We start from the raw sequence: 565,813 nt of genomic DNA, 5'->3' as shown, positions 1-565,813 counted from the left end.
CCCCCCCGAGAGCAACATCTCCAGAGCCTCCTGCAAGATGCAAGGGAAAAAGGCTTGAGCTGCCCCACAACACAAAAAAGGAGCCAAACCCCACCCATGCTGCTTTCAGCTGCTTTGCCTCTTCAGCTGAGGATTCAGGCCACTGCCTCTCATATGGGTCAAAGATTGTGCTTTGCTCCCAGTCCCTTGTTTCTGCTGCCCAGCCCTTGGCTCCTGCTCCCCAAGGGTAGCATTTTCCTCTCCAACTCCATGATTTTGCTCCTCCTGCACCCTGAATTGCCTCAGCTGACTGCGGCTTCTGGGAATTGTCCCTCAAAATGTCTTCGAGAACACAGATCTCCAGGAGGTTTTCAAGGCAGCAGGCTGCAGGACCCTGCGGCGCTGCCTCCAGGAGAGATCTTGTCCCTGCTGGAGCCATTTGGGCTCAGCCCTGCCGCAGCTGGACGAGACACAGCAGGCAGCGAGTGCTCTGCTGCTTGTGAACTCCCTTCTTCAAGGAGCAGCCAGGAAAGGCTGTCCCGCTGCCCGGGCCTTATCAATTCCCTGCCCACTCTTGCCCGCGCCCAAACAGCCGCTTCCTACCGGAACGCTGCCGCGAGCCTGGTGCAGGCAGTGCAGGGCGAGCTCCAGCTGAGCTGCTGCCCCGGGAAGGCCACGGGAGCTGGCCATGTCCAACAGTTCTCTGACTGCAAGCACAACAAAAACCCACCCAAAGTCAGTCTTGAGCCAGCAAAGTGGAAGGCTTTCCATACAAGGCAGAAGGAAAGCACAAGAGCTAAAGCCTGCAGCTTGGAGAGCACGAAAGGGAGAGCAAAGCAAGGGGCAGCTGAAGCAAGGGCCCACCTAGTGCTGCCTCTCCCTTCCAAGCAGTTTTTGTCATAAGGAGTGGGGGCCAATCTCCCCTCTTCCAGTGGCACATGCCTCTGAACCATTTCGATAGCAGCACAGTTGCTCTTTTTCCTGCTCGGCTGCAGAAGCAGAGCATTGTCCTTACGCCTACCACTTCCACAAGGGAAGATGGGCATGACAAGGAGAGAAGCAGAGCCTGCCAAAAGCTGCCTTTTTACCCAAAAACCAGCATTTTACATGCCTGACTATCTCAGGAGTGGAAGGAAAGCTAGACAGCTACCTCTGTCCGGTTTTTCCAGGTCAGGGTCGTCTTCCTCCAAGGGCTTCCAGACCAGGGTTGCAGGCTCTTCATCCTCACTTGGCGGCCCGGTCTGCAGCTCAGGGAGCTCAGCCTGAAAGTCACTGCCAACATTGATGTGTCTAGAGGAAGAAGGAGGTGGACGTAAGAAAGGCAAGTGGTCAAGAGACACCTGGTGTGCAGCCACAGCCTTGGACCAATCCCACCGTGACTCTGAAAGAGCAGTTGTCCTGCTCGCCATTCCTCAAGTTTGCTGTCCTTTAACCCTAGGCCAAAACTCACGGCTTAGTGAGGACTCTTGCTTTCCTCTTCATTGTGCCTCTCCTTTCCACCTGAAAGAGATCAAAACAACGCTCCAGATGAAACTCATTCTGCCAAGATGTGTCGGTAGCCTTGCTTCTCATCCTCACCACTGAAAACCCCAAGCTCCTCTGTCCCAGCTCCTCTCCATTAGGTGTCATTGCTGTGTTTTTCACTTGGAATGTCTGAGGCAGGTCCCTCTAGCAGTCTGCAGCTTCCTGAAGAAGGAAAGCTGAAGGGCAGGCACTAGAGTGCCTTGAGTCTTGGGGTCAGTGAGAAGAGCCAAGAGGATGCATGGAAGATGCACTACTGCAGGCTGGGGTTGGATGGAAGGAAAAGGTTCTTCAGCCAGAGGCGGCTTGGGCACTGGAACTGCCTCCCCAGGGAAGGGCTCCCAGCACCAAGGCTGAGAGAGCTCCAAAAGTCTTTGGACACTGCTCTTGGGCACAGGCTGGGATTCTTAAGGCTGTCCTGAGCAGGCCCAGGTGCTGGGCTCCATGATCTCTGGGAGTCCCTTCCAGCCCAGAAAATGCTGTGACACTGTGATTGTGTTCCTGAGAAGCACCACTCAAGAGGGCATCTCACAGCTGCCTCTGACCGCGAGGCAGAGCCAGCCCTACACACATTGAACAACACAGACAAATCTAGAGCAATATCTCTCTGGGAAAGAGATGCAAGGCAGGTGGAAAAAAATCAAAAAAGCTATGAAAATAGAATATTGTTCCAGTGTCTGGAAGTGATGTAAGTATGTGAGTACAAAAGAATTGCTGCAACCAGATCATTTTGGAGGATGAAAGCCAGTATTGCAGGACAAGCCCAGCAAACTCCTTGCATGCTCTGATGGGCAGGCATCCCAGAGGAGAAGTCCCATCCTTCTGGTTTTTGAAGCTTTGCAGCAGGTGTGACCAGAGTGAGGGCGTAACAGGATTTGTGGACACTGAACCCCTGAATTCCTTCGGAATGACCAGTTGGTTTTGGGGTCACCACAACGTAGTTTTAGGACTTAAATGGGTGCCACGAACTTCTAATCAGGCGATCAGTAAAGGAGAATCTACAAGTGCACCGTGACAGCTCCCTACGTCCTCTATGGAAAGGTCTGTATTTCCCCTGGAGGCAGCATTATTCCTGGAGAAGTTGCAGCCTGCTTTCATGTGCAACCTCATCTGGGGAAAGTGACCACACGCTGTGTCTGTGGTGGTTGGTTGCAGAGCCAGCTGGAGCCTCCTGCTGTTCTGTGAGTGCTTTGGGGCCCACGGGGATTTTCTTACCTTGCACAGTGCCAAAGTGCTGTGGGGATGCCTGGCGGCAGACGAGGAGATGAGGATGTCGCTGCAGAAGCCAGCTGTGGCGCTGAGTGCAGAAGGTGGCTGCTGAGGGACAGCCCAGGAGCAGATGCTGCAGCTGCTGCTCCAGCGCTGCTCCACCAGTGTTCCACCAACGGCCGCAGGAGCAGCAGACAAGGGCAGTTGCTACGGGCACAGCCCAACATTCCATGCAGAACCCCAGGGGAACCATGGGACAGAAACAGGGACAGGCCAACTTTGCCCCTTCTACTTCTTCTGCTGCAAGTTTGCTCTGAGGAGCTCCCCATTGGGGCTTTTCCCCTCAGTCCTCTGGACATGGAAAAGCAGAGCTGGGACAGCTCTGGCTCTCCTCTGTGCTTCGCTGTAAGGTGCCTGCAGCTGAACAGGCACAGGAGCTGGCTCTGTCCAAGGGTCCATTCCACATTTCCTGCACTACAGAACCACAAGGACTCCTGCCGCTGCCTTTCCTCTAGCTCTGAGAGGAGCTAGAGCTTGCAAATTGTTCCGTGCAGAACCAAGTGCAAAGCTTTCTCTCCAAGTGGCGGCATTCATCCTGCCCCCTTTCTCAATTGTCTGGTGCCCAATAATGTCACTTGATGTTTTCCCTCCTTTGGCCAGCTGAGCTGGTCTCTCACCTCAACACTCCTTCCCTGAAACTTGGAGAAACGGGATGTTTCTCAGGGCAGCTGATGGGGACACACACACTGGGGCAGTGCACCAGCATTGCTGTAGTCAACACGCCATGCAGAATTTCTAGGTCTCTCTTCCAGCTCCCTTGAAGAAGGGGGAATGTTCATCTCTACTACTCTGGCATTCCTCTAAGGAAGGAACACCAAGAGAATTTCTTTTCCACACTAATGGCCTTCACCTTTGTTTGAATACTTAGGTGCCAGATATGGCAAAACCCAGCCACTTGTACTGCTTTCCTGCCTAAGGTTTAAGCAAAAGCAAATCTTGCTTTCTTCCCAGCCTGCATGTTACACCCACACCAGCCACCTGCTGGGAAAACATCTGGAACGAGGCCCACTGCAATGCAGATACTTTGTAGGCTCCAGATCCCACCTGCACTGGCTCCAGCAGGCAAGGGCAAGCTTTGGTCGCTTCCCAGAAGCAGCCTGGCCATTCCCCCCTGCCTCGCCCCCTCGCCATCCTCCACAGGCCCTGCTGCCAAAGCCTTGCTAGGCAGAGCCATTTGCTGGGCTCGGTAAAAGAGTGACTTGGATTCTTCTTTGGCGCAAATACCAAAGCTGTGAGAAGTGAGAGGATCAGGTTCACAGCCGCTCTGCTTTAGCTAAGGACATTACTGGAGGCTCAGAGCCTGGTCCTTTAAAGAGAAACTGAATCTGAACTCCTGGTGTCTTTGTAGTGCATGTGGATATTTCTTTTCTAGAATCAGAGAGGTTAGAAAAGTCCTCCAAGGTGCTCAAGTCAATCTTGTCCCCCAAAATGAAACAAAGTTATGTTGCTGGGCAACAAAAAGGCCTCAACCCACTACTTTTATCCCAGCAAGTACAGTGAGACAAGGGCACTCCTTTAGATCCTGTGCACTGAATTCAGCAAAGCCTCCCCAGCCACTCCCAGCTGAGATGTTCAGGACTCAAAGCAGGAAGCTCCACCATGATTTCATTGGCAGTAATGGGGACACGCCTCTGGAAGTGCTGCCAGCTGAGCCAGGGGCTGGGCCTGGGGGGGACTCATGTGCCCCCATTGCTCTCTCAGGGCAAATGCCGTGTTTCCAACACCAAGGAAATGTAAGGAATACTGCCTCCAGGAATTTAATACAGACAAGAAGGCAAAATGGAACAAACTTTGGTTTAATGATATAGACAGATCATGCCTCAACAAAGACAAAAAGGGGAAAGTTGAAGCATAACAAACACCAAACCTTTTACATTTATTGCTAAATCTAACACTACTAATACATCTTTAAAATACTAATGTATCTTAACTAATAAACAGAGAGATTCCTAACAGGTAAACTAAAAGAAGAATAAAGAATCCTAAAAACTTGAAAAACAATCTTATTTCTATCTAGTCCCCTTGACGCCTAACTCTTGCTAGCCTGGGGCAAATGCAGGGCTAATTTGGCCTTTTCTTCTTGGGGAGAGGCTGTGCATCCTTGCGTGGGCGATGTCTTCTCCTGTGCTTGTTCCTTTCCTTGATGGTTTCAAACTCCCTGGAAGACAGGAAACAAACCATGCATTGTTAACTTCATACACACCATTAAGCCAAGCGCCGAGATCTCCCTTTTTGGATGAACTTCCATCTTTTCAGGCTGTTACGTATTTATTAAATTGATCAGCACCATGAGTCTGATCTTTCTGGTTTCAATTCTTTGAAATGTCTTCCTCCTTTTGCTTGATCCTAGGTTTAATTGGATCAGCAGCATCAAAGCAAGCTTTGATGCATGTGTTCCTGCTTGTACGAACTGTGTCTTGTTGGGGCATGGCAAGGTTTCACTGGGAATGCTGGGTTTGAACGAAGCTGTTTGGGTGTCAAGTGGGCTGTAAGCTTGAGCAGGGCTGCCAGGGGCCATCCTGCAAGTGGCCTCAGCTTGCCCTGTGGTGCCTTTGGAAAGGGTCAGCGTGCTTTAGGCCAAAGGGGCAGCTGGGAGCAGAAGGAGGAGGAGCTTGCGCACCGTTGGCACTGCCCGCACGGAAAGGGGCCTCCCGCCGGCTGGGGCGGCTGGCGCGGTTGGCAGCAGGGACACTCCGCGCTGCCAGCCCGCTTGCGGCTTCTCTTCCCGGTCTCCCCTGTCTCCTTCCTGGGAGGGCTTTTCCTCCTCTTCCGTTTGCCCGCAGTCTGGAAATCAAAGAATCCTTATCAGTGCTTCCTTCCTCTCAGAAAGCTGAGACGCTCACAGCGTCCACCCCAAAAATCTATCGGCCTAAGCAATTTCTTCCAAACCCCGAAGAGCTGAGAAAAGGGCTGGATATGGCAGTGGGCTGCGGCAGGCTGCCAACCCAGCACTTGGAGGAAAATACTCCCCTTTCCTACAGCTCTAAGGGGGTGGGATAAATACGTGGCTATCTCTAGTTCTGCATGTCTTATTTCTACCTCTCTGCCTAACATCTATTTATCTCTGGTTTTCCTCCCCACATGTCTAGGGCATGGATTTTACATTCAATCACACTAGTGAAGACACATGATTACCCATTTTCTGCTACCCAAAATAATCTCTCTCTCTCCCTCTCTCTGTCTCTCTCTGTGAAGCAAATTGCTGTTTGCTGGTAAGGAAAGTATTAAAGGTGCCATAGCAGCAGCAGCTCCTTCTTGAGGATACGCTGGGGTGCTACAAAAGATCTCTAAAATTTGGCAGCATCTCCATGAAGGCGGCCCATATGGCTGATGTTAGCAAGCAGTGGGGAATGAAGGGTCTGATAGGAATCTGAGGGTGCCAGCCCTTGAGAAATCGATTTGTAGAGAGTCGAAGCCCATTTTGGTGGCGGTGCTGCTTCGTTTGGTCAAGGTTATGCTCCACAATTCTGTATTTCAGGGCAGCAGCACAAGAAAGCCCCGGGCAGCACCTGCTGCGCCTCTCCTGCTGCGTGGGACCAAGGGAGCCAGGCAAAGCGGTGTCTGGCATGGCTTGCAGCAGGGTTTGTGCCCTTCTGCCAGTTTCTTGACCCTGCTGGCATGTCTGGATTTTCTTCCCACTCACCTGAGCAAGAGTGCTGCTGGCAAGTTTCTGCTCTTTTTTCCAGCAGTAGTAGTACTCCACACACTGTGCCACGGTCTTACTTGGGATCTGTTGTGAAAAGCAAAAGAAGGAATGTGAAATGGCCATCCTGTAGGGTGCATTGGAGAACAATGAGAATACAGAGTAAAGTAGGAATTAAAGTCATGGAGAAAATTGAGGAGGGTGTAAAATGAAATCAATATGCAGGAGTCAGAGAGGCATTATGCAATGTAATAAACCGAGTCTTATGCTACGTGGTAACAGATATAATGCACAGATCAACACCAAGTCCCCCTAGCAGAGTTCTTCTTTGCCCTGTTCACTGCAGTTATCCCAGCACAAGGTGTTGTGGAAGCAACAGCACACCTGGGAGACAAGTCTGACAGAACAGAGCTTTGTCTTCCAAAAGAGCCTGGAGAGAAGGGCTGCAGAGGCAGGATCATCATTTTCACGCAGGCCTTCCATGTCCTGTTCTGTGACTACTTTAACAGTTTTGGTACTTGAGAAGAGAGGGACATAGGTGCAGTATTTGGTACCAGCAATAATTAACATGTCCCTTCTGATGATCTGCCAAGGTGAGGTATGTCCTGTGGCTTTACCTGCTTCTGGATGAGATGGAAATCCTTGCCGTAGGTGTGGAAAGCCTTTTGGAAGGCCTCCTTCTCCTCAGCTGTCCATCTATCAGAGCCTGGCAAGAAAAAGCAGCAGCTGAATTGATCCCTCTAGCCACTTGAAGCAGATCCCACTGGCTGCCGAAAGCAAGCTGGCTCCAGCCGTCATTCACGTGTGTGCATGTCTGCTCCCTCAGAAGGTGATGAAGACGAGAGCAGGCATTCCCCAGGGAAAAAGGCATGGAAAACAAGTCAAGCTGAAGGAGTAGATGCTGGTGCTTTCCCCATCCCCAGAGAAGGCGAGATCTTGTGCTAGTTTAAAGCACAACTAATTGAAGCAGAAATGCTTGACACGGCCATTAAGGGCACGGCAGCACGTGTCAGTGAAGGAAGAAGCTGGGCTTAGGTTACCTGCATAATGATAATCAGCCAAGGGATGGTCTTGAGCTGTTGGAGGCCCCCCCGAGAGCAACATCTCCAGAGCCTCCTGCAAGATGCAAGGGAAAAAGGCTTGAGCTGCCCCACAACACAAAAAAGGAGCCAAACCCCACCCATGCTGCTTTCAGCTGCTTTGCCTCTTCAGCTGAGGATTCAGGCCACTGCCTCTCATATGGGTCAAAGATTGTGCTTTGCTCCCAGTCCCTTGTTTCTGCTGCCCAGCCCTTGGCTCCTGCTCCCCAAGGGTAGCATTTTCCTCTCCAACTCCATGATTTTGCTCCTCCTGCACCCTGAATTGCCTCAGCTGACTGCGGCTTCTGGGAATTGTCCCTCAAAATGTCTTCGAGAACACAGATCTCCAGGAGGTTTTCAAGGCAGCAGGCTGCAGGACCCTGCGGCGCTGCCTCCAGGAGAGATCTTGTCCCTGCTGGAGCCATTTGGGCTCAGCCCTGCCGCAGCTGGACGAGACACAGCAGGCAGCGAGTGCTCTGCTGCTTGTGAACTCCCTTCTTCAAGGAGCAGCCAGGAAAGGCTGTCCCGCTGCCCGGGCCTTATCAATTCCCTGCCCACTCTTGCCCGCGCCCAAACAGCCGCTTCCTACCGGAACGCTGCCGCGAGCCTGGTGCAGGCAGTGCAGGGCGAGCTCCAGCTGAGCTGCTGCCCCGGGAAGGCCACGGGAGCTGGCCATGTCCAACAGTTCTCTGACTGCAAGCACAACAAAAACCCACCCAAAGTCAGTCTTGAGCCAGCAAAGTGGAAGGCTTTCCATACAAGGCAGAAGGAAAGCACAAGAGCTAAAGCCTGCAGCTTGGAGAGCACGAAAGGGAGAGCAAAGCAAGGGGCAGCTGAAGCAAGGGCCCACCTAGTGCTGCCTCTCCCTTCCAAGCAGTTTTTGTCATAAGGAGTGGGGGCCAATCTCCCCTCTTCCAGTGGCACATGCCTCTGAACCATTTCGATAGCAGCACAGTTGCTCTTTTTCCTGCTCGGCTGCAGAAGCAGAGCATTGTCCTTACGCCTACCACTTCCACAAGGGAAGATGGGCATGACAAGGAGAGAAGCAGAGCCTGCCAAAAGCTGCCTTTTTACCCAAAAACCAGCATTTTACATGCCTGACTATCTCAGGAGTGGAAGGAAAGCTAGACAGCTACCTCTGTCCGGTTTTTCCAGGTCAGGGTCGTCTTCCTCCAAGGGCTTCCAGACCAGGGTTGCAGGCTCTTCATCCTCACTTGGCGGCCCGGTCTGCAGCTCAGGGAGCTCAGCCTGAAAGTCACTGCCAACATTGATGTGTCTAGAGGAAGAAGGAGGTGGACGTAAGAAAGGCAAGTGGTCAAGAGACACCTGGTGTGCAGCCACAGCCTTGGACCAATCCCACCGTGACTCTGAAAGAGCAGTTGTCCTGCTCGCCATTCCTCAAGTTTGCTGTCCTTTAACCCTAGGCCAAAATTCACGGCTTAGTGAGGACTCTTGCTTTCCTCTTCATTGTGCCTCTCCTTTCCACCTGAAAGAGATCAAAACAACGCTCCAGATGAAACTCATTCTGCCAAGATGTGTCGGTAGCCTTGCTTCTCATCCTCACCACTGAAAACCCCAAGCTCCTCTGTCCCAGCTCCTCTCCATTAGGTGTCATTGCTGTGTTTTTCACTTGGAATGTCTGAGGCAGGTCCCTCTAGCAGTCTGCAGCTTCCTGAAGAAGGAAAGCTGAAGGGCAGGCACTAGAGTGCCTTGAGTCTTGGGGTCAGTGAGAAGAGCCAAGAGGATGCATGGAAGATGCACTACTGCAGGCTGGGGTTGGATGGAAGGAAAAGGTTCTTCAGCCAGAGGCGGCTTGGGCACTGGAACTGCCTCCCCAGGGAAGGGCTCCCAGCACCAAGGCTGAGAGAGCTCCAAAAGTCTTTGGACACTGCTCTTGGGCACAGGCTGGGATTCTTAAGGCTGTCCTGAGCAGGCCCAGGTGCTGGGCTCCATGATCTCTGGGAGTCCCTTCCAGCCCAGAAAATGCTGTGACACTGTGATTGTGTTCCTGAGAAGCACCACTCAAGAGGGCATCTCACAGCTGCCTCTGACCGCGAGGCAGAGCCAGCCCTACACACATTGAACAACACAGACAAATCTAGAGCAATATCTCTCTGGGAAAGAGATGCAAGGCAGGTGGAAAAAAATCAAAAAAGCTATGAAAATAGAATATTGTTCCAGTGTCTGGAAGTGGTATAAGTATGTGAGTACAAAAGAATTGCTGCAACCAGATCATTTTGGAGGATGAAAGCCAGTATTGCAGGACAAGCCCAGCAAACTCCTTGCATGCTCTGATGGGCAGGCATCCCAGAGGAGAAGTCCCATCCTTCTGGTTTTTGAAGCTTTGCAGCAGGTGTGACCAGAGTGAGGGCGTAACAGGATTTGTGGACACTGAACCCCTGAATTCCTTCGGAATGACCAGTTGGTTTTGGGGTCACCACAACGTAGTTTTAGGACTTAAATGGGTGCCACGAACTTCTAATCAGGCGATCAGTAAAGGAGAATCTACAAGTGCACCGTGACAGCTCCCTACGTCCTCTATGGAAAGGTCTGTATTTCCCCTGGAGGCAGCATTATTCCTGGAGAAGTTGCAGCCTGCTTTCATGTGCAACCTCTTCTGGGGAAAGTGACCACGCACCGTGTCTGTGGTGGTTGGTGGCAGAGCCAGCTGGAGCCTCCTGCTGTTCTGTGAGTGCTTTGGGGGCCCACGGTGATTTTCTTACCTTGCTCAGTGCCAAAGTGCTGTGGGGATGCCTGGCGGCAGACAAGGAGATGAGGATGTCGCTGCAGAAGCCAGCTGTGGCGCTGAGTGCAGAAGGTGGCTGCTGAGGGACAGCCCAGGAGCAGATGCTGCAGCTGCTGCTCCAGCGCTGCTCCACCAGTGTTCCACCAACGGCCGCAGGAGCAGCAGACAAGGGCAGTTGCTATGGGCACAGCCCAACATTCCATGCAGAACCCCAGGGGAACCATGGGACAGAAACAGGGACAGGCCACCTTTGCCCCTTCTACTTCTTCTGCTGCAAGTTTGCTCTGAGGAGCTCCCCATTGGGGCTTTTCCCCTCAGTCCTCTGGACATGGAAAAGCAGAGCCGGGACAGCTCTGGCTCTCCTCTGTGCTTCTCTGTAAGGTGCCTGCAGCTGAACAGGCACAGGAGCTGGCTCTGTCCAAGGGTCCATTCCACATTTCCTGCACTACAGAACCACAAGGACTCCTGCCGCTGCCTTTCCTCTGGCTCTGAGAGGAGCTAGAGCTTGCAAATTGTTCCGTGCAGAACCAAGTGCAAAGCTTTCTCTCCAAGTGGCGGCATTCATCCTGCCCCCTTTCTCAATTGTCTGGTGCCCAATAATGTCACTTGATGTTTTCCCTCCTTTGGCCAGCTGAGCTGGTCTCTCACCTCAACACTCCTTCCCTGAAACTTGGAGAAACGGGATGTTTCTCAGGGCAGCTGATGGGGACACACACACTGGGGCAGTGCACCAGCATTGCTGTAGTCAACACGCCATGCAGAATTTCTAGGTCTCTCTTCCAGCTCCCTTGAAGAAGGGGGAATGTTCATCTCTACTACTCTGGCATTCCTCTAAGGAAGGAACACCAAGAGAATTTCTTTTCCACACTAATGGCCTTCACCTTTGTTTGAATACTTAGGTGCCAGATATGGCAAAACCCAGCCACTTGTACTGCTTTCCTGCCTAAGGTTTAAGCAAAAGCAAATCTTGCTTCCTTCCCAGCCTGCATGTTACACCCACACCAGCCACCTGCTGGGAAAACATCTGGAATGAGGCCCACTGCAATGCAGATACTTTGTAGGCTCCAGATCCCACCTGCACTGGCTCCAGCAGGCAAGGGCAAGCTTTGGTCGCTTCCCAGAAGCAGCCTGGCCATTCCCCCCTGCCTCGCCCCCTCGCCATCCTCCACAGGCCCTGCTGCCAAAGCCTTGCTAGGCAGAGCCATTTGCTGGGCTCGGTAAAAGAGTGACTTGGATTCTTCTTTGGCGCAAATACCAAAGCTGTGAGAAGTGAGAGGATCAGGTTCACAGCCGCTCTGCTTTAGCTGAGGACATTACTGGAGGCTCAGAGCCTGGTCCTTTAAAGAGAAACTGAATCTGAACTCCTGGTGTCTTTGTAGTGCATGTGGATATTTCTTTTCTAAAATCAGAGAGGTTAGAAAAGTCCTCCAAGGTGCTCAAGTCCATCTGTCCCCCAAAATGAAACAAAGTTATGTTGCTGGGCAACCAAAAGGCCTCAACCCACTACTTTTATCCCAGCAAGTACAGTGAGAGAAGAGCATTCCTTTAGATCCTGTGCACTGAATTCAGCAAAGCCTCCCCAGCCACTCCCAGCTGAGATGTTCAGGACTCAAAGCAGGAAGCTCCACCATGATTTCATTGGCAGTAATGGGGACACGCCTCTGGAAGTGCTGCCAGCTGAGCCAGGGGCTGGGCCTGGGGGGGACTCATGTGCCCCCATTGCTCTCTCAGGGCAAATGCCGTGTTTCCAACACCAAGGAGATGTAAGGAATACTGCCTCCAGGAATTTAATACAGACAAGAAGGCAAAATGGAACAAACTTTGGTTTAATGATATAGACAGATCATGCCTCAACAAAGACAAAAAGGGGAAAGTTGAAGCATAACAAACACCAAACCTTTTACATTTATTGCTAAATCTAACACTACTAATACATCTTTAAAATACTAATGTATCTTAACTAATAAACAGAGAGATTCCTAACAGGTAAACTAAAAGAAGAATAAAGAATCCTAAAAACTTGAAAAACAATCTTATTTCTATCTAGTCCCCTTGACGCCTAACTCTTGCTAGCCTGGGGCAAATGCAGGGCTAATTTGGCCTTTTCTTCTTGGGGAGAGGCTGTGCATCCTTGCGTGGGCGATGTCTTCTCCTGTGCTTGTTCCTTTCCTTGATGGTCTCAAACTCCCTGGAAGACAGGAAACAAACCATGCATTGTTAACTTCATACACACCATTAAGCCAAGCGCCGAGATCTCCCTTTTTGGATGAATTTCCATCTTTTCAGGCTGTTACGTATTTATTAAATTGATCAGCACCATGAGTCTGATCTTTCTGGTTTCAATTCTTTGAAATGTCTTCCTCCTTTTGCTTGATCCTAGGTTTAATTGGATCAGCAGCATCAAAGCAAGCTTTGATGCATGTGTTCCTGCTTGTACGAACTGTGTCTTGTTGGGGCATGGCAAGGTTTCACTGGGAATGCTGGGTTTGAACGAAGCTGTTTGGGTGTCAAGTGGGCTGTAAGCTTGAGCAGGGCTGCCAGGGGCGATCCTGCAAGTGGCCTCAGCTTGCCCTGTGGTGCCTTTGGAAAGGGTCAGCGTGCTTTAGGCCAAAGGGGCAGCTGGGAGCAGAAGGAGGAGGAGCTTGCGCACCGTTGGCACTGCCCGCACGGAAAGGGGCCTCCCGCCGGCTGGGGCGGCTGGCGCGGTTGGCAGCAGGGACACTCCGCGCTGCCAGCCCGCTTGCGGCTTCTCTTCCCGGTCTCCCCTGTCTCCTTCCTGGGAGGGCTTTTCCTCCTCTTCCGTTTGCCCGCAGTCTGGAAATCAAAGAATCCTTATCAGTGCTTCCTTCCTCTCAGAAAGCTGAGACGCTCACAGCGTCCACCCCAAAAATCTATCGGCCTAAGCAATTTCTTCCAAACCCCGAAGAGCTGAGAAAAGGGCTGGATATGGCAGTGGGCTGCGGCAGGCTGCCAACCCAGCACTTGGAGGAAAATACTCCCCTTTCCTACAGCTCTAAGGGGGTGGGATAAATACGTGGCTATCTCTAGTTCTGCATGTCTTATTTCTACCTCTCTGCCTAACATCTATTTATCTCTGGTTTTCCTCCCCACATGTCTAGGGCATGGATTTTACATTCAATCACACTAGTGAAGACACATGATTACCCATTTTCTGCTACCCAAAATAATCTCTCTCTCTCCCTCTCTCTGTCTCTCTCTGTGAAGCAAATTGCTGTTTGCTGGTAAGGAAAGTATTAAAGGTGCCATAGCAGCAGCAGCTCCTTCTTGAGGATACGCTGGGGTGCTACAAAAGATCTCTAAAATTTGGCAGCATCTCCATGAAGGCGGCCCATATGGCTGATGTTAGCAAGCAGTGGGGAATGAAGGGTCTGATAGGAATCTGAGGGTGCCAGCCCTTGAGAAATCGATTTGTAGAGAGTCGAAGCCCATTTTGGTGGCGGTGCTGCTTCGTTTGGTCAAGGTTATGCTCCACAATTCTGTATTTCAGGGCAGCAGCACAAGAAAGCCCCGGGCAGCACCTGCTGCGCCTCTCCTGCTGCGTGGGACCAAGGGAGCCAGGCAAAGCGGTGTCTGGCATGGCTTGCAGCAGGGTTTGTGCCCTTCTGCCAGTTTCTTGACCCTGCTGGCATGTCTGGATTTTCTTCCCACTCACCTGAGCAAGAGTGCTGCTGGCAAGTTTCTGCTCTTTTTTCCAGCAGTAGTAGTACTCCACACACTGTGCCACGGTCTTACTCGGGATCTGTTGTGAAAAGCAAAAGAAGGAATCTGAGATGGCTATCCTGTAGGGTGCATTGGAGAACAATGAGATTACAGAGTAAAGTAGGAATTAAAGTCATGGAGAAAATTGAGGAGGGTGTAAAATGAAATCAATATGCAGGAGTCAGAGAGGCATTATGCAATGTAATAAACCGAGTCTTGTGCTACGTGGTAACACATGTAATGCACAGATCAACAACAAGTCCCTCTAGCAGAGTTCTTCTTTGCCCTGTTCACTGCAGTTTTCCCAGAACAAGGTGTTGTGGAAGCAACAGCACACCTGGGAGACAAGTCTGACAGAACAGAGCTTTGTCTTCCAAAACAGCCTGGAGAGAAGGGCTGCAGAGGCAGGATCACCATTTTCATGCAGGCCTTCCATGTCCTGTTCTGTGACTACTTTAACAGTTTTGGTACTTGAGAAGAGAGGGACATAGGTGCAGTATTTGGTACCAGCAATAATTAACATGTCCCTTCTGATGATCTGCCAAGGTGAGGTATGTCCTGTGGCTTTACCTGCTTCTGGATGAGATGGAAATCCTTGCCGTAGGTGTGGAAAGCCTTTTGGAAGGCCTCCTTCTCCTCAGCTGTCCATCTATCAGAGCCTGGCAAGAAAAAGCAGCAGCTGAATTGATCCCTCTAGCCACTTGAAGCAGATCCCACTGGCTGCTGAAAGCAAGCTGGCACCAGCCATCATTCACGTGTGTGCATGTCTGCTCCCTCAGAAGGTGATGAAGACGAGAGCAGGCATTCCCCAGGGAAAAAGGCATGGAAAACAAGTCAAGCTGAAGGAGTAGATGCTGGTGCTTTCCCTGCCCCCAGAGAAGGCGAGATCTTGTGCTGGTTTAAAGCACAACTAATTGAAGCAGAAATGCTTGACACGGCCATTAAGGGCACGGCAGCACGTGTCAGTGAAGGAAGAAGCTGGGCTTAGGTTACCTGCATAATGATAATCAGCCAAGGGATGGTCTTGAGCTGTTGGAGGCCCCCCCGAGAGCAACATCTCCAGAGCCTCCTGCAAGATGCAAGGGAAAAAGGCTTGAGCTGCCCCACAACACAAAAAAGGAGCCAAACCCCACCCATGCTGCTTTCAGCTGCTTTGCCTCTTCAGCTGAGGATTCAGGCCACTGCCTCTCATATGGGTCAAAGATTGTGCTTTGCTCCCAGTCCCTTGTTTCTGCTGCCCAGCCCTTGGCTCCTGCTCCCCAAGGGTAGCATTTTCCTCTCCAACTCCATGATTTTGCTCCTCCTGCACCCTGAATTGCCTCAGCTGACTGCGGCTTCTGGGAATTGTCCCTCAAAATGTCTTCGAGAACACAGATCTCCAGGAGGTTTTCAAGGCAGCAGGCTGCAGGACCCTGCGGCGCTGCCTCCAGGAGAGATCTTGTCCCTGCTGGAGCCATTTGGGCTCAGCCCTGCCGCAGCTGGACGAGACACAGCAGGCAGCGAGTGCTCTGCTGCTTGTGAACTCCCTTCTTCAAGGAGCAGCCAGGAAAGGCTGTCCCGCTGCCCGGGCCTTATCAATTCCCTGCCCACTCTTGCCCGCGCCCAAACAGCCGCTTCCTACCGGAACGCTGCCGCGAGCCTGGTGCAGGCAGTGCAGGGCGAGCTCCAGCTGAGCTGCTGCCCCGGGAAGGCCACGGGAGCTGGCCATGTCCAACAGTTCTCTGACTGCAAGCACAACAAAAACCCACCCAAAGTCAGTCTTGAGCCAGCAAAGTGGAAGGCTTTCCATACAAGGCAGAAGGAAAGCACAAGAGCTAAAGCCTGCAGCTTGGAGAGCACGAAAGGGAGAGCAAAGCAAGGGGCAGCTGAAGCAAGGGCCCACCTAGTGCTGCCTCTCCCTTCCAAGCAGTTTTTGTCATAAGGAGTGGGGGCCAATCTCCCCTCTTCCAGTGGCACATGCCTCTGAACCATTTCGATAGCAGCACAGTTGCTCTTTTTCCTGCTCGGCTGCAGAAGCAGAGCATTGTCCTTACGCCTACCACTTCCACAAGGGAAGATGGGCATGACAAGGAGAGAAGCAGAGCCTGCCAAAAGCTGCCTTTTTACCCAAAAACCAGCATTTTACATGCCTGACTATCTCAGGAGTGGAAGGAAAGCTAGACAGCTACCTCTGTCCGGTTTTTCCAGGTCAGGGTCGTCTTCCTCCAAGGGCTTCCAGACCAGGGTTGCAGGCTCTTCATCCTCACTTGGCGGCCCGGTCTGCAGCTCAGGGAGCTCAGCCTGAAAGTCACTGCCAACATTGATGTGTCTAGAGGAAGAAGGAGGTGGACGTAAGAAAGGCAAGTGGTCAAGAGACACCTGGTGTGCAGCCACAGCCTTGGACCAATCCCACCGTGACTCTGAAAGAGCAGTTGTCCTGCTCGCCATTCCTCAAGTTTGCTGTCCTTTAACCCTAGGCCAAAACTCACGGCTTAGTGAGGACTCTTGCTTTCCTCTTCATTGTGCCTCTCCTTTCCACCTGAAAGAGATCAAAACAACGCTCCAGATGAAACTCATTCTGCCAAGATGTGTCGGTAGCCTTGCTTCTCATCCTCACCACTGAAAACCCCAAGCTCCTCTGTCCCAGCTCCTCTCCATTAGGTGTCATTGCTGTGTTTTTCACTTGGAATGTCTGAGGCAGGTCCCTCTAGCAGTCTGCAGCTTCCTGAAGAAGGAAAGCTGAAGGGCAGGCACTAGAGTGCCTTGAGTCTTGGGGTCAGTGAGAAGAGCCAAGAGGATGCATGGAAGATGCACTACTGCAGGCTGGGGTTGGATGGAAGGAAAAGGTTCTTCAGCCAGAGGCGGCTTGGGCACTGGAACTGCCTCCCCAGGGAAGGGCTCCCAGCACCAAGGCTGAGAGAGCTCCAAAAGTCTTTGGACACTGCTCTTGGGCACAGGCTGGGATTCTTAAGGCTGTCCTGAGCAGGCCCAGGTGCTGGGCTCCATGATCTCTGGGAGTCCCTTCCAGCCCAGAAAATGCTGTGACACTGTGATTGTGTTCCTGAGAAGCACCACTCAAGAGGGCATCTCACAGCTGCCTCTGACCGCGAGGCAGAGCCAGCCCTACACACATTGAACAACACAGACAAATCTAGAGCAATATCTCTCTGGGAAAGAGATGCAAGGCAGGTGGAAAAAAATCAAAAAAGCTATGAAAATAGAATATTGTTCCAGTGTCTGGAAGTGATGTAAGTATGTGAGTACAAAAGAATTGCTGCAACCAGATCATTTTGGAGGATGAAAGCCAGTATTGCAGGACAAGCCCAGCAAACTCCTTGCATGCTCTGATGGGCAGGCATCCCAGAGGAGAAGTCCCATCCTTCTGGTTTTTGAAGCTTTGCAGCAGGTGTGACCAGAGTGAGGGCGTAACAGGATTTGTGGACACTGAACCCCTGAATTCCTTCGGAATGACCAGTTGGTTTTGGGGTCACCACAACGTAGTTTTAGGACTTAAATGGGTGCCACGAACTTCTAATCAGGCGATCAGTAAAGGAGAATCTACAAGTGCACCGTGACAGCTCCCTACGTCCTCTATGGAAAGGTCTGTATTTCCCCTGGAGGCAGCATTATTCCTGGAGAAGTTGCAGCCTGCTTTCATGTGCAACCTCTTCTGGGGAAAGTGACCACGCACCGTGTCTGTGGTGGTTGGTGGCAGAGCCAGCTGGAGCCTCCTGCTGTTCTGTGAGTGCTTTGGGGGCCCACGGGGATTTTCTTACCTTGCTCAGTGCCAAAGTGCTGCGGGGATGCCTGGCGGCAGACGAGGAGATGAGGATGTCGCTGCAGAGGCCAGCTGTGGCGCTGAGTGCAGAAGGTGGCTGCTGAGGGACAGCCCAGGAGCAGATGCTGCAGCTGCTGCTCCAGCGCTGCTCCACCAGTGTTCCACCAACGGCCGCAGGAGCAGCAGACAAGGGCAGTTGCTATGGGCACAGCCCAACATTCCATGCAGAACCCCAGGGGAACCATGGGACAGAAACAGGGACAGGCCACCTTTGCCCCTTCTACTTCTTCTGCTGCAAGTTTGCTCTGAGGAGCTCCCCATTGGGGCTTTTCCCCTCAGTCCTCTGGACATGGAAAAGCAGAGCCGGGACAGCTCTGGCTCTCCTCTGTGCTTCTCTGTAAGGTGCCTGCAGCTGAACAGGCACAGGAGCTGGCTCTGTCCAAGGGTCCATTCCACATTTCCTGCACTACAGAACCACAAGGACTCCTGCCGCTGCCTTTCCTCTGGCTCTGAGAGGAGCTAGAGCTTGCAAATTGTTCCGTGCAGAACCAAGTGCAAAGCTTTCTCTCCAAGTGGCGGCATTCATCCTGCCCCCTTTCTCAATTGTCTGGTGCCCAATAATGTCACTTGATGTTTTCCCTCCTTTGGCCAGCTGAGCTGGTCTCTCACCTCAACACTCCTTCCCTGAAACTTGGAGAAACGGGATGTTTCTCAGGGCAGCTGATGGGGACACACACACTGGGGCAGTGCACCAGCATTGCTGTAGTCAACAGGTCATGCAGAATTTCTAGGTCTCTCTTCCAGCTCCCTTGAAGAAGGGGGAATGTTCATCTCTACTACTCTGGCATTCCTCTAAGGAAGGAACACCAAGAGAATTTCTTTTCCACACTAATGGCCTTCACCTTTGTTTGAATACTTAGGTGCCAGATATGGCAAAACCCAGCCACTTGTACTGCTTTCCTGCCTAAGGTTTAAGCAAAAGCAAATCTTGCTTCCTTCCCAGCCTGCATGTTACACCCACACCAGCCACCTGCTGGGAAAACATCTGGAATGAGGCCCACTGCAATGCAGATACTTTGTAGGCTCCAGATCCCACCTGCACTGGCTCCAGCAGGCAAGGGCAAGCTTTGGTCGCTTCCCAGAAGCAGCCTGGCCATTCCCCCCTGCCTCGCCCCCTCGTCATCCTCCACAGCCCCTGCTGCCAAAGCCTTGCTAGGCAGAGCCATTTGCTGGGCTCGGTAAAAGAGTGACTTGGATTCTTCTTTGGCGCAAATACCAAAGCTGTGAGAAGTGAGAGGATCAGGTTCACAGCCGCTCTGCTTTAGCTGAGGACATTACTGGAGGCTCAGAGCCTGGTCCTTTAAAGAGAAACTGAATCTGAACTCCTGGTGTCTTTGTAGTGCATGTGGATATTTCTTTTCTAAAATCAGAGAGGTTAGAAAAGTCCTCCAAGGTGCTCAAGTCCATCTGTCCCCCAAAATGAAACAAAGTTATGTTGCTGGGCAACCAAAAGGCCTCAACCCACTACTTTTATCCCAGCAAGTACAGTGAGAGAAGAGCACTCCTTTAGATCCTGTGCACTGAATTCAGCAAAGCCTCCCCAGCCACTCCCAGCTGAGATGTTCAGGACTCAAAGCAGGAAGCTCCACCATGATTTCATTGGCAGTAATGGGGACACGCCTCTGGAAGTGCTGCCAGCTGAGCCAGGGGCTGGGCCTGGGGGGGACTCATGTGCCCCCATTGCTCTCTCAGGGCAAATGCCGTGTTTCCAACACCAAGGAAATGTAAGGAATACTGCCTCCAGGAATTTAATACAGACAAGAAGGCAAAATGGAACAAACTTTGGTTTAATGATATAGACAGATCATGCCTCAACAAAGACAAAAAGGGGAAAGTTGAAGCATAACAAACACCAAACCTTTTACATTTATTGCTAAATCTAACACTACTAATACATCTTTAAAATACTAATGTATCTTAACTAATAAACAGAGAGATTCCTAACAGGTAAACTAAAAGAAGAATAAAGAATCCTAAAAACTTGAAAAACAATCTTATTTCTATCTAGTCCCCTTGACGCCTAACTCTTGCTAGCCTGGGGCAAATGCAGGGCTAATTTGGCCTTTTCTTCTTGGGGAGAGGCTGTGCATCCTTGCGTGGGCGATGTCTTCTCCTGTGCTTGTTCCTTTCCTTGATGGTCTCAAACTCCCTGGAAGACAGGAAACAAACCATGCATTGTTAACTTCATACACACCATTAAGCCAAGCGCCGAGATCTCCCTTTTTGGATGAATTTCCATCTTTTCAGGCTGTTACGTATTTATTAAATTGATCAGCACCATGAGTCTGATCTTTCTGGTTTCAATTCTTTGAAATGTCTTCCTCCTTTTGCTTGATCCTAGGTTTAATTGGATCAGCAGCATCAAAGCAAGCTTTGATGCATGTGTTCCTGCTTGTACGAACTGTTTCTTGTTGGGGCATGGCAAGGTTTCACTGGGAATGCTGGGTTTGAACGAAGCTGTTTGGGTGTCAAGTGGGCTGTAAGCTTGAGCAGGGCTGCCAGGGGCGATCCTGCAAGTGGCCTCAGCTTGCCCTGTGGTGCCTTTGGAAAGGGTCAGCGTGCTTTAGGCCAAAGGGGCAGCTGGGAGCAGAAGGAGGAGGAGCTTGCGCACCGTTGGCACTGCCCGCACGGAAAGGGGCCTCCCGCCGGCTGGGGCGGCTGGCGCGGTTGGCAGCAGGGACACTCCGCGCTGCCAGCCCGCTTGCGGCTTCTCTTCCCGGTCTCCCCTGTCTCCTTCCTGGGAGGGCTTTTCCTCCTCTTCCGTTTGCCCGCAGTCTGGAAATCAAAGAATCCTTATCAGTGCTTCCTTCCTCTCAGAAAGCTGAGACGCTCACAGCGTCCACCCCAAAAATCTATCGGCCTAAGCAATTTCTTCCAAACCCCGAAGAGCTGAGAAAAGGGCTGGATATGGCAGTGGGCTGCGGCAGGCTGCCAACCCAGCACTTGGAGGAAAATACTCCCCTTTCCTACAGCTCTAAGGGGGTGGGATAAATACGTGGCTATCTCTAGTTCTGCATGTCTTATTTCTACCTCTCTGCCTAACATCTATTTATCTCTGGTTTTCCTCCCCACATGTCTAGGGCATGGATTTTACATTCAATCACACTAGTGAAGACACATGATTACCCATTTTCTGCTACCCAAAATAATCTCTCTCTCTCCCTCTCTCTGTCTCTCTCTGTGAAGCAAATTGCTGTTTGCTGGTAAGGAAAGTATTAAAGGTGCCATAGCAGCAGCAGCTCCTTCTTGAGGATACGCTGGGGTGCTACAAAAGATCTCTAAAATTTGGCAGCATCTCCATGAAGGCGGCCCATATGGCTGATGTTAGCAAGCAGTGGGGAATGAAGGGTCTGATAGGAATCTGAGGGTGCCAGCCCTTGAGAAATCGATTTGTAGAGAGTCGAAGCCCATTTTGGTGGCGGTGCTGCTTCGTTTGGTCAAGGTTATGCTCCACAATTCTGTATTTCAGGGCAGCAGCACAAGAAAGCCCCGGGCAGCACCTGCTGCGCCTCTCCTGCTGCGTGGGACCAAGGGAGCCAGGCAAAGCGGTGTCTGGCATGGCTTGCAGCAGGGTTTGTGCCCTTCTGCCAGTTTCTTGACCCTGCTGGCATGTCTGGATTTTCTTCCCACTCACCTGAGCAAGAGTGCTGCTGGCAAGTTTCTGCTCTTTTTTCCAGCAGTAGTAGTACTCCACACACTGTGCCACGGTCTTACTCGGGATCTGTTGTGAAAAGCAAAAGAAGGAATCTGAGATGGCTATCCTGTAGGGTGCATTGGAGAACAATGAGATTACAGAGTAAAGTAGGAATTAAAGTCATGGAGAAAATTGAGGAGGGTGTAAAATGAAATCAATATGCAGGAGTCAGAGAGGCATTATGCAATGTAATAAACCGAGTCTTGTGCTACGTGGTAACACATGTAATGCACAGATCAACAACAAGTCCCTCTAGCAGAGTTCTTCTTTGCCCTGTTCACTGCAGTTTTCCCAGAACAAGGTGTTGTGGAAGCAACAGCACACCTGGGAGACAAGTCTGACAGAACAGAGCTTTGTCTTCCAAAACAGCCTGGAGAGAAGGGCTGCAGAGGCAGGATCACCATTTTCATGCAGGCCTTCCATGTCCTGTTCTGTGACTACTTTAACAGTTTTGGTACTTGAGAAGAGAGGGACATAGGTGCAGTATTTGGTACCAGCAATAATTAACATGTCCCTTCTGATGATCTGCCAAGGTGAGGTATGTCCTGTGGCTTTACCTGCTTCTGGATGAGATGGAAATCCTTGCCGTAGGTGTGGAAAGCCTTTTGGAAGGCCTCCTTCTCCTCAGCTGTCCATCTATCAGAGCCTGGCAAGAAAAAGCAGCAGCTGAATTGATCCCTCTAGCCACTTGAAGCAGATCCCACTGGCTGCTGAAAGCAAGCTGGCACCAGCCATCATTCACGTGTGTGCATGTCTGCTCCCTCAGAAGGTGATGAAGACGAGAGCAGGCATTCCCCAGGGAAAAAGGCATGGAAAACAAGTCAAGCTGAAGGAGTAGATGCTGGTGCTTTCCCTGCCCCCAGAGAAGGCGAGATCTTGTGCTGGTTTAAAGCACAACTAATTGAAGCAGAAATGCTTGACACGGCCATTAAGGGCACGGCAGCATGTGTCAGTGAAGGAAGAAGCTGGGCTTAGGTTACCTGCATAATGATAATCAGCCAAGGGATGGTCTTGAGCTGTTGGAGGCCCCCCCGAGAGCAACATCTCCAGAGCCTCCTGCAAGATGCAAGGGAAAAAGGCTTGAGCTGCCCCACAACACAAAAAAGGAGCCAAACCCCACCCATGCTGCTTTCAGCTGCTTTGCCTCTTCAGCTGAGGATTCAGGCCACTGCCTCTCATATGGGTCAAAGATTGTGCTTTGCTCCCAGTCCCTTGTTTCTGCTGCCCAGCCCTTGGCTCCTGCTCCCCAAGGGTAGCATTTTCCTCTCCAACTCCATGATTTTGCTCCTCCTGCACCCTGAATTGCCTCAGCTGACTGCGGCTTCTGGGAATTGTCCCTCAAAATGTCTTCGAGAACACAGATCTCCAGGAGGTTTTCAAGGCAGCAGGCTGCAGGACCCTGCGGCGCTGCCTCCAGGAGAGATCTTGTCCCTGCTGGAGCCATTTGGGCTCAGCCCTGCCGCAGCTGGACGAGACACAGCAGGCAGCGAGTGCTCTGCTGCTTGTGAACTCCCTTCTTCAAGGAGCAGCCAGGAAAGGCTGTCCCGCTGCCCGGGCCTTATCAATTCCCTGCCCACTCTTGCCCGCGCCCAAACAGCCGCTTCCTACCGGAACGCTGCCGCGAGCCTGGTGCAGGCAGTGCAGGGCGAGCTCCAGCTGAGCTGCTGCCCCGGGAAGGCCACGGGAGCTGGCCATGTCCAACAGTTCTCTGACTGCAAGCACAACAAAAACCCAGCCAAAGTCAGTCTTGAGCCAGCAAAGTGGAAGGCTTTCCATACAAGGCAGAAGGAAAGCACAAGAGCTAAAGCCTGCAGCTTGGAGAGCACGAAAGGGAGAGCAAAGCAAGGGGCAGCTGAAGCAAGGGCCCACCTAGTGCTGCCTCTCCCTTCCAAGCAGTTTTTGTCATAAGGAGTGGGGGCCAATCTCCCCTCTTCCAGTGGCACATGCCTCTGAACCATTTCGATAGCAGCACAGTTGCTCTTTTTCCTGCTCGGCTGCAGAAGCAGAGCATTGTCCTTACGCCTACCACTTCCACAAGGGAAGATGGGCATGACAAGGAGAGAAGCAGAGCCTGCCAAAAGCTGCCTTTTTACCCAAAAACCAGCATTTTACATGCCTGACTATCTCAGGAGTGGAAGGAAAGCTAGACAGCTACCTCTGTCCGGTTTTTCCAGGTCAGGGTCGTCTTCCTCCAAGGGCTTCCAGACCAGGGTTGCAGGCTCTTCATCCTCACTTGGCGGCCCGGTCTGCAGCTCAGGGAGCTCAGCCTGAAAGTCACTGCCAACATTGATGTGTCTAGAGGAAGAAGGAGGTGGACGTAAGAAAGGCAAGTGGTCAAGAGACACCTGGTGTGCAGCCACAGCCTTGGACCAATCCCACCGTGACTCTGAAAGAGCAGTTGTCCTGCTCGCCATTCCTCAAGTTTGCTGTCCTTTAACCCTAGGCCAAAACTCACGGCTTAGTGAGGACTCTTGCTTTCCTCTTCATTGTGCCTCTCCTTTCCACCTGAAAGAGATCAAAACAACGCTCCAGATGAAACTCATTCTGCCAAGATGTGTCGGTAGCCTTGCTTCTCATCCTCACCACTGAAAACCCCAAGCTCCTCTGTCCCAGCTCCTCTCCATTAGGTGTCATTGCTGTGTTTTTCACTTGGAATGTCTGAGGCAGGTCCCTCTAGCAGTCTGCAGCTTCCTGAAGAAGGAAAGCTGAAGGGCAGGCACTAGAGTGCCTTGAGTCTTGGGGTCAGTGAGAAGAGCCAAGAGGATGCATGGAAGATGCACTACTGCAGGCTGGGGTTGGATGGAAGGAAAAGGTTCTTCAGCCAGAGGCGGCTTGGGCACTGGAACTGCCTCCCCAGGGAAGGGCTCCCAGCACCAAGGCTGAGAGAGCTCCAAAAGTCTTTGGACACTGCTCTTGGGCACAGGCTGGGATTCTTAAGGCTGTCCTGAGCAGGCCCAGGTGCTGGGCTCCATGATCTCTGGGAGTCCCTTCCAGCCCAGAAAATGCTGTGACACTGTGATTGTGTTCCTGAGAAGCACCACTCAAGAGGGCATCTCACAGCTGCCTCTGACCGCGAGGCAGAGCCAGCCCTACACACATTGAACAACACAGACAAATCTATAGCAATATCTCTCTGGAAAAGAGATGCAAGGCAGGTGGAAAAAAATCAAAAAAGCTATGAAAATAGAATATTGTTCCAGTGTCTGGAAGTGATGTAAGTATGTGAGTACAAAAGAATTGCTGCAACCAGATCATTTTGGAGGATGAAAGCCAGTATTGCAGGACAAGCCCAGCAAACTCCTTGCATGCTCTGATGGGCAGGCATCCCAGAGGAGAAGTCCCATCCTTCTGGTTTTTGAAGCTTTGCAGCAGGTGTGACCAGAGTGAGGGCGTAACAGGATTTGTGGACACTGAACCCCTGAATTCCTTCGGAATGACCAGTTGGTTTTGGGGTCACCACAACGTAGTTTTAGGACTTAAATGGGTGCCACGAACTTCTAATCAGGCGATCAGTAAAGGAGAATCTACAAGTGCACCGTGACAGCTCCCTACGTCCTCTATGGAAAGGTCTGTATTTCCCCTGGAGGCAGCATTATTCCTGGAGAAGTTGCAGCCTGCTTTCATGTGCAACCTCTTCTGGGGAAAGTGACCACGCACCGTGTCTGTGGTGGTTGGTGGCAGAGCCAGCTGGAGCCTCCTGCTGTTCTGTGAGTGCTTTGGGGGCCCACGGGGATTTTCTTACCTTGCTCAGTGCCAAAGTGCTGCGGGGATGCCTGGCGGCAGACGAGGAGATGAGGATGTCGCTGCAGAGGCCAGCTGTGGTGCCGAGTGCAGAAGGTGGCTGCTGAGGGACAGCCCAGGAGCAGATGCTGCAGCTGCTGCTCCAGCGCTGCTCCACCAGTGTTCCACCAACGGCCGCAGGAGCAGCAGACAAGGGCAGTTGCTATGGGCACAGCCCAACATTCCATGCAGAACCCCAGGGGAACCATGGGACAGAAACAGGGACAGGCCACCTTTGCCCCTTCTACTTCTTCTGCTGCAAGTTTGCTCTGAGGAGCTCCCCATTGGGGCTTTTCCCCTCAGTCCTCTGGACATGGAAAAGCAGAGCCGGGACAGCTCTGGCTCTCCTCTGTGCTTCTCTGTAAGGTGCCTGCAGCTGAACAGGCACAGGAGCTGGCTCTGTCCAAGGGTCTATTCCACATTTCCTGCACTACAGAACCACAAGGACTCCTGCCGCTGCCTTTCCTCTGGCTCTGAGAGGAGCTAGAGCTTGCAAATTGTTCCGTGCAGAACCAAGTGCAAAGCTTTCTCTCCAAGTGGCGGCATTCATCCTGCCCCCTTTCTCAATTGTCTGGTGCCCAATAATGTCACTTGATGTTTTCCCTCCTTTGGCCAGCTGAGCTGGTCTCTCACCTCAACACTCCTTCCCTGAAACTTGGAGAAACGGGATGTTTCTCAGGGCAGCTGATGGGGACACACACACTGGGGCAGTGCACCAGCATTGCTGTAGTCAACAGGTCATGCAGAATTTCTTGGTCTCTCTTCCAGCTCCCTTGAAGAAGGGGGAATGTTCATCTCTACTACTCTGGCATTCTTCTAAGGAAGGAACACCAAGAGAATTTCTTTTCCACACTAATGGCCTTCACCTTTGTTTGAATACTTAGGTGCCAGATATGGCAAAACCCAGCCACTTGTACTGCTTTCCTGCCTAAGGTTTAAGCAAAAGCAAATCTTGCTTCCTTCCCAGCCTGCATGTTACACCCACGCCAGCCACCTGCTGGGAAAACATCTGGAATGAGGCCCACTGCAATGCAGATACTTTGTAGGCTCCAGATCCCACCTGCACTGGCTCCAGCAGGCAAGGGCAAGCTTTGGTCGCTTCCCAGAAGCAGCCTGGCCATTCCCCCCTGCCTCGCCCCCTCGTCATCCTCCACAGCCCCTGCTGCCAAAGCCTTGCTAGGCAGAGCCATTTGCTGGGCTCGGTAAAAGAGTGACTTGGATTCTTCTTTGGCGCAAATACCAAAGCTGTGAGAAGTGAGAGGATCAGGTTCACAGCGTCTCTGCTTTAGCTAAGGACATTACTGGAGGCTCAGAGCCTGGTCCTTTAAAGAGAAACTGAATCTGAACTCCTGGTGTCTTTGTAGTGCATGTGGATATTTCTTTTCTAAAATCAGAGAGGTTAGAAAAGTCCTCCAAGGTGCTCAAGTCCATCTGTCCCCCAAAATGAAACAAAGTTATGTTGCTGGGCAACCAAAAGGCCTCAACCCACTACTTTTATCCCAGCAAGTACAGTGAGAGAAGAGCACTCCTTTAGATCCTGTGCACTGAATTCAGCAAAGCCTCCCCAGCCACTCCCAGCTGAGATGTTCAGGACTCAAAGCAGGAAGCTCCACCATGATTTCATTGGCAGTAATGGGGACACGCCTCTGGAAGTGCTGCCAGCTGAGCCAGGGGCTGGGCCTGGGGGGGACTCATGTGCCCCCATTGCTCTCTCAGGGCAAATGCCGTGTTTCCAACACCAAGGAAATGTAACGAACACTGCCTCAGGGATTTCATACAGACAAAAAGGCAAAATGGAACAAACTTTGGTTTAATGATACAGACAGATCATGTCTCAACAAAGACAAAATGAGAAAGGATGGAGCATGGTGAACACCAAACCTCTTACATGTAATGATAAATAACATACTATTAATCTACTAGTAATCTAACACAACTTATTATCTAATCGTACTAATACATCTTTAATATTACTAATGTATCTTAACTAATAAATTGAGAAATTCCTATCACGTAAACTTAATAGAAGAATAAAGAATCCTAAAATCTTAAAAAGCTATCTTATTTCTTTCTAATCCTCTTGAGGCCTAACTCTTGCTAGTCCTGGACAATTGCGGGGCTAATTTGGCCTTTTCTTCTTGGGGAGAGGCTGTGCATCCTTGCGTGGGCGATGTCTTCTCCTATGCTTCTTCCTCTCCTTGATGGTTTCAAACTCCCTGGAAGACAGGAAACAAATCATCCATTGTTAATTTCATACACACCATGAAGCCAGGTGCCGAGATCTCCATTTTTGAATGAATTTCCGTCTTTTCAGGCTGTGACACCTTTGTAAAGTGATGAGCACTGTGAGTCTGATCTTGCTGGTTTCAATTCTTTGAAATGTCTTCCTCCTTTTGCTTGATCCTAGGTTTAATTGGATCAGCAGCATCAAAGCAAGCTTTGATGCATGTGTTCCTGCTTGTATGAACTGTGTCTTGTTGGGGCATGGCAAGGTTTCACTGGGAATGCTGGGTTTGAACGAAGATGTTTGGGTTCCAAGTGGGCTGTAAGCTTGAGCAGGGCTGCCAGGTGCGATCCTGATCCTGCAAGTGGCCTCAGCTTGCCCTGTGGTGCCTTTGGAAAGGGTCAGCGTGCTTTAGGCCAAAGGGGCAGCTGGGAGCAGAAGGAGGAGGAGCTTGCGCACCGTTGGCACTGCCCGCACGGAAAGGGGCCTCCCGCCGGCTGGGGCGGCTGGCGCGGTTGGCAGCAGGGACACTCCGCGCTGCCAGCCCGCTTGCGGCTTCTCTTCCCGGTCTCCCCAGTCTCCTTCCTGGGAGGCCTTTTCCTCCTCTTCCGTTTGCCCACAGTCTGGAAATCAAAGAATCCTTATAAATGCTTCCTTCATCTCAGAAAGCTGGAATTCACAGCGTCCACCCCAAAAATCTATTGGCCTAAGCAAATTCTTCCAAACCCCGCGGAGCTGAGAAAAGGGCTGGATATGGCAGTGGGCTGCAGCAGGCTGCTAACCATGGAGGTTGGAGGAAAATACTCCCCTTCACTACAGCTGTAAGGGGGTGGGATAAACACATGGCTATCTCTAGTTCTACATGTCTGATTTCTACCTCTCTGCCTAACATGTATTTATCTCTGGTTTTCCTCCCCACATGTCTAGGGTATGCTTTTTACATTCAGTCACACTAGTGAAGACACATGATTACCCATTTTCAGCTACCCAAAATGATCTCTCTCTCTCTCTCTCTCTGTCTCTCTCTGTGAAACAAATTGCTCTTTGCTGGTAAGGAAAGTATTAAAAGTGCCATAGCAGCAGCAGCTGCTTCTTGGGGATACACTGGGGTGCTACAAAAGATCTCTAAAATTTGGCAGCATCTCCATGAAGGCGGCCCAGATGGCTGATGTTAGCAAGCAGTGGGGAATGAAAGGTCTGATTGGAACCTGAGGGTGCCAGCCCTTGAGAAACTGATTTGTAGAGAGTCAAAGCCCATTTTGATGGTGCTGCTGCTTTGTTGGGTCAACGTTATGCTCCAGAATTCCATATTTTAGGGCAGCAGTACAACGAAGCCTTGGGCAGCATCTGCTGCACCTTTCCCAGTACATGGGACTGTGATTGGTGTTACCAGTCACAGCTAGAAGATCTGCCTTCTGATTCCCCAGTGGGAGACAAGCCATACCAACTTGCAGAGCAAGCCAAATAATTGTTGATTAGACACTTCTTTTAGCATGGTGTGTTCTGCCCTTTTAGCTGTCCTGGCAATATAGGCCAAATCAGTGACTAGATTAAAAGGTTGTTGGAATTTTTTAAATGCTCTGACATCAGCAGCCAACTCAGGAATTTGGGGGGTTCCTTCAACAACTTGAACATCCTACTCCCACTTCTGTGTGTTTGGATCCTTCCAAGTGATAACCGATTTGTGTGATTTTCCAGAGCCATCTGTAAAAACTGTGAGGGCTTTAAGAGGAACCTTACCTTTTAGAGAATTTGGGACTAGATGGAATGTTTCTTTTAGTAGCTTGTGTTTTGGATAATGAATAGAGACTTGTCCAGGATAGCTGTCTAAAGCAAACTAAAGGTATCCATTTGTCTGTAATAGGGACCCTAATTTGTGTAGCTGAAATGCTACATAAATGTATGTTGGATCATACGCTGCAGGGGTTCGGAGGCGGTTCCTGCCTTTAATGATTAACTGAGCTAAAAGCTCTGGAGGGATTGTAATAGTTTTTTTGGTGTGACAAATATACCCATTCTATAATTAACAATTCATCTGTAGAAGACGGGTCCCTGAAAGTAAATGATGTTTTAGAAGACATGGATTCTTGGTAAATCCCCACATTTCCAGGCACTACTGAAAAAGTAGTGCCTGGAAATGTGGGGATTTACCAAGAATAGCAAACTGGGAGGTTAGAGAGCGGTCAACGCAGTGTGCTTTTCGAGATGAGATAGCAGGTGCTACCTTTCGCAGCGCGTCGTGGGCATCTGGGGTTAAGATGCACTGGGAGGTCAGGTCATGGCTCCCCTTCAGTAGGCTGAACAAAGGGCACAGCTCTTCTCTCGTGAGTCCAAGCAGTGGTCGGATCCAGGTGATGGAGCCACACAACTGTTGTATGTCCCTTAGCATTTGAGCCTTATCTTTGATGGAGACACTTTAGGGAATAATGGCTGGCTCACTGATTAGGAATCCAAGGTATTTCCATGGGGAGGTCTACTGGGTTTTTCAGGAGCCATATCAAAACCTGCATCTTCAACTGCTGTCATAGTCTTTCTGATCACTGTGTTAAGGTAAGTCTTGTCTTGGGAGCAAATTAAAATGTCGTCCATGTAATGTAGAATTATAGCTTCAGGGAAGGCTTTCCTGATTGGAGATAGAATCCCAGCCACAAACATTTGACATAAAACAGGGGAAGTTTTCATTCCCTGTGGTAATATGATCTAATTATATCCTTTAAAGGGTTCTTGACAGTTGATGATTGGTTTTGAAAATGCTAATTTGGGAGTGCGGGATGGAGAGGGATGTTGAATAAGCAGACTTTGATATCAAGGATTGTGAGCTGCCAGTCCCTGGGAAGCATAGGTGGTGAGGAGAGGCCTGGTTGCAAGGGGCCCATGTCTTCTAAAACATCATTTACTTTCCAAAAGTCTTGTAATAACCTCCATCTGTCTTTGCCAGGTTTTTTATAAAAAGACAGGGGTCAGGGGCTAGTTGATGGTACGATGTGTCCTTTTAATAATTGTTGTCACACTAGGGCGTGGAGTGCTTCTAATTTGTCTTTTGGAAAGGCCCAATGATCCACCCACACAGGATCATACCCACAGGGAGAGATCATACCTTTTCCCACAGATGGACAACAGCCATATTGAGTGGTTTAGTTTTGATTTCTTTTTAATTCCCAAGGTTTCATTTTTCCAACATTGTAATACAGCATCTCTATTCAAATCATTATACTTACCTTGCTTAATTAAATATTTATTAATTTTTCCCCCCCCCATAATATCAGAATGGGACAAAAGCATAGTAAGAACAACAAGCAATTACAGAAATAGAGAATCTTCCCTGAGAATCTCTGAGAATCATGTTAAAACAATGGGAAGAACATCAACTTACTAAAGACCCACAGTTGAAGATTTTGCATTGCATGTTAGAATGGCCAAAGAAGAAATTAAAACAAGGTCTTCACTGGCCGAAGCATGGGTCTACCAGGATGTGGATTTGCAAAGTACTTTACAATTACGTCCAAAATAAATTAAATGCAGACTTGGATTGCAGCATGTGTGGAGGTCTGGTTTAAATATTGGAACATTGAAAAGGAAGTAGAAACAAATTCTCTCTGTAACGATCAATGATAAAGACACAACAAGGAAAACCAGTCAACCAAGGTGGGACCCATTAAATTTCCTCCCCGCTACTGCACCTCCTAACAAACCAGCTGCAATTGCAGCTGAGTCATTGGAGGCTTCAACGAGTCATGTAACTGAGAGGGCTGAAGAAGTTGAAAGTAGCAGTGGGACATCAGAAGAAACGTATAATCTACCATCCTCCTCCAGGCAAATTACAAATTCAGCCATGCAGGAAGTTCCTTCCAATCAAGAAGGTCCAGGCTTCTTCACTCAAAGGAGAACCCTGGCGGTACAAAAATGTTCTTTCTGCTCCAACAGTAAAGATAAAACAAAGGTGCCACCCCTCAGAGAGGTCCCAATGGGGGATGCACAAGGTGGAATAGGATATGGAAATGCACCCCTCACCTCTTCAGAAGTGAGGCATTTTAGAAAGGAAATGGAGATATCATTCAGTGACCCAGTAGGTTGGTCAGAACAATTTGACCAATTCTTAGGGCCTAGGATTTACCCTTGGGGAAAATGAAATTCAATAATGCAAACCCTTTTCTCTCCACAGGACAGAAAAGTTATTTAGACTTCAGGGATCAATATATGGGACAGAGAACATAATTTAGGACCAACTGGAGAGAAGAAATTACCATTAACAGATCCAGAATGGAACCCTAGCTCAGATGAGGGAAGAAAATGCATAGCAGAATACAGAACCCGAATTGTAAGGGGAATAAGAGGCAGTCCCCAGAGTTAATAACTTGAAGAAAGCCTTTGGTGATGAACAAGAAAAAGATGAGAGCCCAATTGACTGTATAACTCGCTTAAAGAATAACATCCAATTATATTCAGAAATAGATTTAGATAGTGAAGGAGGGAAGACAATGTTCTAGGTCCACTTTGTGTTACATTCTTGGCCTGACATAAAACGGAAATTAGAGAAATTAGATGCATGGCCAGAAAGAAGTTTAGATGAGTTATTAGCTGAAGCACAGTAAGTTTATGCCAGGTGAAATGAAGAGAAAATGAAGACTAAAGCTAAGATGATGGCTGCTGTCCAAATTCCTAAACCAATTAGGCAGGATGGGGAGAATATTCAATTAAAGAAACCTATTTGCTTTTATTGTAAGAAAGAAGACCATATGCAATCCTGCTGTTTTAAGACATTGAGGGACTTAAGAGATTCTCCAAGTGGAGAATCAACCCTCAGAGAACTGAGGGGGTCAGGGGCTCTTCTTCTTGGGGCACAAAAACCATCTTCAAGAGCCCTTGATAAAATCAAGGATAGGACCCCTAGAACAATTAATGGAATTTTTAGTAGACACAGGAGCAGAGAGATCTTGTGTAATTGAAAAACCAAATGGATGTGCCATAAGCAAAGACACTTTCAATATCTGTGCTGCTAAAGGGGAATCCTTCCCCATTCCCATCATTATGAATGTCACCATAAAGGGTAATGGACTAACCAGAAAAGGGAGATTTGTTTTTCTACCTCCAGCATGTAACAACTTAATTGGTCAGGAATTCCAGATACCTTTGAAAGCTGGAGTTCCACAAGAAGGAAGGATGAAGGTCAAATTGGTTACTTTATCCACACAAGATGAACAACTGATTAATCCTACAGTGTAGGCCCAACCAGGTCGCTGGGATAAAATGAACATTACACCCATTGTAATGAATCTCCTTCCAGACATTAAACCAGCAAAAGTACCCCAGCACCCCCTTACAAAGACCAAAAGGTATGGGCTAAAACCCATAATAACTGAACTGTGACATGATAATATACTAGAGCCATGTACTTCCACATACAACACCCCATTCTTGCTATTAAAAAGCCTGACAATAGTTACAGGCTAGTTCAAGACCTACGTGAAGTAAATAAAAGAGTGCAAGCTGTGTGCCCGTTAGTACAAAACCCTTACACCTTGTTAAGTTATCACCTACGCACTCTTGGTTCTCAGTAACTGACCTGAAGGATGCATTTTGGTCATGCCCTGTAGATTCTCCTTCTAGACACCTGTTTGCCTTCACCTGGGAAGATCCAGACACTGGAAGGAAACAGCAGCTGACCAGGACCTGGCTACCCCAAGGGTACACGGAGTTGCCCACACTCTTCGGTCAGGCCTTGGAGAGCCTGTTCATTTCCTTTTCTCCACCCTCAGGAATACAAGTAACACAGTATGTAGATGACATAGTACTCTCCAGAGAGCAAGAACCCACTGTAAAATTAGGCACCATTCAATTACTGAACCTTCTAGGAGAGAATGGACTAAGAGTATCTAAATCCAAACTACAATTTGTTAAACCGAAGTAAAATATTTCGCACATGTAATTGGTCATGGTACCGAAAATTGAGTACTGAAAGGATAGAAGGAATTTTAAATTTACAACCTCCACAAAAAAAGAGCGAGGTTAGACAATTATTAGGCTTAAGGAGGTATTGTAGAATATGGATTGATGAATACACACAAAGTATCACAATTTTATATGAAAAATTAACTACATCAGAACCTATTAATTGGACCCAAGAGGATAATAAGAACTTAGAAAATTTAAAGCAAAAGATGATTCAGACCCCAGTTCTCTTTCTTCCTTCACTAGAAGAAGATTTTCACCTATATATTAAACCTATATAGGAATTACTTATGGGGTCTTGGCCCAAGAGTGGTCAGGATTTCATAAACCTGTAGCCTACTTGTCCATATTGTTGGTCCCTCTGTCCCAAGGATGGCAAACATGCATCCAATCAATCGCTGCAGCAGCCATCCTAGTAACAGCCAGCCAAAAACTTACATTTGAGAGAAATCTGATAGAATACATACCACACTCCATCCAAACCATTCTTAAACAACGAGCAGCCGAATGGCTAACAGACTCTCATATTATACAATATGGGAGCACCCTCATCCATTCCACAAATGTAACCCTGAAAACAATTACCCACACCAATCCCGCACAGTTCCTATGTGGAATTCCCCAAAAACAAGATCTCATGCACAACTGCATAGTTTTTATAAACCTGCAAACAAAAATTCAAGAAGACCTCCTAGAGAGCCCATTAGCTGAAGGAGAAATCCTGTTCATCGACGGATCATCAAGAGTAGTAAATGGAAAGAGGTGCTCTGGATACTCCATCAGAGATGGAAAAGAACTGTACAGGTTAGAAAAGGAAAACTACCACCTTCCTGGTCTGCCCAGGTATGTGAATTAGATGCTTTGGAAAAAGCATTGCACAGACTAAACTATTGGAACCATTTATACAGACTCTAAATATGCATATGGAGTAGTCCACACATTCGGGAAAAGCTGGGCTGAAAGAGGGTTTCTCACATCTAAGGGCAAAGACATTTTACACAAAGAACTTATATTAAAAATTAGAGGCACTTAAGTTACCGAAAGAAATTGCAATGGTACGTTCTCCAGGTCATCAAAAGGGAACTCTGGAGAAACTAGAGGAAGCATCCTAGCAGACCATGCTGCAAAGGAGGCTGCTTTTGAGGGGGAAGTAAAGGTATACAGATTTTATCCAAGAGACACACACCCGAGAGTACACTGGACAACACTCTTCCCATCCCTATTTTTAAAGACAGTGAAAAACAGAAACTCATATCACTAGGTGGAAAGGAAGATTCTGAGGGACGGTGGCATCCTCCTGATGGCCACCAAATGTTAAATAAAGAGCTCACTCGAGAAATTTTACAGAACTTCCACCAATCCACGCACTGGGGATCTAAAGCTTTAGCAGGTCACTTTCTTCAAAATTTTGGATGTCAGGGAATTGATGAATTAGCTAACCAAATTACCATAGGTTGTATAATTTTCCAAAAAGTCAATAGAAAATTAATGAGGAGAACGAGACCTGGAAGAATTGAAATTGCAATTAGACCCTTCCAAAGTATGCAATTTGATTTCACAGAAATGCCCCATGTCCAAAGATGGAAGTATTTCTTAGTGATTGTAGATCACCTTACCAATGGGGTTGAAGCATTTCCAACTGTTAATGCCACTGCTCAAACAATAAGTAAGGTAATCCTAGAATAGATAGTCCCAAGATATGGAATTATAAATAACATTGATTCAGACCAAGGTACCCATTTTACATCATTAGTATTGCAACAATTGGCTCAATAATTTGGAATAACTTGGAAATTACATACCCCTGGCACCCTCAAAGTTCGGGAAGGGTAGAACGCATGAATCAGACTATTAGAACAACCCAGACCAAACTGATGTTAGAAATGAAGTGGACTTGGATAAAGTGCCTACCCCTTGCCCTTCTCAGAATCCAGAGCTAACCCAGAGCTGACTAAGGCTGTTCCCCATGTGAAATGTTATATAGGCTTCCCTATTTAGCCACCCCGCATCAAGTAACTGCCAAAGAGTGAGGAAATAGAAATATGCAAAGGTATATTCAAATGATTGCCCAGAATCTAAAAGACTTAAAGCAGAGAGGTCGTGTACCCCAGAACATTCCTTTAGACTTCTATTTACATAAGATATGCCCCGGAGAGTAGGTACTTATTAAATGCTGGAAGGAACAATCCCTGACTCCATCAGGGGAAGGTCCTTTCCAAGTTCAACTGACCACAGAGACAGTCATCCGAGCACAGGAAAAAGGGTGCACTTCCGTCAGCCGAGTAAAAGGTCCAGCAACACCACCGCAAGATAACAAGAAACCTCCATGAACTACTCTCTACAACAGTCCTCCCCGTGTTATCCCTGAAATTATTATATCAATTGTTATTCTCTCACTGTTTTACAGCAGAGAATCTAATGGTTATTGTACTTACTATTTAACAAGTTATTACGAATTTTCAATTCCATTTCTCCACCAGTGAAGAGTATCATTTCCCTGAGAAATTACTTTCCAATAACTATATCTTTTTTTTTTTTTTTTTAAATTTCCTTGGGAGAAACAACATGAATAGAACCAAGGCCAGTTCCAGGTAGGACTTTCCTGCATCCAGGTACACTCCCATGACAACCAAGGGGTCTGAACCCAGTCGAAAAACCAGAGAGCTTGAAAGGTCTGCACCACCTATCAGAGAGTTCCACGGCACTTCAATCTTCCCATTGACCCTTAGGGAATGGAAGGTGCGCCCTACTCCTCATACTCTCCCTCTGGATCCTGTAGATCCCCCTTGTCAGAGCCTGCGTCTGCTGCCACCAATGCTAACATACAGTGTACCTGACCAAAGGAAACTCCTACCTCATAAAACACTCATTCCAGGCACATACTTATGTAAATCCCTTTTGTTATAATATGATGACACTGAGTAGATACTGACAATCAGGCAAAAAACAGTGGATTGGTAGAAATATTGGAAATGCAAACCAGAAAAGGAATGGAGAGTGCCCTGATCAAGAGATTTGGCTATATGTCGAATTTAATTATATAACGAAAAAGAAGGATTTGTTAAAAAGGAAAACTTATGATGTTGATTTGATTCGAGAAATTGTAATAACTGAAAGGGGGAAACAAAAGGGGGACAATCCATTAGCTACCGATAAAAACTTATTTATTGTTTTAGCAGAACAAATTAGTAAAAATCAAAATATAACCAATTGTTGGGTTTGTGGAGGCACCTTCAAATCAGAAGCCTGGCCTCAGCAAGGAGTCAGTACTGGACCCCTCAAATGACTTAAACTAAATTATTTCCCCTCCCAAACTCCAAGAGATCAAGACAATTGGCTATTGAGGGACACAGTTCTTGGAGAAGAATGTATCTGGAGAAAAGGAAAAAGATACACTGAGGAAGTTGTAGAAACTACCTGTAAAAGATATTTACTAACTGAGGATCACAAGACGTGGTGGATACTGAATGAACCAGATACCTTTTGGTCAAAGAAGAAAATCAGAAACAAGAACTGCATATTACATCCCAATGAACAACTTTATTAGTGCTGGGACCTTAAAAGTCAGCCTTATTCAGTATTACCCCAAGTTTCTAAGCATTGGACCTCCACTTTTATCACTCCTTCACATTTTTGGGAGGCCCCCCACGGTTTATACTGGAATTGTGGGCAAAGAGCATATTCTAAACTCCCTTCTCACTGGTGTGGCAATTGTACCTTAGGAGCAATACGACCTAGCCCCTTTCTACTATCAGAAGCAGCTGGAAACCAGCTCGGAGTTCCCCTAGATGATAAATTAAAGAGACAAAAAAGATATGAAATAGGGGGAATGCAAGAATGGGGCGAGGAAGAGAGGGCCACCAGAGAGAATTTTAGAAACTTACGGACCTGCCACTTGGGCTCAGGATGGGAGCTGGGGCTATCAAACTCCCATTTACATGCTAAATTGCATTATTGGACTATAAGCCCTGATTCACGTCATATCTAATCAGGCCAAGAGTGCAACTGATTTTTTCAACGCCCAACAGAAGCAAATGAAAACAGCTGTATATCAAAACTCTTTAGCCCTAGATTATTTATTAGCCAAAGAGGGTGGAATATGCGGCAATTTCAACACATCAGACTGTTGTCTGCATATTGATGACCATGGTGAAACTATTACTAAAATTACCCAAAACATCAGAAAGCTTACACATGTTCCAGTCCGGTTTTCCCTCACTACACCTGAATAGTGGAAAAACATGTTCTCTGGGGAGTGGTGGAAGAAAGCCTTAATTATTTTTGGAGTTTCCTTAGTTAGCCTTCTCTTTCTCCCCTGCTTAATCCCATGTTTCATTCATCTAATTACCTCAGTAGTACAAAGCATGTTCGCTAGTCAAAATCTTCAAACGAGCCAACATTCTATGCCTACTGTCAAGAAAATCATAAATCTCAATCCAATCAAAAGCGATAGGAAAACGGGTAAAAAGGCCCAGCAAGTTTAGATTAATTTTAAACAATTAAACACTATCAACAAAGAACTTTTACATTTATGTAAATGCAAAAGCCAACGACTAACATAAGAGAAAGAGGGAGGAACTGTCATTTATAAAATCCCTTACATGGCTTTTGCATTTGTGACTGGTTTATATTTGTAACTGTTAATTAGCTTTTGCATTTATAATTGTTTAAAGTTACTAGTTTGAACAAATAAAAGTGTTCAAATTAATGAAGTAAATAATATAAAATCATTATCAAGTTATACTAGCTATTCAGTAGATCCCAACTGAATGTTTAACAGTCCTGTTAAAATAGGTAGCAAAATAAGAACTATATTATTTTTATAATCCTTTGTTCTTAACCTAATTACATTATTTGTAAATTTATTTATCTCTTTTTAGTAGCCTTATACTTTCAAAGGTCCCAGTGCAGTTTCCTCTCACCAACAACATGCAGCATTTTACAGACAATTTCTAACCCACTCCAGGTTGAACTGGTAACTTGATGCCACAGCAATGGTGCATACTAATGAGAGAGCTTCCCATCAAAAACCTCAGAGATATCATCCCACCCCAGTGACAGCACACTCTGGGAAAGAAGATCTTACCCCATCATCTACTAGCACCAATCACCAGAGATTATGGGGGCGGAACTGCAAGTACAGACTGAGGGGATCGAGAACGTCAAAGGGGCAGCCTGGCCTGAAGAGCTGTCTTTGCTGTCTTTTACTGTTCCTGGGACTGTGACTTAGCTACAGCAGGGGACCCCACACTGCAGATTTTGGTCAATATCTCTTTTTAGAGACCTTTTTCCAGATTTGAGGGCAGACTAAGTGCATTCACTGCAATGCCCTCGGGTTCTTGCCTTGGGGCCAAACGCCAGTTCAGCTAGAGATTTCCTCAATCCTTGGGCTTGGGACTTTATCCTTTTTTCTTTCTTTCCTTTCTTCTTTTTCCTTACCTCCCTTTTTGTTTTTCCTCTTTAAATAAACACCCTATTTTTGTTCAAATCGCCAAAGCTGTATCTTTTTACCACATTCAGCAAATTTTCAGACTTCATGCCAGCTCCTCGGAGCAAAGCATGAAATTACTCCACCAAGGCAAGTATGTGTAGTACTCCCTTGTGTTGGCATCAGTTCCCGTGGCAGAACTTGTCTTCCCACTGGACACTCACATGCACCTGAGCCTGTGGAGAAGCCCGGCTCCCTCCCCCTCTGTCCACAGCAACACAGACACTCCCAACCTTTCCCAAGAGCTGCAACACAACCACAGGCACAGCAGCATCCCCAGCAGTGACACCACTGCTCTGCTCCATTCTGCCCTGCTCTGCTCCTCTAGTCACAGCTGCAAGCCTGTATCTCCACAAGGGGCTGTGGCCTGGAGGCGAGGAAGGAAAAGGATCTTCGCTCACAAACCGTGCCACAAACCCCATCCATGGGTCTTCCCACACAGCAGAAACACCTGACCATTCAGAAGCAAATTTAGAGCTTATTCACAGGGTGAGAACAAAAGGAAGCTTCCAACACGAAGGGTTTATTTATTTATTATAGTATTTATTCTGACTATCACTCATAACAAACTACAAACTACAAGCTATAAACTACAAACTACAAACTACAAACAACAACAAAGGCCTCCTCCAGGGCTAGAATCTGCTGTCAGCCATGAACTGCTGCGTGGCCATGATCAGAGGCGTCAGGGTGGAGACTGGCTTGGCTGATGTTACAAACGGATGCTGCCCAAAGAGAAAAAGAAGCAATGAACTTCTACTTTCCCCACAGCCTGAAGCAGGCTTTCTCTGGCTACCAGAAAGATACAGAAAGGAGGGCATTCTGTGCACCTCTCTCTCCACATCCAGGACCTGCAGCCGCTTTGCCTTTTACCTGCAGAAGTTCCTGGGCAGACCAGCGCCTGTCCTCGTCCCTCTCCAGGCAGCAGTGCAGAAAGTCTCGCAGCCACGCCGACTGTTGCCTGGGCTTCTGTAGCTTCGGGGGGGCCCTGGTGCTTATCAGCTGTTGAACCTAGAGAAGAAGGAAATGCCACACTCTACCTGTCTCCTTTGCACCCCAAACTGCTCACACAGACCCCACTGGACAAGCTCCACTCTCCAGTGGCACTTTACTCCCTGCCACAGGGTGGCAGATACCTTTCCTACCCTTACTAAAACTACCCAAAGCCAGAGGCAGCCATAGCCAGTCCAGTAGGCAAAGGCTCTTGCCTTGACCCCTGATTTCACTGGATGATGGAAGTAGCAGCAACTCCATCAGCAAAAGCACACTTTGCTTCACACAGCCTCTACAAGTGATATGGAAGACTGACTTTTGTCCAACTCTTCTATTTCCAAGGATTATTCCATAAAATGCAGCTCAGCACTGCTCACTGCTCCCTTAGGCAAAGCTTCTGCCAAGCAAAAGGCATCCTGATTTTTAGGTCCTGTTCATGCACAAAAATGGCAAGGGGATGATCTGGCCAAGAAGCACGAGAGACTGTGCAGCCTGGAACCTATCATTTTCAGTTGTTGGCAAGCTTCCCAGGCAGAAGAATGGGAGCAGATTTTGTTAGGGTGACAGCAGTGTCTGAGAGCAGCTGCAGCGTACCGTGCGGGAGGTTTTCATCAGGTACGGAGGCGCTCCTTCCACCATCTCGATCCCCACGATGCCAAAGGACCAGATGTCCACTTTGGGGCCGTAGGGCTTCCTGGTGAAAACTTCTGGCGCCATCCAGTAAGTAGTCCCAACAGCTGATCTCCGTTTGTTCTGCTCAGCAGTAAGCTGAGCAGCAAGGCCAAAATCAGCTGAGGAGGAAAAACCACTCTGATCAAGCCAGCGTGACTTAGGAAAGCAAACAAAAGAAATCCCCACTGTACCAATGTCCAAGAAGGCAGTGTGGAACCCAGCTGTAAAGGGGCCATGCTGCCATTCCTCAGGCCTGCAGCCAAGGAAATACGGAATTGGCCACTTAGCAAAACCCCCCAGTTTCAGGCAGTGGATTTTAGTCCCCTGAAGCTATTAGACTGTAACTGCCTTGCTTGGGAAGGGACACACACAACCCAAAGCCACCCCTGAGCCTTTCTTCCCAGCAACACCTCCCTGCACCTTGTGGCTGTGCTCTGTGCTTGCAGCAGGGCAGCCTGCACTGCCACAGGTCCCACTGCAGGGAACTGGAGACACCCAAAGGCAGCCCCACACCGCAGCCTGCCACGGCTGAGCCTGGCCAGCAACACCCACCCAACTTGACTGATCCATCCAAGCCCAGGAGAATGTTGTGGCTTTTGATATCTCGGTGGATCACTTGCTTGGAGTGAAGGAAATCCAGGCCTTGCAGGCACTGAGAGAGGAAAAAGAAACACAAGCCTAAGTGGAATTCATCCCACAGGCAGCAAAGTGGCACATCTGCAACACTGACTTCCTGGGGGATGGTGAGCCATGGCAGGACAGGCTGCTGGCAAGGGCAAGAGCCTGCTGCTCCACCATGAGAACAGCAGTGCCTTTCTAAGTGAGGGTGTGTTTGCTTCTGAAAGAGAAAGGGCAATTGTTCCTCTGGCCAGTGCCCTGCAAACACAGGCTGAAGGAGCCCTGCTGCAGTGGCTGTGCTCTCTCCAGCCAGACAGCAGTGGATGCTTTTGCAAACACCACTTTGGGTGCAAGGCTCTCCTTTGAGGCTGAGCTCTGGGAGAGTCCTGTGAGTATCTCTTTGTCTTTGCCCCTTGCTTCACTTTGCGCCACCAGCGCCTTTGCCCTTACAGGGAAGGAATGCAGCACACACAGGCTCCAGGCAAGTGTTTAGAGAGGCAAAGACAAACACACTAGAAGAAGGGCAGGGACACTGGCAGGCACTTCTGATGCTCTTGCTACTGCCAAGGACATAAGAGAAAGGCTTGGAAGATGAAATCTCTCCTCTCCTTATCACCCATTTGGAAGGACCATCCCGACCAAGCCATGGGAAGCACAAGTGCCATCCCTTACCTCCCGAGAGACAGCTGCTATCTCTTCTTCTGCCATGCGAGTCTCCCTGATGACATCGTGTAAAGAACCTCCGTCCATGTATTCCATCACCAGCCAGAGTTCCTCATCCACCAGGTAGCTGAAAGGAGGAAACAACAGCCTGGAGATGAACGCACGCACTTACACAACCTGATGGATTCTTGTTTCTGTGTCTCTCTCAGAGGAACACAGGAGGAAGTGAGTAGTCATTCACTACGCTCTGCAGGACTTGAACTCTGTGCAGTTTAAAAGACTGCTCGGTATCCACACCAACGCAACAGGCCAAGGGAAATACAATAGACAGTGCTTTGTCAGCACTTCAGACCCAGGGGAAAAATCAAACCCCAAACACAACAAAACAATGTGGAGAGAGGACAGGAACTTGGAGGCTGTTGACTCAGTAAGACAGGGCCCAGTCCTGTCTTTGAAAGCACCCTTCAAGCAAGGTATGCCAGGAAAGATGAAAGCAGCCCCAATGCAATCTTTTCCCAAGATGCTGTAGATCAGCCCAGAAACAGGAATTAACAGCTCCATCCTCTTTTGTCAGTGCCCAAAAGAGTGGTTGCACCTCTGGCTTGCAGGATGTGAATGACCTTTCATGGCAGAACAGCAGAACCACTCACCTGTCTACATAGTTCACAAGGTTGGCATTCTTACTGCCACGCATGACCTGGATTTCATTCAGGCACAGCTCGCTGCTGCTCTCTTGCAGGAGACTAATTTTCTTGATGGCCACCTAAAAAAACATGGAAAGCCATGAACCAAAGAAGTCTGTGGCACAGGAGCTCAAGGGGATGATGGAGACAGTGATTACGGGATGACAGCAGCCCCAGCTGGGCTGGGCCAAACTGCCTTGTGACTGGACATCAGACCCCGTGCTTGGGCACCTCCCAGGACAGAGTGACAGATATCCTTTGCCTTGTAAACCTGGGAGAAACACAGTCTAAGCTCTCCACGTCAAAGCTCTAACAACACTCACTGTGCCCACAGTCTTCCCCAGGGCCTTCCTTTATCATTCCCATTGACATTGACACACCTCTTGCAAGAAGGAATCGATTCTGTGCCAGTAAAAATGGAGCAAAACTGCTGAGAAACCTTGGGCACTTCTAGGGGCTTGATCATTACTCCAGCAACCACTGGCATTCTCCATTGCACAACTAGAAAGCAAACCCTTACAGACATGACAGATAAAATTGTGTCCTAAAAACATCTTGAGGGTTATTCCCCCTAAGAAATACAACCCTACATATTTCACAGAAAAAATGCCGTGATGATGAAAACATCATTAAGGACACCTCCAAAATAGACAATCCAAGCAATTCCTCACTTCAGGAATTTGCATATTATTCCACTAAAATACTTTACTTCACACCACTGATATTTGCAATTACTGCCTGACTGTAAAAAGAAATAAGCCATGCCTCGATCCTCTAGGGATGTACACCAGGCTCTGAGCAGGACTCAGGCCCTTGAGACACTCCTTGCAGACCTTTCTCTCTCTCTAAGCACAGATCCCAAGGGCAGCACTGCAGGTGGCTGCAGAACTACCAGCACGATTCCCATGTATTGGCTAACAGCCAGAAATGAGAATTCAGGAACGCTGCAGCCCCAAAGAGCAGTGCCATGCTCTGAGACACCACCTGGGCACTTAGACCCAGCCCTGTGTCCTCCTCTGAAAGACACCGCTTGGCCTCCTTGCATCCCCTGGGGCAGCTGAGAAGGACAAAATCTGTCCCCACTGTATTTGGCAGGCAGACGCTGCTCTGCACTCCATTTGCCTTTGCAGCAAAGCTCTGCTGGCGAGCCAAAGCTCAGCCACAGCTCACAGCAGAGGGGAGAGCACTCGAGAGCTGCAGAAGCTGCGGCGCTGCTTGAGGCTTACCTCTTCTCCTGTGGCAGTCTCCACTGCCATGCACACAGTGCCGAAACCCCTAGAAACAAAACAGCAGCAGAGAAAGAAGAAGTCCTTTAGTCCCTGCAAGTGCAAAACAAGTCCAACAGGAACAAAGTCCTGGGGAAAACAGTAAATGGAACACCACAGATTCTTCTCTGGGTTTTTTCTCCCTTTTCTCTTTCTCTAGCTGTGCATGTGTCGGATTTTTCCAGGAATTTGCTGGTTGGGTGTTCTTACACCTCTCCTTGGAGTCTGTCTGCCAAACTCAAACAGACACAGATCCCTTCTCCAGCTTGCAAGGAAAGTAGTGTCCAGCCACAGCCAGAGCAGGCAAAGGCTTCCCTTGCTGCATACACAAATGGAGAAGTCCTCAAAACACAGGATCCTTAGGCAGCTGTGTTCTGGGTCCAGAGCCATTGGCAGCTGCTTCTCTTCCGTGCACCAGACACTGGAAGGACTCCACTTTTCTGGCGACTTCTTGTACATTTGGCTTCTGTTCTAGGGTGACGTTATGATGCTTGTTTCCCCAGTCACCTGTTCTGTTTATGCTGGATGTTATATTCTGTGCCTCCAAGACTGGATCAGACTATAGGGGCCGGGAGAAGAGGGAGCACAGAGTTTTGTTATCAGCTGCACTCTCCCCCGCAGTCTGCTGGAACACAGAACTCCAGTGTTGGTGTCTGGGCACAGATGGGGCCACACACCACACTCCTTTTGCTTTTTAGTTAGTTTAGCTAGCTAAGGCAGTCTGAGTTTTCCCTTTACTGTTTTTCTTTCCCTTTTCTTGGAGTCATTCGAACCTGCTCCAGACTGGGACCTGGCAAAACACCGAGAGCTCACACTTTGTAGCCCACCAGGGCCTACTCTGCAGCCTTTCCCAGCACTGGAGAATGACAACCCCCAGGAGAGACTTTCTGAACTTGCCATCTCTTCAGAGCAGCAAATGAGTTTTGTCATCCATGATTGTTCATTTTGTGTGCTGGGGAGTGATTTCTCTGTTAAATAAACAATTTCTTTCCACTTCTCTCCAAGGAAATTGTTCCCAAACCGGCTGGGGGCAGTGGCTGTGTGGGTTTGCTTTTGGGAGGGGCCCTTTCTGGAGGTTTCCTCCAAAATTCACCCTAAACCAGAACACCTTGTACAGAGAAAATGCTGCAAATCAATCCCATCTACAGTCAGCAGAGCTGGCTTTCAAAGGGAACAGCTTGGTGGATTCTTTGCAGCAAAGGCCTAAAGCCCACAGGATCCACGAGGGGTCTGCCATCAGGCAGATGATGCCTTTTCCTCTGGAGTGCATTGCCAATGGGCATGCCCCTGAATCTTTGCCTTCTGCAACCTTAGCCAAAAAAGAGAGCAGCTCCTTTCATTTCTGCTTTTGGCTTCTAGACTTGGTGGTGGTCATCCTGACCACTGAATTTTATTTGCAGCAAAATATTGGAAAGAAATGTTACTGAGAGCTGTTTCCTGACAGCTGTCAGCTGCTAACTTGACCTTTGAGGCAATGAAGTTTCTCCTCCTTTCATTCCCACGTACTCTGTATTCTTTTATGACATGCCAAAATTATTTCTCCTACAAAAAGTGGCAAACAGGTGCGAACACACTTGAGGGACAGGAGGTCTGCCAGGTGCTGCTCTTTGCCACAGATAAGACATTGCCAGCATTCAGGTGTCTCTGCTGTGCCTTCACAACACAGCTATAAATGCTGGCCAGCACTGAGAGATCACCTGGCATCACCTTAATGCAGTGTCTGAACAGCTTTGGAGCTTGCCTGATGTCACTCTGGGGAGATGGGACACCAGCAAAACACACTGCCCCTCCCTTTGAAGAAGGAACTGTGGCTGCACTCACCCTTTGCCAATAGTTTCCAGTTCTGTGTATTTAGCCTCAGGATCTCCCTCACTCACCAGCATCTCTGTAAAAATCCCAAGGAAAGATGCTCACTTCAAAAGAGATCCCCCCCTGCAGCAGGTCACAAAGGCAGCCCCACTCTCCGGGACACTGGGCCCTTTCAACTCAGTCAGTCGGGAAACAACAACACCACCGCACCAGCACCACCTCAAAAACAGCAGCAGCAAGACAAGCAGCCCTGCAGCACAGATGGCCTGCACAAAACTAAAAGTCTGAAGTAAAATCTAAGCACACAGAGCAACAGTCAGAGGAGACAGGGATCAGAAAACTCTAACCAAGAGAAGTGGTTGTTGTCTATAAACATTAAGGGCAGCAGGAAAAACAAAGCCTTCCTGTTCTTGGCAATGAACACTCTGCAACATTCAACACAAGCTTTCATCCTTGCAAACATCAAAGGCATCTTGGGTTCTGGAATCAATTTTTGTCATCAGCTGCCTTCTCCAGAACAGGAAGAATATTTGCAAAGTGCTTCCAGCAGAGCCCAGATCTCCAGCTTTAAGCAGGGCTTTGCCTAAACAATGCCCTTCAGCCTTTCAGGAGCAGCAGCTCATCTTATGAGCTACTGTGATGGCCTTAGGAATGAAGTCCCTCAGCCTTTAGGACAGGCTGAGTGCTGAAGATGACCTTGGCCGTGCCCACAGCAGCTGGGCCCCGCAGGAGCTCCTTGAGGCTTACTCATTCACGAGGTCACAGCCTCCTGCTCAGCCAGAAACAATCTCTGCCTGGCCTTTTGCCCACAGGGAAGCTCAGGCAAAGCCAAACCAGGCCGAGCTGCTCTCAGAGGCAGGAGCAACACCCCGCTGATCCCTCACCACCTCAGAGCACAACAACAGGGCCTGTGTGGAGGAGGCCTCAGGACCTGGCACTCAGCTGAGCAGGAGCAGGAGGTGGGACAGCTCATGCCGACACACGCACACACAAGGCACTGCTCCTGCACACAAGGATCACAAAGGACCTACTCAGCATGGCCAGGCACTTGTCCTCTGTCCTCTCTCGCTGCTGCTCTCTGCTGCCAGACGAGCTGGTCGTGCTCCAGGTGCACGAGCTGCTCGTGCTTGAGCTTCCAGCCTGGGCACTGGAGCCTTCTCCCGAGCCTTCAGCTGCAGCTCGTGCAGGTGCCAGGACAGAGGAGATGGAGCTCTGGGACAAGAAATGAATTTGGGTTACAAATGTGCCTGGCAGAGATGCCCCTCCCATCTTATTTCAAATGCAAGCCCCTCGGAAGATGCTGCTGGCCACACCCAGGGCTCTTCACCTCTCAGCCTGTGCAGCCCGCTTCAACAGCTCAAGGCACAAAATCCAAAGGCTGCTTTTACATGACGGACAAAATGACACCAAAGACGCTGCTATCCAAAGCAGGCACTTACTGGTGTTGTTTGCTCTGGCTGTGGGCTGACAGCAGGGCCAGGTTCATTGGCACCTTCCTCCTCTTCAGCCTCTTCCTCGGGTACAGAGGCAGCCAGAGTAGGTGCTGACGCTGCCCTTGTGCTCTGTGGACAGACAGCAGCATGAGGGACAGGAAGAACCTGTCATTCACCACCTCACCTATATTCAGCTACAGGCCCCGCTGCAGCTCAGCTCTTCCTTTAGCTACTGACTTTAGCTGCTCTGTGGGGAGGGCCAGGTCCCTGCTGGGGACAGTGCCTCCTCATGTCCTGCAAGCTTGTGAACTGCATCTTTGCACTGCTCTCCTCACAGGGGACAGGGAGCCTGCACAGCCACTGGCCACCAAGGGCCTCACTTGTACCCCAGGAGCATCCAAAGACATCCTAATGCTACCTCTTGTCTCTTGCTAAGACAAATTCACAGCCCCTTTCAGAACAGTAGGAACCTGCTGCCTAAACAATCCAAGTTCCACTCCCCTTTTCCAAGCCCCACTGACTGGGGGAAGGGCTGGAAAGATTCTGGCCCACAGCATCTTCAGCCAGGCACAGGAGGTGCTGTCTGATCAGAAACTTGCAGCTATGCTTTGCTCCAGCCACAGCACGACCCAGAGCTGCCACTTACTGATGCTGGATGCTCAGGCCCTGCAGTGGCAGCAGGTGCAGTTTGGGGAGCATCTTCCTCTTCTTTGGCCTCTTCTGCAGGAAGACACGCAGCCAGAGGATCCTCCGAGGTTGGTGCTGGGCTCTGCAGACAGACAGCAGCGTGAGGGACAAGTGACCTTCTTTATATTCTAGACCCAGATGCACTAAGGAGAAATCATCTGCAGAGAAATGGGATTCTAAGTTGTTCCAGCTCAAGTAAAATGGGACAATTAGAGGGGACTGCACTTTCTTGTGCAGGAGAAATTCTGTCATGGCTTAAAGCAGCAAGCAACCCCACTTCCAGCTGCTTAAAAGCTCTGAAAAGAAACTGGAGAAAACAGCCTGGGCTCCTCTTGCTGCTGCTGCTCTTGCTGCAAAGGGTCTGGACTGTAGTTTCATTCATCCAACCAGGCTGGCACTGGACTGCAACAGGCCCAGCTCACAGCTTGCTCCACAATTGTCAAATGCTACCAAGGCCAGAGGCTCCCTTCCCACTCACCCAAAGACCGGATTCTCTCCAGGCACGGGTCATGTGACCTGCAACACACAAGGGAAAAACAACCAGATGCTGTAAGAAAACTGCCTGTGCTGGGCAAGCCCACAAAAAGTCAACCCAAAGACAGAGCATTCTGCTTTCACTACATCACTCCAGCTGCAACCCCTGTGTCACACAGCAAGCAAGGCAACAGCACAAAATATTGCCTGGTGTCTACCTTCTGTCCTCTGTGGCCACTCAACCCATAGAAACTTGAGACTCAGCAAGGCCCAGTGGTTCTGTAACAATCATTGCTTCTGCCCCACCCCACCCAGCAGGAGCTACAGCTCCTCCCTTTCCTGTGCTTCAGTTTTCTCAAGAGACTGCATGCAGCAATTGCCATGAGCTCACTGAAAACCATTCCCCAGAAAAGCTTCAGCCAAGTGCCCCTTAGCCAGGGTGGCAGTTCTATTGTGACACAGCACAGGAACAGCTCTAGGGTTCAGGAGCATACAAGAACTCCTCTGAAATGTCTATCTCAGAGGCCTTTTCCAAGCTGATTCTGTGACTTCATCACAGAACACATGGCTCTTTTAGCGTGCAGGAAGTGTCAAGGTCCACAGGCACATGCTGGGATGAGGGAATATAGACAAGAAGACTTGAACTGAGGGACTTTCCCTCAGTCCTGGAGAGCAGTGCACAGCTTTTACAAGGACTGTTGACAAGCTCTCCCACTCTTCCTGTCCTTGAAGTTGTCTTCCTTGAGCCAGCAAACTGAGGAGACTCTAAACTCCATAGCCACAGGCTGTGCCATGGGAGGAGTGGAATCCCTGCAGGCCACATTACAAATGCTGCCCACTCCCCACTGGCTAGAGACACCCCTCTCTTAGCTGGAGCTGTTGACAGCGGCTTGACCCAACCAAAGGCCTCTTTGTGGCATTTTGGTTTCCATATGCTGCAACATCTACTTACGTGCCAGGTGGGTGAGAAAGTACCCAGAATAAGCCACGGAAAAAGCCGTGCAAACTGCAGCACACACTCCCTCCATGGCTCGAGCAGCACTGCTCAAGTCTGCAGCAGACAACGCCTGTGGGAAAATCAAAAATACTCTGAGTCCTGCTGGCAGAGACCTCGTCGATCAGCAGGTTCACCTGCAGTGAGCGTGCCACAGAGCTGCTCTGCACACTGAGCCCTTCCAGGCCTTGGCACAGCAACTTTGCCTTGACAAAGCTGGGATGCGGCCGCTGACATCACAATAGCAGCCGCCCTAGGCTGGATTGTGAATTCATGCATAGAACCAGACCTGCTCTACACCTAATGCCAAAAAAGCCTGCAAAGTTCTCCTCTGCTACAAAGCAACACAAAAAGCCCTCCTAGTCCATCACCTGTTGCTCAAGGCATGTAAGAGCAGAAACACACTGAGCCCCTAGAGCCCACACTGAGAAGCTGAGCACTGAGAAGGGACCAGGATGTGAGGAACCACATTAGTAGTCTTTGGCCACTATTTCTGCTGAGCAAAAATCAGAAGGCTTGTTCCTTTGTGGTAGAAATTAGAAAACAAGGAGAAGAAGCACTGCTTTAATTACATTTAGAGGTTTCTCCTAGGTACAGAGACATGGTCATGGATCTTTCTGTATATATATTTTATTTATATATACACATATATATATCTATATATATGTATGTGTATTATATTATTGAATACTATATATTCAAAACATTTTACATCATAGCTATGGGAAATGGCATTCCCACAGCAGGGAAATGCCATGACAGAAAATGCAAGGAGGATCGTTCTGTCTGACTCACTCTAACAGGGAGGCCTTGGGACCAAAGCACCACCACCATTTTTTCCCCCATTTTTCTCCTTCCACAATATTGCTCAGGAGGCGGGGCTGAAATGGGTGTCACAGAAGTGGCAGCTCTGACACACAGCTGAAACCATCAGGGCCAGGGTGGCATGTGGGACTGTTTTTCCACTGCAACAGAACAAGGCAAGCCAGAGTAGTGACACTGATCCCAAGTGAGTCCAGCCAAGCCAAGTGGAGCCCAGCAGGGTGATAGGAAGAGGCAGCTAAGTGGCACATCCCATTCCCACACACATGCCCAGCGTGGCAGACTGATGGCAGTGGCGGTGCCAAACAGAGCTCTGCAGGGACAGAGAGACACCCATCACCATCGCCACTGCCACCATCCCTGCTGCAGAGAGGGAGCAGGAAACTGCCACTGCAGGTGCACAGCTGCTCCAGGCAGCACCAGCAGCCCCCATCTACCATCAGAACCATTCTGTAAGCCCTTGCCATCCTGTCTTTGTTCCAGGGGCCCCATGTGACACTTCACCTTTGTTGCTTAAGCCATTACTCCTTTTGCACTATTTTCTTCTTATTGTTGTGCACTGCTTTTTATTTCCTCACTACATTATAACTCTAATAGTTTTAACCTCTCATTTATTGTTTTCTCCATTGTCCCTTTCCATTGTCATGGAGAAGGAGAGAGAGGAGAGGCTTTACAAGGACTACCTCAAGAAGAGGACATAGAATGGAGGGAAGGCCTTCGAAAGAATAAACAACCCTCATGCTGCCGCTTTTGCAAGGAATAAATGTCCAAGTTTCTTAATATCCAGCCACAAATCTGTGGAGTCTTGACAGCCAAGAAGCACAGGAACCTGGACACCTTGTTGTGAGAGACTAGAGGAGATTGCTGGCTCAACACTTTTCAGGGGCTTGTATGTGGGGAAGGGGGCAGATCAAGCCTTGCTCTGGTGAGGCCATGCCCCACTCGGCACGCCCCACACCCCCAGGCCTTTATCCTAGCCCAGCAGCGGCCACTGATCCCTGGCACACCAGAGGCAATGCTCCACACCTGTGTCTGGAGCCCCTAACCCAGCTCCTAAATGGCCAGGTGAGTGGGAGCCCCATGTGGGGGAAGGCCCCAGGAGAGCCAAAGGCTATTTACCTTGGGATATGTGGCCACCATATGTCTTGACCCTACCTCTTCTTGGAATTTCTATCAGCTGAACACCACTGGAACCAGGAGTGATAGCTATGTTGGTTCTTTTCTGTCATTCTCTTTTCTCTTTCTTCTCCCTTTTCCCTCCTATCAGATTTTTGAAAATAACTTAAAATGTAACAGGTTTAGTAATCTAAATGTAAATTAACTTACTAAGATTACAAGTTGAATGGGCTAAATTAATGCTTCATAGAATGTTTTATGTTGATTGAATCCTGCTCTAAATTATTTTTGCCTTTAAAGTTCTCTGATTTTCAAATGTTGCCAGTGAAGGGTTTTGATGTTGTTCCGAACTCTTGAGAACATCTCGTCAGTATTTCTCCTGCTTTTCTAACTTAGAGTACATGAACAAGTTTAAATCCTTTTAAAGTATCTCATAGAGCAACGTTTTTGGAGGCTTGCATTTTAATTGGCACAGCAAGCAGGGTACTCTTGAGGTGATATGGGCCTTTTATACAGCATTAACTGTTCATGACATAATAAAGGAGAAATAAATTTTCAGTCAAAGCTGCTCTTTTCTGGCAGAAAAGTAATAGAATCCCACGCAGAAACTGATCTGAACTGCTCTCCAGTGACGCACTTGCTAAAAGCTTATATAGAAAGCTTGTCCAGCCCTAAAGAGAGATGGGGATGGAGAGAAACTAGCACCATCCACAGTTACTTGTGGAGAAACATGAAATTTGGTAGAAGAAAATTAAAAACTCCAAGTAAAGGACCATGCCTGGTATCCATATGCATGGAGGTTTGACTCAGAGCTGTATGGTGCCCATCAGCTGGAAAAGGAGCTGCATCAGCTGCAAATTGCTGAGCCTGAAACAATAGCCAGCCTCAGACCAGAGTAGGAATTGAATGCCAGGATGAAGCCAGCCCCCAAACCATGAGAAACCAGTGAAACACGCTCTTCCAAAGCCAAAGAGCTTTAGAGTTGCAATTTAACACTGCTGGGGAAGGCCTGGAAGCAGTGTTTTCCATAGTCCAGGAACAGCCAGGCCTTCCTGACTGCAAGGTCAGCCCCACAGCCCTTGGGAGGGCTTTAGTGCCTCAAAGTCCAACCCCGCCCCTCACCCTAAACTCTGCCCACCCCTATAAAATACAGAGGCAGGATGCCCCGAAGATGATATCACCTTCCTCTGCTCCCTGGAGGAGAGATTCAGCTCTGCAAAGCCAATCTTCTTCCCTCCTCATCCCAAGCCCTGCTCACTTGATAAAGAAGGAATTCACTTACCAGGATGCAGTGTCTGGCAGTGATACCTCATTCTGCAACAGAAGTGGTTGAACTACACTGGAAAATAAGCAATGATCGCAAAGAAAGGGAAATGGAGAATGTTTTGCGAATTTGGATTTGGGGGAATGAAATAGAACTTTTGGAGAAGGAAGCACATGGTGAAAAGCGCTGGTCTTTTGCTCAGGGAACAACTTGTGGTATGAAACGTTTGGACCCCTTGCAGAGGGGGGAACCCCATACCATGCATGAGAAACAGCTGATGCCTGTTGACCTTCTTCTGTGTTATTGTAAGTTATTTCAACATACAAGGATCAAAACTGAGAAAACAAAATCTTGGCACCACCTCCAAAAAGTTATTGTTGTTGATAGAAGGTGGTGGATTGAAATATCCCTAGAGGCTCTCTGGAAAGAAAATGGGGATTAAATGGGGACTCAGTTTCCCTGGATTCTTAATGAAGCTTTGCAAACTGCTCCTGCCCTGCCTCCTTCTGGCAGCCCTGGCTATTGGGCCTTCTCTGCCACCAAAGGCTGGAAGCCAAAATGCTGCTGCTAGAGCATAACCCTTAGGAGAAAATGCTTTTATCATCGTGCAAGTTTGTTGTTTTGGTCTCACTAATAAGCCTGAATGTTCAAGAATGTCCTCACTAGTCAGGAGACTGGGTGTACATCCAGACCCGGAATGGAGAGCCACTTAACCAGAAGTGGAAAGGACTTTTGATCCCATGGCTGTGAGATTTACAGCTGGACATTCCTAAATTATGTGATTAAAGTTAGCTCTGGACACATGGAATTGTATTGGACAGTCCAGTAAATGTAACTCTGCTGCAAATAAAGCTGCAATGGACATTTCTAAAGTGAAAAACATTAAATGGTTTCTCTTTCTGCCCATTTCCAGAGCAGTGTCCCTGGTATGGCAGCAAGGCTGTTTGTTCCTGAATTAGTCAACCATCCTAGCAGGACCGTGTACCTAATGACTACAATAGCAAGTATAGCTTTGAGTGCCAGAGGGGTAAGAGACCAAGAAAGAAAAGAAAGCCATGTCTATAGGAGTGTGCACCCTAATGGCAGAGTGGCAAAACTAGCCTTTGTCCCCCAGAAAAGGAAAGAAGGCCAGAAGTTTCTCTCAAGGATTAGGTGAAAAGCCACCTCATGGGACCTCAGGGACTTCACCAAATACTTGAGGACATCTAATTGGATAGAAGCCAAAAAGTGCCGCTTGATCCATCAGGGAGAAAAAGAAGAGAAGAAAAGAGCTAAGTGCTTTTGTGAAGTGTTTTTACCAGGAGCGGACTGCTGCACCTGGCTCGAGTTTTTCTCTTTGTTATTATGCCTTTTATTAAACCTTTTTGTTTCTAACACTGCAGCAGAAGTCATCCTGCTAATTTTATGCCCCCAGAGTAATAGATAAGCTGTCCTTGGGTGTATTATATTTCTTTTGAGGGCTTATGAGACCTGGCTAAGAAAAAGAAACATAATAGAGCAGAGCTGGGCAGCAGTTGGGGGTACTACAGTGCACTCACAGCCACCTGCCAACGCAGCTGGCCAAAACTAAAACAAGCAAACAGAAGCAAAACCAAACAGACCAACCCTCAAATAATTTTTAAAAATTAAAAAAAAAAACAAACCAGCAACCAAAAACCCAAACACTACAGGTGCTTGGCCTAAAGGCCTGGTTACTGATAACATAAGAAAACAACTATTAAAGATGACACCTGGGACACCAGCTGGCCAGAGCCAATTCCCAGCTATCCCATAATTTGCCTTTCTGTGCAAGCACAGAAGTTTCAGTTGCCCACCTTTCAGAGAGAGGAGCCTGCCAGACCAGGTTGAACATTCAGCAATGTCTACTTCAATGATCTCAAGCTTTCAATCCAAGCCCAAGCTTATGAAATGTGATTCTTCCTTTAATTTCCTAGATTCAAAACTGATTCTTCAGATCTACGCATGAGACAGTTCTCCAGATCTACTGAGGACATGGAATGGTTTGGAAAGCAAACTAAGGAACAAGGCACAAACCCAAATTTTATAGGGCCAGGGAGAAAATTATAAGAGAAAAAGGGCAATTGTGTTTTTATTCCATCATTATTAGCTATAACTTGCAATTGCTGTGGGGTAATTAAGAGTTTATTCAGGTTGACAACTTGAGTCAAAAGTTTATTTCATTCCTGAAGCTGCAGACTTGAAATGCTTCAAGTTCTTACATCCCAGGGGAATCCTGTATGCAAAATACTTGAAAACACATTTTTTATCAGAAAGAAAAAGAGATTTAAGCATTGTTGCAAATGTTTTATATATTCATAGAAATATCAAACTACTAGGTTAATTCCTGAGACTATTTTTATCTTTTGCTCTTGTGCTTATTGTTGTCTTATTCCATATTCTCTTACTGCTTGTAACCTACATTAATCCTATCTCAATGCATGCAATAATAAAGCAAAGAATTACCTAAGGGATGAAAAGAACGCATTCCTCACTATCTTGCATAAGGATGAAAACAGAACATTTCAAAGACTTCAACAACTCATTTCTCTGAATAGGAGCAAAGAAATAAAAGGCAGCAAGCTTTAACCACTCCACAAATTCCAGCTCAAGTAAGAAGCTCACAAAGGGCACTAAGGCAGGGAGACGTGGACACGTGCACACCATCACCTCATCTGACAAAAATGAACCTGTTTCACAGCACCAGGCAGTTCATAGAGCCAAACTCCTTCCCCAGCCCCATGGGAAAGCAGTGTCAAGGCACAGGAACTGGGAAGTGTCCCAGGGGGCAGAGATAATGCTGGCAGCATTTGAGCCAGCAGCACTGGCTCAGACACACTGAAGTTCAGCTGTTGCTGTGCAGCAGTTTCTTCACACTGCTAAGTTTCATGGGGGTGGCTGTATTTTTCACAACAGCCACTTCAGTACAGGATGGGCGTAGTGAAAGGCACCGCAAGCTCCTTTGCCCTCGGTGGATGTTTGCCATGGAAGAGCATACTCAAGCTGGCTCTTCTAAATCCCAGGATCCTTGCTCCCTTCAGTGTGCTCAGCACGACCTTCAACTCTATGGTGCTGTGCAACTGGAGCAGCAGGACAGGGACCTCTGCAGCCTGAGCTGCCCTTGTTCCTCTCTGCCCGTGCACAGACGACGGCGTGGAAGAGAACGGCAGCAGGGCCCTGCGTGTCCCCGGGCTCAGGATTTGTGCTGCTTCAGCTCCACAGAGAGAGCCACGAGTCACGTGAAAAAGCCAAAGTGTTTATTAAGGGAAGGCAAAGCAAAGGGGTGAACTGGGAGGGAAAAACGTGGATGGGCAGGGTGTGGGGGCTGGAGGGAGGGAGCTGCCAACAGGGAGGGAGAAGGCAGGAGCTCCTGAAGCTTGCCACAGGATCAGCTGTGACCAGCAAGAGCTGCTGGGCCTGCAGCTGCAGCTGGTCCCCTCTGCTCTGCAGGTGGTTCCATCTTCAGTGGGAAGTGGGGGTGGCCAAAGGACACTGATTCTTCCCATCCTGCAGGCGCAGTTCGGCAGATCTTGCGTCGAATGTCAGCTGGACAAATTGCTTTATAAAGGAGGGGCACTCGTATTCGCTCAGAGCTTGAAGGGCTGGAAAAGAAAGGAACAGTGCCACGGTCAGAGGCCTGATTGCTGGAATCCAAGCAAAGCCTCCTGCCAGGGCCTTCCCACCCAGCTTTGCCATGGCCAGGAGGGAGCGGCAGACAAGGGCTTTGGCCGGAAGGCGCTGGCCTCGCATCCCCTACGTGTCCCTGAAAGCTCTCCGGGCTCTGGCCCCACTGTCCCTGGTCCACACAGAGAGCAGAGCCCTGGGCAGCCCGGGCAAGGATTGTAGCTCTGGGGCCAGGATGTGCAGCTGCCCCCGGCGGTCCCCGCTGGCACACGGCTGCCCTCACTCACCCTCACTGAGGACCTGGAGCTCCTCCTTCTGCCCCATCAGGAGCACTCCGGCCACCCCTGGCAACACAGAGGCTGTGGCGGCCCCAGGCGGCACAGCTGCCCGACACGGGCGCTGCCAGCCCCGGGGCCGCACGCCCTCCTCCCCGGGCAGGGCTCAGCCCGGGCCCTGCCACTCGCTGCCGCCCGAGGGAGGGCACGGCTGCGGGAGGGCGGCGGCAGCGCCGAGGGCGGGCGGGGCTGCAGCGGCCCGGGCGCGGCTCCCGCTGCCGGGGCAGGGCCGGGCCGGGAGGCGGGGAGGGACGCCGCTCACCGATGATCCTGACGGCCGCCTCTCGCAGGGGCCTCTGCGGGCTCTGCAGGCGCGGCAGGGCCCAGCGCAGCTGCTCGGCCGCTCGGCTCTCGTCCTGCAGCAGCTGCGGGGAGCGAAGGCTCGGCGCGGGCTCTGCCCCTCGGCCGGGCGCTCCCTGCGCCCAGCACCGGCCGAGCCGGCCCGCACGGCCCAGGGCAGGGAGCGGCGTGCGGGGCGCGGGCTGGCGGCCCCGGGGGCGGCGCTGGGCAGGGACACAGCTGCCAGCCCCGCACACTGAGCACCGGGGCCAGGGGGCTTCTCCAGCCCGCGGCTGGCGCTTCCAGGCTCTCCTTACCAGGTGCTCGGCAAACTTCATCCGCTGCTCCTTCCTCAGCAGCTCCTCCATGTCCCTCCTCCTCAGGAACCGGGCCGCACAAAGCAGTGTTTTCAAAGAGGCCTGGAGAGCAGCACACAGCCAGAGGTGGAACCAGAGCCCAGGGCACAGGACCTGTGTCCCTGTGCCAAGGCCATGCAAGGCTGCAGCCTGCCGGCTGCCAGGGCTGGAGGCAGCCGAACCCCTTGCCAGGGATGCAGCAGCATCACACAAAGCCTCACCTTGGCCACACGCCGGTTCTCATCATGCCAGCGCAAGAAGAGAGGAAGCAGGCTGCGGCTCACAATTCTTGTCAAAGGCTTTTTGCCCTCTTCCACTACCAGCTCCATCACCTTGCTGAAGAGCTGAATGGAGAGCAGCTGCACATGGCTGCTGTCCTGGAACAAAGGAAAAGACCTCAGCACCAACTACTCCAGGCCCAGCAGGGCAGAGGCCTAAAACTGCACAAGATACAAAATTTCTAGGCAGCCTGGAGTGCTCCTGGCTGGGGGCACAGAGCCTTACATTCTCAAAGTGTGGCAGGAGTGGTTCAGCCAGCTTCAGGGCGGTGATGCCGGGTATCTTGAGGTCTTTCTCCTGGAGCATATAGGTAAGCACGGAGAGGATCATCCCAACCATCTCTGCATCGGGATCAGCCAGCTGCTCCAGCAGGTGTTGATACAGGCCACGTATTCCTCCACTCTGTGTGCAAGACGAGGCTGTGCTGTGAAGCTGAGGACAGCTGCAGCAGCAGCAGCTGCTTGGGGCACTCAGGCAGCTGAAGCGGGAGGCAGGAGAGCTGGGAGCAGCTGCCTCTGGTGCCAAAGGCCAGCCAAGCCCAAAGGTCTGTGTTCCCCAGCCCCACGCTGCCAGTGTGGCTTCAGCCACTGCCCCCTTCTCACCAGCGAGGGCTCCTTGCTGAGCACCACGAGGCCTCTGAGCTCCAGGCGCAGCCTGTCCCTGCACTCGCTGGGCAGGTGCCTGGATACGACCAACAGGGCACTGTGACCGTGTTTGCTCAAGTCCAGACACTCCAGGAGCTGAAATGCACAGGGCAGTGATGGGGACCCGGCCAGCAGGAGCCTGGAGCCGCACAGGGCCGGGCCCAGGCAGCAGGAGAAGGGCGCGGGCAGCGTCCCAGGGGCTGCAACTACCAGAGGCCAGAGAGCTGGGAGGCAGCTCAGCCAGGCAGGGCTGGCCATCAGGCTCACCTCCACAAAGAACGCCAGGGCAGGCAGATGCCAGCGTGGCTGCTTCCCGATGAGCAGGCTGAGCAGGTGCAAGGCGATGCGGGAACACAAGGGGGCCAAGCCACAGCGCATCTCCCTGGCAGGGTGAAAAAGGCACCAAAGCCCTAAGCCAGGCAGGAAAACCTCTCCCAGGACTGACTCACAGAGGTCTGATCTGTCCCTAGCACCCTGCCAGGGGACGTGGGTGCTTTGGGAGACAGCTGCTCCTGGGCACCCTCCTCTGCCAGCCTTTTCCAGTCTGCTTGGGTGCCCCTATGTGACAAGGCACTCTGGCCCAAAACCACGGGGACTGTGTGGGGCACTCCGGGCACAGGGCACAAATGCTGGTGGTGGTGGCGGGGAGAAGGGGCTCTCACCTGGCCAGCAGACCGACTGCATAATGCTGGGTGTCGGCACAGAGCAGGGTGTCCCAGACCTGCTTGCACTCCAGAGCCACCAGCTTGTTCTCAAAGCCCAGTTGGCAGAGCAGAGCCTTCACGGCCTGCACTGCAAACCTGTGTGCCGAGCAAAGGCCAGGTCACACTGGGAGCGCTGGCACTGGCCACAGGGCCATGGGAAGGACAGGGTGACTGGCACCTGTTAGGCTTGGTGGGAAGGCGGTGTTCCTCCTGGCACGCTCTCCAGAAGTTCTCAACCTCTTCTGGTATCTGCTCTGTGGTGGCGAAAACTTGGAAGAGCAGAGCCACAAACAGCTGGGCCGAATGAAGGACTACTGCGTCGTGCCACTCGGGCATGTGGGCAATCTTCCACAGCACCACAGTTGCCTGCAAGGAGAGAGCAGCCCGAAGCAGCGCTCAGTACCCAGCTGTGCATGTGGCAGGGCCCAAGGGGAAACGCAGGGCAAGCAGCCGGCCTGCTGGCCCTGAGCCTGCCCCTAGCCCAGCTTTCAGCCCAGCAGCTGAGGCAGGGAACTGCAGGGCGGGGAGAGCATGGAGAGGCAACCCGGAGGGTGAGCAAAGGCCAGTTGCAGAAACTCACAGCCAGGGCAAAGACGGCCTCGTTATCCCCACTGTAGAAGAACATGCTGTACAGTGGCCTGTCCTCTATCACAGAGAACAATGCTGGAAGCACCTTCTGCACTGCGGGTCTTGACGTGCCGATGCTTCTCCACATCAGTACAGCAGCCCTGGGAGCAGAGCTGCACGTCAGTACCGTGCCCTGTGCAGCCGCGTGGGGCCGGGTGACAGAGCCCCGGTGCCCGGAGGGGCAGGGGGGAGCATGGCAGCAGCTCAGGAAACAGAGGGGCCCGAGGGTCCTGGAGCTCTCTGCCTGTCTCTCTGGCAGACCCCACTGGACAGGCTGTGCAGGGTGAGGAGTCCTATGGGCCGGTGAGCACCGAGCTCTTGAAGCCCTTGTGCCCCGTACCTGTCACAGGATGGGGCACAGCGCAGGAGGCTCATCACCACATTAGCAGGGTGCTCTTCAGCCAGGCTCAGAAAGTCTGTTTCCAGCCCCGTGTCCGCAGTGACACGGGACACGAGTCTCTGGTGAATGTCCCCCACCCTGGCTGCCACCTGGAGGAGGCATGGGGATAGCTTGGAGTGCTGTCTAAGGCAGCAACTTGCCCACCTTCCCCCAGGAAGTGCTTGCCTTCCCACCCCACTGTGCTGGCCTCAATGGCTGAGGGGGCCCAGGGGACGTGGCCTAAGGGGCCACACGATCCTGGGAGGCCTGCAGCCCTGGCCCCAGGCTGCTTACCTGCTGCTGAGATGAAAAAATATCCTGAATGGGAGCAGGAATCCCAGTCCAAGTGGGCGTGCTGTTCATCTTTGAGATGGCCCGAGTCCTTGGTGTCCTTCTGTGGCTGTTTGTTCTGGCCGTGCCCTCAGTGAGGGCCATGACAGCCTTCGCCTGGCCCGCAGCTGTTGCCCTGTCCGAGGTTGCTGCGTGCTCAGAGGACGCCGCGCTGGCACCAGGCCGTGCCCGCAGCTCGCCGGGCCTGGAGCCGAGCTCGGCCGTGCCCTCGGTGGCGGTGGCGCTGGTCTTTCTGCGCCGAACACGCAGGAACCTCCGCAGTGCCTGCAGCAGAAGGAAGGGCGGGAAGAGAGGGACGTTCCATGGTCTGCTCCAAGCGCGGGGCTGTGCCGAGCAGTGCCAGCAGGCCTGGCCCAGGCGGGGATGGCCGCAGGTACCTGTGCCGCTCTGCGGAAGCATCCGCGGGTGGGATCCTGTTCTCGTGTCCCGTCCTTTCCTGCATCTGGCAAAGAGCAAGTGCAGCCAGAGCTGAGGGGCTGCAGGAAAGGCTGGAGAACACAGCCCAGCCATATGATCCCCAGGCAAGGACAGCCCTGGGATGCCCAAGAGACAGAGCACGGCCACCGAGAGGGCAGCCCTGACCCCTCTTCCATCCTGTCCGTGGGTATGTCCAGAGGGGCAGGGATGGGATGGGGCCAGGTTGACTGCAGGCACCAGCCCTGCGGCCCAGCCCTGCCACTCACCGTCCTGCAGTGGTTGCAACTGCTCTGGCTCTGCAGGCTGCTGCGCTGGGGCAGCTGCAGGGCCGTTCTTTTTCTTCCCCCGAAGCATCCTGAACAGGCTGAGCACTCTGCCTGCCATCCCGCTGTCTGACCTCGAGGGCACGTTTGAGACAGATGCCTCTGCAAAGGTCCAAGTCAGCGGGTGCTGCAGTCCCGCCTTCCAGGTGCCTGCGACAGAGAAGCCTCAGGAAGGCCACAGGACAGCAAGTCCTGCACTCTGGTCTCAAGGGCTCCTGTCGGAATGACAGGAGACTCCTTGTGAGGGATGGAAGTCACCAAGTCCCACGGCCTGGCCACGAGGGCACCGGCCGCAGGGATGGGAGATGCCTCAGGAAAGCTCTGAGTCACCAAGTCCTGCAGTCTGGCCGCAAGGCCAGCCACAGGAGTAACGCCTCGGAAAAGCTCCGGGTCAGCAAGGAACGAGCTGGCTGTGTAGGGTCTCCTCACAGCACTGCTCTCTCCCGTCCTGTCCCGTTGTGTGCACCGAGCACTGGGGCCTGCCTGCGTCGCCGCCAGCACCTATGTCAGCGTGTGTCACAAAGGGCTGCTGGCACACCCTGTCCAACTCCGTTCCACAGTGACCGTGCTGCAGCGTGTCACAAAGGGCCCTCAGACACGCTGCCATGTGCCCTGGGGCCTCCCCCACCCCACCCAAAGTGCCTCCAATTGGAAGGAATGTGTTGCCCCAAGTGTCTAAGGCAGCCCAGGACACACCAAAATCAACCAAGTGCTCAGGGAAGGACTCTCCACAGTGCCTGGCTTGCACAGCCCAGCCTGGTGCTGGCCCTGGAGCAGAACAGCTTCCAGCAAGCAAGAGGTGAATGCATCTTGCCAAGAGTTGAAACACAGCAGACAGGGACGTGGCATTAGTGTGTGCATAAAGGCCTTTGAATTCACAGCTCTCCATGAAAGCTTTGGGGCTCTCATGTGGACAGAGACGATCCGTCTCAGACCTGTGCTCAAAGCGGGGGAACACACCCTACCACAGGTGCTTGGCTTGGTCTCCACAAGCCCGGCAGATGTCAAAGCTGCTCTTCACATCCTTCCCCCTTCCCTGCTCCTCTGCCAAGTGCAAGGGGCCTCAAGGACTGAAAGGAGCGCAGGGAGCCAAAGGGAGACAGCTGCACCTACCTCACTGGGGGCTCCTGGGCGTGGGCATTGGGGGCGAGAAAGCCAGATTTTCAGGAATAACGTGGGAAAGCACCATTGTCTACATTAGGGAAAATTCATTCCTTTCCCATGATTCAAATACTGATTCAAATGCTGTACTCCCTTTCACATCTGTACCCTTTGTATCTTTCATTAGTTACTCCTGTAAAAACTTTTCCCCTCCCCATCCCCCTCAACATGTATCACGCCACCCTTTGCCCTCCCCACGAACTTTCCAATGACCCACGAGTTGGGTCATTTTGTGCGTAACCCCTCTTGCTTGCTGCTGTGCCTAAAAACGGTAACTTTACCCAAGGACATTGCACTCACCCTGGTGTCCTTCTAACTGGTTGTTACCCGATCCTGCTGTCCCTCTGACTCACCGTCCGTTCCTCAGTTTATCTTCCATCTTTTCCTATCACTTTTGGACCTTGCAATAACTCAGTTGAAATTATCCAGGACTCGAGCTTCCCTCTTTCCATCTGGTGAAAAGAAACATCTAGCCAGGGTAGAGCAGGTGGGATTCTGACCCTGGGACCTGGGGAAGCAGTTGCCTTGAGAATCAAGCTCCTCTCCTCCAAAGACACTTCCCCAAATGTCTGCATTTCCCAGAGAACACCAACACACACATCAGAAACCCTGGCAAGGCTGAATTCCTTCTGCTCCTTGCAGCACAGGCACTCCAGCTCGAGCTCATCTTCCTTCCCCCAGCTCTGTGTCACTTCCTTCCCCACGCCCACGTGTCGCTTTGGGCGCGCAGCCCCGGGCCCCTACAAACACGAGCTGCCCGCTGCCTCTGCACGTGCCTGAACTCCTGCCTGCACTCACGGAAGCAAAACCAGGCTGTTCCCAGCCAGGGAGCGGAGCCCTGTTCCCGCAGGAGGCTCTGGTCAGCCCCTTGCAGGACGCTCCGCTGTGCACGCAGCACTTCTCCTGCCCGCCCAGAACGCTCCTGGCACAGCAGAGCACAAGCTGGCCGGCTCTGGGCTCAGCACTCACCAAACATGGGCACAGGAAGACGCAGCGGCTGTTTTGCAGCCATGCCCAAGACAGCTGGGAAGGGTCCCCTGCCTCTGGTCTCACTTGGTTGGCTTTCTGAGTGGGCCTGAGGCAGGGGCTGCGATTCCTCACTTGTGGGGAGAGCAGAGCTGCCAGAAGCGCACCCAGCCTGCAGGCACTGCCTGACAGCGCTGCGGCCACTGGGACGCTCGCGCCTCTGAGTCACAGCCACTGCACTGCTGCTGCTGCTGCTGCTTCATTTGCTTTGAGGCACACCCAGAGCTCACTGTTAGGCCACCATGGTCTCTGATTCTGCCCTCTTCCTGTCCCTGTGTATGCATGGAGCATTGCTGTGCTTTCAGCAAGCTCTTGGGCAGAACTTCCAGCATGGCAAGCTCCTCTGCCCTCGGTGGATGTTTGCCATGGAAGAGCATACTCAAGCTGGCTCTTCTAAAACCCAGGGTCCTTGTTCCCTTCAGCGTGCTCAGCACGACCTTCAACTCCACGGTGCTGTGCAACTGGAGCAGCAGGACAGGGACCTCTGCAGCCTGAGCTGCCCTTGTTCCTCTCTGCCCGTGCAGAGACGATGGCGTGGAAGAGAATGGCAGCAGGGCCCTGCGTGTCCCCGGGCTCAGGATTTGTGCTGCTTCAGCTCCACGGAGGGAACCACGGGTGAAGTGAAAAAGCCAAAATGTTTATTAAGGGAAGGCAAAGCAAAGGGGTGAACTGGGAGGGAAAAACGTGGATGGGCAGGGTGTGGGGGCTGGAAGGAGGGAGCTGCGAAAAGGGAGGGAGATGGCAGGAGCTCCTGGAGCTTGCCACAGGCTCAGCTGTGACCAGCAGGAGCTGGGCTTGGAGCTGCAGCTGGTCCCCTCTGCTCTGCAGGTGCTCCCATCTTCAGTGGGAACTGGGAGTGGCCAAAGGACACTGGATCTTCTGAGCCTGCAGATGAAGTTCGGCAGATCCTGTGCTGAACATCAGCTGGACAAATTGCTTTGTGAAGGAGGGGCACTCGTATTCGCTCAGGGCTTGAAGGGCTGGAAAAGGGAGGAACAGAGAATAAAAAAGTCTTGACTAGCATTGATTTGTTTGTTGTTTGTTTTTTAAAATTTTCTCGTCTCTTGATAGCTTAAGAGTTCCAGTCTATTTTTTACATTTCTTTTTTTCGGTTATTTGTTTTTCTGATCTACGGAAATCTATAATATCTTCTCAGCTTTTTTTTGTTGTTGTTGTTTGTTTGTTTTGTTTGTTTGTTTGTTATTTACATCATGACTGCCATGGTAAGTTACTACCAGACAACAAAAACTTTATGCACTTTGTGTTTGCACTGCTGGAACCTGTGTCAGCTGTGTCATGCTCTTTGTGTGCCCATAAGGTGTGACAAGGAGCAGCTGTAGTGGATGTCAAAGGAGTGCAAGGAGGGGTGGAGGAATCAATTTGCATTCCTTAGAAAGAAGAGAAACAGAAGTACTGAGATGGCTTTACACTACTTCTGTGATGGATTTCTGGCATATTGTAATACAATTATCTACAAGCAGGAAATCAGCAGGCTGCTGAAAGAACTACAGCAGAGAGCTGAATATCCCTAGTGCTGAAGGGCAAGGGATTTAATTTGTCCCTAAGTTGGTAGGGATCTCATTGTGTGATAAAGTAAATAAACAAATTGTGGGTAAAATAAATCTGCGCACATCCATGTTGAGACACTGACTGGCGAGGTGTCTGGATGTTGTGTGCATAAGAATCTCTAACCAAATACCAAATTCTAATTGACTTTCACTAGTGAATTCATACTGGATTTCACAAAGGCAGTTGTCAATGCTCTGCAGTTGAACAGCTTCTTGAATTAGGAGAAACTTGCTCACTATTCTGAGCAGACTGCATTCTGAAAGTGCAGGTGAAAGAGTTAAAAAATCCCATCAAATATGACTTAGCAGAGAAAGGATTTCTAAAAATTGCATTGTAAATAGAAGCATATTTTTCTGATTTTACTTTCATTGTTCTGTAAAATTAGGATGACTTTTATGAATACAAGATTTTCTGTTTATTGAACAAAACAAATTCTTTTTTTCTTTACAAATGTTTGCATAAATTAAATACTATTTCTATATTTCAGAAAGCTGTGGGAGAGCTGTGGAGAGTTCTGTTTAAATCACCCCAAGTGATTTCTAAATCACTTCTAAATTGTTTAAATCATCTCCAGCCTATAAGATAGGAAACTCTTTTTGTTAGAGAAGCAGCTAACCCTGTCTCTTCATACTTGAAATATCTGATGCTTTGAATAATACATGACATTTGAATGCTGATTTTGCATTTGGGACCCAGATCATCTACTAATCTTTAGGGATATTGAGACCTGATATCCATCTCGGCAGCTTGCTTTATGCAGTAACCAGCTGCAAGCAACTTAAAGAACATCAGCTGTGAGAGTCACTTCTAAAACTTCCTGTCTCCAAGGTTAAATTATTTAAACAAATACTATAGGTTTTTAATAAGATGTAAAATGTATAAGGAAGCTTTCATAATGGCTTAGTGAGGTATAAATGGACTGTGATTGACTGGAAATACACCTAGGTGCTGTGATGGTTCCTTTTTGCTATGGAAGTGTGAGCCTGCTGTTACTCCGGAATGACAGACTTCATTGTCGGGAAAACAAGAGGTTGCATAGAGCAAGGAGTTTCCAACAGTGCAAACCAGCACCAATCATTTTGCAAGTCAGGACAGCCTTCAATCACGTTTCTTTCCAAGTTTCATATTGGATGCTCTCATGACTGTTTTCTGTTCACAGACTCATCTGGAAAATGTGAAGATCCTGAGCTGTTTACACTGACTAATCCCTCAGGCTAGGAAATAGAACAGAAAACAATGCATGTGACAGACTCCTTAATCCTTTTATGATATCCATCTTTAATAGGCATCCTGATGGCACACAAGAAACCTGACTGCAGAGTGGTCGTGCATACAGAGCACATGTCACTAGTTGCTCAAAAGTGGGCCTGTGGGTATTTCAGGCTGAGTGGGTGGGTGTTTTCTATATCACATGCATGTGACAGCTCTCTTCATGTAGTAGGTGAGTGCAGTAACTGATGTTCCACCACTAACATTTGTTTAATGCAATCAAAGAAAAGGGTTTTTTCTTTACATTATTTGTTTATATATATCCAACTCTGTATCATAATGGATTCTGAAAGCCATAGTGACTTTTTCATCTGCTGGGTTTTTGTTGGTTTGTTTTTTTTTTTTTAAAGAGGTCTAATAGCACAGTTAACACAGTTGAATTATTTCTCCATGTAAGAAATTTCACTCCATTTTCCGCTTTCCACATTTATTTAGTTTATTTTCATCAGGTGCCAGCTTGCTCTCTGGCAAACCAATCTCATTCCATATTAGTTTGTGATGAGGCCACAGGGCAAAACAAAGCAAAAATAATAGGAAAAAAGTAGCCAAGAAAAGAGAAGCCCTTGACCTCCTTCCTTGATGTGGCAGCCTCGTTTGATTGAAATATAAGTGTTGTAGTATAGATGAAAGTAATTCCTCTAATACAAGAAGTATAAATTTATTTCTAGCTCCTCTCAGTGTGGAATTTGTGTGCTAGATTTGGATAGTTAACACTTTGTGACAGGAGTCATGATTCAGCAGAAAATATTTTCTAGTTGAAAAACTCGCATGACTGATAGCTGGTGAAAACCCAGCACAAGCAGAAAGTTTGTTTGGCCACCCTGTCTTAAGAGCCTCACTCCTGAGTGAAATTGGCAAAATGAAGCCAAGATCTTTCCAAAGGCTCGGGCCTGTTTATTGAAAGTCAAGACAAGCGCAGAGGAGAGCCCAGGGTGAGCCTGGGACCTGGGCGGCAAGTCCGAGTTCCAAGCTAACAATGCTGCGTGCTGCACAGGGTGTTTCCTTGGGCACGGGCTGGGCAGAAGGACCCAGGTGCTCAGCACCCGGGGCTTTTAAAGTCTCTTAAAGCCACAGGAGTGATGCGCTCTCAATCCACCTGTTGCATGCTCCTTGTCTTGGTTGTTGGTTGCTCCATAAGATGGTGCATCTCTGGCCAATCATTCCAGAGTTCTGAGGCTTTATTGGCTGGCTGCTCTTGCAGTCATGTTTCATATTAATGTCATCATCTCATGAGGCAGTTTTCTAGCAAATTCCCTCACCCAGATCTCACCACCCCCTCTCTAGTGAGGATGCATTCCTATTTCAGAACATTTAATTCCATAACTTACTACTCTATAACTTACTACCTAAATTAAGTATAACAATTGATTGCATTAATTAACAAATCATGACCCCACCTACAAAAGCTAACTTTATTTATAACCCTACTGCCAAGAATTTGGAGCTCTGTTCCTGCGCCTTTCTTGGCAGGGCTCCTGGGGCAGCTGGTTACTGTGCCAACACTACCTGTTCTTCTGTATCAGATACAGGAGTGATGAGAGAAAAAAAGAAAACACAGTCTAAAGCAGGGCTCCTTGGGCAGCTGGTTACTGTGCCAACACTACCTGTTCTTCTGTATCAGGTACAGGAGTAATGAGAGAAAATAATAAAACACAGTGTAAAGCAGAGCTCCTGAAGAAGGGACAGCCACAGTGTGTCCTTTTGTTGTTCAGAAGCTTCTCACCGTCAGGGAAGGGAGCAAAACTGAATGTAGGCCTGTGATGGAAACCACATCAAAACATACCACTTTAAACCTGAACTGGAAACGCAATGGTCCTCTTGTGGTATTCACATATTCTGTGGACAGAAAGAGACTTCATTCTCTGCCAGGATTTTCCTGAGAAGCTGTGAGAAAGCTCAGAGAAAACAATTCTTCTCTTAATCTCTGCACCTGTTGTTGTGCACATGTGGAATGTGTTCTGGAGGTTGTTTACCAAAAGGTAGTTTCCTAATTGGACTCTGGTGCTGGTGTTGGATTCCTTGCCCAATTGGATCCAGTGTGTTGGACTGCCTGGGAATGGAGATGGGTTTTTCCTAGTAGTATAGTGTAGTAGTGTAATATAATACAGCATAGCTTAATAAAGCAATTATTCAGCCTGTACTATACTATAATATAGTATAGCTCAATAAAGCAATTGCTCAGCCTTCTGCAATCATGGAGTCAATGCACATTATTCCCCCTGTTTGAGGGCACCCTGCCACAGAATAATCCTATAAGGATTGATCAATGGCCTTTAACAGAGAAAAAATTAAATATCCTTAAGAGATTGGTAATGGAGCAATTACAGGTCCAAGATCACATCACACCCATGAATAGTCCCGGGAATTCACCAATATTCCTCATCCACAAGAAGACATTGGGCTCCTGGAGGTTGCTTCATGACCTGAGGAAGATGAATGCAGTGACTGAAGACATGGGACCTCTTCAGCCTGGACTTCTTTCTTTAAAAATGTCACATTAAAAATGTGACTTTGTGGTCTCATTTTTCAATGGGACCTTTCTGAGAGATATCCTTTGTTGAGAATAGAATGGGTTTTTCTTCCCTACAGGTTTCCAAAGACTAGTTTTACAGTGTTAGGGATGATAGCACAAATTGTCATTAAGGCCAGAACAAGATTGTTCAGTTTAGCAAGTCAAAATTTGCAGTTATCTATTTACCACTGAAAAAAAGATTCTCTTGATTGGACAATGCAAAATTCTGATGATTTACAATATGCATTGTTAAATTTTCCAGGTATTTGTTCTGTTCCTTACGTGGCTCACAAATTATTGCAAGCAAAATTGAGTTTTAGAGAGGAACCTATGTTAAGTGAGGAACCTTTAAAGGCAATAACTCTCTTCCCTGATGGATCTGGGAAAAGTCATAAATCAGTTGTAATTTGGTTGAACTAAACATCTACAACCTGGGAATCAGATTTTCAAATAATAGAAGGATCTCCTCAGATTGTTGAGCTTGCTGCTGTGGTTCAGGCTTTTCAGCTCTTCCCAAAACCTTTTAATTTAATCAGAGATTCTGTTGCTAATGTGGTTGAAAGATTAGAAGGATCAGTTCTAAAAGATGTTAGTAATGACACTTTATATTGTTGGCTTTCCTGTCTTTATACATCATTGCATTATAGAACTAATCCATATTTTGTTTCTCACATCAGGGCTCATTCTTCACTTCCTGGATTTTTAGTGGAAGAAAATGCGAGAGCAGACAAACTGACAATGGTCATTTCAAACACTTTGCCAAACATTTTTGAACAAGCAAAACTGAGTCATGTCTTTTTTCACTGAAATGTGCAAGCACTTGTGCGAATGTTTCAAATTTCTAAAAGTCAGGCTAAAGCTATCATCAGTACATGCCCTGACTGCCAGCTTGTGCAGCCTCCTGTTTCCACAGGAGCGGTCAATCCACGAGGTTTGCAGAGCCTGCAGTTGTGGCAAATGGATATCACTAAATACCTTTCCTTTAGTAAATTTAAAAATACTCATTTTTCAGTAGACACATTCTCTGGTGCAGTTTTTGCTTCTCTTCACACAGGTGAAACAGGTAACCATGCTTGTCAACATTTTTTGCAAGCTTTTGCTTCATTGGGTGTGCCCCAAAAAGTAAAAGTCTGCAACGGTCCCGCATATATATCTCAAAAATGTGCCACATTTTTAAAGGATTGGACTGTTTGTCACCATTCTCCCACAAGTCAAGCAGTTGTTGAGAGGACACATCAGACATTAGAACACATTCTTGATCAAGAATGGGGGGTGGGGTAGAGATCACACCACAGATGAGGTTGAACAAAGCTTTATATATTTTTAATTTCTTGAACTGCTCTGTTGCAGAACCTGATCCACCAATTTTTAGGCATTTTTCAAATAACACACAGGCAAAATGAAAAGAAAATCCCCCTGTTTTAATTAGAAACCCTGGGACAGGACAAATTGAAGGTCCTTTCTGATTAATCACTTGGGGCAAAGGGTATGCTTCTGTCTCTACAGGTGCAGGAATTAAGTGGGTCCCAGTGAAAAACATCAAACCATATCACACCCCAGAAGGTGTTGATGAGTCCAAGACTGTAGAAGCAAGTACGCAGACGTGAGCTGAACAGAGGGATCACGGGTCACACCTGACGTTCCTTGTTCATTGCTGGGACCTGCAAACTCTGATTTTATGCTATTTATAAATGTGTCAGTTGTTGGTTTTGTAGAGCTTTTTTGGCAAAAGTGTGGTTTTTGTTTTGTGATGTTATGGATCCCCTCTGTTGGGTTTTCAAAGGTGAAGTTTTTATTAATGGTCAAAAGCAAAGTTTTTAAGTTGAGGAAGATATGGGAGGATCTTTTGCCAAAAATTAGCTGACGAAAAGAATGGAGCAAAATTGAATGATGCACTGATGTTGGTTGGTTTTAATTGTTTAACAATTTAATAAACTAATGCCAATGTCACTGTTAAACAGATGTTAACATTGTTGGGCATGCTACCCTTTGAAATAGAGCAGCTGTTGATTTTTTTTTACTGGCACATGGACATTGTTGTGAGGAATTTGTGGATTGTGTTGCATGAACCTGTCTGATCATTCTGAATCCATCCACAAATGTATACAAAAGCTGAAAGATTTGACAGCTCCAATTAAAAAAGATGGTGGGTCCTGGTTAGATGATTGGTTCCAGGGATGGAGCTTTGCACTTTGATAAAGAGAACTTTGGAAGATAGGTCTATATGTGTTGGGTGTTTTGGTAGTGATACTGTAGTACTAACTTGCACGCCTCAGTGTGTGTCACAAATGATGGACAAAACTATCAAAGAAGTGTTTAGCATATAAGAGACATGGGTAGGAAATGGATTCACAGAGAGTTCTCGAAATCTCACAGAGATGGTGGCTGAAGGTATTGACATAGAAGAAGGTTTTGAATTAAGACCTTGGAACAGGTGAGACTTCTTCTGACGATGACTTGTAATTGCTATCAGACATGACTTATGCCCTTTGAACTGACTGGACTTCTGCAGCATTAAAATTGCTGTGCTGTAATATAGCAAGGCTTAATGTGAGCAAAAAGGATGCTTTAAGCAAGTAAAAAGCAGATATACTATAGTAAAGCTATGATACACAAGGTAGTTAAGAAACAACACGGTTTTGAAGGGTTTTTTTAGAAAAACCAAGAGGGCAAATTATGGGAATCCTTAAAATCAGAAGGTTTTGGGAAAGCTGCAAAAGGCAGGGCTCAAAGACAGCGGAACTGCGATTAGAGCTAAGCAGCAGCCATGAGATAAGTCAGCAGCGAAATTACATAAGACGTAAAAAAGTAAGGACAAATAGAACAATGGTCTTTGTATTAAAACTTGGCTAGAATAACTTCCTAAGATGCAGAAAAGTATATCTAGTGAGATATTAGGAACTTCTAAGCTTAATAATGGAGCTCTGTGCATTGTATTTTAAGGCTTACAAGTAGGTATTGTATTCCAAATAAGCAAGCATTGTTTGAACAAAAGGTACCTGTGCTTCTAGGGGTTGGATAGAACTACTGTCAATATGCTTTTGCTTTGTGGGATTGGTCAAAAAAGTTTACCTTTTTAAGGTAAGGTAACATCAAGTTCTTTGTGTGCTGCCGGGGATGTGAGCTGCTGGCATCTTCCCATTGTCATAACCATGTAATGAGAGTGGAAACCAAACAGCTGGAAAACAAACAGCTCGAGGCGCGTTCCTCAGCATTCCTGTCCAGTTCATGGATTGACACAGACCCCCAGCCAGCAATGCTGTCCTCTCAGGAAATGTGGAGGGACATGGAGTTATTCAGCTTTATGAAGAACAGGCCCCAGGGAGACTTTAGCTCCACTTCCCAAAACTTCAGAGTGGCTTTGAAGAAAGTGGGAAACAGCTTTTTTAACAGGACCACTTACAATAGGATGTGGTCTAATATTTTGAGGGACAGATTGTAAACAAATCAAGTTCTTATATGAACTGTCCATGAGGTAAGTAGACTTCAGGATGCTTGTCTGTGGTTTCCACTGAAGTGTATTTTAGGCAGCTGAATATCATGGGGTTATTATACTGTTATATTATTTACTGAAGAGTCAAAGATGCACCTTCACAACAACCCCCTTTCCTCCTTTTTTCTTTGTATAATAAATAAAAATAAGGGCAAAACATGGGTTTTGAGCTCTGCCTGGGTCTCTTTTTCACTATGAGAACTTGAAAAAAACCTCTTCTGGATGAGGCTTTTTTCAATGGAAAAAGAGAATCTAGGTTTAATAATATATTTTTCTTTACCAGCCAAGTTCATGGCTTGATCAGGATCATGAGCTTGGTTGGGGGAGGTTTTTTGTATTTATACTTTAGAAACAAACTTTTACTAATATCTAGTGCACGAAAACTTTAGACATGAATAACAATGCAAGGAATCCACCCTTCTCCCCGTGTCAAAAGTTATACATTTGTTAGTGATTTAATAGATGACTTTTAACTTTTAAAATGTGTCTTGGTTTGAAAAGACAGGTGTCTGCTAAGGGAGGAGATCTAAATCCCCTCCAAAGGGTTTTCTCCTCCTCCTCCAGCAGGCTTCTTGGACCTGCGCCACCTTATTGACCAAATTTGGATGTTTGGCAGTGAAAGGCCTGACCCATTTGGAGGGGACCCACTTCAGGCCTGAGAGAGTGGACACACAAGCATATCCCCTCCCCCAGGTGACTAAGTTAAAGGGCCCCTCCGTCCTCCAGGTCTCAGGGTCCTTTATGAGAACTGGAGGCTTTTCTTTCGGCTGCAACCGATTGTGATGCCCGAAATGTCTGACGATTGTTGGGGTTAGATTTTCAAAAGAACAGTTTAGAAAATTAATGGTAAACAAGGCCTTGGCGAGTTGGACCTGGGGGGACTCCATCTTCATTGCCGATTGTTGTTGCTGAAGGACCCTTTTGAGGCTCTGATGGGTCCGCTCCACTACCGCTTGGCCTGTCGGGGAATAGGGGATGCCGGTTTTATGTTCTATTCCCCATTGCTGCAGGAAGCTTCGCAGCTCCCTGGATTTATACGCTGGGCCATTGTCGGTTTTTAAGACTTTTGGGATGCCCAGCACGGAGAAAGCCAAAATAAGATGTTTCTTGGTATCAATTGCTTTCTCCCCTGTGTGGGCGGAAGCAAAGACCGCGCCAGAGAAGGTATCTACAGATACATGAACATACCTAGATCTGCCGAATTCGGGAACGTGGGTGACGTCTGTCTGCCACACCTCACAGCTCTGCAGCCCCCGGGGGTTAGCTCCCACGCTGACGGATGGGAGCTGGAAAGATTGGCAATGGGGAATAGAAGAAGGCAGAAGGAAGAAACCTCCACTGAAATGGAAAATGTAAAACCCCTCCTTACAAATTGTTATAGTTTTGAAATTAAGGGGGCCTCTCAGGCAAAGATGCAGGAGCAGGAATAATAGTTCTTTATTAGGGAAGAAAATAAAAGTCAAATAAACAATACAGTAATACAAAACAACACTGCCAGGATCAGAATACAACCTGACACCTGTCAGCGATGGAGAGAGACGGGGAAGACTGACTCGGTGATCAGAATCCAATTTTATTGTGGGATACAAACACTTATATACTATTTCAGGAAGACTAGTAATGTGTACTACAATGATTAGGTTAAAATCACGTACACAAACTTATGCATATAACAACATCTCTTGCTTGCAGAGTTTAATGGGATTTTCTTTTTCTGGTAAACCTCTTTGATTTAATCTTCTTGCAATCTAAGTCTATCTTTCAAAGTTCCATTTGCTTTTGGCAAGGCATCCTGTTATCAAATCTCTTATGTTAACCAGGTCCAAAGTCCATCCTCTGCCTTGTGTCCTCCAACACTCCAACAGACACCTGTTGGTCAGGGGGTTGGTAGCAGTCCAATTGGAATGGTGGCTGCCGTCCTCCTGGAGTGTCAGGTGTGGTTCTGTTGAAGCAGTGATCCTGTAGAAAGGTGTAGTCATCCTCTGAAGATCCAGTGGTGGTGTAGATGGGCCTGGTCTTCCTCTGGGAATCCAGTGGAAAAGGCAGCTGCTCCTCTGGGAATCCAGTGGAAAAGGCTGTCCTGGTGTCCAAAATCTCAGATGATATCCAGTTAGGAATGCTTGGCTGCTCCCTCTGCGCAGAGCTTCTCACAATGTGGGATGATGTGGTTTTATCAGTCATGCTGTGGCACTCAATGTCCCATTAACAGCAGATGTGTCCCCAGAGGGAGGATTGGTTGTGGAAGAGATAAAGAAAACTGCCCAATTAAGAGAACATAACAGAGCCACACCTCTTAACAGATGGCAAATAGAATACACACATCACCTTGCAATCTAGGACAAAATGATGACAAGTGGTAGAACTTCAGTGAAAGAACTTTGCAACAGTAATTTGGTTATGACAAATTTATGTATTTTTTTAAATGAGTATCTTAGTGGATATCCCTTGGATCTTAACCATCCTTCTTGAAACAAGGCAATAATAATTAGTAGGAGTACTAGGAAAACACATATTAATAGACACACTAAGATTTCCTTGATGCACAGCAGTTATTGCCTGAAGAAGAAATAGCACATTTTCCCAATTATAGGCCTATTGATTTTGGTCCTAACAATTGCAAACAGTCATAATGAGTATTGTACTATGAACTCTAAGGCGTATTTTACAAACAGTTGTACATTTTTCTAACTTTTGTGTGATAACCCTTCAGTGTGTTTATTAGAGTTTTTGGAACATGACAGCCTTGATTTGAAAAGCTTTGTAGGGCAATGTTGGCTTTCTGTTGGACTTGGTGAGAAAGTGGCCCTCTCTCAGCTGCTGTGAAATGGCCGTGGCATGTGGCCAGCAGCATCTTTTCAGGACGGCTTGCTTGCTATTGCTGACACGGCCCCACACCCTCGCACGCTTCTTTCCACTGTATTTTGTTGGTTGGGCCCCCGCAGGGGCTTTTCCTACACTCTGCTTCTGGCTTTGGTGTCTGCAGCTCTTCTCAGATCCGACCTTGGAGGCAGGCTCGGGAGCAGGGCCACTCCCGATGCAGACACGCCGGGCTCCACGGAGGGGTGACTTTGGAGCCAGCCCACTCGGTTTCTGTGGTGATGGGAATTGCGGCGGCCCCGGTGCGAATGGTGGGGGGCGATCTCAGCGGCTGCGTGGCACAGTGTAATGGCTGCGGAATTCCCCTGTAACCCGGGAGGGCTCGGAGCGGCTGCATGGCATGGTGTCCCCAGGGGGGAGCAGAAGCATTCCCCACATGGTCTGCTCCCCCAGGGCAGGGCGGCGTGGTGTGCCCGCCCGGGTCGGCTGCCGGGGCTGTGGCGGCCGCCATCTCTCCACGTGTCTGGATTGTGCAATCGGCGCCACCGGCCCTCTGGATGACATCGGTGTCCTTGGCTCGGGCAGGCCCCGGATGGTCTCTGTTTTCCAGGATTCCCCCACTCCCTGGGGCTGTGCTGGTTCCCACAGCCGCTCCACATTGGTCAGCCACAGTCCCAGTAGCAGAGCACGTTTTCACAGCAGCCGGGGCCTGCCGGCTCCCGCGGCAATGCCAGCTCACACACAGGGTGGAAGGAAGAGGCGGTTGCACTGCTGCCCTTCCCCCTTTGCCTTTCATAATCCAGTTCTTTAATAAGTCCAGAACAAGTGTCCATGGTTTTATAATACCGATGGCTGCATCATCGCCAAATGAGACTGCCTCAAATATATTTTGTCCAGCCCTCTCCCAAAAGGGCAAATATAAAGCATCCTCTTTTGATACGTGCAGCTCATGGTTTTCGCGCCATGTGAATAAAGCTTGTAGAGCTCGCTCATCATAGTTTATCCCTCTTCTTTGAAAGAAGAAAATCAGTACCTTCGTTACAGAGTTTTCTGGTCCTGACATCCAAGCTCCCATGGTCTCCTAAGTGATTCCAGTCCACAAAAACAGGACTAGAAACCTCGCAGCACTTTATGCTACTTAGCAAAGTCCCAAGTTTTCACCATATCAGCTCTGTCACCATTCCCAGCTCCCAGGCTGTATTTCTCCAGTTCCAAACACCGATTTGGATACTGTTGCTCTTGTAATCTGGTTCCCACACCATTTCCCAGCTCTTATGTTGCTTGTAATCTGGTTGTACACCGATTTCCAGCTAGGTGGTGTTAGTTCTGGTTTGCATTTGTTCCAGTTAATTTCTTGGGTGTTGCTGTGAGCTGGAAAAGGGGTTGAACACCAGAAGAGAAGAGAAGTAGGAGAAGAGGAGAGGGGACAGAAAAGTAGGCTGTCAGGAGAGAATGTAAGTTGCCTAGCACCCAGCCAAAGGGGAAGGGGACAGGGATCACCCGAAGCTGGGAAAAGCAGTCAAAAGCAGCATTGTGTTGGTGTGTGTGTATGTTCAGCTCTCAGGAGACAGAGATACACAGCCAGCTCAGTTGAATCCCTACTAGGAAGAAGGTTCTCGTTTGCTTTAATGACTTTATTTCAATTTAATGGTAACTAAGAGTTTGTTTATTCCTAACACCTCTATCCCAGCAGCTCAGAGCGGCACTGCACAGTGCTTGCTGTGCTCCAGAGAGCACAAAGCAGGCTGGCCTGGTGGCCCTGAATATTTCTGCAGAACACTCTGCATTTCACACCTTTGCTGGGGCTCAGGACAGAACTGCAGGCCTGCAGGCACTTCCTGGCAGAGCTGTGGGAGGCACTGGCTCCTGCAGATGGGAGCTGCCAAGCTGTCAGTGCCTCAGGCTGGCCTGGCTTGTCCTGGCAGAAGTGCCGTGCCTGAAGGACACTGCCCTGTGCTCCAGCCTGCCCAGCAGCCCGGCTCCCTGCGCCGCTGCCCAGAGTGCTGCACACACTGCTGCCCTTTGCCAGGAGTCACAGGGCAGCCGGCAGCAGAGTAGGAATCCTCAGCCAGGCCACCGGCCCTGGGCTGCCCCTGGCCTTCCTCTGCTCCTGGGCAGACTCCAGACGGCCAATGCCTCCAGTCTGGGCTGTGCCCAGCACGGCTACACTTCCCCTCGGGAGCAGCCAGCTGCCAGCTGGGCTCTGAGAGCGGAGGATTCGCCCGCTGCCAGGAAGAGGCACCCAGGGCCCGGCTGCTGCCTCCTGCAGCTCCAAGGGCCTCCTTCCAGCCTGCCTCTGCCCAGGCTCAGGCTGCTCCGGGCTCTGCCAGGCCTCTGCTGGGGCTGCACCCCAGCCAAGGCCGGGCCCGCTCTCACCTCACAGGCGCTGCCAGCTCTGCACCAGAGGAGACCTTTCAGAGCCCCCTCTCTGATCCTTCTGCTTTCTCACTTGAGCAAGGCTCTCCTTCTGCCAAAGAGATTGCACTTGGGGATACAAATCCAAGTGGCAGGAACCAAATGTTCTCGAGTCACAGCTGCAGGCCTGAATCTGCACAGGATGTCTTGGCTGCCCCACTCCTTTGGTTTTCCTGCAAATGCCATTGCCCTTTCTGCCTCCACTAGAAATACCACAGCTGGGCAAAAACAAGCCAGTGGGTCATATTGCAAAGGCATTGTGGTCTGGAGAGGATGGATGAAGAAGATCCTTGCCCACTTACAAACCATACAAAAGAAGCCATAAGTGTGATTCAGCACCAATAAAAAACAAGAAGGAAATGTTGAATATTCTGAAGGGGTAAGAAGGAGGGGAGTCTTCCAAATGAGTAAATGTTTCCAAAACTTTATTTAATTCCAATCCTAATCTATAATCCTACTTTACAAAACTCTTCAACAGCCCTACTCTACAATCCTACTCTACAATTCTACTTTAAATTTCTTATGAAGTTAACATCTTCAAATTATTGTTACATTTTCGTCACCTAGTTCTTCTTTTTCTTCTTCTCCACTGCAATGATGAGTGGTACCAGGATGGATGCTGGCTTGGATGATGTCACAAATGGATGCTGTCCATAGGAAAAAGAAAAAAAAAAGAACAGTGAACCATGACTTTCCAAGCTCAGTGCTTCACTGGCTCCATGAGGATTCCTCTGGTTCCTACAAAGACCCACAAAGTAGAACAATGGGACCATCTGCACCTCCATCTTTACGTGCAGGACCTTGCCATCACAGGCAACCCTGGCCCAGAATCCCACTCATCTCTTTATTGTGATGTCTTCATCCTGCTGGGATTTTTGCCCTGCCAGTGCTCTAGAAATGCTGCTTTCTGTCCTTGGAGTTTCTTCTTTTCAGGAAACTCCAAAGCCTCACATTGGTCCCTCTCTTTGAACAACAGGCACTGTGCTGATTTCCACAGGGAGACAGAGCAGTGTCTACCTTTCCATGCCCTGCCCCTCCTGTGCTGGATGGCACCTTCCTTCCCAGCAGGGACAGCCCAGTGGCACTGGCTGCTGCACTTCCCTCTCTGCCACACAACCTGGCAGTAACTCTGGGGCAGTTCCTGTCTGCTTGAGCGTGCCAGGCAGCAGATGGGGCTGGGACAAGTCCCTCTAAGCTCTCCCTGTTTGCCGGCCAGAAACCTCGAAGGGTGGGCTGGGGGCACAAACCAGGGCCCCTCAGAGGCTGACAGTGAGCTCCCCACAGTCCCTCCTGCCCACAGCCAAATCTCTGACCACTCAGCCAGCCTGGCTTCCTTGGGTTCCTGCACCACCTTTGCATGTCTCTGTACCCTGCATTGCTCTACTTCAGTTCTTTTGCCATTGGATAAAATGGAGCACATCACCAAATTACAAAACAGGGCAGCAGAAACAGTCAGAGGACAGAGTACCTCTCCTCTCAGGAAAAACAGAGAGAGGTGGAATTATTCAGTTGTGTGAAAAACATGCCCCAGAGAGCCACTTATTGCCACTTTCCAAAACTTCAGATTGGCTTTGAAGAAATTGGGGGACACCTTTTTGAACGGGACAAGTTACAATAGGATGTGGGTGAAAAATTTTAAACACACAGGGGATCAAGTCAGAGTAGGTCGAAGGAAGAAATTGTTTACTCATGGCATGGTGCCACCCTGGCATGGGTTGCCCCAAGAGCTTGTAGTTGCCCTGTCCCTGGAACCATTCCAGGTCAGGTGGAAAATGACTCTGAGCAATCTGATCTCTTTAAAGATGTCCCTGCTCATTGCAGGACACTTGCACCTGATGACCTTTACAGGGCCCTGCCAGCCCAGCCCAGTCTAGGACTCCTCACTGTTTTCCTTTGAAGAGCACCAAGAGTGGAGGTGAGGAGGAAGGGGGCTCATCTGATGCCTTGGACTTCCATAGAGGAGGAGCCCATCCCTCACACCCTGTTTCACCTGCAGCCCCTTTGCATTTTACCTGCAGGAGCTCCTTGGCAGACCAGCGCCGCGCCTCGTCTGCCTGCAGGCAGCAGCTCAGGAAGTCACGCAGCCAAGCCGAGAGGAGCTTGGGATGCAGCAGCTGTGGGGTCCCTATTGAGGCTATCATGAATTTAGCCTGGAGAAAAAGGAAACACCTGCTGCTTTCCCCATCTGTAACTGCTCTCCCAGATCCCACTGTTTAACCCCTGTTCTTCAGTGGCAGTTTCTGCCCTGGCAGAGACCCAGAGATGCCTTTCCTTCACCAACAAAAAAACCCAAACCCCGATGCAGCCACAGCTTTTCCAACATCCCTCACATCTTGCCATGGCTGCTGATTTCATTGACCTACTCAGTGGGAACTACATCAACATAAGCACGTTTGCTTCTCTGAGGATTCACACCAGCTTGACAGGCTTTTAGGAAGAGGGACTTTACTATACTAATTCCAAGGATTAGTACATGAACGGCATCACTGCAGTGCTTGTTGGTCCCTTAAGCACAGCTGCCATAAAACAAAACTCATCAAGCTTTTTCTCCTGTTCTTGAAAACAATGGTAATTGGAAGGAAAGAAAGGAAATCCATCAGTTATTCCCCAGGTAAGGCAACTAACACCTACAATCTCATATTCCACACAGACACATGAGGATGCCTGCACAAATGTGTTGGGATGAAAATGCCTGCTTGGGCACACAGGAAACACCTGCAGCTCTGTCTCTCAACTGTGAAAATTTCAGCTTCTCTTATGTGGAAAAGAAAAGCTTTTCATGGTCAGAAGAAGGAGAGGTGCCATCCCTATGGTCACTCTCTGCTCCTTTGGATACTCAAGTCAATGCATTAATGGTAGGCCCATCCCAGAAAGTGCCAGGATACACTGGCAGGTTTTGGCAGGCTCTCCACATCACCAGGTTCTGGCTTGGTGACGTGGAGAACGTGGCTTCAACTATGAGAGAAACATGGTCACTGAGTGTTTCAGCAGCACTCCACAAGAAGCAGAAGAGACTCTGTGGCCTCTACACCCTCCTGCCCAGGTTTCAGGCAAGCTTCCCAGCAAGAAGAAACTGCACAGGGGATGCAGTCCCTCTCTGAAAACCACAGTTTTAGAAACTCTGTTTGGTTTGGGTTTCCTTCCTTCATTTCTGGAAGAATAAGAGTAGTTCTAAGATGCTTGTTTCCTGTTATTGGGGCCATCTACACAGACAAAAGAACTGGAACCACTTATAACCCAAAGGCAAGTGCTGCCTGAGAATGGAGTTTGTTTGCATGTGGTAAGGCTTGAGTTCCCCCACTGATGCAACCAAAACTACAGCAGATGCTGATGTGTTGCAGGGACATTTTTAGGAGGGCACTGTGCTGGAAGCAGTCTTAGCAGATGGCAATGGGATTTTGTCCAATGGCACACAGAACATGGGACAGGTGAGAAAGACAGCGGGATCAGTGAGGATTTGCTCCTTACTGAGGCAGGACTCTGGTTCCAGTAAGGAGGTTCTTGTTCCACCATTTCAATTCCCACAATTCCAAAAGACCATATGTCCACTTTGGGGCCATATGGTTGACACGTCACCACTTCAGGCGCCATCCACCAAGCAGTCCCTGCTAACGAGCTCCGTGTATTCTTCTCAGGGGTGAGTTGAGTAGAGAGGCCAAAATCGGCTGAGGAGAAAGCAAAATAACTGTTTTTATTTTAATTCTGTGCAATTTGGAAACCAAGCAAAAGAATTCCCCAGTAGAAGTTTGAGAATGTGCTGTTGACTCTGCTGGACAACAGTCCTGCTCTGTTTTCTCAGGACTTTAGCCAAGGAAATATGGCATTGTGACTTAAAAAATTCCCACAGTATTTTACACTGCCTCCAGCAGTGGCTTTTGTTCTTTGGAAGTTTTAGACCTGTAGCTCCCTCCCCCTGGAAGGGACACACAGAGCAACACCACTCTTGACTGCTTGTTCCTTGTCATGCCTCTGAGCACATTGCAGCCGTGTCACCAGCTCACAACAGATGTCCCTGCACTGTCACCAGCACCATTTCTGGGGAGCTGGCAGTCACTCCAAGCAGCCCCACACCCACATCCCTGGAATGCTGCACCTGACCAAGAATATACTGACCCAGCTTGACAGAGCCGTCGGTTCTGAGGAGGATGTTGCTGCTCTTCACATCTCGGTGGATCACATGGTTGGAGTGAAGAAAATCCAGTCCTTGCAGGCACTGAGAGAGGAAACAGAAACAGGAGAGCAAAACTAAGTGATGTGATTTCATCACATAAGAAAGGGCACAAAGAATCAAAAAGATTCCCTCTCCAGGGGTATGGGGAGTAATGGAGAACACAGTGCCACTGAGAGGAAGGGCTTGCTGCTGCAACACTTGCAGAGCAGGACCTTTCTAAGGAAAGGCATGCCAGCCTTTGAAAGAGCAACAGCACCTGCTGTTGTAGACTGTCCCCTGCACACCAGCCAGGATGACTGCTGCTGCAGGGGATATGCTCAGAAGCAAACAGTGCTTTGGCTGCACTCCTATCCTTTTTAGCTGAGGACTGAGAGAAACTAGTCTCTCTCTTTTCCTTTGCTATTCCTTTCAAATCCTGCCACCAGCACCTTTGCTTTTACAGGCAAGGAATGCAGTGAAGACAGGCAAAAGTTTAGAGAGGCAAGATGGAGAAGAGCCTCTTACAAGAGGCAGAGTGAGAACACAACAGCAGGAGATAAGAGTACAAGAACTGAGTTCAGTGAGTGCAGGGGCACTGGCAGCCATTTCACTTGAGATGCTTCTACTTGCCCACAGCATAACAGCAACACACAAACAAAGCTTGGCACATGAAACCTCTCCTGTTCTGAGCCCCTGTTTCCCAGACAATCCTGCCCAAGCCCTCGGCAGCACAGATGGGATTGCTGACCTCCCGACTGATGGCTGCCATCTCCTCTTCAGACAGGTAGCTCTTGCTGATGACATCGCTCAGGGTGCCTCCGTCCATGTACTCCATAACCAGCCAGAGTTCCTCACCCAGAAGGTAGCTGAAAGAAGGAAACAAGGGCGTGGAGATAAACATGCATGGCTACGTTGATACTTTCCTTCCGGGTTTCTTGTTTCCAAGTCCCTTTGTGACGAGGACAGAATCAAAGGAATAGACATTCCCTCTTGGCTGTGCATTGTTTGCAGTCTGTGCAGTCTCAAGGAGAAAGGCACAGCTGTGAAAAAGGACATGGCTTAGATGGCCAGCAAGCAAAAAGTGCAGTTTAGTAACAGCCCAGGCAAAAAGCCTGTCAGGCATGGTGCTTCTGGAAATAAGGACCCAGTCTTCCTGGCATGCATAGCAATGGCAATGAGAGGCAAGGATCTAAGGGAAATCCACTTTAGGAAGGTTCATCAGCATTGAAGAAACTTTAAAAAATCAATCCTGTAAAACTGTGGAGGTAGTGAACTTTGAGGGTATTAACTTAGTAAGATACAGCTGATCCAGGTTTTGAATATTTTTGAATAATTTTCAAACTCTGTGTTCCTGGGAAGACTCATGCAGACAAGATGCAGTCTTGTCTCATCTATTGGAGATGAGAAGAGAAATATTAAGAAATAATTAACAGCTCCACTTTCTGCCCCTGACCAAAGTGAGTTTTTAACCTCTCATGTTTGCTCTATGTAAATGCACATTCACGGGATAAGACCATGACCTCTCACCTGTCTAAATAATTCACAACACTGGGACTCCTATGCCTCTTCATGATCATGATTTCATTAAGGGTTAGCTGCTTCCTTTTCAGTCCTTGAAGCTTTATTTTCTTTATAGCCACCTAAAGAGACATTGAAAATCAATAACTTGAGAAGTTGGTGGCATGAGACCACAACAGACATGGAGCGAGGGATTTTGCAATGACACAGCTGAGCTGTGCCAAACTGCCTTGTGATTAGCACTGCAGTAATTAGGAACTGACATTCCAACAGCCCATTTCTCTGCTCCCTTGGGGAGCAGTTACAGGACATGTGGGGCCACTGATGTTGCCTTGACAACTTGGTATCAGTGGTGTGTCAACTATCAGCCACAAACCTCTGACCACAAAGCAGCAGCCACACTCTCTGCTGCTTTGTATGGGATTCAGAAGAAGTAATCCAGGCCTTGATACTCTGTGGATACATCTTGGGCTATGGGCAGAGCTTAGGGCTTTTAGGGACGCCTTGCAGATCTCTCCCTACGTGCAGCTCCCAAGTGCAGCACTGCAGGTGGCTAAGGAACTACCAGGAACTTTCAGGTGTATTTGCTGGCAGCCAGAGATGAGAATTCAGGACTCTGAAGCTGTAGCCCCAAAGGGCAGTGAGGTGCTCTAAGGCACCACCTTTGTTTTAGCCATGGAGAGCGAGTGAGCGCATCCTTCTCTGAAAGGAACTACTGCCCTTCCTTCCGTGCCTTCCTTCTGGCAGCTGAGAAGGACAAAGCCCCAAATGTATTTTGCAGGCTGGCACCAGTCTGTGCTTCTTGTGCCTTTTCAGCACAGCTCTACCCAAAGCTCCAGCCACAGCTCACAGCAGAGGGGAAAGCCCTCAAGCGCAGCAGAATCTCTGGGGGCTGTTGACATTTACCTCTCCCCACGTGTCATTGTCGAGCGCTCTAACCACATCTCCAAAAGACCTAGAAACAAAACAGAAGCAGAGAAGGGAGAAGCTGTTTAGCTCTTGGAGTGAAAGCCAGCCCACACAGGAGATGTCTCCTGTAAATGCCCAAAACCTGCAGGATGCAGGAGGGCTCTGCCAGAAGGCAGATGATGCATTTTCCTCTCAAGTGCATGGGCACTGGGCCTGTTCCTGAAGCATTGGGGTTCACTGCCTCAGCTCCTAAAGGGAGTTTGTTCTTTCATCTTGGGTTTCAGTTTCTAAACTGTGTGGTTCCTCTCCTAACCACAGAGTATTTCTTTCTGCAAACCATAGGAAAGAAATGTTCCTGAGAACTGTAACCTGACAGCTTTGATAGGGGGTAGGTTGCTCTTTCAGGCAAGCAGGATTCTTCTTTGTTCATTAGTCTGTCAGTATGATTTTGAGACATACAAAATACTAAAGAAATTAACACAGAGCTGTCCTACACTTGAGAGAGAGGAGATATTCCAGGTTCTGTCCCTTGATGCAGGCAAGACCTCGGCAGCACGGAGATGTCTCTGACAAAGCCTTCTGAGCACGCTCCCAAATTTTGAGCCGCACTGCGAGATGGGACAATCTATCCCCAGAGTGTGAACATATTTGCAGCTGGCCTGACTTCACACTGGATAGACATTCCACCAGAAAAACTCCTGGCCCATGGCTGTGCAAAAAGTAACTGCAGTTGGACTCACCCGCTGCCAATGTGTTCCAGTTCCGTGTATTTCATTGTGGGATCTTCCATGGTCACCATACTCCCTGAGGGGAACAAAGTGCAAGATGCTCACTTTAAAACAGAGATGCCAGCTTCCAGGAGATAGAAAAGGAAGGCCCACTGTCTGGGGCTCTGACTCCTTTGTGGTCAGCTGGGTAACAACAACAACAACAACCACAACAGCAATAGGACAGGCAGCCCTGCAGTGCAGATGGCTGGCACAGAGACTGACTTTGTCCAGTCCTTTGAAGAGTTCTCTTGACAGGAAACAAAGCACAGGGAGATGCATTCCCAGGAGAGGAGGACATCTTCTCAATCTTTCAGCAGTTTGCCAAAAGAATGCCTTTCTGTTTGTAAACCACAGCAGCTCAAGCTATAACCAATCCTGACGGGGCTTTCAGCATCAGAACCCTCACCCTTTATGAGCAGGCTGAGCTCAAAGATGTCCCTCTCCCATCTAAGGAAGGCTCCAGCCTCTGCAGTCCCACCAGCCCTCAGGGACAGGGCAGCTACCACAACAAGGCTGGCAAAGCCCAAGCAGGAGCACTGACAAGCAGTGGGAAGAAGCCACAGGCAGCCTGAGCCCCGTACAAGCTGTTGCCCCCATTCAGGACACAACAGGATGGGCTTTGAGATCAGACACAGCGAGGTGCAGATCAATGCCCTTCTTGTCCCAACAGGTGATGGCAGACCCAGAATCCACTGGGCTCTGCTCTCAGCCCCACCAGGTCTTATCTGAGAGCACAGCACTGGCAGGTGTTGTGGGCAAGAAGCAGATTGATGGGGTTGTGCTGCAGAATCACAAAGGACTTGATGTGTTTTCCTAGGGACTGATCTGAGCAGGGCTTGGGCCAATGAGTAGGATTCTAAGAGTCATGGGAAAGAGTGGGAATCAGGTATGAAAAAGTGCACAGAGTACACTGTCCCTCATATGAGAAATACACCAGACATACCCAGTATCTCCAGATATTTCTCCTCAATCTTCCATTTTGGAGCAGCCATGCTACTGTCAGAACTGGTGATGAACGAACTGTCTGAGCTTGACTTCCAAGATTCAACAGTGTATCTTCCTCCAGGTAATGCTGCTGCAGCAGCAGGTTTAATGCCAGAGCCCGTGATGTGCTGAACCTGTTGCACTTCTGGTGGGGACAGTTCCTGTGGCTCACGCCAACCTTGGGGCCCTTCATTGCCCGTTGTTTGCTGGAAGTCTTTGCAGGCTGCCAGGTGAGATGTCGACACTTGCACCTCAAGTCAAAGAGAACAAAGCAGTCAGAGACTACAGCTTGTCCCTGTCAGCCAAGAGTCATTGACTGTGAGGACAGGGAAGGAACCGATTTACAAGGGATACAGACAGGGATTCAGTCCTCCATCTGGGTCACCATGTTCCACTGCAAAGAAACAGGGAGAGCAGCAACAGGCCAGCAGGAATCAATTTGGATGACTGCTGGCCAAAAGGCCAAAGGACAAGTCCCACTGCTCAGGGCAGCAGCTGAGATTCAGCACAGCAGGAAATGTCCTTCAGAGAGACTGTGATCCACACTAGACCAGGATGGCACTCAGAGGCACGGCCCCACTCCCTGCTGCTCTGCAGTGGAAAAGCAAGAAGGGCAGAAAGCACCAGTTTGGTGATTGCAGTGGATGTCCCTCCCTCACTCACTTCATTTTGTAGAGCCTGAGGGAGGCGGTTAAGTTTCTCTCTGATGATTTTCATTTCTTCCTCCAGCCTCTTCTCCCTTGCCTTGTTCCTGTCCTCGGATTCCTGCAGCTCTGCCTCCACATCTTCCTTGATGGTCTGTAAACAACAATGGAGAGGAAGTTTCATGAGTGGAGTGGCTGCCACTCTTTCACTTACCTGGTTTTGTTGATCGCTCCTGTGCTGATGGCGATTCATCTCCTCTTGAATTCCTCTCATCTCATCTTTGTTCCTCCTCTTCACTGCCATGATGGCACTCTGAGCTTCGGGCAGCTCTGCCTGGGGCTCTGACTTGATGTTCTGTACACACAAATGCAGAGCAAGTGACTGGCAGCTGCCATCAGGCTCAGCTTTTTCCTCTTGCAGCCTCAAAAGCACATCTATTCAGCCACTTCTTTCTGCTTCCCTACCCACCTCTGCTTCCATTGCAAACCTCCTGTCCCAGTGCTGATCTCAGGCTCTGTGCTTTCAGTGCCTGTGGGACTCCTGGCCTCCTCACGCCCAAGAACTCTGTTTTATGCCCCTCTTCCTGCCCTTCCCTCTGTCACCTGGCCAGTCAGGCTTACCTGGCCATTCTGCTGTGGCTCTTCCACCTGCTGCCTGCGCTGCTCTTCCTGCTCTCGGGCTGGGAACAGCTCTCCCTGAGCCTGGCATGGCATCTCTGGTAAAGCTATCTGCTCCTGCTTATTTTCTACAAGGACCTGCACAGAAAGCAAGAGAAGATGGCTTTCAACTTCCCATGTGATATTTGTGAGCCAAGACTCAAAGGCTGATGGGCTCACACATTCCCAAAGCTCTGTGCTGCTGCTCTCCTGGATCATTCCCTGCCTGAGGGGAGGCACAGATTCCAAAGTGAGCCTGGCACTACAATCAGGGGCCATCTGGCACTGAAGCTCCAACAGCCTGTCAGGCAGCTGACAGGGAAGGTGTGGCATTCCTCAAGGCTCTGGTGAGGGCCTCCCTCTGCTCCTGCCATGTCCTCTTTTTCTTTCAGTAGTGACTGACACCCAGCCCTGTCCCACAGCTCCATCCTGGCTCTGCAGGTGGATTCCTGGCTGAGCTCAGCTCTTGGGAGAGACACTTCTGCAGTTCACGTTCTCCTCAGGCCTGCAGCAGCATTCCTGCCTTTCTGACATCTACACTCTTGTTAGAAATCCTGTCATTCAGGAGATGAGATGCGTGCAAAGATCCTCTGATGGAGGTCACAGAGCCTCTATGGCCACCTCAGTATATGGAAGAGGACCAAGGTGTTTCTTCTCCCTCTTTTGTCAGCTGAGAATTCTGACCAGCAGTAACAGAGACTCTCATAAGGCCCCATTAACAAATGCACTTACACACCCCTGGGGATGCCAGTGAAGGAAACCGTGTGTCATGTAATGCATGTATGAGCAGAGTCACCAAACACCACTGAACCATGGAATTGTTCCACCTCTCTAGGACAGGTAGAAATTTGAAGAATTAACTGGGGACTTCAGGGCAGAAAAGACCATAGGAGGAAAACAGCTCTGAGGGGGAAAAACACCATGTCTGGAGGGGGAAACATCTCTGCCTGCTCAGAATCGGTCGACGTAACATGTCACTAATCCTCTCCTGAAAGGGATGCTTTAGGTGAGCTTTGCACCTCCGACATCCTTGGACCAGAGATGGGAAGATTCAGTTCTTAAATGTTACAGAGAGAGAGAGAGAGAGAGAGAGAGAGAGAGAGACATATCTCACTACTATAATCTGTTATTACTGTCCTCTCTGTTGTTACACACATCAACACTTGAACACTTGGTAGCCAGTGCCCCCAGTCAGCAACATTCCTGACAATGGTGTTTTATTGCTTCAAGAAACCACATTCCTGGGGAATCTGGCCTGTGTAGGTCCTTATGGAAATTGGTCTGTCCCAGAGATTGCACTGGGAACTGCACTGTGTAAAACTGTGCTGGAGAAAGTTCTTCTCTTGGTCTCTACCACAATGACACTGCTAAATTGGCTGTAATCAGAAATAAAGCACAGACCCTCCCTGCTCCTCTGATCTCTGAGGACCAGTTGGAATGAAAGGCCATTGATATCCTGCTCAATTCCTAAACAAAACACACTCTGATTCCCTGGGCTGCAAAAAGGAACAGACATTGATAACCTGAAAGTGATCTCTAATGCCATACTGGCCGGCCTGGAACGACAACAGATCCATCGGCACCAAGCTCTATGTACGGAATGATGTCATCTCATGAAAAACTACTTAATTCTCCAGAAGTGACACATTGGAAATTAAAATTCTAGCCGACCCACTACAAGTACTGTAAAAGGGCAGAAAATAATGAGGAAAAGCAGCATGGTAGGGAAAAAAGAAAATGAACAAGCCTCATCCTCCAAGAAAAGAAAAATTAACGATTTTTAAAAGGGGAAAAAATAGTAAATTCCAAAAGTGGCTAAAATACTTTGATTGAGTGAGGAAAATCTGAAGGTCCCTCACCAGCCTCTGTTTATCCAGGCTAAAGCTCCCTCAGCACCTCCTCCCTGGCCTTATGCTCCACACCCTTGCCCAGCTCCCGTCTCCTTCTGTGCACACGCTCCAGCCCCTCAAGGACTTGCTGCTTCACAGGGCCCACAACTGCACACAGCACTCACTGCAGCTGCGGCCGCAGCGCTGCCCAGCACAGGCCGGCGCTCACTGCCCTGCTCCTGCTGCCCCTCTGCTGCTGACACAGCCCACCATGACCTTGGCCTTCTTGGCCACCTGGCCACAGGCTGGCTCTTGCTCAGTTGCTCTGGACCGGCAGCAGCCCTGGCTCCTTTTGGCCCATGCAGCTCCCTGGACACAAAGCTGCCCATCTGACTGCAAATACTGCATCCTCCATTTCTACATGTCCTTCCTGCTCTGAGCAACACAAGACAGCTCTCAAGGACTTGCACCTTCACCCCCACTCCAGGCTCCAGTGCACTTGCCAAAGCTGCAGACTTCACTGCAAAAGTGATGCCCAGAAACTCACCACTTCTGCCTTTTGCCTCACCAGAAGGCTTCGCAACTACGCGCTTCCTTTCCTTGGCCACACAGCACAAGAATGGCCCCCCACAGCTTCACGGGCAGCACACTCATCTCCTTGCAGCTTATCAAAAGGCAAAAGGCAGCTGGACCAAAAGAGTCTGTATGAGTGAATAACTCCTCAAGAAAACTGCAGAACTCTTCCACAAGCCAAACACACCTTTCCACGAGGGAAAAACAAACAAACAAAGCCCTGGGACCAGCGGCTCGACCACGTGTGCCCTTGGGCAATGCACTGCAGAAGCCCAGACATAGAGCTGCACTCAGCCAGGCAGCCAAAAGCTCACCCAGAGCCCCCAGCTCTTCGGTGCCTCGACATGACAGGGCAAAGGCCAATTTCCAGCTGGCACTGCCTGCAGGAATTGGCTACGTCCTGCAGGACTCCAGCACTCCGCCTCCTCGGCCAGCAACAGCAAGTGCTGGCTGCTCAGCAGCTTGCACCTCTGCCTTGCCCTAAAGACAGCGCCACCCACAACTGGCACTTACTCTCTTGGGATGATCAGCCTGGGCTGTGACCACAGCTGGAGTCTCGTGGTCGTCTTGCTCATTTTGCTCCTTTTTGGCTTCTTCTCCAGGAGCAGAGGGAGCCAGGGGAGAGATGGCTGTTGCATTTGTCTCCTGTGGCAAGAGAGAAGCATGAGGGACAGGCCATTACCTACCATTTCTAACCTCATTTCTCCTGGCATTTACAACCACAGCTTCTAAGGAGAACTCATCAACTGTGTTAGCAATGGCATTCTCAGTCACTCCATCCCCATTAAAACAGGCCAATTCAACACTATATGGCTATGAATTGGATATTCCTTCTTGTCTGCTATCAGCAAGCAATGTTGTCTCTGCAAAACAGAGCTTATATTTCTTGCAAGCTCTGAAATGGACAAGTAGCAAAGAGCCGCCAAGGCCGTTTCTATTGCTGCTGCAGAGAGGGAAAACTACAACTGGATCAGAATCCCATCCAGTGCTGGAAAATGGCAGGAAATGTTGTGCAGAAGCCCCATTGCTGGCTGGAGAAAGAGAAAAAGAACAGGGCTTCGCATCCTGACATACCAAAAACACCTACAAGCCCCAGGATGCAAGTGAGCCACTCCAGTGTCTCAAGCACTTGGATGCACTGAGGGCAGGTTTGGCAGGGCAACAGCCCTTGTGCTGAGCACTGTCATATGGGCATCTATGGAAATTCTTCAGTTCTCCATCTGAGATTGAAATTAGGAAATATCCACTTTTTTCTTTTTTTTTTTTTTTTTTTTTTTTTAAGTCATGGGAATGATTTTCTTTGGGCTTTTCTCTCTGGATTTTCTTTTGGCCATCCTTGCTGGCCCTCTATACTCTTCTGTGTCTAGCCAAGGTGACAGCTCGCTCCCGAATTTTTTAATAGGAGGAACATGAAATCTTCCTTTCTCACTCACCTCAGGATCAGCTCCGCTGAATACATGTTTTATGTGACCTGTAGTGGGCAGGGAAAATGAATCAGATGCTGTGAGAAAAGTTCCTGGCCTGGTGAATCCCACACAAGAGGTCAATCCAAACAGAGATTATTTTCCCTTTCACAACATCCCTCCAGGAGACACATTTCATTCACACAGCCACCAAGAGATCAGGACAATGTTCTTGCTTGTGCCTACACTTTGACCTCTTTAGTCAGCAAAGGAATACAAACACGATCAAGAAAATACAAATTCTTCATTAACACTCAATACTCCTGTTCTAGTAAACACTTAAAATATCTTCTAAAATCCTCTCCTTCACATGCTTTTTAAAAAAAAATCAGTTGCATACACTAATTCTCATTAACTTGCTGTAAACAGTTGCCCAGCAAAGCTTCCCCAAAATTCTTCTGAGCTTTGGGAGTTCTATTGTGAAACAGCACAGCAGCAGCTGCAGGGTTCAGGAGGAGACACTCACTGGTTTGGAGTTTGCACTTCTTTGCAAAGGGAATCACTCTTTTAGCACTAGGTAAAGGGTCAAGTTAGACAATCAAATTCTTTCGTGACCAAATTTAGAAAGAAAGAAGCTTTCCCTGAATTCTGGGAACAACTGCAACTGGGAACAACAGAGTTTTTAGAAGGCCTTCCGAGAAGTTCTCCCAGTCTACAGTTTCAAAGCTGTCTTGTTTGTCCCAGCAAATTGAGGAAATGACAGGCCCTGTTGCCACAGACTCTCCCGTGGAGGGAAGGGAACCCCTGCAGGTTCCCTGGCAATGCTGCCCCTGTGGCTACAGACACCCCCTTTTTAGCTGAACAAATTGACAGGAGCTTTATTAAACCAGTGGCATCCTAATGCTCTTTCTGTTTCTAAATCAACTCAGCCACTAAGAAGGAGCAGGAAGACATACAAAAGCCGGTTATGTTACACCCTAACCTAAGTAGAGGGGAAATCTCTACTTACGTGCCAGGTGAGTCAGAAAATAGCTGGAATAAGTAACTCCATAGGCAGTAACCACTGCAGCAGCAAGCTGCTGAATCATTGTAGCACTGCTGTGCAAGTTTGCACGCTGTGCTCCAACACTAGAATAAACAAGGCTCCTGTCAGTGTGCAGCTGCCCACTGACAAATGCCTCAAGGCGCAGGGTGCTCCTGCTCTGAGCAAGCCCTAGGGCTGCTCTGACACTGAGGCCTTCCGTGCACCAAGGCAACCTTCTCATGTCACCACTGTGACGTGGCAACCATGCCCTGACATCACAAAGCAAACGCTCCATGCTGGTCTGTGACTTTATGCAAAGCAATAACCAACCTTCCCCACAGCAAACACAAAATAGCCTGGGAAGTTCTCCTCTGCCACAAAGCAGCACAAATTGCCCTCTTCGGCCAAACCCTGTTGTTCAAGGGATCCAAGAGTAACTCCAAGATTCCCCTAAGCAACTACAGCCTGTAGCCCAAGTGAGCACTCAGATGGCACCCAAGCAAAGGAATCCAGGTCAAGAAAATGGCCCACAGCATTGCACATGTGAGAAACGACTCTCACTTTGAAAATTTTAAAGGTTTAATAAACCTTAACAAAGGACTGAACAAGGAAAAATGTTCAGCACTGGCAGTCTCTGTGACTTGCAGCCACATCCTCATCTACAAAAGAGATACTCTGCCTTTGATAGCCTTAGCCCCTCCAAAAGTTTGGTCAGTCAACTCTTTCTCTGCTATCCATTGCTGGAGATTACTTTCTTACATCTTGATTGGACGTCAGGTGTTTTACACCTCGCCTCCTGGTCACAAGCCAGCCCTCCCCTAATGCCCTGACTACCAAGGTTATTACAAGGGGGAGGGGAAAAAGGACAATGGGAGGATATATTACGATAACAGCACTTTACATTTTTACATCCACATAATATTTACCTCTTAATTGTGAGAGCCAACCATTACATTACTCATCTGTAACACACAGAGCCAGGAGAGAAGCCACTGTTGGCAGAACAGCTGAAATAATTGCTAACAAATCTCCCCATATATTTGCATGTTTATCGGACATGCCCAGGGCTCCTGTGCATGTACATCTCTGCCTTTAGTCCCCTTTGGAAGCACTCACACTGGCAGCATCTGCCCAGCAGCAGCAGCTGCTCCAAGCTGGGAACGTGACTGGAGGTGCTGATTTCCAGAGGCTTCTGTGTGCCAGGGGAAGGCAAGGCAGGAGCGGGTTGAACGGCGCTGGCGCTGCTGCTGCTCTGTGCCAGGGAGCCCCGGCTGGGCAGGGCACGGTGCCCTCTGCGCTGCGGGCTCTTCCTCCTGCCACAGCTGGGCACACCTGGGAACAAGGCAGGACAACTTGTGGGAAACCAAGGGCTCTGTGGGGCTCCTCTGCTCTGCACACACCCAGGACACCTGCAGCAAAGAGCTCTGGAGCCTAAGAAGAGAAACCAGAGGGAAACAGCTGGAAAAGGTTTCATTGGGACCTTTCTTACCTGCTAACAGAAGTTGCCAAAATGAAAGGTTACCAAGCAGGGCCTGATCCCTGCTGCCAGCTCAGGGTTAGAAAGAAAGCAATACTTTGTTTCAGTGTTGGGTGTGTAGGGAATCACTTCCTTAATACCTGCACTCCCAGCAATCTGACTTACTAGTTTGTATCCATGGAACTAAGACATATTCAATACTTTGCTGAAACTCACAGGCTAAACATTACTCCACTTTATTTGACATATTTAAACCTCTTCTCAGAATTTATTGACATCAGAGTAGGAGTGTCCTGTAGGTCCCTGGTGGTTGTTCAGGAGGAGACCCACAGGTTCAGGAGGAGACCCATGCAGAAAATAACTAAAAGACAACTGGGCTTGCAAAGCAAATTCATTCCATTAGCTGCAGTAGCAAATAATACATACCAACCCCTGGATACCAAAAATCCGCTGAGTGGGAGAAGGAGCTGGAGCGTGGTGCTCGGTAGGAGGCACAGGTAGGCAGTGCACTTCCAGGACATCCCCTGGATCAAAACGGTGTGCATCTCATCCTTCTCACCCCTCCACCCCAGAACCAGGCCTTCTATCTCCTGCTCAGGAGTGGGATTTTCCCAGTTACAGCATCAGCTCACACACGGCCGGCGTGTGAGATGAGGCCACCATGGCTCACCATACTCCATGACTCCCTGCCAACAAGGGCTCCATGATGCATTGTTCCCCTTTCAAGGCTGAACTGCCCACCCACTGACCAATACATTCTTTCTCTTTCAAGGGCCAAGTTCTCCCCTTTAAACAATACACTTTTCTTCATTGTCTTATCAACCTGCTCAAACATGGATCAAATATGGCAGGACCTCGGATCTTGGGTTTCCTACTGTCAGGATGATCCAAGTGTCCCTTTTCCCTGCCCGATGGTCAAAGGAAGAGTCGGAATTCTTTGGCTCTGATTCCCAAGATGGTTCATTATCTAGTATCTAAAATATTTTCTCTCAGATTCACAGAGGTCTGATCTGCAGGTCTGTCAAGGGCACACTGCCCTGCCCTGAGGAATTGCTATCTCTTGATACTAAAAACTACATGTACTTTATTTACAGTTATTTTCCAATACCTATCACCTATGTTAGACTGTCTACTTCTACTCTAAACCAATCCAAGAGTGCCAGCACAACCCAGAACATGGACGTTAGGAAGGAGAAAGAAGAAGGACAGGGAACACCCAAATTCCTCCATCTTGGGAATCCAAGCCCCTCTTCTAAAAATCCCAAAATTCTACTTTTCACCCTGTGACAACTACTATTATGCTACTTCAACTTCTGTGACTTGGGATTCTTCGTACAAGGTTGTTAATTTGCTCCATGGCTTAAGATCAAAATCCCAAGTGTCTTTGGCTTCCTGAACAGGATCTCCGAGCCCCCTGCCAGGGCTCGAGCCATCCAGGGCACCCAGAGGGATGTCCTGGGTTCTGACACTCCAACACGACTCCTGCTCCTGACATAGTCATTTAGGAAATATCTCAATCTTCAAATTCGCCTCTGCTAGTCAAGAGCCTCCTAAAAACACTACCTTCCCATTCAATGCATTCCAGCTATCTTCTTAGCAGGACCTCTCTCTTTATTCTCAAGGCTAAGATAGCCACTTGCACACATGAATCACTGCAATGGGGGAATACAGGGTTCAGCACTGCCTGTTAAAACTAAAGGAATTCACAAGACTAAGCCCTATTTGTTACACTTAACGCCTCTCCTTCCTTTTCTGGGAATCAAACACAAGCATTTCATGAATACACCCTGCAAGTGCTCTTGCTGAGTGACACCACATTGCTGTGTCAATAAAGCAGCTGGTACTCTGTCTCTTCACGCAAGGAAGGCCAATTCTTTATTCATATAACACATTTTTATACATTTTTCACAGCTCTCGTGTTCAATTCCAACTGCCTGGTAGTTTCCTTGCCACACCATTCATTGCTTAGAAGGTGTTTTTGTGTGTACATGCTAAGACTTTCTCTTTTACTCAGGTGTTTCCATTTTTCCTCTGTGGACTCTCAGGGGACATATTTCTTGTTTATTACAGATGCAAACTGTTTTCTAACCACAACAGCTTGCTGTGTTAACTGCACTCATTCTTATGATTTTTCACATGGGAAGTTAGCTAGCTGCACATAGAAGACATAACAGGCCAGCTGGTAATTGAGCAGAGCAAGGCCTGATTTTATAAGGCCTTTCTTTTCTAATACCCCTACCTGTGTGCAACACATGGTGACTTTCTTTCAGAAATTAATCAGGAAAACACAGATTGCCTACTGAAATTATTCTGCTCTTTTCCAAATCAGTTCACTACTCAAGTACAACTTCAGGCACATCCCCAATTCCCTCTCTCCCAGCAGCTCAGAGCAGCATTGCACAGCGCTTGCTGTGCTCCAGAGAGCACAAAGCAGGCTGGCCTGGTGGCCCTGAATATTTCTGCAGAACCCTCTGCATTTCACACCTTTGCTGGGGCTCAGGGCAGAACTGCAGGCCTGCAGGCGCTTCCTGGCAGAGCTGTGGGAGGCACTGGCTCCTGCAGATGGGAGCTGCCAAGCTGTCAGTGCCTCAGGCTGGCCTGGGTTGCCCTGGCACAAGTGCCGTGCCTGAAGGACGCTGCCCTGTGCTCCAGCCTGCCCAGCAGCCCGGCTCCCTGCGCCGCTGCCCAGAGTGCTGCACACACTGCTGCCCTTTGCCAGGAGTCACAGGGCAGCCGGCAGAAGAGTAGGAATCCTCAGCCACGCCACCTGCCCTGGGCTGCCCCTGGCCTTTCTCTGCTCCTGGGCAGACTCCAGACAGCCAATGCCTCCAGTCTGGGCTGTGCCCAACACGGCTACGCTTCCCCTCGGGAGCAGCCAGCTGCCACCTGGGCTCTGAGAGCGGAGGATTCGCCCGCTGCCAGGAAGAGGCACCCAGGGCCCGGCTGCTGCCTCGTGCAGCTCCAAGGGCCTCCTTCCAGCCTGCCTCTGCCCAGGCTCAGGCTGCTCCGGGCTCTGCCAGGCCTCTGCTGGGGCTGCACCCCGGCCAAGGCCGGGCCCGCTCTCACCTCACAGGCGCTGCCAGCTCTGCTTCTTTGTGCTTTTTCCCTGCCTATTCCTTGCAGGTCCCGCGAGGAGAGGATCTTGCCAGTCAGGACTCCTGGGCCCAGGCAGGAAAGGTGGAGCGGCAGGAGAGCACAGACGGAGTGCACGGCGCCCAGGAGTTCAGGTGTGTGTTGAGCTTTCTCGCTTTCTCTGAGCAGGGGTGGGCATTGCTGGGCTTTAGGAGGCCCAGTGTCAAAGAACAAATTTGGCTTTCTCCTTGTTGGACTTGCTCAGCACAGACGGGGGAAGGCAGCCCAGGACAGGTCTGGCTGCTGACCAACCTAGAGCACAGCTGCCTCCTGGGACTCACTCCTTAAACCTTGACAAAAAGCATTCCAAACTAGACCAGAGTAAAAGCAAGGGAGGCTCAGGCTGGGCTTAAGGAGAGCAAAGCATTGACCTGCAAAGGCAGTCATGCAGCATAAGAAACATCTCAGAGAGCTTGTGCAGATTCCAGCCCTAGACATTCCGAAGCCCCAGCTGGATAGGGCCTTGAGCAGCCTGTCCAGATGCTGACCCCAAGTGCTTGGAACTGAAGCCTGGGCTAGAGGCTTCCTGGCATCTCTGCCAGCCTAACCCATCCTTTGATAATTGGATTGGAAAATCGTCCCCACCTCCTCCCCAAGCTATGGCTTGCAGGCTCTTTCCTTGTTTCACTAGTGAAAGCAAGAGTAATTGTGGCAGTACTCACCTAGACTTAGCAAGCATGTCTTAGCCAAAGAAGAACTTTTGCAAGTCCAGTATCCACTGTAATCAGAAAGGAGTGTAAGAGCTAGCAGGCAGGAAGCTGTAACTCAGCTGAGAGTACCTGAGCTTTCTGGAAGTGTTCTGTGGCTTCTGGAAGCTTGTTTGACTTCCTCAGTGGTGACTCCTTCACCTGCAGGAACAACAAAGAGAGATGCTAGTATAGGGAGGGAATTGCAACATTCTCTTGAAGTGGAAGTAGAGGGCTGTTGGAAGCCCTGAGACTGCCCTGTGTGGGACATGGTATGCAGTCCTGGTCTTGCAAGGAGACTGTGTTGCAATTAAAGGCTTGTTTGTCTGTCTGCTTGCCGTAGGTGGAAGGAGTTGGCTGCATTTGAGAGAAAGCGCCACTCCTCACTGGAGAGGGCGTCTGAAGTGGCGGCACCGACAGCGGAGGAATGGCAGCCTCAGAGGGATCTGCTGAAGGAAGCGGTTCCTCTGGCTGTGCCAAAGGTACGCTCACCTTGTTCCTAGGCAGCACTTGTGGGAGAGGGATTTGTCCTAGCAAGACCCCCCCGAATGCTGCTTCTGGCAGCAAGCTGAGACCAAGCCTGTGTTGTTGTTGTTGTTGTTCCTCTTGAAAAATGGTGCCCCTCCACTGCCAGGTTTTCCGCCGGCAGCGGCCAGCCCACAGGGGCCTGGAGAAGCTGCTGCAGGAGTTCTCCCGCCAAGGGCACACCCTGTCCCAGGTGTGCAGAGAGAAGGCGGTGCTGGCACAAGAGAACGCTGCCCTGGAAGCCCGACTGGCAGCCACGGAGCGGGACCTGCGAGGCCTTTCAGAGCAGCTGGCAGAGGCCAGGTAAAGGCAGGGAGGAGACCCTGGGTGGGACATTACTGAAGGTCTATAGTTACAAAAGTGGTGAGCATTATGCCAGGATTTACTGCCTGCTGTGTGCTCTCCAGATGTTTCTTGGGCGGAGAAGCAAAGAGATACAAGCAAAAACGGAAGGATACTGTGATGTGAATATTACTTTTCTGCCAGCTCAAGCTCTCAAAGCTTTTTTTGGGTGCCTGCTTGGGACCCCTTGCACATTCCTGTGACAAGTGCAAAGCAAGCCAACTTGGCACTCAGTTGAGGACCAGGGACACTGTGCAGATGTTTGCTGAAACCAGAAGTTTCCCTCTGGTTTTGCTTTCTCCTTCAGTGCATCTGACCATCAGTCTTTGCTTGCCAAGCTGTTTGACATGGGGTTTTTGGAATTCAAGGCTCTTAGATGTGAATGTTGTGAGTAGGGTGCTGACGCTTCAGGTGAAGCTGGAGGGTCACGCTGAAAATCTTGAGAGCCTGCAGAGCTGACTCTTGTGAAGGATGGTGCAGAACCTAGAACTGCTTACAAACAGCAGCAGCAGCAGAAGGGAAAGGTCTTGTGACTTCTTGACAGTGTCTGGGGATTCTTGCTGCGCACTGATTCTTGCCCACTTGTCCAGTCACCTCTGTAACCTGTCAAGGATCTTTTTGGCTGATCCTTCTTCCTTTTTAAAGAGTGCCCAGATATTTGGGCACTGCAGCTTAGTTAGCCAAAAATAAAGGTAGCAAGTGGTCTTGTTCATCTATTCCAGTAATTTAATTTGCAAGATATCTGTCCCTCCTCCTTGTGAGTTCTTGTGCAGATAGAAACCTACTTCTGGTTTCCTACTCATGCTGCCAGAAGCCAGAGGTTTTGCTATATGGTTTGGTGAATTCCTTTAGTCCCTTTTACTTAGAGAGTGCCTGGCCAACAAAGTACCTGTACGTCCACTATGAATGGCATGAAGCATTGAGGAGTCAGCCAGGAGAGCCCTGTTCTGTCCTGCACCTGCAGAGTGACTTGGAAGTGCTGATGAGCTCAGGGCTGTGAGCAGAGGCTGGGCTTTTGTCCCTTTGCAGATACTTGGTGGGCACACCCATGTGTGATAGGTCAGGCAACAGCAATTTCAGCTTTGGTTGCTGAGACCAAACTGAGCTGGGCTAGGTCATGAGGAAAGGTTGCCCAGTCACGTGGAGGGGCCTGATTTGCTATGTAAAGTGGCAAAATAGTCCTGCTGTATCTGAGTTTCCATGCAAGCCATTTTGCGTACTAAGGTGTAGGGATCTTAAGGACATCTTACTGCAGAGGCTGCCCCTGTGTGCCAGGAGCAATTGCTCTTCATCTTCACGCCTTGTAGGTCAGAGAAGGAGAGCCTGCAAAGCAGCCTGCTGGAGGCTCAGCAGCACATATGGGAGCTGGAGATGGCCAGGAGCCGTGTGGAAGCCCAAGTGCACAGGGCCAGGCAGGCCAAGGAGGCGATACTGGGTGAGAGCCTGGTGCGCTTTGTTTCTGCTGATGGCCCTGCCCAGTGCAGTGGCTGCCAAGGCAGCTCTGTGCGCAGGGCTTCTGAGCAGTGAAGAAGCTGAGGGCAGGTCCCTCCTTGCCTGAAACTGGAAGGGCTTAAGGCCAGCAGATTCCTGTGCTTGTGGAGTGTCTGACTGCTGCCGTGTGTCATGTTTGCAGAGGATGTGAGGGGCCTTCGTCGTGAGCTGCTGGCTGTAAGAGCTCTCAGCCAGCAGCAATGTGAAGACATGGCTGAACAGCTCCGCTGGGCACAAGAGCAGTGCTGCAAGGCTCTGAGACTCTGGCACTCTGCCCAGGAAGAAGAAAAAAGGAATCTCGTGCAAGAACTGGTAAGAAACAAGAGGCACCTGAAGATTTCAGGTGGGTTTGGTGGGCTGTCTCAGCAGAAGAGCAGCCTGAGTATGTGACATGGCCACAAGCATCTGCTGTAGGCCAGACGTTGCTGGGCCAGGCAGCAGGGGCCTTCAAGGGCTCATACTTGAAGGCCTGTGAAGAGCCAGAGGACAATGCTGGGACAGAATATGCATGCACAGGTTGAGGATGGGCATCAGCCAAGTTCCCCAGGAGGCTGGGTGGTCGCCACCCAAAGCATGGCAGCGAAGGGGCAGGATCTTGCCCACAGCCTTGTGCCATGCAGCAGGCGGCTGCTGACCTTGCTGCCAACTGCAGTCCCAGCAACTGGGTTCCTTGCTTTCTGTCCTCCCATGGTGGACAGATGTCTTTGGGCCTGAATCATATGCAAGAGGCCCCGTGTTGCTGGTATTTCAGCTGGTGGCCTGCCTTGTGACTGGATCATTGAGGCGCTGGCCTCATCCTCATCCTGCAGTCCATGTGCAGCTCTTCCTTGATCAAAGGGCAGGGGCAATGTGAGCACAGAGCCTCTGAGAACAGGCAGAAATGCTGAGGAGAGAGGGGCCAGAAAACAGGCAGCCATGAGAGCAGGGAAGGAAGGTGGCATCTCCTTCCTTCCACCTGCTGACACTCCCTCTACATTTTGGGTTAGAACAGCATTGCTGGAGGGCACAAAGTCATGACTCATGTGCACTTTCCAGGTGGGGGGGTTGGTGGAGGGATGAAGCTTCCATCTCTTTCTATGGGGAGCATTGCTTGTACTTCATCAGGAATTGTCTGTTCCACTCATCAGGAGAGACAACTGGAAGAGCAGCATGTGGAGACACGGAAGCAGCTGGAGGAACGGGCAAACTTCCTGGCAGAGGTACAGAGGGAGCAGGAGAAAAGGCTGCTTGAGATGAAGGGGGAAATTGCCCTCATGCAAGCTGAACAAGAAAAGCTACTAAGCAGCGGCAGTCAAGAGGCACAGAGTGTGGAAAGAGAGTTTGTGTGCTGTTTTGGACTCCTCTGGGCTCCTTATGGGCACTGCTTCCCTGGGCACTTTCTGTCTGGGTGGCATTGTCTCTCAGCTGGCCCCATAGAAATACGAGCATGAGAACAAAATGCTTTTGGAAAGCGAGAGCACATCAGTTTTGGTTGCCACACAAGTGGAGTGTGGGAAGTTTAAAGCCATCTTCTCTTCCTTTGTGTGCAGGTGCTGCAGGAAGAGCAGCGTCAGAAGGCTGCTGTCATCCACAAGGTGTACCAGCTGCAGAGAGAGCTGAAGCAAAGTGAGCAGCTGAGGCAGAGGCTGAATGAGCAGTGGCAGAACGGGCAGGTGAGCCTGAGTAGGCAGGCAGCAGAGGGAAGGGCAGTGATGGGGGCAGGAACTGGAGATCTGAGGAAGGGGAGGCAAGGACTACTGCAGGCCCTGGAAGCACAGAGCCTGGCAGGCTCCAGTGCTGAGCAGCAGGAAGAAGAGCTGGGATGGAAGGGTTAGAGCTGGGTAGAGAAGCAGAAAGAAGTGGCTGAATAGAAGTGCTTTAGAGACTGGAAAAGAGGAAACCTGAGTGTGATGGCAGGTGCCAGTAAGATTTCTCTTGATGGAATATCAAGGTCATGCTGCAGGCTGAGCTGCAGGAAGCTGAGAGGAAGATGAGGGCAATGGAGAAGAGGCACCAAGAGGAAATGGAAAGGATGCACAAGGTCCTGCTGCAGTGCAGGCTGGCTGAAGAAAAGCAGGTGAGTGAAAGAGCAGGAGGCACTGCAGTCCTGCAACAAGTGGTCTCTGCCCTTGCTGCCTTTCCCCTGCAGAGCAGCAGTGGATGGGGGCAGTGTCTCTGACTGCTGTGCTCTGTGGGCTCCATGGCAGCTGGACAGAAGGACACTTCCTGGGCTGCTGAATCTCAGCTGCTGCCCTGGGCAGCAGGGCTAGTGCTGTGGCCAGTGGGCCAGCAATCCTGTGAATGTATTTCTGCTGGCCTCTTAGTGCTCCCTTTGTTTTTTGAGGGGCTTGTTCAGGTGAGCATGGTGACCCACACAGATTCTGAGCAAGTTGTCCCTGTCCATGGTGACTGCAGTCCTCAGAACGGGCTGAGGTCTAAAGTTGCTCTTTCCCTTTCACACTCTCCTCTACGGCTGGCTGTGACAAGCTGTAGTCTCTGGCTGCTTGTGTGGGTTTGACTTGAGGAGGAAGAGTTGACAGCTCAGCCTGCAGCCTAGCACCAGTGCTGTTCCTAAGGGCTTGCCTTTGAAATGCTCTGTCTGGGGCATCTCTGCCAAGCACCTTTCTGACACAAACAAATTTCTTCTCCCAGGTGGACGCAGGATCTGCCATCGAAGCTGCTGGTGCAGCAGCATCCTGCCAAGAAGCCTCCTCTCCACAGCCTGAAAACCAGAGCATGAGCAGCTCGGCCCGCTCAAGCCAGGAGAGAGAGAAGCAGTTCCTGAAGCTGCTGAGTACGTCCTGGGGATTTCTTGTGTGACCGAGCAGTGTTTTATAGTGTGTGAGCCTCAGCATGGGCTGGAGCACATGTTCCTCCTGCCTTTGGTGTCAGACAGATATTGTGGATCTCTACAGAAGACAGTGTTGTGCTTGGGGGCAGCCAGGCAGCACTTTGAGGCATTCCTTTTGCCTTTGAGGGCAGCTGGGAGTGGGGGGGCTTTGTCTGAGCTTCCCTGTGCAGTGAAGACAAGAGCAGGGATTGTTTTGCAAGCAGCAGAAGGCTGCAACCCAGCCAATGCCTCTGTGAAGGTGTGTGTGCTAGTCTGGCCAAACTGATGAGAACACTTGGCTTCCTGGAGTCCCTTTAGACCTCTGACTTGTCACCAGCCATTGGAGACAAAATACTTCCAAGAAATTGATTGGCTGTGGGGCTGGTTTAATGCTGGTGTTGTTTTTATGACTGTTAGTACATCTATTACTCCTTCTACAGTTTGGGTTTGATAAGAATTCTACATTTTGGTTAGCCTGACATCCTTGAGGAGAACATCAGGTGACAGCACAAATGAGAGAGGAAGAGGTCTTTTCAGTACGCCCTAAAAGTTAAAACATTACATTGTTAGAACAATCCCGAGCTATGAGAAAGGCATCTGTGGTTTTCTTTTCAAAATTAATCAGGTGTATCAGGCCTGGCAAGCATCCTTGGAACAAGTTGTTGTCTGTCCTACTACTGAATTTCAACTTGTAAGCAATTTACTGCTTGTAAATATTAATCTCATAGTGGTATGAAAGATTCATTCCAACGCCGAAGGAGTTTTTGTCATCCAATAAAAACCAGACCTTCAGGCCCAGAGGAGCAGAAGCATTGGTGTGAGAGTGTTGGCAAGTGGCATCTATTGTTCTCATTACCACTTCATCTTGGATTTGTATCATGAGCTTGATAAACCTCACACCTGCTGATTTGAGGGAGAAGGGGATGAAGAAGGTTTGACTCCCATCAGTGGCTTTAAGCATTTTAATGAGTTTTGGCCTCCTGAGGAGCTGATGTGTTTTGGGTATTTCTTCTTGTAGTTTCTGACTTGTCTAGAGTTTGCTTTTGTGGCTTTGTTTCCTTTTGTGTGTTAGAAATGCCTCAGTTCCCAGCTCAGTGATATAACTGCTGTCCACTAGAAGAATCAAATAATATCATTGACTCTGCTTTACCGTTAGACAGACAAGAATGTAGCTCAAAAGTTCATTCATCTCCATAAATACATTCCTTTACAAAAATATTTTGCAGATGAATTTTTGCAGTCATATGTAACTCAATTAAGTTTTTCCTACAAAGGAAGAGATTATAATTTAGTTATGTGTCTTCTCTTCCTGAAGCTGCTGTGTTTGTTTTTCCTTTGACATTTGAAATGAGGGCACATAATTTCTAAATGTGCTCCACCTGCTCATGAAGGAAACCTCTACAATGTAAGCTATTAGTAACTAGAAATGGGCCACATAGAAATGTGTCAGATTCCCAGAGTTACCTGACTACATTCTCTTGATGCACATGAGCTTGAAAGCAGAAACTGTCAGTCCCAGAGCCACTGACTCAAAGCTTGTGTGTCTGTGTTTGTCATTTCCCTGTGCTTGGTGTCAAATTATATGTGTGTTTTATGGAATAGAAACATACTCAAATGTTCTCTTAGAGTTCACTCAGAGAAAAATGGTCTCATTTTTTCCTTTAGAAAATACGGAGCCATTGTCTCCTTGGAGCAACGCCAGCGCTACAAGGATGACTTCAATGCAGAATATGAGGAATATCGGAATTTATATTTAAAGATTGACAAGACCATCAAGAAGTTCAGACATTTTCAGGAACAATGGAAGTCTCTGACTCCAGGCTCCAAAGCCCATCAGGTAAAGAAGGATAAAACCATGAAGACTGTGCTTCATCACAGCAGTGTTTTGGATTCCCTGGAGCTGCTCAATGAGACAGAGGGAAACTGTGGAATTGGTATATATGCTCAGACACTGCTTGGGCTGGGTCTGATTTTGGCAAGACCCTGCCCAAAAGCCCCTGTTTGAGCTGTCTATGAAGAAACAGCTGTCTATGAGAGGTGTCCCAAGCAGAGTCTTAGAGCATGGGCTCCTTCTATTGCCTATTGAGAGGCTAAATTACAGATCTTGGGTGATGCTGGGAGATGGAGATTTGTTTGGTAAACTTGCCAGAAGAGTGGTGGCTCACAGGGAAGAAAATCTCTATAGAGTCAGACTGAGTGTACTTTTAGTGTTTTACCAAAGTGTGCATTTTATGGTGCCAGTGAAACATTCTTCATGGTTTGTATTTGTTGTTTTTTTTTTTTTTTGAAGATGCCGCATCATTGAGTCCCAGCAGATTATCAGCAGTTACAACAGGTACGTGTGACACCAGACCTGCAGGGCCATGGCAACTGCTGAGTCTGCCTCAAGGCTTTTTTAAAGCAAAGGATATCAGATTCTAAACTCTGCAGAAGTGTTTGCATGCCCTGATTTTCTTTTGCTTTCTCCTTCACAGGGTAGCCCCAGCTACTCTGAAATAAGGAGCAGGTGCCAGTACCTCCACAAGAAGTTGGCCCATATTCAGAGCTGCATTTCTGAATTTGAGCAGCAGTGAGTGGAGTACTGGCACCAGACATCTGCTTCAACAGAGGAACATCTTTGAACTCAGGATTTTTCACTTCAACAGAGGATTAGGATGTTTTGGATTATTTAAGTTAGTACAGAACCTTAGGCTATGTTAGCACTTTGGAGTAGATGATTTTTTAAAAATGTAGGATTAGTTCATAGAAGTTTAGTAATTTTAAGAAGTTGAAAGATGATAGTATTGAATATTAACAATAAAGAAATATCACTATTGGTAATTCCATCTCTCAATGTTGATTGTATCATGTTTGGAGTGGCTTTTTGCTGGTGAATTCTTTTCTTCAAGACTTACGTTTGTCCATTGAAATAAATTGATCAGTAGAGGGTGGAAGCCCACTACTTCTACTATGAAGTGCTCGTTTTAAGAAAATATTGCAGTTGGTGGAAATTCTTTATGATAAGTGTAGGGGTGGTTTTTGACCTTTCTTATTAATTCAAACTCTTTGCCAAAGTTGTCAAAGGCTTAGAAGTTTGGACAACCCTGTCCCCAAATGACCTCCTTTTGGAGGGTTACAGAGGAGTGCACATGGGCTGCTCTAAGCTGTCAGCTGAAGCAGCTCTCAGGACTGCTTGGAGATCATGGCCTCGCCTTCTCAGTGAGCCAGGGAAGATGCAGATCTCTGTAAGAGTTTTCTAAAACACTTGGAGAAATGTTGGAGGCAAGGTACTTCAATGGATTTTAAAAGGAAATTCAGTTCAAGTGTCCCTATGGAAATGCTGTCCATTTCTTATCATTTTTAAGACTAGTCTGTCTCAAGCAGCCTTTCTAGAGAGACACAGATCGTGATTCCTGCACAGACCTATGGGGGCATAGACTAGTCCTTTTCCTAAGTTTCCTCCATGTATTCATTCAGCTGACATGGCAGAGGTGTTGCCAGCAAGGCCGTAACCTTCTTTAGGGAAAGGATGTGGAATTGTCTGAGGGAGGATAATATTTGGGAACACTCAAAGGTGGCTGGGAATGACCCTTTCTTCCTTGCAGAGCATTCTACAAATTCCTCCATTGTCTCCAAGCCAATGATGTTGAGTCCCTGTACCTGAGAGCCCTTGGGGTGTTTTGTGGTTGAACACCTGAGCCGTTGTTGCCCTTCTGTTCTCCTTCAAGCCAAGTTGAAGAAAATGTCACCTCCTAAACCCTGAGACTTGGGTCCATTTTTGCCTGGCTCAGGGGTGCTCCTCCAGCTCTGCAGTGCAGCAGCCCCAGGGATGCTGCCGTGGGGGGCATGGGGTGAATTGTGCTGGGCTGCCTCCCCTGGGCCTGCTGGCTGCTGCTGCTTGACAGAGCGTGCCAGAGTGCTGCTGGCCAGGCTGGGCTGAGACTGAGGACTTTTCATGGTTAGCCATTCATGACATATCTTCCCCTTGATGGGATTTCTTCTAACTCACTCTACACTGCATTAGAAAGTTTTATTTCCATGCTTTAACAAATAGAGGCTTCAAATTCTCATCTACATTTTCCCCCTCCACTCCCTTATGTGTTGGGGCTGTCTTCCCTTGGGGGCAGGTGTATCAATGTACTGATCCCATCCCCTTTTATTGCTGCACGAGTGCTTAGGAACACTTCAAATGGCCCTTTCCACTTTTCTTTAGGTGGCTTGTTTCTCTGCTTTCTGACATAAGACACAGTTCCCAGGCTGATGAGGATATACCTGAGTATCCAAAGTCACCAGGGATGGTCACAGCAGAAACTTGTGGAAAGATGAGATCACTTTCCACAAAAATGGTATGAAATGGGACTGAAATTATCATTTCCTATCATATGACTTTCTCCAGAAAGGATTGGAACTTTGTAGTGCCTTCCATAGAGCATTTCCTATGGGCTCACTTTTTTCTTTAGAAGCCACTGGAATTCTGAACCTCAAGAGAGTAAGGGGAAGCACTGGTGGCCACTTCAGTGAGTTTTCCTGGTCACTTTTATTCATTTCTGGGTTTAGACTCTGATTTGTTCTGTCAGCCTTGTTGCTGGAAATGACCATGGGCTGAGTAGGTCCCATTTAACTGGAAGTGTTTTACATAACTTTTGTACAGTTTCAACTCTGAAATGAGAATCTGTATCTGATGACATTCCAAAAGGAATCAAGGAATCCCTAATCTTAGTAGTTTTTCTTTTATTACTACTTGAGGTAATTCTTTGAGTTGGTTTGTTTTTTGGTTTTTTGATTTTTAATTTTTTTACCTTTTTGTTTTGTTTTGGTTTTTTAGGTTTTTGTTTGTTTGTTTGTTTGTTTGGGTTTTTTGCTATTGTTGCTATTGTTGATTTTGGCTGGTGGTTTTGTTTTGTTTTGTTTTGGGTCTTTTGTTTGTTTGTTTGTTTGTTTTTGCGTTGTTTTGGTTTGGTTTTGTATTTGAAAGTTTGTGGGGTTTTTTTGTTTTTCTGTTGGGGTTTTTTTGTGGCAAGGAAAAGCCTCTGGCCATACAGAAAATGGGTCCACAAACTGTAGAAGGGTTCCTGGCTGAACAAGGCCATGGCATTCTCCTGTGAGAATTGGAAAATCTGGTCTGCAGTTTACACAGTTACTCTGAAGACCACGTACTGTCCCCAGAACGAGACAGACCATGTACTGTCCTCCAACAGATACATCAAGGAAGAAGGAGCATTGTGCCCAGATGAAACCAAATGCCAAGCACACACAAGTGGGAACTGCTAATTTGGCACACCTTAGCTAAAGCTGCTTATGGTGTGACAGCCAATCAGTAATTAACATGCATGTGTGAATGCAGCTACTGAACCAAGGAGCATTAAGCATTAGTGGTGTGAGACGGTGTCTAGAGAAGGATAAATGTGCCAAAGTTGCTTAACAAAGGGGAGCAGCATATAGCCACAAGGGCTGTGAGTGTCGTTCCTCGGCCGACTCTCTGTGGGACCCTCTTCCCTTTGGGGCCTGTGAACAGGGACTCTCTTTGCTGAAATGCAGTTCCCTGAAATGCAGTTCCCCTAAACGTGGAAGACTCCGAGCATCAGGTTCCCAGGCATAGCAGGAATCTATGGATGCACTAATGGAGCACTAACATTCTCAGCCTGCTCTATTTACTTTACATTTGAATACAGGCTGGTAGAAGGAGAGATCTGGCTTTGATTTCTCCCCAAGTTACCTGCTGCACTTTCAGGTTAGGACGACATGTAAAAGGCAGCTCTCTCTACCCATGAATATTCCACTAGTGGACTGACATACAGAAACATCCTTTTTCTCTTTGTACCTTCCCAAGTGGTGCAATAATGAACAGGAGACTTGCAGAAATCACATAGAAAATCACCAAAATTGCTGAAATTAACACTCAATACCATGAGAAAAGCTCCTGAGAAAATGCTTGACAGGATCACTGAACTAACTCAAGCTTTGAAGAGAAACATTCATTTTAGCACTGATCAAGGGGAAAGAAAAAGAAATGCTGCAAAAATTCCAAGTGGAAATAAGGAGAAAGACAGGAAGCAGAGGCAGAACAAGGCCCTGTCAGATGAGCTGTGGAAGGTAACTTTGTGCCCCAGCGCTGTCAGAGGACGTTCCCTGTCATTGGTGCAAGCAGCTGGAGACAGAAATACTGCTTGATCTGGGGGCCACAGTCTTGGTAAGTGCAGAGGTGGTTCAATAACGTGACATGAGGGAGTTCCCCCAGAGCAACTGGGATGCCTGAAAGAAGTGAACAGCTCACCACAGCCTGGCCCCTCGGCTGCTTTTCCTTCTGACCCTCCTGGGGAGGCTCTGACATTTCCTCTTCCCTGGTGGAAGTGCAGCTGCTGCCAAGGGAAACGTCCCCGTACTGACTCAGTGTTCCCTTTGCTTGCCATATGTCCCATCTGCTGTCCCTGTCCAGGAGAGCTGCTCTGCACGGGAGGAGGAGACCGAGGGAGAGCCTGGGAACATGGGGGGCTGCAATCCCTGCTGATCTGGTTCTGTTTATGGATGGGTAGAGTTAGACTTGGATAGTTACAAGTGTAGGGATATTTACATACATTGACTGATATTTGTGTAGGTATCTATGTATGTGTATTGTTATATTGATGCATATATATTGATCTGCTTACATCTGTAGTTATATTTACATACTTGTACAGTTGTGGAGCAGTGTAGTTCTATTGCTGGGGTTGTATGGATTTTTTTATTGATCCATTGATATTTGTATATTTATAGATATGTTTGTTATGTGTGTACTATATGTCACATATGGAATGAAATACGTAATACATATTTACATCTATATATTCTTTTGGATATATATGTATTTACTTCTACTTAGATATAGACGGAGTTGCATAGTTCTAAAATTGTATTTATTTAGTTCTGGATCTGAGATTCTTTAGAGACGGATATTGATATTCCTGTATTTGTATATGGGCTGTACAGTTGCAGTAATATGTAAAAAATTTAATTGTTAAACTTCAATTCATATTTGTGTACAGTGAGTTGTAGAATTGCAATAAACTAATTTTTTTAACTGAAGTTGATATTTGTATATATTTACAAAGCACAATTATCTCAAAAGAATTAGATTTAAACTTAAATTGATATTTGCATGTTCATACATTGGCAGCACAAGTGTAGCAATTTAAAACAAATTTTATTTTTAAACTCAAGGGGTTTTTGCATATTTGTACATTACTAGTGCAGGTGTAACTATCTGCGATAAATGCAATGATTCAATTGAAGGAAGTGTAGATTTGTGCTACCCAAAGCCAGGAGCAGATGGAAATGCTGCAGGATTGGGCCATGGAAATCCTCGGCCATGCCCAGCACATGCCCCACCTGCACTCAGGCTGGGCAAGGGCAGCGCAGATTTGGGATGGCAGCAGAGCCACACGTTGGCTCAGAACTCGCTGCCAAGGTCTGCTGAGAAAACTCTGGGACTCCACTGAGAGCAGAACTCCAAGCAGGAGCCACCTGGGGAGGACAAATCCACCCCACATCCCACGGGTAGCTCTTTAGGAAGAGCTCCAAGTGTCCCCCTGAAGCTCATCCCAGAGCCCAGAAGCCAACAGGGATCCTGAGCCAGCTCCGCTGCCTTTGGCAGCACTTGGGCAAATGAGCTGCAGCAAGGGGGAGGCAGCAGTGACTGTGACTGCTGCAGGCTGGGGATGAAGGAAGGGCCATGGACACAAGTGCTGAGATGCTCCAAAATCCAGAAGGAGGCTGGAGAACCGGGAAGGAACAAGTTCTGACAAGCCCTGAAATGATGGAAGCCCTTTGTGAGAAGTTCCCTGAAGGAACTCCCAGGGACATGGATGCTCTAATAAGTAGTACCAGAATACACAAATGCAGTAACACCAGGAGATGGTCTGTATGACCCACAGGCAATGGCTGAGAAAAAGACCAAGTCTATATTTTATATTTTCTGTTTATTATAGTATCTATATTAAAATATATAGTATGTAGTCTACAGATGACAAATTACATATATAATAAATTCATATGTGTTGTGTGATACATTTTGATATATTTTGATAAATGTTTTTATTTTGTATAGATCTGATACATTCCTCCAGCCAGGGAGAGTGAAGATGTACAGCAGTCCAAAACCTTCTGCCCACACAGCAGTCAGCCCTGCCTGTGTGCATGCACACCCACCCACTGTCCTTGCTCTCCTCAGCACCTCGGGGCTGCTGTTTGCACAGAACTGGGATGAATTTAACTCAACAGAGCCACAAGTGGGGTGTCCAGCTTGCCATGTACACTCATGTGGCAAGGAACAACAGATCTCTCAAATCACATCATCACAGGTCCTTTCATTCCTGCTGGGCACTGAGGAACTCCTAAAAGCACAAAGACAGAGAAGAGGTGGAAAAAATTGGCATCATGCTACTGCTGGTATCCTCATGGAGGAAAATCTGCTGGGTTTCTTAAGGTCAAAGCTTTCCAAAAACTAGGAAAACTGCTGAGCACCAGTAGGCCAGTTGTGAGAGGTTTCCTTGACTTGGCAAAGCTGGGATGTTAACATTGGACTCTGTCCTTGGCTCAAATCACCTGCCCTCACCTGCAGTCAAAAGCACCACCACCAGCAGAAGCTACATCAGTCAATTTTATCAAAAAGCTGTGTTAAATTTGGGAGACAAAAGGAAAACATAGCAGACTCTGTGGATTAATGACAGGACTCTGCGAAACAGTTTCAAAGCAAAGGGCAGCAGCTTCTCTCTGGGACACTCCTTGTGCTCCAGGGCAGCCGGGCTGTCCCAGCTGCCCAGGACCCGGCGCTGCGCGGGCTCTGCAGAGCTGCACAGCGGGGAGGCAGCTTCGGGCACCTCAGCCCCTGGCCAGGAGTGGCTTCTTGCTCTGGACGGCTCCCTGGGGACAAATGCAGGCTGCTGGCCTTCTGCTCTGGGCCCTAGCCTGGCCTTGCAGGGCTAATCCTGTTACCTGTCTCAAATGTGCTAAAGACAGACTTGTTTGTTTCCAGCTCTGCACAGCATTGATTTGCACCACAAAATACTGAAGGACTGAAGGCTGAACTTCAGACCCTGCCTGAAGCCTCACCAACAGGACCTGAGCCAAAGCTGCCCTCTAGGTGACCCTTCCAACCAAATGTACTGTGTATCTGCTCCTTAACCAAGTATTGCTATCAAAAGGATCAATGCATCCATTCACTGGGGAAACACGTCTGCACCTTGCTGCTTTAGGAAAATGGACAAGGCCACAGCTGGCCCTGGCTCCTCCTTGAGCCCTGGGCAGGCTCAGGGAGAAAACCAAGAGGAGAATGAAATCAGCTGTCCCCCAGCAGAAGCTCTGTCACGTTGCCTGTCCAGCACTGTCACAGCCGGGCTGCTCTCACAGCGCACTCGGAAGCCTCGTGGCCGCCAAAGGTGGAGGCTCCGCAGGATTTCCCAGTTCCCGGCCGTGGCTCTCCAGGGCTTGGCTGGGACAGCTTCCCCCAGCTGATGTGCCGCTCTGGATGAAGGGGAAAGCATTGGGATATCTGCTGATCTATCTTTCTTAACCACTAGAGGCAACCTTTTGTAATAATGCTGGGGTGCTTTGCTTGGCTTCTCCTTTTCTGACTCTTTCTTGCACTTTTGCATTACAGTAAATGCCACTATTCCTCCAGCTGGTGTCTGTGTTTGCATCTCTGACCCTCCCCACCATCAACACAAACACACAGCCAATTTAGCACCAGACCTGCCTCTCTGCCAGCCAATCTCTTGGAAAAATCCCTGATGCCCATCTCTGCAAATGAAATTCCCACTTGGCAACTTCCTTTTCTGCAGGCAGCTGAGAAAAGGAGCCACTCCCAGCTCTGGACACCTCTGGAAACCAGCTGCTTTCAGCAGTCACAGCCCTGAAATGTCAACCTCCTTCCTTAACCTGCCACTGGGAGCTCCCACCAAGAGGCCTTTTGTCCAAGGATGCCCACAGAAGGGCTCCAGGAGGGAGCAGTTTGGAACACAACTCCTCCAGAGTTTAAACCTGCCTTTATCTAATGAGCACACACCAACCTGTCCCAAAGGGAAAGCAGGCAGGAAAGAGAAGCTGCTCTCCCACAACAGCAAACTCTCTGCTTTCTTCTGTTCCAACTGGAGAGTGGAAAACATGGGCTACACCTCAGTGTGGGAAGGAACCTGGGAATTGGCCTGATCTGGGAGCCTAGCAGTGGGAATTTTCCTAAAGACATGGAGAAGATTCTCTGGAAGCAAAAGATTATGGCAATATTTCTGCAGGGAAAACAAAAACAAAAACAAACAAACAAAAACCCTAAAAAAAAAACTAAAAAAAAAAAACCTGAAGCATTTGAAGAAGTTCCCAGACTGAAATTTGTTCCCCAACATGACAGCCCAAATGTCTCTGTGGCGTGTCAGGAAGCTCAGGAATGAACCTGCAGGGCATGGATAAACACCATTGGTGTGCGTCCCCCAGAGCACAAGCAGCTCCCCAACAAGACTTCAAGGCTGAGGGACAAAGCTTCCCCCTTCAGCTCTCCACAGCAGCTCTAGAGAGTCTCTCTCCATTGCAAGGTCTCCTTTGTCAGTCTACAGTGACAAGAGCTGGCTGCAGGAGGCATTTGCATTGGAACTCTCCCCAGATGGGGGGAGGAAGAGGTGATTCCTGAGGAAAGAAAAGTGCAACAGCATCTGGGAAGACACCAGTATGAGTTCCCCACAACTCTAGACCATTAATTGATGCCCAAAAAGTAGGTAATAAAACAGTGCTCCATATTGTGGGGCCCATAGGGCAGGTGTTGGTTTGTTCATCACCAGCAGTGAGGGGGATAGCTCCACCACAAACTCACTCGCCAATTCTTCACACAGTACTAGTTTTATACTTTTTTTTTTTTTTTACTTCATGGGCACATTAACTTTTCCAAACCTCACATTGTAGCATATTTTCTAATTACACGATTAAAAAGCCCTTGTGGCACACTTGCAGTTTCTGCACGAGGTGGTCATCACTCTCCTGCTGGTCATTTTGGATGAGGGCTCAGAAGGCTTCCTCGGGCTTGAACTTCTCACCTCTCATTTCTGCAGGGTCTACAAGATTGTCTGCTCAAACACCAAGTGGTACCATTTGCAGTTAGCTTGTTCTGCTAAATTTGCTGGTTTCTGGAAAGCGCTTCATTCCCATCCCCTGTTACAAAGTAAATGCTTCTTTCAGCACAGCTACAGCTTTTAGCACAGCTCAAGCATTTCCTCATTGCCTTGGCACCAAAAAGAAGCAAAGTAAGAGGGGGAAAACCAGGAGGGCGATGGGGCAACATTGTCTTATTGCCCAAGTATTACAATTCCTTGGGTAAAGCAACATCCATCCATAGGCCAGCACTTTAGCTTGGATGACAATGCTGACAAAATTGCTGCCCCTTCCTGCTGCTGTAGCTGACTTCAAATCAAGAGAAATGTGCCAACTCTGCCAAAGACAGGCAGACATGGGAGATAAAAAGAGCCAGTCTGCTGAAAAGGAGACCAAATGAATGTTTTCTAATGCCCCCTTTTCATCCTTTCCCCAGCCCAGACAGAGCAATGTCCTTCCTTTCTGTCACCGATGGTGACCCAGGCACGGGATGCAGCGTGGGGACAGAGCCCGCCGCTGCTCTCAGTGCCCTGCCCTGCCCTTCCCTGCCCGCCTTGCCCGCCGAGTCCTGCCGTGCCGTGCCATGCGGAGCCCGGCCAGCGCCGGGAGCCGCCCCGCCCGCGCTGTGCCCGCAGCCCCGGCTCTGCCGCGCTCGTCCCCGCCAAGTCCGGCCCGCGCCAGGGCCGCGCCGGGCGCCAGCGCAGCGCCCCCCTCAGGCCGCGCGCCGCCGGCGCAGCCGCGGCCGTTGCGCCGCGGGCGTTGTGGCCACAGGCGGCGATCGCAGCCATGGCGGAGCTGCCGCTGCCCGCCGGGCTCAGCGCCAGCGCCTTCCCCGCCAAGCTGTCGCGCCTGCTGAACAGTCCCCGCGTCCGCTCCGTGCGCTGGGACAGCCGGGCCCGGGGGCTGCTCGTCGACCGCTGCCTCTTCGAGCGGGAGCTGCTCGGCCCGGGCCCCGCCCGCGGGGGCGGTGGCGCTGGGGCGGGGCCGGTGCCGCGCCCCTTCAGGGCCACGCAGTTCCGCAGCTTCGTCCAGCAGCTGTACCGCTACGGCTTCCGCAAGGTGCCGGGCTGGCTGGGCGCGGCTGCGCCGGGCGATGCCGGGGGCTGGCTGCACTACAGCAGCCCCTGCTTCCGCCGCGACCGCCCCGACCTCCTGCTGCGCCTCAGGCGGCGGAGCGCGGCCGACAGGCGGCGGCCGGCGGCGGGCCGGGAGGGCCGCAGGCGCCCGCCCCGCGGCTCCCGGCAGCTCCCCGGGGCGCGGCCGCTGCCGGACGGGCGGCACGGGCGCGGCCGCTTCCAGCCGCTGCCCCGGGAGCGGCCGCCGCTGCCGCCCGGGCGCCCGCCCAGCGGCTTCCTGCTGCTGCAGCGGGAGCGGACGCTGCCGGACGGGCGGGAGCTGCGCAGCCCCCGGCCCGGCCGCCTCCAGCAGCGCCCCGGGGAGCGGCCGCTGCTCGCCCGGCGCCCGCCCTGCGGCTTCCACCTGCTGCACCGGGAGCGGCCGCTGCCGGCCCGGCGGGAGGGGCCGAGCCGCTTCCAGGAGCTCTACGGGGAGCGGCCGCCGCCCGCCGAGCGGGAGGTGCTCGGGATCCCGCCCTGCCGCTTGCTCGGCCTCCACGGGGAGCGGCCGCTGCCGCTCGGGCAGGAGGGGCCCCCCAGCCGCTTGCAGGAGCTCTACGGGGGGCAGCTGCCTCCGCTCGACCGGGAGGTGCTCCGGCTCCAGCCCTGCAGCTTCCAGCAGCTGCACAGGGAGCAGCAGCCCCAGCCCTTGGCTTTCGACCCACCAGGTAGGAAAAGAGTTGTAGCCTTGTTTTTCCAAAACGTTATTAAAAGTGGCTGTTTGAAGTATTTTTCTACAAGGCTCTGTCATTCTTGGTCAGAAATTGTCAAGCCTACTAGGAAGCGGAACCTAGAAGGACAAAAAATTCTTTGCCTTTTTGTTCCTGCTTGCTGCCTGTGATGTTTGATCCAAGGCAGCAATAGAGATCTGTGTCCCAGAGCCACGTTGTGGAGCCTGATCAATGTGTTTGGATTCTTGCAGCCACCCCACCCAGCGCTCCACCTGACAGTGCAGGCTGGGCAGCATTGACAGCCTCCAGCTCAGCCCAAAACATAATACCTGAGGAAGAGCAGTCACCACCAGTGGATCTTGGCTTTGCTGTCGAGCAAATGATCCGGGAGATCAGGAGATCCCTGTCTGAGAGGTCTCCCTCTGCTCAGGTAACTCCATGGCAGGGGAAAGGAAGAGGCTGGGCTGAGAGCTTACAGGGAGAAGAAGAGAAACTGCATCCCTGATGTGATTCCAAGAAAATACCAAATGATCTTGAGTTTTCTTTCTTTCCATTGTTCTTTCAAGGGCAATATTAATGCTGTGCCTGAGTCTTCTGGAGGCGAGCCTGTGAACCAGGCTGCAGCAGAGGAAGCCTCATCTGGCACGGAGAGCTGCAGGAGCAGTTCCCCAGAGCCCGAGGAGTCTGGTAAGGACAGAGCCCCCCTTGGTTTAGAAGGTGTGAGATGGCTGCTCTGAGCCTGCCTCTGGCAGCAAGGGAGATGAGCAGAGCTGAGTTCCTGTCTGCAGGGCTGGTTCTGCCTGGTGCCTTCAGTTCAAATCCTGCACTGGCACAACCTCCCCGAGCCCTGCCCTCCACGCTTCTCCAGAGGCTCTGACATTGAGTCCTCTGCTGTGGCAAGAGAGCAGGGAATAAATCTGACCTTGTGGCAGTTGTGTCACCAAGCTTGGTGTCCCAGTTTGGTTCATAACTCAGCTCCCAGCAGCCTTCAGCTTCAGCCACTTCAGTGAGGACTGAGGTCTCTCTGTCACTGAGACTGTCTGTGTTTCAAGCTTGAGACTTTGCTGAGGCTTTATCAGGATACTTAAACACTTCACACAGTTCAGTTTTGAACACTTGGAAGGATCCCTGTTCTTTAAAGAGCAGGCTTCAAATTGCCAAGTGAGAGTTTGCCTTTCAGGCCATCTTTGACAGTCCCTTGTAGAAGGACAATTGGTGCTCAAGGAACACGTGCACAAGGGCCAATATTGACTCAGTGTTCCCTTTGCTTCCCAGATCCCGTGTGATTGACCTCTCCAGGAGGGCTGCCCTATGTGGCAGGAAGAGACAGAGGGAGAGCCTGTGACCATCGGGCAGGTAGAATGCCTCTGTCTCCAGTTATATTTATAGATGTGTATAGTTATGTTTATGTATCTAGGTAGTTTTGTTTATAGATCTATGTAATTATATTTATGTATATATATAGATAGAAATATGTACAGTTAATTTATTTTTGGTTTTAGAGGTATATTATTATAGCTTTAGATGTGTTGTTGTAGTTATAGATGTGCACAGTTGCACTTATACCTGTGTATAGTTACGTTTACATATATACATTTGTAAATGCATATTTATATTTGTATATGGGGGTTTAGACACATAGATTGATATTTATATACACCTCTTTTTAACCTCTTGCCCTGTTCTGCTTCCTCGCTCACCTCTTGCTTTTCCCCCTGTGCCCCCTGTGTCCCCTCTCCCTGGGCTGGGTCCGAGCTGGCGGCCAGGCCGGGCGCAGCAGCAGTTCCAGCCCTGGGTGTCCCTGGAGCACTGGGAGCTGCCGGTGGCCCCAGGCAGTGTCCCCTGAGGAGCTGCTGAAGGACGGTGAGACTGAGGGGGCTGGGGGGGCTGAGGGGGCGGTGGCGCTGAAGGGACGGTGACCCTGAGCTGCTGCTGGGGCTGAGGGCTGTGGGGCAGCCCAGGGCCATGGTGGCACTGAGGTGACAGGCAAGTGGCACAGGCTGAGGGGGTGGCGGGTCTAAGGGGATGGGATGAGTCATAAGGGACTGAGGGAGGTGAGGGGACTGTGAGGGGCTGAAGAAGCTGAAGGGGGCTGGGGGTTTGCTGAGAGCATGGCGGGGCTGAGGGGATGGAGGGGCCAGCAGGGAGCACAGAGGGCTCCGCGACTGCAGCTCTGCCAGGCCTTGGAACCAATTCCAGAACCTCCACTTTTGCCACAGCTGTAAGGAAGACCTCAGCGACAGCTGGAGACTGCCGGGAGCCAGCAGGGAAAAGCTGAGTGCCAGCAGCAGGAGCAGTGAGCGGGGCCCTGCTGCTGCCAGCCTGGAGAGAGCCCGGGTGAGGCCTCAGGGCCGGGGAGGCAGGGTGGGGCTGAGGCTGGCGTGGGTGCTCACCACAGCCCGGCCCGCTCGGCTGCTTTCTCTTTCTGACCCTCCTGGGGAGGCTCTGGCACTTCCTCTAACCCTGATGGAAGTGCAGCTGCTGCCAAGGGAAACGTCCCCATACTGACTCAGTGTTCCCTTTGCTTCCCACATGTCCCATCTGCTGTCCCTGTCCAGGAGATCTGCCAAACTTCATCTGCAGGATCAGAACAACTGGTGTCCTTTGGCGTCCCCCAGTTCCCACTGAAGATGGGAGCACCTGCAGAGCACAGGGGACCAGCTGCAGCTCCAGGCCCAGCTCTTGCTGCTCACAGCTGAGTCTGTGGCAAGCTCCAGGAGCTCCTGCCATCTCCCTCCCTGTTGGCAGCTCTCTCCCTCCAGCCCCCACGCCCTGCCCATCCCCTTTTTTCCCTCCCAGCTCACCCCTTTGCTTTGCCTTCCCTTATTAAACAGTTTTTCTTTTTCATTTGACTCGTGGATCTGTCCGTGGAGCTGAAGCAGCACAAATCCTGAGCCCGGGGACACGCAGGGCCCTGCTGCCGTTCTCTTCCACGCCATCGTCTGTGCACGGGCAGAGAGGAACAAGGGCAGCTCAGGCTGCAGAGGTCCCTGTCCTGCTGCTCCAGTTGCACAGCACCATGGAGTTGAAGGTCGTGCTGAGCACACTGAAGGGAACAAGGACCCTGGGTTTTAGAAGAGCCAGCCTGAGTATGCTCTTCCATGGTGAGCATCCACCGAGGGCAGAGGAGCTTGCGGTGCTGGAAGTTCTGCCCAAGAGCTTGCTGAAAGCACAGCAATGCTCCATGCATACACAGGGACAGGAAGAGGGCAGAACCAGACACCATGATGGCCTAACAGTGAGCTCTGGGTGTGCCTCAAAGCCAATGAAGCAGCAGCAGCAGCAGCAGTGCAGTGGCTGTGACTCAGAGGCGCGAGCGTCCCAGTGGCCGCAGCGCTGTCAGGCAGTGCCTGCAGGCTGGGTGCGCTTCTGGCAGCTCTGCTCTCCCCACAAGTGAGGAATCGCAGCCCCTGCCTCAGGTCCAGTCAGAAAGCCAACCAAGTGAGACCAGAGGCAGGGGACCCTTCCCAGCTGTCTTGGGCATGGCTGCAAAACAGCCGCTGCATCTTCCTGTGCCCATGTTTGGTGAGTGCTGAGCCCAGAGCCGGCCAGCTTGTGCTCTGCTGTGCCAGGAGCGTTCTGGGCGGGCAGGAGAAGTGCTGCGTGCACAGCGCAGCGTCCTGCAAGGGGCTGACCAGAGCCTCCTGCGGGAACAGGGCTCCGCTCCCTGGCTGGGAACAGCCTGGTTTTGCTGCCGTGAGCACAGGCAGGAGTTCAGGCACGTGCAGAGGCAGCGGGCAGCTCGTGTTTGTAGGGGCCCGGGGCTGCGCGCCCAAAGTGACACGTGGGCGTGGGGAAGGAAGCGACACAGAGCCGGGGGAAGGAAGATGAGCTTGAGCTGGAGTGCCTGTGCTGCAAGGAGCAGAAGGAATTCAGCCTTCAGTCAGGGTTTCTGAAGTGTGTGTTGGTGTTCCCTGGGAAATGCAGACATTTGGGGAAGTGCCTTTGGAGGAGAGGAGCTTGATTCTCAAGGCAACTGCTTCCCCAGGAGCCCCCAGTGAGGTAGGTGCAATTACAATCTGCACCCCAGCTCATGCTCAGTACTTACTACAAACTTAAATAACAATAAAGTCAAACACAACAGATGACTGATGTTCCTACCTTCTGCTTCCCAAACACAGCCAAGGGTGGCAGCAGCTACAGCTCCATTCTCCTGAGCTCACAGCGCAGCGCAGCTGTTCCAGCCACACCAGCACGGGACTGGCCGCAGGTTGTACAGCCCATGCCTGAGCCAGGATCAGAGCGCGTTTCCTCTCAGGTAATGGGAGCCCCACGCTCTTCCACAGGAGAATGAATGTGAAGAATGCCAGAGCAAATTCAAGTCTCTTGAGCCTGGTGAAGATGAAATCTGCTTCTGTCCTTGTATAGAGCTATGGGTTTGTTTACGTGGCTTCTCCTTCCCTTTTCTGCCTGGGCTTTCTCACCTGCAGTTTTCAGTAGAAAAGTGAAGCCATAGGTGGAATAAATAGACTCCACCACCTGATGTAGTTATGAAGTGGGTCTGTATTGTCAGCAAACGGCACAAGCGAGATAGTTCTCCTGGAAACTTGTGCCTTGAGCCCTGGTCTGAGCCCCATCTTTTACTCACAAAGGTGCTCCATATAGATGACGTTGCTCAACCTTTTAATGCATATTCAACCCCTGGCCCCGCCTGTCCTCGCCTGGCGTGATAATTAGATCCACGCCCTTCTGAGCATGCCTTGTTCATGGTGGGGGTCACATGGGAGTCTTTGGTGGTCTCTGAGGCCGAAGATTCTGGTCATCCTTATGGCTGAACCTTTGAACTTTTCTCCTTTGCGCGTGTGCTTTGGTCCCTTGGTGCTTATCTGAGTACGTCTGTCGGTCTTGATGAGCTTGGAGACCGAGGAGCCCCTTTATCTGGGTTTCTGCATCCTTGGTCTTCTCCCAGTATTGTTCTTTATGCAAAAAAGCTTCTGAAATTTGCATTTTTCTATTCTTTTTGTACTATGACAGAGGTTTCTTAGGTAAAAGGTTAAAATTCAACACATAATTCTGCAAGCTAAAATTTAAATGCTTAATTCATATTGCTAACTCAAGGGAGCTCCAAAAATCTCTCTTTCAAAAGAAACAAACCTTTGAAAGGTTAAACCTCAAGATAACTGTGATCCTCAATCAATACCTCCTTCTTCCACTTGCTTAAAATCTCTTTGTCCTGGGCACTCACTATGGCCTTTTTCCTGGAAGCTCTCTGGCTGTCTTGAATGCTTATGGAGTAAAAGGTAATCCCTGATCTATTTTCGACTCTGCCCAGACAGAGACTGCTGGAATGGAGGTAGGACTGGTACTGGGGACCTGGCAGCTTCTCCAGGAAGAAAAATTATTGAAATAATGGTAATGTGGACAAGGCATGCAAGTCCAGGTGGTGAGCTGAAATATGCAAGTACTTGCGGTTTCCCCTCAGCACTTGACAGTTTAGGGGTATGGTCTCTTCTTATTTCTGTCTCTTAATCCTCAATCCTTGCCACACTCCTTCAACATCTTTTGCATTGTCATCTTCCCTGATTTCTCCCTCCCTTCTTCTTTCTGTGACTTTCTGTACACGACAGACAATCTGTCATACACTGCCAGTTTGCACAGTCACTCGAGCAGTGATAATGATGGTGTAGAAATTGTAGGTGCACAGTAGGCAAAGGTGTCATGCTTCTGTGTGCCCTCTGCAGGCAAACCTGCTTCCCAAAGCTTCAGTCACACTTGGAACAAAGGCTTGTCCCCACTGCTTTGTTGTGGTTTATGCATTGATGGAGCAACACTTCTGTCTCAGCCCGCTTAAGCCACTGCAAAGCTGGAATTGTTGCTTTAGCAGCAGATGTGCTGGCAGGGTTCTTACAGCTCCATAGTAAGAACCCTGCAGCTCTTCTAGAAGAGGTTTGTGATCTTTGTGCAATAAAAACAGTGCCTTCAACTGCTGCAGTGCAAGTCATGCACTCATGTAGATGTGTTTTCAGACACAGGTATTTCTATATATGCCTAGTGAGTGGCCTCGTGGGGAGCAGGGACAAACAAGGAAGGAAAGTGGGCTCACAAAACATGCTTCTGCTTCAACAAAATACCATGACTTCCCTTTACAGAGAAGGATATAAACTTTTTCTTAAAGGGAATAAACAAGTCTCTCTATGTCCTGATCTTTTACTAGCTTGAAATTGGTCAGAAAGGTTGTAATTTTTTTTTTTTTCCTCGTGGTGGTGGGGGGTGGGGTCTGCATTTCAAGCCTGTTCTCCCAGCAGTCAGGGACCTGCACAGCTGCTGTGGGTGGGGCAGGTGCTCAGGTAATTACCAACAGCTGCTTGGTAATTACTGACAGCCAGGTGAGAAATTGGCTTGTGCCTGGTTGAGGGCTTGAGGACTGTGGTGAGAGGAGGAATAGGGAGTGGAGTGGAAAATACCATTTACACAAGCAGGTATAGGTGGATGTCTGGGGTGTAGGTGGGAGTTAACTGGTTTAGGTACTGCATTTATGAAAAATTGAACATTTAACTCTGAGATAGGACTATTTAGTTGCTACTCTAAATGCTGCATTTACTAACATGGAATGTAGTTTCTTTGTGTTTTGCTCAGAGAGTGTCTCAAAAACATTGAAGTCTAATTATAGTCATCATAAACACAAGTTAATATCTTACTTTTTGTTGCAAACAGAAGCTGAAAGGGCCAATGGATCTTGCATTCAGTAATGTACACATTTTAAAAGAAGTGGCTCTCTCCTGTTCCTGTGGCTAGCTGGTCTCTTCAGGTTACACAAACATTTCTGGGAGCATTTCCTTGCTGTTCAAATATCTCTATCCCCTTAGAATCTGATGCAAATATTATATGTTTCTAAAATTATCTCTAGGCCCTTTCATTTTCTAATCTGCACCTGTCACCTAGGGGAAAAACCAATCTGATAAGGTTTTATTTTTTGTAGCCTCTCAAATTGCAGCCCATTGTATTTAGCTGCAAAATCCTAAATCATGCTATCAGGATACCTGAAATGGATGCTGGTAGAGAGTAAAAAAACAATGCCTGATACAGATGCTATCAACTATTTTTAGTTCCTGACAATCCAGTATTGCCCTTACCCAAGGGCTGTTCTTGTTTTTTTCTCTTTTTCTCAGCTGTCAGTTCTGTGAGGGCTGAGAAACAAAAATCCCAAGTAAGGGTATCCAGAGTAGATGGACATTATGAGAATTCGGGGCAAATTTGACCATGCACTGATCTGTAGGATTGCCCTCCTCCGTGGAAGATTGTAGTGGTGTGATTGCAATCATTTCTGCTGGTCAGTGTTTTTAGTGTTAACACAGCTCCCCAGGGAGCCAGCCAGGTTTTATGACTCTCTTTGGAACTGAAAGAAAAAGAGAAGAAAAAGTGTCTGTGGTGTTTGCCTGCAGCAGTTCCACATGCTATTGGTGGCATGTAACAACTAGATTCCACACCTAGGAACTGCTTGTGCTGCAGTCTGAAGTGTGCTAGCTGTGAGAGCTGCTTCTGGAGAAAGGTAATTTCTATTACTGCTGTGTTAATTCTTCCTACAGAATGAGAACAACCCAACAACTTCCTAGTTGCTTCCAGACGTTTACATAAGGATTTGTATTTGTACCCCTGTCCTTGGATGTTAGAATTCTGTAGTCAAGCTACCCAAAAGCTCCAAGAGCTGTATCCAAGCAAGGGTGTGTTTGGGTGGTGGTCTGGGACAGAGAGTATTCTCCTCTGTAGTTAAAACTGGCCAAGTTTAAGCTTTTTAATTGACAGGCATTTTTAACCGGAAAAATAACAGTTTTTGGAAATACAGAGTTTTGAAATCCCCATATTACATAATCTAAACATAGAGCATATTTTACAAGCTCACTTTGGGAACTGCTTGCAATTCAATGCTGCCTCTTGAGGTGTCTCAAGTTGTGGGTGTCCTAAAGAAGAAGAGAAATAGGAATTTACAAGAGAGGAAACAGAACTCCAGAACTTTTCACTACACCAGTCCTGTACTGAAGTGGCTGTTGTGAAAAATACAGCCAGCCCCATGAAACTTAGCAGTGTGAAGAAACTGCTGCACAGCAACAGCTGAACTTCAGTGTGTCTGAGCCAGTGCTGCTGGCTCAAATGCTGCCAGCATTATCTCTGCCCCCTGGGACACTTCCCGGTTCCTGTGCCTTGACACTGCTTTCCCATGGGGCTGGGGAAGGAGTTTGGCTCTATGAACTGCCTGGTGCTGTGAAACAGGTTCATTGTTGTCAGATGAGGTGATGGTGTGCACGTGTCCACGTCTCCCTGCCTTAGTGCCCTTTGTGAGCTTCTTACTTGAGCTGGAATTTGTGGAGTGTTTAAAGCTTGCTGCCTTTTATTTCTTTGGTCCTATTCAGAGAAATGAGTTGTTGAAGTCCTTGAAATGTTCTGTTTTCATCCTTATGCAAGATAGTGAGGAATGCCTTCTTTTCATCCCTTAGGTAATTCTTTGCTTTATTATTGCATGCATTGAAATAGGATTAGTGTGGGTTACAAGCAGTAAGAGAATATGGAATCAGACAACAATAAGCACAAGAGCAAAAGATAAAAATAGTCTCAGGAATTAACCTAGTAGTTTGAGATTTCTATGAATATATAAAACACTTGCAACAATGCTTAAATCTCTTTTTCTTTCTGACAAAAAATGTGTTTTCTAGTATTTTGCATACAGGATTCCCCTGGGATGGAAGAACTTGAAGCATTTCAAGTCTGCAGCTTCAGGAATGAAATAAACTTTTGACTCAAGCTGTCAACCTGAATAAACTCTTAAATACCCCACAGCAATTGCAAGTTATAGCTAGTAACAATGGAATAAAAATACAATTGCCCTTTTTGCTCTTAGCATTTTCTCCCTGGTCCTATAAAATTTGGGTTTGTGCCTTCTTCCTTAGTTTGCTTTCCAAACCATTGCATGTCCTCAATAAATCTGGAGAACTGTCTCATGAGTAGATCTGAAGAATCAGTTTTGAATCTAGGAAATTAAAGGAAGAATCACACTTCATAAGCTTGGGCTTCTGGACTGAAAGTTTTAGATCCTTCAAGTAGACATTGCTGAATGTTCAACCTGGTCTGGCAGGCTCCTCTCTCTGAAAGGTGGGCAACTGAAACCTCTGTGTTTGCACAGAAAGGCAAGTTATGGGATAGCTGGAAATTGGCTCTGGCCAGCTGGTGTACCAGGTGTCATCTTTAATAGTTGTTTTCTTATGTTATCAGTAACCAGGCCATTAGGCCAAGCACCTGTATTGTTTGGGGTTTTGGTTGATTTTTTGTTTTTGTTTTTTTTTTTTTAATTTTTAAAAATTATTTGAGGATGGGTCTGTTTGGTTTTGCTTCTGTTTGCTTGTTTTAGTTTTGGCTAGCTGCGTTGGCAGGTGGCTGTGAGTGCACTGTAGTACCCCCAGCTGCTGCCCAGCTCTGCTCTATTATGTTTCTTTTTCTTAGCCAGGTCTCATAAGCCCTCAAAAGAAATATAATACACCCAAGAACAGCTTATCTATTACTCTGGGGGCATAAAATTAGCAGGATGACTTCTGCTGCAGTGTTAGAAACAAAAAGGTTTAATAAAAGGCATAATAACAAAGAGAAAAACTCGAGCCAGATGCAGAGGTCTGCTCCTGGTAAAAACACCTCACAAAAGCACTTAGCTCTTTTCTTTTCTTCTTTTTCTCCCTGATGGATCAAGCGGGACTTTTTGGCTTCTATCCAATTAGATGTCCTCAAGTATTTGGTGAAGTCCCTGAGGTCCCATGAGGTGGCTTTTCACCTAATCCTTGAGAGAAACTTCTGGCCTTCTTTCCTTTTCTGGGGGACAAAGGCTAGTTTTGCCACTCTGCCATTAGGGTGCACACTCCTACAGACATGGCTTTCTTTTCTTTCTTGGTCTCTTACCCCTCTGGCACTCAAAGCCATACTTGCTATTGTAGTCATTAGGTACATGGTCCTGCTAGGATGGTTGACTAATTCAGGAACAAACAGCCATGCTGCCATACCAGGGACACTGCTCTGGAAATGGGCAGAAAGAGAAAACATTTAATGTTTTTCACTTTAGAAATGTTCCATTGCAGCTTTATTTGCAGCAGAGTTACATTTACTGGACTGTCCAATAGAATTCCATGTGTCCAGAGCTAACTTTAATCACATAATTTAGGAGTGTCCAGCTGTAAATCTCACAGCCATGGGATCAAAAGTCCTTTCCACTTCTGGTTAAGTGGCTCTCCTTTCTGGGTCTGGATGCACACCCAGTCTCCTGACTAGTGAGGACATTCTTGAACATTCAGGCTTATTAGTGAGACCAAAACAACAAACTTGCACGATGATAAAATCATTTTCTCCTAAGGGTTATGCTTTAGCAGCAGCATTTTGGCTTCCAGCCTTGGGTGGCAGAGAAGGCTCAATAGCCAGGACTGCCAGAAGGAGGCAGGGCAGGAGCAGTTTGCAAAGCTTCATTAAGAATCCAGGGAAACTGAGTCCCCATTTTCTTTCCAGAGAGCCTCTGGGGATATTTCAATCCACCACCTTCTATCAATAACCATAACTTTTTGGAGGTGGTGCCAAGATTTTGTTTTCTCAGTTTTGATGCTTAAATGTTGAAATAACTTACAATAACACAGAAGAAGGTCAGTGGGCATCAGCTGTTTCTCATGCATTGCTTGGGGTTCTCTCCCCTGCAAGGGGTCCAAACTTGTCACATCACAGGTTGTTCCCCAGGCAAAAGACCAGGGATTTTCACCATGTGCTTCCTTCTCCAAAAGTTCTATTTCATTCCCCCAAATCCAAATTCGCAAAACATTCTCCATTTCCCTTTCTTTGCAATCATTGCTTATTTTCCTGTGTAGTTCAACCACTTCTGTAGCAGAATGAGGTATCACTGCAGACACTGCATCCTGATAAGCAAATTCCTTCTTTATCAGTGAGCAGGGCTTGGGATGAGAAGGAGGGAAGAAGATTGGCTTTGCAGAGCCGAACCTCTCCTCCAGGGAGCAGAGGAAGGTGACATCATCTTCGGGGCATCCTGCCTCTGTATTTTATAGGGCTGGGGAGAGTTAAGGGTGAGGGGCGGGGTTGGACTTTGAGGCACTAAAGCCCTCCCAAGGGCTGTGGGGCTGACCTTGCAGTCAGGGAGGCCTGGTTGTTCCTGGACTATGGAAAACACTGCTTCCAGGCCTTCCCCAGCAGTGTTAAATTGCAACTCTAAAGCTCTTTGGCTTTGGAGGAATGTGTTTCACTGGTTTCTCATGGTTTGGGGGCTGGCTTCATCCTGGCATTCAATTCCTGCTCTAGCTTGATGCTGGCTATTGTTTCAGGCTCAGCAATTTGCAGCTGATGCAGCTCCTTTTCCAGCTGATGGGCACCATACAGCTCTGAGTCAAACCTCCATGCATATGGATACCAGGCATGGTCCTTTACTGGGAGTTTTTAATTTTCTTCTAACAAAGTTCATGTTTCTCCACAAGTAACTGTGGATGGTGCTAGTTTCTCTCCATCCCCATCTCTCTTTAGGGCTGGACAAGCTTTCTATATAAGCTTTTAGCAAGTGCATCAGTGGAGAGCAGTTCAGATCAGTTTCTGCATGGGATTCTATTACTTTTCTGCCAGAAAAGAGCAGCTTTGACTGAAAGTTTATTTCTCCTTTATTATGTAATGAACAGTTAATGCTGTATAAAAGGCCCATATCACCTCAAGAGTACCCTGCTTGCTGTGCCAATTAAAATGCAAGCCTCCAAAAACGTTGCTCTATGAGATACTTTAAAAGGATTTAAACTTGTTCATGTACTGTAAGTTAGAAAAGCAGGAGAAATACTGACGAGATGTTCTCAAGAGTTCGGAACAACATAAAAACCCTTCATTGGCAACGTTTGAAAATCAGAGAACTTGAAAGGGAAAAATAATTTAGAGCAGGATTCAATCAACATAAAACATTCTATGAAGCATTAATTTAGCCCATTCAACTTATAGTCTCTGTAAGTTAATTTACATTTAGATTACTAAACCTGTTACATTTTTTAAGTTATTTTCAAAAATCTGAGAGGAGGGAAAAGGGAGAAGAAAGAGAAAGAGAGAATGACAGAAAAGAACCAACATAGCTATCACTCCTGGTTCCAGTGGTGTTCAGCTGATAGAAATTCCAAGAAGAGGTAGGGTCAAGACATGTGGTGGCCACATATCCCAAGGTAAATAGCCTTTGGCTCTCCTGGGGCCTTCCCCCACATGGGGCTCCCACTCACCTGGCCATTTAGGAGCTGGGTTAGGGGCTCCAGACACAGGTGTGGAGCATTGCCTCTGGTGTGCCAGGGATCAGTGGCTGCTGCTGGGCTGGGATACAGGCCTGGGGGTGTGGGGCGTGCCGAGTGGGGCATGGCCTCACCAGAGCAAGGCTTGATCTGCCCCCTTCCCTCATACAAGCCCCTGAAAAGTGTTGAGCCAGCAATCTCCTCTAGTCTCTCACAACAAGGTGTCCAGGTTCCTGTGCTTCTTGGCTGTCAAGACTCCACAGATTTGTGGCTGGATATTAAGAAACTTGGACATTTATTCCTTGCAAAAGCGGCAGCATGAGGGTTGTTTATTCTTTCGAAGGCCTTCCCTCCATTCTATGTCCTCTTCTTGAGGTAGTCCTTGTAAAGCCTCTCCTCTCTCTCCTTCTCCATGACAATGGAAAGGGACAATGGAGAAAACAATAAATGAGAGGTTAAAACTATTAGAGTTATAATGTAGTGAGGAAATAAAAAGCAGTGCACAACAATAAGAAGAAAATAGTGCAAAAGGAGTAATGGCTTAAGCAACAAAGGTGAAGTGTCACATGGGGCCCCTGGAACAAAGACAGGATGGCAAGGGCTTACAGAATGGTTCTGATGGTAGATGGGGGCTGCTGGTGCTGCCTGGAGCAGCTGTGCACCTGCAGGGGCAGTTTCCTGCTCCCTCTCTGCAGCAGGGATGGTGGCAGTGGCGATGGTGATGGGTGTCTCTCTGTCCCTGCAGAGCTCTGTTTGGCACTGCCGCTGCCATCAGCCTGCCACGCTGGGCATGTGTGTGGGAATGGGATCTGCCACTTTGCTGCCTCTTCCTACCACCCTCCTAGGCTCCACTTGGCTTGGCTGGACTCACTTGGGATCAGTGTCACCACTCTGGCTTGCCTGGTTCTGCTGGAGTGGAAAAACAGTCCCACATGCCACCCTGGCCCTGATGGTTTCAGCTGTGTGTCAGAGCTGCCACTTCTGTGACACCCATCTCAGCCCCGCCTCCTGAGCAATATTGTGGAAGGAGAAAAATGGGGGGAAAAATGGTGGTGGTGCTTTGGTCCCAAGGCCTCCCTGTTAGAGTGAGTCAGACAGAACGATCCTCCTTGCATTTGCTGTCATGGCATTTCCCTGCTGTGGGAATGCCATTTCCCATGGCTATGATGTAAAATGTTTTGAATATATAGTATTCAATAATATAATACACACATATATATATATAGATATATATGTGTATATATAAATAAAATATATATACAGAAAGATCCATGACCATGTCTCTGTACCTACGAAAAACCTCTAAATGTAATTAAAGTAGTGCTTCTCCTTGTTTTCTGATTTCTAGAACAAAGGAACAAGCTTTCTGGTTTTTGCTCAGCAGAAATAGTGGTCAAAGACCACTACTGCGGCTCCTCACATCCTGGTCCCTTCTCAGTGCTCAGCTTCTCGGTGTGGGCTTAGGGGCTCAGTGTGTTTCTGCTCTTACATGCCTTGAGCAACAGGTGATGGACTAGGAGGGCTTTGTGTGTTGCTTTGTAGCAGAGGAGAACTTTGCAGGATTTTTTTGGCATTAGGTGTAGAGCAGGTCTGGTTCTATGCATGAATTCACAATCCAGCCTAGGGCGCTGCTATTGTGATGTCAGCGGCCGCATCCCGGCGTTGTCAAGGCAAAGTTGCTGTGCCGAGGCCCGGAAGGGCTCAGTGTGCAGAGCAGCTCTGTGGCACGCTCACTGCAGGCGAACCTGCTGATCGACGAGGTCTCTGCCTGCAGGACTCGGAATATTTTTGTTTTTTCCCACAGGCGTTGTCTGGTACAGACTTGAGCAGCGCTGCTCAAGCCATGGAGGGAGTGTGTGCTGCAGTTTGCGCAGCTTTTTCCGTGGCTTATTCTGGGTACTTTCTCACCCACCTGGCACGTAAGTAGATGTTGCAGCATATGGAAACCAAAATGCCACAAAGAGGCCTTTGGTTGGGTAAAGCCGCTGTCAACAGCTCCAGCCAAGAAGGGGGTGTCTCTAGCCAGTGGGGAGTGGGCAGCATTTGTAATGTGGCCTGCAGGGATTCCACTCCTCCCATGGCACAGCCTGTGGCTATGGAGTTTAGTCTCCTCAGTTTGCTGGCTCAAGGAAGACAACTTCCAAGATAGGAAGAGTGGGAGAGCTTGTCAGGAGTCCTTGTAAAAGCTGTGCACTGCTCTCCAGGACTAAGGGAAAGTCCCTCAGTTCAAGTCTTCTTGTCTATATTCCCTCATCCCAGCATGTGCCTGTGGACCTTGACACTTCCTGCACACTAAAAGAGCCATTTGTTCTGTGATGAAGTCACAGAATCAGCTTGGAAAAGGCCTCTGAGATAGACATTTCAGAGGAGTTCTTGTATGCTCCCGAACCCTGGAGCTGTTCCTGTGCTGTGTCACGATAGAGCTGCCACCCTGGTTAAGGGGCACTTGGCTGAAGCTTTTCTGGGGAAAGGTTTTCAGTGAGCTCATGGCAATTGCTGCATGCAATCTCTTGAGAAAACTGAAGCACAGGAAAGGGAGGAGCTGTAGCTCCTGCTGGGTGGGGTGGGGCAGAAGCAATGATTGTTACAGAACCACTGGGCCTTTCTGAGTCTCAAGTTTCTATGGGTTGAGTGGCCACGGAGGACAAGGAAGTATTTTGTGCAGTTGCCTTGCTTGCTGTGTGACACAGGGGTTGCAGCTGGAGTGATATAGTGAAAACAGAATGCTGTGTCTTTGGGTTGACTTTTTGTGGGCTTGCCCAGCACAGGCAGTTTTCTTACAGCATCTGGTTGTTTTTTTCCCTTGTGTGTTGCAGGTCACATCACCCGTGCCTGGAGAGAATCCGGTCTTTGGGTGAGTGGGAAGGGAGCCTCTGGCCTTGGTAGCATTTGACAATTGTGGAGCAAGCTGTGAGCTGGGCGTGTTGCAGTCCAGTGCCAGCCTGGTTGGATGAATGAAACTACAGTCCAGACCCTTTGCAGCAAGAGCAGCAGCAGCAGCAGGAGGAGCCCAGGCTGTTTTCTCCAGTTTCTTTTCAGAGCTTTTAAGCAGCTGGAAGTGGGGTTGCTTGGTGGTTTAAGCCAAGACAGAATTTCTCCTGCACAAGAGAGTGCAGTCCCCTCTAATTGTCCCATTTTACTTGAATTGGAAAAACTAAGAATCCCATTTCTCTGCAGATGATTTCTCCTTAGTGCATCTGGGTCTAGAGCTGAACATAGAAAAGGTCACTTGTCCCTCACACTGCTGTCTGTCTGCAGAGCCCAACACCAACCTCGGAGGATCCTCTGGCTGCATGTCTTCCTGCAGAAGAGGCCAAAGAAGAGGAAGATGCTCCCCAAACTGCGCCTGCTGCCACTGCAGGGCCTGAGCATCCAGCATCAGTAAGTGGCAGCTCTGGGTCGTGCTGTGGCTGGAGCAAAGCATAGCTGCAAGTTTCTGATCAGACAGCACCTCCCGTGACTGACTGAACATGCTGAGGCCTGGAATCTTTCCAGTAGTGGTGCTTGGAAAAGAGGAGTGGAACTTGGATTGTTTAGGCATCACCTTCCTACTGTTCTGAAAGGGGCTGTGAATTTGTCTTAGCAAGAGACAAGAGGTAGCATTAGGATGTCTTTGGATGCTCCTGGGGTACAAGTGAGGCCCTTGGTGGCCAGTGGCTGTGCAGGCTCCCTGTCCCCTGTGAGGAGAGCAGTGCAAAGATGCAGTTCACAAGCTTGCAGGACATGAGGAGGCACTGTCCCCAGCAGGGACCTGGCCCTCCCCACAGAGCAGCTAAATCAGTAGCTAAAGGAAGAGCTGAGCTGCAGCGGGGCTGGTAGCTGAATATAGGTGAGGTGGTGAATGACAGGTTCTTTCCTGTCCCTCATGCTGCTGTCTGTCCACAGAGCACAAGGGCAGCGTCAGCACCTGCTCTGGCAGCCTCTGTACCTGAGGAAGAGGCTGAAGAGGAGGAAGGTGCCAATGAACCTGGCCCTGCTGTCAGCCCACAGCCGGAGCAAACAACACCAGTAAGTGCCCGCTTTGGGTAGCAGCGTCTTTGGTGTCATTATGTCCGTCATGTAAAAGCAGCCTTTGGATTTTGTGCCTTGAGCTGTTGAAGCGGGCTGCACAAGCTGAGAGGTGAAGAGCCCTGGGTGTAGCCAGCAGCATCTTCCTAGGGGCTTGCATGTGAAATGGGATGGGAGGGGCATCTCTGCCAGGCACATTTGTGACCCAAATTCATTTCTTGTCCCAGAGCTCCACCTCCTCTGTCCTGGCACCTGCACGAGCTGCAGCTGAAGGCTCGGGAGAAGGCTCCAGTGCCCAGGCTGGAAGCTCAAGCACGAGCAGCTCGTGCACCTGGAGCACGACCAGCTCATCTGGCAGCAGAGAGCAGCAGCGAGAGAGGACAGAGGACAAGTACCTGGCCATGCTGAGTAGGTTCTTTGTGATCCTTGTGTGCCGGAGCAGTGCCTTGTGTGCGCGTGTGTCGGCATGAGCTGTCCCACCTCCTGCTCCTGCTCAGCTGAGTGCCAGGTCCTGAGGCCTCCTCCACACAGGACCTGTTGTTGTGCTCTGAGGTGGTGAGGGATCAGTGGGGTGTTGCTCCTGCCTCTGAGAGCAGCTCGGCCTGGTTTGGCTTTGCCTGAGCTTCCCTGTGGGCAGAAGGCCAAGCAGAGATTGTTTCTGGCTGAGCAGGAGGCTGTGACCTCGTGAATGAGTAGGCCTCAAGGAGCTCCTGCGGGGCCCAGCTGCTGTGGGCACGGCCAAGGTCATCTTCAGCACTCAGCCTGTCCTAAAGGCTGAGGGACCTCATTCCTGAGGCAATCACAGTAGCTTATAACATGAGCTGCTGCTCCTGAAAGGCTGAAGGGCATTGTTTAGGCAAAGTCCTGCTTAAAGCTGGAGATCTGGGCTCTGCTGGAAGCACTTTGCAATATTCTTCCTGTTCTGGAGAGCGCACCTGATGACAAAAATTGATTCCAGAACCCAAGATGCCTTTGATGTTTGCAAGGATGAAAGCTTGTGTTGAATGTGACAGAGTGTTCATTGCCAAGAACAGGAAGATTTTGTTTTTCCTGCTGCCCTTAATGTTTATAGACAACAATCACTTCTCTTGGTTAGAGTTTTCTGATCCCCGTCTCCTCTGACTGTTTCTCTGTGTGCTTAGATTTTACTTCAGACTTTCAGTTTTGTGCAGGCCATCTGTGCTGCAGGGCTGCTTGTCTTGCTGCTGCTGTTTTTGAGGTGGTGCTGGTGTGGTGGTGTTGTTGTTTCCCGACTGACTGAGTTGAAAGGGCCCAGTGTCCCAGAGAGTGCGGCTGCCTTTGTGACCTGCTGCAGGGTGGGATCTCTTTTGAAGTGAGCATCTTTCCTTGGGATTTTTACAGAGATGCTGGTGAGCGAGGGAGATCCTGAGGCTAAATACACAGAACTGGAAACTCTTGGCAAAGGGTGAGTGCAGCCACAGTTCCTTCTTCAAAGAGAGGGGCAGTGTGTTTTGCTGGTGTCACATCTCCCCAGAGTGACATCAGGCAGGCTCCAAAGCTGTTCAGACACTGCGTTAAGATGATGCCAGGTGATCTCTCAGTGCTGGCCAGCATTTATAGCTATGGTCCAAAGGCACAGCAGAGGCACCTGGATGCTGGCAATGTCTTGTCTGTGGCAAAGAGCAGCACCTGGCAGATCTCCTGTCCCTCGAGTGTGTTTGCACCTGTTTGCTGCTTTTCGTAGGAGAAATAATTTTTGAGTGTCTTGAAACAGTACAGAATACGTGGGAATGAAATGAGGAGAAACGTCATTGCCTCAGAGGTCAAGGTAGCAGTTGACAGCTTTCAGGGAACAGCTCTCAGTAACATTTCTTTCCAATATTTTGCTGAAAACAAGATTCAGTGGTCAGGATGACCACCACCTAGTCTAGAAGCCAAAAGCAGAAATGAAAGCAGCAGCTGTCTTTTGTGGCTGAGATGGCAAAAGACAAAGATTCAGGGGAATGCCCAGTGCCAATGCACTCTAGAGGAAAAGGCATCATCTGCCTGATGGCAGACCCCTCATGGATCCTGTGGGCTTTAGGCCTTTGCTGCAAAGAATCCACCAAGCTGTTTCCCTTGAAAGCCAGCTCTGGTGACTGTAGATGGGATTGACTTGCAGCATTTTCTCGGGCTAAGCTATCCTGATTTAGGGCGAATTTGGCAGGAAACCTCCAGAAAGCAAACCCACATGGCCACTGCCCCCAGCCGGTTTGGGAACAATTTCCTTGGAGAGAAGTGGAAAGAAGTTGTTTGTTTAACAGGCAAAGCACTTCCCAGCATACAAAATGAACAATCATGGATGACAAAACTCAATTCCTGCTCTGAAGAGATGGCAAGTTCAGAAAGTCTCTCCTGGGGGTTGTCACTCTGTTATTTGTCCCTCCAGTGCTGGGAAAGGCTGCAGAGTAGGCCCTGGTGGGCTACAAAGTGTGAGCTCTTGGTGTTTTGCCAGGTTCCAGTCTGGAGCAGGTTCAAATGGTTCCAAGAAAAGGGAAAGAAAAACAGTAAAGGGAAAACTCAGACTGCCTTAGCTAGCTAAACTAACTAAAAAGCAAAAGGAGTGTGGTGTGTGGCCCCATCTGTGCCCAGACACCAACACTGGAGTTCTGTGTTCCAGCAGACTGCCGGGGAGAGTGCAGCTGATAACAAAACTGTGCTCCCTCTTCTCCCGGCCCCTACTGTCTGATACAGTCTTGGAGGCACAGAATATAACATCCAGCATAAACAGAACAGGTGACTGGGGGTACAAGCATCATAACGTCACCCTAGAACAGAAGCCAAATGTACAAGAAGTCACCAGAAAAATGGAGTATCTGGTGCATCGAAGAGTAGCAGCTGCCAATGGCTCTGGACCCAGAACACAGCTGCCTAAGGATGCTGTGTTTTGAGGACTTCTCCATTTGTGTGCAGCAATGGAAGGCTTTGCCTGCTCTGGCTGTGGATGGACACTGTTTTCCTTGCAAGCTGGAAAAGGGATCTGTGTCTGCTTGAGTTTGGCAGACAGACTCCAAGGAGAGGTGTAAGGAGACCCAACCAGCAAATTCCTGGAAGAATCAGACACATGCACAGCTAGAGAAAGAGAAAAGGGAGAAAAAACCCAGAGAAGAATCTGTGGTGTTCCATTTACTGTTTTCCCCAGGACTTTTTTCCTGTTGGGCTGCAGTGTTTTGCACTTGCAGGGACTAAAGGATTTCTTTCTCCACTGCTGTTTTGTTTCTAGGGGTTTCGGCACTGTGTGCATGGCAGTGGAGACTGCCACAGGAGAAGAGGTAAGCCTCAAGCAGCGCCGCAGCTTCTGCAGCTCTCGAGTGCCCTCCCCTCTGCTGTGAGCTGTGGCTGAGCTTTGGCTCGCCAGCAGAGCTTTCCTGCGAAAGCAAATGGAGTGCAGAGCAGTGTCTGCCTGCCAAATACAGTGGGGACAGATTTTGTCCTTTTCAGCTGCCCCAGGGGATGCAAGGAGGCCAAGCGGTGTCTTTCAGAGGAGGACACAGGGCTGGGCCTAAGTGCCCAGGTGGTGTCTCAGAGCATGGCACTGCTCTTTGGGGCTGCAGGGTTCCTGAATTCTCATTTCTGGCTGTTAGCCAATACATGGGAATGGTGCTGGTAGTTCTGCAGCCACCTGCAGTGCTGCCCTTGGGATCTGTGCTTAGAGAGAGAGGTGTGCAAGGAGTCTGTCAAGGGCCTAAGCCCTGCTCAGAGCCTGGGATATATCCCTAGAGGATCAAGGCATGGCTTATTTCTTTTTACAATCAGGCAGTAATTGCTAATATTAGTGGTGTGAAGTAAAGTATTTTAGTGGAATAAAATGCAAATTCCAGAAGTGAGGAAGTGCTAGGATTGTGTTTTTTGGAGGTGTCCTTAATGATGTTTTCATCATCACAGCATTTTTTCCGTGAAATATGTAGGGTTGTATTTCTTATGGGGAATAACCCTCAGGATGATTTTAGGACAAACAGCATTTTATCAGTCATGTCTGTAAGAGTTTGCTTTGTAGTTGTGCAATGGAGAATGCCAGTGGTTTCTGGAGTAATGATCAAGCCCCCTAGAAGTGCCCAAGGTTTCCCAGCAGTTTTGCTCCATTTTTACCAGCACAAAAATGGCTTCCTGCTTGCAAGAGGTGTGTCAATGACAATGGGAATGATAAAGGAAGGCCCTGGGGGAAGACAGTGGGCACAGTGAGTTGTTAGAGCTTTGAGGTGGAGAGCTTAGACTGTGTTTCTCCCAGGTTTACAAGGCAAAGGGTATCTGTCACTCTGTCCTGGGAGGTGCCCAAGCACGGGGTCTGATGTCCAGTCACAAGGCAGTTTGGCCCAGCCCAGCTGGGGCTACTGTCATCCCATAATCACTGTCTCCATGTTCCCCTTGTGCTCCTGTGCCACAGACTTCTTTGGTTCATGGCTTTCCATGTTGTTTTAGGTGGCCATCAAGAAAATTAGTCTCCTGCAAGAGAGCAGCAGTGAGCTGTGCCTGAATGAAATCCAGGTCATGCATGGCAGTAAGAATGCCAACCTTGTGAACTATGTAGACAGGTGAGTGGTTCTGCTGTCCTGCCATGAAAAATCATTCACATCCTGCAAGCCAGAGGTTCTACCACTCCTTTGGGCACTGGCAAAAGAGGATGGAGCTGTCAATTCCTGTTTCTGGGCTGATTTACAGCATCTTGGGAGGAGATTGCATTGGGGCTGCATTCATCTTTCCTGGCATACCTAGTGTGAAGGGCACTTTCAGAGACAGGACTGGGCCCTATCTTACTGAGCCAACAGACTCCAAGTTCCTGTCCTCTCTCCACATTGTTTTGTTGGGTTTGGGGTTTGATTTTTTCCATGGGTCTGAAGTGCTAACAAAGCACTGTCTATTGTATTTCCCTTGGCCTGTTGCATTGGTGTGGATACCGAGCAGTCTTTTAAACTGCACAGAGTTCAAGCCCTGTAGACCATAGTGAATGACTACTCACTTCCTCCTGTCTTCCTCTGAGAGAGACACAGAAACAAGAATCCATCAGGTTGTGTAAGTGCGTGCGTTCATCTCCAGGCTGTTGTTTCCTCCTTTCAGCTACCTGGTGGACGAGGAACTCTGGCTGGTGATGGAATACATGGATGGAGGTTCTTTACACGATGTCATCAGGGAGACTCGCATGGCAGAAGGAGAGATAGCAGCTGTCTCTCGGGAGGTAAGGGATGGCACTTGTGCTTCCTTCCCATGGCTTGGTCGGGATGGTCCTTCCAAATGGGTGATAAGGAGAGGAGAGATTTCATCTTCCAAGCCTTTCTCTTATGTCCTTGGCAGTAACAAGAGCATCTGAAGTGCCTGCCAGTTTCCCTGCCCTTCTTCTAGTGTGTTTGTGTTTGCCTCTCTAAACACTTGCCTGGAGCCTGTGTGTGCTGCATTCCTTCCCTGTAAGGGCAAAGGCGCTGGTGGCACAAAGACAAAGCAAAGGGCAAAGACGAAGAGATATTCAAAGGACTGTCACAGAGCTCAGCCTCAAAGGAGAACCTTGCACCCAAAGTGGTGTTTGCAAAAGCATCCACTGCTGTCTGGCTGCAGAGAGCACAGCCACTGCAGCAGGGCTCCTTCAGCCTGTGTTTGCAGGGCACTGGCCAGAGGAACAATTGCCCTTTCTCTTTCAGAAGCAAACACACCCTCACTTCGAAAGGCACTGCTGTTCTCGTGGTGGAGCAGCAGGCTCTTGCCCTTGCCAGCAGCCTGTCCTGCCATGGCTCACCATCCCCCAGGAAGTCAGTGTTGCAGATGTGCCACTTCCCTGCTTGTGGGATGAATTCCACTTAGGCTCGTATTTCTTATTCCTCTCTCAGTGCCTGCAAGGCCTGGATTTCCTTCACTCCAAGCAAGTGATCCACCGAGATATCAAAAGCCACAACATTCTCCTGGGCTTGGATGGATCAGTCAAGTTGGGTGGGTGTTGCTGGCCAGGCTCAGCCGTGGCAGGCTGCGGTGTGGGGCTGCCTTTGGGTGGCTCCAGTTCCCTGCAGTGGGACCTGTGGCAGTGCAGGCTGCCCTGCTGCAAGCACAGAGCACAGCCACAAGGTGCAGGGAAGTGTTGCTGGGAAGAAAGGCTCAGGGGTGGCTTTGGGTTGTGTGTGTCCCTTCCCAAGCAAGGCAGTTACAGTCTAATAGCTTCAGGGGACTAAAATCCGCTGCCTGAAACTGGGGGGTTTTGCTAAGTGGCCAATTCCGTATTTCCTTGGCTGCAGGCCCGAGGAATGGCAGCATGGCCCCTTTACAGCTGGGTTCCACACTGCCTTCTTGGACATTGGTACAGTGGGGATTTCTTTTGTTTGCTTTCCTAAGTCACGCTGGCTTGATCAGAGTGGTTTTTCCTCCTCAGCTGATTTTGGCCTTGCTGCTCAGCTCACCACAGAGCAGAACAAACGGAGATCAGCTGTTGGGACTACTTACTGGATGGCGCCAGAAGTTTTCACCAGGAAGCCCTACGGCCCCAAAGTGGACATCTGGTCCTTTGGCATTGTGGGGATCGAGATGGTGGAAGGAGCGCCTCCGTACCTGATGAAAACCTCCCGCACGGTACGCTGCAGCTGCTCTCAGACACTGCTGTCACCCTAACAAAATCTGCTCCCATTCTTCTGCCTGGGAAGCTTGCCAACAACTGAAAATGATAGGTTCCAGGCTGCACAGTCTCTTGTGCTTCTTGGCCATATCATCCCCTTGCCATTTTTGTGCATGAACAGGACCTAAAAATCAGGATGCCTTTTGCTTGGCAGAAGCTTTGCCTAAGGGAGCAGTGAGCAGTGCTGAGCTGCATTTTATGTAATAATCCTTGGAAATAGAAGAGTTGGACAAAAGTCAGTCTTCCATATCACTTGTAGAGGCTGTGTGAAGCAAAGTGTGCTTTTGCTGATGGAGTTGCTGCTACTTCCATCATCCAGTGAAATCAGGGGTCAAGGCAAGAGCCTTTGCCTACTGGACTGGCTATGGCTGCCTCTGGCTTCGGGTAGTTTTAGTAGGGGTAGGAAAGGTATCTGCCACCCTGTGGCAGGGAGTAAAGTGCCACTGGAGAGTGGAGCTTGTCCAGTGGGGTCTGTGTGAGCAGTTTGGGGTGCGAAGGAGACAGGTAGAGTGTGGCATTTCCTTCTTCTCTAGGTTCAACAGCTGATAAGCACCGGGGCCCCCCCGAAGCTGCAGAAGCCCAGGCAGCAGTCGGCGTGGCTGCGAGACTTTCTGCACTGCTGCCTGGAGAGGGACGAGGACAGGCGCTGGTCTGCCCAGGAACTTCTGCAGGTAAAGGCAAAGCGGCTGCAGGTCCTGGCTGTGGAGAGAGAGGTGCACAGAATGCCCTCCTTTCTGTATCTTTCTGGTAGCCAGAGAAAGCCTGCTTCAGGCTGTGGGGAAAGTAGAAGTTCATTGCTTCTTTTTCTCTTTGGGCTGCATCCGTTTGTAACATCAGCCAAGCCAGTCTCCTCCCTGACGCCTCTGATCATGGCCACGCAGCAGTTCATGGCCGACAGGAGATTCTAGCCCTGGAGGAGGCCTTTGTTGTTGTTTGTAGTTTGTAGTTTGTAGTTTATAGCTTGTAGTTTGTAGTTTGTTATGAGTGATAGTCAGAATAAATACTACAATAAATAAATAAACCCTTCGTGTTGGAAGCTTCCTTTTGTTCTCACCCTGTGAATAAGCTCTAAATTTGCTTCTGAATGGTCAGGTGTTTCTGCTATGTGGGAAGACCCATGGATGGGGTTTGTGGTGGGGTTTGTGGCACGGTTTGTGAGCAAAGATCTTTTTCCTTCCTCGCCTCCAGGCCACAGCCTCTTGTGGAGATACAGGCTTGCAGCTGTGACTAGAGGAGCAGAGCAGGGCAGAATGGAGCAGAGCAGTGGTGTCACTGCTGGGGATGCTGCTGTGCCTGTGGCTGTGTTGCAGCTCTTGGGAAAGGTTGGGAGCGTCTGTGTTGCTGTGGGCAGAGGGGGAGAGAGCCGGGCTTCTCCACAGGCTCAGGCGCAGGTGAGTGTCCAGTGGGAAGACAAGTTCTGCCACGGGAACTGATGCCAACACAAGGGAGTACTACACATACTTGCCTTGGTGGAGTAATTTCATGCTTTGCTCCGAGGAGCTGGCATGAAGTCTGAAAATTTGCTGAATGTGGTAAAAAGATACAGCTTTGGCAATTTGAACAAAAATAGGGTGTTTATTTAAAGGGGAAAAACAAAAAGGGAGGTAAGGAAAAAGAAGAAAGGAAAGAAAGAAAAAAGGATAAAGTCCCAAGCCCAAGGATTGAGGAAATCTCTAGCTGAACTGGCCTCTGGCCCCAAGGCAAGAACCCAAGGGCATTGCAGTGAATGCACTTAGTCTGCATCTGCATTTCAAATCTGGAAAAAGGTCTCTAAAAAGAGATATTGACCAAAATCTGCAATGTGGGGTGCCCTGCTGTAGCTAAGTCACAGTCCCAGGAACAGTAAAAGACAGCAAAGACAGCTCTTCAGGCCAGGCTGCCCCTTTGATGTTCTCGCTCCCCTCAGTCTGTACTTGCAGTCCTGCCCCCATAGTCTCTGGTGATTGGTGCTAGTAGATGATGGGGTAAGATCTTCTTTCCCAGAGTGTGCTGTCACTGGGGTGGGATGATATCTCTGAGGTTTTTGATGGGAAGCTCTCTCATTAGTATGCACCATTGCTGTGGCATCAAGTTACCAGTTCAACCTGGAGTGGGTTAGAAATTGTCTGTAAAATGCTGCATGCTGTTGGTGAGAGGAAACTGCACTGGGACCTTTGAAAGTATAAGGCTACTAAAAAGAGATAATTAAATTTACAAATAATGTAATTAGGTTAAGAACAAAGGATTATAAAAATAATATAGTTCTTATTTTGCTACCTATTTTAACAGGACTGTTAAACATTCAGTTGGGATCTACTGAATAGCTAGTATAACTTGATAATGATTTTATATTATTTACTTCATTAATTTGAACACTTTTATTTGATCAAACTAGTAACTTTAAACAGTTATAAATGCAAAAGCTAATTAACAGTTACAAATATAAACCAGTCACAAATGCAAAAGCCATGTAAGGGATTTTATAAATGACAGTTCCTCCCTCTTTCTCTTATGTTAGTCGTTGGCTTTTGCATTTACATAAATGTAAAAGTTCTTTGTTGATAGTGTTTAATTGTTTAAAATTAATCTAAACTTGCTGGGCCTTTTTACCCGTTTTCCTATCGCTTTTGATTGGATTGAGATTTATGATTTTCTTGACAGTAGGCATAGAATGTTGGCTCGTTTGAAGATTTTGACTAGCGAACATGCTTTGTACTACTGAGGTAATTAGATGAATGAAACATGGGATTAAGCAGGGGAGAAAGAGAAGGCTAACTAAGGAAACTCCAAAAATAATTAAGGCTTTCTTCCACCACTCCCCAGAGAACATATTTTTCCACTATTCAGGTGTAGTGAGGGAAAACCGGACTGGAACACGTGTAAGCTTTCTGATGTTTTGGGTAATTTTAGTAATAGTTTCACCATGGTCATCAATATGCAGACAACAGTCTGATGTATTGAACTTGCCGCATATTCCACCCTCTTTGGCTAATAAATAATCTAGGGCTAAAGAGTTTTGATATACAGCTGTTTTCATTTGCTTCTGTTGGGCGTTGAAAAAATCAATTGCACTCTTGGCCTGATTAGATATGACTTGAATCTGGGCTTGTAGTCTAATAATGTGATTTAGCATGTAAATGGGAGTTTGATAGCCCCAGCTCCCGTCCTGAGCCCAAGTGGCAGGTCCGTAAGTTTCTAAAATTCTCTCTGGTGGCCCACTCTTCCTCGCCCCATTGTTACATTCCCTCTATTTCACATCTTTTTTGTCTCTTTAATTTATCATCATGGGAAACTCCGAGTTGGTTTCCAGCTGCTTCTGATAGTAGAAAGGGGCTAGGTCGTATTGCTCCTAAGGTACAATTGCCACACCAGTGAGAAGGGAGTTTAGAATATGCTCTTTGCCCACAATTCCAGTATAAACCTTGGGGGGCCTCCCAAAAATGTGAAGGAGTGATAAAAGTGGAGGTCCAATACTTAGAAACTTGGGGTAATACTGAATAAGGCTGACTTTTAAGGTCCCAGCACTAATAAAGTTGTTCATTGGGATGTAATATGCAGTTCTTGTTTCTGATTTTCTTCTTTGACCAAAAGGTATCTGGTTTGCTACGTATCCACCACGTCTTGTGATCCTCAGTTAGTAAATATCTTTTACAGGTAGTTTCTACAACTTCCTCAGTGTACCTTTTTCCTTTTCTCCAGATACATTCTTCTCCAAGAACTGTGTCCTTCAATAGCCAATTGTCTTGATCTCTTGGAGTTTGGGAGGGGAAATAATTTAGTTTAAGTCATTTGAGGGGTCCAGTACTGACTCCTTGCTGAGGCCAGGCTTCTGATTTGAAGGTGCCTCCACAAACCCAACAATTGGTTATATTTTGATTTTTACTAATTTGTTCTGCTAAAACAATAAATAAGTTTTTATTGGTAGCTAGTGGATTGTCCTCTTTTTGTTTCTCCCTTTCAGTTATTAGAACTTCTCGAACCAAAGCAACTTCATAAGCTTTTTTCTTTTTTTAAAAAAATCTTCCTTTTAGGCTATATAATTAAAATTGAAACATAGCCAATTCTCTTGATCAGGACATTCTCCATTCCTTTTCTGGTTTGCATTTCCAATATTTCTACCAATCCACTGTTTTTTGCCTGATTCTCAGCATGTATTCACTGTCATCATATTATAACAAAAGGGATTTACATAAGTATGTGCCTGGAATGAGTGTTTTATGAGGTAGGAGTTTCCTTTGGTCAGGTACACTGTATGTTAGCATTGGTGGCAGCAGACGAAGGCTCTGACAAGGGGGATCTACTGGATCCAGAGGGAGAGTATGAGGAGTAGGGCGCACCTTCCCTTCCCTCGCTCAGGGGTCAGTGGGAAGATTGAAGTGCCGTGGTACTCTCTGATAGGTGGTGCAGACCTTTCAAGCTCTCTGGTTTTTCTCCTGGGTTCGAACCCCTTGGTTTTCATGGGAGTGTACCTGGATGCAGGAAGGGACCTAAATGCAGGAACGTCCTGCCTGGAACTGGCCTTGGTTCTATTCATGTTGTTTCTCCCAAGGAAATTAAAAAAAAAAAAAAAAAAGACGTAGTTTATTGAGAGGAAAGGTCATTCCTCAGGGAAATTATACTCTTCACTGGTGGAGAAATGGAATTGAAAATTTGTAATAACTTGTTAAATAGTAACTACAACATCCATTAGATTCTCTTCTGTAAAACAGTGAGAGAATAACAATTGATATAATAATTTCAGGGATAACACTGGGGAGGACTGTTGTAGAGAGTAGTTCATGGAGGTTTCTCGTTATCTTGCAGTGGTGTTACTGGACCTTTTACCCGACTGACGGAAGTGCACCCTTTTTCCTGTGCTCGGATGGCTGTCTCTGTGGTCAATTGAACTTGGAATGGACCTTCCCCCGATGGAGTCAGGGATTGTTCCTTCCAGCATTTAATAAGTACCTAGTCTCCGGGGCAGATCTTATGTAAATAGAAGTCTAAAGGAACGTTCTGGGGTACAAGACCTCTCTGCATTAAGTCTTTTAGATTCTGGGCAATCATTTGAATATACCTTTGCACATTTATGTTTCCTCACTCCTTGGCAGTTACTTGATGCGGGGTGGCTAAATAGGAAAGCCTGTATGACATTTCATATGGGGAACAACCTAAGTCAGCTCTGGGTTGGCTCTGGATTCTGAGAAGGGCAAGGGGTAGGCACTTTATCCAAGTCCACTTCATTTCTAACATCAGTTTGGTCCATGTTGTTCTAATAGTCTGATTCATGCGTTCTACCCTTCCCGAACTTTGAGGGTGCCAGGGGTATGTAATTTCCAAGTTATTTCAAATTATTGAGCCAATTGTTGCAATACTAATGATGTAAAATGGATACTTTGGTCTGAATCAGTGTTACTTATAATTCCATATCTTGGGACTGTCTGTTCTAGGATTACCTTACTTACTGTTTGAGCAGTGGCATTAACAGTTGGAAATGCTTCAACCCCATTGGTAAGGTGATCTACAATCACTAAGAAATACTTCCATCTTTGGGCATGGGGCATTTCTGTGAAATCAATTTGAATACTTTGGAAGGGTCTAATTGCAATTTCAATTCTTCCAGGTCTCATTCTCCTCATTAATTTTCTGTTGACTTTTTGGCAAATTATCCAACCTATGGTAATTTGATTAGCTAATTCATCAATTCCCCGACTTCCAAAATTTTGAAGAAACTGTCCTGCTAAAGCTTTAGATCCCCAGTGCATGGATTGGTGGAAGTTCTGTAAAATTTCTCAAGTGAGCTCTTTATTTAACATTTGGTGGCCATCAGGAAGATGCCACCGTCCCTCAGAATCTTCCTTTCCACCTAGTGTGATATGAGTTTCTGTTTTTCATTGTCTTTAAAAACAGAGATGGGAAGAGTGTTGTCCAGTGTACTCTCGGGTGTGTCTCTTGGACAAAATCTGTAGACCTTTATTTCCCCCTCAAAAGCAGCCTCCTTTGCAGCATGGTCTGCTAGGATGTTTCCTCTAGTTTCTCCAGAGATCCCTTTTGATGACCTGGAACACGTACCATTGCAATTTCTTTCGGCAACTTAAGTGCCTCTAAAATTTTTAATATAAGTTCTTTGTGTAAAACGTCTTTGCCCTTAGATGTGGGAAACCCTCTTTCAGCCCAGCTTTTCCCGAATGTGTGGACTACTCCATATGCATATTTAGAGTCAGTATAAATGGTTCCAATACCTCCATCTAGTCTGTGCAATGCTTTTTCCAAAGCATCTGATTCACTTACCTGGGTAGACCAGGAAGGTGGTAGTTTTCCTTTTCTAACATGTACAGTTCTTTTCCATCTCTGGTGGAGTATCCAGAGCACCTCTTTCCATTTGCAACTCTAGATGATCCGTCAATGAACAGGATTTCTCCTTCAGCTAATGGGCTCTCTAGGAGGTCTTCTCGAATTTTTGTTTGCAGGTTTATAAAAACTATGCAGTTGTGCATGAGATCTTGTTTTTGGGGATTCCACATAGGAACTGTGTGGGATTGGTGTGGGTGGTTGTTTTCAGGGTTACATTTGTGGAATGGATGAGGGTGCTCCCATATTGTATAATATGAGAGTCTGTTAGCCATTCGGCTGCTCGTTGTTTAAGAATGGTTTGGATGGAGTGTGGTATGTATTCTATCAGATTTCTCTCAAATATAAGTTTTTTTGGCTGGCTGTTACTAGGATGGCTGCTGCAGTGATTGATTGGATGCATGTTTGCCATCCTTGGGACACAGGGACCAACAATATGGACAAGTAGGCTACAGGTTTATGGAATCCTGACCACTCTTGGGCCAAGACCCCATAAGTAATTCCTATATAGGTTTAATATATAGGTGAAAATCTTCTTCTAGTGAAGGAAGAAAGAGAACTGGGGTCTGAATCATCTTTTGCTTTAAATTTTCTAAGTTTTTATTATCCTCTTGGGTCCAATTAATAGGTTCTGATGTAGTTAATTTTTCATATAAAATTGTGACACTTTGTGTGTATTCATCAATCCATATTCTACAGTATCTCATTAAGCCTAATAATTGTCTAACCTCGCTCTTTGCTTGGGGAGGTTGTAAATTTAAAATTCCTTCTATCTTTTCAGTACTCAATTTTCTGGTACCATGACCAATTACATGTGCGAAATATTTTACTTCCGCTTTAACAAATTGTAATTTGGATTTAGATACTCTTAGTCCATTCTCTCCTAGAAGGTTCAGTAATTGAATGGTGCCTAATTTTACAGTGGATTCTTTTTCTCTGGAGAGTAGTATGTCATCTACATACTGTGTTACTTGTATTCCTGAGGGTGGAGAAAAGGAAATGAACAGGCTCTCCAAGGCCTGACCGAAGAGTGTGGGAGACTCCATGTACCCTTGCAGCCGCCAGGTCCAGGTGAGCTGCTGTTTCCTTCCAGTGTCTGGATCTTCCCAGGTGGAAGCAAACAGGTGTCTAGAAGGAGAATCTACAGGGCATGACCAAAATGCATCCTTCAGGTCAGTTACTGAGAACCAAGAGTGCGTAGGTGATAACTTAACAAGGTGTAAGGGTTTTGTACTAATGAGCACACAGCTTGCACTCTTTTATTTACTTCACGTAGGTCTTGAACTAGCCTTTAGCCATTGTCAGGCTTTTTAATAGCAAGAATGGGGTGTTGTATGTGGAAGTACATGGCTCTAGAATATTATCATGTCACAGCTCAGTTGTTATGGGTTTTAGCCAATACCTTTTGGTCTTTGTAAGGGGGTGCTGGGGTACTTTTGGTAGTTTAATGTCTGGAAGGAGATTAATTATGATGGGTGTAATGTTCATTTTATCCCAGTTACCTGGTTGGGCCTACACTGTAGGATTAATCAGTTGTTCATCTTGCGTGGATGAAGTAAACAATTTGACCTTTATCTTTCCTTCTTGTGAACTACTCCGACTTTCAAAGGTATCTGGAGATCCTGGCCAAGTAAGTTGTTACCTGCTTGAGGTAGAAAAACAAATCTCCCTTTTTGGTTAGTCCACTACCCTTTATAGTGACATTCTTAATGATGGGAATGGGGAAGGATTCCCCTTTAGCAGCACAAATATTGACAGTGTCTTTGCTTATGGCACATCCATTTGGTTTTTCAGTTAAACAAGTTGTCTCTGCTCCTGTGTCTACTAAAAATTCCATTAATTGTTCTTGGGGTCCTATTCTTGATTTTATCAAGGGCTCTTGAAGATGGTTTTTGTGCCCCAAGAAGAAAAGCCCCTGACCCCTTCAATTCTCTGAGGGTTGATTCTCCACTTGGATAATCTCTTAAGTCCCTCAATTTCTTAGAACAGTGAGATTGCATATGGTCTTCTTCAGCCAATGTTTTTTGTCAAATGTTTGTGGCTGGGATTGTATCTCCAATCAGGAAAGCCTTCCCTGAGGCTATAATTCTACATTATATGGACAAAATTTTACTTTGCTCCCAAGACAAGACTTACCTTAACACAGTGATCAGAAAGACTATGACAGCAGCTGAAGATGCAGGTTTTGATATTGCTCCTGAAAAACCCAGTACACCTCCCCATGGAAATACCTCGGATTCCTAATCAGCGGGTGAGCCATTATTCCCCAAAGTTTCTCCATCAAAGATAAGGCTCAAGTGCTAAGGGACTTACAGCCGTTTTGTGGCTCCATCACCTGGATCCGACCACTGCTTGGACTCACGAGAGAAGAGCTGTCCCCTTTGTTCAACCTACTGAAGGGGAGCCATGACCTGACTTCCCAGCACATCTTAACTCCCGATGCCCACGACGCGCTGCGAAAGGTAGCACCTGCTATCTCATCTCGAAAAGCACACCGCGTTGACAGCTCTCTAACCTCCCAGTTTGCTATTCTTGGTAAATCCCCACATTTCCAGGCACAACTTTTTCAGTGGGACCCGTCTTCTACAGATCAATTGTTAATTATAGAATGGGTATTTTTGCCACACTAACCCAAAAAAACTATTACAATCCCTCAAGAGCTTTTAGCTCAATTAATCATTAAAGGCAGGAACCGCCTCTGAACCCCTGCAGCGTGTGATCCAACATACATTTATCCAGCATTTCAACTAAACAAATTAGGATCCCTATTACAGACAAGTGAACACCTTCAGTTTGCTTTAGACAGCTATCCCGAACAAGTCTCTATTCATTATCCAAAACACAAGCTACTAAAAGAAACATTCCATCTAGTCCCAAATTCTCTAAAAAGTAAGGTTCTTCTTAAAGCCCACACAGTTTTTACAGATGGCTCTGGAAAATCACATAAATCGGTTATCACTTGGAAGGATCCGAACACTCAGAAGTGGGAGTAGGATGTTCAAGTTGTTGAAGGAACCCCCCAAATTGCTGAGTTGGCTGCTGTTGTCAGAGCATTAAAAAAAATTCCAACAACCTTTTAATCTAGTCACTGATTTGGCCTATGTTGCTGGGAGAGCTGAAAGGGCAGAACACTCCATGCTAAAAGAAATGTCTAATCAACAATTATTTTGCTTGCTCTGCGATTTTGTAGGGTTTGTCTTCCACCGAGTGTTGTGGTTCGCTTTTGGGAGGGGCACCCTGGGGAGTCCCCAGACAGCCCCCTAGGCTGTGAGTTTGCTGGCAGCAGCAGGCAGGCAAGGAGACTCCACACGGCTTCGGAGAGTGCTGATTTGATGAGGGTTTATTGGGGGTCCCATCCCCGGGAACAGAATGGTTACTGAGAGAGAAGGGGGAGGGGGAAGGAGGGGGAGCCTAGGCGAGGGAAGGGGCATGAGGCAGAGAGAAGGGCTAAGAAAGGGGAAAGGCTAAGAGGGCGACTGGTCTCGCTCACACTGTTTAAGAGGGGGATTGAAAATGGTCTCGGAATCAGACTTGGGCCAATGGGATTACAGATTCATGATGGTTCAGGGAAGGACCACAGGCTTGGGATATACCATACATTTTGAAGGGGTGGTACAGAGCATACCATTTAAATAAAATGCAATTCTACAACCGAGAGCAACCATTTCATATTATGCACATCAGGTCACACGCGGACCTTCCTGGTCCCATTGTAGAGGGCAATCGGAAGGCAGATTTTCTAGCTGTGACTGTTAACACCAATCATAGCCCCATGCACTGGGAAAGGCACAGCAGATGCTGCCCAGGGCTTCATTGTGCTGCTACCCTAAAATATGGAATTCTGGAGTTTAACTTTGACCCAACAAAACAGCACTACCACCAGAATGGGCTTTGACTCTCTACAAATCGGTTTCTCAAGGGCTGGCACCCTCAGATTCCTATCAGACCCTTCATTCCCCACTGCTTGCTAACATCAGCCATCTGGGCTGCCTTCATGGAGATGCTGCAGATTTTCAGGGATCTTTTGTAGCACCCCAGTGTACCCCAAGAAGCAGCTGCCAGTGCCATGGCACCTTTAATACTTTCCTTACCAGCAAACAGCAATTTGCTTCACACAGAGAGAGAGAGAGAGAGAGATTATTTTGGGTAGTACAAAGTGGGTAATCATGTGTCTTCACTAGTGTGATTGAATGTAAAATCCATGCCCTAGACATGTGGGGAGGAAAAACAGAGATGTTAGGCAGAGGGTTATAAATAAAACATGTAGAACTAGAGATAGCCACGTATTTATCCCACCCCCTTAGAGCTGTAGGAAAGGGGAGTATTTTCCTCCAACCTCCATGGTTGGCAGCCTGCCGCAGCCCACTGCCATATCCAGCCCTTTTCTGCTCTTCGCGGTTTGGAAGAATTTGCTTAGGCCAATAGATTTTTGGGGTGGATGCTGCAAATTCCAGCCTTCTGAGAGGAAGGAAGCACTGATAAGGATTCTTTGATTTCCAGACTGCGGGCAAACGGAAGAGGAGGAAAAGCCCTCCCAGGAAGGAGACTGGGGAGACAGGGAAGAGAAGCCGCAAGCGGGCTGGCAGCGCGGAGTGTCCCTGCTGCCAACCGCGCCAGCCGCCCCAGCCGGCGGGAGGCCCCTTTCCGTGCGGGCAGTGCCAACGGTGCGCAAGCTCCTCCTCCTTCTGCTCCCAGCTGCCCCTTTGGCCTAAAGCACGCTGACCCTTTCCAAAGGCACCACAGGGCAAGCTGAGGCCACTTGCAGGATCGCCCCTGGCAGCCCTGCTCAAGCTTACAGCCCACTTGACACCCAAACAGCTTCGTTCAAACCCAGCATTCCCAGTGAAACCTTGCCATGCCCCAACAAGACACAGTTCATACAAGCAGGAACACATGCATCAAAGCTTGCTTTGATGCTGCTGATCCAGTTAAACCTAGGATCAAGCAAAAAGAGGAAGACATTTCAAAGAATTGAAACCAGAAAGATCAGGCTCATGGTGCTGATCACTTTACAAATGTGTCACAGCCTGAAAAGGTGGAAATTCATCCAAAAAGGGAGATCTCGGCGCTTGGCTTAATGGTGTGTATGAAGTTAACAATGCATGGTTTGTTTCCTGTCTTCCAGGGAGTTGGAAACCATCAAGGAAAGGAACAAGCACAGGAGAAGACATCGCCCACGCAAGGATGCACAGCCTCTCCCCAAGAAGAAAAGGCCAAATTAGCCCTGCATTTGCCCCAGGCTAGCAAGAGTTAGGCGTCAAGAGGACTAGATAGAAATAAGATTGTTTTTCAAGTTTTTAGGATTCTTTATTCTTCTTTTAGTTTACCTGTTAGGAATCTCTCTGTTTATTAGTTAAGATACATTAGTATTTTAAAGATGTAGTAGTAGTGTTAGATTTAGCAATAAATGTAAAAGGTTTGGTGTTTGTTATGCTTCAACTTTCCCCTTTTTGTCTTTGTTGAGGCACGATCTGTCTATATCATTAAACCAAAGTTTGTTCCATTTTGCCTTCTTGTCTGTATTAAATTCCTGGAGGCAGTATTCCTTACATTTCCTTGGTGTTGGAAACACGGCATTTGCCCTGAGAGAGCAATGGGGGCACATGAGTCCCCCCCAGGCCCAGCCCCTGGCTCAGCTGGCAGCACTTCCAGAGGCGTGTCCCCATTACTGCCAATGAAATCATGGTGGAGCTTCCTGCTTTGAGTCCTGAACATCTCAGCTGGGAGTGGCTGGGGAGGCTTTGCCGGATTCAATGCATTGGATCTAAAGGAGTGCTCTTGTCTCACTGTACTTGCTGGGATAAAAGTAGTGGGTTGAGACCTGTGGTAATCGGCGGAAAAAATGTGGCACTCAGTATCAGTGATCAGCAAATCTCAAACCTTAATTATAGGCACATACATTTATATTGGTGCTAATGAGGCCAATACATATTGCAAAAGGCGAGCTCATTATTGGTTAGTTACTTATCAGCTAACTACGCCAACCTTAGCATTCTTGTGGCTACTATGTTGCAGCTGTCCACATCTTTTCTTCATATTTCTAACTAACGATCCTCTCCCCCATCCTGATGTTGCACCAAGGGCACAGTGCCCTTGCCAGGTTTGGACACTGACTGCTGACTCCTATCCTCATCTCCTTCTTGCTTAACTAACGGTATTATATCAGTGTGACTTTGTCAGCTAGCCAGCTGTTCACAAAATCCTCCACAAAAGTTCTGTGTTGTATTCCAGCTCTGGGCTTTTTTCCCATACTGCGTGCAACAAGACTGTAATTTTTATTATAATTATAGTCGCTGTTATCCATCTAATTTTTAAGAAGGCTCCTGTGATTGATAGGACATTCCTTCCCCTCTCATACAGCCCGGCTCCAGCTTTCCGCTCCTTGATGCTCCTCTCTTGAAGCTCTTCGGGGAGGGACTGCCACGACCTAAGTCACCACCTCGGGTCTCCTTGATGTGCTCACTGCTGGACAGCCATCCCTCGCAGAACATCTTTCCCTCTCTGCCCAGACCTTCCTGATTCAGGGCAGCATCCCAAATGAGCTCCCAGAGAAGTTTCTGCATGTCACTGCTAGCCAGCGTGTCCCCATGCTGGTGCAGGAAAGCTTTGTGAACGGCCACTGCTGGGAAAGCAGGCTGAGGTGGCACAAGCAGCTCCTGCACTGCAGTGCAAGCTTCTCAGAGCTCCTGTCACAGCCCCAGCCCTGCTCCCAGCTCTGTGCATTCTGCCCCAACAGAAACAGCCGCAGCAGGCAAGAATTTACTGCTTTTGGAAAAATATTTATTTATCAAGATCAAGAAAACAATCATTGTCTGCAAATACCAAGTATCACTATCACTAAATGTACCACTATCACAAAAACAATCACCATCCTCCAATATTAACTATCACTATCGCTAATACAATCACTGTCCTCTAATATCAAACAACGCTATCATTGAAACAATCACTATCCCCTAATATTAACTAACGCTATCATTAAAACCATCACTATCCTCTAATATTAACTATCACTATCATTAAAACAACCACCACCCTCTAATATCAACTGTCTCTATCACTATCACTAAAAGAATCACTACCACTATCACTATCTATGGCTATCACTATCACTATTTATGGCTATCACTATCACTAATCATCATCCTCTAACAGATAGTAGTCCTGCAGGTATTGGTAGGAGGGCCAAGAGGATGCTGTGGGCTGAGGTGACTCCAGGGAAATCCAGTGGTCCCGTGAAGAGGCGTTGTCAGCCAGAGCACAGAAGGAGCAGGTGGGCAGAGGTGACTGGTCTGCGCTCATGTTCTTGTACAGCCGGGCAAGCTCTGCTGCAAAGAGCTCAGGAAACAGGCGGCAGCTGTCCCTGAACCCGTTGCCTTGGGCTCTCTCGCCGCTTCCCGCTCCTTCTCCTGGCTCTGCTTCACCTCTAGGCTGACCACAGCTTTCCCAGGAAGAGTCCCAGTCCTGTCCTGTTGCCTCTTTGTCCTCCTGGCTCCTCCTGTAGAAACAGATTTCCAAGAAGACTCCTCACAGATAGGAATTTGGAGCACAGTTTCCTCAGAGCCCTGCTAGGAGCCATCTGGGCGCTTCTGCATGCTGCAAAGACTTCCTTGCCAATGGCAGCAATTAATAACTCACCTGTCTCTCTTCAGCAGCTGATGCATGACTAGATAGCCAGACACTGCCCCAAGCAGAAGCAAAGCTGAGGCTGCTACTGTCCCTACTAGGATGTAGTACTTGCTCGGGTCACAGTGTCCAGCAGTCTCGGCTTTTTGCCCACCGGATGACCCTGGCAGGAGCAGAGACAATGCAAGAGTCAGCGTTTGTGCTCTGCACTAGGCATAACCCCACAGTGTGCTTCAGATGCCCAAGGACTGGCACTGCTAGTGGATCAGAACTGACATCTGATGCTGTCTTCAGAGATGGCTTCCTCTGGCTCTGGTGTCTTAGCATCAGGGACCAAGAGGGATCCCATCAAGCTCTCATGCACAAGAGCCCAGTGTGTGCCAGGCAGCAGCACTGCCCCATCTACTCCTCCGGGCTGCAGGCCCGGGCTGCGTGCTGGGCACCTGCAATACACCCATGGAGAGCACTGCAGGGATGCAGCAGAAATGCTGCTCTTTCCCAAGACAGCACCTAGCAAGCACTCACCTGAATATTCCTCAGGCTCAGCAAGTGTCCTGGTGTCCTCTGTTGGTTCTATTTTTTCATGTGAGCCTGGCACAATGTCACTTTCTTCCACAGCTAAGGTCTCTGGCACAGTCTCAGAATCTGTCTCTTCAGAAAAAAAAACCATTGCACACATGAACCAGAAGCCACTGCCCCTCAGCACAAGCACGGTACCATGGCCTGGGCATTGCGGCAAGCGGCGCTGACGAGGCCGCTGTCCCCCCCAAGACAGGAGGAATCGACAGCTGGATTTTCTGCAGTGCAACAAGAAGTGCAGACCCAAACCAGCCAAGACTTAATCAACCAAATGACCCACAGAAGGAGTACCTTCAGGTTCCCCCTCACCCTTGGACTCCAGCTTCAAGCCGTCCCTGAGCCTGAGCTTTGCAAGGGGCAGCCAAGGCTTGCTCTGATGTCATTGCTGCCTCCATGCTGTGCTGAGCGTGTGGCCAACCCAAATTCAGCACTGGCCTTTGCCCAACATCTGGATGCCAATGTCTGCACAGAGCAGCCCTGGCCAGGAATGCTACAACTGCAGCAGCAGCAGCTGGAGAAGCCCCTGGCAGTCATCTGGAAGCACAGCTGCGAGCAGAGGCTGTGCTGGACCATCTCTAGGGCTCCCTGCAGGAGGTGTGAAATGCAGTGGGCCTGCAGCAAGACTCTGACTGAGTGCTTCTGGCTGTCCAGGATACAGCACATGCCTACAGGAAGCAAAAGCTCAGCTTCCCGGCTGCCAGGGTTAACAGAGTGGGATATGCTAACCAGACGGGGCTTCATGCAAGGCTGCCAGGAGCTCCTCTGGAACATCCGGCAATCCTTCAGGGAACTCTTCAGGAACCTTGTCATCGTTCATCCCTATTGTTAGATTTACAAAAGCACGTTAACCTATGACGGTATTTTTCTCGTGAATAAAACAGGGAAAAGGGGCGCTCCTTTTTGTGAAGGCAGGACAGACTGACTACTCACGCTTGAGGTACCAGCTCGGAGTCAGCACGGTATCTGCCCCTCGCTCAGGGGCTGAAAGAGCACTCTCTGTGTCCACAACTACAAGCAAACACCCACAAGAAGTTACCATCACGTGCACTGCCCTCATGGGCACACCTCAAGGCCTGGATGTGGGAGGCACTGCTAGGGCACGCTCAGGCAGGTCTGCATCCTCACAGCTGCAGGGGGGTCTGGCTGCCCTTGGGACACTGAGCTGGCAGCTCCCACATGAAGGGAAAAGCCGTGGCATGCCCACATGATCTGTGTGCGGGTCAGCCCTGGAGCCGGGCCAGAAGGCTGGACACCCAGAGCGGAGGGACGGACAGCCACTGCTGAGTGATGGAGAAGTGGTGCTGAGCTTCCGGGCCTGACCCGACCCTCCCCACATCCTTGCTCCTTAGGAAGCTCTCTCCATGCTGCACCCGAAAGCAGCTGCAGCCCCTCACACCTCCCCTGGAGGCTCTGCCCCTCTGCCTGCCCCGTGCTGCCTTCCTGGCTCAGCCATCCCTGCTCCCGGCCCCGCTGCTGCCAGCCAGGGCTGTGTGCTGGCCCCTGCCTGCCTACCTGCTCCCTGCCCAGCTGCTGGAGCACTCTGGGCATTCTGGGCTGGCAGGGCCACGAGAAAGAGCAGCAGGAGGTAGCGGCTCAGGACCATGATCCCCCCTGCTAGAAACACTCTTCTGCTGCTGCTGCTGCTGCTGCTGCTGCTGCTGCTGCTGCTGCTGCTGCAGTGTTGCACAGAGCGAGCACTGAAGAGCACAGTGGGGCTCTGGAACGTGACATCAAACAGAGCTCTGTGACCTCATAACAAAGTGATGGCTGTGAAGGCCCCAATGTACATCCACGTTGCCTGTGAATTCCTGCACCTCCCCTCTACTGAATTTCCTTCTTCTGCACAGGAATGGAAGGAGCCAAATGGAGAAGGGCTGGAGTATTTTGGAGGCAGCATTGTGCATGGGCATGGAGAGGCACTCATGTCTTATTCCTCAGAAATTCCCTAGAAGAAGGCCTGGATGAAGGCTGCTGTAAAAAGCCCAAATTCAAGAGTGTTTCTTTGCTAGTATTTTTGTCTGAAAGAATTGTGGCAAAAACCTGCTTTTCCCATGACTTCTGCTACAGTTTCATGACCTTTGATGGCAGCACTGCTTCCATCCTCCACTGTCACGCAAACATGGCTGTGCAGTGCTGACGCATCTCCCCCGTCAGCCTGGTTTACTCCCTTTTCCACTTCCAATGCTACTTAAAGCTCTCTCAAGGAGCCCTGCTAACTCTGGAGCCAAGAGCCTTTTTCCCTTTCAGGCAGATGTAGCCCATGTGCCACCATCAGGCCTGCTGTCCTGTAGAGTAACCCACGCTCAAACTCCCACACTGTTGCTGGGAACACCAGGCTGCCGCCTATTCACCTCTAGAGCCTTCCTGGGTCTGGCTCACTGCACGTGGCAGAAGAAAATACCACATGTGCCCCAGATCCCTCAAGCAGTCATCCAGAGCCCCTGAGCTCCCTCTGCCTTGTCCTCGGACACCATCAGGCACCGCCACGGGACACACACAAATGTCTTGGTTGCTGCAGATATCAGGTAACACTGCTGGCCTTTTAGCCGAGCAGCTCTTCTGGCAAATAAATATGCATGACTTATGTGTGCCAGGCAACCTCCGCTCAGAAGCTCTTGGACAGCCTTCTAGAGCACCTTTGGTACAGTTGTCCCTGAAGCACCACTTAAGCCCCAGGTGTTTCCAGCTGAAAGCAAAGAGGCACTGACAGATTTCCACCCCTCGGGTCTCTCTCCAAGGCTCGTAAGAGTCCTATGCAGCTGACAAGCTGCAGAAACTCGGCCCATGGCATCCTCTGGAATCAAGCACACATCACTGCCCACCGTGAAGGCCGCAGCCCGTGATGAGCAGAGGGCCAGAGCAGGCTGGAGGGTGTCTTGGTGACATCTCCTTCCTACGTAGGACCCAGGCAGGCTGCCCAGCTGCCTCGGCCTTGGCTCTGAGCGCCATCTCGGGCCCTCCATTCCTGCCCGAGGGGAGGCACCGATGAACACGGCCCTCCTTTGTTCCTTGAGGGGCCACACGCCCAGGCTCTCCCTTACCGCGCTCTGCGCCATTGTGCTGCTCGGCGGCCCGTCACCAGCTGTGGCACCAGTGTCCCCAGAGCTCCTGTGCTGCTGCTGAAGCCGCCTGCGGCGTGTGGCCCGGCGGGGCGGCAGCGCTGCCCGCAGCCCGCGGCCTCCTCGTCCCCTGCTGCCGCCATTGCGCACGGGGCCCTGAGGGGCGGGCACGGGGCTGCGGGGCTGTGCCGGCCCCGCTTGCCGGGCCTCAGCCCCAGCTGCTGCCGCTGGCTGGCAGCGACCACTGCAGCAGGAAAACACCTCGGGCTTTACTGGAGTGCATACAAAAACTGCCCCTGGGCTTCTCCTTGTGTGTTGCTCTAGCCACTTGCCCGTCCCTTGCTTGCCCGCTATAGCCCTGTTCTTCGCCACTCGCTCTCTATTTTGTTGTCCCTCCAAAGCTTCTTCAACAGTCTCCATCCCGCCCCAGCCCAGCGTTCGCTCTCTCCTGCTCCCTCCTGCTCATTCTGCGTCTCTTCCTCTGTCCCTGCTGCCCCTTCCCGCAGCTCCGGCCCCGTTCCCTGGCCCTCTTTTGCTCCCCTTGTCTCTCCGTTCTGCTTCCTGCCCCTGTCTCTTGGGTCTCTATTTCTCGGCTCCGCTCCCTGGGCCATGCTCGCTTCAGACTCCCAGGCGAACTGCCCCGGCAGCCGCTCTCTGCAGCCGGGACACGGCGGGGAGCTCTCCTGCGGCGGCACGACAGCGGCCAATGGGGCCCGGCACCGGCGCCTCGGCCCTGGCGCCGGAGCGGGGCCGCTCCCAGGCAGCGGCGGCAGCTGGAGCTGCGGCCCGGGAAGCGGGGCCCGCACAGCCCCACAGCCCCGGGCCCGCCCCTCCCGGCCCCAGTGGCAGAGAGCAGGGATGAGGTGGCAAACCAAGGCACTGGCGACTTGACAGAGCAACACGCAAGGCAAATGCCAGGCACGCTTTTTGCCGGACCCCATTGAATCCAGAGGTCTTTTGCTGCTGCAGTGGCACGTCAGCTCCCTCAGAAGCAGCCGAGGCCTTTCAGAAAGGGCACTGCAGGGCATGAGCATGCATATGTCCCACAGCTCTCAGTTGTGCATCTGGAAGGCTGCAAGTGTGGGTGTCTATATGAGAAGAGTTTGTGAGGCTTGCTTCAAGGCTTGAGGCACAGCTCTCTTCTGAACAGAGCCTTGGGCTGCCCTCTCAGGAGGTGGCTATCTCAGAGCTGCTGCTATCTCAGACAGGCCCATGAGAGACAGCGCAGAGGCGCAGCTGGAGCTGCTGTGGAGAGCAGAGGAGAGGAACAAGGCTGAGGAGCTCAGTGGTTCCTCTTCATCACTTCAAAGGGAAGAGCATTGTCTTGGGACAGTCTTTACCGCCCGAGCAAGAAGTAGAAGGACCCCCCCAAAAGCCCACTGTCCAGAGATGCCTTCAAGCATCTCTCCGGCAATTGCTGCCGGCAATATCCTCCCCACACACTGCAGGCAACAGTCAGCCTCAACAGCAGCTGTGCTGCGTTCCTTGGACAGCAGCTTTGCTGCACTCACACCTCCAGCTTTGGCTGCAGATGGCCCAGCTGGAGCAGGCATGGGCAAAGGCCTGCAGGACCACCGTCAGTCGGACTCGTGAGCCCAGGACAGCAGTTCCCTGGCATGCTGGTTTCTTGCAGTGCCTCGCTTTCTTCATCTGAGACAGGCACTCCGTCACTTCTTTCCACCTGGAAGGCCTTCCTACATTCCATCACTTGAGAAATCCAGCAGGATATACCCCCATCTATATTGCCTGAGTCTTCATCTCCCTGAACTAAAAGTTAAGTCAAGTCCAAAAACAGGGATAAAGGAGCCTGAAACTGCCACACTCGCTCAAGCAAAAGATCACATCAAAGTTTGTGGTAATCGGCGGAAGAAATGCGGCACTCAGTATGAGTGATCAGCAAATCTCAAAACTTTATTGATAGGCACATACATTTATATTAGTGTTAATGAGGCCAATACATATTGCAAAAGGCGAGCTCATTACTGGTTAGTTACTTATCAGCTAACTACGCCTACCTTAGAATTCTTGTGGCTACTATGTTGCAGCTGTCCACATCTTTTCTTCATATTTCTAACTAACGATCCTCTCCCCCATCCTGATGTTGCACCAAGGGCACAGTGCCCTTGCCTGATTTAGACACTGACTGCTGGCTCCTATACCCATCTCCTTCTTGCTTAACTAACGGTATTATATCAGTGTGACCTTTGTCAGCTAGCCAGCTGTTCACAAAATCCTCCACAGTGGAGAGCTGAAGGGGGAAGCTTTGCCCCTCAGCCTTGAAGTCTTGTTGAGGAGCTGCTTCTTCTCTGAGGGACGCACACCAATGATGTTTATCCAAGCCCTGCAGATTCATTCCTGATCTTCCTGACTCGCCACAGAGACTTTGAGGCTGTCATGTTGGGGCACAAATTTAAGTCTGGGAACTTCTTGAAATGCTTCAAGTACTCTGTTTTTGTTTGGGGTTTTTTTTTTTAGGGTTTTTTTTTGTTGTTGTTGTTTGTTTGGTGGTCTTGTTTAGACTGGGTTCCCTTGGACGAGGACACGAGGCTTGACTCCATTTTCATCAGAGGGCTGATTTATTATGACATATATTATACTAAAATACTACATTACAACTATACTAAAAGAACAGAGAGAGGAAGATCATAAGGCTACAAAGACAAGAATAGAATAGGAATGAAATAACAAAAACATGTGACTGCTCACAGCCTTGACACAGGTGGCTGTGATTGGTCACTGATTGAAAACAATCCACATGAACTAATGGAAGATGCACCCGTGGCACTCCACAGCAGCAGATAGTTATTGTTTACATTTCTTTCCTGAGGCTCTCAGCTCCTCAGGACAGGAAAAATCCTAGCAGAGGCTTTTTCTCTAAAATATCATGGCAACATCTCACCCTTTTAAATTTATTAAATTAAATAGAAAAAGAAATGTTTGCAATCTCTTCTACTGGGGCTTTGCAGAAGAGAGAACAACACCTCTTGAGGTTCATCTGTTGCCAATCAAAATCTCAATCATCTGCTGATGTGGAATGGTCAGGGAAATTCTTCACCTGTAAAACATTCAGGGAAATTCTTCACTTAACAAACATCAAATTCTATCATATCACTAAAACAATCTTAAAATATAAGAAAATGCAAAAACTCATGCAAGGAAAGTTCATTGTTTCAAGTCCAAGCAGCTGAATTTCAGGACAGAGTCCATGGACTGAAGATGTTCTTTTTTGACATCTCTGGAAGTCCCCTTTGGTCCTGAAACAGGCTTGCAGAATTCTGAAACAAAGAACTGCTAAAGAAAACAAGAGTCATCAAACAATTCATTGACAGTCATGAAACAATTGAGAGAGAAAATTCTGGAATGCCCTGGCCACAGCCCTTCACTGAACCACTTGGGCTGAGGCTAATTTTTGACTTTTCAATGCTTTTGAACTGCTAGCTCTTTCCACTTTTCTTTTCTTTTTTTTTTTTTTTTTTTTTTTCAAAAGAAGAGCAACAGCAGCAGCAGAGGGTCTCTAGGACCCTTGGGTGGCCCTGGTCCTGGTGGGCGGAGCAGAGAACCCAGACCTGGCTCACAGAATGGTGGCCCAGGTCCCTGTGGGGAAAGCAAAACCAGCACTGGACGGGGCAGTGGCCCCGGCCCAGGGAAATGAGCCAAACGGCCCAGAACCAGCCTGTGAGGCGTGCTCTGCATGCTCAGAACCTGGCAGGACCATGCTGCCAGTGTCTTCAGAGCAGAAATGACCCAATGCTTCCTCCCCCCAGCAGCACCGCTGCACACCGGCAGCTCGGGAAGAGAAGTTTTCTCAGGAATTGTCATCCCAGATCTGAGGGTTTCTTGTCTCCAGAGCAAGCGAGCAATGCTTGCTTTGCTCTGTTTCCCTTGCTCCTGCAATGCAAATGCCACTTCTCCTGCATTCTGCCCCTCGGCACCACCCCCATCCCCACTGGGCTAGGAACCAGAGGCAGATGCCACAGGAGCCAACTCCCCCACGCTGCTGGGGCGCTCGGGGGAAGGCAGGCACCCCAACTCCCAGGGAGAAGCCCCCGACCACACGCGAAGTGACCCAGAAACCATACTGATTTTAAACACAGCCAGCCAAACTGCTCCTGCAGTCAGCTGGAGGGCCACGCTTCCTCCACGGAAGGACAGGCTCTTCGCAGGGTCTGATGCGACTGATGGAGCTTCGGAAACCAGCGGGACAACTGGGGTGGGAGGGGCGGGCAGCACGGGCGCTGGTGTCGACTCTTGAGGCGGTCTCGTGGGCTCAGCACTATTCTCAGCAAGCTCATGCACTGCAATTGGATCGGCAGGGAGCGGCGGGACAGGCGGGGGCGGCGGGCTCGGAGCGGGGTCGGCCCGCACAGGCGCCGCCTGCACCGTTGTGAATTCAGTTGCCGGCTGGGATGCAGAGGGAGAAGACACGGAGGCAGCTCCTGCAGCTCCCGGGAACAGCAGCACAGCCGGGGAATCACTGTTGTTGATCGCGTTGCCTGGCAACACGGGCGGATCGGCGGGAGGCGGTTCCGGGTGCCGCGGCGCAGGCGCAGTTATCAGAGCCGGCGGAGCTGGCTCGGGCGGCTGCGGGGCCGCGGGCGGAGCCGGCTGAGGCGGAGCCGGCTGAGGCGGAGCCGCCGGCTGAGGCGGAGCCGGCTGAGGCGGAGCCTCCGGCTGAGGCGGAGCCGGCTGAGGCGGAGCCTCCGGCTGAGGCGCCTCCTGCGGGGCTGGCTGAGGCGGAGCCGGATCTGCTCCCTCCCGGGGTGGGGGAAGTGGAGAATTTCGCGGCGAAGCGGGCGGGGCCGGCCCGGAAAGCGGCGGGTTTGGTTTTTCATCCCCCCCAGGAGAAGGAGCAGGGGGGGAAGGTAGATCTGTTTGCTCCAAGGGAGCGGAGAAAAACTTTTGTTCAGCTGTGGGCAATGCGGGGGGGCTGCAAACCTGTGGTTTGTCTTCTTTGAGAGGCTTTTTTCGTGTTGAAGCTGGCGGGGACAGAAAGCGACTGCGCGCCCGAGCCAGGATGTCTCTCGCATTGTGCTATCTTTTCAAAATAAAGAAATAAATCTGTACGTATATTTCATACATCATTGGGGATGAAACACACTGGACTATTGTCCACGAAAAGGCAGCGTCTATGAATTTTCATAGATGTAAATTAAGGGAGTATATGACATTTGTAAAAAATCTATGAAATTTTGCCCATCTGAAAAACTCATAACACTCTCTTTCTCACATATGATGAGTATTTCTGTCTTTGCGTCTCCATCTGCACTAAAATTTAATAACTTTCTTCTCTGATGCAGTAAACAGAACCTGAGCTTTCGAAGGTACATTTTTCTATCTTTCTTCCCACCTTTTGTGAATGGTAGGATTTTCAGGAAGGGAAAAAATAACAGTACCTTTAGACAGTGTTTTTGTGGATCTAGCTGTGCAGCTCTGCTGCTCTGCGGTCTCTGGACACAATGTCCAGGAAAGTCTAACAGGTTCTCCTGTTTGCCTTGGCTGTGAACTCTGCTTATCTTCAGGGTTTCATTTTTTCAGCTCTAGGCTAGATTCTATGGTCACTCTTGGGGTGATTATCAGTTTTACACGTTTAGGGGTCACCAATTCTTGTTTAAACTTGGGTCCCTCGGATGAGGACACGAGGCTTTTTCCCTAAATTATCATGGCAACAAGGCTCCAAGTCAGAAATACAATTTATTAGGAAAAGGGAAAAAAACCCAAAATACATGCAATAATACAAAAGAAAAACCACTGACAGGGTCAGAATACAGCCTGACACCCTGCTAGTTAGGGTGGTGGTAGCAGTCCAGATGAAATGGACTTGTGGAAGTGGTGATCCTGTCGAAACAATCTGGTAGCTCTCATCCTCTGGAAAAGCAGTGGGTAAGGGCGGCAGTACCTCTGGGAATCCAGTGGAAAGACTGCTTGTTGTGTCCCAAAACCCAGATTATATCCAGCTGGGGATGCTTAGCTCCTCCCCCATGGGCAGAGCATCTCACAGTGGGCTGATATCATTCTGCCTCATGCTGTGGGTCCTTGATTAGCCATGAAACAGAAATGGCTCTGGGAGGGAGTTATCTCCGAGTCACGTGGCAAGACATTGATGGGCCCATTAACAGGAGATAAGGAAGAAACCATGCCCCTCCTGGTTTCAGCAGCTCTTCAGGATGGCATTAGAATACATCTTTACACTGCAACCCAGGACAAGCGGTCACCCCAGTGTCCAGGTGGCAGCAGCAGCAAAGCCCACCCAGCACCAGCACTGACTGAGCTCCATGCCCAGCAGGAGCCGTGGATGCCCACGGTGTGGGCAGGCAGAAGCCAGGCAGGGGCTGCTGTTGAAATGGAGGTTTTGGGGGGTTCAATTAAGTTAGCAATATGGACTAAGCATTTAAATTTTAAATTGTAGAATTATGTGTTGAATTTTAACCTTCTACTTAAGAAAACTCTGCCATGGTACAAAGGGCATAGGAAAATGCAAATTTCTGAAGCTTCTTGCTATGAAGGACAATACCAGCGTAATAAATAGGGCAGGAGATCTTTCTCCTTTTTAATGCCTTTATTAAAAACATTCAGCTCAGGTTGGGGAGAAACGACAGGTCACCCGCACCCCACTGCTCCCAGGAGTGGCACGGAGGAGGAGGATGATGCAGCTGTGCCCGCTGGTATGCAGGCAGAGCTGGGGCTTCTGTCTTCGAGGGAGTAGTGGGAATTCCACTTTTTTGGTCTAACATTCCAGGTCCTCTTCCTAGCTGACATCCTTTCAGGTTAGGGTGAGGAGTAAAAAGGATCTTAGCAGATACTGGATTAAGTTCCTCACCTTTAGACCTTACTTAGGTTACTTAATTTTATATCGGCTCATTGTTTTTAGGGTTTTTTTCCTGGAAAATTGCAAAATTTGGTGAAATGCATTCTCATCTGCATACTAGCTCTGATGTCACCTCCTCCTGCTACCTGCAGGCTCCTGGGAAGCAGCAGGGGGACAACTGCGCTTGATTTCTAACCATTAACAGGTAATTGAAGAAAAACTATTAACAAGAGGTGATTGCAACATGAAGCTATCAACAACAAATAGTCAACATTTCAACTCACAACAACTGGCCCAACCTGTTTAACTTTGCAGCCTTAAAAAAAATGGATAATTTGTTGGGGCAACCACCCCAGGTGTGGAGACACGAGACTTGACTCCATTTCAGAAGGCTGATTTATTATATATTCTATTAAAATACTACATTAAAACTATACTAAAAGAACAGAGAGGAAAAAATGACCAGAAGGCTACAAAGAAGAAGAATAGAATGGAATGCATAACAAAAATCTTGTGACTGCTCACAGGCTCAACACAGTTGGCTGTGATTGGTCATCAAGTGAAACCAATCCACATGGACCAATGGAAGATGCACCTGTTGCATTCCACAGCAGCAGATAGTTATTGTTTACATTTCTTTCCTGAGGCCCTCAGCTCCTCAGGAGGGGAAAAATCCTAGGAAAGGATTTTTAATAAAATATCATAGCTACAGATAACTTTTTTACTCATAACACCAGGAGAAGACCAGGGAATGCAGGAAGCCTAGACTAAGGAGCTCCTCTGTCTCCAAGCTGATCCAAACCAACAGACGTACTCAGATAAGCACCAGGGGACCACAGTGCACGCACAAAGGAGAAAAGTTCAAAAGTTCAGTCATGGCCAAGACCACAGCCTTCGGCCTCAGAGACCACCAAAGACCCCAGTGTGACCACCACAGGAAACAACGCGTGCCCAGAAGGGCGTGGATCTCATCGCCATGGGAGGGGAGGACAGGCGGGGCCAGGGGTTGAATGTGCATGAAGAGATTGTGTAATGCATTGCATATGGAACAGGTTTGTGAACAAAGATGTGGCTCGGACCAGGGCTCGGGGCACAAGTTTTCACGAGAGCCATCTCACTTGTGCCAGGCCCTGACACGCATCCCCACTTCATAACTACATCAGTTTGTGGAGTGGCGCTACAGGACATGAAATGTAACAACGCAGACACGCATCTCTCCAAGGTAAAAAAGGGGGCAGTTGAATTTCTGACTCCAACATTTACAGATTTCCAAAAGTGACAGTGGATTGGAGGGTGAAAGTGCCACCTCTCCAATGACACTGGACAAACCAACAGTCCATCAAATTTCTCCTCCTGCAGAAAAGAATGCATAACAATACGTTATTTGCATAACGTGTGTGAGAAAGTTTGTTACAAGAATGTAAACATCAGAAGGTTTAGAAAAACTTGTCCTAGGGTGAGGTTATGATGCTTGCATCCCCAATCGTGTGTTTTGTTAATGCTGGATATTACGTACTGTGCCTTCACGACTGGCCCTGAAGAGCAAGGTTTGTTTTGGTTTGTTATCAGCCTGCTCCCCCACGGCTGGCAGGACAGACAGACGGTGCAGTTCATAGTGCATCTTTTGCTTTTTGCTTTGCTTGCTGTTGCTTGCTTTGCTCTTGCTTCTGCTGTGCTCCTGCTTTGCTTTTGCTTTTTGGCTTCTGCTTGTTAGTTAGTTTAGCTAAGCAGTCCAAATTTTTCCCTGGACTGTTTTTCCTTTCCCTTTTTGGAACCACTCACACCTGCTCCAGACTGGGACCTGGGAAACACCGAGAGTTTGCATCCTGTGGCTGCAGCAGCTATCCCCAGCGCCGGAGGGAGCGACAGCAGAGCCACCACTGCCAGGAAAGACCTTCTGAATTTGTCATCCTTTTCAGATCGGTGGAAGCATTGTCATCTGGTATTGTTCATTTTGTGTGCTGGGGGTGTTTTGCCTGTCAAATAAACAGGTTCTTTCCACTTCTCTGCAAGGAATCCTACCCGAACTGCTGGGGGGAAGGGGCCATGTGGGGTTGCTTTCTGGGGGGCCCCTTTGGAGGTTTTCTCCCAGAGTGACCCTAATCCAGGACAGAATATTAAAAACCAGGGCGACAGTGGAGTCTATTTATTCTGCATATGGCTTCACTGTGACCAGCGGTGGGAAGGGAAGGGAAGGGAAGGGAAGGGAAGGGAAGGGAAGGGAAGGGAAGGGAAGGGAAGGGAAGGGAAGGGAAGGGAAGGGAAGGGAAGGGAAGGGAAGGGAAGGGAAGGGAAGGGAAGGGAAGGGAAGGGAAGGGAAGGGAAGGGAAGGGAAGGGAAGGGAAGGGAAGGGAAGGGAAGGGAAGGGAAGGGCTGCGTAGCCTCAGGGTCCGACAGGGCTGGTGAGCAGCCCCAGAGACACAACAACCCAGGTGCAACCAGACTTGATTTCCAGGTCGAAACACTCGGCATAGCTGGCCTGGACTTCCCTGTAGGGCACGTGGGGGCTTTGGAGTCCCCCGTAAGGTGCACGACGGGGTGGGGTCTCTTGTGACACACCCAGGGATATTTTAGGTTTCCTCTGAGGCATGGAGATCATCGGGGTCCACTTCAAGTCATGCAAGGGATTTGGAATCCTGTGTGAGGCATGCAGAGGGTTTGGGATCTCTCCCAAGGTGTGCAGGGTGCTGGGATCTCTCCTGAGGCACATGTCACGGTTCTGGGGTCTCATTTCACATGTAGAATGGGCTGTGGACTCTCGTAAGCGTGCAGGTGCTTTGTGTCCCTCCTGCTGTACACAGTGGGGCTGGAGTGTCTGCTGAGGCACGCAGGGGACGGGGACCTCCGGCAGTCCCTCCCGGGCCCGTGCGGCTCGGGGCTGCCGCGGCCCAGGGCCAGCCGCCGTGCCGGGATGGCGGTGGCGAGGCGCCGAGGCGGAGCTGCCCCGCCGGGTCACGCTGCACCGGCAGGGCATGGGCGGTGCTGAGCGCCGGGCAGTCGGCACCACCAGCCCAGGGGCCACAGCCCCGGCCCTGCCTCTTTTGGGGCCAGGCACAGACAGCCCCGTGGGACGGGCACCGCTCAGCGCCTGAGGGGACGGAACAGATGCCAGAGGAGCCCCAGGAGCCCTGTACAGGGCCCTGGCGTTGCCCGCCCGGCTCCCCCGGGCCTGTGGCCATCCCGGGCAGCAGGGGCTCGCTCTGGGCCGTGCTCTCCCCAGCCAGCGGGGCTCCGGGCCAGCACCCGGCTCCTGCCACTGCCCTGAGAATGCTGAGGGGCTTTCAGGGCAGAACTGAACTTGACAGGGACAGAATTCATAGGAGACTTGTTCTGGCCTTTTACAAGGTTAACTGAGAAACAACTTAAAATCCCAGGCTAAATCGTCTGCTTTAACGTGTGGGGATTCCTTCAAGACCCTTCCTAACTCCCGTGGTGCCGGGCCGGGCCGCGTCCCAGCGAGCACCAACACCAGCAGCTCGATGTATGCAGCATGGCTGGCACCAGGGAATTGAGTCTGTATCCCTATATCTGCCCGCTCTGCCTGCACGGCTGTCACACAACAGCAATGTTACAGAAGGAACAGGCATTTTTACATCCTCACGACCGTGTGATCTTTGGTCCTGGCGGTGGATCAGAGAGAAAAGCCAAATGTGACAGACTAAACTTGACTGTAGGAGAGGGATGCCTCAGCAGAGGGTCTGGGGACCTGTGGTGCCAGCCAGTGGCCCGGCACTCGGACACAGCAGCAAGACCCCAGACTATCACACTTCACCTGGGAGGGTAGAAAATCTCAGGGGTTCTTTGTTCAAGGTCCTCCAGAGGCACCAGCTGAAGCTGCCACAGTTCCACCTTGATAAAATTGTTTAAAAAGATCCAGAGGTCTGACACTCTGCTGTGGAGGACATTCCACATGTTATATTTGCCAAATTTTCCAATCAAAAAAACCAAAGAAACAAACCCAACAAAATTAAATAAAACAGCAATTTTAATTATGTAACTTAATATATATACAATTGAATAAACTCAAAACACTGACTATATAATTTGGTTTAAATTACGAATAATTTGGTCCTGATAATAGCGTATAAGCAAAACTAACCATGCGGGGTATGCGTGGGGTACGGAGTGCAGGGCTTTTGGACCCCCGTCACCTCACGGACTAGCTTGTCAAGACAAAATTCCCCTTTTTATGCTGTATGTCATTACCATCTCCTCCCATTTTCAATTCGTCACACTTGTATTACCGCACTCATCATCACCTTTACCACTCATGCTCCACACTTCTTTATGTAAGTTGTACCACTGTTTGGGGATATTCTTTGAGGAAGGCCTCTCCTCTTCCTCCATGTCCTGGAGTTCATCTTTTGGATTACACATGCGCACCAAGCTGGTACTGTATAAGCCAATATTGTGTTCTAACATTAAAGCAGTGGATCTCATATAATCAGCATTTTCCTGGTGTCCAACCAAATTCTCCTCTCTAAATTCAGTCATTGTTATCTCTTGCTTCTTCCTGTTCTGAACAGCTGCAGGAGAACGGTGGGGAGAGGGATAAACCCTCCTCTCCCTTTCTTGCTTGGCATTACACCTTTAACTGTTTTATTATTTCCAAATATTAATTACTTTATTAATATTACTCTTTCAAATTGTTATTATTACTCTTTCAAATTTGTCAGCATGAATCATATCTATTTACCACACACAGTTCTCATCTTTTGGGCATTTAGGAGCTTTTCATTTTGCTTCGCACCCAAGAAAAATATACCCCCAAATGTGCACAAATAACTCCTTTAGCATGTCCTCCTTTTCAGCTGGTTTTTCCATTGTTCTCTGCTATCTTGTCCTCATCTTTCCACAATTCCTGTGCCTATTCAAGTCCAGCCTGGGACCGTGCACACATTTGCTTTAGTTCTGTAGTGATTTATGCCCAGCCATCCTGCCAACCACACCCATTTCAATGTTGCAACAACCTAACTCTGGGCTGCAGTATGTGAATCACACTCTGCTGTGTGAGATGGCAGAGCACCAGAGCAGGCTCTGAAGAAGGGGCATTCGGTACATTAGTGAAGTGAGTGCTGGAACCTGGGCTAGCTCTTAGAACTCCGGCACTACGGCAGGAGTCGGGAACTGCCTCGCTATGGGGATTTACCAGAGGCAGAACCTGTAGTGCCACTTGCTCTCCAGTGCCAGACACAAGCCACGACAGGGACGAGGCACAGGAGAAAGGAGGAGGCGTCCCGTCTTCAGGTTCCGCAAGGAACACCTTAGTCCAGGCGAAGAGAACAGGATGAAAAGCCCCTAGCTGTACTGCCCAAGGGGTTTTGTACACATACAAGTCATGGGGTGGGTGCAAACAATGAACCAATAGGGAATGCTCAGGAGAGGAGTGAGGGGATTACATCAAGTGTCTGGGGCCAGTTGGGGTAGGAGGGTGGAGAGGATGGGTCACAAGGGCCAATGGGGCTCCCAGGAGTAGGGGAATTCCAAAGGGGAGTTGCAGTCAGGGATTGGCCCAAAGGTTTGGGAACCAAGGGGCTGGGTTGCCTTGACAGGCAGGGAAAGAGCTGGAACAAGGGGTGGTGAAGGGCACGAGGGACAGTTTGGAGGGAGGGTAAAACCCACAGGTGAACCAAGTCAGGAAAAAAATGGGGGATAACAGAGCCCTTAAACAACACTTAAAATGAAATCAATAAAATAAATTTGAACTGCAACAATAAGAGCATCTTGAGGGACGCAGCCTGACCAGCAATGTCAGCAGGCAAAAGAAAGGTTTTGCTTTGCAATGGCCCTTTGATGAAGCAAAACATTTACAATCAGGGCAGTCCATTCATGCGGACGGGCGCACACTCTGGGGGTAGAGCTGAGGCCATGAGGTCACAGCAGGGCTCTGGGGTCACAGCAGGCTGAGCTCTCAGCAGGCCCTGAGGTCACAGAGGTGCCAGAGGTGCCAGAGCCCCGTGGTTGCAGAGCAGCACAAGGAGCCAGCAGTCAGTCCCTGAGCACAACTGTTGCGGCAGCAGCGGCGGTGGCAGCAGCGGTGCTGACGTTGGGACAGCGGTGTCGGGACAGCGGTGGCAGCAAGAGCTGCGGGACTGGTGGAGGACAAGGCACCATGGCCCTTGCTCTGCGCCTCCTACTCCTGCTGCTCCTGGCCGTGGCCCTGCCTGCCAGGGCTGCCCAGGCTGCTCCGCTGCAAGCGCGGCGAGCAGGTGAGCCGGCAGCCTGGCTGCCCTTTCCCGGGACAGCGCTCCCGGCTCCCTGGGAAGCGCTGGGGATGGTTTTGCCCAGGGCTTTTGGGAGGGTTTCCTCTGTGGGAGGGAGAGAGACCCCACGGGCCCTGGGCTACTCCAGCCACCCCTCCAGAGATGTTGCAAAGGGCCTGCAAAGAAGTTGGAGAGTGAGCAGGAGCCAGCCCAGAGCTCCCCAGGCCCCTGTGCACCTTTGGCCATGTCCATTCACATCTGGCTCCCACGGCCTTACCCAACACCCCTGCATTGCCCCGTTCCCTGTGGCAGAAGGGAATCCCAGCACACCATGGAAATGGTTCTGATCTCTGCTCCCTTCTAGCCTGGAATCGTGACATGGGTTTTCAGGAAGTCCTGATGAATGATGGTTTGAAGTTCCTGGAGGATGCTGGAGGCAAGTTTTCATTCTGCCTTTCCTTAGTGAATAATAAGGGTCAGTGCAACAGAAGCTCACTTATAAACCATTTCCCTTAACAAAATCTTAAGATTAAAAGAATCTGGAAACCTTGCCCTGCTCCCTTCTGGAGGCCTGCGGGCTCCCACAGGATCACTGTCAGTGGGAGGAAGGAGCATTTAGCTTTCAATCTTCCTCCCGTGTGCTGTGCCAGTGTGTCCTTCCGTGTGCTCTGTGCAGTCACAGAGAAGAGCAGAGAGGGAAGGGGCCGGGCCCAGGGCTGTGCCCCGGGGCTGAGCCTTGTGGGCAGCCTGAGGATCTCCTGCAGTGCCACAGGAGCTCTTCTGTCCTGCCTTTCTTTGCAGCTTAACCTGCGGGTGAAGGTCCCACATCCAGGACAGAGGCTCTGGGAGATGCTGAGGGTAGGTCAAGGCCTTTCCCCTGGGAGAGCTGCCAGCTCAGAGCCCAAAGCTGGGCCAGGGAGGCAGCGCTGCAGGTGCCAGCACAGAACCATGCACGTGTGTGCCCGCGCCCTGCACGATCCCCTCATCGCTGCTGCGGCTCAGTGGTGCCCGTGCAGATCAGCAGAGATGGCAGAAGCTTCTGTGGCTGTTGAGTTACAGGTGTGTCTGCAGGGAGGACTTCTCCAGCTCCAGGGCTGGATGCTTGGCCCCAACCCAGCTCCCATGGCAGGGGTGAGTAGTGTGTCCCTGCTGACCCCACAGGCTGAGCCCTGCTTTTGTGGGATCCATTCCTGGGAAATGGAACTACTTTCTCTTAAGGTCCTCCGACAGGAGAAACCAAAGACATGGCAGGCAAGAAATTCCAGGACCCATTAGTAATCATGTGGCAAATGCTGAAGGAACGTCTGCAGAGAAGACAAGGTGGGTGCATTTCCCTCATTCTTCCCCTGGGTCTCAGCAGCCGGGGAAGACTTTGGCTGCACATCTAGACACGCCGTGCCTGGCACAGCTGGAAGGGATCCATGGCAGCCTCACTGCCCCGCTGCTGCTTTCACGCCCTGCAGGGCTGTTTCCCAGCCTGGCCTGGCTGCAGCTTCTGCCCAGCCTCTGCAGGAAGGCATTTGGCATCAGCTGACAGACAGCCCAAACTGGACCACCGGACATGCCCACCCTCAGATCCCCTGCACTTCCTGGTGTCCAGGCAGATCAGATGTTGGGGCTGTTTGGGGAAGGAAGCAGCCTTGGGTTGTCCCAAAATCCTGGGTGTTTTCTGATCCTTATCCATTCCTTTCACAAGTGATGCCTCCTGAAATTGTCCACTTCCCCATTCCCAGTGAGGAATGTTTCCATCTGATCCAGCTGTCTCTTTTCCATTTTCCAGAAATGAAAGGAGAGCCTGCGCAGAAGGAAACATTTCCCAGAGGAAGCAGTGGTTCTGTGCCAGCCTCTGCTGCAGGAAGGGAGGCCATGCCAGGCACAGACACAGGAGGTAATTGCTGTGCCTCTGGGCCTGAGCCCTGCTGAGGCTTGAGCTGCCCTCTCTGCTGCTTGGCAGTGCGGGCACAGCCTGGACTAGAGTGGCACAGCCCAGGGGAATTCTCCCGAGCAGGCTCAGGGCACTCGGGTCCTGAGCAGTCCTGCTGGGGTCCCTCCTTGGGAGACATGTCCTGAAACCTGGCAGCGACTGCACGGGGTGCCCACGGTGGGGAAAGGACAGAGGGGGAGAGCAAGGCTCCAGTGTGTCCTGAGAGGGCCTGGCTTGTTGCCCTTGGGATCTGGGGGGTGTCCCCACAGAAGGAGGGCAGGAGGGACAGAGGGAGGTAGGGAGGCATAGCTGTGGCACTGCCTGCTGCAGTTTGCCCCAGGGCTTTAGGGAGGATTTCCTCTGTGTCTGAGGGAGAGAGCCCCAGGGCCCTGTGCTGCTCCAGCCACTCCTCCCTGGGATGTTGCTGAGGGCAGGGAAAGGGTGTGGAGAGTGACCAGGAGCCAGCCCAGAGCTCCCCAGGCCCCTGTGCACCTTTGGCCATGTCTATTCACATCTGGCTCCCACGGCCTTACCCGACCCCCTTGCAGTGCCCAGTTTCCTGTGGCAAAACGGGATCCCAGCACACCCTGGAAAGTGTTCTCATCTGTGCTCCATTCTAGATGAAGTTGCTGGGAAGGCTTCTCCATCAGCTTGGATGAATAAAGTTTTGAAGCCCTTGGAGCCTCCTGCAGGTATGTTCTCAGTGTGCCACCAAGGAAGAATTGTAGACAAGCGGGCAGGAACCAGGTGACAGAAGCTTCTGTGGCTGTTGTGTTACAGATGTATCTACAGGGAGGACTTCTCCAGCTTCTCCAGCTCCTACCTTGGATGCTATACGCAAGCCCAGCTCCCATCACAGTGGTGAGTAGTGTGTCCCTGCTGACCTCAGAGGCTGAGCCTTGTTTTTGTAGGATCCATTCCTGGGAATTGGAAATATTTTTCTCAAAGGTACTCCAACAGGGAAAGTCCAAGATACAACAGATAAGATGTCCCTGCAACCTTCCAAACAGATGCGGCAAGAGCTGAAGGAACCCCTGCAGACAAGAGAAGGTGGGTGCATTTCTCTCATGCTTCCCCTGGGACTCAGCAGCCGGGGGCTTTGGCTGCACATCTGGACACGCCGTGCCCGGCACAGCGGGAAGGGATCCATGGCAGCCTCGCTGCCCCGCTGCTGCTTTCACATCCTGCAGGGCTGTTTCCCAGCCTGGCCTGGCTGCAGCTTCTGCCCAGCCTCTGCCGGAAGGCATTTGGCATCAGCTGACAGGCAGCCCAAACTGTAACACACCCTGAGATCCCCCACTATATCCAGCCCTGCAGATTAGGAAAAGGGTGTCTGTTTGGAGGTGGAAGTGCTCACATCATGCCACTGTAATCTGGCCATTTTCCTGCTCCATAAATTTCACAAATATTACCTCTGATGCCACCGCCCAAGTGGGGAACAGCCGCATCTGATGCAGCTGTCTCCCTTCCTTTGTCAAGAGATGGACATAATGCTTCAGTGGAAGTTGGCATTTCTTGAAGGAAGCACTCCATCTTCGGTGCGAGCCCCAGCTGCAGGAAGGAAGGCAATGCCAGACACGGGCACAGGCACAGCAGGTAATTGCTGTGCCGGGCTCAGCCCTGGCCGGGGCTGTGTGGCAGCAGCTCTTCCCCCAGGGCCTGCCCTTGCCCGGCCCGGCAGCAGCCAAAGCTGGAGGTGCCTCGGCTTCCAGGCCTCTGGAGCTGGTTCAGAGCCCCGGGGAAACGGGACTGGTGCAGCAACGTCCCTGGCGCTGCAGCTGCTGCGGAGCTGGCCCTGAGTGCCCAGAGGCCCAAGGCACAGGAGCAGCCCCGAGCGGGAGCCCTGCCGCCAGCCCAGGGCCAGAGCCAGCCCTAGCACACAATGGAAACAGTTCTCATCTTGGTTTGCTTCCAGACTGGGATGCTGGGAATGATTCTGCATTAGCCTGGCGCTCTGAAGTTGTGAAGCCCTCCGAGCATTCTGCAGGTATGTTCTCACTGTCCCACCAAGGCGTAATGTTTGACTGACTGGTCAGGACCAGGTGACAGAAGCTTCTGTGGCTGTTGTGTTACAGATGTGTCTGCAGGGACGACTTCACCAACTCCTACCCTGGATGCTGCACAAAAGCCCAGCTCCTATGGCAGGGGTGAGTAGTGTGTCCCTGCTGAACCCTCAGGCTGAGCCCTGCTTTTGTGGGGTCCATTCCTGGGAAATGGAACTACTTTCTCTTAAGGTCCTACGACAGGAGAGACCAAAGACATGGCCGGCAAGAAATTCCAGGACCCATTAGAAATCATGTGGCAAATGCTGAAGGAATGTCTGCAGAGAAGACAAGGTGGGTGCATTTCCCTCATGCTGCCCCTGGGACTCAGCAGCCGGGGGCTTTGGCTGCACATCTGGACACGCCGTGCCCGGCACAGCGGGAAGGGATCCATGGCAGCCTCGCTGCCCCGCTGCTGCTTTCACGCCCTGCAGGGCTGTTTCCCAGCCTGGCCTGGCTGCAGCTTCTGCCCAGCCTCTGCAGGAAGGCATTTGGCATCAGCTGACAGGCAGCCCCTATTGCACCACAGTCCATGCCCACCCTCAGATCCCCTGCAATTTCCTGATGTCCAGGCAGATCAGAAGCTGGGGCTGTTTGGGGAAGGAAGCAGCCTTGGGTTGTCCCAAAATCCTGGGTGTTTTCTGATCCTTATCCATTCCTTTCACATGTGATGCCTCACCTTCCCCATTCCCAGTGAGGAATGTTTCCATCTGATCCAGCTGTCTCTTTTCCATTTTCCAGAAATGAAAGGAGAGCCTGTGCAGAAGGAAGCATTTCCCAGAGGAAGCAGTGGTTCTGTGCCAGCCTCTGCTGCAGGAAGGGAGGCCATGCCAGGCACAGACACAGGAGGTAATTGCTGTGCCTCTGGGCCTGAGCCCTGCTGAGGCTTGAGCTGCCCTCTCTGCTGCTTGGCAGTGCGGGCACAGCCTGGACTAGAGCGGCACAGCCCAGGGGAATTATCCCGAGCAGGCTCAGGGCACTCGGGTCCTGAGCAGTCCTGGCTGGGGTCCCTCCATGGGAGACATGTCCTGAAACCTGGCAGCGACTGCACGGGGTGCCCACGGTGGGGAAAGGACAGAGGGGGAGAGCAAGGCTCCAGTGTGTCCTGAGAGGGCCTGGCTGTTTGCCCTTGGGATCTGGGGGGTGTCCCAGCAGAAGGACGGCAGGAGGGAGTGTAGGAGGGAGGGATAGCTGTGGCACTGCCTGCTGCAGTTTGCCCCAGGGCTTTAGGGAGGATTTTCTGTGAGTTTGAGGGAGAGAGCCCCAGGGCCCTGGGCTACTCCAGCCACCCCTCCCAGGGATGTTGCTGAGGGCAGGGAAAGAGTGTGGAGAGTGATCAGGAGCCAGCCCAGAGCTCCCCAGGCCCCTGTGCACCTTTGGCCATGTCCATTCCCATCTGGGTCCCATAGCCTTACCCGACCCCCTTGCAATGCCTTTTTCCCTGTAGCATTAGGGGATCCCAGAATGCCACAGATATGGTTCTGATCTCTGCTCCTTTTTAGACTGGAATCGTGACATGGGTTTTCAGGAAGTCCTGATGAAGGATGGTTTGAAGTTCCTGGAGGATGCTGGAGGCAAGTTTTCATTCTGCCTTTCCTGAGTGAATAATCAGGATCAATGCAACAAAAGCTCATTTATAAAGCATTTCCCTTAACATTATGTAAGGGCTGAAGGATTCTGAGAATCTTTCCCTGCTCCCTTCTGGATCCCTGAGGGATCCCACAGGATCGCAGTCAGTGGGAGGAAGGAGCATTGATCTTTCAGTCCTCCTCCCGTGTGCTGTGCCAGTGTGTCCTTCCGTGTGCTCTGTGCAGTCACAGAGAAGAGCAGGGAGGGAAGGGGCCGGGCCCAGGGCTGTGCCCCGGGGCTGAGCCTTGTGGGCAGCCTGAGGATCTCCTGCAGTGCCACAGGAGCTCTTCTGTCCTGCCTTTCTTTGCAGCTGAACCTGCGGGTGAAGGTCCCACATCCAGGACAGAGGCTCTGGGAGATGCTGAGGGTAGGTCAAGGCCTTTCCCCTGGGAGAGCTGCCAGCTCAGAGCCCAAAGCTGGGCCAGGGAGGCAGCGCTGCAGGTGCCAGCACAGAACCATGCACGTGTGTGCCCTCGCCCTGCACGATCCCCTCACCGCTGCTGCGGCTCAGTGGTGCCCGTGCAGATCAGCAGAGATGGCAGAAGCTTCTGTGGCTGTTGAGTTACAGGTGTGTCTGCAGGGAAAACTTCTCAAGCTCCAGGGTTGGATGCTTGGCCCCAACCCAGCTCCCATGGCAGGGGTGAGTAGTGTGTCCCTGCTGACCCCACAGGCTGAGCCCCGGTTTTGTGGGATGCATTCCTGGGAAATGGAACTACTTTCTCTTAAGGTCCTCCAAAAGGAAAGACCCAAGATACTGCAGCCAAAAAGTCTCATGACTCAGATGAATTCCTGAGACAAACACAGAAGGAAGCACCCGGAGGACAAGGTGGGTGCCTTTCCTTCATGCTTCCCCTGGGACTCAGCAGCCGGGGGCTTTGGCTGCACATCTGGACACGCCGTGCCCGGCACAGCGTGAAGGGATCCATGGCAGCCTCGCTGCCCCGCTGCTGCTTTCACGCCCTGCAGGGCTGTTTCCCAGCCTGGCCTGGCTGCAATTCCTCCCCAGCCTCTGCAGGATGGAATTTGGCAGTAGCTGATAGGGTGCCCCAACTGTACTGTGGGCCTGAGATCCCCTGCCATTTCCCAGTCTCTGAGAAGATCAGGCGGTGCAGCTGTTTGCACAAGGGAGTGCACTGGCCCAGCCCCAATTACCTGGGCTTTTTCCTGATCTTTACCTGTGACTTAGACAAGCATTGCCTCCTGAAGGTGCCACCTCCCCAGTGGGGAATATTTCCATTTGATCCAGTTGTCCCTTTTTTCCTTTTTCAAGTCATGGACCAAAAGGCTGTTCAGGAGGAGGAACACTCAGGGAGAAGCAGTGGCTCATTGGCAGCCCCTGCTGCGGGAAGGAAGGCGATGCCAGACACGGGCACAGGCACAGCAGGTAATTGCTGTGCCGGGCTCAGCCCTGGCCGGGGCTGTGTGGCAGCAGCTCTTCCCCCAGGGCCTGCCCTTGCCCGGCCCGGCAGCAGCCAAAGCTGGAGGCGCCTGGGCTTCCAGGCCTCTGGAGCTGGTTCAGAGCCCCGGGGAAACGGGACGGGTGCAGCAACGTCCCTGGCGCTGCAGCTGCTGCGGAGCTGGCCCTGAGTGCCCAGAGGCCCAAGGCACAGGAGCAGCCCCGAGCGGGAGCCCTGCCGCCAGCCCAGGGCCAGAGCCAGCCCTGGCTCCCGACTGGGCAGGGGCTGCGCTGGGTCCTGACAGGGCCTGAGCCTGTCCCCTGGGGCTGGGGGTGCTGTCACGGGGCAGGGAGGGCCAGGGCTGGCAGTGGCTGCTCAGGGATGGCTTTGGCCCGTGTCCCTAACAGCAGCCACTGCCCAAGCAGCTGCGCTGCCCCCGGGCTCTCCTCCCAGCCTGCTGGGCTTTGTTGGCTGGCACAGCCTGTGCCAAGGGCCGGCAAGGTGCCTGCAGGCCCCAGCTCTGGGGGAAACAGAGAACGTCCTGCCCGTATCCACCGTGCTGCCAGCTCAGCAGTGCAGCACAGCACGGGCTCACGCTCCCCATCGCTCCCACAGATGCAGCCGGCACCACAAGACCTGTTCCCGATGCCCAGGATGGCCTCGGAAGGGGTTTCTGTCAGGGAACAGTCTGCTGGCTAGGGTTACTGGGAGGCGTGCTTTCTTTGGAGCTTGTCTTCATGTTGGGCTGCTTTGGAATCGGGTATTCCTGGAAGAGAAAACAGTGAGTGTTTTGTTGCTCTCCCCCTCAAACAGCTTCTTTTGAAAGTCTAACGTGGTCAGGGAACATTCCCATTGAGACTGCAGTGGGGTTGTGGCCAGTCCATGATTGTCCAAATAACTCTGCTGAGGGTTCTGCTGCTGCCCAGTGCTTCCATTGGCCTCTCAATTGCTGGGCCTTGTCCTGGGGGGCCCGCTGGGGCTGCAGCCAGTGCTGGCTCCCACTGAGGCTGCCTGGCCAAGAGCAGCCCCAGGGGCACGGGGCAGAGGCAGAGGGAGGTGGGGAGGAGAAAGAGCAGGGCCGAGTTTGCTCTTGAAAGGCAGAGGCGCTCTGGGGCCCGCTCCTGGCCAGGGACCCTGCCCAGAGCCGTGCCCTGCTGGCCGGGGCCTTGAGGGGCAGCTGTCCAGTGGGGCCCAGCTGTGCCAGCAGCTCCAGCCGTGCTGGGGAGCCTTGCCAGCTCTGGGCCCTGCTGTGCACGAGGGTCCCTGTGTGCCACTGGCAGCTGGGGCCTCAGCCACCTCCTCTCTGCACAGGAGCGCCTTGGGACAGGAGTTGGAAGACAGTGGCTGCACCTCACACCGACAGCGTGAGCAGCTTCTCCAGCAGCAGTAACGGCCTGGACAGCCCTCTCAAGTGTTCTGTGAAGAGGACCCCAGAACAACCGTCGACAAGGAAGCCTCTTATTGCCCCGTAGATCCCACTGCCACCTGCTCTCCCCATTGGCCTCCCCAAGCTGCCTTCATTCCTTTTTTTATCTCAGTCTGTCCCATCCCAGCCAACCCGAGTTCCGCTAGGGACCCCAGGACCAGCCCAGCACCTTCCAGCACCTCCTCAGACCAACACATCCCTTCCCCTGCCCCTGAGCCCCCTGGCCTTGCCCTCTAGGCAATACAGAAGGTGACACCCCACCCCACCCCACCCTCCCCCCCCCTCCAACTCCCGCTTGCAGGGTAGGCAATGGCCCATTCCTGTGTTGAAATAAAGAGATGGATTTGTGTCCTAGTTTGAAAGAAAAAACCAGTGAGAGGCTCCAAGTCAGAAATACAATTTATTAGGAAACGGGAAAAAAAACTAAAATACATGCAATAATACAAAAGAAAAACCACTGACAGGGTCAGAATACAGCCTGACACCCTGCTAGTTAGGGTGGTGGTAGCAGTCCAGATGAAATGGACTTGTGGAAGTGGTGATCCTGTCGAAACAATCTGGTAGCTCTCATCCTCTGGAAAAGCAGTGGGTAAGGGCGGCGGTTCCTCTGGGAATCCAGTGGAGAGACTGCTTGTTGTGTCCCAAAACCCAGATTATATCCAGCTGGGGATGCTTAGCTCCTCCCCCATGGGCAGAGCATCTCACAGTGGGCTGATATCATTCTGCCTCATGCTGTGGGTCCTTGATTAGCCATGAAACAGAAATGGCTCTGGGAGGGAGTTATCTCTGAGTCATGTGGCAAGACATTGATGGGCCCATTAACAGGAGATAAGGAAGAAACCATGCCCCTCCTGGTTTCAGCAGCTCTTCAGGATGGCATTAGAATACATCTTTACACTGCAACCCAGGACAAGCGGTCACCCCAGTGTCCAGGTGGCAGCAGCAGCAAAGCCCACCCAGCACCAGCACTGACTGAGCTCCATGCCCAGCAGGAGCCGTGGATGCCCACGGTGTGGGCAGGCAGAAGCCAGGCAGGGGCTGCTGTTGAAATGGAGGTTTTGGAGGGTTCAATTAAGTTAGCAATATGGACTAAGCATTTAAATTTTAAATTGTAGAATTATGTGTTGAATTTTAACCTTTTACTTAAGAAACCTCTGCCATGGTACAAAGGGCATAGGAAAATGCAAATTTCTGAAGCTTCTTGCTATGAAGGACAATACCAGCGTCATAAATAGGGCAGGAGATCTTTCTCCTTTTTAATGCCTTTATTAAAAACATTCAGCTCAGGTTGGGGAGAAACGACAGGTCACCCGCACCCCACTGCTCCCAGGAGTGGCACGGAGGAGGAGGATGATGCAGCTGTGACTGCTGGTATGCAGGCAGAGCTGGGGCTTCTGTCTTCGAGGGAGTAGTGGGAATTCCACTTTTTTGGTCTAACATTCCAGGTCCTCTTCCTAGCTGACATCCTTTCAGGTTAGGGTGAAAAGTAAAAAGGATCTTAGCAGATACTGGATTAAGTTCCTCACCTTTGGACATTACTTAGGTTTCTTAGTTCCATGTTGGCTCATTGTTTTTAGGGTTTTTTTCCTGGAAAATTGCAAAATTTGGTGAAATGCATTCTCATCTGCATACTAGCTCTGGTGTCATCCCCCCCACCCTGCTACCTGCAGGCTCAGGTGAATCAGCAGGGGGACAATTGCACTTGATTTCTAACCATTAACAGGTAATTGAAGAAAAACTATTAAGAAGAGGTGATTGCAATGTGAAGCTACCAACAAGAAACAGTCAAAACTTCAACTCACAACAACTGGCCCTACCTGTTTAACTTTGCAGCCTTAAAAAAAAAGGGCAACTTTTTTACACATAACAGTCCCCCCCTTTTTTTCTTTGATCAGGCTGAAGCTTAAGCTTGCATCAACTTGCAATTTTTGGCTCATTAGCATAGAATTTCTTATAATTTTTATATTGATTATAAAATTCCTGAGCACTTTGGTGATCATAGTTACTCAATTTCATTCCTTTTTTTGTTTTTTTTTCAGGTTAATTTCTTTAGAGATCCGTAGGTTATTCTGTACGGCAGATGTCACTATTTTAAATAAGCAGGGAAATAAGAAGAGCAAACTAACATGTGTACACACTGTGAAGAAGGCTTTAGTTTTCCAACCTCTTTTGAAAGTCCATGGGTTATCCCACAAGTGGAATCCAGTGCAGGAGTCCTTTCTTGATTTCTTACATATGCTAGTTTTCTTATTTCATTTAAGATGCTTCAAACGACTGCTACAACTAATTTGATTTGATAAATTACTGTTTTGGTTTAGGTGAGTTGGTCATTAATATGATTAAGAGCTAATGCGGTCTGATTAGATATTATCTCTAATACTGCTTGTAGCTTCGTAATTTTGTTTACTATATATTGCTTCTTCCATTTGGTTTTTCTTAAATCGCTGTATATAGGAACTGTTCAACTTGATCCAGATTCTTTGGGTAATATAAAGAAAGCTTGTTTTATAATCCTAATGATGCAACTGCCAGACCAGTCTCTTGGCAATTTAGTGGATGCTGTAGTAGCATAGATCCAAAACAGGTGTTTAGGGGTCTCCCGAAATGTATGATTAGTTTCTGTTGGGCCCTGCCAATATTTAGAAATTTCTTTCATTCTCCAAAAGAGGTTTATCTCTTTTTTATCATACTCATAAAGTCTATATGTTTTATTGTAAATGCACTTGTTCTCTTTTTTCTTAACAGGCCAAATTCTATTTGGATCTCTTGGGATCCACCGCGTAGCAGAGTCTTTTACTGCTAAATACCTTTTACAAGCCATTCTTCCTACTGGCGTACTGTACCCCTTCCTTTCCTTAACATACATTCTTCTCTTATTAGATTTTTACTTGGGGGTGTTGCTAAATGGTCTTGTTCTCTTCTTGCTTTTACTATTTCTTTTCCTCTGACCAGATTTACCAGGCTTGCTTCAGTAGCATCATGTTCAAAGTACCACCAGGCCTCTTCTACAGGGTGCTCTGCCAGGAGTTGCTGCCTAAAGGTGGCGGTGTTCCGGGCCATCCAATAGATTTTCTCATTCTCTTGATAAAAGATCAACTGGGAGAGGTTAACACAATTACGGCTTAAATTGGTGTGGACTCTCAACAAAGAACTTACTTCTTCTTCCTCACAGAGGGGTTGGTAGTACTCACTGCACGGCTCTCTTGGGCTCCCCAGAGCACCACGAGCAATGAAAGCCATTATTACTACCCTTCCCAAGAGTCCGGTATGGGTCATCTTGCACAGCCTGCCCACCCGGCCTTGCTTCTTGGGGATTTTACTAAGGAGAAGTTCCCAAGCTCTTTAGAGTCTCTTCTATTTGCTTCCCTGGTTAAACCTCTCTTGATCTGTCCTTACTGATTTGGTCTCTCTTAGGGGAGTACTCTGCAGAAGATTAACCCTCAGTCTTTGGTACTAAGTTGGGAGGACTTCACCAGAATTACCTATTAACAATTTTTAACTTTTACAAATCTCTTAAAACACTTTAGGATATGTTATGATTCTAAACTCTTTTCTTATGCAGTTCATCAGTCTTTTTGGCTCTTCCTTTTGAGTGTCAACTTTAAGTCTTTTGGTCCTTTTACAATGGTATACTCAGCTGAATTAACTCCTGATGTGGCTGAATCCTGTCCTGAGTTAGGGGGTGAGGGTGGTGTGGAATCTGATCCAATACCAGAGGGAAACACTGACCAATCTTGTCCAATGCTGGCGGGTGGGACTGGTCCTTTAATTCTCGTGATGTGGGTCCAAGCCTTTTCTCTGGTCCGCACAGCTGAATTAGCGATGAGGAGTACCTGAAAGGGGCCTTCAAATTTAGGCATTAATGGTCTACTATTGCAGGATTATTTCAAAACCCAATCTCCTGGGTTAATGTTACGTGCTTTTCTGTCAAGAGGGGAGGTTTGGGGGAGGTATCCTCTTTTTCTAAGTCCTTCCAGGGTTCTTCCAATGACTTCTAAATATTTTCTGGTAGCTGCTTCTTCTTCCAAATAGTCTCCTGTGCTACAGGGTGTTAACAAGAATGGCAGTCCAAGCATCATTTCATAGGGTGAAATCCCTGTATCAGACCGGGGTCTTGTTCTGATGCGCAAAAGCATTAGGGGCAAACACTTTAGCCAATTCATTTTTGTTTCTTCGATCAGTTTAGTTAATACTAATTTTTGAGAGTTTTGTTCATCCGTTCCATCCTCCCAGAACTCTGGGGGTGCCACGGAGTATGTAATCTCCATTTTATTCCTAAAACTTCAATTATATTTTGCAATGTTTGGGCCACAAAATGTGGACCTCAGTCTGAGTCTATGGTATTCACCATTCCATATCTGGGGATGATGTTCTCCAAGATTACCCTTGCCACAACCTGGGCTGTTTCCTTTTTTGTCGGGAAGGCTTCTACCCAACGGGTGAGATGATCTACTATAACCAGTAGATGCTTCTATCCTTACTCTGGGGGCATCTTAGTGAAATCCATCTCTATGCTCTGGAAAGGCCTGAGAGTCAATTCCCTCCCTCCAGCTGCTACCTTTTTCATAACCTTCTGGTTCACTTTTTGGCAAATTAAACAGCCTTTTCTAATTGCTTTTGCTAGGTCATATACACTTATGCACAAGTTATTTCTTAGGAAATGATCACATAGTCCTTGGACTCCTCAGTGAGTTAAATTATGTGGTCCTGTTAGCACTGTCCCAGCAAGTGCTTTGTTTAGAAACACCCGTCCATCTGATCTTAACCACTCCCCTCGCTGCCCTTGGTGCAACTTTAAATCTTTTATAGCCTTTACTTTTTTTTTTGCTAAATATAGGTTCTTATCTTCCTCCCTCCTCAGGCATGGTTTCTGCTTTAAAAACTTCTACCGGATCCCCTGGTTCTAAAGCTGCTTCCTTTGCTCTCCTGATCAGCTAGCCACGGTTTCACAACTTTAGGCTGAACAGTTTTGGGGGTCCAGTTGCTCCACAGTACCAGCAGCGCCTTTCGCTCAAAGGGGCTTGAGGCCTCTCCATTCCTCCTGTCCCTGACGGTACTGGCGTTTCCTTGCCTGCTCCTGGTGGTGGACTCTCCCACTCTTTTGTTACCTTGGATTGTAGGATAGAGTTGCTTGCCCCCCACATTTCCTCTAGCTATAGCGACCATGATACTAGCCTTGGCCTTTGCTTTTTCTTCTTGCCTCCTTAAATATACCTTCAATGCTTCTTTCAATAACTCATTAATGTCCTTCTCTGGCCAATCTTCAATCTTTTCCAGTTTTCTCTGTTTATCAGGCCAAGATGTAGTAAGAAATTGGACCTTTAGTAGCACCTGACCCTCCTTGGTGTCCGGGTCTGTTCTGGAGTACAACTGGAAGTTCTGCTTTAGGCAATTAAGCCAAGTAGCAGGAGTTTCATCCTTCTCTTGTGCACTCTTGAATGCTAATTTTGTATTAGTTGCATTGGGAACTGATTCTCTGATTCCCCCTGATTATCAAAGACCTGTACTCTATCATGGCCTTCCTTGCTTCCTTCCTCCTGATTAGGGTTCCAATTGGGATCCACTAGTGGCAATTTTTCTGCACCTGATGGCACTTGGGGCCCTGGATGATTATCTTTGTCCCAAATTCTTATGCTAGCACCTCTAATAATTCGGAACTCTTCTGGGGAAAATAATATATTTAGAATGGAATTCATTTCCCCCAAGTGCAGATATTTAGACCTAAGAATTGATCCACTTGGTTTGCAATACCCACAGGGTCTTCAACTAAATTCCCTAACTCCCTCTTGAATCCTCTCACCTCAGAAGCAGTTAGAGGAGCATTCACAAAACCAACACCTCCTGCTACTCCTCCCATAGGAACTTCTCTAAGGGGAAAAAGTCTCTCTACCTTGGAGGTCATGGATCGGGTACCGCAGTGTGGCCCATCTTCAGACACAAAATTACTCATTTGAGGGCTATTAGCATTAACCTGGACCTGCTGTAGGCCAACAGCTGTATCTGGTGATAAGAGGTTACCAGGTAAGGAGGCATTTGTCTCCCAGTTAGGAGGAGGTGGAGGGACAGCAGTAGGAGGGGGAGAAGAGCTTGAGTGCATGTTAAGTGGAGCTGGAGAAGGGGTGGAGCATGCAGCAGCTGAAGTAGGCACTAGTGGGGGTGCAGAAGCAGCTAAAGGAGTCGAAGGGGGTGGTGAGGGAATGGCCCCCATGGCCGCCGGGGGAAGAGACGGATCTGCTATTTGAGGTGCCCGAAGGAGAGGGTTCTAAGGTGGAGGGGCATCAGGAGGCAAGTAGTCCAGGGGGTGCCACCTTTTACTAATCTCTTTAATTCCAGCATCCCCTCCTTCATTCCCCTCTTTTGTCCTCTGCACCTTACAAATTCGCACTCCTTCATCCTCGAAAGCACTCTTTAACCAACAAGCTACATATAATAATTGCTGGGGATCAGTATCCTCTCGAGCTGTCACACACTGACTCAGCTGTTGACACATCCACTTGTCTTTTGTCCCACACCAGAGCCATCCACCTTGCACATCCAATTCTGGCCACGCTTCTGAACAGTAGTGAATCATCTTAAATTTATCTAAGCCCTCTGTGGCCTCTATAGAGTCCCATCTCTCTAACAGTTCACCTAGGGGAATATGGGGAGTTATATTCCCCAGTCTCTGGCCACTTTCCTTACTATTACACCCTTCCATTTTTTCGGGCCTCAAAAATTACAAAGGTGCTTCTGCTACTGACAGGCAGCTCAAAAGTAAATCCTATTTGTGAAGTCCCAGCCTCCTCTGCCGAAACTCCAATATGCCTGACCCTTTTCGTCAGGACTTTGTTGAGACCTCGGCCTCCTTTGCCAAGACTCAACAAAAAAAACCTCAAGACCCTGGCCTCTGAGGCTGAGTTTGCCTGACCTCCTTTCGTCAGGACTTCGTTTGCCTACAGGACTTTTGGACTTGCCCAAATCCTACTCAGGACTTCTGAATTTGCCTGACGTCCCTTGTCAGGACTTAAAACAAAAGTATGGCCTGATTTTTAGTTTGCCTGACTTCCCCCTGTCAGGACTTACATTACCAGAGCTTTAAAAAACTCGGGATAGGCTTCCTCTGCCAGACCTTGTGCTTTGACTTCCGTCGTCAGGACTTAATAACAAAACTGCCTGATTTTCTAAATTGCGTAACTTCTTTCATTAGGACCTGTATCAGGGCTTTTGGGATGCGTGCCACTCACATACTATTTCCTCCGCACGCCCGGAGGGGGGTCCTCTTTACCCCTTTGGAGGCGCCTCAATCACCAATTCCACTCGCTTCCCCCTGTTCCCGGCCGGCCCCCTGGCGGGGGTGCGGAACCGCGGTACTGAGGGGTCCTCACTCGCTTCGAGGGCCCGGGCTGCCGGCTCTCGTCTCACTCACACACACTCGCTCGCCTCCCCCTCCTGCCGCCGGATACTCTCACCAGTCCGGCGCTGCTCCGTGTCACTGTCCCAAGCCGATCTTCTCTGATCCTGAGAGCCAGCTGTCCTGCAGGTCCAGGGCGGGCGGCCGTCCCAGTCCTGGTGTCCTCTTCAGGTGTGGATCTCCTGGACGAGACCCTAGCATAATAAATAGGGCAGGAGATCTTTCTCCTTTTTAATGCCTTTATTTAAAAAATTCAGCTCAGGTTGGGGAGAAACGACAGGTCGCCCGCACTCCCGCTGCTCCCAGGAGTGGCACGGAGGAGGAGGATGATGCAGCTGTGCCCGCTGGTATGCAGGCAGAGCTGGGGCTTCCGTCCTCGAGGGAGTAGTGGGAATTCCGCTTTTTTGGTCTAACATTCCAGGTCCTCTTCCTAGCTGACATCCTTTCAGGTTAGGGTGAGGAGTAAAAAGGATCTTAGCAGGTACTGGATTAAGTTCCTCACCTTTAGACCTTACTTAGGTTTCATAATTCCATGTTGGCTTCTTGGTTTTAGGGGTTTTTTTCCTGGAAAATTGCAAAATTTGGTGAAATGCATTCTCATCTGCATACTAGCTCTGATGTCACCTCCTCCTGCTACCTGCAGGCTCCTGGGAAGCAGCAGGGGGACAACTGCGCTTGATTTCTAACCATTAACAGGTAATTGAAGAAAAACTATTAACAAGAGGTGATTGCAACATGAAGCTATCAACAACAAATAGTCAACCCTTCAACTCTCAACAACTGGCCCAACCGGTTTAACTTTGCAGCCTTAAAAAAAATTGATAATTTGTTGGGGCGAACACCCCAGGTGTGGAGACACGAGGCTTGACTCCATTTCAGAGGGCTGATTTATTATATATTCTATTAAAATACTACATTAAAACTATACTAAAAGAACAGAGAGGAAAAAATGACCAGAAGGCTACAAAGAAGAAGAATAGAATGGAATGCATAACAAAAGTCTTGTGACTGCTCACAGGCTCAACACAGTTGGCTGTGATTGGTCATCAAGTGAAACCAATCCACATGGACCAATGGAAGATGCACCTGTTGCATTCCACAGCAGCAGATAGTTATTGTTTACATTTCTTTCCTGAGGCCCTCAGCTCCTCAGGAGGGGAAAAATCCTAGGAAAGGATTTTTAATAAAATATCATAGCTACAGATAACTTTTTTACTCATAACACCAGGAGAAGACCAGGGAATGCAGGAAGGCTAGACTAAGGAGCTCCTCTGTCTCCAAGCTGATCCAAACCAACAGACGTACTCAGATAAGCACCAGGGGACCACAGTGCACGCACAAAGGAGAAAAGTTCAAAAGTTCAGTCATGGCCAAGACCACAGCCTTCGGCCTCAGAGACCACCAAAGACCCCAGTGTGACCACCACAGGAAACAACGCGTGCCCAGAAGGGCGTGGATCTCATCGCCATGTGAGGGGAGGACAGGCGGGGCCAGGGGTTGAATGTGCATGAAGAGATTGTGTAATGCATTGCATATGGAACAGGTTTGTGAACAAAGATGTGGCTCGGACCAGGGCTCGGGGCACAAGTTTTCACGAGAGCCATCTCACCTGTGCCAGGCCCTGACACGCATCCCCACTTCATAACTACATCAGTTTGTGGAGTGGCGCTACAGGACATGAAATGTAACAACGCAGACACGCATCTCTCCAAGGTAAAAAAGGGGGCAGTTGAATTTCTGACTCCAACATTTACAGATTTCCAAAAGTGACAGTGGATTGGAGGGTGAAAGTGCCACTTCTCCAATGACACTGGACAAACCAACAGTCCATCAAATTTCTCCTCCTGCAGAAAAGAATGCATAACAATACATTATTTGCATAACGTGTGTGAGAAAGTTTGTTACAAGAATGTAAACATCAGAAGGTTTAGAAAAACTTGTCCTAGGGTGAGGTTATGATGCTTGCATCCCCAGTCGTGTGTTCTGTTAATGCTGGATATTACGTACTGTGCCTTCACGACTGGCCCTGAAGAGCAAGGTTTGTTTTGGTTTGTTATCAGCCTGCTCCCCCACGGCTGGCAGGACAGACAGACAGCTCAATTCATAATGCAGCTTTTGCTTTTTGCTTTGCTTGCTGTTGCTTGCTTTGCTCTTGCTTCTGCTGTGCTCCTGCTTTGCTTTTGCTTTTTGGCTTCTGCTTGTTAGTCAGTTTAGCTAAGCAGTACAGATTTTTCCCTGGACTGTTTTTCCTTTCCCTTTTTGAAACCACTCACACCTGCTCCAGACTGGGACCTGGGAAACACCGAGAGTTTGCATCCTGTGGCCTGCAGCAGCTATCCCCAGCGCCGGAGGGAGCGACAGCAGAGCCACCACTGCCAGGAAAGACTTTCTGAATTTGTCATCCTTTTCAGATGGGTGAAAGCATTGTCATCTGGTATTGTTCATTTTGTGTGCTGGGGGTGTTTTGCCTGTCAAATAAACAGGTTCTTTCCACTTCTCTGCAATGAATCCTACCCGAACTGCTGGGGGGAAGGGGCCATGTGGGGTTGCTTTCTGGGGGGCCCCTTTGGAGGTTTTCTCCCAGAGTGACCCTAATCCAGGACAGAACATTAAAAACCAGGGCGACAGTGGAGTCTATTTATTCTGCATATGGCTTCACTGTGACCAGCGGTGGGAAGGGAAGGGAAGGGAAGGGAAGGGAAGGGAAGGGAAGGGAAGGGAAGGGAAGGGAAGGGAAGGGAAGGGAAGGGAAGGGAAGGGAAGGGAAGGGAAGGGAAGGGAAGGGAAGGGAAGGGAAGGGAAGGGAAGGGAAGGGAAGGGAAGGGAAGGGAAGGGAAGGGAAGGGAAGGGAAGGGAAGGGAAGGGAAGGGCTGTGTAGCCTCAGGGTCCGACAGGGCTGGTGAGCAGCCCCAGAGACACAACAACCCAGGTGCAACCAGACTTGATTTCCAGGTCGAAACACTCGGCATAGCTGGCCTGGACTTCCCTGTAGGGCACGTGGGGGCTTTGGAGTCCCCCGTAAGGTGCACGACGGGGTGGGGCCCCTTGTGACACACCCAGGGATATTTTAGGTTTCCTCTGAGGCAGGGAGGGCAATGGGGTCCACTTCAAGTCATGCAAGGGATTTGGAATCCTGTGTGAGGCATGTAGAGGGTTTGGGATCTCTCCCAAGGTGTGCAGGGTGCTGGGATGTCTCCTGAGGCACATGTCGGGGTCCTGGGGTCTCATTTCACATGTAGAATGGGCTGTGGACTCTCGTAAGCGTGCAGGTGCTTTGTGTCCCTCCTGCTGTACACAGTGGGGCTGGAGTGTCTGCTGAGGCACGCAGGGGACGGGGACCTCCGGCAGTCCCTCCCAGGCCCGTGCGGCTCGGGGCTGCCGCGGCCCAGGGCCAGCCGCCGTGCCGGGATGGCGGCGCCGAGGCGCCAAGGCGGAGCTGCCCCGCCGGGTCACGCTGCACCGGCACGGCACGGGCGGTGCTGAGCGCCGGGCAGTCGGCACCACCAGCCCAGGGGCCACAGCCCCGGCCCTGCCTCTTTTGGGGCCAGGCACAGACAGCCCCGTGGGACGGGCACCGCTCAGCGCCTGAGGGGACGGAACAGATGCCAGAGGAGCCCCAGGAGCCCTGGACAGGGCCCTGGCGTTGCCCGCCCGGCTCCCCGGGCCTGTGGCCATCCCGGGCAGCAGGGGCTCGCTCTGGGCCGTGCTCTCCCCGGCCAGCGGGGCTCCGGGCCAGCACCCGGCTCCTGCCACTGCCCTGAGAATGCTGAGGGGCTTTCGCGGCGGAACTGAACTTGACAGGGACAGAATTCATAGGAGACTTGTTCTGGCCTTTTACAAGGTTAACTGAGAAACAACTTAAAATCCCAGGCTAAATCGTCTGCTTTAATGTGTGGGGATTCCTTCAAGACCCTTCCTAATTCCCATAGTGCCGGGCCGGGCCACGTCCCAGCGAGCACCAACACCCAGCAGCTCGATGGATGCAGCACGGCTGGCACCAGGGAAATGAGTCAGTGTCCCTACAGCTGCCTGCTCTGCCTGCACGGCTGTCACGCAACAGCAATGTTACAGAAGGAACAGGCATTTTTACATCCTCACGACCGTGTGATCTTTGGTCCTGGCAGTGGATCAGAGAGAAAAGCCAAATGTGACAGAGTAAACGTGACTCTAGGAGAGGGATGCCTCAGCAGAGGGTCTGGGGACCTGTGGTGCCAGCCAGTGGCCCGGCACTTGGACACAGCAGCAAGACCCCAGACTATCACACTTCACCTGGGAGGGTAGAAAAGCTCAGGGGTTCTTTGTTCAAGGTCCTCCAGAGGCACCAGCTGAAGCTGCCACAGTTCCACCTTGATAAAACTGTTTAAAAAGATCCAGAGGTCTGACACTCTGCTGTGGAGGACATTCCACATGTTATATTTGCCCAATTATCCAATTTTAAAAGAAGCCACAAAAACAACCAAACAAAATGAAACGAAACAGCAATTTGAATTATGTAGCTTAATATATATACAATTGAATACATTCAAAATATTGACAGTATCATTTGCTGGCAGTAACGAATAATTTGGTCCTGATAATAGCGTATAAGCAAAAATAACCATGCGGGGTATGCGTGGGGTACGGAGTGCAGGGCTTTTGGACCCCCGTCACCTCACGTACTAGCGTGTCAAGCCAAAATTCCCCTTTTTATGCTGTATGTCATTACCATCTCCTCCCATTTTCAATTCATCACACTTGTATCACTGCCCTCATCATCACCTTTACCACGCATGCTCCACACTTCTTTAAGTAAGTTGTACCACTGTTTGGGGATATTCTTTGAGGAAGGCCTCTCCTCTTCCTCCATGTCCTGTAGTTCACCTTTTGGATTACACATGCGCACCAAGCTGCTACAGTATAAGCCAATACTGTGTTCTAACATTAAAGCAGTGGATCTCATATAATCAACATTTTCCTGGTGTCCAACCAAATTCTCCTCTCTTCCACTAAATTTAATCATAGTTATCTCTTGCTTCCTCCTCTTCTGAACATCTGCAGGAGACCTGTAGGGAGAGGGATAAACCCTCCTCTCCCTTTCTTGCTTGGCATTACACCTTTAACTGTTTTATTATTTCCAAATATTAATTACTTTATTAATATTGATTACTCTTTCAAATTTGTCAGCATGAATGATATCTATTTACCACACACAGTTCTCATCTTTTGGGCATTTAGGAGCTTTTCATTTTGCTTTGCACCCAAGAAAAATATACCCCCAAATGTGCACAAATAACTCCTTTCGCATATCCTCCTTTTCAGCTGGCTTTTCCATTTTTCTCTGCTATCTTGTCCTCATCTTTCCACAAGTCCTGTGTCTATTCAAGTCCAGCCTGGGACCGTGCACGCATTTGCTTTAGTTCTGTAGTGATTTATGCCCAGCCATCCTGCCAACCACACCCATTTCAATGTTGCAACAACCTAACTCTGGGCTGCAGTATGTGAATCACACTCTGCTGTGTGAGATGGCAGAGCACCAGAGCAGGCTCTGAAGAAGGGGCATTCGGTACATTAGTGAAGTGAGTGCTGGAACCTGGGCTAGCTCTTAGAACTCCGGCACTACGGCAGGAGTCGGGAACTGCCTCGCTATGGGGATTTACCAGAGGCAGAACCTGTAGTGCCACTTGCTCTCCAGTGCCAGACACAAGCCACGACAGGGACGAGGCACAGGAGAAAGGAGGAGGCGTCCCGTCTTCAGGTTCCGCAAGGAACACCTTAGTCCAGGCGAAGAGAACAGGATGAAAAGCCCCTAGCTGTACTGCCCAAGGGGTTTTGTACACATACAAGTCATGGGGTGGGTGCAAACAATGAACCAATAGGGAATGCTCAGGAGAGGAGTGAGGGGATTACATCAAGTGTCTGGGGCCAGTTGGGGTAGGAGGGTGGAGAGGATGGGTCACAAGGGCCAGTGGGGCTCCCAGGAGTAGGGGAATTCCAAAGGGGAGTTGCAGTCAGGGATTGGCCCAAAGGTTTGGGAACCAAGGGGCTGGGTTGCCTTGACAGGCAGGGAAAGAGCTGGAACAAGGGGTGGGGAAGGGCACAGGGACAGTTTGGAGGGAGGGTAAAACCCACAGGTGAACCAAGTCAGGAAAAATAATGGGGGATAACAGAGCCCTTAAACAACACTTAAAATGAAATCAATAAAATAAATTTGAACTGCAACAATAAGAGCATCTTGAGGGACGCAGCCTGACCAGCAATGTCAGCAGGCAAAAGAAAGGTTTTGCTAAGCAATGGCCCTTTGATGAAGCAAAACATTTACAATCAGGGCAGTCCATTCATGCAGACGGGCGCACATTCTAGGGGTACAGCTGAGGCCATGAGGTCACAGCAGGGCTCTGGGGTCACAGCAGGCTGAGCTCTCAGCAGGCCCTGAGGTCACAGAGGTGCCAGAGGTGCCAGAGCCCCGTGGTTGCAGAGCAGCACAAGGAGCCAGCAGTCAGTCCCTGAGCACAACTGTTGCGGCAGCAGCGGCGGTGGCAGCAGCGGTGCTGACGTTGGGACAGCGGTGTCGGGACAGCGGTGGCAGCAAGAGCTGCGGGACTGGCGGAGGACAAGGCACCATGGCCCTTGCTCTGCGCCTCCTACTCCTGCTGCTCCTGGCCGTGGCCCTGCCTGCCAGGGCTGCCCAGGCTGCTCCGCTGCAAGCGCGGCGAGCAGGTGAGCCGGCAGCCTGGCTGCCCTTTCCCGGGACAGCGCTCCCGGCTCCCTGGGAAGCGCTGGGGATGGTTTTGCCCAGGGCTTTTGGGAGGGTTTCCTCTGTGGGAGGGAGAGAGACCCCACGGGCCCTGGGCTACTCCAGCCACCCCTCCAGAGATGTTGCAAAGGGCCTGCAAAGAAGTTGGAGAGTGAGCAGGAGCCAGCCCAGAGCTCCCCAGGCCCCTGTGCACCTTTGGCCATGTCCATTCACATCTGGCTCCCACAGCCTTACCCAACACCCCTGCATTGCCCAGTTCCCTGTGGCAGAAGGGGATCCCAGCACACCATGGAAATGGTTCTGGTCTCTGCTCCCTTAGAGCCTGGAATCGTGACATGGGTTTTCAGGAAGTCCTGATGAATGAGGGTTTGAAGTTCCTGGAGGATTCTGGAGGCAAGTTTTCATTCTGCCTTTCCTTAGTGAATAATAAGGGTCAGTGCAACAGAAGCTCACTTATAAACCATTTCCCTTAACAAAATCGTAAGATTAAAAGAATCTGGAAACCTTGCCCTGCTCCCTTCTGGAGGCCTGCGGGCTCCCACAGGATCACTGTCAGTGGGAGGAAGGAGCATTTAGCTTTCAATCTTCCTCCCGTGTGCTGTGCCAGTGTGTCCTTCCGTGTGCTCTGTGCAGTCACAGAGAAGAGCAGAGAGGGAAGGGGCCGGGCCCAGGGCTGTGCCCCGGGGCTGAGCCTTGTGGGCAGCCTGAGGATCTCCTGCAGTGCCACAGGAGCTCTTCTGTCCTGCCTTTCTTTGCAGCTGAACCTGCCGGTGAACGGCCCACATCCAGGACAGAGGCTCTGGGAGATGCTGAGGGTAGGTCAAGGCCTTTCCCCTGGGAGAGCTGCCAGCTCAGAGCCCAAAGCTGGGCCAGGGAGGCAGCGCTGCAGGTGCCAGCACAGAACCATGCACGTGTGTGCCCTCGCCCTGCACGATCCCCTCACCGCTGCTGCGGCTCAGTGGTGCCCGTGCAGATCAGCAGAGATGGCAGAAGCTTCTGTGGCTGTTGAGTTACAGGTGTGTCTGCAGGGAAAACTTCTCAAGCTCCAGGGCTGGATGCTTGGCCCCAACCCAGCTCCCATGGCAGGGGTGAGTAGTGTGTCCCTGCTGACCCCACAGGCTGAGCCCTGCTTTTGTGGGATCCATTCCTGGGAAATGGAACTACTTTCTCTTAAGGTCCTACGACAGGAGAAACCAAAGACATGGCAGGCAAGAAATTCCAGGACCCATTAGTAATCATGTGGCAAATGCTGAAGGAACGTCTGCAGAGAAGACAAGGTGGGTGCATTTCCCTCATTCTTCCCCTGGGTCTCAGCAGCTGGGGAAGACTTTGGCTGCACATCTAGACACGCCGTGCCTGGCACAGCTGGAAGGGATCCATGGCAGCCTCGCTGCCCTGCTGCTGCTTTCACGCCCTGCAGGGCTGTTTCCCAGCCTGGCCTGGCTGCAGCTTCTGCCCAGCCTCTGCAGGAAGGCATTTGGCATCAGCTGACAGACAGCCCAAACTGGACCACCGGACATGCCCACCCTCAGATCCCCTGCACTTCCTGGTGTCCAGGCAGATCAGATGTTGGGGCTCTTTGGGGAAGGAAGCAGCCTTGGGTTGTCCCAAAATCCTGGGTGTTTTCTGATCCTTATCCATTCCTTTCACAAGTGATGCCTCCTGAAATTGTCCCCTTCCCCATTCCCAGTGAGGAATGTTTCCATCTGATCCAGCTGTCTCTTTTCCATTTTCCAGAAATGAAAGGAGAGCCTGTGCAGAAGGAAGCATTTCCCAGAGGAAGCAGTGGTTCTGTGCCAGCCTCTGCTGCAGGAAGGGAGGCCATGCCAGGCACAGACACAGGAGGTAATTGCTGTGCCTCTGGGCCTGAGCCCTGCTGAGGCTTGAGCTGCCCTCTCTGCTGCTTGGCAGTGCGGGCACAGCCTGGACTAGAGCGGCACAGCCCAGGGGAATTATCCCGAGCAGGCTCAGGGCACTCGGGTCCTGAGCAGTCCTGGCTGGGGTCCCTCCATGGGAGACATGTCCTGAAACCTGGCAGCGACTGCACGGGGTGCCCACGGTGGGGAAAGGACAGAGGGGGAGAGCAAGGCTCCAGTGTGTCCTGAGAGGGCCTGGCTGTTTGCCCTTGGGATCTGGGGGGTGTCCCAGCAGAAGGACGGCAGGAGGGAGTGTAGGAGGGAGGGATAGCTGTGGCACTGCCTGCTGCAGTTTGCCCCAGGGCTTTAGGGAGGATTTTCTGTGAGTTTGAGGGAGAGAGCCCCAGGGCCCTGGGCTACTCCAGCCACCCCTCCCAGGGATGTTGCTGAGGGCAGGGAAAGAGTGTGGAGAGTGATCAGGAGCCAGCCCAGAGCTCCCCAGGCCCCTGTACACCTTTGGCCATGTCTATTCACATCTGGCTCCCACGGTCTTACCCGACCCCCTGGCAGTGCCCAGTTCCCTGTGGCAGAAGGGGATCCCAGCATACCCTGGAAAGTGTTCTCATCTGTGCTCCGTTCCAGATGAGGTGTCTGGGAAGGCTTCTCCATCAGCTTGGATGAATAAAGTTTTGAAGCCCTTGGAGCCTCCTGCAGGTATGTTCTCAGTGTGCCACCAAGGAAGAATTGTAGACAAGCGGGCAGGAACCAGGTGACAGAAGCTTCTGTGGCTGTTGTGTTACAGATGTATCTACAGGGAGGACTTCTCCAGCTTCTCCAGCTCCTACCTTGGATGCTATACGCAAGCCCAGCTCCCATCACAGTGGTGAGTAGTGTGTCCCTGCTGACCTCAGAGGCTGAGCCTTGCTTTTGTAGGATCCATTCCTGGGAATTGGAAATATTTTTCTCTAAGGTACTCCAACAGGGAAAGTCCAAGATACAACAGATAAGATGTCCCTGCAACCATCCAAACAGATTAGGCAAGAGCTGAAGGCACCCCTGCAGACAAGAGAAGGTGGGTGCATTTCTCTCATGCTTCCCCTGGGACTCAGGAGCCGGGGGCTTTGGCTGCACATCTGGACACGCCGTGCCCGGCACAGCGGGAAGGAATCCATGGCAGCCTCGCTGCCCCGCTGCTGCTTTCACATCCTGCAGGGCTGTTTCCCAGCCTGGCCTGGCTGCAGCTTCTGCCCAGCCTCTGCCAGAAGGCATTTGGCATCAACTGACAGGCAGACCAAACTGTAACACACCCTGAGATCCCCCACAATATCCAGCCCTGCAGATTAGGAAAAGGGTGTCTGTTTGGAGGTGGAAGTGCTCACATCATGCCACTGTAATCTGGCCATTTTCCTGCTCCATAAATTTCACAAATATTACCTCTGATGCCACCGCCCAAGTGGGGAACAGCTCCATCTGATGCAGCTGTCTCCCTTCCTTTGTCAAGAGATGGACATAATGCTTCAGTGGAAGTTGGCATTTCTTGAAGGAAGCACTCCATCTTCGGTGCGAGCCCCAGCTGCAGGAAGGAAGGCAATGCCAGACATGGGCACAGGCACAGCAGGTAATTGCTGTGCCGGGCTCAGCCCTGGCCGGGGCTGTGTGGCAGCAGCTCTTCCCCCAGGGCCTGCCCTTGCCCGGCCCAGCAGCAGCCAAAGCTGGAGGTGCCTCGGCTTCCAGGCCTCTGGAGCTGGTTCAGAGCCCCGGGGAAACGGGACTGGTGCAGCAACGTCCCTGGCGCTGCAGCTGCTGCAGAGCTGGCCCTGAGTGCCCAGAGGCCCAAGGCACAGGAGCAGCCCCGAGCGGGAGCCCTGCCGCCAGCCCAGGGCCAGAGCCAGCCCTAGCACACAATGGAAACAGTTCTCATCTTGGTTTGCTTCCAGACTGGGATGCTGGGAATGATTCTGCATTAGCCTGGCGCTCTGAAGTTGTGAAGCCCTCCGAGCATTCTGCAGGTATGTTCTCACTGTCCCACCAAGGCGAAATGTTTGACTGACTGGTCAGGACCAGGTGACAGAAGCTTCTGTGGCTGTTGTGTTACAGATGTGTCTGCAGGGACGACTTCACCAACTCCTACCCTGGATGCTGCACAAAAGCCCAGCTCCCATGGCAGGGGTGAGTAGTGTGTCCCTGCTGAACCCTCAGGCTGAGCCCTGCTTTTGTGGGGTCCATTCCTGGGAAATGGAACTACTTTCTCTTAAGGTCCTACGACAGGAGAGACCAAAGACATGGCCGGCAAGAAATTCCAGGACCCATTAGAAATCATGTGGCAAATGCTGAAGGAATGTCTGCAGAGAAGACAAGGTGGGTGCATTTCCCTCATGCTGCCCCTGGGACTCAGCAGCCGGGGGCTTTGGCTGCACATCTGGACACGCCGTGCCCGGCACAGCGGGAAGGGATCCATGGCAGCCTCGCTGCCCCGCTGCTGCTTTCACGCCCTGCAGGGCTGTTTCCCAGCCTGGCCTGGCTGCAGCTTCTGCCCAGCCTCTGCAGGAAGGCATTTGGCATCAGCTGACAGGCAGCCCCTATTGCACCACAGTCCATGCCCACCCTCAGATCCCCTGCAATTTCCTGATGTCCAGGCAGATCAGAAGCTGGGGCTGTTTGGGGAAGGAAGCAGCCTTGGGTTGTCCCAAAATCCTGGGTGTTTTCTGATCTTTATCCATTCCTTTCAGATGTGATGCCTCACCTTCCCCATTCCCAGTGAGGAATGTTTCCATCTGATCCAGCTGTCTCTTTTCCATTTTCCAGAAATGAAAGGAGAGCCTGTGCAGAAGGAAGCATTTCCCAGAGGAAGCAGTGGTTCTGTGCCAGCCTCTGCTGCAGGAAGGGAGGTCATGCCAGGCACAGACACAGGAGGTAATTGCTGTGCCTCTGGGCCTGAGCCCTGCTGAGGCTTGAGCTGCCCTCTCTGCTGCTTGGCAGTGCGGGCACAGCCTGGACTAGAGCGGCACAGCCCAGGGGAATTATCCCGAGCAGGCTCAGGGCACTCGGGTCCTGAGCAGTCCTGGCTGGGGTCCCTCCATGGGAGACATGTCCTGAAACCTGGCAGCGACTGCACGGGGTGCCCACGGTGGGGAAAGGACAGAGGGGGAGAGCAAGGCTCCAGTGTGTCCTGAGAGGGCCTGGCTGTTTGCCCTTGGGATCTGGGGGGTGTCCCAGCAGAAGGACGGCAGGAGGGAGTGTAGGAGGGAGGGATAGCTGTGGCACTGCCTGCTGCAGTTTGCCCCAGGGCTTTAGGGAGGATTTTCTGTGAGTTTGAGGGAGAGAGCCCCAGGGCCCTGGGCTACTCCAGCCACCCCTCCCAGGGATGTTGCTGAGGGCAGGGAAAGAGTGTGGAGAGTGATCAGGAGCCAGCCCAGAGCTCCCCAGGCCCCTGTGCACCTTTGGCCATGTCCATTCCCATCTGGGTCCCATAGCCTTACCCGACCCCCTTGCAATGCCTTTTTCCCTGTAGCATTAGGGGATCCCAGAATGCCACAGATATGGTTCTGATCTCTGCTCCTTTTTAGACTGGAATCGTGACATGGGTTTTCAGGAAGTCCTGATGAAGGATGGTTTGAAGTTCCTGGAGGATGCTGGAGGCAAGTTTTCATTCTGCCTTTCCTGAGTGAATAATCAGGATCAATGCAACAAAAGCTCATTTATAAAGCATTTCCCTTAACATTATGTAAGGGCTGAAGGATTCTGAGAATCTTTCCCTGCTCCCTTCTGGAGCCCTGAGGGATCCCACAGGATCACTGTCAGTGGGAGGAAGGAGCATTTAGCTTTCAATCTTCCTCCCGTGTGCTGTGCCAGTGTGTCCTTCCGTGTGCTCTGTGCAGTCACAGAGAAGAGCAGAGAGGGAAGGGGCCGGGCCCAGGGCTGTGCCCCGGGGCTGAGCCTTGTGGGCAGCCTGAGGATCTCCTGCAGTGCCACAGGAGCTCTTCTGTCCTGCCTTCTTTTCAGCTGTACCTGTGGGTGAAGGCCCCACATCCAGGACTGAGGCTCTGGGAGATGCTGAGGGTAGGTCAAGGCCTTTCCCCTGGGAGAGCTGCCAGCTCAGAGCCCAAAGCTGGGCCAGGGAGGCAGCGCTGCAGGTGCCAGCACAGAACCATGCACGTGTGTGCCCACGCCCTGCACAATCCCCTCACCGCTGCTGCTGCGGCTCAGTGGTGCCCGTGCAGATCAGCAGAGATGGCAGAAGCTTCTGTGGCTGTTGAGTTACAGGTGTGTCTGCAGGGAGGACTTCTCCAGCTCCAGGGCTGGATGCTTGGCCCCAACCCAGCTCCCATGGCAGGGGTGAGTAGTGTGTCCCTGCTGACCCCACAGGCTGAGCCCCGCTTTTGTGGGATGCATTCCTGGGAAATGGAACTACTTTCTCTTAAGGTCCTCCAAAAGGAAAGACCCAAGATACTGCAGCCAAAAAGTCTCATGACTCAGATGAATTCCTGAGACAAACACAGAAGGAAGCACCCGGAGGACAAGGTGGGTGCCTTTCCTTCATGCTTCCCCTGGGACTCAGCAGCCGGGGGCTTTGGCTGCACATCTGGACACGCCGTGCCCGGCACAGCGTGAAGGGATCCATGGCAGCCTCGCTGCCCCGCTGCTGCTTTCACATCCTGCAGGGCTGTTTCCCAGCCTGGCCTGGCTGCAATTCCTCCCCAGCCTCTGCAGGATGGAATTTGGCAGTAGCTGACAGGGTGCCCCAACGGTACTGTGGGCCTGAGATCCCCTGCCATTTCCCAGTCTCTGAGAAGATCAGGCGGTGCAGCTGTTTGCACAAGGGAGTGCACTGGCCCAGCCCCAATTACCTGGGCTTTTTCCTGATCTTTATCTGTGACTTAGACAAGCATTGCCTCCTGAAGGTGCCACCTCCCCAGTGGGGAATGTTTCCATTTGATCCAGTTGTCCCTTTTTTCCTTTTTCAAGTGATGGACCAAAAGGCTGTTCAGGAGGAGGAACACTCAGGGAGAAGCAGTGGCTCATTGGCAGCCCCTGCTGCGGGAAGGAAGGCGATGCCAGACACGGGCACAGGCACAGCAGGTAATTGCTGTGCTGGGCTCAGCCCTGGCCGGGGCTGTGTGGCAGCAGCTCTTCCCCCAGGGCCTGCCCTTGCCCGGCCCGGCAGCAGCCAAAGCTGGAGGCGCCTGGGCTTCCAGGCCTCTGGAGCTGGTTCAGAGCCCCGGGGAAACGGGACTGGTGCAGCAAGGTCCCTGGCACTGCAGCTGCTGCGGAGCTGGCCCTGAGTGCCCAGAGGCCCAAGGCACAGGAGCAGCCCCGAGCAGGAGCCCTGCCGCCAGCCCAGGGCCAGAGCCAGCCCTGGCTCCCGACTGGGCAGGGGCTGCGCTGGGTCCTGACAGGGCCTGAGCCTGTCCCCTGGGGCTGGGGGTGCTGTCACGGGGCAGGGAGGGCCAGGGCTGGCATTGGCTGCTCAGGGATGGCTTTGGCCCGTGTCCCTGGCAGCAGCCACTGCCCAAGCAGCTGCGCTGCCCCCGGGCTCTCCTCCCGGCCTGCTGGGCTTTCTTGGCTGGCACAGCCTGTGCCAAGGGCCGGCAAGGTGCCTGCAGGCCCCAGCTCTGGGGGAAACAGAGAACGTCCTGCCCGTATCCACCGTGCTGCCAGCTCAGCAGTGCAGCACAGCACGGGCTCACGCTCCCCATCGCTCCCACAGATGCAGCCGGCACCACAAGACCTGTTCCCGATGCCCAGGATGGCCTCGGAAGGGGTTTCTGTCAGGGAACAGTCTGCTGGCTAGGGTTACTGGGAGGCGTGCTTTCTTTGGAGCTTGTCTTCATGTTGGGCTGCTTTGGAATCGGGTATTCCTGGAAGATAAAACAGTGAGTGTTTTGTTGCTCTCCCCCTCAAACAGCTTCTTTTGAAAGTCTAACGTGGTCAGGGAACATTCCCATTGAGACTGCAGTGGGGTTGTGGCCAGTCCATGATTGTCCAAATAACTCTGCTGAGGGTTCTGCTGCTGCCCAGTGCTTCCATTGGCCTCTCAATTGCTGGGCCTTGTCCTGGGGGCCCGCTGGGGCTGCAGCCAGAGCTGGCTCCCACTGAGGCTGCCTGGCCAAGAGCAGCCCCAGGGGCACGGGGCAGAGGCAGAGGGAGGTGGGGAGGAGAAAGAGCAGGGCCGAGATTGCCCTTGAAAGGCAGAGGCGCTCTGGGGCCCGCTCCTGGCCAGGGACCCTGCCCAGAGCCGTGCCCTGCTGGCCGGGGCCTTGAGGGGCAGCTGTCCAGCTGGGCCCAGCTGTGCCAGCAGCTCCAGCCGTGCTGGGGAGCCTTGCCAGCTCTGGGCCCTGCTGTGCACGAGGGTCCCTGTGTGCCACTGGCAGCTGGGGCCTCAGCCACCTCCTCTCTGCACAGGAGCGCCTTGGGACAGGAGTTGGAAGACAGTGGCTGCACCTCACACCGACAGCGTGAGCAGCTTCTCCAGCAGCAGTAACGGCCTGGACAGCCCTCTCAAGTGTTCTGTGAAGAGGACCCCAGAACAACCGTCGACAAGGAAGCCTCTTATTGCCCCGTAGATCCCACTGCCACCTGCTCTCCCCATTGGCCTCCCCAAGCTGCCTTCATTCCTTTTTTTATCTCAGTCTGTCCCATCCCAGCCAACCCGAGTTCCGCTAGGGACCCCAGGACCAGCCCAGCACCTTCCAGCACCTCCTCAGACCAACACATCCCTTCCCCTGCCCCTGAGCCCCCTGGCCTTGCCCTCTAGGCAATACTGAAGGTGACACCCCACCCCACCCCACCCCACCCCACCCTCCCCCCCCCTCCAACTCCCGCTTGCAGGGTAGGCAATGGCCCATTCCTGTGTTGAAATAAAGAGATGGATTTGTGTCCTAGTTTGAAAGCAAAACCAGTGAGAGGCTCCAAGTCAGAAATACAATTTATTAGGAAACGGGAAAAAAAACTAAAATACATGCAATAATACAAAAGAAAAACCACTGACAGGGTCAGAATACAGCCTGACACCCTGCTAGTTAGGGTGGTGGTAGCAGTCCAGATGAAATGGACTTGTGGAAGTGGTGATCCTGTCGAAACAATCTGGTAGCTCTCATCCTCTGGAAAAGCAGTGGGTAAGGGCGGCGGTTCCTCTGGGAATCCAGTGGAGAGACTGCTTGTTGTGTCCCAAAACCCAGATTATATCCAGCTGGGGATGCTTAGCTCCTCCCCCATGGGCAGAGCATCTCACAGTGGGCTGATATCATTCTGCCTCATGCTGTGGGTCCTTGATTAGCCATGAAACAGAAATGGCTCTGGGAGGGAGTTATCTCTGAGTCATGTGGCAAGACATTGATGGGCCCATTAACAGGAGATAAGGAAGAAACCATGCCCCTCCTGGTTTCAGCAGCTCTTCAGGATGGCATTAGAATACATCTTTACACTGCAACCCAGGACAAGCGGTCACCCCAGTGTCCAGGTGGCAGCAGCAGCAAAGCCCACCCAGCACCAGCACTGACTGAGCTCCATGCCCAGCAGGAGCCGTGGATGCCCACGGTGTGGGCAGGCAGAAGCCAGGCAGGGGCTGCTGTTGAAATGGAGGTTTTGGGGGGTTCAATTAAGTTAGCAATATGGACTAAGCATTTAAATTTTAAATTGTAGAATTATGTGTTGAATTTTAACCTTTTACTTAAGAAACCTCTGCCATGGTACAAAGGGCATAGGAAAATGCAAATTTCTGAAGCTTCTTGCTATGAAGGACAATACCAGCGTCATAAATAGGGCAGGAGATCTTTCTCCTTTTTAATGCCTTTATTAAAAACATTCAGCTCAGGTTGGGGAGAAACGACAGGTCACCCGCACCCCACTGCTCCCAGGAGTGGCACGGAGGAGGAGGATGATGCAGCTGTGACCGCTGGTATGCAGGCAGAGCTGGGGCTTCCGTCCTCGAGGGAGTAGTGGGAATTCCACTTTTTTGGTCTAACATTCCAGGTCCTCTTCCTAGCTGACATCCTTTCAGGTTAGGGTGAGGAGTAAAAAGGATCTTAGCAGATACTGGATTAAGTTCCTCACCTTTGGACATTACTTAGGTTTCTTAGTTCCATGTTGGCTCATTGTTTTTAGGGTTTTTTTCCTGGAAAATTGCAAAATTTGGTGAAATGCATTCTCATCTGCATACTAGCTCTGGTGTCATCCCCCCCACCCTGCTACCTGCAGGCTCAGGTGAATCAGCAGGGGGACAATTGCGCTTGATTTCTAACCATTAACAGGTAATTGAAGAAAAACTATTAACAAGAGGTGATTGCAATGTGAAGCTACCAACAAGAAACAGTCAAAACTTCAACTCACAACAACTGGCCCTACCTGTTTAACTTTGCAGCCTTAAAAAAAAAGCACAACTTTTTTACACATAACAGTCCCCCCTTTTTTTCTTTGATCAGGCTGAAGCTTAAGCTTGCATCAACTTGCAATTTTTGGCTCATTAGCATAGAATTTCTTATAATTTTTATATTGATTATAAAATTCCTGAGCACTTTGGTGATCATAGTTACTCAATTTCATTCCTTTTTTTGGTTTTTTTCAGGTTAATTTCTTTAGAGATCCGTAGGTTATTCTGTACGGCAGATGTCACTATTTTAAATAAGCAGGGAAATAAGAAGAGCAAACTAACATGTGTACACACTGTGAAGAAGGCTTTAGTTTTCCAACCTCTTTTGAAAGTCCATGGGTTATCCCACAAGTGGAATCCAGTGCAGGAGTCCTTTCTTGATTTCTTACATATGCTAGTTTTCTTATTTCGTTTAAGATGCTTCAAACGACTGCTACAACTAATTTGATTTGATAAATTACTGTTTTGGTTTAGGTGAGTTGGTCATTAATATGATTAAGAGCTAATGCGGTCTGATTAGATATTATCTCTAATACTGCTTGTAGCTTCGTAATTTTGTTTACTATATATTGCTTCTTCCATTTGGTTTTTCTTAAATCGCTGTATATAGGAACTGTTCAACTTGATCCAGATTCCTTGGGTAATATAAAGAAAGCTTGTTTTATAATCCTAATGATGCAACTGCCAGACCAGTCTCTTGGCAATTTAGTGGATGCTGTAGTAGCATAGATCCAAAACAGGTGTTTAGGGGTCTCCCGAAATGTGTGATTAGTTTCTGTTGGGCCCTGCCAATATTTAGAAATTTCTTTCATTCTCCAAAAGAGGTTTATCTCTTTTTTATCATACTCATAAAGTCTATATGTTTTATTGTAAATGCACTTGTTCTCTTTTTTCTTAACAGGCCAAATTCTATTTGGATCTCTTGGGATCCACCGCGTAGCAGAGTCTTTTACTGCTAAATACCTTTTACAAGCCATTCTTCCTACTGGCGTACTGTACCCCTTCCTTTCCTTAACATACATTCTTCTCTTATTAGATTTTTACTTGGGGGTGTTGCTAAATGGTCTTGTTCTCTTCTTGCTTTTACTATTTCTTTTCCTCTGACCAGATTTACCAGGCTTGCTTCAGTAGCATCATGTTCAAAGTACCACCAGGCCTCTTCTACAGGGTGCTCTGCCAGGAGTTGCTGCCTAGAGGTGGCGGTGTTCCGGGCCATCCAATAGATTTTCTCATTCTCTTGATAAAAGATCAACTGGGAGAGGTTAACACAATTACGGCTTAAATTGGTGTGGACTCTCAACAAAGAACTTACTTCTTCTTCCTCACAGAGGGGTTGGTAGTACTCACTGCACGGCTCTCTTGGGCTCCCCAGAGCACCACGAGCAATGAAAGCCATTATTACTACCCTTCCCAAGAGTCCGGTATGGGTCATCTTGCACAGCCTGCCCACCCGGCCTTGCTTCTTGGGGATTTTACTAAGGAGAAGTTCCCAAGCTCTTTAGAGTCTCTTCTATTTGCTTCCCTGGTTAAACCTCTCTTGATCTGTCCTTACTGATTTGGTCTCTCTTAGGGGAGTACTCTGCAGAAGATTAACCCTCAGTCTTTGGTACTAAGTTGGGAGGACTTCACCAGAATTACCTATTAACAATTTTTAACTTTTACAAATCTCTTAAAACACTTTAGGATATGTTATGATTCTAAACTCTTTTCTTATGCAGTTCATCAGTCTTTTTGGCTCTTCCTTTTGAGTGTCAACTTTAAGTCTTTTGGTCCTTTTACAATGGTATACTCAGCTGAATTAACTCCTGATGTGGCTGAATCCTGTCCTGAGTTAGGGGGTGAGGGTGGTGTGGAATCTGATCCAATACCAGAGGGAAACACTGACCAATCTTGTCCAATGCTGGCGGGTGGGACTGGTCCTTTAATTCTCGTGATGTGGGTCCAACCCTTTTCTCTGGTCCGCACAGCTGAATTAGCGATGAGGAGTACCTGAAAGGGGCCTTCAAATTTAGGCATTAATGGTCTACTATTGCAGGATTATTTCAAAACCCAATCTCCTGGGTTAATGTTACGTGCTTTTCTGTCAAGAGGGGAGGTTTGGGGGAGGTATCCTCTTTTTCTAAGTCCTTCCAGGGTTCTTCCAATGACTTCTAAATATTTTCTGGTAGCTGCTTCTTCTTCCAAATAGTCTCCTGTGCTACAGGGTGTTAACAAGAATGGCAGTCCAAGCATCATTTCATAGGGTGAAATCCCTGTATCAGACCGGGGTCTTGTTCTGATGCGCAAAAGCATTAGGGGCAAACACTTTAGCCAATTCATTTTTGTTTCTTCGATCAGTTTAGTTAATACTAATTTTTGAGAGTTTTGTTCATCCGTTCCATCCTCCCAGAACTCTGGGGGTGCCACGGAGTATGTAATCTCCATTTTATTCCTAAAACTTCAATTATATTTTGCAATGTTTGGGCCACAAAATGTGGACCTCGGTCTGAGTCTATGGTATTCACCATTCCATATCTGGGGATGATGTTCTCCAAGATTACCCTTGCCACAACCTGGGCTGTTTCCTTTTTTGTCGGGAAGGCTTCTACCCAATGGGTGAGATGATCTACTATAACCAGTAGATGCTTCTATCCTTACTCTGGGGGCATCTTAGTGAAATCCATCTCTATGCTCTGGAAAGGCCTGAGAGTCAATTCCCTCCCTCCAGCTGCTACCTTTTTCATAACCTTCTGGTTCACTTTTTGGCAAATTAAACAGCCTTTTCTAATTGCTTTTGCTAGGTCATATACACTTATGCACAAGTTATTTCTTAGGAAATGATCACATAGTCCTTGGACGCCTCAGTGAGTTAAATTATGTGGTCCTGTTAGCACTGTCCCAGCAAGTGCTTTGTTTAGAAACACCCGTCCATCTGATCTTAACCACTCCCCTCGCTGCCCTTGGTGCAACTTTAAATCTTTTATAGCCTTTACTTTTTTTTTTACTAAATATAGGTTCTTATCGTCCTCCCTCCTCAGGCATGGTTTCTGCTTTAAAAACTTCTACCGGATCCCCTGGTTCTAAAGCTGCTTCCTTTGCTCTCCTGATCAGCTAGCCACGGTTTCACAACTTTAGGCTGAACAGTTTTGGGGGTCCAGTTGCTCCACAGTACCAGCAGCGCCTTTCGCTCAAAGGGGCTTGAGGCCTCTCCATTCCTCCTGTCCCTGACAGTACTGGCGTATCCTTGCCTGCTCCTGGTGGTGGACTCTCCCACTCTTTTGTTACCTTGGATTGTAGGATAGAGTTGCTTGCCCCCCACATTTCCTCTAGCTATAGCGACCATGATACTAGCCTTGGCCTTTGCTTTTTCTTCTTGCCTCCTTAAATATACCTTCAATGCTTCTTTCAATAACTCATTAATGTCCTTCTCTGGCCAATCTTCAATCTTTTCCAGTTTTCTCTGTTTATCAGGCCAAGATGTAGTAAGAAATTGGACCTTTAGTAGCGCCTGACCCTCCTTGGTGTCCGGGTCTGTTCTGGAGTACAACTGGAAGTTCTGCTTTAGGCAATTAAGCCAAGTAGCAGGAGTTTCATCCTTCTCTTGTGCACTCTTGAATGCTAATTTTGTATTAGTTGCATTGGGAACTGATTCTCTGATTCCCCCTGATTATCAAAGACCTGTACTCTATCATGGCCTTCCTTGCTTCCTTCCTCCTGATTAGGGTTCCAATTGGGATCCACTAGTGGCAATTTTTCTGCACCTGATGGCACTTGGGGCCCTGGATGATTATCTTTGTCCCAAATTCTTATGCTAGCACCTCTAATAATTCGGAACTCTTCTGGGGAAAATAATATATTTAGAATGGAATTCATTTCCCCCAAGTGCAGATATTTAGACCTAAGAATTGATCCACTTGGTTTGCAATACCCACAGGGTCTTCAACTAAATTCCCTAACTCCCTCTTGAATCCTCTCACCTCAGAAGCAGTTAGAGGAGCATTCACAGAACCAACACCTCCTGCTACTCCTCCCATAGGAACTTCTCTAAGGGGAAAAAGTCTCTCTACCTTGGAGGTCATGGATCGGGTACCGCAGTGTGGCCCATCTTCAGACACAAAATTACTCATTTGAGGGCTATTAGCATTAACCTGGACCTGCTGTAGGCCAACAGCTGTATCTGGTGATAAGAGGTTACCAGGTAAGGAGGCATTTGTCTCCCAGTTAGGAGGAGGTGGAGGGACAGCAGTAGGAGGGGGAGAAGAGCTTGAGTGCATGTTAAGTGGAGCTGGAGAAGGGGTGGAGCATGCAGCAGCTGAAGTAGGCACTAGTGGGGGTGCAGAAGCAGCTAAAGGAGTCGAAGGGGGTGGTGAGGGAATGGCCCCCATGGCCGCCGGGGGAAGAGACGGATCTGCTATTTGAGGTGCCCGAAGGAGAGGGTTCTAAGGTGGAGGGGCATCAGGAGGCAAGTAGTCCAGGGGGTGCCACCTTTTACTAATCTCTTTAATTCCAGCATCCCCTCCTTCATTCCCCTCTTTTGTCCTCTGCACCTTACAAATTCGCACTCCTTCATCCTCGAAAGCACTCTTTAACCAACAAGCTACATATAATAATTGCTGGGGATCAGTATCCTCTCGAGCTGTCACACACTGACTCAGCTGTTGACACATCCACTTGTCTTTTGTCCCACACCAGAGCCATCCACCTTGCACATCCAATTCTGGCCACGCTTCTGAACAGTAGTGAATCATCTTAAATTTATCTAAGCCCTCTGTGGCCTCTATAGAGTCCCATCTCTCTAACAGTTCACCTAGGGGAATATGGGGAGTTATATTCCCCAGTCTCTGGCCACTTTCCTTACTATTACACCCTTCCATTTTTTCGGGCCTCAAAAATTACAAAGGTGCTTCTGCTACTGACAGGCAGCTCAAAAGTAAATCCTATTTGTGAAGTCCCAGCCTCCTCTGCCGAAACTCCAATATGCCTGACCCTTTTCGTCAGGACTTTGTTGAGACCTCGGCCTCCTTTGCCAAGACTCAACAAAAAAAACCTCAAGACCCTGGCCTCTGAGGCTGAGTTTGCCTGACCTCCTTTCATCAGGACTTCGTTTGCCTACAGGACTTTTGATCTTGCCCAAATCCTACTCAGGACTTCTGAATTTGCCTGACGTCCCTTGTCAGGAATTAAAACAAAAGTATGGCCTGATTTTTAGTTTGCCTGACTTCCCCCTGTCAGGACTTACATTACCAGAGCTTTAAAAAACTCGGGATAGGCTTCCTCTGCCAGACCTTGTGCTTTGACTTCCGTCGTCAGGACTTAATAACAAAACTGCCTGATTTTCTAAATTGCGTAACTTCTTTCATTAGGACCTGTATCAGGGCTTTTGGGATGCGTGCCACTCACATACTATTTCCTCCGCACGCCCGGAGGGGGGTCCTCTTTACCCCTTTGGAGGCGCCTCAATCACCAATTCCACTCGCTTCCCCCTGTTCCCGGCCGGCCCCCTGGCGGGGGTGCGGAACCGCGGTACTGAGGGGTCCTCACTCGCTTCGAGGGCCCGAGCTGCCGGCCCTCGTCTCACTCACACACACTCGCTCGCCTCCCTCTCCTGCCGCCGGATACTCTCACCAGTCCGGCGCTGCTCCCTGTCACTGTCCCAAGCCGATCTTCTCTGATCCTGAGAGCCAGCTGTCCTGCAGGTCCAGGGCAGGCGGCCGTCCCAGTCCTGGTGTCCTCTTCAGGTGTGGATCTCCTGGACGAGACCCTAGCATAATAAATAGGGCAGGAGATCTTTCTCCTTTTTAATGCCTTTATTTAAAAAATTCAGCTCAGGTTGGGGAGAAACGACAGGTCGCCCGCACCCCCGCTGCTCCCAGGAGTGGCACGGAGGAGGAGGATGATGCAGCTGTGCCCGCTGGTATGCAGGCAGAGCTGAGGCTTCCATCCTCGAGGGAGTAGTGGGAATTCCACTTTTTTGGTCTAACATTCCAGGTCCTCTTCCTAGCTGACATCCTTTCAGGTTAGGGTGAGGAGTAAAAAGGATCTTAGCAGGTACTGGATTAAGTTCCTCACCTTTAGACCTTACTTAGGTTTCATAATTCCATGTTGGCTTCTTGGTTTTAGGGGTTTTTTTCCTGGAAAATTGCAAAATTTGGTGAAATGCATTCTCATCTGCATACTAGCTCTGATGTCACCTCCTCCTGCTACCTGCAGGCTCCTGGGAAGCAGCAGGGGGACAACTGCGCTTGATTTCTAACCATTAACAGGTAATTGAAGAAAAACTATTAACAAGAGGTGATTGCAACATGAAGCTATCAACAACAAATAGTCAACCCTTCAACTCTCAACAACTGGCCCAACCGGTTTAACTTTGCAGCCTTAAAAAAAATGGATAATTTGTTGGGGCGAACACCCCAGGTGTGGAGACACGAGGCTTGACTCCATTTCAGAAGGCTGATTTATTATATATTCTATTAAAATACTACATTAAAACTATACTAAAAGAACAGAGAGGAAAAAATGACCAGAAGGCTACAAAGAAGAAGAATAGAATGGAATGCATAACAAAAATCTTGTGACTGCTCACAGGCTCAACACAGTTGGCTGTGATTGGTCATCAAGTGAAACCAATCCACATGGACCAATGGAAGATACACCTGTTGCATTCCACAGCAGCAGATAGTTATTGTTTACATTTCTTTCCTGGGGCCCTCAGCTCCTCAGGAGGGGAAAAATCCTAGGAAAGGATTTTTAATAAAATATCATAGCTACAGATAACTTTTTTACTCATAACACCAGGAGAAGACCAGGGAATGCAGGAAGGCTAGACTAAGGAGCTCCTCTGTCTCCAAGCTGATCCAAACCAACAGACGTACTCAGATAAGCACCAGGGGACCACAGTGCACGCACAAAGGAGAAAAGTTCAAAAGTTCAGCCATGAGCAAGACCACAGCCTTCGGCCTCAGAGACCACCAAAGACCCCAGTGTGACCACCACAGGAAACAACGCGTGCCCAGAAGGGCGTGGATCTCATCGCCATGGGAGGGGAGGACAGGCGGGGCCAGGGGTTGAATGTGCATGAAGAGATTGTGTAATGCATTGCATATGGAACAGGTTTGTGAACAAAGATGTGGCTCGGACCAGGGCTTGGGGCACAAGTTTTCACGAGAGCCATCTCACCTGTGCCAGGCCCTGACACACATCCCCACTTCATAACTACATCAGTTTGTGGAGTGGCGCTACAGGACATGAAATGTAACAACGCAGACACGCATCTCTCCAAGGTAAAAAAGGGGGCAGTTGAATTTCTGACTCCAACATTTACAGATTTCCAAAAGTGACAGTGGATTGGAGGGTGAAAGTGCCACTTCTCCAATGACACTGGACAAACCAACAGTCCATCAAATTTCTCCTCCTGCAGAAAAGAATGCATAACAATACGTTATTTGCATAACGTGTGTGAGAAAGTTTGTTACAAGAATGTAAACATCAGAAGGTTTAGAAAAACTTGTCCTAGGGTGAGGTTATGATGCTTGCATCCCCAGTCGTGTGTTCTGTTAATGCTGGATATTACGTACTGTGCCTTCACGACTGGCCCTGAAGAGCAAGGTTTGTTTTGGTTTGTTATCAGCCTGCTCCCCCACGGCTGGCAGGACAGACAGACAGCTCAATTCATAATGCAGCTTTTGCTTTTTGCTTTGCTTGCTGTTGCTTGCTTTGCTCTTGCTTCTGCTGTGCTCCTGCTTTGCTTTTGCTTTTTGGCTTCTGCTTGTTAGTCAGTTTAGCTAAGCAGTCCAGATTTTTCCCTGGACCGTTTTTCCTTTCCCTTTTTGAAACCACTCACACCGGCTCCAGACTGGGACCTGGGAAACACCGAGAGTTTGCATCCTGTGGCCTGCAGCAGCTATCCCCAGCGCCGGAGGGAGCGACAGCAGAGCCACCACTGCCAGGAAAGACTTTCTGAATTTGTCATCCTTTTCAGATGGGTGAAAGCATTGTCATCTGGTATTGTTCATTTTGTGTGCTGGGGGTGTTTTGCCTGTCAAATAAACAGGTTCTTTCCACTTCTCTGCAAGGAATCCTACCCGAACTGCTGGGGGGAAGGGGCCATGTGGGGTTGCTTTCTGGGGGGCCCCTTTGGAGGTTTTCTCCCAGAGTGACCCTAATCCAGGACAGAATATTAAAAACCAGGGCGACAGTGGAGTCTATTTATTCTGCATATGGCTTCACTGTGACCAGCGGTGGGAAGGGAAGGGAAGGGAAGGGAAGGGAAGGGAAGGGAAGGGAAGGGAAGGGAAGGGAAGGGAAGGGAAGGGAAGGGAAGGGAAGGGAAGGGAAGGGAAGGGAAGGGAAGGGAAGGGAAGGGAAGGGAAGGGAAGGGAAGGGAAGGGAAGGGAAGGGAAGGGAAGGGAAGGGAAGGGAAGGGAAGGGAAGGGAAGGGAAGGGAAGGGAAGGGCTGTGTAGCCTCAGGGTCCGACAGGGCTGGTGATCAGCCCCAGAGACACAACAACCCAGGTGCAACCAGACTTGATTTCCAGGTCGAAACACTCGGCATAGCTGGCCTGGACTTCCCTGTAGGGCACGTGGGGGCTTTGGAGTCCCCCGTAAGGTGCACGAGGGGGTGGGGCCCCTTGTGACACACCCAGGGATATTTTAGGTTTCCTCTGAGGCAGGGAGGGCAATGGGGTCCACTTCAAGTCATGCAAGGGATTTGGAATCCTGTGTGAGGCATGTAGAGGGTTTGGGATCTCTCCCAAGGTGTGCAGGGAGCTGGGATGTCTCCTGAGGCACATGTCGGGGTCCTAGGGTCTCATTTCACATGTAGAATGGGCTGTGGACTCTCGTAAGCGTGCAGGTGCTTTGTGTCCCTCCTGCTGTACACAGTGGGGCCGGAGTGTCTGCTGAGGCACGCAGGGGACGGGGACCTCCGGCAGTCCCTCCCGGGCCCGTGCGGCTCGGGGCTGCCGCGGCCCAGGGCCAGCCGCCGTGCCGGGATGGCAGTGGCGAGGCGCCGAGGTGGAGCTGCCCCGCCGGGTCACGCTGCACCGGCACGGCACGGGCGGTGCTGAGCGCCGGGCAGTCGGCACCACCAGCCCAGGGGCCACAGCCCCGGCCCTGCCTCTTTTGGGGCCAGGCACAGACAGCCCAGTGGGACGGGCACCGCTCAGCGCCTGAGGGGACGGAACAGATGCCAGAGGAGCCCCAGGAGCCCTGGACAGGGCCCTGGCATTGCCCGCCCGGCTCCCCCGGGCCTGTGGCCATCCCGGGCAGCAGGGGCTCGCTCTGGGCCGTGCTCTCCCCGGCCAGCGGGGCTCCGGGCCAGCACCCGGCTCCTGCCACTGCCCTGAGAATGCTGAGGGGCTTTCGCGGCGGAACTGAACTTGACAGGGACAGAATTCATAGGAGACTTGTTCTGGCCTTTTACAAGGTTAACTGAGAAACAACTTAAAATCCCAGGCTAAATCGTCTGCTTTAACGTGTGGGGATTCCTTCAAGACCCTTCCTAATTCCCATAGTGCCGGGCCGGGCCACGTCCCAGCGAGCACCAACACCCAGCAGCTCGATGGATGCAGCACGGCTGGCACCAGGGAAATGAGTCAGTGTCCCTACAGCTGCCTGCTCTGCCTGCACGGCTGTCACGCAACAGCAATGTTACAGAAGGAACAGGCATTTTTACATCCTCACGACCGTGTGATCTTTGGTCCTGGCAGTGGATCAGAGAGAAAAGCCAAATGTGACAGAGTAAACGTGACTCTAGGAGAGGGATGCCTCAGCAGAGGGTCTGGGGACCTGTGGTGCCAGCCAGTGGCCCGGCACTTGGACACAGCAGCAAGACCCCAGACTATCACACTTCACCTGGGAGGGTAGAAAAGCTCAGGGGTTCTTTGTTCAAGGTCCTCCAGAGGCACCAGCTGAAGCTGCCACAGTTCCACCTTGATAAAACTGTTTAAAAAGATCCAGAGGTCTGACACTCTGCTGTGGAGGACATTCCACATGTTATATTTGCCCAATTATCCAATTTTAAAAGAAGCCACAAAAACAACCAAACAAAATGAAACGAAACAGCAATTTGAATTATGTAGCTTAATATATATACAATTGAATACATTCAAAATATTGACAGTATCATTTGCTGGCAGTAACGAATAATTTGGTCCTGATAATAGCGTATAAGCAAAAATAACCATGCGGGGTATGCGTGGGGTACGGAGTGCAGGGCTTTTGGACCCCCGTCACCTCACGTACTAGCGTGTCAAGCCAAAATTCCCCTTTTTATGCTGTATGTCATTACCATCTCCTCCCATTTTCAATTCATCACACTTGTATCACTGCCCTCATCATCACCTTTACCACGCATGCTCCACACTTCTTTAAGTAAGTTGTACCACTGTTTGGGGATATTCTTTGAGGAAGGCCTCTCCTCTTCCTCCATGTCCTGTAGTTCACCTTTTGGATTACACATGCGCACCAAGCTGCTACAGTATAAGCCAATACTGTGTTCTAACATTAAAGCAGTGGATCTCATATAATCAACATTTTCCTGGTGTCCAACCAAATTCTCCTCTCTTCCACTAAATTTAATCATAGTTATCTCTTGCTTCCTCCTCTTCTGAACATCTGCAGGAGACCTGTAGGGAGAGGGATAAACCCTCCTCTCCCTTTCTTGCTTGGCATTACACCTTTAACTGTTTTATTATTTCCAAATATTAATTACTTTATTAATATTGATTACTCTTTCAAATTTGTCAGCATGAATGATATCTATTTACCACACACAGTTCTCATCTTTTGGGCATTTAGGAGCTTTTCATTTTGCTTTGCACCCAAGAAAAATATACCCCCAAATGTGCACAAATAACTCCTTTCGCATATCCTCCTTTTCAGCTGGCTTTTCCATTTTTCTCTGCTATCTTGTCCTCATCTTTCCACAAGTCCTGTGTCTATTCAAGTCCAGCCTGGGACCGTGCACGCATTTGCTTTAGTTCTGTAGTGATTTATGCCCAGCCATCCTGCCAACCACACCCATTTCAATGTTGCAACAACCTAACTCTGGGCTGCAGTATGTGAATCACACTCTGCTGTGTGAGATGGCAGAGCACCAGAGCAGGCTCTGAAGAAGGGGCATTCGGTACATTAGTGAAGTGAGTGCTGGAACCTGGGCTAGCTCTTAGAACTCCGGCACTACGGCAGGAGTCGGGAACTGCCTCGCTATGGGGATTTACCAGAGGCAGAACCTGTAGTGCCACTTGCTCTCCAGTGCCAGACACAAGCCACGACAGGGACGAGGCACAGGAGAAAGGAGGAGGCGTCCCGTCTTCAGGTTCCGCAAGGAACACCTTAGTCCAGGCGAAGAGAACAGGATGAAAAGCCCCTAGCTGTACTGCCCAAGGGGTTTTGTACACATACAAGTCATGGGGTGGGTGCAAACAATGAACCAATAGGGAATGCTCAGGAGAGGAGTGAGGGGATTACATCAAGTGTCTGGGGCCAGTTGGGGTAGGAGGGTGGAGAGGATGGGTCACAAGGGCCAGTGGGGCTCCCAGGAGTAGGGGAATTCCAAAGGGGAGTTGCAGTCAGGGATTGGCCCAAAGGTTTGGGAACCAAGGGGCTGGGTTGCCTTGACAGGCAGGGAAAGAGCTGGAACAAGGGGTGGGGAAGGGCACAGGGACAGTTTGGAGGGAGGGTAAAACCCACAGGTGAACCAAGTCAGGAAAAATAATGGGGGATAACAGAGCCCTTAAACAACACTTAAAATGAAATCAATAAAATAAATTTGAACTGCAACAATAAGAGCATCTTGAGGGACGCAGCCTGACCAGCAATGTCAGCAGGCAAAAGAAAGGTTTTGCTAAGCAATGGCCCTTTGATGAAGCAAAACATTTACAATCAGGGCAGTCCATTCATGCAGACGGGCGCACATTCTAGGGGTACAGCTGAGGCCATGAGGTCACAGCAGGGCTCTGGGGTCACAGCAGGCTGAGCTCTCAGCAGGCCCTGAGGTCACAGAGGTGCCAGAGGTGCCAGAGCCCCGTGGTTGCAGAGCAGCACAAGGAGCCAGCAGTCAGTCCCTGAGCACAACTGTTGCGGCAGCAGCGGCGGTGGCAGCAGCGGTGCTGACGTTGGGACAGCGGTGTCGGGACAGCGGTGGCAGCAAGAGCTGCGGGACTGGCGGAGGACAAGGCACCATGGCCCTTGCTCTGCGCCTCCTACTCCTGCTGCTCCTGGCCGTGGCCCTGCCTGCCAGGGCTGCCCAGGCTGCTCCGCTGCAAGCGCGGCGAGCAGGTGAGCCGGCAGCCTGGCTGCCCTTTCCCGGGACAGCGCTCCCGGCTCCCTGGGAAGCGCTGGGGATGGTTTTGCCCAGGGCTTTTGGGAGGGTTTCCTCTGTGGGAGGGAGAGAGACCCCACGGGCCCTGGGCTACTCCAGCCACCCCTCCAGAGATGTTGCAAAGGGCCTGCAAAGAAGTTGGAGAGTGAGCAGGAGCCAGCCCAGAGCTCCCCAGGCCCCTGTGCACCTTTGGCCATGTCCATTCACATCTGGCTCCCACAGCCTTACCCAACACCCCTGCATTGCCCAGTTCCCTGTGGCAGAAGGGGATCCCAGCACACCATGGAAATGGTTCTGGTCTCTGCTCCCTTAGAGCCTGGAATCGTGACATGGGTTTTCAGGAAGTCCTGATGAATGAGGGTTTGAAGTTCCTGGAGGATTCTGGAGGCAAGTTTTCATTCTGCCTTTCCTTAGTGAATAATAAGGGTCAGTGCAACAGAAGCTCACTTATAAACCATTTCCCTTAACAAAATCGTAAGATTAAAAGAATCTGGAAACCTTGCCCTGCTCCCTTCTGGAGGCCTGCGGGCTCCCACAGGATCACTGTCAGTGGGAGGAAGGAGCATTTAGCTTTCAATCTTCCTCCCGTGTGCTGTGCCAGTGTGTCCTTCCGTGTGCTCTGTGCAGTCACAGAGAAGAGCAGAGAGGGAAGGGGCCGGGCCCAGGGCTGTGCCCCGGGGCTGAGCCTTGTGGGCAGCCTGAGGATCTCCTGCAGTGCCACAGGAGCTCTTCTGTCCTGCCTTTCTTTGCAGCTGAACCTGCCGGTGAACGGCCCACATCCAGGACAGAGGCTCTGGGAGATGCTGAGGGTAGGTCAAGGCCTTTCCCCTGGGAGAGCTGCCAGCTCAGAGCCCAAAGCTGGGCCAGGGAGGCAGCGCTGCAGGTGCCAGCACAGAACCATGCACGTGTGTGCCCTCGCCCTGCACGATCCCCTCACCGCTGCTGCGGCTCAGTGGTGCCCGTGCAGATCAGCAGAGATGGCAGAAGCTTCTGTGGCTGTTGAGTTACAGGTGTGTCTGCAGGGAAAACTTCTCAAGCTCCAGGGCTGGATGCTTGGCCCCAACCCAGCTCCCATGGCAGGGGTGAGTAGTGTGTCCCTGCTGACCCCACAGGCTGAGCCCTGCTTTTGTGGGATCCATTCCTGGGAAATGGAACTACTTTCTCTTAAGGTCCTACGACAGGAGAAACCAAAGACATGGCAGGCAAGAAATTCCAGGACCCATTAGTAATCATGTGGCAAATGCTGAAGGAACGTCTGCAGAGAAGACAAGGTGGGTGCATTTCCCTCATTCTTCCCCTGGGTCTCAGCAGCTGGGGAAGACTTTGGCTGCACATCTAGACACGCCGTGCCTGGCACAGCTGGAAGGGATCCATGGCAGCCTCGCTGCCCTGCTGCTGCTTTCACGCCCTGCAGGGCTGTTTCCCAGCCTGGCCTGGCTGCAGCTTCTGCCCAGCCTCTGCAGGAAGGCATTTGGCATCAGCTGACAGACAGCCCAAACTGGACCACCGGACATGCCCACCCTCAGATCCCCTGCACTTCCTGGTGTCCAGGCAGATCAGATGTTGGGGCTCTTTGGGGAAGGAAGCAGCCTTGGGTTGTCCCAAAATCCTGGGTGTTTTCTGATCCTTATCCATTCCTTTCACAAGTGATGCCTCCTGAAATTGTCCCCTTCCCCATTCCCAGTGAGGAATGTTTCCATCTGATCCAGCTGTCTCTTTTCCATTTTCCAGAAATGAAAGGAGAGCCTGTGCAGAAGGAAGCATTTCCCAGAGGAAGCAGTGGTTCTGTGCCAGCCTCTGCTGCAGGAAGGGAGGCCATGCCAGGCACAGACACAGGAGGTAATTGCTGTGCCTCTGGGCCTGAGCCCTGCTGAGGCTTGAGCTGCCCTCTCTGCTGCTTGGCAGTGCGGGCACAGCCTGGACTAGAGCGGCACAGCCCAGGGGAATTATCCCGAGCAGGCTCAGGGCACTCGGGTCCTGAGCAGTCCTGGCTGGGGTCCCTCCATGGGAGACATGTCCTGAAACCTGGCAGCGACTGCACGGGGTGCCCACGGTGGGGAAAGGACAGAGGGGGAGAGCAAGGCTCCAGTGTGTCCTGAGAGGGCCTGGCTGTTTGCCCTTGGGATCTGGGGGGTGTCCCAGCAGAAGGACGGCAGGAGGGAGTGTAGGAGGGAGGGATAGCTGTGGCACTGCCTGCTGCAGTTTGCCCCAGGGCTTTAGGGAGGATTTTCTGTGAGTTTGAGGGAGAGAGCCCCAGGGCCCTGGGCTACTCCAGCCACCCCTCCCAGGGATGTTGCTGAGGGCAGGGAAAGAGTGTGGAGAGTGATCAGGAGCCAGCCCAGAGCTCCCCAGGCCCCTGTACACCTTTGGCCATGTCTATTCACATCTGGCTCCCACGGTCTTACCCGACCCCCTGGCAGTGCCCAGTTCCCTGTGGCAGAAGGGGATCCCAGCATACCCTGGAAAGTGTTCTCATCTGTGCTCCGTTCCAGATGAGGTGTCTGGGAAGGCTTCTCCATCAGCTTGGATGAATAAAGTTTTGAAGCCCTTGGAGCCTCCTGCAGGTATGTTCTCAGTGTGCCACCAAGGAAGAATTGTAGACAAGCGGGCAGGAACCAGGTGACAGAAGCTTCTGTGGCTGTTGTGTTACAGATGTATCTACAGGGAGGACTTCTCCAGCTTCTCCAGCTCCTACCTTGGATGCTATACGCAAGCCCAGCTCCCATCACAGTGGTGAGTAGTGTGTCCCTGCTGACCTCAGAGGCTGAGCCTTGCTTTTGTAGGATCCATTCCTGGGAATTGGAAATATTTTTCTCTAAGGTACTCCAACAGGGAAAGTCCAAGATACAACAGATAAGATGTCCCTGCAACCATCCAAACAGATTAGGCAAGAGCTGAAGGCACCCCTGCAGACAAGAGAAGGTGGGTGCATTTCTCTCATGCTTCCCCTGGGACTCAGGAGCCGGGGGCTTTGGCTGCACATCTGGACACGCCGTGCCCGGCACAGCGGGAAGGAATCCATGGCAGCCTCGCTGCCCCGCTGCTGCTTTCACATCCTGCAGGGCTGTTTCCCAGCCTGGCCTGGCTGCAGCTTCTGCCCAGCCTCTGCCAGAAGGCATTTGGCATCAACTGACAGGCAGACCAAACTGTAACACACCCTGAGATCCCCCACAATATCCAGCCCTGCAGATTAGGAAAAGGGTGTCTGTTTGGAGGTGGAAGTGCTCACATCATGCCACTGTAATCTGGCCATTTTCCTGCTCCATAAATTTCACAAATATTACCTCTGATGCCACCGCCCAAGTGGGGAACAGCTCCATCTGATGCAGCTGTCTCCCTTCCTTTGTCAAGAGATGGACATAATGCTTCAGTGGAAGTTGGCATTTCTTGAAGGAAGCACTCCATCTTCGGTGCGAGCCCCAGCTGCAGGAAGGAAGGCAATGCCAGACATGGGCACAGGCACAGCAGGTAATTGCTGTGCCGGGCTCAGCCCTGGCCGGGGCTGTGTGGCAGCAGCTCTTCCCCCAGGGCCTGCCCTTGCCCGGCCCAGCAGCAGCCAAAGCTGGAGGTGCCTCGGCTTCCAGGCCTCTGGAGCTGGTTCAGAGCCCCGGGGAAACGGGACTGGTGCAGCAACGTCCCTGGCGCTGCAGCTGCTGCAGAGCTGGCCCTGAGTGCCCAGAGGCCCAAGGCACAGGAGCAGCCCCGAGCGGGAGCCCTGCCGCCAGCCCAGGGCCAGAGCCAGCCCTAGCACACAATGGAAACAGTTCTCATCTTGGTTTGCTTCCAGACTGGGATGCTGGGAATGATTCTGCATTAGCCTGGCGCTCTGAAGTTGTGAAGCCCTCCGAGCATTCTGCAGGTATGTTCTCACTGTCCCACCAAGGCGAAATGTTTGACTGACTGGTCAGGACCAGGTGACAGAAGCTTCTGTGGCTGTTGTGTTACAGATGTGTCTGCAGGGACGACTTCACCAACTCCTACCCTGGATGCTGCACAAAAGCCCAGCTCCCATGGCAGGGGTGAGTAGTGTGTCCCTGCTGAACCCTCAGGCTGAGCCCTGCTTTTGTGGGGTCCATTCCTGGGAAATGGAACTACTTTCTCTTAAGGTCCTACGACAGGAGAGACCAAAGACATGGCCGGCAAGAAATTCCAGGACCCATTAGAAATCATGTGGCAAATGCTGAAGGAATGTCTGCAGAGAAGACAAGGTGGGTGCATTTCCCTCATGCTGCCCCTGGGACTCAGCAGCCGGGGGCTTTGGCTGCACATCTGGACACGCCGTGCCCGGCACAGCGGGAAGGGATCCATGGCAGCCTCGCTGCCCCGCTGCTGCTTTCACGCCCTGCAGGGCTGTTTCCCAGCCTGGCCTGGCTGCAGCTTCTGCCCAGCCTCTGCAGGAAGGCATTTGGCATCAGCTGACAGGCAGCCCCTATTGCACCACAGTCCATGCCCACCCTCAGATCCCCTGCAATTTCCTGATGTCCAGGCAGATCAGAAGCTGGGGCTGTTTGGGGAAGGAAGCAGCCTTGGGTTGTCCCAAAATCCTGGGTGTTTTCTGATCCTTATCCATTCCTTTCAGATGTGATGCCTCACCTTCCCCATTCCCAGTGAGGAATGTTTCCATCTGATCCAGCTGTCTCTTTTCCATTTTCCAGAAATGAAAGGAGAGCCTGTGCAGAAGGAAGCATTTCCCAGAGGAAGCAGTGGTTCTGTGCCAGCCTCTGCTGCAGGAAGGGAGGTCATGCCAGGCACAGACACAGGAGGTAATTGCTGTGCCTCTGGGCCTGAGCCCTGCTGAGGCTTGAGCTGCCCTCTCTGCTGCTTGGCAGTGCGGGCACAGCCTGGACTAGAGCGGCACAGCCCAGGGGAATTATCCCGAGCAGGCTCAGGGCACTCGGGTCCTGAGCAGTCCTGGCTGGGGTCCCTCCATGGGAGACATGTCCTGAAACCTGGCAGCGACTGCACGGGGTGCCCACGGTGGGGAAAGGACAGAGGGGGAGAGCAAGGCTCCAGTGTGTCCTGAGAGGGCCTGGCTGTTTGCCCTTGGGATCTGGGGGGTGTCCCAGCAGAAGGACGGCAGGAGGGAGTGTAGGAGGGAGGGATAGCTGTGGCACTGCCTGCTGCAGTTTGCCCCAGGGCTTTAGGGAGGATTTTCTGTGAGTTTGAGGGAGAGAGCCCCAGGGCCCTGGGCTACTCCAGCCACCCCTCCCAGGGATGTTGCTGAGGGCAGGGAAAGAGTGTGGAGAGTGATCAGGAGCCAGCCCAGAGCTCCCCAGGCCCCTGTGCACCTTTGGCCATGTCCATTCCCATCTGGGTCCCATAGCCTTACCCGACCCCCTTGCAATGCCTTTTTCCCTGTAGCATTAGGGGATCCCAGAATGCCACAGATATGGTTCTGATCTCTGCTCCTTTTTAGACTGGAATCGTGACATGGGTTTTCAGGAAGTCCTGATGAAGGATGGTTTGAAGTTCCTGGAGGATGCTGGAGGCAAGTTTTCATTCTGCCTTTCCTGAGTGAATAATCAGGATCAATGCAACAAAAGCTCATTTATAAAGCATTTCCCTTAACATTATGTAAGGGCTGAAGGATTCTGAGAATCTTTCCCTGCTCCCTTCTGGAGCCCTGAGGGATCCCACAGGATCACTGTCAGTGGGAGGAAGGAGCATTTAGCTTTCAATCTTCCTCCCGTGTGCTGTGCCAGTGTGTCCTTCCGTGTGCTCTGTGCAGTCACAGAGAAGAGCAGAGAGGGAAGGGGCCGGGCCCAGGGCTGTGCCCCGGGGCTGAGCCTTGTGGGCAGCCTGAGGATCTCCTGCAGTGCCACAGGAGCTCTTCTGTCCTGCCTTCTTTTCAGCTGTACCTGTGGGTGAAGGCCCCACATCCAGGACTGAGGCTCTGGGAGATGCTGAGGGTAGGTCAAGGCCTTTCCCCTGGGAGAGCTGCCAGCTCAGAGCCCAAAGCTGGGCCAGGGAGGCAGCGCTGCAGGTGCCAGCACAGAACCATGCACGTGTGTGCCCACGCCCTGCACAATCCCCTCACCGCTGCTGCTGCGGCTCAGTGGTGCCCGTGCAGATCAGCAGAGATGGCAGAAGCTTCTGTGGCTGTTGAGTTACAGGTGTGTCTGCAGGGAGGACTTCTCCAGCTCCAGGGCTGGATGCTTGGCCCCAACCCAGCTCCCATGGCAGGGGTGAGTAGTGTGTCCCTGCTGACCCCACAGGCTGAGCCCCGCTTTTGTGGGATGCATTCCTGGGAAATGGAACTACTTTCTCTTAAGGTCCTCCAAAAGGAAAGACCCAAGATACTGCAGCCAAAAAGTCTCATGACTCAGATGAATTCCTGAGACAAACACAGAAGGAAGCACCCGGAGGACAAGGTGGGTGCCTTTCCTTCATGCTTCCCCTGGGACTCAGCAGCCGGGGGCTTTGGCTGCACATCTGGACACGCCGTGCCCGGCACAGCGTGAAGGGATCCATGGCAGCCTCGCTGCCCCGCTGCTGCTTTCACATCCTGCAGGGCTGTTTCCCAGCCTGGCCTGGCTGCAATTCCTCCCCAGCCTCTGCAGGATGGAATTTGGCAGTAGCTGACAGGGTGCCCCAACGGTACTGTGGGCCTGAGATCCCCTGCCATTTCCCAGTCTCTGAGAAGATCAGGCGGTGCAGCTGTTTGCACAAGGGAGTGCACTGGCCCAGCCCCAATTACCTGGGCTTTTTCCTGATCTTTATCTGTGACTTAGACAAGCATTGCCTCCTGAAGGTGCCACCTCCCCAGTGGGGAATGTTTCCATTTGATCCAGTTGTCCCTTTTTTCCTTTTTCAAGTGATGGACCAAAAGGCTGTTCAGGAGGAGGAACACTCAGGGAGAAGCAGTGGCTCATTGGCAGCCCCTGCTGCGGGAAGGAAGGCGATGCCAGACACGGGCACAGGCACAGCAGGTAATTGCTGTGCTGGGCTCAGCCCTGGCCGGGGCTGTGTGGCAGCAGCTCTTCCCCCAGGGCCTGCCCTTGCCCGGCCCGGCAGCAGCCAAAGCTGGAGGCGCCTGGGCTTCCAGGCCTCTGGAGCTGGTTCAGAGCCCCGGGGAAACGGGACTGGTGCAGCAAGGTCCCTGGCACTGCAGCTGCTGCGGAGCTGGCCCTGAGTGCCCAGAGGCCCAAGGCACAGGAGCAGCCCCGAGCAGGAGCCCTGCCGCCAGCCCAGGGCCAGAGCCAGCCCTGGCTCCCGACTGGGCAGGGGCTGCGCTGGGTCCTGACAGGGCCTGAGCCTGTCCCCTGGGGCTGGGGGTGCTGTCACGGGGCAGGGAGGGCCAGGGCTGGCATTGGCTGCTCAGGGATGGCTTTGGCCCGTGTCCCTGGCAGCAGCCACTGCCCAAGCAGCTGCGCTGCCCCCGGGCTCTCCTCCCGGCCTGCTGGGCTTTCTTGGCTGGCACAGCCTGTGCCAAGGGCCGGCAAGGTGCCTGCAGGCCCCAGCTCTGGGGGAAACAGAGAACGTCCTGCCCGTATCCACCGTGCTGCCAGCTCAGCAGTGCAGCACAGCACGGGCTCACGCTCCCCATCGCTCCCACAGATGCAGCCGGCACCACAAGACCTGTTCCCGATGCCCAGGATGGCCTCGGAAGGGGTTTCTGTCAGGGAACAGTCTGCTGGCTAGGGTTACTGGGAGGCGTGCTTTCTTTGGAGCTTGTCTTCATGTTGGGCTGCTTTGGAATCGGGTATTCCTGGAAGATAAAACAGTGAGTGTTTTGTTGCTCTCCCCCTCAAACAGCTTCTTTTGAAAGTCTAACGTGGTCAGGGAACATTCCCATTGAGACTGCAGTGGGGTTGTGGCCAGTCCATGATTGTCCAAATAACTCTGCTGAGGGTTCTGCTGCTGCCCAGTGCTTCCATTGGCCTCTCAATTGCTGGGCCTTGTCCTGGGGGCCCGCTGGGGCTGCAGCCAGAGCTGGCTCCCACTGAGGCTGCCTGGCCAAGAGCAGCCCCAGGGGCACGGGGCAGAGGCAGAGGGAGGTGGGGAGGAGAAAGAGCAGGGCCGAGATTGCCCTTGAAAGGCAGAGGCGCTCTGGGGCCCGCTCCTGGCCAGGGACCCTGCCCAGAGCCGTGCCCTGCTGGCCGGGGCCTTGAGGGGCAGCTGTCCAGCTGGGCCCAGCTGTGCCAGCAGCTCCAGCCGTGCTGGGGAGCCTTGCCAGCTCTGGGCCCTGCTGTGCACGAGGGTCCCTGTGTGCCACTGGCAGCTGGGGCCTCAGCCACCTCCTCTCTGCACAGGAGCGCCTTGGGACAGGAGTTGGAAGACAGTGGCTGCACCTCACACCGACAGCGTGAGCAGCTTCTCCAGCAGCAGTAACGGCCTGGACAGCCCTCTCAAGTGTTCTGTGAAGAGGACCCCAGAACAACCGTCGACAAGGAAGCCTCTTATTGCCCCGTAGATCCCACTGCCACCTGCTCTCCCCATTGGCCTCCCCAAGCTGCCTTCATTCCTTTTTTTATCTCAGTCTGTCCCATCCCAGCCAACCCGAGTTCCGCTAGGGACCCCAGGACCAGCCCAGCACCTTCCAGCACCTCCTCAGACCAACACATCCCTTCCCCTGCCCCTGAGCCCCCTGGCCTTGCCCTCTAGGCAATACTGAAGGTGACACCCCACCCCACCCCACCCCACCCCACCCTCCCCCCCCCTCCAACTCCCGCTTGCAGGGTAGGCAATGGCCCATTCCTGTGTTGAAATAAAGAGATGGATTTGTGTCCTAGTTTGAAAGCAAAACCAGTGAGAGGCTCCAAGTCAGAAATACAATTTATTAGGAAACGGGAAAAAAAACTAAAATACATGCAATAATACAAAAGAAAAACCACTGACAGGGTCAGAATACAGCCTGACACCCTGCTAGTTAGGGTGGTGGTAGCAGTCCAGATGAAATGGACTTGTGGAAGTGGTGATCCTGTCGAAACAATCTGGTAGCTCTCATCCTCTGGAAAAGCAGTGGGTAAGGGCGGCGGTTCCTCTGGGAATCCAGTGGAGAGACTGCTTGTTGTGTCCCAAAACCCAGATTATATCCAGCTGGGGATGCTTAGCTCCTCCCCCATGGGCAGAGCATCTCACAGTGGGCTGATATCATTCTGCCTCATGCTGTGGGTCCTTGATTAGCCATGAAACAGAAATGGCTCTGGGAGGGAGTTATCTCTGAGTCATGTGGCAAGACATTGATGGGCCCATTAACAGGAGATAAGGAAGAAACCATGCCCCTCCTGGTTTCAGCAGCTCTTCAGGATGGCATTAGAATACATCTTTACACTGCAACCCAGGACAAGCGGTCACCCCAGTGTCCAGGTGGCAGCAGCAGCAAAGCCCACCCAGCACCAGCACTGACTGAGCTCCATGCCCAGCAGGAGCCGTGGATGCCCACGGTGTGGGCAGGCAGAAGCCAGGCAGGGGCTGCTGTTGAAATGGAGGTTTTGGGGGGTTCAATTAAGTTAGCAATATGGACTAAGCATTTAAATTTTAAATTGTAGAATTATGTGTTGAATTTTAACCTTTTACTTAAGAAACCTCTGCCATGGTACAAAGGGCATAGGAAAATGCAAATTTCTGAAGCTTCTTGCTATGAAGGACAATACCAGCGTCATAAATAGGGCAGGAGATCTTTCTCCTTTTTAATGCCTTTATTAAAAACATTCAGCTCAGGTTGGGGAGAAACGACAGGTCACCCGCACCCCACTGCTCCCAGGAGTGGCACGGAGGAGGAGGATGATGCAGCTGTGACCGCTGGTATGCAGGCAGAGCTGGGGCTTCCGTCCTCGAGGGAGTAGTGGGAATTCCACTTTTTTGGTCTAACATTCCAGGTCCTCTTCCTAGCTGACATCCTTTCAGGTTAGGGTGAGGAGTAAAAAGGATCTTAGCAGATACTGGATTAAGTTCCTCACCTTTGGACATTACTTAGGTTTCTTAGTTCCATGTTGGCTCATTGTTTTTAGGGTTTTTTTCCTGGAAAATTGCAAAATTTGGTGAAATGCATTCTCATCTGCATACTAGCTCTGGTGTCATCCCCCCCACCCTGCTACCTGCAGGCTCAGGTGAATCAGCAGGGGGACAATTGCGCTTGATTTCTAACCATTAACAGGTAATTGAAGAAAAACTATTAACAAGAGGTGATTGCAATGTGAAGCTACCAACAAGAAACAGTCAAAACTTCAACTCACAACAACTGGCCCTACCTGTTTAACTTTGCAGCCTTAAAAAAAAAGCACAACTTTTTTACACATAACAGTCCCCCCTTTTTTTCTTTGATCAGGCTGAAGCTTAAGCTTGCATCAACTTGCAATTTTTGGCTCATTAGCATAGAATTTCTTATAATTTTTATATTGATTATAAAATTCCTGAGCACTTTGGTGATCATAGTTACTCAATTTCATTCCTTTTTTTGGTTTTTTTCAGGTTAATTTCTTTAGAGATCCGTAGGTTATTCTGTACGGCAGATGTCACTATTTTAAATAAGCAGGGAAATAAGAAGAGCAAACTAACATGTGTACACACTGTGAAGAAGGCTTTAGTTTTCCAACCTCTTTTGAAAGTCCATGGGTTATCCCACAAGTGGAATCCAGTGCAGGAGTCCTTTCTTGATTTCTTACATATGCTAGTTTTCTTATTTCGTTTAAGATGCTTCAAACGACTGCTACAACTAATTTGATTTGATAAATTACTGTTTTGGTTTAGGTGAGTTGGTCATTAATATGATTAAGAGCTAATGCGGTCTGATTAGATATTATCTCTAATACTGCTTGTAGCTTCGTAATTTTGTTTACTATATATTGCTTCTTCCATTTGGTTTTTCTTAAATCGCTGTATATAGGAACTGTTCAACTTGATCCAGATTCCTTGGGTAATATAAAGAAAGCTTGTTTTATAATCCTAATGATGCAACTGCCAGACCAGTCTCTTGGCAATTTAGTGGATGCTGTAGTAGCATAGATCCAAAACAGGTGTTTAGGGGTCTCCCGAAATGTGTGATTAGTTTCTGTTGGGCCCTGCCAATATTTAGAAATTTCTTTCATTCTCCAAAAGAGGTTTATCTCTTTTTTATCATACTCATAAAGTCTATATGTTTTATTGTAAATGCACTTGTTCTCTTTTTTCTTAACAGGCCAAATTCTATTTGGATCTCTTGGGATCCACCGCGTAGCAGAGTCTTTTACTGCTAAATACCTTTTACAAGCCATTCTTCCTACTGGCGTACTGTACCCCTTCCTTTCCTTAACATACATTCTTCTCTTATTAGATTTTTACTTGGGGGTGTTGCTAAATGGTCTTGTTCTCTTCTTGCTTTTACTATTTCTTTTCCTCTGACCAGATTTACCAGGCTTGCTTCAGTAGCATCATGTTCAAAGTACCACCAGGCCTCTTCTACAGGGTGCTCTGCCAGGAGTTGCTGCCTAGAGGTGGCGGTGTTCCGGGCCATCCAATAGATTTTCTCATTCTCTTGATAAAAGATCAACTGGGAGAGGTTAACACAATTACGGCTTAAATTGGTGTGGACTCTCAACAAAGAACTTACTTCTTCTTCCTCACAGAGGGGTTGGTAGTACTCACTGCACGGCTCTCTTGGGCTCCCCAGAGCACCACGAGCAATGAAAGCCATTATTACTACCCTTCCCAAGAGTCCGGTATGGGTCATCTTGCACAGCCTGCCCACCCGGCCTTGCTTCTTGGGGATTTTACTAAGGAGAAGTTCCCAAGCTCTTTAGAGTCTCTTCTATTTGCTTCCCTGGTTAAACCTCTCTTGATCTGTCCTTACTGATTTGGTCTCTCTTAGGGGAGTACTCTGCAGAAGATTAACCCTCAGTCTTTGGTACTAAGTTGGGAGGACTTCACCAGAATTACCTATTAACAATTTTTAACTTTTACAAATCTCTTAAAACACTTTAGGATATGTTATGATTCTAAACTCTTTTCTTATGCAGTTCATCAGTCTTTTTGGCTCTTCCTTTTGAGTGTCAACTTTAAGTCTTTTGGTCCTTTTACAATGGTATACTCAGCTGAATTAACTCCTGATGTGGCTGAATCCTGTCCTGAGTTAGGGGGTGAGGGTGGTGTGGAATCTGATCCAATACCAGAGGGAAACACTGACCAATCTTGTCCAATGCTGGCGGGTGGGACTGGTCCTTTAATTCTCGTGATGTGGGTCCAACCCTTTTCTCTGGTCCGCACAGCTGAATTAGCGATGAGGAGTACCTGAAAGGGGCCTTCAAATTTAGGCATTAATGGTCTACTATTGCAGGATTATTTCAAAACCCAATCTCCTGGGTTAATGTTACGTGCTTTTCTGTCAAGAGGGGAGGTTTGGGGGAGGTATCCTCTTTTTCTAAGTCCTTCCAGGGTTCTTCCAATGACTTCTAAATATTTTCTGGTAGCTGCTTCTTCTTCCAAATAGTCTCCTGTGCTACAGGGTGTTAACAAGAATGGCAGTCCAAGCATCATTTCATAGGGTGAAATCCCTGTATCAGACCGGGGTCTTGTTCTGATGCGCAAAAGCATTAGGGGCAAACACTTTAGCCAATTCATTTTTGTTTCTTCGATCAGTTTAGTTAATACTAATTTTTGAGAGTTTTGTTCATCCGTTCCATCCTCCCAGAACTCTGGGGGTGCCACGGAGTATGTAATCTCCATTTTATTCCTAAAACTTCAATTATATTTTGCAATGTTTGGGCCACAAAATGTGGACCTCGGTCTGAGTCTATGGTATTCACCATTCCATATCTGGGGATGATGTTCTCCAAGATTACCCTTGCCACAACCTGGGCTGTTTCCTTTTTTGTCGGGAAGGCTTCTACCCAATGGGTGAGATGATCTACTATAACCAGTAGATGCTTCTATCCTTACTCTGGGGGCATCTTAGTGAAATCCATCTCTATGCTCTGGAAAGGCCTGAGAGTCAATTCCCTCCCTCCAGCTGCTACCTTTTTCATAACCTTCTGGTTCACTTTTTGGCAAATTAAACAGCCTTTTCTAATTGCTTTTGCTAGGTCATATACACTTATGCACAAGTTATTTCTTAGGAAATGATCACATAGTCCTTGGACGCCTCAGTGAGTTAAATTATGTGGTCCTGTTAGCACTGTCCCAGCAAGTGCTTTGTTTAGAAACACCCGTCCATCTGATCTTAACCACTCCCCTCGCTGCCCTTGGTGCAACTTTAAATCTTTTATAGCCTTTACTTTTTTTTTTACTAAATATAGGTTCTTATCGTCCTCCCTCCTCAGGCATGGTTTCTGCTTTAAAAACTTCTACCGGATCCCCTGGTTCTAAAGCTGCTTCCTTTGCTCTCCTGATCAGCTAGCCACGGTTTCACAACTTTAGGCTGAACAGTTTTGGGGGTCCAGTTGCTCCACAGTACCAGCAGCGCCTTTCGCTCAAAGGGGCTTGAGGCCTCTCCATTCCTCCTGTCCCTGACAGTACTGGCGTATCCTTGCCTGCTCCTGGTGGTGGACTCTCCCACTCTTTTGTTACCTTGGATTGTAGGATAGAGTTGCTTGCCCCCCACATTTCCTCTAGCTATAGCGACCATGATACTAGCCTTGGCCTTTGCTTTTTCTTCTTGCCTCCTTAAATATACCTTCAATGCTTCTTTCAATAACTCATTAATGTCCTTCTCTGGCCAATCTTCAATCTTTTCCAGTTTTCTCTGTTTATCAGGCCAAGATGTAGTAAGAAATTGGACCTTTAGTAGCGCCTGACCCTCCTTGGTGTCCGGGTCTGTTCTGGAGTACAACTGGAAGTTCTGCTTTAGGCAATTAAGCCAAGTAGCAGGAGTTTCATCCTTCTCTTGTGCACTCTTGAATGCTAATTTTGTATTAGTTGCATTGGGAACTGATTCTCTGATTCCCCCTGATTATCAAAGACCTGTACTCTATCATGGCCTTCCTTGCTTCCTTCCTCCTGATTAGGGTTCCAATTGGGATCCACTAGTGGCAATTTTTCTGCACCTGATGGCACTTGGGGCCCTGGATGATTATCTTTGTCCCAAATTCTTATGCTAGCACCTCTAATAATTCGGAACTCTTCTGGGGAAAATAATATATTTAGAATGGAATTCATTTCCCCCAAGTGCAGATATTTAGACCTAAGAATTGATCCACTTGGTTTGCAATACCCACAGGGTCTTCAACTAAATTCCCTAACTCCCTCTTGAATCCTCTCACCTCAGAAGCAGTTAGAGGAGCATTCACAAAACCAACACCTCCTGCTACTCCTCCCATAGGAACTTCTCTAAGGGGAAAAAGTCTCTCTACCTTGGAGGTCATGGATCGGGTACCGCAGTGTGGCCCATCTTCAGACACAAAATTACTCATTTGAGGGCTATTAGCATTAACCTGGACCTGCTGTAGGCCAACAGCTGTATCTGGTGATAAGAGGTTACCAGGTAAGGAGGCATTTGTCTCCCAGTTAGGAGGAGGTGGAGGGACAGCAGTAGGAGGGGGAGAAGAGCTTGAGTGCATGTTAAGTGGAGCTGGAGAAGGGGTGGAGCATGCAGCAGCTGAAGTAGGCACTAGTGGGGGTGCAGAAGCAGCTAAAGGAGTCGAAGGGGGTGGTGAGGGAATGGCCCCCATGGCCGCCGGGGGAAGAGACGGATCTGCTATTTGAGGTGCCCGAAGGAGAGGGTTCTAAGGTGGAGGGGCATCAGGAGGCAAGTAGTCCAGGGGGTGCCACCTTTTACTAATCTCTTTAATTCCAGCATCCCCTCCTTCATTCCCCTCTTTTGTCCTCTGCACCTTACAAATTCGCACTCCTTCATCCTCGAAAGCACTCTTTAACCAACAAGCTACATATAATAATTGCTGGGGATCAGTATCCTCTCGAGCTGTCACACACTGACTCAGCTGTTGACACATCCACTTGTCTTTTGTCCCACACCAGAGCCATCCACCTTGCACATCCAATTCTGGCCACGCTTCTGAACAGTAGTGAATCATCTTAAATTTATCTAAGCCCTCTGTGGCCTCTATAGAGTCCCATCTCTCTAACAGTTCACCTAGGGGAATATGGGGAGTTATATTCCCCAGTCTCTGGCCACTTTCCTTACTATTACACCCTTCCATTTTTTCGGGCCTCAAAAATTACAAAGGTGCTTCTGCTACTGACAGGCAGCTCAAAAGTAAATCCTATTTGTGAAGTCCCAGCCTCCTCTGCCGAAACTCCAATATGCCTGACCCTTTTCGTCAGGACTTTGTTGAGACCTCGGCCTCCTTTGCCAAGACTCAACAAAAAAAACCTCAAGACCCTGGCCTCTGAGGCTGAGTTTGCCTGACCTCCTTTCATCAGGACTTCGTTTGCCTACAGGACTTTTGATCTTGCCCAAATCCTACTCAGGACTTCTGAATTTGCCTGACGTCCCTTGTCAGGAATTAAAACAAAAGTATGGCCTGATTTTTAGTTTGCCTGACTTCCCCCTGTCAGGACTTACATTACCAGAGCTTTAAAAAACTCGGGATAGGCTTCCTCTGCCAGACCTTGTGCTTTGACTTCCGTCGTCAGGACTTAATAACAAAACTGCCTGATTTTCTAAATTGCGTAACTTCTTTCATTAGGACCTGTATCAGGGCTTTTGGGATGCGTGCCACTCACATACTATTTCCTCCGCACGCCCGGAGGGGGGTCCTCTTTACCCCTTTGGAGGCGCCTCAATCACCAATTCCACTCGCTTCCCCCTGTTCCCGGCCGGCCCCCTGGCGGGGGTGCGGAACCGCGGTACTGAGGGGTCCTCACTCGCTTCGAGGGCCCGAGCTGCCGGCCCTCGTCTCACTCACACACACTCGCTCGCCTCCCTCTCCTGCCGCCGGATACTCTCACCAGTCCGGCGCTGCTCCCTGTCACTGTCCCAAGCCGATCTTCTCTGATCCTGAGAGCCAGCTGTCCTGCAGGTCCAGGGCAGGCGGCCGTCCCAGTCCTGGTGTCCTCTTCAGGTGTGGATCTCCTGGACGAGACCCTAGCATAATAAATAGGGCAGGAGATCTTTCTCCTTTTTAATGCCTTTATTTAAAAAATTCAGCTCAGGTTGGGGAGAAACGACAGGTCGCCCGCACCCCCGCTGCTCCCAGGAGTGGCACGGAGGAGGAGGATGATGCAGCTGTGCCCGCTGGTATGCAGGCAGAGCTGAGGCTTCCATCCTCGAGGGAGTAGTGGGAATTCCACTTTTTTGGTCTAACATTCCAGGTCCTCTTCCTAGCTGACATCCTTTCAGGTTAGGGTGAGGAGTAAAAAGGATCTTAGCAGGTACTGGATTAAGTTCCTCACCTTTAGACCTTACTTAGGTTTCATAATTCCATGTTGGCTTCTTGGTTTTAGGGGTTTTTTTCCTGGAAAATTGCAAAATTTGGTGAAATGCATTCTCATCTGCATACTAGCTCTGATGTCACCTCCTCCTGCTACCTGCAGGCTCCTGGGAAGCAGCAGGGGGACAACTGCGCTTGATTTCTAACCATTAACAGGTAATTGAAGAAAAACTATTAACAAGAGGTGATTGCAACATGAAGCTATCAACAACAAATAGTCAACCCTTCAACTCTCAACAACTGGCCCAACCGGTTTAACTTTGCAGCCTTAAAAAAAATGGATAATTTGTTGGGGCGAACACCCCAGGTGTGGAGACACGAGGCTTGACTCCATTTCAGAAGGCTGATTTATTATATATTCTATTAAAATACTACATTAAAACTATACTAAAAGAACAGAGAGGAAAAAATGACCAGAAGGCTACAAAGAAGAAGAATAGAATGGAATGCATAACAAAAATCTTGTGACTGCTCACAGGCTCAACACAGTTGGCTGTGATTGGTCATCAAGTGAAACCAATCCACATGGACCAATGGAAGATACACCTGTTGCATTCCACAGCAGCAGATAGTTATTGTTTACATTTCTTTCCTGGGGCCCTCAGCTCCTCAGGAGGGGAAAAATCCTAGGAAAGGATTTTTAATAAAATATCATAGCTACAGATAACTTTTTTACTCATAACACCAGGAGAAGACCAGGGAATGCAGGAAGGCTAGACTAAGGAGCTCCTCTGTCTCCAAGCTGATCCAAACCAACAGACGTACTCAGATAAGCACCAGGGGACCACAGTGCACGCACAAAGGAGAAAAGTTCAAAAGTTCAGCCATGAGCAAGACCACAGCCTTCGGCCTCAGAGACCACCAAAGACCCCAGTGTGACCACCACAGGAAACAACGCGTGCCCAGAAGGGCGTGGATCTCATCGCCATGGGAGGGGAGGACAGGCGGGGCCAGGGGTTGAATGTGCATGAAGAGATTGTGTAATGCATTGCATATGGAACAGGTTTGTGAACAAAGATGTGGCTCGGACCAGGGCTTGGGGCACAAGTTTTCACGAGAGCCATCTCACCTGTGCCAGGCCCTGACACACATCCCCACTTCATAACTACATCAGTTTGTGGAGTGGCGCTACAGGACATGAAATGTAACAACGCAGACACGCATCTCTCCAAGGTAAAAAAGGGGGCAGTTGAATTTCTGACTCCAACATTTACAGATTTCCAAAAGTGACAGTGGATTGGAGGGTGAAAGTGCCACTTCTCCAATGACACTGGACAAACCAACAGTCCATCAAATTTCTCCTCCTGCAGAAAAGAATGCATAACAATACGTTATTTGCATAACGTGTGTGAGAAAGTTTGTTACAAGAATGTAAACATCAGAAGGTTTAGAAAAACTTGTCCTAGGGTGAGGTTATGATGCTTGCATCCCCAGTCGTGTGTTCTGTTAATGCTGGATATTACGTACTGTGCCTTCACGACTGGCCCTGAAGAGCAAGGTTTGTTTTGGTTTGTTATCAGCCTGCTCCCCCACGGCTGGCAGGACAGACAGACAGCTCAATTCATAATGCAGCTTTTGCTTTTTGCTTTGCTTGCTGTTGCTTGCTTTGCTCTTGCTTCTGCTGTGCTCCTGCTTTGCTTTTGCTTTTTGGCTTCTGCTTGTTAGTCAGTTTAGCTAAGCAGTCCAGATTTTTCCCTGGACCGTTTTTCCTTTCCCTTTTTGAAACCACTCACACCGGCTCCAGACTGGGACCTGGGAAACACCGAGAGTTTGCATCCTGTGGCCTGCAGCAGCTATCCCCAGCGCCGGAGGGAGCGACAGCAGAGCCACCACTGCCAGGAAAGACTTTCTGAATTTGTCATCCTTTTCAGATGGGTGAAAGCATTGTCATCTGGTATTGTTCATTTTGTGTGCTGGGGGTGTTTTGCCTGTCAAATAAACAGGTTCTTTCCACTTCTCTGCAAGGAATCCTACCCGAACTGCTGGGGGGAAGGGGCCATGTGGGGTTGCTTTCTGGGGGGCCCCTTTGGAGGTTTTCTCCCAGAGTGACCCTAATCCAGGACAGAATATTAAAAACCAGGGCGACAGTGGAGTCTATTTATTCTGCATATGGCTTCACTGTGACCAGCGGTGGGAAGGGAAGGGAAGGGAAGGGAAGGGAAGGGAAGGGAAGGGAAGGGAAGGGAAGGGAAGGGAAGGGAAGGGAAGGGAAGGGAAGGGAAGGGAAGGGAAGGGAAGGGAAGGGAAGGGAAGGGAAGGGAAGGGAAGGGAAGGGAAGGGAAGGGAAGGGAAGGGAAGGGAAGGGAAGGGAAGGGAAGGGAAGGGCTGTGTAGCCTCAGGGTCCGACAGGGCTGGTGATCAGCCCCAGAGACACAACAACCCAGGTGCAACCAGACTTGATTTCCAGGTCGAAACACTCGGCATAGCTGGCCTGGACTTCCCTGTAGGGCACGTGGGGGCTTTGGAGTCCCCCGTAAGGTGCACGAGGGGGTGGGGCCCCTTGTGACACACCCAGGGATATTTTAGGTTTCCTCTGAGGCAGGGAGGGCAATGGGGTCCACTTCAAGTCATGCAAGGGATTTGGAATCCTGTGTGAGGCATGTAGAGGGTTTGGGATCTCTCCCAAGGTGTGCAGGGAGCTGGGATGTCTCCTGAGGCACATGTCGGGGTCCTAGGGTCTCATTTCACATGTAGAATGGGCTGTGGACTCTCGTAAGCGTGCAGGTGCTTTGTGTCCCTCCTGCTGTACACAGTGGGGCCGGAGTGTCTGCTGAGGCACGCAGGGGACGGGGACCTCCGGCAGTCCCTCCCGGGCCCGTGCGGCTCGGGGCTGCCGCGGCCCAGGGCCAGCCGCCGTGCCGGGATGGCAGTGGCGAGGCGCCGAGGTGGAGCTGCCCCGCCGGGTCACGCTGCACCGGCACGGCACGGGCGGTGCTGAGCGCCGGGCAGTCGGCACCACCAGCCCAGGGGCCACAGCCCCGGCCCTGCCTCTTTTGGGGCCAGGCACAGACAGCCCAGTGGGACGGGCACCGCTCAGCGCCTGAGGGGACGGAACAGATGCCAGAGGAGCCCCAGGAGCCCTGGACAGGGCCCTGGCATTGCCCGCCCGGCTCCCCCGGGCCTGTGGCCATCCCGGGCAGCAGGGGCTCGCTCTGGGCCGTGCTCTCCCCGGCCAGCGGGGCTCCGGGCCAGCACCCGGCTCCTGCCACTGCCCTGAGAATGCTGAGGGGCTTTCGCGGCGGAACTGAACTTGACAGGGACAGAATTCATAGGAGACTTGTTCTGGCCTTTTACAAGGTTAACTGAGAAACAACTTAAAATCCCAGGCTAAATCGTCTGCTTTAACGTGTGGGGATTCCTTCAAGACCCTTCCTAATTCCCATAGTGCCGGGCCGGGCCACGTCCCAGCGAGCACCAACACCCAGCAGCTCGATGGATGCAGCACGGCTGGCACCAGGGAAATGAGTCAGTGTCCCTACAGCTGCCTGCTCTGCCTGCACGGCTGTCACGCAACAGCAATGTTACAGAAGGAACAGGCATTTTTACATCCTCACGACCGTGTGATCTTTGGTCCTGGCAGTGGATCAGAGAGAAAAGCCAAATGTGACAGAGTAAACGTGACTCTAGGAGAGGGATGCCTCAGCAGAGGGTCTGGGGACCTGTGGTGCCAGCCAGTGGCCCGGCACTTGGACACAGCAGCAAGACCCCAGACTATCACACTTCACCTGGGAGGGTAGAAAAGCTCAGGGGTTCTTTGTTCAAGGTCCTCCAGAGGCACCAGCTGAAGCTGCCACAGTTCCACCTTGATAAAACTGTTTAAAAAGATCCAGAGGTCTGACACTCTGCTGTGGAGGACATTCCACATGTTATATTTGCCCAATTATCCAATTTTAAAAGAAGCCACAAAAACAACCAAACAAAATGAAACGAAACAGCAATTTGAATTATGTAGCTTAATATATATACAATTGAATACATTCAAAATATTGACAGTATCATTTGCTGGCAGTAACGAATAATTTGGTCCTGATAATAGCGTATAAGCAAAAATAACCATGCGGGGTATGCGTGGGGTACGGAGTGCAGGGCTTTTGGACCCCCGTCACCTCACGTACTAGCGTGTCAAGCCAAAATTCCCCTTTTTATGCTGTATGTCATTACCATCTCCTCCCATTTTCAATTCATCACACTTGTATCACTGCCCTCATCATCACCTTTACCACGCATGCTCCACACTTCTTTAAGTAAGTTGTACCACTGTTTGGGGATATTCTTTGAGGAAGGCCTCTCCTCTTCCTCCATGTCCTGTAGTTCACCTTTTGGATTACACATGCGCACCAAGCTGCTACAGTATAAGCCAATACTGTGTTCTAACATTAAAGCAGTGGATCTCATATAATCAACATTTTCCTGGTGTCCAACCAAATTCTCCTCTCTTCCACTAAATTTAATCATAGTTATCTCTTGCTTCCTCCTCTTCTGAACATCTGCAGGAGACCTGTAGGGAGAGGGATAAACCCTCCTCTCCCTTTCATGCTTGGCATTACACCTTTAACTGTTTTATTATTTCCAAATATTAATTACTTTATTAATATTGATTACTCTTTCAAATTTGTCAGCATGAATGATATCTATTTACCACACACAGTTCTCATCTTTTGGGCATTTAGGAGCTTTTCATTTTGCTTTGCACCCAAGAAAAATATACCCCCAAATGTGCACAAATAACTCCTTTCGCATATCCTCCTTTTCAGCTGGTTTTTCCATTTTTCTCTGCTATCTTGTCCTCATCTTTCCACAAGTCCTGTGTCTATTCAAGTCCAGCCTGGGACCGTGCACGCATTTGCTTTAGTTCTGTAGTGATTTATGCCCAGCCATCCTGCCAACCACACCCATTTCAATGTTGCAACAACCTAACTCTGGGCTGCAGTATGTGAATCACACTCGGCTGTGTGAGATGGCAGAGCACCAGAGCAGGCTCTGAAGAAGGGGCATTCGGTACATTAGTGAAGTGAGTGCTGGAACCTGGGCTAGCTCTTAGAACTCCGGCACTACGGCAGGAGTCGGGAACTGCCTCGCTATGGGGATTTACCAGAGGCAGAACCTGTAGTGCCACTTGCTCTCCAGTGCCAGACACAAGCCACGACAGGGACGAGGCACAGGAGAAAGGAGGAGGCATCCCGTCTTCAGGTTCCGCAAGGAACACCTTAGTCCAGGCGAAGAGAACAGGATGAAAAGCCCCTAGCTGTACTGCCCAAGGGGTTTTGTACACATACAAGTCATGGGGTGGGTGCAAACAATGAACCAATAGGGAATGCTCAGGAGAGGAGTGAGGGGATTACATCAAGTGTCTGGGGCCAGTTGGGGTAGGAGGGTGGAGAGGATGGGTCACAAGGGCCAATGGGGCTCCCAGGAGTAGGGGAATTCCAAAGGGGAGTTGCAGTCAGGGATTGGCCCAAAGGTTTGGGAACCAAGGGGCTGGGTTGCCTTGACAGGCAGGGAAAGAGCTGGAACAAGGGGTGGGGAAGGGCACGAGGGACAGTTTGGAGGGAGGGTAAAACCCACAGGTGAACCAAGTCAGGAAAAAAAATGGGGGATAACAGAGCCCTTAAACAACACTTAAAATGAAATCAATAAAATAAATTTGAACTGCAACAATAAGAGCATCTTGAGGGACGCAGCCTGACCAGCAATGTCAGCAGGCAAAAGAAAGGTTTTGCTTTGCAATGGCCCTTTGATGAAGCAAAACATTTACAATCAGGGCAGTCCATTCATGCGGACGGGCGCACACTCTGGGGGTAGAGCTGAGGCCATGAGGTCACAGCAGGGCTCTGGGGTCACAGCAGGCTGAGCTCTCAGCAGGCCCCGAGGTCACAGAGGTGCCAGAGGTGCCAGAGCCCCGTGGTTGCACAGCAGCACAAGGAGCCAGCACTCAGTCCCTGAGCACAACTGTTGCGGCAGCAGCGGCGGTGGCAGCAGCGGTGCTGACGTTGGGACAGCGGTGTCGGGACAGCGGTGGCAGCAAGAGCTGCAGGACTGGCGGAGGACAAGGCACCATGGCCCTTGCTCTGCGCCTCCTACTCCTGCTGCTCCTGGCCGTGGCCCTGCCTGCCAGGGCTGCCCAGGCTGCTCCGCTGCAAGCGCGGCGAGCAGGTGAGCCGGCAGCCTGGCTGCCCTTTCGCGGGACAGCGCTCCCGGCTCCCTGGGAAGCGCTGGGGATGGTTTTGCCCAGGGCTTTTGGGAGGGTTTCCTCTGTGGGAGGGAGAGAGACCCCACGGGCCCTGGGCTACTCCAGCCACCCCTCCAGAGATGTTGCAAAGGGCCTGCAAAGAAGTTGGAGAGTGAGCAGGAGCCAGCCCAGAGCTCCCCAGGCCCCTGTGCACCTTTGGCCATGTCCATTCACATCTGGCTCCCACAGCCTTACCCAACACCCCTGCATTGCCCAGTTCTCTGTGGCAGAAGGGGATCCCAGCACACCATGGAAATGGTTCTGGTCTCTGCTCCCTTATAGCCTGGAATCGTGACATGGGTTTTCAGGACGTCCTGATGAATGATGGTTTGAAGTTCCTGGAGGATGCTGGAGGCAAGTTTTTATTCTGCCTTTCCTTAGTGAATAATAAGGGTCAGTGCAACAGAAGCTCACTTATAAACCATTTCCCTTAACAAAATCTTAAGATTAAAAGAATCTGGAAACCTTGCCCTGCTCCCTTCTGGAGGCCTGCGGGCTCCCACAGGATCACTGTCAGTGGGAGGAAGGAGCATTGATCTTTCAGTCCTCCTCCCGTGTGCTGTGCCAGTGTGTCCTTCCGTGTGCTCTGTGCAGTCACAGAGAAGAGCAGAGAGGGAAGGGGCCGGGCCCAGGGCTGTGCCCCGGGGCTGAGCCTTGTGGGCAGCCTGAGGATCTCCTGCAGTGCCACAGGAGCTCTTCTGTCCTGCCTTCTTTGCAGCTGTACCTGTGGGTGAAGGCCCCACATCCAGGACTGAGGCTCTGGGAGATGCTGAGGGTAGGTCAAGGCCTTTCCCCTGGGAGAGCTGCCAGCTCAGAGCCCAAAGCTGGGCCAGGGAGGCAGCGCTGCAGGTGCCAGCACAGAACCATGCATGTGTGTGCCCGCGCCCTGCACGATCCCCTCATCGCTGCTGCGGCTCAGTGGTGCCCGTGCAGATCAGCAGAGATGGCAGAAGCTTCTGTGGCTGTTGAGTTACAGGTGTGTCTGCAGGGAGGACTTCTCCAGCTCCAGGGCTGGATGCTTGGCCCCAACCCAGCTCCCATGGCAGGGGTGAGTAGTGTGTCCCTGCTGACCCCACAGGCTGAGCCCTGCTTTTGTGGGATCCATTCCTGGGAAATGGAACTACTTTCTCTTAAGGTCCTCCGACAGGAGAAACCAAAGACATGGCAGGCAAGAAATTCCAGGACCCATTAGTAATCATGTGGCAAATGCTGAAGGAACGTCTGCAGAGAAGACAAGGTGGGTGCATTTCCCTCATTCTTCCCCTGGGTCTCAGCAGCTGGGGAAGACTTTGGCTGCACATCTAGACACGCCGTGCCTGGCACAGCTGGAAGGGATCCATGGCAGCCTCGCTGCCCCGCTGCTGCTTTCACGCCCTGCAGGGCTGTTTCCCAGCCTGGCCTGGCTGCAGCTTCTGCCCAGCCTCTGCAGGAAGGCATTTGGCATCAGCTGACAGACAGCCCAAACTGGACCACCGGACATGCCCACCCTCAGATCCCCTGCACTTCCTGGTGTCCAGGCAGATCAGATGTTGGGGCTCTTTGGGGAAGGAAGCAGCCTTGGGTTGTCCCAAAATCCTGGGTGTTTTCTGATCCTTATCCATTCCTTTCACAAGTGATGCCTCCTGAAATTGTCCCCTTGCCCATTCCCAGTCAGGAATGTTTCCATCTGATCCAGCTGTCTCTTTTCCATTTTCCAGAAATGAAAGGAGAGCCTGTGCAGAAGGAAGCATTTCCCAGAGGAAGCAGTGGTTCTGTGCCAGCCTCTGCTGCAGGAAGGGAGGCCATGCCAGGCACAGACACAGGAGGTAATTGCTGTGCCTCTGGGCCTGAGCCCTGCTGAGGCTTGAGCTGCCCTCTCTGCTGCTTGGCAGTGCGGGCACAGCCTGGACTAGAGCGGCACAGCCCAGGGGAATTATCCCGAGCAGGCTCAGGGCACTCGGGTCCTGAGCAGTCCTGCTGGGGTCCCTCCTTGGGAGACATGTCCTGAAACCTGGCAGCGACTGCACGGGGTGCCCACGGTGGGGAAAGGACAGAGGGGGAGAGCAAGGCTCCAGTGTGTCCTGAGAGGGCCTGGCTGTTTGCCCTTGGGATCTGGGGGGTGTCCCCACAGAAGGAGGGCAGGAGGGACAGAGGGAGGTAGGGAGGCATAGCTGTGGCACTGCCTGCTGCAGTTTGCCCCAGGGCTTTAGGGAGGATTTCCTCTGTGTCTGAGGGAGAGAGCCCCAGGGCCCTGTGCTGCTCCAGCCACTCCTCCCTGGGATGTTGCTGAGGGCAGGGAAAGGGTGTGGAGAGTGACCAGGAGCCAGCCCAGAGCTCCCCAGGCCCCTGTGCACCTTTGGCCATGTCTATTCACATCTGGCTCCCACGGCCTTAGCCGACCCCCTTGCAGTGCCCAGTTTCCCGTGGCAAAACGGGATCCCAGCACACCCTGGAAAGTGTTCTCATCTGTGCTCCATTCTAGATGAAGTTGCTGGGAAGGCTTCTCCATCAGCTTGGATGAATAAAGTTTTGAAGCCCTTGGAGCCTCCTGCAGGTATGTTCTCAGTGTGCCACCAAGGAAGAATTGTAGACAAGCGGGCAGGAACCAGGTGACAGAAGCTTCTGTGGCTGTTGTGTTACAGATGTATCTACAGGGAGGACTTCTCCAGCTTCTCCAGCTCCTACCTTGGATGCTATACGCAAGCCCAGCTCCCATCACAGTGGTGAGTAGTGTGTCCCTGCTGACCTCAGAGGCTGAGCCTTGCTTTTGTAGGATCCATTCCAGGGAATTGGAAATATTTTTCTCTAAGGTACTCCAACAGGGAAAGTCCAAGATACAACAGATAAGATGTCCCTGCAACCATCCAAACAGATTAGGCAAGAGCTGAAGGAACCCCTGCAGACAAGAGAAGGTGGGTGCATTTCTCTCATGCTTCCCCTGGGACTCAGCAGCCAGGGGCTTTGGCTGCACATCTGGACACGCCATGCCTGGCACAGTGGGAAGGGATCCATGGCAGCCTCGCTGCCCCGCTGCTGCTTTCACATCCTGCAGGGCTGTTTCCCAGCCTGGCCTGGCTGCAGCTTCTGCCCAGCCTCTGCCGGAAGGCATTTGGCATCAGCTGACAGGCAGCCCAAACTGTAACACACCCTGAGATCCCCCACTATATCCAGCCCTGCAGATTAGGAAAAGGGTGTCTGTTTGGAGGTGGAAGTGCTCACATCATGCCACTGTAATCTGGCCATTTTCCTGCTCCATAAATTTCACAAATATTACCTCTGATGCCACCGCCCAAGTGGGGAACAGCTCCATCTGATGCAGCTGTCTCCCTTCCTTTGTCAAGAGATGGACATAATGCTTCAGTGGAAGTTGGCATTTCTTGAAGGAAGCACTCCATCTTCGGTGCGAGCCCCAGCTGCAGGAAGGAAGGCAATGCCAGACACGGGCACAGGCACAGCAGGTAATTGCTGTGCCAGGCTCAGCCCTGGCCGGGGCTGTGTGGCAGCAGCTCTTCCCCCAGGGCCTGCCCTTGCCTGGCCCGGCAGCAGCCAAAGCTGGAGGTGCCTCGGCTTCCAGGCCTCTGGAGCTGGTTCAGAGCCCCGGGGAAACGGGACTGGTGCAGCAACGTCCCTGGTGCTGCAGCTGCTGCGGAGCTGGCCCTGAGTGCCCAGAGGCCCAAGGCACAGGAGCAGCCCCGAGCGGGAGCCCTGCCGCCAGCCCAGGGCCAGAGCCAGCCCTGGCACACAATGGAAACAGTTCTCATCTTGGTTTGCTTCCAGACTGGGATGCTGGGAATGATTCTGCATTAGCCTGGCGCTCTGAAGTTGTGAAGCCCTCCGAGCATTCTGCAGGTATGTTCTCACTGTCCCACCAAGGCGAAATGTTTGACTGTCTGGTCAGGACCAGGTGACAGAAGCTTCTGTGGCTGTTGTGTTACAGATGTGTCTGCAGGGACGACTTCACCAACTCCTACCCTGGATGCTGCACAAAAGCCCAGCTCCTATGGCAGGGGTGAGTAGTGTGTCCCTGCTGAACCCTCAGGCTGAGCCCTGCTTTTGTGGGGTCCATTCCTGGGAAATGGAACTACTTTCTCTTAAGGTCCTACGACAGGAGAAACCAAAGACTTGGCCGGCAAGAAATTCCAGGACCCATTAGAAATCATGTGGCAAATGCTGAAGGAATGTCTGCAGAGAAGACAAGGTGGGTGCATTTCCCTCATGCTGCCCCTGGGACTCAGCAGCCGGGGACTTTGGCTGCACATCTGGACACGCCGTGCCCGGCACAGCGGGAAGGGATCCATGGCAGCCTCGCTGCCCCGCTGCTGCTTTCACGCCCTGCAGGGCTGTTTCCCAGCCTGGCCTGGCTGCAGCTTCTGCCCAGCCTCTGCAGGAAGGCATTTGGCATCAGCTGACAGGCAGCCCCAATTGCACCACAGGCCATGCCCACCCTCAGATCCCCTGCAATTTCCTGATGTCCAGGCAGATCAGATGTTGGGGCTGTTTGAGGAAGGAAGCAGCCTTGGGTTGTCCCAAAATCCTGGGTGTTTTCTGATCCTTATCCATTCTTTTCACAAGTGATGCCTCACCTTCCCCATTCCCAGTGAGGAATGTTTCCATCTGATCCAGCTGTCTCTTTTCCATTCTCCAGAAATCAAAGGAGAGCCTGTGCAGAAGGAAGCATTTCCCGGAGGAAGCAGTGGTTCCGTGCCAGCCTCTGCTGCAGGAAGGGAGGCCATGCCAGGCACAGACACAGGAGGTAATTGCTGTGCCTCTGGGCCTGAGCCCTGCTGAGGCTTGAGCTGCCCTCTCTGCTGCTTGGCAGTGCGGACACAGCCTGGACTAGAGCGGCACAGCCCAGGGGAATTATCCCGAGCAGGCTCAGGGCACTCGGGTCCTGAGCAGTCCTGCTGGGGTCCCTCCTTGGGAGACATGTCCTGAAACCTGGCAGTGACTGCATGGGGTGCCCATGGTGGGGAAAGGACAGAGGGGGAGAGCAAGGCTCCAGTGTGTCCTGAGAGAACCTGGCTGTTTGCCCTTGGGATCTGGGAGCTGTCCCAGCAGAAGGAGGGCAGGAGGGAGTGTAGGAGGGAGGGATAGCTGTGGCACTGCCTGCTGCAGTTTGCCCCAGGGCTTTAGGGAGGATTTTCTGTGAGTTTGAGGGAGAGAGCCCCAGGGCCCTGGGCTACTCCAGCCACCCCTCCCAGGGATGTTGCTGAGGGCAGGGAAAGAGTGTGGAGAGTGATCAGGAGCCAGCCCAGAGCTCCCCAGGCCCCTGTGCACCTTTGGCCATGTCCATTCCCATCTGGGTCCCATAGCCTTACCCGACCCCCTTGCAATGCCTTTTTCCCTGTAGCATTAGGGGATCCCAGAATGCCACAGATATGGTTCTGATCTCTGCTCCTTTTTAGACTGGAATCGTGACATGGGTTTTCAGGAAGTCCTGATGAAGGATGGTTTGAAGTTCCTGGAGGATGCTGGAGGCAAGTTTTCATTCTGCCTTTCCTTAGTGAATAATCAGGATCAATGCAACAAAAGCTCATTTATAAAGCATTTCCCTTAACATTATGTAAGGGCTGAAGGATTCTGAGAATCTTTCCCTGCTCCCTTCTGGATCCCTGAGGGATCCCACAGGATCACTGTCAGTGGGAGGAAGGAGCATTGATCTTTCAGTCCTCCTCCCGTGTGCTGTGCCAGTGTGTCCTTCCGTGTGCTCTGTGCAGTCACAGAGAAGAGCAGAGAGGGAAGGGGCCGGGCCCAGGGCTGTGCCCCGGGGCTGAGCCTTGTGGGCAGCCTGAGGATCTCCTGCAGTGCCACAGGAGCTCTTCTGTCCTGCCTTCTTTGCAGCTGTACCTGTGGGTGAAGGCCCCACATCCAGGACTGAGGCTCTGGGAGATGCTGAGGGTAGGTCAAGGCCTTTCCCCTGGGAGAGCTGCCAGCTCAGAGCCCAAAGCTGGGCCAGGGAGGCAGCGCTGCAGGTGCCAGCACAGAACCATGCATGTGTGTGCCCGCGCCCTGCACGATCCCCTCATCGCTGCTGCGGCTCAGTGGTGCCCGTGCAGATCAGCAGAGATGGCAGAAGCTTCTGTGGCTGTTGAGTTACAGGTGTGTCTGCAGGGAAAACTTCTCCAGCTCCAGGGCTGGATGCTTGGCCCCAACCCAGCTCCCATGGCAGGGGTGAGTAGTGTGTCCCTGCTGACCCCACAGGCTGAGCCCCGCTTTTGTGGGATGCATTCCTGGGAAATGGAACTACTTTCTCTTAAGGTCCTCCAAAAGGAAAGACCCAAGATACTGCAGCCAAAAAGTCTCATGACTCAGATAAATTCCTGAGACAAACACAGAAGGAAGCACCCGGGGGACAAGGTGGGTGCCTTTCCTTCATGCTTCCCCTGGGACTCAGCAGCCGGGGGCTTTGGCTGCACATCTGGACACGCCGTGCCCGGCACAGCGTGAAGGGATCCATGGCAGCCTCGCTGCCCCGCTGCTGCTTTCACATCCTGCAGGGCTGTTTCCCAGCCTGGCCTGGCTGCAATTCCTCCCCAGCCTCTGCAGGATGGAATTTGGCAGTAGCTGACAGGGTGCCCCAACTCTACTGTGGGCCTGAGATCCCCTGCCATTTCCCAGTCTCTGAGAAGATCAGGCGGTGCAGCTGTTTGCACAAGGGAGTGCACTGGCCCAGCCCCAATTACCTGGGCTTTTTCCTGATCTTTACCTGTGACTTAGACAAGCATTGCCTCCTGAAGGTGCCACCTCCCCAGTGGGGAATATTTCCATTTGATCCAGTTGTCCCTTTTTTCCTTTTTCAAGTGATGGACCAAAAGGCTGTTCAGGAGGAGGAACACTCAGGGAGAAGCAGTGGCTCATTGGCAGCTCCTGCTGCGGGAAGGAAGGCGATGCCAGACACGGGCACAGGCACAGCAGGTAATTGCTGTGCCGGGCTCAGCCCTGGCCAGGGCTGTGTGGCAGCAGCTCTTCCCCCAGGGCCTGCCCTTGCCCGGCCCAGCAGAAGCCAAAGCTGGAGGCGCCTGGGCTTCCAGGCCTCTGGAGCTGGTTCAGAGCCCCGGGGAAACGGGACTGGTGCAGCAACGTCCCTGGCGCTGCAGCTGCTGCGGAGCTGGCCCTGAGTGCCCAGAGGCCCAAGGCACAGGAGCAGCCCCGAGCGGGAGCCCTGCCGCCAGCCCAGGGCCAGAGCCAGCCCTGGCTCCCGACTGGGCAGGGGCTGCGCTGGGTCCTGACAGGGCCTGAGCCTGTCCCCTGGGGCTGGGGGTGCTGTCACGGGGCAGGGAGGGCCAGGGCTGGCAGTGGCTGCTCAGGGATGGCTTTGGCCCGTGTCCCTGGCAGCAGCCACTGCCCAAGCAGCTGCGCTGCCCCCGGGCTCTCCTCCCGGCCTGCTGGGCTTTCTTGGCTGGCACAGCCTGTGCCCAGGGCCGGCAAGGTGCCTGCAGGCCCCAGCTCTGGGGGAAACAGAGAACGTCCTGCCCGTATCCACCGTGCTGCCAGCTCAGCAGTGCAGCACAGCACGGGCTCACGCTCCCCATCGCTCCCACAGATGCAGCCGGCACCACAAGACCTGTTCCCGATGCCCAGGATGGCCTCGGAAGGGGTTTCTGTCAGGGAACAGTCTGCTGGCTAGGGTTACTGGGAGGCGTGCTTTCTTTGGAGCTTGTCTTCATGTTGGGCTGGTTTGGAATCGGGTATTCCTGGAAGAGAAAACAGTGAGTGTTTTGTTGCTCTCCCCCTCAAACAGCTTCTTTTGAAAGTCTAACGTGGTCAGGGAACATTCCCATTGAGACTGCAGTGGGGTTGTGGCCAGTCCATGATTGTCCAAATAACTCTGCTGAGGGTTCTGCTGCTGCCCAGTGCTTCCATTGGCCTCTCAATTGCTGGGCCTTGTCCTGGGGGCCCCGCTGGGGCTGCAGCCAGAGCTGGCTCCCACTGAGGCTGCCTGGCCAAGAGCAGCCCCAGGGGCACGGGGCAGAGGCAGAGGGAGGTGGGGAGGAGAAAGAGCAGGGCCGAGATTGCCCTTGAAAGGCAGAGGCGCTCTGGGGCCCGCTCCTGGCCAGGGACCCTGCCCAGAGCCGTGCCCTGCTGGCCGGGGCCTTGAGGGGCAGCTGTCCAGCTGGGCCCAGCTGTGCCAGCAGCTCCAGCCGTGCTGGGGAGCCTTGCCAGCTCTGGGCCCTGCTGTGCACGAGGGTCCCTGTGTGCCACTGGCAGCTGGGGCCTCAGCCACCTCCTCTCTGCACAGGAGCGCCTTGGGACAGGAGTTGGAAGACAGTGGCTGCACCTCACACCGACAGCGTGAGCAGCTTCTCCAGCAGCAGTAACGGCCTGGACAGCCCTCTCAAGTGTTCTGTGAAGAGGACCCCAGAACAACCGTCGACAAGGAAGCCTCTTATTGCCCCGTAGATCCCACTGCCACCTGCTCTCCCCATTGGCCTCCCCAAGCTGCCTTCATTCCTTTTTTTATCTCAGTCTGTCCCATCCCAGCCAACCCGAGTTCCGCTAGGGACCCCAGGACCAGCCCAGCACCTTCCAGCACCTCCTCAGACCAACACATCCCTTCCCCTGCCCCTGAGCCCCCTGGCCTTGCCCTCTAGGCAATACTGAAGGTGACACCCCACCCCACCCCACCCCACCCCACCCCACCCCACCCCACCCTCCCCCCCCCTCCAACTCCCGCTTGCAGGGTAGGCAATGGCCCATTCCTGTGTTGAAATAAAGAGATGGATTTGTGTCCTAGTTTGAAAGCAAAACCAGTGAGAGGCTCCAAGTCAGAAATACAATTTATTAGGAAACGGGAAAAAAAACTAAAATACATGCAATAATACAAAAGAAAAACCACTGACAGGGTCAGAATACAGCCTGACACCCTGCTAGTTAGGGTGGTGGTAGCAGTCCAGATGAAATGGACTTGTGGAAGTGGTGATCCTGTCGAAACAATCTGGTAGCTCTCATCCTCTGGAAAAGCAGTGGGTAAGGGCGGCGGTTCCTCTGGGAATCCAGTGGAGAGACTGCTTGTTGTGTCCCAAAACCCAGATTATATCCAGCTGGGGATGCTTAGCTCCTCCCCCATGGGCAGAGCATCTCACAGTGGGCTGATATCATTCTGCCTCAAGCTGTGGGTCCTTGATTAGCCATGAAACAGAAATGGCTCTGGGAGGGAGTTATCTCTGAGTCATGTGGCAAGACATTGATGGCCCCATTAACAGGAGATAAGGAAGAAACAATGCCCCTCCTGGTTTCAGCAGCTCTTCAGGATGGCATTAGAATGCATCTTTACACTGCAACCCAGGACAAGCGGTCACCCCAGTGTCCAGGTGGCAGCAGCAGCAAAGCCCACCCAGCACCAGCACTGACTGAGCTCCATGCCCAGGAGGAGCCGTGGATGCCCACGGTGTGGGCAGGCAGAAGCCAGGCAGGGGCTGCTGTTGAAATGGAGGTTTTGGGGGGTTCAATTAAGTTAGCAATATGGACTAAGCATTTAAATTTTAAATTGTAGAATTATGTGTTGAATTTTAACCTTTTACTTAAGAAACCTCTGCCATGGTACAAAGGGCATAGGAAAATGCAAATTTCTGAAGCTTCTTGCTATGAAGGACAATACCAGCGTAATAAATAGGGCAGGAGATCTTTCTCCTTTTTAATGCCTTTATTAAAAAAATTCAGCTCAGGTTGGGGAGAAACGACAGGTCACCCGCACCCCACTGCTCCCAGGAGTGGCACGGAGGAGGAGGATGATGCAGCTGTGCCCGCTGGTATGCAGGCAGAGCTGGGGCTTCCGTCCTCGAGGGAGTAGTGGGAATTCCACTTTTTTGGTCTAACATTCCAGGTCCTCTTCCTAGCTGACATCCTTTCAGGTTAGGGTGAGGAGTAAAAAGGATCTTAGCAGATACTGGATTAAGTTCCTCACCTTTGGACATTACTTAGGTTTCTTAGTTCCATGTTGGCTCATTGTTTTTAGGGTTTTTTTCCTGGAAAATTGCAAAATTTGGTGAAATGCATTCTCATCTGCATACTAGCTCTGGTGTCATCCCCCCCACCCTGCTACCTGCAGGCTCAGGTGAATCAGCAGGGGGACAGCTGCGCTTGATTTCTAACCATTAACAGGTAATTGAAGAAAAACTATTAACAAGAGGTGATTGCAATGTGAAGCTACCAACAAGAAACAGTCAAAACTTCAACTCACAACAACTGGCCCTACCTGTTTAACTTTGCAGCCTTAAAAAAAAAGGACAACTTTTTTACACATAACAGTCCCCCCTTTTTTTCTTTGATCAGGCTGAAGCTTAAGCTTGCATCAACTTGCAATTTTTGGCTCATTAGCATAGAATTTCTTATAATTTTTATATTGATTATAAAATTCCTGAGCACTTTGGTGATCATAGTTACTCAATTTCATTCCTTTTTTTGTTTTTTTTTCAGGTTAATTTCTTTAGAGATCCGTAGGTTATTCTGTACGGCAGATGTCACTATTTTAAATAAGCAGGGAAATAAGAAGAGCAAACTAACATGTGTACACACTGTGAAGAAGGCTTTAGTTTTCCAACCTCTTTTGAAAGTCCATGGGTTATCCCACAAGTGGAATCCAGTGCAGGAGTCCTTTCTTGATTTCTTACATATGCTAGTTTTCTTATTTCGTTTAAGATGCTTCAAACGACTGCTACAACTAATTTGATTTGATAAATTACTGTTTTGGTTTAGGTGAGTTGGTCATTAATATGATTAAGAGCTAATGCGGTCTGATTAGATATTATCTCTAATACTGCTTGTAGCTTCATAATTTTGTTTACTATATATTGCTTCTTCCATTTGGTTTTTCTTAAATCGCTGTATATAGGAACTGTTCAACTTGATCCAGATTCTTTGGGTAATATAAAGAAAGCTTGTTTTATAATCCTAATGATGCAACTGCCAGACCAGTCTCTTGGCAATTTAGTGGATGCTGTAGTAGCATAGATCCAAAACAGGTGTTTAGGGGTCTCCCGAAATGTATGATTAGTTTCTGTTGGGCCCTCCCAATATTTAGAAATTTCTTTCATTCTCCAAAAGAGGTTTATCTCTTTTTTATCATACTCATAAAGTCTATATGTTTTATTGTAAATGCACTTGTTCTCTTTTTTCTTAACAGGCCAAATTCTATTTGGATCTCTTGGGATCCACCGCGTAGCAGAGTCTTTTACTGCTAAATACCTTTTACAAGCCATTCTTCCTACTGGAGTACTGTACCCCTTCCTTTCCTTAACATACATTCTTCTCTTATTAGATTTTTACTTGGGGGTGTTGCTAAATGGTCTTGTTCTCTTCTTGCTTTTACTATTTCTTTTCCTCTGACCAGATTTACCAGGCTTGCTTCAGTAGCATCATGTTCAAAGTACCACCAGGCCTCTTCTACAGGGTGCTCTGCCAGGAGTTGCTGCCTAGAGGTGGCGGTGTTCCGGGCCATCCAATAGATTTTCTCATTCTCTTGATAAAAGATCAACTGGGAGAGGTTAACACAATTACGGCTTAAATTGGTGTGGACTCTCAACAAAGAACTTACTTCTTCTTCCTCACAGAGGGGTTGGTAGTACTCACTGCACGGCTCTCTTGGGCTCCCCAGAGCACCACGAGCAATGAAAGCCATTATTACTACCCTTCCCAAGAGTCCGGTATGGGTCATCTTGCACAGCCTGCCCACCCGGCCTTGCTTCTTGGGGATTTTACTAAGGAGAAGTTCCCAAGCTCTTTAGAGTCTCTTCTATTTGCTTCCCTGGTTAAACCTCTCTTGATCTGTCCTTACTGATTTGGTCTCTCTTAGGGGAGTACTCTGCAGAAGATTAACCCTCAGTCTTTGGTACTGAGTTGGGAGGACTTCACCAGAATTACCTATTAACAATTTTTAACTTTTACAAATCTCTTAAAACACTTTAGGATATGTTATGATTCTAAACTCTTTTCTTATGCAGTTCATCAGTCTTTTTGGCTCTTCCTTTTGAGTGTCAACTTTAAGTCTTTTGGTCCTTTTACAATGGTATACTCAGCTGAATTAACTCCTGATGTGGCTGAATCCTGTCCTGAGTTAGGGGGTGAGGGTGGTGTGGAATCTGATCCAATACCAGAGGGAAACACTGACCAATCTTGTCCAATGCTGGCGGGTGGGACTGGTCCTTTAATTCTCGTGATGTGGGTCCAAGCCTTTTCTCTGGTCCGCACAGCTGAATTAGCGATGAGGAGTACCTGAAAGGGGCCTTCAAATTTAGGCATTAATGGTCTACTATTGCAGGATTATTTCAAAACCCAATCTCCTGGGTTAATGTTACGTGCTTTTCTGTCAAGAGGGGAGGTTTGGGGGAGGTATCCTCTTTTTCTAGTATCTAGGTATCCTCTTTTTTCGAAGAATCCTTCCAGGGTTCTTCCAATGACTTCTAAATATTTTCTGGTAGCTGCTTCTTCTTCCAAATAGTCTCCTGTGCTACAGGGTGTTAACAAGAATGGCAGTCCAAGCATCATTTCATAGGGTGAAATCCCTATATCAGACCGGGGTCTTGTTCTGATGCGCAAAAGCATTAGGGGCAAACACTTTAGCCAATTCATTTTTGTTTCTTCGATCAGTTTAGTTAATACTAATTTTTGAGAGTTTTGTTCATCCGTTCCATCCTCCCAGAACTCTGGGGGTGCCACGGAGTATGTAATCTCCATTTTATTCCTAAAACTTCAATTATATTTTGCAATGTTTGGGCCACAAAATGTGGACCTCGGTCTGAGTCTATGGTATTCACCATTCCATATCTGGGGATGATGTTCTCCAAGATTACCCTTGCCACAACCTGGGCTGTTTCCTTTTTTGTCGGGAAGGCTTCTACCCAATGGGTGAGATGATCTACTATAACCAGTAGATGCTTCTATCCTTACTCTGGGGGCATCTTAGTGAAATCCATCTCTATGCTCTGGAAAGGCCTGAGAGTCAATTCCCTCCCTCCAGCTGCTACCTTTTTCATAACCTTCTGGTTCACTTTTTGGCAAATTAAACAGCCTTTTCTAATTGCTTTTGCTAGGTCATATACACTTATGCACAAGTTATTTCTTAGGAAATGATCACATAGTCCTTGGACTCCTCAGTGAGTTAAATTATGTGGTCCTGTTAGCACTGTCCCAGCAAGTGCTTTGTTTAGAAACACCCGTCCATCTGATCTTAACCACTCCCCTCGCTGCCCTTGGTGCAACTTTAAATCTTTTATAGCCTTTACTTTTTTTTTTACTAAATATAGGTTCTTATCGTCCTCCCTCCTCAGGCATGGTTTCTGCTTTAAAAACTTCTACCGGATCCCCTGGTTCTAAAGCTGCTTCCTTTGCTCTCCTGATCAGCTAGCCACGGTTTCACAACTTTAGGCTGAACAGTTTTGGGGGTCCAGTTGCTCCACAGTACCAGCAGCGCCTTTCGCTCAAAGGGGCTTGAGGCCTCTCCATTCCTCCTGTCCCTGACAGTACTGGCGTATCCTTGCCTGCTCCTGGTGGTGGACTCTCCCACTCTTTTGTTACCTTGGATTGTAGGATAGAGTTGCTTGCCCCCCACATTTCCTCTAGCTATAGCGACCATGATACTAGCCTTGGCCTTTGCTTTTTCTTCTTGCCTCCTTAAATATACCTTCAATGCTTCTTTCAATAACTCATTAATGTCCTTCTCTGGCCAATCTTCAATCTTTTCCAGTTTTCTCTGTTTATCAGGCCAAGATGTAGTAAGAAATTGGACCTTTAGTAGCGCCTGACCCTCCTTGGTGTCCGGGTCTGTTCTGGAGTACAACTGGAAGTTCTGCTTTAGGCAATTAAGCCAAGTAGCAGGAGTTTCATCCTTCTCTTGTGCACTCTTGAATGCTAATTTTGTATTAGTTGCATTGGGAACTGATTCTCTGATTCCCCCTGATTATCAAAGACCTGTACTCTATCATGGCCTTCCTTGCTTCCTTCCTCCTGATTAGGGTTCCAATTGGGATCCACTAGTGGCAATTTTTCTGCACCTGATGGCACTTGGGGCCCTGGATGATTATCTTTGTCCCAAATTCTTATGCTAGCACCTCTAATAATTCGGAACTCTTCTGGGGAAAATAATATATTTAGAATGGAATTCATTTCCCCCAAGTGCAGATATTTAGACCTAAGAATTGATCCACTTGGTTTGCAATACCCACAGGGTCTTCAACTCAATTCCCTAACTCCCTCTTGAATCCTCTCACCTCAGAAGCAGTTAGAGGAGCATTCACAAAACCAACACCTCCTGCTACTCCTCCCATAGGAACTTCTCTAAGGGGAAAAAGTCTCTCTACCTTGGAGGTCATGGATCGGGTACCGCAGTGTGGCCCATCTTCAGACACAAAATTACTCATTTGAGGGCTATTAGCATTAACCTGGACCTGCTGTAGGCCAACAGCTGTATCTGGTGATAAGAGGTTACCAGGTAAGGAGGCATTTGTCTCCCAGTTAGGAGGAGGTGGAGGGACAGCAGTAGGAGGGGGAGAAGAGCTTGAGTGCATGTTAAGTGGAGCTGGAGAAGGGGTGGAGCGTGCAGCAGCTGAAGGAGGCACTAGTGGGGGTGCAGAAGCAGCTAAAGGAGTCGAAGGGGGTGGTGAGGGAATGGCCCCCATGGCCGCCGGGGGAAGAGACGGATCTGCTATTTGAGGTGCCCGAAGGAGAGGGTTCTAAGGTGGAGGGGCATCAGGAGGCAAGTAGTCCAGGGGGTGCCACCTTTTACTAATCTCTTTAATTCCAGCATCCCCTCCTTCATTCCCCTCTTTTGTCCTCTGCACCTTACAAATTCGCACTCCTTCATCCTCGAAAGCACTCTTTAACCAACAAGCTACATATAATAATTGCTGGGGATCAGTATCCTCTCGAGCTGTCACACACTGACTCAGCTGTTGACACATCCACTTGTCTTTTGTCCCACACCAGAGCCATCCACCTTGCACATCCAATTCTGGCCACGCTTCTGAACAGTAGTGAATCATCTTAAATTTATCTAAGCCCTCTGTGGCCTCTATAGAGTCCCATCTCTCTAACAGTTCACCTAGGGGAATATGGGGAGTTATATTCCCCAGTCTCTGGCCACTTTCCTTACTATTACACCCTTCCATTTTTTCGGGCCTCAAAAATTACAAAGGTGCTTCTGCTACTGACAGGCAGCTCAAAAGTAAATCCTATTTGTGAAGTCCCAGCCTCCTCTGCCGAAACTCCAATATGCCTGACCCTTTTCGTCAGGACTTTGTTGAGACCTCGGCCTCCTTTGCCAAGACTCAACAAAAAAAACCTCAAGACCCTGGCCTCTGAGGCTGAGTTTGCCTGACCTCCTTTCGTCAGGACTTCGTTTGCCTACAGGACTTTTGGACTTGCCCAAATCCTACTCAGGACTTCTGAATTTGCCTGACGTCCCTTGTCAGGACTTAAAACAAAAGTATGGCCTGATTTTTAGTTTGCCTGACTTCCCCCTGTCAGGACTTACATTACCAGAGCTTTAAAAAACTCGGGATAGGCTTCCTCTGCCAGACCTTGTGCTTTGACTTCCGTCGTCAGGACTTAATAACAAAACTGCCTGATTTTCTAAATTGCGTAACTTCTTTCATTAGGACCTGTATCAGGGCTTTTGGGATGCGTGCCACTCACATACTATTTCCTCCGCACGCCCGGAGGGGGGTCCTCTTTACCCCTTTGGAGGCGCCTCAATCACCAATTCCACTCGCTTCCCCCTGTTCCCGGCCGGCCCCCTGGCGGGGGTGCGGAACCGCGGTACTGAGGGGTCCTCACTCGCTTCGAGGGCCCGAGCTGCCGGCCCTCGTCTCACTCACACACACTCGCTCGCCTCCCCCTCCTGCCGCCGGATACTCTCACCAGTCCGGCGCTGCTCCCTGTCACTGTCCCAAGCCGATCTTCTCTGATCCTGAGAGCCAGCTGTCCTGCAGGTCCAGGGCGGGCGGCCGTCCCAGTCCTGGTGTCCTCTTCAGGTGTGGATCTCCTGGACGAGACCCTAGCATAATAAATAGGGCAGGAGATCTTTCTCCTTTTTAATGCCTTTATTTAAAAAATTCAGCTCAGGTTGGGGAGAAACGACAGGTCGCCCGCACTCCCGCTGCTCCCAGGAGTGGCACGGAGGAGGAGGATGATGCAGCTGTGCCCGCTGGTATGCAGGCAGAGCTGGGGCTTCCATCCTCGAGGGAGTAGTGGGAATTCCGCTTTTTTGGTCTAACATTCCAGGTCCTCTTCCTAGCTGACATCCTTTCAGGTTAGGGTGAGGAGTAAAAAGGATCTTAGCAGGTACTGGATTAAGTTCCTCACCTTTAGACCTTACTTAGGTTTCATAATTCCATGTTGGCTTCTTGGTTTTAGGGTTTTTTTTTCCTGGAAAATTGCAAAATTTGGTGAAATGCATTCTCATCTGCATACTAGCTCTGATGTCACCTCCTCCTGCTACCTGCAGGCTCCTGGGAAGCAGCAGGGGGACAGCTGTGCTTGATTTCTAACCATTAACAGGTAATTGAAGAAAAACTATTAACAAGAGGTGATTGCAACATGAAGCTATCAACAACAAATAGTCAACCCTTCAACTCTCAACAACTGGCCCAACCGGTTTAACTTTGCAGCCTTAAAAAAAATGGATAATTTGTTGGGGCGAACACCCCAGGTGTGGAGACACGAGGCTTGACTCCATTTCAGAAGGCTGATTTATTATATATTCTATTAAAATACTACATTAAAACTATACTAAAAGAACAGAGAGGAAAAAATGACCAGAAGGCTACAAAGAAGAAGAATAGAATGGAATGCATAACAAAAATCTTGTGACTGCTCACAGGCTCAACACAGTTGGCTGTGATTGGTCATCAAGTGAAACCAATCCACATGGACCAATGGAAGATGCACCTGTTGCATTCCACAGCAGCAGATAGTTATTGTTTACATTTCTTTCCTGGGGCCCTCAGCTCCTCAGGAGGGGAAAAATCCTAGGAAAGGATTTTTAATAAAATATCATAGCTACAGATAACTTTTTTACTCATAACACCAGGAGAAGACCAGGGAATGCAGGAAGCCTAGACTAAGGAGCTCCTCTGTCTCCAAGCTGATCCAAACCAACAGACGTACTCAGATAAGCACCAGGGGACCACAGTGCACGCACAAAGGAGAAAAGTTCAAAAGTTCAGTCATGACCAAGACCACAGCCTTCGGCCTCAGAGACCACCAAAGACCCCAGTGTGACCACCACAGGAAACAACGCGTGCCCAGAAGGGCGTGGATCTCATCGCCATGGGAGGGGAGGACAGGCGGGGCCAGGGGTTGAATGTGCATGAAGAGATTGTGTAATGCATTGCATATGGAACAGGTTTGTGAACAAAGATGTGGCTCGGACCAGGGCTCGGGGCACAAGTTTTCACGAGAGCCATCTCACCTGTGCCAGGCCCTGACACGCATCCCCACTTCATAACTACATCAGTTTGTGGAGTGGCGCTACAGGACATGAAATGTAACAACGCAGACACGCATCTCTCCAAGGTAAAAAAGGGGGCAGTTGAATTTCTGACTCCAACATTTACAGATTTCCAAAAGTGACAGTGGATTGGAGGGTGAAAGTGCCACTTCTCCAATGACACTGGACAAACCAACAGTCCATCAAATTTCTCCTCCTGCAGAAAAGAATGCATAACAATACGTTATTTGCATAACGTGTGTGAGAAAGTTTGTTACAAGAATGTAAACATCAGAAGGTTTAGAAAAACTTGTCCTAGGGTGAGGTTATGATGCTTGCATCCCCAATCGTGTGTTCTGTTAATGCTGGATATTACGTACTGTGCCTTCACGACTGGCCCTGAAGAGCAAGGTTTGTTTTGGTTTGTTATCAGCCTGCTCCCCCACGGCTGGCAGGACAGACAGACAGCTCAGTTCATAATGCAGCTTTTGCTTTTTGCTTTGCTTGCTGTTGCTTGCTTTGCTCTTGCTTCTGCTTGTGCTCCTGCTTTGCTTTTGCTTTTTGGCTTCTGCTTGTTAGTCAGTTTAGCTAAGCAGTACAGATTTTTCCCTGGACTGTTTTTCCTTTCCCTTTTTGAAACCACTCACACCTGCTCCAGACTGGGACCTGGGAAACACCGAGAGTTTGCATCCTGTGGCCTGCAGCAGCTATCCCCAGCGCCGGAGGGAGCGACAGCAGAGCCACCACTGCCAGGAAAGACTTTCTGAATTTGTCATCCTTTTCAGATGGGTGAAAGCATTGTCATCTGGTATTGTTCATTTTGTGTGCTGGGGGTGTTTTGCCTGTCAAATAAACAGGTTCTTTCCACTTCTCTGCAAGGAATCCTACCCGAACTGCTGGGGGGAAGGGGCCATGTGGGGTTGCTTTCTGGGGGGCCCCTTTGGAGGTTTTCTCCCAGAGTGACCCTAATCCAGGACAGAACATTAAAAACCAGGGCGACAGTGGAGTCTATTTATTCTGCATATGGCTTCACTGTGACCAGCGGTGAGAAGGGAAGGGAAGGGAAGGGAAGGGAAGGGAAGGGAAGGGAAGGGAAGGGAAGGGAAGGGAAGGGAAGGGAAGGGAAGGGAAGGGAAGGGAAGGGAAGGGAAGGGAAGGGAAGGGAAGGGAAGGGAAGGGAAGGGAAGGGAAGGGAAGGGAAGGGAAGGGAAGGGAAGGGAAGGGAAGGGAAGGGAAGGGAAGGGAAGGGAAGGGCTGTGTAGCCTCAGGGTCCGACAGGGCTGGTGATCAGCCCCAGAGACACAACAACCCAGGTGCAACCAGACTTGATTTCCAGGTCGAAACACTCGGCATAGCTGGCCTGGACTTCCCTGTAGGGCACGTGGGGGCTTTGGAGTCCCCCGTAAGGTGCACGACGGTGTGGGGCCCCTTGTGACACACCCAGGGATATTTTAGGTTTCCTCTGAGGCAGGGAGGGCAATGGGGTCCACTTCAAGTCATGCAAGGGATTTGGAATCCTGTGTGAGGCATGTAGAGGGTTTGGGATCTCTCCCAAGGTGTGCAGGGTGCTGGGATGTCTCCTGAGGCACATGTCGGGGTCCTGGGGTCTCATTTCACATGTAGAATGGGCTGTGGACTCTCGTAAGCGTGCAGGTGCTTTGTGTCCCTCCTGCTGCACGCAGTGGGGCTGGAGTGTCTGCTGAGGCACGCAGGGGACGGGGACCTCCGGCAGTCCCTCCCGGGCCCGTGTGGCTCGGGGCTGCCGTGGCCCAGGGCCAGCCGCCGTGCCGGGATGGCGGTGGCGAGGCGCCGAGGCGGAGCTGCCCCGCCGGGTCACGCTGCACCGGCACGGCACGGGCGGTGCTGAGCGCCGGGCAGTCGGCACCACCAGCCCAGGGGCCACAGCCCCGGCCCTGCCTCTTTTGGGGCCAGGCACAGACAGCCCCGTGGGACGGGCACCGCTCAGCGCCCGAGGGGACGGAACAGATGCCAGAGGAGCCCCAGGAGCCCTGGACAGGGCCCTGGCGTTGCCCGCCCGGCTCCCCCGGGCCTGTGGCCATCCCGGGCAGCAGGGGCTCGCTCTGGGCCGTGCTCTCCCCGGCCAGCGGGGCTCCGGGCCAGCACCCGGCTCCTGCCACTGCCCTGAGAATGCTGAGGGGCTTTCGCGGCGGAACTGAACTTGACAGGGACAGAATTCATAGGAGACTTGTTCTGGCCTTTTAAAAGGTTAACTGAGAAACAACTTAAAATCCCAGGCTAAATCGTCTGCTTTAACGTGTGGGGATTCCTTCAAGACCCTTCCTAATTCCCATAGTGCCGGGCCGGGCCACGTCCCAGCGAGCACCAACACCCAGCAGCTCGATGGATGCAGCACGGCTGGCACCAGGGAAATGAGTCAGTGTCCCTACAGCTGCCTGCTCTGCCTGCACGGCTGTCACGCAACAGCAATGTTACAGAAGGAACAGGCATTTTTACATCCTCACGACCGTGTGATCTTTGGTCCTGGCGGTGGATCAGAGAGAAAAGCCAAATGTGACAGAGTAAACGTGACTCTAGGAGAGGGATGCCTCAGCAGAGGGTCTGGGGACCTGTGGTGCCAGCCAGTGGCCCGGCACTCGGACACAGCAGCAAGACCCCAGACTATCACACTTCACCTGGGAGGGTAGAAAAGCTCAGGGGTTCTTTGTTCAAGGTCCTCCAGAGGCACCAGCTGAAGCTGCCACAGTTCCACCTTGATAAAACTGTTTAAAAAGATCCAGAGGTCTGACACTCTGCTGTGGAGGACATTCCACATGTTATATTTGCCCAATTATCCAATTTTAAAAGAAGCCACAAAAACAACCAAACAAAATGAAACGAAACAGCAATTTGAATTATGTAGCTTAATATATATACAATTGAATACATTCAAAATATTGATAGTATCATTTGCTGGAAGTAACGAATAATTTGGTCCTGATAATAGCGTATAAGCAAAAATAACCATGCGGGGTATGCGTGGGGTACGGAGTGCAGGGCTTTTGGACCCCCGTCACCTCACGTACTAGCGTGTCAAGCCAAAATTCCCCTTTTTATGCTGTATGTCATTACCATCTCCTCCCATTTTCAATTCATCACACTTGTATCACTGCCCTCATCATCACCTTTACCACGCATGCTCCACACTTCTTTAAGTAAGTTGTACCACTGTTTGGGGATATTCTTTGAGGAAGGCCTCTCCTCTTCCTCCATGTCCTGTAGTTCACCTTTTGGATTACACATGCGCACCAAGCTGCTACAGTATAAGCCAATACTGTGTTCTAACATTAAAGCAGTGGATCTCATATAATCAACATTTTCCTGGTGTCCAACCAAATTCTCCTCTCTTCCACTAAATTTAATCATAGTTATCTCTTGCTTCCTCCTGTTCTGAACATCTGCAGGAGACATGTAGGGAGAGGGATAAACCCTCCTCTCCCTTTCTTGCTTGGCATTACACCTTTAACTGTTTTATTATTTCCAAATATTAATTACTTTATTAATATTGATTACTCTTTCAAATTTGTCAGCATGAATCATATCTATTTACCACACACAGTTCTCATCTTTTGGGCATTTAGGAGCTTTTCATTTTGCTTTGCACCCAAGAAAAATATACCCCCAAATGTGCACAAATAACTCCTTTCGCATGTCCTCCTTTTCAGCTGGTTTTTCCATTGTTCTCTGCTATCTTGTCCTCATCTTTCCACAAGTCCTGTGTCTATTCAAGTCCAGCCTGGGACCGTGCACGCCTTTGCTTTAGTTCTGTAGTGATTTATGCCCAGCCATCCTGCCAACCACACCCATTTCAATGTTGCAACAACCTAACTCTGGGCTGCAGTATGTGAATCTCACTCTGCTGTGTGAGCTGGCAGAGCACCAGAGCAGGCTCTGAAGAAGGGGCATTTGGTACATTAGTGAAGTGAGTGCTGGAACCTGGGCTAGCTCTTAGAACTCCGGCACTACGGCAGGAGTCGGGAACTGCCTCGCTATGGGGATTTACCAGAGGCAGAGCCTTTAGTGCCACTTGCTCTCCAGTGCCAGACACAAGCCACGACAGGGACGAGGCACAGGAGAAAGGAGGAGGCGTCCCGTCTTCAGGTTCCGCAAGGAACAGTTTAGTCCAGGCGAAGAGAACAGGATGAAAAGCCCCTAGCTGTACTGCCCAAGGGGTTTTGTACACATACAAGTCATGGGGTGGATGCAAACAATGAACCAATAGGGAATGCTCAGGAGAGGAGTGAGGGGATTACATCAAGTGTCTGGGGCCAGTTGGGGTAGGAGGGTGGAGAGGATGGGTCACAAGGGCCAATGGGGCTCCCAGGAGTAGGGGAATTCCAAAGGGGAGTTGCAGTCAGGGATTGGCCCAAAGGTTTGGGAACCAAGGGGCTGGGTTGCCTTGACAGGCAGGGAAAGAGCTGGAACAAGGGGTGGGGAAGGGCACGAGGGACAGTTTGGAGGGAGGGTAAAACCCACAGGTGAACCAAGTCAGGAAAAAAAATGGGGGATAACAGAGCCCTTAAACAACACTTAAAATGAAATCAATAAAATAAATTTGAACTGCAACAATAAGAGCATCTTGAGGGACACAGCCTGACCAGCAATGTCAGCAGGCAAAAGAAAGGTTTTGCTAAGCAATGGCCCTTTGATGAAGCAAAACATTTACAATCAGGGCAGTCCATTCATGCGGACGGGCGCACACTCTGGGGGTAGAGCTGAGGCCATGAGGTCACAGCAGGGCTCTGGGGTCACAGCAGGCTGAGCTCTCAGCAGGCCCCGAGGTCACAGAGGTGCCAGAGGTGCCAGAGCCCCGTGGTTGCACAGCAGCACAAGGAGCCAGCACTCAGTCCCTGAGCACAACTGTTGCGGCAGCAGCGGCGGTGGCAGCAGCGGTGCTGACGTTGGGACAGCGGTGTCGGGACAGCGGTGGCAGCAAGAGCTGCAGGACTGGCGGAGGACAAGGCACCATGGCCCTTGCTCTGCGCCTCCTACTCCTGCTGCTCCTGGCCGTGGCCCTGCCTGCCAGGGCTGCCCAGGCTGCTCCGCTGCAAGCGCGGCGAGCAGGTGAGCCGGCAGCCTGGCTGCCCTTTCGCGGGACAGCGCTCCCGGCTCCCTGGGAAGCGCTGGGGATGGTTTTGCCCAGGGCTTTTGGGAGGGTTTCCTCTGTGGGAGGGAGAGAGACCCCACGGGCCCTGGGCTACTCCAGCCACCCCTCCAGAGATGTTGCAAAGGGCCTGCAAAGAAGTTGGAGAGTGAGCAGGAGCCAGCCCAGAGCTCCCCAGGCCCCTGTGCACCTTTGGCCATGTCCATTCACATCTGGCTCCCACAGCCTTACCCAACACCCCTGCATTGCCCAGTTCCCTGTGGCAAAGGGGATCCCAGCACACCATGGAAATGGTTCTGGTCTCTGCTCCCTTCTAGCCTGGAATCGTGACATGGGTTTTCAGGACGTCCTGATGAATGATGGTTTGAAGTTCCTGGAGGATGCTGGAGGCAAGTTTTCATTCTGCCTTTCCTTAGTGAATAATAAGGGTCAGTGCAACAGAAGCTCACTTATAAACCATTTCCCTTAACAAAATCTTAAGATTAAAAGAATCTGGAAACCTTGCCCTGCTCCCTTCTGGAGGCCTGCGGGCTCCCACAGGATCACTGTCAGTGGGAGGAAGGAGCATTTAGCTTTCAATCTTCCTCCCGTGTGCTGTGCCAGTGTGTCCTTCCGTGTGCTCTGTGCAGTCACAGAGAAGAGCAGAGAGGGAAGGGGCCGGGCCCAGGGCTGTGCCTCGGGGCTGAGCCTTGTGGGCAGCCCGAGGATCTCCTGCAGTGCCACAGGAGCTCTTCTGTCCTGCCTTTCTTTGCAGCTGAACCTGCCGGTGAAGGGCCCACATCCAGGACTGAGGCTCTGGGAGATGCTGAGGGTAGGTCAAGGCCTTTCCCCTGGGAGAGCTGCCAGCTCAGAGCCCAAAGCTGGGCCAGGGAGGCAGCGCTGCAGGTGCCAGCACAGAACCATGCATGTGTGTGCCCTCGCCCTGCACGATCCCCTCACCGCTGCTGCGGCTCAGTGGTGCCCGTGCAGATCAGCAGAGATGGCAGAAGCTTCTGTGGCTATTGAGTTACAGGTGTGTCTGCAGGGAGGACTTCTCCAGCTCCAGGGCTGGATGCTTGGCCCCAACCCAGCTCCCATGGCAGGGGTGAGTAGTGTGTCCCTGCTGACCCCACAGGCTGAGCCCTGCTTTTGTGGGATCCATTCCTGGGAAATGGAACTACTTTCTCTTAAGGTCCTCCAACAGGAGAAACCAAAGACATGGCAGGCAAGAAATTCCAGGACCCATTAGTAATCATGTGGCAAATGCTGAAGGAACGTCTGCAGAGAAGACAAGGTGGGTGCATTTCCCTCATTCTTCCCCTGGGTCTCAGCAGCTGGGGAAGACTTTGGCTGCACATCTAGACACGCCGTGCCTGGCACAGCTGGAAGGGATCCATGGCAGCCTCGCTGCCCTGCTGCTGCTTTCACGCCCTGCAGGGCTGTTTCCCAGCCTGGCCTGGCTGCAGCTTCTGCCCAGCCTCTGCAGGAAGGCATTTGGCATCAGCTGACAGACAGCCCAAACTGGACCACCGGACATGCCCACCCTCAGACCCCCTGCACTTCCTGGTGTCCAGGCAGATCAGATGTTGGGGCTCTTTGGGGAAGGAAGCAGCCTTGGGTTGTCCCAAAATCCTGGGTGTTTTCTGATCCTTATCCATTCCTTTCACAAGTGATGCCTCCTGAAATTGTCCCCTTGCCCATTCCCAGTCAGGAATGTTTCCATCTGATCCAGCTGTCTCTTTTCCATTTTCCAGAAATGAAAGGAGAGCCTGTGCAGAAGGAAGCATTTCCCAGAGGAAGCAGTGGTTCTGTGCCAGCCTCTGCTGCAGGAAGGGAGGCCATGCCAGGCACAGACACAGGAGGTAATTGCTGTGCCTCTGGGCCTGAGCCCTGCTGAGGCTTGAGCTGCCCTCTCTGCTGCTTGGCAGTGCAGGCACAGCCTGGACTAGAGCGGCACAGCCCAGGGGAATTATCCCGAGCAGGCTCAGGGCACTCGGGTCCTGAGCAGTCCTGCTGGGGTCCCTCCTTGGGAGACATGTCCTGAAACCTGGCAGCGACTGCACGGGGTGCCCACGGTGGGGAAAGGACAGAGGGGGAGAGCAAGGCTCCAGTGTGTCCTGAGAGGGCCTGGCTGTTTGCCCTTGGGATCTGGGGGGTGTCCCCACAGAAGGAGGGCAGGAGGGACAGAGGGAGGTAGGGAGGCATAGCTGTGGCACTGCCTGCTGCAGTTTGCCCCAGGGCTTTAGGGAGGATTTCCTCTGTGTCTGAGGGAGAGAGCCCCAGGGCCCTGTGCTGCTCCAGCCACTCCTCCCTGGGATGTTGCTGAGGGCAGGGAAAGGGTGTGGAGAGTGACCAGGAGCCAGCCCAGAGCTCCCCAGGCCCCTGTGCACCTTTGGCCATGTCTATTCACATCTGGCTCCCACGGCCTTACCCGACCCCCTTGCAGTGCCCAGTTTCCTGTGGCAAAACGGGATCCCAGCACACCCTGGAAAGTGTTCTCATCTGTGCTCCATTCTAGATGAAGTTGCTGGGAAGGCTTCTCCATCAGCTTGGATGAATAAAGTTTTGAAGCCCTTGGAGCCTCCTGCAGGTATGTTCTCAGTGTGCCACCAAGGAAGAATTGTAGACAAGCGGGCAGGAACCAGGTGACAGAAGCTTCTGTGGCTGTTGTGTTACAGATGTATCTACAGGGAGGACTTCTCCAGCTTCTCCAGCTCCTACCTTGGATGCTATACGCAAGCCCAGCTCCCATCACAGTGGTGAGTAGTGTGTCCCTGCTGACCTCAAAGGCTGAGCCTTGCTTTTGTAGGATCCATTCCTGGGAATTGGAAATATTTTTCTCTAAGGTACTCCAACAGGGAAAGTCCAAGATACAACAGATAAGATGTCCCTGCAACCATCCAAACAGATTAGGCAAGAGCTGAAGGCACCCCTGCAGACAAGAGAAGGTGGGTGCATTTCTCTCATGCTTCCCCTGGGACTCAGCAGCCAGGGGCTTTGGCTGCACATCTGGACACGCCATGCCTGGCACAGTGGGAAGGGATCCATGGCAGCCTCGCTGCCCCGCTGCTGCTTTCACATCCTGCAGGGCTGTTTCCCAGCCTGGCCTGGCTGCAGCTTCTGCCCAGCCTCTGCCGGAAGGCATTTGGCATCAGCTGACAGGCAGCCCAAACTGTAACACACCCTGAGATCCCCCACTATATCCAGCCCTGCAGATTAGGAAAAGGGTGTCTGTTTGGAGGTGGAAGTGCTCACATCATGCCACTGTAATCTGGCCATTTTCCTGCTCCATAAATTTCACAAATATTACCTCTGATGCCACCGCCCAAGTGGGGAACAGCTCCATCTGATGCAGCTGTCTCCCTTCCTTTGTCAAGAGATGGACATAATGCTTCAGTGGAAGTTGGCATTTCTTGAAAGAAGCACTCCATCTTCGGTGCGAGCCCCAGCTGCAGGAAGGAAGGCAATGCCAGACACGGGCACAGGCACAGCAGGTAATTGCTGTGCCGGGCTCAGCCCTGGCCGGGGCTGTGTGGCAGCAGCTCTTCCCCCAGGGCCTGCCCTTGCCCGGCCCGGCAGCAGCCAAAGCTGGAGGTGCCTCGGCTTCCAGGCCTCTGGAGCTGGTTCAGAGCCCCGGGGAAATGGGACTGGTGCAGCAACGTCCCTGGCGCTGCAGCTGCTGCGGAGCTGGCCCTGAGTGCCCAGAGGCCCAAGGCACAGGAGCAGCCCCGAGCGGGAGCCCTGCCGCCAGCCCAGGGCCAGAGCCAGCCCTAGCACACAATGGAAACAGTTCTCATCTTGGTTTGCTTCCAGACTGGGATGCTGGGAATGATTCTGCATTAGCCTGGCGCTCTGAAGTTGTGAAGCCCTCCGAGCATTCTGCAGGTATGTTCTCACTATCCCAACAAGGCGTAATGTTTGACTGACTGGTCAGGACCAGGTGGCAGAAGCTTCTGTGGCTGTTGTGTTACAGATGTGTCTGCAGGGACGACTTCACCAACTCCTACCTTGGATGCTGCACAAAAGCCCAGCTCCCATGGCAGGGGTGAGTAGTGTGTCCCTGCTGACCCGTCAGCCTGAGCCCTGCTTTTGTGGGATCCATTCCTGGGAAATGGAACTACTTTCTCTTAAGGTCCTCCGACAGGAGAAACCAAAGACATGGCCGGCAAGAAATTCCAGGACCCATTAGAAATCATGTGGCAAATGCTGAAGGAATGTCTGCAGAGAAGACAAGGTGGGTGCATTTCCCTCATTCTTCCCCTGGGACTCAGCAGCCAGGGGCTTTGGCTGCACATCTGGACACGCCGTGCCCGGCACAGCAGGAAGGGATCCATGGCAGCCTCGCTGCCCCGCTGCTGCTTTCACGCCCTGCAGGGCTGCTTCCCAGCCTGACCTGGCTGCAGCTTCTGCCCAGCCTCTGCAGGAAGGCATTTGGCATCAGCTGACAGACAGCCCAAACTGGACCACCGGACATGCCCACCCTCAGATCCCCTGCAATTTCCTGATGTCCAGGCAGATCAGATGTTGGGGCTCTATGAGGAAGGAAGCAGCCTTGGGTTGTCCCAAAATCCTGGGTGTTTTCTGATCCTTATCCATTCCTTTCACAAGTGATGCCTCACCTTCCCCATTCCCAGTCAGGAATGTTTCCATCTGATCCAGCTGTCTCTTTTCCATTTTCCAGAAATGAAAGGAGAGCCTGTGCAGAAGGAAGCATTTCCCGGAGGAAGCAGTGGTTCTGTGCCAGCCTCTGTTGCAGGAAGGGAGGCCATGCCAGGCACAGGCACAGGAGGTAATTGCTGTGCCTCTGGGCCTGAGCCCTGCTGAGGCTTGAGCTGCCCTCTCTGCTGCTTGGCAGTGCAGGCACAGCCTGGACTAGAGCAGCACAGCCCAGGGGAATTATCCCGAGCAGGCTCAGGGCACTCGGGTCCTGAGCAGTCCTACTGGGGTCCCTCCTTGGGAGACATGTCCTGAGACCTGGCAGTGACTGCATGGGGTGCCCACGGTGGGGAAAGGACAGAGGGGGAGAGCAAGGCTCCAGTGTGTCCTGAGAGGGGCTGGCTGTTTGCCCTTGGGATCTGGGAGCTGTCCCAGCAGATGGAGGGCAGGAGGGAGTGTAAGAGGGATGGATAGCTGTGGCACTGCCTGCTGCAGTTTGCCCCAGGGCTTTAGGGAGGATTTTCTGTGAGTTTGAGGGAGAGAGCCCCAGGGCCCTGGGCTACTCCAGCCACCCCTCCCAGGGATGTTGCTGAGGGCAGGGAAAGAAGTTGGAGAGTGATCAGGAGCCAGCCCAGAGCTCCCCAGGCCCCTGTGCACCTTTGGCCATGTCCATTCCCATCTGGGTCCCATAGCCTTACCCGACCCCCTTGCAGTGCCCAGTTCCCTGTAACATTAGGGGATCCCAGCATGCCACAGATATGGTTCTGATCTCTGCTCCTTTTTAGACTGGAATCGTGACATGGGTTTTCAGGAAGTCCTGATGAAGGATGGTTTGAAGTTCCTGGAGGATGCTGGAGGCAAGTTTTCATTCTGCCTTTCCTGAGTGAATAATCAGGATCAATGCAACAAAAGCTCATTTATAAACCATTTCCCTTAACATTATGTAAGGGCTGAAGGACTCTGAGAATCTTTCCCTGCTCCCTTCTGGATCCCTCCCTGCTCCCTTCTGGATCCCTGAGGGATCCCACTGGATCGCTGTCAGTGGGAGGAAGGAGCACTGATCTTTCAGTCCTCCTCCCGTGTGCTGTGCCAGTGTGTCCTTCCGTGTGCTCTATGCAGTCAAAGAGAAGAGCAGAGAGGGAAGGGGCCGGGCCCAGGGCTGTGCCCCGGGGCTGAGCCTTGTGGGCAGCCTGAGGATCTCCTGCAGTGCCACAGGAGCTCTTCTGTCCTGCCTTCTTTGCAGCTGTACCTGTGGGTGAAGGCCCCACATCCAGGACTGAGGCTCAGGGAGATGCTGAGGGTAGGTCAAGGCCTTTCCCCTGGGAGAGCTGCCAGCTCAGAGCCCAAAGCTGGGCCAGGGAGGCAGCGCTGCAGGTGCCAGCACAGAACCATGCATGTGTGTGCCCGCGCCCTGCACGATCCCCTCACGGCTGCTGCGGCTCAGTGGTGCCCGTGCAGATCAGCAGAGATGGCAGAAGCTTCTGTGGCTGTTGAGTTACAGGTGTGTCTGCGGGGAGGACTTCTCCAGCTCCAGGGGTGGATGCTTGGCCCCAACCCAGCTCCCATGGCAGGGGTGAGTAGTATGTCCCTGCTGACCCCACAGGCTGAGCCCCGCTTTTGTGGGATGCATTCCTGGGAAATGGAACTACTTTCTCTTAAGGTCCTCCAAAAGGAAAGACCCAAGATACTGCAGCCAAAAAGTCTCATGACTCAGATGAATTCCTGAGACAAACACAGAAGGAAGCACCTGGAGGACAAGGTGGGTGCCTTTCCCTCATGCTTCCCCTGGGACTCAGCAGCCGGGGGCTTTGGCTGCACATCTGGACACGCCGTCCCCGGCACAGCAGGAAGGGATCCATGGCAGCCTCGCTGCCCCGCTGCTGCTTTGATGCCCTGCAGAGCTGTTTCCCAGCCTGGCCTGGCTGCAATTCCTCCCCAGCCTCTGCAGGATGGAATTTGGCATTAGGTGACAGGGTGCCCCAACTCTACTGTGGGCCTGAGATCCCCTGCCATTTCCCAGTCTCTGAGAAGATCAGGCGGTGCAGCTGTTTGCACAAGGGAGTGCACTGGCCCAGCCCCAATTACCTGGGCTTTTTCCTGATCTTTATCTGTGACTTAGACAACCATTGCCTCCTGAAGGTGCCACCTCCCCAGTAGGCAATATTTCCATTTGATCCAGTTGTCCCTTTTTTCCTTTTTCAAGTGATGGACCAAAAGGCTGTTCAGGAGGAGGAACACTCAGGGAGAAGCAGTGGCTCATTGGCAGCCCCTGCTGCGGGAAGGAAGGCAATGCCAGACACGGGCACAGGCACAGCAGGTAATTGCTGTGCCGGGCTCAGGCCTGGCCGGGGCTGTGTGGCAGCAGCTCTTCCCCCAGGGCCTGCCCTTGCCTGGCCCGGCAGCAGCCAAAGCTGGAGGCGCCTGGGCTTCCAGGCCTCTGGAGCTGGTTCAGAGCCCCGGGGAAACGGGACTGGTGCAGCAACGTCCCTGGCGCTGCAGCTGCTGCGGAGCTGGCCCTGAGTGCCCAGAGGCCCAAGGCACAGGAGCAGCCCCGAGCGGGAGCCCTGCCGCCAGCCCAGGGCCGGAGCCAGCCCTGGCTCCCGACTGGGCAGGGGCTGCGCTGGGTCCTGACAGGGCCTGAGCCTGTCCCCTGGGGCTGGGGGTGCTGTCACGGGGCAGGGAGGGCCAGGGCTGGCAGTGGCTGCTCAGGGATGGCTTTGGCCCGTGTCCCTGGCAGCAGCCACTGCCCAAGCAGCTGCACTGCCCCCGGGCTCTCCTCCCGGCCTGCTGGGCTTTCTTGGCTGGCACAGCCTGTGCCCAGGGCCGGCAAGGTGCTTGCAGGCCCCAGCTCTGGGGGAAACAGACAATGTCCTGCCCGTATTCACCGTGCTGCCAGCACAGCAGTGCAGCACAGCACGGGCTCACGCTCCCCATCGCTCCCACAGATGCAGCCGGCACCACAAGACCTGTTCCCGATGCCCAGGATGGCCTCGGAAGGGGTTTCTGTCAGGGAACAGTCTGCTGGCTAGGGTTACTGGGAGGCGTGCTTTCTTTGGAGCTTGTCTTCATGTTGGGCTGGTTTGGAATCGGGTATTCCTGGAAGAGAAAACAGTGAGTGTTTTGTTGCTCTCCCCCTCAAACAGCTTCTTTTGAAAGTCTAACGTGGTCAGGGAACATTCCCATTGAGACTGCAGTGGGGTTGTGGCCAGTCCATGATTGTCCAAATAACTCTGCTGAGGGTTCTGCTGCTGCCCAGTGCTTCCATTGGCCTCTCAATTGCTGGGCCTTGTCCTGGGGGCCCCGCTGGGGCTGCAGCCAGTGCTGGCTCCCACTGAGGCTGCCTGGCCAAGAGCAGCCCCAGGGGCACGGGGCAGAGGCAGAGGGAGGTGGGGAGGAGAAAGAGCAGGGCCGAGATTGCCCTTGAAAGGCAGAGGCGCTCTGGGGCCCGCTCCTGGCCAGGGACCCTGCCCAGAGCCGTGCCCTGCTGGCCGGGGCCTTGAGGGGCAGCTGTCCAGCTGGGCCCAGCTGTGCCAGCAGCTCCAGCCGTGCTGGGGAGCCTTGCCAGCTCTGGGCCCTGCTGTGCACGAGGGTCCCTGTGTGCCACTGGCAGCTGGGGCCTCAGCCACCTCCTCTCTGCACAGGAGCGCCTTGGGACAGGAGTTGGAAGACAGTGGCTGCACCTCACACCGACAGCGTGAGTAGCTTCTCCAGCAGCAGTAACGGCCTGGACAGCCCTCTCAAGTGTTCTGTGAAGAGGACCCCAGAACAACCATCTACGACGAAGCCACCTCTTACACTGTAGATCCCACTGTGACCTGCTCTCTCCATGGGCCTCCCCAAGCTGCCTTCATTCCTTTTTTTCTCTCCGTCTGTCCCATCCCAGTCAACCCGAGTTCCGCTAGGGACCCCAGCACCAGCCCAGCACCTTCCAGCACCTCCTCAGACCAACACATCCCTTCCTCTGCCCCTGAGCCCCCTGGCCTTGCCCTCTAGGCAACACTGAAGGTGATACCCCACCCCACCCCACCCTCCCCCCACCTCCAACTCCCGCTTGCAGGGTAGGCAATGGCCCATTCCTGTGTTCAAATAAAGAGATGGATTTGTGTCCTAGTTTGAAAGCAAAACCAGTGAGAGGCTCTCTTATTTAAACTGTGACCCTTTGGACGAGGACATGAGGCTTGACTCCATTTTCATCAGAAGGCTGATTTATTATGTTATATATTATACTAAAATACTACATTACAACTATACTAAAAGGACAGAGAGAAGAAGATCAGAAGGCTACCAAGACAAGAATAGAATAGGAATCAATAACAAAAACCTGTGACTGCTCACAGCCTTGACACAGGTGGCTGTGATTGGTCACTGATTGAAAACAATCTACATGAACTAATGGAAGATGCACCCATGGCATTCCACAGCAGCAGATAGCCATTGTTTACATTTCTTTCCTGAGGCTCTCAGCTCCTCAGGACAGGAAAAATCCTAGCAGAGGCTTTTTCCCTAAATTATCATGGCAACATCTCACCCTTTTAAATTATTAAATTAAATAGAAAAAGAAATGTTTGCAATTTCTTCTACTAGGGCTTTGTAGAAGAGAGAACAACACCTCTTGAGGTTCATCTGTTGCCAGTTAAAATCTCAATCATTTGCTGATGTGGAATGGTCAGGGAAATTCTTCACCTGTAGAACATTCAGAGAAATTCTTCACTTATCAAACATCTAATTATATCATATCACTAAAGCAATCTTAAAAAATAAGAAAATGCAAAAACTCATGCAAGGAAAGTTCATTGTTTCAAGTCCAAGCAGCTGAATTTCAGGACAGAGTCTATGGACTGAAGAGGTTCTTTTTTGACATCTCTGGAAGTCCCCTTTGGTCCTTAAACAGGCTTGCAGAATTCTGAAATAAAGAACTGCTAAAGAAAACAAGAATTAGCAAACAATTCATTGACAGTCATGAAACAATTCAGAGAAAATTTCTGGAATGCCCTGGCCACAGCCCTTCATTGAACCACTTGGGCTGAGGCTAATTTTTGGCTTTTCAATGCTTTTGAGCTGCTAGCTCTTTCCACTTTTCTTTATTAATTTTTTTTTTTTTTTTTTTTTCATTAGAAGAAGAGTAGCAGCAGCAGAGGGTCTCAAGGACCCTTGGGTGGCTCTGGTCTTGGTGGGCGGACCAGAGAACTGAGACTTGGCTCACAGAATGGTGGCTTAGGTTCTTGTGGGGAAAACAAAGTTTTTAAACTCAGCACTGGACGGGGCGATGGCCCCGGCCCAGGGAAAAGAGTTAAACGGCTTAGAACTAGCTTGTGAGGCGGGCTCTGCACGCTCAGAACTTGGTAGGACTATGCTGCTAGTGTTTTGAGGTTTTGAGAGTAGAAATGACAAAATGTTGTTGTTTTTTTTTAGAAGCACTGGTGCACACTGGCAGCTGGAGAAGTTTTCTCAGGAATTGTTATTTTAGATTTGAGGGTTTCTTGTCTCCAGAGCAAGCGAGCAGTGCTTGCTTTGCTCTGTGTCTCTTGTTTTTGTAAGGTAAATGTTATTTTTTCTGCTTTTTACTTTTTGGCACTACTTTTATCTCTACTGGGCTGGGAACTAGAGGTAGATGTTACAGGAGCCAACTCTCCCACGCCGCTGGGGCGCTCGGGGGTAGGCAGGCACTTTAACTTCTAGGGAGAAGCTCTCGACTATACGCGAAGTGATTTAAAAACTAAATTGATTTTGAACACAGCCAGCCAAACTGCTCCTGCAGTCAGCTGGAGGGTTATGCTTTTTTTACGGAAGGATAGGCTTTTCGCAGGGTTTGATGTGAATGATGGAGCTTCGGAAACCAGCGGGACAACTGGGGTGGGTGGTGCGGGCAGCACGGGCGCTGGTGTCGACTCTTGAGGCGGTCTCGTGGGCTCAGCACTATTCTCAGCAAGCTCATGCACTGCAATTGGATCGGCAGGGAGCGGCGGGACAGGCGGGGGCGGCGGGCTCGGAGCGGGGTCGGCCCGCACAGGCGCCGCCTGCACCGTTGCGAATTCAGTTGCCGGCTGGGATGCAGAGGAAGAAGACAAGGAGGCAGCTCCTGCAGCTCCCGGGGACAGCAGCACAGCCGGGGAATCACTGTTGTTGATCGCGTTGCCTGGCAACACGGGCGGATCGGCGGGAGGCGGTTCCGGGTGCCGCGGCGCAGGCGCAGTTATCAGAGCCGGCGGAGCTGGCTCGGGCGGCTGCGGGGCCGCGGGCGGAGCCTCCGGCTGAGGCGGAGCCTCCGGCTGAGGCACCTCCTGCGGGGCTGGCTGAGGCGGAGCCGCGGGGTCCGGCGCCTCCTGCGGGGCTGGCTGAGGCGGAATCGGATCCGCCCCCTCCCGGGGTGGGGAAGGCGGAATGATCCGCGATGAAGTGGGCGGGGCTGGCCCGGAAAGCGGCGGGGTCGGCTCCCCATCCCCCCCAAGAGAAGGAGCTGGGGGGGGGGAAGGCAGCTCTGTCTGCTCCGAAGGAACAGAGAAAAACTTTTGCTCAGCTGTGGGCAGTGCGGGGGGGCTGCAAACCCGCGGTTCGTCTTTTTGGAGAGGCTTCTCTCGTGCCGAACCTGGCGGGTACGGAGCGCGGCCGCGCCACCGAGCCATGACGTCCCCCCCAGCCTTTTTTACTGTCAAAACCCAGGATAAGATGTCTTGGGATACTGAATATATCAACGGGCGTTTAACACCCTGGTGCTCTGTCCACTCAACAGCAGCCTTCATGAACTCCCAAACATCTAAATCGAGGGAGTATATCACATTTGTAAAAAATCTATGAAATTTTGCCCATCTGAAAACGTCATAATAATCTTCCTTCCAATAAATCAAATCGTGTCCCCATTTGCACCAGAGTTTAATAACTTTCTCCTCTGACGCAGTAAACGGAACCTGAGCTTCCGAAGGTACATTTTCCCAACTTTCCTCCCACCTTTTGCGAATGGCAGGATCTTCAGGAAGGGAAAAAATAGCAGTACCTTTAGACAGTGTCCTTGTGGATCCAGCTGTGCAGCTCTGCTGCTCTGCGGTCTCTGGACACAATCTCTAGGAAAGTCCAACAGGTTCTCCTGCTTGCCTTGGCTGTGAACTCTGCCCATCTTCAGGGTCTCGTTTCTTCAGCTCCAGGCTAGATTCCATGGTCACTCTTGGGGTGACCATCAGTTTCACACGTCCAGGGGTCACCAATTCTTGCTTTGACTGCAACCCCTGGTGCGAGGACACGAGGCTTGACTCCACTTTCATCAGAAGGCTGATTTATTATGATATATATTATACTAAAATGCTACATTACAACTATACTAAAAGAAGAGAGAGAGAAAGATCAGAAGGCTACAAGGACAAGAATAGAACAGGAATCAATAACAAAAATCCTGTGACTGCTCACAGCCTTGACACAGGTGGCTGTGATTGGTCACTGATTGAAAACAATCCACATGAACCAATGGAAGATTCACCTGTGGCACTCCACAGCAGCAGATAGTTATTGTTTACATTTCTTTCCTGAGGCCCTCAGCTCCTCAGGACAGGAAAAATCCTAGCAGAGGCTTTTTCACTAAAAATCCTGGCAACACCACATTTTGCCCATCTATGGTGATCCAGCAGAATGTCAAACTCAAGAGCAATGCCCCAAGAGCAGAGGTGGTGCTGGGGAAGAGGAGGCAGGTCTTCAAAGCATGTCAGGATGGGTCCCCAGCTGGACTTGGCTGTTATTTCAGCCAGAGCTTGGCCAGCTCTGTGTGACTCCAGCAACCGAAAGCTTAAGGACAATGACTCATCTTTGGGATTATGTTTTGCAATTCCTCCTTCATCACAGGGACCATGCTTAGAAGGTTTGCCTCCTTGCATGGTACGTCCATTCCCTCCCTTCTCCTTCTAGCTCCTCATATGTTCCTTTGTCCTCCATTTTCTCCAGGCCAAGACCCAGCACCAGAAGCCAAGAGAAGAGCCCGGAGTATGCAGGTAGGTACAGGGCTCCAGTGTACTTTTCACCTCACTCTTCCCATCTCCTGTGGTGGTTTGGCACAGTCAGCTGTCCCATGTATTTAGGCGAACTTTTCTGTATTCCACATTTTGTCCGAAAGTGGCCTTTCTAGTCTTCACACTTAGTTGACATTTGGAAATCTTGGTTAACACCCATTCATTTAAAGGTATCTTTAAATGTATTTCAATTTCCTAATGGGCTCAGTGGACTCTCCCAGAGCCCAGTCCCTGGGAGTGTTCTCTGGTGGTGCAGTGAAAACTCCTCCAGTGTTAATTGTTGATTGACAGGAGCTGAAGGGGTACCTTGGGCTCCTGGATGTGCTGTGCAGGAAGAGAAAACATTCCTCTCCTTCTTGGTCATGCCTTTTATCTCCCTGCAGCCTTTCTAGTTCCAAACTCAGAATGGAAAAATAAGACAATTAGCATGAAATGAGAAATGTTTCCACTCCTTCCGACTGCCCTTGAAGGAGAAAACCATTCCTTGGGGTAGTTTCTGATCTGAATCCCTTGAGATTTGAAGGAGGTTCGTGTATATTGCCTGGTTTTGCACTGGGAGGAATAGGGAAACCTCCTATGATGGAAAGTCCTTTTGAATTTTCCAGCGAAGGAGAAGGAGATTTCCAAATGGCTGCAGCCTAGGCAGGGTGTGAGTTTGTCATCCTCTGACAGCACAAGCCCAAAGCCACCTATGGCAGGTTCCCAATGACAAATCTCTTCCCCGGCTGTCTCTGCCTGTGTCAGTGCTGCAGGCTGAGGCTGGGAGAGGAGATGACTCCTGCCTTGTCCCTGTCCCTGCCTTGCCTGATCCCTGACAAGTGGAATTGTGCCAGACAAAATGCAGTCTCTGGCACCTCTGGGTCATCCACTGCTTTCAAGCTGTAAGCTTCAATGACACTGTTGTAGTTCCTTAGGCATCTCTGGTTGTGTAATGATAGGAGAGATGAGACTTGGAGAAGTAATTCTGCTGATGCAGAAAAAGGGATCAGATCACCTGGTCCGTTTGCTCAGGGTTTGTTCTGCCAAATGCTGGGTATGGCCCCTTTGGAATGACTCCTTCATTGCTGGAATGCAGCTGCAATACTTAATGCAGCAAGGGAGTAGTATCACTCATCAATGTCGTTGCCAATTTTGCTGTATGAATTCTGGACTAGGAATGAACCATCTCATTAATCCATCACTGTCTCTCTTTTGTTACTGACCGGGATGTTTTATAGCAGGAAACAAATCCAGTTTTAAGAGAGCAGTATTCCTCACTAATGACCTGTATACCACATGGTTTTATTCTTGGTGAAACTATGTAAAAACTTAGTTCTCTTACTTCCAACAGTTCAGTTGGAGAATATATCAGAATGACCTGCCCTGTACTATTTCCACTGAGAAAAATTTGACTTGATAGTATTAGCCAAGATCAGAAATGTTTTGAGGCAGATCATGTTTATGTAGGTTTTGGGTTTTATAATGGTAGTTTGTTGACTGCATGAAAGAAATCGGGAAGAAAAACCCATGGAGCAATGAAGCACAGCAAAAGTGGCAATTTCCAATTGAATGGCCAGTTTATGCCCTGCAAATGCAGACTCCTTGAGTACTGGGGACATGTAACCTGGATTGCAAAGCTTCTTCCAACATGAGGTGCCATTGTTCATGTGCCAGCACTTCCTCTGTTGTGAAGAGAAAGAAAAGCAATGAAGCAATAAAACCCAACCTGGAACTGAGTGGGAGTTACTGAAACAAAGGCCATGAACACTAACTTGGAAAGCAATTACTTCTGAGTTGTAATTGTCAAATTCTGTTGACCACTGTGGGTTGCCCACAGTTTAGAAGGAAAGGGATTTCAAAGTAGTGGATGGGTAATGAACAACACATAAGCAAAGTTGTAGAAGCTTTCTCTCCTAGTTTGCCAGCTCCATACATTTCAAAGGAATTCTAGTGATGGTAGTTCCATGAAAAGAAAAACAGAGAGATCTTCTGAATAATGAAAACACCCCTTGCATGCCTCAACCATTAGATGGATTGATTGTAAAGGTGGGAATTCACCGAACTCACTTGTTCCCTTGTGAGCGTGGCTCTGCCTCACACAGAGGTGAGGTGGGAGCTGGGCCGCTCTCTGTTGGGAGGAAGGGTCTTGTGGCAGCCCAGAGAGGCTGTGCACATTGGCAGGGAACAGCTGTGCCCTGCATGTGGCCCTGCAATGAGCTGTGCTGCTGGCAGTGCCCCGTGGAGCTGTAGGGCTGCTCAGCTGTGGGGCAGGGAGAGCAGCAGCAGGGTGCATGTGCAGCTGAGCCATTGCTGGAGAACACAGGGCTCTGGGCTCCCTGCTGTCCCAGGGCAGCCCAGAGGCCAGGCTGTTCCTGTGGCAGCTCTATGGAAGTGGGGCAGGGTTTTCCCCCTGGCCTGCTTCAAGCTGCTGGTGGCAGGAGCATGTTTCCCTGTGCAGCTATTTAGAAGCTTCCAAGGAATCTGTCCCATGAAATATGGAGCTTCAGATGCTTCATCTTTGCACTGGGGGCTCTGTTACATTTTGTGTCTCCACTTTGCAGCTCTGACTGGCTACACTCCTGCCACGAATCTTCCTGAGACATGTCCTGCTTCACTCCTTCCCTTCAAGCCCTTGCCTCCCATCCAAGAGAGCTCTTCCATCAATCTGAGCAAGATGTATGATGGGGAGGAACAGAAAGGGAAAAGTAGCACTGACAACGAAGATGTCAGAAGAAACAACGCGGAGCAGAGTTCAGAGGGAAAAGGACATAAGGAGACCAAGCTAAGTCCTGGATGGTAGATTTTCATTTTATGTGCTGTAGGCAGAGCATGGAGGCCTTTTCCTGTGCTGTGAGCCCAGGGAAGCAGCTGAGCTAAGGAAGAGCTCAGCTGGACACTGCGCTTCAGGCTGTCTTTGCAATGGGTGTGTAGGGCAGACGTCATGTCCTCAGCATGTATCAATAGCAGGAGAAGTCTTTGAATGGTTTCTGGGCTGTGTTGTAGTTCCTTGTCTGTCTTATGGCTGAGAAAACACCAACAAGCAGTCAGAGCAGCTAAAGCTGTGCAATCTGGGAAAGCAATCCTTCCCCATTGAGTAATCTACAGGTATCTATGATGCACCTGTATGTTTTGCTGATGTTTTCTGTCAGCTGTGTCTGCTTTGGATGGAAAAAGATGATTGCTGGAACCTGCAAAGTCAGGTTGTCTGAGCTTGTGAGTTGTACAGCCATGCCCCCTGCACAGCAATCTCTGATGCTATTTCCAGAGTTCATCAGATTCTGGGCAGCTGTGTGCTCTGGCATGGCTTTGTCCATAGGGAAGGGATGGCAGGTGGCCATCGGGAAAGCAGCCCAGATCCCAGGCACACGATTTTCTTTGCAGCAGGGCCAGGATGTGCAGTTGTTTTGGGTTTGCTGTGGGGTGCAGGAGGAGACAGATGAACAACAGTTTTGGTTGACAGAATGTCCAATCAAAGGCTTGGGCACTTGATTTCAGCCTTGCAGAGAAAGGGCTCAATGTATACAGGAACTGACCCTTTCAGTGAACTTTGAACAGGTCCTGGCTTGGCTCTCTAGCTGGGCCAGAAATGATGGGATACTGAGCATGGGTGTGCATCTGCCCCTGCTGCCTCCTCCCCCATTCCTGGCCATGACATGGGGGCCCTGGAGCAAGTTGGGCAGGCAGAGACCTTGCAGAGAGCAGCAGGGCAGGGAGCTCTGCTGAACTTCCTGAATGGCAGTGAGGCTGAGATGATGGATGTGTGGGAGCTGGAGAGCAGCGAGCATCCCGAGAGCTCAGCAGCAGCATCTGGGCTTCAAGGCTGCTGGGGAAGTGTAGGAGGGAAGGGCAGCAGCAGCAGAAATGAGGGGCTTGAGACAAGCAGCTTTGGACATGCTGCAGAATGGCTTTGTGGGGATTTGGCTGGAGATCAGCACTGGCTGTGAGACACGTTAGGGGCAGGGAGACAACAGTGATCTAAACCCACTGCCATGGCATCCAAAAGGCCAGGGGAGGCAGTGGCACCCCAGAACACCTTGATGTCAAACATGTGGATGCCAGCTGGGAATGTAGTCGCATTTCCAGGGAAGTGAGAAGGTGGGGAGAGCTCGGAAATGTGGGACATGGTCTCTCCCAGTTCCCTTTGCATTCCCCATCCTGTGCCAAGCTGCTGCATCAGTTTGACTTTTCCTACCGGGTTCCAGTTAAGAGCATTGATAAAATTCTTGAGGCATTAAAGGGGGCAAGTGTGGATGACTGATCTGAGCACTGTGTTCTACTCTTTCCAGACCTCCTTGCTGTGCTCCACTGGCGGGGAAATGAAGAAGAGACAATTGGGAAAATCTTTAATCCCCCGTCTACGCAAGGCAGGAATTCCCCCTGTGGGCAGTGCTGCTGGGTCTGTGCACAGCTCTCCCCAGATGGAATTGCAGGAGTCCCAGGAGATGAGGTAAGCCAAGGTGTCTGCTGCTCCAGTGTGCTCTTCACCTCACTCTTCCCATCTCCTGTGGTGATTTGGCACAGTCTCCCATGTATTTAGGCAAACCTCTGAATATTCCGCATTTTGCCCATCCAATGTCAAACCCAAGAGCAATGCCCCAAGAGCAGAGGTGGTGCTGGGGAAGAGGAGGCAGGGCTTCAAAGTGTCTCAGGATGGGTCCCCTGCTGGACTTGGCTGTTATTTCAGCCAGAGTCTGGCCAGTTCTGTGTGATTCCAGCAACTGAAAGCTTAAGGACAATGAATCATATTTGGGTTTATGTGTTACAATTCCTCCTTCGTCACAGTGACCATGCTAAGAAGGTTTGCCTCCTTGCATGGTACACCCATTCTCTCCCTTCTCCTTCTAGCTCCTCATATGTTCCTTTGTCCTCCATTTTCTTCAGGGCAAGACCCAGCAGCAGAAGCCAAGAGAAGACCCCGGAGCATGCAAGTATGTACAGGGCATGTCTGTCCTAAAATGATCATTGGGATCTTGACTCAGAGGTGACACTTGGAAAGCTTGGATAAAACACATTCATTTAAAGATATCTTTATATTAATTTCATTTTCTTGATGGGCTCAGTGGACTCTCCCAGAGCCCAATGACTGGGAGTGTTCTCTGGCGGTGCAGTGAAAATTCCTCCAGTGTGAAATGCTGAGTGGCAGGAGCTGGAGGGATACCTTGGCTCCTGGATGTGCTGTGCAGGAAGAGGAAACATTCCTCTCCTTCTTGTTCATGCGTTTTATCTCCCTGCAGGCTTTCTTGTGTCAAAATTAGAGTAGAAAATGAAGGAATTTAGTATGAAATGAGAAATGTTTCCACTCCTTCCTCCTGCTTTTGAAGGAGAAAACCATTCCTTGAGGTAGTTTCTGGTCTGAATCCTTTGAGATTTGATGGAGATTCATGGATTTTTGGTCTGCACTTGGTTATTCATTGTTTTGCACTGTAAGGAATAGGCATACTTCCTATGATGAAAGTCCTTTTGAATTTTCCAGTGAAGGAGAAGGAGACTTCCAAATGGCTGCAGCCTAGGCAGGGTGTGAGTTTGTCATCCTCTGACAGCACAAGCCCAAAGCCACCTATGGCAGGTTCCCAATGACAAATCTCTTCCCTGGCTGTCTGTGCCTGTGTCAGTGCTGCAGGCTGAGGCTGGGGAGGAGATGCCTCCTGCCTTGTCCCTGTCCCTGCCTTGCCTGATCCCTGACAAGTGGAATTGTGCCAGGCAAAATGCAGTCTCTGGCACCTCTGGGTCATCCATTGCTTTCAAGCTGTAAGCTTCAATGACACTGTTGTAGTTCCTTTGGCATCTCTGGTTGTGTAATGATAGGAGAGATGAGACTTGGAGAAGTAATTCTGCTGATGCAGAAAGAGGGATCAGATCCCCTGGTCCCTTTGCTCAGGGTTAGTTCTGCCAAATCCTGGGTATGGCCCTATTTGGAATGACTCCTTCATTGCTGGAATGCATCTGCAATGCTGAATGCAGCACTAGACCAGTATTGCTCCATAAGCAGGGGGATAGTTTTTCTGGATTAATTCTGGATTGGAAATTACTTAAGTCGTTGAATGATTCCTGTCTCTCTTTTGTTACTGACCAGAGCATTGTTCAGGCTGAAAGGCCCCAGTTTTAAAAGAAGTGTTCGTTTTCTATTGCTTGGCTGCCTTTTTATTTTACCCTTTGTGAAACAATGTAAAAAATTAATTCTCTTACTTCTAAGAGCTCTGTTGGAGGGCATTTCAGAATCACCTGCCCTCCACTCTTCCCATTCAGAAAAATTTGAATTTCCCTTTGCTCAGGGTTTGTTCTGCCACATCCTGTGTATGGCACCCTTGGAATAACTCCTTAATTGTGTATATGCAACTGCAATGCTTACTGCAGCTAGGCAGCGGTAGTCCTCAGTAAGTAAATGACATTTTTTCTGCATTAATTCTGGACTATAAATCACTTCTGTCATTCATCCTTTCCTGTCTTTCTTTTGTTACTGACCCAATCATTTAGCAGGGTGATAGAATCCAGTTTTAAGACAGGTATACCTCTCATAGTGCTTGACTGCTACATGATTTTATCCTCTGTGAAACCATGTGAAGAATTAGTTCTCCTAGTTCTACCAGCTCTGTTGGGGAGTGTTTCAGAATGACCAGCCATCAGCTATTTCTTTTAAGGACATTTTGAATTGTCAATATCATCCAAGATCAAAATTATTTTGAGATAGGTCATGTTTATTTGGGTTTGGATGTCTCTGCTGAAAAGAAAGCAGAGAATAAACCCCTGGAACAAGGAAGGAGAGCAAAAGTGGAACTTTTGGATGAGAACTTTGTTCCCTGCAAATACAGGATTGCAGAATACTGGGCATATCTAATGAGGAAAGCAGAGCTTCTTTTGCTTCCAACACATGGTGCCAGAGATTTACAGGAACCTTTGCTTCCATTCCCAGGCCTCTTACTGAGTCAGGCCAAGGAGACAGATCATCCCAGCAGTCCTGGTCTTAGGAGTGACAAAGAGCGGAGGGACAGCTTTGGAAAGGTAAGGGATAAGAACAGGGATGAGCAGACTTCCTTTCCAGTGGCTGTTTAGTGCTTGGCCCAAAATGCCACTGAAAATCATAATCTTCCACTCCTTGGGGGATGGGGATTCTCTTGGGAATGTATTTGACAGCTACAGAGCAATTGCTTGGCTATTTCCAGTAGTGCCAAGGTGACTGGTTTGGAGATGGTGCTAAGGTCACGCCACAAGCATTCTTTATGTGCAAAGGCTGGTTTAGAGAAGTTCTGAATGGCAGATCATGCTAGACAATCATGCTAGACATCAGTGAATGTGGGAGAAGTGCATCCTTGGATGCAGAGAAGCAAAGACTCTAATGTTGAGTGTAAGCAAGGCTGCAAACTAAAATGGGAGAGTTTGCTTTTTCCTGGTTACCTTTGTGGCTGTATCTCACAGCCCTCTCATTCTCAAGTTTTCATTAACATCAGCGTTTGTGCAACTTGTTTTCACAAGACTCCTCCTTTTGGTCTGCTGGCCTCAGAGACCAAGTCCTTCAGAGCTGAGTCCTTCAGAAGCCAGGAAGTGAGAAACAGCTGCAATTCCTGGCCATGAGTGTTAAGCAAAAGCCATTCCCCCTTCTTGCTGGGTATTGCACATGGTTTTTGTTCTTCTGCCATGGCCTGTAGGAACTGCACTGCCTGCTCACTGTCATGTGAGCTCTTCATCTGTCTTGGAGCACTCTTATGACTTTCATTCTTCAAGCAGGGCTTCCTGACATAGGTTGCAGTTGCAGCAGTGTGAGGTTGTGGCAGTGAAGTGTTCCACCTCACTGTGTGTAATTGCCAAGGCGAGCATGGGAGACATTCCTCTGAAACTATTGGAATGGATATGGAGCTGCATGGAAGACTATGGCACTCTGTGCACTCTGTGCTCCTGTTGAGATGTTGTGTCTGCTTGGTGTGTCTCTGCTTACAGTCTGTGATGTGTTTCCATTGCACCTAGACCCGCGCTGAATTGTGCAGGTTGGCTAAAGAGAACTTAGAGCAGAAGAAAATGGAGATTTTGATGGAAGAGATGAAGAGGAGACAAAATGAAAAGTCCTTGCAGCTTCCTCCAGAGACATTTGAGCCTGGGGATGCAGCTGAAGCAAGTAAGTGGTGGCTACACTTGTAGTGGTCCTTTTTGACCACTTGCTTGCCCTTTGCACAATGTTGCAATCAGACTGGTGGGGCTGTTCTGCTTGCATCTGAGTAAGAAGCTTGCATTAGGATTTAATTCTGTTTCCCAAAGAAAAATAGAGAGACATGAAGTGTCTTGCCCATGGCCTCATTGAGTCAGTAACAGAATATTAGCTTCCCACCTCCACTTGTAAAGTCTTTCAGAGTAGAAAATTCTGTCTTGCAAAGTACACTGGGGCTTCAGACTCTCTCCTGGAGAGCAGCCTCCAGGGAAGGTGAGGCCAAAAGGATCTTTTTCAACCAGGCTGCAACCTGGAAGGAACAAAATTCCATTCCTTCTGATGAAAACACCAGAGATCCTTCTCCTGCCGCTCCCTGCTGAGGAGCTGGCACTGTAGAGCTGTGCTGAAGCCCCAGGCAGTGCTTGTGTTGTAGCCCCAGGAGCAAGCAGCATTCCCAACTGAATCCTGGCTGAGGGGCTCAGCCTCAGGGCCGTGAGCGCTGCCCGAGGGCGGCAGCGGGGCCCTCAGGGGCAGCACTCAGCCCGAGGGCATCACACCAGGCTATCTGCACTTTGGTAACTTCCCTGCCTGCCTCTGGAACAGAAGAACAAAAGCAAAGCAATACTCTGGGTTTTCTTTGTTTCTTAGGAGAAGCGTCAGTGCAGTTTGCTTTTAAACTAGAAGAGGGCAGATTTACATTAGATATTAAGGAGAATTTTTTTTTAAATGAAGGGGATGAAAAGCTGGCAGGATTTGCCAAGGGAAGCTGTTGTTGGTCTATCCTTGAAGGTGTTCAAGGCCAGTTTACGTAGGGCTCTGAGAAACCTGATCTAGACAACGTCCCTGCTCACAGGGGTTGGACTAGATGGTGGTTAAAGGTGCCTTCCAGCCCAAACTCCTCTGGGATTCTGTGATCACTGTCCCATGTTAGTGTGCCATTGTTATACTTGTAGTTCTTTGGGACAACAAAGAGATGTTACCCAGCTCTAGCAACTTCTCTGGCCTTTTCCATCGTCACCCTGTCCAGCACTCTCCACTTACAGGCTCCTCTTTGGTCCCTGCAGGTTCAGCCTACCACCTATCAATGGCACAGCTCCCAGTGTACAGAGAAAAGACCCTGGTAGCGCCATGAAGAAAACGGTCGTGAGAAAGCAGGACACAGTGCCCTTACAGCCCAGTACGCCCACCCTCCATGGAGATGGCAGCTTCCCACGCAGCTCCTCGGGTAAGCCTGCTCCGTGGCAGCATTTTCCTGCAGGGGTTTGTCCTTGCAAAAGGAGCACGAACTGCCTCCTGCCTCAGCCAGCACAGCCGGGATCTTGGGTCCATAGTCTGTCCTGAGAATGAACAGCAAATCTACTTTGGAGTTACTCCAGCTTGGTAGTCTAGAATATTTGAAGTCAATGGAAACAGAGGCACTGTCAGGTGTGAAGGGTCAGGTGTGGCTGTTCCCTGGTTGTTGCTCCCTGGGGATTGAGCTGGGCCCAGCAGGGCTGGGTTCTTCAGGCTTGGCTTGGTGCTGTCACGAGGCAGCTGCAGGTCTCTCCTCAGGGACTTGCCGAGAGCCCCTGTCCTCAGGGCTGTGGGAAATCAGGGTGCTGAGACAAGAGGGGCACCTGAGGGGTTCCCTCCTGGGCTGGCCAGTCCTGCTGTTGGCACTGCCTGGCAGGGAGTGGGAGCTCTGCGGCCTCAGGAACCTGCCGCTGGCTGTGGCACCTGTGGCACTTGGAGCTGGGGCTGTGGGGCAATTGTCAGGTTTAGCCTGGAGCTGTGCCCAGCTGGGGAGGCTGAGAGAAAGCAGGGAGCCCCAGGATCCAGAGAGCAGGGAAGTCTCTGCCCCAGTGGCAGTGCGTGCCACAGGGAACCCTGGCTGGGAGATGGGCTGCAGGCCGCTCCATGGCGGGTGCCTTGCCCGGGCCTGCAGCGCCCATGGCCGACCCTGTCCTTGCAGTGACCTTGCAGACAGCCACTGGTGCCCTGCGCCGAGAGGAGCCGCTCCGTGGGCACAGGCAGAAGGACAGAGCCTTTTCAGACCCACAGCAGGCCTTGCAGGAGGCACTGTCCTTGCTGGGCAGCGACGACTGGTAAGAAAGGCCCCATCACTCTGTGTCCCTCTTGGCATTAAGGTCGGTCAGAAGCGAGTCTTGCTGGTGCCTCTGAGCCCCGAGAGCCCAGAGGGCCAAAGGGCACTGCTGAAACCTCTGTGGAGCTGTGAGAGGATAAAGAGTGGAGAGCAGCCTTTTCTTGGCCTTGCTCTGCAGCACTGCTCCAACTGCAGCAGGTCCATGCTGTTTCCTGGCTTTGGCTGTTGCACCATGGAGCTGCAAAGGAAATGCTGAGGGAAGAGAGAAAGCTGTGGGACGAGATGCTTTGCTGGCTGAAGGCAGAAGCTGGATGGCAGCAGTTTTGAGTGTAGAGATTTGGGTGCCTTGGGCCACTGGCCCAGTGGGACTGAGTAAGATTCCTCTCTGCTCCCACTGCTGACAGCAATGGCAGGGACTCCTGCATGTGAGTCCCAGAAGCTGCTCCAGGCAGCTCCTCTTTTTGAGAAATGGATTGAGTTGTGCCTTCAAGTCCTTCTGCCTACCATTACTCCTGAAGGGCTCATGGCAGAAGAGAAGGAAAGAGAAATAAAATCTTCTGGGAATCTTGCACTTTTGCAATTCAACTTTTCCTTCTCAAGGAATCATACGGGCTTGAGATGTTTTGTCAATACTCACAATGCGTCCCAAAACTCTACACAGACAGAAGGAGGCCCAGAGGTGATACCCTTCCAAATGTTAGGTGATATTGGTTGTCTTTTTGATGTCTGGGTTAGCATCCACTCACTGGTGGATGCTTCATTCTCACAGGGAATGAAACATTTCACAGCATGAAAAATTAGCCACGTTGCATCTCCTTGTGCAGTCTTCTTTGCTTTGCCCTTTCTCTTCTGCTTTCTCTTCCCCATTTCTCTTTGATGCCCTGGGAGGTGCAGAGAGCTTCTGCAGGTGTGGGGGTCCTGATGACACTCAGGGGTGCCCATGGGATCAGTTGCCAGCCCTGGCTGCAGCCCTGATGCCTCACACACCTTCCTGTAGCTGAGGGCCTGCACAAAGCAAGTGCTGAGAGATGGAGTTGTTTGCACCTTTTCAATAACACTTTGCTGTTGTGGGCGTTGTTTTAGGTCGGAGTGTTCTGGGAAAAGCCAGAGTTTTAACAGTTCTTGCCCAGGGGTGGAATCTTAATCTTCTGGGACATCCTGCTGCTTTTTTGGGGAACGTGTGAGGTGGAGTGGCCTCAATTGTAGAGTGGAAACTCAGCTCCAGAGTGCCAGTGCAGACTCTCAGTGCTGAACTGCCTGCTGGGGCTGCCAAAGAAGGAAAATGTCCCAGTAACAGCCCAATGGGACTGTGTCTCAGGGACAGGTACGGGGAGGTGACAAGAACCAGCAGCATGGCCTGGCCTCACAGCTTCTAGGAAGCAGTGATGACAGAGGGACTTCATAGCAGAGATTTTCAGAAAGGTCACAAATGAAGAGTCTGAAAGCCCTCTCTTTGCCTCTTGGATTTGTGTATGCTTTTGACAGCCACAGCATCCTGTGGCAATGTGTTCCACGATTTCATTAAGTACTCCTTGAAAAGCACCTGCCATGCTTTGACTGAGCTGCCAGCCTGGTGATTTCAGAGGGTGCTGCCAAGTGCTTGGGTAGAGAGAAAAATCAATCTTTTTTGTACTTGCCTTTCAGGGAACGGAAGAAGAAGGGACTCTTGAACATCACACTGCTGGCTGAGTCCCATTCAGAAGTCCTGCTCTGTCGACTTCGTGAGATTTGCTTGGCAGTTACCAGAGAGGTGAGAACATTGCTCTGAATTGTCCCCCATACTTGATACACGGCTTGTAGAGTAGAATATGTGCTTGTTCATCTCCATGTGTGCTCAGAGACTGCCTTCATTCTGGTTTTAGACCTTCTATTTCTAGTGTCTGTCAGCTATCTGTAGGATCTGTGTGTACATGTAGCTGTATTTACTGGCAGGTCGGGTATCTGACACTTGTCTGTGAGTGAGGTACCATTATAATGCAAGGCAGAAAAGAGACACTAATGACATGATATACCAGAGTCCCAATCTCTGCCCAAGCTGTAATTGAACACTGCAAATGAGTCTGTAGACCTGAGCCTGTGTTTTCTGTTTTCTGCCTGGGTGCTTCAACTACAGGTGTTGCTTTTTTGAACAGGAGCATCTGACTGTTTTATCTTTATGCCTTGTGCCTTTATGGTTTGAAAGCAGCCCTTTCTTTATTTTGCTTCTATGTTTTTCAAATAAAAGGGCCTAAAATCAAAGCAGTAGACATTATAGAAGGGTTAAGTGGAACACTTTAGTGAAGCCTATTTTTCATGCCTGCAGTAAGCAGGTGTGTGGGCAGAAACTGGTGCCAGAGTAAGTGCCTTTCATGCTTGGGCTCTTCTGCTCCTACTGTGCTTTTATACACAGTGGGACGTGTTGTGATTTCCTGGGAGTCTTGTCTAAGGAAACTGGTTTTCTTTGCAAGGTGATGCTTATGTTTCCCCTCATGACTTCCCCAGGTGACCAACCTCCGGTCCAACGTGTCCTGCTCTGCAATTGTCACTCTGGGAGAGCTCTTTGTGATCTTGGGGAAGGACATGGACTCCGAGGTGGATCAGATTGCTGCAGTCCTTCTCCACATGTTGCGGAATTCCCCAGAGTTTATTCAGAAGGCAGAGCCTGGGCATGATGGTAGAGAACGTGACTCCTACACGAGCAATGACTGCTCTCATGGACAATGGAGTCAAGTAGGTTCTTCTTCTTTCTGTGATATTCTTGACCTTCTAGTGTGTGGGTGAGGGAAGGGATGACAGAGAGAACGGGAATGGTGGAAGGGAAGGGCCCTGTATCCTGCATCTCCTGTGGACTCAGTGACTTGATTCTCTGATCAACCTCATTTCTCCTTTCTGAGAAATAAGGAGGGTACTTGCTGGGGCATGGAGCACATCAGGGAGAATGTGCTGGGTGTGGCACAGCCCGCACAGCAGGTGCAGCTCCTGCCAAAAGGAGTCTTGTGTGACTGTCCTGGCCTTAGAGCTGTGTTTTCTATTCAAACTGATGTTTCATGTTAGCCCTGAGATGATGAAGCACTTTCCAGGCACCCTCACTGGCTGAGTGCCATGGGACAGCTGAAGCAAATGCTGCCTTAAGTGTTGGTGCTGGGCCTGATAGTTTCCAAGAGACAGTCTCTAGAATAGGACAAGCTGTCTGAACTGACTGCCACCCTTTCCTCAGCTTTGGAATATGGTAAAGCACTCAGACGTATCCCTTGCCAAGCTTTACAAAAGAAACAGGCTGCATTGCTGGGTGTTCCTCAACTTCACGGCCCACGGCGTGTTTTCTCTGCATTTGTGTTTTCCCAGGGGTCTGCAGATTTGGGGATGAATGGGTGGAAAGAGCCTCATCCTGCTGCAGCTCTGGGTAGTGGGTGCCCTCTGATGGGCCAGCACGAATTGTCCTTAATTTCTAAATAATTCATATGTAACCTATTACTTTAATCTTTCTCTGAGTAAACTTCGGGAAAGAAATTGAGCATCCGATAGTGCAGGGAGACTGAATGCTTCCCTTTTCCGTGCAGACAGCCCTTCTGTACAATGCTAACTTTGTGTTTATCTGAGGACAGAACCTTCTACAGGTGTCTGCAGCTGCAGGGAGAAGCCAGGCTCCTTCCCCCAGCAAGGACAGGGAGCAGGCTGTGGCCAAGGCCTGTGCTGCTGCTGCTCCTTCTCCCTGTGTCCCAAGGTTTGCTCTCTCCTTCCCAGGAGCCGCTACGTCCCGGCACAGAAATGTACGGCCGAACTCCTCCTGTCCTTGATGGAGAAAATGGGAGTCACGAAGCTTGCAGGCACACCCAGGGCTGAGAGGCTGGCACAGGTGGCAGGGACACTCGCTCAGGACAGTCACAAGGACATGAGGTAATGATCTTCTTCCACCTCCTAGAACAGGAAAACCATTTTGTGTTTGGCTTTAAACTAAAACCAGAAAGAGTGGAAATTCAAGGCAATAATAAGTGACCTCACAGTGTGGCTAAGGGGCACAGAATCATGGAATATGCAGAGTTGGAGGGGACCCATGTGGGTCATGCAGTCCAGCTCCTGGCCATGTGCAGGACAGCCCAAGAGTCACTCCACGTGCCTGAGAGCATTGTCCAAACGCTTCTTGAGCTCTGTCAGGCTTGGTGCTGTGACTACTGCTCTGGGTTGTCTGGGGAAATGACTGTACTGGGTAACCTGATGTTGGCAGCAAGGAGCATTGCCAACTCCCTGTGACTTGCGAGATTCTTTACTGAGATCACAAGAGCTCTGATTAGCCAGTCCAACAGTTTTGTTTAGCCTTAGGTGCACAAGAGAAAGCCAAGTGTAGGCTAATGTTCATCACTGAAGGATCCCAAACATCTGTTTCTCATTAACTTAAGACTTCCCTAGAAATATTTTAGAGGTCTTTAGCCAATGTATTCAGTCTTTCTAAACCTCTTCTGCAGATTTCTAGAGTGCTATTATCTGTGGCTCAGTGACCTCCAAATTTCTTCTTGAAGAAAATTGTGGTTTCCTAGTGGCAAAATCACCCCAAGCCACCAAAATCCCCTTCCTTTGATGATGAAATTCCCATTAATAGCTGCCAAGAACACCAGAGCAACTAGCTGCCCATGTGTATACAGATAGTATAGAATAATCAAAAGCAAGGATGAGGTGTTTTGTCCTGGCTTCCCTGCCAGTTAAAGAAACGAAAATGGATGTGCAAGGGCAGCAGAACACTGCTAATAGGCTCTGACAACAAAGCAGATGTGTTTGCCTTGGGGTCCTTTGATCCCACAGAAGCACACCCCCAGTTTCAGAGAGAAATGGTATTTTTCTGTTGGCCCACATTCTCCTCTTGCCTCTTGTGTTCAGCTGACAGCACTGTGCAGTGTCAAGTGAGGTAAATCTCCCTCTTTGCTGAGTCTAGGTAACGCCTTCTCATGCAAACCTTGCACCCAATGAGTTTAAGGCATCAGCCTCTTCTGTTAACACTCTTCCTTTGTTCACTTTTCTTTTGTTTCCTTCCTTCCTTCCTTAGGCATTATGGACAGGAGATGGTGAAGATGTTGCTTAGTAATCAAAAATTTAAAAAGCTTTTGGAACAATCTCTTTCCACGCATGACCTGGAAGATATCCTGAAGAGAATTAAGAAGAAAGTAAGTGCTTGGCAGGAGAAATGTCTCCTTTGTGCAAGTATTGCCACTTCTAATAGGAGATCAAATATACCCAATGTGTCTGTATCTCATTCCTCTTTTGCTGAATCATTTTATTCCTGAAATTGAGCTGTTAATCCTCAGCCTGTTCTTCTGCAGACCACACAGGAACTGTATTCTTAGGGGAAAAGTAGGGTTTTGAATACTTTGAATATGGGTCACAAAGAGGAAAGGGAGAGAGGAGAAAATGGGTTTACATTCGCGTGTAAGCCCCCACAGCACTCTCCCTACCCTGCCCTCAGTAAAGCAATTAAGTGACAATAGTGCTTCTGAACATAACAGAGTCTTTGCAAAAGAGACTCTAAGTCTCTTAGTAGTACCAAGAAAATTTCCAAATATACAAAAGATGTCCAAGTCAATCCTAATTACTACAATTATTGTCTGTCTTTTAGGAATACTGCCCTGCTGTCAAGCCCTGTGGAGCTGGAAGAAGCTTGGTAAATTCAGCAGCATCCAGTGGAAAATCATTTTTTTGATTGGGAGGGATTTTATTCTTTTTATCTACATTACAGAAGGGAGTTTTTCTTTGTGCAGGGGCAGGGAGAATAAGTGTTGAACCAAATCAACTTCCAACACAATGGGCCAACCCCCAAAGAGTCCAATTTTTTCTGCTGCTTCCTTTAAGACCACTCATTGCCTACCAGTTTGCATAATTCCCATTTATGGTCAAAACTGATAAATTTGGGAGTTTAGACAGCAGCTCAGTCTGGTAGCACCCATAACCTGCCTTGGGCTACCAAAAACAAAGAGCTGGCATCACTGAATCTCTGGTCTGTTTATTTCTGTAAGTTAGGAAACGTTTCCCTAGGCCTTGGTAGCAGTGATCCTGGTTCTAACTGGTGTTTTAAAGAGGGAATTTCCTAGTTCTATTCTAAAGATTGATGGGGTTTCTCTGTGTCTCTGTAGGGGATGGAAAACCAGAAGGCTGAACGCCCACCTGTGCAGGAGCCAGTGAAGAAGAGGAATGAAGGCTCCAAGGAGCCCCAGGCCACATCGCCTCCTAGCAAACGGTACTGAGCACTTTTGCCAGATGTGACAAAGCCCATGACAAGCTTCACGTGCCTCTTCCTCAGGCACATCTTTCTGATGGAGATGACCAGTGCCAAAGATTGTTTCCTTTCCCTACAAATGCTCTAGGATAAAAAAACCCCTATTTCTGCATTGTGTTGAACACAGCTTCTCTGGAGGGCTTTCCACAAATACTGGGCGACAAAAAGTCACCCATTGCTTGCAGTTCAGATGATCCAGTGCAGTGGCAAGGGCAGGGCTGTGGAGGCTAGGAGAGGGCCAAGTCTCTGCTGCCTGACTTGAGACAAGTAAATTCAACCAGGGGTTTTTTCATCCAAGTGGAGTCCTTTTTAGATGGGTGTTTTAATGAGAAGTCCCAGTCTAGAGGCAGGATGCCATTCCTCAAACAAGCAGTTCCCTTCCATGAGGTTTGGTCTAGCTGATTGTTGGTTTTCTTACCCTCAAACAGCAGTACCAAGTTTGAGTAGTAAGGAGCAAGACAATTCCTAAGCCATTTTGGTCAACAGGTATCTCAAGGTGGACTTTTTGTCTTGTGATTCCTGTCCTTCCTACAGTTTGCTTGATGGACAGCGTGTTTGGTTTATTTCCCCCTGTGCTGCAATCAGCATTTAAGACAGGAATTTGGTCCTTGCTGTCTCGTCATGCCAGTGGCAGAGCTACTTGTACTGTTTTCCTCTGACAACAGAGGGGGATTTATTTAGCTCTGTCATGCTCAGCAGTGGCAAGAAAGTGACCACATGCCTCAGTAGCATAACTAGCATCTTCCCATTCTCATGGAAGAGACAGGTTGATCCAAGAGGATTATTCCCAGTGGGTTTGTTACGCTGTGCATCTAGTTTCTAGGGAAGCAAATGAAATGTGAGTGTAGTTCTGGGAGATGTCTGACTTCTGTTTTTCTCTCTGTTACTGATTTTCTGGGTCATTTAGCTATGCCCCTGTTCATCTGTTCAGATGCATCTGAGCTACTTTTGCAGATTGTCATGCCTGGTTGTAGAGACACTTCTCCAGAGTGATGAGTTTCCTTGTTGTAAGACACACACGTCCCGTATGAGGAGGCATTTAAACTTGGAAGCAGTGTCTCTCTTTCCCCACAAAGCAACGTGGCCTGTATGTCTTAGAAGCCATCTGAAGCTAGATCAGATGCATCTCATCCTTGGTTTTCCTGCGTGAGCACTGGGAGAATGTGACTTGCAGATTGTTTCCCATAATGATTGTCATGAGGTCCACGTTGTTCTTCACTTCAGAGCCTCATCATTTTCTAGCTTGAAATCACATCATTAGGAAAGCTCCTCAAGATGTTTGGCTCACAATTAACTGAAGGGATTATCAGAAACAGATCCTAATTTGATTTTCTTTTCCAGGGCAAAGTCAGCCACTGATGGACGCCATCTACACCGTGCAAGAGCCCAGGTCACATTAGCTGCATCTGTGGAAGAAAGGGAGCTGCTCCAGAAGCTTTACCTTCTCCTGGAAGCCAAGGCGTTCCAGACACGGATGGAAGGAGTGGCACTCCTCCTAGACCTGTCCAAAACCAGACCCCAGCTCATCTCCACTAACATTGTCAAAGTATGTAGGATATCTTCATTGCTCCTTTCATTTAGCTCCTTTCCCAAGCCTGCGGAAGTAAAGTTAATTCAGTGTGTCTTGGCACTATATCCTGGCTGTTTGAGACAGACTGGCCCTTCTTATCCAGACAAATTAATTGAGCTGCAGGCTTCAGGACAGGTTATTTCAGTCCAGCTGTATTTGTCTGGCAGGTGCCTATTGCTGCTGTTCATCAGATGATGGCAGAATTTTCTGCTGGTGTAACCTCTGCTGTCTCCTACTCCCAGTTGGGTTAAGTGGAGGGAATTGAGCCATTGAAGACGTGGCAGTTATTCTCTAGAGAAAAAATGGGTTTGCATGGGGAAGAGAAGTATCAGGCTGGGTTGGTTTAAACAAAATGTTTTTAAAAGGATACTTCTGTGAACTCCATCTTATCTTGCACAGGTAAAACTCATTTCCATCCTCGTCCCTATTCCTCTTGGTAAAGATGTTGCTCACCCTTCTTGGGGGGCCTTTTTTTCTCTTTGGAAAGGAAGAAAACAAATAAGGACAGATCCACCCTTTCTCCTCCCTGTAGCTGCTTTTCCACTTTTTCCAGAAAAGTGTGCCTGATAATATGGCTGTCAAGGGACTGAACCTGCTGGAATGAGAGCTGTACAGCACATTATATTTCACAAGTCCACCTGTTAGTCAGAGCAATGGTCTGGATCCTGGAAGAGTTGATCTGAGCCCTGCCCTTCTCCAGACACAGGTTCTGAGACAGAGAAAATAAAACTTAGATCTCCTCCAGCCATAGTTTAGGCAAAATCATAGCTGCCCTCAATACTTGAGGCAACTGTATAAAAAACTGGGCATTGTAAACATCTGCTTCCATACTTGTAAAGCAAAGGTAGTCTTTTGAATTAATAAATGGAATTGATTTAATGATTTATAGGTGGAGAGAAACACCATAGGAACTTTTCTGTTCCCACCCAAACCTCTTAAAAACAGATGAAAATCTTTCAAGCAGCATGAGGTTGTGCGACCATTCCAGTGAGTGGCCCACAGGAAAACAGTGAAATTGTGCAAGCAAGGGCTGACCTGAGAGAAAGGATCACTTTCATCTTTTAGATTCCTGAGTGCTCATTTCTACATCGCCTCTTCAAAAAAGGTCATTTTAATGAAGCTTTCATGTTGTTTGTTCTCTTCACAGATTTTTGATTATTTTGGCCTGAGAATCTGTGACACACATAAGAAAGTGAAGCAGAAGGCGCTGGAGGCGCTGGCAGAAATCATAGGACTCCTGCAGGATGCCATGAACCCATTGATGATCCGTTTGGTTGAAGGCATAACAAAGAACCTAAACTCAAAGGATCCCGGGGTTCATGCTGCAGCTATGACGGCTCTGGACCAATCTGTTGTGCATTTAGGTAAGGCTGAGCTCTGGCATGGACTCTCCTCACCTGTGTCTCTGTCTCTCCGACACAAGAGAACGCTGAGTGCCTTGGTAGCTGTTGCTGTCTGTGGAATGCTCCAGCTGACACCCACCAGAAGCTGTGCAGGTGCAGTCCTTATGCACCATCCCCAACTGGCTGGAATGTGCAGCAGCATTTCCCAACAGTCCCAGGAGCCCTTGGCTCTGTGCTGCTGGTCTGAAGAGCAAGTCCTGGACTAGAGCTTTGCTGCAATTCAGAGGCAAAGGGGTTTTGGAGTTTGCTTGGGCCCCGTCTGACTTGCCAAATGAACAGCTTTGCTGTTGGCGTGAAGGGACACCGGCCCATCAGAGCTTCTGCACAGCAGCCACCTGGAAGGCTCTACATTATAGGCAGTAGCTGCCTGTTTTCCACCTTTCTTCTTTGTCTTCTTTTTTCAAAGGGGACCATAGGATTCATCAAGTTCATTTCTTTATAACACACGGGTCAAAATCCATCTGTCAATGATGCCTTGTTCCACACGTTGTTTTGCATGGGACAAGAAGGAAATAGCAAATACCTATAGAGGCAAGGGCAGCTGTAAATTTTTCTGCCACACAGATTGATGTCAGCTCTGAAAATGCCACACTGGGGGAATATGGCTGAACAATGGAGTGTTGAAGAGGCAGGTCTTCAAGGGTAGTTTCCACTTTCTCCACCTCAGCTGCTCTGCGAAGTCATGGACTGCCTGACTCAGTGCCTTTCTGTGTCCCAAGTATGGGCTTCTTCCTTTTGGCTCTGGGATGCAGAACCTTTTCACTGCTTCCATGTGACTGAACTCTCAAGGACCCTGATGTGAAATGTTTTAACATAGCTCCTGATAGAGCAGACAACTTTGGATTTACAAATGTGAAAGGAGAGCTTTTCTTTTGGCATTTTAAACACTGACAAGTAGGCTGGAAGGAAAGAAGAAAAGGATTCAAAAATCAGCAGAAATGGACTTTATTGTATAAAATGGGTTGCCCCTGTCCTTTCCCTCACCACTGTTCTCTCTCCTATGCCCTCAGAAGAGTGAACAGAAACGTGTGTTTCACTTGTAGATGAAGTATCACTGATGAAAGAGCTCTGCCACCAATGGAGACGACTGAGTGGCCAAGCTCTGCTGGATGTCACAGAGCGTATCACAGGTACGGCCTCCCCTTCTAAGCCAAGAGGTCTCCGAGGGAGTATTTACAGGGAATGCCAGTGAACAGACAGTAGAGTAGCTCCTCCACATCAGGAGGTGCTGAACTCTCACTGGGGCCCTTCTCAAGTCCCATAGTGGCCAGTGTCTTTAATTGCATTTCAACTCAAATGAAGTCCAGTTTTTGAATGGGTACCATAACCCTTTTCCTGCTTAGCCAAATTGGTTTTGGGTACTTTCAGGAGCTCTTTCAATGTTGATGACTGCTGGTGGATTAACAGCATAGAGGAAATGAAGTTTCTTCCACCACAGAATAGTAAATGGCTACTACATAACAGTTTGCCTGATCAGGAAACAAGACTGGTCTCCTGAGCATTTCAGGTTTTGATCTTTCAGCCAAATCTGCCATGCAAGGAGCCTGTTGGTAGTCACTTTTTGTCTGTGTTTGATATAGTTCAGTTCAGAAAATGAGCAGAGAGCAGATTCCAGAGGCAATGTGAGAAAACCCTCGTGTTTTGGCTAAATTTCAGTCCCCTGTGTAGCCTTTTTCTCTCTCTATGCCCCTATTTCAGTGCACATTTTAAGAAGAAATGCTATTAACATTGGGAGGGGAAATGCCATTAAAATGTGGAGATGCTCAAGTGCCAGGGCAAATGCCAGGGCAATGGGTCTGGGTAATTCTCCAAGACACCCTGAGGTTTGAAACAGCTCTGTGTTGGAAGCCACAAAAGCATTCTGCCAAAGACACCAGCTAGTCTCTGGTGGTTCTCATCCAGCTGTCAAGTAGCAGCCATCTCTGGTGGGCTGGAGTTTTGAAGTGTGTTCTAATACTGCCCTTTGCTGTGGGCCACGGAGCAAAGGGGAGAGCCAGATTAGACTTTTGGCCCTTGACATCAAAGTTTCAAAAATGGAATCATTGCTTTTATTAGAAATCTCTCAATTGCCTCTCTAGGGTGCATTTCCAAATCTTCTACGTGGGTTTAGACAACTTGTAAATGGAAATAGAAGGCAATTTGACGTTTCATTCATTGTTCATGCAGAAAGAAATTGTGCAATAATTGAGTAAAGGTACAAAGTCTGCCACAAGTACAAGGCTCTGGTTGGAGATATTAGTCCCGAGGGGTTGGTGGTTGTGTTTCAAGGATGATCAGCGGCTTTGCCCATTTCTGGGTCATGGGGCTGTGTGTGCTGTTTCACTGATCTTGGCCCGAGAGGCTTCCAAGAAGCAAGAGCAGAGGTATGTCCCTGTTTGCATGGAGGCTGGTGGGTAAGCAGCTGTGTCTCTCTCCCGGCAGTGCTTGTGGAATGGGCTCATGCCAGGAGCCCTGAAGCGGTCGAGCGCTACGCCCTGCCCGTGCTCTGGTCCTGCCTGGAGAACAAGGCGCTGCCTGTGCGAAGCGCCAACGTCTGCGCTGTTGTCACCAAGCTGGCCTGTGCCCTCTGCGAGGCACTGGGCAGCCAGATCATTAAGTTTGCTGACAGCACACCTCCACACATGCAGGAAAACCTCAACAGCCTTCTGGGCTGGTGAAGGTTTGATGTTCTCCAGAAAGCGGACAAGTTTCTGAGCTGGACACCACCGGACGTGACTTTTCAGCTGTGCCAGAAATGACAAAATACTAAGGAAGGGTGTGCATCTGCCCCTGCTCTGTTATCAGCATTGCCCTTCCTAGTCATGACATGGGGGGCCATAAGCAACTGCAGACTGATGACAAGGTGAAGATGAAGTATGGATCAGCCTCAAGTGAACCCAGACTGAGGAAAAGGTGAAGACCAAGCATGGATCAGTCTCACACAGAGGTGAGGTGGGAGCTGGGCCACTCTCTGTTGGGAGGAAGGGTCTTGTGGCAGCCCAGAGAGGCTGTGCACATTGGCAGGGAACACTGGCTTGAATTACACAATGGCTGTACACATTGTGCCCTGCATGTGCCCTGCAATGAGCTGTGCTGCTGGCAGTGCCCCGTGGAGCTGTAAGGCTGCTCAGCTGTGGGGCAGGGAGAGCAGCAGCAGGGTGCATGTGCAGCTGAGCCATGGCTGGAGAGCACAGGGCTCTGGGCTCCCTGCTGTCCCAGGGCAGCCCAGAGGCCAGGCTGTTCCTGTGGCAGCTCTGTGGAAGTGGGGCAGGGTTTTCCTCTGGTCTGCTTCAAGCTGCAGCCAGCAGGAGCATGTTTCCCTGTGCAGCTCTTTAGAAATTTCCAAGGAATCTGTCCCATTAAATACGGAGCTTCAGATGCTTTAGGTTTGCATTCCAGGCTCTGTTAAACTTTGTGTCTCCACAGATACGACTGGCTACAGTCTTTCCAAGAAGTTTTCTCTGGACATTTCTGATATTCCCTTACCAAGAAAGTCCTTGCCTCCAGTCCAGAAATGCTCTTTCCTCCAAGATCAGGAAGAAGCTGCCAACTGTCCAAAGAATGTTTCAAGAATAGGATTTAGGCTTTAGGATTATCAAGAATAGGATTCATTAAGAATAGGATTCATCAAGAAAAGTATTCATCAACAATAGGATTCATCAAGAATAGGATTAATCAACTATAGGATTCATCAACAATAGGAGTTAGGATTTTGGAATAGGTTCAGGCTTCATAGTTGCAGATGTATCTATGTTCTGATAGTTTTGAATAAATGTGTTTGATTGTATATTTAAATTTTGATGAGATATTTTAATTGTATATATTTTATTTTGATGATTTAAAAAAACTTAAATGAATCAATTAAATTTAAATAAACCAAAAGAAGAATGTGACACCAGGATCTCCTGGAGATTATGGGAGTGCAGTGTCTCACCACATCCTTTCTTCACTGGGCCTCTCTTCTTCCTCTTTGCCATGTTTTCTTTGTGTCACTTGTGCTGCTGTTTTTAACTTGTCATGACAACAGGGCCACACATTGACATGTTTGGGGGACAATGGATCCAAAAGATCCTGTATGGTCAAAAGTTTTCTACCTAGATGAGTTCTGTGCTCACCAGAGGCCTGAGCAAAGAAACAAAGAGAAGTGTGCCCAAATGGCAAAGCTTTGCTCCTTTGCAATCTCACACAGATCTGGATCACAGGTGTCCTCAATCACAATATCATAGGTAAGAAGAGGTCGTGTATTTCACTGGGAAACGATGCACTGCTTTGGAAAAGTCATCTGTATATAGATTTACCCAGGCCAGCAGTCCAACTTTGTTGTTTGCAACTTGTTTGCAGAAGGATGAGTGGACTGGGAGGCCAATAACAAGTGACAAGGTTTCCTCAAACCTAAAGTGCAGCCTGTGTGCCATTCAGCCCAGAGCTGAGGGATCATTTGTTCCCATGGACCACTGCCTGCCAGGGTAATGAATTCCTGCATAGCTGGAACAAGCAATTCAGGATTCTGCTCCAGAATTGCTTGGTGGGCTGCATAATCATTGACAATACTCCCTATCCAGAAATTCTTTTGCAGTTTCCTTTCATAGTCTTTTGAAGCTTTTAAAGTTCACATTTCAATTTGCTTTGCCTTAAGGGAAAACACTTCCTGGGCCCAATGCATACTGCAAGCTCTTGACAGCAAAGTCCTCATGGTTGCCAGCTTCTGATGTTACAGAAGAAACTGCGTGTGAATGCGTTAATTAGGTTTTCTGATGGAAAAACTCTATGTCACGTGGCTGCATGTATTTGCTTAGCTATGAGTCTAGTCCTGGCCTAGTAAAGCCCAGGCAGGGTGGCATGTTGCAGGGAAAACAAGTCCGTGTGCTTATGGGGTTGCCATCAGCAGCAGAGTGAACGTGTGCTTTGGGGCTTTCTCTGGAGATGTGGGAGCTCAGTACATCACTCCGGATGTCCAGAGCTACCGAGACAACCCTTGGGGGGCTCGGAGGCCCTGGAATGTTGCCAAAAGTACCTGGTGGCTTGACTTTGATCCTTTTAAAGAAATGACACCTGAAGGTGAGGAGATGAGAGAATTTCATGTCTGAATGGTGAGGGGATGTTATTCACTTGTTAGAACTTAAGTTAGAATGCACTGTACAGGGGGGTTTTATGTATTGTACAGGGGGGTCTAGAATTCTGTACATGGATCAGGAGTCCCAAGATGGAGGAATTTGGGCGTGCCCCGTCCTTCTTCTTCTCCTTGGCATCCATGTTCAGGATGATGTTGGCATGTGTGGATTGGTTCATAGAAAGAGTACACTTGCCAACAAGGGCAGAAAGTATTGGGAAGTAAAGGTAAATATCGAATACGTAATTTTCATTATAAAAGAGACAACCGCCTCGTGGGCGAGGGAGAGTGCCTTTGGCTGTCCTGCTGAACAGACCTCGGCTGGACAGACAGAAAATCTTTGTAGATAAGAAATAATAAACTCGACTGAAGACCGAAAGCAAGAGTCCAGACTCCTTCTTCGAGAGCGCGGCCTACCCAGAACCACTTTTTCCCGTGCTGGGGCAGAGACAAGCAACAGCCGACCCCGGCATGGAGACACAATTAGAGACCTGCTCCATGCCACAATATTCTCTTAGATCTTTCTAAAATATTCTAAAAAGGGCAGTGAAACTTCACATCTCCTTGCAAAGCCACTGTTTGAATAGGGGCATTCTTGTCCCTCCTCAAAGCCATTGCTGTTGCAGACCAGAAACATGAACATCCACAAACAGGAACAATGCGAGGACCTCCAGCTGCTGCTTCAGAGCACTGGGAATGCAGACCTGGGTATTACTAATGTGAACACTTAATTAGCATTTCATTCTCCTTCACAATATACAGATCTCTGGGTTTTTAGTTTCAGCAGCTGCTGGACTGGCTCTAGGGAAGAACAGTAAATGGGAAACAGCGACTGCCAGCCTTGCAGGGGTGGGGGAAAACCTGGAGTGTCTGCGTCAAAAGATGAATGGGAAGAGTGTAAATGCCAAAGCCAAAGCTTTGTTAGGATAGCAGGATCAGTTCTTTACTGCATGCTTGCATGACGGTCATGTGGGACCTCCTTTTTGTATCTCATGCAAAAAAGGAGGTCTTAATAATACCATGCTACTTAAACCCACATTGTGATGTAGCTCTGTAGTGGTTCACAATGAAGCAGATTGCATGCTTTGTCACTGCCAGCCCTGGTGACCCTGTGAGGGACTGTAGTGTATGCCATGCCTGTTTTACATCCAAGCAAAGCTTGATTTTGCTTATTAGTATAGAATAAATACAAGAATAGTAAAATGGACAACTAAACTGGCCACTTTGGAGGATATGCTCATGGTTTCACACATCACTCCTATACCTCATGCTCTCAAGGCTTGCACTCATCATGAAATATTTTAATAGAAAAACTCAGATCCCATGTTACATCTGAATAAAATTGCATCAGATCATCAAGAATTCTGCAGGCAGGAACAAGACAAAAGCCTTCTGACTCTCGCTTTAAGCTGTCCTGGATTTCTGCAGCTCTTTGTGAAAGCTGCTGTAGGCAGAGTGTTTGTAGTTGTTTTTATGGGCTTTATGAAAGATATGTGGAACAGTCTGCAGGGCTCTCTGCGCAGAAAACTGCTTGTCCAAGCCCAGGGACATCGTGCTGGCAGAAGTGGAGCGGCCCGCTCCCAGCCCAAGAGTGTGAGCTGTGCCACGCTGGGCAGAAATGACACGAGGGTCTCCAGCCCAGCTGATTCCCCTGCCGTGACCACTCCACAGAGCTCTGCCATTGGGAGAAAGTCCCAGATGCCAGACGAGCCACCGAACTTTCATCTCCTGCTGGAACTGCTCCGTGACAGCTCCTGTTCTTCCTGAGGGAGAACCCGGAGCCATCTTGTGACGCGTGTCCTGGGGGGATTGTCCTCCGGCATTTTGGACCTTTGTTCCAGAGCGGGGACAGTGAGGTCTGACAGTTTGATATCTAGAAGTCACTGGCCTTTTTTCTTTAGTTTTCATTTCCTGTTGCTGGAAGGGGATTGTTGGAACAGTTTAGAGGACACAACTTATTGTTTTAAGTTGTCTCAAACTGCATGGGATAGATGGCTTCACACAGGAACATCCGCAATGCTGCTGAGGGGAAGGCACAGAGGGAGACAAACCCAGTATTTCTGAGGGAAATTCCTTGGCACCAAACCAACCTGAGTCATCAAACAGTGCACCTGGTGTTTCGAGATATGGGAAGGAGAAACCTTGCAGTGTGTTTGGTCCAGGCCGGGCTATGCTCAAGGCATATCAGTGTCAGTGCACTTGGCTCCTCGTCTCCTCCTTGTGTCCAGCACAAACAGCCCAGACCTCCTGCAGAAACCATCACACCAGCCAGTGGGAGCAAACTTTTGTCCAGTGCTCACACAGAGCTCTGGGGTCCAGCACTGCACCTCACTGGGATGAGGAACTGTTCCAGCCCTCTTGGGAGGAGCTAAAAGGGGGTTTGGCTTTCAGATCAGCTCCTTCCCTGCTCTGGATTTGCTGCCCTGGTTGAGCTGCTGCTTGTGGCAACACTTGTTTCCCAGCTGCCAGCCCTGCTCTGCTGGCCAGCAGCCATTGCAGGAGCTTGTGCTAGTGACACTGAACCTTTCCAATCTTCCTCAGGAAAGCTCAGGGCAGAACTTGTCAAAAGAGCATTGCCTGGGCGATGCCTTTGACATTAAATCTTTCCTCTGTTCTCTGTGCCACAGACAGTAAATATTTGAGGAAGCAAGTTTGCTGCTCCAGAAATTCCTTAAATCAGTCAGTTAAACGGTAAGAGAACACGATTTGGGATGTGTAATCTCACTTTAATTCATTGTGCAGAAAGCTACAGTGAGCTGTGTGTCTAACCTAAATGACCTTGCCACCAAGAACTTAGAAAAGTGGGAGAGATGGAATCAGGTGCACAGGATCTGCATTGTGATTCTCCCACAGGCCTGAGGACACAGCCCACTTCCACTGGGCCATGGCTTTTTATCCTACATCAAAACTTTGTGCTTCAGGTTGTGGTGGTGAATGCCCCCGGCCTTGTGTGGCCACACGGTGGCCTGAGAAAGGCTTGTGAGGCCTGGGCCTTGCTGAACAGCCCCTGGGCCCAGCTCCTCCTGAGCTTGTCAGAGACACTGAGCGCTCCCAGGAGCTTGTGCTGTCTGACGAGCTCCTGGGGTGTCCTGTGAACAGCCTTGGAAACCACTTTTCTTGCCTCAGTGGCACAACATCCTTCTTCTCCCACTTTCAAAGACAGGCTGCTGACCCACAGTGTGGCCATGATGAAGCATTAACAAAACACCCAATATATAGAGACCTATCTTGCAAAGTTGCCTTAGCCAAGGTGCAAAGCTCCATTCTTGGAACAGATCATCCAACCAGGATTCACCATCCTCTTTAATTTGGGCTGTCAAATCTTTCAGTTTTTGTACGCTTTTGTGAATGGATTCCGAATGATCAGACAGGTTCATACAACACAGTCCTTCAAATTCCTCACAACCATGTCCATGTGCCAGTAAAAGAAAGTCAATTGCTGCTCTGTTTTGAAGGGTAGCATGTCCAACACTATCAACATCGGTCAACATATCACTAATGGCAGAGGATGTGGCATTAGTTTGCTTGCTCAGCCAACACCCAACTGGATCTAATTGTTTCAAAGCCACTGCTGAAGTCAATTAGGGTAAAAATATACTTGCTGAAACCCTTCTTGCAGCTTTCCAAGGCATGAAATCGAAATCACTCTGACAGTTCTCATCATAATGATGAGCAGATCTTGTTTTCCTTTGTTTCCTTTTCATGACCGCTTTAGCTGAGGGTGCGATTACAGTGAGCATCCCAATGCCACAAGGGTCACCTTCAAGGTGTGCTGGAATGCCTTGCCAAGCCCTGTCTCCACAAATGAACCAATATCCCTTAGGCAATTGCCGTGGATATAGGTCAGCCTCAGGAAGCACATCCCAACTGTTTGAAGAATTACACCAAAACCTCAAATTTCTATATGCAAAGTAATGGGGAGTAACATTGAAATTTGGAGGATCACCATTTCGCCAAGCACTAGCTATGAAGGTAAAGCAAAAATCTATTGTTAAAGAACCAAGGATTTCCAATTCTTGGGGTTCAGAAGCTGACCTCGGAAGTTTTTTGGCCCAAAGGTTCCAATTCAGTGTGGGATTGTTTCCATTGTCAATTTCACCTGGCTTACCATTGGATTGTTTTTTGACTAAAGGCAACTCTTTTACTGGCACACCAACCAGACAGGTTGAGAAAGGTTTTTCTGGTTCCGAATTAGACAACCATATGGTATCTGAGCTGGCTGCCTTGGCTAAGGTCACCCAAACATTTGGTTTTGGTTGTTCCACAGGCAAATCTGCACAACAAAAAAGAATTAAAACCCACCAATACCAACATACAACTTGCATTTGCTTCATCTTATCCATGAGCTAAATTTTGGCAGAATCCTTACATATATATCAATTTCTAAAATTTTGCTTTCAACAAAAACAAAAACCCAAACTTTTGCCAAAAGTCAGCTCTACAAAACAAACATTTGACATACAATTGACACACTTATAAATAACATTAACACAAAGCCAGAATTTGCAGGTTCCACCGATGAACAAGGAACGTCATGCGTGACCAGGGATCTCTGTGCTCGGCTCACATCTGCGTACTTGCTTCCTCGGTTCTGGACTTGTCAACACGTTCTGGGGTGCGATATGGTTTGACATTTTTGGCTGGGACCCACCTAATTCCAGCACCTGTAGAGACAGAAGCATACCCTTTGCCCCAGGTTATTAATTGGAAAAGACCTTCAATTTGTCCAGATTCAGGGTTTCTAATTAAAACAGGTGGATTTTCTTTCAGTTTCGCCTGAGTGTTATTTGAAAAATGCCTAAAAATTGATGGATAAGGTTCTGCAAATGAACTGTTTAGGAAATTAAAAACATACAAAGCTTTGTTCAGTCTCATCTGAGGTGTGACCTCTTCTCCCCCTCTCTGTTGATCTAAAATGCGTTTTAGTGTTTGATGTGCCCTTTCAATAATTGCTTGGCTTGTGGGAGAGTGAGGAATACCAAAGATGTGACGAACACCCCTTTCTTTTAGAAATGTGGCCAATTTTTGAGATATGTATGCGGGACCATTGTCAGTTTTTACTTCTTGGGGTACACCCAATGAAGCAAAAGCTTGCAGAAAATGATGACAGGCGTGATTGCCTGTTTCACCTGTGTGAAGAGAAGCAAACATTGCACCAGAGAACGTGTCTACTGAAACATGAATATTTTTAAATTTGCCAAAGGAAGGGTATTTAGTGATATCTGTTTGCCATAACTGCAGGCTTTGCAAACCTCGTGGATTGACTGCTCCTGTGGAAACAGGAGGTTGCACAAGCTGACAGTCAGGGTAAGTATTGATGATAGCTTTAGCTTGACTTTTAGTAATTTGAAACATTCGTACAAGTGCTTGTGCATTTTGGTGAAAAAAGGCATGACTCAGTTTTGCTTGTTCAAAAATGTTTGGCAAAGTGTTTGAAATGACCATCGTCAGTTTGTCCGCTCTCGCGTTTCCTTCCACTAAAAATCCAGGAAGCGAAGAATGAGCCCTGATGTGAGAAACAAAATATGGATTAGTTCTATATTGCAAAGTTGTATAAAGACATGAAAGCCAACGATATAAAGTATCATTACTAACATCTTTTAAAATTGACCCTTCTAATCTCCTAACTACATTAGCAACATAAGCAGAATCTGTTATCAAGTTAAGAGGTTGAGGAAAGAGCTGAAAAGCTCGAACCACAGCAGCAAGCTCAACAATCTGAGGTGACCCTTCTACTATTTGAATGTCTGACTCCCAAGCATTAGTTTTTTGGTTCAACCAAGTTACGACCGATTTGTGACTTTTGCCAGAGCCATCAGTGAAGAGAGTGACTGCATTTAAAGGTTCTTAACTTAATTTAGGTTTTTCCCTAAAACTCAATTTTGCCTGCAATAGTTTGTGAGATGGGTAGTGAACAGAACAAGCACTTGTGAAGCCCAAGAAAGCATACTGTAAATCATCAGAATTTTGCATTGCCCAATTAAGATAGTCTTTTTTCAATGGCAAATAGATAACTGCAAATTCTTGGCCTGCTAAAGTTAACAATCTGGTTCTGGCCTTAATTACAATTTGTGCAATCATTTCTAAGACTGTGAAAATTGTCTTTGGAGACCTGTAGGGAAGAAAAATCCATTCTATTATCAACAAAGGATCAGGCTCAGAAGGGTCCCACTGCAAAATGAGACCACAAACTTGCATTTTTTCTCCTAAAACTGCAAAAAAGAGAGGTTTTTCAGGAATGCAGCGATGAGCTTGTCTTCTTTGGAGAGCTTCTGTGATCTTGTCGAGTGCAGCACGAGCTTCAGGGGTTAAGGTTCTTGGGGAAGTGATGTCGCAGCTTCCTCTTAGCAGATCGAGAAGTGGACTCAGTTCATCGTTGGTGATTCCCAAAACAGGTCTGACCCAGTTGATTTCTCCCAAGAGTTGTTGCAAGTCTTGCAGTTTGTTGACACTGGTCCGGATCTGTATCTTCTGCGGTGTTATTGTCGTTTCAGTCATCTTCCATCCCAGATACTTCCAGGGTGAAACTTCCTGGATTTTTGTTGTAGAAATTTCAAGTCCAGCCTTTTGGATTTCAGCAACAACACAAGCATGGGTTTGCTCCATCTCTTCCTGCGTTGAAGCTGTGATGAGCAAATCATCCATGTAGTGTAGAATCATGGATTTTGGAAATTTCTGTCGAGCAGGAGACAAAGCTTGGGCGACAAAATATTGACAAATTATAGGCGAGTTCTTCATCCCTTGTGGCAGTGATTTCCAGTGATATCTCTGCACGGGTTCCGTTCGATTGATGACAGGAACTGAAAAAGCAAATCTTGGAGCATCATCAGGATGAAGTGGAATGTGGAAAAAACAGTCCTTTAAATCAATGACGACGAGAGGCCAGTGTCTTGGGATCATTGAGAAAGAAGGCAGTCCAGGTTGAAGAGGTCCCATGTCTTCGATCACCTCATTGATCTTCCTCAGGTCATGAAGCAATCTCCAGGAGTCTGATGTCTTCTTGTGGATGACGAAGACTGGTGAATTCCAGGGACTGTTTGTTGGAACGATGTGACCCTGCTGTAATTGTTCCTTTACCAATTTATTAAGGATATTTAATTTTTTCTCTGTCAAAGGCCATTGCTCAATCCATATAGGATGATCAGTTTTCCAGGTAATCTTTAAAGTGGCAGGTTTCAACGTGGCTGTCATTACACTTCCAGTTTCGCTCCCCACTGGGAAAGAACATCTCTTCCCCAGACGGTGAGAGGCTTCTGAACAACAAAAGGACGCACCGCAGCAGTCTTTCCTTCAGGACCTGTAATGTTAATCATGGATGCACTTTGCAGACACACAGTAGCACCTCCAATCCCAGTGAGAGAACCTGAAGGAGCTACTAAATTCCAGTCATTAGGCCAAAACATGTGAGAAATTACAGTGACATCTGCACCAGTATCTGGCATGCCTGTAACATAAATTGTTTTACCACAGTGAGTCAGGCTACAAGTTAATTGAGGTCGGTCACGGTCCAAACATTGCACCCAAAAGACCTCTGGACCTGAGGTACTAGAAGGTACAGACATGATTGAATTCTTTGGAAAATTGTTTTGCTTGTGGGTATTCACAGGAAATAGAAATGCAATAGCAATAGGTGTTTTTGGAGGAATTACCATAGGAACTTCAAGTGCAAGAGCTAAAATCTTTAGCTCTTCATTAGAGTTTACTGAAACAACAGTAGGAAGAATTGAGAGTCCAAGAAATTTGTTATTGACTTTGCCTAAAATTAAAAACTCTTGCCCCTGCTGAAAAGGATTGACAATTCCAGTAGGAATATTCACCCAGCATAAATTGTTTAATAGAGGAATTAATTTTGAGGAGGCCAATTCGATCCTTGTGCTTGAGGATATTGAGCTGGAATTGTTTGTAGATTGGTTGACTGAGGCACAAATGACTGAGGTACCATCACCATTTGAGTGGGTACCTGGTTGCCAGGGGGTACCACTACTTGTGTCTGAGCGCGGTGGTAATGCGCGCTGTTTCTGAAGTTTAACGACAGAGGCTTGCCATCGATATCAAAAAGAGAGTGACAATGCTTAGCAAGATGCCTCCCTTTTCGGCATCGAGGGCAGACAGAAAGTTGTTTTGGTGGAAATATTTTCGCAGGACAATCCTTTTTAACATGATTTGGTTTACCACAAGCAAAGCAACAAGGCCTTTTATCAGATTCCAACTGTGCAGTGTTAACAGAATTTTCCCCAAGCTTTTTTTCTAAAAACTCTTCAAATTTATTCATTCGTTTTGTCAAATTATCTTCTAATGTTTTTTCTAACGCATTGACCTGTAAATTTGCAAGGTGTTGTGATCCACCTATTCTGCTGCATGCTGTTAACATCTGCACAACAGTTGGAGGCTGATCAGGCAAAGCTAAAATAATTTTTCTACATTCATCATTAGCATTTACAAAAGCAAGGTTTTGGACAATAAAAGAACGAGCTTTTTCATCTGGACATTGCCTTTCAACTGCTTGGGTTAGTCTATCCAAAAAAGAACCATAGGATTCTGTTTCACCTTGTTTAATCAAGGTATAAGAATTTACATGTGTGCCAGCTGGCTCTACTGAAAATAAGGCTTCCCTAGCAGCATCTTTAATATCAGCTAATACAGACCGAGGCAAATCTACTGCTTGATTTTCTGCTCTGTGGTAAGGTGGATCGCCTGCTAATTGAACAACATCTAAATCTGCATGATCAGTATTTGCATATTTTTCAACCAACTTATTAAGAAGTTTTTTCCATTGTAATTCCCATAGAAGGTATTGTGAATTGGTTAAAATCAGTGAAGCTATATTTCGACAATCAGCAGGGACCAAATTGTGAGAATTAAAAGTACTTTTCAACACTGTACTTTTAAAAATTAAAATAAGGAGAAGAGAACCCACTTTCTTTCAAAGCCTGACGTAATTCCTTTATATCATGGTGAGAGAGACTTTCATATCTAGGGTTAACATCATTACGACCTATCTTACAGGTAATGCAAGGAGTTGTTTCTTTGAATCCAAATCTTTTTCTAATTGTTGATTAATATTAGACTAGTCCAGCAGTTTTAAAGGAGGATCAGGGTTGGAATTGATAGTTTCACTGACAGTGGTTGTTCCGGGAACCCTGCCAGTGTCCGAATTCTTGGCAGGGACGTTGCTGTAGCAACGAACTTTCCCAGGAGTTCTGCCAGGATGGGCGGGAGAACATGCCTCCGAATTCCTAGCAGAGACACCTGAACAACACGCCTCCCCTGGAGCCCTGCCCAGAGGGACAGAGGCGGCCTCAACCATGGACCACGCCCCCTCCAGAGCCCTCCCAAGAGGGGCCAGGGAGGAATTGTATTCTCTGGATTGTGGAAAAAATCCAAAATTTGTCTCAGCTTGACTACTTGTCCTTGAATTTTTATCTCTGATAATTTCTAAAACCTTACTGCATGTTTCACACTGTCTCCCTGCCAGCGAGGACTCAGCTGGAGGGTTACCAACATTAGACTGCAAGTTTGAAATACTATTTTTTCCTTCACCAACAAATGAAACAGATTTCAAATCCCTCAAAATCTTAGTCGGCGCCTCAACAGGGACCTTTCGAAAATCTCCTACTTTCTTTTCAAACCCCTGGCTGTCGACTGCTGCCTCTATCTTTTCTCCTGCCTTGTTCTCTGAAGGCAGAGTTACAGCTACAGCTATTTCATCCTCTGTACCAAAAGCTTGGCGAGCCATAGAAAAACCTGGCAGAGGCTTAACAGAACAATTCACTAGAAAAGGATTTTTCGAATGACAACACACACAGCCCATCTGAATCAAACCCAAAGGGGTGTCTGCATGAGAAGAGGAAACAGTGGCAGGAGTGACCCCCACAGTTCCCCGACCAGGCAAAACAGATCCCAAGCCCATCTCGGCTAACCCTGCTTGTACAGTTTCAGAACATGCAATTCTTTTATCACGAAACCTCGGCAAATTATCATCTACCACCTTCACACGGCTCGCACCCACCCCCGAACAGAACTCGCGCACATTCTCATTCCCGGAACGCAACAAAATTTCCGAACAACTTTCCTGACACGGCAAAAGTTCATTTTTTCCCAGAGGGAGAGGCGAAGTAATGCTCTCAGCTGCAAAAACGCTGACAAGCCTGGAAGAAACAGGGGACGCGACCCGAGAAGGAAGCTGTTCCGGTTCGCCGTCTCCGGAAGACATGACACTGGACGCATTGGAAGGAAAGGAACTCTGAGTGGAACCCGAAACTTCCACAGAAAAGGACAGTGACTCGGTATTATGTGGATTTAAAGCATCTGAACAAGATATTTTGTTCTGTTCTTTGGAAATGTCTGTATTATCATCAGTTTGTTTAAAACACTCTAACAAAGCCCTGGAAACAGGCATGAATTTGTGTACAGTCTCGTCCTTTTTGAGAGAGAACAGATTATAGATTTTCCAGTTTATTTGATCCCAAAAAACAAAGGTAAAAGCAGACTGCAAGTCTATATTTTGAGTGTTCGCTTTTACCCAGACTAATAAGTCTTTCAGTTCATTTTTTGTGATATCTGAACGTCCTTTATCTTGTAACATTTTCTCAAGCTGGTAAAAAACGTCCCATTCTGTTTTAGATAAATGATTTTTCATTTTCGTCACCCAGAAAGCCTTTAGAAAAAGATTACTTACAAAGACATCAGATGCAGAAGACGAGGGGATGAAGTATTCCTCCTGGGTCTCCGGCGCCCGAGTTTATCCAAGATTTTCTTTTTTATTCTAGTTTAAAGTCCTCCTCACAGAGGGGCACCATTTGACGCCGGCAACTATTTACAGACACAAACGGAACGGGACCACACCTGAACAGCGTCGTGAGCTGTTTATTTAAGAAGCATCAGTCTCATTACATGGCTATGGCAATGGATCGATGAGAGCAGCTCGCTATCCAGACAGATGGCCAAGGAAACTTAATGTTGCAACATATTATAAGATAGTTTCAGACCTAGTTTCAGCCAATTACATAGAGCAAAAGCATACTGACAGTCGTTCTATCCAACCACATGAAGCACATGTAGCTTTGGTTAAAACAATAGCAACTTTTTCTCTCATACAATGGTTCGTTTATAAAAGACAAAGCACAGAGCCCTATTCATATTTAACCTTCTAAATATTTACTAAAATATCCCTTTTTGCAACTTAGAAAGCCAAACTACATAGCTTTATTGTTTTATTTCTCATGTCTTCGCTACTGCTGATATCTCTTTTCTGCTGCTTAAGCATTTCACTGTCCTTACTGTCTCTGCGGCCTTTCTTTTTCCCACCTTTCCTAAAATCCTCTAATCCCATGGATTCCCACAGGGGAGACAGGGAAGAGAAGCTGCAAGCGGGCTGGCAGCGCGGAGTGTCCCTGCTGCCAACCGCGCCAGCCGCCCCAGCCGGCGGGAGGCCCCTTTCCGTGCAGGCAGTGCCAACGGTGCGCAAGCTCCTCCTCCTTCTGCTCCCAGCTGCCCCTTTGGCCTAAAGCACGCTGACCCTTTCCAAAGGCACCACAGGGCAAGCTGAGGCCACTTGCAGGGTCGCCCCTGGCAGCCCTGCTCAAGCTTACAGCCCACTTGAAACCCAAACAGCTTCGTTCAAACCCAGCATTCCCAGTGAAACCTTGCCATGCCCCAACAAGACACAGTTCATACAAGCAGGAACACATGCATCAAAGCTTGCTTTCATGCTGCTGATCCAATTAAACCTAGGATGAAGCAAAAGGAGGAAGACATTTCAAAGAATTGAAACCAGAAAGATCAGATTCATGGTGCTGATCACTTTACAAATGTGTCACAGCCAGAAAAGGCAGAAATTCATCCAAAAAGGGAGATCTCAGCGCTTGGCTTAATGGTGTGTATGAAGTTAACAATGGATTGTTTGTTTCCTGTCTTCCAGGGAGTTTGAAACCATCAAGGAGAGGAACAAGCACAGGAGAAGACATCGCCCACGCAAGGATGCACAGCCTCTCCCTAAGAAGAAAAGGCCAAATTAGCCCTGCATTTGCCCCAGGCTAGTAAGAGTTAGGGGTCTGGAGGACTAGACAGAAATAAGATTGTTTTTCAGGTTTTTAAGATTGTTTATTCTTCTATTAGTTTATATGATAGAAATCTCTCTGTTTATTTGTTAAGGTATATTAGTATTATTCAAGATGTATTAGTAGTGTTAGATTTATCAGTAAATGTAAGAGGTTTGTTGTTTGCTATGCTTCAACTTCTCACATTTTTTCTTTGTTGAGACACGATCTGTGTTTATCATTAAACCAAAGTTTGTTCCATTTTGCCTTTTTGTCTGTATGAAATCCCCGAGGCAGTGTTCGTTACATTTCCTTGGTGTTGCACACACGGCATTTGCCCTGAGAGAGCAAGGTGGGCACATGAGTCCCCCCCAGGCCCAGCCCCTGGCTCAGCTGGCAGCACTTCCAGAGGCGTGTCCCCATTACTGCCAATGAAATCATGGTGGAGCTTCCTCCTTTGATTCCTGAACATCTCAGCTGGGAGTGGCTGGGGAGGCTTTGCTGAATTCAGTGCACAGGATCTAAAGGAGTGCCCTTGTCTCACTGTACTTGCTGGGATAAAAGTAGTGGGTTGAGGCCTTTTTGTTGCCCAGCAACATAACTTTGTTTCATTTTGGGGGACAGATGGACTTGGGCACCTTGGAGGACTTTTCTAACCTCTCTGATTCTAGAAAAGAAATATCCACATGCACCACAAAGACACCAGGAGTTCAGATTCAGTTTCGCTTTAAAGGACCAGGCTCTGAGCCTCCAGTAATGTCCTCAGCTAAAGCAGAGCAGCTGTGAACCTGATCCTCTCACTTCTCACAGCTTTGGTATTTGTGCCAAAGAAGAATCCAAGTCACTCTTTTACCGAGCCCAGCAAATGGCTCTGCCTAGCAAGGCTTTGGCAGCAGGGGCTGTGGAGGATGGCAAGGGGGCGAGGCAGGGGGGAATGGCCAGGCTGCTTCTGGGAAGTGACCAAAGCTTGCCCTTGCATGCTGGAGCCAGTGCAGGTGGGATCTGGAGCCTACAAAGTATCTGCATTGCAGTGGGCCTTGTTACAGATGCTCCCCAGCAGGTGGCTGGCGTGGGTGTAACATGCAGGCTGGGAAGGAAGCAAGATTTGCTTTTGCTTAAACCTTAGGCAGGGAAGCAGTACAAGTGGCTGGGTTTTGCCATATCTGGCACCTAAGTATTCCAACAAAGGTGAAGGCCATTAGTGTGGAAAAGAAATTCTCTTGGTGTTCCTTCCTTAGAGGAATGCCAGAGTAGTAGAGATGAACATTCCCCCTTCTTCAAGGGAGCTGGAAGAGAGACCTAGAAATTCTGCATGACCTGTTGACTACAGCAATGCTGGTGCACTGCCCCAGTGTGTGTGTCCCCATCAGCTGCCCTGAGAAACATCCCGTTTCTCCAAGTTTCAGGGAAGGAGTGTTGAGGTGAGAGACCAGCTCAGCAGGCCAAAGGAGGGAAAACATCAAGTGACATTATTGGGCACCAGACAATTGAGAATAGGGGCAGGATGAATGCCGCCACTTGGTTCTGCTTTGCACTTGGTTCTGCACGGAATGATTTGCAAGCTCTAGCTCCTCTCAGAGTCAGAGGAGAGGCAGCGGCAGGAGTCCTTGTGGTTCTGCAGTGCAGGAAATGTGGAATGGGCCCTTGGACAGAGCCAGCCTCCCGTGCTGTCGGAACCCAGGACATCTCTCTGGATGCCCTGGATGTCTCCAAGCCCTTGCAGGGGCTCAGAGACCCTGGCAGGAAGCCAAAGACCCCTGGAAATTCAATCTTAATTCATGGAGCAAATTGCCAACCTTATATGAAGAATTACAGGTCACAAAATTTAAGTAGCAATCACAGGGTGAAGGGAAAAATTTTGGAGCACTGTACAGGGGGGTTTTGAAGCTTGTACTGGGGGGTTTGGAATTCTGTACGTGGGGGTCAGGGGTTCCAAGATGGAAGGATTTGGGCATGCCCTGTCCTTCTTCTTTCTTCTCCCTGGCATCCATGTTCAGGATGATATTTGCTACATCTAATCAGACCATGCTTGTGCAACAGAAAAACAGGGGTTGTGTGGAAGATTTTGTGGACAGTTAGCTAGCTGACAAAGGTCACACTGATATAATAGCGTTAGTTAAGGAAGAAGGAGACAGGTATAGCAGCCAGCAGTCAGTGTCTAAATCAGGCAAGGGCACTGTGCCCTTGGTGCAACATCAGGATGGGGGAGAGGATCGTTAGTTAGAAATATGAAGAAAAGATGAGAACAGCTGCAACATAGTAGCCACAAGAATGCTAAGGTAGGTGTAGTTAGCTGATAAGTAACTAACCAATATTGAGCTTGTCTTTTGCAATATGTATTAGCCTCATTAACACCAATATAAATGTGGGTGCCTATATATATAACTATAAAGTTCCGAGATTTGCTGATCACTCATATTGAGTGCCACATTTCTTCTTCCGATCTCAACAATTTAGGCTGAAAAAGACTTTTGAGATCAGGATATTTTGCAGCTTATAATGGAACAGCTCATGGGATCAGGTTGTGAAGCTGATGCATTTCTCAAAAATAATTTTAATTAAGCTGTTTGAATTTTGGATCAAAAAATCTTTTTGGAAAACTGAAGGAAATGCAGTTTTGGCTTCCTGGGTTTGGTGGGGGAATGTGTGGGCAGCAGTGTCTCTTGTGTCAATCAGTGCTCATTTAGCATGTGAGTACAGGTGGGTCAGAACTTGCTTCCTCTGGCACCCAACACACAGAAAGCTCACAACACCCTTCTCCCCCAACAGCTCACTGATTTGAAGTTTTCAGCTCCTCTCTTTTTAAATTTAATTTTAAAATTTAAATATCTTGAAATGTATTGGCCAATGTAATATAATTTCAGCAGTAGCCATGCATGAGTGCAAGAAAGAACTCCCAAAAGAACTCAGGAAAACTTTAAAGTTAGCCACAAAACTGAAAAATAAAAATTTCAAGCAATGCTTACTACAAATTCTCTTGTTTTGCTACTAGTAATTTAGAGACTCATTTGCTGTTTTCTAAAATATATAAGAAACTACACAAGTAAGGGCTTTACAAAATGGAAGTTCTGCCAAAGCATAAACAGTTGTGTATTTATATCCCTGTGTGTCTGCAAAACTGGGGAGTCAGGATTATCATGCCTGTTTCAAGCAGGACATAAAACTTACCCTGAGTTCTTAGTCAATATCTGGACCTCTGTATGTGTTGACAGTGGATATAAGAAGTGCTGATGATCATGCAGAGGAATAAAGTTGTTCTAAATTGGGGTTAGAAATGACTCCTTCCCACCCCCTTTCAGTGTTTGATATCAAAAAAGAATCTGGTAGAAGATCTCTTTGCTCATTCTGCCCCAACAAACCACAAGAAGAGAAGCTGTTTTTAACTAGATGACATATTTAGTAGTTGCCTTGCCAACAATTGTTTTTCCTTTCAAACTGGAAATAGTTTTTTGTTCTGAAATAATGATCTTTATTATCTGCATCATTCTTTTTTCCTCTGAAGCTGGTCCCTTCTTCATGGAAGTCTATTTTTGTAAGGCTTTTCCAGATTAGGAACTGCATTTGATGACTGATAGGATTTTTTTTTCCTTTGCTTTCTGCCAGGTAGCAGCAGCTGTATACTTGGTAATTAACTTAGTATGCTTTTGCTTAACCACTGTGCTTTGACTGTATTCTGGCTGAGGAGGGAAAATGCTGCATTTTTCTCCTGTTTGTTTTTTGTGTTCAGTCTACAAAAGCCAGTTTTACCAAGCCCTTGAAACAGCCAGAATATTTAAATAGAGCATCGAAGTAAAAGGAGGGCTGTAGAACTGCTGTCAATAATTCTACCCCCCCCCCCCCCCGCTCTGTGTTCACTTTCTCTGAACATGGTCATTATGGACAGTATTGTAAGAGCACAGAGGCAACGAAAAGCCAATGGTTACTATTGTTTCAATGAATGGAGCCAGTTTTACTTGGCTGAAGGTATTTTCTAATTCCTGTCCTCTTGCCTAACATTCATGAAAGGCCTTTCTGAACGCATTAAAGTCCTGACTGTTTTCATATAACATTTGATTTCTTTTACCTATAAAAGCACAAGGACCATCTCTGATGTTTTTAAGTACATCCTTATGCCCAGGGTTTTATTGCCACTGTGGTTGACTTACATCTGTGGAGAAGCACAACCACTTTCCTTATGCTTTGTCCAGAGAAGCTGTGGCTACCCTGGATCCCTGGCAGTGTCCAAGGCCAGTTTGGATGGGGCTTGGAGCAACCTGGGATAGTGGAAGGTGTCCCTGCCATGACAAGGGTGGCATGGGATGGGCTTTAAGGTCCCCCTAACCCAGTCCCTGGTTTTGTAATTCAGTGACGAACAACACCTGTAACCATGGGCAGAGTTGGATACACTTGAACTTCAGCAAACAAAGCAGCAGCCACAGCTTCCTCGTGCTTTGCTATGGCAAATTAATTGGGATTGTGGAGGAAGTGATCAGATGACGTTTGCAGGAAGCTGCAATATATCTGTGGAAATCTAGTGGATGGTGCTGAGGATGAACCTGTGCTATGATTAAATAGACATTTGAAAGTGTGAAAGTTTGCTGTTATTTCATTAAATGAGCATCTGTTGCAACCTTGTTATTTTAAAGCTCATTACAGCGTTTAATTTTTTTTTTTATTTTTTTTTATTTTGCAAATTGCATAATACAAACCTTCCTCTTTGTCCATATGTGGCTTCTTCTGTTGTGAGATTGTAATGTCTTTTGTGTGAAACTTGCTGCGTCCTGCCCCAATACTTTGTCAGGTCTGTGACAGCCGATTTGGTAGCTGTGAACAGCTGTGAACCCAACTGAAATTCCTGTCACTTGAGGGGCTCAGAAGGAAGAATACTCAGCAACAGCCTCCCCTCCACCAGGATGAAGCACTTGCACAAACGTCAGCCAAGGAGAAATTGCAAGAGATGGCCTTTGCAGTATCTGACACATTTGCTTTTGCTTAGTGTTTAATATTGAAGCCTGAAATGGGTAGAAGAGGTTCTGCAGAGCATGGGGGCTGACAGCAGCATCCCCAGGTGGGTCTGTGCATTTTGGCAGAGTCAAGCTCCAGCAGCAGGGGGGCTCCCTGAGCAGACAGCAAAGGAAAGGTGGCTTTGCTGCACATTCTCCAGCTGGAAGCAGAGGGAAGAAGGGAAGGGAGTCCCTGAATTCTGGAAGGCTTGTGGCTGGAAGGGACCCTGCCCGTGGTTCCATCCAGGGTTAAGATGCCATGAGGGAGAGATGCCTGTGCCCCAGTGAAGGCACAAATGAGACCACAGGAGAACAAAACCAGATTTTATTTGACATGGATTTTATTGAACAAGAAATGGGAGCTAAAAAGAGGAAAGAGGTCTTGGAGAGCAAGAGCTGAGAAGATGATCAGTTGGAAATAGATACTTTTTAAAGTGCTCTCCTGCTTTCTGGGATTCTAGAAGATGTGTGGATGTGAATTTTGATTTAATATTCTTCTTATTGCTATTCCTTCTTCTTCTTTCCCTTCTTTCTTCTTCCCTTTCTTTTTAACTGCTACTACTCTTCTTTCTTCTTCTTCATCTTCTTCTTCTTTATAACATTCTTCTTATTCTCATCCTAATTAATCTTATTCACTTCTTACACTTACTATAATTCTTATGTTTTATCATTCTTATATTAATTACTATTTTTTCATCTTCATCTTCTTATTCCTATTCTCATTCTTATTATTCTTATTAAACTTATTATTTTTATCTTGTTCTTTTGTCTTCCTCTTATCTACTACTACTACTTCTTCTTCATCTTCTTATCCTTTTTTTTTTTTTTTTACTACTACTATTTATTAAACTCTTAAACTATTTCTTAAATGGGAATAATGGTATGAGTCCAAGTCCTGCAGTCACATCCATGGAGCAACACCTCTCGTCTGTGCCATTCTTCAGGGATACAATCCCAAAAGACCAGCATGGAGTCCTTTCGGGGTGAGAGGAAATGGCCATTGATTTCCGGGGGAGGTTCCGATTCAATATCAGAAGCAATTTTTCTCTGACAGAGGGGCATTGGAAGAAGCTGCCCAGTGAGGCGGAGGAGTCACTGTCTCTGAGGCATTGAAGAGTTGTGCAGATGTGGCCCTTGGGGAGGTGGTTTTGTGGCGATGGTGGTGCTGCCACACTGCCAGTGGCCCTGGGTGACCGTCAGGGTCTCTTCCCACCTTGATGACTCTGTGGGATTCACTGCTGAGCGCCCTGGCTCCAGTCGTGTCCCACGCGTGCTGTGTGGGGCTGGCCACTGTGGTGACTGTGGGTGTTGGGGAGATGCCCCCGGGCCGCTCCAGGGCTGCCGTGGCAGTCGAGGCTGCGGGGCCATGTCCAGGGCTCCCTGGGCCCCGGGCCGGCCGCCATCTGCAGCCCCGGGCTGGGCAGGCGCGGGCGCTACTCCTGCGGCTGCGGCGCCAGGCAGCGGCAGCGGAACAGCGCCCGCAGCGCCCGCAGCGCCCGCCTGAGGCGGCCGGGCCGCTTGCTGAGGGCAGTCGGCTGCGGCCTGGGGGCCTGCGCTCCCGGCTGGGGAGCTGAGGCCTCGAGAGGGCTGAGCGGGGCAGGCTCCGGGCTCTGCGGCCCTGCCTCGGAGCCCTGCTGGCCCTCGGAGGCTTCGCTGTGCAGGGAGGGAAGCGAGGCGCACGGTGACTCCGGTGCCCGGCTCTCAACCCAGGCCTCCAGAGGGAAGGGCACTGGCAGCTCGTCTGCCTCAGAAGGTGAGAGCCTTTGGGCGCTGCCTTCTGCTTCGTACAGCTCAAGGACGCTGACTTCGTCCCAGTCGTCCTTGTAGTCCTCCCTCAGGAAGGGAGTGGGCCTGCAGCTAAAGTTGCTCATGCTTTCATGGCTGTCCTGGGTGAGGTCTGCGCCGCTGCTGTTGTCTTCCTCCGTGGAAACGTCTTGGAGGGCTTTGAGCTCTGGCTCGCTACAGTCTTCCCACTCGGAAGAGCTGCTGACCTCTCCTTGGGACAGCTCTGGCTCTGCCTCACCTTGATATTCTTGGGAATGCTCAGTCTGGGGGTAGTATTGCCAGTCTTCATCATCCCCAGCTGAGGTCCAGTCCTCACTCTCTCTCTGAGCCAGCTGGTACAGCTCTTGCTCTGCCCTGTCTCCCCAGGCCGCCCTCACAGCCCCCTCCCACTGGTGCAACTCTTGAGGACTCCCAGCTCTGCGTGGCGGCGCTGCCTTCGCTGCCATTACTTGTACCAGCTGGTACAATTCACAGCCTGTCGCTCCTTCCCAAAGGCGATACTCTTGAGCCCCAGTGTCTCCCCACTTGTCATCTGTGTCAGGTTTGTTCTCATCTTCCATGATAACAAAGAGCTTCTCCTCCTCCTCAGTGCCTGACTGTGGCCAGGCTGAGGCACCCACTGCCCCCACCAGGTGCCCGCTGAGGGCCTGGTCTTGCCCCCAGCTGGGCAGGGGGCTGGGTGATGGGAAGCAGTTGAAGTTTGTCTTGTTCGCTTCCATCTCTGCAGTCCTGTAGCACCGACAGATCCCGGCAGCCGCTTCCTTCTGCAAGAGTGGCTCTCACGGGACTGGGTACCCCAGGGCTCTGCACCCCTTATATACCCCCAGCTATGGTGGGGCCCTCTGATGTCACAATGGTCTGTGGGCACCGTCATGTCCTGCATCATCAAGGGCCCTCTGATGCCACAATGGTCTGTGGGCACCGTCATGTTCCGCATCATCAAGGGCCCTCTGATGTCACAATGGTCTGTGGGCACCGTCATGTTCCGCATCATCAAGGGCCCTCTGATGTCACAATGGTCTGTGGGCACCGTCATGTCCTGCATCATCAAGGGCCCTCTGATGCCACAATGGTCTGTGGGCACCGTCATGTTCCGCATCATCAAGGGCCCTCTGATGTCACAATGGTCTGTGGGCACCGTCATGTTCCGCATCATCAAGGGCCCTCTGATGTCACAATGGTCTGTGGGCACCGTCATGTCCAGCATCATCAAGGGCCCTGTGTCACAAAGGGCCACACCCAGCGCCCCATCCACAGCGGAGCCCACTGGAAACTGCATGGAGGAGCCCCCGGACTTGGGCACTTGTAGTCCTTGGTGTGCCCAGGCCCCTCCCGCAGTCCCACAGTGTGCCCACTGTGCCATGGTCCCACTTGGCAGCCTGACGTGCCCCCTGCAGAGCCCTGGCTTTGGAGAGTGGGCTACTCTGGGCACCAGCCATTGGCCAGATGGACACAGCCAGGGACTTGTGGGCAGTGGCTCCATGTGCAGCTGCAGGCTGGGGATGGGGGGTGTCCCTCAGGGCTCTGCCTTGGCCCTGGGGCTCTTTTGTGGCTTCCCCAATGGCACAGGCAGTGGATCAATCTCCCCCCCAGCACATTTGCAGGGGATGGGGGAGATGAGATGGGCAGGGGCACCATGGCAGGATTTGGCCATGCACAGGAACCTGGACATGCTTGAGAAGTGGGAGACAACCTCATCTGACAGCTTCATGAGGTCCCACAAGGCCAAGCGCCAGGTGCTGCACCTGGCCCGGAGCAATTCCTGAGTCCCGGATTCATCCGGGGCAGAAGAGACCTTCAGATGTGTCCATTTGGTGCCGCCTCCCTGGCTGCTCCCAGCACCTCCAGAACCAGCACTTGGCTGGGTTTGGGCCTTTCCCATGCCTACTTCCCGCAGGGCTGGCCAGAGGGGAGCACCCCCAGCCTGTGCCTCTGCCCCCAGCCCCTGTGGGCTGCTGTGGGTGGGAATGCTCCAGAGGGGAATGTCCTTGCAGCAGAAAGTGCCAGAGAGAGCCCAGAGCCAAAGAGTCTCTCTCCTGTAGGCACTGCTTCTTCATTGCATTGAAATATTTCCAGTGCTGGAGTGGGCTAATGGGTGTTCCTCGTCCCACCCAAAAAGAAGCTGATGGTTGGCTATTATTTGAGAATTTCTCTCAAGTTGAGCCTGGCAGGGGGTTATTTACAGGGAGAAGCTGCTACAATAAATATACCCTGATGCCTCCCCCAGGGTCTGTGTGTTTCAACACTCTTGGCCTTTGCAGATGTAATAATCACAGAACTGAGGTCATTTGATATTACAGAAAGGTTAAAAAACTATGCATGAGAAGGTCATGACGAAAATTTCTAACTAACAAAAACTGGTTTGTCCTGCAACCTTGAACTCATGTCCTTATACCCTTCCCAAAAGAAAACCTATTCACTGAAGATGCATCATCATCCCAAAAACATGTTGAAATTAGGCTCGTGATTCCCTCAAGGAGCTAGGAGGTCATATTTTGCTGCAGCCAAAAGGTTATTAGAAAAAAGAATGAAAGCTGTTGGTGCTAGGTGGTGGTTAGTTCTGGTTTGCATTTGTTCCAGTTAATTTCTTGAGTGTTGCTGAAGCTGGAAAAGGGGCAGGGGTGAACACCAGAATGAAAGAGAGGTAGGAGAAGAGGAGAGGGGACAGAAAAGTAGGCTGTCAGGAGAGAATAGAAGTTGCCTAGCACCCAGCCAAAGGGGAAGGGGACAGGGATCACCCAAGGCTGTGAAAAGCAATCAAAAACAGCATTGTGTTGGTGTGTGTGTATGTTCAGCTCTCAGGAGACAGAGATACACAGCCGGCTCAGTTGAATCCTTACTAAGAAGAAGGTTCTTGTTTGCTTTAATGACTTTGTCTCCACTTAATGGTAACTAAGAGTTTGTTTATTTCTAACACCTCCCTCCCAGCAGCTCAGAGCGGCACTGCAATGTGCTTACTGTGCTCCAGAGAGCACAAAGCAGGCTGACCTGGTGGCCCTGAATATTTCTGCAAAACACTCTGCATTTCACACCTTTGCTGTGGCTCAGGGCAGAACTGCAGGCCTGCAGGCGCTTCCTGGCAGAGCTGTGGGAGGCAGTGGCTCCTGCAGATGTAGCTGCCAAGCTGTCAGTGCCTCAGGCTGGCCTGGCTTGCCCTGGCAGAAGTGCCGTGCCTGAAGGACGCTGCCCTGTGCTCCAGCCTGCCCAGCAGCCCGGCTCCCTGCGCCGCTGCCCAGAGTGCTGCACACACTGCTGCCCTTTGCCAGGAGTCACAGGGCAGCCGGCAGAAGAGTAGGAATCCTCAGCCAGGCCACCAGCCCTGGGCTGCCCCGGCCTTTCTCTGCTCCTGGGCAGACTCCAGACGGCCAATGCCTCCAGTCTGGGCTGTGCCCAGCACGGCTACGCTTCCTCTCGGGAGCAGCCAGCTGCCACCTGGGCTCTGAGAGCAGAGGATTCGCCCGCTGCCAGGAAGAGGCACCCAGGGCCCGGCTGCTGCCTCCTGCAGCTCCAAGGGCCTCCTTCCAGCCTGCCTCTGCCCAGGCTCAGGCTGCTCCGGGCTCTGCCAGGCCTCTGCTGGGGCTGCACCCCAGCCAAGGCCGGGCCCGCTCTCACCTCACAGGCGCTGCCAGCTCTGCACCAGAGGAGACCTTTCAGAGCCCCCGCTCTGATCCTTCTGCTTTCTCACTTGAGCAAGGCTCTCCTTCCACCAAAGAGATTGCACTTGGGGATACAAATCCAAGTGGCAGGAACTCGAATGCTCCTGAGTCACAGCAGAGAGCCTGTATCCACATAGAGTATTTGGGCTGTCCCATTTCTCCTTTGTTTTTTCATGCAAATTCCATTGCCCTTTCTACCTCAAATAGAGGTACTACAGCTGACCAAAACCAGACAAGTGGGTCATATTCCAAAAGCAGCATGGTCTGGAGAGGATAAATGAAGATGAGCATTCTCCAATTTGACACCATGCCAAAGACACTGTAGGGGTGACTTCCACATTTAAGAAACAACAGACAATTTACAAGGAAATCATGAGCTTATTCACAGAGTAAGAAGGAAGGAAATTACAAGGAGAGTTTTGGTTTGAAATGTTTTATTAATTTCAAATCCTACTCTGCACACCTATTACAAAAATCATACCCTAACCCTAACCCCTTAAGACTAGTTGTAACCCTAACACTAAACCTAAAACTAAACCTAGTCATAACAGTAACTCTAACCGTAACTGCAGCACTAAACCTAGTCCTAAGCCTAAGCCTAAGCCTAAGCCTAAGCGTAAGCCCAAGCCTAAACCTAAGCCTAAACTTACGCCTAAATCTAAACCTAAATCTAAACCTAAACCTAAGACTAAGCCTAAACCTAAGCCTAAACTAAGCCTAAATCTAAGCCTAAGCCTAAGCCTAAGCCTAAACCTAAGCCTAAGCCTAAGCCTAAACCTAACCCTAAACCTTACCCTTATCCTAACTTACAATCCTGCTCTTAGGTGGTTGATAACTAAGTGGTGATGCCTTGTCTCCTTCCTCTTCCTCACTGCAACAAGCAGTGGCACCAGGCTGGATGCAGGCTCAGCAGATGTTACAAATGGTTGCTGCACAAAGGAAAAAAGAAAATCAAGAGAAGTCAAATGAACCATGACTTTCCAAACTCAGTGCTTCACAGGATTCACAGGGCTCCTAGAAAGATCCAGAAAGATGGACCATCTGCACCTCAATCATCATGTGCAAGACCTTGCCATCACAGGCAAACCTGGCCCAGAATCCCACTCATCTGTTTATTGTGATGTCTTCATCTTGCTGGGATTTTTGCCCTGCCAGTGCTCTAAAAATGGTGCTTTCAGTCCTTGGAGTTTCTTCTTTTCAGGAAACTCCAAAGCCTCACATTAGTCCCTCTCTTTGAACAACAGGCACTGGGCTGATTTCCACAGGGAGACAGAGCAGTGTCTACCTTTCCATGCCCTGCCCCTCCTGTGCTGGATGGCACCTTCCTTCCCAGCAGGGACAGCCCAGTGGCACTGGCTGCTGCACTTCCCTCTCTGCCACACAACCTGGCAGTAACTCTGGGGCAGTTCCTGTCTGCTTGAGCGTGCCAGGCAGCAGATGGGGCTGGGACAAGTCCCTCTCAGCTCTCCCTGTTTGCGTGCCAGAAACCTCCAAGGGTGGGCTGGGGGCACAAACCAGGGCCCCTCAGAGGCTCACAGTGAGCCCCCCACAGCCCCTCCTGCCCACAGCCAAATCTCTGACCACTCAGCCAGCCTGGCTTCCTTGGGTTCCTGCACCACCTTTGCATGTCTCTGTACCCTGCATTGCTCTACTTCAATTCTTTTGCCATTGGATAAAATGGAGCACACCACCAAATTACAAAACAGGGCAGCAGAAACAGTCAGAGGACAGAGTACCTGTCCTCTCAGGAAATGTGGAGACAGGTGGAGTTATTCAGTTGTGTGAAAAACAGGCCCCAGAGAGCCACTTAATGCCACTTTCCAAAACTTCAGATTGGCTTTGAAGAAATTGGGGGACACCTTTTTGAATGGGACAAGTTACAATAGGATGTGGGTGAAAAATTTTAAACACACAGGGGATCAAGTCAGAGTAGGTCGAAGGAAGAAATTATTTCCTCATGGCATGGTGCCACCCTGGCACAGGTTGCCCCAAGAGCTTGTAGTTGCCCTGTCCCTGGAACCATTCCAGCTCAGGTGACAAATAGCTCTGAGCAATCTGATCTCTTTAAAGATGTCCCTGCTCATTGCAGGACACTTGCACCTGATGACCTTTACAAGGCCCTGCCAGCCCAGCCCAGTCTAGGACTCCTCACCATTTTCATTTGAAGAGCACCAAGAGAGTAGGTGAGGAGGAGCAGGGGCTCATCTGATGCCTTGGACTTCAGTAGAGGAGGAGCCCATCCCTTGCACCCTGTTTCACCTGCAGCCCCTTTGCATTTTACCTGAAGGAGCTCCTTGGCAGACCAGCGCCGCGCCTCGTCTGCCTGCAGGCAGCAGCTCAGGAAGTCACGCAGCCAAGCCGAGAGGAGCTTGGGATGCAGCAGCTGTGGGGTCCCTACTGAGGCTATTAGGTGTTTAGCTTGGAGAAAAAGGAAACATGAGTCTCCACCTGCTGCTTTCACATCTGTAACTGCTCTCCCACATCCCACTGTTTAACCTCTGTTCTTCTGTGGCAGTTTCTGCCCTGGCAGAGACCCAGACATGCCTTTTCTTTACCAACAAAAAACCCAAACCCCGAAGCAGCCACAGCTTTTCCAACATCCTGCAGATCTTGCCTTGGCAGCTGATTTCATTGACTGACCTACTCAGTGGGAACGACATCAACAAAAGCATGTTTGCTTCTGTGAGGATTCACACCAGCTTGACAGGCTTTTTGGTACGGGGACTTTGCTATACTAATTCCAAGGATTAGTACATGAAAGGCATCTCTGCAGTGCTTGTTCATCCATTAAGCACAGCTGCCATAGAACAAAACTCATCAAGCTTTTCTTCCTGTTCTTGAAAACAATGGTAATTGGAAGGAAAGAAAGGAAATCCATCAGTTAATCCCCAGGGAAGAAAACTAACATCTACAATCTCACATTCCACACAGACACATTAAGATGCCTGTAGAAATGTACTGGGATGAAAATTCCTGCTTGGGCAAACAGCAGCCACCTGCAGCTCTGTCTCTCAGCAGTCTGAAAATTTCAGCTTCCCTTATGTGGAAAAGAAAAACTTTTCCTGGTCAGAAGAAGGGGAGGTGCCATCCCTATGGTCACTCTCTGCTCATCTGGATGCTCAAGTCAATGCATTAATGATAGGCCCATCCTAGAAAGTGCCGGGAAACAAACAGGAGGTTTTGGCAGGCTCTCCACATCACCAGGCTCTTGCTTGGTGACATAGAGAACGTGGCTTGCGCTATGAGAGAAACATGGTCACTGAGTGTTTCAGCAGCACTCCACAAGAAACAGAAGAGACTCCGTGGCCTCTACACCCTCCTGCCCAGATTTCAGGCAAGCTTCCTGAGAGAGAGTTTCTTCCCAGCGAGAAGAAACTGCACAGGGGATGCAGTCCCTCTCTGAAAACCACAGTTTTAGAAACTCTGTTTGGTTTGGGTTTCCTTCCTTCATTTCTGGAAGCATAAGAGGAGTTCTAAGACGCTTGCTTCCTGTTATTAGGGCCATCTACACAGACAAAAGAACTGGAACCACTTATAACCCAAAGGCAAGTGTTGCCTGAGAATGGAGTTTGTTTGCATGTGGTAAGGCTTGAGTTCCCCCATTGATGCAACCAAAACTACAGCAGACGCTGGTGTGTTGCAGGGACATTTTCAGGAAGGCACTGTGCTGGAAGTAGTCCTAGCAGATGGCAATGGGATTTTGTCCAATGGCACACAGAACATGGGACAGGTGAGAAAGACAGCGGGATCAGTGAGGATTTGCTCCTTACCGAGGCAGGACTCTGGTTCCAGTAAGGAGGTTCTTGTTCCACCATTTCAATTCCCACAATTCCAAAAGACCATATGTCCACTTTGGGGCCATATGGTTGACCCGTCACCACTTCAGGTGCCATCCACCAAGCAGGCCCTGCTAACGAGCTCCGTGTATTCTTCTCAGGGGTGAGTTGAGTAGAGAGGCCAAAATCGGCTGAGGAGAAAGCAAAATAACTGTTTCTATTTTAATTCTGTGCAATTTGGAAACCAAGCAAAAGAATTCCCCAGTAGAAGTCTGAGAATGTGCTGTTGAATCTCTTGGACAACTGTCCCTGCTCTGTTTTCTCAGGTCTTTAGCCAAGGAAATATGGCATTGTGACTTAAAAAATCCTCACATTTTTTTACACTACCTCCGGCAGTGGCTTTTGTTCGTTGGAAGCTTTAGACCTGTAGCTCCCCCCCTGTGGAAGGGACACACAGAGCTACACTACTCTTGGCTGCTTGTTCCTTGTCATGCCTCTGTACACATTGCAGCCGTGTCACCAGCTCACAGCTGGTGTCCCTGCTCTGTCACCAGCACCATTTCTGGGGAGCTGGCAGTCACTCCAAGCAGCCCCACACGCACATCCCTGGAATGCTGCACCTGACCAAGAATATACTGACCCAGCTTGACAGAGCCGTCGGTTCTGAGAAGGATGTTGCTGCTCTTCACATCTCTGTGGATCACGTGGTTGGAGTGAAGAAAATCCAGTCCTTGCAGGCACTGAGAGAGGAAACAGAAACAGGAGGGCAAAACAGGTGATGTGATTTCATCACAAAAGAAAGGGCACAAAGAATCAAAAAGATTCCCTTTCCCCAGGGGAATGGGGAATAATGGCAGAACACAGTGCCACTGAGAGGAAGAGCTTGCTGCTGCAACACTTGCAGAGCAGGACCTTTCTAAGGAAAGGCGTGTCAGTTTTTGAAAGAGCAACAGCACCTGCTGTTGTAGACTGTCCCCTGCACACCAGCCAGGATGACTGCTGCTGCAGGGGATGTGCTCAGAAGCAAACAGCGCTTTGGCTGCACTCCTATCCTTTTTAGCTGAGGACTGAGAGAAACGAGTCTCTCTCTTTTCCTTTGCTGTTCCTTTCAAATCCTGCCACCAGCACTTTTGCTTTTACAGGCAAGGAATGCAGTGAAGACAGGAAAAAGTTTAGAGGCAAGATGGAGAAGAGCAAATACATGAGGCAGAGTGAGAACAAAACAGCAGGAGATAAGAGTACAAGAACTGAGTTCAGTGAGTGCAGGGGCACTGGCAGCCATTTCACTTGAGATGCTTCTACTTGCCCACAGCATAGCAGCAGCACACAAACAAAGCTTGGCACATGAAACCTCTCCTGTCCTGAGCCCCTGTTTCCCAGACAATCCTGCCCGAGCCCTCGGCAGCACAGATGGGATTGCTGACCTCCCGACTGATGGCTGCCATCTCCTCTTCAGACAGGTAGCTCTTGCTGATGATGTCGCTCAGGGTGCCTCCATCTATGTGCTCCATAACCAGCCAGAGGTGCTCACCCAGAAGGTAGCTGAAAAATGCGCCTGGCCTGGTTCGCCAATTCAAACTCAGCCGTGAACAGACCAAAGTGATTGTGGCCACATGTCCCCAGTGCCAATCACATCAATTACCATCACTCAGTTTGGGCACTAATCCCTGAGGTCTAAGCAGCTGCGAGGTGTGGCAGATGGATGTAACATATCATGCAGAGTTTGGCAGACTTTCCTACATCCACGTGTCAGTAGACACGTTCTCTAGTGCAGTCTGTGCCTCTGCCCACACAGGGGAGAAAGCATCTGACGTCAAGAAACACCTTATATTCGCTTTCTCCGTGCTGGGCATCCCAAAAGTTATCAAAACCGAAAACGGCCCTGCGTATAAGTCCAGGGAATTTCGGAACTTCCTGCAGCAATGGGGAATAGAGCATAAGACCGGCATCCCATATTCCCCGACAGGTCAAGCTGTGGTGGAAAGGACCCATCAGAGTCTGAAAAGAGTAGTACATCAACAAAGTTCGACGATGAAGATGGAGTCCCCACAGGTCCGCCTCGCAAAGGCACTTTATATTATCAACTTCCTGAATTGTTCTTATGATAATTTAAATCCTCCGATCGTGAGACACTTCGGGCAGAACGAACAACTGCACCTTAGGGCCAAACCACCCGTCCTCATAAAGGACCCTGAGACCTGGAAAATGGAGGGACCCTTCGACTTGATTACCTGGGGGAGGGGATACGCTTGCGTGTCCACTCCTTCAGGTTTGAAGTGGGTTCCCTCCAAATGGGTCAAACCATTCTTGCCAAAAAAATCCATTCAGTCAGAAGCTGTGGCGCAAGTCGAAGAGGCTTGATGGAGGAGGAGACGGAAACCCTTCTCTGATGATTTAGACATCCTTCCGGGGCTGAACCACCTTTTTGATTTACCCTAACGCACCTTTTTTTGTCCTTTTATAGAAACATGAGCCCGATGAACCCCATCCCAGTCTCCATCACTGTCACCTTCATCATCTTCTGGTCCACGCTTCTACCATCCAACTCGTGGATCATTCCCCAGCCAAAACAGAAGGTGTGGAAGCTACTCGCCAAGGCCCTCGGCCAAGACCAGCTGTGTCTGACGTCCACCTCAGCAGCAGACCCCTTGTCGACCTCCCTTGTGGGGATCCCTTTTAATACAGATGAGTTCCCTACCCTCCTCGATTCCTCCCTAAAACCCCTTGCCCAGTATAAAGTCCTGCGCTCCCCCGGCTCCAATCCCAACCTCATCTGGCGACGTTTTGTTTCTAAATTAAATATTTCAAAATCTGAACCTATTGAATTTAAGTTGCTCGGCTCCGTTGTTGCCTCCATTTGTGTTGAGTTTATGTCCTCCCTTGACCCCACCGGAAAACCCTATTTCCCCGTGATCCAACCCAATCATGAGTACACAGTGGGAAATTGGTGCACCACAGTTGCCCATATTACCACTGCCCCAACTTTTGATGAATACCCTAGATCCCTCCCCCGTGGAGTCTTTTTTATTTGCGGAGACTGAGTGTGGGTAGGCATCCCCTCTCGCCTGACAGGAGGCCCATGTTCCTTTGGGAGACTGTCACTGTTTACCCCCAACAATACCCAAATTACCAATTGGAAAGCTAAAGTTGTCACACATAATTTGGCCCGTTCTAAGAGAGACCTGAAAGACTTAGACTCACAGTGTGACCCCGAAATTACTCATTGGTCAATTCCAGAAGGTGTCGCATGGACAGTTTTTTTGCCGTGGGTGTCCATCGCGAAGTCTCTAGGTGAATTGGCCCACCTAGAGTGTTGTGTGGCTAAACAAGCCAATTTAACGTCAGCCATCCTCAGTGACCTCCTCTCAGATGAGGAAATAACAAGGCGGGCTACACTCCAGAATAGCGCAGCGATTGATTTCCTGCTCCTATTGCACGATCACCGATGCAAGGAGTTTGAGGGGCTCTGCTGCCTGAATTTGTCATCTAAAGCTGAGGACGCCAGGAAATCCATCAGCGAGATGAGAGACTTGCTTCATGAGATCAAGCAGGACACATCAGACTGGCTGGGGAACATCTTCTCGGGATGGGGACTCTCGGGATGGGTTAGATCAGTTTTAAAAACTATACTTTTAGTTCTTTTCATTTTGTTAGTAATTTTAGTTGCCACTTCTATAGTTTGGAAAATATTACAGAGATTAATTTATAAGTTATTCTCCCCTTGCAAGTTAACCGGGTGATGGCTGAGGAGGAAGGATGTGAACTAGAAGAACTAGAAGAGCAACTAGAAGGAGGAAATCTGGAAGTAGAAGAACTGGGCGTCCATTCCTCCCAGTCATCTTGACCCAGAAAATCACAGTTCTGATTTGAACTTTAGTTATTAAGTCTCATATATTTTTCTTTTCTTTTCTTTTTAAACAAAAAAGAGGGAGATGTTGTATTGTGTTTGTCATGCATTGTTTTATTGAGCTGTATATTTGTTTTGTTCCACATATCCCTACAGTTATTATGGTTCTGCCCTGATCCCCTCTCTCCCTTTGATCGCCCCATCTATCTAGTATCTCTCCTCCCCGTCTCCCCTAACAACCCATGTATCCTTCCCTTGTTCCCTCCCTGGTACCCTGTCCGTCACTTGGTGGCCCAACCTTTCCATCTAGAATCTTCCACCTAGGGCATCGAGTGATTGGTTCAGGGGCCAGGGCTCCTCCCCAGATCCTCCGTTATTGGTTTACATACTGTGTCACTCACCATCACCTCATGCCTACCTGTATTTCTATTGGTTGTTGACCACTGTCTTTGTATGCACCCACTCCTCCTTAAAAAACCCTTGTCAGACCCTTAGCCCTGCCTTCAGCTGGTGGGTTCCCCTGGTGCTAATAAAATGGACTGAACTATCTCTGAAGTCCGTCTCTTGTGGATCTCCTGTGGGTCAGCAGCTCTCACCTTTTTGCTACTGCGGGTCCTCGTCGCCCAAAGGCTGAAAGCCTTAGGCGCTCTCTAAACCCGACTTGGGATCAGGAGAGTGCTCCAGTGCTGCAGGCAGTGCTGGCCGCAGCCTGCCGGGATTTGGCTTGAGGTCAGCCGCCGCTGCAGTATAGTTCCACTGTTACAGTTAGATGGATTTTTCTATTGGTACACTGATATTTGTATTTATAGATAGCATTCTTAAGAATATGTTTACATATGTCTTACTATATGTCATATGTAACACAATATATATTTACACTGCACATTGTTGTGGTGTATTTACTTCTATTGAAATGCGTATGGATTTGTACAGTTCTGAAATTATGTTCATTTAGTTCTAGGCCTAGGGTTATTTAGAGGGGAAAATTGATATTCCTCTGTTTGTATATGGGCTGTTCAGTTGTAGTAATTTGTAATAAATTTAATTGTTAAGCTTTGATTGATATTTGTTTCTAATTAGTGTTTGTAGAGGTTTCAGTACATTAGGTTTTTTTAACTGTATTTGATATTTGTATATATTTACATTGCATGATAGTAGGAAAAAAATTGTGTTGCAACCTTAAATTGATATTTGTATGTTGACATCGCCAGTGTAACAATTTATAAAAAAATTATTTTTGTGTATTTATTTAGTGTTGCAGCGCTGCAGGGTGGTAGAAATGCTGCAACCTTCTTGGAGGCGTCTCCTTCAGAAGCCGCTCCGAGGAAGGCCACGAGAACAGCCATTTCCAGTCCATGCACACACACACGCCACAGACAGCTCAGCGCAGGAAAGACAGGAAGGGTCTTTGCATGGCATAGTCCAGCAAGGGTTTTACTGCATCCAGCACACCAGAGGGACCAGAGACAAAAGACCAAACCATGTGGTCTGCAGGACTTCAGTGTGGGGTCAGTGACCAATGACCTGAGGGCACAGGGGCGGGCACAGGGCAGGGCCAAGGGCAGCAACCTGTAGGGGGGATGAGGGATGAATAATTGGGGTGGGCGGTGTCAGCTGGCCAGTGGGGGAGGCAATCTGATGTGGATTGGCAGAAGTGCTGCAGAGCATCAGGGGTTAAGTCTTCTCTATCAGCCTAGGTGGGGAAAACTCTGTGATATGATCTTCCTTGAGGGGGAGGAGTCAGAGCATTCCACAACTCCCGTGTTTTTTCTTACTATGAAGACTTCCCCAGTGGATCTCTGCAGACACTTAACTAAACAGGGAAACATGAGTAAAAACAATGATTTCAACCCGAAAAATTCCTCTAACAAACGATGAAACCTATCCTGTCAACCCCCATTGTCTGAAAAGTTCATTGATGGCATCTGGGTTCTTCTCAACTTTTAAGTCCTTTACTTGCTCCCTCAGTTCTGGATGTTTATGTGGATGGATGTTGGGTGTGAAGAAATTTGAAGCAGTACATCCTTTCAAAGTTGTGGCAGCTGTGTCCATGGGCGAGCAGTGAAAAGTGTGTTGCTGCTGGTTTTAGAGTGTTACATGCTTGGTGTTATTAGCATTTGGTAGCAGCTCACTCGGTGCTTAGGAGGGAGCACTGGTTTGCTTACTGAGCGAGCACTTTCAATTCTCTTAGCATTTGTTTTAAGTTTTTGCAGCATTAACCCCAGGGACCAATATTGAGGCTTCTATTTTCTTTTTTCTGCCTCAAAAATCGATATTGTTTCTGCAGCCAGATTTAAACTGATGGACAAATCTGTTGTGCTTAATTTTTTTCATCACGAATTACAGTAATGCTAGGTGCTAGCAGAGCAGGCTTCCCCAAGTCACAGGGTGTTTTGACCATGGCACCATTTATTTGCTGGTGGGGAGTAAGGTTTCCAGGAGGCTTCATGGGTGAGCAGGGCTCCCTCAGAGGTAATTTTTCAGAGAACAACCTGTAAATAGAATACATTGGCAAGAAAAAATTAAATTGTGATAGGCTGAAAGAGTTAGTAAGCACTGAGTATTTGAAAATTTCAATTCACGGATTTGTTATGTCCAGAGTACACAGAGAGACAAAACTGTATTTAGTTACACATCCTTTTAGTAAGGCTGTTAGAGGGTTTTCCCTCTCTGCTTTCCAATGGCTTTAAAGACTTGTGATTCTTAAGACAAATTTACTTGGATCTTCTAACTACCTTTATAAAAAGGAGACACAGTTGTGCTGTTAGAATATAACAGAATTTTGAAAACTGAAAGCATTCTTAAAAGCTCACAAAAATAGATATAGAAGAAGCTATGCCTTTAAAAAAAAATAAAATTATTAGATGACTTGAATGTGTTTGAGCAATTGCACATTGGTATATATCTTTGCATGAAATTCACACATATAGAACACAAAGTCTTATAAACTTCTGAAGTTGCTGCAGGTGAGGTTTGGGTTCACCTGGAGCACAGTCAGGGGTGGTGAGCACTGGAAGATCCAGCTGCAGTCCCCATCCATGTCCCTTTCAGTGATGGCTTGAGGGTGTCTCAGCCTGGATCCAGAGCGTCCTGGGGGGCTCCTGGGGCTGGCTTTGCACTCAGGGTGAGGATGGCCAGGAGCCACTGAGGCCGGCAGTGGGGACCAAGGCTGGGGCTCGTGGCCTGGCTGGTGTGGCTCTGGGGGCTGGGACATGCCAGGGCAGGGGTCACAGTGGGAGCTGTGAGCAGGGGCACGGCCAGCTTGGCAGCTGAGTGACATGGTCCTGCTGGCTGTGACATCACAGAGGAGAGGTCACGCTGACCTTTGTGTCAGGAGCAGCTCTGGGCAGTTGGATTCTGGCAGCCAGTGAGTGCACATGCAGGGAAAATGCTGGGCTGGATGGGGGCTGGGAAAGATGCCCTGGGGATTTAAAGCCAGAGTGAGAGCTGGGACCCTCAGGGCAGGACACTGTCCCCAGGGCTGAGGGAAGTGGGGCTTGGGGCTCTCAATGTGGCAGGTGCGCAGAGAGGCTCTGGGGACATTGCAGGTGTCACCAGCCCCCTGGTCCCTCCCAGCCAGACATGCTGAGCCCCCTTTCTGCCACCAGGCCATGTCTCCAACACTGGCCTTCATCCTGGCCCTGTTATTCACCCCTTGTGGGTTGAAAGCGGACATGAAGATTGATAAGGATGCGGTCAGGCGGATGCGGGAACGCGAGGAATTTCTGCATCAGGAGATGACTCGGCTCCTGCAGGAGGTGGATGACAACAATTCCATCATGAAAAGACTGCTCCTTTCTGTACAACAGCTGCTGTGGCTGCCTTGGCTGACCATAGCTGGGCAGAAGGGGAATCCAGCAATTGAAAAGAATGAAGCTAAACGGATGCAGGAGCGCCAGGAGTACCTGCTGCAGGAAATGACTCGGCTCCTGCAGGAGATTGATGGCAACAATTCCATCATGGAAAGCCTTCTCCTTTCTCTGTGGCAGCTGCTGTGGCTGCCTCTGCTCTCTCTGGCCTTCTGGCTGGTCATGAGATGGAAGTGTGGCTCTGCCAGACACAGCACGCAGGAGGAATCCATCAGCAAGATGAATATTGTGAGGGTGAAGTTCAGCAGCAAGGAGAAGGTGAGTGAGCATGACAAGGACAAGGGTGCAGATGGGGGTGGCAGCATTTTGGATGTGCCCAGCCCATCACCAATGGGCACATCTGGGATAAGGCGGAAGGGGGCTGTGAGCATCCTGATCTCATTGGGAATGTCCCTGCTCATTGCTGTGGGGTCATACTGAACAGTCCTTAAAGGTCACTGTCAAGCCCAGCTGTTCTGTGATTCTGTGATTCTGCAGCAGGGCCTGCCCAGCACGAAGGTGCTGCAGGAGCTGGTGGACGAGCTCCTTGGTGTGTGCCGAATGCTCTCCCGGAGGAGCTTCATGCCAGAGCTGCACCCAGCTGCCGGGACGGACACCAGCCCTGCAGCCTGCAGCATCCAGGAGAGCAGCAGCACCTACCGCACGCTGGTCATCCTGCGGCCACCCCCCGGCCACTCCTTCAGCCCGGAGAGCACCAAGCGGCCGCCAGCCAGGCGCATCCGTGTGGCACTAGAGTGCCTGTGCTCTGGGGAGCAGCTGCTGGGGCACACGTGCTTCCTGCACGCCGCTGGTGGCCAGCTGCCCACGGATCAGGAGTGGTACCTGCTGGACACCCTCTGCACGGGCTCCTACTTGGACCTGCAGAAAGTCACCCGCTGGGTGCAGATGTTGGTGCTGGCGGCCTGGCCGCTTCTGCCGCAGTCGCGCCACTGCCAGCTCACGGCGCTGCCCTCCGGCAAGTCCTGCAGCTTCCGGCTGAGCGGCGCCTCTGGCCTGCACTGCAGCATCGAGATGGCTCTGGCCGTGCAGCTCGGCAGCTCAGGGGCCTGCCTGAGCCTTGAGTAGGCAGCAGCTGGCTCTGCCAGCAGCACCGTGTGGGCCAGAGAGCTGCCACCTCTCAGACTCACTGCCGCGATGGCACTGCTGCTGGGGTGACAGCATTGCAGGCAAAAAGGAGTTGGGGAAGGTGAAGGGAACCATTCCTCATGGGACATTTTTTGTTTTCTCTTAGTATTCTTTAGTTCCTTATTATGAAATATGAAAAATGTAGCCAGATCATAATAATTCTAAAACCTCCCAAGGCAGAGCTGGGAAGGGTAACTTGATTTCAAATATGTAGAAGTTTATGTTGAGAAAAATTAGACATCCATAGGAGTTTTCCTACACCACTTTTTTTTTTAAATTAAAAAAATAAAATATAGTTCTTTGACTCATATTTGATCTCTCAACGTGTCACTTGTGATGAAAATGCAGACAAGTCACCACCATTAGTAAATTATCAATAGAAGCAACTGTAGTGGCAATTCAGAATTTCATTGGCTCTCCCCCAGCTCCATCTCAACTCTAGGAGGGTTTCTATAAAAAGGAAAGAGAAAAGTTGGCCCACTACATACCCATTATGCAAAGGAAGGAAAGCCTCTTCTATCTAAGCCAAAGGTGACAGAGCCTAAGTGAAAAATGATCATCCCATCTCGATTTAAAACTGCTGGCAGCTGCCCTGCTCCCAGACTGGTTCTGCTGATCTTCAGCAGGGAAGCAGAGGTGTTCCTAGAAACAGCAAACGAGACAAACTTCCTGGGCAAAACCAACCTGTGAAACTGCATCAACTCTGGGATCTTTTGGGCTGGGTCCTAACTTGTATTTTGTTAAATGCTCGCTGAACTGCACTTGTTGCTTCCCCCAACTTAATGACTACTATTACACTAATTGCAAGCATAACTTAGCACCAACAGAGAACCTCCTCTTTGTCTTCCTTCTGGGTTAGAACAAAACAAATTTGAAGAGGAATAGTCCCTGAAAATTTGTTCCTTAACAGCTCCAAGTTGATCCATACCAGTTCTGACTAAGAGACAGCAAGAGACGATAAACTCTTCCAGAAGGTCTTCCGTGGTCATGGCTGAGGGAGTTTTTCCTGCAGCCCTGGAAAGGGCTCCAGGGGCCCTTGGCTGAGGATGGGGATCAGGGCTCAGGGAAGAGAACCAAAGGGCTCAAGGCAAAGGCTGAGAGGGCAGAGCTGCCACACCGTGGCACAGAAAGAGCCTCATCATTTTTTTTTCTTTCTTTTTTTTTTTTTTTTTTTTTTTTCCTGTGAGGGAATGAAACCAAAGAAATTGGTCTCAGCATGCCTTCTGGGATGGCAGAGATGCCCACACATCAAAACCTAAGTGAAACTTTACCTTTACTAATTAGACAAATCTTGCATGTATCCTTCACTGACAAACTGTCTGAAAATTGAGGCAAAGGCTTAGGGATGCCAGATGAGAGTAATGGCCTCATTCTAGTGACTGCATCTCTGTGCACTTGGCAAACTTGCAGAATTATTCCAGACACTTAAAGAATGAAACAGATTTTGTCTCTCCTATCTGCTCCCACAAAATCCCTGATGTTTCAGTTTGTTCAGTGTCTTTTCTTTATGGTTAGGACAAGAGCATGCCTAATCAAAAGCACATTGCTATGACATTTTTCCAACAGGCAAAAATATTCCTGTCTTGTGCTTACAGATTCTAAAGAAGAAAATAAAATAAAAAAAAAAATAGAGGTTTTCAGAGGTGTTAGGAGGAGAAACAAATTTGTGAGAGTACAAATCTGTCTTATCACATGAGGGGTTTTGCCAGTCCATCTGCTTGAAGAAAGATTCACTTTGGGAGGTAGTTTTCAAAAGTATTCCTTGGAATTGAGTGGCACAATGTCACAATGCATCCCCCTGTGATGTCACAGCCCACTGCTCTCTGACACCAGCCTCCAACCCTTGTGACAGCACAAAAGGCATTGAAACTCCTTGGAACCCCAAGATAAGCAGGGAGAGAAGGTGAGGTCACAATCCAGCAATGCCTGATGTCACCATCCACAGGCTGGTGACATCAGAGTCCTCTACCTTGTTGTCAGAGATGAAGTAATATTTTGCTGAGCTCAAAAGTTTATTAGGTAAAAAAAAATGAAAGTTGTTGGTTCTGTGTGTTGTTATTTCTGGTTTGGATTTGCTCCAGTTAATTTGTTGGGTGTTGCTGTGAGCTGGGAAAGCAGCCAGGTTAAAGACCTGACCAAAAAGGAAGTAGGATCAGAGGAATGCGGACAGAAAAGTAGGTGGTGAGGAGAGAATATAAATTCTCAAGTACCCAGACAATGGGAAAGGGGACAGGGCTTGCCCCTGGCCAGGAAAGGGGATAAAATGTAGTCCTTTTTTTTGGAGGGTGTGTGTGTTTGGCTCTTGTGGCAAAGAGGGCATACCTGCAGCTCAGGTGAATTGTTACAAATAAACAGATTTCTTTTGCCTCCACTACTTCGTCTCTCCATTTAATGGTATCTAAAAGTTCATTTCGAACACTGTGATGACACAGCAGGCCTTCCATCCCTGCAGGCCCATGTTGTCAGAAAACAAAGGAAATCCTGTTTCCTAGTTTCAATTTCTACATCTCCATGATGCTCTCCCTCAGCCACCTGCATCACATCTCCCTGGCCCTTTCTCTAATTCCTGTCCTGACACCTTGCCATGGTTTCCTGGGAACAGTCCTGGTCTCTACTCACAGGGCCTCTGGTCTCTCTCCCTGGGAGAGGCCATCACATCCAGGCCTTCCAGGCCAGGCCCTGTACAAGGTTTTGTCCCTTTTGGTTTAAAGGTCAGAGTTTGTCCTCTCTGCAGCCCTGCTGGATCGAGGGTGATGGGCACAAGGACACTTTGCAGCTGTGTTTAGGGCTGTGGGGCTGTTCAGCCTTGCTTGCTCAGTAGAATGGGTCCTGTCCAGGGGGCTCCAAACCCAGGAAGGAATTCTCTCTGCCTTTTGTTTTGGCAGCAGTACTTTCATCTGCACAATGACAAGGCCAGGCCTCCATGCTGGCAGCACCCCTGAGGTGACAAGGACAGCATGTAGGCCCCTGAACAAAGGAAATCTGCAAATACACAAATGGTGCCCCAGGGGTGCAGCTCAACTTTTCTCCTCCTGCCTGTGCTGAGTTGTCCTCCGCACCTGAATCCTGAAGCCTGAGAAGGGCACTGTGCCAGCAAGGTGCAGTCTGACACTTCACTGCTGACCAAACAAGGGCCCCTTCCCATTGTTCAGGCTGCCGAACTGTGGGAAGAAAGGAAAATGTGTCTGAATCAGGGCAGCCAGGCTGCCAGCAGGGTCTTGTGGGCCTCCCTGTGCTGTTGTGGGACACCTCATGGGAACTGACCAAGTGAGGGACAGCTGGAAGCTCGGCTGGAGGAGAAGGTTGGGATTTTTCAAAGATTTGGATGCTGCAGTTAAATGTCGCAATTCAAGGCTGCTGCTGATCTCAAACTGGGAGGGGCTGTTGACTCTCTTGAGGGACAAGTGTTGCGGTGTAGAGGCCATGTGTCCCCGGCCCAGCAACAGAGAGAACAGGGGTGTGACAGATCCCCCGGCAGACGCCGCAGAATTCCAGCTGACAGCAGAGGTTCGGCGCAGATGAAAAAAGAGGCAGCAGCACGAGTCCTGGAGTTGGAACAGGCATAGCTTTATTTGATGGTAAACTCCCCAAGTCCAAGGTCCCAAGACCCTGACCCAAGGGCAGGCAATAACATAAACAGGGATGGTCTTGGGGGAGAATACAATTGTTAACCAATCGAGAGGACTGAGGGTGGAACACAAGGTGGGCAAATACAATCTGTAAACCAATGGAGGATCTTAAGGGAGGGGAAAGGCTTAAGTAAAGCAATGGGGTTTCAAAGGATAGAGAACTGACAAGGACGGTTCTGGAGAAAAAGGCAGGCTTAGGGAAGGATTGACATCTGAGGAGGGAAGGAGCAGGGAAGGTGTTGGGGGAAAATAAGTAGGGACAAGAGGGATGGAGGATTTGGCAGGGAGTGGCCAGGCAACAAAGAAGAAGACAGTTAACCAAGCTGAATAACAATGAGGGAGTGAGTCTAAATTTAGCAACATAAGATACAAAATGGGGAACCTTGGCTACTCCAAAGGCGGGGAGAAAAACACGGATTAAAAAACCACAAATCAAGCAATAAAATATACCAAATAAAGAAAATGAAAATACACCACAACAAGAAGATGTGATGCAGAGAAATGCAGAGAGATTGGAGCCTTGGATTTCCTGTGGGAAAAGGTGCTGCGCCCATGGCCCTGGGCCTAAGGCTGTGCCCCACAGGACATGGGTGCCACCCGTGGTGGGGCACAAGGGGAAGGCTGAGGAAGCAGAGCCCAGAGACTCTGTGGGGGAAACAACAACAATTTCTTTCTTTGCTCTAAAATAAGGGGCTGAAGGAGCCTTGCTGGTGCCACTGGCAGGGGTGGGGAGACTCCTCAGGTTCTGGGGCCTTTCTCGTTAGGGACCGCCGGGGCCGCCCAGGTGAGCAGCGCCCACCATGGGTGGGAGCAGAGGGTCTGGGGCTGGTGCCCTGGACAGAGGGACCTGCCTCCTCCTGGGGCTGGTCCTACTCTGGGGACACCAGCACAGCTGGGGGTGGCTTTGGCCCCTGGTGGGAGTGATCTCAGGAAGGAGCTGGAGCTGCTGTCCCTGCAGAGTGGGGTACGAGGGCCAGAGGAACCCTGTCATGACTCTGGAGAGCCCAGGACCCATCACCACGTGAGCCATGCTGTGCCATCATCCCCTCTTGCCTCTGGCTGTTGTCATCCCTGAGAGTCATCAGCCCAAGCAGTTCTTTCTTCACTTGGAACTAATTTCTCCTGGTTTGAGGCTTGGCTGGTGTGAGGCAAGGATGCTGCGTGCAACCACCACGTGGCTCTGCCTCAGGGTGCAGAGATCTCTCTTCAAACCTGTGCACATGGAGGATGTCCACTGACATGCTTTGGTGCTTTACAGTCCACATGGAAAAAGATGGATGTTTGTTCATCAGGAATTCTTTTTCTTTTTATTAGGAGGGGTGTTTTTCCATGCTTGAGAAAGTGCCTCTTAAAAGAGACAGCTATATTCCATTTCATTTGGAATTGGACTTGTAACAGTCTAAATATGTAGGCAGCTGCTGGAATTTCAGAGTACCAAGATATTCTCACTTTCCTGGGGAAACTAAGGCCACAGATAGTCCAGGAGATGCATTTAATGCTTGAAGAGGACTCTTGGCCAAGGTGCTGATTTCATCTGGAGTTCCTTGCACATCAGTGCCCCAGAACTCCCCCCATTAACTCACTGCCATGGTCACGTTTCATTTCTTTTCCTCTTCTATCCCATGTACCCTGAAATGATGAAATGATAGAAAGGGTGAGGATGGTGTTGGAAATTATTTAGACATGTGAGAGGTCATGGTCTTATTCCATGAATGTGCATTTACACACAACAAACATGAGAGGTTAAAAACTCACTTTGGTCAGTGTCAGAAAGTAGAGCCGTTAATTATTACTTATTAATATTTGTCTACTCATGTGCAATGGATGAGAAGAAATAGCATCATGTTTGCATGAGTCTTCCCAGGCACACATAGTTTGAAAATGATTCAAAAATTATTCAAAACCTGGATCAGCTGTATCTTTCTAAGTCAATACCCTCAAAGTTCACTGCCTCCACAGTTTTTCAGGACTGATTTTTTAAAGTTTCTTCAATGCTGATGAACCATCCTAAAGTGGATTTCCCTTAGATCCTTGTCCCTCTTCGCCATTGCTATTCATGCCAGGAAGACTAGGTGCTTATTTCCAGAAGCACCATGCCTGACAGGCTTTTTGCCTGGGCTGTTACTAAACTGCACTTTTTGCTTGCAGGCCATCTAAGCCATGTCCTTTTTCACAGCTGTGCCTTTCTCCTTGAGACTGCACAGACTGCAAACAATGCCCAGCCTAGAGGGAATGTCTATTCCTTTGATTCTGTCCTCGTCACAAAGGGACTTGGAAACAAGAAACCTGGAAAGAAAATATCAACGTAGCCATGCATCTTTAACTCCACGCCCTTGTTTCCTTCTTTCAGCTACCTTCTGGGTGAGCACTCTGGCTGGTTATGGAGTACATGGACGGAGGCACCCTGAGCGATGTCATCAGCAAGAGCTACCTGTCTGAAGAGGAGATGGCAGCCATCAGTCGGGAGGTCAGCAATGCCATCTGTGCTTCTAAGGGCTTGGGCAGGATTGTCTGGGAAACAGGGGCTCATAACAGGAGAGGTTTAATGTGCCAAGCTTTGTTTGTGGGCAAGTAGAAGCATCTCAAGTGAAATGGCTGCCAGTGCCCCTGCACTCACTGAACTCAGTTCTTGTACTCTTATCTCCTGCTGTTTTGTTCTCACTCTGCCTCATGTATTTGCTCTTCTCCATCTTGCTTCTCTAAACTTTTGCCTGTCTTCACTGCATTCCTTGTCTGTAAAAACAAAGGAGCTTGTTGCAGGATTTGAAAGGAAAAGCAAAGGAAAAGAGAGAGACTCATTTCTCTCAGTCCTCAGCTAAAAAGGATAGGAGTGCAGCCAAAGCGCTGTTTGCTTCTGAGCACATCCCCTGCAGCAGCAGTCATCCTGGCTGGTGTGCAGGGGACAGTCTACAACAGCAGGTGCTGTTGCTCTTTCAAAGGCTGGCATGCCTTTCCTTAGAAAGGTCCTGCTCTGCAAGTGTTGCAGCAGCAAGCCCTTCCTCTCAGTGGCACTGTGTTCTCCATTCCTCCCCATTCCCCTGGAGAGGGAATCTTTTTGATTCTTTGTGTCCTTTCTTATGTGATGAAATCACATCACTTAGTTTTGCCCTCCTGTTTCTGTTTCCTCTCTCAGTGCCTGCAAGGACTGGATTTTCTTCACTCCAACCATGTGATCCACGGAGATGTGAAGAGCAGCAACATCCTTCTCAGAACCGACGGCTCTGTCAAGCTGGGTCAGTATATTCTTGGTCAGGTGCAGCATTCCAGGCATGTGCGTGTGGGGCTGCTTGGAGTGACTGCCAGCTCCCCAGAAATGGTGCTGGTGGCAGTGCAGGGACATCTGCTGTGAGCTGGTGACACGGCTGCAATATACTCAGAGGCATGACAAGGAACAAGCAGTCAAGAGTGGTGTTGCTCTGTGTGTGTCTCTTCCACAGGGAGGGAGCTACAGGTCTAAAGCTTCCAACGAACAACAGCCACTGCTGGAGGCAGTGTAAAAAACTGTGGGAATTTTTTAAGTCACAATGCCATATTTCCTTGGCTAAAGACCTGAGAAAACAGAGCAGGGACAGTTGTCCAAGAGATTCAACAGCACATTCTCAGACTTCTACTGGGGAATTCTTTTGCTTGGTTTCCTATTGCACAGAATTAAAATAGAAACAGTTATTTTGCTTTCTCCTCAGCCGATTTTGGCCTCTCTACTCAACTCACCCCTGAGAAGAATACACGGAGCTTGTTAGCAGGGACTGCTTGGTGAATGGCACCTGAAGTGGTGACACATGAATCATACGGCCCCAAAGTGGACATATGGTCTTTTGGAATTGTGGGAATTGAAATGGTGGAATAAGAACCTCGTTACTGGAACCAGAGTCCTGCCTTGGTAAGGAGCAAATCCTCACTGATCCCACTGTCTTTCTCACCTGTCCCATGTTCTGTGTGCCATTGGACAAAATCCCATTGCCATCTGCTAGCATTACTTCCACCACAGTGCCCTTTTAAAAATGTCCCTGCAACACATCAGCACCTGCTGTAGTTTTGGCTGCATCAGTGGGGGAACTCAAGCCTTACCACATGCAAACAAACTCCATTCTCAGGCAGTACTTGCCTTTGGGTAATAAGTGGTTGCAGTTTTTTTGTCTGTGTAGATGGCCCCAGTAACAGGAAACAAGCATCTTAGAACTACTCTTATTCTTCCAGAAATGAAGGAAGGAAACCCAAACCAAACAGAGTTTCTAAAACTGGTTTTCAGAGGGGGACTGCATCCCCTGTGCAGTTTCTTCTTGCTGGGAGGCTTGACTGAAATCTGGGCAGGAGGGTGTAGAGACCGCAGAGTCTCTTCTGCTTCTTGTGCAGTGCTGCTGAAACACTCAGTGACCATGTTTCTTTCACAGCTGAAGCAACGTTCTCCATGTCACCAAGCCAGCACCTGGTGATGTGGAGAGCCTGCCAAAACCTCCCAGTGTTTCCTGGCACTAATGGGCCTACCATTAATGCATTGACTTGAGTATCCAAAGGAGCAGAGAGTGACCATAGGGGTGGCACCTCTCCTTCTTCTGACCATAGAAAGCTTTGCGTTGGCTGCATAAGGAAAGATGAAATTTTCAGACTGCTGAGAGACAGAGCTGCAGGTGTTTCCTGTGTGCCCAAGCAGGCATTTCCATCCCAACACATTTCTGCAGGCATCTTAATGTGTCTGTGTGGAATATGAGATTGTAATTATTAGTTTCCTTACCTGGGGATTAACTGATGGATTTCCTTTCTTTCCTTCCAATTACCATTGTTTTCAAGAACAGGAGAAAAAGCTTGATGAGTTTTGTTCTATGGCAGCTGTGCTTAAGGGACCAACAAGCACTGCAGTGATGCCTTTCATGTACTAATCCTTGGAATTAGTATAGCAAAGTCCCTCTTCCTAAAAGCCTGTCAAGCTGGTGTGAATCCTCAGAGAAGCAAACGTGCTTTTGTTGATGTCGTTCCCACTGAGTAGGTTAATTAATGAAATCAGCTGCCATGGCAAGATGTGAGGGATGTTGGAAAAGCTGTAGCTGCTTCGGGGTTTGGGTTTTTTGTTGGTGAAGGAAAGGCATCTCTGGGTCTCTGCCAGGGCAGTAACTGCCACTGAAGAACAGGGGTTAAACAGTGGGATGTGGGAGAGCAGTTACAGATGTGAAAGCAGCAGGTGGAGCCTCGTGTTACCTTTTTCTCCAGGCTAAATTCATGATAGCCTCAATAGGGACCCCACAGCTGCTGCATCCCAAGCTTCTCTCAGCTTGGCTGCGTGACTTCCTGAGCTGCTGCCTGCAGACAGACGAGGAGCAGCGCTGGTCTGCCAAGGAGCTCCTGCAGGTAAAATGCAAAGGGACTGCAGGTGAAAGAGGGTGCAAGGGATGGGCTCCTCCTCCATGGAAGTCCAAGGCATCAGATGAGCCCCTGTTCCTGCTCACCTCCACTCTTGGTGCTCTTCAAATGAAAATGGTGAGGAGTCCTAGACTGGGCTGGGCTGGCAGGGCCCTGTAAAGGTCATCAGGTGCAAGTGTCCTGCAATGAGCAGGGACATCTTTAAAGAGATCAGATTGCTCAGAGCCATTTGTCATCTGACCTGGAATGGTTCCAGGGACAGGGCACCTACAAGCTCTTGGGACAGCCCATGCCAGGGTGGCACCATGCCATGAGGAAACAATATCTTCCTTTGGCCTACTCTGAATTGATGCCCTGTGTGTTTAAAATTATTTGCCCACATCCTATTGTAACTTGTCCTGTTCAAAAGGTTGTCCCCCAATTTCTTCAAAGCCAATCTGAAGTCTTGGAAAGTGGCAATAAGTGGCTCTCTGGGGCCTGTTTTTCACAAAACTGAATAACTCCAGCTCTCTCCACATTTCCTGAGAGGACAGGTACTCTGTCATCTGACTGCTTCTGCTGCCCTGTTTTGTAATTTGGTGGTGTGCTCCATTTTATCCAATGGCAAAAGAATTGAAGTAGAGCAATGCAGGGTATAGAGACATGAAAAGGTGGTGCAGGAACCCAAGGAAGCCAGGCTGGCTGAGTGGTCAGAGATTTGGCTGTGGGCAGGAGGGGCTGTGGGGGGCTCACTGTGAGCCTCTGAGGGGCCCTGGTTTGTGCCCCCAGCCCACCCTTGGAGGTTTCTGGCATGCAAACAGGGAGAGCTGAGAGGGACTTGTCCCAGCCCCATCTGCTGCCTGGCACGCTCAAGCAGACAGGAACTGCCCCAGGGTTACTGCCAGGTTGTGTGGCAGAGAGGGAAGTGCAGCAGCCAGTGCCACTGGGCTGTCCCTGCTGGGAAGGAAGGTGCCATCCAGCACAGGAGGGGCAGGGCATGGAAAGGTAGACACTGCTCTGTCTCCCTGTGGAAATCAGCACAGTGCCTGTTGTTCAAAGAGAGGGACCAATGTGAGGCTTTGGAGTTTCCTGAAAAGAAGAAACTCCAAGGACAGAAAGCAGCATTTCTAGAGCACTGGCAGTGCAAAAATCCCAGCAAGATGAAGACACCTGGATAAATGGATGAGTGGGAGTCTGGGCCAGGATTGCCTGTGATGGCAAGGTCCTGCACATAAAGATGGAGGTGCAGATGGTCCCATTGTTCTACTTTGTGGGTCTTTGTAGGAACTAGAGGAATCCTCATGGAGCCAGTGAAGCACTGAGCTTGGAAAGTCATGGTTCACTGTTCTTTCTTGTTTTTTCTTTTTTCTTTTTCCTGTGTACAGCATCCATTTGTAACATCATCCAGGCCTGCATCCATCCTGGTACCACTCATCATTTCAGTGCAGAAGAAGAAGAAGAAGAAGAATTAGGTGACGAGAATGTAACAATAATTTCAAGATGTTATCTTCATAAGAAATTTAGAGTAGAATTGTAGAGTAGGATTGTAGAGTAGGATTGTTGAAAAGTTTTCTAGAATAGGATTATAGATTAGGATTGGAATTAAATAAAGTTTTGGAAACATACTCATTTGGAAGACTCCCCTCCTTCTGAGCCCTTCAGAAGACACAACATTTCCTTGTTTTTTATTGGTGCTAAATCACAGTTATGGCTTATTTTTTATGGTTTGTAAGTGGGGAATGCTCTTCATGCATCCTCTCCAGACCACACTGCCTTTGCAATATGACCCACTGGCCTGTTTTTGCCCAGCTGTGGTATTTCTAGTGCAGGCAGAAAGGGCAATGGCATTTGCAGGAAAACCAAAGGAGTGGGGCAGCCAAGACATCCAGTTTAGATTCAGGCCTGCAGCTGTGACTCGAGAACATTTCTTTCCTGCCACTTGGATTTGTATCCCCAAGTGCAATCTCTGGCAGAAGGAGAGCCTTGCTCAAGTGAGAAAGCAGAAGGATGAGAGAGGGAGCTCTGAAAGGTCTCCTCTGGTGCAGAGCTGGCAGCGCCTGTGAGGTGAGAGCGGGCCCGGCCTTGGCCGGGGTGCAGCCCCAGCAGAAGCCTGGCAGAGCCTGGAGCAGCCTGAGCCTGGGCAGAGGCAGGCTGGAAGGAGGCCCTTGGAGCTGCAGGAGGCAGCAGCCGGGCCCTGGGTGCCTCTTCCTGGCAGCGGGCGAATCCTCCGCTCTCAGAGCCCAGGTGGCAGCTGGCTGCTCCCGAGGGGAAGCGTAGCCGTGCTGGGCACAGCCCAGACTGGAGGCATTGGCCGTCTGGAGTCTGCCCAGGAGCAGAGAAAGGCCAGGGGCAGCCCAGGGCCGGTGGCCTGGCTGAGGATTCCTACTCTTCTGCCGGCTGCCCTGTGACTCCTGGCAAAGGGCAGCAGTGTGTGCAGCACTCTGGGCAGCGGCGCAGGGAGCCGGGCTGCTGGGCAGGCTGGAGCACAGGGCAGCGTCCTTCAGGCACGGCACTTCTGCCAGGGCAAGCCAGGCCAGCCTGAGGCACTGACAGCTTGGCAGCTCCCATCTGCAGGAGCCAGTGCCTCCCACAGCTCTGCCAGGAAGTGCCTGCAGGCCTGCAGTTCTGCCCTGAGCCACAGCAAAGGTGTGAAATGCAGAGTGTTTTGCAGAAATATTCAGGGCCACTAGGCCAGCCTGCTTTGTGCTCTCTGGAGCACAGCAAGCGCTGTGCAATGCAGCTCTGAGCTGCTGGGATAGAGGTGTTAGAAATAAACAAACTCTTAGTTACCATTAAGTGGAGACAAAGTCATTAAAGCAAACGAGAACCGTCTTCTTAGTAAGGATTCAACTGAGCCAGCTGTGTATCTCTGTCTCCTGAGAGCTGAACATAGACACACACCAACACAATGCTGTTTTTGATTGCTTTTCACAGCCTTGGGTGATCCCTGTCCCCTTCCCCTTTGGCTGGGTGCTAGGCAACTTATGTCCTCTCCTGACAGCCTACTTTTCTGTCCCCTCTCCACTTTTCCTACTTCTCTTTTGTTCTGGTGTTCAACCCTGCCCCTTTTCCAGCTCACAGCAACACCCAAGAAATTAACTGGAAAAAATGCAAACCAGAACTAATACTACCTAGCACCAAACACTTTTGTACTTTTTTCTAGTAACGTTTTGGCTGCAGCAAAATATTACCTCCTAGCTCCCTGAGGGAATCACGAGCCTAATTTCAACATGCTTTTGGGATGGTGATGCATCTTCAGTGTATAGGTTTTCTTTTGGGAAGTGTATAAGGACATGAGTTCAAGGCTGCAGGACAAACCAGTTTTTGTTAGTTAGTAATTCTTCGTTATGACCTTCCCATGCCTAGTTTTTAACCTTTCTGTAATCTCAAATGACCTCAGTTCTGTGATTATTGCATCTGCATACTAGCTGCAAAAACCCAACATTAAAAGCCATGGTCATATTTTGGTTGAAAATTAAGAAAACATGCAAATTAATATTTCAGTGATAGCAGTGGCAGACCTTTTAGGTTTAATCCTATTCCTGCTACTTTCAGAAACCTGCTCTTGACTTCAACAGGAGCTGGCATGAGTGCTTAACCATGACTAAATATGGAAGGTAGTTGTTAATGATTTTCAGCAAGAAAATTATTTTATATACACTGTAAACAGAAGTGGCAAATAGTCAGAAAACTCTGCAACTTAAAACCTGCTGATGAAGCACTTCTGTGTATACAGACCTAGCCTTCAAACACCTCTCAAAGATCTGTGGAGTTCATGGGAACCTCTAGTACCTTTATTTATAGTACCTTTATTTATAAAGGTATAAATTTTAATTTAAAGCTGTGAACAGAAAGGGAATATTTAACCACGTGCAATGTCTTTAGACACTGCAATCAATGTTTTCTTTTGCTCTACCACTCTCCAATGTATTTGGGAAAATAATCTTTATGCAAACCTGTGTGTCAGTGTAGTTAATCACAGTGGTATTGTGTGGATGGATGTACATACAAAGTCTTGAGACAGAAAATATAAGTTTAGACTTTGTTAATTCTTACTAATAGATTAGGAGTGCTTTGGTTGATCTGATCTGGTGGGGTTCCAGTATCTCTTATTTTAAGGCAGTCTGTAAGATATAACTCTCTACCTCACACACAAAGTAGGTGTTCTGTCAAACAAACAAAACAAAACAAAACAGCTTGAGACAATTTGAAGTTTTTTGAGAATTATAGCCCATGCCTTGTTTGTGTATAGTGACTGTTTAGTGAATTAACACTCCCAAAAGGCAGATTTGGATGCAGCAGTGGGGAACAAAGTGACACAGACCCCCTCATGCATCCAAAGGAGATCCCTTTATTGTAAACATGGCACCCTTTTTATGCCTTTAGTCTCAACCTGACATAACTGAAACCAAACCGAGACCTAACAGAACTGAAGAGAAAGAAGGCACCCATTGGCTGGTGCTTCCAAATGTCAGAGATGAGCTTGCTGCCAAGCCCCGGGATTGACTGCCAGGGACTTCTCCCAGTCAGATCTCTTAGGAAGCTGCAAGCATTTCACCGGCCAGATGCCGAGGGGGTGTGGAGTTCAGACCAATGAGAATATGCAGACTGGGTCTTTCAAATGCTCTGTATGAGGGGTAGGCTGGGAAATAAACCCTCTCTGTGCCACACAAACCTTGGGGCTCAGCGATCTCTGTCTCCTGCACCCACAACCCCCAGACGTGACCTAACATGTGGTGAACCCCAGAGTGATAAGAACTCAGAAGCACAGAGCAAAGGAGACACATGGCGCTAGAGCTGGAAATCGGTGTACAACCGGATTACAAGCAGCGTAAGAGCTGGGAAATGGTGTTGGAACCGGATTACAAGAGCAACAGGCCCAAATTGGTGTTTGGAACTGGAGAAATACAGCCTGGGAGCTGGGAATGGTGACAGAACTGATATGGTGAAAACCTGGGACTTTGCTAAGTAGCATAAAGTGCTGCGAAGTTTCTAGCCCTGTATTTGTGGACTGGAATCACTTAGGAGACCATGGGAGCTTGGATGTCAGGACCAGAAAACTCTGTAACGAAGGTACTGATTTTCTTCCTTCAAAGAAGAGGGATAGACCACAATGAACAAGCTCTACAAGCTTTATTCACATGGCGCGAAAACCATGAGCTGCACGTATCAAAAGGGGATGCTTTAGATTTTCCCTTTTGGGAGAGGGCTGGACAAAATATATTTGAGGCAGTCTCATTTGGCGATGATGCAGCCATCGGTATTATAAAACCATGGACACTTGTTCTGGACTTATTAAAGAACTGGATTATGGAAGGCAAAGGGGGAAGGGCAGCAGAGCAGCCGCCTCTTCTTTCCACCCTGTGTGCGAGCTGGCATTGCCACGGGAGCCAGCAGGCCCCGGCTGCTGTGAAAACGTGCTCTGCTACTGGGACTGTGGCTGACCAATGTGGAGCGGGTGTGGGAACCAGCACAGCCCCAGGGAGTGGGGAAATCCCGGAAAATGGAGACCATCCGGGGGCTGCCGGAGCCAAGGACACCGATGTCATCCAGAGGGCCGGTGGTGCCGATTGCACAATCCAGACACGTGGAGAGATGGCGGCCGCCACAGCCCCGGCAGCCGACCCGGGCGGGCACACCACGCCGCCCTGCCCTGGGGGAGCAGACCATGTGGGGAATGCTTCTGTTCCCCCCCGGGGACACCATGCCATGCAGCTGCTCCGAGCCCTCCCGGGTTACAGGGGAATTCCGCAGCCATTACACCGTGCCACGTGGCCGCTGAGATCGCCCCCCACCATTCGCACCGGGGCTGCCGCAATTCCCATCATCATGGAAACCGAGTGGGCTGGCTCCAAAGTCACCCCTCCGTGGAGCCCAGCGCGTCTGCATCGGGAGTGGCCCTGCCCCCGAGCCTGCCTCCAAGGTCGGATCTGAGAAGAGCTGCAGACACCAAAGCCAGAAGCAGAGTGTGGGAAAAGCACCTGCGGGGGCCCAACCAACAAAATACAGTGGAAAGAAACCTGCCAGGGTGTGGGGCCGTGTCAGCAATAGCAAGCAAGCCATCCTGAAAAGATGCTGCTGGCCACATGCCACGGCCATTTCACAGCAGCTGAGAGAGGGCCACTTTCTCACCAAGTCCAACAGAAAGCCAACATTGCCCTACAAAGCTTTTCAAATCAAGGCTGTCATGTTCCAAAAACTCTAACAAACACACTGAAGGGTTATCACACAAAAGTTAGAAAAATGTACAACTGTTTGTAAAATATGCCTTAGAGTTCATAGTACAATACTCATTATGACTGTTTGCGATTGTTAGGACCAAAATCAATAGGCCTATGATTGGGAAAATGTGCTATTTCTTCTTCAGGCAATAACTGCTGTGCATCAAGGAAGCCTTAGTATGTCTATTAATATGTGTTTTCCTAGTACTCCTACTAATTATTATTGCCTTGTTTCAAGAAGGATGGTTAAGATCCAAGGGATATCCACTAAGATACTAATTTTTAAAAAAATATCAATTTGTCATAACCAAATTACTGCTGCAAAGTTCTTTCACTGAAGTTCTACCACTTGTCATCATTTTGTCCTAGATTGCAAGGAAATGTGTGTATTCCATTTGCCATCTGTTAGAGGTGTGGCTCTGTTATCTTCTCTTAATTGGGCAGTTTTCTTTATCTCTTCCATGACCAATCCTCCCTCTGGGGACACATCTGCTGTTAATGGGCCATTGAGTGCCACAGCATGACTGATAAAACTACATCATCCCACATTGTGAGAAGCTCTGCCCAGAGGGAGGAGCCAAGCATTCCTAACTGGATATCATCTGAGATTTTGGACACCAGGACAGCCTTTTCCACTGGATTCCCAGAAGAGCAGCTGCCTTTTCCACTGGATTCCCAAAGGAAGACCAGACCCATCTACACCACCACTGGATCATCAGAGGATGACTACACCTTTCTACAGGATCACTGCTTCAACAGAACCACACCTGACACTCCAGGAGGATGGCAGCCACCATTCCAATTGGACTGCTACCAACCCCCTGACCAACAGGTGTCTGTTGGAATGCTGGAGGACACAAGGCAGATGATGGACTTTGGACCTGGTTAACATAAGAGATTTGATAACAGGATGCCTTGGCAAAAGCAAATGGAACTTTGAAAGTCAGACTTAGATTGCAAGAAGATTAAATCAAAGAGGTTTATCAGAAAAAGAAAATCCCATTAAACTCTGCAAGCAAGAGATGTTGTTATATGCATAAGTTTGTGTATGTGATTTTAACCTAATCATTGTAGTACACATTACTAGTCTCCCTGAAATAGTATATAAGTTTTTGTATCCCACAATAAAATTGGATTCTGATCACCGAGTCAGTCTTCCCCGTCTCTCTCCATCGCTGACAGGTGTCAGGTTGTATTCTGACTCTGGCAGTGTTGTTTTGTATTACTGCATTGTTTATTTGACTTTTATTTTCTTCCCTAATAAAGAACTGTTATTCCTGCTCCCGCATCTTTGCCTGAGAGGCCCCCTTAATTTCAAAACTACAACAATTTGTAAGGAGGGGTTTCACATTTTCCATTTCAGTGGAGGTTTCTGCCTTCCTCAGCAGACATCTGTCATTTCAAACCAAGACACATTTTAAAAGTTAAAAGTCATCTATTAAATCACTAACTAAATGTATAACTTTTAACAAGGGGAGAAGGGTGGATTGCTTGCACTGTTATTCATGTCTAAAGTTTTCGTGCACTAGATATTAGTAAAAGTTTGTTTTTAAAGTATAAATACAAAAAACCTCCCCCAACCAAGCTCATGATCCTGATCAAGCCATGAACTTGGCTGGTAAAGAAAAATATATTATTAAACCTAGATTCTCTTTTTCCATTGAGAGAAATGAAAAAAGCCTCATCCAGAAGAGGTTTTTCTCAGGTTCTCATAGTGAAAAAGAGACTCAGGCAGAGCTCAAAACCCATGTTTTGTCCTTATTTTTATTTATTATACAAAGAAAAAAGGGGGAAAAGGGGTTGTTGTGAAGGTGCATCTTTGACTCTTAAGTAAATAATATAAAAGTATAATAACCCTATGATATTCAGCTGCCTAAAATACACTTCAGTGGACACTGGAAACCACAGACAAGCATCCTGAAGTCTACCTACCTCATGGACAGTTCATATAAGAACTTGATTTGTTTACAATCTATTCCTTAAAATATTAGACCACATCCTATTGTAACTGGTCCTGTTAAAAAAGCTGTCTCCCACTTTCTTCAAAGCCACCCTGAAGTTTTGGGAAGTGGAGCTAAAGTCTTCCTGGGGCCTGTTCTTCACAAAGCTGAATAACTCCATGTCCCTCCACATTTCCTGAGAGGAGAGCATTGCTGGCCAGGGGTCTGTGTCAATCCATGAACGGGACGGGAATGCTGAGGAACGCGCCTCGAGCTGTTTGTTTTCCAGCTGTTTGATTTCCACTCTCATTACATGGTTATGACAATGGGAAGATGCCAGCATCTCACATCCCCGGCAGCACACAAAGAACTTAATGTTACCTTACCTTAAAAAAGTAAACTTTTTTGACCAATCCCACAAAGCAAAAGCATATTGGCAGTAGTTCTATCCAACCCCTAGAAGCACAGGTACCTTTGGTTAAAACAATGCTTGCTTTCTTGGAATACAATACCCACTTGTAAGCCTTAAAATACAATGCACAGAGCTCCATTATTAAGCTCAGAAGTTCCTAATATCTCACTAGATATACTTTTCTGTAGCTTAGGGAGTTATTCTAGCCAAGTTTTAATACAAAGACCATTGTTCTATTTACCCTCACTTTTTTACGTCTTATGTAATTTTGCTGCTGACTTATCTCATGGCTGCTGCTTAGCTCTAATCGCAGTTCTTATGTCTTTGAGCCCTGCCTTTTGCAGCTTTCCCAAAACCTTCTGACTAAAAAACCCTTCATAACAATGTCATTTATTAACTGCCTTGCGTTTCATAGCTTTACTATGGTATATCTGCTTTTTACTTGCTTAAAGCATCCTTTTTGCTCACCTTAAGCCTTGCTATTTTACAACACAGCAATTTTAATGTTGTGTAAGTCCAGTCAGTTCAAAGGGCATAAGTCATGTCTGATAGCAATTACAAGTCATTGTCAGAAGAAGTCTCACCTGTTCCAAGGTCTTAATTCAAAACCTTCTTCTATGTCAATACCTTCATCCACCATCTCTGTGAGATTTTGAGAACTTTCTGTGAATCCATTTCCTACCTATGTCTCTTGTATGCTAAACACTTCTTTGATAGTTTTGTCCATCATTTGTGGCACACACTGACGTATGCAAGGTATTACTACAGTATTACTGCCAAAACATCCAACACATATAGACCTATTTTACAAAGTTCCCTTTGTCAAGGTGCAAAGCTCCATCCTAGGAACAAATCATCTAACCAGGATCCAGCATCTTCTTTAATTGGACCTGTCAAATCTTTCAGCTCTTGTATGTTTTTGTGGATGGATTCAGAATGATCAGACAGGTTCACGCAACACAATCCACAAATTCCTCACAACCATGTCCATGTGCCAGGAAAAAGAAAAAATCAACAGCTGCTCTATTTCAAAGGGTAGCATGCCCAACAATCTTAACATCTGTTTAACAGTGATATTAAACAGATGTTAACATCTGTTTAATATCACTGTGTTATTGCAGTGATATTGGCATTAGTTTGTTAAATTGTTCAACAATTAAAAACAACCAACATCAGTGTATCATTCAATTTTGCTCCATTCTTTTCGTCAGCTAATTTTTGGCAAAAGATCCTCCCATATCTTCCTCAATTTAAAAACGTTGCTTTTGACCTTTAATAAAAACTTCACCTTTGAAAACCCAATAGAGGGAATCTATAACGTCACAAAACAAAAACCACACTTTTGCCAAAAAAAGCTCTACAAAACCAACAATTGACACATTTATAAACAGCATAAAATCAGAGTTTGCAGGTCCCAGCAATGAACAAGGAACGTCAGGTGTGACCCGTGATCCCTCTGTTCAGCTCACGTCTGCGTACTTGCTTCTACAGTCTTGGACTCATCAACAACTTCTGGGGTGTGATATGGTTTGATGCTTTTCACTGGGACCCACTTAATTCCTGCACCTGTAGAGACAGAAGCATACCCTTTGCCCCAAGTGGTTAACCAGAAAGGACCTTAAATTTGTCCTGTCCCAGGGTTTCTAATTAAAACAGGGGGATTTTTTTTTCATTTTGCGTGTGTGTTATTTGAAAAATGCCTAAAAATTGGTAGATCAGGTTCTGCAACAGAGCAGTTCAAGAAATTAAAAATATATAAAGCTTTGTTCAACCTCATCTGTGGTGTGATCTCTACTCCCCCCCTCATTCTTGATCAAGAATCTGTTCTAATGTCTGATGTGTCCTCTCAACAATTGCTTGACTTGTGGGAGAATGGTGACAAACAGCCCAGTCCTTTAAAAATGTGGCAAATTTTTGAGATATATATGCAGGACCATTGCTGACTTTTACTTTTTGGGGCACACCCAATGAAGCAAAAGCTTGCAAAAAATGTTGACAAGCACAATTACCTGTTTCACCTGTGTGAAGAGAAGCAAAAACTGCACCAGAGAACGTGCCCACTGAAACATGAGTATTTTTCAATTTACCAAAGGAAGGGTATTTAGTGATAGCCACAACTGCAGGCTCTGCAAACACCGCGTGTTGACCGCTCCTGTAGAAACAGAAGGCTCACAAGCTGGCAGTCAGGGCAAGTACTGATGATAGCTTTAGCCTGACTTTTAGAAATTGGAAACATTTGCACAAGTGAAAAAAGACATGACTCAGTTTTGCTTGTTCAAAAATGTTTGCAAAGTGTTTGAAATAACCATTCCCAGTTTGTCTGCTCTCACATTTTCTTCCACTAAAAATCCAGGAAGTGAAGAATGAGCCCTGATGTGAGAAACAAAATATGGATTAGTTCTATATTGCAATGATGTATAAAGACAGGAAAGCCAACAATATAAAGTGTCGTTACTAACATCCTTTAGAACTGATCCTTCTAATCTTTTAACCACATTAGCAACACAATCTCTGATTAAAGTAAAAGGTTGTGGGAAGAGCTGAAAAGCATGAATCACAGCAGCAAGCTCAACAATCTGAGGAGATCCTTCTATTATTTGAAAATCTGATTCCCAGGTTTTAGATGTTTGGTTCAACCAAATTACAACTGATGTATGACTTTTCCCAGATCCATCAGGGAAGAAAGTTATTGCATTTAAAGGTTCCTCACTTAACATAGGTTCCTCTCTAAAACTCAATTTTGCTTGCAATAATTTGTGAACCACGTAAGGAACAGAACAAATACCTGGAAAATTTAACAATGCGTATTATAAATCATCAGAATTTTGCATTGCCCAATCAAGAGAATATTTTTTTCAGTGGTAAATAGATAACTGCAAATTTTGACTTGCTAAACTGAACAGTATTGTTCTGGCCTTAATGACAATTTGTGCTACCATCCCTAACACTGTAAAACTAGTCTTTGGAAACCTGTAGGGAAGAAAAACCCATTCTATTCTCAACAAAGGATATCTCTCAGAAGGGTCCCATTGAAAAATGAGACCATAAAGTCACATTTTTAATGTGACATTTTTAATGAAAGAAGTCCAGGCTGAAGAGGTCCCATGTCTTCAGTCACTGCATTCATCTTCCTCAGGTCATGAAGCAACCTCCAGGAGCCCGATGTCTTCTTGTGGATGAGGAATATTGGTGAATTCCAGGGACTATTCATGGGTGTGATGTGATCTTGGACCTGTAATTGCTCCATTACCAATCTCTTAAGGATATTTAATTTTTTCTCTGTTAAAAGCCATTGATCAATCCTTATAGGATTACTGTGTGGCAGGGTGCCCTCAAACAGGGGGAATAATGTGCATTGACTCCATGATTGCAGAAGGCTAAGCAATTGCTTTATCGAGCTATACTATATTATAGTATAGTACAGACTGAACAATTGCTTTATTAAGCTATGCTATATTATATTACACTACTACACTATACTACTAGGAAAAACCCATCTCCATTCCCAGCCAGTCCAACACACTGGATCCAATTGGGCAAGGAATCCAACACCAGCACCAGAGTCCAATTAGGAAACTACCTTTTGGTAAACAACCTCCAGAACACATTCCACATGTGCACAACAACAGGTGCAGAGATTAAGAGAAGAATTGTTTTCTCTGAGCTTTCTCACAGCTCTCAGGAAAATCCTGGCAGAGAATGAAGTCTCTTTCTGTCCACAGAATATGTGAATACCACAAGAGGATGATTGGATTTCCAGTTCAGGTTTAAAGTGGTAGGTTTTGATGTGGTTTCCATCACAAGCCGACTTTCGACAGTTTTGCTCCCTTCCCTGAGGGTGAGAAGCTTCTGAACAACAAAAGGACACACTGTGGCTGTCCCTTCTTCAGGAGCTCTGCTTTACACTGTGTTTTCTTTTTTTCTCTCATCACTCCTGTATCTGATACAGAAGAACAGGTAGTGTTGGCACAGTAACCAGCTGCCCCAGGAGCCCTGCCAAGAAAGGCACAGGAGCAGAGCTCCAAGTTCTTAGCAGTAGGGTTATAAATAAAGTTAGCTTTTGTAGGCGGGGTCATGAATTGTTAATTAATGCAATCAATTGTTATGCTTAATTTAGGTAATGAGTTATAGAGTAATAAGTTACGGAATTAAATGTGCTGAAATAGGAATGCATGCCCAGTAGAGGGAGGGTGGTGAGATCTGGGTGAGGGAATTTGCTAGAAAACTGCCTCAGGAGATGATGACATTAATATCAAACATGATTGCAAGAGCAGCCAGCCAATGAAGCCTCAGAACTCTGGAATGATTGGCCAGAGATGCACCATCTTATGGAGCAACCAACAACCAAGACAAGGAGCAAGCAACAGGTGGATTGAGAGCGCATCACTCCTGTGGCTTTAAGAGACTTTAAAAGCCCCGGGTGCTGAGCACCTGGGTCCTTCTGCCCAGCCCGTGCCCAAGGAAACACCCTGTGCAGCACGCAGCATTGTTAGCTTGGAACTCGGACTTGCCGCCCAGGTCCCAGGCTCACCCTGGGCTCTCCTCTGCGCTTGTCTTGACTTTCAATAAACAGGCCCTAGCCTTTGGAAAGATCTTGGCTTCATTTTGCCAATTTCACTCAGCAGTGAGGTTCTTAAGACAGGGTGGCCAAACAAACCTTCTGCTTGTGTTGGGTTTTCACCAGCTATCGGTCACGCGAGTTTTTCAAATAGAAAATATTTTCTGCTGAATCATGACTCCTGTCACAAAGTGTTAACTATCCAAATCTAGCATACAAATTCCACACTGAGAGGAGCTAGAAATAAATTTATACTTCTTGTACTAGAGCAATTACTTTCATCTATACTACAACACTTATCTTTCAACCAAACAAGGTTGCCACATAAAGGAAGGAGGTCAAGGGCTTCTCTTTTCTTGGCTATTTTTCCTATTCTTTTTGCTTTGTTTTGCCCTGTTGCCTCATCACAAATCAATATGGAATGAGATTGGTTTGCCGGACAGCAAGCTGGCACCTGATGACAATAAACTGAATAAATGTGGAAAGTGGAAAATGGAGTGAAATTTCTTACATGGCGAAATAATTCACCTCTGTTAACTGTGCTATTAGACATCTTAAAAAAAACCCAGAAAAACAAAAAAACCAAAAAAAACCAAGAAAACAAACAAACAAACAACAACAACAACAACAAAAAAAAAAAAAAAAAAAAAAACCAAAAACAACCAAAAACCCAACAGATGAAAAAGTCACTATGGCTTTCAGAATCCATTATGATACAGGGTTGGATATATAGAAACAAATAATGTAAAGAAAAACCCCTTTTCTTTGACTACATTAAACAAATGTTAGTGGTGGAACATCAGTTACTGCATTAACCTAACTAGTGACATGTGCTCTGTATGCATGACCACTCTGCAGTCAGGTTTCTTGTGTGCCATCATGATGCCTATTAAAGATGGAGATCATAAAAGGATTAAGGAGCCTGTCACATGCATTGTTTTCTGCTCTATTTCCTAGCCTGAGGGATTAGTCGGTGTAAACAGCTCAGGATCTCCACATTTTCCAGATGAGTCTGTGAACAGAAAACAGTCATGAGAGCATCCAATATGAAACTTGGAAAGAAACGTGACTGAAGGCTGTCCTGACTTGGAAAATGATTGGTGCTGATTTGCACTGTTGGAAACTCCTTGCTCTATGGAACCTCTTGTTTTCCTGACAATGAAGTCTGTCATTCCTGAGTAACAGCAGGCTCACACTTCCATAGCAAAAAGGAACCATCACAGCACCTAGGTGTATTTCCAGTCAATCACAGTCCATTTATACCTCACTAAGCCATTATGAAAGCTTCCTTATACATTTTACATCTTATTAAAAACCTATAGTATTTGTTTAAATAATTTAACCTTGGAGACAGGAAGTTTTAGAAGTGACTCTCACAGCTGATGTTCTTTAAGTTGCTTGCAGCTGGTTACTGCATAAAGCAAGCTGCCGAGCTGGATGTCAGGTCCCAATATCCCTAAAGGTTAGTAGATGATCTGGGTTCCAATTGCAAAATCAGCATTCAAATGTCATGTAGCATCAGATATTTCAAGTATGAAGAGACAGGGTTAGCTTCTTCTCTAATAAAAAGAGTTTCCTATCTTATAGGCTGGAGATGATTTAAACAATTTAGAAGTGATTTAGAAATCACTTGGGGTGATTGAAACAGAACTCTCCACAGCTGTCCCACAGCTCTGAAATATAGAAATAGCATTTAATTTATGCAGCCATTTGTAAAGAAGAAAAGAATTTGTTTTGTTCAATAAACAGAAATTCTTTTATTCATAAAAGTCATCCTAATTTTACAGAACAATGAAAGTAAAATCAGAAAAATATGCTTCTATTTACAATGCAATTTTTAGAAATCCTTTGTCTGCTGAGTCATATTTAATGGGATTTTTAGCTCTTTCACCTGCTCTTTCAGAATGCAGTCTGCTCAGAATAGTGAGCGAGTTTCTCCTAATTCAAAAAGCTGTTCAACTGCAGAGCATTGACAACTGCCTTTGTGAAATCCAGTATGAATTCACTTGTGAAAGTCAATTAGAATTTGGTATTTGGTTAGAGATTCTTATGCACACAACATCCAGATACCTTGCCAGTCAGAGTGTCTCAACATGGATGTGTGCAGATTTATTTTACCCACAATTTGTTTATTTACTTTATCAGAGAATGAGATCCCTACCAACGTAGGACAAATTAAATCCCTAGCCCTTCAGCACTAGGGGTATTCAGCCCTCTGCTGTAATTCTTTCAGCAGCCTGCTGATTTCCTGCTTGTAGATAATTGTATTACAATATGCCAGAAACCCATCGCAGAAGTAGTGTAAAGCCATCTCAGTACTTCTGTTTCCCTTCTTTCTAAGGAATGCAAATTGATTCCTCCACCCCTCCTTGCACTCCTTTGACATCCACTACAGCTGCTCCTTGTCACACCTTATGGGCACACAAGGAGCATGACACAGCTGACACAGGTTCCAGCAGTGCAAACACAAAGTGCATAAAGTTTTTGTTGTCTGGTAGTAACTTACCATGGCAGTCATGATGTAGATTACAACCAAACAAACAAAACAAACAAACAACAACAACAAAAAAAAGCTGAGAAGATATTACAGATTTCCATAGATCAGAAAAACAAATAACTGAAACAAAGAATTTTAAATATAGATAGACTGGAACTCTTAAGCTATCAAGAGACCAGAAAATTTTAAAAAGCAAACAACAAACAAATCAATGCTAGTCAAGACTTTTTATTTTCTGTTCCTCCATTTTCCAGCCCTTCAAGCCCTGAGTGAATACGAGTGCCCCTCCTTTCTAAAGCAATTTGTCCAGCTGACATTCGATGCAAGGTCTGCTGAACTGCGCCTGCAGGATCAGAAGAACCGGTGTCCTTTGGCCACCCCCACTTCCCACTGAAGATGGGACCACCTGCAGAGCAGAGGGGACCAGCTGCAGCTCCAAGCCCAGCTCTTGCTGGTCACGGCTGAGCCTGTGGCAAGCTCCAGGAGCTCCTGCCTTCTCCCTCCCTGTTGGCAGCTCCCTCCCTCCAGCCCCCAGGCCCTACCCATTCCCTTTTTTGCTTCCCAGTTCACCCCTTTGCTTTGCCTTCCCCTAATAAACACTTTGGCTTTTTCACTTGACCCGTGGCTCTCTCTGTGGAGCTGAAGCAGCACAAATCCTGAGCCCGGGGACACGCAGGGCCCTGCTGCCGTTCTCTTCCACGCCATCGTCTGTGCACGGGCAGAGAGGAACAAGGGCAGCTCAGGCTGCAAAGGTCCCTGTCCTGCTGCTCCAGTTGCACAGCACCGTGGAGTTGAAGGTCGTGCTGAGCACGCTGAAGGGAACAAGGACCCTGGGTTTTAGAAGAGCCGGCCTGAGTATGCTCTTCCATGGCAAACATCCACCAAGGGCAGAGGAGCTTGCGGTGCTGGAAGTTCTCACCAAGAGCTTCCTGAAAGCACAGCAATGCTCCATGCATACACAGGGACAGGAAGAGGGCAGACCCAGAGAGCATGGTGGCCTAACAGTGAGCTCTGGGTGTGCCTCAAAGCAAATGAAGCAGCAGCAGCAGCAGTGCAGTGGCTGTGACTCAGAGGCGCGAGCGTCCCAGTGGCCGCAGCGCTGTCAGGCAGTGCCTGCAGGCTGGGTGCGCTTCTGGCAGCTCTGCTCTCCCCACAAGTGAGGAATCGCAGCCCCTGCCTCAGGCCCACTCAGAAAGCCAACCAAGAGAGACCAGAGGCAGGGGACCCTTCCCAGCTGTCTTGGGCATGGCTGCAAAACAGCCACTGCGTATTCCTGTGCCCGTGTTTGGGGTGTGCTGAGCCCAGAGCCGGCCAGCTTGTGCTCTGCTGTGCCAGGAGCGTTCTGGGCGGGCAGGAGAAGTGCTGCGTGCACAGCGGAGCGTCCTGCAAGGGGCTGACCAGAGCCTCCTGTGGGAACAGGGCTCCGCTCCCTGGCTGGGAACAGCCTGGTTTTGCTGCCGTGAGTGCAGGCAGGAGTTCAGGCACGTGCAGAGGCAGCGGGCAGCTTGTGTTTGTAGGGGCCCAGGGCTGCGCAAGGAGCAGACGGAATTCAGCCTTGCCAGGGTTTCTTAAGTGTGTGTTGGTGTTCCCTGGGAAATGCAGACATTTGGGGAAGTGCCTTTGGAGGAGAGGAGCTTGATTCTCAAGGCAACTGCTTCCCCAGGAGCCCCCAGTGAGGTAGGTGCAATTACAATCTGCACCCCAGCTCATGCTCAGTATTTACTACAATCTTAAATAACAATAAAGTCAAACACAACAGATGACTGATGTTCCTACCTTCTGCTTCCCAAACACAGCCAAGGGTGGCAGCAGCTACAGCTCCATTCTCCTGAGCTCACAGCGCAGCGCAGCTGTTCCAGCCACACCAGCACGGGACTGGCCGCAGGTTGTACAGCCCGTGCCTGAGCCAGGATCAGAGCGCGTTTCCTCTCAGGTAAAGGGAGCCCCGCGCTCTTCCACAGGAGAATGAATGTGAAGAATGCCAGAGCAAATTGAAGTCTCTTGAGCCTGGTGAAGATGAAATCTGCTTCTGTCCTTGTATAGAGCTATGGGTTTGTTTACGTGGCTTCTCCTTCCCTTTTCTGCCTGGGCTTTCTCACCTGCAGTTTTCAGTAGAAAAGTGAAGCCATAGGTGGAATAAATAGACTCCACCACCTGATGTAGTTATGAACTGGGTCTGTATTGTCACCACCCGGCACAAGCCAGATAGCTCTCCTGAAAACTTGTGCCTTGAGCCCTGGTCTGAGCCCCATCTTTTACTCACAAAGGTGCTCCATATAGATGGCATTGCTCAACCTTTCATGCATATTCAACCCCTGGCCCCGCCTGTCCTCGCCTGGCATGATAATTAGATCCATGCCCTTCTGAGCATGCCTTGTTCATGGTGAGGGTCACATAGGAGTCTTTGGTGGTCTCTGAGGCCGAAGACTGTGGTCATCCTTACAGCTGAACTTTTGAACTTTTCTCTTTGCATGTGTGCTTTGGTCCCTTGGTGCTTATCTGAGTACGTCTGTTGGTCTTAATGAGCTTGGAGACAGAGGAGCCCCTTTATCTGGGTTTCTGCACCTTCTCCCAGTATTGTTTTTTATGCAAGAAGCTTCTGAAATTTGCATTTTTCTATTCTTTTTGTACTATGACAGAGGTACAGAGGTTTCTTAAGTAAAAGGTTAAAATTCAACACATAATTCTGCAAGCTAAAATTTAAATGCTTAATTCATATTGCTAACTCAAGGGAGCTCCAAAAATCTCTCTTTCAAAAGAAACAAACCTTTGAAAGGTTAAACCTCAAGATAATTGTGATCCTTAATCAATACCTCCTTCTTCCACTTGCTTAAAATCTCTTTGTCCTGGGCACTCACTATGGCCTTTTTCCTGGAACCTCTCTGGCTGTCTTGAATGCTTATGGAGTAAAAGATAATCCCTGATCTATTTTCGACTCTGCCCAGACAGAGACTGCTGGAAGGGAGGTAGGACTGGTACTGGGGACCTGGCAACTTGTCCAGGAAGAAAAATTATTGAAATAATGGTAATGTGGACAAGGCATGCAAGTCCAGGTGGTGAGCTGAAATATGCAAGTACTTGCAGTTTCCCCTCAGCACTTGACAGTTTAGGGGTATGGTCTCTTCTTATTTCTGTCTCTTAATCCTCAATCCTTGCCACACTCCTTCAACATCTTTTGCATTGTCATCTTCTGTGTTTTCTCCCTCCCTTTTTCTGTCTGTGACTTTCTGTACACGACAGACAATCTGTCACACAGTGTCAGCTTGCTCAGTCACCCGAGCAGTGATAATGATGGTGTAGAAATTGTAGGTGCACAGCAGGCAAAGGTGTCATGCTTCTGTGTGCCCTCTGCAGGCAAACCTGCTTCCCAAAGCTTCAGTCACACTTGGAACAAAGTCTTGTCCCCACTACTTTGTTGTGGTTTATGCATTGATGGAGCAACACTTCTGTCTCAGCCCGCTTAAGCCACTGCAAAGCTGGAATTGTTGCTTTAGCAGCAGATGTGCTGGCAGGGACCTGCACAGCTGCTGTGGGTGGGGCAGGTGCTCAGGTAATTACCAACAGCTGCTTGGTAATTACTGACAGCCAGGTGAGAAGTTGGCTTGTGCCTGGTTGAGGGCTTGAGGACTGTGCTGAGAGAAGGGCTAAGGAGTGGAGTAGAAAATACAATTTACACAAGCAGGTATAAGTGGATGTCTGGGGTGTAGGTGGGAGTTAACTGGTTTAGGTACTGCATTTATGAAGAATTGAACATTTAACTCTGAGATAGGACTATTTAGTTGCTACTCTAAGTGCTGCATTTACTAACACGTAATGTAATTTCTGCTGCTGTGGCAGAACCTGCTGTCCCTGTGCGCTCGGAACAGGCGTGGAGGGTCCACAAGGCATCCTCAGAATGGGCTTTGCCCTCACCTTGGCTTGTGCTGCTGCAGATTTTGGAGACAATTGTGCATAAGAATGGGCACTAGAACCAGACTTGGGGCTGGCATGCTCTGCATTTCCAGGATGGCTCATGGACAGGGTAAGGTGCTGTTGGTGCCCTCTGCATCAAGCTGTGATTCTATGGACGCTTCAGCAAGAGAGGTTTTTTCAGGGTGATTAAACCTTCATCCTTGCTGTGTTTCCTGTGACATTTGCATCTCTATTTTGTAAAACTTCAGAAATCTGAGTAATCTTTGGCCCTGTGAAATGTTATAAACATCAGCAAAATCCATCATAGTTTGCATGTGAAAATACATACTTTTTGACATTTGGGAGTTGGAAATTCTGATAATTTAAAACCAATTTCTATTGCTGATGATACAGAAAGGGGGCAGGTTGGTGCCTTGGTGCCTATGTTTGCTACTGTTGCCTGAAAAATAACTTTTGCAGTAGCACCCTATGGCCCTGGATGGTCAGAACGGAGGTCCAGGAGGCTTGACAGGTGTTTACTACTGAGTCTTTGACCTTTTAAGCCAAATAAAAGTTATAAATTCTTAGAACTATGTATTTATAAAAGAAAAGTATAAAGGAGAGATGTTGTACAGTGTGTGTGTCCCACCTTAAACATATGACATTATAAAAACACACTCTCCAAACATCCATTCTTTTGTATGACCAGGTAAATGCCAGGTAAAACTGATTTCTTTGTTCAGAAGTATCTCACCTACTGACAACAATTAGAATTGCTTACAGGGCCTCAGTTGCAAATGCAAAACATTCAAAACTCAGACTAACTGGTTACATTAGAAAACACACTTTGCTTTTCTCAAGGGGCTGATTGTGAACTATTTGATGAGCTATTCATGAACATATCCTGGGGCTGTTTGCATCAAACACTGGGATTTTGTTAGCAATAAAAGAGGGAAAGTGCACTATGTGTGGGAAAGTAATTCCTTCCCAAAATATGTGCTTGGAGGCTACTTGGGTCAAAAGAATTTATTTTAAATTCTGTGGGCTGAAGAACTGCCCACCATCTGCTTTTTCAGAAAAAGAGGGTTGAGTCTTTGGCCCCTTGCAGAGCCTTAAATGAGCAAAGCTGAAGGGATTTGCCCCAAAAAGCAAGGAGTGTGTGAGGCTCATGGCCACAGCTGTCTGCAGAAGTGAGCATGGGCCAAGGGAAGGTCCTGCTGCCCAGAGCCAGCCCGAGGTGTCCCTGAGGATGTGTCACATCCTCTGCCTCCTCTGGCAGTGCTGCCACAGAGCACAGCAGGAGGGATTGCAGGGATTTGTCAGCACGGGGAGGCAGAGCATGAGCTCCTGCTGATATTTCCATCCAGGGCTGGCACTTTCAGGCCAGCAGTGACAGATTCTGCAGCTCTGGCTGCACAGTTGCTGTTGGCAGTGCTGTGACAGCCTCTGCCACCAAGCCAGAGTGTCTGCAGGGGCAGGATGGTGTAGAGATGCCTCTCAGAGAACAGAGAGAACACCTTCAAACAGCATCTGGCAGAGTTAATGAAGGGGTGGTAAATCCCTTTAAAGGGGACAGGTTATAGAAACCTCTCTCTGTGAATATAAGAGACTGTAGGAGTGAAGAGGGAATGGGAAAAGGGAAGGGAAAGGTAGAAAAAAGAGGCAAGGGAAAGAGAGAGGGAGAGGATAGAGTCCTTGGACATTCTGATTTTATCTAAAGGACGTTTTCTGACTACATAGATGTTTGCTACAATAGTGCTTTTCGACATGCTATGGCTTTCTAACTCATGATATTAACTGATCAGTGTGTTTTAAAAGACATAAGAAAAAAATCAGTACAAAGTTTTCCTTCAAGACCAAATATCTGCCAGAGTCTGAGTGCCATGGTTAATGGCTTTTGAACATTCACAGGAATGGTCAAAGCATTAAAGTAATTAAATAGGTCTCTCAGAATCCAGCATAAGTCGTACTGCTGAGGAGATTAAATAGAGATTCCCATGGCACTGTGTGTTTTATAGAGGCTTAGTGACAGTATTTCACGCACACATAATAACATAAAGAATGACAGCTCATGCCTATTTGTCCTGATAAGTATTTGCTGCAGCAGCCACCTTTCTTCAAAGTAAAGATGTGTTCAAAGGCTTTTTTCCCCGATTTCTGTTGAAAACTGTTTCATATCAAATAAAGGATACGTCCCATATGTAGTCTTTTCTTCTGTCAGAACCCAGGACATCCCTCTGGATGCCCTGAATGGCTCAAAATCCTGTCAGGGGCTTGGAGACGCTGACAGGAAGCCAAAGACACTTGGGAATTCAATCTCAATCCATGGGAGCAAATTACCAACTTTACATGAAGAATTACAAGTCACAAAAGTTTAAGTAGCATAAAAGTAGTTGTCACAGGGTGAAAGGTGGAATTTTGAAGAATTTGACTATGGGGGTCTAGGGGCACAAGATGGAGGAATTTGGGCATTATCCTGTTCTTCTCCCTTCTTCTTCCAAGCTTCCATCTTCTTGGTGATGGTGGCACTTTGGGATTGGTTTAGAGTAGAAAGTCACTGTCTAACACAGGTGGTAGGTATTGGGACATAAGAGTAAATATTGAATACGTAGTTTATAGTATAAAAGACAACACCAGCCCTGGGGGAGGGCAGTGTGCCTCAGACTGACGTACAGAACAGACCTCTGCAAGCCAGACAGAGAATGTTTTAGATAAGAAATAATAAACAGACTTGAGAACAAAAGGGAAGACTTCTGACTCATTTTTTGACAGCTGAGTTGGGGAAAAGAGACCTTTTAGAACACCTCAGGATCATCTTGAGATTGTAGAAAATAAATGTCCACATGCACCAGGAAAACACCAGTAGGTCAGATTCAGTTTGTCTTTAAAGGACCAGGCTCTGAGCCTCCAGTAATGTCCTTAGCTAAAGCAGAACGGCTGTGAACCTGATCCTCTCACTTCTCACAGCTTTGGTATTTGCGCCAAAGAAGAATCCAAGTCACTCTTTTACCGATCCCAGCAAATGGCTCTGCCTAGCAAGGCTTTGGCAGCAGGGGCTGTGGAGGATGGCGAGGGGGCGAGGCAGGGGGGAATGGCCAGGCTGCTTCTGGGAAGCCGACCAAAGCTTGCCCTTGCCTGCTGGAGCCAGTGCAGGTGGGATCTGGAGCCTACAAAGTATCTACCTTGCAGTGGGCCTTGTTCAAGATGCTTCCCAGCAGGTGGCTGGCATGGGTGTAACATGCAGGCTGGGAAGGAAGCAAGATTTGCTTTTGCTATAACATTAGGCAGGGAAGCAGTACAAGTGGCTGGGTTTTGCCATATCTAAGTATTCAAACAAAGGCGAAAGCCCTCGTGTGGAAAACAAAATTCTCTTGGTGTTCCTTCCTCAGAGGAATGCCAGAGTGTTAGAGATGAACATTCTCCCTTCTTCAAAGGAGCTGGGAGGGAGACCTAGAAATTCTGCATGACCTGTTGACTACAGCAATGCTGGTGCACTGCCCCAGTGTGTGTGTCCCCATCAGCTCTCCTGAGAAACATCCCGTTTCTCCAAGTTTCAGGGAAGGAGTGTTGAGGTGAGAGACCAGCTGAGCAGGCCAAAGGAGGGAAAACATCAAGTGACATTATTGGGCACCAGACAATTGAGAAAGGGGGCAGGATGAATGCCGCCACTTGGAGAGAAAGCTTTGCACTTGGTTCTGCATAGAACGATTTGCAAGCTCTAGCTCCTCTCAGAGCCAGAGGAGAACCTGGTTCTGCAGTGCAGGAAATGTGGAATGGGCCCTTGGACAGAGCCAGCGTCCTCTGCGTGTTCAGCTGCAGGCACCTTACAGAGAAGCACAGAGGAGAGCCAGAGCTGTCCCTGCTCTGCTTTTCCCCATCCAGAGGACTGAGGAGAAAAGCCCCAATGGGGAGCTCCTCAGAACAAACTCACAGCAGAAGAAGTAGAAGGGGCAAAGGTGGCCTATCCCTGTTTCTGTCCCATGGTTCCCCTGGGGTTCTGCATGGAATGTTGGGCTGTGCCCATAGCAACTGCCCTTGTCTGCTGCTCCTGCGGCCGTTGGTGGAACACTGGTGGAGCAGCGCTGGAGCAGCAGCTGCAGCATCTGCTCCTGGGCTGTCCCTCAGCAGCCACCTTCTGCACTCAGCGCCACAGCTGGCCTCTGCAGCGACATCCTCATCTCCTCGTCTGCCGCCAGGCATTCCCACAGCACTTTGGCACTGAGCAAGGTAAGAAAATACCCGTGGGCCCCAAAGTACTCACAGAACAGCAGGAGGCTCCAGCTGGCTCTGCCACCAACCACCACAGACACGGTGTGTGGTCACCTTCCCCAGATGAGGTTGCACATGAAAGCAGGCTGCAACTTCAGGAATAATGCTGCCTCCAGGGAAAATACAGACCTTTCCATAGAGGACGTAGGGAGCTGTCACGGTGCACTTGCAGATTCTCGTCCTCTGATGACCTGTGTAAAAGTTCTTGGCACCCCTTCAAGTCCTAAAACTATGTTGTGGTAACCCCAAAGCCAATTGGTCATTCCGGAGGAGGTCAGGGGTTCAGTGTCCACTAATCCTGTTATGCCCTCACTCTGGTCACACCTCCTGCAAAGCTTCAAAAACCAGAAGGGTGGGACTTCTCCTCTGGGATGCCTGCCCATCAGAGCATGGAAGCAGTTTGCTGGGCTTGTCCTGCAGTACTGGCTTTCATCCTCAGAAATGATCTGGTTGCAGCAATTCTTATGTACTCACATACTTACATCACTTCCAGACACTGGAACAATATTCTATTTTCATAGCTTTTTTGATTTTTTCCCACTGCCTTGCATCTCTTTTCCAGAGAGATATTGCTCTAGATTTGTCTGTGTTGTTCAATGTGTGTAGGGCTGGCTCTGCCTCACGGTCAGAGGCAGCTGTGAGATGCCCTCTTGAGTGGTGCTTCTCAGGAACACAATCACAGTATCACAGCATTTTCTGGGCTGGAAGGGACTCCCAGAGATCATGGAGCCCAGCACCTGGGCCTGCTCAGGACAGCCTTAAGAATCCCAGCCTGTGCCCAAGAGCAGTGTCCAAAGACTTTTGGAGCTCTCTCAGCCTTGGTGCTGGGAGCCCTTCCCTGGGGAGGCACTTCCAGTGCCCAAGCCCCCTCTGGCTGAAGAACCTTTTCCTTCCATCCAACCCAAGCCTCCGTAGTGCACCTTCCATGCATCCGCTTGGCTCTTCTCACTGGCCCCAAGACTCAAGGCACTCTAGTGCCTGCCCTTCAGCTTTCCTTCTTCAGGAAGCTGCAGACTGCTAGAGGGACCTGCCTCAGAAATTCCAAGTGAAAAACACAGCAATGACACCAAAAGGAGGGGAGCTGGGACAGAGGAGCTTGGATTTTTCAGTGATGATGAGGATGAGAATCAGGCTACCGACATATCTTGGCAGAATGAGTTTCATCTGGAGCGTTGTTTTGATCTCTTTCAGGTGGAAAGGAGAGGCACAATGAAAAGGAAGGCAAGAGTCCTCACTAAGCCGTGAGTTTTGGCCTAGGGTTAAAGCACAGCAAACTTGAGGAACGGCGAGCAGGACAACTGCTCTTTCAGAGTCACGGTGGGATTGGTCCAAGGCCGTGGCTGCACGCCAGGTGTCTCTTGACCACTTGCCTTTCTTTCATCCCCCTCCTTCTTCCTCTAGACACATCAATGTTGGCAGTGACTTTCAGGCTGAGCTCCCTGAGCTGCAGACAGGGCCGCCAAGTGAGCCTGAAGAGCCTGCAACCCTGGTCTGGAAGCCCTTGGAGGAAGATGTCCCTGACCTGGAAAAACCGGACAGAGGTAGCTGTCTAGCTTTCCTTCCACTCCTGAGATAGTCGGGCATGTAAAATGCTGGTTTTTGGATAAAAAGGCAGCTTTTGGCAGGCTCTGGTTCTCTTCTTGTCATGCCCATCTTCCCTTGTGGAAGTGGTAGGCGTAAGGACAATGCTCTGCTTCTGCAGCCGAGCAGGAAAAAGAGCAACTGTGCTGCTATCGAAATGGTTCAGAGGCATATGCCACTGGAAGAGGGGAGATTGGCCCCCACTCCTTATGCCAAAAGCTGCATGGAAGGGAGAGGCAGCACTAGGTGGGCCCTTGCTTCAGCTGCCCCTTGCTTTGCTCTCCTTTTCGTGCTCTCCAAGCTGCAGGCTTTAGCTCTTGTGCTTTCCTTCTGCCTTGTATGGAAAGCCTTCCACTTTGCTGGCTCAAGGCTGACTTTGGGTGGGTTTTTGTTGTGCTTGCAGTCAGAGAACTGTTGGACATGGCCAGCTCCCGTGGCCTTCCCGGGGCAGCAGCTCAGCTGGAGCTCGCCCTGCACTGCCTGCACCAGGCTCGCGGCAGCGTTCCGGTAGGAAGCGGCTGTTTGGGCGCGGGCAAGAGTGGGCAGGGAATTGATAAGGCCCGGGCAGCGGGACAGCCTTTCCTGGCTGCTCCTTGTAGAAGGGATTTCACAAGCAGCAGAGCACTCGCTGCCTGCTGTGTCTCGTCCAGCTGCGGCAGGGCTGAGCCCAAATGGCTCCAGCAGGGACAAGATCTCTCCTGGAGGCAGCGGCGCAGGGTCCTGCAGCCTGCTGCCTTGAAAACCTCCTGGAGATCTGTGTTCTCGAAGACATTTTGAGGGACAATTCCCAGAAGCCGCAGTCAGCTGAGGCAATTTGGGGTGCAGGAGGAGCAAAATCATGGAGTTGGAGAGGAAAATGCTACCCTTGGGGAGCAGGAGCCAAGGGCTGGGCAGCAGAAACGAGGGACTGGGAGCAAAGCACAATCTTTGACCCATATGAGAGCCAGGGGCCTGAATCCTCAGCTGAAGAGGCAAAGCGGCTGAAAGCAGCATGGGTGGGGTTTGGCTCCTTTTTTGTGTTGTAGGGCAGATCAAGACTTTTTCCCTTGCATCTTGCAGGAGGCTCTGGAGATGTTGCTCTCGGGGGGGCCTCCAACAGCTCAAGACCATCCCTTGGCTGATTATCATTATGCAGGTAACCTAAGCCCAGCTTCTTCCTTCACTGACACATGCTGCCGTGCCCTTAATGGCCGTGTCAAGCATTTCTGCTTCAATTAGTTGTGCTTTAAACTAGCACAAGATCTCGCCTTCTCTGGGGATGGGGAAAGCACCAGCATCTACTCCTTCAGCTTGACTCGTTTTCCATGCCTTTTTCCCTGGGGAATGCCTGCTCTCGTCTTCATCACCTTCTGAGGGAGCAGACATGCACACACGTGAATGATGGCTGGTGCCAGCTTGCTTTCGGCAGCCAGTGGGATCTGCTTCAAGTGGCTAGAGGGATCAATTCAGCTGCTGCTTTTTCTTGCCAGGCTCTGATAGATGGACAGCTGAGGAGAAGGAGGCCTTCCAAAAGGCTTTCCACACCTACGGCAAGGATTTCCATCTCATCCAGAAGCAGGTAAAGCCACAGGACATACCTCACCTTGGCAGATCATCAGAAGGGACATGTTAATTATTGCTGGTACCAAATACTGCACCTATGTCCCTCTCTTCTCAAGTACCAAAACTGTTAAAGTAGTCACAGAACAGGACATGGAAGGCCTGCGTGAAAATGATGATCCTGCCTCTGCAGCCCTTCTCTCCAGGCTGTTTTGGAAGACAAAGCTCTGTTCTGTCAGACTTGTCTCCCAGGTGTGCTGTTGCTTCCACAACACCTTGTGCTGGGATAACTGCAGTGAACAGGGCAAAGAAGAACTCTGCTAGGGGGACTTGGTGTTGATCTGTGCATTATATGTGTTACCACGTAGCATAAGACTCGGTTTATTACATTGCATAATGCCTCTCTGACTCCTGCATATTGATTTCATTTTACACCCTCCTCAATTTTCTCCATGACTTTAATTCCTACTTTACTCTGTATTCTCATGGTTCTCCAATGCACCCTACAGGATGGCCATTTCAGATTCCTTCTTTTGCTTTTCACAACAAATCCCAAGTAAGACCGTGGCACAGTGTGTGGAGTACTACTACTGCTGGAAAAAAGAGCAGAAACTTGCCAGCAGCACTCTTGCTCAGGTGAGTGGGAAGAAAATCCAGACATGCCAGCAGGGTCAAGAAACTGGCAGAAGGGCACAAACCCTGCTGCAAGCCATGCCAGACACCGCTTTGCCAAGCTCCCTTGGTCCCACGCAGCAGGAGAGGCGCAGCAGGTGCTGCCCGGGGCTTTCTTGTGCTGCTGCCCTGAAATACAGAATTGTGGAGCATAACCTTGACCAAACGAAGCAGCACCGCCACCAAAATGGGCTTTGACTCTCTACAAATCGATTTCTCAAGGGCTGGCACCCTCAGATTCCTATCAGACCCTTCATTCCCCACTGCTTGCTAACATCAGCCATATGGGCCGCCTTCATGGAGATGCTGCCAAATTTTAGAGATCTTTTGTAGCACCCCAGCGTATCCTCAAGAAGGAGCTGCTGGTGCTATGGCACCTTTAATACTTTCCTTACCAGCAAACAGCAATTTGCTTCACAGAGAGAGACAGAGAGAGGGAGAGAGAGAGATTATTTTGGGTAGCAGAAAATGGGTAATCATGTGTCTTCACTAGTGTGATTGAATGTAAAATCCATGCCCTAGACATGTGGGGTGGAAAACCAGAGATAAATAGATGTTAGGCAGAGAGGTAGAAATAAGACATGTAGAACTAGAGATAGGCACGTATTTATCCCACCCCCTTAGAGCTGTAGGAAAGGGGAGTATTTTCCTCCAAGTGCTGGGTTGGCAGCCTGCCGCAGCCCACTGCCATATCCAGCCCTTTTCTCAGCTCTTCGGGGTTTGGAAGAAATTGCTTAGGCCGATAGATTTTTGGGGTGGACGCTGTGAGCGTCTCAGCTTTCTGAGAGGAAGGAAGCACTGATAAGGATTCTTTGATTTCCAGACTGCGGGCAAACGGAAGAGGAGGAAAAGCCCTCCCAGGAAGGAGACTGGGGAGACCGGGAAGAGAAGCCGCAAGCGGGCTGGCAGCGCGGAGTGTCCCTGCTGCCAACCGCGCCAGCCGCCCCAGCCGGCGGGAGGCCTCTTTCCGTGCGGGCAGTGCCAACGGTGCGCAAGCTCCTCCTCCTTCTGCTCCCAGCTGCCCCTTTGGCCTAAAGCACGCTGACCCTTTCCAAAGGCACCCAGGGCAAGCTGAGGCCACTTGCAGGATCGCCCCTGGCAGCCCTGCTCAAGCTTACAGCCCACTTGGAACCCAAACAACTTCGTTCAAACCCAGCATTCCCAGTGAAACCTTGCCATGCCCCAACAAGACACAGTTCGTACAAGCAGGAACACATGCATCAAAGCTTGCTTTGATGCTGCTGATCCAATTAAACCTAGGATGAAGCAAAAGGAGGAAGACATTTCAAAGAATTGAAACCAGAAAGATCAGACTCATGGTGCTGATCAATTTAATAAATACGTAACAGCCTGAAAAGATGGAAATTCATCCAAAAAGGGAGATCTCGGCGCTTGGCTTAATGGTGTGTATGAAGTTAACAATGCATGGTTTGTTTCCTGTCTTCCAGGGAGTTTGAAACCATCAAGGAAAGGAACAAGCACAGGAGAAGACATCGCCCACGCAAGGATGCACAGCCACTCCCCAAGAAGAAAAGGCCAAATTAGCCCTGCATTTGCCCCAGGCTAGCAAGAGTTAGGCGTCAAGGGGACTAGATAGAAATAAGATTGTTTTTCAAGTTTTTAGGATTCTTTATTCTTCTTTTAGTTTACCTGTTAGGAATCTCTCTGTTTATTAGTTAAGATACATTCGTATTTTAAAGATGTATTAGTAGTGTTAGATTTAGCAATAAATGTAGAAGGTTTGGTGTTTGTTATGCTTCAACTTTCCCCTTTTTGTCTTTGTTGAGGCATGATCTGTCTATATCATTAAACCAAAGTTTGTTCCATTTTGCCTTCTTGTCTGTATGAAATTCCTGGAGGCAGTATTCCTTACATTTCCTTGGTGTTGGAAACACGGCATTTGCCCTGAGAGAGCAATGGGGGCACATGAGTCCCCCCCAGGCCCAGCCCCTGGCTCAGCTGGCAGCACTTCCAGAGGCGTGTCCCCATTACTGCCAATGAAATCATGGTGGAGCTTCCTGCTTTGAGTCCTGAACATCTCAGCTGGGAGTGGCTGGGGAGGCTTTGCTGAATTCAGTGCACAGGATCTAAAGGAGTGCCCTTGTCTCACTGTACTTGCTGGGATAAAAGTAGTGGGTTGAGGCCTTTTTGTTGCCCAGCAACATAACTTTGTTTCATTTTGGGGGACAAGATTGACTTGAGCACCTTGGAGGACTTTTCTAACCTCTCTGATTCTAGAAAAGAAATATCCACATGCACTACAAAGACACCAGGAGTTCAGATTCAGTTTCTCTTTAAAGGACCAGGCTCTGAGCCTCCAGTAATGTCCTTAGCTAAAGCAGAGCGGCTGTGAACCTGATCCTCTCACTTCTCACAGCTTTGGTATTTGCGCCAAAGAAGAATCCAAGTCACTCTTTTACCGAGCCCAGCAAATGGCTCTGCCTAGCAAGGCTTTGGCAGCAGGGGCTGTGGAGGATGGAGAGGGGGCGAGGCAGGGGGGAATGGCCAGGCTGCTTCTGGGAAGCGACCAAAGCTTGCCCTTGCCTGCTGGAGCCAGTGCAGGTGGGATCTGGAGCCTACAAAGTATCTGCCTTGCAGTGGGCCTTGTTCCAGATGTTTTCCCAGCAGGTGGCTGGTGTGGGTGTAACATGCAGGCTGGGAAGGAAGCAAGATTTGCTTTTGCTATGACCTTAGGCAGGAAAGCAGTACAAGTGGCTGGGTTTTGCCATATCTGGCACCTAAGTATTCCAACAAAGGTGAAGGCCATTAGTGTGGAAAAGAAATTCTCTTGGTGTTCCTTCCTTAGAGGAATGCCAGAGTAGTAGAGATGAACATTCCCCCTTCTTCAAGGGAGCTGGAAGAGAGACCTAGAAATTCTGCATGACCTGTTGACTACAGCAATGCTGGTGCGCTGCCCCAGTGTGTGTGTCCCCATCAGCTGCCCTGAGAAACATCCCGTTTCTCCAAGTTTCAGGGAAGGAGTGTTGAGGTGAGAGACCAGCTCAGCTGGCCAAAGGAGGGAAAACATCAAGTGACATTATTGGGCACCAGACAATAGAGAAAGGGGGCAGGATGAATGCCGCCACTTGGAGAGAAAGCTTTGCACTTGGTTCTGCACGGAACGATTTGCAAGCTCTAGCTCCTCTCAGAGCCAGAGGAAAGGCAGCGGCAGGAGTCCTTGTGGTTCTGCAGTGCAGGAAATGTGGAATGGGCCCTTGGACAGAGCCAGCCTCCACTGCCTGTTCAGCTGCAGGCACCTTACAGAGAAGCACAGAGGAGACCAGAGCTGTCCCTGCTCTGCTTTTCCATGTCCAGAGGACTGAGGGGAAAAGCCGCAATGGGGAGCTCCTCAGAGCAAACTTGCAGCAGAAGAAGTAGAAGGGGCAAAGGTGGCCTGTCCCTGTTTCTGTCCCATGGTTCCCCTGGGGTTCTGCATGGAATGTTGGGCTGTGCCCATAGCAACTGCCCTTGTCTGCTGCTCCTGCGGCCGTTGGTGGAACATTGGTGGAGCAGCGCTGGAGCAGCAGCTGCAGCATCTGCTCCTGGGCTGTCCCTCAGCAGCCACCTTCTGCACTCAGCGCCACAGCTGGCCTCTGCAGCGACATCCTCATCTCCTCGTCTGCCGCCAGGCATCCCCACAGCACTTTGGCACTGAGCAAGGTAAGAAAATACCCGTGGGCCCCAAAGTACTCACAGAACAGCAGGAGGCTCCAGCTGGCTCTGCCACCAACCACCACAGACACGGTTCGTGGTCACTTTCCCCAGAAGAGGTTGCACATGAAAGCAGGCTGCAACTTCTCCAGGAATAATGCTGCCTCCAGGGGAAATACAGACCTTTCCATAGAGGACGTAGGGAGCTGTCACGGTGCACTTGTAGATTCTCCTTTACTGATCGCCTGATTAGAAGTTCGTGGCACCCATTTAAGTCCTAAAACTACGTTGTGGTGACCCCAAAACCAACTGGTCATTCCGAAGGAATTCAGGGGTTCAGTGTCCACTAATCCTGTTACGCCCTCACTCTGGTCACACCTGCTGCAAAGCTTCAAAAACCAGAAGGATGGGACTTCTCCTCTGGGATGCCTGCCCATCAGAGCATGCAAGGAGTTTGCTGGGCTTGTCCTGCAATACTGGCTTTCATCCTCCAAAATGATCTGGTTGCAGCAATTCTTTTGTACTCACATACTTACATCACTTCCAGACACTGGAACAATATTCTATTTTCATAGCTTTTTTGATTTTTTTCCACCTGCCTTGCATCTCTTTTCCAGAGAGATATTGCCATAGATTTGTCTGTGTTGTTCAATGTGTGTAGGGCTGGCTCTGCCTCACGGTCAGAGGCAGCTGTGAGATGCCCTCTTGAGTGGTGCTTCTCAGGAACACAATCACAGTATCACAGCATTTTCTGGGCTGGAAGGGACTCCCAGAGATCATGGAGCCCAGCACCTGGGCCTGCTCAGGACAGCCTTAAGAATCCCAGCCTGTGCCCAAGAGCAGTGTCCAAAGACTTTTGGAGCTCTCTCAGCCTTGGTGCTGGGAGCCCTTCCCTGGGGAGGCACTTCCAGTGCCCAAGCCCCCTCTGGCTGAAGAACCTTTTCCTTCCATCCAACCCCAGCCTGCAGTAGTGCATCTTCCATGCATCCTCTTGGCTCTTCTCACTGACCCCAAGACTCAAGGCACTCTAGTGCCTGCCCTTCAGCTTTCCTTCTTCAGGAAGCTGCAGACTGCTAGAGGGACCTGCCTCAGACATTCCAAGTGAAAAACACAGCAATGACACCTAATGGAGAGGAGCTGGGAGAGATGAGCTTGGGGTTTTCAGTGGCGAGGATGAGAAGCAAGGCTACCGACACATCTTGGCAGAATGAGTTTCATCTGGAGCGTTGTTTTGATCTCTTTCAGGTGGAAAGGAGAGGCACAATGAAGAGGAAAGCAAGAGTCCTCACTAAGCCGTGAGTTTTGGCCTAGGGTTAAAGGACAGCAAACTTGAGGGATGGCGAGCAGGACAACTGCTCTTTCAGAGTCACGGTGGGATTGGTCCAAGGCCGTGGCTGCACACCAGGTGTCTCTTGACCACTTGCCTTTCTTACGTCCACCTCCTTCTTCCTCTAGACACATCAATGTTGGCAGTGACTTTCAGGCTGAGCTCCCCGAGGTGCAGACCGGGCCGCCAAGTGAGGATGAAGAGCCTGCAACCCTGGTCTGGAAGCCCTTGGAGGAAGACGACCCTGACCTGGAAAAACCGGACAGAGGTAGCTGTCTAGCTTTCCTTCCACTCCTGAGATAGTCAGGCATGTAAAGTGCTGATTTTTGGGTAAAAAGGCAGCTTTTGGCAGGCTCTGCTTCTCTCCTTGTCATGCCCATCTTCCCTTGTGGAAGTGGTAGGCGTAAGGACAATGCTCTGCTTCTGCAGCCGAGCAGGAAAAAGAGCAACTGTGCTGCTATCGAAATGGTTCAGAGGCATGTGCCACTGGAAGAGGGGAGATTGGCCCCCACTCCTTATGCCAAAAACTGCTTGGAAGGGAGAGGCAGCACTAGGTGGGCCCTTGCTTCAGCTGCCCCTTGCTTTGCTCTCCCTTTCGTGCTCTCCAAGCTGCAGGCTTTAGCTCTTGTGCTTTCCTTCTGCCTTGTATGGAAAGCCTTCCACTTTGCTGGCTCAAGACTGACTTTGGGTGGGTTTTTCTTGTGCTTGCAGTCAGAGAACTGTTGGACATGGCCAGCTCCCGTGGCCTTCCCGGGGCAGCAGCTCAGCTGGAGCTCGCCCTGCACTGCCTGCACCAGGCTCGCGGCAGCGTTCCGGTAGGAAGCGGCTGTTTGGGCGGGGGCAAGAGTGGGCAGGGAATTGATAAGGCCCGGGCAGCGGGACAGCCTTTCTTGGCTGCTCCTTGAAGAAGGGAGTTCACAAGCAGCAGAGCACTCGCTGCCTGCTGTGTCTCGTCCAGCTGCGGCAGGGCTGAGCCCAAATGGCTCCAGCAGGGACAAGATCTCTCCTGGAGGCAGCGCCGCAGGGTCCTGCAGCCTGCTGCCTTGAAAACCTCCTGGAGATCTGTGTTCTCTAAGACATTTTGAGGGACAATTCCCAGAAGCCGCAGTCAGCTGAGGCAATTTGGGGTGCAGGAGGAGCAAAATCATGGAGTTGGAGAGGAAAATGCTACCCTTGGGGAGCAGGAGCCAAGGGCTGGGCAGCAGAAACGAGGGACTGGGAGCAAAGCACAATCTTTGACCCATATGAGAGCCAGGGGCCTGAATCCTCAGCTGAAGAGGCAAAGAGGCTGAAAGCAGCATGGGTGGGGTTTGGCTCCTTTTTTGTGTTGTGGGGCAGCTCAAGCCTTTTTCCCTTGCATCTTGCAGGAGGCTCTGGAGATGTTGCTCTCGGGGGGGCCTCCAACAGCTCAAGACCATCCCTTGGCTGATTATCATTATGCAGGTAACCTAAGCCCAGCTTCTTCCTTCACTGACACGTGCTGCCGTGCCCTTAATGGCCGTGTCAAGCATTTCTGCTTCAATTAGTTGTGCTTTAAACTAGCACAAGATCTCGCCTTCTCTGGGGATGGGGAAAGCACCAGCATCTACTCCTTCAGCTTGACTCGTTTTCCATGCCTTTTTCCCTGGGGAATGCCTGCTCTCGTCTTCATCACCTTCTGAGGGAGCAGACATGCACACACCTGAATGATGGCTGGTGCCAGCTTGCTTTCGGCAGCCAGTGGGATCTGCTTCAAGTGGCTAGAGGGATCAATTCAGCTGCTGCTTTTTCTTGCCAGGCTCTGATAGATGGACAGCTGAGGAGAAGGAGGCCTTCCAAAAGGCTTTCCACACCTACGGCAAGGATTTCCATCTCATCCAGAAGCAGGTAAAGCCACAGGACATACCTCACCTTGGCAGATCATCAGAAGGGACATGTTAATTATTGCTGGTACCAAATACTGCACCTATGTCCCTCTCTTCTCAAGTACCAAAACTGTTAAAGTAGTCACAGAACAGGACATGGAAGGCCTGCGTGAAAATGATGATCCTGCCTCTGCAGCCCTTCTCTCCAGGCTGTTTTGGAAGACAAAGCTCTGTTCTGTCAGACTTGTCTCCCAGGTGTGCTGTTGCTTCCACAACACCTTGTGCTGGGATAACCGCAGTGAACGGGGCAAAGAAGAACTCTGCTAGGGGGACTTGGTGTTGATCTGTGCATTATATGTGTTACCACGTAGCATAAGACTCGGTTTATTACATTGCATAATGCCTCTCTGACTCCTGCATATTGATTTCATTTTACACCCTCCTCAATTTTCTCCATGACTTTAATTCCTACTTTACTCTGTATTCTCATTGTTCTCCAATGCACCCCTCAGGACGGCCGTTTCAGATTCCTTCTTTTGCTTTTCACAACAGATCCCAAGTAAGACCGTGGCACAGTGTGTGGAGTACTACTACTGCTGGAAAAAAGAGCAGAAACTTGCCAGCAGCACTCTTGCTCAGGTGAGTGGGAAGAAAATCCAGACATGCCAGCAGGGTCAAGAAACTGGCAGAAGGGCACAAACCCTGCGGCAAGCCATGCCAGACACCGCTTTGCCTGGCTCCCTTGGTCCCACGCAGCAGGAGAGGCGCAGCAGGTGCTGCCCGGGGCTTTCTTGTGCTGCTGCCCTGAAATACAGAATTGTGGAGCATAACCTTGACCAAACGAAGCAGCACCGCCACCAAAATGGGCTTTGACTCTCTACAAATCGATTTCTCAAGGGCTGGCACCCTCAGATTCCTATCAGACCCTTCATTCCCCACTGCTTGCTAACATCAGCCATATGAGCCGCCTTCATGGAGATGCTGCCAAATTTTAGAGATCTTTTGTAGCACCCCAGCGTATCCTCAAGAAGGAGCTGCTGGTGCTATGGCACCTTTAATACTTTCCTTACCAGCAAACAGCAATTTGCTTCACAGAGAGAGACAGAGAGAGGGAGAGAGAGAGATTATTTTGGGTAGCAGAAAATGGGTAATCATGTGTCTTCACTAGTGTGATTGAATGTAAAATCCATGCCCTAGACATGTGGGGTGGAAAACCAGAGATAAATGGATGTTAGGCAGAGAGGTAGAAATAAGACATGTAGAACTAGAGATAGCCACGTATTTATCCCACCCCCTTAGAGCTGTAGGAAAGGGGAGTATTTTCCTCCAAGTGCTGGGTTGGCAGCCTGCCGCAGCCCACTGCCATATCCAGCCCTTTTCTCAGCTCTTCGGGGTTTGGAAGAAATTGCTTAGGCCGATAGATTTTTGGGGTGGACGCTGTGAGCGTCTCAGCTTTCTGAGAGGAAGGAAGCACTGATAAGGATTCTTTGATTTCCAGACTGCGGGCAAACGGAAGAGGAGGAAAAGCCCTCCCAGGAAGGAGACTGGGGAGACAGGGAAGAGAAGCCGCAAGCGGGCTGGCAGCGCGGAGTGTCCCTGCTGCCAACCGCGCCAGCCGCCCCAGCCGGCGGGAGGCCCCTTTCCGTGCGGGCAGTGCCAACGGTGCGCAAGCTCCTCCTCCTTCTGCTCCCAGCTGCCCCTTTGGCCTAAAGCACGCTGACCCTTTCCAAAGGCACCACAGGGCAAGCTGAGGCCACTTGCAGGATCGCCCCTGGCAGCCCTGCTCAAGCTTACAGCCCACTTGGAACCCAAACAGCTTCCTTCAAACCCAGCATTCCCAGTGAAACCTTGCCATGCCCCAACAAGACACAGTTCGTACAAGCAGGAACACATGCATCAAAGCTTGCTTTGATGCTGCTGATCCAATTAAACCTAGGATCAAGCAAAAGGAGGAAGACATTTCAAAGAATTGAAACCAGAAAGATCAGACTCATGGTGCTGATCAATTTAATAAATACGTAACAGCCTGAAAAGATGGAAATTCATCCAAAAAGGGAGATCTCGGCGCTTGGCTTAATGGTGTGTATGAAGTTAACAATGCATGGTTTGTTTCCTGTCTTCCAGGGAGTTTGCAACCATCAAGGGGAGGAACACGCACAGGAGAAGACATGGCCCACGCAAGGATGCACAGCCACTCCCCAAGAAGAAAAGGCCAAATTAGCCCTGCATTTGCCCCAGGCTAGCAAGAGTTAGGCGTCAAGGGGACTAGATAGAAATAAGATTGTTTTTCAAGTTTTTAGGATTCTTTATTCTTCTTTTAGTTTACCTGTTAGGAATCTCTCTGTTTATTAGTTAAGATACATTAGTATTTTAAAGATGTATTAGTAGTGTTAGATTTAGCAATAAATGTAGAAGGTTTGGTGTTTGTTATGCTTCAACTTTCCCCTTTTTGTCTTTGTTGAGGCACGATCTGTCTATATCATTAAACCAAAGTTTGTTCCATTTTGCCTTCTTGTCTGTATTAAATTCCTGGAGGCAGTATTCCTTACATTTCCTTGGTGTTGGAAACACGGCATTTGCCCTGAGAGAGCAATGGGGGCACATGAGTCCCCCCCAGGCCCAGCCCCTGGCTCAGCTGGCAGCACTTCCAGAGGCGTGTCCCCATTACTGCCAATGAAATCATGGTGGAGCTTCCTCCTTTGAGTCCTGAACATCTCAGCTGGGAGTGGCTGGGGAGGCTTTGCTGAATTCAGTGCACAGAATCTAAAGGAGTGCTCTTGTCTCACTGTACTTGCTGGGATAAAAGTAGTGGGTTGAGGCCTTTTTGTTGCCCAGCAACATAACTTTGTTTCATTTTGGGGGACAGATGGACTTGAGGACCTTGGAGGACTTTTCTAACCTCTCTGATTCTAGAAAAGAAATATCCACATGCACTACAAAGACACCAGGAGTTCAGATTCAGTTTCTCTTTAAAGGACCAGGCTCTGAGCCTCCAGTAATGTCCTCAGCTAAAGCAGAGCGGCTGTGAACCTGATCCTCTCACTTCTCACAGCTTTGGTATTTGCGCCAAAGAAGAATCCAAGTCACTCTTTTACCCAGCCCAGCAAATGGCTCTGCCTAGCAAGGCTTTGGCAGCAGGGGCTGTGGAGGATGGCGAGGGGGCGAGGCAGGGGGGAATGGCCAGGCTGCTTCTGGGAAGCGACCAAAGCTTGCCCTTGCCTGCTGGAGCCAGTGCAGGTGGGATCTGGAGCCTACAAAGTATCTGCCTTGCAGTGGGCCTCATTCCAGATGTTTTCCCAGCAGGTGGCTGGCGTGGGTGTAACATGCAGGCTGGGAAGGAAGCAAGATTTGCTTTTGCTTAAACCTTAGGCAGGGAAGCAGTACAAGTGGCTGGGTTTTGCCATATCTGGCACCTAAGTATTCCAACAAAGGTGAAGGCCATTAGTGTGGAAAAGAAATTCTCTTGGTGTTCCTTCCTTAGAGGAATGCCAGAGTAGTAGAGATGAACATTCCCCCTTCTTCAAGGGAGCTGGAAGAGAGACCTAGAAATTCTGCATGACCTGTTGACTACAGCAATGCTGGTGGGCTGCCCCAGTGTGTGTGTCCCCATCAGCTGCCCTGAGAAACATCCCGTTTCTCCAAGTTTCAGGGAAGGAGTGTTGAGGTGAGAGACCAGCTCAGCTGGCCAAAGGAGGGAAAACATCAAGTGACATTATTGGGCACCAGACAATTGAGAAAGGGGGCAGGATGAATGCCGCCACTTGGAGAGAAAGCTTTGCACTTGGTTCTGCACGGAACAATTTGCAAGCTCTAGCTCCTCTCAGAGCCAGAGGAAAGGCAGTGGCAGGAGTCCTCCTGGTTCTGCAGTGCAGGAAATGTGGAATGGACCCTTGGACAGAGCCAGCCTCCACTGCCTGTTCAGCTGCAGGCACCTTACAGAGAAGCACAGAGGAGAGCCAGAGCTGTCCCGGCTCTGCTTTTCCATGTCCAGAGGACTGAGGGGAAAAGCCCCAATGGGGAGCTCCTCAGAGCAAACTTGCAGCAGAAGAAGTAGAAGGGGCAAAGGTGGCCTGTCCCTGTTTCTGTCCCATGGTTCCCCTGGGGTTCTGCATGGAATGTTGGGCTGTGCCCATAGCAACTGCCCTTGTCTGCTGCTCCTGCGGCCGTTGGTGGAACACTGGTGGAGCAGCGCTGGAGCAGCAGCTGCAGCATCTGCTCCTGGGCTGTCCCTCAGCAGCCACCTTCTGCACTCAGCGCCACAGCTGGCTTCTGCAGCGACATCCTCATCTCCTCGTCTGCCGCCAGGCATCCCCACAGCACTTTGGCACTGAGCAAGGTAAGAAAATCCCCGTGGGCCCCCAAAGCACTCACAGAACAGCAGGAGGCTCCAGCTGGCTCTGCCACCAACCACCACAGACACGGTGCGTGGTCACTTTCCCCAGACGAGGTTGCACATGAAAGCAGGCTGCAACTTCTCCAGGAATAATGCTGCCTCCAGGGGAAATACAGACCTTTCCATAGAGGACGTAGGGAGCTGTCACGGTGCACTTGTAGATTCTCCTTTACTGATCGCCTGATTAGAAGTTCGTGGCACCCATTTAAGTCCTAAAACTACGTTGTGGTGACCCCAAAACCAACTGGTCATTCCGAAGGAATTCAGGGGTTCAGTGTCCACTAATCCTGTTACGCCCTCACTCTGGTCACACCTGCTGCAAAGCTTCAAAAACCAGAAGGATGGGACTTCTCCTCTGGGATGCCTGCCCATCAGAGCATGCAAGGAGTTTGCTGGGCTTGTCCTGCAATACTGGCTTTCATCCTCCAAAATGATCTGGTTGCAGCAATTCTTTTGTACTCACATACTTACATCACTTCCAGACACTGGAACAATATTCTATTTTCATAGCTTTTTTGATTTTTTTCCACCTGCCTTGCATCTCTTTTCCAGAGAGATATTGCCATAGATTTGTCTGTGTTGTTCAATGTGTGTAGGGCTGGCTCTGCCTCACGGTCAGAGGCAGCTGTGAGATGCCCTCTTGAGTGGTGCTTCTCAGGAACACAATCACAGTATCACAGCATTTTCTGGGCTGGAAGGGACTCCCAGAGATCATGGAGCCCAGCACCTGGGCCTGCTCAGGACAGCCTTAAGAATCCCAGCCTGTGCCCAAGAGCAGTGTCCAAAGACTTTTGGAGCTCTCTCAGCCTTGGTGCTGGGAGCCCTTCCCTGGGGAGGCACTTCCAGTGCCCAAGCCCCCTCTGGCTGAAGAACCTTTTCCTTCCATCCAACCCCAGCCTGCAGTAGTGCATCTTCCATGCATCCTCTTGGCTCTTCTCACTGACCCCAAGACTCAAGGCACTCTAGTGCCTGCCCTTCAGCTTTCCTTCTTCAGGAAGCTGCAGACTGCTAGAGGGACCTGCCTCAGACATTCCAAGTGAAAAACACAGCAATGACACCTAATGGAGAGGAGCTGGGAGAGATGAGCTTGGGGTTTTCAGTGGCGAGGATGAGAAGCAAGGCTACCGACACATCTTGGCAGAATGAGTTTCATCTGGAGCGTTGTTTTGATCTCTTTCAGGTGGAAAGGAGAGGCACAATGAAGAGGAAAGCAAGAGTCCTCACTAAGCCGTGAGTTTTGGCCTAGGGTTAAAGGACAGCAAACTTGAGGGATGGTGAGCAGGACAACTGCTCTTTCAGAGTCACGGTGGGATTGGTCCAAGGCTGTGGCTGCACGCCAGGTGTCTCTTGACCACTTGCCTTTCTTACGTCCACCTCCTTCTTCCTCTAGACACATCAATGTTGGCAGTGACTTTCAGGCTGAGCTCCCCGAGGTGCAGACCGGGCCGCCAAGTGAGGATGAAGAGCCTGCAACCCTGGTCTGGAAGCCCTTGGAGGAAGACGACCCTGACCTGGAAAAACCGGACAGAGGTAGCTGTCTAGCTTTCCTTCCACTCCTGAGATAGTCAGGCATGTAAAGTGCTGATTTTTGGGTAAAAAGGCAGCTTTTGGCAGGCTCTGCTTCTCTCCTTGTCATGCCCATCTTCCCTTGTGGAAGTGGTAGGCGTAAGGACAATGCTCTGCTTCTGCAGCCGAGCAGGAAAAAGAGCAACTGTGCTGCTATCGAAATGGTTCAGAGGCATGTGCCACTGGAAGAGGGGAGATTGGCCCCCACTCCTTATGACAAAAACTGCTTGGAAGGGAGAGGCAGCACTAGGTGGGCCCTTGCTTCAGCTGCCCCTTGCTTTGCTCTCCCTTTCGTGCTCTCCAAGCTGCAGGCTTTAGCTCTTGTGCTTTCCTTCTGCCTTGTATGGAAAGCCTTCCACTTTGCTGGCTCAAGACTGACTTTGGGTGGGTTTTTGTTGTGCTTGCAGTCAGAGAACTGTTGGACATGGCCAGCTCCCGTGGCCTTCCCGGGGCAGCAGCTCAGCTGGAGCTCGCCCTGCACTGCCTGCACCAGGCTCGCGGCAGCGTTCCGGTAGGAAGCGGCTGTTTGGGCGCGGGCAAGAGTGGGCAGGGAATTGATAAGGCCCGGGCAGCGGGACAGCCTTTCTTGGCTGCTCCTTGAAGAAGGGAGTTCACAAGCAGCAGAGCACTCGCTGCCTGCTGTGTCTCGTCCAGCTGCGGCAGGGCTGAGCCCAAATGGCTCCAGCAGGGACAAGATCTCTCCTGGAGGCAGCGCCGCAGGGTCCTGCAGCCTGCTGCCTTGAAAACCTCCTGGAGATCTGTGTTCTCTAAGACATTTTGAGGGACAATTCCCAGAAGCCGCAGTCAGCTGAGGCAATTTGGGGTGCAGGAGGAGCAAAATCATGGAGTTGGAGAGGAAAATGCTACCCTTGGGGAGCAGGAGCCAAGGGCTGGGCAGCAGAAACGAGGGACTGGGAGCAAAGCACAATCTTTGACCCATATGAGAGCCAGGGGCCTGAATCCTCAGCTGAAGAGGCAAAGAGGCTGAAAGCAGCATGGGTGGGGTTTGGCTCCTTTTTTGTGTTGTGGGGCAGCTCAAGCCTTTTTCCCTTGCATCTTGCAGGAGGCTCTGGAGATGTTGCTCTCGGGGGGGCCTCCAACAGCTCAAGACCATCCCTTGGCTGATTATCATTATGCAGGTAACCTAAGCCCAGCTTCTTCCTTCACTGACACGTGCTGCCGTGCCCTTAATGGCCGTGTCAAGCATTTCTGCTTCAATTAGTTGTGCTTTAAACTAGCACAAGATCTCGCCTTCTCTGGGGATGGGGAAAGCACCAGCATCTACTCCTTCAGCTTGACTCGTTTTCCATGCCTTTTTCCCTGGGGAATGCCTGCTCTCGTCTTCATCACCTTCTGAGGGAGCAGACATGCACACACCTGAATGATGGCTGGTGCCAGCTTGCTTTCGGCAGCCAGTGGGATCTGCTTCAAGTGGCTAGAGGGATCAATTCAGCTGCTGCTTTTTCTTGCCAGGCTCTGATAGATGGACAGCTGAGGAGAAGGAGGCCTTCCAAAAGGCTTTCCACACCTACGGCAAGGATTTCCATCTCATCCAGAAGCAGGTAAAGCCACAGGACATACCTCACCTTGGCAGATCATCAGAAGGGACATGTTAATTATTGCTGGTACCAAATACTGCACCTATGTCCCTCTCTTCTCAAGTACCAAAACTGTTAAAGTAGTCACAGAACAGGACATGGAAGGCCTGCGTGAAAATGATGATCCTGCCTCTGCAGCCCTTCTCTCCAGGCTGTTTTGGAAGACAAAGCTCTGTTCTGTCAGACTTGTCTCCCAGGTGTGCTGTTGCTTCCACAACACCTTGTGCTGGGATAACCGCAGTGAACGGGGCAAAGAAGAACTCTGCTAGGGGGACTTGGTGTTGATCTGTGCATTATATGTGTTACCAGGTAGCATAAGACTCGGTTTATTACATTGCATAATGCCTCTCTGACTCCTGCATATTGATTTCATTTTACACCCTCCTCAATTTTCTCCATGACTTTAATTCCTACTTTACTCTGTATTCTCATTGTTCTCCAATGCACCCCTCAGGACGGCCGTTTCAGATTCCTTCTTTTGCTTTTCACAACAGATCCCAAGTAAGACCGTGGCACAGTGTGTGGAGTACTACTACTGCTGGAAAAAAGAGCAGAAACTTGCCAGCAGCACTCTTGCTCAGGTGAGTGGGAAGAAAATCCAGACATGCCAGCAGGGTCAAGAAACTGGCAGAAGGGCACAAACCCTGCGGCAAGCCATGCCAGACACCGCTTTGCCTGGCTCCCTTGGTCCCACGCAGCAGGAGAGGCGCAGCAGGTGCTGCCCGGGGCTTTCTTGTGCTGCTGCCCTGAAATACAGAATTGTGGAGCATAACCTTGACCAAACGAAGCAGCACCGCCACCAAAATGGGCTTTGACTCTCTACAAATCGATTTCTCAAGGGCTGGCACCCTCAGATTCCTATCAGACCCTTCATTCCCCACTGCTTGCTAACATCAGCCATATGAGCCGCCTTCATGGAGATGCTGCCAAATTTTAGAGATCTTTTGTAGCACCCCAGCGTATCCTCAAGAAGGAGCTGCTGGTGCTATGGCACCTTTAATACTTTCCTTACCAGCAAACAGCAATTTGCTTCACAGAGAGAGACAGAGAGAGGGAGAGAGAGAGATTATTTTGGGTAGCAGAAAATGGGTAATCATGTGTCTTCACTAGTGTGATTGAATGTAAAATCCATGCCCTAGACATGTGGGGTGGAAAACCAGAGATAAATGGATGTTAGGCAGAGAGGTAGAAATAAGACATGTAGAACTAGAGATAGCCACGTATTTATCCCACCCCCTTAGAGCTGTAGGAAAGGGGAGTATTTTCCTCCAAGTGCTGGGTTGGCAGCCTGCCGCAGCCCACTGCCATATCCAGCCCTTTTCTCAGCTCTTCGGGGTTTGGAAGAAATTGCTTAGGCCGATAGATTTTTGGGGTGGACGCTGTGAGCGTCTCAGCTTTCTGAGAGGAAGGAAGCACTGATAAGGATTCTTTGATTTCCAGACTGCGGGCAAACGGAAGAGGAGGAAAAGCCCTCCCAGGAAGGAGACTGGGGAGACAGGGAAGAGAAGCCGCAAGCGGGCTGGCAGCGCGGAGTGTCCCTGCTGCCAACCGCGCCAGCCGCCCCAGCCGGCGGGAGGCCCCTTTCCGTGCGGGCAGTGCCAACGGTGCGCAAGCTCCTCCTCCTTCTGCTCCCAGCTGCCCCTTTGGCCTAAAGCACGCTGACCCTTTCCAAAGGCACCACAGGGCAAGCTGAGGCCACTTGCAGGATGGCCCCTGGCAGCCCTGCTCAAGCTTACAGCCCACTTGGAACCCAAACAGCTTCGTTCAAACCCAGCATTCCCAGTGAAACCTTGCCATGCCCCAACAAGACACAGTTCGTACAAGCAGGAACACATGCATCAAAGCTTGCTTTGATGCTGCTGATCCAATTAAACCTAGGATCAAGCAAAAGGAGGAAGACATTTCAAAGAATTGAAACCAGAAAGATCAGACTCATGGTGCTGATCAATTTAATAAATACGTAACAGCCTGAAAAGATGGAAATTCATCCAAAAAGGGAGATCTCGGCGCTTGGCTTAATGGTGTGTATGAAGTTAACAATGCATGGTTTGTTTCCTGTCTTCCAGGGAGTTTGCAACCATCAAGGGGAGGAACACGCACAGGAGAAGACATGGCCCACGCAAGGATGCACAGCCACTCCCCAAGAAGAAAAGGCCAAATTAGCCCTGCATTTGCCCCAGGCTAGCAAGAGTTAGGCGTCAAGGGGACTAGATAGAAATAAGATTGTTTTTCAAGTTTTTAGGATTCTTTATTCTTCTTTTAGTTTACCTGTTAGGAATCTCTCTGTTTATTAGTTAAGATACATTAGTATTTTAAAGATGTAGTAGTAGTGTTAGATTTAGCAATAAATGTAAAAGGTTTGGTGTTTGTTATGCTTCAACTTTCCCCTTTTTGTCTTTGTTGAGGCATGATCTGTCTATATCATTAAACCAAAGTTTGTTCCATTTTGCCTTCTTGTCTGTATTAAATTCCTGGAGGCAGTATTCCTTACATTTCCTTGGTGTTGGAAACACGGCATTTGCCCTGAGAGAGCAATGGGGGCACATGAGTCCCCCCCAGGCCCAGCCCCTGGCTCAGCTGGCAGCACTTCCAGAGGCGTGTCCCCATTACTGCCAATGAAATCATGGTGGAGCTTCCTCCTTTGAGTCCTGAACATCTCAGCTGGGAGTGGCTGGGGAGGCTTTGCTGAATTCAGTGCACAGAATCTAAAGGAGTGCTCTTGTCTCACTGTACTTGCTGGGATAAAAGTAGTGGGTTGAGGCCTTTTTGTTGCCCAGCAACATAACTTTGTTTCATTTTGGGGGACAGATGGACTTGAGCACCTTGGAGGACTTTTCTAACCTCTCTGATTCTAGAAAAGAAATATCCACATGCACTACAAAGACACCAGGAGTTCAGATTCAGTTTCTCTTTAAAGGACCAGGCTCTGAGCCTCCAGTAATGTCCTCAGCTAAAGCAGAGCGGCTGTGAACCTGATCCTCTCACTTCTCACAGCTTTGGTATTTGCGCCAAAGAAGAATCCAAGTCACTCTTTTACCCAGCCCAGCAAATGGCTCTGCCTAGCAAGGCTTTGGCAGCAGGGGCTGTGGAGGATGGCGAGGGGGCGAGGCAGGGGGGAATGGCCAGGCTGCTTCTGGGAAGCGACCAAAGCTTGCCCTTGCCTGCTGGAGCCAGTGCAGGTGGGATCTGGAGCCTACAAAGTATCTGCCTTGCAGTGGGCCTCATTCCAGATGTTTTCCCAGCAGGTGGCTGGCGTGGGTGTAACATGCAGGCTGGGAAGGAAGCAAGATTTGCTTTTGCTTAAACCTTAGGCAGGGAAGCAGTACAAGTGGCTGGGTTTTGCCATATCTGGCACCTAAGTATTCCAACAAAGGTGAAGGCCATTAGTGTGGAAAAGAAATTCTCTTGGTGTTCCTTCCTTAGAGGAATGCCAGAGTAGTAGAGATGAACATTCCCCCTTCTTCAAGGGAGCTGGAAGAGAGACCTAGAAATTCTGCATGACCTGTTGACTACAGCAATGCTGGTGGGCTGCCCCAGTGTGTGTGTCCCCATCAGCTGCCCTGAGAAACATCCCGTTTCTCCAAGTTTCAGGGAAGGAGTGTTGAGGTGAGAGACCAGCTCAGCTGGCCAAAGGAGGGAAAACATCAAGTGACATTATTGGGCACCAGACAATTGAGAAAGGGGGCAGGATGAATGCCGCCACTTGGAGAGAAAGCTTTGCACTTGGTTCTGCACGGAACAATTTGCAAGCTCTAGCTCCTCTCAGAGCCAGAGGAAAGGCAGTGGCAGGAGTCCTCCTGGTTCTGCAGTGCAGGAAATGTGGAATGGACCCTTGGACAGAGCCAGCCTCCACTGCCTGTTCAGCTGCAGGCACCTTACAGAGAAGCACAGAGGAGAGCCAGAGCTGTCCCGGCTCTGCTTTTCCATGTCCAGAGGACTGAGGGGAAAAGCCCCAATGGGGAGCTCCTCAGAGCAAACTTGCAGCAGAAGAAGTAGAAGGGGCAAAGGTGGCCTGTCCCTGTTTCTGTCCCATGGTTCCCCTGGGGTTCTGCATGGAATGTTGGGCTGTGCCCATAGCAACTGCCCTTGTCTGCTGCTCCTGCGGCCGTTGGTGGAACACTGGTGGAGCAGCGCTGGAGCAGCAGCTGCAGCATCTGCTCCTGGGCTGTCCCTCAGCAGCCACCTTCTGCACTCAGCGCCACAGCTGGCTTCTGCAGCGACATCCTCATCTCCTCGTCTGCCGCCAGGCATCCCCACAGCACTTTGGCACTGAGCAAGGTAAGAAAATCCCCGTGGGCCCCCAAAGCACTCACAGAACAGCAGGAGGCTCCAGCTGGCTCTGCCACCAACCACCACAGACACGGTGCGTGGTCACTTTCCCCAGACGAGGTTGCACATGAAAGCAGGCTGCAACTTCTCCAGGAATAATGCTGCCTCCAGGGGAAATACAGACCTTTCCATAGAGGACGTAGGGAGCTGTCACGGTGCACTTGTAGATTCTCCTTTACTGATCGCCTGATTAGAAGTTCGTGGCACCATTTAAGTCCTAAAACTACGTTGTGGTGACCCCAAAACCAACTGGTCATTCCGAAGGAATTCAGGGGTTCAGTGTCCACTAATCCTGTTACGCCCTCACTCTGGTCACACCTGCTGCAAAGCTTCAAAAACCAGAAGGATGGGACTTCTCCTCTGGGATGCCTGCCCATCAGAGCATGCAAGGAGTTTGCTGGGCTTGTCCTGCAATACTGGCTTTCATCCTCCAAAATGATCTGGTTGCAGCAATTCTTTTGTACTCACATACTTACATCACTTCCAGACACTGGAACAATATTCTATTTTCATAGCTTTTTTGATTTTTTTCCACCTGCCTTGCATCTCTTTTCCAGAGAGATATTGCCATAGATTTGTCTGTGTTGTTCAATGTGTGTAGGGCTGGCTCTGCCTCACGGTCAGAGGCAGCTGTGAGATGCCCTCTTGAGTGGTGCTTCTCAGGAACACAATCACAGTATCACAGCATTTTCTGGGCTGGAAGGGACTCCCAGAGATCATGGAGCCCAGCACCTGGGCCTGCTCAGGACAGCCTTAAGAATCCCAGCCTGTGCCCAAGAGCAGTGTCCAAAGACTTTTGGAGCTCTCTCAGCCTTGGTGCTGGGAGCCCTTCCCTGGGGAGGCACTTCCAGTGCCCAAGCCCCCTCTGGCTGAAGAACCTTTTCCTTCCATCCAACCCCAGCCTGCAGTAGTGCATCTTCCATGCATCCTCTTGGCTCTTCTCACTGACCCCAAGACTCAAGGCACTCTAGTGCCTGCCCTTCAGCTTTCCTTCTTCAGGAAGCTGCAGACTGCTAGAGGGACCTGCCTCAGACATTCCAAGTGAAAAACACAGCAATGACACCTAATGGAGAGGAGCTGGGAGAGATGAGCTTGGGGTTTTCAGTGGCGAGGATGAGAAGCAAGGCTACCGACACATCTTGGCAGAATGAGTTTCATCTGGAGCGTTGTTTTGATCTCTTTCAGGTGGAAAGGAGAGGCACAATGAAGAGGAAAGCAAGAGTCCTCACTAAGCCGTGAGTTTTGGCCTAGGGTTAAAGGACAGCAAACTTGAGGGATGGTGAGCAGGACAACTGCTCTTTCAGAGTCACGGTGGGATTGGTCCAAGGCTGTGGCTGCACGCCAGGTGTCTCTTGACCACTTGCCTTTCTTACGTCCACCTCCTTCTTCCTCTAGACATATCAATGTTGGCAGTGACTTTCAGGCTGAGCTCCCTGAGGTGCAGATCGGGCCGCCAAGTGAGGATGAAGAGCCTGCAACCCTGGTCTGGAAGCCCTTGGAGGAAGACGACCCTGACCTGGAAAAACCGGACAGAGGTAGCTGTCTAGCTTTCCTTCCACTCCTGAGACAGTCAGGCATGTAAAGTGCTGATTTTTGGGTAAAAAGGCAGCTTTTGGCAGGCTCTGCTTCTCTCCTTGTCATGCCCATCTTCCCTTGTGGAAGTGGTAGGCGTAAGGACAATGCTCTGCTTCTGCAGCCGAGCAGGAAAAAGAGCAACTGTGCTGCTATCGAAATGGTTCAGAGGCATGTGCCACTGGAAGAGGGGAGATTGGCCCCCACTCCTTATGCCAAAAACTGCTTGGAAGGGAGAGGCAGCACTAGGTGGGCCCTTGCTTCAGCTGCCCCTTGCTTTGCTCTCCCTTTCGTGCTCTCCAAGCTGCAGGCTTTAGCTCTTGTGCTTTCCTTCTGCCTTGTATGGAAAGCCTTCCACTTTGCTGGCTCAAGACTGACTTTGGGTGGGTTTTTGTTGTGCTTGCAGTCAGAGAACTGTTGGACATGGCCAGCTCCCGTGGCCTTCCCGGGGCAGCAGCTCAGCTGGAGCTCGCCCTGCACTGCCTGCACCAGGCTCGCGGCAGCGTTCCGGTAGGAAGCGGCTGTTTGGGCGCGGGCAAGAGTGGGCAGGGAATTGATAAGGCCCGGGCAGCGGGACAGCCTTTCTTGGCTGCTCCTTGAAGAAGGGAGTTCACAAGCAGCAGAGCACTCGCTGCCTGCTGTGTCTCGTCCAGCTGCGGCAGGGCTGAGCCCAAATGGCTCCAGCAGGGACAAGATCTCTCCTGGAGGCAGCGCCGCAGTGTCCTGCAGCCTGCTGCCTTGAAAACCTCCTGGAGATCTGTGTTCTCTAAGACATTTTGAGGGACAATTCCCAGAAGCCGCAGTCAGCTGAGGCAATTTGGGGTGCAGGAGGAGCAAAATCATGGAGTTGGAGAGGAAAATGCTACCCTTGGGGAGCAGGAGCCAAGGGCTGGGCAGCAGAAACGAGGGACTGGGAGCAAAGCACAATCTTTGACCCATATGAGAGCCAGGGGCCTGAATCCTCAGCTGAAGAGGCAAAGAGGCTGAAAGCAGCATGGGTGGGGTTTGGCTCCTTTTTTGTGTTGTGGGGCAGCTCAAGCCTTTTTCCCTTGCATCTTGCAGGAGGCTCTGGAGATGTTGCTCTCGGGGGGGCCTCCAACAGCTCAAGACCATCCCTTGGCTGATTATCATTATGCAGGTAACCTAAGCCCAGCTTCTTCCTTCACTGACACGTGCTGCCGTGCCCTTAATGGCCGTGTCAAGCATTTCTGCTTCAATTAGTTGTGCTTTAAACTAGCACAAGATCTTGCCTTCTCTGGGGATGGGGAAAGCACCAGCATCTACTCCTTCAGCTTGACTCGTTTTCCATGCTTTTTTCCCTGGGGAATGCCTGCTCTCGTCTTCATCACCTTCTGAGGGAGCAGACATGCACACACCTGAATATTGGCTGGTGCCAGCTTGCTTTCGGCAGCCAGTGGGATCTGCTTCAAGTGGCTAGAGGGATCAATTCAGCTGCTGCTTTTTCTTGCCAGGCTCTGATAGATGGACAGCTGAGGAGAAGGAGGCCTTCCAAAAGGCTTTCCACACCTACGGCAAGGATTTCCATCTCATCCAGAAGCAGGTAAAGCCACAGGACATACCTCACCTTGGCAGATCATCAGAAGGGACATGTTAATTATTGCTGGTACCAAATACTGCACCTATGTCCCTCTCTTCTCAAGTACCAAAACTGTTAAAGTAGTCACAGAACAGGACATGGAAGGCCTGCGTGAAAATGATGATCCTGCCTCTGCAGCCCTTCTCTCCAGGCTGTTTTGGAAGACAAAGCTCTGTTCTGTCAGACTTGTCTCCCAGGTGTGCTGCTGCTTCCACAACACCTTGTGCTGGGATAACTGCAGTGAACAGGGCAAAGAAGAACTCTGCTAGGGGGACTTGGTGTTGATCTGTGCATTATATGTGTTACCACGTAGCATAAGACTCGGTTTATTACATTGCATAATGCCTCTCTGACTCCTGCATATTGATTTCATTTTACACCCTCCTCAATTTTCTCCATGACTTTAATTCCTACTTTACTCTGTATTCTCATTGTTCTCCAATGCACCCCTCAGGACGGCCGTTTCAGATTCCTTCTTTTGCTTTTCACAACAGATCCCAAGTAAGACCGTGGCACAGTGTGTGGAGTACTACTACTGCTGGAAAAAAGAGCAGAAACTTGCCAGCAGCACTCTTGCTCAGGTGAGTGGGAAGAAAATCCAGACATGCCAGCAGGGTCAAGAAACTGGCAGAAGGGCACAAACCCTGCGGCAAGCCATGCCAGACACCGCTTTGCCTGGCTCCCTTGGTCCCACGCAGCAGGAGAGGCGCAGCAGGTGCTGCCCGGGGCTTTCTTGTGCTGCTGCCCTGAAATACAGAATTGTGGAGCATAACCTTGACCAAACGAAGCAGCACCGCCACCAAAATGGGCTTTGACTCTCTACAAATCGATTTCTCAAGGGCTGGCACCCTCAGATTCCTATCAGACCCTTCATTCCCCACTGCTTGCTAACATCAGCCATATGAGCCGCCTTCATGGAGATGCTGCCAAATTTTAGAGATCTTTTGTAGCACCCCAGCGTATCCTCAAGAAGGAGCTGCTGGTGCTATGGCACCTTTAATACTTTCCTTACCAGCAAACAGCAATTTGCTTCACAGAGAGAGACAGAGAGAGGGAGAGAGAGAGATTATTTTGGGTAGCAGAAAATGGGTAATCATGTGTCTTCACTAGTGTGATTGAATGTAAAATCCATGCCCTAGACATGTGGGGTGGAAAACCAGAGATAAATGGATGTTAGGCAGAGAGGTAGAAATAAGACATGTAGAACTAGAGATAGCCACGTATTTATCCCACCCCCTTAGAGCTGTAGGAAAGGGGAGTATTTTCCTCCAAGTGCTGGGTTGGCAGCCTGCCGCAGCCCACTGCCATATCCAGCCCTTTTCTCAGCTCTTCGGGGTTTGGAAGAAATTGCTTAGGCCGATAGATTTTTGGGGTGGACGCTGTGAGCGTCTCAGCTTTCTGAGAGGAAGGAAGCACTGATAAGGATTCTTTGATTTCCAGACTGCGGGCAAACGGAAGAGGAGGAAAAGCCCTCCCAGGAAGGAGACTGGGGAGACAGGGAAGAGAAGCCGCAAGCGGGCTGGCAGCGCGGAGTGTCCCTGCTGCCAACCGCGCCAGCCGCCCCAGCCGGCGGGAGGCCCCTTTCCGTGCGGGCAGTGCCAACGGTGCGCAAGCTCCTCCTCCTTCTGCTCCCAGCTGCCCCTTTGGCCTAAAGCACGCTGACCCTTTCCAAAGGCACCACAGGGCAAGCTGAGGCCACTTGCAGGATGGCCCCTGGCAGCCCTGCTCAAGCTTACAGCCCACTTGGAACCCAAACAGCTTCGTTCAAACCCAGCATTCCCAGTGAAACCTTGCCATGCCCCAACAAGACACAGTTCGTACAAGCAGGAACACATGCATCAAAGCTTGCTTTGATGCTGCTGATCCAATTAAACCTAGGATCAAGCAAAAGGAGGAAGACATTTCAAAGAATTGAAACCAGAAAGATCAGACTCATGGTGCTGATCAATTTAATAAATACGTAACAGCCTGAAAAGATGGAAATTCATCCAAAAAGGGAGATCTCGGCGCTTGGCTTAATGGTGTGTATGAAGTTAACAATGCATGGTTTGTTTCCTGTCTTCCAGGGAGTTTGCAACCATCAAGGGGAGGAACACGCACAGGAGAAGACATGGCCCACGCAAGGATGCACAGCCACTCCCCAAGAAGAAAAGGCCAAATTAGCCCTGCATTTGCCCCAGGCTAGCAAGAGTTAGGCGTCAAGGGGACTAGATAGAAATAAGATTGTTTTTCAAGTTTTTAGGATTCTTTATTCTTCTTTTAGTTTACCTGTTAGGAATCTCTCTGTTTATTAGTTAAGATACATTCGTATTTTAAAGATGTATTAGTAGTGTTAGATTTAGCAATAAATGTAAAAGGTTTGGTGTTTGTTATGCTTCAACTTTCCCCTTTTTGTCTTTGTTGAGGCATGATCTGTCTATATCATTAAACCAAAGTTTGTTCCATTTTGCCTTCTTGTCTGTATTAAATTCCTGGAGGCAGTATTCCTTACATTTCCTTGGTGTTGGAAACACGGCATTTGCCCTGAGAGAGCAATGGGGGCACATGAGTCCCCCCCAGGCCCAGCCCCTGGCTCAGCTGGCAGCACTTCCAGAGGCGTGTCCCCATTACTGCCAATGAAATCATGGTGGAGCTTCCTCCTTTGAGTCCTGAACATCTCAGCTGGGAGTGGCTGGGGAGGCTTTGCTGAATTCAGTGCACAGAATCTAAAGGAGTGCTCTTGTCTCACTGTACTTGCTGGGATAAAAGTAGTGGGTTGAGGCCTTTTTGTTGCCCAGCAACATAACTTTGTTTCATTTTGGGGGACAGATGGACTTGAGCACCTTGGAGGACTTTTCTAACCTCTCTGATTCTAGAAAAGAAATATCCACATGCACTACAAAGACACCAGGAGTTCAGATTCAGTTTCTCTTTAAAGGACCAGGCTCTGAGCCTCCAGTAATGTCCTCAGCTAAAGCAGAGCGGCTGTGAACCTGATCCTCTCACTTCTCACAGCTTTGGTATTTGCGCCAAAGAAGAATCCAAGTCACTCTTTTACCGAGCCCAGCAAATGGCTCTGCCTAGCAAGGCTTTGGCAGCAGGGGCTGTGGAGGATGGCGAGGGGGCGAGGCAGGGGGGAATGGCCAGGCTGCTTCTGGGAAGCGACCAAAGCTTGCCCTTGCCTGCTGGAGCCAGTGCAGGTGGGATCTGGAGCCTACAAAGTATCTGCCTTGCAGTGGGCCTCATTCCAGATGTTTTCCCAGCAGGTGGCTGGCGTGGGTGTAACATGCAGGCTGGGAAGGAAGCAAGATTTGCTTTTGCTTAAACCTTAGGCAGGGAAGCAGTACAAGTGGCTGGGTTTTGCCATATCTGGCACCTAAGTATTCCAACAAAGGTGAAGGCCATTAGTGTGGAAAAGAAATTCTCTTGGTGTTCCTTCCTTAGAGGAATGCCAGAGTAGTAGAGATGAACATTCCCCCTTCTTCAAGGGAGCTGGAAGAGAGACCTAGAAATTCTGCATGACCTGTTGACTACAGCAATGCTGGTGGGCTGCCCCAGTGTGTGTGTCCCCATCAGCTGCCCTGAGAAACATCCCGTTTCTCCAAGTTTCAGGGAAGGAGTGTTGAGGTGAGAGACCAGCTCAGCTGGCCAAAGGAGGGAAAACATCAAGTGACATTATTGGGCACCAGACAATTGAGAAAGGGGGCAGGATGAATGCCGCCACTTGGAGAGAAAGCTTTGCACTTGGTTCTGCACGGAACAATTTGCAAGCTCTAGCTCCTCTCAGAGCCAGAGGAAAGGCAGTGGCAGGAGTCCTCCTGGTTCTGCAGTGCAGGAAATGTGGAATGGACCCTTGGACAGAGCCAGCCTCCACTGCCTGTTCAGCTGCAGGCACCTTACAGAGAAGCACAGAGGAGAGCCAGAGCTGTCCCGGCTCTGCTTTTCCATGTCCAGAGGACTGAGGGGAAAAGCCCCAATGGGGAGCTCCTCAGAGCAAACTTGCAGCAGAAGAAGTAGAAGGGGCAAAGGTGGCCTGTCCCTGTTTCTGTCCCATGGTTCCCCTGGGGTTCTGCATGGAATGTTGGGCTGTGCCCATAGCAACTGCCCTTGTCTGCTGCTCCTGCGGCCGTTGGTGGAACATTGGTGGAGCAGCGCTGGAGCAGCAGCTGCAGCATCTGCTCCTGGGCTGTCCCTCAGCAGCCACCTTCTGCACTCAGCGCCACAGCTGGCCTCTGCAGCGACATCCTCATCTCCTCGTCTGCCGCCAGGCATCCCCGCAGCACTTTGGCACTGAGCAAGGTAAGAAAATCCCCGTGGGCCCCCAAAGCACTCACAGAACAGCAGGAGGCTCCAGCTGGCTCTGCCACCAACCACCACAGACACGGTGCGTGGTCACTTTCCCCAGACGAGGTTGCACATGAAAGCAGGCTGCAACTTCTCCAGGAATAATGCTGCCTCCAGGGGAAATACAGACCTTTCCATAGAGGACGTAGGGAGCTGTCACGGTGCACTTGTAGATTCTCCTTTACTGATCGCCTGATTAGAAGTTCGTGGCACCCATTTAAGTCCTAAAACTACGTTGTGGTGACCCCAAAACCAACTGGTCATTCCGAAGGAATTCAGGGGTTCAGTGTCCACTAATCCTGTTACGCCCTCACTCTGGTCACACCTGCTGCAAAGCTTCAAAAACCAGAAGGATGGGACTTCTCCTCTGGGATGCCTGCCCATCAGAGCATGCAAGGAGTTTGCTGGGCTTGTCCTGCAATACTGGCTTTCATCCTCCAAAATGATCTGGTTGCAGCAATTCTTTTGTACTCACATACTTACATCACTTCCAGACACTGGAACAATATTCTATTTTCATAGCTTTTTTGATTTTTTTCCACCTGCCTTGCATCTCTTTTCCAGAGAGATATTGCCATAGATTTGTCTGTGTTGTTCAATGTGTGTAGGGCTGGCTCTGCCTCACGGTCAGAGGCAGCTGTGAGATGCCCTCTTGAGTGGTGCTTCTCAGGAACACAATCACAGTATCACAGCATTTTCTGGGCTGGAAGGGACTCCCAGAGATCATGGAGCCCAGCACCTGGGCCTGCTCAGGACAGCCTTAAGAATCCCAGCCTGTGCCCAAGAGCAGTGTCCAAAGACTTTTGGAGCTCTCTCAGCCTTGGTGCTGGGAGCCCTTCCCTGGGGAGGCACTTCCAGTGCCCAAGCCCCCTCTGGCTGAAGAACCTTTTCCTTCCATCCAACCCCAGCCTGCAGTAGTGCATCTTCCATGCATCCTCTTGGCTCTTCTCACTGACCCCAAGACTCAAGGCACTCTAGTGCCTGCCCTTCAGCTTTCCTTCTTCAGGAAGCTGCAGACTGCTAGAGGGACCTGCCTCAGACATTCCAAGTGAAAAACACAGCAATGACACCTAATGGAGAGGAGCTGGGACTTTTCAGTGGTGAGGATGAGAAGCAAGGCTACCGACACATCTTGGCAGAATGAGTTTCATCTGGAGCGTTGTTTTGATCTCTTTCAGGTGGAAAGGAGAGGCACAATGAAGAGGAAAGCAAGAGTCCTCACTAAGCCGTGAGTTTTGGCCTAGGGTTAAAGGACAGCAAACTTGAGGAACGGCGAGCAGGACAACTGCTCTTTCAGAGTCACGGTGGGATTGGTCCAAGGCTGTGGCTGCACACCAGGTGTCTCTTGACCACTTGCCTTTCTTACGTCCACCTCCTTCTTCCTCTAGACACATCAATGTTGGCAGTGACTTTCAGGCTGAGCTCCCCGAGGTGCAGACCGGGCCGCCAAGTGAGGATGAAGAGCCTGCAACCCTGGTCTGGAAGCCCTTGGAGGAAGACGACCCTGACCTGGAAAAACCGGACAGAGGTAGCTGTCTAGCTTTCCTTCCACTCCTGAGATAGTCAGGCATGTAAAGTGCTGGTTTTTGGGTAAAAAGGCAGCTTTTGGCAGGCTCTGCTTCTCTCCTTGTCATGCCCATCTTCCCTTGTGGAAGTGGTAGGCGTAAGGACAATGCTCTGCTTCTGCAGCCGAGCAGGAAAAAGAGCAACTGTGCTGCTATCGAAATGGTTCAGAGGCATGTGCCACTGGAAGAGGGGAGATTGGCCCCCACTCCTTATGCCAAAAACTGCTTGGAAGGGAGAGGCAGCACTAGGTGGGCCCTTGCTTCAGCTGCCCCTTGCTTTGCTCTCCCTTTCGTGCTCTCCAAGCTGCAGGCTTTAGCTCTTGTGCTTTCCTTCTGCCTTGTATGGAAAGCCTTCCACTTTGCTGGCTCAAGACTGACTTTGGCTGGGTTTTTGTTGTGCTTGCAGTCAGAGAACTGTTGGACATGGCCAGCTCCCGTGGCCTTCCCGGGGCAGCAGCTCAGCTGGAGCTCGCCCTGCACTGCCTGCACCAGGCTCGCGGCAGCGTTCCGGTAGGAAGCGGCTGTTTGGGCGGGGGCAAGAGTGGGCAGGGAATTGATAAGGCCCGGGCAGCGGGACAGCCTTTCCTGGCTGCTCCTTGAAGAAGGGAGTTCACAAGCAGCAGAGCACTCGCTGCCTGCTGTGTCTCGTCCAGCTGCGGCAGGGCTGAGCCCAAATGGCTCCAGCAGGGACAAGATCTCTCCTGGAGGCAGCGCCGCAGGGTCCTGCAGCCTGCTGCCTTGAAAACCTCCTGGAGATCTGTGTTCTCGAAGACATTTTGAGGGACAATTCCCAGAAGCCGCAGTCAGCTGAGGCAATTTGGGGTGCAGGAGGAGCAAAATCATGGAGTTGGAGAGGAAAATGCTACCCTTGGGGAGCAGGAGCCAAGGGCTGGGCAGCAGAAACAAGGGACTGGGAGCAAAGCACAATCTTTGACCCACATGAGAGGCAGTGGCCTGAATCCTCAGCTGAAGAGGCAAAGCGTCTGAAAGCAGCATGGGTGGGGCTTGGCTCCTTTTTTGTGTTGTGGGGCAGCTCAAGCCTTTTTCCCTTGCATCTTGCAGGAGGCTCTGGAGATGTTGCTCTCGGGGGGGCCTCCAACAGCTCAAGACCATCCCTTGGCTGATTATCATTATGCAGGTAACCTAAGCCCAGCTTCTTCCTTCACTGACACATGCTGCCGTGCCCTTAATGGCCGTGTCAAGCATTTCTGCTTCAATTAGTTGTGCTTTAAACTAGCACAAGATCTCGCCTTCTCTGGGGATGGGGAAAGCACCAGCATCTACTCCTTCAGCTTGACTCGTTTTCCATGCCTTTTTCCCTGGGGAATGCCTGCTCTCGTCTTCATCACCTTCTGAGGGAGCAGACATGCACATACGTGAATGATGGCTGGTGCCAGCTTGCTTTCGGCAGCCAGTGGGATCTGCTTCAAGTGGCTAGAGGGATCAATTCCGCTGCTGCTTTTTCTTGCCAGGCTCTGATAGATGGACAGCTGAGGAGAAGGAGGCCTTCCAAACGGCTTTCCACACCTACGGCAAGGATTTCCATCTCATCCAGAAGCAGGTAAAGCCACAGGACATACCTCACCTTGGCAGATCATCAGAAGGGACATGTTAATTATTGCTGGTACCAAATACTGCACCTATGTCCCTCTCTTCTCAAGTACCAAAACTGTTAAAGTAGTCACAGAACAGGACATGGAAGGCCTGCGTGAAAATGATGATCCTGCCTCTGCAGCCCTTCTCTCCAGGCTGTTTTGGAAGACAAAGCACTGTTCTGTCAGACTTGTCTCCCAGGTGTGCTGTTGCTTCCCCAACACCTTGTGCTGGGATAACTGCAGTGAACAGGGCAAAGAAGAACTCTGCTAGGGGGACTTGGTGTTGATCTGTGCATTATATGTGTTACCACGTAGCATAAGACTCGGTTTATTACATTGCATAATGCCTCTCTGACTCCTGCATATTGATTTCATTTTACACCCTCCTCAATTTTCTCCATGACTTTAATTCCTACTTTACTCTGTATTCTCATTGTTCTCCAATGCACCCTACAGGATGGCCATTTCACATTCCTTCTTTTGCTTTTCACAACAGATCCCAAGTAAGACCGTGGCCCAGTGTGTGGAGTACTACTACTGCTGGAAAAAAGAGCAGAAACTTGCCAGCAGCACTCTTGCTCAGGTGAGTGGGAAGAAAATCCAGACATGCCAGCAGGGTCAAGAAACTGGCAGAAGGGCACAAACCCTGCTGCAAGCCATGCCAGACACCGCTTTGCCTGGCTCCCTTGGTCCCACGCAGCAGGAGAGGCGCAGCAGGTGCTGCCCGGGGCTTTCTTGTGCTGCTGCCCTGAAATACAGAATTGTGGAGCATAACCTTGACCAAACGAAGCAGCACCGCCACCAAAATGGGCTTTGACTCTCTACAAATCGATTTCTCAAGGGCTGGCACCCTCAGATTCCTATCAGACCCTTCATTCCCCACTGCTTGCTAACATCAGCCATATGGGCCGCCTTCATGGAGATGCTGCCAAATTTTAGAGATCTTTTGTAGCACCCCAGCGTATCCTCAAGAAGGAGCTGCTGGTGCTATGGCACCTTTAATACTTTCCTTACCAGCAAACAGCAATTTGCTTCACAGAGAGAGACAGAGAGAGGGAGAGAGAGAGATTATTTTGGGTAGCAGAAAATGGGTAATCATGTGTCTTCACTAGTGTGATTGAATGTAAAATCCATGCCCTAGACATGTGGGGTGGAAAACCAGAGATAAATGGATGTTAGGCAGAGAGGTAGAAATAAGACATGTAGAACTAGAGATAGCCACGTATTTATCCCACCCCCTTAGAGCTGTAGGAAAGGGGAGTATTTTCCTCCAAGTGCTGGGTTGGCAGCCTGCTGCAGCCCACTGCCATATCCAGCCCTTTTCTCAGCTCTTCGGGGTTTGGAAGAAATTGCTTAGGCCGATAGATTTTTGGGGTGGACGCTGTGAGCGTCTCAGCTTTCTGAGAGGAAGGAAGCACTGATAAGGATTCTTTGATTTCCAGACTGCGGGCAAACGGAAGAGGAGGAAAAGCCCTCCCAGGAAGGAGACTGGGGAGACAGGGAAGAGAAGCCGCAAGCGGGCTGGCAGCGCGGAGTGTCCCTGCTGCCAACCGCGCCAGCCGCCCCAGCCGGCGGGAGGCCCCTTTCCGTGCGGGCAGTGCCAACGGTGCGCAAGCTCCTCCTCCTTCTGCTCCCAGCTGCCCCTTTGGCCTAAAGCACGCTGACCCTTTCCAAAGGCACCACAGGGCAAGCTGAGGCCACTTGCAGGATCGCCCCTGGCAGCCCTGCTCAAGCTTACAGCCCACTTGGAACCCAAACAGCTTCGTTCAAACCCAGCATTCCCAGTGAAACCTTGCCATGCCCCAACAAGACACAGTTCGTACAAGCAGGAACACATGCATCAAAGCTTGCTTTGATGCTGCTGATCCAATTAAACCTAGGATCAAGCAAAAGGAGGAAGACATTTCAAAGAATTGAAACCAGAAAGATCAGACTCATGGTGCTGATCAATTTAATAAATACGTAACAGCCTGAAAAGATGGAAATTCATCCAAAAAGGGAGATCTCGGCGCTTGGCTTAATGGTGTGTATGAAGTTAACAATGCATGGTTTGTTTCCTGTCTTCCAGGGAGTTTGAAACCATCAAGGAAAGGAACAAGCACAGGAGAAGACATCGCCCACGCAAGGATGCACAGCCTCTCCCCAAGAAGAAAAGGCCAAATTAGCCCTGCATTTGCCCCAGGCTAGCAAGAGTTAGGCGTCAAGGGGACTAGATAGAAATAAGATTGTTTTTCAAGTTTTTAGGATTCTTTATTCTTCTTTTAGTTTACCTGTTAGGAATCTCTCTGTTTATTAGTTAAGATACATTAGTATTTTAAAGATGTATTAGTAGTGTTAGATTTAGCAATAAATGTAAAAGGTTTGGTGTTTGTTATGCTTCAACTTTCCCCTTTTTGTCTTTGTTGAGGCATGATCTGTCTATATCATTAAACCAAAGTTTGTTCCATTTTGCCTTCTTGTCTGTATTAAATTCCTGGAGGCAGTATTCCTTACATTTCCTTGGTGTTGCACACACGGCATTTGCCCTGAGAGAGCAATGGGGGCACATGAGTCCCCCCCAGGCCCAGCCCCTGGCTCAGCTGGCAGCACTTCCAGAGGCGTGTCCCCATTACTGCCAATGAAATCATGGTGGAGCTTCCTCCTTTGAGTCCTGAACATCTCAGCTGGGAGTGGCTGGGGAGGCTTTGCTGAATTCAGTGCACAGGATCTAAAGGAGTGCCCTTGTCTCACTATACTTGCTGGGATAAAAGTAGTGGGTTGAGGCCTTTTTGTTGCCCAGCAACATAACTTTGTTTCATTTTGGGGGACAGATGGACTTGAGCACCTTGGAGGACTTTTCTAACCTCTCTGATTCTAGAAAAGAAATATCCACATGCACCACAAAGACACCAGGAGTTCAGATTCAGTTTCTCTTTAAAGGACCAGGCTCTGAGCCTCCAGTAATGTCCTTAGCTAAAGCAGAGCGGCTGTGAACCTGATCCTCTCCCTTCTCACAGCTTTGGTATTTGCGCCATAGAAGAATCCAAGTCACTCTTTTACCGAGCCCAGCAAATGGCTCTGCCTAGCAAGGCTTTGGCAGCAGGGCCTGTGGAGGATGGCGAGGGGGCGAGGCAGCGGGGAATGGCCAGGCTGCTTCTGGGAAGCGACCAAAGCTTGCCCTTGCATGCTGGAGCCAGTGCAGGTGGGATCTGGAGCCTACAAAGTATCTGCATTGCAGTGGGCCTCATTCCAGATGTTTTCCCAGCAGGTGGCTGGTGTGGGTGTAACATGCAGGCTGGGAAGGAAGCAAGATTTGCTTTTGCTTAAACCTTAGGCAGGAAAGCAGTACAAGTGGCTGGGTTTTGCCATATCTGGCACCTAAGTATTCCAACAAAGGTGAAGGCCATTAGTGTGGAAAAGAAATTCTCTTGGTGTTCCTTCCTTAGAGGAATGCCAGAGTAGTAGAGATGAACATTCCCCCTTCTTCAAGGGAGCTGGAAGAGAGACCTAGAAATTCTGCATGACCTGTTGACTACAGCAATGCTGGTGGGCTGCCCCAGTGTGTGTGTCCCCATCAGCTGCCCTGAGAAACATCCCGTTTCTCCAAGTTTCAGGGAAGGAGTGTTGAGGTGAGAGACCAGCTCAGCTGGCCAAAGGAGGGAAAACATCAAGTGACATTATTGGGCACCAGACAATTGAGAAAGGGGGCAGGATGAATGCCGCCACTTGGAGAGAAAGCTTTGCACTTGGTTCTGCACGGAACAATTTGCAAGCTCTAGCTCCTCTCAGAGCCAGAGGAAAGGCAGTGGCAGGAGTCCTCCTGGTTCTGCAGTGCAGGAAATGTGGAATGGACCCTTGGACAGAGCCAGCCTCCACTGCCTGTTCAGCTGCAGGCACCTTACAGAGAAGCACAGAGGAGAGCCAGAGCTGTCCCGGCTCTGCTTTTCCATGTCCAGAGGACTGAGGGGAAAAGCCCCAATGGGGAGCTCCTCAGAGCAAACTTGCAGCAGAAGAAGTAGAAGGGGCAAAGGTGGCCTATCCCTGTTTCTGTCCCATGGTTCCCCTGGGGTTCTGCATGGAATGTTGGGCTGTGCCCGTAGCAACTGCCCTTGTCTGCTGCTCCTGCGGCCGTTGGTGGAACACTGGTGGAGCAGCGCTGGAGCAGCAGCTGCAGCATCTGCTCCTGGGCTGTCCCTCAGCAGCCACCTTCTGCACTCAGCGCCACAGCTGGCTTCTGCAGCGACATCCTCATCTCCTCGTCTGCCGCCAGGCACCCCCACAGCACTTTGGCACTGAGCAAGGTAAGAAAATCCCCGTGGGCCCCCAAAGCACTCACAGAACGGCAGGAGGCTCCAGCTGGCTCTGCCACCAACCACCACAGACACGGTGCGTGGTCACTTTCCCCAGAAGAGGTTGCACATGAAAGCAGGCTGCAACTTCTCCAGGAATAATGCTGCCTCCAGGGGAAATACAGACCTTTCCATAGAGGACGTAGGGAGCTGTCACGGTGCACTTGCAGATTCTCCTTTACTGATCGCCTGATTAGAAGTTCGTGGCACCCATTTAAGTCCTAAAACTACGTTGTGGTGAGCCCAAAACCAACTGGTCATTCCGAAGGAATTCAGGGGTTCAGTGTCCACAAATCCTGTTACGCCCTCACTCTGGTCACACCTGCTGCAAAGCTTCAAAAACCAGAAGGATGGGACTTCTCCTCTGGGATGCCTGCCCATCAGAGCATGCAAGGAGTTTGCTGGGCTTGTCCTGCAATACTGGCTTTCATCCTCCAAAATGATCTGGTTGCAGCAATTCTTTTGTACTCACATACTTACATCACTTCCAGACACTGGAACAATATTCTATTTTCATAGCTTTTTTGATTTTTTTCCACCTGCCTTGCATCTCTTTTCCAGAGAGATATTGCCATAGATTTGTCTGTGTTGTTCAATGTGTGTAGGGCTGGCTCTGCCTCACGGTCAGAGGCAACTGTGAGATGCCCTCTTGAGTGGTGCTTCTCAGGAACACAATCACAGTATCACAGCATTTTCTGGGCTGGAAGGGACTCCCAGAGATCATGGAGCCCAGCACCTGGGCCTGCTCAGGACAGCCTTAAGAATCCCAGCCTGTGCCCAAGAGCAGTGTCCAAAGACTTTTGGAGCTCTCTCAGCCTTGGTGCTGGGAGCCCTTCCCTGGGGAGGCACTTCCAGTGCCCAAGCCCCCTCTGGCTGAAGAACCTTTTCCTTCCATCCAACCCCAGCCTGCAGTAGTGCATCTTCCATGCATCCTCTTGGCTCTTCTCACTGACCCCAAGACTCAAGGCACTCTAGTGCCTGCCCTTCAGCTTTCCTTCTTCAGGAAGCTGCAGACTGCTAGAGGGACCTGCCTCAGACATTCCAAGTGAAAAACACAGCAATGACACCTAATGGAGAGGAGCTGGGACTTTTCAGTGGTGAGGATGAGAAGCAAGGCTACCGACACATCTTGGCAGAATGAGTTTCATCTGGAGCGTTGTTTTGATCTCTTTCAGGTGGAAAGGAGAGGCACAATGAAGAGGAAAGCAAGAGTCCTCACTAAGCCGTGAGTTTTGGCCTAGGGTTAAAGGACAGCAAACTTGAGGAACGGCGAGCAGGACAACTGCTCTTTCAGAGTCACGGTGGGATTGGTCCAAGGCTGTGGCTGCACACCAGGTGTCTCTTGACCACTTGCCTTTCTTACGTCCACCTCCTTCTTCCTCTAGACACATCAATGTTGGCAGTGACTTTCAGGCTGAGCTCCCTGAGGTGCAGACCGGGCCGCCAAGTGAGGATGAAGAGCCTGCAACCCTGGTCTGGAAGCCCTTGGAGGAAGACGACCCTGACCTGGAAAAACCGGACAGAGGTAGCTGTCTAGCTTTCCTTCCACTCCTGAGATAGTCAGGCATGTAAAATGCTGGTTTTTGGGTAAAAAGGCAGCTTTTGGCAGGCTCTGCTTCTCTCCTTGTCATGCCCATCTTCCCTTGTGGAAGTGGTAGGCGTAAGGACAATGCTCTGCTTCTGCAGCCGAGCAGGAAAAAGAGCAACTGTGCTGCTATCGAAATGGTTCAGAGGCATGTGCCACTGGAAGAGGGGAGATTGGCCCCCACTCCTTATGACAAAAACTGCTTGGAAGGGAGAGGCAGCACTAGGTGGGCCCTTGCTTCAGCTGCCCCTTACTTTGCTCTCCCTTTCGTGTTCTCCAAGCTGCAGGCTTTAGCTCTTGTGCTTTCCTTCTGCCTTGTATGGAAAGCCTTCCACTTTGCTGGCTCAAGACTGACTTTGGCTGGGTTTTTGTTGTGCTTGCAGTCAGAGAACTGTTGGACATGGCCAGCTCCCGTGGCCTTCCCGGGGCAGCAGCTCAGCTGGAGCTCGCCCTGCACTGCCTGCACCAGGCTGGCGGCAGCGTTCCGGTAGGAAGCGGCTGTTTGGGCGGGGGCAAGAGTGGGCAGGGAATTGATAAGGCCCGGGCAGCGGGACAGCCTTTCCTGGCTGCTCCTTGAAGAAGGGAGTTCACAAGCAGCAGAGCACTCGCTGCCTGCTGTGTCTCGTCCAGCTGCGGCAGGGCTGAGCCCAAATGGCTCCAGCAGGGACAAGATCTCTCCTGGAGGCAGCGCCGCAGGGTCCTGCAGCCTGCTGCCTTGAAAACCTCCTGGAGATCTGTGTTCTCTAAGACATTTTGAGGGACAATTCCCAGAAGCCGCAGTCAGCTGAGGCAATTTGGGGTGCAGGAGGAGCAAAATCATGGAGTTGGAGAGGAAAATGCTACCCTTGGGGAGCAGGAGCCAAGGGCTGGGCAGCAGAAACAAGGGACTGGGAGCAAAGCACAATCTTTGACCCACATGAGAGGCAGTGGCCTGAATCCTCAGCTGAAGAGGCAAAGCGGCTGAAAGCAGCATGGGTGGGGTTTGGCTCCTTTTTTGTGTTGTGGGGCAGCTCAAGCCTTTTTCCCTTGCATCTTGCAGGAGGCTCTGGAGATGTTGCTCTCGGGGGGGCCTCCAACAGCTCAAGACCATCCCTTGGCTGATTATCATTACGCAGGTAACCTAAGCCCAGCTTCTTCCTTCACTGACACATGCTGCCGTGCCCTTAATGGCCGTGTCAAGCATTTCTGCTTCAATTAGTTGTGCTTTAAACTAGCACAAGATCTCGCCTTCTCTGGGGATGGGGAAAGCACCAGCATCTACTCCTTCAGCTTGACTCGTTTTCCATGCCTTTTTCCCTGGGGAATGCCTGCTCTCGTCTTCATCACCTTCTGAGGGAGCAGACATGCACATACGTGAATGATGGCTGGTGCCAGCTTGCTTTCGGCAGCCAGTGGGATCTGCTTCAAGTGGCTAGAGGGATCAATTCCGCTGCTGCTTTTTCTTGCCAGGCTCTGATAGATGGACAGCTGAGGAGAAGGAGGCCTTCCAAACGGCTTTCCACACCTACGGCAAGGATTTCCATCTCATCCAGAAGCAGGTAAAGCCACAGGACATACCTCACCTTGGCAGATCATCAGAAGGGACATGTTAATTATTGCTGGTACCAAATACTGCACCTATGTCCCTCTCTTCTCAAGTACCAAAACTGTTAAAGTAGTCACAGAACAGGACATGGAAGGCCTGCGTGAAAATGATGATCCTGCCTCTGCAGCCCTTCTCTCCAGGCTGTTTTGGAAGACAAAGCACTGTTCTGTCAGACTTGTCTCCCAGGTGTGCTGTTGCTTCCACAACACCTTGTGCTGGGATAACTGCAGTGAACAGGGCAAAGAAGAACTCTGCTAGGGGGACTTGGTGTTGATCTGTGCATTATATGTGTTACCACGTAGCATAAGACTCGGTTTATTACATTGCATAATGCCTCTCTGACTCCTGCATATTGATTTCATTTTACACCCTCCTCAATTTTCTCCATGACTTTAATTCCTACTTTACTCTGTATTCTCATTGTTCTCCAATGCACCCTACAGGATGGCCATTTCACATTCCTTCTTTTGCTTTTCACAACAGATCCCAAGTAAGACCGTGGCACAGTGTGTGGAGTACTACTACTGCTGGAAAAAAGAGCAGAAACTTGCCAGCAGCACTCTTGCTCAGGTGAGTGGGAAGAAAATCCAGACATGCCAGCAGGGTCAAGAAACTGGCAGAAGGGCACAAACCCTGCTGCAAGCCATGCCAGACACCGCTTTGCCTGGCTCCCTTCGTCCCACGCAGCAGGAGAGGCGCAGCAGGTGCTGCCCGGGGCTTTCTTGTGCTGCTGCCCTGAAATACAGAATTGTGGAGCATAACCTTGACCAAACGAAGCAGCACCGCCACCAAAATGGGCTTTGACTCTCTACAAATCGATTTCTCAAGGGCTGGCACCCTCAGATTCCTATCAGACCCTTCATTCCCCACTGCTTGCTAACATCAGCCATATGGGCCGCCTTCATGGAGATGCTGCCAAATTTTAGAGATCTTTTGTAGCACCCCAGCGTATCCTCAAGAAGGAGCTGCTGGTGCTATGGCACCTTTAATACTTTCCTTACCAGCAAACAGCAATTTGCTTCACAGAGAGAGACAGAGAGAGGGAGAGAGATTATTTTGGGTAGCAGAAAATGGGTAATCATGTGTCTTCACTAGTGTGATTGAATGTAAAAGCCATGCCCTAGACATGTGGGGTGGAAAACCAGAGATAAATAGATGTTAGGCAGAGAGGTAGAAATAAGACATGTAGAACTAGAGATAGGCACGTATTTATCCCACCCCCTTAGAGCTGTAGGAAAGGGGAGTATTTTCCTCCAAGTGCTGGGTTGGCAGCCTGCCGCAGCCCACTGCCATATCCAGCCCTTTTCTCAGCTCTTCGGGGTTTGGAAGAAATTGCTTAGGCCGATAGATTTTTGGGGTGGACGCTGTGAGCGTCTCAGCTTTCTGAGAGGAAGGAAGCACTGATAAGGATTCTTTGATTTCCAGACTGCGGGCAAACGGAAGAGGAGGAAAAGCCCTCCCAGGAAGGAGACAGGGGAGACCGGGAAGAGAAGCCGCAAGCGGGCTGGCAGCGCGGAGTGTCCCTGCTGCCAACCGCGCCAGCCGCCCCAGCCGGCGGGAGGCCCCTTTCCGTGCGGGCAGTGCCAACGGTGCGCAAGCTCCTCCTCCTTCTGCTCCCAGCTGCCCCTTTGGCCTAAAGCACGCTGACCCTTTCCAAAGGCACCACAGGGCAAGCTGAGGCCACTTGCAGGATCGCCCCTGGCAGCCCTGCTCAAGCTTACAGCCCACTTGGAACCCAAACAGCTTCGTTCAAACCCAGCATTCCCAGTGAAACCTTGCCATGCCCCAACAAGACACAGTTCGTACAAGCAGGAACACATGCATCAAAGCTTGCTTTGATGCTGCTGATCCAATTAAACCTAGGATCAAGCAAAAGGAGGAAGACATTTCAAAGAATTGAAACCAGAAAGATCAGACTCATGGTGCTGATCAATTTAATAAATACGTAACAGCCTGAAAAGATGGAAATTCATCCAAAAAGGGAGATCTCGGCGCTTGGCTTAATGGTGTGTATGAAGTTAACAATGCATGGTTTGTTTCCTGTCTTCCAGGGAGTTTGAAACCATCAAGGAAAGGAACAAGCACAGGAGAAGACATCGCCCACGCAAGGATGCACAGCCTCTCCCCAAGAAGAAAAGGCCAAATTAGCCCTGCATTTGCCCCAGGCTAGCAAGAGTTAGGCGTCAAGGGGACTAGATAGAAATAAGATTGTTTTTCAAGTTTTTAGGATTCTTTATTCTTCTTTTAGTTTACCTGTTAGGAATCTCTCTGTTTATTAGTTAAGATACATTCGTATTTTAAAGATGTATTAGTAGTGTTAGATTTAGCAATAAATGTAAAAGGTTTGGTGTTTGTTATGCTTCAACTTTCCCCTTTCTGTCTTTGTTGAGGCATGATCTGTCTATATCATTAAACCAAAGTTTGTTCCATTTTGCCTTCTTGTCTGTATTAAATTCCTGGAGGCAGTATTCCTTACATTTCCTTGGTGTTGCACACACGGCATTTGCCCTGAGAGAGCAATGGGGGCACATGAGTCCCCCCCAGGCCCAGCCCCTGGCTCAGCTGGCAGCACTTCCAGAGGCGTGTCCCCATTACTGCCAATGAAATCATGGTGGAGCTTCCTCCTTTGACTCCTGAACATCTCAGCTGGGAGTGGCTGGGGAGGCTTTGCTGAATTCAGTGCACAGGATCTAAAGGAGTGCCCTTGTCTCACTATACTTGCTGGGATAAAAGTAGTGGGTTGAGGCCTTTTTGTTGCCCAGCAACATAACTTTGTTTCATTTTGGGGGACAGATGGACTTGAGCACCTTGGAGGACTTTTCTAACCTCTCTGATTCTAGAAAAGAAATATCCACATGCACCACAAAGACACCAGGAGTTCAGATTCAGTTTCTCTTTAAAGGACCAGGCTCTGAGCCTCCAGTAATGTCCTTAGCTAAAGCAGAGCGGCTGTGAACCTGATCCTCTCCCTTCTCACAGCTTTGGTATTTGCGCCATAGAAGAATCCAAGTCACTCTTTTACCGAGCCCAGCAAATGGCTCTGCCTAGCAAGGCTTTGGCAGCAGGGCCTGTGGAGGATGGCGAGGGGGCGAGGCAGCGGGGAATGGCCAGGCTGCTTCTGGGAAGCGACCAAAGCTTGCCCTTGCATGCTGGAGCCAGTGCAGGTGGGATCTGGAGCCTACAAAGTATCTGCATTGCAGTGGGCCTCATTCCAGATGTTTTCCCAGCAGGTGGCTGGTGTGGGTGTAACATGCAGGCTGGGAAGGAAGCAAGATTTGCTTTTGCTTAAACCTTAGGCAGGAAAGCAGTACAAGTGGCTGGGTTTTGCCATATCTGGCACCTAAGTATTCCAACAAAGGTGAAGGCCATTAGTGTGGAAAAGAAATTCTCTTGGTGTTCCTTCCTTAGAGGAATGCCAGAGTAGTAGAGATGAACATTCCCCCTTCTTCAAGGGAGCTGGAAGAGAGACCTAGAAATTCTGCATGACCTGTTGACTACAGCAATGCTGGTGGGCTGCCCCAGTGTGTGTGTCCCCATCAGCTGCCCTGAGAAACATCCCGTTTCTCCAAGTTTCAGGGAAGGAGTGTTGAGGTGAGAGACCAGCTCAGCTGGCCAAAGGAGGGAAAACATCAAGTGACATTATTGGGCACCAGACAATTGAGAAAGGGGGCAGGATGAATGCCGCCACTTGGAGAGAAAGCTTTGCACTTGGTTCTGCACGGAACAATTTGCAAGCTCTAGCTCCTCTCAGAGCCAGAGGAAAGGCAGCGGCAGGAGTCCTCCTGGTTCTGCAGTGCAGGAAATGTGGAATGGACCCTTGGACAGAGCCAGCCTCCACTGCCTGTTCAGCTGCAGGCACCTTACAGAGAAGCACAGAGGAGAGCCAGAGCTGTCCCGGCTCTGCTTTTCCATGTCCAGAGGACTGAGGGGAAAAGCCCCAATGGGGAGCTCCTCAGAGCAAACTTGCAGCAGAAGAAGTAGAAGGGGCAAAGGTGGCCTATCCCTGTTTCTGTCCCATGGTTCCCCTGGGGTTCTGCATGGAATGTTGGGCTGTGCCCGTAGCAACTGCCCTTGTCTGCTGCTCCTGCGGCCGTTGGTGGAACACTGGTGGAGCAGCGCTGGAGCAGCAGCTGCAGCATCTGCTCCTGGGCTGTCCCTCAGCAGCCACCTTCTGCACTCAGCGCCACAGCTGGCTTCTGCAGCGACATCCTCATCTCCTCGTCTGCCGCCAGGCATCCCCACAGCACTTTGGCACTGTGCAAGGTAAGAAAATCCCCGTGGGCCCCAAAGCACTCACAGAACGGCAGGAGGCTCCAGCTGGCTCTGCCACCAACCACCACAGACACGGTGCGTGGTCACTTTCCCCAGAAGAGGTTGCACATGAAAGCAGGCTGCAACTTCTCCAGGAATAATGCTGCCTCCAGGGGAAATACAGGCCTTTCCATAGAGGACGTAGGGAGCTGTCACGGTGCACTTGTAGATTCTCGTTTACTGATCGCCTGATTAGAAGTTCGTGGCACCCATTTAAGTCCTAAAACTACGTTGTGGTGACCCCAAAACCAACTGGTCATTCCGAAGGAATTCAGGGGTTCAGTGTCCACAAATCCTGTTACGCCCTCACTCTGGTCACACCTGCTGCAAAGCTTCAAAAACCAGAAGGATGGGACTTCTCCTCTGGGATGCCTGCCCATCAGAGCATGCAAGGAGTTTGCTGGGCTTGTCCTGCAATACTGGCTTTCATCCTCCAAAATGATCTGGTTGCAGCAATTCTTTTGTACTCACATACTTACATCACTTCCAGACACTGGAACAATATTCTATTTTCATAGCTTTTTTGATTTTTTTCCACCTGCCTTGCATCTCTTTTCCAGAGAGATATTGCCATAGATTTGTCTGTGTTGTTCAATGTGTGTAGGGCTGGCTCTGCCTCACGGTCAGAGGCAGCTGTGAGATGCCCTCTTGAGCGGTGCTTCTCAGGAACACAATCACAGTATCACAGCATTTTCTGGGCTGGAAGGGACTCCCAAAGATCGTGGAGCCCAGCACCTGGGCCTGCTCAGGACAGCCTTAAGAATCCCAGCCTGTGCCCAAGAGCAGTGTCCAAAGACTTTTGGAGCTCTCTCAGCCTTGGTGCTGGGAGCCCTTCCCTGGGGAGGCACTTCCAGTGCCCAAGCCGCCTCTGGCTGAAGAACCTTTTCCTTCCATCCAACCCCAGCCTGCAGTAGTGCATCTTCCATGCCTTTCTCTTGGCTCTTCTCACTGGCCCCAAGACTCAAGGCACTCTAGTGCCTGCCCTTCAGCTTTCCTTCTTCAGGAAGCTGCAGACTGCTAGAGGGACCTGCCTCAGACATTCCAAGTGAAAAACACAGCAATGACACCTAATGGAGAGGAGCTGGGACAGAGGAGCTTGGGGTTTTCAGTGGTGAGGATGAGAAGCAAGGCTACCGACACATCTTGGCAGAATGAGTTTCATCTGGAGCGTTGTTTTGATCTCTTTCAGGTGGAAAGGAGAGGCACAATGAAGAGGAAAGCAAGAGTCCTCACTAAGCCGTGAGTTTTGGCCTAGGGTTAAAGGACAGCAAACTTGAGGAACGGCGAGCAGGACAACTGCTCTTTCAGAGTCACGGTGGGATTGGTCCAAGGCTGTGGCTGCACACCAGGTGTCTCTTGACCACTTGCCTTTCTTACGTCCACCTCCTTCTTCCTCTAGACACATCAATGTTGGCAGTGACTTTCAGGCTGAGCTCCCCGAGGTGCAGACCGGGCCGCCAAGTGAGGATGAAGAGCCTGCAACCCTGGTCTGGAAGCCCTTGGAGGAAGACGACCCTGACCTGGAAAAACCGGACAGAGGTAGCTGTCTAGCTTTCCTTCCACTCCTGAGATAGTCAGGCATGTAAAGTGCTGGTTTTTGGGTAAAAAGGCAGCTTTTGGCAGGCTCTGCTTCTCTCCTTGTCATGCCCATCTTCCCTTGTGGAAGTGGTAGGCGTAAGGACAATGCTCTGCTTCTGCAGTCGAGCAGGAAAAAGAGCAACTGTGCTGCTATCGAAATGGTTCAGAGGCATGTGCCACTGGAAGGGGGGAGATTGGCCCCCACTCCTTATGACAAAAGCTGCATGGAAGGGAGAGGCAGCACTAGGTGGGCCCTTGCTTCAGCTGCCCCTTGCTTTGCTCTCCCTTTCGTGCTCTCCAAGCTGCAGGCTTTAGCTCTTGTGCTTTCCTTCTGCCTTGTATGGAAAGCCTTCCACTTTGCTGGCTCAAGACTGACTTTGGCTGGGTTTTTGTTGTGCTTGCAGTCAGAGAACTGTTGGACATGGCCAGCTCCCGTGGCCTTCCCGGGGCAGCAGCTCAGCTGGAGCTCGCCCTGCACTGCCTGCACCAGGCTGGCGGCAGCGTTCCGGTAGGAAGCGGCTGTTTGGGCGGGGGCAAGAGTGGGCAGGGAATTGATAAGGCCCGGGCAGCGGGACAGCCTTTCCTGGCTGCTCCTTGAAGAAGGGAGTTCACAAGCAGCAGAGCACTCGCTGCCTGCTGTGTCTCGTCCAGCTGCGGCAGGGCTGAGCCCAAATGGCTCCAGCAGGGACAAGATCTCTCCTGGAGGCAGCGCCGCAGGGTCCTGCAGCCTGCTGCCTTGAAAACCTCCTGGAGATCTGTGTTCTCAAAGACATTTTGAGGGACAATTCCCAGAAGCCGCAGTCAGCTGAGGCAATTTGGGGTGCAGGAGGAGCAAAATCATGGAGTTGGAGAGGAAAATGCTACCCTTGGGGAGCAGGAGCCAAGGGCTGGGCAGCAGAAACAAGGGACTGGGAGCAAAGCACAATCTTTGACCCACATGAGAGGCAGTGGCCTGAATCCTCAGCTGAAGAGGCAAAGCGGCTGAAAGCAGCATGGGTGGGGTTTGGCTCCTTTTTTGTGTTGTGGGGCAGCTCAAGCCTTTTTCCCTTGCATCTTGCAGGAGGCTCTGGAGATGTTGCTCTCGGGGGGGCCTCCAACAGCTCAAGACCATCCCTTGGCTGATTATCATTATGCAGGTAACCTAAGCCCAGCTTCTTCCTTCACTGACACATGCTGCCGTGCCCTTAATGGCCGTGTCAAGCATTTCTGCTTCAATTAATTGTGCTTTAAACTAGCACAAGATCTCGCCTTCTCTGGGGATGGGGAAAGCACCAGCATCTACTCCTTCAGCTTGACTCGTTTTCCATGCCTTTTTCCCTGGGGAATGCCTGCTCTCGTCTTCATCACCTTCTGAGGGAGCAGACATGCACATACGTGAATGATGGCTGGTGCCAGCTTGCTTTCGGCAGCCAGTGGGATCTGCTTCAAGTGGCTAGAGGGATCAATTCCGCTGCTGCTTTTTCTTGCCAGGCTCTGATAGATGGACACCTGAGGAGAAGGAGGCCTTCCAAACGGCTTTCCACACCTACGGCAAGGATTTCCATCTCATCCAGAAGCAGGTAAAGCCACAGGACATACCTCACCTTGGCAGATCATCAGAAGGGACATGTTAATTATTGCTGGTACCAAATACTGCACCTATGTCCCTCTCTTCTCAAGTACCAAAACTGTTAAAGTAGTCACAGAACAGGACATGGAAGGCCTGCGTGAAAATGATGATCCTGCCTCTGCAGCCCTTCTCTCCAGGCTGTTTTGGAAGACAAAGCACTGTTCTGTCAGACTTGTCTCCCAGGTGTGCTGTTGCTTCCACAACACCTTGTGCTGGGATAACTGCAGTGAACAGGGCAAAGAAGAACTCTGCTAGGGGGACTTGGTGTTGATCTGTGCATTATATGTGTTACCACGTAGCATAAGACTCGGTTTATTACATTGCATAATGCCTCTCTGACTCCTGCATATTGATTTCATTTTACACCCTCCTCAATTTTCTCCATGACTTTAATTCCTACTTTACTCTGTATTCTCATTGTTCTCCAATGCACCCTACAGGATGGCCATTTCACATTCCTTCTTTTGCTTTTCACAACAGATCCCAAGTAAGACCGTGGCACAGTGTGTGGAGTACTACTACTGCTGGAAAAAAGAGCAGAAACTTGCCAGCAGCACTCTTGCTCAGGTGAGTGGGAAGAAAATCCAGACATGCCAGCAGGGTCAAGAAACTGGCAGAAGGGCACAAACCCTGCTGCAAGCCATGCCAGACACCGCTTTGCCTGGCTCCCTTGGTCCCACGCAGCAGGAGAGGCGCAGCAGGTGCTGCCCGGGGCTTTCTTGTGCTGCTGCCCTGAAATACAGAATTGTGGAGCATAACCTTGACCAAACGAAGCAGCACCGCCACCAAAATGGGCTTTGACTCTCTACAAATCGATTTCTCAAGGGCTGGCACCCTCAGATTCCTATCAGACCCTTCATTCCCCACTGCTTGCTAACATCAGCCATATGGGCCGCCTTCATGGAGATGCTGCCAAATTTTAGAGATCTTTTGTAGCACCCCAGCGTATCCTCAAGAAGGAGCTGCTGGTGCTATGGCACCTTTAATACTTTCCTTACCAGCAAACAGCAATTTGCTTCACAGAGAGAGACAGAGAGAGGGAGAGAGATTATTTTGGGTAGCAGAAAATGGGTAATCATGTGTCTTCACTAGTTTGACTGAATGTAAAATCCATGCCCTAGACATGTGGGGAGGAAAACCAGAGATAAATAGATGTCAGGCAGAGAGGTAGAAATCAGACATGTAGAACTAGAGATAGCCACGTATTTATCCCACCCCCTTAGAGCTGTGGTAAAGGGGAGTATTTTCCTCCAACCTCCATCATTGGCAGCCTGCCGCAGCCCACTGCCATATCCAGCCCTTTTCTCAGCTCCGCGGGGTTTGGAAGAAATTGCTTAGGCCAATAGATTTTTGGGGTGGACGCTGTGAATTCCAGCTTTCTGAGAGGAAGGAAGCACTGATAAGGATTCTTTGATTTCCAGACTGCGGGCAAACGGAAGAGGAGGAAAAGCCCTCCCAGGAAGGAGACAGGGGAGACCGGGAAGAGAAGCCGCAAGCGGGCTGGCAGCGCGGAGTGTCCCTGCTGCCAACCGCGCCAGCCGCCCCAGCCGGCGGGAGGCCCCTTTCCGTGCGGGCAGTGCCAACGGTGCGCAAGCTCCTCCTCCTTCTGCTCCCAGCTGCCCCTTTGGCCTAAAGCACGCTGACCCTTTCCAAAGGCACCACAGGGCAAGCTGAGGCCACTTGCAGGATCGCCCCTGGCAGCCCTGCTCAAGCTTACAGCCCACTTGGAACCCAAACAGCTTCGTTCAAACCCAGCATTCCCAGTGAAACCTTGCCATGCCCCAACAAGACACAGTTCATACAAGCAGGAACACATGCATCAAAGCTTGCTTTGATGCTGCTGATCCAATTAAACCTAGGATCAAGCAAAAGGAGGAAGACATTTCAAAGAGTTGAAACCAGAAAGATCAGACTCGTGGTGCTGATCGATTTACAAATGTGTCACAGCCTGAAAAGACAAAAATTCATTCGAAAATGGAGATCCCGACACTTGTATGCACTTCATACACACTTGATATCTGTGTGTATGAAGTTAACAATGGATGATTTGTTTCCTGTCTTCCAGGGAGTTTGAAACCATCAAGGAGAGGAACAAGCACAGGAGAAGACACCGCGCACGCAAGGATGCACAGCCTCTCCCCAAGAAGAAAAGTCCAAATTAGCCCTGCAATTACCCCAGGCTAGCAAGAGTTAGGGGTCAGGAGGACTAGATAGAAATAAGATTGTTTTTCAAGTTTTTAGGATTCTTTATTCTTCTTTTAGTTTACGTGATAGGAATCTCTCTGTTTATTAGTTAAGATATATAAGTATTATTAAAAATGTATTAGTAGTGTTAGATTTAGCAATAAATGTAACAGGTTTGGTGTTTATTATGCTTCAACTTTTCACATTTTGTCTTTGTTGAAACACAATCTGTTTTTATCATTAAACCAAACTTTGTTCCATTTTGCCTTTTTGTCTGTATGAAATCCCTGAGGCAGTGTTCATTACATTTCCTTGGTGTTGCACACACGGCATTTGCCCTGAGAGAGCAATGGGGGCACATGAGTCCCCCCCAGGCCCAGCCCCTGGCTCAGCTGGCAGCACTTCCAGAGGCGTGTCCCCATTACTGCCAATGAAATCATGGTGGAGCTTCCTCCTTTGATTCCTGAACATCTCAGCTGGGAGTGGCTGGGGAGGCTTTGCTGAATTCAATGCATTGGATCTAAAGGGGTCCTCTTGTCTCACTGTACTTGCTGGGATAAAAGTAGTGGGTTGAGGCCTGTGGTAATCGGCGGAAGAAATGCGGCACTCAATATGAGTGATCAGCAAATCTCAAAACTTTATTGATAGGCACATACATTTATATTGGTGCTAATGAGGCCAATACATATTGCAAAAGGCGAGCTCATTATTGGTTAGTTACTTATCAGCTAACTACGCCTACCTTAGCATTCTTGTGGCTACTATGTTGCAGCTGTCCACATCTTTTCTTCATATTTCCAACTAACGATCCTCTCCCCCATCCTGATGTTGCACCAAGGGCACAGTGCCCTTGCCAGATTTGGACATTGACTGCTGACTCTTATACCCATCTCCTTCTTGCTTAACTAACGGTATTATATCAGTGTGACCTTTGTCAACTAGCTAGCTGTTCACAAAATCCTCCACAAAAGTTCTCTGTTGCATTCCAGCTCTGGGCTTTTTTCCCATACTGCGTGCGACAAGACTGTAATTTTTATTATAATCATAGTCGCTGTTATCCATCTAATTTTTAAGAAGGCTCCTGTGATTGATAGGACATTCCTTCCCCTCTCACACAGCCCGGCTCCAGCTCTCCGCTCCTTGATGCTCCTCTCTTGAAGCTCTTCGGGGAGGGACTGCCACGACCTAAGTCACCACCTCGGGTCTCCTTGATGTGCTCACTGCTGGACAGCCATCCCTCGCAGAACATCTTTCCCTCTCTGCCCAGACCTTCCTGATTCAGGCCAGCATCCCAAATGAGCTCCCAGAGAAGTTTCTGCATGTCACTGCTAGCCAGCGTGTCCCCATGCTGGTGCAGGAAAGCTTTGTGAATGGCCACTGCTGGGAAAGCAGGCTGAGGTGGCACAAGCAGCTCCTGCACTGCAGTGCAAGTTTCTCAGAGCTCCTGTTACAGCCCCAGCCCTGCTCCCAGCTCTGTGCATTCTGCCCCAACAGAAACAGCCGCAGCAGGCAAGAACTTACTGCTTTTGGAAAAATATTTATTTATCAAGATCAAGAAAATAATCATTGTCTGCTAATACCAAGTATCACTACCACTAAATGTACCACTATCAGAAAAACAATCACCATCCTCCAATATTAACTATCACTATCGCTAAATACAATCACTGTCCTCTAATATCAAATAACGCTATCATTAAAACCATCACTATCCTCTAATATTAACTATCGCTATCATTAAAACAACCACCACCCTCTAATATCAAGTATCCCTATCACTAGCACTAAAAGAATCACTACCACTATCACTATTTATGACTATCACTATCACTAATACAATCACCCTCCTCTAATATCAAGTAACGCTATCATTGAAACAATCACTATCCCCTAATATTAACTAACGCTATCATTAAAACCATCACTATCCTCTAATATTAACTATCACTATCATTAAAACAACCACCACCCTCTAATATCAAGTGTCCCTATCACTAGCACTAAAAGAATCACTACCACTATCACTATTTATGGCTATCACTATCACTAATCATCTATCACTATCACTAATCATCATCCTCTAAGAGATAGTAGTCCTGCAGGTATTGGTAGGAGGGGCAAGAGGATGCTGTGGGCTGAGGTGACTCCAGGGAAATCCAGTGGTCCCGTGAAGAGGCGTTGTCAGCCAGAGCACAGAAGGAGCAGGTGGGCAGAGGTGACGGGTATGCACTCATGTTCTTGTACAGCTGGGCGAGCTCTGCTGCAAAGAGCTCAGGAAACAGGCGGCAGCTGTCCCTGAACCCGTTGCCTTGGGCTCTCTCGCCGCTTCCCGCTCCTTCTCCTGACTCTGCTTCACCTCTAGGCTGACCACAGCTTTGCCAGGAAGAGTCCCAGTCCTGTCCTGTTGCCTCTTTGTCCTCCTGGCTCCTCCTGTAGAAACAGATTTCCAAGAAGACTCCTCACAGATAGGAATTTGGAGCACAGTTTCCTCAGAGCCCTGCTAGGAGCCGCCTGGGCGCTCCTGCATGCTGCAAAGACTTCCTTGCCAATGGCAGCAATTAATAACTCACCTGTCTCTCTTCAGCAGCTGATGCATGACTAGATAGCCAGACACTGCCCCAAGCAGAAGCAAAGCTGAGGCTGCTACTGTCCCTACTAGGATGTAGTACTTGCTCGGGTCACGGTGTCCAGCAGTCTCGGCTTTTTGCCCAGCGGATGACCCTGGCAGGAGCAGAGACAATGCAAGAGTCAGCGTTTGTGCTCTGCACTAGGCATAACCCCACAGTGTGCTTCAGATGCCCAAGGACTGGCACTGCTAGTGGATCAGAACTGACATCTGATGCTGTCTTCAGAGATGGCTTCCTCTGGCTCTGGTGTCTTAGCATCAGGGACCAAGAGGGATCCCATCAAGCTCTCATGCACAAGAGCCCAGTGTGTGCCAGGGAGCAGCACTGCCCCATCTACTCCTCCGGGCTGCAGGCCCGGGCTGCGTGCTGGGCACCTGCAATTCACCCATGGAGAGCACTGCAGGGATACAGCAGAAATGCTGCTCTTTGCCCAAGACAGCATCTAGCAAGCACTCACCTGAATATTCCTCAGGCTCAGCAAGTGTCCTGGTGTCCTCTATTGGTTCTCTTTTTTCATGTGAGCCTGGCACAGTGTCACTTTCTTCCACTGCTAAGGTCTCCGGCACAGTCTCAGAATCTGTCTCTTCAGAAAAAAAAAACATTGCACACATTAACCAGAAGCCACTGCCCCTCAGCACAAGCACGGTACCATGGCCTGGGCATTGCGGCAAGCGGCGCTGACGAGGCCGCTGTCCCCCCCAAGACAGGAGGAATCGACAGCTGGATTTTCTGCAGTGCAACAAGAAGTGCAGACCCAAACCAGCCAAGACTTAATCAACCAAATGACCCACAGAAGGAGTACCTTCAGGTTCCCCCTCACCCTTGGACTCCAGCTTCAAGCCGTCCCTGAGCCTGAGCTTTGCAAGGGGCAGCCAAGGCTTGCTCTGATGTCATTGCTGCCTCCATGCTGTGCTGACTATGTGGCCAACCCAAATTCAGCACTGGCCTTTGCCCAACATCTGGATGCCAATGTCTGCACAGAGCAGCCCTGGCCAGGAATGCTACAGCTGCAGCAGCAGCTGGAGAAGCCCCTGGCAGTCATCTGGAAGCACAGCTGCGAGCAGAGGCTGTGCTGGACCATCTCTAGGGCTCCCTGCAGGAGCTGTGAAATGGAGTGGGCCTGCAGCAAGACTCTGACTGAGTGCTTCTGCCTGTCCAGGATACAGCACATGCCTACAGGAAGCAAAAGCTCAGCTTCCCGGCTGCCAGGGTTAACAGAGTGGGATATACTAACCAGATGGGGCTTCATGCAAGGCTGCCAGGAGCTCCTCTGGAACATCCGGCAATCCTTCAGGGAACTCTTCAGGAACCATGTCATCGTTCATCCCTATTGTTAGATTTACAAAAGCACGTTAACCTATGACGGTATTTTTCTCGTGAATAAAATAGGGAAAAGGGGCTCCCTTTTTGTGAAGGCAGGACAGACTGACTACTCACGCTTGAGGTACCAGCTCGGAGTCAGCACGGTATCTGCCCCTCGCTCAGGGGCTGAAAGAGCACTCTCTGTGTCCACAACTACAAGCAAACACCCACAAGAAGTTACCATCACGTGCACTGCCCTGATGGGCACACCTCAAGGCCTGGATGTGGGAGGCACTGCTAGGGCACGCTCAGGCAGGTCTGCATCCTCACAGATGCAGGGGGGTCTGGCTGCCCTTGGGACACTGAGCTGGCAGCTCCCACATGAAGGGAAAAGCCGTGGCGTGCCCACACGATCTGTGTGCGGGTCAGCCCTGGAGCCGGGCCAGAAGGCTGGACAACCAGAGCGGAGGGACGGACAGCCACTGCTGAGTGATGGAGAACTGGTGCTGAGCTTCCGGGCCTGACCCGACCCTCCCCACATCCTTGCTCCTTAGGAAGCTCTCTCCATGCTGCACCCTAAAGCAGCTGCAGCCCCTCACACCTCCCCTGGAGCCTCTGCCCCTCGGCCTGCCCCGTGGTGCCTTCCTGGCTCAGCCATCCCTGCTCCCGGCCCCGCTGCTGCCAGCCAGGGCTGTGTGCTGGCCCCTGCCTGCCTACCTGCTCCCTGCCCAGCTGCTGCAGCACTCTGGGCATTCTGGGCTGGCAGGGCCACGAGAAAGAGCAGCAGGAGGTAGCGGCTCAGGACCATGATCCCCCCTGCTAGAAACACTCTGCTACTGCTGCTGCTGCTGCTGCTGCTGCTGCTGCTGCTGCTGCTGCAGTGTTGCCCAGAGCGAGCACTGAAGAGCACAGTGGGGCTCTGGAACGTGACATCAAACAGAGCTCTGTGACCTCATAACAAAGTGATGGCTGTCAAGGCCCCAATGTACGCCCACGTTGCCTGTGAATTCCTGCACCTCCCCTCTACTGAATTTCCTTCTTCTGCACAGGAATGGAAGGAGCCAAATGGAGAAGGGCTGGAGTATTTTGGAGGCAGCATTGTGCATGGGAATGCAGAGGCACTCATGTCTTATTCCTCAGAAATTCCCTAGAAGAAGACCTGGATGAAGGCTGCTGTAAAAAGCCCAAATTCAAGAGTGTTTCTTTGGTAGTATTTTTGTCTGAAAGAATTGTGGCAAAAACCTGCTTTTCCCATGACTTCTGCTACACTTTCATGACCTTTGATGGCAGCACTGCTTCCATCCTCCACTGTCACGCAAACATGGCTGTGCAGTGCTGACGCATCTCCCCCGTCAGCCTGGTTTACTCCCTTTTCCACTTCCAATGCTGCTTAAAGCTCTCTCAAGGAGCCCTGCTAACTCTGGAGCCAAGAGCCTTTTTCCCTTTGAGGCAGATGTAGCCCATGTGCCACCATCAGGCCTGCTGTCCTGTAGAGTAACCCACGGTCAAACTCCCACACTGTTGCTGGGAATGCCAGGCTGCCGGCCATTCACCTCTAGAGCCTTCCTGGGTCTGGCTCACTGCACGTGGCGGAAGAAAATACCACATGCGCCCCAGATCCCTCAAGCAGTCATCCAGAGCCCCTGAGCTCCCTCTGCCTTGTCCTCGGACACCATCAGGCACCGCCACGGGACACACACAAATGTCTTGGTTGCTGCAGATATCAGGTAACACTGCTGGCCTTTTAGCCAAGCAGCTCTTCTGGCAAATAAATATGCATGACTTATGTGTGCCAGGCAACCTCCGCTCAGAAGCTCTTGGACAGCCTTCTAGAGCACCTTTGGTACAGTTGTCCCTGAAGCACCACTTAAGCCCCAGGTGTTTCCAGCTGCAAGCAAAGAGGCACTGACAGATTTCCACCCCTCGGGTCTCTCTCCAAGGCTCGTAAGAGTCCTATGCAGCTGACAAGCTGCAGAAACTCGGCCCATGGCATCCTCTGGAATCAAGCACACATCACTGCCCACCGTGAAGGCCACAGCCCATAATGAGCAGAGGGCCAGAGCAGGCTGGAGGGTGTCTTGGTGACATCTCCTTCCTACGTAGGACCCAGGCAAGCTGCCCAGCTGCCTCGGCCTTGGCTCTGAGCGCCATCTGGGGCCCTCCATTCCTGCCCCAGGGGAGGCACCGATGAACACGGCCCTCCTTTGTTCCTTGAGGGGCCACACGCCCAGGCTCTCCCTTACCGCGCTCCGCGCCACTGTGCTGCTTGGCGGCCCGTCACCAGCTGTGGCACCAGTGTCCCCAGAGCTCCTGTGCTGCTGCTGAAGCCGCCCGCGGCGTGTGGCCCGGCGGGGCGGCAGCGCTGCCCGCAGCCCGCGGCCTCCTCGTCCCCTGCTGCCGCCATTGCGCACGGGGCCCTGAGGGGCGGGCACGGGGCTGCGGGGCTGTGCCGGCCCCGCTTGCCGGGCCTCAGCCCCAGCTGCTGCCGCTGGCTGGCAGCGACCACTGCAGCAGGAAAACACCTCGGGCTTTACTGGAGTGCATACAAAAACTGCCCCTGGGCTTCTCCTTGTGTGTTGCTCTAGCCACTTGCCCGTCCCTTGCTTGCCCGCTATAGCCCTGTTCTTTGCCACTCGCTTTCTATTTTGTTGTCCCTCCAAAGCTTCTTCAACAGTCTCCATCCCGCCCCAGCCCAGCGTTCGCTCTCTCCTGCTCCCTCCTGCTCATTCTGCGTCTCTTCCTCTGTCCCTGCTGCCCCTTCCCGCAGCTCCGGCCCCGTTCCCTGGCCCTCTTTTGCTCCCCTTGTCTCTCCGTTCTGCTTCCTGCCCCTGTCTCTTGGGTCTCTATTTCTCTGCTCCGCTCCCTGGGCCATGCTCGCTTCAGACTCCCAGGCGAACCGCCCGGGCAGCCGCTCTCTGCAGCCGGGACACGGCGGGGAGCTCTCCTGCGGCGGCACGACAGCGGCCAATGGGGCCCGGCACCGGCGCCTCGGCCCTGGCGCTGGAGCGGGGCCGCTCCCAGGCAGCGGCGGCAGCTGGAGCTGCGGCCCGGGAAGCGGGGCCGGCACAGCCCCACAGCCCCGGGCCCGCCCCTCCCGGCCCCAGTGGCAGAGAGCAGGGATGAGGTGGCAAACCAAGGCACTGGCCACTGGACAGAGCAACACACAAGGCAAATGCCAGGCACACTTTTTGCCGGACCCCATTGAATCCAGAGCTCTTTTGCTGCTGCAGTGGCATGTCAGCTCCCTCAGAAGCAGCTGAGGCATTTGAGAAAGGGCACTGCAGGGCATGAGCATGCATATGTCCCACAGCTCTCAGTTGTGCATCTGGAAGGCTGCAAGTGTGGGTGTCTATATGAGAAGAGTTTGTGAGGCTTGCTTCAAGGCTTGAGGCACAGCTCTCTTCTGAACAGAGCCTTGGGCTGCCCTCTCAGGAGGTGGCTATCTCAGAGCTGCTGCTATCTCAGACAGGCCCATGAGAGACAGCGCAGAGGCGCAGCTGGAGCTGCTGTGGAGAGCAGAGGAGAGGAACAAGGCTGAGGAGCTCAGTGGTTCCTCTTCATCACTTCAAAGGGAAGAGCATTGTCTTGGGACAGTCTTTACTGCCCGAGCAAAAGTAGAAGGACCCCCCCAAAAGCCCACTGTCCAGAGATGCCTTCAAGCATCTCTCTGGCAATTGCTGCCGGCAATATCCTCCCCACACACTGCAGGCAGCAGTCAGCCTCAACAGCAGCTGTGCTGCGTTCCTTGGACAGCAGCTTTGCTGCACTCACACCTCCAGCTTTGGCTGCAGATGGCCCAGCTGGAGCAGGCATGGGCAAAGGCCTGCAGGACCACCGTCAGTCGGACTCGTGAGCCCAGGACAGCAGTTCCCTGGCATGCTGGTTTCTTGCAGTGCCTCGCTTTCTTCATCTGAGACAGGCACTCCGTCACTTCTTTCCACCTGGAAGGCCTTCCTACATTCCATCACTTCAGAAATCCAGCAGGAAATACCCCCATCTATATTGCCTGAGTCTTAATCTCCCCGAACTAAAAGTTAAGTCAAGTCCAAAAACAGGAATAAAGGAGCCTGCAACTGCCACACTCGCTCAAGCAAAAGATCACATCAAAGTTTGTGGTAATCGGCGGAAGACATGCGTCACTCAGTATGAGTGATCAGCAAATCTCAAAAATTTATTGATAGGCACATACATTTATATTGGTGTTAATGAGGCCAATACATATTGCAAAAGGCGAGCTCATTATTGGTTAGTTACTTATCAGCTAACTACGCCTACCTTAGCATTCTTGTGGCTACTGTGTTGCAGCTGTCCACATCTTTTCTTCATATTTCTAACTAACGATCCTCTCCCCCATCCTGATGTTGCACCAAGGGCACAGTGCCCTTGCCTGATTTAGACACTGACTGCTGGCTCCTATACCCATCTCCTTCTTGCTTAACTAACGGTATTATATCAGTGTGACCTTTATCAGCTAGCCAGCTGTTCACAAAATCCTCCAGAGTGGAGCGCTGAAGGGGGAAGCTTTGTCCCTCAGCCTTGAAGTCTTGTTGAGGAGCTGCTTGTGCTCTGGGGGACGCACACCAATGATGTTTATCCAAGCCCTGCAGATTCATTCCTGAGCTTCCTGACTCGCCACAGAGACTTTGAGGCTGTCATGTTGGGGCACAAATTTCAGTCTGGGAACTTCTTGAAATGCTTCAAGTACTCTGTTTTTGTTTGGGTTTTTTTTTTTAGGGTTTTTTTGTTGTTGTTGTTGTTTGTTTGGTGGTCTTGTTTAGACTGGGTTCCCTTGGACGAGGACACGAGGCTTGACTCCATTTTCATCAGAGGGCTGATTTATTATGTTATATATTATACTAAAATACTACATTACAACTATACTAAAAGAACAGAGAGAAGAAGATCAGAAGGCTACAAAGACAAGAATAGAATAGGAATGAAATAACAAAAACCTGTGACTGCTCACAGCCTTCTCACAGGTGGCTGTGATTGGTCACTGATTGAAAACAATCCACATGAACCAATGGAAGATGCACCTGTGGCACTCCACAGCAGCAGATAGTTATTGTTTGCATTTCTTTCCTGAGGCTCTCAGCTCCTCAGGACAGGAAAAGTCCTAGCAGAGGCTTTTTCTCTAAAATATCATGGCAACATCTCACCCTTTTAAATTTATTAAATTAAATAGAAAAATAAATGTTTGCAATCTCTTCTACTGGGGCTTTGCAGAAGAGAGAACAACACCTCTTGAGGTTCATCTGTTGCCAATCAAAATCTCAATCATCTGCTGATGTGGAATGCTCAGGGAAATTCTTCACCTGTAAAACATTCAGGGAAATTCTTCACTTAACAAACATCTAATTATATCATATCGCTAAAACAATCTTAAAATATAAGAAAATGCAAAAACTCATGCAAGGAAAGTTCATTGTTTTAAGTCCAAGCAGCTGAATTTCAGGACAAAGTCCATGGACTGAAGATGTTCTTCTTTGACATCTCTGGAAGTCCCCTTTGGTCCTGAAACAGGCTTGCAGAATTCTGAAATAAAGAACTGCTAAACAAAACAAGAGTCATCAAACAATTCATTGACAGTCATGAAACAATTCAGAGAGAAAATTCTGGAATGCCCTGGCCACAGCCCTTCACTGAACCACTTGGGCTGAGGCTAATTTTTGACTTTTCAATGCTTTTGAACTGCTAGCTCTTTCCACTTTTCTTTATTATTATTTTTTCTTTTTTATTCAAAAGAAGAAGAGCAGCAGCAGAGGGTCTCTAGGACCCTTGGGTGGCCCTGGTCCTGGTGGGCGGACCAGAGAACCCAGACCTGGCTCACAGAATGGTGGCCCAGGTCCCTGTGGGGAAAGCAAACCCAGCACTGGACGGGGCAGTGGCCCCGGCCCAGGGAAATGAGCCAAACGGCCCAGAACCAGCCTGTGAGGCGTGCTCTGCATGCTCAGAACCTGGCAGGACCATGCTGCCAGTGTCTTCAGAGCAGAAATGACCCAATGCTTCCTCCCCCCAGCAGCACCGCTGCACACCGGCAGCTCGGGAAGAGAAGTTTTCTCAGGAATTGTCATCCCAGATCTGAGGGTTTCTTGTCTCCAGAGCAAGCAAGCAATGCTTGCTTTGCTCTGTTTCCCTTGCTCCTGCAATGCAAATGCCACTTCTCCTGCATTCTGCCCCTCGGCACCACACCCATCCCCACTGGGCTGGGAACCAGAGGCAGATGCCACAGGAGCCCACTCCCCCACGCCTCTGGGGCGCTCGGGGGAAGGCAGGCACCCCAACCCCCAGGGAGAAGCCCCCGACCACACGCGAAGTGACCCAGAAACCATACTGATTTTAAACACAGCCAGCCGAACTGCTCCTGCAGTCAGCTGGAGGGCCACGCCTCCTCCACAGAAGGACAGGCTCTTCGCAGGGTCTGATGTGAACGATGGAGCTTCGGAAACCTGCGGGACAACTGGGGTGGGCGGTGCGGGCAGCACGGGCGCTGGTGTCGGCTCTTGAGGCGATCTCGTGGGCTCAGCACTATTCTCAGCAAGCTCTTGCACTGCAATTGGATCGGCAGGGAGCGGCGGGACAGGCGGGGGCGGCGGGCTCGGAGCGGGGTCGGCCCGCGCAGGCGCCGCCTGCACCGTTGTGAATTCAGTTGCCGGCTGGGATGCAGAGGAAGAAGACACGGAGGCAGCTCCTGCAGCTCCCGGGAACAGCAGCACAGCCGGGGAATCACTGTTGTTGATCGCGTTGCCTGGCAACACGGGCGGATCGGCGGGAGGCGGTTCCGGGTGCCGCGGCGCAGGCGCAGTTATCAGAGCCGGCGGAGCTGGCTCGGGCGGCTGCGGGGCCGCGGGCGGAGCCGGCTGAGGCGGAGCCTCCGGCTGAGGCACCTCCTGCGGGGCTGGCTGAGGCGGAGCCTCCGGCTGAGGCACCTCCTGCGGGGCTGGCTGAGGCGGAGCCTCCGGCTGAGGCACCTCCTGCGGGGCTGGCCGAGGCGGAGCCGGATCCGCTCCCTCCTGGGGTGGGGGAAGCGGAGAATTTCGCGGCGAAGCGGGCGGGGCCGGCCCGGAAAGCGGCGGGTTTGGTTTTTCATCCCCCCCAGGAGAAGGAGCAGGGGGGGAAGGTAGATCTGTTTGCTCCAAGGGAGCGGAGAAAAACTTTTGTTCAGCTGTGGGCAATGCGGGGGGGCTGCAAACCTGTGGTTTGTCTTCTTTGAGAGGCTTTTTTCGTGTTGAAGCTGGCGGGGACAGAAAGCGACTGCGCGCCCGAGCCAGGATGTCTCTCGCATTGTGCTATCTTTTCAAAATAAAGAAATAAATCTGTACGTATATTTCATACATCATTGGGGATGAAACACGCTGGACTATTGTCCACGAAAAGGCAGCGTCTATGAATTTTCATAGATGTAAATTAAGGGAGTATATGACATTTGTAAAAAATCTATGAAATTTTGCCCATCTGAAAAACTCATAACACTCTCTTTCTCACATATGATGAGTATTTCTGTCTTTGCGTCTCCATCTGCACTAAAATTTAATAACTTTCTTCTCTGATGCAGTAAACAGAACCTGAGCTTTCGAAGGTACATTTTTCTATCTTTCTTCCCACCTTTTGTGAATGGTAGGATTTTCAGGAAGGGAAAAAATAACAGTACCTTTAGACAGTGTTTTTGTGGATCTAGCTGTGCAGCTCTGCTGCTCTGCGGTCTCTGGACACAATGTCCAGGAAAGTCTAACAGGTTCTCCTGTTTGCCTTGGCTGTGAACTCTGCTTATCTTCAGGGTTTCATTTTTTCAGCTCTAGGCTAGATTCTATGGTCACTCTTGGGGTGATTATCAGTTTTACACGTTTAGGGGTCACCAATTCTTGTTTAAACTTGGGTCCCTCGGATGAGGACACGAGGCTTTTTCCCTAAATTATCATGGCAACAAGGCTCCAAGTCAGAAATACAATTTATTAGGAAAAGGGAAAAAAACCCAAAATACATGCAATAATACAAAAGAAAAACCACTGACAGGGTCAGAATACAGCCTGACACCCTGCTAGTTAGGGTGGTGGTAGCAGTCCAGATGAAATGGACTTGTGGAAGTGGTGATCCTGTCGAAACAATCTGGTAGCTCTCATCCTCTGGAAAAGCAGTGGGTAAGGGCGGCGGTTCCTCTGGGAATCCAGTGGAGAGACTGCTTGTTGTGTCCCAAAACCCAGATTATATCCAGCTGGGGATGCTTAGCTCCTCCCCCATGGGCAGAGCATCTCACAGTGGGCTGATATCATTCTGCCTCATGCTGTGGGTCCTTGATTAGCCATGAAAGAGAAATGGCTCTGGGAGGGAGTTATCTCCGAGTCACGTGGCAAGACATTGATGGGCCCATTAACAGGAGATAAGGAAGAAACAATGCCCCTCCTGGTTTCAGCAGCTCTTCAGGATGGCATTAGAATACATCTTTACACTGCAACCCAGGACAAGCGGTCACCCAGGTGTCCAGGTGGCAGCAGCAGCAAAGCCCACCCAGCACCAGCACTGACTGAGCTCCATGCCCAGCAGGAGCCGTGGATGCCCACGGTGTGGGCAGGCAGAAGCCAGGCAGGGGCTGCTGTTGAAATGGAGGTTTTGGGGGGTTCAATTAAGTTAGCAATATGGACTAAGCATTTAAATTTTAAATTGTAGAATTATGTGTTGAATTTTAACCTTCTACTTAAGAAACCTCTGCCATGGTACAAAGGGCATAGGAAAATGCAAATTTCTGAAGCTTCTTGCTATGAAGGACAATACCAGCGTAATAAATAGGGCAGGAGATCTTTCTCCTTTTTAATGCCTTTATTAAAAACATTCAGCTCAGGTTGGGGAGAAACGACAGGTCACCCGCACCCCACTGCTCCCAGGAGTGGCACGGAGGAGGAGGATGATGCAGCTGTGCCCGCTGGTATGCAGGCAGAGCTGAGGCTTCCATCCTCGAGGGAGTAGTGGGAATTCCGCTTTTTTGGACTAACATTCCAGGTCCTCTTTCTAGCTGACATCCTTTCAGGTTAGGGTGAGGAGTAAAAAGGATCTTAGCAGATACTGGATTAAGTTCCTCACCTTTAGACCTTACTTAGGTTACTTAATTTTATATCGGCTCATTGTTTTTAGGGTTTTTTTCCTGGAAAATTGCAAAATTTGGTGAAATGCATTCTCATCTGCATACTAGCTCTGATGTCACCTCCTCCTGCTACCTGCAGGCTCCTGGGAAGCAGCAGGGGGACAACTGCGCTTGATTTCTAACCATTAACAGGTAATTGAAGAAAAACTATTAACAAGAGGTGATTGCAACATGAAGCTATCAACAACAAATAGTCAACATTTCAACTCACAACAACTGGCCCAACCTGTTTAACTTTGCAGCCTTAAAAAAAATGGATAATTTGTTGGGGCAACCACCCCAGGTGTGGAGACACGAGACTTGACTCCATTTCAGAAGGCTGATTTATTATATATTCTATTAAAATACTACATTAAAACTATACTAAAAGAACAGAGAGGAAAAAATGACCAGAAGGCTACAAAGAAGAAGAATAGAATGGAATGCATAACAAAAATCTTGTGACTGCTCACAGGCTCAACACAGTTGGCTGTGATTGGTCATCAAGTGAAACCAATCCACATGGACCAATGGAAGATGCACCTGTTGCATTCCACAGCAGCAGATAGTTATTGTTTACATTTCTTTCCTGAGGCCCTCAGCTCCTCAGGAGGGGAAAAATCCTAGGAAAGGATTTTTAATAAAATATCATAGCTACAGATAACTTTTTTACTCATAACACCAGGAGAAGACCAGGGAATGCAGGAAGGCTAGACTAAGGAGCTCCTCTGTCTCCAAGCTGATCCAAACCAACAGACGTACTCAGATAAGCACCAGGGGACCACAGTGCACGCACAAAGGAGAAAAGTTCAAAAGTTCAGTCATGGCCAAGACCACAGCCTTCGGCCTCAGAGACCACCAAAGACCCCAGTGTGACCACCACAGGAAACAACGCGTGCCCAGAAGGGCGTGGATCTCATCGCCATGGGAGGGGAGGACAGGCGGGGCCAGGGGTTGAATGTGCATGAAGAGATTGTGTAATGCATTGCATATGGAACAGGTTTGTGAACAAAGATGTGGCTCGGACCAGGGCTCGGGGCACAAGTTTTCACGAGAGCCATCTCACTTGTGCCAGGCCCTGACACGCATCCCCACTTCATAACTACATCAGTTTGTGGAGTGGCGCTACAGGACATGAAATGTAACAACGCAGACACGCATCTCTCCAAGGTAAAAAAGGGGGCAGTTGAATTTCTGACTCCAACATTTACAGATTTCCAAAAGTGACAGTGGATTGGAGGGTGAAAGTGCCACCTCTCCAATGACACTGGACAAACCAACAGTCCATCAAATTTCTCCTCCTGCAGAAAAGAATGCATAACAATACGTTATTTGCATAACGTGTGTGAGAAAGTTTGTTACAAGAATGTAAACATCAGAAGGTTTAGAAAAACTTGTCCTAGGGTGAGGTTATGATGCTTGCATCCCCAATCGTGTGTTTTGTTAATGCTGGATATTACGTACTGTGCCTTCACGACTGGCCCTGAAGAGCAAGGTTTGTTTTGGTTTGTTATCAGCCTGCTCCCCCACGGCTGGCAGGACAGACAGACGGTGCAGTTCATAGTGCATCTTTTGCTTTTTGCTTTGCTTGCTGTTGCTTGCTTTGCTCTTGCTTCTGCTGTGCTCCTGCTTTGCTTTTGCTTTTTGGCTTCTGCTTGTTAGTTAGTTTAGCTAAGCAGTCCAAATTTTTCCCTGGACTGTTTTTCCTTTCCCTTTTTGGAACCACTCACACCTGCTCCAGACTGGGACCTGGGAAACACCGAGAGTTTGCATCCTGTGGCTGCAGCAGCTATCCCCAGCGCCGGAGGGAGCGACAGCAGAGCCACCACTGCCAGGAAAGACCTTCTGAATTTGTCATCCTTTTCAGATCGGTGGAAGCATTGTCATCTGGTATTGTTCATTTTGTGTGCTGGGGGTGTTTTGCCTGTCAAATAAACAGGTTCTTTCCACTTCTCTGCAAGGAATCCTACCCGAACTGCTGGGGGGAAGGGGCCATGTGGGGTTGCTTTCTGGGGGGCCCCTTTGGAGGTTTTCTCCCAGAGTGACCCTAATCCAGGACAGAATATTAAAAACCAGGGCGACAGTGGAGTCTATTTATTCTGCATATGGCTTCACTGTGACCAGCGGTGGGAAGGGAAGGGAAGGGAAGGGAAGGGAAGGGAAGGGAAGGGAAGGGAAGGGAAGGGAAGGGAAGGGAAGGGAAGGGAAGGGAAGGGAAGGGAAGGGAAGGGAAGGGAAGGGAAGGGAAGGGAAGGGAAGGGAAGGGAAGGGAAGGGAAGGGAAGGGAAGGGAAGGGAAGGGCTGCGTAGCCTCAGGGTCCGACAGGGCTGGTGAGCAGCCCCAGAGACACAACAACCCAGGTGCAACCAGACTTGATTTCCAGGTCGAAACACTCGGCATAGCTGGCCTGGACTTCCCTGTAGGGCACGTGGGGGCTTTGGAGTCCCCCGTAAGGTGCACGACGGGGTGGGGTCTCTTGTGACACACCCAGGGATATTTTAGGTTTCCTCTGAGGCATGGAGATCATCGGGGTCCACTTCAAGTCATGCAAGGGATTTGGAATCCTGTGTGAGGCATGCAGAGGGTTTGGGATCTCTCCCAAGGTGTGCAGGGTGCTGGGATCTCTCCTGAGGCACATGTCACGGTTCTGGGGTCTCATTTCACATGTAGAATGGGCTGTGGACTCTCGTAAGCGTGCAGGTGCTTTGTGTCCCTCCTGCTGTACACAGTGGGGCTGGAGTGTCTGCTGAGGCACGCAGGGGACGGGGACCTCCGGCAGTCCCTCCCGGGCCCGTGCGGCTCGGGGCTGCCGCGGCCCAGGGCCAGCCGCCGTGCCGGGATGGCGGTGGCGAGGCGCCGAGGCGGAGCTGCCCCGCCGGGTCACGCTGCACCGGCAGGGCATGGGCGGTGCTGAGCGCCGGGCAGTCGGCACCACCAGCCCAGGGGCCACAGCCCCGGCCCTGCCTCTTTTGGGGCCAGGCACAGACAGCCCCGTGGGACGGGCACCGCTCAGCGCCTGAGGGGACGGAACAGATGCCAGAGGAGCCCCAGGAGCCCTGGACAGGGCCCTGGCGTTGCCCGCCCGGCTCCCCCGGGCCTGTGGCCATCCCGGGCAGCAGGGGCTCGCTCTGGGCCGTGCTCTCCCCAGCCAGCGGGGCTCCGGGCCAGCACCCGGCTCCTGCCACTGCCCTGAGAATGCTGAGGGGCTTTCAGGGCAGAACTGAACTTGACAGGGACAGAATTCATAGGAGACTTGTTCTGGCCTTTTACAAGGTTAACTGAGAAACAACTTAAAATCCCAGGCTAAATCGTCTGCTTTAACGTGTGGGGATTCCTTCAAGACCCTTCCTAACTCCCGTGGTGCCGGGCCGGGCCGCGTCCCAGCGAGCACCAACACCAGCAGCTCGATGTATGCAGCATGGCTGGCACCAGGGAATTGAGTCTGTATCCCTATATCTGCCCGCTCTGCCTGCACGGCTGTCACACAACAGCAATGTTACAGAAGGAACAGGCATTTTTACATCCTCACGACCGTGTGATCTTTGGTCCTGGCGGTGGATCAGAGAGAAAAGCCAAATGTGACAGACTAAACTTGACTGTAGGAGAGGGATGCCTCAGCAGAGGGTCTGGGGACCTGTGGTGCCAGCCAGTGGCCCGGCACTCGGACACAGCAGCAAGACCCCAGACTATCACACTTCACCTGGGAGGGTAGAAAATCTCAGGGGTTCTTTGTTCAAGGTCCTCCAGAGGCACCAGCTGAAGCTGCCACAGTTCCACCTTGATAAAATTGTTTAAAAAGATCCAGAGGTCTGACACTCTGCTGTGGAGGACATTCCACATGTTATATTTGCCAAATTTTCCAATCAAAAAAACCAAAGAAACAAACCCAACAAAATTAAATAAAACAGCAATTTTAATTATGTAACTTAATATATATACAATTGAATAAACTCAAAACACTGACTATATAATTTGGTTTAAATTACGAATAATTTGGTCCTGATAATAGCGTATAAGCAAAACTAACCATGCGGGGTATGCGTGGGGTACGGAGTGCAGGGCTTTTGGACCCCCGTCACCTCACGGACTAGCTTGTCAAGACAAAATTCCCCTTTTTATGCTGTATGTCATTACCATCTCCTCCCATTTTCAATTCGTCACACTTGTATTACCGCACTCATCATCACCTTTACCACTCATGCTCCACACTTCTTTATGTAAGTTGTACCACTGTTTGGGGATATTCTTTGAGGAAGGCCTCTCCTCTTCCTCCATGTCCTGGAGTTCATCTTTTGGATTACACATGCGCACCAAGCTGGTACTGTATAAGCCAATATTGTGTTCTAACATTAAAGCAGTGGATCTCATATAATCAGCATTTTCCTGGTGTCCAACCAAATTCTCCTCTCTAAATTCAGTCATTGTTATCTCTTGCTTCTTCCTGTTCTGAACAGCTGCAGGAGAACGGTGGGGAGAGGGATAAACCCTCCTCTCCCTTTCTTGCTTGGCATTACACCTTTAACTGTTTTATTATTTCCAATTATTAATTACTTTATTAATATTACTCTTTCAAATTGTTATTATTACTCTTTCAAATTTGTCAGCATGAATCATATCTATTTACCACACACAGTTCTCATCTTTTGGGCATTTAGGAGCTTTTCATTTTGCTTCGCACCCAAGAAAAATATACCCCCAAATGTGCACAAATAACTCCTTTAGCATGTCCTCCTTTTCAGCTGGTTTTTCCATTGTTCTCTGCTATCTTGTCCTCATCTTTCCACAATTCCTGTGCCTATTCAAGTCCAGCCTGGGACCGTGCACACATTTGCTTTAGTTCTGTAGTGATTTATGCCCAGCCATCCTGCCAACCACACCCATTTCAATGTTGCAACAACCTAACTCTGGGCTGCAGTATGTGAATCACACTCTGCTGTGTGAGATGGCAGAGCACCAGAGCAGGCTCTGAAGAAGGGGCATTCGGTACATTAGTGAAGTGAGTGCTGGAACCTGGGCTAGCTCTTAGAACTCCGGCACTACGGCAGGAGTCGGGAACTGCCTCGCTATGGGGATTTACCAGAGGCAGAACCTGTAGTGCCACTTGCTCTCCAGTGCCAGACACAAGCCACGACAGGGACGAGGCACAGGAGAAAGGAGGAGGCGTCCCGTCTTCAGGTTCCGCAAGGAACACCTTAGTCCAGGCGAAGAGAACAGGATGAAAAGCCCCTAGCTGTACTGCCCAAGGGGTTTTGTACACATACAAGTCATGGGGTGGGTGCAAACAATGAACCAATAGGGAATGCTCAGGAGAGGAGTGAGGGGATTACATCAAGTGTCTGGGGCCAGTTGGGGTAGGAGGGTGGAGAGGATGGGTCACAAGGGCCAATGGGGCTCCCAGGAGTAGGGGAATTCCAAAGGGGAGTTGCAGTCAGGGATTGGCCCAAAGGTTTGGGAACCAAGGGGCTGGGTTGCCTTGACAGGCAGGGAAAGAGCTGGAACAAGGGGTGGGGAAGGGCACGAGGGACAGTTTGGAGGGAGGGTAAAACCCACAGGTGAACCAAGTCAGGAAAAAAATGGGGGATAACAGAGCCCTTAAACAACACTTAAAATGAAATCAATAAAATAAATTTGAACTGCAACAATAAGAGCATCTTGAGGGACGCAGCCTGACCAGCAATGTCAGCAGGCAAAAGAAAGGTTTTGCTTTGCAATGGCCCTTTGATGAAGCAAAACATTTACAATCAGGGCAGTCCATTCATGCGGACGGGCGCACACTCTGGGGGTACAGCTGAGGCCATGAGGTCACAGCAGGGCTCTGGGGTCACAGCAGGCTGAGCTCTCAGCAGGCCCTGAGGTCACAGAGGTGCCAGAGGTGCCAGAGCTCCGTGGTGGCACAGCAGCACAAGGAGCCAGCGCTCAGTCCCTGAGCACAACTGTTGCGGCAGCAGCGGCGGTGGCAGCAGCGGTGCTGACGTTGGGACAGCGGTGTCGGGACAGCGGTGGCAGCAAGAGCTGCGGGACTGGCGGAGGACAAGGCACCATGGCCCTTGCTCTGCGCCTCCTACTCCTGCTGCTCCTGGCCGTGGCCCTGCCTGCCAGGGCTGCCCAGGCTGCTCCGCTGCAAGCGCGGCGAGCAGGTGAGCCGGCAGCCTGGCTGCCCTTTCGCGGGACAGCGCTCCCGGCTCCCTGGGAAGCGCTGGGGATGGTTTTGCCCAGGGCTTTTGGGAGGGTTTCCTCTGTGGGAGGGAGAGAGACCCCACGGGCCCTGGGCTACTCCAGCCACCCCTCCAGAGATGTTGCAAAGGGCCTGCAAAGAAGTTGGAGAGTGAGCAGGAGCCAGCCCAGAGCTCCCCAGGCCCCTGTGCACCTTTGGCCATGTCCATTCACATCTGGCTCCCACAGCCTTACCCAACACCCCTGCATTGCCCAGTTCCCTGTGGCAGAAGGGGATCCCAGCACACCATGGAAATGGTTCTGGTCTCTGCTCCCTTATAGCCTGGAATCGTGACATGGGTTTTCAGGAAGTCCTGATGAATGATGGTTTGAAGTTCCTGGAGGATGCTGGAGGCAAGTTTTCATTCTGCCTTTCCTTAGTGAATAATAAGGGTCAGTGCAACAGAAGCTCACTTATAAACCATTTCCCTTAACAAAATCTTAAGATTAAAAGAATCTGGAAACCTTGCCCTGCTCCCTTCTGGATCCCTGAGGGATCCCACAGGATCGCAGTCAGTGGGAGGAAGGAGCATTGATCTTTCAGTCCTCCTCCCGTGTGCTGTGCCAGTGTGTCCTTCCGTGTGCTCTGTGCAGTCACAGAGAAGAGCAGGGAGGGAAGGGGCCGGGCCCAGGGCTGTGCCCCGGGGCTGAGCCTTGTGGGCAGCCTGAGGATCTCCTGCAGTGCCACAGGAGCTCTTCTGTCCTGCCTTTCTTTGCAGCTGAACCTGCCGGTGAAGGGCCCACATCCAGGACTGAGGCTCTGGGAGATGCTGAGGGTAGGTCAAGGCCTTTCCCCTGGGAGAGCTGCCAGCTCAGAGCCCAAAGCTGGGCCAGGGAGGCAGCGCTGCAGGTGCCAGCACAGAACCATGCACGTGTGTGCCCTCGCCCTGCACGATCCCCTCACCGCTGCTGCGGCTCAGTGGTGCCCGTGCAGATCAGCAGAGATGGCAGAAGCTTCTGTGGCTGTTGAGTTACAGGTGTGTCTGCAGGGAAAACTTCTCAAGCTCCAGGGCTGGATGCTTGGCCCCAACCCAGCTCCCATGGCAGGGGTGAGTAGTGTGTCCCTGCTGACCCCACAGGCTGAGCCCTGCTTTTGTGGGATCCATTCCTGGGAAATGGAACTACTTTCTCTTAAGGTCCTCCGACAGGAGAAACCAAAGACATGGCAGGCAAGAAATTCCAGGACCCATTAGTAATCATGTGGCAAATGCTGAAGGAACGTCTGCAGAGAAGACAAGGTGGGTGCATTTCCCTCATTCTTCCCCTGGGTCTCAGCAGCCGGGGAAGACTTTGGCTGCACATCTAGACACGCCGTGCCTGGCACAGCTGGAAGGGATCCATGGCAGCCTCACTGCCCCGCTGCTGCTTTCACGCCCTGCAGGGCTGTTTCCCAGCCTGGCCTGGCTGCAGCTTCTGCCCAGCCTCTGCAGGAAGGCATTTGGCATCAGCTGACAGACAGCCCAAACTGGACCACCGGACATGCCCACCCTCAGATCCCCTGCACTTCCTGGTGTCCAGGCAGATCAGATGTTGGGGCTGTTTGGGGAAGGAAGCAGCCTTGGGTTGTCCCAAAATCCTGGGTGTTTTCTGATCCTTATCCATTCCTTTCACAAGTGATGCCTCCTGAAATTGTCCACTTCCCCATTCCCAGTGAGGAATGTTTCCATCTGATCCAGCTGTCTCTTTTCCATTTTCCAGAAATGAAAGGAGAGCCTGCGCAGAAGGAAACATTTCCCAGAGGAAGCAGTGGTTCTGTGCCAGCCTCTGCTGCAGGAAGGGAGGCCATGCCAGGCACAGACACAGGAGGTAATTGCTGTGCCTCTGGGCCTGAGCCCTGCTGAGGCTTGAGCTGCCCTCTCTGCTGCTTGGCAGTGCGGGCACAGCCTGGACTAGAGCGGCACAGCCCAGGGGAATTCTCCCGAGCAGGCTCAGGGCACTCGGGTCCTGAGCAGTCCTGCTGGGGTCCCTCCTTGGGAGACATGTCCTGAAACCTGGCAGCGACTGCACGGGGTGCCCACGGTGGGGAAAGGACAGAGGGGGAGAGCAAGGCTCCAGTGTGTCCTGAGAGGGCCTGGCTTGTTGCCCTTGGGATCTGGGGGGTGTCCCCACAGAAAGAGGGCAGGAGGGACAGAGGGAGGTAGGGAGGCATAGCTGTGGCACTGCCTGCTGCAGTTTGCCCCAGGGCTTTAGGGAGGATTTCCTCTGTGTCTGAGGGAGAGAGCCCCAGGGCCCTGTGCTGCTCCAGCCACTCCTCCCTGGGATGTTGCTGAGGGCAGGGAAAGGGTGTGGAGAGTGACCAGGAGCCAGCCCAGAGCTCCCCAGGCCCCTGTGCACCTTTGGCCATGTCTATTCACATCTGGCTCCCACGGCCTTAGCCGACCCCCTTGCAGTGCCCAGTTTCCTGTGGCAAAACGGGATCCCAGCACACCCTGGAAAGTGTTCTCATCTGTGCTCCATTCTAGATGAAGTTGCTGGGAAGGCTTCTCCATCAGCTTGGATGAATAAAGTTTTGAAGCCCTTGGAGCCTCCTGCAGGTATGTTCTCAGTGTGCCACCAAGGAAGAATTGTAGACAAGCGGGCAGGAACCAGGTGACAGAAGCTTCTGTGGCTGTTGTGTTACAGATGTATCTACAGGGAGGACTTCTCCAGCTTCTCCAGCTCCTACCTTGGATGCTATACGCAAGCCCAGCTCCCATCACAGTGGTGAGTAGTGTGTCCCTGCTGACCTCAGAGGCTGAGCCTTGTTTTTGTAGGATCCATTCCTGGGAATTGGAAATATTTTTCTCAAAGGTACTCCAACAGGGAAAGTCCAAGATACAACAGATAAGATGTCCCTGCAACCTTCCAAACAGATGCGGCAAGAGCTGAAGGAACCCCTGCAGACAAGAGAAGGTGGGTGCATTTCTCTCATGCTTCCCCTGGGACTCAGCAGCCGGGGGCTTTGGCTGCACATCTGGACACGCCGTGCCCGGCACAGCGGGAAGGGATCCATGGCAGCCTCGCTGCCCCGCTGCTGCTTTCACATCCTGCAGGGCTGTTTCCCAGCCTGGCCTGGCTGCAGCTTCTGCCCAGCCTCTGCCGGAAGGCATTTGGCATCAGATGACAGGCAGCCCAAACTGTAACACACCCTGAGATCCCCCACTATATCCAGCCCTGCAGATTAGGAAAAGGGTGGCTGTTTGGAGGTGGAAGTGCTCACATCATGCCACTGTAATCTGGCCATTTTCCTGCTCCATAAATTTCACAAATATTACCTCTGATGCCACCGCCCAAGTGGGGAACAGCCGCATCTGATGCAGCTGTCTCCCTTCCTTTGTCAAGAGATGGACATAATGCTTCAGTGGAAGTTGGCATTTCTTGAAGGAAGCACTCCATCTTCGGTGCGAGCCCCAGCTGCAGGAAGGAAGGCAATGCCAGACACGGGCACAGGCACAGCAGGTAATTGCTGTGCCGGGCTCAGCCCTGGCCGGGGCTGTGTGGCAGCAGCTCTTCCCCCAGGGCCTGCCCTTGCCCGGCCCAGCAGCAGCCAAAGCTGGAGGTGCCTCGGCTTCCAGGCCTCTGGAGCTGGTTCAGAGCCCCGGGGAAACGGGACTGGTGCAGCAACGTCCCTGGCGCTGCAGCTGCTGCGGAGCTGGCCCTGAGTGCCCAGAGGCCCAAGGCACAGGAGCAGCCCCGAGCGGGAGCCCTGCCGCCAGCCCAGGGCCAGAGCCAGCCCTAGCACACAATGGAAACAGTTCTCATCTTGGTTTGCTTCCAGACTGGGATGCTGGGAATGATTCTGCATTAGCCTGGCGCTCTGAAGTTGTGAAGCCCTCCGAGCATTCTGCAGGTATGTTCTCACTGTCCCACCAAGGCGTAATGTTTGACTGACTGGTCAGGACCAGGTGACAGAAGCTTCTGTGGCTGTTGTGTTACAGATGTCTCTGCAGGGACGACTTCACCAACTCCTACCCTGGATGCTGCACAAAAGCCCAGCTCCTATGGCAGGGGTGAGTAGTGTGTCCCTGCTGAACCCTCAGGCTGAGCCCTGCTTTTGTGGGGTCCATTCCTGGGAAATGGAACTACTTTCTCTTAAGGTCCTACGACAGGAGAGACCAAAGACATGGCCGGCAAGAAATTCCAGGACCCATTAGAAATCATGTGGCAAATGCTGAAGGAATGTCTGCAGAGAAGACAAGGTGGGTGCATTTCCCTCATGCTGCCCCTGGGACTCAGCAGCCGGGGGCTTTGGCTGCACATCTGGACACGCCGTGCCCGGCACAGCGGGAAGGGATCCATGGCAGCCTCGCTGCCCCGCTGCTGCTTTCACGCCCTGCAGGGCTGTTTCCCAGCCTGGCCTGGCTGCAGCTTCTGCCCAGCCTCTGCAGGAAGGCATTTGGCATCAGCTGACAGGCAGCCCCTATTGCACCACAGTCCATGCCCACCCTCAGATCCCCTGCAATTTCCTGATGTCCAGGCAGATCAGAAGCTGGGGCTGTTTGGGGAAGGAAGCAGCCTTGGGTTGTCCCAAAATCCTGGGTGTTTTCTGATCCTTATCCATTCCTTTCACATGTGATGCCTCACCTTCCCCATTCCCAGTGAGGAATGTTTCCATCTGATCCAGCTGTCTCTTTTCCATTTTCCAGAAATGAAAGGAGAGCCTGTGCAGAAGGAAGCATTTCCCAGAGGAAGCAGTGGTTCTGTGCCAGCCTCTGCTGCAGGAAGGGAGGCCATGCCAGGCACAGACACAGGAGGTAATTGCTGTGCCTCTGGGCCTGAGCCCTGCTGAGGCTTGAGCTGCCCTCTCTGCTGCTTGGCAGTGTGGACACAGCCTGGACTAGAGCGGCACAGCCCAGGGGAATTCTCCCGAGCAGGCTCAGGGCACTCGGGTCCTGAGCAGTCCTGCTGGGGTCCCTCCTTGGGAGACATGTCCTGAAACCTGGCAGCGACTGCACGGGGTGCCCATGGTGGGGAAAGGACAGAGGGGGAGAGCAAGGCTCCAGTGTGTCCTGAGAGAGCCTGGCTGTTTGCCCTTGGGATCTGGGAGCTGTCCCAGCAGAAGGAGGGCAGGAGGGAGTGTAGGAGGGAGGGATAGCTGTGGCACTGCCTGCTGCAGTTTGCCCCAGGGCTTTAGGGAGGATTTTCTGTGAGTTTGAGGGAGAGAGCCCCAGGGCCCTGGGCTACTCCAGCCACCCCTCCCAGGGATGTTGCTGAGGGCAGGGAAAGAGTGTGGAGAGTGATCAGGAGCCAGCCCAGAGCTCCCCAGGCCCCTGTGCACCTTTGGCCATGTCCATTCCCATCTGGGTCCCATAGCCTTACCCGACCCCCTTGCAATGCCTTTTTCCCTGTAGCATTAGGGGATCCCAGAATGCCACAGATATGGTTCTGATCTCTGCTCCTTTTTAGACTGGAATCGTGACATGGGTTTTCAGGAAGTCCTGATGAAGGATGGTTTGAAGTTCCTGGAGGATGCTGGAGGCAAGTTTTCATTCTGCCTTTCCTGAGTGAATAATCAGGATCAATGCAACAAAAGCTCATTTATAAAGCATTTCCCTTAACATTATGTAAGGGCTGAAGGATTCTGAGAATCTTTCCCTGCTCCCTTCTGGATCCCTGAGGGATCCCACAGGATCGCAGTCAGTGGGAGGAAGGAGCATTGATCTTTCAGTCCTCCTCCTGTGTGCTGTGCCAGTGTGTCCTTCCGTGTGCTCTGTGCAGTCACAGAGAAGAGCAGGGAGGGAAGGGGCCGGGCCCAGGGCTGTGCCCCGGGGCTGAGCCTTGTGGGCAGCCTGAGGATCTCCTGCAGTGCCACAGGAGCTCTTCTGTCCTGCCTTTCTTTGCAGCTGAACCTGCCGGTGAAGGGCCCACATCCAGGACTGAGGCTCTGGGAGATGCTGAGGGTAGGTCAAGGCCTTTCCCCTGGGAGAGCTGCCAGCTCAGAGCCCAAAGCTGGGCCAGGGAGGCAGCGCTGCAGGTGCCAGCACAGAACCATGCACGTGTGTGCCCTCGCCCTGCACGATCCCCTCACCGCTGCTGCGGCTCAGTGGTGCCCGTGCAGATCAGCAGAGATGGCAGAAGCTTCTGTGGCTGTTGAGTTACAGGTGTGTCTGCAGGGAAAACTTCTCAAGCTCCAGGGTTGGATGCTTGGCCCCAACCCAGCTCCCATGGCAGGGGTGAGTAGTGTGTCCCTGCTGACCCCACAGGCTGAGCCCCGGTTTTGTGGGATGCATTCCTGGGAAATGGAACTACTTTCTCTTAAGGTCCTCCAAAAGGAAAGACCCAAGATACTGCAGCCAAAAAGTCTCATGACTCAGATGAATTCCTGAGACAAACACAGAAGGAAGCACCCGGAGGACAAGGTGGGTGCCTTTCCTTCATGCTTCCCCTGGGACTCAGCAGCCGGGGGCTTTGGCTGCACATCTGGACACGCCGTGCCCGGCACAGCGGGAAGGGATCCATGGCAGCCTCGCTGCCCCGCTGCTGCTTTCACATCGTGCAGGGCTGTTTCCCAGCCTGGCCTGGCTGCAATTCCTCCCCAGCCTCTGCAGGATGGAATTTGGCAGTAGCTGATAGGGTGCCCCAACTGTACTGTGGGCCTGAGATCCCCTGCCATTTCCCAGTCTCTGAGAAGATCAGGCGGTGCAGCTGTTTGCACAAGGGAGTGCACTGGCCCAGCCCCAATTACCTGGGCTTTTTCCTGATCTTTACCTGTGACTTAGACAAGCATTGCCTCCTGAAGGTGCCACCTCCCCAGTGGGGAATATTTCCATTTGATCCAGTTGTCCCTTTTTTCCTTTTTCAAGTGATGGACCAAAAGGCTGTTCAGGAGGAGGAACACTCAGGGAGAAGCAGTGGCTCATTGGCAGCCCCTGCTGCGGGAAGGAAGGCGATGCCAGACACGGGCACAGGCACAGCAGGTAATTGCTGTGCCGGGCTCAGCCCTGGCCGGGGCTGTGTGGCAGCAGCTCTTCCCCCAGGGCCTGCCCTTGCCCGGCCCGGCAGCAGCCAAAGCTGGAGGCGCCTGGGCTTCCAGGCCTCTGGAGCTGGTTCAGAGCCCCGGGGAAACGGGACGGGTGCAGCAAGGTCCCTGGCGCTGCAGCTGCTGCGGAGCTGGCCCTGAGTGCCCAGAGGCCCAAGGCACAGGAGCAGCCCCGAGCGGGAGCCCTGCCGCCAGCCCAGGGCCAGAGCCAGCCCTGGCTCCCGACTGGGCAGGGGCTGCGCTGGGTCCTGACAGGGCCTGAGCCTGTCCCCTGGGGCTGGGGGTGCTGTCACGGGGCAGGGAGGGCCAGGGCTGGCAGTGGCTGCTCAGGGATGGCTTTGGCCCGTGTCCCTAACAGCAGCCACTGCCCAAGCAGCTGCACTGCCCCCGGGCTCTCCTCCCAGCCTGCTGGGCTTTGTTGGCTGGCACAGCCTGTGCCAAGGGCCGGCAAGGTGCCTGCAGGCCCCAGCTCTGGGGGAAACAGAGAACGTCCTGCCCGTATCCACCGTGCTGCCAGCTCAGCAGTGCAGCACAGCACGGGCTCACGCTCCCCATCGCTCCCACAGATGCAGCCGGCACCACAAGACCTGTTACCGATGCCCAGGATGGCCTCGGAAGGGGTTTCTGTCAGGGAACAGTCTGCTGGCTAGGGTTACTGGGAGGCGTGCTTTCTTTGGAGCTTGTCTTCATGTTGGGCTGCTTTGGAATCGGGTATTCCTGGAAGAGAAAACAGTGAGTGTTTTGTTGCTCTCCCCCTCAAACAGCTTCTTTTGAAAGTCTAACGTGGTCAGGGAACATTCCCATTGAGACTGCAGTGGGGTTGTGGCCAGTCCATGATTGTCCAAATAACTCTGCTGAGGGTTCTGCTGCTGCCCAGTGCTTCCATTGGCCTCTCAATTGCTGGGCCTTGTCCTGGGGGGCCCGCTGGGGCTGCAGCCAGTGCTGGCTCCCACTGAGGCTGCCTGGCCAAGAGCAGCCCCAGGGGCACGGGGCAGAGGCAGAGGGAGGTGGGGAGGAGAAAGAGCAGGGCCGAGTTTGCTCTTGAAAGGCAGAGGCGCTCTGGGGCCCGCTCCTGGCCAGGGACCCTGCCCAGAGCCGTGCCCTGCTGGCCGGGGCCTTGAGGGGCAGCTGTCCAGTGGGGCCCAGCTGTGCCAGCAGCTCCAGCCGTGCTGGGGAGCCTTGCCAGCTCTGGGCCCTGCTGTGCACGAGGGTCCCTGTGTGCCACTGGCAGCTGGGGCCTCAGCCACCTCCTCTCTGCACAGGAGCGCCTTGGGACAGGAGTTGGAAGACAGTGGCTGCACCTCACACCGACAGCGTGAGCAGCTTCTCCAGCAGCAGTAACGGCCTGGACAGCCCTCTCAAGTGTTCTGTGAAGAGGACCCCAGAACAACCGTCGACAAGGAAGCCTCTTATTGCCCCGTAGATCCCACTGCCACCTGCTCTCCCCATTGGCCTCCCCAAGCTGCCTTCATTCCTTTTTTTATCTCAGTCTGTCCCATCCCAGCCAACCCGAGTTCCGCTAGGGACCCCAGGACCAGCCCAGCACCTTCCAGCACCTCCTCAGACCAACACATCCCTTCCCCTGCCCCTGAGCCCCCTGGCCTTGCCCTCTAGGCAATACTGAAGGTGACACCCCACCCCACCCCACCCTCCCCCCCCCTCCAACTCCCGCTTGCAGGGTAGGCAATGGCCCATTCCTGTGTTGAAATAAAGAGATGGATTTGTGTCCTAGTTTGAAAGAAAAAACCAGTGAGAGGCTCCAAGTCAGAAATACAATTTATTAGGAAACGGGAAAAAAAACTAAAATACATGCAATAATACAAAAGAAAAACCACTGACAGGGTCAGAATACAGCCTGACACCCTGCTAGTTAGGGTGGTGGTAGCAGTCCAGATGAAATGGACTTGTGGAAGTGGTGATCCTGTCGAAACAATCTGGTAGCTCTCATCCTCTGGAAAAGCAGTGGGTAAGGGCGGCGGTTCCTCTGGGAATCCAGTGGAGAGACTGCTTGTTGTGTCCCAAAACCCAGATTATATCCAGCTGGGGATGCTTAGCTCCTCCCCCATGGGCAGAGCATCTCACAGTGGGCTGATATCATTCTGCCGCATGCTGTGGGTCCTTGATTAGCCATGAAAGAGAAATGGCTCTGGGAGGGAGTTATCTCTGAGTCATGTGGCAAGACATTGATGGGCCCATTAACAGGAGATAAGGAAGAAACAATGCCCCTCCTGGTTTCAGCAGCTCTTCAGGATGGCATTAGAATACATCTTTACACTGCAACCCAGGACAAGCGGTCACCCCAGTGTCCAGGTGGCAGCAGCAGCAAAGCCCACCCAGCACCAGCACTGACTGAGCTCCATGCCCAGGAGGAGCCGTGGATGCCCACGGTGTGGGCAGGCAGAAGCCAGGCAGGGGCTGCTGTTGAAATGGAGGTTTTGGAGGGTTCAATTAAGTTAGCAATATGGACTAAGCATTTAAATTTTAAATTGTAGAATTATGTGTTGAATTTTAACCTTTTACTTAAGAAACCTCTGCCATGGTACAAAGGGCATAGGAAAATGCAAATTTCTGAAGCTTCTTGCTATGAAGGACAATACCAGCGTCATAAATAGGGCAGGAGATCTTTCTCCTTTTTAATGCCTTTATTAAAAACATTCAGCTCAGGTTGGGGAGAAACGACAGGTCACCCGCACCCCACTGCTCCCAGGAGTGGCACGGAGGAGGAGGATGATGCAGCTGTGACCGCTGGTATGCAGGCAGAGCTGGGGCTTCTGTCTTCGAGGGAGTAGTGGGAATTCCACTTTTTTGGTCTAACATTCCAGGTCCTCTTCCTAGCTGACATCCTTTCAGGTTAGGGTGAAAAGTAAAAAGGATCTTAGCAGATACTGGATTAAGTTCCTCACCTTTGGACATTACTTAGGTTTCTTAGTTCCATGTTGGCTCATTGTTTTTAGGGTTTTTTTCCTGGAAAATTGCAAAATTTGGTGAAATGCATTCTCATCTGCATACTAGCTCTGGTGTCATCCCCCCCACCCTGCTACCTGCAGGCTCAGGTGAATCAGCAGGGGGACAATTGCGCTTGATTTCTAACCATTAACAGGTAATTGAAGAAAAACTATTAAGAAGAGGTGATTGCAATGTGAAGCTACCAACAAGAAACAGTCAAAACTTCAACTCACAACAACTGGCCCTACCTGTTTAACTTTGCAGCCTTAAAAAAAAAGGGCAACTTTTTTACACATAACAGTCCCCCCCTTTTTTTCTTTGATCAGGCTGAAGCTTAAGCTTGCATCAACTTGCAATTTTTGGCTCATTAGCATAGAATTTCTTATAATTTTTATATTGATTATAAAATTCCTGAGCACTTTGGTGATCATAGTTACTCAATTTCATTCCTTTTTTTGTTTTTTTTTTCAGGTTAATTTCTTTAGAGATCCGTAGGTTATTCTGTACGGCAGATGTCACTATTTTAAATAAGCAGGGAAATAAGAAGAGCAAACTAACATGTGTACACACTGTGAAGAAGGCTTTAGTTTTCCAACCTCTTTTGAAAGTCCATGGGTTATCCCACAAGTGGAATCCAGTGCAGGAGTCCTTTCTTGATTTCTTACATATGCTAGTTTTCTTATTTCGTTTAAGATGCTTCAAACGACTGCTACAACTAATTTGATTTGATAAATTACTGTTTTGGTTTAGGTGAGTTGGTCATTAATATGATTAAGAGCTAATGCGGTCTGATTAGATATTATCTCTAATACTGCTTGTAGCTTCGTAATTTTGTTTACTATATATTGCTTCTTCCATTTGGTTTTTCTTAAATCGCTGTATATAGGAACTGTTCAACTTGATCCAGATTCTTTGGGTAATATAAAGAAAGCTTGTTTTATAATCCTAATGATGCAACTGCCAGACCAGTCTCTTGGCAATTTAGTGGATGCTGTAGTAGCATAGATCCAAAACAGGTGTTTAGGGGTCTCCCGAAATGTATGATTAGTTTCTGTTGGGCCCTGCCAATATTTAGAAATTTCTTTCATTCTCCAAAAGAGGTTTATCTCTTTTTTATCATACTCATAAAGGCTATATGTTTTATTGTAAATGCACTTGTTCTCTTTTTTCTTAACAGGCCAAATTCTATTTGGATCTCTTGGGATCCACCGCGTAGCAGAGTCTTTTACTGCTAAATACCTTTTACAAGCCATTCTTCCTACTGGCGTACTGTACCCCTTCCTTTCCTTAACATACATTCTTCTCTTATTAGATTTTTACTTGGGGGTGTTGCTAAATGGTCTTGTTCTCTTCTTGCTTTTACTATTTCTTTTCCTCTGACCAGATTTACCAGGCTTGCTTCAGTAGCATCATGTTCAAAGTACCACCAGGCCTCTTCTACAGGGTGCTCTGCCAGGAGTTGCTGCCTAAAGGTGGCGGTGTTCCGGGCCATCCAATAGATTTTCTCATTCTCTTGATAAAAGATCAACTGGGAGAGGTTAACACAATTACGGCTTAAATTGGTGTGGACTCTCAACAAAGAACTTACTTCTTCTTCCTCACAGAGGGGTTGGTAGTACTCACTGCACGGCTCTCTTGGGCTCCCCAGAGCACCACGAGCAATGAAAGCCATTATTACTACCCTTCCCAAGAGTCCGGTATGGGTCATCTTGCACAGCCTGCCCACCCGGCCTTGCTTCTTGGGGATTTTACTAAGGAGAAGTTCCCAAGCTCTTTAGAGTCTCTTCTATTTGCTTCCCTGGTTAAACCTCTCTTGATCTGTCCTTACTGATTTGGTCTCTCTTAGGGGAGTACTCTGCAGAAGATTAACCCTCAGTCTTTGGTACTAAGTTGGGAGGACTTCACCAGAATTACCTATTAACAATTTTTAACTTTTACAAATCTCTTAAAACACTTTAGGATATGTTATGATTCTAAACTCTTTTCTTATGCAGTTCATCAGTCTTTTTGGCTCTTCCTTTTGAGTGTCAACTTTAAGTCTTTTGGTCCTTTTACAATGGTATACTCAGCTGAATTAACTCCTGATGTGGCTGAATCCTGTCCTGAGTTAGGGGGTGAGGGTGGTGTGGAATCTGATCCAATACCAGAGGGAAACACTGACCAATCTTGTCCAATGCTGGCGGGTGGGACTGGTCCTTTAATTCTCGTGATGTGGGTCCAACCCTTTTCTCTGGTCCGCACAGCTGAATTAGCGATGAGGAGTACCTGAAAGGGGCCTTCAAATTTAGGCATTAATGGTCTACTATTGCAGGATTATTTCAAAACCCAATCTCCTGGGTTAATGTTACGTGCTTTTCTGTCAAGAGGGGAGGTTTGGGGGAGGTATCCTCTTTTTCTAAGTCCTTCCAGGGTTCTTCCAATGACTTCTAAATATTTTCTGGTAGCTGCTTCTTCTTCCAAATAGTCTCCTGTGCTACAGGGTGTTAACAAGAATGGCAGTCCAAGCATCATTTCATAGGGTGAAATCCCTGTATCAGACCGGGGTCTTGTTCTGATGCGCAAAAGCATTAGGGGCAAACACTTTAGCCAATTCATTTTTGTTTCTTCGATCAGTTTAGTTAATACTAATTTTTGAGAGTTTTGTTCATCCGTTCCATCCTCCCAGAACTCTGGGGGTGCCACGGAGTATGTAATCTCCATTTTATTCCTAAAACTTCAATTATATTTTGCAATGTTTGGGCCACAAAATGTGGACCTCAGTCTGAGTCTATGGTATTCACCATTCCATATCTGGGGATGATGTTCTCCAAGATTACCCTTGCCACAACCTGGGCTGTTTCCTTTTTTGTCGGGAAGGCTTCTACCCAACGGGTGAGATGATCTACTATAACCAGTAGATGCTTCTATCCTTACTCTGGGGGCATCTTAGTGAAATCCATCTCTATGCTCTGGAAAGGCCTGAGAGTCAATTCCCTCCCTCCAGCTGCTACCTTTTTCATAACCTTCTGGTTCACTTTTTGGCAAATTAAACAGCCTTTTCTAATTGCTTTTGCTAGGTCATATACACTTATGCACAAGTTATTTCTTAGGAAATGATCACATAGTCCTTGGACTCCTCAGTGAGTTAAATTATGTGGTCCTGTTAGCACTGTCCCAGCAAGTGCTTTGTTTAGAAACACCCGTCCATCTGATCTTAACCACTCCCCTCGCTGCCCTTGGTGCAACTTTAAATCTTTTATAGCCTTTACTTTTTTTTTTGCTAAATATAGGTTCTTATCTTCCTCCCTCCTCAGGCATGGTTTCTGCTTTAAAAACTTCTACCGGATCCCCTGGTTCTAAAGCTGCTTCCTTTGCTCTCCTGATCAGCTAGCCACGGTTTCACAACTTTAGGCTGAACAGTTTTGGGGGTCCAGTTGCTCCACAGTACCAGCAGCGCCTTTCGCTCAAAGGGGCTTGAGGCCTCTCCATTCCTCCTGTCCCTGACGGTACTGGCGTTTCCTTGCCTGCTCCTGGTGGTGGACTCTCCCACTCTTTTGTTACCTTGGATTGTAGGATAGAGTTGCTTGCCCCCCACATTTCCTCTAGCTATAGCGACCATGATACTAGCCTTGGCCTTTGCTTTTTCTTCTTGCCTCCTTAAATATACCTTCAATGCTTCTTTCAATAACTCATTAATGTCCTTCTCTGGCCAATCTTCAATCTTTTCCAGTTTTCTCTGTTTATCAGGCCAAGATGTAGTAAGAAATTGGACCTTTAGTAGCACCTGACCCTCCTTGGTGTCCGGGTCTGTTCTGGAGTACAACTGGAAGTTCTGCTTTAGGCAATTAAGCCAAGTAGCAGGAGTTTCATCCTTCTCTTGTGCACTCTTGAATGCTAATTTTGTATTAGTTGCATTGGGAACTGATTCTCTGATTCCCCCTGATTATCAAAGACCTGTACTCTATCATGGCCTTCCTTGCTTCCTTCCTCCTGATTAGGGTTCCAATTGGGATCCACTAGTGGCAATTTTTCTGCACCTGATGGCACTTGGGGCCCTGGATGATTATCTTTGTCCCAAATTCTTATGCTAGCACCTCTAATAATTCGGAACTCTTCTGGGGAAAATAATATATTTAGAATGGAATTCATTTCCCCCAAGTGCAGATATTTAGACCTAAGAATTGATCCACTTGGTTTGCAATACCCACAGGGTCTTCAACTAAATTCCCTAACTCCCTCTTGAATCCTCTCACCTCAGAAGCAGTTAGAGGAGCATTCACAGAACCAACACCTCCTGCTACTCCTCCCATAGGAACTTCTCTAAGGGGAAAAAGTCTCTCTACCTTGGAGGTCATGGATCGGGTACCGCAGTGTGGCCCATCTTCAGACACAAAATTACTCATTTGAGGGCTATTAGCATTAACCTGGACCTGCTGTAGGCCAACAGCTGTATCTGGTGATAAGAGGTTACCAGGTAAGGAGGCATTTGTCTCCCAGTTAGGAGGAGGTGGAGGGACAGCAGTAGGAGGGGGAGAAGAGCTTGAGTGCATGTTAAGTGGAGCTGGAGAAGGGGTGGAGCATGCAGCAGCTGAAGTAGGCACTAGTGGGGGTGCAGAAGCAGCTAAAGGAGTCGAAGGGGGTGGTGAGGGAATGGCCCCCATGGCCGCCGGGGGAAGAGACGGATCTGCTATTTGAGGTGCCCGAAGGAGAGGGTTCTAAGGTGGAGGGGCATCAGGAGGCAAGTAGTCCAGGGGGTGCCACCTTTTACTAATCTCTTTAATTCCAGCATCCCCTCCTTCATTCCCCTCTTTTGTCCTCTGCACCTTACAAATTCGCACTCCTTCATCCTCGAAAGCACTCTTTAACCAACAAGCTACATATAATAATTGCTGGGGATCAGTATCCTCTCGAGCTGTCACACACTGACTCAGCTCTTGACACATCCACTTGTCTTTTGTCCCACACCAGAGCCATCCACCTTGCACATCCAATTCTGGCCACGCTTCTGAACAGTAGTGAATCATCTTAAATTTATCTAAGCCCTCTGTGGCCTCTATAGAGTCCCATCTCTCTAACAGTTCACCTAGGGGAATATGGGGAGTTATATTCCCCAGTCTCTGGCCACTTTCCTTACTATTACACCCTTCCATTTTTTCGGGCCTCAAAAATTACAAAGGTGCTTCTGCTACTGACAGGCAGCTCAAAAGTAAATCCTATTTGTGAAGTCCCAGCCTCCTCTGCCGAAACTCCAATATGCCTGACCCTTTTCGTCAGGACTTTGTTGAGACCTCGGCCTCCTTTGCCAAGACTCAACAAAAAAAACCTCAAGACCCTGGCCTCTGAGGCTGAGTTTGCCTGACCTCCTTTCGTCAGGACTTCGTTTGCCTACAGGACTTTTGGACTTGCCCAAATCCTACTCAGGACTTCTGAATTTGCCTGACGTCCCTTGTCAGGAATTAAAACAAAAGTATGGCCTGATTTTTAGTTTGCCTGACTTCCCCCTGTCAGGACTTACATTACCAGAGCTTTAAAAAACTCGGGATAGGCTTCCTCTGCCAGACCTTGTGCTTTGACTTCCGTCGTCAGGACTTAATAACAAAACTGCCTGATTTTCTAAATTGCGTAACTTCTTTCATTAGGACCTGTATCAGGGCTTTTGGGATGCGTGCCACTCACATACTATTTCCTCCCCATGCCCCGAGGGGGGTCCTCTTTACCCCTTTGGAGGCGCCTCAATCACCAATTCCACTCGCTTCCCCCTGTTCCCGGCCGGCCCCCTGGCGGGGGTGCGGAACCGCGGTACTGAGGGGTCCTCACTCGCTTCGAGGGCCCGAGCTGCCGGCCCTCGTCTCACTCACACACACTCGCTCGCCTCCCTCTCCTGCCGCCGGATACTCTCACCAGTCCGGCGCTGCTCCCTGTCACTGTCCCAAGCCGATCTTCTCTGATCCTGAGAGCCAGCTGTCCTGCAGGTCCAGGGCAGGCGGCCGTCCCAGTCCTGGTGTCCTCTTCAGGTGTGGATCTCCTGGACGAGACCCTAGCATAATAAATAGGGCAGGAGATCTTTCTCCTTTTTAATGCCTTTATTTAAAAAATTCAGCTCAGGTTGGGGAGAAACGACAGGTCGCCCGCACTCCCGCTGCTCCCAGGAGTGGCACGGAGGAGGAGGATGATGCAGCTGTGCCCGCTGGTATGCAGGCAGAGCTGGGGCTTCCGTCCTCGAGGGAGTAGTGGGAATTCCGCTTTTTTGGTCTAACATTCCAGGTCCTCTTCCTAGCTGACATCCTTTCAGGTTAGGGTGAGGAGTAAAAAGGATCTTAGCAGGTACTGGATTAAGTTCCTCACCTTTAGACCTTACTTAGGTTTCATAATTCCATGTTGGCTTCTTGGTTTTAGGGGTTTTTTTCCTGGAAAATTGCAAAATTTGGTGAAATGCATTCTCATCTGCATACTAGCTCTGATGTCACCTCCTCCTGCTACCTGCAGGCTCCTGGGAAGCAGCAGGGGGACAACTGCGCTTGATTTCTAACCATTAACAGGTAATTGAAGAAAAACTATTAACAAGAGGTGATTGCAACATGAAGCTATCAACAACAAATAGTCAACCCTTCAACTCTCAACAACTGGCCCAACCGGTTTAACTTTGCAGCCTTAAAAAAAATGGATAATTTGTTGGGGCGAACACCCCAGGTGTGGAGACACGAGGCTTGACTCCATTTCAGAGGGCTGATTTATTATATATTCTATTAAAATACTACATTAAAACTATACTAAAAGAACAGAGAGGAAAAAATGACCAGAAGGCTACAAAGAAGAAGAATAGAATGGAATGCATAACAAAAGTCTTGTGACTGCTCACAGGCTCAACACAGTTGGCTGTGATTGGTCATCAAGTGAAACCAATCCACATGGACCAATGGAAGATGCACCTGTTGCATTCCACAGCAGCAGATAGTTATTGTTTACATTTCTTTCCTGAGGCCCTCAGCTCCTCAGGAGGGGAAAAATCCTAGGAAAGGATTTTTAATAAAATATCATAGCTACAGATAACTTTTTTACTCATAACACCAGGAGAAGACCAGGGAATGCAGGAAGGCTAGACTAAGGAGCTCCTCTGTCTCCAAGCTGATCCAAACCAACAGACGTACTCAGATAAGCACCAGGGGACCACAGTGCACGCACAAAGGAGAAAAGTTCAAAAGTTCAGTCATGGCCAAGACCACAGCCTTCGGCCTCAGAGACCACCAAAGACCCCAGTGTGACCACCACAGGAAACAACGCGTGCCCAGAAGGGCGTGGATCTCATCGCCATGTGAGGGGAGGACAGGCGGGGCCAGGGGTTGAATGTGCATGAAGAGATTGTGTAATGCATTGCATATGGAACAGGTTTGTGAACAAAGATGTGGCTCGGACCAGGGCTCGGGGCACAAGTTTTCACGAGAGCCATCTCACCTGTGCCAGGCCCTGACACGCATCCCCACTTCATAACTACATCAGTTTGTGGAGTGGCGCTACAGGACATGAAATAAAACAACGCAGACACGCATCTCTCCAAGGTAAAAAAGGGGGCAGTTGAATTTCTGACTCCAACATTTACAGATTTCCAAAAGTGACAGTGGATTGGAGGGTGAAAGTGCCACTTCTCCAATGACACTGGACAAACCAACAGTCCATCAAATTTCTCCTCCTGCAGAAAAGAATGCATAACAATACATTATTTGCATAACGTGTGTGAGAAAGTTTGTTACAAGAATGTAAACATCAGAAGGTTTAGAAAAACTTGTCCTAGGGTGAGGTTATGATGCTTGCATCCCCAGTCGTGTGTTCTGTTAATGCTGGATATTACGTACTGTGCCTTCACGACTGGCCCTGAAGAGCAAGGTTTGTTTTGGTTTGTTATCAGCCTGCTCCCCCACGGCTGGCAGGACAGACAGACAGCTCAATTCATAATGCAGCTTTTGCTTTTTGCTTTGCTTGCTGTTGCTTGCTTTGCTCTTGCTTCTGCTGTGCTCCTGCTTTGCTTTTGCTTTTTGGCTTCTACTTGTTAGTCAGTTTAGCTAAGCAGTACAGATTTTTCCCTGGACTGTTTTTCCTTTCCCTTTTTGAAACCACTCACACCTGCTCCAGACTGGGACCTGGGAAACACCGAGAGTTTGCATCCTGTGGCCTGCAGCAGCTATCCCCAGCGCCGGAGGGAGCGACAGCAGAGCCACCACTGCCAGGAAAGACTTTCTGAATTTGTCATCCTTTTCAGATGGGTGAAAGCATTGTCATCTGGTATTGTTCATTTTGTGTGCTGGGGGTGTTTTGCCTGTCAAATAAACAGGTTCTTTCCACTTCTCTGCAATGAATCCTACCCGAACTGCTGGGGGGAAGGGGCCATGTGGGGTTGCTTTCTGGGGGGCCCCTTTGGAGGTTTTCTCCCAGAGTGACCCTAATCCAGGACAGAACATTAAAAACCAGGGCGACAGTGGAGTCTATTTATTCTGCATATGGCTTCATTGTGACCAGCGGTGGGAAGGGAAGGGAAGGGAAGGGAAGGGAAGGGAAGGGAAGGGAAGGGAAGGGAAGGGAAGGGAAGGGAAGGGAAGGGAAGGGAAGGGAAGGGAAGGGAAGGGAAGGGAAGGGAAGGGAAGGGAAGGGAAGGGAAGGGAAGGGAAGGGAAGGGAAGGGAAGGGAAGGGAAGGGAAGGGAAGGGAAGGGAAGGGAAGGGAAGGGAAGGGAAGGGAAGGGAAGGGAAGGGAAGGGAAGGGAAGGGAAGGGCTGTGTAGCCTCAGGGTCCGACAGGGCTGGTGAGCAGCCCCAGAGACACAACAACCCAGGTGCAACCAGACTTGATTTCCAGGTCGAAACACTCGGCATAGCTGGCCTGGACTTCCCTGTAGGGCACGTGGGGGCTTTGGAGTCCCCCGTAAGGTGCACGACGGGGTGGGGCCCCTTGTGACACACCCAGGGATATTTTAGGTTTCCTCTGAGGCAGGGAGGGCAATGGGGTCCACTTCAAGTCATGCAAGGGATTTGGAATCCTGTGTGAGGCATGTAGAGGGTTTGGGATCTCTCCCAAGGTGTGCAGGGTGCTGGGATGTCTCCTGAGGCACATGTCGGGGTCCTGGGGTCTCATTTCACATGTAGAATGGGCTGTGGACTCTCGTAAGCGTGCAGGTGCTTTGTGTCCCTCCTGCTGTACACAGTGGGGCTGGAGTGTCTGCTGAGGCACGCAGGGGACGGGGACCTCCGGCAGTCCCTCCCAGGCCCGTGCGGCTCGGGGCTGCCGCGGCCCAGGGCCAGCCGCCGTGCCGGGATGGCGGCGCCGAGGCGCCAAGGCGGAGCTGCCCCGCCGGGTCACGCTGCACCGGCACGGCACGGGCGGTGCTGAGCGCCGGGCAGTCGGCACCACCAGCCCAGGGGCCACAGCCCCGGCCCTGCCTCTTTTGGGGCCAGGCACAGACAGCCCCGTGGGACGGGCACCGCTCAGCGCCTGAGGGGACGGAACAGATGCCAGAGGAGCCCCAGGAGCCCTGGACAGGGCCCTGGCATTGCCCGCCCGGCTCCCCGGGCCTGTGGCCATCCCGGGCAGCAGGGGCTCGCTCTGGGCCGTGCTCTCCCCAGCCAGCGGGGCTCCGGGCCAGCACCCGGCTCCTGCCACTGCCCTGAGAATGCTGAGGGGCTTTCGCGGCGGAACTGAACTTGACAGGGACAGAATTCATAGGAGACTTGTTCTGGCCTTTTACAAGGTTAACTGAGAAACAACTTAAAATCCCAGGCTAAATCGTCTGCTTTAACGCGTGGGGATTCCTTCAAGACCCTTCCTAATTCCCGTGGTGCCGGGCCGGGCTACGTCCCAGCAAGCACCAAGACCCAGCAGCTCGATGGATGCAGCACCGCTGGCACCAGGGAAATGAGTCAGTGTCCCTACAGCTGCCTGCTCTGCCTGCACGGCTGTCACACAACAGCAATGTTCCAGAAGGAACAGGCATTTTTACATCCTCACGACCGTGTGATCTTTGGTCCTGGCGGTGGATCAGAGAGAAAAGCCAAATGTGACAGAGTAAACGTGACTCTAGGAGAGGGATGCCTCAGCAGAGGGTCTGGGGACCTGTGGTGCCAGCCAGTGGCCTGGCACTTGGACACAGCAGCAAGACCCCAGACTATCACACTTCACCTGGGAGGGTAGAAAAGCTCAGGGGTTCTTTGTTCAAGGTCCTCCAGAGGCACCAGCTGAAGCTGCCACAGTTCCACCTTGATAAAACTGTTTAAAAAGATCCAGAGGTCTGACACTCTGCTGTGGAGGACATTCCACATGTTATATTTGCCCAATTATCCAATTTTAAAAGAAGCCACAAAAACAACCAAACAAAATGAAACGAAACAGCAATTTGAATTATGTAGCTTAATATATATACAATTGAATACATTCAAAATATTGACAGTATCATTTGCTGGCAGTAACGAATAATTTGGTCCTGATAATAGCGTATAAGCAAAAATAACCATGCGGGGTATGCGTGGGGTACGGAGTGCAGGGCTTTTGGACCCCCGTCACCTCACGTACTAGCGTGTCAAGCCAAAATTCCCCTTTTTATGCTGTATGTCATTACCATCTCCTCCCATTTTCAATTCATCACACTTGTATCACTGCCCTCATCATCACCTTTACCACGCATGCTCCACACTTCTTTAAGTAAGTTGTACCACTGTTTGGGGATCTTCTTTGAGGAAGGCCTCTCCTCTTCCTCCATGTCCTGTAGTTCACCTTTTGGATTACACATGCGCACCAAGCTGCTACAGTATAAGCCAATACTGTGTTCTAACATTAAAGCAGTGGATCTCATATAATCAACATTTTCCTGGTGTCCAACCAAATTCTCCTCTCTTCCACTAAATTTAATCATAGTTATCTCTTGCTTCCTCCTGTTCTGAACATCTGCAGGAGACCTGTAGGGAGAGGGATAAACCCTCCTCTCCCTTTCTTGCTTGGCATTACACCTTTAACTGTTTTATTATTTCCAAATATTAATTACTTTATTAATATTGATTACTCTTTCAAATTTGTCAGCATGAATGATATCTATTTACCACACACAGTTCTCATCTTTTGGGCATTTAGGAGCTTTTCATTTTGCTTTGCACCCAAGAAAAATATACCCCCAAATGTGCACAAATAACTCCTTTCGCATATCCTCCTTTTCAGCTGGCTTTTCCATTTTTCTCTGCTATCTTGTCCTCATCTTTCCACAAGTCCTGTGTCTATTCAAGTCCAGCCTGGGACCGTGCACGCATTTGCTTTAGTTCTGTAGTGATTTATGCCCAGCCATCCTGCCAACCACACCCATTTCAATGTTGCAACAACCTAACTCTGGGCTGCAGTATGTGAATCACACTCTGCTGTGTGAGATGGCAGAGCACCAGAGCAGGCTCTGAAGAAGGGGCATTCGGTACATTAGTGAAGTGAGTGCTGGAACCTGGGCTAGCTCTTAGAACTCCGGCACTACGGCAGGAGTCGGGAACTGCCTCGCTAGGGGGATTTACCAGAGGCAGAACCTGTAGTGCCACTTGCTCTCCAGTGCCAGACACAAGCCACGACAGGGACGAGGCACAGGAGAAAGGAGGAGGCGTCCCGTCTTCAGGTTCCGCAAGGAACACCTTAGTCCAGGCGAAGAGAACAGGATGAAAAGCCCCTAGCTGTACTGCCCAAGGGGTTTTGTACACATACAAGTCATGGGGTGGGTGCAAACAATGAACCAATAGGGAATGCTCAGGAGAGGAGTGAGGGGATTACATCAAGTGTCTGGGGCCAGTTGGGGTAGGAGGGTGGAGAGGATGGGTCACAAGGGCCAGTGGGGCTCCCAGGAGTAGGGGAATTCCAAAGGGGAGTTGCAGTCAGGGATTGGCCCAAAGGTTTGGGAACCAAGGGGCTGGGTTGCCTTGACAGGCAGGGAAAGAGCTGGAACAAGGGGTGGGGAAGGGCACAGGGACAGTTTGGAGGGAGGGTAAAACCCATAGGTGAACCAAGTCAGGAAAAATAATGGGGGATAACAGAGCCCTTAAACAACACTTAAAATGAAATCAATAAAATAAATTTGAACTGCAACAATAAGAGCATCTTGAGGGACGCAGCCTGACCAGCAATGTCAGCAGGCAAAAGAAAGGTTTTGCTAAGCAATGGCCCTTTGATGAAGCAAAACATTTACAATCAGGGCAGTCCATTCATGCGGACGGGCGCACACTCTGGGGGTAGAGCTGAGGCCATGAGGTCACAGCAGGGCTCTGGGGTCACAGCAGGCTGAGCTCTCAGCAGGCCCTGAGGTCACAGAGGTGCCAGAGGTGCCAGAGCCCCGTGGTTGCAGAGCAGCACAAGGAGCCAGCAGTCAGTCCCTGAGCACAACTGTTGCGGCAGCAGCGGCGGTGGCAGCAGCGGTGCTGACGTTGGGACAGCGGTGTCGGGACAGCGGTGGCAGCAAGAGCTGCGGGACTGGCGGAGGACAAGGCACCATGGCCCTTGCTCTGCGCCTCCTACTCCTGCTGCTCCTGGCCGTGGCCCTGCCTGCCAGGGCTGCCCAGGCTGCTCCGCTGCAAGCGCGGCGAGCAGGTGAGCCGGCAGCCTGGCTGCCCTTTCGCGGGACAGCGCTCCCGGCTCCCTGGGAAGCGCTGGGGATGGTTTTGCCCAGGGCTTTTGGGAGGGTTTCCTCTGTGGGAGGGAGAGAGACCCCACGGGCCCTGGGCTACTCCAGCCACCCCTCCAGAGATGTTGCAAAGGGCCTGCAAAGAAGTTGGAGAGTGAGCAGGAGCCAGCCCAGAGCTCCCCAGGCCCCTGTGCACCTTTGGCCATGTCCATTCACATCTGGCTCCCACAGCCTTACCCAACACCCCTGCATTGCCCAGTTCCCTGTGGCAGAAGGGGATCCCAGCACACCATGGAAATGGTTCTGGTCTCTGCTCCCTTATAGCCTGGAATCGTGACATGGGTTTTCAGGAAGTCCTGATGAATGAGGGTTTGAAGTTCCTGGAGGATTCTGGAGGCAAGTTTTCATTCTGCCTTTCCTTAGTGAATAATAAGGGTCAGTGCAACAGAAGCTCACTTATAAACCATTTCCCTTAACAAAATCGTAAGATTAAAAGAATCTGGAAACCTTGCCCTGCTCCCTTCTGGAGGCCTGCGGGCTCCCACAGGATCACTGTCAGTGGGAGGAAGGAGCATTTAGCTTTCAATCTTCCTCCCGTGTGCTGTGCCAGTGTGTCCTTCCGTGTGCTCTATGCAGTCAAAGAGAAGAGCAGAGAGGGAAGGGGCCGGGCCCAGGGCTGTGCCCCGGGGCTGAGCCTTGTGGGCAGCCTGAGGATCTCCTGCAGTGCCACAGGAGCTCTTCTGTCCTGCCTTTCTTTGCAGCTGAACCTGCCGGTGAAGGGCCCACATCCAGGACAGAGGCTCTGGGAGATGCTGAGGGTAGGTCAAGGCCTTTCCCCTGGGAGAGCTGCCAGCTCAGAGCCCAAAGCTGGGCCAGGGAGGCAGCGCTGCAGGTGCCAGCACAGAACCATGCACGTGTGTGCCCTCGCCCTGCACGATCCCATCACCGCTGCTGCGGCTCAGTGGTGCCCGTGCAGATCAGCAGAGATGGCAGAAGCTTCTGTGGCTGTTGAGTTACAGGTGTGTCTGCAGGGAAAACTTCTCAAGCTCCAGGGCTGGATGCTTGGCCCCAACCCAGCTCCCATGGCAGGGGTGAGTAGTGTGTCCCTGCTGACCCCACAGGCTGAGCCCTGCTTTTGTGGGATCCATTCCTGGGAAATGGAACTACTTTCTCTTAAGGTCCTACGACAGGAGAAACCAAAGACATGGCAGGCAAGAAATTCCAGGACCCATTAGAAATCATGTGGCAAATGCTGAAGGAATGTCTGCAGAGAAGACAAGGTGGGTGCATTTCCCTCATTCTTCCCCAGGGTCTCAGCAGCTGGGGAAGACTTTGGCTGCACATCTAGACACGCCGTGCCTGGCACAGCTGGAAGGGATCCATGGCAGCCTCGCTGCCCCACTGCTGCTTTCACGCCCTGCAGGGCTGTTTCCCAGCCTGGCCTGGCTGCAGCTTCTGCCCAGCCTCTGCAGGAAGGCATTTGGCATCAGCTGACAGGCAGCCCAAACTGGACCACCGGACATGCCCACCCTCAGATCCCCTGCACTTCCTGGTGTCCAGGCAGATCAGATGTTGGGGCTCTTTGGGGAAGGAAGCAGCCTTGGGTTGTCCCAAAATCCTGGGTGTTTTCTGATCCTTATCCATTCCTTTCACAAGTGATGCCTCCTGAAATTGTCCCCTTCCCCATTCCCAGTGAGGAATGTTTCCATCTGATCCAGCTGTCTCTTTTCCATTTTCCAGAAATGAAAGGAGAGCCTGTGCAGAAGGAAGCATTTCCCAGAGGAAGCAGTGGTTCTGTGCCAGCCTCTGCTGCAGGAAGGGAGGCCATGCCAGGCACAGACACAGGAGGTAATTGCTGTGCCTCTGGGCCTGAGCCCTGCTGAGGCTTGAGCTGCCCTCTCTGCTGCTTGGCAGTGCGGGCACAGCCTGGACTAGAGCGGCACAGCCCAGGGGAATTATCCCGAGCAGGCTCAGGGCACTCGGGTCCTGAGCAGTCCTGGCTGGGGTCCCTCCATGGGAGACATGTCCTGAAACCTGGCAGCGACTGCACGGGGTGCCCACGGTGGGGAAAGGACAGAGGGGGAGAGCAAGGCTCCAGTGTGTCCTGAGAGGGCCTGGCTGTTTGCCCTTGGGATCTGGGGGGTGTCCCAGCAGAAGGACGGCAGGAGGGAGTGTAGGAGGGAGGGAGGCACAGCTGTGGCACTGCCTGCTGCAGTTTGCCCCAGGGCTTTAGGGAGGATTTCCTCTGTGTTTGAGGGAGAGAGCCCCAGGGCCCTGTGCTGCTCCAGCCACCCCTCCCTGAGATGTTGCTGAGGGCAGGGAAAGAGTGTGGAGAGTGACCAGGAGCCAGCCCAGAGCTCCCCAGGCCCCTGTACACCTTTGGCCATGTCTATTCACATCTGGCTCCCACGGTCTTACCCGACCCCCTGGCAGTGCCCAGTTCCCTGTGGCAGAAGGGGATCCCAGCACACCCTGGAAAGTGTTCTCATCTGTGCTCCGTTCTAGATGAGGTGTCTGGGAAGGCTTCTCCATCAGCTTGGATGAATAAAGTTTTGAAGCCCTTGGAGCCTCCTGCAGGTATGTTCTCAGTGTGCCACCAAGGAAGAATTGTAGACAAGCGGGCAGGAACCAGGTGACAGAAGCTTATGTGGCTGTTGTGTTACAGATGTATCTACAGGGAGGACTTCTCCAGCTTCTCCAGCTCCTACCTTGGATGCTATACGCAAGCCCAGCTCCCATCACAGTGGTGAGTAGTGTGTCCCTGCTGACCTCAGAGGCTGAGCCTTGCTTTTGTAGGATCCATTCCTGGGAATTGGAAATATTTTTCTCTAAGGTACTCCAACAGGGAAAGTCCAAGATACAACAGATAAGATGTCCCTGCAACCTTCCAAACAGATGAGGCAAGAGCTGAAGGAACCCCTGCAGACAAGAGAAGGTGGGTGCATTTCTCTCATGCTTCCCCTGGGACTCAGGAGCCGGGGGCTTTGGCTGCACATCTGGACACGCCGTGCCCGGCACAGCGGGAAGGAATCCATGGCAGCCTCGCTGCCCCGCTGCTGCTTTCACATCCTGCAGGGCTGTTTCCCAGCCTGGCCTGGCTGCAGCTTCTGCCCAGCCTCTGCCAGAAGGCATTTGGCATCAACTGACAGGCAGACCAAACTGTAACACACCCTGAGATCCCCCACTATATCCAGCCCTGCAGATTAGGAAAAGGGTGTCTGTTTGGAGGTGGAAGTGCTCACATCATGCCACTGTAATCTGGCCATTTTCCTGCTCCATAAATTTCACAAATATTACCTCTGATGCCACCGCCCAAGTGGGGAACAGCTCCATCTGATGCAGCTGTCTCCCTTCCTTTGTCAAGAGATGGACATAATGCTTCAGTGGAAGTTGGCATTTCTTGAAGGAAGCACTCCATCTTCGGTGCGAGCCCCAGCTGCAGGAAGGAAGGCAATGCCAGACACGGGCACAGGCACAGCAGGTAATTGCTGTGCCGGGCTCAGCCCTGGCCGGGGCTGTGTGGCAGCAGCTCTTCCCCCAGGGCCTGCCCTTGCCCGGCCCAGCAGCAGCCAAAGCTGGAGGTGCCTCGGCTTCCAGGCCTCTGGAGCTGGTTCAGAGCCCCGGGGAAACGGGACTGGTGCAGCAACGTCCCTGGCGCTGCAGCTGCTGCGGAGCTGGCCCTGAGTGCCCAGAGGCCCAAGGCACAGGAGCAGCCCCGAGCGGGAGCCCTGCCGCCAGCCCAGGGCCAGAGCCAGCCCTAGCACACAATGGAAACAGTTCTCATCTTGGTTTGCTTCCAGACTGGGATGCTGGGAATGATTCTGCATTAGCCTGGCGCTCTGAAGTTGTGAAGCCCTCCGAGCATTCTGCAGGTATGTTCTCACTGTCCCACCAAGGCGAAATGTTTGACTGACTGGTCAGGACCAGGTGACAGAAGCTTCTGTGGCTGTTGTGTTACAGATGTGTCTGCAGGGACGACTTCACCAACTCCTACCCTGGATGCTGCACAAAAGCCCAGCTCCTATGGCAGGGGTGAGTAGTGTGTCCCTGCTGAACCCTCAGGCTGAGCCCTGCTTTTGTGGGGTCCATTCCTGGGAAATGGAACTACTTTCTCTTAAGGTCCTACGACAGGAGAGACCAAAGACATGGCCGGCAAGAAATTCCAGGACCCATTAGAAATCATGTGGCAAATGCTGAAGGAATGTCTGCAGAGAAGACAAGGTGGGTGCATTTCCCTCATGCTGCCCCTGGGACTCAGCAGCCGGGGGCTTTGGCTGCACATCTGGACACGCCGTGCCCGGCACAGCGGGAAGGGATCCATGGCAGCCTCGCTGCCCCGCTGCTGCTTTCACGCCCTGCAGGGCTGTTTCCCAGCCTGGCCTGGCTGCAGCTTCTGCCCAGCCTCTGCAGGAAGGCATTTGGCATCAGCAGACAGGCAGCCCCTATTGCACCACAGTCCATGCCCACCCTCAGATCCCCTGCAATTTCCTGATGTCCAGGCAGATCAGAAGCTGGGGCTGTTTGGGGAAGGAAGCAGCCTTGGGTTGTCCCAAAATCCTGGGTGTTTTCTGATCCTTATCCATTCCTTTCACATGTGATGCCTCACCTTCCCCATTCCCAGTGAGGAATGTTTCCATCTGATCCAGCTGTCTCTTTTCCATTTTCCAGAAATGAAAGGAGAGCCTGTGCAGAAGGAAGCATTTCCCAGAGGAAGCAGTGGTTCTGTGCCAGCCTCTGCTGCAGGAAGGGAGGTCATGCCAGGCACAGACACAGGAGGTAATTGCTGTGCCTCTGGGCCTGAGCCCTGCTGAGGCTTGAGCTGCCCTCTCTGCTGCTTGGCAGTGCGGGCACAGCCTGGACTAGAGCGGCACAGCCCAGGGGAATTATCCCGAGCAGGCTCAGGGCACTCGGGTCCTGAGCAGTCCTGGCTGGGGTCCCTCCATGGGAGACATGTCCTGAAACCTGGCAGCGACTGCACGGGGTGCCCACGGTGGGGAAAGGACAGAGGGGGAGAGCAAGGCTCCAGTGTGTCCTGAGAGGGCCTGGCTGTTTGCCCTTGGGATCTGGGGGGTGTCCCAGCAGAAGGACGGCAGGAGGGAGTGTAGGAGGGAGGGATAGCTGTGGCACTGCCTGCTGCAGTTTGCCCCAGGGCTTTAGGGAGGATTTTCTGTGAGTTTGAGGGAGAGAGCCCCAGGGCCCTGGGCTACTCCAGCCACCCCTCCCAGGGATGTTGCTGAGGGCAGGGAAAGAGTGTGGAGAGTGATCAGGAGCCAGCCCAGAGCTCCCCAGGCCCCTGTGCACCTTTGGCCATGTCCATTCCCATCTGGGTCCCATAGCCTTACCCGACCCCCTTGCAATGCCTTTTTCCCTGTAGCATTAGGGGATCCCAGCATGCCACAGATATGGTTCTGATCTCTGCTCCTTTTTAGACTGGAATCGTGACATGGGTTTTCAGGAAGTCCTGATGAAGGATGGTTTGAAGTTCCTGGAGGATGCTGGAGGCAAGTTTTCATTCTGCCTTTCCTGAGTGAATAATCAGGATCAATGCAACAAAAGCTCATTTATAAAGCATTTCCCTTAACATTATGTAAGGGCTGAAGGATTCTGAGAATCTTTCCCTGCTCCCTTCTGGAGCCCTGAGGGATCCCACAGGATCACTGTCAGTGGGAGGAAGGAGCATTTAGCTTTCAATCTTCCTCCCGTGTGCTGTGCCAGTGTGTCCTTCCGTGTGCTCTGTGCAGTCACAGAGAAGAGCAGAGAGGGAAGGGGCCGGGCCCAGGGCTGTGCCCCAGGGCTGAGCCTTGTGGGCAGCCTGAGGATCTCCTGCAGTGCCACAGGAGCTCTTCTGTCCTGCCTTCTTTTCAGCTGTACCTGTGGGTGAAGGCCCCACATCCAGGACTGAGGCTCTGGGAGATGCTGAGGGTAGGTCAAGGCCTTTCCCCTGGGAGAGCTGCCAGCTCAGAGCCCAAAGCTGGGCCAGGGAGGCAGCGCTGCAGGTGCCAGCACAGAACCATGCACGTGTGTGCCCACGCCCTGCACAATCCCCTCACCGCTGCTGCTGCGGCTCAGTGGTGCCCGTGCAGATCAGCAGAGATGGCAGAAGCTTCTGTGGCTGTTGAGTTACAGGTGTGTCTGCAGGGAGGACTTCTCCAGCTCCAGGGCTGGATGCTTGGCCCCAACCCAGCTCCCATGGCAGGGGTGAGTAGTGTGTCCCTGCTGACCCCACAGGCTGAGCCCCGCTTTTGTGGGATGCATTCCTGGGAAATGGAACTACTTTCTCTTAAGGTCCTCCAAAAGGAAAGACCCAAGATACTGCAGCCAAAAAGTCTCATGACTCAGATGAATTCCTGAGACAAACACAGAAGGAAGCACCCGGAGGACAAGGTGGGTGCCTTTCCTTCATGCTTCCCCTGGGACTCAGCAGCCGGGGGCTTTGGCTGCACATCTGGACACGCCGTGCCCGGCACAGCGTGAAGGGATCCATGGCAGCCTCGCTGCCCCGCTGCTGCTTTCACATCCTGCAGGGCTGTTTCCCAGCCTGGCCTGGCTGCAATTCCTCCCCAGCCTCTGCAGGATGGAATTTGGCAGTAGCTGACAGGGTGCCCCAACGGTACTGTGGGCCTGAGATCCCCTGCCATTTCCCAGTCTCTGAGAAGATCAGGCGGTGCAGCTGTTTGCACAAGGGAGTGCACTGGCCCAGCCCCAATTACCTGGGCTTTTTCCTGATCTTTATCTGTGACTTAGACAAGCATTGCCTCCTGAAGGTGCCACCTCCCCAAAGGGGAATGTTTCCATTTGATCCAGTTGTCCCTTTTTTCCTTTTTCAAGTGATGGACCAAAAGGCTGTTCAGGAGGAGGAACACTCAGGGAGAAGCAGTGGCTCATTGGCAGCCCCTGCTGCGGGAAGGAAGGCGATGCCAGACACGGGCACAGGCACAGCAGGTAATTGCTGTGCTGGGCTCAGCCCTGGCCGGGGCTGTGTGGCAGCAGCTCTTCCCCCAGGGCCTGCCCTTGCCCGGCCCGGCAGCAGCCAAAGCTGGAGGCGCCTGGGCTTCCAGGCCTCTGGAGCTGGTTCAGAGCCCCGGGGAAACGGGACTGGTGCAGCAAGGTCCCTGGCACTGCAGCTGCTGCGGAGCTGGCCCTGAGTGCCCAGAGGCCCAAGGCACAGGAGCAGCCCCGAGCGGGAGCCCTGCCGCCAGCCCAGGGCCAGAGCCAGCCCTGGCTCCCGACTGGGCAGGGGCTGCGCTGGGTCCTGACAGGGCCTGAGCCTGTCCCCTGGGGCTGGGGGTGCTGTCACGGGGCAGGGAGGGCCAGGGCTGGCAGTGGCTGCTCAGGGATGGCTTTGGCCCGTGTCCCTGGCAGCAGCCACTGCCCAAGCAGCTGCGCTGCCCCCGGGCTCTCCTCCCGGCCTGCTGGGCTTTCTTGGCTGGCACAGCCTGTGCCAAGGGCCGGCAAGGTGCCTGCAGGCCCCAGCTCTGGGGGAAACAGAGAACGTCCTGCCCGTATCCACCGTGCTGCCAGCTCAGCAGTGCAGCACAGCACGGGCTCACGCTCCCCATCGCTCCCACAGATGCAGCCGGCACCACAAGACCTGTTCCCGATGCCCAGGATGGCCTCGGAAGGGGTTTCTGTCAGGGAACAGTCTGCTGGCTAGGGTTACTGGGAGGCGTGCTTTCTTTGGAGCTTGTCTTCATGTTGGGCTGCTTTGGAATCGGGTATTCCTGGAAGATAAAACAGTGAGTGTTTTGTTGCTCTCCCCCTCAAACAGCTTCTTTTGAAAGTCTAACGTGGTCAGGGAACATTCCCATTGAGACTGCAGTGGGGTTGTGGCCAGTCCATGATTGTCCAAATAACTCTGCTGAGGGTTCTGCTGCTGCCCAGTGCTTCCATTGGCCTCTCAATTGCTGGGCCTTGTCCTGGGGGCCCGCTGGGGCTGCAGCCAGTGCTGGCTCCCACTGAGTCTGCCTGGCCAAGAGCAGCCCCAGGGGCACGGGGCAGAGGCAGAGGGAGGTGGGGAGGAGAAAGAGCAGGGCCGAGATTGCCCTTGAAAGGCAGAGGCGCTCTGGGGCCCGCTCCTGGCCAGGGACCCTGCCCAGAGCCGTGCCCTGCTGGCCGGGGCCTTGAGGGGCAGCTGTCCAGCTGGGCCCAGCTGTGCCAGCAGCTCCAGCCGTGCTGGGGAGCCTTGCCAGCTCTGGGCCCTGCTGTGCACGAGGGTCCCTGTGTGCCACTGGCAGCTGGGGCCTCAGCCACCTCCTCTCTGCACAGGAGCGCCTTGGGACAGGAGTTGGAAGACAGTGGCTGCACCTCACACCGACAGCGTGAGCAGCTTCTCCAGCAGCAGTAACGGCCTGGACAGCCCTCTCAAGTGTTCTGTGAAGAGGACCCCAGAACAACCGTCGACAAGGAAGCCTCTTATTGCCCCGTAGATCCCACTGCCACCTGCTCTCCCCATTGGCCTCCCCAAGCTGCCTTCATTCCTTTTTTTATCTCAGTCTGTCCCATCCCAGCCAACCCGAGTTCCGCTAGGGACCCCAGGACCAGCCCAGCACCTTCCAGCACCTCCTCAGACCAACACATCCCTTCCCCTGCCCCTGAGCCCCCTGCCTTGCCCTCTAGGCAATACTGAAGGTGACACCCCACCCCACCCCACCCCACCCCACCCCACCCTCCCCCCCCCTCCAACTCCCGCTTGCAGGGTAGGCAATGGCCCATTCCTGTGTTGAAATAAAGAGATGGATTTGTGTCCTAGTTTGAAAGCAAAACCAGTGAGAGGCTCCAAGTCAGAAATACAATTTATTAGGAAACGGGAAAAAAAACTAAAATACATGCAATAATACAAAAGAAAAACCACTGACAGGGTCAGAATACAGCCTGACACCCTGCTAGTTAGGGTGGTGGTAGCAGTCCAGATGAAATGGACTTGTGGAAGTGGTGATCCTGTCGAAACAATCTGGTAGCTCTCATCCTCTGGAAAAGCAGTGGGTAAGGGCGGCGGTTCCTCTGGGAATCCAGTGGAGAGACTGCTTGTTGTGTCCCAAAACCCAGATTATATCCAGCTGGGGATGCTTAGCTCCTCCCCCATGGGCAGAGCATCTCACAGTGGGCTGATATCATTCTGCCTCATGCTGTGGGTCCTTGATTAGCCATGAAACAGAAATGGCTCTGGGAGGGAGTTATCTCTGAGTCATGTGGCAAGACATTGATGGGCCCATTAACAGGAGATAAGGAAGAAACCATGCCCCTCCTGGTTTCAGCAGCTCTTCAGGATGGCATTAGAATACATCTTTACACTGCAACCCAGGACAAGCGGTCACCCCAGTGTCCAGGTGGCAGCAGCAGCAAAGCCCACCCAGCACCAGCACTGACTGAGCTCCATGCCCAGCAGGAGCCGTGGATGCCCACGGTGTGGGCAGGCAGAAGCCAGGCAGGGGCTGCTGTTGAAATGGAGGTTTTGGGGGGTTCAATTAAGTTAGCAATATGGACTAAGCATTTAAATTTTAAATTGTAGAATTATGTGTTGAATTTTAACCTTTTACTTAAGAAACCTCTGCCATGGTACAAAGGGCATAGGAAAATGCAAATTTCTGAAGCTTCTTGTTATGAAGGACAATACCAGCGTCATAAATAGGGCAGGAGATCTTTCTCCTTTTTAATGCCTTTATTAAAAACATTCAGCTCAGGTTGGGGAGAAACGACAGGTCACCTGCACCCCACTGCTCCCAGGAGTGGCACGGAGGAGGAGGATGATGCAGCTGTGACCGCTGGTATGCAGGCAGAGCTGGGGCTTCCGTCCTCGAGGGAGTAGTGGGAATTCCACTTTTTTGGTCTAACATTCCAGGTCCTCTTCCTAGCTGACATCCTTTCAGGTTAGGGTGAGGAGTAAAAAGGATCTTAGCAGATACTGGATTAAGTTCCTCACCTTTGGACATTACTTAGGTTTCTTAGTTCCATGTTGGCTCATTGTTTTTAGGGTTTTTTTCCTGGAAAATTGCAAAATTTGGTGAAATGCATTCTCATCTGCATACTAGCTCTGGTGTCATCCCCCCCACCCTGCTACCTGCAGGCTCAGGTGAATCAGCAGGGGGACAATTGCGCTTGATTTCTAACCATTAACAGGTAATTGAAGAAAAACTATTAACAAGAGGTGATTGCAATGTGAAGCTACCAACAAGAAACAGTCAAAACTTCAACTCACAACAACTGGTCCTACCTGTTTAACTTTGCAGCCTTAAAAAAAAAGCACAACTTTTTTACACATAACAGTCCCCCCTTTTTTTCTTTGATCAGGCTGAAGCTTAAGCTTGCATCAACTTGCAATTTTTGGCTCATTAGCATAGAATTTCTTATAATTTTTATATTGATTATAAAATTCCTGAGCACTTTGGTGATCATAGTTACTCAATTTCATTCCTTTTTTTGGTTTTTTTCAGGTTAATTTCTTTAGAGATCCGTAGGTTATTCTGTACGGCAGATGTCACTATTTTAAATAAGCAGGGAAATAAGAAGAGCAAACTAACATGTGTACACACTGTGAAGAAGGCTTTAGTTTTCCAACCTCTTTTGAAAGTCCATGGGTTATCCCACAAGTGGAATCCAGTGCAGGAGTCCTTTCTTGATTTCTTACATATGCTAGTTTTCTTATTTCGTTTAAGATGCTTCAAACGACTGCTACAACTAATTTGATTTGATAAATTACTGTTTTGGTTTAGGTGAGTTGGTCATTAATATGATTAAGAGCTAATGCGGTCTGATTAGATATTATCTCTAATACTGCTTGTAGCTTCGTAATTTTGTTTACTATATATTGCTTCTTCCATTTGGTTTTTCTTAAATCGCTGTATATAGGAACTGTTCAACTTGATCCAGATTCCTTGGGTAATATAAAGAAAGCTTGTTTTATAATCCTAATGATGCAACTGCCAGACCAGTCTCTTGGCAATTTAGTGGATGCTGTAGTAGCATAGATCCAAAACAGGTGTTTAGGGGTCTCCCGAAATGTGTGATTAGTTTCTGTTGGGCCCTCCCAATATTTAGAAATTTCTTTCATTCTCCAAAAGAGGTTTATCTCTTTTTTATCATACTCATAAAGGCTATATGTTTTATTGTAAATGCACTTGTTCTCTTTTTTCTTAACAGGCCAAATTCTATTTGGATCTCTTGGGATCCACCGCGTAGCAGAGTCTTTTACTGCTAAATACCTTTTACAAGCCATTCTTCCTACTGGCGTACTGTACCCCTTCCTTTCCTTAACATACATTCTTCTCTTATTAGATTTTTACTTGGGGGTGTTGCTAAATGGTCTTGTTCTCTTCTTGCTTTTACTATTTCTTTTCCTCTGACCAGATTTACCAGGCTTGCTTCAGTAGCATCACGTTCAAAGTACCACCAGGCCTCTTCTACAGGGTGCTCTGCCAGGAGTTGCTGCCTAAAGGTGGCGGTGTTCCGGGCCATCCAATAGATTTTCTCATTCTCTTGATAAAAGATCAACTGGGAGAGGTTAACACAATTACGGCTTAAATTGGTGTGGACTCTCAACAAAGAACTTACTTCTTCTTCCTCACAGAGGGGTTGGTAGTACTCACTGCACGGCTCTCTTGGGCTCCCCAGAGCACCACTAGCAATGAAAGCCATTATTACTACCCTTCCCAAGAGTCCGGTATGGGTCATCTTGCACAGCCTGCCCACCCGGCCTTGCTTCTTGGGGATTTTACTAAGGAGAAGTTCCCAAGCTCTTTAGAGTCTCTTCTATTTGCTTCCCTGGTTAAACCTCTCTTGATCTGTCCTTACTGATTTGGTCTCTCTTAGGGGAGTACTCTGCAGAAGATTAACCCTCAGTCTTTGGTACTAAGTTGGGAGGACTTCACCAGAATTACCTATTAACAATTTTTAACTTTTACAAATCTCTTAAAACACTTTAGGATATGTTATGATTCTAAACTCTTTTCTTATGCAGTTCATCAGTCTTTTTGGCTCTTCCTTTTGAGTGTCAACTTTAAGTCTTTTGGTCCTTTTACAATGGTATACTCAGCTGAATTAACTCCTGATGTGGCTGAATCCTGTCCTGAGTTAGGGGGTGAGGGTGGTGTGGAATCTGATCCAATACCAGAGGGAAACACTGACCAATCTTGTCCAATGCTGGCGGGTGGGACTGGTCCTTTAATTCTCGTGATGTGGGTCCAACCCTTTTCTCTGGTCCGCACAGCTGAATTAGCGATGAGGAGTACCTGAAAGGGGCCTTCAAATTTAGGCATTAATGGTCTACTATTGCAGGATTATTTCAAAACCCAATCTCCTGGGTTAATGTTACGTGCTTTTCTGTCAAGAGGGGAGGTTTGGGGGAGGTATCCTCTTTTTCTAAGTCCTTCCAGGGTTCTTCCAATGACTTCTAAATATTTTCTGGTAGCTGCTTCTTCTTCCAAATAGTCTCCTGTGCTACAGGGTGTTAACAAGAATGGCAGTCCAAGCATCATTTCATAGGGTGAAATCCCTGTATCAGACCGGGGTCTTGTTCTGATGCGCAAAAGCATTAGGGGCAAACACTTTAGCCAATTCATTTTTGTTTCTTCGATCAGTTTAGTTAATACTAATTTTTGAGAGTTTTGTTCATCCGTTCCATCCTCCCAGAACTCTGGGGGTGCCACGGAGTATGTAATCTCCATTTTATTCCTAAAACTTCAATTATATTTTGCAATGTTTGGGCCACAAAATGTGGACCTCGGTCTGAGTCTATGGTATTCACCATTCCATATCTGGGGATGATGTTCTCCAAGATTACCCTTGCCACAACCTGGGCTGTTTCCTTTTTTGTCGGGAAGGCTTCTACCCAATGGGTGAGATGATCTACTATAACCAGTAGATGCTTCTATCCTTACTCTGGGGGCATCTTAGTGAAATCCATCTCTATGCTCTGGAAAGGCCTGAGAGTCAATTCCCTCCCTCCAGCTGCTACCTTTTTCATAACCTTCTGGTTCACTTTTTGGCAAATTAAACAGCCTTTTCTAATTGCTTTTGCTAGGTCATATACACTTATGCACAAGTTATTTCTTAGGAAATGATCACATAGTCCTTGGACGCCTCAGTGAGTTAAATTATGTGGTCCTGTTAGCACTGTCCCAGCAAGTGCTTTGTTTAGAAACACCCGTCCATCTGATCTTAACCACTCCCCTCGCTGCCCTTGGTGCAACTTTAAATCTTTTATAGCCTTTACTTTTTTTTTTTACTAAATATAGGTTCTTATCGTCCTCCCTCCTCAGGCATGGTTTCTGCTTTAAAAACTTCTACCGGATCCCCTGGTTCTAAAGCTGCTTCCTTTGCTCTCCTGATCAGCTAGCCACGGTTTCACAACTTTAGGCTGAACAGTTTTGGGGGTCCAGTTGCTCCACAGTACCAGCAGCGCCTTTCGCTCAAAGGGGCTTGAGGCCTCTCCATTCCTCCTGTCCCTGACAGTACTGGCGTATCCTTGCCTGCTCCTGGTGGTGGACTCTCCCACTCTTTTGTTACCTTGGATTGTAGGATAGAGTTGCTTGCCCCCCACATTTCCTCTAGCTATAGTGACCATGATACTAGCCTTGGCCTTTGCTTTTTCTTCTTGCCTCCTTAAATATACCTTCAATGCTTCTTTCAATAACTCATTAATGTCCTTCTCTGGCCAATCTTCAATCTTTTCCAGTTTTCTCTGTTTATCAGGCCAAGATGTAGTAAGAAATTGGACCTTTAGTAGCGCCTGACCCTCCTTGGTGTCCGGGTCTGTTCTGGAGTACAACTGGAAGTTCTGCTTTAGGCAATTAAGCCAAGTAGCAGGAGTTTCATCCTTCTCTTGTGCACTCTTGAATGCTAATTTTGTATTAGTTGCATTGGGAACTGATTCTCTGATTCCCCCTGATTATCAAAGACCTGTACTCTATCATGGCCTTCCTTGCTTCCTTCCTCCTGATTAGGGTTCCAATTGGGATCCACTAGTGGCAATTTTTCTGCACCTGATGGCACTTGGGGCCCTGGATGATTATCTTTGTCCCAAATTCTTATGCTAGCACCTCTAATAATTCGGAACTCTTCTGGGGAAAATAATATATTTAGAATGGAATTCATTTCCCCCAAGTGCAGATATTTAGACCTAAGAATTGATCCACTTGGTTTGCAATACCCACAGGGTCTTCAACTCAATTCCCTAACTCCCTCTTGAATCCTCTCACCTCAGAAGCAGTTAGAGGAGCATTCACAAAACCAACACCTCCTGCTACTCCTCCCATAGGAACTTCTCTAAGGGGAAAAAGTCTCTCTACCTTGGAGGTCATGGATCGGATACCGCAGTGTGGCCCATCTTCAGACACAAAATTACTCATTTGAGGGCTATTAGCATTAACCTGGACCTGCTGTAGGCCAACAGCTGTATCTGGTGATAAGAGGTTACCAGGTAAGGAGGCATTTGTCTCCCAGTTAGGAGGAGGTGGAGGGACAGCAGTAGGAGGGGGAGAAGAGCTTGAGTGCATGTTAAGTGGAGCTGGAGAAGGGGTGGAGCATGCAGCAGCTGAAGTAGGCACTAGTGGGGGTGCAGAAGCAGCTAAAGGAGTCGAAGGGGGTGGTGAGGGAATGGCCCCCATGGCCGCCGGGGGAAGAGACGGATCTGCTATTTGAGGTGCCCGAAGGAGAGGGTTCTAAGGTGGAGGGGCATCAGGAGGCAAGTAGTCCAGGGGGTGCCACCTTTTACTAATCTCTTTAATTCCAGCATCCCCTCCTTCATTCCCCTCTTTTGTCCTCTGCACCTTACAAATTCGCACTCCTTCATCCTCGAAAGCACTCTTTAACCAACAAGCTACATATAATAATTGCTGGGGATCAGTATCCTCTCGAGCTGTCACACACTGACTCAGCTGTTGACACATCCACTTGTCTTTTGTCCCACACCAGAGCCATCCACCTTGCACATCCAATTCTGGCCACGCTTCTGAACAGTAGTGAATCATCTTAAATTTATCTAAGCCCTCTGTGGCCTCTATAGAGTCCCATCTCTCTAACAGTTCACCTAGGGGAATATGGGGAGTTATATTCCCCAGTCTCTGGCCACTTTCCTTACTATTACACCCTTCCATTTTTTCGGGCCTCAAAAATTACAAAGGTGCTTCTGCTACTGACAGGCAGCTCAAAAGTAAATCCTATTTGTGAAGTCCCAGCCTCCTCTGCCGAAACTCCAATATGCCTGACCCTTTTCGTCAGGACTTTGTTGAGACCTCGGCCTCCTTTGCCAAGACTCAACAAAAAAAACCTCAAGACCCTGGCCTCTGAGGCTGAGTTTGCCTGACCTCCTTTCGTCAGGACTTCGTTTGCCTACAGGACTTTTGGACTTGCCCAAATCCTACTCAGGACTTCTGAATTTGCCTGACGTCCCTTGTCAGGACTTAAAACAAAAGTATGGCCTGATTTTTAGTTTGCCTGACTTCCCCCTGTCAGGACTTACATTACCAGAGCTTTAAAAAACTCGGGATAGGCTTCCTCTGCCAGACCTTGTGCTTTGACTTCCGTCGTCAGGACTTAATAACAAAACTGCCTGATTTTCTAAATTGCGTAACTTCTTTCATTAGGACCTGTATCAGGGCTTTTGGGATGCGTGCCACTCACATACTATTTCCTCCGCACGCCCGGAGGGGGGTCCTCTTTACCCCTTTGGAGGCGCCTCAATCACCAATTCCACTCGCTTCCCCCTGTTCCCGGCCGGCCCCCTGGCGGGGGTGCGGAACCGCGGTACTGAGGGGTCCTCACTCGCTTCGAGGGCCCGAGCTGCCGGCCCTCGTCTCACTCACACACACTCGCTCGCCTCCCCCTCCTGCCGCCGGATACTCTCACCAGTCCGGCGCTGCTCCGTGTCACTGTCCCAAGCCGATCTTCTCTGATCCTGAGAGCCAGCTGTCCTGCAGGTCCAGGGCAGGCGGCCGTCCCAGTCCTGGTGTCCTCTTCAGGTGTGGATCTCCTGGACGAGACCCTAGCATAATAAATAGGGCAGGAGATCTTTCTCCTTTTTAATGCCTTTATTTAAAAAATTCAGCTCAGGTTGGGGAGAAACGACAGGTCGCCCGCACTCCCGCTGCTCCCAGGAGTGGCACGGAGGAGGAGGATGATGCAGCTGTGCCCGCTGGTATGCAGGCAGAGCTGGGGCTTCCATCCTCGAGGGAGTAGTGGGAATTCCACTTTTTTGGTCTAACATTCCAGGTCCTCTTCCTAGCTGACATCCTTTCAGGTTAGGGTGAGGAGTAAAAAGGATCTTAGCAGGTACTGGATTAAGTTCCTCACCTTTAGACCTTACTTAGGTTTCATAATTCCATGTTGGCTTCTTGGTTTTAGGGGTTTTTTTCCTGGAAAATTGCAAAATTTGGTGAAATGCATTCTCATCTGCATACTAGCTCTGATGTCACCTCCTCCTGCTACCTGCAGGCTCCTGGGAAGCAGCAGGGGGACAACTGCGCTTGATTTCTAACCATTAACAGGTAATTGAAGAAAAACTATTAACAAGAGGTGATTGCAACATGAAGCTATCAACAACAAATAGTCAACCCTTCAACTCTCAACAACTGGCCCAACCGGTTTAACTTTGCAGCCTTAAAAAAAATTGATAATTTGTTGGGGCGAACACCCCAGGTGTGGAGACACGAGGCTTGACTCCATTTCAGAAGGCTGATTTATTATATATTCTATTAAAATACTACATTAAAACTATACTAAAAGAACAGAGAGGAAAAAATGACCAGAAGGCTACAAAGAAGAAGAATAGAATGGAATGCATAACAAAAATCTTGTGACTGCTCACAGGCTCAACACAGTTGGCTGTGATTGGTCATCAAGTGAAACCAATCCACATGGACCAATGGAAGATACACCTGTTGCATTCCACAGCAGCAGATAGTTATTGTTTACATTTCTTTCCTGGGGCCCTCAGCTCCTCAGGAGGGGAAAAATCCTAGGAAAGGATTTTTAATAAAATATCATAGCTACAGATAACTTTTTTACTCATAACACCAGGAGAAGACCAGGGAATGCAGGAAGGCTAGACTAAGGAGCTCCTCTGTCTCCAAGCTGATCCAAACCAACAGACGTACTCAGATAAGCACCAGGGGACCACAGTGCACGCACAAAGGAGAAAAGTTCAAAAGTTCAGCCATGAGCAAGACCACAGCCTTCGGCCTCAGAGACCACCAAAGACCCCAGTGTGACCACCACAGGAAACAACGCGTGCCCAGAAGGGCGTGGATCTCATCGCCATGGGAGGGGAGGACAGGCGGGGCCAGGGGTTGAATGTGCATGAAGAGATTGTGTAATGCATTGCATATGGAACAGGTTTGTGAACAAAGATGTGGCTCGGACCAGGGCTCGGGGCACAAGTTTTCACGAGAGCCATCTCACCTGTGCCAGGCCCTGACACGCATCCCCACTTCATAACTACATCAGTTTGTGGAGTGGCGCTACAGGACATGAAATAAAACAACGCAGACACGCATCTCTCCAAGGTAAAAAAGGGGGCAGTTGAATTTCTGACTCCAACATTTACAGATTTCCAAAAGTGACAGTGGATTGGAGGGTGAAAGTGCCACTTCTCCAATGACACTGGACAAACCAACAGTCCATCAAATTTCTCCTCCTGCAGAAAAGAATGCATAACAATACGTTATTTGCATAACGTGTGTGAGAAAGTTTGTTACAAGAATGTAAACATCAGAAGGTTTAGAAAAACTTGTCCTAGGGTGAGGTTATGATGCTTGCATCCCCAGTCGTGTGTTCTGTTAATGCTGGATATTACGTACTGTGCCTTCACGACTGGCCCTGAAGAGCAAGGTTTGTTTTGGTTTGTTATCAGCCTGCTCCCCCACGGCTGGCAGGACAGACAGACAGCTCAGTTCATAATGCAGCTTTTGCTTTTTGCTTTGCTTGCTGTTGCTTGATTTGCTCTTGCTTCTGCTGTGCTCCTGCTTTGCTTTTGCTTTTTGGCTTCTGCTTGTTAGTCAGTTTAGCTAAGCAGTCCAGATTTTTCCCTGGACTGTTTTTCCTTTCCCTTTTTGAAACCACTCACACCTGCTCCAGACTGGGACCTGGGAAACACCGAGAGTTTGCATCCTGTGGCCTGCAGCAGCTATCCCCAGCGCCGAGGGAGCGACAGCAGAGCCACCACTGCCAGGAAAGACTTTCTGAATTTGTCATCCTTTTCAGATGGGTGAAAGCATTGTCATCTGGTATTGTTCATTTTGTGTGCTGGGGGTGTTTTGCCTGTCAAATAAACAGGTTCTTTCCACTTCTCTGCAATGAATCCTACCCGAACTGCTGGGGGGAAGGGGCCATGTGGGGTTGCTTTCTGGGGGGCCCCTTTGGAGGTTTTCTCCCAGAGTGACCCTAATCCAGGACAGAATATTAAAAACCAGGGCGACAGTGGAGTCTATTTATTCTGCATATGGCTTCACTGTGACCAGCGGTGGGAAGGGAAGGGAAGGGAAGGGAAGGGAAGGGAAGGGAAGGGAAGGGAAGGGAAGGGAAGGGAAGGGAAGGGAAGGGAAGGGAAGGGAAGGGAAGGGAAGGGAAGGGAAGGGAAGGGAAGGGAAGGGAAGGGAAGGGAAGGGAAGGGAAGGGAAGGGAAGGGAAGGGAAGGGAAGGGAAGGGAAGGGAAGGGAAGGGAAGGGAAGGGAAGGGAAGGGAAGGGAAGGGAAGGGAAGGGCTGTGTAGCCTCAGGGTCCGACAGGGCTGGTGATCAGCCCCAGAGACACAACAACCCAGGTGCAACCAGACTTGATTTCCAGGTCGAAACACTCGGCATAGCTGGCCTGGACTTCCCTGTAGGGCACGTGGGGGCTTTGGAGTCCCCCGTAAGGTGCACGACGGTGTGGGGCCCCTTGTGACACACCCAGGGATATTTTAGGTTTCCTCTGAGGCAGGGAGGGCAATGGGGTCCACTTCAAGTCATGCAAGGGATTTGGAATCCTGTGTGAGGCATGTAGAGGGTTTGGGATCTCTCCCAAGGTGTGCAGGGAGCTGGGATGTCTCCTGAGGCACATGTCGGGGTCCTGGGGTCTCATTTCACATGTAGAAAGGGCTGTGGACTCTCGTAAGCGTGCAGGTGCTTTGTGTCCCTCCTGCTGTACACAGTGGGGCCGGAGTGTCTGCTGAGGCACGCAGGGGACGGGGACCTCCGGCAGTCCCTCCCGGGCCCGTGCGGCTCGGGGCTGCCGCGGCCCAGGGCCAGCCGCCGTGCCGGGATGGCGGTGGCGAGGCGCCGAGGCGGAGCTGCCCCGCCGGGTCACGCTGCACCGGCACGGCACGGGCGGTGCTGAGCGCCGGGCAGTCGGCACCACCAGCCCAGGGGCCACAGCCCCGGCCCTGCCTCTTTTGGGGCCAGGCACAGACAGCCCAGTGGGACGGGCACCGCTCAGCGCCTGAGGGGACGGAACAGATGCCAGAGGAGCCCCAGGAGCCCTGGACAGGGCCCTGGCATTGCCCGCCCGGCTCCCCCGGGCCTGTGGCCATCCCGGGCAGCAGGGGCTCGCTCTGGGCCGTGCTCTACCCGGCCAGCGGGGCTCCGGGCCAGCACCCGGCTCCTGCCACTGCCCTGAGAATGCTGAGGGGCTTTCGCGGCGGAACTGAACTTGACAGGGACAGAATTCATAGGAGACTTGTTCTGGCCTTTTACAAGGTTAACTGAGAAACAACTTAAAATCCCAGGCTAAATCGTCTGCTTTAACGTGTGGGGATTCCTTCAAGACCCTTCCTAATTCCCATAGTGCCGGGCCGGGCCACGTCCCAGCGAGCACCAACACCCAGCAGCTCGATGGATGCAGCACGGCTGGCACCAGGGAAATGAGTCAGTGTCCCTACAGCTGCCTGCTCTGCCTGCACGGCTGTCACGCAACAGCAATGTTACAGAAGGAACAGGCATTTTTACATCCTCACGACCGTGTGATCTTTGGTCCTGGCAGTGGATCAGAGAGAAAAGCCAAATGTGACAGAGTAAACGTGACTCTAGGAGAGGGATGCCTCAGCAGAGGGTCTGGGGACCTGTGGTGCCAGCCAGTGGCCCGGCACTTGGACACAGCAGCAAGACCCCAGACTATCACACTTCACCTGGGAGGGTAGAAAAGCTCAGGGGTTCTTTGTGCAAGGTCCTCCAGAGGCACCAGCTGAAGCTGCCACAGTTCCACCTTGATAAAACTGTTTAAAAAGATCCAGAGATCTGACACTCTGCTGTGGAGGACATTCCACATGTTATATTTGCCCAATTATCCAATTTTAAAAGAAGCCACAAAAACAACCAAACAAAATGAAACGAAACAGCAATTTGAATTATGTAGCTTAATATATATACAATTGAATACATTCAAAATATTGACAGTATCATTTGCTGGCAGTAACGAATAATTTGGTCCTGATAATAGCGTATAAGCAAAAATAACCATGCGGGGTATGCGTGGGGTACGGAGTGCAGGGCTTTTGGACCCCCGTCACCTCACGTACTAGCGTGTCAATCCAAAATTCCCCTTTTTATGCTGTATGTCATTACCATCTCCTCCCATTTTCAATTCATCACACTTGTATCACTGCCCTCATCATCACCTTTACCACGCATGCTCCACACTTCTTTAAGTAAGTTGTACCACTGTTTGGGGATATTCTTTGAGGAAGGCCTCTCCTCTTCCTCCATGTCCTGTAGTTCACCTTTTGGATTACACATGCGCACCAAGCTGCTACAGTATAAGCCAATACTGTGTTCTAACATTAAAGCAGTGGATCTCATATAATCAACATTTTCCTGGTGTCCAACCAAATTCTCCTCTCTTCCACTAAATTTAATCATAGTTATCTCTTGCTTCCTCCTGTTCTGAACATCTGCAGGAGACCTGTAGGGAGAGGGATAAACCCTCCTCTCCCTTTCATGCTTGGCATTACACCTTTAACTGTTTTATTATTTCCAAATATTAATTACTTTATTAATATTGATTACTCTCTCAAATTTGTCAGCATGAATGATATCTATTTACCACACACAGTTCTCATCTTTTGGGCATTTAGGAGCTTTTCATTTTGCTTTGCACCCAAGAAAAAAATACCCCCAAATGTGCACAAATAACTCCTTTCGCATATCCTCCTTTTCAGCTGGTTTTTCCATTTTTCTCTGCTATCTTGTCCTCATCTTTCCACAAGTCCTGTGTCTATTCAAGTCCAGCCTGGGACCGTGCACGCATTTGCTTTAGTTCTGTAGTGATTTATGCCCAGCCATCCTGCCAACCACACCCATTTCAATGTTGCAACAACCTAACTCTGGGCTGCAGTATGTGAATCACACTCGGCTGTGTGAGATGGCAGAGCACCAGAGCAGGCTCTGAAGAAGGGGCATTCGGTACATTAGTGAAGTGAGTGCTGGAACCTGGGCTAGCTCTTAGAACTCCGGCACTACGGCAGGAGTCGGGAACTGCCTCGCTATGGGGATTTACCAGAGGCAGAACCTGTAGTGCCACTTGCTCTCCAGTGCCAGACACAAGCCACGACAGGGACGAGGCACAGGAGAAAGGAGGAGGCGTCCCGTCTTCAGGTTCCGCAAGGAACACCTTAGTCCAGGCGAAGAGAACAGGATGAAAAGCCCCTAGCTGTACTGCCCAAGGGGTTTTGTACACATACAAGTCATGGGGTGGGTGCAAACAATGAACCAATAGGGAATGCTCAAGAGAGGAGTGAGGGGATTACATCAAGTGTCTGGGGCCAGTTGGGGTAGGAGGGTGGAGAGGATGGGTCACAAGGGCCAATGGGGCTCCCAGGAGTAGGGGAATTCCAAAGGGGAGTTGCAGTCAGGGATTGGCCCAAAGGTTTGGGAACCAAGGGGCTGGGTTGCTTTGACAGGCAGGGAAAGAGCTGGAACAAGGGGTGGGGAAGGGCACGAGGGACAGTTTGGAGGGAGGGTAAAACCCACAGGTGAACCAAGTCAGGAAAAAAAATGGGGGATAACAGAGCCCTTAAACAACACTTAAAATGAAATCAATAAAATAAATTTGAACTGCAACAATAAGAGCATCTTGAGGGACGCAGCCTGACCAGCAATGTCAGCAGGCAAAAGAAAGGTTTTGCTTTGCAATGGCCCTTTGATGAAGCAAAACATTTACAATCAGGGCAGTCCATTCATGCGGACGGGCGCACACTCTGGGGGTAGAGCTGAGGCCATGAGGTCACAGCAGGGCTCTGGGGTCACAGCAGGCTGAGCTCTCAGCAGGCCCCGAGGTCACAGAGGTGCCAGAGGTGCCAGAGCCCCGTGGTTGCAGAGCAGCACAAGGAGCCAGCACTCAGTCCCTGAGCACAACTGTTGCGGCAGCAGCAGCGGTGGCAGCAGCGGTGCTGACGTTGGGACAGCGGTGTCGGGACAGCGGTGGCAGCAAGAGCTGCGGGACTGGCGGAGGACAAGGCACCATGGCCCTTGCTCTGCGCCTCCTACTCCTGCTGCTCCTGGCCGTGGCCCTGCCTGCCAGGGCTGCCCAGGCTGCTCCGCTGCAAGCGCGGCGAGCAGGTGAGCCGGCAGCCTGGCTGCCCTTTCCCGGGACAGCGCTCCCGGCTCCCTGGGAAGCGCTGGGGATGGTTTTGCCCAGGGCTTTTGGGAGGGTTTCCTCTGTGGGAGGGAGAGAGACCCCACGGGCCCTGGGCTACTCCAGCCACCCCTCCAGAGATGTTGCAAAGGGCCTGCAAAGAAGTTGGAGAGTGAGCAGGAGCCAGCCCAGAGCTCCCCAGGCCCCTGTGCACCTTTGGCCATGTCCATTCACATCTGGCTCCCACAGCCTTACCCAACACCCCTGCATTGCCCAGTTCTCTGTGGCAGAAGGGGATCCCAGCACACCATGGAAATGGTTCTGGTCTCTGCTCCCTTATAGCCTGGAATCGTGACATGGGTTTTCAGGACGTCCTGATGAATGATGGTTTGAAGTTCCTGGAGGATGCTGGAGGCAAGTTTTCATTCTGCCTTTCCTTAGTGAATAATAAGGGTCAGTGCAACAGAAGCTCACTTATAAACCATTTCCCTTAACAAAATCTTAAGATTAAAAGAATCTGGAAACCTTGCCCTGCTCCCTTCTGGAGGCCTGCGGGCTCCCACAGGATCACTGTCAGTGGGAGGAAGGAGCATTGATCTTTCAGTCCTCCTCCCGTGTGCTGTGCCAGTGTGTCCTTCCGTGTGCTCTGTGCAGTCACAGAGAAGAGCAGAGAGGGAAGGGGCCGGGCCCAGGGCTGTGCCCCGGGGCTGAGCCTTGTGGGCAGCCTGAGGATCTCCTGCAGTGCCACAGGAGCTCTTCTGTCCTGCCTTCTTTGCAGCTGTACCTGTGGGTGAAGGCCCCACATCCAGGACTGAGGCTCTGGGAGATGCTGAGGGTAGGTCAAGGCCTTTCCCCTGGGAGAGCTGCCAGCTCAGAGCCCAAAGCTGGGCCAGGGAGGCAGCGCTGCAGGTGCCAGCACAGAACCATGCACGTGTGTGCCCTCGCCCTGCACGATCCCCTCATCGCTGCTGCGGCTCAGTGGTGCCCGTGCAGATCAGCAGAGATGGCAGAAGCTTCTGTGGCTGTTGAGTTACAGGTGTGTCTGCAGGGAGGACTTCTCCAGCTCCAGGGCTGGATGCTTGGCCCCAACCCAGCTCCCATGGCAGGGGTGAGTAGTGTGTCCCTGCTGACCCCACAGGCTGAGCCCTGCTTTTGTGGGATCCATTCCTGGGAAATGGAACTACTTTCTCTTAAGGTCCTCCGACAGGAGAAACCAAAGACATGGCAGGCAAGAAATTCCAGGACCCATTAGTAATCATGTGGCAAATGCTGAAGGAACGTCTGCAGAGAAGACAAGGTGGGTGCATTTCCCTCATTCTTCCCCTGGGTCTCAGCAGCTGGGGAAGACTTTGGCTGCACATCTAGACACGCCGTGCCTGGCACAGCTGGAAGGGATCCATGGCAGCCTCGCTGCCCCGCTGCTGCTTTCACGCCCTGCAGGGCTGTTTCCCAGCCTGGCCTGGCTGCAGCTTCTGCCCAGCCTCTGCAGGAAGGCATTTGGCATCAGCTGACAGACAGCCCAAACTGGACCACCGGACATGCCCACCCTCAGATCCCCTGCACTTCCTGGTGTCCAGGCAGATCAGATGTTGGGGCTCTTTGGGGAAGGAAGCAGCCTTGGGTTGTCCCAAAATCCTGGGTGTTTTCTGATCCTTATCCATTCCTTTCACAAGTGATGCCTCCTGAAATTGTCCCCTTCCCCATTCCCAGTCAGGAATGTTTCCATCTGATCCAGCTGTCTCTTTTCCATTTTCCAGAAATGAAAGGAGAGCCTGTGCAGAAGGAAGCATTTCCCAGAGGAAGCAGTGGTTCTGTGCCAGCCTCTGCTGCAGGAAGGGAGGCCATGCCAGGCACAGACACAGGAGGTAATTGCTGTGCCTCTGGGCCTGAGCCCTGCTGAGGCTTGAGCTGCCCTCTCTGCTGCTTGGCAGTGCGGGCACAGCCTGGACTAGAGCGGCACAGCCCAGGGGAATTATCCCGAGCAGGCTCAGGGCACTCGGGTCCTGAGCAGTCCTGCTGGGGTCCCTCCTTGGGAGACATGTCCTGAAACCTGGCAGCGACTGCACGGGGTGCCCACGGTGGGGAAAGGACAGAGGGGGAGAGCAAGGTTCCAGTGTGTCCTGAGAGGGCCTGGCTGTTTGCCCTTGGGATCTGGGGGGTGTCCCCACAGAAGGAGGGCAGGAGGGACAGAGGGAGGTAGGGAGGCATAGCTGTGGCACTGCCTGCTGCAGTTTGCCCCAGGGCTTTAGGGAGGATTTCCTCTGTGTCTGAGGGAGAGAGCCCCAGGGCCCTGTGCTGCTCCAGCCACTCCTCCCTGGGATGTTGCTGAGGGCAGGGAAAGGGTGTGGAGAGTGACCAGGAGCCAGCCCAGAGCTCCCCAGGCCCCTGTGCACCTTTGGCCATGTCTATTCACATCTGGCTCCCACGGCCTTAGCCGACCCCCTTGCAGTGCCCAGTTTCCTGTGGCAAAACGGGATCCCAGCACACCCTGGAAAGTGTTCTCATCTGTGCTCCATTCTAGATGAAGTTGCTGGGAAGGCTTCTCCATCAGCTTGGATGAATAAAGTTTTGAAGCCCTTGGAGCCTCCTGCAGGTATGTTCTCAGTGTGCCACCAAGGAAGAATTGTAGACAAGCGGGCAGGAACCAGGTGACAGAAGCTTCTGTGGCTGTTGTGTTACAGATGTATCTACAGGGAGGACTTCTCCAGCTTCTCCAGCTCCTACCTTGGATGCTATACGCAAGCCCAGCTCCCATCACAGTGGTGAGTAGTGTGTCCCTGCTGACCTCAGAGGCTGAGCCTTGCTTTTGTAGGATCCATTCCTGGGAATTGGAAATATTTTTCTCTAAGGTACTCCAACAGGGAAAGTCCAAGATACAACAGATAAGATGTCCCTGCAACCATCCAAACAGATTAGGCAAGAGCTGAAGGAACCCCTGCAGACAAGAGAAGGTGGGTGCATTTCTCTCATGCTTCCCCTGGGACTCAGCAGCCAGGGGCTTTGGCTGCACATCTGGACACGCCATGCCTGGCACAGTGGGAAGGGATCCATGGCAGCCTCGCTGCCCCGCTGCTGCTTTCACATCCTGCAGGGCTGTTTCCCAGCCTGGCCTGGCTGCAGCTTCTGCCCAGCCTCTGCCGGAAGGCATTTGGCATCAGCTGACAGGCAGCCCAAACTGTAACACACCCTGAGATCCCCCACTATATCCAGCCCTGCAGATTAGGAAAAGGGTGTCTGTTTGGAGGTGGAAGTGCTCACATCATGCCACTGTAATCTGGCCATTTTCCTGCTCCATAAATTTCACAAATATTACCTCTGATGCCACCGCCCAAGTGGGGAACAGCTCCATCTGATGCAGCTGTCTCCCTTCCTTTGTCAAGAGATGGACATAATGCTTCAGTGGAAGTTGGCATTTCTTGAAGGAAGCACTCCATCTTCGGTGCGAGCCCCAGCTGCAGGAAGGAAGGCAATGCCAGACACGGGCACAGGCACAGCAGGTAATTGCTGTGCCGGGCTCAGCCCTGGCCGGGGCTGTGTGGCAGCAGCTCTTCCCCCAGGGCCTGCCCTTGCCTGGCCCGGCAGCAGCCAAAGCTGGAGGTGCCTCGGCTTCCAGGCCTCTGGAGCTGGTTCAGAGCCCCGGGGAAACGGGACTGGTGCAGCAACGTCCCTGGCGCTGCAGCTGCTGCGGAGCTGGCCCTGAGTGCCCAGAGGCCCAAGGCACAGGAGCAGCCCCGAGCGGGAGCCCTGCCGCCAGCCCAGGGCCAGAGCCAGCCCTGGCACACAATGGAAACAGTTCTCATCTTGGTTTGCTTCCAGACTGGGATGCTGGGAATGATTCTGCATTAGCCTGGCGCTCTGAAGTTGTGAAGCCCTCCGAGCATTCTGCAGGTATGTTCTCACTGTCCCACCAAGGCGAAATGTTTGACTGTCTGGTCAGGACCAGGTGACAGAAGCTTCTGTGGCTGTTGTGTTACAGATGTGTCTGCAGGGACGACTTCACCAACTCCTACCCTGGATGCTGCACAAAAGCCCAGCTCCTATGGCAGGGGTGAGTAGTGTGTCCCTGCTGAACCCTCAGGCTGAGCCCTGCTTTTGTGGGGTCCATTCCTGGGAAATGGAACTACTTTCTCTTAAGGTCCTACGACAGGAGAAACCAAAGACTTGGCCGGCAAGAAATTCCAGGACCCATTAGAAATCATGTGGCAAATGCTGAAGGAATGTCTGCAGAGAAGACAAGGTGGGTGCATTTCCCTCATGCTGCCCCTGGGACTCAGCAGCCGGGGGCTTTGGCTGCACATCTGGACACGCCGTGCCCGGCACAGCGGGAAGGGATCCATGGCAGCCTCGCTGCCCCGCTGCTGCTTTCACGCCCTGCAGGGCTGTTTCCCAGCCTGGCCTGGCTGCAGCTTCTGCCCAGCCTCTGCAGGAAGGCATTTGGCATCAGCTGACAGGCAGCCCCAATTGCACCACAGGCCATGCCCACCCTCAGATCCCCTGCAATTTCCTGATGTCCAGGCAGATCAGATGTTGGGGCTGTTTGAGGAAGGAAGCAGCCTTGGGTTGTCCCAAAATCCTGGGTGTTTTCTGATCCTTATCCATTCTTTTCACAAGTGATGCCTCACCTTCCCCATTCCCAGTGAGGAATGTTTCCATCTGATCCAGCTGTCTCTTTTCCATTCTCCAGAAATCAAAGGAGAGCCTGTGCAGAAGGAAGCATTTCCCGGAGGAAGCAGTGGTTCCGTGCCAGCCTCTGCTGCAGGAAGGGAGGCCATGCCAGGCACAGACACAGGAGGTAATTGCTGTGCCTCTGGGCCTGAGCCCTGCTGAGGCTTGAGCTGCCCTCTCTGCTGCTTGGCAGTGCGGACACAGCCTGGACTAGAGCGGCACAGCCCAGGGGAATTATCCCGAGCAGGCTCAGGGCACTCGGGTCCTGAGCAGTCCTGCTGGGGTCCCTCCTTGGGAGACATGTCCTGAAACCTGGCAGTGACTGCATGGGGTGCCCATGGTGGGGAAAGGACAGAGGGGGAGAGCAAGGCTCCAGTGTGTCCTGAGAGAACCTGGCTGTTTGCCCTTGGGATCTGGGAGCTGTCCCAGCAGAAGGAGGGCAGGAGGGAGTGTAGGAGGGAGGGATAGCTGTGGCACTGCCTGCTGCAGTTTGCCCCAGGGCTTTAGGGAGGATTTTCTGTGAGTTTGAGGGAGAGAGCCCCAGGGCCCTGGGCTACTCCAGCCACCCCTCCCAGGGATGTTGCTGAGGGCAGGGAAAGAGTGTGGAGAGTGATCAGGAGCCAGCCCAGAGCTCCCCAGGCCCCTGTGCACCTTTGGCCATGTCCATTCCCATCTGGGTCCCATAGCCTTACCCGACCCCCTTGCAATGCCTTTTTCCCTGTAGCATTAGGGGATCCCAGAATGCCACAGATATGGTTCTGATCTCTGCTCCTTTTTAGACTGGAATCGTGACATGGGTTTTCAGGAAGTCCTGATGAAGGATGGTTTGAAGTTCCTGGAGGATGCTGGAGGCAAGTTTTCATTCTGCCTTTCCTTAGTGAATAATCAGGATCAATGCAACAAAAGCTCATTTATAAAGCATTTCCCTTAACATTATGTAAGGGCTGAAGGATTCTGAGAATCTTTCCCTGCTCCCTTCTGGATCCCTGAGGGATCCCACAGGATCACTGTCAGTGGGAGGAAGGAGCATTGATCTTTCAGTCCTCCTCCCGTGTGCTGTGCCAGTGTGTCCTTCCGTGTGCTCTGTGCAGTCACAGAGAAGAGCAGAGAGGGAAGGGGCCGGGCCCGGGGCTGTGCCCCGGGGCTGAGCCTTGTGGGCAGCCTGAGGATCTCCTGCAGTGCCACAGGAGCTCTTCTGTCCTGCCTTCTTTGCAGCTGTACCTGTGGGTGAAGGCCCCACATCCAGGACTGAGGCTCTGGGAGATGCTGAGGGTAGGTCAAGGCCTTTCCCCTGGGAGAGCTGCCAGCTCAGAGCCCAAAGCTGGGCCAGGGAGGCAGCGCTGCAGGTGCCAGCACAGAACCATGCATGTGTGTGCCCGCGCCCTGCACGATCCCCTCATCGCTGCTGCGGCTCAGTGGTGCCCGTGCAGATCAGCAGAGATGGCAGAAGCTTCTGTGGCTGTTGAGTTACAGGTGTGTCTGCAGGGAAAACTTCTCCAGCTCCAGGGCTGGATGCTTGGCCCCAACCCAGCTCCCATGGCAGGGGTGAGTAGTGTGTCCCTGCTGACCCCACAGGCTGAGCCCCGCTTTTGTGGGATGCATTCCTGGGAAATGGAACTACTTTCTCTTAAGGTCCTCCAAAAGGAAAGACCCAAGATACTGCAGCCAAAAAGTCTCATGACTCAGATAAATTCCTGAGACAAACACAGAAGGAAGCACCCGGAGGACAAGGTGGGTGCCTTTCCTTCATGCTTCCCCTGGGACTCAGCAGCCGGGGGCTTTGGCTGCACATCTGGACACGCTGTGCCCGGCACAGCGTGAAGGGATCCATGGCAGCCTCGCTGCCCCGCTGCTGCTTTCACATCCTGCAGGGCTGTTTCCCAGCCTGGCCTGGCTGCAATTCCTCCCCAGCCTCTGCAGGATGGAATTTGGCAGTAGCTGACAGGGTGCCCCAACGGTACTGTGGGCCTGAGATCCCCTGCCATTTCCCAGTCTCTGAGAAGATCAGGCGGTGCAGCTGTTTGCACAAGGGAGTGCACTGGCCCAGCCCCAATTACCTGGGCTTTTTCCTGATCTTTACCTGTGACTTAGACAAGCATTGCCTCCTGAAGGTGCCACCTCCCCAGTGGGGAATATTTCCATTTGATCCAGTTGTCCCTTTTTTCCTTTTTCAAGTGATGGACCAAAAGGCTGTTCAGGAGGAGGAACACTCAGGGAGAAGCAGTGGCTCATTGGCAGGTCCTGCTGCGGGAAGGAAGGCGATGCCAGACACGGACACAGGCACAGCAGGTAATTGCTGTGCCGGGCTCAGCCCTGGCCGGGGCTGTGTGGCAGCAGCTCTTCCCCCAGGGCCTGCCCTTGCCCGGCCCAGCAGAAGCCAAAGCTGGAGGCGCCTGGGCTTCCAGGCCTCTGGAGCTGGTTCAGAGCCCCGGGGAAACGGGACTGGTGCAGCAACGTCCCTGGCGCTGCAGCTGCTGCGGAGCTGGCCCTGAGTGCCCAGAGGCCCAAGGCACAGGAGCAGCCCCGAGCGGGAGCCCTGCCGCCAGCCCAGGGCCAGAGCCAGCCCTGGCTCCCGACTGGGCAGGGGCTGCGCTGGGTCCTGACAGGGCCTGAGCCTGTCCCCTGGGGCTGGGGGTGCTGTCACGGGGCAGGGAGGGCCAGGGCTGGCAGTGGCTGCTCAGGGATGGCTTTGGCCCGTGTCCCTGGCAGCAGCCACTGCCCAAGCAGCTGCGCTGCCCCCGGGCTCTCCTCCCGGCCTGCTGGGCTTTCTTGGCTGGCACAGCCTGTGCCAAGGGCCGGCAAGGTGCCTGCAGGCCCCAGCTCTGGGGGAAACAGAGAACGTCCTGCCCGTATCCACCGTGCTGCCAGCTCAGCAGTGCAGCACAGCACGGGCTCACGCTCCCCATCGCTCCCACAGATGCAGCCGGCACCACAAGACCTGTTACCGATGCCCAGGATGGCCTCGGAAGGGGTTTCTGTCAGGGAACAGTCTGCTGGCTAGGGTTACTGGGAGGCGTGCTTTCTTTGGAGCTTGTCTTCATGTTGGGCTGCTTTGGAATCGGGTATTCCTGGAAGAGAAAACAGTGAGTGTTTTGTTGCTCTCCCCCTCAAACAGCTTCTTTTGAAAGTCTAACGTGGTCAGGGAACATTCCCATTGAGACTGCAGTGGGGTTGTGGCCAGTCCATGATTGTCCAAATAACTCTGCTGAGGGTTCTGCTGCTGCCCAGTGCTTCCATTGGCCTCTCAATTGCTGGGCCTTGTCCTGGGGGCCCCGCTGGGTCTGCAGCCAGAGCTGGCTCCCACTGAGGCTGCCTGGCCAAGAGCAGCCCCAGGGGCACGGGGCAGAGGCAGAGGGAGGTGGGGAGGAGAAAGAGCAGGGCCGAGATTGCCCTTGAAAGGCAGAGGCGCTCTGGGGCCCGCTCCTGGCCAGGGACCCTGCCCAGAGCCGTGCCCTGCTGGCCGGGGCCTTGAGGGGCAGCTGTCCAGCTGGGCCCAGCTGTGCCAGCAGCTCCAGCCGTGCTGGGGAGCCTTGCCAGCTCTGGGCCCTGCTGTGCACGAGGGTCCCTGTGTGCCACTGGCAGCTGGGGCCTCAGCCACCTCCTCTCTGCACAGGAGCGCCTTGGGACAGGAGTTGGAAGACAGTGGCTGCACCTCACACCGACAGCGTGAGCAGCCCCTCCAGCAGCAGGAACGGCCTGGACAGCCCTCTCAAGTGTTCTGTGAAGAGGACCCCAGAACAACCGTCGACAAGGAAGCCTCTTATTGCCCCGTAGATCCCACTGCCACCTGCTCTCCCCATTGGCCTCCCCAAGCTGCCTTCATTCCTTTTTTTATCTCAGTCTGTCCCATCCCAGCCAACCCGAGTTCCGCTAGGGACCCCAGGACCAGCCCAGCACCTTCCAGCACCTCCTCAGACCAACACATCCCTTCCCCTGCCCCTGAGCCCCCTGGCCTTGCCCTCTAGGCAATACTGAAGGTGACACCCCACCCCACCCCACCCCTACCCCACCCCACCCCACCCTCCCCCCCCCTCCAACTCCCGCTTGCAGGGTAGGCAATGGCCCATTCCTGTGTTGAAATAAAGAGATGGATTTGTGTCCTAGTTTGAAAGCAAAACCAGTGAGAGGCTCCAAGTCAGAAATACAATTTATTAGGAAACGGGAAAAAAAACTAAAATACATGCAATAATACAAAAGAAAAACCACTGACAGGGTCAGAATACAGCCTGACACCCTGCTAGTTAGGGTGGTGGTAGCAGTCCAGATGAAATGGACTTGTGGAAGTGGTGATCCTGTCGAAACAATCTGGTAGCTCTCATCCTCTGGAAAAGCAGTGGGTAAGGGCGGCGGTTCCTCTGGGAATCCAGTGGAGAGACTGCTTGTTGTGTCCCAAAACCCAGATTATATCCAGCTGGGGATGCTTAGCTCCTCCCCCATGGGCAGAGCATCTCACAGTGGGCTGATATCATTCTGCCTCAAGCTGTGGGTCCTTGATTAGCCATGAAACAGAAATGGCTCTGGGAGGGAGTTATCTCTGAGTCATGTGGCAAGACATTGATGGCCCCATTAACAGGAGATAAGGAAGAAACAATGCCCCTCCTGGTTTCAGCAGCTCTTCAGGATGGCATTAGAATGCATCTTTACACTGCAACCCAGGACAAGCGGTCACCCCAGTGTCCAGGTGGCAGCAGCAGCAAAGCCCACCCAGCACCAGCACTGACTGAGCTCCATGCCCAGGAGGAGCCGTGGATGCCCACGGTGTGGGCAGGCAGAAGCCAGGCAGGGGCTGCTGTTGAAATGGAGGTTTTGGGGGGTTCAATTAAGTTAGCAATATGGACTAAGCATTTAAATTTTAAATTGTAGAATTATGTGTTGAATTTTAACCTTTTACTTAAGAAACCTCTGCCATGGTACAAAGGGCATAGGAAAATGCAAATTTCTGAAGCTTCTTGCTATGAAGGACAATACCAGCGTAATAAATAGGGCAGGAGATCTTTCTCCTTTTTAATGCCTTTATTAAAAAAATTCAGCTCAGGTTGGGGAGAAACGACAGGTCACCCGCACCCCACTGCTCCCAGGAATGGCACGGAGGAGGAGGATGATGCAGCTGTGCCCGCTGGTATGCAGGCAGAGCTGGGGCTTCCGTCCTCGAGGGAGTAGTGGGAATTCCACTTTTTTGGTCTAACATTCCAGGTCCTCTTCCTAGCTGACATCCTTTCAGGTTAGGGTGAAAAGTAAAAAGGATCTTAGCAGATACTGGATTAAGTTCCTCACCTTTGGACATTACTTAGGTTTCTTAGTTCCATGTTGGCTCATTGTTTTTAGGGTTTTTTTCCTGGAAAATTGCAAAATTTGGTGAAATGCATTCTCATCTGCATACTAGCTCTGGTGTCATCCCCCCCACCCTGCTACCTGCAGGCTCAGGTGAATCAGCAGGGGGACAGCTGCGCTTGATTTCTAACCATTAACAGGTAATTGAAGAAAAACTATTAACAAGAGGTGATTGCAATGTGAAGCTACCAACAAGAAACAGTCAAAACTTCAACTCACAACAACTGGCCCTACCTGTTTAACTTTGCAGCCTTAAAAAAAAAGGACACCTTTTTTACACATAACAGTCCCCCCTTTTTTTCTTTGATCAGGCTGAAGCTTAAGCTTGCATCAACTTGCAATTTTTGGCTCATTAGCATAGAATTTCTTATAATTTTTATATTGATTATAAAATTCCTGAGCACTTTGGTGATCATAGTTACTCAATTTCATTCCTTTTTTTGTTTTTTTTTTCAGGTTAATTTCTTTAGAGATCCGTAGGTTATTCTGTACGGCAGATGTCACTATTTTAAATAAGCAGGGAAATAAGAAGAGCAAACTAACATGTGTACACACTGTGAAGAAGGCTTTAGTTTTCCAACCTCTTTTGAAAGTCCATGGGTTATCCCACAAGTGGAATCCAGTGCAGGAGTCCTTTCTTGATTTCTTACATATGCTAGTTTTCTTATTTCGTTTAAGATGCTTCAAACGACTGCTACAACTAATTTGATTTGATAAATTACTGTTTTGGTTTAGGTGAGTTGGTCATTAATATGATTAAGAGCTAATGCGGTCTGATTAGATATTATCTCTAATACTGCTTGTAGCTTCATAATTTTGTTTACTATATATTGCTTCTTCCATTTGGTTTTTCTTAAATCGCTGTATATAGGAACTGTTCAACTTGATCCAGATTCTTTGGGTAATATAAAGAAAGCTTGTTTTATAATCCTAATGATGCAACTGCCAGACCAGTCTCTTGGCAATTTAGTGGATGCTGTAGTAGCATAGATCCAAAACAGGTGTTTAGGGGTCTCCCGAAATGTATGATTAGTTTCTGTTGGGCCCTCCCAATATTTAGAAATTTCTTTCATTCTCCAAAAGAGGTTTATCTCTTTTTTATCATACTCATAAAGTCTATATGTTTTATTGTAAATGCACTTGTTCTCTTTTTTCTTAACAGGCCAAATTCTATTTGGATCTCTTGGGATCCACCGCGTAGCAGAGTCTTTTACTGCTAAATACCTTTTACAAGCCATTCTTCCTACTGGCGTACTGTACCCCTTCCTTTCCTTAACATACATTCTTCTCTTATTAGATTTTTACTTGGGGGTGTTGCTAAATGGTCTTGTTCTCTTCTTGCTTTTACTATTTCTTTTCCTCTGACCAGATTTACCAGGCTTGCTTCAGTAGCATCATGTTCAAAGTACCACCAGGCCTCTTCTACAGGGTGCTCTGCCAGGAGTTGCTGCCTAGAGGTGGCGGTGTTCCGGGCCATCCAATAGATTTTCTCATTCTCTTGATAAAAGATCAACTGGGAGAGGTTAACACAATTACGGCTTAAATTGGTGTGGACTCTCAACAAAGAACTTACTTCTTCTTCCTCACAGAGGGGTTGGTAGTACTCACTGCACGGCTCTCTTGGGCTCCCCAGAGCACCACTAGCAATGAAAGCCATTATTACTACCCTTCCCAAGAGTCCGGTATGGGTCATCTTGCACAGCCTGCCCACCCGGCCTTGCTTCTTGGGGATTTTACTAAGGAGAAGTTCCCAAGCTCTTTAGAGTCTCTTCTATTTGCTTCCCTGGTTAAACCTCTCTTGATCTGTCCTTACTGATTTGGTCTCTCTTAGGGGAGTACTCTGCAGAAGATTAACCCTCAGTCTTTGGTACTGAGTTGGGAGGACTTCACCAGAATTACCTATTAACAATTTTTAACTTTTACAAATCTCTTAAAACACTTTAGGATATGTTATGATTCTAAACTCTTTTCTTATGCAGTTCATCAGTCTTTTTGGCTCTTCCTTTTGAGTGTCAACTTTAAGTCTTTTGGTCCTTTTACAATGGTATACTCAGCTGAATTAACTCCTGATGTGGCTGAATCCTGTCCTGAGTTAGGGGGTGAGGGTGGTGTGGAATCTGATCCAATACGAGAGGGAAACACTGACCAATCTTGTCCAATGCTGGCGGGTGGGACTGGTCCTTTAATTCTCGTGATGTGGGTCCAACCCTTTTCTCTGGTCCGCACAGCTGAATTAGCGATGAGGAGTACCTGAAAGGGGCCTTCAAATTTAGGCATTAATGGTCTACTATTGCAGGATTATTTCAAAACCCAATCTCCTGGGTTAATGTTACGTGCTTTTCTGTCAAGAGGGGAGGTTTGGGGGAGGTATCCTCTTTTTCTAGTATCTAGGTATCCTCTTTTTTCGAAGAATCCTTCCAGGGTTCTTCCAATGACTTCTAAATATTTTCTGGTAGCTGCTTCTTCTTCCAAATAGTCTCCTGTGCTACAGGGTGTTAACAAGAATGGCAGTCCAAGCATCATTTCATAGGGTGAAATCCCTATATCAGACCGGGGTCTTGTTCTGATGCGCAAAAGCATTAGGGGCAAACACTTTAGCCAATTCATTTTTGTTTCTTCGATCAGTTTAGTTAATACTAATTTTTGAGAGTTTTGTTCATCCGTTCCATCCTCCCAGAACTCTGGGGGTGCCACGGAGTATGTAATCTCCATTTTATTCCTAAAACTTCAATTATATTTTGCAATGTTTGGGCCACAAAATGTGGACCTCGGTCTGAGTCTATGGTATTCACCATTCCATATCTGGGGATGATGTTCTCCAAGATTACCCTTGCCACAACCTGGGCTGTTTCCTTTTTTGTCGGGAAGGCTTCTACCCAATGGGTGAGATGATCTACTATAACCAGTAGATGCTTCTATCCTTACTCTGGGGGCATCTTAGTGAAATCCATCTCTATGCTCTGGAAAGGCCTGAGAGTCAATTCCCTCCCTCCAGCTGCTACCTTTTTCATAACCTTCTGGTTCACTTTTTGGCAAATTAAACAGCCTTTTCTAATTGCTTTTGCTAGGTCATATACACTTATGCACAAGTTATTTCTTAGGAAATGATCACATAGTCCTTGGACTCCTCAGTGAGTTAAATTATGTGGTCCTGTTAGCACTGTCCCAGCAAGTGCTTTGTTTAGAAACACCCGTCCATCTGATCTTAACCACTCCCCTCGCTGCCCTTGGTGCAACTTTAAATCTTTTATAGCCTTTACTTTTTTTTTTACTAAATATAGGTTCTTATCTTCCTCCCTCCTCAGGCATGGTTTCTGCTTTAAAAACTTCTACCGGATCCCCTGGTTCTAAAGCTGCTTCCTTTGCTCTCCTGATCAGCTAGCCACAGTTTCACAACTTTAGGCTGAACAGTTTTGGGGGTCCAGTTGCTCCACAGTACCAGCAGCGCCTTTCGCTCAAAGGGGCTTGAGGCCTCTCCATTCCTCCTGTCCCTGACAGTACTGGCGTATCCTTGCCTGCTCCTGGTGGTGGACTCTCCCACTCTTTTGTTACCTTGGATTGTAGGATAGAGTTGCTTGCCCCCCACATTTCCTCTAGCTATAGCGACCATGATACTAGCCTTGGCCTTTGCTTTTTCTTCTTGCCTCCTTAAATATACCTTCAATGCTTCTTTCAATAACTCATTAATGTCCTTCTCTGGCCAATCTTCAATCTTTTCCAGTTTTCTCTGTTTATCAGGCCAAGATGTAGTAAGAAATTGGACCTTTAGTAGCGCCTGACCCTCCTTGGTGTCCGGGTCTGTTCTGGAGTACAACTGGAAGTTCTGCTTTAGGCAATTAAGCCAAGTAGCAGGAGTTTCATCCTTCTCTTGTGCACTCTTGAATGCTAATTTTGTATTAGTTGCATTGGGAACTGATTCTCTGATTCCCCCTGATTATCAAAGACCTGTACTCTATCATGGCCTTCCTTGCTTCCTTCCTCCTGATTAGGGTTCCAATTGGGATCCACTAGTGGCAATTTTTCTGCACCTGATGGCACTTGGGGCCCTGGATGATTATCTTTGTCCCAAATTCTTATGCTAGCACCTCTAATAATTCGGAACTCTTCTGGGGAAAATAATATATTTAGAATGGAATTCATTTCCCCCAAGTGCAGATATTTAGACCTAAGAATTGATCCACTTGGTTTGCAATACCCACAGGGTCTTCAACTCAATTCCCTAACTCCCTCTTGAATCCTCTCACCTCAGAAGCAGTTAGAGGAGCATTCACAAAACCAACACCTCCTGCTACTCCTCCCATAGGAACTTCTCTAAGGGGAAAAAGTCTCTCTACCTTGGAGGTCATGGATCGGGTACCGCAGTGTGGCCCATCTTCAGACACAAAATTACTCATTTGAGGGCTATTAGCATTAACCTGGACCTGCTGTAGGCCAACAGCTGTATCTGGTGATAAGAGGTTACCAGGTAAGGAGGCATTTGTCTCCCAGTTAGGAGGAGGTGGAGGGACAGCAGTAGGAGGGGGAGAAGAGCTTGAGTGCATGTTAAGTGGAGCTGGAGAAGGGGTGGAGCGTGCAGCAGCTGAAGGAGGCACTAGTGGGGGTGCAGAAGCAGCTAAAGGAGTCGAAGGGGGTGGTGAGGGAATGGCCCCCATGGCCGCCGGGGGAAGAGACGGATCTGCTATTTGAGGTGCCCGAAGGAGAGGGTTCTAAGGTGGAGGGGCATCAGGAGGCAAGTAGTCCAGGGGGTGCCACCTTTTACTAATCTCTTTAATTCCAGCATCCCCTCCTTCATTCCCCTCTTTTGTCCTCTGCACCTTACAAATTCGCACTCCTTCATCCTCGAAAGCACTCTTTAACCAACAAGCTACATATAATAATTGCTGGGGATCAGTATCCTCTCGAGCTGTCACACACTGACTCAGCTGTTGACACATCCACTTGTCTTTTGTCCCACACCAGAGCCATCCACCTTGCACATCCAATTCTGGCCACGCTTCTGAACAGTAGTGAATCATCTTAAATTTATCTAAGCCCTCTGTGGCCTCTATAGAGTCCCATCTCTCTAACAGTTCACCTAGGGGAATATGGGGAGTTATATTCCCCAGTCTCTGGCCACTTTCCTTACTATTACACCCTTCCATTTTTTCGGGCCTCAAAAATTACAAAGGTGCTTCTGCTACTGACAGGCAGCTCAAAAGTAAATCCTATTTGTGAAGTCCCAGCCTCCTCTGCCGAAACTCCAATATGCCTGACCCTTTTCGTCAGGACTTTGTTGAGACCTCGGCCTCCTTTGCCAAGACTCAACAAAAAAAACCTCAAGACCCTGGCCTCTGAGGCTGAGTTTGCCTGACCTCCTTTCGTCAGGACTTCGTTTGCCTACAGGACTTTTGGACTTGCCCAAATCCTACTCAGGACTTCTGAATTTGCCTGACGTCCCTTGTCAGGACTTAAAACAAAAGTATGGCCTGATTTTTAGTTTGCCTGACTTCCCCCTGTCAGGACTTACATTACCAGAGCTTTAAAAAACTCGGGATAGGCTTCCTCTGCCAGACCTTGTGCTTTGACTTCCGTCGTCAGGACTTAATAACAAAACTGCCTGATTTTCTAAATTGCGTAACTTCTTTCATTAGGACCTGTATCAGGGCTTTTGGGATGCGTGCCACTCACATACTATTTCCTCCGCACGCCCGGAGGGGGGTCCTCTTTACCCCTTTGGAGGCGCCTCAATCACCAATTCCACTCGCTTCCCCCTGTTCCCGGCCGGCCCCCTGGCGGGGGTGCGGAACCGCGGTACTGAGGGGTCCTCACTCGCTTCGAGGGCCCGAGCTGCCGGCCCTCGTCTCACTCACACACACTCGCTCGCCTCCCCCTCCTGCCGCCGGATACTCTCACCAGTCCGGCGCTGCTCCGTGTCACTGTCCCAAGCCGATCTTCTCTGATCCTGAGAGCCAGCTGTCCTGCAGGTCCAGGGTGGGCGGCCGTCCCAGTCCTGGTGTCCTCTTCAGGTGTGGATCTCCTGGACGAGACCCTAGCATAATAAATAGGGCAGGAGATCTTTCTCCTTTTTAATGCCTTTATTTAAAAAATTCAGCTCAGGTTGGGGAGAAACGACAGGTCGCCCGCACTCCCGCTGCTCCCAGGAGTGGCACGGAGGAGGAGGATGATGCAGCTGTGCCCGCTGGTATGCAGGCAGAGCTGGGGCTTCCATCCTCGAGGGAGTAGTGGGAATTCCGCTTTTTTGGTCTAACATTCCAGGTCCTCTTCCTAGCTGACATCCTTTCAGGTTAGGGTGAGGAGTAAAAAGGATCTTAGCAGGTACTGGATTAAGTTCCTCACCTTTAGACCTTACTTAGGTTTCATAATTCCATGTTGGCTTCTTGGTTTTAGGGTTTTTTTTCCTGGAAAATTGCAAAATTTGGTGAAATGCATTCTCATCTGCATACTAGCTCTGATGTCACCTCCTCCTGCTACCTGCAGGCTCCTGGGAAGCAGCAGGGGGACAGCTGTGCTTGATTTCTAACCATTAACAGGTAATTGAAGAAAAACTATTAACAAGAGGTGATTGCAACATGAAGCTATCAACAACAAATAGTCAACCCTTCAACTCTCAACAACTGGCCCAACCGGTTTAACTTTGCAGCCTTAAAAAAAATGGATAATTTGTTGGGGCGAACACCCCAGGTGTGGAGACACGAGGCTTGACTCCATTTCAGAAGGCTGATTTATTATATATTCTATTAAAATACTACATTAAAACTATACTAAAAGAACAGAGAGGAAAAAATGACCAGAAGGCTACAAAGAAGAAGAATAGAATGGAATGCATAACAAAAATCTTGTGACTGCTCACAGGCTCAACACAGTTGGCTGTGATTGGTCATCAAGTGAAACCAATCCACATGGACCAATGGAAGATGCACCTGTTGCATTCCACAGCAGCAGATAGTTATTGTTTACATTTCTTTCCTGGGGCCCTCAGCTCCTCAGGAGGGGAAAAATCCTAGGAAAGGATTTTTAATAAAATATCATAGCTACAGATAACTTTTTTACTCATAACACCAGGAGAAGACCAGGGAATGCAGGAAGGCTAGACTAAGGAGCTCCTCTGTCTCCAAGCTGATCCAAACCAACAGACGTACTCAAATAAGCACCAGGGGACCACAGTGCACGCACAAAGGAGAAAAGTTCAAAAGTTCAGTCATGACCAAGACCACAGCCTTCGGCCTCAGAGACCACCAAAGACCCCAGTGTGACCACCACAGGAAACAACGCGTGCCCAGAAGGGCGTGGATCTCATCGCCATGGGAGGGGAGGACAGGCGGGGCCAGGGGTTGAATGTGCATGAAGAGATTGTGTAATGCATTGCATATGGAACAGGTTTGTGAACAAAGATGTGGCTCGGACCAGGGCTCGGGGCACAAGTTTTCATGAGAGCCATCTCACCTGTGCCAGGCCCTGACACGCGTACCCACTTCATAACTACATCAGTTTGTGGAGTGGCGCTACAGGACATGAAATGTAACAACGCAGACACGCATCTCTCCAAGGTAAAAAAGGGGGCAGTTGAATTTCTGACTCCAACATTTACAGATTTCCAAAAGTGACAGTGGATTGGAGGGTGAAAGTGCCACTTCTCCAATGACACTGGACAAACCAACAGTCCATCAAATTTCTCCTCCTGCAGAAAAGAATGCATAACAATACATTATTTGCATAACGTGTGTGAGAAAGTTTGTTACAAGAATGTAAACATCAGAAGGTTTAGAAAAACTTGTCCTAGGGTGAGGTTATGATGCTTGCATCCCCAATCGTGTGTTCTGTTAATGCTGGATATTACGTACTGTGCCTTCACGACTGGCCCTGAAGAGCAAGGTTTGTTTTGGTTTGTTATCAGCCTGCTCCCCCACGGCTGGCAGGACAGACAGACAGCTCAGTTCATAATGCAGCTTTTGCTTTTTGCTTTGCTTGCTGTTGCTTGCTTTGCTCTTGCTTCTGCTTGTGCTCCTGCTTTGCTTTTGCTTTTTGGCTTCTGCTTGTTAGTCAGTTTAGCTAAGCAGTCCAGATTTTTCCCTGGACTGTTTTTCCTTTCCCTTTTTGAAACCACTCACACCTGCTCCAGACTGGGACCTGGGAAACACCGAGAGTTTGCATCCTGTGGCCTGCAGCAGCTATCCCCAGCGCCGGAGGGAGCGACAGCAGAGCCACCACTGCCAGGAAAGACTTTCTGAATTTGTCATCCTTTTCAGATGGGTGAAAGCATTGTCATCTGGTATTGTTCATTTTGTGTGCTGGGGGTGTTTTGCCTGTCAAATAAACAGGTTCTTTCCACTTCTCTGCAAGGAATCCTACCCGAACTGCTGGGGGGAAGGGGCCATGTGGGGTTGCTTTCTGGGGGGCCCCTTTGGAGGTTTTCTCCCAGAGTGACCCTAATCCAGGACAGAACATTAAAAACCAGGGCGACAGTGGAGTCTATTTATTCTGCATATGGCTTCACTGTGACCAGCGGTGGGAAGGGAAGGGAAGGGAAGGGAAGGGAAGGGAAGGGAAGGGAAGGGAAGGGAAGGGAAGGGAAGGGAAGGGAAGGGAAGGGAAGGGAAGGGAAGGGAAGGGAAGGGAAGGGAAGGGAAGGGAAGGGAAGGGAAGGGAAGGGAAGGGAAGGGAAGGGAAGGGCTGTGTAGCCTCAGGGTCCGACAGGGCTGGTGATCAGCCCCAGAGACACAACAACCCAGGTGCAACCAGACTTGATTTCCAGGTCGAAACACTCGGCATAGCTGGCCTGGACTTCCCTGTAGGGCACGTGGGGGCTTTGGAGTCCCCCGTAAGGTGCACGACGGTGTGGGGCCCCTTGTGACACACCCAGGGATATTTTAGGTTTCCTCTGAGGCAGGGAGGGCAATGGGGTCCACTTCAAGTCATGCAAGGGATTTGGAATCCTGTGTGAGGCATGTAGAGGGTTTGGGATCTCTCCCAAGGTGTGCAGGGTGCTGGGATGTCTCCTGAGGCACATGTCGGGGTCCTGGGGTCTCATTTCACATGTAGAATGGGCTGTGGACTCTCGTAAGCGTGCAGGTGCTTTGTGTCCCTCCTGCTGCACGCAGTGGGGCTGGAGTGTCTGCTGAGGCACGCAGGGGACGGGGACCTCCGGCAGTCCCTCCCGGGCCCGTGCGGCTCGGGGCTGCCGCGGCCCAGGGCCAGCCGCCGTGCCGGGATGGCAGTGGCGAGGCGCCGAGGCGGAGCTGCCCCGCCGGGTCACGCTGCACCGGCACGGCACGGGCGGTGCTGAGCGCCGGGCAGTCGGCACCACCAGCCCAGGGGCCACAGCCCCGGCCCTGCCTCTTTTGGGGCCAGGCACAGACAGCCCCATGGGACGGGCACCGCTCAGCGCCCGAGGGGACGGAACAGATGCCAGAGGAGCCCCAGGAGCCCTGGACAGGGCCCTGGCGTTGCCCGCCCGGCTCCCCCGGGCCTGTGGCCATCCCGGGCAGCAGGGGCTCGCTCTGGGCCGTGCTCTCCCCGGCCAGCGGGGCTCCGGGCCAGCACCCGGCTCCTGCCACTGCCCTGAGAATGCTGAGGGGCTTTCGGGGCGGAACTGAACTTGACAGGGACAGAATTCATAGGAGACTTGTTCTGGCCTTTTAAAAGGTTAACTGAGAAACAACTTAAAATCCCAGGCTAAATCGTCTGCTTTAACGTGTGGGGATTCCTTCAAGACCCTTCCTAATTCCCGTGGTGCCGGGCCGGGCCACGTCCCAGCGAGCAACAAGACACAGCAGCTCGATGGATGCAGCACGGCTGGCACCAGGGAAATGAGTCAGTGTCCCTACAGCTGCCTGCTCTGCCTGCACGGCTGTCACGCAACAGCAATGTTACAGAAGGAACAGGCATTTTTACATCCTCACGACCGTGTGATCTTTGGTCCTGGCGGTGGATCAGAGAGAAAAGCCAAATGTGACAGAGTAAACGTGACTGTAGGAGAGGGATGCCTCAGCAGAGGGTCTGGGGACCTGTGGTGCCAGCCAGTGGCCCGGCACTCGGACACAGCAGCAAGACCCCAGACTATCACACTTCACCTGGGAGGGTAGAAAAGCTCAGGGGTTCTTTGTTCAAGGTCCTCCAGAGGCACCAGCTGAAGCTGCCACAGTTCCACCTTGATAAAACTGTTTAAAAAGATCCAGAGGTCTGACACTCTGCTGTGGAGGACATTCCACATGTTATATTTGCCCAATTATCCAATTTTAAAAGAAGCCACAAAAACAACCAAACAAAATGAAACGAAACAGCAATTTGAATTATGTAGCTTAATATATATACAATTGAATACATTCAAAATATTGATAGTATCATTTGCTGGAAGTAACGAATAATTTGGTCCTGATAATAGCGTATAAGCAAAAATAACCATGCGGGGTATGCGTGGGGTACGGAGTGCAGGGCTTTTGGACCCCCGTCACCTCACGGACTAGCGTGTCAAGCCAAAATTCCCCTTTTTATGCTGTATGTCATTACCATCTCCTCCCATTTTCAATTCATCACACTTGTATCACTGCCCTCATCATCACCTTTACCACGCATGCTCCACACTTCTTTAAGTAAGTTGTACCACTGTTTGGGGATATTCTTTGAGGAAGGCCTCCCCTCTTCCTCCATGTCCTGTAGTTCACCTTTTGGATTACACATGCGCACCAAGCTGCTACAGTATAAGCCAATACTGTGTTCTAACATTAAAGCAGTGGATCTCATATAATCAACATTTTCCTGGTGTCCAACCAAATTCTCCTCTCTTCCACTAAATTTAATCATAGTTATCTCTTGCTTCCTCCTGTTCTGAACATCTGCAGGAGACCTGTAGGGAGAGGGATAAACCCTCCTCTCCCTTTCTTGCTTGGCATTACACCTTTAACTGTTTTATTATTTCCAAATATTAATTACTTTATTAATATTGATTACTCTTTCAAATTTGTCAGCATGAATCATATCTATTTACCACACACAGTTCTCATCTTTTGGGCATTTAGGAGCTTTTCATTTTGCTTTGCACCCAAGAAAAATATACCCCCAAATGTGCACAAATAACTCCTTTCGCATGTCCTCCTTTTCAGCTGGTTTTTCCATTGTTCTCTGCTATCTTGTCCTCATCTTTCCACAATTCCTGTGTCTATTCAAGTCCAGCCTGGGACCGTGCACGCCTTTGCTTTAGTTCTGTAGTGATTTATGCCCAGCCATCCTGCCAACCACACCCATTTCAATGTTGCAACAACCTAACTCTGGGCTGCAGTATGTGAATCTCACTCTGCTGTGTGAGCTGGCAGAGCACCAGAGCAGGCACTGAAGAAGGGGCATTTGGTACATTAGTGAAGTGAGTGCTGGAACCTGGGCTAGCTCTTAGAACTCCGGCACTACGGCAGGAGTCGGGAACTGCCTCGCTAGGGGGATTTACCAGAGGCAGAGCCTTTAGTGCCACTTGCTCTCCAGTGCCAGACACAAGCCACGACAGGGACGAGGCACAGGAGAAAGGAGGAGGCGTCCCGTCTTCAGGTTCCGCAAGGAACAGTTTAGTCCAGGCGAAGAGAACAGGATGAAAAGCCCCTAGCTGTACTGCCCAAGGGGTTTTGTACACATACAAGTCATGGGGTGGATGCAAACAATGAACCAATAGGGAATGCTCAGGAGAGGAGTGAGGGGATTACATCAAGTGTCTGGGGCCAGTTGGGGTAGGAGGGTGGAGAGGATGGGTCACAAGGGCCAATGGGGCTCCCAGGAGTAGGGGAATTCCAAAGGGGAGTTGCAGTCAGGGATTGGCCCAAAGGTTTGGGAACCAAGGGGCTGGGTTGCCTTGACAGGCAGGGAAAGAGCTGGAACAAGGGGTGGGGAAGGGCACGAGGGACAGTTTGGAGGGAGGGTAAAACCCACAGGTGAACCAAGTCAGGAAAAAAAATGGGGGATAACAGAGCCCTTAAACAACACTTAAAATGAAATCAATAAAATAAATTTGAACTGCAACAATAAGAGCATCTTGAGGGACACAGCCTGACCAGCAATGTCAGCAGGCAAAAGAAAGGTTTTGCTAAGCAATGGCCCTTTGATGAAGCAAAACATTTACAATCAGGGCAGTCCATTCATGCGGACGGGCGCACACTCTGGGGGTAGAGCTGAGGCCATGAGGTCACAGCAGGGCTCTGGGGTCACAGCAGGCTGAGCTCTCAGCAGGCCCTGAGGTCACAGAGGTGCCAGAGGTGCCAGAGCCCCGTGGTTGCAGAGCAGCACAAGGAGCCAGCACTCAGTCCCTGAGCACAACTGTTGCGGCAGCAGCAGCGGTGGCAGCAGCGGTGCTGACGTTGGGACAGCGGTGTCAGGACAGCGGTGGCAGCAAGAGCTGCGGGACTGGCGGAGGACAAGGCACCATGGCCCTTGCTCTGCACCTCCTACTCCTGCTGCTCCTGGCCGTGGCCCTGCCTGCCAGGGCTGCCCAGGCTGCTCCGCTGCAAGCGCGGCGAGCAGGTGAGCCGGCAGCCTGGCTGCCCTTTCGCGGGACAGCGCTCCCGGCTCCCTGGGAAGCGCTGGGGATGGTTTTGCCCAGGGCTTTTGGGAGGGTTTCCTCTGTGGGAGGGAGAGAGACCCCACGGGCCCTGGGCTACTCCAGCCACCCCTCCAGAGATGTTGCAAAGGGCCTGCAAAGAAGTTGGAGAGTGACCAGGAGCCAGCCCAGAGCTCCCCAGGCCCCTGTGCACCTTTGGCCATGTCCATTCACATCTGGCTCCCACAGCCTTACCCAACACCCCTGCATTGCCCAGTTCCCTGTGGCAAAGGGGATCCCAGCACACCATGGAAATGGTTCTGGTCTCTGCTCCCTTCTAGCCTGGAATCGTGACATGGGTTTTCAGGACGTCCTGATGAATGATGGTTTGAAGTTCCTGGAGGATGCTGGAGGCAAGTTTTCATTCTGCCTTTCCTTAGTGAATAATAAGGGTCAGTGCAACAGAAGCTCACTTATAAACCATTTCCCTTAACAAAATCTTAAGATTAAAAGAATCTGGAAACCTTGCCCTGCTCCCTTCTGGAGGCCTGCGGGCTCCCACAGGATCACTGTCAGTGGGAGGAAGGAGCATTGATCTTTCAGTCCTCCTCCCGTGTGCTGTGCCAGTGTGTCCTTCCGTGTGCTCTGTGCAGTCACAGAGAAGAGCAGAGAGGGAAGGGGCCGGGCCCAGGGCTGTGCCTCGGGGCTGAGCCTTGTGGGCAGCCCGAGGATCTCCTGCAGTGCCACAGGAGCTCTTCTGTCCTGCCTTTCTTTGCAGCTGAACCTGCCGGTGAAGGGCCCACATCCAGGACTGAGGCTCTGGGAGATGCTGAGGGTAGGTCAAGGCCTTTCCCCTGGGAGAGCTGCCAGCTCAGAGCCCAAAGCTGGGCCAGGGAGGCAGCGCTGCAGGTGCCAGCACAGAACCATGCATGTGTGTGCCCTCGCCCTGCACGATCCCCTCACCGCTGCTGCGGCTCAGTGGTGCCCGTGCAGATCAGCAGAGATGGCAGAAGCTTCTGTGGCTATTGAGTTACAGGTGTGTCTGCAGGGAGGACTTCTCCAGCTCCAGGGCTGGATGCTTGGCCCCAACCCAGCTCCCATGGCAGGGGTGAGTAGTGTGTCCCTGCTGACCCCACAGGCTGAGCCCTGCTTTTGTGGGATCCATTCCTGGGAAATGGAACTACTTTCTCTTAAGGTCCTCCGACAGGAGAAACCAAAGACATGGCAGGCAAGAAATTCCAGGACCCATTAGTAATCATGTGGCAAATGCTGAAGGAACGTCTGCAGAGAAGACAAGGTGGGTGCATTTCCCTCATTCTTCCCCAGGGTCTCAGCAGCCGGGGAAGACTTTGGCTGCACATCTAGACACGCCGTGCCTGGCACAGCTGGAAGGGATCCATGGCAGCCTCGCTGCCCTGCTGCTGCTTTCACGCCCTGCAGGGCTGTTTCCCACCCTGGCCTGGCTGCAGCTTCTGCCCAGCCTCTGCAGGAAGGCATTTGGCATCAGCTGACAGACAGCCCAAACTGGACCACCGGACATGCCCACCCTCAGACCCCCTGCACTTCCTGGTGTCCAGGCAGATCAGATGTTGGGGCTCTATGAGGAAGGAAGCAGCCTTGGGTTGTCCCAAAATCCTGGGTGTTTTCTGATCCTTATCCATTCCTTTCACAAGTGATGCCTCCTGAAATTGTCCCCTTGCCCATTCCCAGTCAGGAATGTTTCCATCTGATCCAGCTGTCTCTTTTCCATTTTCCAGAAATGAAAGGAGAGCCTGTGCAGAAGGAAGCATTTCCCAGAGGAAGCAGTGGTTCTGTGCCAGCCTCTGCTGCAGGAAGGGAGGCCATGCCAGGCACAGACACAGGAGGTAATTGCTGTGCCTCTGGGCCTGAGCCCTGCTGAGGCTTGAGCTGCCCTCTCTGCTGCTTGGCAGTGCAGGCACAGCCTGGACTAGAGCGGCACAGCCCAGGGGAATTATCCCGAGCAGGCTCAGGGCACTCGGGTCCTGAGCAGTCCTGCTGGGGTCCCTCCTTGGGAGACATGTCCTGAAACCTGGCAGCGACTGCACGGGGTGCCCACGGTGGGGAAAGGACAGAGGGGGAGAGCAAGGCTCCAGTGTGTCCTGAGAGGGCCTGGCTTGTTGCCCTTGGGATCTGGGGGGTGTCCCCACAGAAGGAGGGCAGGAGGGACAGAGGGAGGTAGGGAGGCATAGCTGTGGCACTGCCTGCTGCAGTTTGCCCCAGGGCTTTAGGGAGGATTTCCTCTGTGTCTGAGGGAGAGAGCCCCAGGGCCCTGTGCTGCTCCAGCCACTCCTCCCTGGGATGTTGCTGAGGGCAGGGAAAGGGTGTGGAGAGTGACCAGGAGCCAGCCCAGAGCTCCCCAGGCCCCTGTGCACCTTTGGCCATGTCTATTCACATCTGGCTCCCACGGCCTTAGCCGACCCCCTTGCAGTGCCCAGTTTCCTGTGGCAAAACGGGATCCCAGCACACCCTGGAAAGTGTTCTCATCTGTGCTCCATTCTAGATGAAGTTGCTGGGAAGGCTTCTCCATCAGCTTGGATGAATAAAGTTTTGAAGCCCTTGGAGCCTCCTGCAGGTATGTTCTCAGTGTGCCACCAAGGAAGAATTGTAGACAAGCGGGCAGGAACCAGGTGACAGAAGCTTCTGTGGCTGTTGTGTTACAGATGTATCTACAGGGAGGACTTCCCCAGCTTCTCCAGCTCCTACCTTGGATGCTATACGCAAGCCCAGCTCCCATCACAGTGGTGAGTAGTGTGTCCCTGCTGACCTCAAAGGCTGAGCCTTGCTTTTGTAGGATCCATTCCTGGGAATTGGAAATATTTTTCTCTAAGGTACTCCAACAGGGAAAGTCCAAGATACAACAGATAAGATGTCCCTGCAACCATCCAAACAGATTAGGCAAGAGCTGAAGGCACCCCTGCAGACAAGAGAAGGTGGGTGCATTTCTCTCATGCTTCCCCTGGGACTCAGCAGCCAGGGGCTTTGGCTGCACATCTGGACACGCCATGCCTGGCACAGTGGGAAGGGATCCATGGCAGCCTCGCTGCCCCGCTGCTGCTTTCACATCCTGCAGGGCTGTTTCCCAGCCTGGCCTGGCTGCAGCTTCTGCCCAGCCTCTGCCGGAAGGCATTTGGCATCAGCTGACAGGCAGCCCAAACTGTAACACACCCTGAGATCCCCCACTATATCCAGCCCTGCAGATTAGGAAAAGGGTGTCTGTTTGGAGGTGGAAGTGCTCACATCATGCCACTGTAATCTGGCCATTTTCCTGCTCCATAAATTTCACAAATATTACCTCTGATGCCACCGCCCAAGTGGGGAACAGCTCCATCTGATGCAGCTGTCTCCCTTCCTTTGTCAAGAGATGGACATAATGCTTCAGTGGAAGTTGGCATTTCTTGAAAGAAGCACTCCATCTTCGGTGCGAGCCCCAGCTGCAGGAAGGAAGGCAATGCCAGACACGGGCACAGGCACAGCAGGTAATTGCTGTGCCGGGCTCAGCCCTGGCCGGGGCTGTGTGGCAGCAGCTCTTCCCCCAGGGCCTGCCCTTGCCCGGCCCGGCAGCAGCCAAAGCTGGAGGTGCCTCGGCTTCCAGGCCCCTGGAGCTGGTTCAGAGCCCCGGGGAAATGGGACTGGTGCAGCAACGTCCCTGGCGCTGCAGCTGCTGCGGAGCTGGCCCTGAGTGCCCAGAGGCCCAAGGCACAGGAGCAGCCCCGAGCGGGAGCCCTGCCGCCAGCCCAGGGCCAGAGCCAGCCCTAGCACACAATGGAAACAGTTCTCATCTTGGTTTGCTTCCAGACTGGGATGCTGGGAATGATTCTGCATTAGCCTGGCGCTCTGAAGTTGTGAAGCCCTCCGAGCATTCTGCAGGTATGTTCTCACTATCCCAACAAGGCGTAATGTTTGACTGACTGGTCAGGACCAGGTGGCAGAAGCTTCTGTGGCTGTTGTGTTACAGATGTGTCTGCAGGGACGACTTCACCAACTCCTACCTTGGATGCTGCACAAAAGCCCAGCTCCCATGGCAGGGGTGAGTAGTGTGTCCCTGCTGACCCGTCAGCCTGAGCCCTGCTTTTGTGGGATCCATTCCTGGGAAATGGAACTACTTTCTCTTAAGGTCCTCCGACAGGAGAAACCAAAGACATGGCCGGCAAGAAATTCCAGGACCCATTAGAAATCATGTGGCAAATGCTGAAGGAATGTCTGCAGAGAAGACAAGGTGGGTGCATTTCCCTCATTCTTCCCCTGGGACTCAGCAGCCAGGGGCTTTGGCTGCACATCTGGACACGCCGTGCCCGGCACAGCAGGAAGGGATCCATGGCAGCCTCGCTGCCCCGCTGCTGCTTTCACGCCCTGCAGGGCTGTTTCCCAGCCTGACCTGGCTGCAGCTTCTGCCCAGCCTCTGCAGGAAGGCATTTGGCATCAGCTGACAGACAGCCCAAACTGGACCACCGGACATGCCCACCCTCAGATCCCCTGCAATTTCCTGATGTCCAGGCAGATCAGATGTTGGGGCTCTATGAGGAAGGAAGCAGCCTTGGGTTGTCCCAAAATCCTGGGTGTTTTCTGATCCTTATCCATTCCTTTCACAAGTGATGCCTCACCTTCCCCATTCCCAGTCAGGAATGTTTCCATCTGATCCAGCTGTCTCTTTTCCATTTTCCAGAAATGAAAGGAGAGCCTGTGCAGAAGGAAGCATTTCCCGGAGGAAGCAGTGGTTCTGTGCCAGCCTCTGTTGCAGGAAGGGAGGCCATGCCAGGCACAGGCACAGGAGGTAATTGCTGTGCCTCTGGGCCTGAGCCCTGCTGAGGCTTGAGCTGCCCTCTCTGCTGCTTGGCAGTGCAGGCACAGCCTGGACTAGAGCGGCACAGCCCAGGGGAATTATCCCGAGCAGGCTCAGGGCACTCGGGTCCTGAGCAGTCCTGCTGGGGTCCCTCCTTGGGAGACATGTCCTGAGACCTGGCAGTGACTGCATGGGGTGCCCACGGTGGGGAAAGGACAGAGGGGGTGAGCAAGGCTCCAGTGTGTCCTGAGAGGGGCTGGCTGTTTGCCCTTGGGATCTGGGAGCTGTCCCAGCAGATGGAGGGCAGGAGGGAGTGTAAGAGGGATGGATAGCTGTGGCACTGCCTGCTGCAGTTTGCCCCAGGGCTTTAGGGAGGATTTTCTGTGAGTTTGAGGGAGAGAGCCCCAGGGCCCTGGGCTACTCCAGCCACCCCTCCCAGGGATGTTGCTGAGGGCAGGGAAAGAAGTTGGAGAGTGATCAGGAGCCAGCCCAGAGCTCCCCAGGCCCCTGTGCACCTTTGGCCATGTCCATTCCCATCTGGGTCCCATAGCCTTACCCGACCCCCTTGCAGTGCCCAGTTCCCTGTAACATTAGGGGATCCCAGCATGCCACAGATATGGTTCTGATCTCTGCTCCTTTTTAGACTGGAATCGTGACATGGGTTTTCAGGAAGTCCTGATGAAGGATGGTTTGAAGTTCCTGGAGGATGCTGGAGGCAAGTTTTCATTCTGCCTTTCCTGAGTGAATAATCAGGATCAATGCAACAAAAGCTCATTTATAAACCATTTCCCTTAACATTATGTAAGGGCTGAAGGACTCTGAGAATCTTTCCCTGCTCCCTTCTGGATCCCTTCCTGCTCCCTTCTGGATCCCTGAGGGATCCCACTGGATCGCTGTCAGTGGGAGGAAGGAGCACTGATCTTTCAGTCCTCCTCCCGTGTGCTGTGCCAGTGTGTCCTTCCGTGTGCTCTATGCAGTCAAAGAGAAGAGCAGAGAGGGAAGGGGCCGGGCCCAGGGCTGTGCCCCGGGGCTGAGCCTTGTGGGCAGCCTGAGGATCTCCTGCAGTGCCACAGGAGCTCTTCTGTCCTGCCTTCTTTGCAGCTGTACCTGTGGGTGAAGGCCCCACATCCAGGACTGAGGCTCAGGGAGATGCTGAGGGTAGGTCAAGGCCTTTCCCCTGGGAGAGCTGCCAGCTCAGAGCCCAAAGCTGGGCCAGGGAGGCAGCGCTGCAGGTGCCAGCACAGAACCATGCATGTGTGTGCCCTCGCCCTGCACGATCCCCTCACGGCTGCTGCGGCTCAGTGGTGCCCGTGCAGATCAGCAGAGATGGCAGAAGCTTCTGTGGCTGTTGAGTTACAGGTGTGTCTGCGGGGAGGACTTCTCCAGCTCCAGGGGTGGATGCTTGGCCCCAACCCAGCTCCCATGGCAGGGGTGAGTAGTATGTCCCTGCTGACCCCACAGGCTGAGCCCCGCTTTTGTGGGATCCATTCCTGGGAAATGGAACTACTTTCTCTTATGGTCCTCCAAAAGGAAAGACCCAAGATACTGCAGCCAAAAAGTCTCATGACTCAGATGAATTCCTGAGACAAACACAGAAGGAAGCACCTGGAGGACAAGGTGGGTGCCTTTCCCTCATGCTTCCCCTGGGACTCAGCAGCCGGGGGCTTTGGCTGCACATCTGGACACGCCGTCCCCGGCACAGCAGGAAGGGATCCATGGCAGCCTCGCTGCCCCGCTGCTGCTTTGATGCCCTGCAGAGCTGTTTCCCAGCCTGGCCTGGCTGCAATTCCTCCCCAGCCTCTGCAGGATGGAATTTGGCATTAGGTGACAGGGTGCCCCAACTCTACTGTGGGCCTGAGATCCCCTGCCATTTCCCAGTCTCTGAGAAGATCAGGCGGTGCAGCTGTTTGCACAAGGGAGTGCACTGGCCCAGCCCCAATTACCTGGGCTTTTTCCTGATCTTTATCTGTGACTTAGACAACCATTGCCTCCTGAAGGTGCCACCTCCCCAGTAGGCAATATTTCCATTTGATCCAGTTGTCCCTTTTTTCCTTTTTCAAGTGATGGACCAAAAGGCTGTTCAGGAGGAGGAACACTCAGGGAGAAGCAGTGGCTCATTGGCAGCCCCTGCTGCGGGAAGGAAGGCAATGCCAGACACGGGCACAGGCACAGCAGGTAATTGCTGTGCCGGGCTCAGGCCTGGCCGGGGCTGTGTGGCAGCAGCTCTTCCCCCAGGGCCTGCCCTTGCCTGGCCCGGCAGCAGCCAAAGCTGGAGGCGCCTGGGCTTCCAGGCCTCTGGAGCTGGTTCAGAGCCCCGGGGAAACGGGACTGGTGCAGCAACGTCCCTGGCGCTGCAGCTGCTGCGGAGCTGGCCCTGAGTGCCCAGAGGCCCAAGGCACAGGAGCAGCCCCGAGCGGGAGCCCTGCCGCCAGCCCAGGGCCAGAGCCAGCCCTGGCTCCCGACTGGGCAGGGGCTGCGCTGGGTCCTGACAGGGCCTGAGCCTGTCCCCTGGGGCTGGGGGTGCTGTCACGGGGCAGGGAGGGCCAGGGCTGGCAGTGGCTGCTCAGGGATGGCTTTGGCCCGTGTCCCTGGCAGCAGCCACTGCCCAAGCAGCTGCACTGCCCCCGGGCTCTCCTCCCGGCCTGCTGGGCTTTCTTGGCTGGCACAGCCTGTGCCCAGGGCCGGCAAGGTGCTTGCAGGCCCCAGCTCTGGGGGAAACAGACAATGTCCTGCCCGTATTCACCGTGCTGCCAGCTCAGCAGTGCAGCACAGCACGGGCTCACGCTCCCCATCGCTCCCACAGATGCAGCCGGCACCACAAGACCTGTTACCGATGCCCAGGATGGCCTCGGAAGGGGTTTCTGTCAGGGAACAGTCTGCTGGCTAGGGTTACTGGGAGGCGTGCTTTCTTTGGAGCTTGTCTTCATGTTGGGCTGCTTTGGAATCGGGTATTCCTGGAAGAGAAAACAGTGAGTGTTTTGTTGCTCTCCCCCTCAAACAGCTTCTTTTGAAAGTCTAACGTGGTCAGGGAACATTCCCATTGAGACTGCAGTGGGGTTGTGGCCAGTCCATGATTGTCCAAATAACTCTGCTGAGGGTTCTGCTGCTGCCCAGTGCTTCCATTGGCCTCTCAATTGCTGGGCCTTGTCCTGGGGGCCCCGCTGGGGCTGCAGCCAGTGCTGGCTCCCACTGAGGCTGCCTGGCCAAGAGCAGCCCCAGGGGCACGGGGCAGAGGCAGAGGGAGGTGGGGAGGAGAAAGAGCAGGGCCGAGGTTGCCCTTGAAAGGCAGAGGCGCTCTGGGGCCCGCTCCTGGCCAGGGACCCTGCCCAGAGCCGTGCCCTGCTGGCCGGGGCCTTGAGGGGCAGCTGTTCAGCTGGGCCCAGCTGTGCCAGCAGCTCCAGCCGTGCTGGGGAGCCTTGCCAGCTCTGGGCCCTGCTGTGCACGAGGGTCCCTGTGTGCCACTGGCAGCTGGGGCCTCAGCCACCTCCTCTCTGCACAGGAGCGCCTTGGGACAGGAGTTGGAAGACAGTGGCTGCACCTCACACCGACAGCGTGAGCAGCTTCTCCAGCAGCAGTAACGGCCTGGACAGCCCTCTCAAGTGTTCTGTGAAGAGGACCCCAGAACAACCATCTACGACGAAGCCACCTCTTACACTGTAGATCCCACTGTGACCTGCTCTCTCCATGGGCCTCCCCAAGCTGCCTTCATTCCTTTTTTTCTCTCCGTCTGTCCCATCCCAGTCAACCCGAGTTCCGCTAGGGACCCCAGGACCAGCCCAGCACCTTCCAGCACCTCCTGAGACCAACACATCCCTTCCTCTGCCCCTGAGCCCCCTGGCCTTGCCCTCTAGGCAACACTGAAGGTGATACCCCACCCCACCCCACCCTCCCCCCACCTCCAACTCCCGCTTGCAGGGTAGGCAATGGCCCATTCCTGTGTTCAAATAAAGAGATGGATTTGTGTCCTAGTTTGAAAGCAAAACCAGTGAGAGGCTCTCTTATTTAAACTGTGACCCTTTGGACGAGGACATGAGGCTTGACTCCATTTTCATCAGAAGGCTGATTTATTATGTTATATATTATACTAAAATACTACATTACAACTATACTAAAAGGACAGAGAGAAGAAGATCAGAAGGCTACCAAGACAAGAATAGAATAGGAATCAATAACAAAAACCTGTGACTGCTCACAGCCTTGACACAGGTGGCTGTGATTGGTCACTGATTGAAAACAATCTACATGAACTAATGGAAGATGCACCCATGGCATTCCACAGCAGCAGATAGCCATTGTTTACATTTCTTTCCTGAGGCTCTCAGCTCCTCAGGACAGGAAAAATCCTAGCAGAGGCTTTTTCCCTAAATTATCATGGCAACATCTCACCCTTTTAAATTATTAAATTAAATAGAAAAAGAAATGTTTGCAATTTCTTCTACTAGGGCTTTGTAGAAGAGAGAACAACACCTCTTGAGGTTCATCTGTTGCCAGTTAAAATCTCAATCATTTGCTGATGTGGAATGGTCAGGGAAATTCTTCACCTGTAGAACATTCAGAGAAATTCTTCACTTATCAAACATCTAATTATATCATATCACTAAAGCAATCTTAAAAAATAAGAAAATGCAAAAACTCATGCAAGGAAAGTTCATTGTTTCAAGTCCAAGCAGCTGAATTTCAGGACAGAGTCTATGGACTGAAGAGGTTCTTTTTTGACATCTCTGGAAGTCCCCTTTGGTCCTGAAACAGGCTTGCAGAATTCTGAAATAAAGAACTGCTAAAGAAAACAAGAATTAGCAAACAATTCATTGACAGTCATGAAACAATTCAGAGAAAATTTCTGGAATGCCCTGGCCACAGCCCTTCATTGAACCACTTGGGCTGAGGCTAATTTTTGGCTTTTCAATGCTTTTGAGCTGCTAGCTCTTTCCACTTTTCTTTATTAATTTTTTTTTTTTTTTTTTTTTTTTTTTCATTAGAAGAAGAGTAGCAGCAGCAGAGGGTCTCAAGGACCCTTGGGTGGCTCTGGTCTTGGTGGGCGGACCAGAGAACTGAGACTTGGCTCACAGAATGGTGGCTTAGGTTCTTGTGGGGAAAACAAAGTTTTTAAACTCAGCACTGGACGGGGCGATGGCCCCGGCCCAGGGAAAAGAGTTAAACGGCTTAGAACTAGCTTGTGAGGCGGGCTCTGCACGCTCAGAACTTGGTAGGACTATGCTGCTAGTGTTTTGAGGTTTTGAGAGTAGAAATGACAAAATGTTGTTGTTTTTTTTTAGAAGCACTGGTGCACACTGGCAGCTGGAGAAGTTTTCTCAGGAATTGTTATTTTAGATTTGAGGGTTTCTTGTCTCCAGAGCAAGCGAGCAGTGCTTGCTTTGCTCTGTGTCTCTTGTTTTTGTAAGGTAAATGTTATTTTTTCTGCTTTTTACTTTTTGGCACTACTTTTATCTCTACTGGGCTGGGAACTAGAGGTAGATGTTACAGGAGCCAACTCTCCCACGCCGCTGGGGCGCTCGGGGGTAGGCAGGCACTTTAACTTCTAGGGAGAAGCTCTCGACTATACGCGAAGTGATTTAAAAACTAAATTGATTTTGAACACAGCCAGCCAAACTGCTCCTGCAGTCAGCTGGAGGGTTATGCTTTTTTTACGGAAGGATAGGCTTTTCGCAGGGTTTGATGTGAATGATGGAGCTTCGGAAACCAGCGGGACAACTGGGGTGGGTGGTGCGGGCAGCACGGGCGCTGGTGTCGACTCTTGAGGCGGTCTCGTGGGCTCAGCACTATTCTCAGCAAGCTCATGCACTGCAATTGGATCGGCAGGGAGCGGCGGGACAGGCGGGGGCGGCGGGCTCGGAGCGGGGTCGGCCCGCACAGGCGCCGCCTGCACCGTTGCGAATTCAGTTGCCGGCTGGGATGCAGAGGAAGAAGACAAGGAGGCAGCTCCTGCAGCTCCCGGGGACAGCAGCACAGCCGGGGAATCACTGTTGTTGATCGCGTTGCCTGGCAACACGGGCGGATCGGCGGGAGGCGGTTCCGGGTGCCGCGGCGCAGGCGCAGTCATCAGAGCCGGCGGAGCTGGCTCGGGCGGCTGCGGGGCCGCGGGCGGAGCCGGCTGAGGCGGAGCCTCCGGCTGAGGCACCTCCCGCGGGGCTGGCTGAGGCGGAGCCGCGGGGTCCGGCGCCTCCTGCGGGGCTGGCTGAGGCGGAATCGGATCCGCCCCCTCCCGGGGTGGGGAAGGCGGAAAGATCCGCGATGAAGTGGGCGGGGCTGGCCCGGAAAGCGGCGGGGTCGGCTCCCCATCCCCCCCAAGAGAAGGAGCTGGGGGGGGGGAAGGCAGCTCTGTCTGCTCCGAAGGAACAGAGAAAAACTTTTGCTCAGCTGTGGGCAGTGCGGGGGGGCTGCAAACCCGCGGTTCGTCTTTTTGGAGAGGCTTCTCTCGTGCCGAACCTGGCGGGTACGGAGCGCGGCCGCGCCACCGAGCCATGACGTCCCCCCCAGCCTTTTTTACTGTCAAAACCCAGGATAAGATGTCTTGGGATACTGAATATATCAACGGGCGTTTAACACCCTGGTGCTCTGTCCACTCAACAGCAGCCTTCATGAACTCCCAAACATCTAAATCGAGGGAGTATATCACATTTGTAAAAAATCTATGAAATTTTGCCCATCTGAAAACGTCATAATAATCTTCCTTCCAATAAATCAAATCGTGTCCCCATTTGCACCAGAGTTTAATAACTTTCTCCTCTGATGCAGTAAACGGAACCTGAGCTTCCGAAGGTACATTTTCCCAACTTTCCTCCCACCTTTTGCGAATGGCAGGATCTTCAGGAAGGGAAAAAATAGCAGTACCTTTAGACAGTGTCCTTGTGGATCCAGCTGTGCAGCTCTGCTGCTCTGCGGTCTCTGGACACAATCTCCAGGAAAGTCCAACAGGTTCTCCTGCTTGCCTTGGCTGTGAACTCTGCCCATCTTCAGGGTCTCGTTTCTTCAGCTCCAGGCTAGATTCCATGGTCACTCTTGGGGTGACCATCAGTTTCACACGTCCAGGGGTCACCAATTCTTGCTTTGACTGCAACCCCTGGTGCGAGGACACGAGGCTTGACTCCACTTTCATCAGAAGGCTGATTTATTATGATATATATTATACTAAAATGCTACATTACAACTATACTAAAAGAAGAGAGAGAGAAAGATCAGAAGGCTACAAGGACAAGAATAGAACAGGAATCAATAACAAAAATCCTGTGACTGCTCACAGCCTTGACACAGGTGGCTGTGATTGGTCACTGATTGAAAACAATCCACATGAACCAATGGAAGATTCACCTGTGGCACTCCACAGCAGCAGATAGTTATTGTTTACATTTCTTTCCTGAGGCCCTCAGCTCCTCAGGACAGGAAAAATCCTAGCAGAGGCTTTTTCACTAAAAATCCTGGCAACACCACATTTTGCCCATCTATGGTGATCCAGCAGAATGTCAAACTCAAGAGCAATGCCCCAAGAGCAGAGGTGGTGCTGGGGAAGAGGAGGCAGGTCTTCAAAGCATGTCAGGATGGGTCCCCAGCTGGACTTGGCTGTTATTTCAGCCAGAGCTTGGCCAGCTCTGTGTGACTCCAGCAACCGAAAGCTTAAGGACAATGACTCATCTTTGGGATTATGTTTTGCAATTCCTCCTTCATCACAGGGACCATGCTTAGAAGGTTTGCCTCCTTGCATGGTACGTCCATTCCCTCCCTTCTCTTTCTAGCTCCTCATATGTTCCTTTGTCCTCCATTTTCTCCAGGCCAAGACCCAGCACCAGAAGCCAAGAGAAGAGCCCGGAGTATGCAGGTAGGTACAGGGCTCCAGTGTACTTTTCACCTCACTCTTCCCATCTCCTGTGGTGGTTTGGCACAGTCAGCTGTCCCATGTATTTAGGCGAACTTTTCTGTATTCCACATTTTGTCCGAAAGTGGCCTTTCTAGTCTTCACACTTAGTTGACATTTGGAAATCTTGGTTAAAACCCATTCATTTAAAGGTATCTTTAAATGTATTTCAATTTCCTAATGGGCTCAGTGGACTCTCCCAGAGCCCAGTCCCTGGGAGTGTTCTCTGGTGGTGCAGTGAAAACTCCTCCAGTGTTAATTGTTGATTGACAGGAGCTGAAGGGGTACCTTGGGCTCCTGGATGTGCTGTGCAGGAAGAGAAAACATTCCTCTCCTTCTTGGTCATGCCTTTTATCTCCCTGCAGCCTTTCTAGTTCCAAACTCAGAATGGAAAAATAAGACAATTAGCATGAAATGAGAAATGTTTCCACTCCTTCCGACTGCCCTTGAAGGAGAAAACCATTCCTTGGGGTAGTTTCTGATCTGAATCCCTTGAGATTTGAAGGAGGTTCGTGTATATTGCCTGGTTTTGCACTGGGAGGAATAGGGAAACCTCCTATGATGGAAAGTCCTTTTGAATTTTCCAGTGAAGGAGAAGGAGATTTCCAAATGGCTGCAGCCTAGGCAGGGTGTGAGTTTGTCATCCTCTGACAGCACAAGCCCAAAGCCACCTATGGCAGGTTCCCAATGACAAATCTCTTCCCCGGCTGTCTCTGCCTGTGTCAGTGCTGCAGGCTGAGGCTGGGAGAGGAGATGACTCCTGCCTTGTCCCTGTCCCTGCCTTGCCTGATCCCTGACAAGTGGAATTGTGCCAGACAAAATGCAGTCTCTGGCACCTCTGGGTCATCCACTGCTTTCAAGCTGTAAGCTTCAATGACACTGTTGTAGTTCCTTAGGCATCTCTGGTTGTGTAATGATAGGAGAGATGAGACTTGGAGAAGTAATTCTGCTGATGCAGAAAAAGGGATCAGATCACCTGGTCCGTTTGCTCAGGGTTTGTTCTGCCAAATGCTGGGTATGGCCCCTTTGGAATGACTCCTTCATTGCTGGAATGCAGCTGCAATACTTAATGCAGCAAGGGAGTAGTATCACTCATCAATGTCGTTGCCAATTTTGCTGTATGAATTCTGGACTAGGAATGAACCATCTCATTAATCCATCACTGTCTCTCTTTTGTTACTGACCGGGATGTTTTATAGCAGGAAACAAATCCAGTTTTAAGAGAGCAGTATTCCTCACTAATGACCTGTATACCACATGGTTTTATTCTTGGTGAAACTATGTAAAAACTTAGTTCTCTTACTTCCAACAGTTCAGTTGGAGAATATATCAGAATGACCTGCCCTGTACTATTTCCACTGAGAAAAATTTGACTTGATAGTATTAGCCAAGATCAGAAATGTTTTGAGGCAGATCATGTTTATGTAGGTTTTGGGTTTTATAATGGTAGTTTGTTGACTGCATGAAAGAAATCGGGAAGAAAAACCCATGGAGCAATGAAGCACAGCAAAAGTGGCAATTTCCAATTGAATGGCCAGTTTATGCCCTGCAAATGCAGACTCCTTGAGTACTGGGGACATGTAACCTGGATTGCAAAGCTTCTTCCAACATGAGGTGCCATTGTTCATGTGCCAGCACTTCCTCTGTTGTGAAGAGAAAGAAAAGCAATGAAGCAATAAAACCCAACCTGGAACTGAGTGGGAGTTACTGAAACAAAGGCCATGAACACTAACTTGGAAAGCAATTACTTCTGAGTTGTAATTGTCAGATTCTGTTGACCACTGTGGGTTGCCCACAGTTTAGAAGGAAAGGGATTTCAAAGTAGTGGATGGGTAATGAACAACACATAAGCAAAGTTGTAGAAGCTTTCTCTCCTAGTTTGCCAGCTCCATACATTTCAAAGGAATTCTAGTGATGGTAGTTCCATGAAAAGAAAAACAGAGAGATCTTCTGAATAATGAAAACACCCCTTGCATGCCTCAACCATTAGATGGATTGATTGTAAAGGTGGGAATTCACCGAACTCACTTGTTCCCTTGTGAGCGTGGCTCTGCCTCACACAGAGGTGAGGTGGGAGCTGGGCCGCTCTCTGTTGGGAGGAAGGGTCTTGTGGCAGCCCAGAGAGGCTGTGCACATTGGCAGGGAACAGCTGTGCCCTGCATGTGGCCCTGCAATGAGCTGTGCTGCTGGCAGTGCCCCGTGGAGCTGTAGGGCTGCTCAGCTGTGGGGCAGGGAGAGCAGCAGCAGGGTGCATGTGCAGCTGAGCCATGGCTGGAGAGCACAGGGCTCTGGGCTCCCTGCTGTCCCAGGGCAGCCCAGAGGCCAGGCTGTTCCTGTGGCAGCTCTGTGGAAGTGGGGCAGGGTTTTCCCCCTGGCCTGCTTCAAGCTGCTGGTGGCAGGAGCATGTTTCCCTGTGCAGCTATTTAGAAGCTTCCAAGGAATCTGTCCCATGAAATATGGAGCTTCAGATGCTTCATCTTTGCACTGGGGGCTCTGTTACATTTTGTGTCTCCACTTTGCAGCTCTGACTGGCTACACTCCTGCCACGAATCTTCCTGAGACATGTCCTGCTTCACTCCTTCCCTTCAAGCCCTTGCCTCCCATCCAAGAGAGCTCTTCCATCAATCTGAGCAAGATGTATGATGGGGAGGAACAGAAAGGGAAAAGTAGCACTGACAACGAAGATGTCAGAAGAAACAACGCGGAGCAGAGTTCAGAGGGAAAAGGACATAAGGAGACCAAGCTAAGTCCTGGATGGTAGATTTTCATTTTATGTGCTGTAGGCAGAGCATGGAGGCCTTTTCCTGTGCTGTGAGCCCAGGGAAGCAGCTGAGCTAAGGAAGAGCTCAGCTGGACACTGCGCTTCAGGCTGTCTTTGCAATGGGTGTGTAGGGCAGACGTCATGTCCTCAGCATGTATCAATAGCAGGAGAGGTCTTTGAATTGTTTCTGGGCTGTGTTGTAGTTCCTTGTCTGTCTTATGGCTGAGAAAACACCAACAAGCAGTCAGAGCAGCTAAAGCTGTGCAATCTGGGAAAGCAATCCTTCCCCATTGAGTAATCTACAGGTATCTATGATGCACCTGTATGTTTTGCTGATGTTTTCTGTCAGCTGTGTCTGCTTTGGATGGAAAAAGATGATTGCTGGAACCTGCAAAGTCAGGTTGTCTGAGCTTGTGAGTTGTACAGCCATGCCCCCTGCACAGCAATCTCTGATGCTATTTCCAGAGTTCATCAGATTCTGGGCAGCTGTGTGCTCTGGCATGGCTTTGTCCATAGGGAAGGGATGGCAGGTGGCCATCGGGAAAGCAGCCCAGATCCCAGGCACACGATTTTCTTTGCAGCAGGGCCAGGATGTGCAGTTGTTTTGGGTTTGCTGTGGGGTGCAGGAGGAGACAGATGAACAACAGTTTTGGTTGACAGAATGTCCAATCAAAGGCTTGGGCACTTGATTTCAGCCTTGCAGAGAAAGGGCTCAATGTATACAGGAACTGACCCTTTCAGTGAACTTTGAACAGGTCCTGGCTTGGCTCTCTAGCTGGGCCAGAAATGATGGGATACTGAGCATGGGTGTGCATCTGCCCCTGCTGCCTCCTCCCCCATTCCTGGCCATGACATGGGGGCCCTGGAGCAAATTGGGCAGGCAGAGACCTTGCAGAGAGCAGCAGGGCAGGGAGCTCTGCTGAACTTCCTGAATGGCAGTGAGGCTGAGATGATGGATGTGTGGGAGCTGGAGAGCAGCGAGCATCCCGAGAGCTCAGCAGCAGCATCTGGGCTTCAAGGCTGCTGGGGAAGTGTAGGAGGGAAGGGCAGCAGCAGCAGAAATGAGGGGCTTGAGACAAGCAGCTTTGGACATGCTGCAGAATGGCTTTGTGGGGATTTGGCTGGAGATCAGCACTGGCTGTGAGACACGTTAGGGGCAGGGAGACAACAGTGATCTAAACCCACTGCCATGGCATCCAAAAGGCCAGGGGAGGCAGTGGCACCCCAGAACACCTTGATGTCAAACATGTGGATGCCAGCTGGGAATGTAGTCGCATTTCCAGGGAAGTGAGAAGGTGGGGAGAGCTCGGAAATGTGGGACATGGTCTCTCCCAGTTCCCTTTGCATTCCCCATCCTGTGCCAAGCTGCTGCATCAGTTTGACTTTTCCTACCGGGTTCCAGTTAAGAGCATTGATAAAATTCTTGAGGCATTAAAGGGGGCAAGTGTGGATGACTGATCTGAGCACTGTGTTCTACTCTTTCCAGACCTCCTTGCTGTGCTCCACTGGCGGGGAAATGAAGAAGAGACAATTGGGAAAATCTTTAATCCCCCGTCTACGCAAGGCAGGAATTCCCCCTGTGGGCAGTGCTGCTGGGTCTGTGCACAGCTCTCCCCAGATGGAATTGCAGGAGTCCCAGGAGATGAGGTAAGCCAAGGTGTCTGCTGCTCCAGTGTGCTCTTCACCTCACTCTTCCCATCTCCTGTGGTGATTTGGCACAGTCTCCCATGTATTTAGGCAAACCTCTGAATATTCCGCATTTTGCCCATCCAATGTCAAACCCAAGAGCAATGCCCCAAGAGCAGAGGTGGTGCTGGGGAAGAGGAGGCAGGGCTTCAAAGTGTCTCAGGATGGGTCCCCTGCTGGACTTGGCTGTTATTTCAGCCAGAGTCTGGCCAGTTCTGTGTGATTCCAGCAACTGAAAGCTTAAGGACAATGAATCATATTTGGGTTTATGTGTTACAATTCCTCCTTCGTCACAGTGACCATGCTAAGAAGGTTTGCCTCCTTGCATGGTACACCCATTCTCTCCCTTCTCCTTCTAGCTCCTCATATGTTCCTTTGTCCTCCATTTTCTTCAGGGCAAGACCCAGCAGCAGAAGCCAAGAGAAGACCCCGGAGCATGCAAGTATGTACAGGGCATGTCTGTCCTAAAATGATCATTGGGATCTTGACTCAGAGGTGACACTTGGAAAGCTTGGATAAAACACATTCATTTAAAGATATCTTTATATTAATTTCATTTTCTTGATGGGCTCAGTGGACTCTCCCAGAGCCCAATGACTGGGAGTGTTCTCTGGCGGTGCAGTGAAAATTCCTCCAGTGTGAAATGCTGAGTGGCAGGAGCTGGAGGGATACCTTGGCTCCTGGATGTGCTGTGCAGGAAGAGGAAACATTTCTCTCCTTCTTTTTCATGCGTTTTATCTCCCTGCAGGCTTTCTTGTGTCAAAATTAGAGTAGAAAATGAAGGAATTTAGTATGAAATGAGAAATGTTTCCACTCCTTCCTCCTGCTTTTGAAGGAGAAAACCATTCCTTGAGGTAGTTTCTGGTCTGAATCCTTTGAGATTTGATGGAGATTCATGGATTTTTGGTCTGCACTTGGTTATTCATTGTTTTGCACTGTAAGGAATAGGCATACTTCCTATGATGAAAGTCCTTTTGAATTTTCCAGTGAAGGAGAAGGAGACTTCCAAATGGCTGCAGCCTAGGCAGGGTGTGAGTTTGTCATCCTCTGACAGCACAAGCCCAAAGCCACCTATGGTAGGTTCCCAATGACAAATCTCTTCCCTGGCTGTCTGTGCCTGTGTCAGTGCTGCAGGCTGAGGCTGGGGAGGAGATGCCTTCTGCCTTGTCCCTGTCCCTGCCTTGCCTGATCCCTGACAAGTGGAATTGTGCCAGGCAAAATGCAGTCTCTGGCACCTCTGGGTCATCCATTGCTTTCAAGCTGTAAGCTTCAATGACACTGTTGTAGTTCCTTTGGCATCTCTGGTTGTGTAATGATAGGAGAGATGAGACTTGGAGAAGTAATTCTGCTGATGCAGAAAGAGGGATCAGATCCCCTGGTCCCTTTGCTCAGGGTTAGTTCTGCCAAATCCTGGGTATGGCCCTATTTGGAATGACTCCTTCATTGCTGGAATGCATCTGCAATGCTGAATGCAGCACTAGACCAGTATTGCTCCATAAGCAGGGGGATAGTTTTTCTGGATTAATTCTGGATTGGAAATTACTTAAGTCGTTGAATGATTCCTGTCTCTCTTTTGTTACTGACCAGAGCATTGTTCAGGCTGAAAGGCCCCAGTTTTAAAAGAAGTGTTCGTTTTCTATTGCTTGGCTGCCTTTTTATTTTACCCTTTGTGAAACAATGTAAAAAATTAATTCTCTTACTTCTAAGAGCTCTGTTGGAGGGCATTTCAGAATCACCTGCCCTCCACTCTTCCCATTCAGAAAAATTTGGATTTCCCTTTGCTCAGGGTTTGTTCTGCCACATCCTGTGTATGGCACCCTTGGAATAACTCCTTAATTGTGTATATGCAACTGCAATGCTTACTGCAGCTAGGCAGCGGTAGTCCTCAGTAAGTAAATGACATTTTTTCTGCATTAATTCTGGACTATAAATCACTTCTGTCATTCATCCTTTCCTGTCTTTCTTTTGTTACTGACCCAATCATTTAGCAGGGTGATAGAATCCAGTTTTAAGACAGGTATACCTCTCATAGTGCTTGACTGCTACATGATTTTATCCTCTGTGAAACCATGTGAAGAATTAGTTCTCCTAGTTCTACCAGCTCTGTTGGGGAGTGTTTCAGAATGACCAGCCATCAGCTATTTCTTTTAAGGACATTTTGAATTGTCAATATCATCCAAGATCAAAATTATTTTGAGATAGGTCATGTTTATTTGGGTTTGGATGTCTCTGCTGAAAAGAAAGCAGAGAATAAACCCCTGGAACAAGGAAGGAGAGCAAAAGTGGAACTTTTGGATGAGAACTTTGTTCCCTGCAAATACAGGATTGCAGAATACTGGGCATATCTAATGAGGAAAGCAGAGCTTCTTTTGCTTCCAACACATGGTGCCAGAGATTTACAGGAACCTTTGCTTCCATTCCCAGGCCTCTCACTGAGTCAGGCCAAGGAGACAGATCATCCCAGCAGTCCTGGTCTTAGGAGTGACAAAGAGCGGAGGGACAGCTTTGGAAAGGTAAGGGATAAGAACAGGGATGAGCAGACTTCCTTTCCAGTGGCTGTTTAGTGCTTGGCCCAAAATGCCACTGAAAATCATAATCTTCCACTCCTTGGGGGATGGGGATTCTCTTGGGAATGTATTTGACAGCTACAGAGCAATTGCTTGGCTATTTCCAGTAGTGCCAAGGTGACTGGTTTGGAGATGGTGCTAAGGTCACGCCACAAGCATTCTTTATGTGCAAAGGCTGGTTTAGAGAAGTTCTGAATGGCAGATCATGCTAGACAATCATGCTAGACATCAGTGAATGTGGGAGAAGTGCATCCTTGGATGCAGAGAAGCAAAGACTCTAATGTTGAGTGTAAGCAAGGCTGCAAACTAAAATGGGAGAGTTTGCTTTTTCCTGGTTACCTTTGTGGCTGTATCTCACAGCCCTCTCATTCTCAAGTTTTCTGCTCATTAACATCAGCATTTGTGCAACTTGTTTTCACAAGACTCCTCCTTTTGGTCTGCTGGCCTCAGAGACCAAGTCCTTCAGAGCTGAGTCCTTCAGAAGCCAGGAAGTGAGAATCAGCTGCAATTCCTGGCCATGAGTGTTAAGCAAAAGCCATTCCCCCTTCTTGCTGGGTATTGCACATGGTTTTTGTTCTTCTGCCATGGCCTGTAGGAACTGCACTGCCTGCTCACTGTCATGTGAGCTCTTCATCTGTCTTGGAGCACTCTTATGACTTTCATTCTTCAAGCAGGGCTTCCTGACATAGGTTGCAGTTGCAGCAGTGTGAGGTTGTGGCAGTGAAGTGTTCCACCTCACTGTGTGTAATTGCCAAGGCGAGCATGGGAGACATTCCTCTGAAACTATTGGAATGGATATGGAGCTGCATGGAAGACTATGGCACTCTGTGCACTCTGTGCTCCTGTTGAGATGTTGTGTCTGCTTGGTGTGTCTCTGCTTACAGTCTGTGATGTGTTTCCATTGCACCTAGACCCGCGCTGAATTGTGCAGGTTGGCTAAAGAGAACTTAGAGCAGAAGAAAATGGAGATTTTGATGGAAGAGATGAAGAGGAGACAAAATGAAAAGTCCTTGCAGCTTCCTCCAGAGACATTTGAGCCTGGGGATGCAGCTGAAGCAAGTAAGTGGTGGCTACACTTGTAGTGGTCCTTTTTGACCACTTGCTTGCCCTTTGCACAATGTTGCAATCAGACTGGTGGGGCTGTTCTGCTTGCATCTGAGTAAGAAGCTTGCATTAGGATTTAATTCTGTTTCCCAAAGAAAAATAGAGAGACATGAAGTGTCTTGCCCATGGCCTCATTGAGTCAGTAACAGAATATTAGCTTCCCACCTCCACTTGTAAAGTCTTTCAGAGTAGAAAATTCTGTCTTGCAAAGTACACTGGGGCTTCAGACTCTCTCCTGGAGAGCAGCCTCCAGGGAAGGTGAGGCCAAAAGGATGCTTTTCAACCAGGCTGCAACCTGGAAGGAACAAAATTCCATTCCTTCTGATGAAAACACCAGAGATCCTTCTCCTGCCGCTCCCTGCTGAGGAGCTGGCACTGTAGAGCTGTGCTGAAGCCCCAGGCAGTGCTTGTGTTTTCGTCCCAGGAGCAAGCAGCGTTCCCAACGGAATCCTGGCTGAGGGGCTCAGCCTGCAGGGCCGTGAGAGCTACCCGAGGGCAGCAGCGGGGCCCTCAGGGGCAGCACTCAGCCCGAGGGCATCACACCAGGCTATCTGCACTTTGGTAACTTCCCTGCCTGCCTCTGGAACAGAAGAACAAAAGCAAAGCAATACTCTGGGTTTTCTTTGTTTCTTAGGAGAAGCGTCAGTGCAGTTTGCTTTTAAACTAGAAGAGGGCAGATTTACATTAGATATTAAGGAGAATTTTTTTTTAAATGAAGGGGATGAAAAGCTGGCAGGATTTGCCAAGGGAAGCTGTTGTTGGTCTATCCTTGAAGGTGTTCAAGGCCAGTTTACGTAGGGCTCTGAGAAACCTGATCTAGACAACGTCCCTGCTCACAGGGGTTGGACTAGATGGTGGTTAAAGGTGCCTTCCAGCCCAAACTCCTCTGGGATTCTGTGATCACTGTCCCATGTTAGTGTGCCATTGTTATACTTGTAGTTCTTTGGGACAACAAAGAGATGTTACCCAGCTCTAGCAACTTCTCTGGCCTTTTCCATCGTCACCCTGTCCAGCACTCTCCACTTACAGGCTCCTCTTTGGTCCCTGCACGTTCAGCCTACCACCTATCAATGGCACAGCTCCCAGTGTACAGAGAAAAGACCCTGGTAGCGCCATGAAGAAAACGGTCGTGAGAAAGCAGGACACGGTGCCCTTACAGCCCAGTACGCCCACCCTCCATGGAGATGGCAGCTTCCCACGCAGCTCCTCGGGTAAGCCTGCTCCGTGGCAGCATTTTCCTGCAGGGGTTTGTCCTTGCAAAAGGAGCACGAACTGCCTCCTGCCTCAGCCAGCACAGCCGGGATCTTGGGTCCATAGTCTGTCCTGAGAATGAACAGCAAATCTACTTTGGAGTTACTCCAGCTTGGTAGTCTAGAATATTTGAAGTCAATGGAAACAGAGGCACTGTCAGGTGTGAAGGGTCAGGTGTGGCTGTTCCCTGGTTGTTGCTCCCTGGGGACTGAGCTGGGCCCAGCAGGGCTGGGTTCTTCAGGCTTGGCTTGGTGCTGTCACGAGGCAGCTGCAGGTCTCTCCTCAGGGACTTGCCGAGAGCCCCTGTCCTCAGGGCTGTGGGAAATCAGGGTGCTGAGACAAGAGGGGCACCTGAGGGGTTCCCTCCTGGGCTGGCCAGTCCTGCTGTTGGCACTGCCTGGCAGGGAGTGGGAGCTCTGCGGCCTCAGGAACCTGCCGCTGGCTGTGGCACCTGTGGCACTTGGAGCTGGGGCTGTGGGGCAATTGTCAGGTTTAGCCTGGAGCTGTGCCCAGCTGGGGAGGCTGAGAGAAAGCAGGGAGCCCCAGGATCCAGAGAGCAGGGAAGTCTGTGCCCCAGTGGCAGTGCGTGCCACAGGGAACCCTGGCTGGGAGATGGGCTGCAGGCCGCTCCATGGCGGGTGCCTTGCCCGGGCCTGCAGCGCCCATGGCCGACCCTGTCCTTGCAGAGACCTCGCAGACAGCCACTGGTGCCCTGCGCCGAGAGGAGCCGCTCCGTGGGCACAGGCAGAAGGACAGAGCCTTTTCAGACCCACAGCAGGCCTTGCAGGAGGCACTGTCCTTGCTGGGCAGCGACGACTGGTAAGAAAGGCCCCATCACTCTGTGTCCCTCTTGGCATTAAGGTCGGTCAGAAGCGAGTCTTGCTGGTGCCTCTGAGCCCCGAGAGCCCAGAGGGCCAAAGGGCACTGCTGAAACCTCTGTGGAGCTGTGAGAGGATAAAGAGTGGAGAGCAGCCTTTTCTTGGCCTTGCTCTGCAGCACTGCTCCAACTGCAGCAGGTCCATGCTGTTTCCTGGCTTTGGCTGTTGCACCATGGAGCTGCAAAGGAAATGCTGAGGGAAGAGAGAAAGCTGTGGGACGAGATGCTTTGCTGGCTGAAGGCAGAAGCTGGATGGCAGCAGTTTTGAGTGTAGAGATTTGGGTGCCTTGGGCCACTGGCCCAGTGGGACTGAGTAAGATTCCTCTCTGCTCCCACTGCTGACAGCAATGGCAGGGACTCCTGCATGTGAGTCCCAGAAGCTGCTCCAGGCAGCTCCTCTTTTTGAGAAATGGATTGAGTTGTGCCTTCAAGTCCTTCTGCCTACCATTACTCCTGAAGGGCTCATGGCAGAAGAGAAGGAAAGAGAAATAAAATCTTCTGGGAATCTTGCACTTTTGCAATTCAACTTTTCCTTCTCAAGGAATCATACGGGCTTGAGATGTTTTGTCAATACTCACAATGCGTCCCAAAACTCTACACAGACAGAAGGAGGCCCAGAGGTGATACCCTTCCAAATGTTAGGTGATATTGGTTGTCTTTTTGATGTCTGGGTTAGCATCCACTCACTGGTGGATGCTTCATTCTCACAGGGAATGAAACATTTCACAGCATGAAAAATTAGCCACGTTGCATCTCCTTGTGCAGTCTTCTTTGCTTTGCCCTTTCTCTTCTGCTTTCTCTTCCCCATTTCTCTTTGATGCCCTGGGAGGTGCAGAGAGCTTCTGCAGGTGTGGGGGTCCTGATGACACTCAGGGGTGCCCATGGGATCAGTTGCCAGCCCTGGCTGCAGCCCTGATGCCTCACACACCTTCCTGTAGCTGAGGGCCTGCACAAAGCAAGTGCTGAGAGATGGAGTTGTTTGCACCTTTTCAATAACACTTTGCTGTTGTGGGCATTGTTTTAGGTCGGAGTGTTCTGGGAAAAGCCAGAGTTTTAACAGTTCTTGCCCAGGGGTGGAATCTTAATCTTCTGGGACATCCTGCTGCTTTTTTGGGGAACGTGTGAGGTGGAGTGGCCTCAATTGTAGAGTGGAAACTCAGCTCCAGAGTGCCAGTGCAGACTCTCAGTGCTGAACTGCCTGCTGGGGCTGCCAAAGAAGGAAAATGTCCCAGTAACAGCCCAATGGGACTGTGTCTCAGGGACAGGTACAGAGAGGTGACAAGAACCAGCAGCATGGCCTGGCCTCACAGCTTCTAGGAAGCAGTGATGACAGAGGGACTTCATAGCAGAGATTTTCAGAAAGGTCACAAATGAAGAGTCTGAAAGCCCTCTCTTTGCCTCTTGGATTTGTGTATGCTTTTGACAGCCACAGCATCCTGTGGCAATGTGTTCCACGATTTCATTAAGTACTCCTTGAAAAGCACCTGCCATGCTTTGACTGAGCTGCCAGCCTGGTGATTTCAGAGGGTGCTGCCAAGTGCTTGGGTAGAGAGAAAAATCAATCTTTTTTGTACTTGCCTTTCAGGGAACGGAAGAAGAAGGGACTCTTGAACATCACACTGCTGGCTGAGTCCCATTCAGAAGTCCTGCTCTGTCGACTTCGTGAGATTTGCTTGGCAGTTACCAGAGAGGTGAGAACATTGCTCTGAATTGTCCCCCATACTTGATACACGGCTTGTAGAGTAGAATATGTGCTTGTTCATCTCCATGTGTGCTCAGAGACTGCCTTCATTCTGGTTTTAGACCTTCTATTTCTAGTGTCTGTCAGCTATCTGTAGGATCTGTGTGTACATGTAGCTGTATTTACTGGCAGGTCGGGTATCTGACACTTGTCTGTGAGTGAGGTACCATTATAATGCAAGGCAGAAAAGAGACACTAATGACATGATATACCAGAGTCCCAATCTCTGCCCAAGCTGTAATTGAACACTGCAAATGAGTCTGTAGACCTGAGCCTGTGTTTTCTGTTTTCTGCCTGGGTGCTTCAACTACAGGTGTTGCTTTTTTGAACAGGAGCATCTGACTGTTTTATCTTTATGCCTTGTGCCTTTATGGTTTGAAAGCAGCCCTTTCTTTATTTTGCTTCTATGTTTTTCAAATAAAAGGGCCTAAAATCAAAGCAGTAGACATTATAGAAGGGTTAAGTGGAACACTTTAGTGAAGCCTATTTTTCATGCCTGCAGTAAGCAGGTGTGTGGGCAGAAACTGGTGCCAGAGTAAGTGCCTTTCATGCTTGGGCTCTTCTGCTCCTACTGTGCTTTTATACACAGTGGGACGTGTTGTGATTTCCTGGGAGTCTTGTCTAAGGAAACTGGTTTTCTTTGCAAGGTGATGCTTATGTTTCCCCTCATGACTTCCCCAGGTGACCAACCTCCGGTCCAACGTGTCCTGCTCTGCAATTGTCACTCTGGGAGAGCTCTTTGTGATCTTGGGGAAGGACATGGACTCCGAGGTGGATCAGATTGCTGCAGTCCTTCTCCACATGTTGCGGAATTCCCCAGAGTTTATTCAGAAGGCAGAGCCTGGGCATGATGGTAGAGAACGTGACTCCTACACGAGCAATGACTGCTCTCATGGACAATGGAGTCAAGTAGGTTCTTCTTCTTTCTGTGATATTCTTGACCTTCTAGTGTGTGGGTGAGGGAAGGGATGACAGAGAGAACGGGAATGGTGGAAGGGAAGGGCCCTGTATCCTGCATCTTCTGTGGACTCAGTGACTTGATTCTCTGATCAACCTCATTTCTCCTTTCTGAGAAATAAGGAGGGTACTTGCTGGGGCATGGAGCACATCAGGGAGAATGTGCTGGGTGTGGCACAGCCCGCACAGCAGGTGCAGCTCCTGCCAAAAGGAGTCTTGTGTGACTGTCCTGGCCTTAGAGCTGTGTTTTCTATTCAAACTGATGTTTCATGTTAGCCCTGAGATGATGAAGCACTTTCCAGGCACCCTCACTGGCTGAGTGCCATGGGACAGCTGAAGCAAATGCTGCCTTAAGTGTTGGTGCTGGGCCTGATAGTTTCCAAGAGACAGTCTCTAGAATAGGACAAGCTGTCTGAACTGACTGCCACCTTTTCCTCAGCTTTGGAATATGGTAAAGCACTCAGACGTATCCCTTGCCAAGCTTTACAAAAGAAACAGGCTGCATTGCTGGGTGTTCCTCAACTTCACGGCCCACGGCGTGTTTTCTCTGCATTTGTGTTTTCCCAGGGGTCTGCAGATTTGGGGATGAATGGGTGGAAAGAGCCTCATCCTGCTGCAGCTCTGGGTAGTGGGTGCCCTCTGATGGGCCAGCACGAATTGTCCTTAATTTCTAAATAATTCATATGTAACCTATTACTTTAATCTTTCTCTGAGTAAACTTCGGGAAAGAAATTGAGCATCCGATAGTGCAGGGAGACTGAATGCTTCCCTTTTCCGTGCAGACAGCCCTTCTGTACAATGCTAACTTTGTGTTTATCTGAGGACAGAACCTTCTACAGGTGTCTGCAGCTGCAGGGAGAAGCCAGGCTCCTTCCCCCAGCAAGGACAGGGAGCAGGCTGTGGCCAAGGCCTGTGCTGCTGCTGCTCCTTCTCCCTGTGTCCCAAGGTTTGCTCTCTCCTTCCCAGGAGCCGCTACGTCCCGGCACAGAAATGTACGGCCGAACTCCTCCTGTCCTTGATGGAGAAAATGGGAGTCACGAAGCTTGCAGGCACACCCAGGGCTGAGAGGCTGGCACAGGTGGCAGGGACACTCGCTCAGGACAGTCACAAGGACACGAGGTAATGATCTTCTTTCACCTCCTAGAACAGGAAAACCATTTTGTGTTTGGCTTTAAGCTAAAACCAGAAAGAGTGGAAACTCAAGGCAATAATAAGTGACCTCACAGTGTGGCTAAGGGGCACAGAATCATGGAATATGCAGAGTTGGAGGGGACCCATGTGGGTCATGCAGTCCAGCTCCTGGCCATGTGCAGGACAGCCCAAGAGTCACTCCACGTGCCTGAGAGCATTGTCCAAACGCTTCTTGAGCTCTGTCAGGCTTGGTGCTGTGACTACTGCTCTGGGTTGTCTGGGGAAATGACTGTACTGGGTAACCTGATGTTGGCAGCAAGGAGCATTGCCAACTCCCTGTGACTTGCGAGATTCTTTACTGAGATCACAAGAGCTCTGATTAGCCAGTCCAACAGTTTTGTTTAGCCTTAGGTGCACAAGAGAAAGCCAAGTGTAGGCTAATGTTCATCACTGAAGGATCCCAAACATCTGTTTCTCATTAACTTAAGACTTCCCTAGAAATATTTTAGAGGTCTTTAGCCAATGTATTCAGTCTTTCTAAACCTCTTCTGCAGATTTCTAGAGTGCTATTATCTGTGGCTCAGTGACCTCCAAATTTCTTCTTGAAGAAAATTGTGGTTTCCTAGTGGCAAAATCACCCCAAGCCACCAAAATCCCCTTCCTTTGATGATGAAATTCCCATTAATAGCTGCCAAGAACACCAGAGCAACTAGCTGCCCATGTGTATACAGATAGTATAGAATAATCAAAAGCAAGGATGAGGTGTTTTGTCCTGGCTTCCCTGCCAGTTAAAGAAACGAAAATGGATGTGCAAGGGCAGCAGAACACTGCTAATAGGCTCTGACAACAAAGCAGATGTGTTTGCCTTGGGGTCCTTTGATCCCACAGAAGCACACCCCCAGTTTCAGAGAGAAATGGTATTTTTCTGTTGGCCCACATTCTCCTCTTGCCTCTTGTGTTCAGCTGACAGCACTGTGCAGTGTCAAGTGAGGTAAATCTCCCTCTTTGCTGAGTCTAGGTAACGCCTTCTCATGCAAACCTTGCACCCAATGAGTTTAAGGCATCAGCCTCTTCTGTTAACACTCTTCCTTTGTTCACTTTTCTTTTGTTTCCTTCCTTCCTTCCTTAGGCATTATGGACAGGAGATGGTGAAGATGTTGCTTAGTAATCAAAAATTTAAAAAGCTTTTGGAACAATCTCTTTCCACGCATGACCTGGAAGATATCCTGAAGAGAATTAAGAAGAAAGTAAGTGCTTGGCAGGAGAAATGTCTCCTTTGTGCAAGTATTGCCACTTCTAATAGGAGATCAAATATACCCAATGTGTCTGTATCTCATTCCTCTTTTGCTGAATCATTTTATTCCTGAAATTGAGCTGTTAATCCTCAGCCTGTTCTTCTGCAGACCACACAGGAACTGTATTCTTAGGGGAAAAGTAGGGTTTTGAATACTTTGAATATGGGTCACAAAGAGGAAAGGGAGAGAGGAGAAAATGGGTTTACATTCGCGTGTAAGCCCCCACAGCACTCTCCCTACCCTGCCCTCAGTAAAGCAATTAAGTGACAATAGTGCTTCTGAACATAACAGAGTCTTTGCAAAAGAGACTCTAAGTCTCTTAGTAGTACCAAGAAAATTTCCAAATATACAAAAGATGTCCAAGTCAATCCTAATTACTACAATTATTGTCTGTCTTTTAGGAATACTGCCCTGCTGTCAAGCCCTGTGGAGCTGGAAGAAGCTTGGTAAATTCAGCAGCATCCAGTGGAAAATCATTTTTTTGATTGGGAGGGATTTTATTCTTTTTATCTACATTACAGAAGGGAGTTTTTCTTTGTGCAGGGGCAGGGAGAATAAGTGTTGAACCAAATCAACTTCCAACACAATGGGCCAACCCCCAAAGAGTCCAATTTTTTCTGCTGCTTCCTTTAAGACCACTCATTGCCTACCAGTTTGCATAATTCCCATTTATGGTCAAAACTGATAAATTTGGGAGTTTAGACAGCAGCTCAGTCTGGTAGCACCCATAACCTGCCTTGGGCTACCAAAAACAAAGAGCTGGCATCACTGAATCTCTGGTCTGTTTATTTCTGTAAGTTAGGAAATGTTTCCCTAGGCCTTGGTAGCAGTGATCCTGGTTCTAACTGGTGTTTTAAAGAGGGAATTTCCTAGTTCTATTCTAAAGATTGATGGGGTTTCTCTGTGTCTCTGTAGGGGATGGAAAACCAGAAGGCTGAACGCCCACCTGTGCAGGAGCCAGTGAAGAAGAGGAATGAAGGCTCCAAGGAGCCCCAGGCCACATCGCCTCCTAGCAAACGGTACTGAGCACTTTTGCCAGATGTGACAAAGCCCATGACAAGCTTCACGTGCCTCTTCCTCAGGCACATCTTTCTGATGGAGATGACCAGTGCCAAAGATTGTTTCCTTTCCCTACAAATGCTCTAGGATAAAAAAAACCCTATTTCTGCATTGTGTTGAACACAGCTTCTCTGGAGGGCTTTCCACAAATACTGGGCGACAAAAAGTCACCCATTGCTTGCAGTTCAGATGATCCAGTGCAGTGGCAAGGGCAGGGCTGTGGAGGCTAGGAGAGGGCCAAGTCTCTGCTGCCTGACTTGAGACAAGTAAATTCAACCAGGGGTTTTTTCATCCAAGTGGAGTCCTTTTTAGATAGGTGTTTTAATGAGAAGTCCCAGTCTAGAGGCAGGATGCCATTCCTCAAACAAGCAGTTCCCTTCCATGAGGTTTGGTCTAGCTGATTGTTGGTTTTCTTACCCTCAAACAGCAGTACCAAGTTTGAGTAGTAAGGAGCAAGACAATTCCTAAGCCATTTTGGTCAACAGGTATCTCAAGGTGGACTTTTTGTCTTGTGATTCCTGTCCTTCCTACAGTTTGCTTGATGGACAGCGTGTTTGGTTTATTTCCCCCTGTGCTGCAATCAGCATTTAAGACAGGAATTTGGTCCTTGCTGTCTCGTCATGCCAGTGGCAGAGCTACTTGTACTGTTTTCCTCTGACAACAGAGGGGGATTTATTTAGCTCTGTCATGCTCAGCAGTGGCAAGAAAGTGACCACATGCCTCAGTAGCATAACTAGCATCTTCCCATTCTCATGGAAGAGACAGGTTGATCCAAGAGGATTATTCCCAGTGGGTTTGTTACGCTGTGCATCTAGTTTCTAGGGAAGCAAATGAAATGTGAGTGTAGTTCTGGGAGATGTCTGACTTCTGTTTTTCTCTCTGTTACTGATTTTCTGGGTCATTTAGCTATGCCCCTGTTCATCTGTTCAGATGCATCTGAGCTACTTTTGCAGATTGTCATGCCTGGTTGTAGAGACACTTCTCCAGAGTGATGAGTTTCCTTGTTGTAAGACACACACGTCCCGTATGAGGAGGCATTTAAACTTGGAAGCAGTGTCTCTCTTTCCCCACAAAGCAACGTGGCCTGTATGTCTTAGAAGCCATCTGAAGATAGATCAGATGCATCTCATCCTTGGTTTTCCTGCGTGAGCACTGGGAGAATGTGACTTGCAGATTGTTTCCCATAATGATTGTCATGAGGTCCACGTTGTTCTTCACTTCAGAGCCTCATCATTTTCTAGCTTGAAATCACATCATTAGGAAAGCTCCTCAAGATGTTTGGCTCACAATTAACTGAAGGGATTATCAGAAACAGATCCTAATTTGATTTTCTTTTCCAGGGCAAAGTCAGCCACTGATGGACGCCATCTACACCGTGCAAGAGCCCAGGTCACATTAGCTGCATCTGTGGAAGAAAGGGAGCTGCTCCAGAAGCTTTACCTTCTCCTGGAAGCCAAGGCGTTCCAGACACGGATGGAAGGAGTGGCACTCCTCCTAGACCTGTCCAAAACCAGACCCCAGCTCATCTCCACTAACATTGTCAAAGTATGTAGGATATCTTCATTGCTCCTTTCATTTAGCTCCTTTCCCAAGCCTGCGGAAGTAAAGTTAATTCAATGTGTCTTGGCACTATATCCTGGCTGTTTGAGACAGACTGGTCCTTCTTATCCAGACAAATTAATTGAGCTGCAGGCTTCAGGACAGGTTATTTCAGTCCAGCTGTATTTGTCTGGCAGGTGCCTATTGCTGCTGTTCATCAGATGATGGCAGAATTTTCTGCTGGTGTAACCTCTGCTGTCTCCTACTCCCAGTTGGGTTAAGTGGAGGGAATTGAGCCATTGAAGACGTGGCAATTATTCTCTAGAGAAAAAATGGGTTTGCATGGGGAAGAGAAGTATCAGGCTGGGTTGGTTTAAACAAAATGTTTTTAAAAGGATACTTCTGTGAACTCCATCTTATCTTGCACAGGTAAAACTCATTTCCATCCTCGTCCCTATTCCTCTTGGTAAAGATGTTGCTCACCCTTCTTGGGGGGCCTTTTTTTCTCTTTGGAAAGGAAGAAAACAAATAAGGACAGATCCACCCTTTCTCCTCCCTGTAGCTGCTTTTCCACTTTTTCCAGAAAAGTGTGCCTGATAATATGGCTGTCAAGGGACTGAACCTGCTGGAATGAGAGCTGTACAGCACATTATATTTCACAAGTCCACCTGTTAGTCAGAGCAATGGTCTGGATCCTGGAAGAGTTGATCTGAGCCCTGCCCTTCTCCAGACACAGGTTCTGAGACAGAGAAAATAAAACTTAGATCTCCTCCAGCCATAGTTTAGGCAAAATCATAGCTGCCCTCAATACTTGAGGCAACTGTATAAAAAACTGGGCATTGTAAACATCTGCTTCCATACTTGTAAAGCAAAGGTAGTCTTTTGAATTAATAAATGGAATTGATTTAATGATTTATAGGTGGAGAGAAACACCATAGGAACTTTTCTGTTCCCACCCAAACCTCTTAAAAACAGATGAAAATCTTTCAAGCAGCATGAGGTTGTGCGACCATTCCAGTGAGTGGCCCACAGGAAAACAGTGAAATTGTGCAAGCAAGGGCTGACCTGACAGAAAGGATCACTTTCATCTTTTAGATTCCTGAGTGCTCATTTCTACATCGCCTCTTCAAAAAAGGTCATTTTAATGAAGCTTTCATGTTGTTTGTTCTCTTCACAGATTTTTGATTATTTTGGCCTGAGAATCTGTGACACACATAAGAAAGTGAAGCAGAAGGCGCTGGAGGCGCTGGCAGAAATCATAGGACTCCTGCAGGATGCCATGAACCCATTGATGATCCGTTTGGTTGAAGGCATAACAAAGAACCTAAACTCAAAGGATCCCGGGGTTCATGCTGCAGCTATGACGGCTCTGGACCAATCTGTTGTGCATTTAGGTAAGGCTGAGCTCTGGCATGGACTCTCCTCACCTGTGTCTCTGTCTCTCCGACACAAGAGAACGCTGAGTGCCTTGGTAGCTGTTGCTGTCTGTGGAATGCTCCAGCTGACACCCACCAGAAGCTGTGCAGGTGCAGTCCTTATGCACCATCCCCAACTGGCTGGAATGTGCAGCAGCATTTCCCAACAGTCCCAGGAGCCCTTGGCTCTGTGCTGCTGGTCTGAAGAGCAAGTCCTGGACTAGAGCTTTGCTGCAATTCAGAGGCAAAGGGGTTTTGGAGTTTGCTTGGGCCCCGTCTGACTTGCCAAATGAACAGCTTTGCTGTTGGCGTGAAGGGACACCGGCCCATCAGAGCTTCTGCACAGCAGCCACCTGGAAGGCTCTACATTATAGGCAGTAGCTGCCTGTTTTCCACCTTTCTTCTTTGTCTTCTTTTTTCAAAGGGGACCATAGGATTCATCAAGTTCATTTCTTTATAACACACGGGTCAAAATCCATCTGTCAATGATGCCTTGTTCCACACGTTGTTTTGCATGGGACAAGAAGGAAATAGCAAATACCTATAGAGGCAAGGGCAGCTGTAAATTTTTCTGCCACACAGATTGATGTCAGCTCTGAAAATGCCACACTGGGGGAATATGGCTGAACAATGGAGTGTTGAAGAGGCAGGTCTTCAAGGGTAGTTTCCACTTTCTCCACCTCAGCTGCTCTGCGAAGTCATGGACTGCCTGACTCAGTGCCTTTCTGTGTCCCAAGTATGGGCTTCTTCCTTTTGGCTCTGGGATGCAGAACCTTTTCACTGCTTCCATGTGACTGAACTCTCAAGGACCCTGATGTGAAATGTTTTAACATAGCTCCTGATAGAGCAGACAACTTTGGATTTACAAATGTGAAAGGAGAGCTTTTCTTTTGGCATTTTAAACACTGACAAGTAGGCTGGAAGGAAAGAAGAAAAGGATTCAAAAATCAGCAGAAATGGACTTTATTGTATAAAATGGGTTGCCCCTGTCCTTTCCCTCACCACTGTTCTCTCTCCTATGCCCTCAGAAGAGTGAACAGAAACGTGTGTTTCACTTGTAGATGAAGTATCACTGATGAAAGAGCTCTGCCACCAATGGAGACGACTGAGTGGCCAAGCTCTGCTGGATGTCACGGAGCGTATCACAGGTACGGCCTCCCCTTCTAAGCCAAGAGGTCTCCGAGGGAGTATTTACAGGGAATGCCAGTGAACAGACAGTAGAGTAGCTCCTCCACATCAGGAGGTGCTGAACTCTCACTGGGGCCCTTCTCAAGTCCCATAGTGGCCAGTGTCTTTAATTGCATTTCAACTCAAATGAAGTCCAGTTTTTGAATGGGTACCATAACCCTTTTCCTGCTTAGCCAAATTGGTTTTGGGTACTTTCAGGAGCTCTTTCAATGTTGATGACTGCTGGTGGATTAACAGCATAGAGGAAATGAAGTTTCTTCCACCACAGAATAGTAAATGGCTACTACATAACAGTTTGCCTGATCAGGAAACAAGACTGGTCTCCTGAGCATTTCAGGTTTTGATCTTTCAGCCAAATCTGCCATGCAAGGAGCCTGTTGGTAGTCACTTTTTGTCTGTGTTTGATATAGTTCAGTTCAGAAAATGAGCAGAGAGCAGATTCCAGAGGCAATGTGAGAAAACCCTCGTGTTTTGGCTAAATTTCAGTCCCCTGTGTAGCCTTTTTCTCTCTCTATGCCCCTATTTCAGTGCACATTTTAAGAAGAAATGCTATTAACATTGGGAGGGGAAATGCCATTAAAATGTGGAGATGCTCAAGTGCCAGGGCAAATGCCAGGGCAATGGGTCTGGGTAATTCTCCAAGACACCCTGAGGTTTGAAACAGCTCTGTGTTGGAAGCCACAAAAGCATTCTGCCAAAGACACCAGCTAGTCTCTGGTGGTTCTCATCCAGCTGTCAAGTAGCAGCCATCTCTGGTGGGCTGGAGTTTTGAAGTGTGTTCTAATACTGCCCTTTGCTGTGGGCCACGGAGCAAAGGGGAGAGCCAGATTAGACTTTTGGCCCTTGACATCAAAGTTTCAAAAATGGAATCATTGCTTTTATTAGAAATCTCTCAATTGCCTCTCTAGGGTGCATTTCCAAATCTTCTACGTGGGTTTAGACAACTTGTAAATGGAAATAGAAGGCAATTTGACGTTTCATTCATTGTTCATGCAGAAAGAAATTGTGCAATAATTGAGTAAAGGTACAAAGTCTGCCACAAGTACAAGGCTCTGGTTGGAGATATTAGTCCCGAGGGGTTGGTGGTTGTGTTTCAAGGATGATCAGCGGCTTTGCCCATTTCTGGGTCATGGGGCTGTGTGTGCTGTTTCACTGATCTTGGCCCGAGAGGCTTCCAAGAAGCAAGAGCAGAGGTATGTCCCTGTTTGCATGGAGGCTGGTGGGTAAGCAGCTGTGTCTCTCTCCCGGCAGTGCTTGTGGAATGGGCTCATGCCAGGAGCCCTGAAGCGGTCGAGCGCTACGCCCTGCCCGTGCTCTGGTCCTGCCTGGAGAACAAGGCGCTGCCTGTGCGAAGCGCCAACGTCTGCGCTGTTGTCACCAAGCTGGCCTGTGCCCTCTGCGAGGCACTGGGCAGCCAGATCATTAAGTTTGCTGACAGCACACCTCCACACGTGCAGGAAAACCTCAACAGCCTTCTGGGCTGGTGAAGGTTTGATGTTCTCCAGAAAGCGGACAAGTTTCTGAGCTGGACACCACCGGACGTGACTTTTCAGCTGTGCCAGAAATGACAAAATACTAAGGAAGGGTGTGCATCTGCCCCTGCTCTGTTATCAGCATTGCCCTTCCTAGTCATGACATGGGGGGCCATAAGCAACTGCAGACTGATGACAAGGTGAAGATGAAGTATGGATCAGCCTCAAGTGAACCCAGACTGAGGAAAAGGTGAAGACCAAGCATGGATCAGTCTCACACAGAGGTGAGGTGGGAGCTGGGCCACTCTCTGTTGGGAGGAAGGGTCTTGTGGCAGCCCAGAGAGGCTGTGCACATTGGCAGGGAACACTGGCTTGAATTACACAATGGCTGTACACATTGTGCCCTGCATGTGCCCTGCAATGAGCTGTGCTGCTGGCAGTGCCCCGTGGAGCTGTAAGGCTGCTCAGCTGTGGGGCAGGGAGAGCAGCAGCAGGGTGCATGTGCAGCTGAGCCATGGCTGGAGAGCACAGGGCTCTGGGCTCCCTGCTGTCCCAGGGCAGCCCAGAGGCCAGGCTGTTCCTGTGGCAGCTCTGTGGAAGTGGGGCAGGGTTTTCCTCTGGTCTGCTTCAAGCTGCAGCCAGCAGGAGCAGGTTTCCCTGTGCAGCTCTTTAGAAATTTCCAAGGAATCTGTCCCATTAAATACGGAGCTTCAGATGCTTTAGGTTTGCATTCCAGGCTCTGTTAAACTTTGTGTCTCCACAGATACGACTGGCTACAGTCTTTCCAAGAAGTTTTCTCTGGACATTTCTGATATTCCCTTACCAAGAAAGTCCTTGCCTCCAGTCCAGAAATGCTCTTTCCTCCAAGATCAGGAAGAAGCTGCCAACTGTCCAAAGAATGTTTCAAGAATAGGATTTAGGCTTTAGGATTATCAAGAATAGGATTCATTAAGAATAGGATTCATCAAGAAAAGTATTCATCAACAATAGGATTCATCAAGAATAGGATTAATCAACTATAGGATTCATCAACAATAGGAGTTAGGATTTTGGAATAGGTTCAGGCTTCATAGTTGCAGATGTATCTATGTTCTGATAGTTTTGAATAAATGTGTTTGATTGTATATTTAAATTTTGATGAGATATTTTAATTGTATATATTTTATTTTGATGATTTAAAAAAACTTAAATGAATCAATTAAATTTAAATAAACCAAAAGAAGAATGTGACACCAGGATCTCCTGGAGATTATGGGAGTGCAGTGTCTCACCACATCCTTTCTTCACTGGGCCTCTCTTCTTCCTCTTTGCCATGTTTTCTTTGTGTCACTTGTGCTGCTGTTTTTAACTTGTCATGACAACAGGGCCACACATTGACATGTTTGGGGGACAATGGATCCAAAAGATCCTGTATGGTCAAAAGTTTTCTACCTAGATGAGTTCTGTGCTCACCAAAGGCCTGAGCAAAGAAACAAAGAGAAGTGTGCCCAAATGGCAAAGCTTTGCTCCTTTGCAATCTCACACAGATCTGGATCACAGGTGTCCTCAATCACAATATCATAGGTAAGAAGAGGTCGTGTATTTCACTGGGAAACGATGCACTGCTTTGGAAAAGTCATCTGTATATAGATTTACCCAGGCCAGCAGTCCAACTTTGTTGTTTGCAACTTGTTTGCAGAAGGATGAGTGGACTGGGAGGCCAATAACAAGTGACAAGGTTTCCTCAAACCTAAAGTGCAGCCTGTGTGCCATTCAGCCCAGAGCTGAGGGATCATTTGTTCCCATGGACCACTGCCTGCCAGGGTAATGAATTCCTGCATAGCTGGAACAAGCAATTCAGGATTCTGCTCCAGAATTGCTTGGTGGGCTGCATAATCATTGACAATACTCCCTATCCAGAAATTCTTTTGCAGTTTCCTTTCATAGTCTTTTGAAGCTTTTAAAGTTCACATTTCAATTTGCTTTGCCTTAAGGGAAAACACTTCCTGGGCCCAATGCATACTGCAAGCTCTTGACAGCAAAGTCCTCATGGTTGCCAGCTTCTGATGTTACAGAAGAAACTGCGTGTGAATGCGTTAATTAGGTTTTCTGATGGAAAAACTCTATGTCACGTGGCTGCATGTATTTGCTTAGCTATGAGTCTAGTCCTGGCCTAGTAAAGCCCAGGCAGGGTGGCATGTTGCAGGGAAAACAAGTCCGTGTGCTTATGGGGTTGCCATCAGCAGCAGAGTGAACGTGTGCTTTGGGGCTTTCTCTGGAGATGTGGGAGCTCAGTACATCACTCCGGATGTCCAGAGCTACCGAGACAACCCTTGGGGGGCTCGGAGGCCCTGGAATGTTGCCAAAAGTACCTGGTGGCTTGACTTTGATCCTTTTAAAGAAATGACACCTGAAGGTGAGGAGATGAGAGAATTTCATGTCTGAATGGTGAGGGGATGTTATTCACTTGTTAGAACTTAAGTTAGAATGCACTGTACAGGGGGGTTTTATGTATTGTACAGGGGGGTCTAGAATTCTGTACATGGATCAGGAGTCCCAAGATGGAGGAATTTGGGCGTGCCCCGTCCTTCTTCTTTCTTCTCCTTGGCATCCATGTTCAGGATGATGTTGGCATGTGTGGATTGGTTCATAGAAAGAGTACACTTGCCAACAAGGGCAGAAAGTATTGGGAAGTAAAGGTAAATATCGAATACGTAATTTTCATTATAAAAGAGACAACCGCCTCGTGGGCGAGGGAGAGTGCCTTTGGCTGTCCTGCTGAACAGACCTCGGCTGGACAGACAGAAAATCTTTGTAGATAAGAAATAATAAACTCGACTGAAGACCGAAAGCAAGAGTCCAGACTCCTTCTTCGAGAGCGCGGCCTACCCAGAACCACTTTTTCCCGTGCTGGGGCAGAGACAAGCAACAGCCGACCCCGGCATGGAGACACAATTAGAGACCTGCTCCATGCCACAATATTCTCTTAGATCTTTCTAAAATATTCTAAAAAGGGCAGTGAAACTTCACATCTCCTTGCAAAGCCACTGTTTGAATAGGGGCATTCTTGTCCCTCCTCAAAGCCATTGCTGTTGCAGACCAGAAACATGAACATCCACAAACAGGAACAATGCGAGGACCTCCAGCTGCTGCTTCAGAGCACTGGGAATGCAGACCTGGGTATTACTAATGTGAACACTTAATTAGCATTTCATTCTCCTTCACAATATACAGATCTCTGGGTTTTTAGTTTCAGCAGCTGCTGGACTGGCTCTAGGGAAGAACAGTAAATGGGAAACAGCGACTGCCAGCCTTGCAGGGGTGGGGGAAAACCTGGAGTGTCTGCGTCAAAAGATGAATGGGAAGAGTGTAAATGCCAAAGCCAAAGCTTTGTTAGGATAGCAGGATCAGTTCTTTACTGCATGCTTGCATGACGGTCATGTGGGACCTCCTTTTTGTATCTCATGCAAAAAAGGAGGTCTTAATAATACCATGCTACTTAAACCCACATTGTGATGTAGCTCTGTAGTGGTTCACAATGAAGCAGATTGCATGCTTTGTCACTGCCAGCCCTGGTGACCCTGTGAGGGACTGTAGTGTATGCCATGCCTGTTTTACATCCAAGCAAAGCTTGATTTTGCTTATTAGTATAGAATAAATACAAGAATAGTAAAATGGACAACTAAACTGGCCACTTTGGAGGATATGCTCATGGTTTCACACATCACTCCTATACCTCATGCTCTCAAGGCTTGCACTCATCATGAAATATTTTAATAGAAAAACTCAGATCCCATGTTACATCTGAATAAAATTGCATCAGATCATCAAGAATTCTGCAGGCAGGAACAAGACAAAAGCCTTCTGACTCTCGCTTTAAGCTGTCCTGGATTTCTGCAGCTCTTTGTGAAAGCTGCTGTAGGCAGAGTGTTTGTAGTTGTTTTTATGGGCTTTATGAAAGATATGTGGAACAGTCTGCAGGGCTCTCTGCGCAGAAAACTGCTTGTCCAAGCCCAGGGACATCGTGCTGGCAGAAGTGGAGCGGCCCGCTCCCAGCCCAAGAGTGTGAGCTGTGCCACGCTGGGCAGAAATGACACGAGGGTCTCCAGCCCAGCTGATTCCCCTGCCGTGACCACTCCACAGAGCTCTGCCATTGGGAGAAAGTCCCAGATGCCAGACGAGCCACCGAACTTTCATCTCCTGCTGGAACTGCTCCGTGACAGCTCCTGTTCTTCCTGAGGGAGAACCCGGAGCCATCTTGTGACGCGTGTCCTGGGGGGATTGTCCTCCGGCATTTTGGACCTTTGTTCCAGAGCGGGGACAGTGAGGTCTGACAGTTTGATATCTAGAAGTCACTGGCCTTTTTTCTTTAGTTTTCATTTCCTGTTGCTGGAAGGGGATTGTTGGAACAGTTTAGAGGACACAACTTATTGTTTTAAGTTGTCTCAAACTGCATGGGATAGATGGCTTCACACAGGAACATCCGCAATGCTGCTGAGGGGAAGGCACAGAGGGAGACAAACCCAGTATTTCTGAGGGAAATTCCTTGGCACCAAACCAACCTGAGTCATCAAACAGTGCACCTGGTGTTTCGAGATATGGGAAGGAGAAACCTTGCAGTGTGTTTGGTCCAGGCCGGGCTATGCTCAAGGCATATCAGTGTCAGTGCACTTGGCTCCTCGTCTCCTCCTTGTGTCCAGCACAAACAGCCCAGACCTCCTGCAGAAACCATCACACCAGCCAGTGGGAGCAAACTTTTGTCCAGTGCTCACACAGAGCTCTGGGGTCCAGCACTGCACCTCACTGGGATGAGGAACTGTTCCAGCCCTCTTGGGAGGAGCTAAAAGGGGGTTTGGCTTTCAGATCAGCTCCTTCCCTGCTCTGGATTTGCTGCCCTGGTTGAGCTGCTGCTTGTGGCAACACTTGTTTCCCAGCTGCCAGCCCTGCTCTGCTGGCCAGCAGCCATTGCAGGAGCTTGTGCTAGTGACACTGAACCTTTCCAATCTTCCTCAGGAAAGCTCAGGGCAGAACTTGTCAAAAGAGCATTGCCTGGGCGATGCCTTTGACATTAAATCTTTCCTCTGTTCTCTGTGCCACAGACAGTAAATATTTGAGGAAGCAAGTTTGCTGCTCCAGAAATTCCTTAAATCAGTCAGTTAAACGGTAAGAGAACACGATTTGGGATGTGTAATCTCACTTTAATTCATTGTGCAGAAAGCTACAGTGAGCTGTGTGTCTAACCTAAATGACCTTGCCACCAAGAACTTAGAAAAGTGGGAGAGATGGAATCAGGTGCACAGGATCTGCATTGTGATTCTCCCACAGGCCTGAGGACACAGCCCACTTCCACTGGGCCATGGCTTTTTATCCTACATCAAAACTTTGTGCTTCAGGTTGTGGTGGTGAATGCCCCCGGCCTTGTGTGGCCACACGGTGGCCTGAGAAAGGCTTGTGAGGCCTGGGCCTTGCTGAACAGCCCCTGGGCCCAGCTCCTCCTGAGCTTGTCAGAGACACTGAGCGCTCCCAGGAGCTTGTGCTGTCTGACGAGCTCCTGGGGTGTCCTGTGAACAGCCTTGGAAACCACTTTTCTTGCCTCAGTGGCACAACATCCTTCTTCTCCCACTTTCAAAGACAGGCTGCTGACCCACAGTGTGGCCATGATGAAGCATTAACAAAACACCCAATATATAGAGACCTATCTTGCAAAGTTGCCTTAGCCAAGGTGCAAAGCTCCATTCTTGGAACAGATCATCCAACCAGGATTCACCATCCTCTTTAATTTGGGCTGTCAAATCTTTCAGTTTTTGTACGCTTTTGTGAATGGATTCCGAATGATCAGACAGGTTCATACAACACAGTCCTTCAAATTCCTCACAACCATGTCCATGTGCCAGTAAAAGAAAGTCAATTGCTGCTCTGTTTTGAAGGGTAGCATGTCCAACACTATCAACATCGGTCAACATATCACTAATGGCAGAGGATGTGGCATTATTTGCTTGCTCAGCCAACACCCAACTGGATCTAATTGTTTCAAAGCCACTGCTGAAGTCAATTAGGGTAAAAATATACTTGCTGAAACCCTTCTTGCAGCTTTCCAAGGCATGAAATCGAAATCACTCTGACAGTTCTCATCATAATGATGAGCAGATCTTGTTTTCCTTTGTTTCCTTTTCATGACCGCTTTAGCTGAGGGTGCGATTACAGTGAGCATCCCAATGCCACAAGGGTCACCTTCAAGGTGTGCTGGAATGCCTTGCCAAGCCCTGTCTCCACAAATGAACCAATATCCCTTAGGCAATTGCCGTGGATATAGGTCAGCCTCAGGAAGCACATCCCAACTGTTTGAAGAATTACACCAAAACCTCAAATTTCTATATGCAAAGTAATGGGGAGTAACATTGAAATTTGGAGGATCACCATTTCGCCAAGCACTAGCTATGAAGGTAAAGCAAAAATCTATTGTTAAAGAACCAAGGATTTCCAATTCTTGGGGTTCAGAAGCTGACCTCGGAAGTTTTTTGGCCCAAAGGTTCCAATTCAGTGTGGGATTGTTTCCATTGTCAATTTCACCTGGCTTACCATTGGATTGTTTTTTGACTAAAGGCAACTCTTTTACTGGCACACCAACCAGACAGGTTGAGAAAGGTTTTTCTGGTTCCGAATTAGACAACCATATGGTATCTGAGCTGGCTGCCTTGGCTAAGGTCACCCAAACATTTGGTTTTGGTTGTTCCACAGGCAAATCTGCACAACAAAAAAGAATTAAAACCCACCAATACCAACATACAACTTGCATTTGCTTCATCTTATCCATGAGCTAAATTTTGGCAGAATCCTTACATATATATCAATTTCTAAAATTTTGCTTTCAACAAAAACAAAAACCCAAACTTTTGCCAAAAGTCAGCTCTACAAAACAAACATTTGACATACAATTGACACACTTATAAATAACATTAACACAAAGCCAGAATTTGCAGGTTCCACCGATGAACAAGGAACGTCATGCGTGACCAGGGATCTCTGTGCTCGGCTCACATCTGCGTACTTGCTTCCTCGGTTCTGGACTTGTCAACACGTTCTGGGGTGCGATATGGTTTGACATTTTTGGCTGGGACCCACCTAATTCCAGCACCTGTAGAGACAGAAGCATACCCTTTGCCCCAGGTTATTAATTGGAAAAGACCTTCAATTTGTCCAGATTCAGGGTTTCTAATTAAAACAGGTGGATTTTCTTTCAGTTTCGCCTGAGTGTTATTTGAAAAATGCCTAAAAATTGATGGATAAGGTTCTGCAAATGAACTGTTTAGGAAATTAAAAACATACAAAGCTTTGTTCAGTCTCATCTGAGGTGTGACCTCTTCTCCCCCTCTCTGTTGATCTAAAATGCATTTTAATGTTTGATGTGCCCTTTCAATAATTGCTTGGCTTGTGGGAGAGTGAGGAATACCAAAGATGTGACGAACACCCCTTTCTTTTAGAAATGTGGCCAATTTTTGAGATATGTATGCGGGACCATTGTCAGTTTTTACTTCTTGGGGTACACCCAATGAAGCAAAAGCTTGCAGAAAATGATGACAGGCGTGATTGCCTGTTTCACCTGTGTGAAGAGAAGCAAACATTGCACCAGAGAACGTGTCTACTGAAACATGAATATTTTTAAATTTGCCAAAGGAAGGGTATTTAGTGATATCTGTTTGCCATAACTGCAGGCTTTGCAAACCTCGTGGATTGACTGCTCCTGTGGAAACAGGAGGTTGCACAAGCTGACAGTCAGGGTAAGTATTGATGATAGCTTTAGCTTGACTTTTAGTAATTTGAAACATTCGTACAAGTGCTTGTGCATTTTGGTGAAAAAAGGCATGACTCAGTTTTGCTTGTTCAAAAATGTTTGGCAAAGTGTTTGAAATGACCATCGTCAGTTTGTCCGCTCTCGCGTTTCCTTCCACTAAAAATCCAGGAAGCGAAGAATGAGCCCTGATGTGAGAAACAAAATATGGATTAGTTCTATATTGCAAAGTTGTATAAAGACATGAAAGCCAACGATATAAAGTATCATTACTAACATCTTTTAAAATTGACCCTTCTAATCTCCTAACTACATTAGCAACATAAGCAGAATCTGTTATCAAGTTAAGAGGTTGAGGAAAGAGCTGAAAAGCTCGAACCACAGCAGCAAGCTCAACAATCTGAGGTGACCCTTCTACTATTTGAATGTCTGACTCCCAAGCATTAGTTTTTTGGTTCAACCAAGTTACGACCGATTTGTGACTTTTGCCAGAGCCATCAGTGAAGAGAGTGACTGCATTTAAAGGTTCTTAACTTAATTTAGGTTTTTCCCTAAAACTCAATTTTGCCTGCAATAGTTTGTGAGATGGGTAGTGAACAGAACAAGCACTTGTGAAGCCCAAGAAAGCATACTGTAAATCATCAGAATTTTGCATTGCCCAATTAAGATAGTCTTTTTTCAATGGCAAATAGATAACTGCAAATTCTTGGCCTGCTAAAGTTAACAATCTGGTTCTGGCCTTAATTACAATTTGTGCAATCATTTCTAAGACTGTGAAAATTGTCTTTGGAGACCTGTAGGGAAGAAAAATCCATTCTATTATCAACAAAGGATCAGGCTCAGAAGGGTCCCACTGCAAAATGAGACCACAAACTTGCATTTTTTCTCCTAAAACTGCAAAAAAGAGAGGTTTTTCAGGAATGCAGCGATGAGCTTGTCTTCTTTGGAGAGCTTCTGTGATCTTGTCGAGTGCAGCACGAGCTTCAGGGGTTAAGGTTCTTGGGGAAGTGATGTCGCAGCTTCCTCTTAGCAGATCGAGAAGTGGACTCAGTTCATCGTTGGTGATTCCCAAAACAGGTCTGACCCAGTTGATTTCTCCCAAGAGTTGTTGCAAGTCTTGCAGTTTGTTGACACTGGTCCGGATCTGTATCTTCTGCGGTGTTATTGTCGTTTCAGTCATCTTCCATCCCAGATACTTCCAGGGTGGAACTTCCTGGATTTTTGTTGTAGAAATTTCAAGTCCAGCCTTTTGGATTTCAGCAACAACACAAGCATGGGTTTGCTCCATCTCTTCCTGCGTTGAAGCTGTGATGAGCAAATCATCCATGTAGTGTAGAATCATGGATTTTGGAAATTTCTGTCAAGCAGGAGACAAAGCTTGGGCGACAAAATATTGACAAATTATAGGCGAGTTCTTCATCCCTTGTGGCAGTGATTTCCAGTGATATCTCTGCACGGGTTCCGTTCGATTGATGACAGGAACTGAAAAAGCAAATCTTGGAGCATCATCAGGATGAAGTGGAATGTGGAAAAAACAGTCCTTTAAATCAATGACGACGAGAGGCCAGTGTCTTGGGATCATTGAGAAAGAAGGCAGTCCAGGTTGAAGAGGTCCCATGTCTTCGATCACCTCATTGATCTTCCTCAGGTCATGAAGCAATCTCCAGGAGTCTGATGTCTTCTTGTGGATGACGAAGACTGGTGAATTCCAGGGACTGTTTGTTGGAACGATGTGACCCTGCTGTAATTGTTCCTTTACCAATTTATTAAGGATATTTAATTTTTTCTCTGTCAAAGGCCATTGCTCAATCCATATAGGATGATCAGTTTTCCAGGTAATCTTTAAAGTGGCAGGTTTCAACGTGGCTGTCATTACACTTCCAGTTTCGCTCCCCACTGGGAAAGAACATCTCTTCCCCAGACGGTGAGAGGCTTCTGAACAACAAAAGGACGCACCGCAGCAGTCTTTCCTTCAGGACCTGTAATGTTAATCATGGATGCACTTTGCAGACACACAGTAGCACCTCCAATCCCAGTGAGAGAACCTGAAGGAGCTACTAAATTCCAGTCATTAGGCCAAAACATGTGAGAAATTACAGTGACATCTGCACCAGTATCTGGCATGCCTGTAACATAAATTGTTTTACCACAGTGAGTCAGGCTACAAGTTAATTGAGGTCGGTCACGGTCCAAACATTGCACCCAAAAGACCTCTGGACCTGAGGTACTAGAAGGTACAGACATGATTGAATTCTTTGGAAAATTGTTTTGCTTGTGGGTATTCACAGGAAATAGAAATGCAATAGCAATAGGTGTTTTTGGAGGAATTACCATAGGAACTTCAAGTGCAAGAGCTAAAATCTTTAGCTCTTCATTAGAGTTTACTGAAACAACAGTAGGAAGAATTGAGAGTCCAAGAAATTTGTTATTGACTTTGCCTAAAATTAAAAACTCTTGCCCCTGCTGAAAAGGATTGACAATTCCAGTAGGAATATTCACCCAGCATAAATTGTTTAATAGAGGAATTAATTTTGAGGAGGCCAATTCGATCCTTGTGCTTGAGGATATTGAGCTGGAATTGTTTGTAGATTGGTTGACTGAGGCACAAATGACTGAGGTACCATCACCATTTGAGTGGGTACCTGGTTGCCAGGGGGTACCACTACTTGTGTCTGAGCGCGGTGGTAATGCGCGCTGTTTCTGAAGTTTAACGACAGAGGCTTGCCATCGATATCAAAAAGAGAGTGACAATGCTTAGCAAGATGCCTCCCTTTTCGGCATCGAGGGCAGACAGAAAGTTGTTTTGGTGGAAATATTTTCGCAGGACAATCCTTTTTAACATGATTTGGTTTACCACAAGCAAAGCAACAAGGCCTTTTATCAGATTCCAACTGTGCAGTGTTAACAGAATTTTCCCCAAGCTTTTTTTCTAAAAACTCTTCAAATTTATTCATTCGTTTTGTCAAATTATCTTCTAATGTTTTTTCTAACGCATTGACCTGTAAATTTGCAAGGTGTTGTGATCCACCTATTCTGCTGCATGCTGTTAACATCTGCACAACAGTTGGAGGCTGATCAGGCAAAGCTAAAATAATTTTTCTACATTCATCATTAGCATTTACAAAAGCAAGGTTTTGGACAATAAAAGAACGAGCTTTTTCATCTGGACATTGCCTTTCAACTGCTTGGGTTAGTCTATCCAAAAAAGAACCATAGGATTCTGTTTCACCTTGTTTAATCAAGGTATAAGAATTTACATGTGTGCCAGCTGGCTCTACTGAAAATAAGGCTTCCCTAGCAGCATCTTTAATATCAGCTAATACAGACCGAGGCAAATCTACTGCTTGATTTTCTGCTCTGTGGTAAGGTGGATCGCCTGCTAATTGAACAACATCTAAATCTGCATGATCAGTATTTGCATATTTTTCAACCAACTTATTAAGAAGTTTTTTCCATTGTAATTCCCATAGAAGGTATTGTGAATTGGTTAAAATCAGTGAAGCTATATTTCGACAATCAGCAGGGACCAAATTGTGAGAATTAAAAGTACTTTTCAACACTGTACTTTTAAAAATTAAAATAAGGAGAAGAGAACCCACTTTCTTTCAAAGCCTGACGTAATTCCTTTATATCATGGTGAGAGAGACTTTCATATCTAGGGTTAACATCATTACGACCTATCTTACAGGTAATGCAAGGAGTTGTTTCTTTGAATCCAAATCTTTTTCTAATTGTTGATTAATATTAGACTAGTCCAGCAGTTTTAAAGGAGGATCAGGGTTGGAATTGATAGTTTCACTGACAGTGGTTGTTCCGGGAACCCTGCCAGTGTCCGAATTCTTGGCAGGGACGTTGCTGTAGCAACGAACTTTCCCAGGAGTTCTGCCAGGATGGGCGGGAGAACATGCCTCCGAATTCCTAGCAGAGACACCTGAACAACACGCCTCCCCTGGAGCCCTGCCCAGAGGGACAGAGGCGGCCTCAACCATGGACCACGCCCCCTCCAGAGCCCTCCCAAGAGGGGCCAGGGAGGAATTGTATTCTCTGGATTGTGGAAAAAATCCAAAATTTGTCTCAGCTTGACTACTTGTCCTTGAATTTTTATCTCTGATAATTTCTAAAACCTTACTGCATGTTTCACACTGTCTCCCTGCCAGCGAGGACTCAGCTGGAGGGTTACCAACATTAGACTGCAAGTTTGAAATACTATTTTTTCCTTCACCAACAAATGAAACAGATTTCAAATCCCTCAAAATCTTAGTCGGCGCCTCAACAGGGACCTTTCGAAAATCTCCTACTTTCTTTTCAAACCCCTGGCTGTCGACTGCTGCCTCTATCTTTTCTCCTGCCCTGTTCTCTGAAGGCAGAGTTACAGCTACAGCTATTTCATCCTCTGTACCAAAAGCTTGGCGAGCCATAGAAAAACCTGGCAGAGGCTTAACAGAACAATTCACTAGAAAAGGATTTTTCGAATGACAACACACACAGCCCATCTGAATCAAACCCAAAGGGGTGTCTGCATGAGAAGAGGAAACAGTGGCAGGAGTGACCCCCACAGTTCCCCGACCAGGCAAAACAGATCCCAAGCCCATCTCGGCTAACCCTGCTTGTACAGTTTCAGAACATGCAATTCTTTTATCACGAAACCTCGGCAAATTATCATCTACCACCTTCACACGGCTCGCACCCACCCCCGAACAGAACTCGCGCACATTCTCATTCCCGGAACGCAACAAAATTTCCGAACAACTTTCCTGACACGGCAAAAGTTCATTTTTTCCCAGAGGGAGAGGCGAAGTAATGCTCTCAGCTGCAAAAACGCTGACAAGCCTGGAAGAAACAGGGGACGCGACCCGAGAAGGAAGCTGTTCCGGTTCGCCGTCTCCGGAAGACATGACACTGGACGCATTGGAAGGAAAGGAACTCTGAGTGGAACCCGAAACTTCCACAGAAAAGGACAGTGACTCGGTATTATGTGGATTTAAAGCATCTGAACAAGATATTTTGTTCTGTTCTTTGGAAATGTCTGTATTATCATCAGTTTGTTTAAAACACTCTAACAAAGCCCTGGAAACAGGCATGAATTTGTGTACAGTCTCGTCCTTTTTGAGAGAGAACAGATTATAGATTTTCCAGTTTATTTGATCCCAAAAAACAAAGGTAAAAGCAGACTGCAAGTCTATATTTTGAGTGTTCGCTTTTACCCAGACTAATAAGTCTTTCAGTTCATTTTTTGTGATATCTGAACGTCCTTTATCTTGTAACATTTTCTCAAGCTGGTAAAAAACGTCCCATTCTGTTTTAGATAAATGATTTTTCATTTTCGTCACCCAGAAAGCCTTTAGAAAAAGATTACTTACAAAGACATCAGATGCAGAAGACGAGGGGATGAAGTATTCCTCCTGGGTCTCCGGCGCCCGAGTTTATCCAAGATTTTCTTTTTTATTCTAGTTTAAAGTCCTCCTCACAGAGGGGCACCATTTGACGCCGGCAACTATTTACAGACACAAACGGAACGGGACCACACCTGAACAGCGTCGTGAGCTGTTTATTTAAGAAGCATCAGTCTCATTACATGGCTATGGCAATGGATCGATGAGAGCAGCTCGCTATCCAGACAGATGGCCAAGGAAACTTAATGTTGCAACATATTATAAGATAGTTTCAGACCTAGTTTCAGCCAATTACATAGAGCAAAAGCATACTGACAGTCGTTCTATCCAACCACATGAAGCACATGTAGCTTTGGTTAAAACAATAGCAACTTTTTCTCTCATACAATGGTTCGTTTATAAAAGACAAAGCACAGAGCCCTATTCATATTTAACCTTCTAAATATTTACTAAAATATCCCTTTTTGCAACTTAGAAAGCCAAACTACATAGCTTTATTGTTTTATTTCTCATGTCTTCGCTACTGCTGATATCTCTTTTCTGCTGCTTAAGCATTTCACTGTCCTTACTGTCTCTGCGGCCTTTCTTTTTCCCACCTTTCCTAAAATCCTCTAATCCCATGGATTCCCACAGGGGAGACAGGGAAGAGAAGCTGCAAGCGGGCTGGCAGCGCGGAGTGTCCCTGCTGCCAACCGCGCCAGCCGCCCCAGCCGGCGGGAGGCCCCTTTCCGTGCAGGCAGTGCCAACGGTGCGCAAGCTCCTCCTCCTTCTGCTCCCAGCTGCCCCTTTGGCCTAAAGCACGCTGACCCTTTCCAAAGGCACCACAGGGCAAGCTGAGGCCACTTGCAGGGTCGCCCCTGGCAGCCCTGCTCAAGCTTACAGCCCACTTGAAACCCAAACAGCTTCGTTCAAACCCAGCATTCCCAGTGAAACCTTGCCATGCCCCAACAAGACACAGTTCATACAAGCAGGAACACATGCATCAAAGCTTGCTTTCATGCTGCTGATCCAATTAAACCTAGGATGAAGCAAAAGGAGGAAGACATTTCAAAGAATTGAAACCAGAAAGATCAGATTCATGGTGCTGATCACTTTACAAATGTGTCACAGCCAGAAAAGGCAGAAATTCATCCAAAAAGGGAGATCTCAGCGCTTGGCTTAATGGTGTGTATGAAGTTAACAATGGATTGTTTGTTTCCTGTCTTCCAGGGAGTTTGAAACCATCAAGGAGAGGAACAAGCACAGGAGAAGACATCGCCCACGCAAGGATGCACAGCCTCTCCCTAAGAAGAAAAGGCCAAATTAGCCCTGCATTTGCCCCAGGCTAGTAAGAGTTAGGGGTCTGGAGGACTAGACAGAAATAAGATTGTTTTTCAGGTTTTTAAGATTGTTTATTCTTCTATTAGTTTATATGATAGAAATCTCTCTGTTTATTTGTTAAGGTATATTAGTATTATTCAAGATGTATTAGTAGTGTTAGATTTATCAGTAAATGTAAGAGGTTTGTTGTTTGCTATGCTTCAACTTCTCACATTTTTTCTTTGTTGAGACACGATCTGTGTTTATCATTAAACCAAAGTTTGTTCCATTTTGCCTTTTTGTCTGTATGAAATCCCCGAGGCAGTGTTCGTTACATTTCCTTGGTGTTGCACACACGGCATTTGCCCTGAGAGAGCAATGTGGGCACATGAGTCCCCCCCAGGCCCAGCCCCTGGCTCAGCTGGCAGCACTTCCAGAGGCGTGTCCCCATTACTGCCAATGAAATCATGGTGGAGCTTCCTCCTTTGATTCCTGAACATCTCAGCTGGGAGTGGCTGGGGAGGCTTTGCTGAATTCAGTGCACAGGATCTAAAGGAGTGCCCTTGTCTCACTGTACTTGCTGGGATAAAAGTAGTGGGTTGAGGCCTTTTTGTTGCCCAGCAACATAACTTTGTTTCATTTTGGGGGACAGATGGACTTGAGCACCTTGGAGGACTTTTCTAACCTCTCTGATTCTAGAAAAGAAATATCCACATGCACCACAAAGACACCAGGAGTTCAGATTCAGTTTCGCTTTAAAGGACCAGGCTCTGAGCCTCCAGTAATGTCCTCAGCTAAAGCAGAGCAGCTGTGAACCTGATCCTCTCACTTCTCACAGCTTTGGTATTTGTGCCAAAGAAGAATCCAAGTCACTCTTTTACCGAGCCCAGCAAATGGCTCTGCCTAGCAAGGCTTTGGCAGCAGGGGCTGTGGAGGATGGCGAGGGGGCGAGGCAGGGGGGAATGGCCAGGCTGCTTCTGGGAAGTGACCAAAGCTTGCCCTTGCATGCTGGAGCCAGTGCAGGTGGGATCTGGAGCCTACAAAGTATCTGCATTGCAGTGGGCCTTGTTACAGATGCTCCCCAGCAGGTGGCTGGCGTGGGTGTAACATGCAGGCTGGGAAGGAAGCAAGATTTGCTTTTGCTTAAACCTTAGGCAGGGAAGCAGTACAAGTGGCTGGGTTTTGCCATATCTGGCACCTAAGTATTCCAACAAAGGTGAAGGCCATTAGTGTGGAAAAGAAATTCTCTTGGTGTTCCTTCCTTAGAGGAATGCCAGAGTAGTAGAGATGAACATTCCCCCTTCTTCAAGGGAGCTGGAAGAGAGACCTAGAAATTCTGCATGACCTGTTGACTACAGCAATGCTGGTGCACTGCCCCAGTGTGTGTGTCCCCATCAGCTGCCCTGAGAAACATCCCGTTTCTCCAAGTTTCAGGGAAGGAGTGTTGAGGTGAGAGACCAGCTCAGCAGGCCAAAGGAGGGAAAACATCAAGTGACATTATTGGGCACCAGACAATTGAGAAAGGGGGCAGGATGAATGCCGCCACTTGGTTCTGCTTTGCACTTGGTTCTGCACGGAACAATTTGCAAGCTCTAGCTCCTCTCAGAGTCAGAGGAGAGGCAGCGGCAGGAGTCCTCCTGGTTCTGCAGTGCAGGAAATGTGGAATGGGCCCTTGGACAGAGCCAGCCTCCCGTGCTGTCGGAACCCAGGACATCTCTCTGGATGCCCTGGATGTCTCCAAGCCCTTGCAGGGGCTCAGAGACCCTGGCAGGAAGCCAAAGACCCCTGGAAATTCAATCTTAATTCATGGAGCAAATTGCCAACCTTATATGAAGAATTACAGGTCACAAAATTTAAGTAGCAATCACAGGGTGAAGGGAAAAATTTTGGAGCACTGTACAGGGGGGTTTTGAAGCTTGTACTGGGGGGTTTGGAATTCTGTACGTGGGGGTCAGGGGTTCCAAGATGGAAGGATTTGGGCATGCCCTGTCCTTCTTCTTTCTTCTCCCTGGCATCCATGTTCAGGATGATATTTGCTACATCTAATCAGACCATGCTTGTGCAACAGAAAAACAGGGGTTGTGTGGAAGATTTTGTGGACAGTTAGCTAGCTGACAAAGGTCACACTGATATAATAGCGTTAGTTAAGGAAGAAGGAGACAGGTATAGCAGCCAGCAGTCAGTGTCTAAATCAGGCAAGGGCACTGTGCCCTTGGTGCAACATCAGGATGGGGGAGAGGATCGTTAGTTAGAAATATGAAGAAAAGATGAGAACAGCTGCAACATAGTAGCCACAAGAATGCTAAGGTAGGTGTAGTTAGCTGATAAGTAACTAACCAATATTGAGCTTGTCTTTTGCAATATGTATTAGCCTCATTAACACCAATATAAATGTGGGTGCCTATATATATAACTATAAAGTTCCGAGATTTGCTGATCACTCATATTGAGTGCCACATTTCTTCTTCCGATCTCAACAATTTAGGCTGAAAAAGACTTTTGAGATCAGGATATTTTGCAGCTTATAATGGAACAGCTCATGGGATCAGGTTGTGAAGCTGATGCATTTCTCAAAAATAATTTTAATTAAGCTGTTTGAATTTTGGATCAAAAAATCTTTTTGGAAAACTGAAGGAAATGCAGTTTTGGCTTCCTGGGTTTGGTGGGGGAATGTGTGGGCAGCAGTGTCTCTTGTGTCAATCAGTGCTCATTTAGCATGTGAGTACAGGTGGGTCAGAACTTGCTTCCTCTGGCACCCAACACACAGAAAGCTCACAACACCCTTCTCCCCCAACAGCTCACTGATTTGAAGTTTTCAGCTCCTCTCTTTTTAAATTTAATTTTAAAATTTAAATATCTTGAAATGTATTGGCCAATGTAATATAATTTCAGCAGTAGCCATGCATGAGTGCAAGAAAGAACTCCCAAAAGAACTCAGGAAAACTTTAAAGTTAGCCACAAAACTGAAAAATAAAAATTTCAAGCAATGCTTACTACAAATTCTCTTGTTTTGCTACTAGTAATTTAGAGACTCATTTGCTGTTTTCTAAAATATATAAGAAACTACACAAGTAAGGGCTTTACAAAATGGAAGTTCTGCCAAAGCATAAACAGTTGTGTATTTATATCCCTGTGTGTCTGCAAAACTGGGGAGTCAGGATTATCATGCCTGTTTCAAGCAGGACATAAAACTTACCCTGAGTTCTTAGTCAATATCTGGACCTCTGTATGTGTTGACAGTGGATATAAGAAGTGCTGATGATCATGCAGAGGAATAAAGTTGTTCTAAATTGGGGTTAGAAATGACTCCTTCCCACCCCCTTTCAGTGTTTGATATCAAAAAAGAATCTGGTAGAAGATCTCTTTGCTCATTCTGCCCCAACAAACCACAAGAAGAGAAGCTGTTTTTAACTAGATGACATATTTAGTAGTTGCCTTGCCAAAAATTGTTTTTCCTTTCAAACTGGAAATAGTTTTTTGTTCTGAAATAATGATCTTTATTATCTGCATCATTCTTTTTTCCTCTGAAGCTGGTCCCTTCTTCATGGAAGTCTATTTTTGTAAGGCTTTTCCAGATTAGGAACTGCATTTGATGACTGATAGGATTTTTTTTTCCTTTGCTTTCTGCCAGGTAGCAGCAGCTGTATACTTGGTAATTAACTTAGTATGCTTTTGCTTAACCACTGTGCTTTGACTGTATTCTGGCTGAGGAGGGAAAATGCTGCATTTTTCTCCTGTTTGTTTTTTGTGTTCAGTCTACAAAAGCCAGTTTTACCAAGCCCTTGAAACAGCCAGAATATTTAAATAGAGCATCGAAGTAAAAGGAGGGCTGTAGAACTGCTGTCAATAATTCTACCCCCCCCCCCACTCTGTGTTCACTTTCTCTGAACATGGTCATTATGGACAGTATTGTAAGAGCACAGAGGCAACGAAAAGCCAATGGTTACTATTGTTTCAATGAATGGAGCCAGTTTTACTTGGCTGAAGGTATTTTCTAATTCCTGTCCTCTTGCCTAACATTCATGAAAGGCCTTTCTGAACGCATTAAAGTCCTGACTGTTTTCATATAACATTTGATTTCTTTTACCTATAAAAGCACAAGGACCATCTCTGATGTTTTTAAGTACATCCTTATGCCCAGGGTTTTATTGCCACTGTGGTTGACTTACATCTGTGGAGAAGCACAACCACTTTCCTTATGCTTTGTCCAGAGAAGCTGTGGCTACCCTGGATCCCTGGCAGTGTCCAAGGCCAGTTTGGATGGGGCTTGGAGCAACCTGGGATAGTGGAAGGTGTCCCTGCCATGACAAGGGTGGCATGGGATGGGCTTTAAGGTCCCCCTAACCCAGTCCCTGGTTTTGTAATTCAGTGACGAACAACACCTGTAACCATGGGCAGAGTTGGATACACTTGAACTTCAGCAAACAAAGCAGCAGCCACAGCTTCCTCGTGCTTTGCTATGGCAAATTAATTGGGATTGTGGAGGAAGTGATCAGATGACGTTTGCAGGAAGCTGCAATATGTCTGTGGAAATCTAGTGGATGGTGCTGAGGATGAACCTGTGCTATGATTAAATAGACATTTGAAAGTGTGAAAGTTTGCTGTTATTTCATTAAATGAGCATCTGTTGCAACCTTGTTATTTTAAAGCTCATTACAGCGTTTAATTTTTTTTTTTTATTTTTTTTTATTTTGCAAATTGCATAATACAAACCTTCCTCTTTGTCCATATGTGGCTTCTTCTGTTGTGAGATTGTAATGTCTTTTGTGTGAAACTTGCTGCGTCCTGCCCCAATACTTTGTCAGGTCTGTGACAGCCGATTTGGTAGCTGTGAACAGCTGTGAACCCAACTGAAATTCCTGTCACTTGAGGGGCTCAGAAGGAAGAATACTCAGCAACAGCCTCCCCTCCACCAGGATGAAGCACTTGCACAAACGTCAGCCAAGGAGAAATTGCAAGAGATGGCCTTTGCAGTATCTGACACATTTGCTTTTGCTTAGTGTTTAATATTGAAGCCTGAAATGGGTAGAAGAGGTTCTGCAGAGCATGGGGGCTGACAGCAGCATCCCCAGGTGGGTCTGTGCATTTTGGCAGAGTCAAGCTCCAGCAGCAGGGGGGCTCCCTGAGCAGACAGCAAAGGAAAGGTGGCTTTGCTGCACATTCTCCAGCTGGAAGCAGAGGGAAGAAGGGAAGGGAGTCCCTGAATTCTGGAAGGCTTGTGGCTGGAAGGGACCCTGCCCGTGGTTCCATCCAGGGTTAAGATGCCATGAGGGAGAGATGCCTGTGCCCCAGTGAAGGCACAAATGAGACCACAGGAGAACAAAACCAGATTTTATTTGACATGGATTTTATTGAACAAGAAATGGGAGCTAAAAAGAGGAAAGAGGTCTTGGAGAGCAAGAGCTGAGAAGATGATCAGTTGGAAATAGATACTTTTTAAAGTGCTCTCCTGCTTTCTGGGATTCTAGAAGATGTGTGGATGTGAATTTTGATTTAATATTCTTCTTATTGCTATTCCTTCTTCTTCTTTCCCTTCTTTCTTCTTCCCTTTCTTTTTAACTGCTACTACTCTTCTTTCTTCTTCTTCATCTTCTTCTTCTTTATAACATTCTTCTTATTCTCATCCTAATTAATCTTATTCACTTCTTACACTTACTATAATTCTTATGTTTTATCATTCTTATATTAATTACTATTTTTTCATCTTCATCTTCTTATTCCTATTCTCATTCTTATTATTCTTATTAAACTTATTATTTTTATCTTGTTCTTTTGTCTTCCTCTTATCTACTACTACTACTTCTTCTTCATCTTCTTATCCCTTTTTTTTTTTTTTTACTACTACTATTTATTAAACTCTTAAACTATTTCTTAAATGGGAATAATGGTATGAGTCCAAGTCCTGCAGTCACATCCATGGAGCAACACCTCTCGTCTGTGCCATTCTTCAGGGATACAATCCCAAAAGACCAGCATGGAGTCCTTTCGGGGTGAGAGGAAATGGCCATTGATTTCCGGGGGAGGTTCCGATTCAATATCAGAAGCAATTTTTCTCTGACAGAGGGGCATTGGAAGAAGCTGCCCAGTGAGGCGGAGGAGTCACTGTCTCTGAGGCATTGAAGAGTTGTGCAGATGTGGCCCTTGGGGAGGTGGTTTTGTGGCGATGGTGGTGCTGCCACACTGCCAGTGGCCCTGGGTGACCGTCAGGGTCTCTTCCCACCTTGATGACTCTGTGGGATTCACTGCTGAGCGCCCTGGCTCCAGTCGTGTCCCACGCGTGCTGTGTGGGGCTGGCCACTGTGGTGACTGTGGGTGTTGGGGAGATGCCCCCGGGCCGCTCCAGGGCTCCCGTGGCAGTCGAGGCTGCGGGGCCATGTCCAGGGCTCCCTGGGCCCCGGGCCGGCCGCCATCTGCAGCCCCGGGCTGGGCAGGCGCGGGCGCTACTCCTGCGGCTGCGGCGCCAGGCAGCGGCAGCGGAACAGCGCCCGCAGCGCCCGCAGCGCCCGCCTGAGGCGGCCGGGCCGCTTGCTGAGGGCAGCCGGCTGCTGCCTGGGGGCCTGCGCTCCCGGCTGGGGAGCTGAGGCCTCGAGAGGGCTGAGCGGGGCAGGCTCCGGGCTCTGCGGCCCTGCCTCGGAGCCCTGCTGGCCCTCGGAGGCTTCGCTGTGCAGGGAGGGAAGCGAGGTGCACGGTGACTCCGGTGCCCGGCTCTCAACCCAGGCCTCCAGAGGGAAGGGCACTGGCAGCTCGTCTGCCTCAGAAGGTGAGAGCCTTTGGGCGCTGCCTTCTGCTTCGTACAGCTCAAGGACGCTGACTTCGTCCCAGTCGTCCTTGTAGTCCTCCCTCAGGAAGGGAGTGGGCCTGCAGCTAAAGTTGCTCATGCTTTCATGGCTGTCCTGGGTGAGGTCTGCGCCGCTGCTGTTGTCTTCCTCCGTGGAAACGTCTTGGAGGGCTTTGAGCTCTGGCTCGCTACAGTCTTCCCACTCGGAAGAGCTGCTGACCTCTCCTTGGGACAGCTCTGGCTCTGCCTCACCTTGATATTCTTGGGAATGCTCAGTCTGGGGGTAGTATTGCCAGTCTTCATCATCCCCAGCCGAGGTCCAGTCCTCACTCTCTCTCTGAGCCAGCTGGTACAGCTCTTGCTGTGCCCTGTCTCCCCAGGCCGCCCTCACAGCCCCCTCCCACTGGTGCAACTCTTGAGGACTCCCAGCTCTGCGTGGCGGCGCTGCCTTCGCTGCCATTACTTGTACCAGCTGGTACAATTCACAGCCTGTCGCTCCTTCCCAAAGGCGATACTCTTGAGCCCCAGTGTCTCCCCACTTGTCATCTGTGTCAGGTTTGTTCTCATCTTCCATGATAACAAAGAGCTTCTCCTCCTCCTCAGTGCCTGACTGTGGCCAGGCTGAGGCACCCACTGCCCCCACCAGGTGCCCGCTGAGGGCCTGGTCTTGCCCCCAGCTGGGCAGGGGGCTGGGTGATGGGAAGCAGTTGAAGTTTGTCTTGTTCGCTTCCATCTCTGCAGTCCTGTAGCACCGACAGATCCCGGCAGCCGCTTCCTTCTGCAAGAGTGGCTCTCACGGGACTGGGTACCCCAGGGCTCTGCACCCCTTATATACCCCCAGCTATGGTGGGGCCCTCTGATGTCACAATGGTCTGTGGGCACCGTCATGTCCTGCATCATCAAGGGCCCTCTGATGCCACAATGGTCTGTGGGCACCGTCATGTTCCGCATCATCAAGGGCCCTCTGATGTCACAATGGTCTGTGGGCACCGTCATGTTCCGCATCATCAAGGGCCCTCTGATGTCACAATGGTCTGTGGGCACCGTCATGTCCTGCATCATCAAGGGCCCTCTGATGCCACAATGGTCTGTGGGCACCGTCATGTTCCGCATCATCAAGGGCCCTCTGATGTCACAATGGTCTGTGGGCACCGTCATGTCCAGCATCATCAAGGGCCCTGTGTCACAAAGGGCCACACCCAGCGCCCCATCCACAGCGGAGCCCACTGGAAACTGCATGGAGGAGCCCCCGGACTTGGGCACTTGTAGTCCTTGGTGTGCCCAGGCCCCTCCCGCAGTCCCACAGTGTGCCCACTGTGCCATGGTCCCACTTGGCAGCCTGACGTGCCCCCTGCAGAGCCCTGGCTTTGGAGAGTGGGCTACTCTGGGCACCAGCCATTGGCCAGATGGACACAGCCAGGGACTTGTGGGCAGTGGCTCCATGTGCAGCTGCAGGCTGGGGATGGGGGGTGTCCCTCAGGGCTCTGCCTTGGCCCTGGGGCTCTTTTGTGGCTTCCCCAATGGCACAGGCAGTGGATCAATCTCCCCCCCAGCACATTTGCAGGGGATGGGGGAGATGAGATGGGCAGGGGCACCATGGCAGGATTTGGCCATGCACAGGAACCTGGACATGCTTGAGAAGTGGGAGACAACCTCATCTGACAGCTTCATGAGGTCCCACAAGGCCAAGCGCCAGGTGCTGCACCTGGCCCGGAGCAATTCCTGAGTCCCGGATTCATCCGGGGCAGAAGAGACCTTCAGATGTGTCCGTTTGGTGCCGCCTCCCTGGCTGCTCACAGCACCTCCAGAAGCAGCACTTGGCTGGGTTTGGGCCTTTCCCATGCCTACTTCCCGCAGGGCTGGCCAGAGGGGAGCACCCCCAGCCTGTGCCTCTGCCCCCAGCCCCTGTGGGCTGCTGTGGGTGGGAATGCTCCAGAGGGGAATGTCCTTGCAGCAGAAAGTGCCAGAGAGAGCCCAGAGCCAAAGAGTCTCTCTCCTGTAGGCACTGCTTCTTCATTGCATTGAAATATTTCCAGTGCTGGAGTGGGCTAATGGGTGTTCCTCGTCCCACCCAAAAAGAAGCTGATGGTTGGCTATTATTTGAGAATTTCTCTCAAGTTGAGCCTGGCAGGGGGTTATTTACAGGGAGAAGCTGCTACAATAAATATACCCTGATGCCTCCCCCAGGGTCTGTGTGTTTCAACACTCTTGGCCTTTGCAGATGTAATAATCACAGAACTGAGGTCATTTGATATTACAGAAAGGTTAAAAAACTATGCATGAGAAGGTCATGACGAAAATTTCTAACTAACAAAAACTGGTTTGTCCTGCAACCTTGAACTCATGTCCTTATACCCTTCCCAAAAGAAAACCTATTCACTGAAGATGCATCATCATCCCAAAAACATGTTGAAATTAGGCTCGTGATTCCCTCAAGGAGCTAGGAGGTCATATTTTGCTGCAGCCAAAACGTTACTAGAAAAAAGAATGAAAGCTGTTGGTGCTAGGTGGTGGTTAGTTCTGGTTTGCATTTGTTCCAGTTAATTTCTTGAGTGTTGCTGAAGCTGGAAAAGGGGCAGGGGTGAACACCAGAATGAAAGAGAGGTAGGAGAAGAGGAGAGGGGACAGAAAAGTAGGCTGTCAGGAGAGAATAGAAGTTGCCTAGCACCCAGCCAAAGGGGAAGGGGACAGGGATCACCCAAGGCTGTGAAAAGCAATCAAAAACAGCATTGTGTTGGTGTGTGTGTATGTTCAGCTCTCAGGAGACAGAGATACACAGCCGGCTCAGTTGAATCCTTACTAAGAAGAAGGTTCTTGTTTGCTTTAATGACTTTGTCTCCACTTAATGGTAACTAAGAGTTTGTTTATTTCTAACACCTCCCTCCCAGCAGCTCAGAGCGGCACTGCAATGTGCTTACTGTGCTCCAGAGAGCACAAAGCAGGCTGACCTGGTGGCCCTGAATATTTCTGCAAAACACTCTGCATTTCACACCTTTGCTGTGGCTCAGGGCAGAACTGCAGGCCTGCAGGCGCTTCCTGGCAGAGCTGTGGGAGGCAGTGGCTCCTGCAGATGTAGCTGCCAAGCTGTCAGTGCCTCAGGCTGGCCTGGGTTGCCCTGGCAGAAGTGCCGTGCCTGAAGGACGCTGCCCTGTGCTCCAGCCTGCCCAGCAGCCCGGCTCCCTGTGCCGCTGCCCAGAGTGCTGCACACACTGCTGCCCTTTGCCAGGAGTCACAGGGCAGCCGGCAGCAGAGTAGGAATCCTCAGCCAGGCCACCAGCCCTGGGCTGCCCCTGGCCTTTCTCTGCTCCTGGGCAGACTCCAGACGGCCAATGCCTCCAGTCTGGGCTGTGCCCAGCACGGCTACGCTTCCCCTCGGGAGCAGCCAGCTGCCACCTGGGCTCTGAGAGCAGAGGATTCGCCCGCTGCCAGGAAGAGGCACCCAGGGCCCAGCTGCTGCCTCCTGCAGCTCCAAGGGCCTCCTTCCAGCCTGCCTCTGCCCAGGCTCAGGCTGCTCCGGGCTCTGCCAGGCCTCTGCTGGGGCTGCACCCCGGCCAAGGCCGGGCCCGCTCTCACCTCACAGGCGCTGCCAGCTCTGCACCAGAGGAGACCTTTCAGAGCCCCCGCTCTGATCCTTCTGCTTTCTCACTTGAGCAAGGCTCTCCTTCCACCAAAGAGATTGCACTTGGGGATACAAATCGAAGTGGCAGGAACTCGAATGCTCCTGAGTCACAGCAGAGAGCCTGTATCCACATAGAGTATTTGGGCTGTCCCATTTCTCCTTTGTTTTTTCATGCAAATTCCATTGCCCTTTCTACCTCAAATAGAGGTACTACAGCTGACCAAAACCAGACAAGTGGGTCATATTCCAAAAGCAGCATGGTCTGGAGAGGATAAATGAAGATGAGCATTCTCCAATTTGACACCATGCCAAAGACACTGTAGGGGTGACTTCCACATTTAAGAAACAACAGACAATTTACAAGGAAATCATGAGCTTATTCACAGAGTAAGAAGGAAGGAAATTACAAGGAGAGTTTTGGTTTGAAATGTTTTATTAATTTCAAATCCTACTCTGCACACCTATTACAAAAATCATACCCTAACCCTAACCCCTTAAGACTAGTTGTAACCCTAACACTAAACCTAAAACTAAACCTAGTCATAACAGTAACTCTAACCGTAACTGCAGCACTAAACCTAGTCCTAAGCCTAAGCCTAAGCCTAAGCCTAAGCGTAAGCCCAAGCCTAAACCTAAGCCTAAACTTACGCCTAAATCTAAACCTAAATCTAAACCTAAACCTAAGACTAAGCCTAAACCTAAGCCTAAACTAAGCCTAAATCTAAGCCTAAGCCTAAGCCTAAACCTAACCCTAAACCTTACCCTTATCCTAACTTACAATCCTGCTCTTAGGTGGTTGATAACTAAGTGGTGATGCCTTGTCTCCTTCCTCTTCCTCACTGCAACAAGCAGTGGCACCAGGCTGGATGCAGGCTCAGCAGATGTTACAAATGGTTGCTGCACAAAGGAAAAAAGAAAATCAAGAGAAGTCAAATGAACCATGACTTTCCAAACTCAGTGCTTCACAGGATTCACAGGGCTCCTAGAAAGATCCAGAAAGATGGACCATCTGCACCTCAATCATCATGTGCAAGACCTTGCCATCACAGGCAAACCTGGCCCAGAATCCCACTCATCTGTTTATTGTGATGTCTTCATCTTGCTGGGATTTTTGCCCTGCCAGTGCTCTAAAAATGGTGCTTTCAGTCCTTGGAGTTTCTTCTTTTCAGGAAACTCCAAAGCCTCACATTAGTCCCTCTCTTTGAACAACAGGCACTGGGCTGATTTCCACAGGGAGACAGAGCAGTGTCTACCTTTCCATGCCCTGCCCCTCCTGTGCTGGATGGCACCTTCCTTCCCAGCAGGGACAGCCCAGTGGCACTGGCTGCTGCACTTCCCTCTCTGCCACACAACCTGGCAGTAACTCTGGGGCAGTTCCTGTCTGCTTGAGCGTGCCAGGCAGCAGATGGGGCTGGGACAAGTCCCTCTCAGCTCTCCCTGTTTGCGTGCCAGAAACCTCCAAGGGTGGGCTGGGGGCACAAACCAGGGCCCCTCAGAGGCTCACAGTGAGCCCCCCACAGCCCCTCCTGCCCACAGCCAAATCTCTGACCACTCAGCCAGCCTGGCTTCCTTGGGTTCCTGCACCACCTTTGCATGTCTCTGTACTCTGCATTGCTCTACTTAAATTCTTTTGCCATTGGATAAAATGGAGCACACCACCAAATTACAAAACAGGGCAGCAGAAACAGTCAGAGGACAGAGTACCTGTCCTCTCAGGAAATGTGGAGACAGGTGGAGTTATTCAGTTGTGTGAAAAACAGGCCCCAGAGAGCCACTTAATGCCACTTTCCAAAACTTCAGATTGGCTTTGAAGAAATTGGGGGACACCTTTTTGAATGGGACAAGTTACAATAGGATGTGGGTGAAAAATTTTAAACACACAGGGGATCAAGTCAGAGTAGGTCGAAGGAAGAAATTATTTCCTCATGGCATGGTGCCACCCTGGCACAGGTTGCCCCAAGAGCTTGTAGTTGCCCTGTCCCTGGAACCATTCCAGCTCAGGTGACAAATAGCTCTGAGCAATCTGATCTCTTTAAAGATGTCCCTGCTCATTGCAGGACACTTGCACCTGATGACCTTTACAAGGCCCTGCCAGCCCAGCCCAGTCTAGGACTCCTCACCATTTTCATTTGAAGAGCACCAAGAGAGTAGGTGAGGAGGAGCAGGGGCTCATCTGATGCCTTGGACTTCAGTAGAGGAGGAGCCCATCCCTTGCACCCTGTTTCACCTGCAGCCCCTTTGCATTTTACCTGAAGGAGCTCCTTGGCAGACCAGCGCCGCGCCTCGTCTGCCTGCAGGCAGCAGCTCAGGAAGTCACGCAGCCAAGCCGAGAGGAGCTTGGGATGCAGCAGCTGTGGGGTCCCTACTGAGGCTATTAGGTGTTTAGCTTGGAGAAAAAGGAAACATGAGTCTCCACCTGCTGCTTTCACATCTGTAACTGCTCTCCCACATCCCACTGTTTAACCTCTGTTCTTCTGTGGCAGTTTCTGCCCTGGCAGAGACCCAGACATGCCTTTTCTTTACCAACAAAAAACCCAAACCCCGAAGCAGCCACAGCTTTTCCAACATCCTGCAGATCTTGCCTTGGCAGCTGATTTCATTGACTGACCTACTCAGTGGGAACGACATCAACAAAAGCATGTTTGCTTCTGTGAGGATTCACACCAGCTTGACAGGCTTTTTGGTACGGGGACTTTGCTATACTAATTCCAAGGATTAGTACATGAAAGGCATCTCTGCAGTGCTTGTTCATCCATTAAGCACAGCTGCCATAGAACAAAACTCATCAAGCTTTTCTTCCTGTTCTTGAAAACAATGGTAATTGGAAGGAAAGAAAGGAAATCCATCAGTTAATCCCCAGGGAAGAAAACTAACATCTACAATCTCACATTCCACACAGACACATTAAGATGCCTGTAGAAATGTACTGGGATGAAAATTCCTGCTTGGGCAAACAGCAGCCACCTGCAGCTCTGTCTCTCAGCAGTCTGAAAATTTCAGCTTCCCTTATGTGGAAAAGAAAAACTTTTCCTGGTCAGAAGAAGGGGAGGTGCCATCCCTATGGTCACTCTCTGCTCATCTGGATGCTCAAGTCAATGCATTAATGATAGGCCCATCCTAGAAAGTGCCGGGAAACAAACAGGAGGTTTTGGCAGGCTCTCCACATCACCAGGCTCTTGCTTGGTGACATAGAGAACGTGGCTTGCGCTATGAGAGAAACATGGTCACTGAGTGTTTCAGCAGCACTCCACAAGAAACAGAAGAGACTCCGTGGCCTCTACACCCTCCTGCCCAGATTTCAGGCAAGCTTCCTGAGAGAGAGTTTCTTCCCAGCGAGAAGAAACTGCACAGGGGATGCAGTCCCTCTCTGAAAACCACAGTTTTAGAAACTCTGTTTGGTTTGGGTTTCCTTCCTTCATTTCTGGAAGCATAAGAGGAGTTCTAAGACGCTTGCTTCCTGTTATTAGGGCCATCTACACAGACAAAAGAACTGGAACCACTTATAACCCAAAGGCAAGTGTTGCCTGAGAATGGAGTTTGTTTGCATGTGGTAAGGCTTGAGTTCCCCCATTGATGCAACCAAAACTACAGCAGACGCTGGTGTGTTGCAGGGACATTTTCAGGAAGGCACTGTGCTGGAAGTAGTCCTAGCAGATGGCAATGGGATTTTGTCCAATGGCACACAGAACATGGGACAGGTGAGAAAGACAGCGGGATCAGTGAGGATTTGCTCCTTACCGAGGCAGGACTCTGGTTCCAGTAAGGAGGTTCTTGTTCCACCATTTCAATTCCCACAATTCCAAAAGACCATATGTCCACTTTGGGGCCATATGGTTGACCCGTCACCACTTCAGGTGCCATCCACCAAGCAGGCCCTGCTAACGAGCTCCGTGTATTCTTCTCAGGGGTGAGTTGAGTAGAGAGGCCAAAATCGGCTGAGGAGAAAGCAAAATAACTGTTTCTATTTTAATTCTGTGCAATTTGGAAACCAAGCAAAAGAATTCCCCAGTAGAAGTCTGAGAATGTGCTGTTGAATCTCTTGGACAACTGTCCCTGCTCTGTTTTCTCAGGTCTTTAGCCAAGGAAATATGGCATTGTGACTTAAAAAATCCTCACATTTTTTTACACTACCTCCGGCAGTGGCTTTTGTTCGTTGGAAGCTTTAGACCTGTAGCTCCCCCCCTGTGGAAGGGACACACAGAGCTACACTACTCTTGGCTGCTTGTTCCTTGTCATGCCTCTGTACACATTGCAGCCGTGTCACCAGCTCACAGGGAGTGTCCCTGCACTGTCACCAGCACCATTTCTGGGGAGCTGGCAGTCACTCCAAGCAGCCCCACACCCACATCCCTGGAATGCTGCACCTGACCAAGAATATACTGACCCAGCTTGACAGAGCCGTCGGTTCTGAGAAGGATGTTGCTGCTCTTCACATCTCTGTGGATCACGTGGTTGGAGTGAAGAAAATCCAGTCCTTGCAGGCACTGAGAGAGGAAACAGAAACAGGAGGGCAAAACAGGTGATGTGATTTCATCACAAAAGAAAGGGCACAAAGAATCAAAAAGATTCCCTTTCCCCAGGGGAATGGGGAATAATGGCAGAACACAGTGCCACTGAGAGGAAGAGCTTGCTGCTGCAACACTTGCAGAGCAGGACCTTTCTAAGGAAAGGCGTGTCAGTTTTTGAAAGAGCAACAGCACCTGCTGTTGTAGACTGTCCCCTGCACACCAGCCAGGATGACTGCTGCTGCAGGGGATGTGCTCAGAAGCAAACAGCGCTTTGGCTGCACTCCTATCCTTTTTAGCTGAGGACTGAGAGAAACGAGTCTCTCTCTTTTCCTTTGCTGTTCCTTTCAAATCCTGCCACCAGCACTTTTGCTTTTACAGGCAAGGAATGCAGTGAAGACAGGAAAAAGTTTAGAGGCAAGATGGAGAAGAGCAAATACATGAGGCAGAGTGAGAACAAAACAGCAGGAGATAAGAGTACAAGAACTGAGTTCAGTGAGTGCAGGGGCACTGGCAGCCATTTCACTTGAGATGCTTCTACTTGCCCACAGCATAGCAGCAGCACACAAACAAAGCTTGGCACATGAAACCTCTCCTGTCCTGAGCCCCTGTTTCCCAGACAATCCTGCCCGAGCCCTCGGCAGCACAGATGGGATTGCTGACCTCCCGACTGATGGCTGCCATCTCCTCTTCAGACAGGTAGCTCTTGCTGATGATGTCGCTCAGGGTGCCTCCATCTATGTGCTCCATAACCAGCCAGAGGTGCTCACCCAGAAGGTAGCTGAAAAATGCGCCTGGCCTGGTTCGCCAATTCAAACTCAGCCGTGAACAGACCAAAGTGATTGTGGCCACATGTCCCCAGTGCCAATCACATCAATTACCATCACTCAGTTTGGGCACTAATCCCTGAGGTCTAAGCAGCTGCGAGGTGTGGCAGATGGATGTAACATATCATGCAGAGTTTGGCAGACTTTCCTACATCCACGTGTCAGTAGACACGTTCTCTAGTGCAGTCTGTGCCTCTGCCCACACAGGGGAGAAAGCATCTGACGTCAAGAAACACCTTATATTCGCTTTCTCCGTGCTGGGCATCCCAAAAGTTATCAAAACCGAAAACGGCCCTGCGTATAAGTCCAGGGAATTTCGGAACTTCCTGCAGCAATGGGGAATAGAGCATAAGACCGGCATCCCATATTCCCCGACAGGTCAAGCTGTGGTGGAAAGGACCCATCAGAGTCTGAAAAGAGTAGTACATCAACAAAGTTCGACGATGAAGATGGAGTCCCCACAGGTCCGCCTCGCAAAGGCACTTTATATTATCAACTTCCTGAATTGTTCTTATG

At 50.0% G+C, this 565,813-nt stretch overlaps 7 protein-coding genes and 9 long non-coding RNA genes across 21 annotated transcripts; 12 read left to right on the top strand and 4 right to left on the bottom strand.

Moving 5' to 3' along the window:
• Nucleotides 1-39,426: 39,426 nt before the first annotated feature.
• Nucleotides 39,427-50,027, bottom strand: LOC135290370 (serine/threonine-protein kinase PAK 3-like). Of its 3 annotated transcripts, none has more exons than XM_064404275.1 (13): nucleotides 49,159-50,027; nucleotides 48,211-48,248; nucleotides 47,692-47,814; nucleotides 47,052-47,174; nucleotides 46,644-46,824; nucleotides 45,625-45,688; nucleotides 43,765-43,813; nucleotides 42,506-42,618; nucleotides 41,865-41,982; nucleotides 41,127-41,226; nucleotides 40,497-40,693; nucleotides 39,783-39,920; nucleotides 39,427-39,634 (listed from the first exon to the last, which is right to left on the bottom strand). In XM_064404275.1, exons 1-13 carry the CDS (start codon nucleotides 49,232-49,234, stop codon nucleotides 39,545-39,547), a joined length of 1,410 nt encoding a protein of 469 aa, XP_064260345.1. In that variant the 5' UTR covers nucleotides 49,235-50,027; the 3' UTR covers nucleotides 39,427-39,544. The 3 variants fall into 3 exon arrangements, with proteins under 3 accessions (XP_064260345.1, XP_064260346.1, XP_064260344.1); XM_064404276.1 differs by lacking the exon at nucleotides 49,159-50,027 and adding an exon at nucleotides 48,425-48,508; XM_064404274.1 differs by lacking the exon at nucleotides 49,159-50,027 and having other exon boundaries at nucleotides 48,211-48,527.
• On the top strand, nucleotides 49,377-51,702 carry LOC135290371 (uncharacterized). Its single transcript, XR_010353147.1, has 2 exons — nucleotides 49,377-49,657; nucleotides 50,676-51,702. It is a non-coding gene; the product is annotated as an uncharacterized LOC135290371 (long non-coding RNA).
• A 621-nt stretch (nucleotides 51,703-52,323) lies between these two features.
• On the top strand, nucleotides 52,324-53,783 carry LOC135290372 (uncharacterized). The gene is made up of 2 exons (XR_010353148.1): nucleotides 52,324-53,429; nucleotides 53,517-53,783. It is a non-coding gene; the product is annotated as an uncharacterized LOC135290372 (long non-coding RNA).
• A 1,776-nt stretch (nucleotides 53,784-55,559) lies between these two features.
• LOC135290373 (maestro heat-like repeat-containing protein family member 7) lies at nucleotides 55,560-60,095 on the bottom strand. 2 transcript variants are annotated; one of them, XM_064404277.1, is made up of 11 exons: nucleotides 59,921-60,095; nucleotides 59,588-59,736; nucleotides 59,201-59,348; nucleotides 58,799-58,986; nucleotides 58,579-58,716; nucleotides 58,184-58,298; nucleotides 57,875-58,012; nucleotides 57,498-57,674; nucleotides 57,215-57,370; nucleotides 56,955-57,056; nucleotides 55,560-56,001 (listed from the first exon to the last, which is right to left on the bottom strand). In XM_064404277.1, the coding sequence occupies exons 1-11, from the start codon at nucleotides 60,059-60,061 to the stop codon at nucleotides 55,987-55,989; spliced, it is 1,467 nt and encodes a 488-aa protein (XP_064260347.1). In that variant the 5' UTR covers nucleotides 60,062-60,095; the 3' UTR covers nucleotides 55,560-55,986. The 2 variants fall into 2 exon arrangements, 1 of the variants encoding a protein (XP_064260347.1); XR_010353149.1 differs by lacking the exon at nucleotides 55,560-56,001 and adding an exon at nucleotides 56,702-56,723 and having other exon boundaries at nucleotides 57,215-57,365.
• A 17,292-nt stretch (nucleotides 60,096-77,387) lies between these two features.
• On the bottom strand, nucleotides 77,388-91,670 carry LOC135290399 (serine/threonine-protein kinase PAK 3-like). The gene is made up of 14 exons (XM_064404302.1): nucleotides 91,426-91,670; nucleotides 90,447-90,484; nucleotides 89,527-89,658; nucleotides 86,576-86,710; nucleotides 85,974-86,309; nucleotides 85,270-85,561; nucleotides 84,297-84,360; nucleotides 83,554-83,602; nucleotides 82,657-82,769; nucleotides 81,878-81,995; nucleotides 81,093-81,192; nucleotides 80,448-80,644; nucleotides 78,992-79,129; nucleotides 77,388-77,626 (listed from the first exon to the last, which is right to left on the bottom strand). The coding sequence occupies exons 1-14, from the start codon at nucleotides 91,502-91,504 to the stop codon at nucleotides 77,543-77,545; spliced, it is 1,875 nt and encodes a 624-aa protein (XP_064260372.1). The 5' UTR covers nucleotides 91,505-91,670; the 3' UTR covers nucleotides 77,388-77,542.
• A 5,866-nt stretch (nucleotides 91,671-97,536) lies between these two features.
• LOC135291266 (uncharacterized) lies at nucleotides 97,537-523,257 on the top strand. Its single transcript, XM_064405298.1, has 12 exons — nucleotides 97,537-99,037; nucleotides 99,236-99,405; nucleotides 100,221-100,292; nucleotides 275,189-275,349; nucleotides 512,983-513,029; nucleotides 515,588-515,799; nucleotides 517,313-517,473; nucleotides 517,908-517,954; nucleotides 519,937-520,025; nucleotides 520,991-521,138; nucleotides 521,608-521,661; nucleotides 523,094-523,257. Exons 1-12 carry the CDS (start codon nucleotides 98,974-98,976, stop codon nucleotides 523,255-523,257), a joined length of 1,389 nt encoding a protein of 462 aa, XP_064261368.1. The 5' UTR covers nucleotides 97,537-98,973.
• LOC135289925 (uncharacterized) lies at nucleotides 114,682-117,987 on the top strand. 2 transcript variants are annotated; one of them, XR_010352660.1, is made up of 7 exons: nucleotides 114,682-114,773; nucleotides 115,028-115,206; nucleotides 115,343-115,463; nucleotides 116,052-116,639; nucleotides 116,996-117,113; nucleotides 117,335-117,880; nucleotides 117,973-117,987. It is a non-coding gene; the product is annotated as an uncharacterized LOC135289925 (long non-coding RNA). The 2 variants fall into 2 exon arrangements; XR_010352659.1 differs by lacking the exon at nucleotides 114,682-114,773 and having other exon boundaries at nucleotides 114,931-115,206.
• Nucleotides 118,578-123,706, top strand: LOC135290317 (uncharacterized). The gene is made up of 4 exons (XR_010353062.1): nucleotides 118,578-118,778; nucleotides 118,898-122,265; nucleotides 123,125-123,208; nucleotides 123,425-123,706. It is a non-coding gene; the product is annotated as an uncharacterized LOC135290317 (long non-coding RNA).
• On the top strand, nucleotides 127,666-139,027 carry LOC135290091 (serine/threonine-protein kinase PAK 3-like). Its single transcript, XM_064403995.1, has 13 exons — nucleotides 127,666-128,916; nucleotides 129,814-129,851; nucleotides 130,256-130,378; nucleotides 130,883-131,005; nucleotides 131,233-131,413; nucleotides 132,368-132,431; nucleotides 134,229-134,277; nucleotides 135,425-135,537; nucleotides 136,061-136,178; nucleotides 136,822-136,921; nucleotides 137,355-137,551; nucleotides 138,128-138,265; nucleotides 138,905-139,027. The coding sequence occupies exons 1-13, from the start codon at nucleotides 128,637-128,639 to the stop codon at nucleotides 139,025-139,027; spliced, it is 1,647 nt and encodes a 548-aa protein (XP_064260065.1). The 5' UTR covers nucleotides 127,666-128,636.
• On the bottom strand, nucleotides 150,662-153,223 carry LOC135290574 (uncharacterized). The gene is made up of 4 exons (XM_064404497.1): nucleotides 152,835-153,223; nucleotides 152,055-152,180; nucleotides 151,542-151,692; nucleotides 150,662-151,401 (listed from the first exon to the last, which is right to left on the bottom strand). Exons 1-4 carry the CDS (start codon nucleotides 152,923-152,925, stop codon nucleotides 151,038-151,040), a joined length of 732 nt encoding a protein of 243 aa, XP_064260567.1. The 5' UTR covers nucleotides 152,926-153,223; the 3' UTR covers nucleotides 150,662-151,037.
• Nucleotides 242,011-243,389, top strand: LOC135291200 (uncharacterized). The gene is made up of 3 exons (XR_010354061.1): nucleotides 242,011-242,110; nucleotides 242,555-242,668; nucleotides 243,297-243,389. It is a non-coding gene; the product is annotated as an uncharacterized LOC135291200 (long non-coding RNA).
• Nucleotides 333,734-337,345, top strand: LOC135290750 (uncharacterized). Its single transcript, XR_010353533.1, has 3 exons — nucleotides 333,734-334,081; nucleotides 336,483-336,599; nucleotides 337,266-337,345. It is a non-coding gene; the product is annotated as an uncharacterized LOC135290750 (long non-coding RNA).
• On the top strand, nucleotides 410,841-411,969 carry LOC135290648 (uncharacterized). Its single transcript, XR_010353414.1, has 3 exons — nucleotides 410,841-410,929; nucleotides 411,264-411,352; nucleotides 411,883-411,969. It is a non-coding gene; the product is annotated as an uncharacterized LOC135290648 (long non-coding RNA).
• LOC135290858 (uncharacterized) lies at nucleotides 480,404-480,840 on the top strand. Its single transcript, XR_010353678.1, has 3 exons — nucleotides 480,404-480,477; nucleotides 480,566-480,646; nucleotides 480,734-480,840. It is a non-coding gene; the product is annotated as an uncharacterized LOC135290858 (long non-coding RNA).
• LOC135290687 (uncharacterized) lies at nucleotides 502,914-503,329 on the top strand. Its single transcript, XR_010353455.1, has 3 exons — nucleotides 502,914-502,987; nucleotides 503,076-503,156; nucleotides 503,244-503,329. It is a non-coding gene; the product is annotated as an uncharacterized LOC135290687 (long non-coding RNA).
• A 2,500-nt stretch (nucleotides 523,258-525,757) lies between the features above and the next one.
• On the top strand, nucleotides 525,758-538,019 carry LOC135291070 (TOG array regulator of axonemal microtubules protein 2-like). Of its 2 annotated transcripts, XM_064405066.1 has the most exons (10): nucleotides 525,758-525,961; nucleotides 526,976-527,128; nucleotides 528,270-528,387; nucleotides 528,837-528,881; nucleotides 529,351-529,454; nucleotides 530,835-531,039; nucleotides 532,211-532,427; nucleotides 533,510-533,596; nucleotides 534,888-535,392; nucleotides 535,872-538,019. In XM_064405066.1, the coding sequence occupies exons 1-9, from the start codon at nucleotides 525,900-525,902 to the stop codon at nucleotides 535,121-535,123; spliced, it is 1,227 nt and encodes a 408-aa protein (XP_064261136.1). In that variant the 5' UTR covers nucleotides 525,758-525,899; the 3' UTR covers nucleotides 535,124-535,392; nucleotides 535,872-538,019. The 2 variants fall into 2 exon arrangements, with proteins under 2 accessions (XP_064261136.1, XP_064261138.1); XM_064405068.1 differs by lacking the exon at nucleotides 526,976-527,128.
• The last annotated feature ends 27,794 nt before the right edge of the window (nucleotides 538,020-565,813 follow it).

The sequence above is a fragment of the Passer domesticus genome, chromosome Z (assembly GCF_036417665.1).
Source record: "Passer domesticus isolate bPasDom1 chromosome Z, bPasDom1.hap1, whole genome shotgun sequence".
Taxonomy (NCBI): domain Eukaryota; kingdom Metazoa; phylum Chordata; class Aves; order Passeriformes; family Passeridae; genus Passer; species Passer domesticus.
This window is presented reverse-complemented; position numbering and strand designations above follow the sequence as displayed.

Coding starts and splice junctions, on each gene's coding strand:
- LOC135290370 (XM_064404274.1), bottom strand. CDS start 48,339: ATGCTCTGTCTTTGGGTTGACTTTTTGTGGGCTTGCCCAGCACAGGCA. Junction 45,689..46,643: donor CAAGTGCCTGGCCATGCTGA/GTAGGTCCTTTG, acceptor GGATTTTTACAG/AGATGCTGGTGAGTGAGGGA. Junction 39,635..39,782: donor CTGCCCAGGAACTTCTGCAG/GTAAAAGGCAAA, acceptor CTCTTTGGGCAG/CATCCGTTTGTAACATCAGC.
- LOC135290091 (XM_064403995.1), top strand. CDS start 128,637: ATGTCAGCGGCCGCATCCCGGCGTTGTCAAGGCAAAGTTGCTGTGCCG. Junction 131,414..132,367: donor CAAGTACCTGGCCATGCTGA/GTAGGTTCTTTG, acceptor GGATTTTTACAG/AGATGCTGGTGAGCGAGGGA. Junction 136,922..137,354: donor GGATGGATCAGTCAAGTTGG/GTGGGTGTTGCT, acceptor TTTCCTCCTCAG/CTGATTTTGGCCTTGCTGCT.
- LOC135290373 (XM_064404277.1), bottom strand. CDS start 60,061: ATGGCCCTCACTGAGGGCACGGCCAGAACAAACAGCCACAGAAGGACA. Junction 58,717..58,798: donor CTTCCCACCAAGCCTAACAG/GTGCCAGTCACC, acceptor CTCGGCACACAG/GTTTGCAGTGCAGGCCGTGA. Junction 57,057..57,214: donor AGAACCGGCGTGTGGCCAAG/GTGAGGCTTTGT, acceptor GCTGCTCTCCAG/GCCTCTTTGAAAACACTGCT.
- LOC135290399 (XM_064404302.1), bottom strand. CDS start 91,504: ATGATTCAGCAGCTTGCTGCTGCAGTGGTTACTGCCTATGGAGTTACT. Junction 90,485..91,425: donor TTTTCTGACTCACCTGGCAC/GTAAGTAGAGAT, acceptor TGCCCACTACAG/GTCACATAAAACATGTATTC. Junction 80,645..81,092: donor CGACGGCTCTGTCAAGCTGG/GTCAGTATATTC, acceptor CTTTCTCCTCAG/CCGATTTTGGCCTCTCTACT.
- LOC135290574 (XM_064404497.1), bottom strand. CDS start 152,925: ATGAACGATGACAAGGTTCCTGAAGAGTTCCCTGAAGGATTGCCGGAT. Junction 152,181..152,834: donor CTTGCATGAAGCCCCGTCTG/GTTAGCATATCC, acceptor TTTTTTCTGAAG/AGACAGATTCTGAGACTGTG. Junction 151,402..151,541: donor CAGCTGCTGAAGAGAGACAG/GTGAGTTATTAA, acceptor CTGTTTCTACAG/GAGGAGCCAGGAGGACAAAG.
- LOC135291266 (XM_064405298.1), top strand. CDS start 98,974: ATGGCCAGGAGCCGTGTGGAAGCCCAAGTGCACAGGGCCAGGCAGGCC. Junction 99,406..100,220: donor GGAATCTCGTGCAAGAACTG/GTAAGAAACAAG, acceptor TCCACTCATCAG/GAGAGACAACTGGAAGAGCA. Junction 520,026..520,990: donor GGAGGGACAGCTTTGGAAAG/GTAAGGGATAAG, acceptor CATTGCACCTAG/ACCCGCGCTGAATTGTGCAG.
- LOC135291070 (XM_064405066.1), top strand. CDS start 525,900: ATGATGGTAGAGAACGTGACTCCTACACGAGCAATGACTGCTCTCATG. Junction 529,455..530,834: donor ACATCGCCTCCTAGCAAACG/GTACTGAGCACT, acceptor TTTCTTTTCCAG/GGCAAAGTCAGCCACTGATG. Junction 531,040..532,210: donor TCTCCACTAACATTGTCAAA/GTATGTAGGATA, acceptor TTCTCTTCACAG/ATTTTTGATTATTTTGGCCT.